The sequence below is a fragment of the Chiroxiphia lanceolata genome, chromosome 4 (assembly GCF_009829145.1).
Source record: "Chiroxiphia lanceolata isolate bChiLan1 chromosome 4, bChiLan1.pri, whole genome shotgun sequence".
In the NCBI taxonomy this organism is placed as follows: Eukaryota; Metazoa; Chordata; class Aves; order Passeriformes; family Pipridae; genus Chiroxiphia; species Chiroxiphia lanceolata.
In genome coordinates, this window is record NC_045640.1 from 27,471,106 (window position 1) to 27,961,101 (window position 489,996).

At 38.8% G+C, this 489,996-nt stretch overlaps 11 protein-coding genes and 2 long non-coding RNA genes across 40 annotated transcripts; 7 read left to right on the plus strand and 6 right to left on the minus strand.

Annotated features, from left to right (window-relative positions):
• The first annotated feature begins 1,855 nt into the window (after positions 1-1,855).
• On the plus strand, positions 1,856-38,440 carry SLAIN2 (SLAIN motif family member 2). Of its 3 annotated transcripts, XM_032685709.1 has the most exons (9): positions 1,857-2,284; positions 11,827-11,975; positions 16,738-16,902; positions 18,326-18,487; positions 19,703-20,062; positions 22,121-22,258; positions 27,225-27,302; positions 32,049-32,358; positions 35,779-38,440. In XM_032685709.1, the coding sequence occupies exons 1-9, from the start codon at positions 1,926-1,928 to the stop codon at positions 35,843-35,845; spliced, it is 1,788 nt and encodes a 595-aa protein (XP_032541600.1). In that variant the 5' UTR covers positions 1,857-1,925; the 3' UTR covers positions 35,846-38,440. The 3 variants fall into 3 exon arrangements, with proteins under 3 accessions (XP_032541602.1, XP_032541600.1, XP_032541601.1); XM_032685710.1 differs by lacking the exon at positions 27,225-27,302 and having other exon boundaries at positions 1,859-2,284; XM_032685711.1 differs by lacking the exons at positions 27,225-27,302; positions 32,049-32,358; positions 35,779-38,440 and adding an exon at positions 24,058-24,116 and having other exon boundaries at positions 1,856-2,284.
• A 20,908-nt stretch (positions 38,441-59,348) lies between these two features.
• On the plus strand, positions 59,349-62,122 carry SLC10A4 (solute carrier family 10 member 4). The gene is made up of 3 exons (XM_032685955.1): positions 59,349-59,928; positions 60,295-60,505; positions 61,177-62,122. Exons 1-3 carry the CDS (start codon positions 59,543-59,545, stop codon positions 61,690-61,692), a joined length of 1,113 nt encoding a protein of 370 aa, XP_032541846.1. The 5' UTR covers positions 59,349-59,542; the 3' UTR covers positions 61,693-62,122.
• Positions 62,123-62,360: 238 nt separating this feature from the next.
• ZAR1 (zygote arrest 1) lies at positions 62,361-64,230 on the plus strand. Its single transcript, XM_032685733.1, has 4 exons — positions 62,361-63,176; positions 63,262-63,354; positions 63,424-63,498; positions 63,578-64,230. The coding sequence occupies exons 1-4, from the start codon at positions 62,361-62,363 to the stop codon at positions 63,719-63,721; spliced, it is 1,128 nt and encodes a 375-aa protein (XP_032541624.1). The 3' UTR covers positions 63,722-64,230.
• Positions 64,231-67,134: 2,904 nt separating this feature from the next.
• On the minus strand, positions 67,135-230,222 carry FRYL (FRY like transcription coactivator). 13 transcript variants are annotated; one of them, XM_032687085.1, is made up of 65 exons: positions 230,036-230,222; positions 216,992-217,199; positions 163,297-163,496; positions 156,875-156,928; positions 151,060-151,199; positions 150,556-150,652; positions 148,171-148,250; positions 147,594-147,674; positions 146,962-147,130; positions 146,017-146,109; positions 142,517-142,615; positions 141,039-141,140; positions 138,230-138,274; positions 135,068-135,171; positions 134,343-134,451; positions 133,266-133,352; positions 132,446-132,617; positions 131,583-131,715; positions 131,219-131,326; positions 129,781-130,018; positions 128,972-129,157; positions 128,795-128,881; positions 127,768-128,036; positions 127,152-127,347; positions 126,031-126,155; positions 124,192-124,249; positions 122,772-122,863; positions 120,996-121,168; positions 120,394-120,554; positions 119,781-119,891; positions 118,714-118,868; positions 118,373-118,472; positions 117,093-117,261; positions 116,071-116,330; positions 114,684-114,824; positions 113,216-113,384; positions 111,847-111,931; positions 109,941-110,053; positions 107,456-107,606; positions 107,058-107,161; positions 106,311-106,496; positions 104,782-104,986; positions 104,295-104,416; positions 103,632-103,822; positions 102,840-102,934; positions 101,241-101,848; positions 100,576-100,673; positions 99,859-100,029; positions 98,733-98,873; positions 97,071-97,268; positions 95,657-95,818; positions 95,339-95,413; positions 94,718-94,894; positions 92,457-92,465; positions 91,914-92,117; positions 90,759-90,929; positions 86,450-86,703; positions 84,130-84,337; positions 82,018-82,167; positions 79,593-79,691; positions 75,333-75,401; positions 72,056-72,073; positions 70,981-71,091; positions 69,421-69,617; positions 67,135-69,089 (listed from the first exon to the last, which is right to left on the minus strand). In XM_032687085.1, the coding sequence occupies exons 3-65, from the start codon at positions 163,414-163,416 to the stop codon at positions 68,831-68,833; spliced, it is 9,114 nt and encodes a 3,037-aa protein (XP_032542976.1). In that variant the 5' UTR covers positions 163,417-163,496; positions 216,992-217,199; positions 230,036-230,222; the 3' UTR covers positions 67,135-68,830. The 13 variants fall into 13 exon arrangements, 12 of the variants coding, with proteins under 12 accessions (XP_032542976.1, XP_032542968.1, XP_032542967.1 ...); XM_032687077.1 differs by lacking the exons at positions 216,992-217,199; positions 230,036-230,222 and adding an exon at positions 203,827-204,083 and having other exon boundaries at positions 127,152-127,344; XM_032687076.1 differs by lacking the exons at positions 216,992-217,199; positions 230,036-230,222 and adding an exon at positions 203,827-204,083 and having other exon boundaries at positions 104,782-104,983.
• Positions 230,223-231,279: 1,057 nt separating this feature from the next.
• LOC116786484 lies at positions 231,280-235,180 on the minus strand. Its single transcript, XR_004356954.1, has 3 exons — positions 234,973-235,180; positions 232,934-233,002; positions 231,280-231,782 (listed from the first exon to the last, which is right to left on the minus strand). It is a non-coding gene; the product is annotated as an uncharacterized LOC116786484 (long non-coding RNA).
• On the plus strand, positions 235,112-251,814 carry OCIAD1 (OCIA domain containing 1). Its single transcript, XM_032687088.1, has 8 exons — positions 235,112-235,186; positions 236,593-236,677; positions 240,184-240,237; positions 240,711-240,758; positions 244,567-244,696; positions 246,821-247,026; positions 248,391-248,540; positions 251,378-251,814. The coding sequence occupies exons 1-8, from the start codon at positions 235,142-235,144 to the stop codon at positions 251,413-251,415; spliced, it is 756 nt and encodes a 251-aa protein (XP_032542979.1). The 5' UTR covers positions 235,112-235,141; the 3' UTR covers positions 251,416-251,814.
• An 8,823-nt stretch (positions 251,815-260,637) lies between these two features.
• Positions 260,638-275,490, minus strand: OCIAD2 (OCIA domain containing 2). 3 transcript variants are annotated; one of them, XM_032686383.1, is made up of 8 exons: positions 275,264-275,490; positions 271,929-272,053; positions 269,385-269,478; positions 268,523-268,576; positions 265,644-265,691; positions 264,532-264,637; positions 263,232-263,318; positions 260,638-260,849 (listed from the first exon to the last, which is right to left on the minus strand). In XM_032686383.1, exons 2-7 carry the CDS (start codon positions 271,986-271,988, stop codon positions 263,237-263,239), a joined length of 444 nt encoding a protein of 147 aa, XP_032542274.1. In that variant the 5' UTR covers positions 271,989-272,053; positions 275,264-275,490; the 3' UTR covers positions 260,638-260,849; positions 263,232-263,236. The 3 variants fall into 3 exon arrangements, with proteins under 3 accessions (XP_032542274.1, XP_032542273.1, XP_032542275.1); XM_032686382.1 differs by having other exon boundaries at positions 271,929-272,056; XM_032686384.1 differs by lacking the exon at positions 275,264-275,490 and adding an exon at positions 273,475-273,493 and having other exon boundaries at positions 271,929-272,056.
• A 4,931-nt stretch (positions 275,491-280,421) lies between these two features.
• CWH43 (cell wall biogenesis 43 C-terminal homolog) lies at positions 280,422-307,764 on the plus strand. The gene is made up of 16 exons (XM_032686381.1): positions 280,422-280,553; positions 281,443-281,634; positions 285,357-285,477; positions 285,615-285,769; positions 287,105-287,306; positions 288,268-288,356; positions 290,267-290,521; positions 293,279-293,404; positions 295,570-295,649; positions 296,601-296,706; positions 299,440-299,575; positions 300,754-300,903; positions 303,170-303,314; positions 303,898-303,959; positions 305,000-305,155; positions 306,697-307,764. The coding sequence occupies exons 1-16, from the start codon at positions 280,511-280,513 to the stop codon at positions 306,782-306,784; spliced, it is 2,106 nt and encodes a 701-aa protein (XP_032542272.1). The 5' UTR covers positions 280,422-280,510; the 3' UTR covers positions 306,785-307,764.
• A 6,461-nt stretch (positions 307,765-314,225) lies between these two features.
• Positions 314,226-315,346, minus strand: LOC116786323. Its single transcript, XR_004356879.1, has 2 exons — positions 314,836-315,346; positions 314,226-314,690 (listed from the first exon to the last, which is right to left on the minus strand). It is a non-coding gene; the product is annotated as an uncharacterized LOC116786323 (long non-coding RNA).
• Positions 314,920-356,523, plus strand: DCUN1D4 (defective in cullin neddylation 1 domain containing 4). 10 transcript variants are annotated; one of them, XM_032686833.1, is made up of 12 exons: positions 314,920-314,981; positions 324,113-324,183; positions 325,170-325,209; positions 331,111-331,140; positions 332,460-332,574; positions 342,024-342,115; positions 344,377-344,447; positions 346,016-346,107; positions 346,949-347,057; positions 351,416-351,520; positions 351,956-352,058; positions 352,172-356,523. In XM_032686833.1, the coding sequence occupies exons 5-12, from the start codon at positions 332,504-332,506 to the stop codon at positions 352,225-352,227; spliced, it is 699 nt and encodes a 232-aa protein (XP_032542724.1). In that variant the 5' UTR covers positions 314,920-314,981; positions 324,113-324,183; positions 325,170-325,209; positions 331,111-331,140; positions 332,460-332,503; the 3' UTR covers positions 352,228-356,523. The 10 variants fall into 10 exon arrangements, with proteins under 10 accessions (XP_032542724.1, XP_032542717.1, XP_032542719.1 ...); XM_032686824.1 differs by lacking the exon at positions 314,920-314,981 and adding an exon at positions 315,109-315,240; XM_032686832.1 differs by lacking the exon at positions 314,920-314,981 and adding an exon at positions 315,460-315,499.
• Positions 356,524-361,391: 4,868 nt separating this feature from the next.
• LRRC66 (leucine rich repeat containing 66) lies at positions 361,392-370,340 on the minus strand. Of its 2 annotated transcripts, XM_032686821.1 has the most exons (5): positions 370,181-370,340; positions 369,457-369,957; positions 366,975-367,144; positions 366,115-366,442; positions 361,392-364,718 (listed from the first exon to the last, which is right to left on the minus strand). In XM_032686821.1, exons 2-5 carry the CDS (start codon positions 369,950-369,952, stop codon positions 362,032-362,034), a joined length of 3,681 nt encoding a protein of 1,226 aa, XP_032542712.1. In that variant the 5' UTR covers positions 369,953-369,957; positions 370,181-370,340; the 3' UTR covers positions 361,392-362,031. The 2 variants fall into 2 exon arrangements, with proteins under 2 accessions (XP_032542712.1, XP_032542711.1); XM_032686820.1 differs by having other exon boundaries at positions 369,457-370,340.
• Positions 370,341-370,448: 108 nt separating this feature from the next.
• SGCB (sarcoglycan beta) lies at positions 370,449-378,256 on the minus strand. Of its 2 annotated transcripts, none has more exons than XM_032686823.1 (6): positions 378,179-378,256; positions 376,063-376,272; positions 375,045-375,230; positions 374,741-374,932; positions 374,085-374,216; positions 370,449-373,262 (listed from the first exon to the last, which is right to left on the minus strand). In XM_032686823.1, the coding sequence occupies exons 1-6, from the start codon at positions 378,200-378,202 to the stop codon at positions 373,059-373,061; spliced, it is 948 nt and encodes a 315-aa protein (XP_032542714.1). In that variant the 5' UTR covers positions 378,203-378,256; the 3' UTR covers positions 370,449-373,058. The 2 variants fall into 2 exon arrangements, with proteins under 2 accessions (XP_032542714.1, XP_032542713.1); XM_032686822.1 differs by lacking the exon at positions 378,179-378,256 and adding an exon at positions 377,239-377,294.
• A 105-nt stretch (positions 378,257-378,361) lies between these two features.
• On the plus strand, positions 378,362-391,027 carry SPATA18 (spermatogenesis associated 18). The gene is given in 14 exon segments (XM_032686794.1): positions 378,362-378,653; positions 380,713-380,818; positions 380,931-381,046; positions 382,399-382,473; positions 382,558-382,688; positions 384,197-384,331; positions 384,978-385,212; positions 386,213-386,253; positions 386,255-386,369; positions 386,927-387,102; positions 389,047-389,170; positions 389,520-389,588; positions 390,386-390,425; positions 390,902-391,027. Coding segments are annotated over 14 exon segments (1,458 nt in total). The 5' UTR covers positions 378,362-378,566; the 3' UTR covers positions 390,910-391,027.
• Positions 391,028-489,996: the final 98,969 nt, after the last annotated feature.

The following is a 489,996-nucleotide window of genomic DNA, read 5'->3' on the forward strand; positions in this document are numbered from 1 at the left end:
AAGGACTGCAAGTTCTGTTAATAAAGTAACTGTGCTCACGGAATATATCTGGATTTCTTTAAGACACTTGACTTTGTACCAAATTGTACAGACCTAAGAAAGAATGAGCTGAATTTACAAACTGGTTTACAGACCAGTCTCCAAGAGTTGCTATTGATGGTTAGTAATGTGGTGTCAGTGAGTAGAGTACCAAAGGTCTCAGCTCATGGGCCAAAACTGTTTTTTAGTTTTATAGGTATGAGAATTATACAAAATCTGTGGCAAAGTCTGCTGCTGATAAAAAAAGTTTCTTTTTTGCTAGCAGATAATGAAGACAGATTACTATAAGAGTAATTTAAATTGCTTTATTAAAAGATACCAGCCTAGCAGTATTTTAATACTTAAATACTTAAGGTGATATTGGTTTGGGGGAAACAATGACAGAAATTGTATTTATGGATCAAAGGCTTGGATTCTGGTGAGGACCTAACAGTAACAGTGGATAACTACCCCAGCATAAACTCTTGAGTAATGCTGTACATACAAAGAATATAATCTTTGAATGTATAAGGGGAGAGTACTGCATAAGGCAAGGAATCGACCCCAGTCTTGTCCCCATCCATAAGGATGCTGTATGGCAGCAGCTTTAACACCCCAGCAGTCTGTGCACCATACCTAACACAACCCAAATCACGCGGCATTTACTGCCCCTAAGCTTTGCACCTTCTCAGCACCCCTCACAGGTCTAAGCACCTCAGTCTTGTTTCCTTTCTTCCCTCCCTGAGCCTGGTAAACGCTACTCACTGCAGTGCCAGTCCTTGCAGAGCCCAGCCCTCCTCTGGCCCACGTGCTGGTTGCTTCCTCTTGCCAGTAAGTGCAGGCTCCAAAATGAAGCTGTTGAGTAGGTAGAGCTTAGGAAGAGGAAAAACCTTGTAAAAGGATGTCACAAACGGCACTGTCTCTCAGTGGCATGGGGAAGTGGGATGCAGAGCATCCCCACAATGCCTGCAGATGAAGTTTGGAAACACAGTATGTCCAAAGACACCACATGTCCCAGGCAATTAGACAAGAGGCGAAGGGCAGACACTGATGCACGGGATGTTCCACATGAATACAAGGAAGAATTCTTTACTCTGTGAGGGACTGTGCACTGGAACAGCTTGCCCAGAGAGGTTGTGGAGTCTCCTATTCAGGAACTGTCTGGACACAATCCTGTGCACTGTGCTCCAGGATGACCCTGCTTCAGCAAGGAGATTGGACCTGATAACCCCGTGGTCACTTCCAACCTTACCCATTCTGTAATTCTGTGACAAACCCCCCAGCTCCACTAATTCCTTAAACCCAAAAGTGTAAGAGTCTTGCTATAGATGGCAAGGTCATGTCAATTTTTAAATGAATATGCATTTACTTATGCAACATGAAAGGCTCAAGCGATATTCAGTTCACATATCTGACACACAGGGCGGGCCCAACACCACCACCAGTGCCTTGGACAAGGGCACGCCTCATATCATTTAGAGGTTTTGAACATTTTGGGAAGGTAACCCGGGGCTTCCCGTACAACTCCTGTCTGGGATCTGCGGCCCCCACGACACGGACCGGAGGCCAGGCCAGGCCAGGCTGTTTCCTCAGCAGCGAGACTGCCGAAGGAGCCTCTGAGACAGCGCCAGGCGGAGGTGCGGCACAACCTGCCCTGATGGGCCCCAAACCGCCGCTACCACATCTCGCCCCACGCAGGGGAGGGCGGCGCAGGGGGCGGTGCGAGCGGCGGCGGTTCCGGGGGCCGTGCGGGGCGGTGCCCATGGCGGCGGCGGCCGGATGTGCGTCCTGCTCCCCGGCCCGGCCCCGCCCCGGCCCGGCCCTGCCCCGCCGCGGCCGCCCGGCCGCGTAGACGGGGCGGCGCGGCCGCCTCTGCCCGCGCAGCCGCCGCTCTGCTGGCGGGCGCCATGGAGGACGTCGGCTCGGGCGTGAACGCGGACGCGGAGGTGCGGAAGCTGCAGGAGCTGGTGAAGAAGCTGGAGAAGCAGAACGAGCAGCTCCGCAGCCGCCACGGCGCCCTACCCGCCGCTCCCGCCAGCCCCAAGCGCCTGCCGAGCGCCGGGCCCTCCCCGCCTCCCCCCGGCGCCTCCCCGTCACCCGACGGCCGCTGCCTCAGTCCTCGGGCCGCCGCCCGGCGCTCGCCCCCCGAGGAGCCCGGCGGCGGCGAGGGCGGCGGCGGCGGCAGTGGCCTCCTGGACGAGGCGGCGGTGCTCAGGCCAGAGGAGCTGGAGCGGCTGGCCGGCTGCGATGAGGACGAGACCGGCTGGTGAGGAGAGGGCCGGGTGGGGTTGGGGCGGGGGCGGGCTGGTGAGAGGGCGGTCAGGGCTCCGCGTCCCTTTCCCCCGCCGCGCCTGGGAGGAAGGGGCCGTTTCCAGGCGCGTCCCTGGTGTCGGAGGGGGTCTCGGGGCTTTGTGTGCGGAGGCAGCCTCGCCTTTTGAGCTGGGTGAAGGGATTAATTAGCTCTCAGAGACGTACCGAAGCCTGCCGGGGAGGGGTGTCGTGCTCTGCACAGCGCATCGCATCTCCCCGCAGGCCCGCGGCTCCGCGCTGCTGTTCGGCCGCGGTGGCAGCGTTACAGCGAGTCCCCCGGAGACCAGAGCGGCTCCAGTGCTGCCGCAGGATCAGCCCTCAGTGTTTCCGCGAGTTCAGGAGGTGTGGAGGCGTTGGGAAACTTGTGGGAAATTTCTTGGGTAGTTCAGAATTTGCCGCAGGTACTGTTACACTTCAGACGTGTGTCAGGCGTGTTTTATGCCTTCGTTTCTTTCAGTTGTGAAGGCAGCAAACGTAATACACTTTTTCATCTCATAAACGTGTTGCCCTTAGGTGTTCTCGTTTGTTGCTAATGATGTAGGACCACGGCTTCCCTTAGATGATTCGTCTTTTTAAATGGACTGCTTACCCTGCTGCTCCAGCAGAAACACCTGCAGGTGGCTGTTCGCCTTGTCATTATTACGCTTGGATGAGCTTCCACTGAGAATCAGGGTTTGCTCTCTCGAAACATCACGCTGTTGTCCAGCTGTCGTTTTGAAGTTTCCTATGACAGTTGTTGAGCAGCTTTAGAGCTGCAGGAGGAATAGTGGGGAGGAGCGCAGTGTCAACAGAGAAATGCAAGGGAAGCACGTACAGGGAGAAAAAGTGTAACACAAGCAATCTAACTTGGGGCAGAACTGGTTGTAGGTTGATCTACAAGGTCTTTGGAAGCAAACGTGCAGGCAAATTTAAAAAACAAACAAAGATGTCTTTCAGATTTAGAAACGCCTTTAAAAATGCTGGAATGATTCCATGCATGAGCAATATTTTAGTTGCTTAGGGAGGAGACAGTGTGTGCACTTCCTTGGAGAAGTCATTTGCTTGACTTCCAGCCTGATCCACTGGAGAAGTATGAGAGCATAAGTTTATTCTCATCCAACGCTAAATTAACACAAGGCATCATCTCCGAAATGACAAGTCTCTGCAAGGCAGCTACTCTTATTTCTCAGCGTGTGCCTTGTAATCTGCTGGCTTATAGCCCTTGATGGAAATAGAGTGTAGTAAATTTGCACAGTAAGTTTAGAATGGGATGGCTGAGTTTGTCAGTGTCATGAACTCTAGTGACAATAGATGTTATAGCTTTATATGTTAATCCTAAATCATGGGCAGTATCTTACATCTCTTCAGTGAGAGTTAATGTCATAACAGAGTGTGTGGTGACAGTGGTGCCATAAGTGCTGTGTTTTTGTTGACACGGTTCTGGACACTGGTGGGGCAGCTGCAGTGCTGAGTACTGTTTTGCTGGGCACTGCTCTTGCTGGTGTTAGGTGTTTGGCATGTTACTCATGCTGCCAGTTCTTGTGGCACCATCATGTTTCTGTGCAGGTTCTAGTCCTCAAAAGGTAATAAAACTCAAATGCAGTCTTTTGCATATCTTCATTTCTTTACTAGTGTTTTGGCAAGTATAATGCTAAAATATGTTTTAGCAACTAACTCAGTCTCAGATGTGGGACACTGACTGAGACACAAACACACCTAGAAAAGAGCAGTTGTTAAAATTTACTTATTGTTGCACACATCACAAATATGAATGTGTAATTAAAAAAAATTCTTTTCATATTCTAGTTTAATATGGAGTTAATGATAAATGTGGTTTGGCTAGACTGACTGATGGTTTTTTTGTTCTAAACTGCTCAATAAAAATGGAAGTCAAGCTCCTGGAATTTCTGAACACCTTTTAATTCAACTATTGAGACACTAAGTACTTCAAAACCATTTTTGTTTCTTATGGAGGTAGGATGATTTTGTATTCGTGCATTTGATGAATGAAGTTTGAAATTTTCAGAGGGCTAGTGGAGCAATCAAAAAGAAAGAAGCCTGTGAAGATAGGAGGGATGATGTGAGTAAGTGGATTTCACTTAAACTGTTTCATAAATATCCTGCTCTTAAGGTCTTGGTTATGCAAGTTCTCTCAAAAAGTAATTGAATCAACTGAAAGGGTGAATGTACTTGATGAAATTTAAACCTAGTATGAACTCCTTCAGGTTCAAATGGATTTGGGTCCTACTGCTTAACTCAAAATCCTGTTTAAAATATGGGATTATACACTGTAAAAGTCAAAGATCACTTAGCAGCTGAGGAAATCTTTTGTGGAAACAAACTAAATTTAAATCATAGTGTGTGCGTAAAAAATTGATTAATCTTGCCTATTTTGCATATCTGCATAGAGAAGCTTAGATTTGTCTTTACTTCTGATTTCAGAAGGACCTTGCTGTGGGTGATAGTAGATGATAAAGGGTGCTGGCTTTCTCCATTCTTTTCTCTGTTTTGTGTAATACAGGCATTTTCATACTCCATTACAAAATGGTCTGCAGCCCTGTAATGGCAGAAGAAATAGTTTTCTTCACCGCAAAAATTACATTGCTTTACATTAATGCTCACATGAGATTAGTGGCTGTGAATTTAAGATGGAACACTTGATACTGTGACTGAAATTGATACTGGAATGTGACATGGTTTTTTAAATCTACATTTTGGGGTTTTATCAGCTCGTTTTTAGCTTTTAGTTCTTTAAATGCATTTAGATATATCTACACAGGACAGAAATGTAAAGTGAAAAAGTAGAGGAAAAGATAGAACTAGCTAACAAGCAAAGGAACTTTGATACTGCTGCTTTAGTAGCAGCATTAGCTATTAAAACAGCATTGCAGTGTTGGTGAAATTTGGGACTGTTTATTTTTTTGCTCATTTGTTCTTCCTCACTGTGGTTAGTTAAATCCAGATAGTTTCAAACATTTTAGCACGAGACAATCTTCAAATTATGTGGTAAATTATTAACAATATTTCAGTGAATTTAGGTTGAGTTTCTTGTCCATATGCTTCTGAATCCTGTTTGATGTGCTGAAACTTTCTTCTTGATAGGGTTCCAAAGGTTGCAAATGGGCACATCTACACCTGCATGCAGTACTGAGCTGTACCCAGTCCCATGGAGGCTTTACTTTAGGCCTGCTAATTATTTCCTTAAGTTATCCGTGACTTTCGTAATCTATTTTGTGGGTGTTCCTGTTTAGCTGTTCTTGAACCAGATTGGATCAAAGTTAATTTTTTTCGAATTTCGATCTGAAGGGGTCTTTTCTTATTAATTAATTAAAAAGAAAAAAGGCCAGGAGAGAGGACTTCAGAGAAGTGGTATGTAGCTCCTTCCTTGCCTGACTTGCTGGGTAAGGTTGGGTGTGGATGTGTAGCATGTTTGAGACACCTGGGTAACAGCATGCAGGGTGGCTTCCTATGCTCCTTTTAAAAAGAGAACCGTCTCAAGTTTATTGCAGGATAAATGTGCTCGTGGGCAATTACTGTAGATTAGTTAATGAGCTGTGAATCCACTGTAGGTTGCTTTGTGGTCACCTAGACTTTCTGAGATGAGTTCTTTTAAATGTGAGCAAAACGTGCAGTGCTTTTCTTCAGAATTTACTTGCAGCATGTGCATAAAAGAGTATAGAGCATGCTATGTATCTATTTTGTATGTGTAATTGCTCAGCAAACTTCAGGGCAGTTGTGTCCTCTTTCAATGACAGTGCTGTAAAAACTAACCTGGCACTTAACAGTTTTCTTGTCACCTTCACGTCCAGAGTCTCCTTGGTAGGGCTGAAATAGCTGCCGGTTGACTGAGCTTGTTTACAAACAAAAGGCAGCTATTTTGTGTTTAAAATTAAATTATTGGTGAGCTGTTTATATTAACCTAGTAATTCAAAGTAATGGTTTCAGTGTTTTTTAAGACCTCAGATTGGTTGTGTATCCTGACTAGTTAAAATGGAAGGCACATACTTTTACTATTATACTCACTCTCATTCTGCAGCTATTTCTAATTTGCACCTATTTATTTATAATAGTTTATGTTTCTGTTCTAGCCATCCATTGTCTTTAGTTGGCTAAGTGGCTGTTTAGAGATACATGATTGTCATCTGTAATGATTGTCTTCCATCTCGTATTGCTTGATGTCCCTTGGGGACTACCATTGTTTTGGAATCCTAGTTTACCATAGTGAGCTAGTAAAGTATAGCATGAATATTTTAGGATAGAGCTCCACCTGAATGAAATCCCATTGCTGAAATTACATTGCAGCATTTCCTGTTCAACTGCTAAATTTCATTGTATTAATGTGGTTTAGGGCTCTTGGAAATTGGACAGGTTCTAATCAATATCTGTGCCATGGTCTAGGTAAAAGAGAAACTGATGCTTTTCATTTCAGATAATGTCTTCACAAACTAGGAGGATAATATGAAAAGAAGCATGTAGAAGAACCAAGGATTACAGAAGTTGCCAGTTTAATCAAGTGAAACAACTGGTAACATCAAATAATATTCAGTAATGTCTTTGAGATATCCGTGTTTATCGTGTAACCAATATTTGAGGACTGGAAGAAGAATCCCGAGGAAGAACGTTTTTCCATTTCTAACTTCTTGTGTGATATTTATAACTTTTAAACATTCTTGATATTTAGATATAATAAAAGCTTTGATACGAGTTTCTTTTACTGTCGTAATGATATTCCTGAAATTTACTTCATAATCATATCTTGTTTAGATATGATTCATATTTCTACTACTTGTAGGTGTTGTTAGAATTCTCAAGCCTAGTCATTAAGCAGAATTTTATCTTGAAACACATTTCATAGGACACATAACTTCTCAGCTTTTCTCTATTCCGTGTAAGTATCAACAATGCCACATTAGAGCATGTTTTAACAAATTCCTTATGAAAAGCTTCTCAGTGGACAGTTGGACAGTTTGTGTGACAGTTCTAGGGAAGCTGCATGATGGTGTTTTTGAAGGCCCCATTTCCCATTCTATGTCATGTCTTTCAGACACCAACATGTTCCTTTTGATGAGGAAATGAATGGTGCCTGTAATTTCCTATAACTAGCCAGGGCACAGCTAACTATCTAATTTTTGGGCACAGAAAGGTAGATGTGTTTCAAATTGCACTTTGCAACCTCTCAAATATTCTTAATTCTACTTAAAAATTGTATCAAGTAACTGAGATGTGCTGCTTTAATATGAAGATTTAATGAGATTGTCGAAGCATTTTTGTAGTGTTCATATCCTGGAGTTGATATGAATAGACCTGAAGTTTACTGTAACTGGTGCATCTCTGGGAGCTAGAAGCATTCTGTGAAGTACATCTGAAAACTAGTAATTACAGGCTAAGTAACGTGTATCTCAACCGGTTACAACTGTAGCATAGGAACTTCCTGGGGTGGGAGAGAAGGAAAATCTGTGGGCCAGATATGTGCAGTAATGTCACTTAATTTTTGGGTTTTTTTTTTTTTTCTTTTGACCACAGATTCTCTTCAGATTTTTACCTGTTCATTCAAAATCCATTTTAAATTTTACTTATTTAAATTGCTTCAGGTAGGGTTTCCTGAAAGTTTTAGCTTGATCTAAAAGACTTTAGATTGACATCGTTGTGTTCAAAATTATCTGTTTCCAAGTATTATTGTCTTGGAAGTAGTATTATTTCCAGTATTATTGTCTCCTGATTTATTTATGTTCAGTAGCTTTTCATTGTGCAATTTCATTTTTGTATATTAAAGGAAATTATTACTGTTCTGTCCCTAGATTTCAACTTTTTCTCTTCCTCGTGTCTTCAGGTTTTTCATCCTGCTTTTGCCTGAATCGTGTTTTGTCTGCTCTCATTTCATTACAGCTGTTGTAGCTGTCATTTGCTTAAAGCTAATGTAGCTAAAATAAATGAGCTCTAACTCAAGTTCTTTCCACTTGCCATCTTTCTAATTCAAATCTATGACTTCATGTTCATCTGCATGTTTCCCCCTCACTCTTTTACTGAGCAGTAGAAGAATTTTGCTATCAAGACTCTTCCTTTCTTCCTGATTAGATTATTGGGTTCTGGTTTTATGCCTGTGGCAACTAGCCTCTTGTATTTTAATGCACGGGGAGGTGTTCCTCAGGTGAGGTAATCCCTACACAGATATTCCACTCCTACCACAGTGTCATGTCCTCTTTCTTCAAAGCCCTTTCCAACTCAGCTGTCCTAGTACAACGTGCTACAGCTTGCCCTATTTGGCTGACATTATCGTATGTGCTTATAGTGACAGTAGTCTTTCTGCAGAAGCTCTGTCCTTTTCTGTGCTGCATCTTTCTGGAATTAATCAGTAGAGCCCCTGGCTGCTTTCAGTTTCGGGTTGGTGCTGCTGTGGCATAGTTCACTAGTGACAGCCAAGGGAAGGAAGTATTACTGTGTGCAGCCGAATCATAGTGTCTGGGCTTCTTAATGCTGTTTCAAAATAGATCAAAGCTCCTGAGGATTGCTCCTTCTTTTTATATACTGTTTTCTTTTACTTGACCTTATGTCACTGAACTGTAGAGTCTTTACTCTCCTGTGGAGAATGGAGTGTAGGTTTCTGGTGTGTTAACATTTGTAGTATGGGTGGTAACTGTAAGCTGTCAGCTTCCTCAGTCGTTTTCAACTTCCTGTTTTGAGAAAGTGATTTATAGTGGTTAAAGATGTATGAAGTTATTCTGGTTGTCTTCAGTCTTGAAGTTGCTGTGCTGCCAATCCATGCTGTTGCATTGCTGTAGAATGCATTAACAGGTACAGAGGGATCTCTTCTGGAAAGCTCTTCAGCTAAAGAGGACCTGTATCTTTTGGGTCAAACAGTAGTCTGACAAAGAAGATCATTTAGCTGTATGGAGTTATTTGTGCATACTTCATAGTCTCTGTTCTTTTTCTGTTCCTGCTGTTGGGAAGAGAGGAAGAAGTAGTAGAGGCATCACTGATTCTTAGCCTTGTCCTTGGTCCTTTTGGGTTTTTTTAAATCCAAATTAGGCAAAGCAAGTAGAGTTAAGTCATTCTCAAAACTTGAGATTTGCTTTTCTTTGTCAGATGGGAAATTAAGATCACTGCTTTGTAATGAGGCTTCATAATTGCGCGTTGTTCAAGAAACTGCCCTGAAAGAGCTGTTTTGTTGCCACATCAATGCATATGTGTGTGTCATGAAGCAGTGGAGTTGCATGAAATATGTATATCCTGAAGTTCTGTCCTTTCTTGAAGTATAAGTTATAAAACAAAGGCTGTTAAAGGAAAAGCAGTTGACTGGAAAGAGCTGGGAGAATATGCAATATATGTTTGGTTAGAAAGGAAGGTGGAGAAGTGGGAGCTGTGTGAGACTGGATTTGCTTCAATAAATAAACTACTTGTGAAACAAGTGCAACAGTTGGAAATTGCAGAAAAGAATGTGTTGAAGCTTAAACTACCAGATGCAATTTTCATTAGAGCAATCTTGTAGGTTTGTTGAAGGTACCCCTTTGGTATGTCTCTCAAAGAGAACATGCACTTTAATGCCTTTTATACTGGATATTACTGTGAGCACTTCAAATGTGCATGGAACTTATCAAAGACAGCAAGGCACGTCAGCTATCCAGAGAGCTAGGAGGGAGTGTGGCCTGTACAGCACAAAAGTTGTCTTTGTTGCCTTTGACACTTCTTTGTGTTGTATAAACATTCCTTAGGACAGAAAAGAGTATAGGCAAATAAATGCTAAAAAGACAGTAAATTCAGACTGTTAGAGAGATAGCAAATGTTAAACATGACAGTAAAGTAAAGTAATTGCAGAAAGTACAGAAAATTTTGTAATTATTTACACAGAACTGTAAAAATTAAGTGATTCTTGTTCTTTTCAAGGATCTTCAGGGCTATAAATATGTGATGATGGGCTTTCAGCTCTTCTTGTGGGCAGAGTGTCTGTGAAGATTGTTAGGATTTCTACAAAATAAGTTATAACATGATACTGGCCAGAGCATAAACCACTTGAACTACAGTAGGTGGCAGTGTCTATTTGCCTTGTTACAAACAGCTTCCTTTTTTGTTTGAAAACCTGGCAGCTAATAAAAATCTTGTTTCCTGTATTTGCAAGCATAGCTTGGTAATTCCAGTGTTTGAGGGCAGAGTGTTTCAGAGCGAACTCTAAACAAAGATCATATTTTGCGTGAGATATTCATGGTGGTTTTATAATTATGCTTCTTGGGAAGCTTTTTTAAGAAGTGAACTTAATGGTAGTAATTAAAAGAATAATCTTTTAAAGCTGTTATAAAAGAAACAGTTCCAGTTCTAGAATTACAGAGGAAAGATCAGCTAATAATCTTGTAATGAAAAAAGTTGTGGGAAATAACTCCTGTGTTGCCGATGTCGTTGGCATAAAGGAAACAATTTTTGGCTGTCTATTTTGTAAGGAAACATGGCTGATTAGACTGTCAGATGTTTCTGAGTTACAGTGTGTGGCATACAGTCATATTCACTTGGAACATGAAGTCTGTCATTACTCCTAGAAGAAACACTCATTTAGCTGTTCTTGCATATGCGTAAGCTCTAGTTCTGGCTGTGCATCTTGCAATTCACTGCTGTCTTTGCTGAAGCACATTTCCAAGTTTGGTTCTAGTCCAAAGTAAGGCTTAAGCTTTCCTATTTTGAGTGTGGTTGGTTCTGACTTTTCTTTTACTCTCTCTGTTGAAAGAGGAGACTTTTCAGCTAAATTTCTTGAGCCTTTAAACTGGAACACTACTTTCTTCAATCATGGAATGTTGATGTTAAAAGAAATTAATGGAGATGCTGACAGACAAAGGCTTCAGCATGTCCTCAGAACAATATGATCTCATTGTTTCTCTCTATGTGCATTATCTCTTTTTCCTTGTTTCTGATGCTTGACTGTATACCCTTTGGGATAGAGATAGTCCTTTTGTTCTGTGTTTGAAGAAAATGAAAGGATCAGGTGGTAGGATATAAATCATAAATAAAAATAAAATGCTTATTGTTCAAGGCTACTGAAATAATAGTTGTGTTTTGTGTACTTTAGCACTGCTCCTTGGCTGTTAAGATGATAATCGCTTGCTACATCTTTGGTTAGGAAAACAACAGTTCTCTATTGCATAGTGCTTTATTTCCTTCTTTCAGGTGAATGTTACTTAAATCTGAAAAGATAATCCCGGTTTGTGCTGTGATGTAGTGAAATTGTGCTTATACCTAAAGTGTCTGAAAAGGCTTTTTTTTTTTTTTTTCCTTGCATATCAGTTGGTATATCCTGGTATAGCAAGATAGGCAGCACTTTTTGCCAGAAGTCCTTGAGTAGCCATATGTTATCACTTCTATGCTGTATCCAAAAAAGTTAATTGTAGGCTAAAATTTGTGCTTTCTTTATCTTTTGGGATTGTATTATAGTATAGATAGAGTATAAAAATAGCATAGTATGTGGTATTTTGTTGCATGCCTGATCTTATGCTCATTTTGTTTGTCCTCATAGATAATTTTTTCCCCCCTCTTTTCCAGGTTATATACATCTCCAAAGAAGAAACTGACTCCAGGGCAAAAATGTATCAGTCCATTAGTTTGGTGCAGGCAGGTATTGGATTACCCAAGTCCTGACGTTGAATGTGCTAAAAAGTCACTGATCCACAGGCTGGAACAAACAATGTCAGGTGAGTTCCTGCACACTAAAACCACTGGGTTGTATGTATTTACTCTGAAACAGAGTCAAAATTAGCTGATAGTTGTGAGATAAGCCATTCTGCAATTACTTGGGTCTTAAGTTTTTGTTATGTTTTACAAGGCATAATTAATTCGACTCATTTTCTGAAGTGTATGAACGAATGAAAAGGCAGCATAGATTGTGAGTCATGATTTCAGTTTTATACTATCTTCATAATTTGGACAGACGTTTTCAGGAAGAAACAGTGTTTTTAACTTGAAGGTTTTCTTGTCTTATTTTAAAATAGAAGCCTGTATTAAACTATCATAATTGTTAGGTGCTTGACAGTATGTTAACATGGTTTTCTGCTAGATTATCTATTTTATTTCATCTAAGGAAATGGAGGCTTAAGTTTGTGAATACTTTGGGGAGGTAATAGTGATTTCTTTTCCTCCCATCCCCAATAACTTAAGATCTTGTTATAATCAGATTAAAAAACCCCAAAGTTCATGATTTTTCCTTGATGCAAATTGCGTATGAAAGCCTACATTCTCCATCCTTCTATTACCAGCATTTTTTATGTCAGACCAGCAGCAAAATGCTGAAGGACTGATTAGAATTCTCTGTTTTCTGTTTTCTTGCTTTATTTTAATTTCTTTATTGGAACCTATCTTTATTTTTTTAAGTATTCTCCTGAGACATCTTACTTTCTTGCTATTAATAGCTGTTCTCTCCCTGTATTTCCATTTTTTGCACTCTGCTACATTTTTAACTGTTATGTTCAGTAGTTAGCAGAACAGCTGGACTTAAGCTAGGAGTAAGTGAACACACACAGCTCCAGAAATGTTCCCAACTACCACCTTCTTTACATGGTTATATGTAAACTTTGTGCTGAGTTTGACTGTAACTTTTTTCCCTTCCTTGGATCCTTTTCTGAAGCAATTCAGTCTTTTTTCTGGTTTGTGCTAAAATTGTTCTTAATAAAATTTGAATCCATTTTTTATTCTTATAACAATCATAGGCATAGTGGTAAAAGTGCCCTCAATATGAGTCACCGTTGATCTTCTCCTGTTTCTTGTGCTTTTTTTATGCTGCCTGGACATCTATTAACAATTTTCCTGAACAGTTAACATGATTTGCTACAGGCAAAGACTGAAATTCTAAGCAAAGAAAAGTACCCAGATCACAGGGATTTACAAATGATGATCCAAGTTTGGGAATTTGAATACTACTGAATATTTAAGACTGGATAGCAGTTGATTGACCTAATTCTTTTCATGGTTTACCTTCTTTTCATTAGTGAGTAGAAGTCTTCCAGAAGTACCACAAATTCTGTTACCCTTAGGGTATATCTTTAAAAATTCATAGTTGAAGCTGAATGGCAGGAAACTTCCCTATGAAATGCACATATTTGAAAGTTTGATCATTCAAACAATGTCTTTAGGTAACTTCACCTCATTTTTTTTCCTTAGACCTGAGAATCTGCCCCTGGCAGTGATATGTGAAAGAATACTACAATTCATCTAAAGACTAATAGGAGAAAATATTAATGATAGAAGAGATAGGCACTAATGTTGCTGGTTGGAGCAGATTGCATGAAAAAATGAATTTGTAACAAAATAGAAAATTGTCCTTTATAGCAACCGATCTATTACAGATACAGGGTAGCAGGAAGCTCCACTGGAGGAGAGGAGTAGTGCTGCTTGTAAACCTTGTTTGTATTTTCTACCCCACAACTTCAGGATTATCTTGTGACTCGCATTTTACATAACACTTATTCCTCGTGGACCCATCACTTAACCTATTACTACCTACTGCATCAGTTTATCGATTTTGGTTCCAGTCTCTGTGGATAAGGCTTTTCACACTACTGTTACTTTCTTTCCTAAATCCTTGCTAACGTTTCTTTTGCATTGACTCTTTTTAATGTTGTCAGTTCCTGTTGTTACCTCTTTCTAATTTAATATCTTTTTGCCGTTTCTCTTGTATTTCACACATTCGTATTCCATCCTATTTTCCACTGTGTGATAATAAAGGAGGGCAGAGCAGCTTTCAGCTCCAAACTGCTGGGGGCAGTTACTGATGCACAGTGCCTTGTCACTATTTAGCTCAGGTTTACAATTGCAGAGCAAGTCCTGCTCAGTGTTGGAAGCATGTTCAGACTAGAGGAAACCTTAGGTATATTCTGCACTCAAATTTTCCTATTTTCTACAGCAAGAGAGATTCATGACTGTTTTAACAAAATGTTAACTAAAGGGAATTAGATGCTGCATACTGTTTCTGAACGTTATAAAAGAAAATTCGTTAAAATTGTTGATCATCAACCCTCCCCTTTGGTGTTTTGAGAGCTAATGTGTAATCTTTTGTAAGCTAGTGTTTTATCCAATATAGGATCATTTAAATGTTAAAATGAGTTATCTGTCATGCTGACTTTGTCTGACACTCCTAATAAAGACCACGTATCTATTTGTAAAATAGCGATGTCTTCCTGAGTTACAGAAATCCCTGTTGGAAAACCTTTAGGAGTTCTGGGCCAGAAAAGAGTTTGAATCCAGCTTTTTTTTCTTGGGAAAATGCTGAGGAAGGTAGAAGTTTGCATTAGTTAGGATGAAAACTACTGTACATATCAAGGCTCATCACGTACCAGAGCAAACTTTTTATATGTAGCAAAAGTATACTTACTTTCATCTAAAGAAATCTGTGTGATCAAATATTTTGTATCATTATTGGTATGTACAAAGAGCCTGTTTTGAAGGTTATACAGTTAATACAATTGTTTTCTAATTTGTGTTAGTATTTTAAAATACTCATCTATGTAAGAGGTACAAAAGAACTGTTGTGCAGTCTTACATTTTAGAGGTTTTTTACTGACACTTTCTGCAAGAGATGAAAAATAAATCATTTTTAGCGTGAGAAAAAAGATTCAGTTGGAATAGATGCTTTAGGATTCCTATGTGAATGCCAGAACTTGCTATCAAAGGAGTGGCCTCTTGTAAGTCAACCAGAATACAACGAGTTGTAATTATTGGTTTTGTTAACTGAGCTTTGTAATAAAATGGATATTTCCCTTCTGACACTCAAAATAAAGTGGAGATACCTCAAGAATACTTGCTAGAATTCACTGAATTCACTAATTGGTGAAATTAATGCATATTGTTTAAAACTTGCAGTGAAAGCTGAAATATAAGCATTCCATCCTCCATCTATAACTGTCTTTTCACTCTAACTAAAATACTGGTAACACTAACTGGTTTAGAAAGTACCTTTGCACAAGTTGCAGTTTTAGGAATTTGCTTCAAGGTCAACTTTAATTTCTGTTGGTTTTGCCTCTGCTACATTCTGCCATTGGCTTGGTTGGATGACATGTTTTTTTAGGGCACTAAAAACTTAATTAGTGATGCAATCAGTTAAAATACTCTAGATATTTTTAACTTAAATCCACTTTAGTAGGCCAGATGGTAGTGCAGCCCCACCGTTGTTTGTACTGGACAGTTGAGGAGGTGTAGCGAGTAAGAACAAAGAAGGTAGGAGGAGCTAAAGCAGCCTTTGCTGCTGAAAGCAGCATTTCATGCAACTGTAGTCCCTTTTGGCTTCTTGTAATGTCAAAACAGCAGTGATTTTTAGTAAATAAATTGGAGTTCAGTTCTTTTTTTTTTTGTCCACTGCTATCCATAGCCTAATTTCTGCTGTGCTTATTGAAGCCCATTTTCACCAATAGAAATGTCACACAACATTCTCTAAATAGCTTACTTTCTGCAGCTAGGTGAGCTGCAACTTAATCTAATCTAGATTTACATACCATCGAGTTAGGACCTCTACCTTTCAGCTTAATGTTTTGCGATTTAATTTGATCTTTTATACGCTTCTGTATAAATATACTTTCAGCAATGAAGGAACTGATTTTTACCAAAAGTGCCAAATTTTCCTTAGGTACCCACTTCCCCTGTTGAAATTCCATTTTCTGTTATATTACAATAAAGTGTAAAACTTTTGAACAAAATAATCAAATAAGTAACTATGCAAATCATACACCTGGCAATTGGGGGAATTGCAGTATCATATGGAAAATGTTCACTAGTGGTTAACATTTATCTGAAAGTACTTTAGCATTGAAATATTTACAATAAATGGCAAAGGAAAGTACCCAATTTAGATCTTATATATGAGGTTGAAGCCTGTGGATAAAAAGTCCAAAGTCATTAGAACAGAAGGGAATAACCCCTACAGTCAATTTGCTTTAGCCTGGTGGGTTCATGGTACCAGAAATATAAACAGAAGCATTTGCTTGGCTTAATGCTTTTTCATTTTAGCATATGCTTAGGGAAATTTTGTAGGTGGTATTGCTTAGTTCTGGGGAAGTATTGTGTGATCTACACAGGTCTGTGAGTTCTGGAGAACTCGACTTCGTGGTGTGCTCTGGTTTGTATGCAGTTGTGCACAGGATGTACGTTAGTGTAACTTAGCTACTACTGTCCTCCTGCTTCACAGCACCAACACTGGACATCTTGAAGAGATCAGTTGTAGTGATCTTAGATCTGACTGCTATGATGAAAGTACTTATCACTGTCTTGTCTTGTCTTCTTCTCCCACTCCTTTCACAATATGGTTATATCTAGGGGGCGAAGAAGTCAGTTGAAAAACTTCCTGGTTTCTGAAATTTTCTACTTGAACTGTATAGAAATTAAATCACACTGAAGATACCATATAGTATTGTATTAATTTTTCATTGGTTCCTTCAGTATAATTCATCACTTTTCTCCTCTTTCCTACAGCTCTCAAGAGACAGAGTTTGTACAGCAGTCCTTTCAGTGCGGTCAGTTACGCGAGCTCCTACAGTCCAAATACCGGTAGCCCCTACAGCAGTGGTTTTAACTCTCCCTCCTCAACACCAGTGAAATCTGCTTTAGTGAAACAGCTCATACCTCCTGGTACCTCAGGTAAATGACTGTGTGTCTAGTCTTTTGCTGTCTTCTTCCTCCTCTTCCTTTGAAAAACATGCTCAGATAGATGACTTTGCATAAGAAAGAAACCAAAACCTTGTCAGTCTTTTGTAGAATGTTTGCAGTATTTAAACCTTTTAGGAAAGCCTTTTTTACAGACTTTCTGACATGAGATACTTATTAAAATGTTTTCTTTGGATGTCCACGTGCCAAAAAATCACTGATTTTTACTGGCAGTTAGGTTAAAACAGAACCTTAGTCCTGTGGAGTCCCAAGGTCAGTAAGTGGCTTCTGGAATTGACTGGCATGTAAGTTCCATGGTAGGTGTTCAAACCTTAGGTGCTGATAGATAGTTGCGAAATCTTTGCAGCTACAGTTGCAACAGTCAGTAAACAGTAGGTTTGGTATGTAACGTATCCATCAGTACTTCTGAGATGTGAACTATATAATCTGAGAAGATGCATTTTTTAATTAAAGGCATTCCACAAGGCTTTGCAGCTATCAGTGTAAACACTAAATTCAGGTGATGTTTTCTGCCTTTATTCTACACCATAGATGTTTTCTTTGCGTGATAAAAATTGATGCCTGGAACATATCGCTATTCTGAAGTCATACCGTTGGCTTACTGTATATACTTTAACTGAAGTTAGCTTACAGAGAAGGTGAAAAAAGCACTGCAGTGACAATCCAGTTCTCTGTAGTTCACTGTGGACTTGTAGAGAAGCCTGCACTGCACCAGAGCCATTACTCAGGTTTTGTTTTCATCTCTCTAACTTTGCTCTGCATTATGTCCTACAATGGTGTGTCTGCCTGGGGAGGACAGAGATGTAACAGGCAATGGGATGTCAACCAGAAGGCAGAAAACAGGAAGAGTTTATCTTTGTTCTAGTTTCCATGTTATAGTTTAGCAGAGACGTGTATGTGGAACAGATAGTATTTTCAGATAAACTGTATTTTAAGCATTCCAAACTGAATCAATATTCATTGGACCAGCATGTCCTTACCACTAAGAAAGATCTAGTCAAACTCATGTCTTACAAGGTAATAAGCAGAGGTGAGAATGAAAGCACAAATGGAACCAGGTATGCAGTTGCTTTTGTTTGTAGAGCTGTGCAAACTTCATAGCAGTTGAAACATGGTATGATAGAACAGACTATATGTCACTAATTTGTTTAGGTACCATTGCAATGATTTTATAAAGTTGTCCGTTTTTAGAAGGTAATGGTTAAGCTCTGCTTTTGTAAGTTATATTTTCACCCTAGGTTAGCAATCAAATGTTTCAAATGGTCTGTCAGACTAAATGTCTCAGTAATAATCTGTTTTCAGATTGGTAGTTCTTTTATTGGGAAAGGAAATGCAGCTTCCTTTTTTTTCCTTTCTTTTAAGTAACATTTCCTGTTACTTTATTTTCTTTCCATAGGTCATCTTAAAAGTTCGGGAGATAGAAATCCTCCGTTAAGTCCACAGTCCTCTCTGGACAGTGAATTAAGTGCATCAGAGATGGATGAAGACTCTATTGGGTCTAATTACAAGTTAAATGATGTTACAGATGTGCAAATTTTAGCACGAATGCAAGAAGAAAGTAAGTGGCTTTTTTTCTGAAAACGAAGTGGAGCCATTGGGGTTTTTCATTGAATAATTCCAGTCGCACTTGCTTAGCAGTAATGGAAAAGGGATGTAGATTCTACTGTGAATGTACAAGTGTAGATGACCCAAGAAAGATGGTTAAGGGCTTAAGCCTCCAGGCTAAGGAAAGGAAGTTGCTGTGCAGAATTGTTCTTTGGGACAATGGACAAAAAATGCTGGAGAGTATGAATTTGTAAGATAGAGTATTTGCTAAAAGGATGGTGGTTAGAATGGACTACTGCCTGTCACCATTTTTCTCAGGAGATATGTGCCTTCCTGATGCAATCCAGTCTTGTTGACATCAGTGCTTAAACCGTAATTTAAATCACCAAAATGTAAAATCACTATGGCAAAATATAGTTTAAAAAGCACCTATGTAGATGTCTCTCTTTTATTATAGCTTTAGTTGAGACTGTCTTTTTGTCCCTCTGAGTTTGCAGAAAGTGGTAATAATTTCAGTTGTCTAACAGGGTGGTCTCCTGATTATTGTGCATCCTTATCAGTGAAAAAAACCAAAACCAAAGGCCCAATATATGTATTTTTTTATAAATTATGTACATGTGCTACCCTAATATATTAGATACACAAAAATGCACAAATATATGCAACATTAAAACTTTTAAAAGTATGAGATAAAGACAAAAATAAATGCTGTTTTAAAATACTGGTTGTACAGATTTTTCTCCTGTCCACCAGTGGATTCTTTTGTGTACTCCTGGGTGTGTGGGCACCACACTTCAGAGACCACTGATCTAACAACTCCAGTTTCTCTGGAGGCAGCTTATCGTGCTACTTGGTTGGTTACATAAACTGATATATTGCAAGAGACATTTCATTGCGGCTGCTATAATGGTTATACGATGTTATATGATACCAAAACTAAGGTGTAGCCTGTGTTGCTAGAATCCAGCCTGGGAGAGGAACAAGTAAGTACACAATACATCTGTACTGATGATTGCTGTACTAGGAAATGGAATGTGCTCACCTACTTATTTCAAGTCATTATTAGCTGGTAGACAACTTTCTCGTACTAAACTGAATTCATGTAATGCCTCAAATAAAAGGTGAGCCAAATTTGAGTTGAGAACTGCATAGATATTTGTAGGCACTGTCTCTAGTGTGAACCATCTGTGTGCTGGAAGCAAGTAAACCATGTTCTCATTGTTGCCAGGCCTCCGGCAAGAGTACGCAGCAACTGCTTCTCGGCGTAGTTCTGGTTCCTCTTGCAATTCTACAAGGCGAGGCACGTTCAGCGACCAGGAGCTTGATGCACAGAGCTTAGAAGATGAGGAAGATGGCACACATCACACAGTGCACCCTGCTGTTAGCAGGTTCTCACCATCACCTCGCAGTTCTCCCTGGCCTTCACCAAAACAATCTCCAAGAAATTCACCTCGCTCCCGCTCACCTGCTCGAAGCATAGAGTACAGTCGAGCGTCACCACAGCCTATGATTAGCCGTTTACAGCAACCTCGTCTTTCACTTCAAGGCCATCCTACAGACTTACAGACTAGTAATGTCAAAAGTGAAGGTAAAAAACTGTCTCAAAGTTGTTACACAAGTAGTTTGGATAGTGTGCAGTACTAAAGCTATATGCCTGTGTAACATCATGGTTTAATCTCCGAATTGTTGAAGAAAAAGCAGAGCAAGCAAAGCATCAGTTCTGCTGGGGAACCCTTATAGTCAGATGATTTGATAGACTTTTATATTTATTTTAGATGTTATCCAGTCACTGAATATAATTGAGTTTCATGGTGACTAAGGTCTATCTTTGGCAGACAAATGCACAAAAATAAAGCAGGGAAACTATCATTGACCACTATGGTTAGGCCTTGCAGATGACAGAACAAAATGCAGAGGAAAGTAACTGTGGTCAGATAAGGATAATGTGGTAATTTACGTGTGCTTGTAGCCTTTGAGACAGCTGAATGCTTTCTTCTACCAGCACAGGACTCTCAACTCTTTGACAATGAATGTGGCCTTAAAAATATTAGTACTTAACTCATGCATTTGTTGGATATTTTAGATATTTCAAAGCTGTGTAAACTGCTGCATGATAAAAAAATAAAGCTTGCAGTAAACTCAGTGTAATTATACTATATTGGCATAGAACAAAGTAATGTAATCCTGATAGGATTTTTCTTGAATGTACTTTTTCCTGGTAGCAATCTGGCAGAAACTCGTTTAACTGGGCTGAAATTTTGCAAGCATATTCCCATTTCAGCAAGCGCAGTTTTTATCTGGCAAATAAAATCTTAAATTTAGAAAGGATATACATATAGATAGTAGGAATTCCCCTTATTAGTAATAGTGGCTTGGGGAAATTTTAGGTATCCACAACGCAAAAGGCAATCAATTATATTGTGACTTAGTTGAGAATTCTTTTCCCATTCTTTTCTGGGATTTTATGAAAGTCTTAATGCATGCTAGATGAGCTGCAACAGAAATATCCCATGAGGGGCAAGGTACCAAAAGCTGGTATCCCACATACCAGAAGGATCAAAATAGAGTGTGTGATCATGTGTTTCTGAAACACTTCCAAGGAATTCTTTTGCGGTGATTTTTGTGCAGTTGAATGTTGCTTGGATGTTCAGAGTTGATAAAGCAGCAGCCAAAAAAAGTTGATCAGGTTTTCTTTTTTTTTTTCTTTTTTTTTGGCTAGAATGTTTGAAGGGAAATTTGGTTGACAGGGTTCAACAGTGTACCTGACTGGAGTGCAAATTGCTAAGTGCCGAAAGTACACTTGTAGGAATATTCAGCTGATGAAGATTTAGTTTTGTTTTCATCTTTAGTGCTTGTGCATGGTTAACATACTTCTTCCCTGCATCCCTCTGCAGAATCAGGTTGGCCACTCATCCTGTCAAGGCATCTGCAGTCGTCTGTCCAAAGTATGTCACCAACCCAGCTCTGCATGGGTTGGAGAAACACAGAATGTCATTAGACTTGGGAAATATTTAATGGCATCTTTTTGTATTCTGTGAGCAATGGTACAAATGTTAGTAGGCCCTTGAAGAATCAGTATTAGCTGAGTAGATAGTCAAGTCATATGTGAAAGATGAAGCATAACTGGACACTTCAATTATTTTGAATGCTGTATATGAAGAGGTTCTTTCCAAGTGGGTGGCTGATTTTTGTTGTGTAATGGGCTGATGTGGGACTAGGCAGTCTCAAAAATTTACTCAAATACCTATGTTTTTACTCTCCAGGCAAGCATTCTGTTATAAACAGGTAAATAATTAAAAAATTGTGTAAAACTGCAAATTAGGTTTGTCTATCCAGTTTTCATAATAGTACAACAAAACTCAGAGAATCATAATCCAGTTATGTTTCAACTTCAAAACACAATATGCTTGACTTTTTTCACCACAGGTGAAAAATGTACATTCTTGCTTTTTTAGATGGATAAATATTCTGTATGTGATAGATCTGAGAAGAATTAATGTAACAAAATATGCTTTTAAATCACAGTTAGTTTTATGTGGCTAAAATTTTGCATCAGTGAGATTTGGGGTTCAGCTACGGATTCACAACCTGACCTTTGTCCAGCATCACACTACATGTTGTGGTATCTTTGTATTATTTTGTACAGAAAAACTAAGGCGTAGTCTTCCAAACCTGTCCAGGACATCTAACATCCAAGCTGAGTCTGTGAAAAACAGCAGAAGTGACTCAAACTTTCAAGTGCCAAATGGAGGAATACCTCGCATTCAACCTCAAGCCTCAGCCAGTAAGTACCTTTAGTGCCAATTCAATGTAAATTTCAGAATTAAGTGATGGTACTCGGCTGTCTTCCAGTTTCATGGCAAAATGAAACATTGCATGCCACACTGGAGATGCTAGTCCTGATTTTTAATCAGACCTGTGTGAATCTGCTTTTTTGGTACACAAAATCTGGTACTCATTATATTAAAAGTCTGATTTCTTATTAAAGTGTCATTCATAGTTTCCTAAAAATATATACAGAAGTAATATAAAGAGTATAAATGCAGTATTTGGACATTTCAGAAACTTTTTTTACTAGGCTCTGAAAAAATACCTGTATGATATTTATTGCTTTTTTTTTTTTTTTTCAACTATTAAAACCTGATCTGAAAATGTTCATTTAAGTTTAACCCGTCTGCAGTTTCTTTTCTTCTTTCCTTTTTTTTTTTTTTTTTGGCACCTGGAAATTATATATCCAGTTCCTGATTTTATTTACTTTTTAAAGTGTCATTTACTTCCTAGAAAAGGTTTGGATGAACCTATATCCCATGAAACAAATTGGCCCATTACTGGACTACTGTCTGCTATTTTGTCCAAAAGTGAACTGCTGATATGAGAATGCTGCTAATCTCACAAGTCTCTTAAAAATAGTGACCTTAAAGAAACCAAAGCAAATGAAACTTAAATATTCAGTGTTTCTTTATATGCCAATATTGCCAGTTCCTGTTGTTTAAATGTTTACTGACCATTTTTTTTTTTAAAACAAGTTTCTGAATTTAATAACCTTGTGTGACATTTTAAAGGGAAGAACACATTATGAATATTATTATGTGAAAAGCCTTGAACTATAAAAGTTCTATGATAAAAGTTCATCAGTAATTTAAATATTTGATGGGAAATGTAAAATAATATTTGTGAATTAAAGTAGAGAGTTTTTTTAACCCAACAAACAATGGAGGCATACTGGTAAACATGGTTGGATCTCCTTAAAACTTTCAAAACAGTGTGTTGATGCTGCCAAATACAGTTAAATATGGAATATGGAATACAGACCATGCCAAATACTGCATGATTTCTATCTCTGTAGTGACTCAGACCAGATGTAAGGGTTGTGTGGACAGTTAGTCCCAGGTACATGATACTTACTGTAGTCAAAAAAGTTAGTGTGACTTTATGATTGTTCATATAGATTACTACAGCCTCCTTTTACCTTGTCCTCCTTCTTCCACCATTCAGAAGATGGGATTTCCAACTGAAAGGGCATGTGTGTAGTTCAAAAGCAGGAGTGTTACCTGTTACTCAGGCTTATCAAACTCTAAAGTATTCAGAGCAGTTGGACAGTAGCTCTCCAGCTGTGCTATTTCTGTGATAGGAAGAATAATCAAAACGACCTGAAAGAAAATGAAGGAAAATTATTTGTAGTAAAAATCTGTACAGATTTTATTTGGTGTTTTAAAATAGAGTGAATTGGGAAGGGAAGAGCCCAGAGGGCAACTTAGCTAGAAGGCTATTTCCAGAATGAAAAGTATATTCATGGTGAAACTCTATGGATAGATCAGACAACAGAAGTCTCAATAGTCAATATTTAGTCAATTACTTCATTGTAGGAGCCAAAGTGGTGTGACTATGGTTATATGTTCTTTTTTTTTTTTCCAACTTGTGGATGCATTAAGAATCACAGAAATTATTAGGCAAATTTGCTTGCCTTTCATGGAATATTTCCCCAAATGTGAACCGCTCTAGACCAACTTACATTTAAATGTAAGTTAAGTATCATTAATAAAGGCCAGATTTCTAGCTTTTACAGTTTCCCTGCTCTTACAGATGTTTGTCAGAGTCTTGCTATTGACAATCGTAAAACGGTTTGTGTATGAAGTCAATGAGTAAGTATCTTTGCTTAGTCTGGATTAAAAAATTTTCTGCAAAAATGTACATTGTATAAAAATTTCCAGAATTGTGTCCTTTTTATTGTATACTTTTGTTTTATTTGTTTTGTATTTTGTCACTTTGCACAAAGCACTGTTAAATTGCAGCAAATTTTTGTTTTCCCTTGGCAATGATTTCTGGGTCTTGGGATTTCAAGCTTCCTCATACACCTGCTAGTTTTGCATGAGCTTACCTTTGCAAGGACGCTGGCTTGCCACCCGAAGTCACTACTTTTCTCCTTGTCAAGGATTTGCGGTTCATAATTTACTTGCACATGTGCTGTGGCTGCAATACTGAACTTGCTATGGTTGCTGGCATTCAAAAATGAGCTAGGAATCCAGTAAGTTTCTGAAAAGATAACTCCTCTTACGGTTATATAGGCAAATTGGACACACTTGCTTACACAGAAGAGGGAAGACATGTATAGTATGTTTAGAAGTACAACTGTAAAACATGAAAACATTTGACATTTAAAGTTTTAGGTGCAATGCAGTGAACAAACCAAATTGTTCTTGAAAAGAGATTGAGTGAATGAAATAACAGTTATAACAATTAGAATCTTCATTTACATCTGATTCTCCATGCCATTATGCAGAAAGTACTTTTTTATATGAAAGTCAGTAAATATTTCACATTAAAACCCTGGAAGATACAGTAATACTTGTGTCGTGCTCCCCAAGGAATAGGAATTGTCTGAAGTGTTAGTGATGGGAAGTCTCTGTACTTGGGTCCTGCACCACATACATTGTGCAAAGCTGTAGAATTTGTAGGATGCCTTCCATGTAGGAGCTGCCTGCTTTCTAGTGGATTGTGTGACGCTTTTGTACTTAGTGGCACTGTGAGCACATGGATTTTAAATCTTTAAGCAGAGATAAATACAATACTTTCTTGAAGAGCTGTAGGTTGTTCAAACTATCAATAAAGTGACAGTCTGCTTGCCGAGATCCAACTGCTTGGCATGTTCAGAGCAAAAGGAGGAAGATTAAGTTTTGAGAAAACTAACTATTCTAATTCGGCTGATCAGAAGTAAAAGTAACCACTTGTATTTCAGTGCACACCATTTGTGACAGGTACTGCCACAGCATACAGAGCACTTCAAGAGCAGCAAATGGTGTGGATAAGTGTGCTTATCCACATGCTTATCTCAAACTGCATGTTTCCTCAGCATTGTTCAAAATGTACTGCCTAAGTTTAGTTATTGAGTGTCTATTTCATGGAGTCTCCATTGAGAAGGAAGGAATTTGATATATATGTATTTAAAATTCTTTCCATATCATCCCACATCTCTGACTTGCAAGAAGTGTGAATAGTGATGGGGGAAGAAACTGCCATGTGTGGTAGCATATTTAAAACTGAGTGAATTAGGGCAAAACAAATTCAAAGTAAGAAGGAAGAAGCTGTTCTTCATTTTATGTGGTAAAACAAAAACACTAATTCAATAAAAAATGGTATAGTGGAATACTTGAGGACTGAAACACTCTGGCCACTGGTCTGCCTCAGTACATTTCTAGGAACTGTGCTCATTTCAAAGGTCTTACTGTCCTTTATTGGCTGTTGATGGGTATACCTTAAAAAAAGTTCATTGGAAGGCCTTATGCCAGAAGTTGAGTAAGAATTGCATGTTGCCATATGCTGTTTTGCATTAGATTCTAGGTGGTAGAAGGAATAAGGCTTTTATTCTTAATATGCACAGGCAGCATTTTACTGTGTTTATGAACACTTCAATTCCTTTTTATTGAAAATGACAGTTTTAGTTAGTTATTAAGACTGAACTGAGTAGACCCCGTAGTCATATTTTCAGCACGATGTTGAAACACATGATGAACTTCTTTTATAGTTCTTAAAATACTGTGAAGTTTGCACTAACTGAAGAGTAGGAAAGGTGATGGCAATTATTATATGCTATTAAGTTTAGAAAAGGATTAACTAATGTTATTAGGATTCTAATTGTTCTTCTCCTACCTTCTTTATTGTGATATTCACTGACTGGTGATAGGATTACTGAGCTTCCTTACTCAGGGTCAGGATCTTTATGCACAGCTGTTCCCCCATCTTTCTTCCTTCTCACTATGGAAATAAGCCTTACTAGTGCAATCAATTTTATGCTAGTATAAAACTCCATACATTGAGGTGAGCAGAGATGTTTATTCACACATCATGTTACAAAGACTGTCTGAAGGCAAAGCTTTATTTCATTGACTGCTTTCCTCCTTCCCCCCTTAAATATGCTGCGGTGAAAATACAGAGTCAATGCATTCCTTTTGGCAATAGGTAATTCTCTCCATGCCAAGACTCTGCAGCTCTTGGAACGCTGGCTTCTCTCTTGGTAACTGGTAGGTAGTGAGGTCATTTCAAGGCAATACCAGCCCTTGAATGTTACTAGAGAAAAGGCAGGACACAGGAGCAAAGAAGCAATAAAAAATAGTTTCCGTCATGTTGTGTACATGCTGGAAGCTGATAATTCTTAGCATTAAGTCTTCATTTTAAGTTTGAGTCCTCTTGCATACCCTTTTGAAGAGGGGAAAAAAGACATCTGGCTTACATCTCCATAACTGGAAAACACAATTTGTTTATATGATGATCACATTAGACAAAGATTTATGCCTTTGTATAGTGTTAATATATTTTTTGAAAACACTATTAAAATGAAAAGTTTAGTCTTGCTAGGTCAAATATGACAGTTTAATTTTCATCTTTGTATCTAATCTTGCACTCATATTGCTGTAGCATGTTTGCTAGGTGGCTTGTTCTCCCTTTGGTGTATTAATTTTATTTATTTTTTTTTTTTTGCATTTCTGGGCTTTTTGCCCTGCAAGAAGCTTTACTCTTACTGAATCTGCGCATTTTGCACTGCAAAATTTCTGACACACTCCTCTGTAACTCTTCGTCATTAAGAGCAAGCACCATTCACAAAACCCCATCACTTCCAGAGTCATAACTGCTTTTTGAGTGTTTTACTCACTCTGTTCCTTGATGCTTCACACGTGGATGCAATTCTGAAACTTCCAGTAAATTTAGTTTCCTTATCTTCTTAGACAAATATAACACTTCTTGTCTTTCAACAGCTCTGCAAAGGCAGAAAAATTTGCCTCGTGCTGCCTTCAAAACCAAACAGTTTCTTCAAACTCCATCTGCAAAAGGAGGTAATTAACTTACAACCTCTTATCAAGCTCCATCAAATCTCAGATAATTGTTCATCTGCATTAAATCTCACATGTTCTAGATTAATAAAATTGCTGTTGCATGTCGAGATTAATCAAGTGGTCCTTGCTATACGTAAGTTAACTTTTTGGTCTAAATATTAAAAATAAACTCTGCATCATATAGGAGATTATATTTTGAGATAAAAATCCAAGGATTTATGACTTTCTAGCATTAATCAGGAAATCTGTATTAGAAAAGTACACTCCTAAATCCATATTCATTAGACCTGTATTTGGATAGGAAGTTTTTTAATTGCAAAATACAGTTTTTAAATCAAAAGTGGTAAAAATATACATACTTTGTGCTAAAACCAAAAGTTAACAAGTTTATCCTTGAAAAGATGAGCACCGAATATCAACTTGTTTTGTGTGTGCTTCTGCTTTCTCTTTTCCTCACAAAACTGGAAGGTTAACCCCAAGGTACAGTAATTAGATTTCTTTTTTTTTCCTCAAGGAATTAGAGACTTTTGTATATAATATTCCAGTTTCCTAATGGCTGAACTTGCCTTTTTTTAAAAAAAGAAAATGGAATATACTGAGTCTCTAATCCAATTAGACAAGTTTTATCTGATTTTTAATCAACTCTGGCAACCTTTTATGTGACACTGCCTAAGTTTCACAATTAAGAGAAAATAATTGATTTTGGTTGTAAGCATGGTCTGTTGTCTATTACAGTTTAGAAGATCTCATTTTAAGGATCATATTTCACTTGAGACTAATTCATAAGCCCTCTCGATGCTAGAATCCTTTAAGCACTGTAAGAGTCATTTGTGCAGACAGGAGGGTGACTGACAGAATGTACGTGTTCCTCTCAGTAGTGTAACAATGCTGACTTCTTTGAGTCACCTTCATTCCATGCAGAAACTTTTAATGAAGTACAACTGTGAAACAGATTCATATGGATTAATAGGAAGTCTCTACAGTTTTCCTAATACTTCATACCAAATAAAGAAAAGTTCTCACAGTGTTCTCCTTTGGCATAAGCCCACCATCTCGATTCCTCTGCAAAGCTGTCTTGCTTTCTTTCCGGCTGGCCATGCCTTCTTCTGGATGTCTGGAACACTCATTAGGTCAATGGTCTAGTCTGAAGCTGTGGGAATGTACAGAAAATTAACTATTTGTAAAAATTTATTAACCGTAGAGAATGAGGAACAGAGCGTGCTGCACTGCCAGTTATGTATTCCAGTTAAGAGCTGCTGTCATTCCTTACTGCACATGAGGACCCTTTCAGTTATTTGCTTTCTGCCCTTTCAGTTATTTGCTGTTTTGTAGTCCTTGATGTATTGATTTTCTTTCTTTTATCTGAGATCCTCATGAGTATAGAATTATTTAGCAGTAATGAAGCAAGACTTTTGTCTCAGAAGAATGAACAGCTGAGCAACAATTGATTTTACTTTCTTAAAATACTGTTTATTACCTAGCTTGACACCTTTCACACACACAGACATTGGCTTTTTTTTACCGCTTTGTGTAAAAGAATTCAAAATACATTCAAATAACTTAACGCTTACCTCACAGTATTTGCTAAAGCTTATACAGCAGTCCAGTATCAATCAAATCATAGAATCACAGAACGCTTTGGGTCATCTAATCAAACCACCTCCACCTTCAGTGAGCAGGAACATCTTCAACTAGACCAGGTTGTTCAAAGCTCTACCCAACCTGGCCTTGGAACACTTCCAAGGATGGGGCAGCCACCACCTCTCTGGGCAACCTGTTCCCATGCCTCAGCACCCCCACAGAAAATAATTTCTTCCTTTATATATATGTAAATCTATACTGTTTTAGTTTATTACCCCTTATCCTATTTCTACAGGCCCTGCTAAAGAAATCTGTCCTCATCTTTCTTGTAAGTCCCCTTCAAGTACTGAAAGGCCAAAATAAGGTCTCCCCAGAACCTTCTCTTCTCCAAGCTGAACACTCCTAACTCTCTCAGCCTTTCTTCATTGGAGAGGTGCTCATCCATTTTCTGTACCTGCTCCCATCAGGTCCACATCTTTCCTGTACTGAGATGACAGATCAATCTATTGATTCCCATAGTTTTACCTCATCTGTTCTTTCATGTTAGTCTGAATCATCTCATCGTGGTGATTGTGATTTAGAATTAAGAATTAGAGTTTAATCTGTTTTCAAGTCAGTGTGCAGCAGCTGGCCTTGGAGTGCAAGTCACATAAGTTTGTAGCTTCAGAGCATCCTACTTTCCCACATGGAGATCTTGTGCTCTCTGCCCACAATCTGGGACAGAATCCAGAGAGAGTAGGAAATCTAAATGTCATGACTGCACAGTGCCTTTTTTTTTTTTTTTCTTTTTTGTGTTTTTTTTTTTGTTGTTTGTTTGATTTGTTTTTGGTTTTTTTTGTTGGTTACCAGATGTTATAGTTGTAGTTGGTTCTAGTTTAGTTTCTAAGGAGATGGAGTTTGGTGAAGTTATTAAGCACAACCCTTAACATGTTTACATGTTTTTATTAAACATGGATTAGCTCAATACTGCACATGGATACACAATTATCAAATAGTCTTTGACTGAGGCAGTACCTCACTCTTTGTGACCCTGTCTTACAAATAGGCCAAACTGAGTTTAATGAATATCCAAAACTGCTCTAAGACAAAATTCTTTATCTGTAAAACAGAATTACTAGGCAGTTTGCCAGACTGCATCATGTGGACTGCTCTGGAAGACAATTCATGCCTTTGTGTACAAGAATGAATACAGTTCTCAGCAATGTCTGCAGTGCTGTGCTGACAGGAAATGTTTTATGAATTGACAGCTCAAGTTGGCAGCATGGTTAGAATATGGTCAGCAGAAAGCTAGAGAGAATGGAGAGGACTAATTTACTGGATGCTTGCTTTCACTGGGAATGTGACGAGCTTTCTTCAGTTACAGCTTTTTGTTGCTTATATTCTGTACCTAAAAACCTTTTCCCTGATGTGCCTGTAAGAGGCCCAAAGCTGTACTCAGTTTTTATACACTGGCATTGCTCTTCTAGTAGTCACTAATATGGTGCTGCTTTTGTGTTTCAAGCAAGTATTGTAACAAGAAGTGATAAAAGCTCCCTATATGTACACTGCAGAGTGACTTGGAAATTCTGCAGATGTGATTGCACCAATGTTACAGGCAAGGTCATGTTTTAAAAACTTCTAATATGTAATTTATCTTAGTCCTAGGAGCACTTTGCTGCTAGTCTTGTCCAGTCATTCTGTTGTTAATGCTTTCCTTAATCCATCCTCTGGCTTGATGCCAAGGTTTTTATGGTAAGGTTTTTTACTTATTCTCCTTGCTACTTAGCAACTGTCATGTATTTTTGACCCCTCTGCCACCTTCTCCCGTGAGCAGCTTCGTGCTGTATTTGGTCAGTGGAAAGGCCCTTTTGGATAGCAATCAAATCCAGTTAACATCTGTAATGAGGCAGATATTAATCTTCCTAGATATCCCCTATAAGAAATGGCTTCAAAATACAACTTGAAAATTACTATTTCCTCTGTACTCCACTAAGGATGCCACATTCCTGTCACTACTTGTCTCTTCTCTCACTCCTCTTGTTCTTAGTGGATCTATCTTGAAAATGATAATAAAAGCTATGTTAAGGACCAACTTCTTTATGTACAACATCTGTCAAAGAGGATGCAAGTTTGGTCTCAGTATAAAACATTTATTTAGTTGAGGAAAGAATAGTTCATGCAAATCTAATAAATGTAAATGTGATTTTGTTTTAGCTCCATAATTGATTTGATTGTCCTATGTTGACTCTGACCAACCTTAATCAGTTTGAAAAGCTGGTGAAATTTCATACAATTATTAAGATTATAGGTTAATTAAGTATTCTGTATAATTTGAAAATATTTCTCATACTTGTGAAGTATGAGAAATTACTTGATATCAAGACCTTGCATACTAATTTAGATACAAAGTATTTGAAAACAGGTATTAGTTATACTGATAATTTAGGTAATGTTTGTAAGAAGAGAAAGGCTATAAATTGTTACAGTTGTCTGGTTTAAGTTTCATAGTAGCACCTTAACCTCTTTGGTGTTGGGGTTGGCTAATGTCATCCTTAATCCAAACCCCACAGCACTATACCAGTTATTAGGATGAACATTAACTCTATCCCAGCTGAAACCAGGACAGCTGACCCTAACTTTTTTTCTCCATCTACCAGAAAATGTGGAATGTGACCATATCTTTAGATGAATTCTAATTCAGTGGTTAAAAAGAACAGCATAAACAAACATCAGGATGCTCTGCACTCAGAATTTCATCTTTGAAGTCTAATGTACATTTTGAATCCATTTAAAGACTGTCTCACACTAGAATACTGTATTCTTCAACATTTTCTTTCAGGATGAAAATTAGGTTCACATGTTTCTGAAGCAGTTAAATTTCTTCTTAACCAATACCTTCTCCTCTGCATCTTTTGATTTGATTGATATAACGGTTATAGCCTTATTAGGATTACTTACAAATCCAGATAAATAAATATTTGTTGTAAGCAAACGGGGCATTAGAGTTACATCAAAAACACATGACAAAGAAGAAATCTGAATTCCTGTTTCTCATTGCTGCTTGATTGGCTGTATTCCATTATACATTCCATATTGTTTGTATAATCACATAAAGTAATTTCCAGTTTTTAATTTCAGTTATACTGTAATTTAAGCTGAAAGTAATTTCTGTATTTTATTTTCCAGTACCTTCTTCAAGTAAATTCCGCTCACCTGCGGCACCATCTCCCCTGGCTCTGCGACAACCAGTGAAAGCATTTAGTAACCATGGACCTGGTTCAGTTGCCTCTCCAGAAGTCACACAGCTGACGCACAGTAGTTCTTCACCAGGGCCTCTTGCAGCCCAGAGCTCAGGCTTGCCAAGCCCTGCCAGCAGTATTAACAGTACTACTCTTACCAGACCAGCAGGGATGAGGAGTGGTTTGCCCAGACCCAGTGCCCCTTCTACAGGGGGCATCCCAGTGCCTCGTAGCAAACTTGCACAGCCTGTTCGCAGGTGAGTCTGGGACAGGCAGTCTTAAGTTTTCATAATGAATTTTGTACATTATGTATTTGTGCTGCTCCTTCCTGCAATAGTTATTTTGATCTCAAGGTCTTCAGAACAGATATGGAGACCTCTATGTGAAGTATTTGCATGTGTTTCCAAAATAGTTTTGAATACAAACTGAGAAAAAGGATCTTGAATGGGAGAGTGAAGGTGAAGGAGTGTAAGTGAAATTAATAATGTAAGATATTGAACTAAGTAAATAAAGTCTTAGTATGGGCTGAGAAGGCAGCAAGAATTTGCCTGCATGTGGTAAAAAGTTATCAAAATATAGCCGGCAAGTGAAAATTCACTTTTGTCACTAAGTGACATACTCTGAAGTCAGAACTATTTGCCTCCATAACTCAAGCAGTGGTACCATGGTGAGAACAGTTTCTCTCCTTGGGCAGCTAGAAAATTCCAGAAGGAAGATGCACGAGGACAGAGGAGACATCCGTAGCATTTGCTAAACTTAAAGTAAAAATCAATGCAGTTAACCCACAGGACAAAACAGAATTTTCAACTTAAACATAATTGTGCTAGCACCCAGATGTAGGAGTTGCTAAATGTCAGTGTCTTTTCAAAAACAGCTGCAAGAGAGACTGAGTATTAACTGTGATTGTGAATTTTCACTGAAGGTGTCAAGCAGAAGCTGACACAAAGAAGTAGTCATCCATGAGAAATAGTAAGAATCTCCTTAAACAGAAAGGAAAAACAATTGGTCTCCAATACTGTAAAAAAGATAAAACAGTGGTGAACAGCAAAGTGGAAGAGTTCTGTTCTGCAGTGAGTGCTGGGCAGGGGAATGCCAAGTGACTGTCACAGTATCAACTGTTTTTTTCACAGTATCAACTGTTTTGCAGTCTGAGTCTGTGCTTCAGCAGTATGGAACTTTGTATAATAAAAAGCGATTGTTTTGCCAGGAACTTCATAGTAGTGAAGTGTGGTTGTCCAAATCACAACTTGCCTTATAGAAAAGTGTTTCACTTATTAAACTATTTTTTTTCTAAATTTCCCTTTTTTTTTTTTTTATTTAAGGAAATAGCCCCAGGTTGCACCAGGGGAGGTTTAGATTGGATATTAGGAGCAGTTCTTCACTAGAAGGGTTGTCAGACATTGGAACAGACTGCCCAGGGAAGTGGTGGAATCACCATCCCTGGAGGTATTTGAAAGATGTGTATGTGGCACTTGGGGATATGGTTTGCTGGTGACTTGGCAGTGCTGGGTTAACAGCTGGACTTGGCAGTGCTGGCTTAACAGTTGGACTTGATGATCTTAAAGGTCTTTTTCAACCTAAACAATTCTATGATTCCGTAATGCAGAATCTGTACACAATGCAATAATGAAGTATCAGTAAGACAGGTTGTCCTGAGGACAGCTGGCTTCTGGAGCTTGTAGACAGAGATAAGAAGCTGAATAGCCCCCCTGTAATCCAGGAAGAAATAGTTAGTGACCTGCTGAGCCACTTGGATCCTCACAAGTCTATAGGAGCAGATGGGATCCACCCAAGGGTGATGAGGGAGCTGGCGGAAGAGCTTGCCAAGCTGCTCTCCATCATTTACCAACAGTCCTGGCTCACTGGGGAGGTCCCAGATGATTGGAAGTTGGCAAATGTCACGCCCATCCACAAAAAGGGCCAGAAGGAGGACCTGGCAAACTACAGGCCCATCAGCCTGACCTCAGTGCCTGGCAAGGTTATGGAGCAGATCATCCTAAGTGCATTCACACAGCATCTACAGGATGGACAAGGGATCAGACCCAGCCAGCACGAGTTTAGGAAGGTCAGGTCCTGTCTGACCAACCTGATCTCCTTTTATGATCAGGTGACCCACCTAGCGGATAAGGGGAAGGCTGTGGATGTGTTCTATCTGGACTTCAGCAAAGCCTTTGACACCCTTTCCCTCTCCTGACTCCTAGAAAAACTGGCAGCCCATGGCTTGGACAGGGGCACTCTGTGCTGGGTTAGGAACTGGCTGGAGGGCCAGACCCAGAGAGTGGGTGCTGCATCCAGTTGGCGGCCGATCACTTAGTGGTGTCCCCCAGGGATCAGTGTTGGGCCCAGTCCTGTTTAATATCTTTATTGGTGATTTAGATGAGGGAATTGAGTCCACCATCAGCAAATTTGCAGATGACACTAAGTTGGGGGGGAGTGTTGATCAGCTGGAAGGCAGGAGAGCTCTGCAGAGGGACCTGGACAGGCTGGAGAGTTGGGCTGATTCCAACAGGATGAGGTTCAACAAGGCCAAGTGCCAGGTCCTGCACTTTGGCCACAACAACCCCCTGCAGTGCTACAGGCTGGGGGCAGAGTGACTGGAGAGCAGCCAGACAGAGAGGAACCTGGGAGTTTGGATTGACAGGAAGCTGAACATGAGCCAGCAGTGTGCCCAGGTGGCCAAGAAGGCCAATGGCATCCTGGCCTGGATCAGGAACAGTGTGCCCAGCAGGACCAGGGAAGTGATTCTTCCCCTGTACTCAGCACTGGTGAGGCCACACCTGGAGTACTGTGTCCAGTTCTGGACCCCTCAGTTCAGGAAGGATATTGAGGTGCTGGAGCAGGTCTGGAGAATAGCAACAAGGCTGGGGAAGGGACTTGAGCACACGTCCTATGAGGAGAGACTGAGGGAGCTGGGGCTGTTCAGCCTGGAGAAGAGGAGGCTCAGGGGAGACCTCATCACTCTCTACAACTCCCTGAAAGGAGGTTGTAGCCACGTGGGAGTTGGTCTCTTCTCCCAGGCAGCTATCAGTAAGACAAGAGGGCATGGTCTTAAACTCTGCCAGGGGAGGTTTAGGTTGGATATTAGGAAGAAATTCTTTACAGAGAGGGTAATCAGGCATTGGAATGGGCTGCCCAGGAAAGTGGTGGATTCTCCGTCCCTGGAGGTTTTTAAGATGAGACTGGATGTGGCACTTAGTGCCATGGTCTAGTAACCACGGTGGTGTTGGATCAAGGGTGATCAAGGGTTGGACTTGATGATCTCGGCGGTCTTTTCCAACCCGGCTGATTCTGTGATTCTATCTGTGAATGTCAAGATTCTGATGAAAGCAAAATGTTATATTCTAAACAAGGATTTCCCTGTTTATATACATCACTGAAAAAGTGGCCTATTTTAGATGTCAGCAGATTAAGCTTGCATTTTCACAGAGTATAATAGCACTAAGTTGTCTGCCTATTTATTCAGCTTTTTTTTCTGACATGGTAGTTGCCAAGATACAACACATACAATCTGAAACTGAAAATACTTTGGAGTTTATCTTAAGTAAACTGTATTGCAGAGAATTAAATAAATGAAGTATGTATTTCAATTATTTATAAAATGCTTAATTTCTTACGTATTGTAGATGGAGACTTCAACAGTTATATATGAAACTGAAAAATATCTCATTTCATTTTAGATCATTACCCACTCCCAAAACCTATGGCAACGTGAAAGATGAGAGTTGGAAAGATGGCTGCTACTGAACTGCAAAGCTTAATGCAAAGTTCCAGTGCTCACGGATGCTTCCTCACCAGGCTAAAAGACAGCTTGATTAAACAAACTGTTCAGATGTGACTCTTGGGATTTGTAAAAATTCCAAACCTCTCTGTCTCTAATTAGCACAAACTGGCAGAGATTATAAAAGCAGCACTTTAATAACATCTAACATCAGATGTTTGGTGGTCATACAATCACTTCTACATTAAATTGCTATCAGTTCTGGGGGTTTTTTTCTTGCTTGCTAAAAATGTATCAGTATGAGCATTTATGAGAGTGGCCAATGTCTGGGCAAAAACCGAACAAATGCCAAAGAAATGCCCATCTTGAAAAACAGCAAGGATAACTGTCCACCTACATTGTCCAAAATATCATTTTCAGCCTTCTTTAACTCAGTAGAAAGATTGGTGAATATGTACTATTGAAACAAGGCTACATTAATCAGAGCTAATGTTCTGATTGCAGATTGCTACAGTGCTAGGGAAATGTTGCTTTTAACAATTGTATGAGATCCTGGTTGGGGCAAGTGGTACATATATCCTTCAGGAAGAATCAGCAGTTACTCTGGAGGATTAGGCAGAACGGTGGGTTGTAGCCATGGCTTTTATCATATTAAAAGGTTTGAATGTAGCAGACACACACAAATGCAATAGTATAGATTGCATCTTTCCTATGTTGATTTATTGGCTTTACATGCTCTTATATGTTTGATTGCCAAAAGGGCTTAATATCAGTTGTACAATCTTTCTAACCTTAAAGTTCCTGGCTCAGGAAAGATGGCCTTCACTACTGTAGCCACATTTTTAACAAAAGGCTCGATATTTGGGGAAAACTTTTTTAATAGCAGGTTTCCTTACAAAGGAAAGAGCAAGTGAGAATGTTAATTTGTTCTAATATCATACTGCTATGCTTGCAGCCGCAGCAACTGTAAATGCTGATAGTTAAGGAGAAGGAAACACAACTATGCACTTGTAACATACAAATTTTAAGGAAATGAGTTGACTCTTGATGCCAAATGATATTCATTTAGGTGATGTTCCATGGTATGAGGGAGTTTTCTGTATCCTATTTTTTTACTTTCATCCATTTCTTAAATTGGTTTATTTTAAATTGTAAATATTTTTACAGAAGATATTGCCCATGTAAGTGTGTTGAAATATGTACTTTGCCTTACATATGTGTATCTTACATTACTGGTAACAGAGTATGAAACCTGCTATGTCTGTTTACAAGCTATTAAATTCCTCTGGTGGCTCTGACTTACTCTAACACATTTTGCTCAGAACAACTGATATATTTAGCATTTGAACCATTGTTTTCTGTTTTGGAAGACATCATGCAAACATCTGTAACTAAAGTTGTATTGGGTGGGACTAGTTAAATGGAAGGGATTTTTGTTTGAAGCTTTTTCAGTATTTTGGGTGTACAGTTGATTAAGTTTGAGAATGTGAATGGTATATCCTTTGTGCAATGACTGACAAACACTACAAATTGGATTGGATGGTAGGTAGCCTTCAACCCCATTAGTATCTGAGTTTGGAACTGCTGTTGTATTTTGACTCCCACCACTAAGAGGATAACTAATCCTGAAATTCTAGCACTTGAATTTTAGGCCAGCATTAACATATTCCTGGATGAAAAGCCATGCAATACTACTTGACTTGGAAGAAACCAAATAGAAAGGAGTGGAGACTTAATGTGCAGCTCTAAATACTCAAGCAAACTTTGGGTTGATGGATGACTTCACACCTCAGACCAAGATCTGTGCTAAGACTTTGAAGTCGGAGTATCAAATATACTGTAATTCAGTCAGATTTCAGCAGAAACTACCTTGCACCAGTACAGAGCAGTAAATACCACTAATCTAGCCTTGAGTCACCCGCTGGTACAGGCAGTGGATGTCAGTATCTCATGTCACTGTTCAGCAGAAGAGAGAACTAGATCAAATATGCATATTCTCACTAAAGCCCCAGTTTTTATATTTCAGCATTTTACAAAGCAATGCTGCAGTCTTCATTGAAGAAAGGTGAATTTTAATTGGTGGATTTTATCAAACACTTGATTGACTTTTAACTTTTGAAAGTCAGTTTAGATGACGATATTGGGGGTTTTACCATGGCTGCATCAAATTGTGTACGTTTCCTTAAGTTAAGTAATTCATCGCTTGGATAAATTCAGCTTAAGTTTTATAGGGATTTTTTTCCTCTGCTGCTCCCCCCGAAATACAGCAAATGACTTCCTGAGAAGACAGACTGTCTGTTTACTAGAAAGCCTTTGTGCATTACCAGTTTATTGATATCAGGAAATCATGGGGCTCTGTGTTTAGAGATTTATTGCAGAATTGTGGAAACATGGATTTGATAAAATAGTGCCTATGATTTACTTAACTTATGTTTGATATAGTAGTAAGGGTTTTATGAATGTGGATTACTTTTTGTGCCAACAGCTTGGAATTGATGTATGTGTGTAGGCAGAAGGATTTGTTCTGCTCCCAAAGTTATTTAATTTTTTTCCTGTGTTTGAATGTTTTTGTAAGTGTTAAAAGTGTAAAAAAAAATATAAAATATTCTTACCACAAAATACTTCCTGAATCATTATTTTAAACAAAGCGTTTTTAAAAGTTTTTAGAAATTTAGAGGATATTATTTTATGGCTTTTTGGTGTTTTGGTTGGTTGCGTTGTTTTTCAAGAACTGTATTCGCTTTTCCAGGGGTTACCAGCATTGACTTCTGCCCCCTGTAATTCATGAACTGAGTACAACATTGTATTTGGGTGAAATCTGTGATTTCATTGACAGAGTGAGATGGACTTGTGTCTCTGCTTTGGAAGGACAGTGCACAGTTCAGAGTGGTGTGAAAAACTATATTCTGAATTCCCATCCAGAGTGATTTGTATGTGCAGTTCTAAGTATACAAGCTGCCTTCCATTTTTGCAGGATTCACGCTCACTTCAGACCACCACATGAAACAAACTTTTGATTTTGAAAACTCTGGAATTCATGCAGAATATTGAGCAATGTAAAAATGTACCTAGTAAGCCCTCTTGGAATTGCTAAGTACACCTTTTTTCTAGCTCCTACATGAATGCCTCCATCTTTGGCTCACATAAAAGCAAGAAGTTTGTTTTGAACTTGGTAACTTTCTGTAATCTGCATTTTGCAGCGAAGCAATGTATGCAATAGTAATGTGAATGCCATCTTTGTCTTATCTTTTTATTAATAAAATTAAGGGAGGTTTAATTCTATTTGATAACCACTTAATATTAAATTTGCTTAACAAAATTTAACCTATGAAGCTGGTAATTAATTGTTTATTGCAGCATAGGCCCTGTTTATTAATTAAGCCAGTAGGTTAAAATGTTTCCCCCTAGTTAGCTAACCTATTTATGTAAAGCTGGCTCCACACCTACTACTCCTAAAAGGTATTCACTGCCCCTCTTTTGTTGCTTCTTAGTTGTGCAGTCAAGTACCATTTGCCTCACGCTGCTTCTGGAAAATAGAGCAGTCTCAAAATCTCTGGTTATTAATAGTCTGTCGCCCTTCTCTTTTATTAGGTTTCTGTAACAAACTCTTCTATATTAAACAGTTGTTTATAATTAGCATCATTACCATATGGAAGGCTCAAGATTAGAAACAGTATTTCCTCAGTTCTCTTATTCTGGAGGAAGGTGTGTTGGGTTTGCGAGGTCCCGTTATATTTGATAGTGTATTAGCCTCTAGAAGTCTATTGCAGTGGTGAAATAAAATAAGAATGAACACATAAGGAGGCAGAAGGCTGAAAATGCTTATGCTGCTAGTTGTGAGGTGACTGCAGAGCGCATAGTTTTATCATTTAAAACTTACCTTTTAATGCAAATACTTCTGAGAAAGAAAAACAGGTGAGGGAAACAAACATGACAGTGGTATGTCTGTAGTTCTCCCTCTTGGTTGGTAAGAACAGGAGCAAACTTGAGATTTAATTTTTACTTATTAAATATAACTCAATATCTGGTCTCTCTTGGAGGCGTGGGTAGGACCACAGCTGACCACGTGATTTACGTCTGGGATTTTCTCTCCTTCTGCGTATGAGGGGAAGAGATCTTGAACAAGACCAGGACCAAGATCGAGGTCGAGGACGAAATCGTGGTCGAGACCGTTCTACTGGTCTGCCTCTGTCATCTTTGTAATCTCTATCTCTGTAGTCGTCCTCATATTTGTAAGGCCTCTCCATTCTCTCCCTAGGGTGGGTGTGTCGGAAGTCAGAGGAGTCTTCCAGATTTTCTGCTATGCTTCATATCCGAGCGCACATCGTTTCCACGGTCAGTTCAGTTGTTCTTGGATCGTATATTGTTATTAAGCAATTAACATATGATGCAGGGGCACCTTTAATTAACTTTCTTCCGCATTGGCTGCACGCATGGAATGCTCTCTGGCTCTAGCCACTGGTGGTAGTCTAGGTCACAATAAATGATTTCCAGCGTAGCCAATTCCCATAAGTACTGGATGCCTTCTTCTGCCATAGTCCACCTTCTTGGAGAACTCACCAGCTCCTCTCTAAATGGGTACCTCTCCCTCACAGCATTGAGGATCAGGAGCCAAAGACTGTGTGAATGTCTCTCTCTTCCAATTTCCTGTTCAATGAGCCATAGATCCTAGCTGCTGCGTTTCAAAACCTTCTAACTTGTGGCTTCTAGCCCCATTATCCCAGCATCGTAACAGCCAGGTGAGAATTCGTTCACCAGGTTTGCGACTGTAATCTCTTTGTAGGTCTCGGAGCTCTGCCGGGGTCATTGATCGCATAATTTCACTTTCTCGAATTACTTCCCCTCCGCTTTTTCCATGGGGGACCAATTCCTCTCTCTCTCTGCGTCTCTCACATGGAGGTGGAGACCAAGTGTGCCACGAGGATGGGTAACTATGTCGTCCCTCAGACTTACTAGTTGGAGGTAGGAATAATTCTCCCTCATGCCGAGGGAGAGGCCCTAGCAAGCTCTCCCTTTCTTCCAAATCCTTTAATGTGTAGTCCAATTTGGACTTTTTCTTTGGCATATCACTGGCCTTCTGTCCTGCCGCTCCTTTTTCCTTTGGACTTGCTCCTAGTTCTTTTGAGTGCGCCCCTTCTCTAGCAGCCGCTCCTTCTTCTCCTGCGGCCGCTCCCTCTTCTTTTGAAGCAGCCCCTTCTTCCCTTACAGACACGGACAGGGCAGGTCCTGTTGCTCCTTCTAACTCTTCTAACTCTTCTTCTTCTTCTTCTCTTGCAGCCGCCCCTTCTTCTTTTCTTACTAATCACAGAGGTGGGCCTGTAGGTTCTATAACCTCCCTTATCCATGCCTTCTTCTTCACTACAGGGGCAACAGTGATTTCAGAATTTATAGTTTGGGTACCCCTCTCAATCATAACTTTTTCTCTAGATGTAGTAGTTTGGGTTCCAATTTCAGTGGACTTGGAAGCCGTGCTGGCTTCAAGTGGGGTGTGGGTCCCAGTTTCAGTGGACTCAGTAGAGACGGCACTGACTTCAAGTTGTGTTTGGACCCCAACTTCTGTGGACCCAGTAGGGACATCACTGGTTTCAAGTGGCATGGTTTGGGTTTCTGTCTCAACCTTAACCTTCTGAGAGTGATCTACAGCAGCTCGATAAGCACTAGCCAAGCCCCAGTACAAAGCAAAGAATTGCATGTTTGGGTCGTCATATGAAAGACACCCTTCCCTTTTAACATCCAGCTCAACACTGGTAATCAGGGTGCCAGGAAGAGCTGTGCTTCGGTACCAATTACCTCTGAAACTGCTCGTATGCCTTCATACGCCACTAAGATTTCCTTCTCCATAGGGGTGTAATTGGCCTCAGAACCTCTGTAGTTTCAACTCCAGAAACCAAGTGGTCGCCCTTGCGTCTCGCCAGGCACCTTTTGCCAGAGGCTCCAGGAGAGACCTGTATCTCCAGCTGCAGAGTACATTCTTTTCATCTGGTCCTGTCCTGACTGGTCCAAGAGCCACGGCATGTGCAATTTCTTGCTTGATCTGCCTGAAAGCTTGCTGTTGTTGAGGACCCCATTGAAAATTGTTCTTTTTACGGGTCACAAAGTAAAGAGGGCTCACAATCTGGCTGTACTCTGGGATGTGCAGCCTCCAGAAGCCTATGGCTCCCAGAAAAGCTTGGGTCTCTTTCTTGTTTGTCGGTGGAGCCATTGCTACAATCTTGTTGATTACATCTGTTGGTATCTGGCGTCGTCCATCTTGCCATTTCACCCCTAAGAACTGGATCTCTCGGGCAGGTCCCTTGACTTTACTCTTCTTGATGGCAAAACCAGCCTCGAGGAGAATCTGGATGATCTTCTGTCCTTTGTTGAAGACTTCTTTTGCTGTGTCCCCCCACACAATGATGTCATCGATGTACTGGATGTGTTCTGGAGCCTTACCCTTCTCTAGTGTGGCCTGAATCAGTCCATGGCAAATGGTTGGACTGTGCTTCCACCCCTGGGGCAGTCGATTCCAAGTGTATTGAATGCCCCTCCAGGTGAAAGCAAACTGCGGCCTACACTCTGCCACTGAGGGAATGGAGAAAAATGCACTGCCAGTGTTGACAGTGGTGTACCACTTTGCTGTCTTGGACTCCAGCTTATACTGGAGCTCCAACATATCTGGCACAGCGGCACTCAATGGTGGCATGACTTCATTTAAGCCACTATAGTCCACAGTCAGTCTCCATTCTCCATCAGACTTATGTACAGGCCAGATGGGGCTGTTGAAGGGTGAGCGTGTTCTGCTGATGACCCCTTGGCTCTCCAACTTCCGGATCATCTTATGGATGGGGATCACAGCATCTCGGTTCATCTGATACTATTGTCTGTGTACAGTTGTCGTGGCTATTGGCACTTCTTGATCTTTCGCTTGCAGTAGTCCCACTATGGAAGGGTCTTCTGAGAGGCCAGGAAGGGCAGACAATTGGTTGGACTCCTCTTCAATCACCATGACTATACCAAAAGCCCATCGGTACCCCTTCAGGTCCTTGAAGTATCCTCAGGTAGTCCATACCGAGAATGCAAGGGGCTTCTGGCCCTGTCACAATGGAATGCTTTTCCCATTGGTCTCCTGTCAAGCTTGTGTCAGTCTCTACCACTGACAACTCTTGAGACCCTCCTGTCACTCCAGAAATAGAAACAGTCTCTGTACTCTTATGCTCCGATGGCATTAAAGTACACTGGGCTCCAGTATCTATCAAAGCACGGTATCTCTGAGGATCCGATGTGCCAGGCCATCGAACCTACACAGCCCAGTAAACCCAACTATCTTCTGTGTCCCTCTCCTTCTTCTGGCAGAAGGCAGGGCCCCTCTATTGGTCTTGGTCAGAGCATTCGTCGTCAGACTTTGGCTTCTTAGAGTCCTTTTTGTTATCGTTGAAGCGGACCTTTGTCTTCCTCCGTCTCAGAGATCAACAGTCTTTTTTTCAGGACATCTGCATCAACCACATAGACAACTTTCTTATCATCTTCCTTCTCTTTTAGTTCTCTCACTCTGGCCTCGAGTTTGCAAGTGGGTTCACCATCCCACTTCTGACACCAATATTGTAACTGGCTTCCCATCAAACCCCACAGACTACAGAAGAAAAGCCCCCAGAAGAGAGAAGAAAAAAATGAAATAGCAAAAGCTATATAAAATATATATATTTTTTTTACATATATTACAGATATACAATTAAGGTGCTATGTACATATGAACACAGGAACCCCAAATCGCTCCCAAAAGGGAAAGAGGGGAAGGGAAAAGGGAAAAAAGGACAAAAATGGACAAAAATGGACAAAACCAAAACAGGTATGCACAATTGAAAAACCAAAATAAAGAACTAACAGAATCTCACCACTTCCCTTGAGAAAAGCAGGACAGCTGGACACGGCCCAGCACTCTCCCCTCACACGTGGCAGACAACAGCAGTCACTGTAGGCCTCAGCTCCAGATAAAGCAAGACCAAGACAGGGACCCACCGTTCTCGAACCTCGCTGGAAGAAGAGAGAGAGAAATCTCTCTGACCGGCTTTATTTATACCTCAGTTTACGTAAAGGAATAGCATGGAATACTTCCTTGGTCACTTCCCTAGTTCCTTTCTGGTTACAAGCTGGTCTCCAGGAAGGCCTAGACTGAAACTATCACAAACTTTTACTTTTTAAATATAACAGGTGAGATGCAAGGTTGCTTTGATTTAAAACAACAACAACCAAAAACAAAAAAACAAAAACAACAAAATGAAACCCCAACCTGCTCCCAACTTGCATTTATGCTGCTGTGCAGTCTGAGTCTGACACCTACAGGCAGCTGTCTGTACTCATCCTGCTTCAGGAAGGTGAGGCTGGGATTCAGGTGCTCTCGGGGGCATCCATATTTTACACACAACTTCCCGGGAAAGAAGATGCTCTTGACTCAAAGAATTAAAGAACTGAAAGGAGCAAATTCCACCAGATTCGCTTTCCAGATTTTTTACAACAGTATTTTCAGCTGTGATACCACACAGAGTTCTTCTGTGTTGTCACTGTCCTCTTTGCACTAAATCATAAACTCTATTGGGACCAGTTAAGCACTTAAAAGAACACAGAACATAACTGTAGCGATTAAGCCAATTTGTAGCTCTTCAGTAGGATTTAAAGGAACAGGTAACTAAAATGATTCCTTGCCAGCAAAGTTATTTTTGAACTTGGTGCTTCATCTGCCTGTTACAAACAGTGAATTAAAAAAAAAAAATTATTATATCTGAAAGCCGGAAAGCAGAAAAGCGGATTCTCTATGCAGTGTGGCGCTCTCACATGAGACAAAAGTGGATTATATCTTTCACCAGACTAAGACTAAACAAAAGAAGATACTTCCATTATAATCTGAGCTCCTATCATCAGCATAGGTATAAGTAATAATGTAAATCCATTTTCTTTTGAAAATAGTTTTAATAACTTACAAAAATAAAACTTAAAAGAGTGGCATGTGATGCCTTCTCTCCCAGCATCTTCAGCCCTCCTTGCTGCTTTTAAATTATCCCTGAGAGCTTATTTCCATTGGCAGCTACAGGAAAGGAGATTCAAAAGAAATACACCTATTGGGGCTGAGTGGTATATGCATTACTGAGAAGGTGACTGTGTAGTCCAGCCCCAAGCAGTACTCAACTCTTGATGATCATGCACAATGAGCACAATGCATTCTGTTCTTTTCCATTCTCTTTGCCATGATTTTCTTGAGACTGTAGCCAAAACTGCAACTTTTCACAGCCCTGCTATGACAGGCTGATTAAAAGCCTTGCTAGTACCAACAGCTTGATCCAACATCAGACAAACTACTCCCCCCCACCCAGCACATGATCTCCAGAAGCCTGACACCAGCTGCCTCCATGCTCCTCCAGCAACAGGGCTGGGGATTTTTTCGTGGAAATCTACATAGTAACAGGAAGGTGAATAAGGACATTTGTGTTCTGTGTTGTTCCCAGCCTCTGGCATGCACAAGAGAAAAAGGTGCTTATTAAGTATGGGAGTGGGTCATCAGCGGCTTGACTTGGGATCCTCTGTGGCCTTAGCTGCTTAAAGCCACAAAGGTGATCAAGAAATATCTGGGTTAGAATGGGATGGAAGGGTGGTCAGGGTAGGGGGACAGGCATACTGGGCTTTCCCCAGCCTTTTACTCTTCCCAGGCATCCCAACTTGGCCATGGACAGAGATCAGCTGCTGGGCTGCACTGAGTGCCCTTGCACTAACACCACCACCCTGTAACTCTTAGCAGTCTCCTCCGTTTGTTTCAGTGCTCTTCCTAAGTTATTTGTTTCCCTTCAGACATTATCAGAAAACAAATCTGAACAACCCATCACAAAAGCTTGGTTATCTGACCTTACCTCCTTTTCACTCAGCAGGGTTAATACTGTGTGAATTTCACAGCTGCTGCTGCTCTCTCTATGCTGCATATGGGTGCCAAAATGCTGGCAGGAGAAAGTGATGCTGGACCAAGTTCTGGATTACAAGGAGTTTGGTTTGCATCCTGCTCAGGGCTGAGAGTAAGGCTGTACTTCTGGCTGACTGAACCTGGGACACACTGAGTTAAAGGAGCCCTATGTAAGCTTTCTTGTTCAGAGCTGTTTGTCTTAATGAAGGTCAGCAGGACAGGAGTATCTTGTGCCACCATGAATACAGCTTTGTCACTCTGCTCCTTTAGAAATAAAAATTTCATTGAAGCACAAGTGGCCATTTTGAGTTCCCTCTCCAAGAAAAGGAGAGTGGGGGGAGATCAGGCAAACCTTCTACATTTCATGCTTCTGCTTCAGCTCCTGTCTTAGCCTCAAATTTTTCAGCTCTACAATCATCCATTTACCCCTACACTTACTCACCCAACTACTGAGCCCAGAGCAAGGTTATATTGTTTCTGTTCATCCATTCCCCACTGAGACACATAAAACCACTGTTAATGCCGCTTCGAGTGATCTGTCTTTAAAGGAGTTACGAAAACCTTGTCCTGATTCTCTTCCTTTTAAAGCCATGCCTGGATGTCAGTGACAGCAATGTGGCACCACCACCATCACACAGCCTCAAGAAAGCAGTCCAGAACATGACCCTCCATCCGTGCCCAGTCTTGCTGGCAGGAACCTGTGGCATCTGAGACGCGCAATGCCCCTGCCTGCACATGCAGCACAGGCAGCATGGTCACGGCCCCTGAAATCCTGCTCAGGGTGCAGCTGTGTAGCCACAGCAGCCATTGCTCACACCATGCACAGCTGGTGCAGAGCCAGCACTGCTGATGCAGTGCACACAGACCCCCTGTGTCTGTGGGATCAAAAAAAATTCATGATGGTGCAAGACTGGGCTATAGAAGACCCTCAGTTCCCTGCTCTTCCAAGGATGCCTCATTTATTTTCTTGAGGCTCAGTTCATCATCACTGATAATACCAGTCCTCCTTAACTCATGTGCTGGGAGCAAGGGGCAGGTGCACTGCTATTTAGAGAAAGGGCTGGCCAGTCAGTTCATATCTCGTCTGACACAGTGGGGTAAGTTAAGAACAGAAATTTGGTCGATCTCAGTTTATGAGCCCAAATGTCAGAGAGCAGGTAACATCTATTGTAAATGTCAGAGTCGAGGGATTTTTCTTTTCCCTTCAGAAGAATATCAACAAAGATTTAGTGACTATTTATGCTGCCATTCACTCAGGCTCAGCCTGAATGGTACTGCCCAGGTGTGCAAACATACTGGAGGAATATTAAAGAGACTTGCTTAAAATCATGGATCTGGTAAAGCACCAGCTCAGCCTTCTTCAGCAGTAAAGCAGCTTTTGGCAACACAAAGCTCTGATAAGGGCTGGCAAATTCAGGCTACTGTCTCCAGAGCAGAACGCAGGGATTTATTTCATATGTGGTGTATTTCTCATCTTTACAATTTATCCCTACATGAAAATTTGCCCAGGGGAGTGCAATACAGCCATCAGTGTCAGCTCTCCTGTCCAATGGCCCACTGAGTGTAGAAGAAATGGAAAATTCCATTTCCAAAACCACCTTGCAGCCTAGTGCTCAAGACTTGCTACTGCGTAGGAAGCTTTACTGATTTTGGACCTTATTCTCCCTTCAACCCCTTCACAGAGGTACCACATCAGCTTAGGGCTCCTTTCCCTGGCCCAAGTGCCTCAACACCAGAACTGAAGTACAAAAAATAGGGGATTCTTGTTAAGGGGCTCAAACCACATACCCTACGGCCTTGACTCAGTCCATCTCCCCCACTCCTTGCCCAGCCCATTTTTCTGTGCTGCCCTCCACCCTAAAGTGTCTCACCTGTTTGCATTAGCAGATTCTATCTGCATGCTCCCACTTTCTGCATCCTCTTCATTATGAAGATAGTTAAGCCTGAGAGAGTTCAAGAAGCGTTTGGGTGATACTCTCGGACAGCAGTGTAACTCTTGGAGACGGTCCTGTGCAGGGCCAGGAGTTGGACTCAATGATCCTTGTGGGTCCCTTCCAACTTGGCATATTCAGTGATTCTGTGAAGTAACATCCATTACCAAAGCAAATCACTGAAATCTGCGTACCAGGAACCTTGTTTCAAAATTTGAAACAACTGGTAGGTTACATTTATAGCCTGTTTAAGCCACTTTCCTTAGCCCTTCTATTTTACTGTCTTTTGTGCCTTTTTTACTCTTATAAATACTGTTGGGTTTTCTTTTTGCTCCTTGCTTCCTGCCCAGGATTCTCCAGACACTAGAGGGAGGTCTTGCTTTCTCTGTGCTTTTCCATCTAAAGTTCGGTCTAGTTCAGCTTCAATTCACCTCATTGTCCCTGAGGTTGCACTGAATTGTCCACAAGGTCCTGAGTGTAATTAACAGCTTCATTTACGCCAGGAAAGCCCTAGTCTGAGGGAAGATGGAGCCATGCACAGCTGGCCATATAAACCACCTCTTCTGGTGTCTGAAATATCCTTGTTAGACTTTTTACTCAGAGTCAGGTGGATTTAAACCTCCTGAAATTGCTTAAGATTTCTGAAATATTTTCCTACTGGTCTGGGTTTTTCCAACTAAATGTGGTAGCACCACACAGCATCATCTCAAGACTGGGATGTAAAAAGGCTTGTATTAAGCTACTCACAGATGGCATGGATTACACAAGACATACACCACTCTCTTCTCCCCATGGCAGTTAGCACAGCACTCAAGTATAGCCTATCCCCAAAGCAGCTCCTCCAATCAACCCAAGTGTAGCAATGACCCACCAATTCCAGTGGCACAGCTGTGACATTACAGGAGAGGCTGGGAGCCTGTGCTGCACCAGGATTGTTTCAGCTCTGGGGCAGCAGCAGTGACTGCAAACCCATGCTATTTCTACTCTGCAACAGGGAGGATGGGCCAGTCTCCTTTTTTGGCAGAGCCTGGCTTCTCAGGGCTTCCAGATTTGGGCATATGATTCAAGAAATCTCCTGGGAAGAGCTCAGCTGCGACCTGAATTTTCGCACAAGCAACAGTGGAATTTGCATTGCTATATTAGTGCTCAATACGCTGGTTGGCCAATTGCTTTTACTGTTCGTTATGTCCTCAAAATTAAATTTTTGGTTACTTAAGGTCTTTCTAAAATCTCCTTCTTAGTTCTTCGATAATGTCTTTCCTTATTTAGTAAAGGCTAAGATCACTGACAAAAATGTCTTGAATATAAAAAGGCCTGGGATGCTAATGGTGCATGCTGGCATGCTGCAGGGACAGGGAGCTGCAAGGCAGCCTCTCCACTTGAAGGGACAAAAGTGCTTGGACATAGAATCACAGAATCACAGAATATGCCGAGTTGGAAGGGATCCACAAGGATCATCGAGTCCAGCTCCTGACCCTGCACAGGACCATCTCCAAGAGTCACATCATGTGTCTGAGAATATCATTCAAACACTTCTTGAACTCTGTCAGGCTTGGGGCTGTGACCACTTCCCTTTGGAGCCTGTTCCAGTGCCCAACTACCTCTGGGTGAAAAACCTTTTTCTAATATCCAACCTAAATCTCCCCTGACACAACATTCAAGTCATCACAGAGAAGAGATCAGTGCCTGCCCCTCCTCTTCCCTTCATAAGCTTATTCGCTTGCCCCTTGATTCTTACCCAGAGGCCCTCAACTGTGGCATTGCCAACTGTGAACTCCATACATTCTAACCCTTCTATTGCATACAGTGCCACCCCTCTGCCTCTTCTGCCCTGCCTGTCCCTCCTGAAGAGCCTGTAACCATCCAACAGGACGCTCCAGTCACACGACTCATCCTACCCAAGTTTCACTTATGCTAATGATGTAGAATCTCCAGGACTGGGACAAAGCTTCAAGCTCCTCTTGTTTGTTCCTCATGCTGCATTTCTTCAAATTTTGGCACACCATCCCATTACTCATCACTTGTGAGCCTGGTTTTTGAGCCTGGTTTTGTCCCTTCCCCCCTTCCAAGCTAGTTTAAAGCTCTATCAAGGAGCCCCATTGGCTCCTGTGCTAGAACTCATTTTCCCCTCTAAGAAAAGCACAGCCCATCAGGTGTCAGTAGACCAGGTGTTGAGTAGAACATCCTGTGGTCAAAAAATCCAAAATTTTTCTGATTACACCAGCCTCGGAGACACTTGTTGACTGATGGATCTGCCTATTCCTATCAATATTATTCCTCATTAGCGGAAGAATCAAGGAAATCACTACCTGTGCTCCTGATCCCCCTACCAAATGTCCCAGGGCCCTGAAGTCTCTTTTGATTGCCCTCGGACTTTTCTTTATTATTTTGTCACTGCCAGGTTGAACAACAAATAGCAGATAGTAATCAGAGGGCCAACTCCCAGAGGATCATCGAGTCCAAATCCTGGCCCTGCAGAGGACCATTCCCAAGAGTCACACCACATGCCCAAGAGTATCGTCCAGATGCTTCTTGAACTCTGTCAGGCTTGGTGCTGGGACCACTTCCCTGGGGAGCCTGTTCCAGTGCCCAAACACTTGCTGGGTGAAGAACCCCCTTCTAGTATCTAACCTAAACCTCTTCCTCATAGCACTGCCTCCTCCTCACTTGGTTGGCTGCTGAGGGCTTCCACATCCTCATGAGGCTGCTCCTTGAGTGTTCCTGGACTTGGGAACCCTCTGCACAGCCCAACCTCACCCCAGAACCCTCTCCCTGACTGGGAGTCACCACTGGTGCAGCCTCACCAACTGACATCTTTCCTGTGCCACTGAATCAGGGAGTTTAAAGAAGTTCTTGCAATGAAATCCCTGTGCTGGTTATTGCTGTTTGCTGGAGGAGCCCAGCAAGTCATCCTCCCTGCAGAGTCTCCCTGGGAGCGGAATTCATGTGTGACTGTAGAAACTGAAGGTGATTGCCCATTGCTTATGGCACATCCTACCGACAGTCTCAGCAATACCACTCAAACACTTCAAGAAGCTACAAGTGAAAATTGATTCTGTGGATGTTTAGCAGCGGCAGAGAAACAGAAATTTTTTTGTGATGAGGGATCACACTGTACATGCTGCCTCCTCAGGAGCAGGGTACCTGCCGGAGCTTAGCACACTTGTTGCCAGTATGCAGCTTTGCGACTATTTTCAGCATGATCTTAAGCAAATTAATTACTCCCACGTATAACTTCTCCACCTCTACATGAAAACAATAATGTAATGACCCGGTATCTTTGCACTTGATAATAAACTCTTTAGGGAAGAGGGAAGGATCCTTCCCTAGCTGGTTTTGCTTAGCGTCTTGCATTTTGGGACCTGGTTTTGTTTGGACTTCTTGGTGTCAGTTTGAAGCAACTTGCTTTGTGAGAATGAGTTTCCATATTTTCATGGGAAGTGGTGACTCTGTTATCTCCCTGACCACCCTCAGTGCCTGTCCCACACAGGACTCCCTTGCCTGGAGGCATTAGGGAAGGGTTTGTTTGGGTGGACTTTCCTTTGGGGCCTGGGGTTACTGCACAGTACCACTCGCACCTGGGTGGAAATGCTGAGCACTAATACCTTACAGACCCCTCTGGGCAGCTACTAATTTGGTCCCAGGTGGCATTGACTTCAGCAGCAAGACTTTCCTACTGATACTTACTCAGCACTTAGGCTGCCCAAGTATATATGGGTAAAATACAAGTTTCAAATATTTTATTTAGAAATTATATCCTTTAAACAGTATATATATAATAAATGTTATATATTTAATTGTTTGTATTATTTTGATAATTTGGTAGATTTTAATATATTAAAATCAATTTACTAATATTTTGTTTTCTGATATAATAATAGACTGAGAAGAGGAAAGGCGCTCTTAAGGCGGCCCTTCTGCATATGTTTATTCCAATCTTTTGTTTTTCTTCAATTCTTTCACACTTAAATAAAGGGCTGACGGATTTTTATTCCTTCCTCTGACTATCCAATCCAAAACAGCTCTGTCCAAGGCCCATTCTCTGGCAGGCAGGATGCAAGATGCTGCCAGCTTAATAAAATTTGCAAGCAGTTCAGGACACAAACTTCATTTCTGGGATATGAACCACACCTGACGTTTCCAGCTTGGCCAGATTCCTGTGATGCCCACTGTGCTGGGAGCAGCTACCACCGCGAGCGCAGTTATGCCAGGGAGAGACACGAAGTTTTATCGATACCGGCAGGTGTCACAGCAGAGGACAAAGAGCATTTGCACAAGGTACCAGGGAACCAGGTAACCAGGGGCTAGGAGGAGCTTTGTGAGGTCACTCGGTCTTGCCATGCCACCCCAAGGCAAAGTCAGCAGCTGCAGCTCACCCTGCCACAGAGATGTCTGCCTGACCTTTCCGGGGAGATCGCCGCTGCCTGCCCAGACCATCCAGCCTTCAGCACCATTGCTTTCATTTGCCCCATCAGTATCTAATCTGAACCTCTCTTACGGCAGCTTAAACCCATTGTATTTCTGGGGACTTGTGATACTCTTATAAAAAGAGATTACTCTCAACTAGTGGTAGAGTGGACACTCCAGGCAACAAATATTCCCCTGGCTTCATACCCAGCCTTTCTGCCTAGGCACTATAAAAAGGAAATAAAAGATCTTGTTGATGAAGACATTCACACTTTCATCTCCCTGGCAAATCAACAGGTATACAAAACCCAGGGCACATCTGCCTCAGTTGCAGTGACATACAAGTTCTACTGATATCATAGGTTATTAAAAAATATTCTACTTCATCACAGTTTTAAAAGTGCACATAACACTGTGTCAAGGCTATTTTCATAGGATTAATATACAACATTAGCTAAAAGAAGTACTAAGAGATTCCTATTATGTTTGAGATTTATTTCTTCCCATTTGCCTGAGATTTCTTCTAGACAGCTTGAGATTTAATATAGGTAATGGTGCACCTATTTTGAAGGGCTTCTTATTTGCTGATCAGCATTACAGATACTCTTTTTTATTATTTGGTAAAAATTTGGCAGCAGGACAAGAAGCATTTTTATTCTATGTTTATGCAGTTACTAACACAAAACAGCCTTAGTCCACATCCAGGCACCTTCCATGTCACGATACAAATGGCACCTGAGTGCCAAAATTTTTTTCCTGTAGCCTGAGACACAGAATATTGATGCTATTACCTCTTACCGTTCCCATGAGGCTCACTGTTAACATCCCTTTTAACATGGAGAAAGCTTTGGCAGGTGTGGGATGTAATTTTTCTTTTGGATGTCTTTCTTCAATTAAATGAATACTTACGAAGCAACTGCTGCTGTAAATTATTAAATTTACTTCTGCATTTTTTGATAACTAAATTATTCTATGGGACAACGTCTTGGTATCCTTTACTCTGATCTGGCATTTTTTTGCAAAACCCAAAATATAGATTTCGTAGGCACAAAGCCACATGGAGATGTGATCTACCTCCATATTACCTCCCTTGATTTATGTCACTCACACCAGGTTCCAGCACAGGAAATTAGGAGGGGGCTGGGATCCTCAGTGGGCAATGGATGTCAAGTAAACCCAGCTGGACCTGGACCTGGAACTACACATCCATCCTAAAACCCCACCATTCACCAGGTTGTGTACATCCCATCGTCAGTGTGCCCTCTGACCTTGATGACACCGCCGTCCCCTCACAGCTATCAGGGTCCCTCACACCTGAAGATGCTGAACAGGCTGTTCATGAAACTCACAGGGGGGTAAATCAGGGCATCCAAGACACACTGTCTCTAAAGTCCTAAGACCATCTGCCTGCAAGAACCTGTGCAAAGCAATAACTATGCCTGCAGTGCAAAATACCATTTGACTTTTAAAACTAAATCCACTGCTTTCAGAGTCATGCTCATCTCACCTCCTCTCCCTGCCTGACTGTGCAGAATGCTAATTTTGGCTCTTCTGGACCCAGGCATGCATTAGTCATCAGGTCATTTATTTTATTATGACTTTTCATCTTAATGCTGATAATACTCCAACTCCAGAAAAAGATCAAATGACAACAAAATGGAACTGTGTCTGAGGCAGAATCCTTTCTTATTTGAATTTGGGTAAAGGTATTTCACATAAAGGCATTTATTTGCTTAAAGAAAAACTTGCTGCTAGTAACTGTTCTACAGTTGTAGGGGTAAAACTGCCTCAACAACTGAGTGTTAGCAGTCAATTTACAAAATTATTCTTCAATGATCCCCTGATTTAATCTCTTTTCATGGACCAGAAGCCTTTTTCTAATGGGATGGTTGGCAAAAGACCTTTTCATCTTGCTTCTAAAAGGCAGATCACGCAGCCTCAAACACTTAGTTCTAATTATGAATTATTGGACCATTGCAACCCGAGGCATCATGCACTTACTGGTTGATTAATGGTCTTCAGACATCTTAAAAATAAACATGAGGGAACACCAAGTGTAACAGGAGGATTTTATTATAATAATTTCTGCCCTTGCCTGCTAACTCACAGTTTTAGTGAAAGGATCAGTTCCCAACTGCTCAGAGACTGAACAGATAGCAGGGACACAAAGGAGACAGCACAGCTCAGGCTTGTGCTGTTTCCCTTCCACATCGCTTCAATTTAATAAAATCTCAGAGGCTGTGAGTTGCAGAGAGCACTGCTCCCAAGGGAGGCATAAATAAGGAGCTGGGCTGGACTGAAAAAGGCATCATTTGGAAGAGGAATCCATGAGAGAAGGGGACAGCACTCCCGAGAATGTAGAAATCACAAAGGCAGCAAGGAAGAGGAGAGGCAGACGCAGCGCAGCAGCGGGGGGAGGAGGAGGGTGCCTGGATGCCTTTACCACCTGAGCCAAGGAGAAGACAAGGATGATTTTGTGGGATCCCACCTGTAAGAGGAGAAAATGGACACAGCAATGACTCCCGCTGAGGAGGAGAGGAAACATTTATCTCATTTTTTGCACTCTGAAATTCAAACCCAAGGTCTAGTCAAGGATGCTCACCATGGGATAAAAGATGCTGATTATCTTGGAGGTTTAACAAGCAGGACTGAGCCTGCTAAGGATGGGACAGAGGGGAGTTTAAGATAAGTAAGCTTAGGATGAGGCATAACAGGGCTGCAATGGGGCCAGGTGTCACACTGAAGGGTAGCAGAGAAGCCTGGGAAGGAGGAAAGGCAGGTCTGTCCTACTCCTTCTGCACTACAGACATCTGCAGGATCAATAAACTAACAGGGAACCTGTGGCTCTTGTGTGTTCTCCACCTATATTGTCCAACTGCACTCTGCCTTTGAGTGAAACACAAGTGGTTTGGGGCAGGAGCAACGTCGGTCGATCGGTACATCCTCACCAAAGCAGTTTCTGTCTATGTCTGGCTGGGGAGATTTTTTAGGAAAGACTTAATTGGACAAATCCCAATGCTTCATCTTATTTCAAAAATGTATTTTCTTGCCTGTTTAGTGACCCAGCTCCCAAACAATATAAAATTTTAAAAAATGAAAAAGTCATTTTGTCTGCTAAGATCTTACAGTTGCTGGCTCAGTGGAGGTGGGCTACTGGTGGGGGTGCCAAAAGGTGCAAAGTCCCCTCTGTGCTGCTGCTACTGAGAGAGGGAGCGGGAAACAGGAATCAGACAGGGACCTACTTCGGCAAAAGACCAGCTGACGTGTCGTTCCTAGCAGAAAGATAACCATGGAAGAGCAAAAAGCACCAGTATCTCTGCACAATTCGGCTCCAATTCCCAACTCTCCTAAGCTATAAAAATAACCACTCTGAATCTACATCATAAATAAGATCAAGCATATACATTTCATGGAGTTTACCACAAGATTACCTGAAACTGCGTGTAGGGGATCACACTATACACCTTAAGGAGTATTTTAATTCCAGACAACAAGAACAAAGACTTTTCTTTTTCCCATGGAAAATTATTACTCTCCTACTAAGTCTTTAATTTTATTTCTATCCATAACCTAGGTGCATAGCAAGTAAAGTAGAAATGAAGGGATTGCACATCCCCTGAAAATCAAAACCTACTCCTGCTAGGTCTCACCTGCACATCATTTTCACAGCAGTATTTTGTCCCAGCCTCTTTAGTGGCACCACCAATTTTAAGTTACATTTAAGTAACACTTAAATGTGCTGACCAAAAGCTTTCCATCCCCCATGACTATCCTTCAGAGGCCTCTCTTCCTCTGCAAATACTCGGCACAGCTCCACAAATCAGCTGGCATGGACGTGCAGAGAGGCAGAGCACAACTTATGGGTGGGTGATGCCAGCCCACAGCAGCTCAGTCCCACTGCTTCCCGCAGACCCAGGCACAGCACACAATGAGCCAAGGCAGGAGGAGTAGGGAGCTGAAGTGGATACTGCACTGAAATGAGAAGAGTAGAAAAAGAGGGGGTAACCACGCTTTGCTTTCTCACCCCATGCCATTGTCTGCTTTCAGGTAGTGCTTATAACTACAGCATGCACACCCCTGAAGTGCAACATGTTCAGGATCTAGGCAAGTCCAAGACTCTGATTTACCTATAATTCGCTTGAGATTTGCAAATCAATCCTTGCCTGAGGCTCTTGAGCATGTGGAGTGACAGTCATGACAACTGCACACACTGAATCTCCTCCTGCTGCCTCAAATTCAGCTCAGTGAACAACACTCTCAGCGAGTTCTCTTGGAGGACACCAAGGGGACCTTGTTGCATAGACACAGTGACTGCAATTTTGCAATAGTCCTGGGCTATGCCAGATGCTTTTAATCTCTGTCAGGAGAAGTAAGTGATTCCAATAGCATCTCCACACAGTGTGCTGGAGTAGTCCCTAGCTGAGCATACAGCAAGGTTGCTTTGCTAATTTCTTAAAGCACTATCAAAATTCCTTACAAGTTTATCCTTTAATTCCAGTTAAAAAACAGGAAGGCACAAAAATCCTGTTGTAAGACAGCACACAAAATTCCTAGTGTTTGAGGGACTTTGCCTCTCTAGACCAGTTTATAGCACACATGCTCTCCTATGGAAATCAACCCCTTCCAAGAATAATGCAAGGCGCTATTATTTATACAAGTTACAAACTACAACAAGCTTGTATCTCAGTGAGTCCTTTCCCTCCATCTTCTTGCTCTTGCTAACTCTTATCCTCTCATCTATTTTTCAACAGAAGGACTAACAAGGAATAATTTGAAAATGATAAATGATCAAGTTTATTTGCCAAGTCTTTTTGTATTCAAATATTTAATTTGTGCCTTCCAATAACAGCAGCGTAGGCAGCAGCCTTTCTCCTGCCCTCCACGAAAGAAAACAGAGAAGGAATTAGCCATGGGTTCAGATACATCGAAGTGTTCACTATGTGTGAGCTGGCTGCCTCACAGCCAGATGCTGCAAAGCTACTTAGCATCACTCCAGACTCCAGACTGTACTTTAATGATGACATATTGGGAAAGCCTGCAGCAAGTTAAGGAGACAAGAACTGTGCCCAGCAGCAGGTACAATGTTTTTTCATTCTACATGCTGGATGTGAAAACATGCTGGGTGCCACCAAAGGTCGTGGTACTCTCTGGACAGACAAGTAGCAAAGCACATCGGCTGGGTTCAGATTTGACTTTCCCTGAAGACAGCACTACTGTTCTCATTTAAAACAAGAGTTGAACTTTAATTCTAGCTGATAAATTGTAAGAAAAATCTCAAGAGGTCTTGATTTGTTGCTATGCATTCATAGTATTTTCCCACTAGAAATGCTACAGCTCAGTGTCCCTTAAAACTGAAGTTTATGCTGACCAGGTATGCTCTGAAAGAGCACATATCTGCTTCATTGTATCCAGGAATACTGGACTCCTCCTTTAACTGCCTGTATGATAGATGTCACACATTATGACACAAAACTATCTTCCCATGACCAGCCCTGCTCCAGTAGGAAGTTTGGGGAGTGACACTTGGAGATAAAGCAGAAGGCTTGGCCTGTGCCCTTCACACCTGCTTGATAAGCAGCCACCTTGTGCTCTGCACAGTGGATCCGGGCGGGCTTACCCATGGTGATCCCAGCTGGGCTGCACCGCAGGGAACCGAACAGGCATTACTGACAAACCAGGCAGGGTACGATAAGCAAATGATCTGCATGCTGTGAAGCCGAATATTGGCTACATGAAGGATGGGAAAAGATATAACAGTGGTAAGACTTTATGAAGCACAATAAATATACTGCAAGCACTTTTCTGCATATGCAAACCTGAAAATTAAGTTCAGAGAATGCTGTTGGCTCAAAAAGCCAACCAGATCCTACACTCCCCTCTTCTAGCAGAACACAGAGTCCAAAAATATGAATGAACTGAAGCAATCTGGATCCTATTTGGTCATTCAGCTCTGATGACTCATCTTCCCTGAGCTCTCCTTAGGCTAATGACAAGGAAACAAACACAGGCAGAACAGTATTGAACTTGGCCTCATTCTGGCAAAGTAGTACCTACCTTATCACCAGGTACCACTTGCACTTCTTGTGTTACCTGTACCCCAAGTAAGAATTAAAGGTTTTATAGGCAAACAATCTGTTTTTCTCTCAAGCCACAAATAATTTTTACTTGAATCCCAGGGCAGCCCAAAATTTTACCAAATAAATTTTTGAGAAACTTGCTGTCTGATGGAGCTTAAGGAAAGCACCCAGTCAGGGCAGCTCCTGTAGGCTCTCTCCTTAAATCCAGTGTGACCCCTTTGAGCTGTGACCCAAAACGCTTCATGCAGAGTAAAGCCTCACATTAAGTGCAGAAGCCTGAGCCAGCTACCCCCAGCCAGGAGTAGTAATGTGAAGTGGTGGCTGTGACCCTTCTAAATCCTCCAGGTGAAAGCAAAAAAGATAGTTACACTCCTGAGACACAGTCACCAGCAGTGCCAAGAGTGAGAGTCACCTCGGAGGCTGCCCTCCTCTCTTGGGAGTTCCTGCCCTTGCGAGTCCAGCCTGGCATCCTAAGCAGCCCTTTATTTTTGAAGGAACAGGGTGACACAATTATTAAATGAAAAGTAAATGCTGTAAGCACAATTTTATGACTGAAAACAGTATAATCACCCTTGTATGTGATTTTTGGGTGGTGGACTACATTTCTTACCCTGGTTTGAATACTTGTGTGCCTGTGAGCTTGCCTGCTTCCTCTGACCACCCTTTAAAAGGTACTTCTTCTCCTTAGAAGCTTCTGGGACCCCATCAGCATAAAGCAGTGCCTCCTCGACCTCCTAAAAGGGCTTTCTATCCTTCCTCATGCATTCCCGAAGCTTTCACATCAGATGGCCATTTGCCTGGAGAGGGAACAAGCTTGGCTATCCCTCAGCAGAGGGGTCTGGTGCTGCCCACCCACATCGGGTGACACTGCGACGCTAACTGACGCTAATTTTAATGTCGATGTCGAAGTAAATCCCCTGATACCTCAGTTCCTCCGCTGGAAGAGTCAGGCCCTGCCCCGGCCCTCGGGAGGATGCAGGTGGCTCTGCCGGTCCAGACTCGGGCTGCCGGGGTCGCGCCGGGGAGGGAGTTTCGGCCGTGAGCCTTCCTGCCGCCTGCGCTTCCCTCCAGCGGGGCCGGGCGGCGCTGGCGGCCGGGAGTGCCTGCCGTCGAGGCGGCTGCGAGACACCGCCCACGCCGGGGGTGGCCCCGCGTGGGTCCAGGGACGAGCGGGCGGCGCCTGCAGCAGACAGCGGCGAGGGACCGCGGCCGCAGCGCATCGGCAGCGCCCAGAGAGCCGAACCGAGCCGGGGCGGGGCGGGATGCGGGCTCCGCCGGCCGCCGGGGCGAGCCGTCCCCGCATCCCGCACTGACGGCCCCCCCGGCGCCCGCTCCCTGCTCTGGGGCTTGGCCGGGAGCCGGCGGCTCCCCGGGGCCGCGCAGCCCATGGCCAGCTCCGCGCAGCCCCCGGCGGCCGCGGGGGGCGGCGGCCCCGACGGCGGGTCGCTGGCCGGGGGCGGCGAGGCCTTCGCGGACCGCTCCCTCAGCCAGGGCCTGAGCGTGCTGGTGGGGCTGGGGCTCTGCGTGACCATGCTGGGGCTGGGCTGCGCCGTGGAGCTGGGGCAGCTGGGGCAGCAGCTGCGGCGGCCCGTAGGGCTGTTGCTGGCGCTGCTGGGGCAATTCGTGGCTATGCCGCTGCTGGCCTTCCTCCTCGCCCTCATCTTCGCCCTGGACGAGGTGGCGGCCGTGGCCGTGCTGCTGTGCGGCTGCTGCCCCGGGGGCAACCTCTCCAACCTCATGTCGGTGCTCGTCGACGGGGATATGAATCTCAGGTAGGCGCCCCGCTCTCCTTCACCCCCAGCCGGCCGGGCTGCGGCGGCCCCGGGACGCGAGGAGGGTTCGCTGGGCACCTGCCGCCGGTGGAAGCGGGATGGACGGATGCGCGGACGGACGGACGGGCACGGGTGGGAATCTGCAGCACTGCTCTCCTGCTTCTCCCGGGGCAGATCTTACGCGGACCCTGACACGCGCCTCCTGCCCCCTCCCCAAAAAAGCCTGCCCGCGCCCCGGCCGGGGCGGGGAAGGGGTGTCTCTTGCCATAAGAAGCGCCTGGCCGGCTGCAGAGCCTTCTTACCGAGGGGGCTGCTCCCCGGCCGGCCGGGCGGTGATCCCGTGTCTCTTTGGTTCCCCCGGCGCAGCATTATCATGACGGCCTCCTCCACCCTGCTGGCCCTTTTCCTGATGCCCCTCTGCCTCTGGATCTACAGCCGCCACTGGATCAACACGGCGGTAGTGCAGCTGTTGCCCCTGGGGGCGGTGAGCCTGACGCTGGGCAGCACCCTACTGCCCATCGGCCTGGGGGTGCTCATCCGGTACCGGCACCCCCGCGCCGCCGACCTCCTGGTCAAGGTAGGCACAGGCTCCGGGAGGGAGGTGGGCGGCCGCGCTGCGGGGGCATGCCCGGGGGCGACACCGGTGGACGGGGGTCGGACGGCAGTGACTTTTCTGGTCCCTCCAAACCGATGGTAGCTTCACACAGGCATATTCAACTACTTAGGTGGAATACCAGGACTTACAGTCTTGAAATAAAACGGTGGGACAGAGACGGAAAGCGAGGGAAAGGGCGGGTTACCCCCTATCACAGTGCACGGAAAGGAGGGCAGCGTGGCACTGCACCCTGGGAGTCATCCTGGACCCTCTACCAGAAGTGTTCCCCAGCATCCCGCTTTCTCCCCACTTCTGCTGCACCCAGGGCAAGTGAAACCAACCTGCAGGCATGGCCATGCTTCCTGAAAATATGCAACTAAATTAGCTTAATTGTGAAAGGAAGAGTGAAGCATATGCCCTGGCTCTCTTGATTCCCAGCAAGTCATCCCAAAGCAAAATGATGGAGGGTGACCTCAACCCCTTCCTTTCCTGGAATATGATCAAACACCACCAAAATCCCGAGCCAGAAGCAAACACAGGAAGGGCAGCGCAAACAAGTTTCACAGTTTAGGCTCTCTTAGCAAGTGTCTACCTGCTATGCTTACCCTTTTAAACTAATAACCCATGTGTTCAATGTCTGTATCTGTTGCCAGATTTCCCTGTGGTCTCTCTTGGTGACTCTAGTGATTCTGTTCATCCTGACTGGGACCATGCTGGGCCCAGATCTGTTGGCACACATTCCTGCATCTGTCTACGCCATTGCAGTGCTGATGCCTCTAGCAGGGTACGCCTTGGGATATGGCTTAGCCACGGTCTTTAAAATGCCCCCACACTGCAGGAGAACAGTGTCTTTGGAAACAGGATGCCAAAATGTCCAGCTCTGCACCGCCATCCTAAAACTCACCTTCCCCCCGGAGCTCATAGGGGGCATGTACATGTTTCCCTTGCTTTATGCGCTTTTTCAGTCGGCAGAAGCGGGACTCTTTGTACTGGTATACAAGATGTATGGAAGAGACAGCTACAAGCAAGATACACTCGGAGAAGAGGAAGACACAGATATTTCCTACAAGAAACTGAAGGAAGAAGAGGTAGCCGATACTTCATATGGCACAGTGACCACAGAGGAGCACAACTCCATTCAGATGGAGCCAACGCAGACAGTGCTTTAGGCGAGATAAAGAGGTGACTCCCTGGGATGTGAATGTGTGTTGTGCTTGCAACTGGGCTGGGGCTGCGCTTGAGGAGCTGCCCAGCCTCCATTGTTTCTCCAGCTGCTCCCATTGTACAAGGTGATGTGTGTTTATTACCACGACAGTTCTATTTCTTCAAAAAGTAAATGGGGGGGGGGGAAGGTAAAAAGTATCATTGTGATGCAGACCAGTAACTGTAAAACTTTATGCAAGGAAGCTGCTGCCCGGCTGAGTGCAGCAGGAATGGGTAGAAGGAAGGAGACAGTGTTTTACAAAGGCAAAGCCAACTCGGTGCCAGTATGGATGAAGGGAAAAACCACCTCACGCGTGTATCTCTGTGCCTCCCACTTGCTGTAAAAGCATTGTGCTCGTTGTTCTCACCACAAATACATGGCAAAGCCGAACCAAACTGTGTTCTCCTCTGTCTAATCCCGCGGGGGTAATTAAAAGCCGCGCTGCCCGGTTCACCTGGGCGCTGTGCGTGGCACGGGGGGATTGCCCGAAGCCCCAGCACCAGGCGGAGACGGGAAGGGGCAGCAAAGCCGGCGCCCTTCGGGGGCGGGGGAAGCCCGTCCCCGCCCCGGGGGTATTTAAGGCCGCCCCTGCAGGGAGGGCACTCCGGGTACGGTGCGATGGCGGAGGAGGGGATGGCGAGTTACCTGTACACCGCCTACCACCCCTACTCCTACCGCTACCCGCCGCCCAAGGGCAAAGGGGGAGCGGCGGGCGGCTGGCGGCCCCGGGGCAGCGGCTACTTCTCGGGTTACGGGGACGCGGCGGCGGCCGCCGAGTACTTCGACAACTACCAGCGGGCGCAGCTGAAGGCCATCCTGTCCCAGGTCAACCCCAACCTGACGCCGCGACTCCGCAAGGCCAACACCAAGGAGGTGGGCGTGCAGGTGAACCCGCGGCAGGACGCCTCGGTGCAGTGCTCGCTCGGGCCCCGCACGCTGATGCGCCGCCGCCCCGGCCCCGCCACGCCGCGGCCCCGCGAGGCGGAGCAGGAGCTGGGCAGCCCCGCCACCACCAGCACCCGCGCCGTGCGCTTCCCCCGCACCATCGCCGTCTACTCGCCCATGGCGTCCCGCAGACTCACCACCTTCCTGGAGGAGCCGAGCGCGGAGCCGGAGCAGCGGCCGCAGCAGCAGGACAAGGCGGCGGCGGCGGCCGTCGAGGAGGAGCCGGCCGCGCTGAGAGAACAGCGGGAGGCGGAGGCGGCCGCCGTGCGGGCAAGCTGGGAGAAGCCCACCGAGGGTGGTGCCGAGCCGCTGGGGCAGCGCCCGGCCGAGCCCCTGGAGCAGCGCCCGGCCACCACCCCGGAGCCGCCAGCGGCGACGGAGACGGGCCAGGAGGAGGAGGTGGAGGTGGCGGTGGCAGAGGCAGCGCGGGCAGAGCCGGCAGAGCCGCCGGCCGCACCCCAGAAGCGGGAGCCGCCGGCGGGCAAGACCCGCCTGCGCTTCCAGGTGAGGGGTGGCCGGGGGGGAGTGGAGCGGGGCCGGGCTGGCCCGGGAGGTGCCCGCCCCATCGAGTAACAGTTGTCCCCGGCAGTTTCTGGAGCAGAAGTACGGGTACTACCACTGCAAGGCCTGCAACATTCGCTGGGAGAGCGCCTACGTCTGGTGCGTCCAGGGCACCAACAAGGTAGGGCTCGGATCGTCCCCGCGCGGCCCCCTCGCCGCCGCCCCCCTGCTGACTCCGGCCTCCCCCCAGGTCTATTTTCGGCAGTTCTGCCGGACCTGCCAGAAGTCCTACAACCCGTACCGTGTGGAGGATATCACCTGCCAGGTAAGGGACGCCCTCCCTGCCGCGGGCCGGGCGGCCCCTGGGTCTGGCCACCCTCCCCGACCGCCGCCTTCTCCCTCAGAGCTGCAAGCAGACGCGGTGCACCTGCCCCGTGAAGATGCGCCACGTGGATCCCAAGAGGCCCCACCGCCAGGACCTCTGTGGCAGATGCAAAGGGAAACGCCTCTCCTGTGATAGCACATTCAGTTTCAAATACATCATCTGAGTGGGATAGGGTGGTTGTTTTGGTTTTGTTTAGGGCTCTTCTAGAAAACTGCAAGTAGAGTAGATTTTTTTGTTGTTGTTGGTATTGTTGAAGATACTTAGTGAGGTGTAGCTAGGAAAGCATGAAAATAAAAGTACTGCAAAGCATACTCAAATGATCAGGTGGGTTTGTGCTCAGCTCAGAGGGTGCATATTGCAAATTCTGTAACTTGCACAGGGGAAGAGCCCACAAGTGTTTTGTAAATCGGTGATGGTTTTGGAAGCACCTGGCTCAGGACCTTGTAGAATTTCAGGTGGATACGGTTTCTGTTACTGCTCCTACTCTTGAACTAGTCAAACACTTGAAGTTAACATCGAATCAACATCTACAGTAGTTAGTAGACCATCATTCATGAACTAAACACATGATAGTATTCACTTACTGTACCCACCTCTAGTCCATGTAGGAAGTATCCTGCACCTGTTTTTCATCACTAGAAAATGATTGAGAAAAGCTGTGTAAGAACTAGGTCACTCTTACTGGTACAGCTGGTCTGCATTTAGCTAAGCTGGTGTTCTTGTCTGTAGACTAAAGCCAAAGAAAGCTTTTCAGGGATAGTTTTCACAAAATGCTGAGGAAAGGAGTCACTGAAGTTATGGTCTCTTAGTAAATGTGTTGCTCATCTTTCTTGTGCAAGCTTATCAAGAGAAGTGACACTTCTGCCTGGCTTCCTCTTCAACTCGTAGATAAAGCACTAGAGCTGTGCACTTACTGGATTACACTTGAGGAGTTTGATCTAGTTATAGTTTAGAGACCTGCCATTAGGGAAGGATCAAACTCCCACACCCTTCTGGGGTTGGGTTTGTAACTAGGAATTGTACTCTTGGTGTTTGGTAGTAATGACAGAACCAGCACCGTTTACTCCCAGATAATGCTCTCTGTGGGCTGTTGGTGTTGGCAGTGGTGATGCCCTCTGTAGGGATATCATGCTTCAGCAGAGTGTTACAAACTGACTGGGACTAACTACAGCATCACTATCTGAGCAGATTCAAAAGCTACTAAAACCTACACTGCCACCCCCAGTCTACCCTTTAGCTAAGGAGCTGGGTAAACTTAGAGGAAAACATACTTTTCTGAGAATGCTACTGAAGACTAATTTTGAAATAAAACACCATAATGCACAAAGCCTTTTGCAGAACTCTAGAGGTAACTTCTCTTTGAAAAGAGTGATTTATCTTGGTTATCACAAGTTTGTCTACATCTATACCTAGCTTACTTGAGACCACTATTTTAAAGACTAAAGGGAGAACTATTCTGAGCCCGTGCTGTACAGCAGCTTCAGGGCCAGGTGGTTTTGCATCTCCAAGTGGAAGCTAGTATATGGCTGGATAGGCAAACAATATCCCTTGTACAAACATGTCTGTTTTGAGGGGCAGTGTTAATCCTGTAGGTTTAACTCATCTTGCTGTAAATTCCTGCTTTATTTCAATAGACCCCTTGAACCTGCTGCAGTGACTAAGGCTTAATGCTTCAGTGCCAATTTATTGCCAAGTAATTTTATTTATTCTTGCTGTGTTCATTATTATAGCAGCATGAGGCATTCTGGGAACAAGTAGACCTATCCCCTCCAGAGCAGAATACTGTTTTATTTCATACTTCTACCTGAAGTGTTTTTCCCTGTATGACAGTGAAAGTAAATGTGCCTTGCTTTACCAGCTCACTCAGGCTTTCACAGCAAGTTTCATCCTTGCTCTTATCAACTTGAAAAGTACACCAGCAGCTGGGCAGTTTTCTGTGGGTGTGTGTGCCTTATACTCACCTGTAGGTACTGTAATGAGCAGTGGCAAGTCTCCAGCTTGAGGAGGAATCAGTTTGGGCCCTCTCTGCAAGCCATCCAGCCACACTGCCTCAGCTTGCACTTGCAGCTATGATCTAGGATGTCTTCTAACTTCTGAGCATATTTGCCTCTAAGGGTGTTCTTCAATACATTTTCTTATTTGCCTTCCCCATTCTAATGGTCTGTTCCTGATGGATGCAGTGGGAGCCTGATGGTGATGAATTTGTGCACACTGATAATGAGTCTGAGAACTAAAGCTCTGTGCCATGTCAGTATCAAATCATATGGCAACTAATGGCAATATGAGCAGTCAAGTGCTTCCTACTTTTACATGTGTTCTCACAAGCATTGCTTTGAGGTTTACTTGCTGTGAAAATGGTGACTCTTACATGATTATTATCAGTAATAGCCCAAAGTGAAATTTAGTAAAACTTCAGGGTTGTCATCCCCACTAAGCACAGCACCAAGCAGAGCAGCAGTTGGTTCTGCTTGATAAGATGTAAAACAGGCCTAGCTGATGTGAACTTGGTGCTTCAGCAGCAACTTGTCCAAGCAAGCAGTTGATGAAGGCTCCCAGGGGAGGTAGCAGCAAAGAGCCACCCCGCTTTCATTAGCTATTGCAAAGTTTTGTGACTTGGAGGAGTAGAGGGCAGTGGGCAGCCATGTTAAACAAGCTTTCCTTTATCCTGTAGCATTCCTCAGTTCCATAGTAGCTCTACATGTCATCCCGCTTACATAAATATATTCAATGCTTTTACTGCTAGATGCCAAAATACAGTTCTGTATTTCTCTAGTTCCTTTTCAGTTTTACTGCCCTGTCATGTCCTTGACAGCACACACTGTGTCATGGGCACTGCTTCCCAGACTCAGCAGGAAAAAGGAAAGCAACTCCTGACCTATGTGATTATGCAAAGTGGAAAGAAACAGCCTTCGTGTTGCCAGTTCTTCAAAGATATCTTGAACTTGCCCTGTATGGCTTTTTCATGACAGGATTCTTTTGCACATGTTAGCTCAGTCAGTGCTATATTTGCTGCATCTTACTGGAGCTGTCTGATGTTTTTTTTTTTTTCTAGACAGCTTTACCATAGCTTCAGATTTGGAACAGACCTGGCATCAGGTAATGCAGGGTGGCAGTTTATGCAGTAGTTGAGGAGTAATTTTTGAAAAGCTTCACAAAGTTAAAGCAATATCACACAGTCAGCTGGTGTGCTTCTGTTCCATAGGGCAGGTTCCACTAGCTATTATAAATGGAGGAAGACGTAAAGCATAAGGAATGACATATATGAATTGAGGTTTGAGTTTCATGAGAAATCCATTAACAGTTTCAGAAGATGCCTAGGAAAATGCTGCTGCAATGACAGAAGATAAAAGGAAAAAAAACATGACTTCAGGGCACCCAGGCTTCTGTTGTCAGTGTTCGGTCTGCTTGGCTAAAGTATTTAAACTCTAGCTTGTAAAAATACACAAAATGACAGATACAATGTCTTTTATTTTTACAAAAAAAGCTGGTAAAAGATGATGTAAATAAAAGTGTAATGTGCCCCTAAATAAAACTACTTATCCCTGGTAAATACTAATTAAATAATTAAGAACACCATCTACAGTACCACAAAACCATCAAAATAATTCAATTTTATCAGGGACAGGGAAAAAAAATACAGTGAATATGGATGTGCCTTGACCAGTTACAGAACTTGTTAGGATAACATAACTACTGTCAGCAGTCCAACAGTGTGCACAGTGCCTTCAATTAATGCATTTCAGCATAATTACATTTCTAGTGGGGTCTAATTCCCTCAAAAAGGCAGAGCTAAGAATTTCAAATTCTACATTCTAAACTCTGGAATTAGAGCCCATTAAAAAAAAATCACAGTGGGTAAGAGATGTATATAAAAATACTGGGTGTTCCTTTCAAATCACAGGAATAGTGGGACTACATTCTTTTTTTCTGTTTTTTTTTTTCTTTTTTTTTTTTTTCTACAAAATGCTATTGGTTTCAACAGAATCCAGTTTGTTTTATGCTACAGACTTTGACACTGAACTATGAATATATTGCCTGTTTGCATGTTTTGGTAGTCAGTAATTTATCTTTTTTCTATATAGTCCCAGTTCCTTAGGCTGCAGGTGAGTCATGAAGACGCGTATACGTGCATTCAAACTCTTCAAACCCTGCAGGCTCCTCAGACTGCAAGTACTGCATGTGACTACCACGAGGGAACCCCCCTTGCCCTCATAGCTTTATACACCTACTGTTTTAACAGTGCATTGCACAAATTTACAAGAAAAATACTGGTTTTGCACTATACAGTTTCTAGAATATATACAGAATAAAATAAGTTAACTTCTAATGAGAATTGCTGATGGGCAGCATATATCTTTAATATACATTTTAAAGTCTCTGCAGGCAGCTACTTTTTGGTTAGTTGTTATCAATATTTGTAACATAAGCACTGGTCAGAGAACTGAGCAGCATTCCAATAAAGTTAACAGATATATTATTTCTTTTAGAAACACTGGGAAATCCCAGTTGAAAATATTATTAAATGTCCTAACATTTACACACTATGAGGATTAGATCTAATAAAATAAAATTTCTTCAAAAATAATCTTGCAGCTCTTTTAAGCATGCTCTGAGACCTTATTTAACAATCATCCATACCTTCAAAAAACAAACTGTCACATAGCCATACATTCTAACTCACACACATAATTTCCTTATTACAGACAACAAAAGCAAATAAAACACTGAGAAGTCAATAGGTTTTGCAGTCGTAAGTCATTCTACTCATGTTGGACTGCACATTCTTCATGACATTGCAAAGTGTCTCGTTAGGTATTAGCTGATGATTATATCTACTACTGCTGGAAAAGCCAGGAAGCCTTGCAGGTCTTCAGCCAAAATAAACCAGCCTTGATTTTAGCATCATCCCACCTGCGATACTGATTCAACCCGTAGAGGCTGTTACTGCAAATATCATTTAGAGTTCTGTTACAACAGAAAATAATGCATATGTATGCATTACATTTAAGCCCTTTTCCTTTCATGTAGTTTTTATAGATAAGTTTAATAAAAAAATACTACTGCCACACAGGCTGCTGTGTAGAAAGAGCAGTCAAGTAAGATGTTCACTTCAATTTTCAGATTTTTACTTTTGATGAAACAGTTTCTTGCTATGATAAAATTGTGTTGGTTGTCAGGATTGCTGGAAGCTTGTTTTTATGTTTTTCATGAAAGGTGCTCAATAATAGTCCGAAGTGTCATCATCATCAGTTCTTTTCTAAATGACAGCTGTTCAGAATCCAGTGCTCACAAGATTTATTCCTGGTCTGATCTTCCCTAGAAGCTGATAGGATTGCACCATGCGTAGAGACTCTCGAATTTCTAGATTCAGTTCCATCAGCTTTGAGCTGGCCTCAGACATGTCTTGGTTGGAGCCTACAACTGCGAAGCTGCCGGTCTGGCCAAGTGTCTGGTGACGGAAATATATGTGCAGCAGTGTTTGAACTGGGTCATCTTCAGAACTGCCAAAGATGTCGTGGGGCCAAATAGATCTGTAAACACACAATATGGATTTAAACATTAAAAAAATTACATGTTTACATATTCTTTAAACAGACACTTCAACAGAAGACATCGGAAAATGCAAGAGAAATGTTTCTTCCACAGAGTCCTGATAATTAACTGTATCATTTCTAAAAAACAAGTACTAGTAGAATTGCTTTTTTTTTTAAATTGCAAGAGTTTTAATGAAACAACAGTGCTTGTCCTTTTCAAAAAGGACATCCAGCAAGAGCTGAGAAAAACCTGGAATAGTGCCTATCCCTGTTTTTAATTTAAAAAGGTCCACTAAGAAACATCTGAAAGCAATCCTTAAGCACTTACCTGAAAGCCTTGACCTGTGCTACAGCTGACACAAACTCCTTGTTTCTCAGGGTTTCAATGAGAGAGTGAATAGCTGTTTCTGTGCTAGCTTGGGAAGCCTCTGCAATTTCAACTTCTTCAATACCACTGTCAGATGCAGCCTCAGCCTCTTTCAGACAGCTCTCCAAAAGAGCAAGTTCTTCAGACATGTTTATGACCTAAAACAAGTATAAGTTACCTTTTCTTGTTTGAACGTATTTTCAGCCAATTTAATTTTCGGCAGATCAGATTTACATTCCCCCCCCTTTACATTAATAAATGAGAAACAGAAAAAGTACACCCAAACATTTGCTGCAGTTGTTCAAGTATACAGGTAATTTAATGTAATGGCCCAAGCATCCATGTCAGGTATGTGGGCTTTCCCCTGATGAAGTTTCCTTCCTAGTTCTTTTAAAATTAATTTCAAAAACCACATTTCTTTTCCGCTACGTTACTTAATAACAAACTGACAAGAAAAGTTAAACACTACAGAAAAGTATAGGAATGGTGTTACTACAAGGACAGCTTAAATATGGAGAAAAAATCAAGAAGACTGGTAACCCAGCAAAGGAATTGTAATACAGCCTGTATATAATAAAACTCTTTGGCTTTAGCACCAATGCTTGAGTAAAACACAAGGGCATCTCTCAGAACATGATTCTGCATCTGACTAAGCTAGGCAAGAAGTGGGACTGTTGTGATGCCAACCTTCCACAACATTCTTCACATAGGAAAAAACTAATTTGCAGTCTCTACAAAAATCTGAAAATACAAGTGAGGAACATAATTTTTTTTTTTCTGAGGCTACTCATAAGCCAAAGACTTTCACCCAGCTTTTTCATTTTCCTCCCTACTATATCAAGTAAGACTCAGTCTATTTTTTTTCCTGCTACCTCTGTTTATTGCATTCCAGACCCAGGGGAAAACTTTCAGAAGATATTATTAATAGCATAATGCATTAACTCAATTAACTTCACGTACATACCACATGCACAACTGAAGGACACCTTTTACTTCTGAAGTTACTACAACTGAAAATCAGGCATAAAACATCTAGAACGTGCTACTAACTCTGCTTGGGATGGGAACTAAGGTTGCAGAGGAATTGCACAGTGGCTGCAGTGACAGAGTTAAATAAATCAGTTGGTAGCAAATGATGGTGTTTGCAGTAGGAAACACCAGGATGATGGAAAGGGGCTTTGTCACAGAATGCTGTTGAGTGCAGTTGATAAGCCTTGATTGTAGCTTGATTAGAATACACCAGGAGCACTACTGAAATATTTAAAATCCTCATCACTGGACTCCCCGCATTCCTCTTTTTTTAAGAGCTTGGAAGATGTACAAAAATCAACACAGATAATTGAACATCTGAGAAAGTTCTTGTAAGGTCTACTTAAATCTCTTAATAATTGGCTATAAAACAGCTGGTACCCTCCTCTAGTTTCTAAAAAGATGTCCCACTGATGAAAATGTTATCCAAGTGTATTTTAAATTGTTTGACTTTAAAATGTCAACAAGCTAAATGGCATTGATTTTCATTACCTCTGCTTCTTTTTTGATTGTTTTTACTTGACTGATGAGTTTGCAATAGGCTTGGAACAGAAGCAGCAACTGAAAATGCAACTTGTATAGCCTCCGACACAACTCCAGCTCCTACAAAAGTAAGCAACATTGTTATAGTGAGGAAGTGAAAAACTTCTACTATCCAGTACAAGAAACAATAAGTCACAACTTCTTCAGTATAGAATGGGCAAAATTAGAAGTAGTTACTTGGTTACTAAAGAAAATGCCAAAAATGTTGAAACTAACATAGCAAGAAGCTAATGAAAAGCAGGTGAAAGCATCATTGAGTTCTAGATTTACAGGTAGCCCCTCTCACACAGATTTAAAGTTTACGTTTCAGTAAGCTGCATTTCCAAGAAGGGGCATAGGGTGGAATGTGAAGTGATTCAAAAAGCATTTTGAAATGTCTGGATCATTTCAAGATTTCATGTCTTGAAAACAAGACAGTGTTTCATAGATCACTTTTATTGTTGATATTTTACTGTTTTAAATTCAAAATCTAATATCCATAAGAAGCAGCTGTGGTCTGTAAGTATGGAGTCTCATAACCATGAGTTATTTGTATTGTAAGCACAGTATATAACCTGGCCCTTAGCTTACACTGCCTGATGAATAAAGGGAGAATAATTCCATTCCTGGAGGCAAGAATAATGTTTCCTTTATAAAAGATAGCCTTTTTTCTATTTTAGAAAATACCATGTCATATATTCTTAAGGAAATGAAATAGCAGCATTAACTTATACACTGTCTTGGTTCCATTTTTATGCATCTAAAACACTAGTCAAAAGTGCAGACAGTGTTAATACCGCTTTACATACAGACATAAAAGCTACTGCTGATGGAATAATCTTTATAATGTTCTACTATCTACAGGATCCTATTATCTACAAAGGACCAACAGTTCAATGAGTTAGATGATGCAAAATTCAAGCACACAGCATTTCTGTAATAGTCTATGACAAGACACCATTATTTCACAAATGGACAAGACAGATGGAGACAGTTTGGTGACTGGCATGATTAAGTATTTGATAAATCAAGAACCATCACTTACTGCTAGAATTTCCATTTGCTAAGCAAGAAGATGAGCAGGTCACAAAAATACAAAGAAAGAAAAAAGAGCAAGAATTAGTGTAGGAAATAATTTTAATTAGGGTAAAAGATGTCCCAGGTAAAATGGAGGAAGAAATACAAGTAACATGCTCCAAATACACCCTGAATGTAAAAAGTTAACAGACTGAATTTGAGATGAAACTACTTGCTGCTATAATTAAAGATAGCATTGGCTTTGATGTCCCACAGCATAAGTAACACATAACCCTGGTCTTTATACATTGTCTAGTCTGAAAGGTCACAAATTTAAGGTAATCAAAATCAAAGACATTTAGATCTGGACGTCTGTACAATGCTTCTTACTTGTTCTGTACCACTAGAGTTTAAGCACAAATAATGCCTTTCAAAATCTGAAATGTAATGTTAATTTAGATTCTGAATTCAGTTTAGAAAATTCCTGGCTTTGCTAAACTCAATTCTCAACACCTCTGAGAGATTTCTGTAACGTAATTGCACTTGGTTTTTAAAAGCTATTTCAGAAAAATGTTTGGGAAAGAGGGAAAATCATCAGAAAATATATTTGTCAGACTTAGGGACATGAACTTCACTTCTGTGCTTTGTACAGCACTAAGTGTGTTGATAGCATTTAAGCAAATACAGTGGTCATAGCAAACCAAATGACAGAATATCCTGATTTGGAAGGAACCCACAAAAATCATGAAAGTCCAACTCCTTGCCCTGCACAGGACAGCCCCACTGGACCCCCACCATATACCTGAGAGTGAAACATATGAAGATGCAACAGACAGAAGCAGTTGAGCTTTACTAAGCACATGATTGTACATGATGTGTACAATAAATTATATACTATGTGATGAACAGGCTATAACAGGCTGTAACATTGCATGTTTGTGTTACATTGCATGTTTTTGTTCTGCACTCTGTGCTATTATATACAACCACAATTATTATATAAGCAAAACCTTCTGATGCACAGAACACTGTGAAGACTTTGAACAGCTAAAGTCAACATGAATTTGATGAGTAACTTTAATGAAGCACAGAGAATCAGATTTGAGAAATGGCAGGGTTGACTATTTAATAATTTTAGTCATTAAGTTCCAGTGTTCTTAAAGCCAAGTCTCATTATTACTGTAAGCCATAATTAATCTCTTTCCTCCAACACCTTGATAGCGACGTTTTAAAAATTCAAGAGAGGTTTTCTTTTAAAAATGTCTTTGTACTGCTTCAGTGTTTTTCACATACATGCTTACTTGAGAAATAATCTGATTTTTCTACCTGCCTGTCCTGTAGAAACAGTCTAGCCAGAGTCCAGGTGCATTCTTTCAGGCTTGTGTGTACTAATAGCAAGAACTGAATAATTAGATTTACTTGCAAGTCTGCTGGCAGTGCACAAGCCAGAACAGAATTAATCTCACTATTTCTTAGCTGTATGAACCATAGTGCTAAAAATTAGTAAGAAAATCTTATTTGTGTTAGTGAATGAAAAATATCTGTTCTCCTGAGCAAATTTAGAACTTCTGTAAATAGTGTGTATTTATGAAGCAGGATAAGAGGACTCTCTCTTCTCAAGGGACACTATATATTAAAATGATTTTAACTAAACCTGCGAGTACAAGCAGCACATAAAGAATTACCAGCATGCCCCGCAGGCTAGAACTGAAAACCGAAATGAAAACAGGTCCCCAAAAATAATCAGTGAGAATGGTCACATAAACTCTTTTTCAGAGGCTATGTTCAAACCCTGCAGAAACTGGGAAGAACAAGCAAAACTGCCTCACTTGGAATCCTGGATTTTCTCTGTACGAGCTATTTGAAAGCCTGCATGTTGCTTTTCTTCCATTTCTTAGTTTCCCTAGCTATACAGTGGGAACAGTGACATTTACCTTCACGGTAAATGTTAGAACAGTTTCTTGGTGTATATAAACAACATTATAAATATGGACTGAAATACATAAATGCTGCTTTTTTTATTAATATATAGAACATTTAGTGTATTGTAATAGTAAATGTTGCTTCCTATTTCTAAACACGTACCTGTCAGTATATGAAGATTTAAACCAAGTGTAAAATGCACTAATACTGTGTGTTCATAGGCAAGACAAAAATCCTTGCAAATGGTAGCAAATTATTTTGCTGGGTTTGCATTACCTATACTTATATGCATGATTTCTTTTTTAAATGTGCAACTTCAATGCAATAAAAAAATCAACAGCATATTATCACATGTTTTGCTATTCTAAAAATTCAGGTGCCTTTTGTGATTAAATTAAAAAAACCCAAACATATATATATATATATATATATATATATATATATATATATATATATATATATATATATATATATGACAGCAAAAGAAAACTGTATAAAAGAAGAAATAGTCCAAGGACACCACAGACATTTATGTTGTTGAAGACTATATTTTTAGCAGCAGAAACATGACCAAGTGCATCAATGAATAGAGTTAAGTTGAATAAAATTTCTCCTTTCTCAGCTTGGATTTGGGATTTTTGCAAAAGATAAGTTCATCTGCAATTCTACTTTCTTACATCTTTCACTGTTCTTATTACAGGACTTCAGATGATTCCTTGTACCTACTAATGTCAGTTTTTGGATTTGCTTTTTTACCAACAGTGTCAATATTATGCAGCTATTCTATATTAAAAAAACCCCAGTCCTAGTCCACTTGGGGAAAAGCCATCACTTACCACAGCAATTAGTAATATTAACATGGATGACTGCCATGCAAATACATAGAAAATATTCAAACAGTATTAATAGGTTACTGCACCTATTGTTAGATGATATTTTGAGAAGTGTTTCGTGAGCTTTTTGCCATACTCTTACTTTACTCCAGAAAGGTCTTATGTATTTATATATTACTAATTATATTAAAGTCTGTAGAGGTTTTTGGGTAGACTGTTTATCTGAGCATATAATTAGAATGCTAATCTTTTTTTCCTTCTAGAAACAGCAGCAGAAAAGCAGACTTGCTAGTACACAGATGGTATCTAGTCTGCTTATCTACTCAGTGTTATTAAGTCTAGAACCCAAGGTTGCCAACTTTTATTAAAAAGACCTGTTTTTATTAGACTACCACTTCATAAGATTCTGAGTTTCCAAAAGATAGGATGATAACTGAAATGAAAAGCTTTTCATGCATTTTTAATCTCTCTACAAATATTGGAATTTTTGTGCAATAATGATGTTTTTTTAATGTCATATCCTGAGACTCACAAATGACGTACACCTACCTGGGCATCTGTGTTAGTGCCATGAATACCATCATCAGTACCAAATGTTCTTTTGCAATCTTCTAGCCACTGCAAAATAAATATAATCAAGATTAAACATCTTCTGAAACAGAGCAAACTGAAGACTGTGCTAAAACCGTGTAAGACATTTCATCAAGTCTTGCACATTCTTGGATTATGTGAAAAATTGTGATACGAAATCAGTTGTTTCCAGTGTTGTTTGCAGTAATGATATCCACTCTGATATATCACTTGTATTTTTTATTGTGTCCCTTCTGTTGTAAATTTCCTTCCTTATCCAACATAGAGATAGTACACTTCAGCATAAATACTAACCCCCGCTTTTGGATACTGTTGCAGTGAGACGTGTGGGAGGGTGGAGGCAGAAACATCCCTTTTATTACATGAGATCATATTTTCTCTTTACTTGCTGCACAAGGTTTACCCCCAACATAATTTATCAGCATTTAAAACATAACACTAATTCACATTACAGAGAAAGCCTGTTCTATTTCTTCTGACTGCTTTAGAAATGGAAGGAAATAGAGCTCTCCTGTGTAAGTAGATGCAAAGTGCAGGTTTACTGGATGGAAAGAAAAAACCCAAATGCTCAATCCAAGTTTAGCATCACCTCCAGTTCATACAAGCCAAGGAAATGAAGTATTCTTGCATTACACAATGTGAACCTGCAGATTCCACTCAGGGCTGTATTTAACCCCATTTCCTATAGCAGACAACAAGCTTATTAATTTCAGTGGGCAATCTTTTCTACCTTTACCCAATCATGCAAATTTATCAAAAACTAACTTCCATGTGTACTGGCATTCACATGAATATCGTGTTACTATAAAGCATTTAGAGAGTCAACTACGTTCTTGAACAATACAACCTGATCACCTCATTGACACAGTGCCCAGCATATTTTTCTGTACACTGTAAACAACTGCAAGCATGAGGTAATTTGTGTGTTACCGAAATGGGAATGTATCACATTGAGATAAAGTGCAAAACATCTTCTGAAATGAAGAACAGGCTCTATACATCCAAGGAAAAATAATTTAGCATACTGTGTGTGTTTGATATCTTGAGTCTCAGAGGAAATCTTAGTGACCTTTTTCTAACCTCTGTCTGATGCAAGAAAAAGAAAAATGTGATTTCCCATCTGCTCAATTTAATAAAGGTTACTTAGTGAATTAACTAGGCCTGTGTGCTTATCAAGAGGAGAAATGGAATTCTCTAAACACCATGGTGTCAGTTTCAATTAGTGACATGGATACCAACATACACAGCAAATCTCATTTTACCTTTATCAGACACCATCCATCAGTAATGATGGAACAGGTTTGCACTGGAACAAATAATATCAGCAGTTGGGAAGTTAGTATTTATTTTCACACACTGCCCTTTTAAGATCTTTTTTAAATCTTAAAACCAGTCTGAATAAAGGGTGTGCCTAGAATGCTATGATAGGTATATAACTTTATATTTTTTATTACATTTATCTGATTCAGTATCCTTGTCCCTAATACACACATGAAGTCAAAGCAGTTCCCTTGCAAGAAAACAGAATAGCTCCAAAAAGGTCACAAAATTAATTTGCTAAGAATTTTTACAGAATATCCGTTCAGCACGGTAGAAAGACCTAGATTTTCTCTTTGGGAACAGCAGTAGATTGTGTGACAAAATAACCTTCTTTATATGTTTGCTTTACATTAATTTATGTTTTCCCCATACATCTCCTACAAAGATACAGGGTGAAGTGTTGCTGAAAGCATAACACAGGGAAGTCTGGGATTGCTCTTGATCATAGCACAGGCTGGTTTGCCAGAATAACCCCTAAACAGATGTGCTAAACCATACCCTGTACAATAGGTACCTTTCTGTCTCATCTTGGTACATAGGTAAGAGTTTCAAGCAACTGCAGCCCAAGCCTCTTACTTTTTCAATCTAATTCATGTGAATGTTAGTACTTCATACAGCATGACAGAGACAAACATCATCTATTAAACTTTAAAACAACAAGTTTCATTAAAGAAGTTAACATACAGAACTTTCCAGTGGTCGATTCTAGAGGATACCAGATTAACATGCAAATTTACATTTATTTAACTATCTGTTAATTTATATTTACTTTATTATATAGCAGCCAAACCACTTAGTTTGACCGTTTTTCTCCATGTTTCTATGAAAAAAAGCAAGGATCTGCAATAAGCTCATTAAGCATTTTGCCTTAATACTTTCAGATTGAATAGGATACATAGCACAATTGTCTGCAACAACAGAAATTCAGATTTTACTTCAGGAAGTCTCGCTGAATCACTCCCTATACTCTGCTTAAGAAGACAGAATAAAAACCCCAATAAAATCTAAGAAGGAGCTTTGGAAGAGTCTTAGTCTGCATGTGCTATATAACAGACACACCAAAAAATAAGGACCAACAGCTAAAGAAATACTTCTAAAAAAGTTTTAGAAACATTAATTATCTGAGATAATTAGTCACTACTTCTAAATCTAAACATGCTCAATAAACAGTTAAATAATGCATGAAATTATCTAAATGACATTTTATCAAGAGTCAGAGAGGATGGTCAAAGCTAAAACTTTCTTCTTCTGCAGTACTGTTGCTTTCTATTTATAAATTATTAAATAAAAAGAAAACCCTAACAAAACGTTCTCAGTTATTTCAGAACAATTCCTTTCACCCTGTGAACCTTCTTCCTGCTCCAGTCACTCACAAATCCTGTGGCAGAAGACAGGCTGACCACAGAAACATGTTACTGGACTCCCTTTTGACAGCTCCACTGCAGAAAAACAACACTCCTTCACTATGATATAATGACAGAGGCCATCAAACTGATACCCATATTTGTTTATCTAGTAAAATAAAATACAAAGAAGTTCTTATGTCGATATGATACACAGCAGTGCAAAATCAGCTAAAAATACATTTAGTGAATTCATGGCCATCTGAAAGGGAAGTAATTTAACTCATCATACTTTGACAAATCAACCAAACAATACCATTTGTTATTGCTATGATAAATAAGGCTGAAGAGTTTATGTATAATTCCTCCATGTTTGTATAGTCATTGTTCTAAGTACACACACGAGTCCCTTTTTACTCTGCCTCAAATCTTCATGTCTGACTGTGGGCAAATCATTAGCCTCTCTGTGCATCCATGCTGCTCTCCAAAATGAGGAATAAAATACATCATTTTCTCTTAGGAGTGCTGACAGCATTACGCATAGGAGATTGCCAGACATTAAATATTACATCAAGGAAAAGAATGTTAGTCATTAGATGAGAACTTTGTTTCTGATTAAGCCTACGATACAAAATGTACCTCACTATATTAGATCAAATAAATTGTTATTACCACAGAACAAGGCAAAAAAATGCAGCAACTCTTTACCAGAAATGCTGGCCTGGATCCTAGAAACAGTTTATCTACACTAACAGGGCTGTGTGGCATACTTTAGCATCGGTTTCAAGGAAACTGTGTTTCTTTAAAGATCCTTTCCACAAAAAAGTGGATGTCTCGTCTATTCAACAGATGAGCTGTCAGCACTCTTTGCAAGGTAGAGGCCATAATTTCCTAATGAACTTGGCATGATCAAGAAACGTGGAGTCACTCGTGCTGCAAAATACAGCTCTGCTAAGATATCACAGCTTGAATTCTAGTTCTGTTTTGCATCATTTAAACTTGCCTATACAGCTGTTGTCACAGCCTCACAGGCTGCTGATATCAGTAAAATTCAGTGTGTTCAGTTTTCCCAGGAATCATCATCTCTACAACAAAAGCTCATATAGTCTCTCTCTCCATCTATTTGCAAAACTGATTATAGATTTCTTTTGGCTCTTGAAATAGAAACCTTACCTGTTTCAGTTTTCTGAAGTTAGTATCTTACTTTCTGAACTTCACACTAATGTTCACAAAAACAAATATACAGACCCTTGATACAGAAATTTTCAACTCTGCGGTTCTTGGGAAAAAGGATATAACTACCTACATATACCTTGAAAACTAAACTGTATTATTCTAAACAACTGACATAAACATCAGACTCAATGAGATCTAGCTGTAAGATGAGCCCTAAATTTATGCATCTACATATGACATAGCTGTTTAAGCCCCCATTACTGTCAGAAATGTTTTTCCACAGTTTACTTTTAGATACCTGTGTTGAGAGATAAGGACCTGTAACAATTTCTTGATAAGTAGGTTCTAATATTTTTGTTTTGAAATGTAAGAGACTCACCTGTTCTGCTGCCTCTCTTTTGACATTATAGGTATCCAAGTGTTCTTGTAGCTCCAGAACACTGAACTTCAATGTTTCTAGCAGGCCACAAGACAGGAGCTGGAAGATAAAAGCAATCACTTCTGAAGCCATGGAACATCTAACTGTATAGTTAATATCTAAACTATATAATATGAAATCTCAAGTCCACATTTGGAAAAACAAATTAAATTAACTGGGTACACATCATTTGTGATACCTTTGAGTAAGTGAAATAAAATAACACATGTGACTGTATATGTTAAATCACTGAAAAAAAGTTTTGACTCCAAAATAAGAAGAGCAGTACCTAGTTAACATCTGAAAGAGATTTCAAAGCGATCTTTCATAAAAAAGAACATTTGATACATTACACACCACTAGTGTAAGTAAAACAGTCTGTAGCAGGAAAAAAGGTACTGCTGCTGGTGTGCTCCTACAGCAACCTAAGGAGCATCCACTGAGGGTTACTTGCCCTTTTCAGCATACAAACTATACTACCAGCAAAGGCTTCTTCAGTCTTTAGGAACCAGAACTGTCAAAGCAAGAACTGCTGGATATTTGAAGAATTTTCTACCATTAATGACTTTGCCTTTTTCAACATAGTTTCAAAATCCCTTTTTCCCTGAGGGACTGCCGCCTCAGCTCTGTTCCACAACATTTCTCCCCGTAGTTTTATTTTCACTTAGGTTTTTCTTCTTAATCCTTCTCCTGCCACTTCCTCTAATATGATGCTTCCTTCCTCACACTGGTCATCCCTTGCACACATTAAGAGCTCTGTACTTTATCAGTGAGAAGTAATCTGACAAGCAGGTTCATTTCAATTAAATTATTTGGAAAGAAAAGATTTATTTACACAGTACTTGTAAATGTAACAACACTACTGTGTGTATGTACATACATATGCATGTACATAAACACACAAGTCTATATACTTATATGCATATGTTATATTCCTTATTCCTTTTAATATTTGTATTTTTATATATGTATTTACTTATTTATTTTTTAAAATACACATAGTGGTCTAGATAGACACTAATGTAACTCTTCTTGCGGCTTCTTATCCCAAACAAATTTCTTTTTTTTTTTTGTTAATTTGGTTAATTTCTACTGCTTTAAAATGGTCTAAGTTAAACAAAAGACATTAACACACGGTTCCCTTGAAACACACTATCTGTATTATGCTTTTTAAGTCCTCATATTCTTAAGTGAGAATGTAAGAGCTGCCCCTCAGCACCAAGGTAAAAAAACAGGTCAGGAGAAGACTCCCACACTGGGTCAAGGCCAAACATCCATCTAATCAGCCCTGCAGCTGACAATGTCTAATGGCAGCTGCACAGAGAAGGGCAAGCATGTGGTGACCCACCTACCCCAGAATGCTTTCTTAGCCTCTGTCAATGTGTTGTTCCACATGTTCAGGAAATCTATCCTGAATCTATCTTTCATGAATTTCTTTAGTTGCTTCTTGAAAACATGAACAAACATTGTAGAAAATGACAGCATTTCACAGTTTGATTATGTACCACATGAAGAATCTTGGTTCTGTATGTTTTGTAAGTCATTGCTAGCTTAATTTGATTATCCTTAACATCAATTAAGACAAAAATAAAATAATTTCTATCACTTATCCATGATAATCAAGACATCTATGCACAGATTTCTCTTCTGAAGGGCTGAAAAATCCTAGCCTGCATACTCATATCTTAGACGGAAGTCATTCCACATATTTTATAATCCTTGTGATCTTTCTTGAACCTTTTCCAGTGCAACTGCATTTCCTCTGAGATCAGGGGACCAGAACTTGACAAAAAATCCAGGATGTAGGTATACTGGGGATACGTACATTAAAGATGTTTCTTGTTTTGCTGTCTGTTTTCTTAATAATTCTAGCATAGCTTTTTTTTATGGTTGCTGAATATTGAGCTGACTTCTTGTATTAATGTTTTTTATAACCAAGATTTCAACTTGCATGGCAACAAACAATTCAAAGTCTTCATTGTATATTTGTAGCAAGAATGTTTCTCACGCATCACTGAATATATACATAAACAACACAATATAAAAAGGCAAACTGCTGCTAGATAAGTAGTCTTCCTTCTTCTCATCTGTGCAGACAACATAGAATAAACATGAACAACCAGGGAAGGCAAAAAACAACAAGGGAATTTAAGTGACACCTACTATCAGTAAGTTCCCTCACTGTTCACTGTTACAGCTGGAGGTTATTTTGTGAGAAAACACATTTCTCACATGTTGATGATACATAGTGGCCACAACATTTTAATTCCTCTGTGATTTCAATTATAAAGAATTTATTTTTTTCCCCAATGTTAACAAAATTATTTTGTATGTTACATAAAACTTTTTATGCACACATTCCAAAATGTAAGTTTGAGATTCTTACTGTTTCTGCATCCACAAAGACTGTTGGACATTCTGAACACATCATCATCACTTCCAGAGAACTTCTGAATTTTGTTCCAATGCGCTGTAGACTTTCACCAAGAAAGCTGACTGAATCATTTGTTATAGATACAAACTTTCTTTGAATGGTCTAGAAAACAAATCAGAAAAACATTTATTTTATACTGTATTTTACTACTCCTCTGGCTTTTTAGATTAAGAATTTCAGAGCAAATTTCCATCGTGACAGCATGTATTTTTATCACTAAGTGACAAACTAATATGCAATTTGCTCTCAATATTCATGTAAAACTAGCTCCAGAAAATGCTATCAATCCTGGAACTATAAAGACAATTACTCCTTTCACATCTAGGCCTTTAGCCTTAGTATAGCTGGATGACTATTTGTCTTTATGCAGTACAGAGAGTTCAATTTATTTTGAAGTGTTTGTGTTGCAGAAAATTATACACTCTGAGAGTATCTAATAGAGTTTTACGAGTTAGCATACAACCTGTATAGCACAATCTGTGCCCACAAATGCCACCTCTGCATGGTTTCTATCTTCTTCAAAAATCAGTCCTATATACATGATGTTTGATTTTGCAACCATCAGCTTGGCCTAATGTAACATTATGCACTGTTATATATTATTTCATAAATCCTAGAAGTAACATACTATAAATAAACTATATAAAGATTATATTTACAGCTGCAGAGTTAAACATGGTGTAGGAACCAGAAGGCAAAATGGAAAGGTCCAATCAAACAAGGCCTCTAAGAGTGTCATTTAATCATTTTAACCCTCCTCTGCACCCAGGAACAACTCCTCGGAAATGTTTCTTTGCCCATGCTTGAACCCTGGATTGCTACTGCACATTTTTCCACAGTATCCACCTTTCCAGCTGACTGAGGGCTATCCTGTCAAGCCACAGAATGCTTCAGCCTTCTCCCTGGCTCTCTATTTAATGAACACAAAAGAATATGACCTCTTGTTTTACCAGTTCCAGGAAATGAATGCATGTGTGAAAAGCAACTGTAGCTAAGCTTTGGTATAATACAGAGAAACCAAATCCCTGATGTGTAGATGAAGCAAAAAGACAAAAGTCTACATTCAGTAACAGGAATTTCATGACGCTGTGGCAAAATACTTAGTTCAAGTAAAAATGGAAAATGGGTATAGATGTGCAAACAAGTTATTCCACAGATAAGGTAGAGTATGAATTCTTCAGATATAAGTTACTTCATGGTACTAACTCTAAACCTGCCCATGCATACTGGATAAAATATGTGCTAGTGTGGGACTTTCATTTATTATGACATCCCAAGCAGCAGGCCAAATTAATACTAGAGATAAGAGAAAGGGCTGGAGTCATAAGGTCTTGGTCTGTAGTTCTGAATCTGCTCTTAGCTCATTTGGCACATTGCCTGTAAATAAAATGGATTAATTATGCTTCTCCTATCCCATAGGAATTTGCAAAGAATCATTACTTCAAAAACACAAAAAATCCATCCGCTACATATAGGGAGGAGGGAGCCAGAAAAATTAGGCCTTAGGCATTTTGTGTTGGATATCAGATCTATGAGTCAAATAAAGAGAGGCATTTGAAACTTCCAGCTTTAGTGGCTCTCCTGGTGTTTCAATTATTTCTCTGCAGAAAAAAACTCTTTTCTCACAAGACAATGCAAGATAAATTCATTAACGTTTGTCATGCTGTGATCCCATCATAATGACTCCCACAAAAAAAACCAGGAGGAAGACATTAATTCTGCAATCAACACAGAACTTGGGTGATGTCCAAAACAATAAAAGAAGGGATACAACCTAAACTAAGAGCTTATAAGAAACACTGAACTGGTTTTTTGAGACTTTTTTTTTATTTCCTGATCAGAATCACTCCTAGACAATGACTACATCAGATATCACATGGAAAAATAGTGTACAACATTTTAATATTCTTCTAGCAATGTGTTTTTTGGTCTGCTTTTGATTTGCTTTCTAAGGCGTCTTGCTACCATAATCTTGTGGCTTTTGCAGTTACAATGAGAAGAACAGTTTTAAAACTAAGGGGGGAGGATCTCAGATAAGCAATCATGCACTGGCAATTCACTGACCTGAAACAATCTTGAGAAGACATGAAATGTATAGACAGCACATGATCCATCTGTATCAGACAGCATTTGATTGACGTGGCAGCGCCAAGCTTGCTCTTCATCATCATACGCCACTGGCTGGAAAGCTGCCAATATGGCAGAAAGAAATGGCGAAGGAGGTGGGGAAGTTTGTACTTCTGGGAAACCATCCTGTTCTTCTTCATCTTGGCTACAAATAACAAACAACAGAAATTAACTCCTCAGCAATTTTTTTTTCAGCAAAAAAAAACCCCTTCACTTTGGTAAAAAGAAAAAATAAGAATTTTGGATTCAGAGTAGCACTTTGTAAAATAAATAACTGATCAACTAAGATAACTGTGAACCAAGAAATGAGTTAATAATCAAAACCTTTTGCTACTGCAATAGTAAAAATTGCATATACTCTCAAATATCTCCAAACTTTATTAAAAAATGTAAGTTCTAAGCTTATCTATGAACAAAGGGCTATCTGTAGGTTATATGTAGCTATATACAGCACTGTATATATATACTCAGAAACTGGCATTTTTTTCTTGCCCCCAATAACTGAATTAACATTCAATTCTTCAAATTATTATTTATCTGAACAGATGGTCCACCAATACACATAATAAATTTTGGCCTTCCTTAAGGGAAACACAAGAGCTCATTTAGCAGTATAATACTATTTTATAACTGTTTAAAGTAACATAAGCAAATGGAGATAGATCGAAACACTTTAATTTTTATGGTCAATCAATTTAATGGAGCATTCTGCTGTCATACTTTCCATTAGAAACCAAACATCCAATAAAAATACCCAGCTATAAGTTAATCAATACTACTACTTAAAATCATTAACTTAATGATTAGTTTAAAGTTTCTGTATTACAAGGTATGATACATTTTGACATTTCTTCTTGTATAATTGAATTCCTGCAGCAAAAATATGTGTAGGAGGATTCCAAGTCCACAGATAGTTTGTTAAAATAATTTTTTTAAACACATACAGTTTTTCTCTATAACAGCTGCCTCATTCACTGCAGCACTAAGTACACCTTAACACTTAAACATGTCTTGAACAAGAAGTGCGGGTGCTGTTTTTAGATCCCTTCATTTGAGTAGCACAAAGCTCAAAAGCTAAGACACAAGTCTTTCGAATCTAATCTGTAAGCAAAGTTTCACAAAGATTTTCAGATATTTTCTAACTAGTGTTATCAGCCATGCCACTCTTCAAACTAGAGCCATGGGGTTTTTCATTCGCTTGCTTAGTGCAAATAAACTAAAACCTTAAGAGATTTTTCAATTGCACATGAGGGAATAACTGCTCTTAAATGGTACCAGCCTTTAATTCTCACAAGGCCTATTGCCATAAGTTACATACTGGAATCACAAGACTGAATTTCAACCTTTGCAAATGACTTGGTCTTTTACATGTCCTCTTGTGTTCTTTTCTGTAAAAGGCTCCTAAAAGGCTTCTCTCTGACAGAATATATGCTAAGTCTATGTTCCTATATAAAATCAAGTCTCTGTATTATTCCGTCTAAACTTCTGAACAAATTTTAAGTATGAACAAGCTTAAGAACAATTTGGATTTTTTTCTGTTTATTTTGGTTTGCAGTTTTTGTTTGGAGTTTTTGTTTGTTTGGGGTTTCTTATTTGTTTTCCCTCCTTCTTAGACTGTTACCTTCAAGGAACTTACAGTTTCCTTTTAAATACAACTCAACCAGCTAGGACTAATTTTAATTTTTCCTCTCTATATTAAAATGGAAAAATGTTATTTTACTTTAAAATGTTTTAGAAATACACAAGAGACCGATTAATCTTAACAGTGAAAATAAACCCTGGGCAAATTCAAAGACAAACTGATCCGATTTCTACAGAAGCTTTGATTCTAAAAAAAATAAATAAAAAATTTACATTTTCCCCTGCCTTTGGATGGTGCCATAAGTCAGAGCAGTTCAAAGGCATTTCCATGTTATACTGCTTGCAGTTACTGCCTGCCAAGAAAATGGTCCAAAACACCCTCTGACCTCTTTTCGTATTTCTAAACCATTGATGATGATGAAAAGTGCTAGATTTCTTTTATTCAAGAATTCTTGTGTTTTCCTGCACAGCTGTTTTATCTGTACCAGAAACAACTGCTGAGCAAAGTACTGAGGCAAAACGAATCAACCAATTATTCTGGATATGAAACCATCATTTTATATTCTTGTATTATGGAGATTAATGGAAAACTCCACACCATAAGAAAGCCTACTTTCTTTGATTCATGCACCGATAACATGTAATTTCTGTTACTTATAACCAATATTAATCTTACCTAGACAAACCAGAGAAGTCAGCTTCTTCTTCTTCACATCTCTCATCTAGCTCTTTCAAAGCAAGAGTGACATCCTCTTCACAGACAGATTCGGAATAGCTTTCAGGGGCTGCTGCCTCTACCAGTTCTGGGGGCTCTTCCAACTCCAGAGATTCGTGACAGACCAGACAGTCTTGTTGTTCGTGTAGCAGATATGATCCAGTGTCTTCACTAGCAGTGCTAACCTGTTCATCCCTTACTGCTGAACTGCCTTCCTGTAAATCACACATACTTTTATTAATTTTATTGTCAGGGCTTATGTATTCTAAAAATTGTTTGCAAATATCCATTTATCACAGAATATTCTGAGTTGGAAGGAACCCAGAAGGATCATCAAGTCCAACTCTTAAGTAAATTGCCCATACAGGACTCAAACCCATGACCTGGGTGTTACTGGCACCATGCACTAACCAACTGAGCACATCTCAGGGTTTATACTTTAATTGTTCAGCTCTTTGCCTTGTTCACAGAGTTTTACTTGAACAAAGACAGGCAGTCTATTTGTAATGCTTATAACTGGTAAACATTAATATCTTAGAATGTGACTTATTTAGAGTAAATACAACCTCTCAAATACACTCATTTGAATCTGCTAAGAGAATACTGACAGAAAAATAAGCAAACAGCCTCAAACACTGACATCAAACACAACCAAGACTTTCATATTTTACTTTCCTAGGTAAGGATCAAAATGACTGCCTTGTGCTTGCCTTTGGAGTCTACAACGAGTACAGAACACTTCTTGTCCTTTCCACTCTCCATTTTAACAAGTTTCTAAAGCATAACTACTGATCAACAGTGTAACAGATGAACAATGGAAAAGGGACATTCCCCTGTTTTTATTATTTTTACATTACTTCAAACACGGGTAGCTTAAGGGTTTAACCCTGAATCTCTAAATGCAGGCTTTCAATCATTGGCAGTTACAGAGAGAGGATGATTAAACTCAGGTAGGTAATATCAGAATGACCCCTTCTCCCTTCCTTCTTCCTTCATTAGCATTATCATATTCATTAGCATCACTATGTTTAACAGAGGAATTTAGATTTATTTAATTTATGCTGAATTCATCTGAAACTTTTTATTGGATTTCTCTGTGGAATAAAAGTAACACTTGCTATTTCCTAAAGGCACAAATTATCACATATTTTCATTCTTAGTGTGCTGATCTTCCTTTACTGGTATATCCAAACCTTTGGTCAGCCTCTAAGCAGAGACATCATTTTGTGGTTTTCATCAATCAAAACAGATCCTCTGACAGAATAAATAACTGTACATGTATTAGAAAATTCAGCTTTGAACAGAATGATATAATTTTCTTGCACAGTGATCCTAACCATCTCACTTTCACTGTGGTACTCCTTGACGTGACACTGCTGTCATTTGACACAGCCAGTGACTTCACTTCTAATGCCTCTTTTGTTAAATTTTGAATTTTATTGCACAGAACAGCCATTTTGTCCTACTGAGCAGCTAAGACAGACAGGAATGCAGAACACTTTTACAAAACCACAGCAAAGTAATTTGGATTGAACCAATGGTCCATTTCTGTTATAGACGTTAACACAGGATACAGACCTGCACTGGTCATGACTGGTAGATGTACATATGAGGGGTACACTTTTTGAAAATATGCAAATTACTAGTTAATAAAATTACTGCCAAGTTAGTCTTCATAGTGCCATGACTCCTGTTTTCTGAAGTTTTATGTGTATCATTGGACATGACTTTACCAACAGGAATGTTTTATGAATATCTTAGAAAGGTGATTTATATAGTTACATAGTTAACAATGCCTCAGAACCTTAGGTAAATTACTTCTAGCAAAGCATTCCCTCATAAATCTACAGTGCAATTGAGTAAAACTGAGAATCATTTTAGTCAGAAACTTTCACGTACTTAAGCTTGTAAAACTTATTGTACAAAATTAAAAATATTCTTCTAAGTTAGACTGTAAATTCTCAACCGGAATGTGAAATGTCTTTCTGCAAAGCTACACGCTATTACTGGGAATCAGCCAAATACATTTAAGTAAACTATTTACTTAACTGGTCAGCATCCATTTAAGAAAACCAAGAAACTCAACTGCATCTGACCAGTACATTCTTGTTTTTAAATAATGGCTTCAATTTTTTTCATACAGTCTTAGATAAATTTTGATATATATTATTTATATTAAAAACATTTTGATAACTGACAGCTGGCATACATATGGCTTGCGTTAAAAGAGTTTTATATATAAAGTATAGGAGCACAGGAAAAAACAACTACACTATGCTATGAGTTGTGTAGTATAAGAATTCAGAACAAAAACAGTTTTATTGGTGTCAAAAATATTTCAAAGTGAGTTGACAGTGTGCATATTTTCAAACTCATTCTGTTAAGAGGCATAAAGCCAGCTCACTCTTTTAGAAATAAAATCCAACCAGGCAGCTAACTCTTGTAGAGAGTTGGCAAACATTCTGAGTGTTTGAACTGTACTTGAAGAAAACCTATGTATTTTTCCAAATCTCATATTAACAAGCACAAAAAACCCCTGGAACACACATCACATCTAGTGAACGCGTTTGTATGCAGTAGCAGCATTCTTTTTTATATATACAGCAATTTTTTCTGAATGCTGCTTAGTCATGGAATTATTTTACAGCCCAGTTTAAATGTTTTCAATATTTTTTAAAGACAACAGTGCTTTTTTGTGTGAATATTTTCACCTGGATTATAGAAATATAGTGATTTTATAAAGGGAACTGCAGAAGAACGATGAATCCTAAGGGCAGGGGCAGTCTCGGAAAGAAGTATGAAAATGTAAAAACGAGTTACAGCTGAGAATGTATCACAAGCAAATAATGGAGAAGACAAGTTCTATTGTGGTTAATTTTGTCCTATAAAATTCCACCTTATATACTGCTTCTTGCTTTTGAAATCTTAAACTAAAACATCTGTCCTATGCAGAAAAAATCATCCGGATTAAGTGTTCTTGCCCACCCAAAATTCCATTGGATCAACAATGCACGTTGTAGACAAGCCTTCGAAGCAACAATTTGTTGGACAATCTAAACACAGGTATTCTACTACAGTTGAGACAATTTATCAACTGCAATGTAATAAAACACTTTATAAAAAAAGCACATAAGTAATCATAATGAGAAAATATGAAAAAAATGTGGGGAAAAGCACTTTATGAAAGTCAAAATATTACACCTTTAAAGGTGAGGATTTTATCACAGGAAACCAGCCACCTTCCCTTTATTCTACTCCAAATACATCTTTTGTTCTTACAGTTTTCTTCATTAAATATTAGCTGCATCTGTGGTGTGTCTACTAGTAAGTGATTTTTCTAGGTAGTGAACAGGTAAACTACAAACCTTTGTTTAGAAACCCCAGTCACTTGAACTAGTCAGTAGACAGTTTACACCAGGTTAGCTGAAGAGTCAAGTGTAAACAGTGCACTGGTTAGTCAAATACACATAGAAATGGCTTAATTTTCTGGAAAACTCAATCAAACTGCATGTATTGTTAAAGATGGGATTAGCAATGCTTATCCAAATAAAAATATGATTGCCAGTAGCATAAATAATTTTAACAGAAGAGATAGAAAGTCCATCTAAACCAAACCACTTCAAATTCCAGAAAAATTGTAGCAGGTGAGAGTTTTGTTTTAAATTAGGGGTGTTTTTTTAAATTTTAAAGTTTTAAAAACAATAAACTGAAGTACTCACAGATTTGCAGGCCGCCATTAGCTTGAAAACTGTCTCAGTCCACATGGGCCTTTCCAAAAAAGTACACCACTAGCATCTGTAGTCCTTTTTAAAGGATTATTTAATGGAATCAACTCCTAACACAGCTGGCCTGAGGTTTTATTCCCATATAGCACCAATCACATTAACCCAAAGAAAGCAAAAAAAAAAGGGGGGGGCAGGGGGGAAGGGAAATAAAAAGGTATTTGAAAGAAAATGTTGCTCAAGAAGGATTTCAACCATATCAAGTAAAAGCATCTTGAATATTAGCCTATTTCATTCTGCACCATGAAATGATCATGATCAGCCCCTTCAATAATATTTTTAACCTGTGGTAAGTTCCCTCAGTCCATTCAAGTAGTCTTCATACTGAGGAAACATTTTGTAAGAACATGCCAACAGGTTAGAAATATTAAAAGCAAATCAACTAATCAGTGTAACAGATGAAATTTCAGTTGAAAAGAAAGCTGAAGTTGCTACTAGAACTAGAAGGAGCCCAAATCAGCCATGCACCAGCCCACATTTCTCCCCACCTCAGGCAGCTGGTTGCTAGAGTTATCTAGAGAAGAAGCCTCCAAACTTGGGGTCTCAGTTCTGATTTGAAGCACCTCTTCTGTTCCCACACTGCTAGTGGAATCTTGAGACTGAAGTGATAAACCAGCATGATCTGATACTGCTTCATCTATGGCAGAATCACTGATTAACTAAGACAGAAAAGAAAAAACCATGAAATTCTTTACAGTAAACATATAAATTACAGGGGGAAAATGCATTAGTTTCAAAATAGGCTGTTTCAGTATCATTAGCTATCTGAATTTATTTACATATTATGAATTTAAAAGCTTTACACTAAAATCATTACAAACATCACATTTAACTCTGAAAAGAAGTTTTTCCGTTAAGGAAAATTATTTCCCTTCTTGTTCTTATAGGTTTTTGGCACTGGTTAAATGTTAGACCAAAACCATTGAATAGCAGAGCACTTTATTGGGGGCAACATTAATACAACTTTGCCTAAATACTGAAAAGCAACATACCCATCAAGCTGCTCCCCATCAAGTCAATTTTCTCATAAATTCATTTATATAATGAATAGAGATTTCTGAGAGGCCAGCATTCTTAATTTTCCTCATTTATATGTACACAGGCTTCAAAATCTGTAATTAAATTAGCAATCTCTGTGGTTCAACACAAGTTAGACCTCCACATGACCACTTAAATCTCCTGACCTTATTTAGCATTTTTGGGGTTTTTTTGAGCTAGGAATCTGCAAAGACACAAACTTACTATATAACACATGCAATTTTTTGCTTATATTTAAACAAAAATAGTAAGTGTAAAGTAATAGTAAGTGTATAGACAGTATTAACAGTAAGTGTAAAAACATTAAGAAAATGGATGTTATACTAGAATGATAAATTTGTTGTGTACCACCAATGTGGTAACATAACTTTTTTCCTTCACTGATGTTGTTATGAAAAAGAAGCTTAGCCATATTAATTTAGTTCCTCGTTATGACACTTAGTCTGAAAGTGTGAGTCACACTTATCCATTAAAAGTGCAAGGGAAAGCTTAAGCTCTCAGCCGGGTTGGAAAGGACCTCCGAGATCATCCAGACCAACTCTTGATCCAACACTGCCGTGGTTACTAGACCATAGCACTAAGTGCCACATCCAAAAATAACTTACCATCTGTGAACGAGACAGTATCTGACTTGCAGTCAGTGCTGCTTCTTCTTCTGAAGACTCATCAGTATCTTCCTGGTTGGTCAAGTTCAAGCTCGGTGTGCTACCGGAGTACTGACATTCCTGAAGGGACGGTGTGTCTCCTTTGTCAATGCTGTCAAGAGAGCGCCTACGAACGCCCCAGTTGAAGTTGTCCATGCTTTCACCCTGTAATAAAAAAGTTTGCATACATAGGTATGTAGGAATTTCAACATAATTAAATTAATACACAAATGCAACAGAGAGAACACAAGTACTGAATGCGTTATGAACAGAGTTTCAATCAGCCCTTTAATTTTATTAAAATTTTAAATACCTTTTAAAATGTTTATAAATAAATTAAAATATATGGCAAATGAAGTAGAAATCTTTTTAATATCTTCTTGGAAAGTAACTCAGTATATAATCTAGAACTATACCAGTATTGATTTTATAATCTGACTAGAAAAACAAACACATCACAGACAACAACAGATGAACAAGCCAGGGCACCAGGCTGCAACTTACCTGCAGCTCCTGGTTAGCAAAAAGGAAAACACATATAATTAGAAAGAACGAGGACAAACACTGAAAGATACTCTAGAACCAGGGAAAAATGTTTTATTACATAAGATTTGCCAACAGTAAAAGACTGATTCAAGCTCTGAAAAAAAGCTTTAGTCAAAAAGCTAGTATTTAATGTCTCTTTCTAATGAGAGATTGATTAAAAAAATAAACAAACTGATGACAAAACACTAAAACCAGCATGCTCATGATACATTTTCTCTAGCGTAACATGTAAAGCAACTGTTTCAACAAACATTGATGGAATTCTTTCACTAACACACATGAATCTATACTGACCACATCCAACTGACAAAGCACCAGCAACATTAATTATATACACGGTGTAGAAAAGACGATGTTGTCATTAACTGTTTTACCAGCTACTTTGTGTCAGTTTTATAAAGTGCACCCTGAACACCAATAGCTGGATCCATTCTCTTGGCACATTTTAAAGCTAAGGTATCTGGGTTTCAAATAACCACCATGCTAAGTGAAATCCATAACTTTAAGACATAGTTGCTTTAATTCTCAAGTACAATAATGATCTTTGATTTTCTCACGCATTTTGTCAACCTTCAACAATTCATCTAAGTAATATGGAAAACCCAGTGAAGTTCACCAGTCTACAGACAGTTACTAAAACACCACATCTAGCCCCAAATGTGGCTCCAAAACTGCCCCAACAGAGTATCTTGTGGTGACTTAGGAGATCATTACGATGCATTAAATATGTAAAGCAAACTAAATATTTTGTAGTCTCTTTCTCTCTTAGTGATTTCTTTTGCTCAAAAAAAAAAGATGAAAAGTTATGGCAAAGCAAAAGAATTCCAACTACAACAAAGTACTACTACTGCAGGCTGAACCACTTAAGTTTAACCTGAATATTACTCAGATTTTAATGGAAAAGCCCCAGTTCATACTGTTGACATTTAATTATTAGCAATAAAGAATATTCTATATTTTTGGTGCAAAACTAGGCAGAGCTCTTATATCAAGTGCACAATTTATATGGAACACCCTACATACGTACAATCTGTGCTTTTACATTTTTTCTGAGTATAGTACTACATGTTTCATTCAGGTAAGTAATAAGAAATAATTATGATCTGCTATTAAAATAACACAAGAAAATGAAGTTAAAGGTTAACTTGGTTTGGCAAGTTTCCAACTTTTGGCATCCTACCTGCAAAGTCCTATCTAGTATTAAAATAATGTTTTAGTACTACTGAGCATCAATTTTGAACTACTTTGACTACTTGTATTAAATACAGGAAATTGTGTCTGTGTAGTGTGTGGTTACATCTATCAATAGACCTTAATGAGCCCGTACTTTCCCTAGAAGGTGCAAATATTAGCTGCAGTGAGGCAGTACACAGGAAGCAGGAGGAAAATGAAATAAAACCAAAGTATTAGGGGGAAAAAAAAAGGGATTTTGTAAAAAGGGCTAGATAAATCAGGAGAAGAATAAACAGGCAGATATTCTTAGTAGCTTGTGCACTCATGACCAGCAAGGGTCTCCATTCTAATTCAATATTTTGCACAGAATAATGAAACCACTGCGAGAAACTACAAAGCATTTGACTTTTTTAAGCTTCAGCAAATTCTAGTCTGAAGCAAGTAACAATTGTTAACAGAACCCTTACTATTTCTCAATATTTGAGAATTAATTTTGTTTTACTTCCCCCCTCTCTTTTTGACAGTAGGAGAAATGGAGGAAATGTAAGAACTGCAATAAACCAGATATAATGTAAAAGTCAGTGCAAGCAATTAGAGAGAGCAAGTCAGTCATATATAATGAGATAGTGTATCATACAGTTTGTCACTTTGAAAGCCTTGTCATGTTTTCAAAATCCAGAAACATATCAGAAACAAAAATTATGCCATTTTCTTAACATATTGTTCCATAATTAAGTTTTCTACTGTATGATACCCAGGTGTTCATGTTGTAATTGGCTTATACTGTCATATCACTTCACTTTCTTTCACTTAACTCCCCCCCAAAAATCTCATCTCTTCCCCCAGAAACCACCCAACAATTTGCAACAACTTAACACTGCAAAGTTTGTGACACAGGTTTCTTTATCTAGATAAACTCGATGTCATAAATTCTTCTGAACTGGATTAGTTAGTAGAGCTACCAATTCCTTAGAATTGCACCAACACAACCTTATTTTTAAAATATTCTCAAATGGAAATATACAGAAGAAACCCCAAGGTCTCACCTCTGCATCTTCCAATTCAACATCTAAAAAGTCAAAGTCTTTAAAAACTCCAAATTGTTGTTCACTGGTATTGTCTTCTACAGCCACTTCCTCCTCTTGAATCACTTCTTCTGTTGCTGAAATTAGACTAGTTTGTTGATCTCCAACGTCCAAGTCTTCATTAGAAGAAAACACAACCTGCACATATAAGATAAAAACAGAAATAAAACCTTCCAGTTTCTGTAACTCCTAAAGTCAGGTATCCTGATTCCTGCCATTTAATGGCATTACAGGTAAGCCAGCACGAGTACAACTATACTGATAATACCAGGGCAAAACATATTAGCCCTCTCCCTAGAAGACTGACCTAAAGTCACTGAGACAGCAACATTAGTTCTGGCTGAATTTAAATACTGTTTTGAAGCCTGGTTAATAAAGAACCATGCCCATTGGACTTCTTGAGGAATAACAGTAATTCATTACTTATGATTCCATCTCTAATTTTTCAATTGGATTTGTGAACTGCTGAACCAAAACTAGTTTGTCAAAACCTGCTGTTCACAACTTCACCAATACTTAAAAATGCAATAGCATTCCACTACTCGAGTTTAAAAACCAAAACAAATCACCATCACCACTTACCGAAGGATTCTTGGGAAGACCAGATTCTGGACCACACAGAGAAAGTACATTCATTAGCTTCTCCCTAGTCCTTCTCTGAAAAATATACCAAAGGCAATCACATAAGCATGACATTTGCATTTTTACCTAGTCATAGTGCATGTTGACATCCTCTAAAAAGAATCTTAAAATTTTTTTCTTTTTGCCACTATCAGCTTTTAGTTTATGCTGTATTCATTTACTGGTTTATTAAGACACAATACACTTCAGTAAGTTTTTTTAATACGTTCATAAACACTGTCTCCAATATATGTACACAGTGTTTGAGACACAATGTACCTGAGATAGCTGCGGTCTCTTCCAGCTGACAGGAACTAGTGCATTTGAATTGGAGCCTGAAGAAGTCGAAGAAGTGCTCCGGGTGACAGCAATGACTTTTGGCTTCCCGTTTCTACCAGCTGCGCTGTGTTGATCACCATACTTATTCCCAATAATTGGTGTCTAGCAAAGGCAACAAACACTTTCTTAAAATTCAAATCTATATTAGTAAAGAATACATACTTGATTTTAGAATTTAGCATTATATAAAATGTAGGAGGGCTTGTCCGGTTTGTAAGCATTCTGTAAAGCCCATGTCTAATCCACTGAGCCTCAATACTTTGGGGAATACAAAGCTGAATATTTGTACCCTACGCAGCAAGCTGCCATTCTGCCCACTTGTGTATTTTCGAATTATGCACATTTTATGCTGAGAATCAAACTGTATTTTTAAGCACACATTAAAACCAACTGTGTTCCAAGTTTAAAATATGCAAAGCTTCTCTATAGCATCATTCTCTGCCATTAACAATTGTTTTCACAGACCAGCAACATCACAAACACATGCACACTTCTGAAAAACCAAAGATCAAATTCAGCTCTTTCGACAGCAAATGCTATTCCAGTGAACTCTGTGGGAATTCATCTTGTCTCTCAGTTTTCTTGTCTTTCAGTTATCTGCATGCCCTGAAACTTCCAGTAGTGAATTTACTTACCAATTCAAGTAATGCTCCTAAGACATCTGTATCTCCAGTCATTATCTGGGGTTAGTTTCAATCAGAAGCCCTTACTTCTGATCACTTCTAAAGTTTCTACGATTTTCACAACTCTATATTACACTACAGTCACTTGGACACTCCCCTTTTCAGACACAGAATAAGTATCAACTGTATTATTCTCAGTTCTACTGAACCCTTATAAGGGGTAGGGGTGATGTTTTTAACCACAGGAGGTTTTTCTCCAGTTGTGTCCCTCTCACACTGAGTTTCCTGTATTTTGTATCCTACTCTCTCCTCTATATTTCCTCCCCCTTCCAAAGTCATGCCAAAACTGTACAGGGTTTTAATCCTCTCAGTCCTTGAATGCACAATCCTTCATTTGTTGAAAGCCTGCAATGTTCAGCTGCAAGTAGCAGCCATCTCCATTATTCTGCTCTCTGACATAGCTGAAACACCCTTGAGAATAATCTTATTGACTTCTAGTAATTAACTCTCCAGACATTCAAAAGGGAGAAAAGGCAAAAACACAACATAAAAGAATTCAAAGTTCATCTTCCAGTATGACTCTAATTACAAGTATGAAAAATTTCAACCTCTGCCACTCATACAACTTATACTTAATTTAAAACACGTAAACATAGAAGGCTAACAGAAAATAACACCTGAGTTTGCAACAGCAAGTCATTACTGTGTTGTTATTTAAATGTAATAATTACCTCTGATATATCAAAATGAAAATCTAAGGTCTTCCCAGGTAGCTCCTTCGAGACATTATTAAAAATTTTCGTGAAAGAGATTTCAGGAGAACCTATGTCGCCTCCATAAGACTTTGGAATATCATTAGGCACAACAAGGCTTGCAGATCGAGACACTACCAGTTTCAGAATATTAAGGGCTTCCTTCCAATATGGACTCTAAAGAGAACATACACAAATCACAAAACAATCACTTCAACCAAGACAGCAACTTTCATGTACAGTAGGATTTTGCAAGAATCCTCAAATCAAAACCTGTGATCTTTTACACGTGGCTAAAGGTGCTAGCACAGGTGGGAAGCTTCAGACCTTGAAGTGCCAGGAAAGCAGTGGCAAGGTACCAGGCCATCCCATGTGGGTGGTCAGGGTCAGCCAGGCAGGCTCACTAGCTCCAGGTCACGATGCCAGCCACACCAGACTCTGTCCCATGTCCCTCAGTCCCTGTAGTTACACTGTTTTTTACCACTGCCTGAAGTATCTGCCTTTCATGCCCCAGGAGATAAAAATGATAGTATTTAAAAACTTCCACTTCTTGGTATCTTGAAATCATGAGGAAATATAAAAGATCTTAAAAAAAGTGAAAACATTTACAAAGTTTTTATATGGTATCAAACCAATGGAGTACTTAAAAAAAGCCAGGCAAAGAATATGAGAGGCAGGGCCTGAGTTAAGGTAACTTCTCTGGAATATTTTTTCGCTAGTACCACTCTTTTGAAAGCTTACATCTTCTAATTAAGATTACATTCCATGGTAGTGTGGGCTTGCACAGAAAGCTCAGAAAAAGGTAAGGGGTAAAGCAAGCAGCTGCCAGGCCATAAAAACTATAGTTAACGCTAATCATTCCATTTTGCCTAATGTACTCTGACAGGAGCACAATATCCATCAGTAACAAAACATCCAGGGACCACTACTCTTCCTGGTTAATTATGATTAAACCATTTGACTGAAATACATTTGGCAATAATGGAATTCAGAGAAAAAAGAAAAGGAGGGGATAAAAAAAGAGAATGTTGTGCACTGAAATGGTTTTATGCTCCAGGCATTTTTATAAAATCTTTCAGCAAGATGCTAGACTTTCTTCTGTGAAACAGATTTTCAGTGAATTTGTGTTCCATGTACAAAGGCTCAAATTACCTTGGGCAAAACACTATGGTTCATCTTTTGAGGACTTTATCTAACAAAAAATGCACTCAATTTTGTTAAGGTGCACCTTAAAACTCCTCACAGATGTATTACTGAAAGTGGTTTAAATATGCATTTAACCATAAAACTTTCTTTTTAAAACAGACACACATAAATAAAACATTTGTGCAGCTTAGCAGTAAACATTTCCTTATATTTTAATAGTTGAAGGATCACCTCCTTTAACTGCATATGAGGAGTAGCCTGTATCTCTGAACAGATGTACATTCAACCAGATAACTTGTCCCACATGATGCAAATCACACTGGACAATACAAAAGCATCTAGTGAATAAACTACATAGGAAAAAAACCCCTATGGAATCCTACTTCAAACAACTATTTTTATATCTGAAATAAATTCTGCCCAAAATTCAAGCGTAATTTTGATACCACTTTGATAATAAGCAGAAAGCCTTTTACAGTTCTTCAGAGTACCTACCTGAACATATTTACCAATAACTTTTATGATTTCCAAATTAAATTGCTTCACTGGTGCTGTGGATAGGTCAATATGACTCAGAAGACTGTAAATGATCTGCAGCAAGGACTGTTGCATACTGGATAACCCTTTCTCTAACAGCTAAAAAAAGTTTTATAAAACACAAAATTTAATTAGGGCTTTTAATGGTAACAAAAAATGAAAGCAAACATTAAACTATAGCTAACTTCCACATACATTTATTTTCCTCTCCAAGAAACTGAAATGTACCACTTCCTGTTTTTCAAACCTTTGTTTTAGCATTAAAAACCAGTTAATGCAATAGAACAATGGTTTTTGTCCTGATTAATTTTCCCACTGAATTTTGACATATTTGTTAGCACAGATCTAAAGCACCTAACAATAAAACACTTCTCACTAAATAGAAGTGTTCATACAAATTCGAAACCTTAAAATTGTAAGAAAAACAATTGCAGCTATGTCTTTAAGAAGGTTGGTTAACACAGTTTTATGAACAAAAGAAGTACATATAAAGTCATTCGTAAGAATGAACAAATATTTTTAAAATATCTTCATCAGTTTGAAATTATACACTTCAAGGACAAGCTCTACAAGCTTTTCACACAAGGTACTTTTTTAAAGGTAATAACAGCTTTCCTGTATGAACAGCTGGCAGAATTATACAGTGATTTCAGTAATTTAAATTATCTTTTATATATTATGCAATACTTACAATTGAACTTTGCAATTATTTTTTTAGATTGTGATAGAGACATCTTTAAATGTGCACTTGGCTAAAAAAGGTCTCTTAAAATTTGCATTAAGCATATTTTGCAAAAGCCAAGACAGTGTATATTCATGAAGTACAGAACACAAATTACTACTACCAAACACTCCTATCACAAAAGGAGCTCTTTCATTAGATTAGAGGAATTATCACTGCAAGTACATTTAAATTACTGCATTCCAAAATGGCAGTAGTCATTCCTTTTCCATCCTAGAACATTTTAGTATCATTTTCCCATTATGGAAGATGTGCTTTATTCCCCCCAATATTCAGAATCATGAAAAGTAAGGAAATGGCAAGAAATTGTCAACATGAGATACATTTTTATTAAAAATTTACCTCTGCAAGATAAGTTATGAGGTTAAATGTGGCATCTGAGAAAGAGTCATGCAAATATCTACACACTACATTAATCCAGTTAGAACAGTCTCTGGAGTAACTGTGTGTACTGTATAAACTCATCATATGAGCCAGATTGGCAAGAGTTGGTGACTTCTCCTCAGCACAAACCTGAAAAGTAAAAATATATTTAATCATATTAGAAATTACAATTTTTTTAATCCAAGCATTCACAAGTCAGAAATATTTCAGGATTAATCACTGTGTACAAGTAACAGAAAGAACACACAATCTAGTCTTCTCCATCTACTAATCCAAAAGGTGAGGATCACTTCCTTCTCATAAGTAAATTAGGAAATAAATTAACGCTTAAAATGTGATTATGTTTACATTTTAAATGACAAATGGAAAAATCGGACAAGTGAGAAAAAGTAACTGATATAATCAATAAGAAAATTTTTTCTTGAAATCTAAATTTTATAGATAAGCTAAATGTGTTTTTTCATTGGCAAACAGAAACTCAGGGGTTGGTATGAGGTCCAGCTATATAAATTAGGGTTGGATCACATCTTTAAAAAATAACATTTCATAGTTATTTATATTACTATTAGAATCATGTAGAAGTATTACATAAACAGAGCCAAAAAATAAAAACCCAAAGCAGAAACAACACTGGTATAACCTCCTGGGTACTTTTCCAAGCATCATGTTACATACCTTTGCTATCCTGTCAGCTGTTTCTTTACAAAACTGTGTTGGGTTATCAAAATGTTGTATCAGATGAGGAAGCAGGCACAAGATGTTTAGGGGAAATCCTAAACACATACATAAACACAGTTATATGAGCCCTAAAGATTTTTAATATTACTTAATTTAATGTGGAGTTATCCGGTATTTAAAACCCTTACAGCATGAAACATACATTCACATAAACATATAAACTATATATACACATATCTAAGTGTGTATCTATGTAGAACATATATATAAATGTGTCTATGTTAGGTACAAAAATAAACTCATCACTGGACCAATTAAGCAAAACTAAAATGAAACTGGATAGTCTTAGGAACTAGTCACATTGTTTCTAAAAATGTGTAAACAGTACTAATTGAGATAGCACAAGATCATGAAAAATAATACACTGCTCTTGAAACTCACTTGTAAGCAATAGCCAATACATAAAATTTATGTGACATTTTTCTTCTCAGACAATCACGGTCTATAATGTATTCCCACTATCCAGCAGTGTTAATATCAACAACTGCAAAAAACATTTAACTGAAGTCTTTCTTTAAGGCAAATGCTTAATTACTACTGATTTTGATTCCACTTAATTTGATGAAAAAAAAGGTTTTTTATTACATATTTGCAAAAGATACCTGCTAACTGAGAAGGATCCACCAAAGCATGCCGGGAGATTGTGATGAGTTTACTGAGGAGATGAACAGTCATTTCTTGTGTTGATGCTGAAGTAAAGCCTTTCAGGAAAAGCTGCTGAAGGCCTGGAAAGTTATTCCATTTCAGTTTATTCTGCACCTTTTCTATCTTTTCCCGACTCTCTGATTTATCCAGAGGCATGTGAATAAGAAGCTTGTTGAGTAGCTTGAGAGCCAAAAGGTATTCATACTCATAGTCTGACTCCAGCAACGAAGCTGCAATCCAAAATATAGTGGCCATCAAGTTGACAGGGTCAGTAGTGGGCTGCACATCATACATTCCTCCCTCTCTCAGGGAGGAAAGGCTTCTAGTCCTGGCCAAACTTCCACCGTGATTTATCCTTCCATCCATTATATCCAGTGTGTTGCTCCGTCGCCGGTCGCCTCTCCGTTCACTGATTAAATTCAGTCTCAAGGAATTACTCCTCGTATTGCTGTAGTATCCCAAACAACTGCCACTACTAATGGGACTTGTGCTTAGATTTATCTGTCCAGTGCTTTTCCTATTAGCTGCATACTTGTTTCCCATCACAGAATCATGGTATGAGGTTCTAAAATAAAAATCAATATTATGTATTATTCCATGCGAAATACTTTAATAACATACAGTTTAGTAAAAGAAAGAAAGAAAAAACACGTTACACTAATCACATACACACATGCAGTGAATATTCTGCTTCATCATCATAGGAGTATTATAATATATATAAATACAAAACTTCTGTATCTATTATTAAAATATCCTTACAACATAAGGACGACTGCAGCATCCTGTTATCTCTTCTACCTAATCTATTTGTTACAATCCCAGAATACAAAAAAATCACAGCAAAATCAGAAAAATTAGCCTATAGCATGTAAAAGATTACCTGTAAGTGATGAGCTAGCATCCCAACTTACTTATAGATGCAATAAAAGTAGAGAAATTAATTAATTTGCTTATTACCATATATTTGTCTGAAGTATCTGACTTAGGAAAACCAACACCTTCCAGTTCTCATACTGAGAAATTGAATATATTCCAAGAAATTTCAACATTTTCAAAAACTTTGCAAGGAAGTCAAACAAAGAATAGATGTCTGTACATTTAGGGATATTTTTCAGTTTGATAAGAAGCAACTGAGCTAATCACTCCCAACTGTGATGAGACACACAAATGATTCAGACTGTTCAATTACACTTCTCATATAGGGACAACAAAATTGAGGCCTAAGACAGACCAGCATTTGCAGTGCCTGTATTTTTGAGAAGCTTCAGAAGAACTGACCACACATTTAAGAACTGAGCCATGAGGAGCACCTTGAATACCTATTCTGTAAAATTAAATTGGACCCAAGAGGGTGAATTGGAAAGGTCGCAAAGATCCTTTTCAGGAAATCTAGAAGTTTTGTTTGGGGCAGAATAATAAAAACATACAAGAGCAAGCAATTTCGCTTTATGGATACAACTATTCTGCAAAGAAAATAAGAAAACATTTCATTACATTTAGTAATTCAAATGTATAAATAAGCATGATGTAGTTTGACTAATAAAACAACTTACTGAGAAAGGGCAGAAAGCAGATCATAATGCTTCATGGTTTCAGCCAATGTATCAATAGCAGACTCTAAAGTCAAAAGCAGCTCTATGACAAAACCCTGGGGAAAGCCACAGACCATCATAAATTATGCAGTATGCACAAAGAATATCACAGAAAATCTACTGACTAATAATATAAAAATAAAAAAACAGTATCAGTAACTAAATTATTTCATGTTTCAATTAGAACACAATCCTGATGAGACTCAAATTAGCAGTACAGCTCCGAGACAAGGAAAAACTCCCATTTATTTTTAAGTATTCACCAAATTCATTCTGGTTTGCATTATTTTTAAGGCTGAACTGATGGATGGAGTCATTTAGATACTCATTTTGCAGAATCAGAAGATCAGATCCACTCTTTGGATGTACAAGGACACTAAGTTGAATGATTGTTAACACTTTTTCAGGTTAAGTTCTTCATTAAAGAAAACCTAAATTATTTTCTATATGGCTGATCTCAGTATTCTCCAACAATGAAAGAGAAGGTGTTTTCAGAAAAGAGATGATCAAACTCTCTGAAAGTTCCTATTGCTGTAGAGGAGAATGTGCACAACTCATCATTTCATCAGCTAATTAGGTGAAAATTCAGAAAGAATCACAATTAAAACTGTTTTGACATTTGAAATATTTAAAAATAAAAAGCAACTGAATAAAACAATGCTTTCATATTTTGCTGTCGTTAAACTAGTAATGCAAGTATGCCCTTCACGCCGACTTAGCTTTCTAATAAAATGGAGGGAAAATTTCAAGTACCTGAGCTTCTTCTCCAGCATCGCCAACAGTTTCTACTAGTCTGGAGAGAACATCAGAAAGTGTAGATGGCGTGAGAGGCTGCTTCAGAGCCCTGAAAATCTGAAAAGACCTCCCAGCATAATGTCGAGAGGAGCATGAAAGCGCAGTTTGCAAAGCAACTTCACTGAGACGGCGTTCCAATTGATATCCTCCTACAAAAGCAAATAAATACTCAAGCAACGCTGCTTTATAAAAAAACAAATCCACTTGAATTTACTGAAGAGTAAATTGCCAAAGTCATTCCTAACTTTAAAATACCCTCATATCCTCTACATTTCTCTTAAGCAGTATTAGTTTCAAAAATCTTTACAGGAATATAAACTTGTATACTTAACACTGAAAGACCTTCAGAGAATAAAGCATTTATGACTTGAATATTATGTGTTCACAACAAATTAATAAGATATTTTATCTCGTTCCTAAAAGATTAGATTTAAATCTGTCATAACAGAAACACGAACTGAAATGTGCAACACATAAGAAAAATCTATTTTTTAGAAGCAGTAAGCAATTACTTACAGTGATTTTATAGATAACCTGTATGTTTACATGCATTAAACAAAATATTTATTTAGTTTGCAGACTTGGACATTCGATCATGCACTGACTTGTTTTCCAACATACCTGAGCTAGACTGTTTAAATATAGATACCACATGCTTTAAGAACACAGTTAACTGTTCAGCACTCTTTATACTAGGGTTCTTGGCTGAAACATCTTCATGATTCCACAGTGGGCCTCTTTTCCTAAAAATATAAAAAGAGAGTAAACAGAACATAAAACATAGCCTTTGTCATTAATAGTACTTAAATTAAATTTGAACTTTAAGGTTATCTGCAAGAGAATCTACTACCTGCCACGTAAAAGAAACCATCTAGAACTTCAGACATGAATAGGAAAGAAGTTTGACAACTACCCAATATTACACAAATATACAAGAAGTTAAGACAAAATTCTCAGGAAGTGATGGAAAGTTAGAGTTGTATTACATAAAATCACTTACTGGTGATAAAACAGAAACAGAATTAGGCAGTATGATGCTAAATAGTAAGGGGTTTGCCATTTTTCCACAAACTACATATCATGATAAAAATGAAAACTGATATCTTACCTTGAGGTAATAAATTCTATTAGAGTTTTCACTTTTTCATCCTGCTCTACTGAAATGTCAACCTCATTGAGGATTGTGGTGTGCAGTTGAGAAATGGCAGCACTTGTATTTCCTAAACTGATGCTAGAAGAGGTAGAACTTGAACTAAGCCCTGAGTCTGTCATTGGGGAGGGCTGGTAATCAGGTATAAAATCATGAACACCTGCTGAAATAAAAACAAGGTAATTATGAGCTTTTAAGTTGACAGTTAATATTAAATATATCAAAAGAAAAAACAGCCCGCTAAAAAATCACTAACTTAGCAAATGTAATAGAATAATTTAAAGAGAATAAATTAATGGATGCAGTAATTTCAATGAAATCAACAAGTCTGCTATATGAGAAGTCTTCACTTGACTTACATGACTTTTAATAGGGAATTGCCTGTTTAAAACCACTGTATTATGTTTGATTTTGTATTAGTAATATGACAGCTCATCAGCTTCTGAGGCATCTTAACTCAATAAGTTAAAATAAATTATAGAAACTTACTTCCTAATAATGAGCAGATAATTTTTTTTAAGACCCATGCCTTGTGCTAGGTAGGCATATCTCTAAACACCTTATCTTAATCACCAGCTGGAAATGTTTGATGCTGATCTTATTGTAGTTTCTATCAGACATTTTAGTTTTAGTAATAGCAGAATATCGTGTCACAGTTAGACAGTTTTACCCAAAACCGCAAATATTAGGAAGAAAATGGTTTGTATACATCACTGTACAGATGCACCAATGAAGTTCTGCCAAATAGATTCACATAAAGGAGTTCTTCCACTATACACTTTTTAATTTCTCATTGCTGCAAAACCCAAATTCACAAATCAGATGAGTATTTTTGGTTAGTAATAAAACCAAAAGAGAATCGAATGTGAACAAAAAAGAATGAACAATTGTGTGGCAATATGCTGCCACCTACTGAAATAATATGAAATACTACATTTCAGAAAAAAAAGAATTATTTAAATTTCTTTAGAAACTACAATAGGCTCTCATCATTGAAACATTCCCTTCATAAAGAGATACATAGAAAAGATATAGTGTTCTGTATAATTACAATATTGTAATGTTAATGTGAACATCAGAAGGTAGTATGTCAAAAAAGTATTCTGGTAACCAAAAAACAATGCAATTACAGCTGACAAAAATGAAAAAATTCAAGTTGCTATAAACAAGTAAGGAATGTACTTTCTTGTTTTTTAATTTCAAGGGCATCACAAAACCTGCTGTACTAAAGATCCAAAACATAGAGCTCCCTCTTTGGTTTCCACTACTATTTAATCATTCAACTGTGCTCCCTACTTTGATGACTGGGCACAAAGTGCTAATGTGACCTGTATTCATTTTGACTTCATTAGAATTTAAAGAAATATATTTTAATGCCAAGGGCTCAGGAAGATATTACAAATAAGAGAATTTTTAATAATGCCTGGAAGAAGAGATAACTTCCCATGTCATTTTAACAAGCAAGACATAATAAATCAAAAGCATACCTGTGAAAGTATAATCTAAATGGGTAGTTTGCTTGACAGTAAGCACCCTGGACTCATTGAACTCTCTGTTTCTGAGTAGGACAGAAGCAACAGACTGGACATTACTGCCAGATCCCATCACTATCAGTAGATGTAAAAGTAGTCGTTTACAATGCTCATAGACTTCAGGGTGACAGTGGTCAAAACCTAACACAAAAGGAAAATGTCAAGGCTTTATTATATTCAAAGGGCACACTGAATTACATTATTTAAAAAAATGCAGTATTCAAACTGGTCTGTTATACTTTACCAAATAATAGATATATAATTCACTAACCAATGCTTTTTCAGTGCTTCAATATAGAAACAAGAGCATACAGTTTAATGAACTGTATACTGATCAGACCAAAAAAATAGGATAATCCCATGCAGGGTTAAAGTACAGAGTGATTTTAAGTAAGAACTTAATCTGTGTTCTGTATGAAAATTACTACACATGGAAACAGAAAGAAAAAAATTGAATTTTACTGTGCCTGCAAGGAGAAAGAGGTAAAAGTAAATCCAACAGAAAGTGCCTTCAAACAACTCCAAAAAAATCTTTATTCATACTAATCACTCTGAAAGATATTTAATTGAATTCTTAAATATACTGTAAATATTATCAAATTCATGAGACTTCAATACAATGGCAAACATTAATTTAAATATCAAAAAGAACAGCTAAGAATTCCTAAGTTACTATACATATTTCTGTCAGAAGTTAGTTACCTAGAAAAATTGCATGAAGCAAAAGATACAAATATCCTCCCCATTCCACCTTTACACTGTGGTCAACTATCAAGTCCGTCAAAAGAATCACTGCTATGTTGCACCTAAAACAAACAAAAATAAATTAGTTCATATGCTTCTAGCCTGTATTCATTCTTAAGTCTATAAAGATTCACGAAGTTGTGTTATAAAAGATGAACACTCATAACTAAGATAGAAAAACCTCCATCCTCCAAATTAAAAGGCTGAGTAATCCTAAACTGCTAGACTTGTCAGTAAACCCACAGAAAACAAATGTACTATCTACTGTCTTTTAATCTGCTATCTTCAAATTACTCTATTTGTGCAACACAAATTAAAACACAATGAACTGCCATAAGCTTTGTCAAAATAGTTACCTGTGAAGTGACATGCCTGGAGGAGAAGTTTCAGGTAAATAATCCACCAATGGTGACCAGCAACCTCCAGAAGGTGGGAAAGGTAGAGGCTCTCCTTGATTGTGCTCCATCACCTTCAACCGCCAGTTTGAATAGAGAGGCATTGAATCACCTAACACAACAGCAAATTAAACCAGAAATATACATAAAATACAAATTTCTGTATCATATAGTCTTCTAAAGAAATATTTTTAAATTCTTGAAAAGCTGAGATAGGGGACAGGGAAAGGTAAACCAGCTGTAAACAGTAGTAGTTGAACAGAGTTTAAAAAAAAAGTGGTTATTTCTTTTAGCATAAGGATGATTCTACAGAAGACACACCCATATCAGAGTAAGATTTTGTTGAATAGCTTTGTAAAAATGATGAAAAAAAGGCAAAGTGATCTAATGTAATTTCCTTGAATTTCAAACCTCACGTCAGATAGAGAGGTAGTCAAGGCTGGCACCTTAGATCGTACCGAACTCACTTTTGAAGAGTATTCCATTATAGCCTAAGGAAGTGCTTCTCAGTACCTCCTCATACGTCTTGCTAGTAAAAACCCACCATGCCAGATAGTAAAAACCTACATGTCAGATAACGCCAGCCTGATATATGGGGTAACTCAGAAATTGGCACTTTTACAACAGCATAGCCCAATCCCACTGCTTTACAAAAGTTACTGCTCAGAAAATCAGTAAATTTGTCAAGAAAACACAAAAAGACATTTAGTTTTTGATGAAGCAAGCTTCAAAATTGGAGGAAAAACAGCTATTTGCTATGACAGTATACTGTGTTACACATCCAAGATACTTTTCTGTTTTTAAAGGAAATGTTTTGGACTTCAGAACAATCAGTCAAGGATAGAAACGAGTAAGGAAACTGCCTCAACAGTTCAATGTTTCAGTGATTCTAGCAGCTGTCCTTTTGGAAGTATAGCTGCAGAAGTCTCACATGTTCACACATGTATTAGCTCATTATCAACTTCTCCACCGGAACTGACAAACTTCTTACTGATGGAAGATGTAAGATATCTTCTGCTTCAGGATACTCAGTGTTGCTACCACAAATAGCAAACAAAAATGAAAATGACCACAGCTGTGATAACTGGCCCATTGCCTATCTGAGCAGTAGTAAACACCTGGCTGCCCAGAAGGTTACTGACCCAAGGTTTAGCAGATTCTGCATTAGGATGCCCAGTCTTTACAACAAGCTCTGTAACAGACATCAGGTTTCACTTTCTTGAAAGAGGCACTAAGAACCACACAGTCACTCTAACCTTCATAGTCTGCACAGAGTCAGTCATTAAGGAGTGCCTAAGGAGATCCTAATGGACGCTCGTTGCTTCAGTAGAGCATGGAACATGCTGTGTTCCAGACTGACATCTAAAGCTTAAAACAGAAATTTACATCCTGTTGGTCAGGAGCACAAGAAAAGTAAGGAAACTGTAACATGCTCAAACAACTTAACTCGCAGCAAAATCAACTGTCAACAAAAATTGAATCAAACCTAAGAAGACAGTCTGTGGGAGCACTCTAATGATCTGGATCAGAGTGAAATATATCTGATTATCCCATGCAGGGTTAGATTACAAAGTCATTTTAATTACTAACAACCTCTTAGCTGAAACAAGAGTTTCAGTCAAACAAGTACTCTGACCAAGTATACAGAACCCACTAATGTAATGCATCATTTATTGTCTGACCACTGTCCTCATTTTTGCCTGATGACCTGATCTGTTTAGCTTTTACCTAGCATTGTCATGATGATTTTGTATCTTAGGCATTGGTACAAAAGTAGCCACAGTTAACAAGCTTCTGTTAAAAAAATATCTCCATAAATATAATGGAGACATTTTTACCTCTATCCTTACCACTGCGTCTCAGAAAAAAACAAAACAGAAATCACATAAGATAACCGAAAACACATTTTCAAAACAAGCTTGAAAATTAGACCTACATAATGAGACCCTTTTCCCTTGCTATATTTTCTTTTGCTATGGCTTCTAAGAAAGTTTTATACCCATTTTTTTTAAAGAGGCCGAGGAATGCTATAATTTTAAAGAACAATTACTTCTACTTTTCTTCTTTTTTTAAAAAACTTCTTTTCCATCACCTTTTTTTCAATCTCGTCTTCCTCCTGCTAATCTCTCTCTGTTTCATCTGCCTAACTGTCAAGGGAAATAAAGTAAAATAATTTAATTTGGGAAGATATTCACAACTCATTCCAGAGGACAAGTGAAGGAAGAAAGCATATTAACTTCCTTGTAAACTTGGTCCTAATCAAATACATGCCAGACTTCAATAGCAGTACTACGATGGAGGGAGGTAAAAACCCTTTTTTAACAGGTTTATGCAAAAAACAGTGATAATGCCCATTTCCTTATGTTCCACAACCTACAGCAGAAGTATTAACTTGAGAAAATTTGGTTTTCTATTCACAGAAGTGTTTTAAAATAAAAAATGTTACTTTTTTCCTCTTCATATGATCCTCCGGAACTGCTGCTGTAGCGAGATTCTAGTCTGTGGTGCTGGCGGTTTAAGTTACTGTTCAACCCGCTGTAGATGTCTAGATGCCCGTAACTGTAGGTACAAAAAAAGCAGCACTAGTAACTGACATTCTGTGACAAACATCAGTCAGGGTATCTCAGTAAAACTGTATTTCACCAAAAACGTTACGCAAAAAACAATTCATCTTACAAGGACAATCAACTTGATGTCAAAGGATCTCAGCTGTATAAGACACATCTCCTCTAGCAACATCAGGTAAGGGGATTCAGAGAGATTATCCAATATATTAATTATATTTCTGTTCAATCATTTTCATCAACATTTAAGTACATTAAAATATTTGTTACCATTACATGTAAATTTTTCTCACTCTTGAATAAAATAACAAAATTTGTATGTGATCTGGCAGAGACGTGCGTATATACACACACAGTGTCCAAGATCTTACCTTGCTAATCTGATAAATTTTAAAAAAATCAGAGAAATGGGAGTGCTAAAAGCACAATTTCCAAGCTGTTTGTACATAAGTTTCTAAAATTCTCACCTCCTGTCAAGTCCAAGATGTACAAGGTATATCTCATCAAGAAGCATATACCTGGCCGGGGGGGGGGAGGGGGGTTGCTACAGTATATGCCAAAACTTGCAGAGACTTTCAAAACTGCCTTCATTACAAGTTTCTTCAGGTCCAGGCCCCATAGCAGCCAAATACTACTTTGTGCCTTGTTAGGCTTAATTTTGAATGACATCTCTTTGTCTTCTGCGATTTCCTTTTACACAGCTCACCACAATTTAAGTATTAGGGTTGTCCCCATCAATATATTTACTATTCTAATTATATTGACCTAACTATTCCAGGGAAGGAAAAAAGTGTCCAACTGGGAAATTATCTTAGAAATGTAATTACTAAAGCTCTCAAACAAGTTGTCACAAAATAAACTTGTTTGTGAATTTACTGTATAGTAGCTACTCTACAGTAATGGCATATATGCACGTACTTTTGCTTGTGCTAATTACAGAGTCTCTACTCCCTTTTCACTTTAAGGTTAGTTATTCATATTTAACACAAAATGAGAGCATGCCTACAGTCCGTTACTGTTGAGCTCCAAGGCCACACCCTGTCTGTGTCAGCTGTTTGCTATCCATCACCCTTACACCAGTATAACTGTGTGGCAAATTTCTCCAAAAGATTGTTCTTAAATAGCTCAAAAATTAGGGAGGGAGAAATGTGTTTGAAAGCTAGATGGAAGGTATCTTGACACAGATACCAGGCATCCAAATACCCCAGTCAGGAAAAATAAACTTGCTTGCAACACATGGGCACTGTTCATTTCTAGTGAGGTAGTAAACCAATTTTCAAATTATCATAAAATTATGGCTTGAGTTGGAAGGCACTTTAAAAATCATCTGGTTCCAACCCTCCTGCCATAGGCAGGGACACCTTTCACTAGACCAGGTTGGTCAGAGCCCCATCCAGCCTGGTCTTGAAAACCTCCAGAGATAGGGCATTCACTCCTCTGGGCAACCTATGCCAGTGCCTCACCACCCTCACCTTACAGTATAATTCCTCTTCTGTAAACATACACAGTCCAGTGTAACAGTAGCTAACTTAGGCATCAACAACAACATAGCTGTAGCAATAAAATGCCTGGTCCCATAATTTATTCAGTTTCCTCTACAGTTTTTTGAGTTCAAACTACATTTGAGACTGCTACTGTTAATCCCAAACAGTATTCCAGTTCTGTTGATTAAAACTGGCCTGTAATTCCTGCAATGTAAGCATACCTGGAGCCACTGAGATGCAAGTATAGTACCTACCAGGAATTCCTGTAATTCAACTAATAACTGCTCTTTGAGGAGACACTTACTTCTCTTCGATACTGTCTTTTATGTGTTTACTATCAGAGTTGCCATCTGTAGGAGCTACCATCGTATTGCTACTAGAAGTGGTACCTGTGAATTATATTCAAAGAAAAAAGTTGGTCAATAAAAAGAAAAGTAGTCTTAAGCTTTACATGATGACCCTTATTTACTTGTCCTTGCCAAAAGCCTTAATCAGGTTTACTCCACAGTGACTGGCACAAATACAAACTGAGCTATACAAATTACTTTCATATGTAGTAAAACATCGTGAGCTGCTACCATAATTTCACTAACTGGAAAAACTAAAAATAATCCATTCCAGAAATCTTTGAGTCTTCAATTTAAATTAAGTAGAAAGGTCAGTTTTTGACACAGAACCTAAAGACCTATTTCTTTCTTCCCTTTATGCTACACCTCATCGTAATCTGTAAAATGTAGTTGGACTTTGAGTATGCAGTTAAGGCAAACCACAAACAGATTAAGTATTAAAACCTAATAGCTTACAGTAAAGCTTTTATCAATTTCCTTTTAAGAGAAATTTATAAACATCACACTGAATTGATGACCACAATTGGAAACAATTTCGTGCCCCCTTCACAGCCTTCGCTATTCCAAGTTGCATTAAGTGCAAGAGCCATGGAATTTTTATCATATTTTTAAACACTTTCAAGAACAAGTGCCAATGCATTTACTTTGTGATCCAGAAAATCCCCATGTGATGGGTCCATGCTGCTTCATAATATTGACAGTTTGCAGCACAAAAGTTAAGTCCTTGCTTAGATACCCTCCCCACACCAATGTCTTTTGTGGCTCACTTTGAAAGACACTGCACCAAAACAAGACAGCTTTTCCCTACATTTCTCAGTGTGTTCTGGGATTGAAGCATGAGGTAGACACTTTTGGTATTCTCAGTGGGTTTGGGTTTTTTTGATGACTGATCTATTTTTAATTATTAATTATTTCTAAATAAATTCTCCTAAGTAAGTGTACTTAAATCCTCTTGAAACAATTTAAGATTGTGCAGCTTGTATCTATAAGAGAACTTGAAATTTAACAACTGAGATGGATCTAAAATTATATACATTTTCCCAGTTGTTTGACTGAATAGACATAAAAGCCATATAGTGAGGGTAAACAGTGCAAGGCCTGAACATAGACAAGTCTGACACATATATTAAGACAAACCTGTTCTATATGAACCTATCAGACACTCAGATCTTGTAAAACGAATTTTTTACTTTATTTTTAGAAGCCGAATGTTGCACTCCTGTTGAATATTTACAGATGAACTCCAAGAGTATAATTGATTGACAGCAGCATGTTTATAACTGACAATAATACTAGTTTAAGTTAGTTAAGTTAGTAAATTCTTACCTGAAGTGACAGAGGGGATTTTGTAACTGGATGTAATGCGGTAATATGGTGGATTATCCATATGGGTGACTCCTGAACTGACAGGATCTGTAAGCTGAAGTTCACTCACCAGCTCTTCTAGTAGTTGCATTGTTTTATCTCTACCCAAATAAACAATAACTTTCTTTACCTGCCATAAAAAAGTATAAAAATATACAAAAGACTTGAATATCACAACCTCTTAAAATTAGTATCTACTTGCACTGCAAGTGAGCATACATGAAACTTACTCTAATTCTAAAAGCAAACAAAATTGCTTTCCCAGTTGTCAACAGCAGCAAGCATCGGAAACATATCACAAGAGTAAGAAAGTAAGTCTGAAAATAAAGTCTGAAAGTAAGTCTTCTGGAAATTATTTAAGTAGCAAAAGATTTTCTTAGAAAGGTTTCAGCAATATCTGAGATCAACACTGGCATGAATGTATTCCGGTATAATTTCTTTTCAATACTTCACAGTTCTGTTCTACACTATTTATTTTCCTGCAGTCATCATATTTTTCCTCATGCTATCCTGAAGTGCTCTCACATACATTGTGACAAAAAATAAAATTGGCTTTGAGGGGGCTTGAGATGGTTGGTGGGTTGTTTTGGTATAATACTTGGTTATATGAGAATGACACCCCACAGGGTTTAACAGGTGCTTTATTTTACTGTATTATCTGTCTGCTTTTTAGGAATATCCTAAATTACAGCATAGGAAAGACCATTTAATTCTTCAAATGCTCGAGACCTTTATATAGTCTTATAAGAATAAACACCTAACTTAATATTTTATTAAGCATACAGCAATTAAGGATTCTCCAGTACATCTTAGTTCCACAAAATAATCCTGGTCATTGCTAAGCAGCAGTAGATGGTTGCTAGTCAGCAATTACTCTAGACATAAGTAAGTTCATATTTCTTCTTCTGACATTTTCTTGAGTTATTTACTGCTCAATGATTTATTTCCATCCTTTTATGAGAACTCAAAATGAATGGCAAGCAAGTGATGCAGGAATGTTTGACTCGAAGATTGTTTTGTCACCTTGTTCAATCCATACCTGCAAAGATTTTGGGCTGCAAACATTATTTGCAGATTTCCTGATGAAAACAACTGCAAATCTATGAAGAACTTAAGCTGCCCTTAGGAAGAACTTAATAAAATTATAGGTCCTGATTTATTATTAGCAAAACCAATAATAATTTCCCAATGAAAATGCTGAGTTTAACTAAAATTGATACTGTAATTTTGACACAGATGTCCAAAAGTAACTCAAACAAAAGAGTTGAATTTGATTTGTTCATAGTATTTAGTGGTCATAAAATATGGGGTTGGAGATTTTGATACTAGAAATTCTACCTCAGACTTGTTTGGTGATCTTTGCTTCTAGACACACTCCTAATTTTTAAAATACCAATAGGCACCGAGGAGATACATATCACATACTCACATAAGGCAAAAGGCTGGGTTCACTGTTCACTCCACAGATACTGATCAAGAAGTGTAAAATTATTTTCAGATTCTTTGGCCAGCTGTCTGCTAAAGTAGTCCAGACATTTTCTATCTCTGACCAAGCCACTTCATCACCATACTAGAAAACAAAATAGAGAGATCTTCTGAAAACTCCATCAGAAAACATTGTACTTGAACGTGATCTGTACTGACCAAGTGGGACATGTTCTAGAAAAAGGAGACACAAATCCTGTAGGAAACTGTTGCCTTTTTAACATTCCAGAGTGATGCTTTCACCTATATTCATGTTTATAAACACATTCTGGAAATAACTATTTTCTTTTATAGATATAAATGTATATATATACCTAAAGATATATGTTCATACTATATTATTTTATTGATATATAATACATCAGACTGCAAGACCTGGGCCTGTTTATCTAGAGAAGAGAAGACTGAGAGGAGATCTCATTAATGCATATAACTATTTCAAAGGCAGGTGCCAAGAGGGGCCAAGACAGACACTTTTCGGTGGTGCCCAGAGACTCCTTCTGGTGGTGCTCCTCATCCCAGGATGAGGAGCAATGGCCATAAACTAAAACATGAGAAGTTACACCTTAACACGAGGGGAACCTTGCACTGATGGTGGCAGAGCACTGGAACGGGCTGCCTAGGGAGGTCATGGAGTCTCCCTCTCTAGAAACATTCCAAACCCACCCGGACACGTTCCTGTGTAACCTGTTCTTAGATGACCCTGCCTTGGCAAGGGGGTTGGATCAGATAATCTCCAGAGCTCCCTTCCAACTCTTAACAATTTCATCATTCTGGGAAATTTAGCAGAGACCCATTCTCTCAGATGCTGATGACCTTGAATAAAACTCTACAGACCACAGACTGACAAGAGTTTTTAATTTACAGCTCAAAACATGATCTCTCATCAGCAGGATTCATATATAACTTAATATGATGAGAATTGGCAGAAGCATTGCATGTGTCCAATATTACTTCTCTGTTGGAAGCAGCTATGACAGGAAGAAGGAGAGTCAATTAGCCCCTGGTAAAAAGATTGGTTCCAAAACTTCACTTTGAGATCAAAGGTATACAGGCAACTTGGTATTCTCTATTCAGCTAGACATCTATACTGCAAAACACCAGTTATATACAGTTACTATATATAACAATTACTATAACATTTATATTACATATTTCTCAGTATACCTCAAAACTAAATGGTATTGTTTGGGTATACATAAGCAACTCAACAAATCTGAACAATAATTCTTGAAAGTCTGGTGACAAAGTATCTCTGAACAGTATTTTCTTATATCCTAAACAGAACAATCCATTGGAAGAAGATGAAGCCCTTAAGTAATTAATCTTACCTTTGCAGTCATGTACATCAGATTATTCAGAACCATAGCTGTAGCCTGTGGCGATCCCCAGCCTTCTCCTCGTAGCCATCGTCTACTGTTCACCATCATTTCTCTGTCTTTCAAACAATCTTCTTCATCTTCATCTTGCCGACGAATGGTTGGCAAAGGTTTCAAGTCTACCAACTCAATGTTGTTCATCCATGGCAGCAGATAATGCAGCATCACCTGTCTCCCAGCTGGGTGAGCTGTTTGGATCCTCTGACTTACTTCTGCCATTCAAAAATTAGGTACATACATGAATTGCAAATCAATAATGAGAATTGGTTTGGTAATAACAACCATCATGAGCCCACCACACCACACTGATACAATGTAATGGTGATACTGATGCAATTTTTTGGTGAGATGACCAGTGCCATTTCATAATGATAAAGTCTGCAGTCTTCAGTAGAGCTAACTGAAGACACTGCTAACAAACAGTACGTTGAAGAAACCACATTACTATGCACATATATATGAATTCCTGTACTTGGAGAAGGGAACTGAAAATCTACAGCACAGAAAAACATACTAACTTCGGCAAAAAAGCACTTAAATTTTTTTCTGCACCATCGCAGTCCTAGTAGTGGGGGTTTTTTAATCGATGTAGTAGGTTATTATTCTGCAATTGTTAAAAATGCTACGGAATGCTGTATTTAAGCGATCTACAGTAAACAAGAACACAGTACAGAGAAAAATGAAAGAAGGATTTTAAAAAAACACTTGCAAATTATTTCTCTAATGTGAGTTTTCATGGTTATTAGAAAGTAATTAGGAAAAATATTTTTGGTTCATGTTGTTTCCCCTTGAATATATTTAAAACACAAGTGAACAATAACTGTAACTCAGTAAGTTCTATTGTTCCACTAGCTATGATGATGTTGTTGTCCTGATTTCAGTGAATTACATATAAATTAATTACTGAATAATAAGAATGACACATTTTGTACAATGCTTTTGACTTGATGAAATTTTTTGTTTTAAAATCATACCTGAGAAGATAGCAAGCGTCAGTTCAGGATAAGTCCTTGCTAATTCTTCTGACAGCTGATAATATGACATAGAATACAAATGTGGTAAAGGAGAAGGCTGACCCAAAACCCCATCTGTCCGCTGAACTTCCAGTTTGTGAGCATAACGGAACATCTTTGGTTCCAAGATCTACAACAACAATGTTCAGAATTTGAAGCTAAGTATAGAGCTACTATGAACACCTTTATATAAAAATCACTTCTTAAAGTATCTGCTCTCATTTAATGTTTCTTATCCATGCGGACCTCTGTACATCTAAAGTATTTGCTAAAACTGTGGTAATTTCATAGAAGACTAGTAAGATATACTCCACTTGATGAGTTTCCAGCAATAAAGTTCCAAAATATGCTTTCACAAAACACCATATTAAATAAAAAATTTATCTATGACAAAATGTGAAATACTATTTAACACTTGTATTTCCAAAAATACCAATTTTTGCTCATCTATGAGACATGGACAGGAACAACATAATCTTTGATGTGGCAGAGGTGCAGCAGGAGGCTAAAGGACTCTAATAATTGAAAAATCAATTTGGGCTCATCTTAAGCAGTGGTGTCAACTTGAGAAGAAAGATGGGGCTGACATATCAACAGGAGTGTGACTTCAGTGGGGTCTTCACTGTTGAATTTAGTTGACAACTAAAGCCTCTGAAAAAAACCCCCAAGACTTACAGTCTGAGCCACAAGCAACACAGATTTATTTAAACACTAATGCTGCCTGTAAGATTAAGCTTACCCCTAAATGACCTCAGAAAGAAATATATGAAAGTAAATTACATGGCTAAGATTTCACTGTTATCTCTCCACACAAACAGCTGAAAAACTGTTTGGTTCTAATGTCAAAAACACAAAACTGACTGCTATGCCAGCAGACAGACTGAAGGCCTGGGAAGCAATATGCTTCTCTCCGAGGTGCTTTTGGACAAATGGATATATATATATATATATATCTGTTTCAGGGCCATATCAAGAGAGTCTTGATTTAGGTTTTGTTTCTTGAAAAAGAAGGTATTATGAAAATACAGGTCTTAAGTGCTTAGTTCATGGAAATGGACACACTTCCACTGAAGTCTATTTGTGCCAGGTAAGGATCTGGCCTAACTATGTACTGAAATAGAGAAGAAAAAAAAATACACTGTATTTCATTACTGAAGAGAAGCAAACAATAATAGTTTTTTTTTTTAATGTACAGGACAATTCTTATTTAAAAAAAAAATAATCAGAATCAGTTTACAAACCTGTAATAGTTGCATAGCAACTTCATAGATAGCCCTAGTAGAATCAGCTGCTTTAAACAGTATCAGATTCAGGAGCGTCACTGTATCACACTGGTAATCCCTAGGGATAAATTGCAAGTGTGAAAAAAGTAAAATTACATTTGGTTTTTTAAACTTTGAATTTAAGTTTAATTTACAAGGGATATAATATGGGATAACATAACATTTTGAAAAGTTTCTCTAGTAACACATACACACAAACAGTGGTGACCTTTTCTCTCTAGGGCACGAAAAAGTGCAGTTCTATATGAAAGCACACTTTGAAAATAAAAGCTTTAAAGTTTTGAAAAACGCTATAGTACCTGTTTTGGAACACGCTGGCTATGGCTTTAAAACAGCCAGCTGCTACACGCTTGGAACCTGTGTAGCACCGGTCTACGGCCCAGTACATGAGGTTACTCTGGTCAGGGTTGAGTTCCAAGAGCAGCATGACTGCCTCACAGCCTAGTTGGTGAACCTGTATTCCAAGAAAGTGTCAATACATATTTAAAAATGTAGAAAAAAAGACTAACTTACAAAACGGCATAAAATAGGGAAATACATATTTAATAAAACCCAAACCTTTTGAAACATAAAATGTGTTCCATACAAAAACAATGACACCACAGCTTAAAGTAACAACAGATAATTCTATCGACACTGTTTAATGTTCAGCTTGCACACAGTCATAAATTATTGACATAAATAACTAGAGAGCTCTACTGACTTTTATTCCCCTCAGTTTCAAGGCTAGCTTGAGCTATTTACTATTTTCACATCTTACACTGAACACTGACCTGAAAGCATCAGACAGAGAAAAGCACTTAAACACATGCAGGAATTCCAGCTGGATACAAGGGATAAGATCTACATGGAGACTTGCATCTTCCCTTGAATCAAAGCAGCCCACTGGAGCTGTATTTTTATACAATCCTAGCATTATAGGGCAATGGACGCCCTACCTTTTAAATCGAAAGCTTGCCTTACTGTTTAGATGAAAAGCTTGGTCTTCCTAACTCTGCAGGACCCCAATGGACTCTACAGTCTCAGCTGATGTTCAAAATGTCATCTCCTTTAAATTTCTGAAACATCTGCTTATTACTACAACTTAACTAACTGATTAGTTTAAAAATGATATATAGTGCTTCACCCCTTGCCCTTTCCTCTTCCATCCTGTTTCTCTGTTCTTGGACTGTGATTAGGGATTACCTTCCTCAACAGGATGAATACACATGAAGGAAGGACAGTGCGAAACTACACACTACTACAACAGCTTTGAGTTTAAGCCACTCTAAAGCATTTAGGCAAATCTCTGACTGCAAGCTCATTAAAGCATGCATGTTTGAAGGCGCTGATAGCTACAAACCAATGTTGACATTGTCTGTATTACCTTTTTATCTTGTGAATCCAAAATATTATCCAGCCATTTGTACAAATAGCCATCAGATGAGAGCCCAACGTTGTCCGCAACAGGGCCGCAACACAGTACAGCAGACATAGCCTTCAGAAAGCAATTGAAAACCACTACATTTTAGTAACTCACATACAACTCTTACTAAGGTGATTAAAATATCAGAAAACTAAATTCTAACCTGTCAAGGGACGAAGACCAAGGCTAATAAAATCTATTTAACATTTTATTCAAGAAATTATCAAATCATAGTTTTCTCAACTTCGAAATACAAGAAAGGGTCAATACTGAAATGCTAACATACTGAAGAGTTAAATACACCAGTTTCATTGTTAACGTACATTTACATGAAAGCCTTTCACCTTAGGCAACTGAGGACTAAAGTCATGGGAAGTGAACATTCGGTAGTAGTTTTAAGAAATTTCTATAGCAAGCGCAGTAGTTCACAGTTTGGAAAAAGCTGAACTGTCATAAATACATGCAAGCATATGAGAAAAAAAACCACTAAGTCACGAATGGCCTAAGCGTTAAATTTGCATTAGTAAGGTCAACATAACAATCTATTTCCAAAATTCAAAAAGTGCTAAAATACCTTCAATGCACAGTATTGGTGTCTGTTTATTCGCATGTTTCTATCGCTGTATCTGTCCAGGGGAGTAAACATGATACTAAAAGGACCTGCCCAATGACTGAACAACATAAATAGACTGTGGCGTAGACTCTGCTGTGGAAAGACACTTCTTCTCTGGTGTACTGTAAGAAAAGCCCAAAGTTAGACACACTCCTCTTGTCATTCTTTAAAATAAAGTATGTAACACAGAAACAGATCCAAACAATGAATATAAAAGGAAAAATACATGTAAACGCACTATTTTAACATCATAATTGTTGGATGTAGCTTTACTATTGTCTTGTTTAATGCCACTAGTGCACAAGAATTTATTAGTCTATAGAATTCAAATGCAACAGCCAACCAACAAAACTTTGCCAAATAGTACCAAAAATCTCCCTTAAAACTCATGCTTTTAAAGTTATATTCAAAATTGATGTTGTAAATTATTTTAATGAAAGTATTCTGAAACTTCAGATAAAAAATGGCTTTTTCTTTAGTTTCTGTTTGGTTGGTTTTTGGTTTTTTAAATGTACTTCGTATTAAATATAGTCATCAAAAGTTACTAAAGCATTTTTACATACCTGGAACATTTTGTATGATATTTGCCACTAAGGCACTAAAATGGCATCGTATATCTTTCAATGTATCAGAATCCTTTTCATTTTCTGCTTCTAAGAGTTGTCTTGTTAGATCAACATACTCAAGTAAAGTGTTGTTGAGGGAATGTGTTTCGTTATCAAGGCCACCACTTGCACTTAAAAATAAAATAAATTCAAAAAAATCAAATAGCATGATAATTACATACATTTTTTGAAAACAAGTTTTTTAATCTTTAAAAAGCCCTCATCACTGCAAATATTTATTTCATAGTAATTTCTTCATCCAGCTTCAATTTCAGTTTTAAAATAAAGAACTCCAGCGAAAGCAAACTAATAATCAAACCTCACTATCAGAAGTCATTCATCCTTCTACAGAACTAGCTCTTATACTGGGGACATATGTTAAAAATAATAAATACCCCCAAAGAAAAAGACCCTCCCACAAACCCATACAACTTGTAAACTAGAAAAAATAATTACTACTACTTGACGATAGTCATCTTTATGCCATATTGATTTTTGGAAGTCAGTCAAGATGTTTGGTACCTTGTGACATGCTGTTGATGACTAGCAGGTGAAAGCAATTTATTCATTTTATATATTCATTTCCCATCCTCATGGTTTTAGCATCTGACTAGACGTTTGTACTAAACTAAATAAGGATATTAAAGACTACATGATTCAAAGCTGCCCTACTTTGAAAAACAATTGGTAGAAGGGTGACTCCTTTCCCCTCAACTCCCTCCACCACATTTCCACATTTGCACTAAAGACATCTAAAAAGCATTCCTTGCACACCGAAGGCAAGGTGATGCCTATGGCAACCCTTAATTGTTTGTTAGCTTCTACCCCAGAGTCAGACTGGCCTCAGAGAGAAAAGTTGACAAAGTTTCAGGGTGCAGACTGTGGTTAGGGCATATTTTATACACGCTACTTAAACATCAGGGAGAACCTTAAAAGATAAGAAGGGAGAGTATGATTTTAACGGCTGGACTCTGAAATTTGAGCATGCTGAAAGACATTTTAGCAATGCTTCTGAGGCAACATTCTGAAATATACTGTAGCGGCTTGCTTAAAGATTGAGAATGTCACACTGACTATAAGGTTGATAAATACATGTCTAAGTATTGTTTGTCTAACAGAATGGGACCATTTCCTAGCCTACTTGCTCTTACACTATTCCACCCACTTAGAAAAAACTTTCCAACAGACTTGTAAAACATATGCCAGAATTTCTTTTTTCAAAGTGTCCCTACACAAGTAGGATAAACTGAGGAAAAAATCCCTCAATAACCCAGTTAACATTCTTCATTCCTCAGAAATAAAAAAAGGTCCAATATTAATGTGCAGCAGCCTTCTCTGCATAGGATGTGCTGACTAGCATCAGCACTCCAGGTGAGGAAGAACTCATCTGGCTGATCACAGAATAGTTACAATTTGCACAACTGGTGCAATGTTTGAGAACGCACAAACAAGAAGGAACATGACACACTGCCTATTCAAAGCAATGTCCTGAAGAACAGTAGCATTTTAAATAAAACACAGAACACAGTGACAAAGAGCATGGGAGAGGAACAGATTAGAAAGCCAGTTTTATAAAACTGTCAGTTTTATAAAATTCCAAGTTTTATAAAACCACATCTATTTAGTGGTATACTAAAACTCACAGATGAATTTTGCAAGCTTGTTATACTGGGCCATAAGAATACCAGTGACAATTCACAAAAATAAACAACTTCTCATCAGTGCTTCCCCTACCTGTGACTAATGACACCAGCATCTGCCAACAGTTCAAATATTCGTACTAGTTGTACTCGTAAAATATCTCGACGCCTGCGTCGTTTCATGTTCTATTCAACAGAGGAAACACAAAATTAAATGAAGCAGAGGAAAAGCTAAGTATAACACCAGCGTGGAACGTAAAAGCAATATATCTTTACTACAATCGGCATAGATTATCAGAGGTGCTAACCTTTTTAGAGTTGTTACCCAAACTGCTAACAATTTCTATAACCAAAGAATGAACAAAATTTTTCCCTGTTGCGACTCTGAGATATACAAGGTTTGCTATTACATGTATTATCAAAATAATGGGTTTGTCAGTCTCCTGTCACAAAGTGCAACATATAGAACAATGAAGTACAAACGGCAGTCTTTCTACATATTTTGAAGGAGGTGATTCTGTCCCTCTGCTTCACTCTCGTGAGACCCCACCTGGAGTACTGTGTTCAGCTGTGGGGTCCTCAAACACAGCAAAGACATGGACATATTGAAGCGGGTGCAGAGGAGGGCTCAAAAATGGTCAGAGGGCTGAAGCACCTCTCTTATGAAGACAGGTTGAAAGAGATGGGGCTGTTCACCCTGGAGAAGAGAAGGCTGAGGGGGAGACCTTATTTGTGGCCTTTCAGGGCTTTAAAGGGGTTTATAAGAAAGATGGGACAAACATTTTAGCACGGTCTGTTGTGATATGGCAAAGGGCAACGGTTTTAAACTAAAAGAGGATAAATTTAGACTCGAAATAAAAAAGAAATTTTTTGGAATGAGGGTGGTGAAATACTGGCACAGGTTGTCCAGACAGGTGGTAGTTGCCCCACCCCCGGAAACACTCAAGGTCAGGTTGGATGGGGCTCTGAGCAACCTGATGTAGTTGACGATGTTTCTGCTCATTTCAGTGGGTGTGCACTATATGACCTTTAAAGGTCTCTTCCAACCCAAACAATTTTATGACCCTATGACTTGCGTGCAAGACTGACAAAATACACTTTGGTCTAGTAACATTTTCAAACAGAAGAGAGCTCCTTCCCATCATCTGTAATTATAAATTTATTACTTATAAAAATATTAGAGTTACCATAAAAAATACTGAGTAATCATCTCTGACTTTGTTTTTGCAGAGATTATTATTTCTATGAATACCTACTAAGACTTCTAAAACTTTCTGTAAAACAAGGTCTCCACTGGAAAATCTTTAGTATTTAAGAATAATACAGAGCTCAAAATAAATACAAAGCTCTTCTAATGTAAACACCTCACAATTATTTAAAAAAGTAACATTTCACATTTTTATCTGGCATACTGACAGTTTTTACTTGCAGAAATTAAAGAACATAACTAATATTTCTGCTCTGTGAGAAGACAGTTAAAACTGTATTGAATATAATGGAAATGATCCAATTACCTCTGGCCTTCTTTCAAGTGCTTCCTTAATTATAGGATGTAATTCTTCTATTAGTTCCCTGAATTAAAATAATTAAAAGGATAAAAACAAACATCAAATTAAGATCTCAACTGAAAGATGTTTCTCAGCAACTAGTGTTACAACACAAGTTAAAACACCCTCAGGTTTTCCTTCTTTACCTGTAGCTTTTTAAAGAAAAGTTTCCTAGAAAGATATTTTCCTAATTTAAAGCAGATTACTAAATGGATGTCTCAACAACTACCCCTACATTTGCATTCTCCAAGTATTATGGCTTATTTCTATAACAAACCATTGTCATTAATTTTCATACTAAGGGTTTAACAAAGATGTGCAAGCAGGTATTATCAGGGAGGGAAAAAAGATGTTGACAGCTTATCATACAATGCTCTTTCAGCTGTCATGATGCATTTACTTGTTAGTAAAATTTGTTCTTTAAGTCCAGCAACACTACACTGACAGAAGTCAGACCAGTCTCTTTGAAAACTGAAACAAGTTCTGACACTGTGCTTACATTCCCCATTTGTTCTGAAGCTCCACAGTCTTTACTACTACTCAGTTCCTTCTGCAAAACTAAGACTCTGTTACTTCTTTAAAAAGGGAAAGGTGAAGGAGATCAGTAGTAAGGATCTATGCAGACAAAATACTAAGGTAAAAATATATTGGTTGTACTTAGAGAGGAGAGTAAGAGATACCTGGACAAGTTCATGTGATCAGTTACACAAAACAAAAATAATATTCTTTTAAGTGGATTGAGTATACATATAATCTATGATGAAAAAGTTCCTGAGTAAACATACAAAGTGGGGAGGAACAGTGCTTAAAAACTCAAAAGCTAAACAACAAATCCCTGTAATGCTAAAGGGTGGGTTACAGCTGGCATCTGGTGAGAGCACGTGTTTTGAGAAACAAAACACATTCTGGATACAGAAATGGTCAAACTGTTAAGAATCAGTTGTGGTTTTTTAATTTGCTGAATGAGTGGTTTCTAATTTAGAAAACAAGGATTTAAGGTGAAATTATCTCTGAAAGCATTTTCTGGGCACAATTACGATTTAAACTTTTAAACAGATCTTCAGGGTCATGAGACAAAGTCTTGCTTTGCTCCTGGTAGGGGAGCAAAGTCAGATATTATATAAAATTATAAGATTATAAAGGGATATAAAGCAGAATATGATAACTGAGGACTTGGCATTACAGATTCAATATTGGTTCCTCATCTGGAATAATACAGGACACAAGTGACTGGAGAGAAACATCATCTCATTCAAAACCAAAAATGCAAGTGATCCCTGGTTCTTTCTGCAGAAGCACAGTTGGTTGCTAGGCACAGTACAACTTCATAACTCTCATTATATGAGGTTGGCTGCTGTCACAGAACACCTGATGGCTTTCCCAGGAGGTTTTCTTCCCCTCAGACGTTCTCACTCTTCATCCATCCTCCATAAAGAGTACTTGGCAATACCAATAAGGAGAGTTTATCTACTCTAATAAACTTGAATATAAATAACATTTCAAATGTTATTACTTCACACAGTCTGTTCTTTAACAAAATGGTAGCTTTTAATATCAATAAAAGTTAGCTGTTTATAGTTTCAACTAACTTCTTTTTCTTTATGCAGGCATGACCTCCACATGAAATTCTTTCAAACCTCTAACAATCTATATCACGCCTCTAAATGCTAGAAAAGACAAGACAATCAGTTGTCACAGCTTTTTCAAAATTCTAAAAAGAAAAAACAGTGGATCTTTTTCTATGAGCTCTGATTCCCTAGCTTCATAATCAACTGGCATAAAAGCAGAATCAAACACAACAGTTACCTAAAAGCTCCTGGGTTGGTCCTGCCAAGTCCCAGGACAAGGGATTCTGTAATTTCCATGCTCTCAGAGCGCATCATTGGAACTACGTGCTTAAACAGGGAGGAAGGGGATGGAATGCCAATAATCTAAAAAGAAAACCAGAATAAAACAGAATGAAATAGTTGCCAAACAAATGGTGACATGAAAATACCTGCTGTAATTTCTCTGTCTTTTCACACTGGATCAATGACTCAAAATGATAAACATGAAATTTATATTTGACATGGAAAAAGATTTTCTGAAATAGTAAAGTAGTATTAACTATTTCTTGCATTACTGAATTTTCATTGCCAGATGACAATGAATGACTCAACACGATATACAGATGCTATGCATGTTTGGTGTATCTGGCCTCCTTGGGGAAAGTAAGTCGATTTCTTGTGTCCAACTCCTTAGAGTCCCTTGCAGCTCTCAAAGAGATCACAGCCTTCAGTCTACAGGTTTTCAGATTTAGGGAAAGTATCCTGATAACAAGATGGAAGTGGAACAGGTTGCTTCTGCCAAAAATCTGCTGCATAGTCCAAGAATTATCTTCATGTCTACTGTACCTTTTACAGGAAGCCAAAAAGGAGACGAGCAAAAAGCAGAAGAGAAGGGGGAAAAAAATAATCTGCAGGCACTATGAAGCTAGGCAGACAGAAAACTGTCTGCGGCTGGGAAAATATAACAAGATACATCATGCCTGAATAGGTCACTGTTTCAATTACTGAAGCGAGAGGCTTTTTGCTCAGAACTGCAGAAGTCTACTGACAGCAAAAATACTCCCTTAACAGTGAACAAAACATTTCTTTATTACAGTTAGCTAAGATTTTGAGATTGGGTAACTGTTTTTATTACATGGTAAGATTTGCCTTAAAAACGTAGGCAGAAAAGCTTCTACAGCACAGATTGGGAAAAGTGAACTAAAACACTATCCCCTAAGCAAATGAAAACCTAATGTATACTAAAAATATTTTGAGATAAATTATCCCAGTTTGAGATAAATTATCCCAGTTTCTAATCATGACAGTTATTATAGACTCTGGTGTTTCTATTTCCAAATACATGTAGACTTATTTACAATAAGCATTAGAAGAACCTACTCTTGAATCAATGCTATAACCACTGTCAGGAGTAGACGCCAGCGTCTCAGGAGGGGAACATCTCACAGAGCCTGTGGAAGTGGAGGAGTTTGAAGAAGACGCTGCACTGCAGCAAAGAATCAGGTAGTTTCTCCAGAGCCCAATATAGGAGTCACTGCTTGTAGTAGTATTCACTTTCTTTGCATTGATAGGGCTGCTATTAAAAAAAAAAAAAAAAAAAAAGCTCAGCAGAGTAAATGAAGCTTACCACATTTCACTTTGGTTTTCTACTGAATTTATTTTTCAATTATGCATATGCCATTGCTTCCAATATTGTTAACATAGTAAACTCTGAGTAAGTTTTTCAGAACAGACCTGTACATCAATAATGTACGCTTTTATATTCAAATTTGTTGAACTACAATATGGTCAAAGGCATGAATTAATCCTCGCAGCAGATAACTTTTTATCCAGATAAATCTGCTGTAATTTTTTGTTATATAAAGCTGAATTAAATCCACAGAAAATATCAAGAGTCTACATCACCTCGCTCAAACAATAATGACTTTACAGTGATGATAAATCATGAAAGAATACCCAATATAACATACTGCACTTACTTTAGAAATCAACTTACTTGATATCCACTTGTGGAGACAGCAGTTGGAGTCTGGTATAAGCAAACGTCCAAGCATAGCTTACAGCTGTTGGGCAGTGTTTTGGAAGATTTTCCTGCTTCATGAAACTCGAGAGGCTTATAATCCACGGATCTTGGCCTTGAGTCACATGTGCAAATATCCATATATGTGAGGGACTGACCACATCAAACTGGTGGCTGATTGGGGAGGAATTCCAGTCAGCCAGAGTTTGTAAATCTATTGAACTGGGACAGTACAGTAAAGTAGTCTGTGTGCATAGAAAAGAGAATAAGGCAATACTTAATATCCATGTGTATTAAGTAACAATCTCTTAATTGTTAAATATCTAATAAAGTATCACTGTCAAAATCACATCTGGAACAGATAAAACACATAATTTATGCAGGTTTTTTACAGAAGTTCTTAATGTGAACAGTTATATACACATGCTGTTTGGGAAGGAACTGGATATTAGGAAATAGCAAATTCTAGAAAAAGGCCTTTTCGCTCATAATGATTTCATTCTTACAAAATATTTGTACTCAAAGTCTTATTACTGAATTCCAACTTGTTTGCTAAACCTAAAATCAGAAGAGTTTCCTTGCTACTTAGGAGTTTATGATAAGTACATAAGTATGGAATTCAGTTGTTATTCACTGACAGTTATTATGGCTTTCATCATGGATAAAGGACACACTGACCATTATGAAACTATACTGCTGCAGAAAAAGGCAGTGCCCTTTGCTTCAAAGAAATTGCAATCTGTAAGCAAGATAAGAAAAACCAGATAGAGTTGTCAGTGTTTATATAGTGGTGATAATGACACACTATTGGTCAGAAAGTGTACAATGGTGGTGTCAGCCTCACAACATTTGTCGAGATTTTTGCCTTTTTCTCTTTGTTTGTGGTGCTAAATTTTTGACAAACTTAGCATGAACATAGTGACACTATCATTTAAAATATATTTGGGACAGTTTTGCAGCATTATGTCATCTTACAACCAACTTAATATAAAAATTGTCCTACCTGGTCAGCCCCAGTGAGATGTATGAAACTTTCCAGGATAGTAGCACTTAGTCTGTCCATTACATCTATAGCCAATTCATCATCACTCTACAATATACAAGGCATAAAAAGCTCAAAGGAAGTCAAAATAAAATCAGTTTCATTAAGCAGTTGTAAGAACGGGTCATTGACTCTTACCTTCGAAATTTCTAGAAGTGTGAACAAGGCCCTTATTTCTCTCAGAACACTGACAGCTAATCGCCTGGTGGCAGGCCTGGTGCTGCAAAGGATGACCAAAGCAAAGCCTTCCACCACGTGAAATACACTGGAATAAAGGGTCCTCTCCAGAGGAAGGGTATGGGTAGCCCCATTGGATACACCACGCTAAGAAAAAAATCACAGAAGTTAAGCAAATGAAGAAAAAAGTAAACACAATTAAGATATAGTTCCACTACTGGAGATGGTAAAATAATAATAAAATATTTAGATCTTGTTTGGCTACTGGTCAAATTCGCATTATGAGAATAACATAGTATTAGCCACTTCATTTTTTTATTATCTCTCTGAATTTAGTCCAAACATATATCACAAGAACAAATTTATTTCACTTTCTCAAGAGAATGATGCAGTGAGAGCAAAATTAAAAAAAAAAAATATGAATACTCTTATGTAAAAGACTGTATAAAATCAAACTACTTGATCCCGTTCTACTGGCTAGTAAAAAATGCTGGGTTTTTCCTAGTTCTACTGTTTAATAACTCCTACTTATTTCCAGTTACACATGATGACTTCTGACGTAAGCAAAAACGTAGCCATGAATTAGCGTTTTTAAACTGATTTTGTTTTGGTAGAAATGCTGATTTTAAAAAATAGATCTAAAAGTCTTCAAGCACTGTAAGAAAGTTAGCTGAATTTTTATTACTTAACAAAACCAATGAAGTCCACTAATAAAATTGTATGTAGATTCAAACTGTGTTCTAACATCAAAGGACCTTATATAGATATACCTGAGAATCTTGTGTTTTATTGTGCATTTGGGCTGCTTGTTTCCACTGGTTTATGAGCTGCACTAACATTTTTACTGCATTGTCAAGAAGTGTTGGGTGGACGTCAGTCACTTCACGCACAATAAAATATACAAATCCTGAAAGAACATCTTCCCGCCAATCTGGAAAATCAAGCATTAATGCTTGGAGAGTATTGAAAGCCAAGGCACGAAGTTCTTCATCCATATGAATTGTCAGCCTGTTTAGAAAAAATACTAGGTATCATCACCCTAGATACACACACTCTTAATCAGCCTTTATCATTTAAAGTTCAGTGTTAACTCTTCCTTCTTTGCTGTACAATGTAGAACATTTTCACATAGATGCATTTTCAGCACTGAATAGACCTGAAACTGGCTACTAACAGAAGGTGCTTCTACTATAGCAAAATATTGCAAGGTTTCACAAAACTTAATACAAACAATTTTCAGGAGAGACTGTCAAGTCTTTCACATAGGTACATCTTTGCATGCATCTGAGCAACCACCTTAGAGCTCAGTACACAGGCACTCTGTGATGCACAGGTTCTTTTCTTCAAATTAAAACTGAAAAGAACAGATAATTTTTGCAGTTAAAGCTTTACTTTAGATATGAGAAAAAAACTCACAAAAAAATCCCTTTGCATATATACTTAAAAATATGTTTGAGCCCGCTAAGGTAGAAGAAATGTATCCCAGTACTGTATTATTACTTAATGCTTCATGTCTTTTAACACTGAAGAAAAATTAGAAGAACCTTATTCTCTCACATTATCACTAACTTAGTATATATGTAACTCAACACATTATATTAAAACGAATTTATAATTTCAAAGCTAAAAGCTATCCTGTATTTCTGTGCAAGACCATTCTTGCATTAAGAATAAAAAAAAATATCTCAACTACTTATCAGGACCAATAAGGCACATTCAATTTAAACTGAGATAAGGAACAGAACAGTACAGGTCGTGTTGGATCAAAAAAAATGGAAAAACAATGCAGGATTCGTAGAGAAAAAGAATAGCTTCCCTTAAGTGCCTGTCTCATATTTTGGTAATGTCAAACAAGAATGACTTTATGAAGATTTATAGTATTAGCAATAGGAAGAGGGAAAAAAAGGGGAAAAAGTATGATAGTTGTAAAAAAAAGATAAAACACGTTCAAAAAACCCTCAAAGCAACAGAAATAAATTCCCGCTTCTCAAAAATTATCTCTAAAAATAAGTGCAAGATCTGCAGGATACATTTACCTCCTGCTACTCTGGCCAGTAAAACTCGACCAACTGCAGAAGGTAGTCAGGAGCAGGAAGGATGGAATCTGTATGCAGTGGACTTATACTGCATAGTGAGTGCACTGACAAACATGCACATGCAGCATTTAAAAAAGAACATCCAATAAGAGCTCAACTTCATTTCTCTTACCTTGCAAGCAATTCAATGAGGTCAGTCCTACTCATGCCATCTGGAATCAGTCTTGGGATAGCAGCAATGCAAGTTCTGAACAAATCTATCTTAGGTTTCCTCTCACCCCTGTAAAAAGAGTGCATAACCAAAAAAACAACAGGAAAATTTACTTCAGTACACCATATATATTTATTTTCAATTTCGTGTCAAAACTAAGGAGGTAACAAATATTTTTAGCTTCAATTAATGAAATTAACATTCACTTATTAGTCAACTAAAAAACCCACTATTGTAATGCATTAATGACGGCATCTGCAACATTGCAGCATAAAAATAATATGAATCTACTGTGACAGTGAAAATACTGTAATGTAGTACATACGTAATCATGTCTTCTGGTTCTTTATTGGACATCTGCACGCTAGTCATGCACATGGGCCTTCCAACTTCTTTGTCCAAATGCCTAAGAATGCTATCCAGTGCTTTTCTGACTTGAGGATAGTATATGGACATTCCTGAAAAGTCAAAGAGTTCCATCACCTCTTTCATTTGTTCTTATTTAATTTTACATTTTAATTAAAATATCTGCCACTTATTCAGTTTTGGACAAACTTCTTATTGCACAACAGATGACATGAAACATGTACTTTAACTGTCAAAAGAAATGCATATATATATAATATATATATATACAAATATACAAATATGAGGTGGTATATGAAAATAGTGTATTTCAGAAAGAACATAAACACTGAAGCAACCATTAGTTGTTTCTCTGTTTTCTCAATTCTAAGCTTTTTAGTTCTAGTTTAAATTTTACATGTTGAAACAACCCTTTAGAGATTACTACCTCATTCACAGAATATCAGTAGAGCACAGGGATTAAAATTGTCTTACTTCACTCAGCTGTGAGACACTTGAGACATTTTAGAGTGACATCAAGGGAACAAAACTTGCCATGCTATTTTACCACACTAACTGCACTCAAGCTTCTTTGTGCTGATTTGGCAATGCAAAACACTTTAAGAAAGGCCATGGATTTCATCTCAGACACCAGAAGGTCAATATTGTCTAGTAGCCCTCTCAAAAGAATCAAAGCAATTCTGTTAAAACAGGCTCTCATTAGATTCTTGTTAACAATTAAAATAAATACATAATTAAAGTTACACAAATGTACTGCTTGAGAATAATTGAGAATATAAACACGCATACTGGAATGCCAACTTACAAAAGAATACAACATACCTATAACTTTTGCTTCCTCATCTGTCAGCGTTTTATTAAGAAAAATTTTCTTGACACGCAGAGTATTTCCTGAAGGGAGAACAACTCCTGTTGTTGGCATTGGTGGTTCACCATCTTTCTGCTGCAAGCTATCTGCTATAACAAGGAAGACTCTGAGGCCAATATTCATCCTCTTCAAGAGCAAAAAAGGGACAAAAAAGGAAAGAGAAAACAGAAGAAATTATAATATTGAAGTATAATAGAGACAAAATACAATTTGTATTTTTCCTCTCTTATGAATAGGCAGCAGTACAGTTCCAGTAGGACAGGTATTATTTAAATATTACATATTAGGGTAGTGAAAGCAACAAGAATAAAGTTTAAGCTTTTCATGCCTCCCCCCAACTCTGATTCAAATAAACTGACTGGGCCCAGGCTAAGATACTTTATAGTGCTGAGCACTAAAGGAGTTGATGAATCTCTACAGTAACACACTGATGACATACATTGCTTAAATATCTCATCTGTTAGACTGGGTCTTGAAACATAAGGGCTGGGTATGACTTTCCTATAGAAAGGTTTTAGAGTTATACTGTAAAAAAACCTCATACTTTCTGAAATTTTTGTTGAAATAAGTCCGAATTGCAGAACTGCTGCTAGCTTATCTACTGGAAATGAAACAGAAATTGTGCATGACTACAACTACTTCTTTAGTTTTAATAGAACACACCTTCAGATATTTATTAATCTGCTTTTATCCTGGCTCAAAAATAGTTAACCACTTTTCCCCAAAATCCCCCTATGTTGTTCTCGTGGCATGTAAGTAATGAGCTTTTTTTACCTCTGGATTAATAGTGAAGGTTTTAGGTGATTTTCCAACACTAAGAAGATCAAATATTATTTCTTTCATTGCAAAATCCAAACGTTCCTATAAAGTAAAATAGATTCATATGATCATCTCTTTTCTGTTAATACACACAATTTCTTGGCTTTGCACAGATGCTGGGTATCCTGTCTTAAAAATTTAAAAAATAAAAACAAAGAAGTTTAAAAAATATTCCTTTTTTTTTCATATTTATTCTTATGACTTAATTTTTTATTTTTTTTTTTTAATATAATACAATTCAACACAGCTCCTCCTCTGATACAGTTGAATCATGTCTCCTGAAAAAATTCCCAGACAATTCTGCTCAGGTCAAACGCATTTCCACAAAGAAGTTGAACTGTTTTAGAAAACTAAAAATTAGGGATAAAGAAAAGCTCATGGAAACGAAAAAAAACCATTAAAATACAAACACAATAAATATAAAAAAATTTAACAGTGAAGGGTTCTGTGTCCTACCTCATCCCTATATGACCAAACGCAAATCATTTTAGGAGTTGAAGCACAAACAACCAATTTTTAAGACAGGAAAACATGTCTCTAATCTATAATGTTATAGATGGATGAGAGTTTATCTTGTGAGATTATATCCTGCAATTCAATATTAGGATAACAGAAGCGCCTAAAATTATACAAATCTTAATGCAATAATAACTACACACTACTGCATTAATTGTACACTTTTTCTATCTACAGAGGGCAGTCTCCATATATAACTGGATACGACTGCTCTAATGCTTTGTCCCTTATAAAAATATCATAATGGATATACTAATTTTATTAGTGTACTTTATATATATATATATATATATATATATACAACAGTGTAATGCAAATCTAAATACTAACCATCATAATGTTAATACACAACAGTTATTGAAGTTTAAATAGAATAATTTTGCCACTATTAGAAATACAATGAGTTATTTCATTTGTTATACATATTCAGGAAAATTCTAAAACTAACCTTAAATTTCCATTTCTTCCAAATAATGTTCATTCTATTCTTATAGCTCTAACTAAATATATTCTTACCTGAGCAATGAACTGAATAATCTTCACAAATATATTCAGAGGTGTGTCTCGTGGGACCACGCTACGCGATCCTTTTGGAAAAAGTGCTGATACAATGCTCATGAGACGGCTGTGAGAATTTAGAAACAAAAAGAAGTAAAAAAGCCTTTTAAAAGTAACTCCTTATAACAGTAGAGATGTTATAGTTCAAATCTGGAAGTGTGTTGGAGGGACTACTACAAAATAATACAGAAGTATATGACAGGTAGTACCACCTACAGGAAGTACAGCCTCAGTTGTCACAGGCAGCAGCATCATGGATTCATTTATAAAATGAACAAGATCCTGGTTTAAACTAGTTACTGACAGTCAGGAGAAGGGGTAAAATCTGAATAACTATTCCAAATTCTCATTATGCACATTCATAAAGAAAAACTTTTCATTTCCAGTCCACACTTAGTGATGGCCACTTCATACCCTATTTGTTCTGGTACCATTAGCGCCTTTTAACTTCAATAAATTTCCTGCTTATCTCTCTGCCATCTTCTATCCCTGCCAAGATAATTTTAGACTCTATTCCTTCTCTTCATCAAAATAATCAAGGTCTCTTTGTTTTCCCTATTAAGACAAAACCCTGTTTACTCAACTAAGCCATCCCTTAGCTGGCTTCAAGATCTCCTCTCCTACTAGGTGGGAAAAAATCTGCAACAATCAGTAGTTTAAAATCCTTTGCATAATAAACTTACCTTTGAGTTACAGTGTTGCTTTCACATTTTATTCTAATAACATAAACCCACAATAACCTATATAAAGATTCCAGTGCAACTCGGGACATTTTGGGATCTTTATTCTGTAAAATAAATGAAAAAATACAGTTACTGTTGCCTGTGAGACACTGAGAAAATTTCTAGGTTTCACTTTTGAAAATATTTTCTTTTTTTTTAAACAATGAAAGCTGATGTGTTTAATATTCACTACAAGTTTTTAATATTTTTCCATAAAAACAACCCTGTATTGCACATTTTCAATATTACCTAAATTTTTAACTAGCAATTCCAGCTCATTTTACATGTCTCTCATTCTGAGGGCAGAGGAGTAACTAAAAAGCAGATATTCATCTTGAGAAGAACACCAAGAGCGTATTGCTTCCAAGAACTCTTCTCAGAAAGCCATTGGTAACGAATAGCTACTTAACAGCAAACTAATTTACAGTTTGCCTAAAATCCTGGAGTAGCTGCTTTGGATCAGGAACGAAGTCTAATTCCATCACTCAGTTTGTGACAGCAGACAGTAGCAGGTACAGAAGAAAAGAATGCAAACAGGGCAGGCACACAAGGATGCTTCTCCGGGTATGGCTTCACACAACTTAGCCATTTCCTGCAGGCTGTATTAGTGTTTACCTACTTCCAATGAAATTTTATTTTAACAACTAAGCTACCTTTTCTTAAATTAATGTAAAATCCTGCAGCAAATTCAGTTTAAAGTATGCACTGGACAAAAAACAATTTTTGTCTGAAAGCTGCTACTAGGAGTTTAGCTTTGCTCCTCTGAGTTCTTAAACTGTGTAAAACAATAACTAACTAATATTCTTTTTACCAACTCCAGAAATCTCCTTTCCAACTAGGGATTCTTGGTGTATGTATTATCTAGAAATGTCCAGCAAGACTCCTGGATTTGGCCATAAGTATAAACTTCTGAACATAATAGATGATTCTCAGTTGTCAACTTTTTAGGTATTGTCTCAGTTCAAACTAACGAACCCAAACAAACCCAACAAAAAACTTCGTCCTTTCACAAAGGGTATAAGTGGACCTAAGACCATACTGTTCAAAAAGAGATGGTCTCATCCTTGGTTCCCTCCTCCACAACCTCAATGCTCCCTCTGCATTAACTCTAGCAGTAAGAAAGCCCAACTTGCATCAGTAAGCTGACCAAAATAATTTCACGTCCATGTCTGTGCAGCAGACTACACAAAGGAGAGTATTTTTGAATGGCTTTAACAGATGTAGGTCAGGACTACCGGTTTTGCCAGCAGCTTACTTTAAGAGGGGCTGAAGGGCTATCACAGAATCACAGAGGCAAAAGCAGTACTTTAAAGTAGTACATAGAAGTAACATACATGACTCACTACCACAACATTAGAGGGAATTACTTAACCCAGTTTACATCAGTGATAATGCTCTTCTACCCTCCCTTCACACTCATCCATGTGCTCTGCCATCGCCTCTGGACCAGCACACCTCTAACTAGGCAGTAGGTAAATTTAGGAAGATGATCTGGACAAAATCTAACCACTAAAAATTACACCTGTCCCTGGTCAGTATTCACACAGACAGCTGTCCCACTGTCCAGTTAATTTACTAGCAGTGCTACCGTGAGGAAGAAGCAAAGTGAACTGTATGAGAAGGGGAGAGTGTGATAGCTTTAATTTTAATTAACTCAAACAGCAAAAAACCCATGATATTATTATTCACTCTGTTTAATTTACAGGTCAACAATTACTGATGGTCAAAGTAGGCTGGGTAATTCATTGGCACATGTGTTATCAAAGTCTATCTGAAATGAGGTGCCTAGAACTCAGTAATGCTTTCATTTTCTTATTTCTGATATTCTACAGGGGAGTTTAATTTACAGATCCAGTAGTAAACCAAAAATTTATTATTGGTTTTCAATCATTGAATAAAAAATACGGTAGAGGTAGCAAATATTTTACAATGTGTTAACAACATTCTGTTAGCAGGTGTATCATCCAATAATAGCTACTTCTGACTAATTATGACAAAGTTTGCTTCTTTGTTATAAAGAAAAAGTAGTGTATAAGGAGGCATTCACTTTTTAAAAAGAGTTACAAAATAAATCCAGCAGTACTTTTAATATCTGAAACACTGAAAATTTTTGTTAGCTCTTCCTACAATGAGGAACTAAACAAATATGCTATAAGAAAATTGCTTTTTGATCTAATTTATGGTACACTTCCTGTACACTTGGTGTTAATATGTTAGTATTTCCTTTCCTCTTTGACATTACAGCAATTAGAATAGGGTGTGTAATTCAACAATTTGGTTGAATTTTAGTCTTTTTTAGCTGATGCCTCTCAGATTTTAAAGTACTCTATCTGTTGTTTTTAACACAGCTTTGTTTAAAATCGTAAAACTTTTAACATAAATTATGATATCAGCACACTACGAAATAAGCTGTCAAGAACAATATCTCTTACAAAACCAAAAAAGTAACATTTACAGTGGTTTTACACAACACACTAAAATGACTCAATGAAACAAATCTCAATGACGGCAAGAAACAAAACAGCATTTTTCCATGTTAGTCAAATGTAATCACTTACTGAAGAAAGTACTTTTTAATACTGATGTTAAACTTTGATGTTAAACTTTTCTTCTGTTCTGAACTAAAACAATTTCTACTTTTTAAAACCTGCAAAACCAACAGTGTAAAAGTCTTTCAAGTTAGTGCACTGCAAGTTGTTATAGTAAATCAGTTTCACATTTTTTTATTGTGAGAATGTTTTCAGTTTGCTCGCATGCAAGACACTTTTTGAAATGAATGAACAGAAAACCCCATACATCTGAATAGGTAGTTTACTTCAGCGGAAACATGCACTGCTGCTCAGGAAAACCAGCTGTAATATTGATAATCAATCTCATAAAGCCACATTTTTACCCCCAAGGAAAAATTTGTATTAGATAATTTTCTGATCTTTCTCCTTTACTTCCTGGCAAGAAAAACAGATCTTTGAAACATTAGCTATTCTTAGTCCTGTTGCTTTTTAACAGTATTAACAGTAATTTTACAAAGAAAGGAAAGCACAAAATAAAACAAAAAACATTAAAAAAAAAAGTATTTACATGAGACAAAGCAACATTTCACTGAGTTACAACATATTAACTCACCTGCAGTGTTTCTATTTGTTTTCTGATACTGTTGTTAGATGGCATCTAAATAAAGCAATGTAAGACAGCAAAACATAACAAACATGAGAATGGAAGGCACATGCATGTTAGATGAAAAAAAGCACAAAACTAACAGATAGCTGTCTAGCAAGGACTCTATTCAGTAGAAATCAAGGTTTTGCTATAGTGGCAGAAAACTTCCCTTCAGCTTTCAAGGTTAAACTGTGATGAACGAAATATTCTTCTTCCACACAACAGTGGCACAGAATGATAGACACTGTCTCTCTCATTTCAGCAGCTTTCTTAAATGTTCCTTCCTCTCCCAAGAAGAGGTGGTAAAGATACTACAACAACTCAGCTTCACCCAAGAATTTATCAACTTTCTTACAAACTTGCTAGAATTAGTCTGTTTAGATACTAGTCAAAAAAAGTAAGGAAAATGTTTTACAATACTGATCCAGCACTGTAAAAACATACTGTCTGCTGAACAAATTCAGAATTTTGCCTACACCACTGTTTGTAAAAAAATGCCTACTAGGATCAATGCTGAAACAGCATCCCAACTGTACAACAAAGTCAGCTATACATACACCAAAAAATACCCTGGTCTAAAGAGACTCTTACAACTCGCTTATCTGCTATTTTCATCAGTCCAGACCACTAGGTTTCCTCCTTTCAGCAAGGTTAGGATGTTTTCCCCATACACTAAGCTTGATTTTGAGGATAACTAAATGTAAAGTGCACTGAAACCCAGCATGAGGAGTTTACAAGGGTCATAAGTATCACTAGGATTAGGATTCAAAGTACTCTTGGGTTCATTATCAAGTACAGCATAGCACCAAAAGATAAGGTAGGGTGTGAACATACTGTGCATCAGATACTATGGAGCAACAGTGAGGATGTGGGCTTTCACACCATGGCAAATGGGAAATTGCTCACTTCTGTCATTCAAGTGTGACATGGTGTTCATGGCTAGCTAAGAGCTTGCACTGGGGGAGTCACCATGGAATAAAGTGAGCGTCATGAATCCATGAACTATTTTACCTCTTGGTCACTTGCTAACGTGCCTGTACTCTTTAAAGAATATCCCTGTGACAGTCTAAGTGTTGTCATTATTTCAACTGCTAATTTGTTAACTGCAAGAAATACAGTAGGGGTAGGTGGTCCTTTTCAGTGCTCTAAGTATCTTCCAGTAACTCTCCAAATTACGTTATTAAATAACAGAAACAGTAGTGACAATGGATTTGGAATTCCTTAATTCATTTTACATTTTTAAGTAATTGCAAATAAAATAACTTTAGTCATTAGGAAATCAGGAAATAAAATGTGAACGGGGAAATCTAAAAGACTAAACTGCTGTGAAATTCAGATTTATAAATTAATGAGATTACTAATTTCAGAGTGCATGCATTTAATTAGCTTCAGAAACAAAGGAACACATTAATTTGTGAGACACATGAGGACAGTGGGGTGTATTTTTCAAGATTCAACTCAAAAAAGTTTCTGAACAAAGTAGGCACCCAAAAAATCAATAGTATTTGGTGTGCCAAATTAAACCAAGCCATAAAATATCCTAAATAACTCATTGATGGCAGAGCATCACAACACTGCAAATTCTGAGTTGCAGAAATTCATATATGGAATTTCTGCTGAATAGAGCCTTACAGTAAATGTGTTAAGCTGTTAGTGGTTAACAAAATTAAGTAAAATATAAAATGCATGCTCAGCAACTACCAGTCAAACTCACTGGCATTTATAGTTTTAATATATCCATTATCAACAGTGGACATTATGCCAGAAAAAGGTAACTCCTAGATTGTAAGAGTTCTTTTAAAAGTTTTAAAAACAAAAGCACAAGCAGCCTCCATAAGCAAAGTAAACCACAAAACAAAAATCAAGGCAAATATTGCAAAAGAACTGCAATGTTAGATGAAAAATATACAAAACCCAACAAGCAACAGAAAGGTGTGAAAGATGTTGTGAGAACAAAATGACCCTTAAAAACAATCCAAGCAGCTAAACCGGTTTCCTTTTGACTTCATGCTGGTCTACGTATTTTACTAACAAGCTTCTGAATTGTCTCTCATACCTAACCAGAATCAGTATTGTGAAGCAGGATCGAAGAATTTACTAACATTTTCAAAATTAATGCATTAGGCAAAATCATGATTCTGTTAATCATAATTAAGGAAAGAGCATGTACAACAATTAATGCTACGAGAAAGTCACTTTAAAAAATCACCAGTTTCTAAGTATCGTGATGTCTTTATCAACCAATTGCTGTTTACAATGCTATCAATGGAAGTCATCAGTTAAAGGGACACTGTAATTTTTTCTTAAAATACGTATCACTGGCTGTAGATATAGTGTCTTTTAAGGTCTTGCAATTAATTTTCTATTCATTCAACTAGTGAGTGAGAGAAATTTTGCACTTCCTATACATTCTACTTAGAAGAGCAGACAAGTCACTTATTTTCTCACATGTAATTTTCACATGAAGAATTACAGTCTGTACTTTCTCTGGCGTGAACAGTCCTTATTAGCAGATGCTTCTGCAGATTTTACTCAATAGAATCGATAGTCCCCAAAGGGACCACATCTATTTCCAACATGACACAGCATCACAAAAACGTACTGAGTTTAATACAAACAGAGACTTGAAACATTTATTTATTTTTTTTAGAAAAATATTTCAGTGTCCTTTTAAACAGCCAAATATTCATTGTTTATTTGGCATGTGAATTCTGAGAACATACTGGAATAAATACTAGTGATTTGTAACAGTTCCTGAATTGAAAAGGATTCTTACCTTTAGATGTGACAAACAGTTCTGCAGGAAAACGTGCCAGTTATTTAAAAAAAACTGTTTCTGACTGACACACAACAGGCAGGTGATCAATGGATACAAAGCCTATGAGTAGGGGGGAAAAAGAATTGATCAAATGGCTCTTTGAAGACCGCCTAAGTCTTGTACATTGAGACTGAGACACACAGTTGGTCCTTGCCTCTCACTCTCACAGTTTTAGCATTGCACGGCAGCCTTACCCCTGCACTGTGACACATGTGCCAGGCACAGTGCCCTGGGTACAACCTTCGTGCTGTAGGAGCTCGGGGTGTAAGATCGCGGCAGTGGGACCAAGGTGAAGCTCATCCCCTAGCAAAGTCTGACCTTAAACACAGACTGAGAGCAGGTCTCACTCTTTGTACAATAACCTCTTTTCCTGCAACCACAAGATTCAACTCATGAAGTCCTACATGATGGGCAAGTGAACTGCCTTTAAGAATATTCAGGAAAAATATCGTCAACTCAGTAAAAACTGAGGCAGACTTCAAGTTGTCCGAAACGTTACTTCTACTTTTAGTGAGGAAGGAAGCAAAATTTAAGTTCTGTGAATATGCAAACCATGACTTTGCTTTGCTTTAGTAACATAAGATTTAATAATTTAATACATAATGGTACTAATACCAAATCTGACTGCAGACCATCGTGTTATGCAGCAAAATTAAAGAATGAGGATGAATAGGTAAACTGTAATCTTGATACAAACAACGTTTCTGACTTCATAAATAAAATAACATTTCGAATACTAACATCAACTACTTAATGTTATTCTTACATAAGGAGTTTAATCACATACAATGATATATGCTATATATGTTTATATGTTTGTCCCTAACATGAAAGTGAGAATAAAACATTTTAAATTCACTTGCATTTACTGAATATGCCAATTGAAATGAAAAATTTAGCTCTATATTTCCAGCAAAGTGAAGTGAATCAACTTGAAATATGGCTGCCACAGTCAACAAGAATTACCAAATACTGCATTATTAAGAGATAATAAAAAATGTTGGAAAAAGAAACACGAAGTGTATGAAGAGAGTAGAGAAACAGGCAGGGCCATTAAGAGGCTGTTGTTTTGCTGGGAAAGTCTGACACTTTCCTCTTTTAATTAAGCATAATTTCAATATACAGACTCCCTGAATGCAAGTTCTTTGTAAGAGACATGAGATTAAATAACTCTGTACTAAACCCCACTAAAATAATCAAGAACAAGCACTGACTTCAAGACAAATCTCATGTGTGGGATAACAAGAGCATATATCTACATGAGGAAATAAAGCAAAACTAGAACAAATGCACATAAACTATGGGAATTTAATTATACTTGAACTGAGATGTTAAGATTTAAATTAACATAGCTGTTAGCTTTTCCTCATATAATGTACTAGCTTAAGAGCCTAAGATGGGCAAAATGGAGAAGTTGAAATATTTCTTTAAAATACCAGTGAATGCTTCTTTCTTGAGCTCAATTCAAAGGTAGTCTGATAAAGCATCTCCACAAAATTTTTCAAACATGGCACATTCACTTCATTTTTAACAGCCTATTAAAAAAAATAAACACATTAATGGGTTTAAAAACTTATACAGGAGGCAATTTAAATATAAACTAAGATGTCCATGAATTCAAGACCATTCAAAAGTTAAATCTCACATTAGGTAGGTATTTGAGTGTATTTATCTGAAATATAAACAAAAGCATAAAAAATCATGCCATATACTACAACCATACAGTTAAAACAACAATTAAATCAAATAAACAAAAAAACCTCAGCCCAACAAAACATAATACATGTAATTTCATATATTTTAAAAATTATTTTTCATAACTTTTACACTGTTCCCCTTTTCACTGCTCCCCTTTTATGTCCTCCAATACTGAAAAATGAAAATTTAAGAAATTATCCATGGGATTACCAGTCAACCAACCATTCAAGTAGTCTTTGCTCAGCTTTCAGAATTAATGAAACAGATATGTGGAGCCCTACACCTTTTTTACCCACTCTGTTCTTGCATACAGAATAGGTTTCCTCCCATAACCCAGTCAGCTACATTCTTTAACAAAACCTCTGCAAGTCTCTTAGGCTTCTGTCTGGATACTTAGGATGATCCATTTAAATGCGATTCTCAACCTACTGTTTTATACGGTATTTCTGCTTTATTTATCAAATGGAGGGTTGGGGTGTTAGAGAGGGGATTGGCTTTTTTGGAGGAGATCCTCTGTATTTATAAATTTCCCTACAACATAAGATAATCTTTTGTTAGTTTTATTACCTAGAGTTATTAATATTATATAAACATTATAACTATATGTATTAACATTATATGTCACGTCCATCTTGCTAAGAACACTCTGAAAACATTCATGATGGGGAAGCATAAAAACAGTATGTATCTCTGTAATGTGTGCAAATCCAAAAAGAAAGAACTGAGAAAGTAGTTATGATTTAAATCACTTCCTACATACCAAATTATTTATCTTTTGCTAGTCTTAAGCTAGAAGTTGATCAGTACCCTGCTAGCCCCACAAGAGAAATCAGTCAGTAGTTGCCAGCACCACACTGTTGCTTTGGGATATAATCTTAGGCTTACAGATCAGCCTTAACTTCCCTTCTGTAAAATATGTAAAATATGCCGTGATTTGTCATACCTGCAGGGTCCAAATCAGGATGGGTTTTTTAAAATGCCTGAATGACTAAGCAAGAGAATGACAATAAAGAAGTCTCAATGCTGAAACCTAACAGCTTTCTCACTTAAGCCATTTTCTGTATCCAAGATACAGAAAAATCTACATTCAATTCCCTCCGTTGCTTCAGAAATATTCAAACTTGCATCTCACGTCTTCCAAGAGAATGACTAACCTGCTCAACTGCATCTCAATCTGGGATGAGGCTCTTTGCTTCTATTTAAGAAGTTCCATTTGTACGAAATGATTAGAGACTCAATGAGTCAGAAGGAAAGATCAAGCCTCCCTTACCAACTGTTTAAAGCGCTGAGTCAGGCTGTGCTTGTAGGAAGTGCTGCACACACCACGGTGCCCTGCACAGCCGCTGTGCGTGCCTCTGTGCCTGCCACTGGGGAGTCCCCATTCCCAAATGCTGCTTATGTCTCATCACTGTATGCACAGTTTTCACTATATTTATGATTCTCCAAACTAATATTTGCATTTACCTAAATGTTAGGTACTTTCACTTTGTACCCCCACTCCAACTGCCAAGCAACTAGGGAGTTCAAAACGACAAAGTGAGTTCCCTCTTTAACAGGATAAGAAATTCTTCTCTGGAAGAGTGTAAGTACGCCCTGGAAAGATCAAAACTTCATCCAATAAACAGCTACCACCTACACCACCTCTTTGTAGTTATATCTTATGAAGAAAGATTGTCTCCTTTCTAATTTAAAAAAAACCCCCACAGACAGAAAACAAACAAACACAAACAAAAACAAACAAAAAACCCCCCAAACCCCAAAAAAACCCCTTGAAGATTGAGATTAGGGAAGGGAGAGAAGCATTTTGCCATGGCCCAGGGCAAGGCAGACCATTTGAAAGAGGATATAGAGCTCAGAGAGATTCATCTTTCTTTTCCCTTGCTCAGATGGGATCCCCACCCAGTGTGTTAGTCTTTTTAGATCCCATCCTACGAAACGAGACCTACATCTCCCAATTCTCCACATATAGCAAGATATGCCCATATACTCAGCTGCAACATGGAGCCATGACCTGCCATTTTTTGGGACAGTGTGCCAAACACATCTGTTTTAGCCTGTGCTAAAACACACCATCTGCTCATACAACTAACATTTTAGACAACAATCACAGCAAGTATCAATCTACTAATCAATCTAAATTATCTGAGCTTGTGATAAATGGTCAATGTAAGGTATATACACTGAGGCACCATAATTTCACGTTGACCCGCTGAACAAGCTTCACATAACTGAGCAAAGTAACCTGGGAGGAAGGAGAAGAGCCTGTCTTGACTGAAAGCATTCTCACAAGCAGCATTACACATATTACACACACGCTGTACATCCAAACACTGTGATGATATTTAGGGCTTTTTTTCTTGTTCTGGGCTGCTGAGTGAAATTTCTACCTTTAGCTTCAAAACACACACAGGAGACGACTCACTGCTCTTCCACTTGAAGGAGCAGACATATGAATTATCTTTATTTAATTAGCCAAAACCTACATTCTTCCTTCTTGCATAGGAGACCACACTCTCCTTATAAGATGTTACATATCTCAGTTTATTCTACAAAGAACTTAACAAGTTTCAGCTAATAAAGAAAAGACAACAGGACCCCTGAGCAAATACTAAACCAAGGAAATTTCAAATTTTTAGAGTATGTGGAAAATTACACAGTGCTCTGGTGATAAAGGCATCAAGCAAACAGACAATTTTAAAAAGTTCTGAAAAAAGACTGTAAACTAGCTAACACAAACCAACACATTTCCCTTTAAGACTGTGTAGGTGCTTGCAATCTACTTAACAGTCACAGAATCCTAGAATGGTTTGGGTTGGAAGGGACTTTAAAGATAGACTAGTTCACACCTCTGCCATGGGCAGGGATATCTTTCAGTACAAGAGGTTGCTCAGGGCCCAATTCGACATGGCCTTGAACACTTCCAGGGATGGGGTACCCACAGCTTCTCTGGGCAACCTGCACCAGTGCTTCACCACCCTTATAGTAAAGAATTTCTTTCTAAAATCTAATCTAATCCTACCCTTCTTCAGTTTGAAGCCATTTCCCTTTGTCCTACTACTATATGCCGTTGTAAAAAGTCCCTCCTTCAGCCTTCTTGTAAGCCCCTCTTTAGGTATTAAAAGTCTTTTTGAATCTGTAAAAATGTATTATTTTGAGGATTAATTGAAGCAATTTTAACAATGAGAGCCCAATTGAAAGTGGGAGGAATAGTGGGGCAAGGGGGGTTAAAAATACTTACAGCAGCCACAGGTATGAGAATTTCCACAAACAAACCAGCAAGGGCATGTTTTATATCTTTATCTTTTACTTCCAGGAAGTATTGAGCACACTCCTTAGTAAGAAAACATCAGAAAAATATTTAGAAAAAAGAATACAAATGTAACTATGCCATAAAAACCACTAGCAGTATAACATTAATTGCCTGTTTGAATTTAAAAGAAGCAATGTCTCTAAGTCAGTCATATTCCTTGACAATATCAGCTTTACAAAACATCAGAAACTGTAAAACCGTTTCCCCTGCAATTCACCTCAAGAAATTGAAAGGAGAACATTTGTAATACCAGATAGCTATTTACTTTCTACTCAGGATATAAAGAATATTCAAAATAAAAATATACACCTTTTTCCTCAGGTTATTCTGAAGCTTTTAAAAATTAACACTTATCTCTATTAAAATTATTAGAAAATTATACTTTATTTTTATATACTCATTTTCATTTTCAGTATGACTTTGCTGCAAAAACAATGTTACAGAGAATTAAATTCCAGACACTATAAATAATCCATGTACAAGTTTGAACATGCAGTCTCTCTAAAAACTTACTGAAGAGGTTTTAAAGAAAAGTGTGTCTTGGCATCTCAGCTGCTAAAAAAAGATATATCAAATAATTTTTTTTCTTTAACATACTACTTTCATAAAGAAAATTATTTGATTGCTACCCGTTTTCATTGAGTCTTAAATAAATTCATATATTACAGGTTTGCCACATTACTGAGACAATTGTGAAAGGTTTCTCCTGCACAGAAACTAATGATTCACACCTCTGAAAACTTATGAACAGAACAGAAAAGGATGAAGGATGGCACAAAAGTAGAGCGAGTGACTGATCACTGCGTCACTGTAGTTTCATGAGTTAAACAATCAAAATCATGCTCATTTCAGTTTTCTGTACTATTCATTTACCTGCATGAACTGAAATGATGCTTCAAAATCCTCCACGGGATACATCTTTACTCGAAAAAACTTCATTCCCATAATTAAACTGATGATACTTTGTACTATATGAGGACTCTGTTCTTTTTGTCGCAGTTCCTTTAATTCAGTAACAAATTTCTTCCTAACAGCTTGAAACCTAAACAAGGAATATAGACAACAATTATCTGCATTCTTAATTACTTTTATATGAGGTCTATAATTTTGATATGTTTTCTTTAATCTGTAACAGTAACAGCACCTATAGTAAGAGAAACACAAGTAAGATGAACTCTATACTTAAAATCAAGGCATTTAAAAGTACCTATTATGATCAGCACATTAGAATATACATGTTAACTAAACAACGACTGACTGATACGAGACCTCCTTTTCTTGCACCTACAAGTTGACTGCAAAGCAATTATACTAAAGATTATTTCTTGATTTGTTCAAATTTATTGTGCTGGAACATGAGACAGACACACCAGACTACATCTGACTACACTGGAAACTTACAGTATTAGTTACTGGGGGCATTAATAATAGTCACTATATTAAATAGTCTTTAAGTCTAGATTGTTTTTTCCCCAAACACAAGAAGAGTCAGAGACTGAGCTTACTTTGATTGAGCAAGAACCCCTGTCACTTCTGCATATAAGTCTGCAATAATATGCACATTCCCAGTGTTGGTTCCTGAATACCTAAAGAGAAAAAACAAACAAACAAACAACCCACAATAAAAGCAAAAAAAAAATGTTAAATACAACTTTGTTCTTCTAAGCCCCAAGCAAGTTTTTAATTACAAAACAAAAAGTCTGTTCCGTAGCGAGGCAGATTATTACCACACAAACAATGAAAATCAAACCTAAAATGCATGGGTGATATGTAAAGTGATGTAGTCTCATTTCTCACTTCATAAGAAACGTATTCTGGATAGGAAGTTATTCAAAATCAGACTTCTTATTCTGTCTGGCTGTGTAAATCATTCTGTATATTCTAAGCAAAATAAACTCTGCCTTATATTGAACACAGTTGTGTTCTTTCAAGATATGTTTTCAATCTAAAGATATCGACCAGTGTTCATTTACAGTATTATCACAAACATGTTACATGTGAGGCAAAGGAGAACAATCACAACAATCAAGCACAAGCTGGAAATACACACAAAATATTTTTAAGTACACAAGTGAAACTTACCCTTCCTTATGTTTAAAGTGCTTAAAAGCCAAGTTTAGAACTTCATGTACTAAAGGATCTGGCACTGGATGAACAGGTATCTGAAATGCAGATATCATTTATATGTATGTATGAAGCAAGTAAGCAGTACTGTGAGATGCACCACAGAAATCTCTCCTGCTAGTGTCATCCTTAGCTGGCATATGATAAAGTTAATTCAGCAATATATGAACATTTACACAATCTGGATTGCCATTTTCCTAAATTATTTTGCATGATGGCTCTTAGGGATTAAATTAATGACAAAATAAACCACAGTTAACTAAATACTATGAATTTGTCATCAAAATTTATCAGACAAGGTTAACTATGCATCTTTTCACACTTGCTATTTTGTGTGGTGTTACTACAGATTTAATCTCAAAAACCAATTCATCTTGATATAAAGAAAGAAAACAAAACAAAACAAAAAGAATGTAGAAGTGATGATCATCTCCATTTCACACTTTCTGCAGATGAAAGCATTCAAAATATATACAAATCTTCCTAGCAATAAGTAACAATTTGATGAGCATTTATTAGAAGGCCCTTTTTTTACTGAGGCTCTCTTTGACATCACCACCTTTCTCAGATTTAGAAGTAAACATTTGTTTTAAAAACCAAATGTAGTCTTTAAAAAAGCACTACATATGATTATGAAGTCATAATATCTCGAGAGTTTCAAAGCAATTTAGGTATGGACTAGGATAACCCTACTACACATTACTGTTTAAGTGTTTAAGATTTTCACTAAAATAGATTATTCTCTTGTCTATAAAAAACTAAGCACTTACTGATTGAGAATTTTGTACTCTTCTGCATCAAGAAAGCTTTTTGTTCAAAAACTTCTGGTTACTGGAACTGGCTATTTACATGCATATTCATACAATGAGCAACATGTAATTCAAACAAAAGATTTCTGTTCCTATATAGGTCATGTCTGTCACCCTCTCACCATCTGCTCTGTGCCTATTACAGAAAGGGCTGGATCATATCCTTTGCATCCTCTAAAACCAGTTGTTAAGAATCAAAGAGTGACAGGACTCCCATGAAGAGAGGAAGATGGAGGTAATGTGAATGTAAATGTATTTATTGATAAAAAGCCATCTTTTCTGGGCTGTTGGACTGCCTAACTGCAGATTCACATTACAGGCAGAACACACAAACCCTCTTTTAGATAACTTTTAATACTGAATTGACCAAACGATTCTCTTAAGTGGTGTATCTATGTTTAGTGGTCCATTGCAGATCCTTATCCTTACCAGAAATACCCTCATCAGAAAAATATCTTTCTTGTCTGGAGTACATGCATGAGAGACTCAAACATATCTTGAAGACCAAACTTTTGCACCTCTCCTGACATCTGAATCACTGGTAACATGGTTCTACTCAACAGAAAAAGTAGTACCCATTCAAAATACAGAAGCCACCCACACAACCCTGCAATCCTAAACAATCTATTCCATTTCCCTTTTTCTTTTGCACTGACTGAAAATTTAGACAGGGAGAGAGCATGAACTAAAGATTTTCTAACACATAAGAGTTTGATGGTTTTACTACTGTTCTCTGCATATCTGTGCATGCAGTATGGGAACATTATTTTGAATGATTAGTGGCTGTCTCAGAGAAGGAGAGGCAGCTCTTTGGTTTTACTGTTTTCATTCTCCCTCTGTATCACAAACATACCATACACAACCACATAAACATAAATCTCCTACAAATTATTTGCAAACTAAAACAGCCCTTGCTTTACTTAGTAGAGAAAAAGTCATTTAATTTTCATGTACCTACACTTAAAAGACACAAACTACTTAAGTACCTGAAGTTTGCTCAATTCTACTCATGTTTCAAAACATTTCTTACATTATTGTTTTTCTCCACTCAAAGAACGTGAGAAAAAATGCTGCTACTTGAAGCCAAACCCTATCTTCTTGTCCAAACATCCATGTAAATTTTATATTAACAGAAATTGTATTATCTAACACACTATAAGGTCAAGCAAAATTATACGTCCTTTCTAATATTTTTGAAGTGACACTTTAATCTTGTCATTCAATGACTGCACACTGTATTTCAAAAACATTTAAGAAGACAAAAGGTACTGAACATAAATAAACTTATTTTTTACAGTTTTTCTTTTTGCAGCACATGCCGTTTTCCAAGACATATGAACTGAGATAATGCAAACATTTAAAGAAAAGACAGGAAGAAGCCAAAGGCTTTACGTAGCTGAGAGGATAATGACAGCCTTGCATATGCTCATCACAGATATGATCTAGTTTTTAATATAAAAATTTAAAGGAGGCAATAAAAATCAACATTAAAAGCAAAATATTAAAATTAATTTGCCAAAGCAAAAGAGCTTACCTGTTTTAGAACCTCTATTAAAACTAAACAAAAAATGAAATCTACAGCTAAGTCCCTCCTTTCAAGTAGATAATCTCTTTCACGTTGTTGCTCATCCCTAAAATAAGAAATCAAGAACACAGGTATCATACACAACACTGAACACAAATGTTGCAGAGATAATTATTGCATTGCCTTTCATGTAATCATTGTTGCACATGGATATAAAATGGATAGCTGGAAAGGGAGCTGTCAACAACCAAAACAATTTGAAAAGGGACAAACTAGCCTGGAATTACCAGTATCCAACTTCTTTCCGTATATCCAAACCAAAACCATTAAGTCACTTTATGCCTATCATCAGGCAAATTGAATACAGTACCTCAAAGAAGTCTGTGCTCTTTCCACATGGATTTAGGTAATGACAGGTCCAAATGCAACATCCTTGTCACAGAAGTACAAAGCACACATTTTTTTGAGAAAGCACACAAAAATCAAACAGACTTTTGCAAGGAAAACTCTTACCCCTTTGATTTTGTGCTTGACCGAGGTCTGTATTCGTAAGATTCATCTTCTGTTCCATTCTGACGCCTGTACCAGTCAAACAAGGTGCGTAGTAAGGAGGGGAGACAGTGCTCTGCTACTGAGCTCATGGAGCTTATCAACTGAAAAAGAAGTAAGAAAAATACTTTAGCACAATAAAGTAATAAAAATCCTAGAGTTATAATCATTCTTTCAAATTGTGTTTTTAATGGAACTTCACAAAGTAGCAACTTTATGTTCATTTTCACCTGGGACAATTACTGTAAATATTACACACTAAGTCCATTATTATAATAAATATATGCAGACAAAGTGTTCTGAAGGTCACAGGGATTACAGATAACCTGCATAAAACCACAGAGAAAACAGCCGAGGTTTTAGGATGTCCCTGAATGTTGCTGTACATACCTCTGAAGCATAGGTACCTCCACATTACAAAGGACAGACAAGACGTACTCCTCCTAAACTGAGGAGTATGTAACCTTTAAAAACCTACTTCTTTAGTTATTATATAAACAAAAATGAGAGCCTTTTATATATTCTAAACTAATTTTAATACATTTGACTGATGTAGATCTCAAGCTACATTTACTTTCGGCGTAACTCCTCTATCTACTGCTTTCTTTCAGAAAACCCATACAGGTAGTAAACTTATGTATGAAACAAATGTGGCAACAGAAACCATTATGGAAGGAAGACTTCAAGATGTTATGAAACCTAAATTCTCTAAACTTCCTTTAACTAACAACTTTAACAGCACTTCTAAGTGCCCAAGCTTGGAAAGGAGAAGAATGACTGAAGACAGCATAATGCCATCATAAACTCCCTTCTAGGTGGCAGCAGGGAGCAAGCCCATCCCCCAAAATACAGGCTGCTCATTGATGACATGTATTAATTGCATCTTTCAAATAAGAGGTTTCAACAGAATCCATTCTCTTACTATAATTTATCTATTACTCACTATTCCAGAAAACTAATATAAGATCAATGCCATTATTTCTTTGTCCTCATTTGAAATATCTTGGGTTTTCTCACTTGAGGAAGGGATGGGGACAGGTTAACCTGAGGGAAATCTCAGGAGAACCTCTTTCAACCCTCTGAATGCTTTACTCAGCTTGTTAGCCAGTCAACTAGCTAAGTCACAAGAATTAAATAGCATTCTTGATTCTCTGAAAAATCCATTAATTATATAAACAAATGGAAAAGTTTCCTCAAAATAAGTAAAATAATATTCTTATTCCGTAAACTCATAAAATTTTAAATTTGAGTATACAACACAAACTACATTTGTTCCAGATCTGAATACGAACCAGGTTTCATTAAGATTTTTTTACAAGAATGATTAGATTTTTTTTTCCCTACTATTATTGTCTGTCAATAGGACACTAACTAGAAAAAGATTCATTGGAAAAACTAGGCATGCCTGTTGCAGAAGGGTCATGTACAATCAGCTAACTGCACGAAAAGACACAGGCAGTTACTGCAGGCAACACAAAACCATACAAAGCCTTTTTAACATAGAAAAAACCCAGAAGGTAGAAATATTCTGTAGGATTATTATAATGCCTCAGAACAAAGGCTAAATGTTAAGAATTCCTTCATTCTTATATTACTATATGTTGAAAGCTTTATGACTGCTTTGCAAACTAAGTGTGTTTTAGTCCTGTTTCTTTTGCACCAACATCCATACAAAATAAATACCCAATCAACCAGTCAGCATACATCAGACTTCCAAAAGTGGACAGTAAAAACTAGCTCAATGTTACCACTTAAAAAATATTCTGTGATCTGAAATAAATCAGTATATGGTGAAAATGAATGTGGATAAATTAAGAGAATTTTTGATGTGGCAGGGGACTGACAAACCTCCTTGGGAAAAAAACAATAGCAAAAATCTGTGAAGAAGGAGAAGAGCAAAGAAAACCAAATTTGAGACACTTGTGGCCTACTATTAAACCCCTTACATTTCAGTAAGTGGAAATATCAGAAAAATAGAACTTAAATGACTCATTTGTACTGATCAAGCTTTGAAATATCTTCGCTTAGATTTCATGCGCAAGGAATGCCTGCTGCTTGCATCAGCTTGGGATACTCAAAACATCTCCACTGACCTCACTCTAGCCAGTAGCAGCAATCACAAGTTAAAAGCATTAATATATTTTAGGGAAAAAACCAGAAAACAAAAGAACAAACCCTTCTCATGACTTACTAAACTGAAGACATTAGACTCAGCATAAAATCATCAATGTAACTGGAATTCTTAGAATGAAAGCTAAACTTGATGAAGAAGAGATCTATCACAACCACACCAATCCAAAATGTATTTTGCCTTCAGAATTTACTGTCAATTCCCATATCCCAAATAACCTAAACACTGGGTAATACATTAATTTCTCTTTCTCTAAAACTAACAGATTCTCTTTCCCTAAAAACAATTCTATATCCCATACATTGCACAGAGCTATGTTCATACAGCAGCTGCACACACAACAGTACAGGAATACATAAAGTGAACACTTAAGTTACCCTGTGCTGTCAATGTAAAATGACTCCACAAAGCAATTCTAATTCCCTTGCCCTCCTTCTGAACTGATAGGTTTATTAGCAGAATAAAAAGAAGCAAGTTGCATTTTAAGCTTTACTAAACTTGGGTTTTGCTGCAAGTTTACAGAGTTTATTAATATTACTACCATTCACAGATGTTCCAGTACTTAGGCAATTTACATTGTCTTCCACAGAAACCAGCTGTATCACATGCAGTGAAAAACATGATTGGTAAAGTTCTAAACCCAGAAACTACTAGCATTATAATACATTTACCTCTTGAAATGAAAAGTCAGTTTTGCGTCCTTAGTATTCTAATGAAGACACTGGAATTATCAGGAAGATGACATCTTTGCTCATAATATATAGCTGCTAACCAGAACATAAGCTATTTTTTATTTAAAATAATTACCATATTGCTTGGGTACTAAATTCAGGATCATCATATAAAAACAAATAAGAATCTCTAATATAAAACATACTTTATTTCTTATATATTTCTATATTATGCCTACATTGAAATCAGCAATCCAGACAAAGAGCTCCTGCAATACCCAAGAGGACAGGGCTGCACTAGTCATCATGACGTATATTTCAGTTCCTCAGAATTAAATAGCAAATCCTGCTCAAGTCTTAAAAGGCCACAACACATTGCTAATTGCTGCACATGACATACCCAGCAGCACAGTGAGAGGTAAAAGGAGAGAGATGAAAAATTACAGTAAGATGCTAGTGCCCAAATGCTATGGGCAAAATCCTGATCCCGAAAACATTGCTCAAGTTGTGCCTAATCATGATCAAGTCTGAACCTCAGACACATCTGCTTTCAGTTACTGAGACAGCCAAGATAGGCTTCTGTGTGATCATAAAGTTTTAGTGTCTTAGGACAAGAGTAGGAAATTGCCAAGTCTGATTCCTACAACAAACAAAAAAAGAAAAATACAAGCTATTTCAGTTTCAAGCTGTACAAGCAAAAATATTTTAAGAACTGCAATATATGCTCTATCAAGAAATTCCTGTCCGGTAGCTTCTTGATGTGCTAGGAATGATAAAGGGAAAGTGCTGGTAATAAAACGAAAATTTTTAACAGTTCACAAGTGAAGCAATATACAAATTTCCTTCTCATTTTCCAAAATTTCTTTTTAGTTAAATTCAAATTTTTGTTCCAAATAAGACCTCAAACAACAAATAAAAGAGCTGTAATGTCTGAAAATTAAAAACTACTGATTATGTACACTTGCTTTTGATTGCAGCCCTTTTGGTCTGGTTCTATTTCAAAAATTACTTATAATCCCATTAAAAAGCTATTTTACTTTTTTATTGTAGGGACAGGCAACACGTCTTCCTCCTCCATCCCTCTTCTCCTTGCTTACTGAGCTGAGAGAACAAGTGTTAATTAGATACCTCCTAGTCCCTGAGTCCCTCTTGTGTTCCAGTCATGTTCTCTTTATTCACAAAGTACAACACTTACTAGCTCAGACACTGTATCAGTAAAGCCACTTTTTGGATATGAATTCCTAGCTCCAGGAAAACCTCTGGGTGAACAAGGTTGGCCCAGCAACAGCTCTGGCTTCTCTGCTGGATGCTGCGGCTGTGCACTCTCGATCCTCCTCACTCCCACACTTTGCCAATCTCTTTTTTAATCTGTAATCTTCTGCACTGCTGGAGAATTGTTCTTAATAAAGGTTTCATACATCAAGCAATGAAGAGAGAAGCAATCTTAATTCCTTTTGCCAAACAATGTTCAAAATTCCCTATCAAAATTCACAATCCTTGTCATCATAAGGCAGTCATTCAGCTCTCTTTAAAGCACTTATTCAGTAGCATTAGAATTCAGACCTCAATGAATCCGAAGTAGATTACAAATAACAAAAGAACAAAATAAGAACTCATATACATACACACACATATATAGACACAACTAACACAAATTTTTTTAAAGTACTGTATTTTCAGGAAAACTAGTTTATTTCTATATTACAAGACTTTAAAATTCACATGCTTTATTTTTTTACTTCTCTTCATTCAGCCTATTTTTATAACTTCTATGTAGTTTAATACATGACTACTAGTGATTTATAAAAAACATCCTTAACTGAGGAAAAACATGGCAGTAGGAAGGGGGAGCCAGAGCTAGAAGAAAAATTAGAAACAGAAAATTTACATATTTCCTTAGATAATTCCTATAATTCATATTATTTAGCTTTTGGTCATCTTTAAAACAACTACAACATACTGCAGCTAACAAAGAATTTATAGCCTTCCCCCCCCTTATCCATTTCCCTTGCTTATGAGTAAACTTTCATCTCGGAAATAAAGGCAGCAGGTTAGGTTAGAAGATATTAAACGACTATGTGACGTTTGTGGTGGTGGATTTATTTTTGTTTTTCTTTGAAAAGAAAATTATACATCAAGTATTACATGTTACTATTAGATTCTCTTTTGGAAGGAGGGAAAAAGGTGCATGGATGGCTGTTCATTGAAAAGTAAAGGCAGGTCTACAGATTTCACTGCAATGTCTAATACTTATATCCAAGTGGTAATGGAAAGCGGGAAACAAAAATTCAGTTACAGAAGATATGGACAGAACATTAAACTCCATACAGCAGATGTTATTCAGGAACAGTTAAGAACAGGAACAGGCAATTAATGAAGCTTCATCTGAATGATGCCTCTCCACTGTAAGGAAGTACTTATGGGACAAAATCATGCCTGTACTACTGAAAAATTAGAAACAGAGAGAATGAACAATAAAATGAGTGAACAGTCATTCCAGGTACAGTTCCCTTACAGTAAGTGAAATAGAATTGCCTCACAGTGTGTCTATATTTGCAGTAAAGGACAAAGTAACATTTTGAATCTAACTTATGCCTTCTGCCACAGAATTAAAAAGTCGTCAGTAAAAACCATGTTGCCAAAATTAAATTAACACTATTTGTTTATAAAAACAGAACCCCAAAGTCTGATAAAATAAGTGATAATAGAAATAAATTAAAACGTTTTGTCCTCTACCACATTTCAGCATCTTTCCTCCACCAGCTTTCCCTGCCACCTTCAATTAATTATTCTAGTAGTTTCTTTCTTACCATTATATTCTACAATGGAAAATAAAGTCTAACATTCAAGGTCTAAATCTTCTGACACAGATTCAGACTTAGATGTTCCAAGTTATGACAACAGTGGAATCACTATCCTGCAAAAACAGAGCCCACATTAATCCAATAAAAGTTGTCTTCAATTACATGCCTCCTACCTGATCAAACTGAAGATCTTCACCTCTTTGAAGAGATCTGGACAAGAGCTTTTCCTATTAAAAGAAAAACAAACATAATTTTCACAACGCAATTGACTGCTACCAAAGCTAGATTCCTTCTTTCTCAGTTATATTACAGAACAAAGAAATAACCTTTAATGTAAATGTTTGCAGTATTTTTCAGCTAGAACCATTTCTGAAGATGTGAGGTGTACTCACAAAAACTAATTTGGTGGCTAAACAGTAATAACATTAGACTGACAAACAGAAGATGTCAAAGGCCTCTCCCAAACAACAGGGCCTACAGCAGTGTGCTCAACAGGGATAGCTGGTGGTGGGTGCCATGTGTAACTCAGAAGGAAAGCCATTGCCATCTGAATTAACAAGTGTATTTACGTTCATATAAGGCAGCTCTTCTAAGTTACAGTAATAAATTTTAAAATGTCTTCACAAAAGGCAGAGATAATTGTTCAGTGCATTTCTAATCCACTCTTTTCTTGAACTGAAATGAAAAATAAGTAGAAAACCTAGTACAAGAAAAAGGGAATGTTAATTATCATTTGCTTTACATCTGAAGTAAGTTTGTAAGGTACAGAAAAGTACCAGAATTTAATTATTATTACAATACTTATTGCTACCAGTATCATAAGACATACCGCTCTGCTAAAAGCAAAGTTAAATTATATTCTTGGCAAAATAATTTAGTGAGGATTAAAGCATTAAGGAAACAAAATACTCATGAAGTGTAATAGTAAACAGCAATTCTTAATAGTCACAGTGTAGAGTACCAAATTATACAATTAAAAGAAATTCAAGTTCTATACCTTGGAGGAAGAAAAGAAGAAAAAAACAGGAGGAAAAAAAAAAGAAAAAAGGAAAGAAAAGGGAAACAAAAAAGAACACTGAGTCCCACACACCGGCTCTGAGGGTCAATGATTTACAGTAAGCCAAGAGCAGCAGTAACGGCTTTAAGGGAACATGGGACACTACAAAGCAGTAAGATATAGAAAGATCTGATGAGCATTTCTTGCTATCTTAACAAATTTTTCACTACTCTTCACTTTATAATAGTATAAATAAGTCCAAAATGTTATCTTTGACAAGGAAAGTAGAAAAAGTACTCAGGGTAAGGAGTTAATAGCTTGCATGAGATTGCAGTAAAGCAAACAAAGAAGTTTTATGGAGCAAGGTGAGTCCAGTAGCAAGCTGGAAAAGCTGTTAGCTTGCCTGCTCTAGAATGTAAAAGGAGGCGTCAGCAACACTGATAGCCAGTACTGCTCTCAACAATTTGTGTCTGGGTTAGCACAAAGTAACTTAGTAGTTTAGTATGAGACAACACTCATTCTTTCAGGTTGTTGACAAAAACTTGGAAAGCTAACACTGCTGGGTGACAAACACTTGCAAGGCTGCAAGAAACAGACTATATCTCAAACAGATAAAAATTCATACTGCATGCACCAGATCCAAGATTCCAAATGGCAGCTTATTTTTTATTGTCCTAATTGTAATCTTGAAAATACGACACAATTTCTGACATTTTCTGCTATGAGTGCAGCTGCATTTGGTGCTCAAAAAGACACAATATCTGGCAACTATTACAGCCTCTGAAAACCTGAATTCAACATTGCCCAGGAAAAAAAGCATCTGCCTACTCTGAAAGTATAATTTGAAGTAGTATAGATACCAATTCACAAGCCAACTTCACTTCCTATAATCCAAAGAAAGCCACTTAGTTATCTAGAAAAACACTACCATTTATCTACACTTCCAGCATGCCCAAATAAATATCTTAAGAAGAAGGTGGTTTCAGGAAAATGCATTTAATATTCTGAAATAGCTCTATTTGTTGATCAACCGATTTATTAGTCAGTGTTCCTTCACTGTGTATTCAAAAGCAAGGAGGGAAAGGTTTCATTTTCTTCTTTCAAATTCATATGATTTTACATGTAAAGTCTGTTCGAAATACTGTTATGAGAATTGACATTTTGAAGCTGATACTAAAAGCTCCAGAAACCACTCGCAAAGTAGAATTCCCTTCTAACTAGCGCTCCTCCTTCCCTTTTTTAATAAGGAAATGCCTACTGCAGGTGAATTCATGTTATCTGTACTATGCTTTTAGATAAACTGCACAAATAATTGTTATCTATAAAGCAGAAACACAAGAAACGTTCCACTCTAGACAAACACTGTATCATTGCTAAATAAGCTGAAGGAGAATAACTAGAAAACTATTTCCTGAGAAGACGGATAAGTGATTTTCCTGTAAAAAGAAAAGTCAGATTTCTTAAGTCTTCTTAGGATACGATGCCTCAAAATAACATATTTCCACCATAATACTACAAAACTATAGTACAGGTGAATAAACCATGTGTTTATTATACCCATTGTATGTGTCTAAACCCAAACATTACTAAGGAAAAGAATATCAAATCAAAGAAGTGAAATAATAAGCTGTAAGTCTTTAGACAAAGAAGTTGAAAACCATGTCAATGGATAGCAAACTATTTTTAAGATAGTTCTGGAAGTTTAGCTTCCCTCACATAATCTACACTAATTGAGGTACTTCTGTATGTGAATTGTTGATATATTTTTAAGAGTTTCAGTATCAGAAAGAATGAAGACCTTACAAGTTCATAACTCTCCCTATTATGTTTCCTCAGCACTAAGGATCTTAACTGTTAAAAGGTAAATATCACTGTAGTTAATGTAACACTGACCAAACAAAGGTGACATAACCAAACAATACTCTTGAACCCAGTCACAGGTTTATCAAGGTCTTTGAATTATTTGTATGGTTTTAAAATTTATTTTCTTCTAATATCTTCTTTTACCTCTGCTTTGTCATGGTCCCAGTCATCTCACATGATTTACAAAAATCTATGCAACAGCATAACATAGAGGTTTGGAAACTTTAACTGAATTAATAATTTAAGATTTATTTTCCTGGCTTCCTGAAGTTCAGCAAGAGATGAAAACAATAGGTCTACATTTATCTTTTACAAGTGAAATGAAAAAAACCCAACACCACTCCATTAACCAAAGGGCAGTTTGCATCCATTGTGTACAGGAGAAATGTCAACATAAGGCCAGGCAGCAGAGATCAGGATGTAGACAAATGTGTGTGTGCTGTGCAAACAACTGCACCCATGGAAAAAGGTACCACCTGTTGGCCCCTCTCCAGTATTCCCTGGCACCCATCCTCTGGTGGTTGGCACACCTCAGCAGGGTGGCTCAGGTGTACACAGCAAACTAGTGTACTTCCTTTGTCCTCTCAGCTGCAAGAAAGAAACTAGACAAGGGATGCTGCCTTGCCTCTTGCAGCTCACAGGCTGGGCAGCACCTGCATCAGCACAAGAAGCACCGTGCTAAAGAGATGCAGTGTGCTGAATTGTACTTCAGACAAGCTTTTGAAAGCACCTAGACAAGATCTGAAAAAGCGTATAGTGCTAGTCAGGGTTTTCACGGTGGAATAAGATCGCCTGTATTTGCTACAGCTTTAAATACTCTTGTTAGTTTTGACTTAAACATGAGACAACTACAGTTTGGTAAGTTAGCAGTTTACTAAACTAACTTGGTACCATGATAAACTCTGCTTAAATTCTAACCATCCACATTGGCATGCACTTGACAAAATACAAAATAATGGAGTTTATCACTAATTTTTTCACTGGTATAGTTTATGTCACATTTGGGGAAGGCTGGTATCGTTTCTCAGTGTCATCCTTCTCAGTTGAGAAAAGAGTATTTTTTAAGCAACAATAGACTGCATTTGAGCCCTTTTTCCTTTAAAACTATATACTACTGCAAAGGATTTAGAATAATTGATTTTTTTTTTAAAAGTGGGTTTATTTAATTTATTCACTAAAATGATGATCTTCCTTCCTGTCATTACACTTACTACTTTTATCATTTATTTTAAGCATTTGCTGATAAGCTTTTTCTGTAACTTTGGAAACTCTTTAGGTATTACAATTTTGCAAGCAAAGAACTTTTAATTAAATTAGTAAAAGGAAAGTATGTAAGTAAATTTACAGCCAGAGAAACCGCTCAATTACTTTTAAAAATCACAAGTCAGTTACTTCTAAATGAAACCCATACATCTAGCCAAAATTATACCATCCCCCCACATCTAGGTGCTGTGTTGATCTGCAATTACTTTTTTTTTAATTTATTTTTTAATTAATTTTTGCTCATCCACTGGCATGTTCATCTTGAAGTTTTAAAAATGTCTAGCTCTTAACTTTAATTGGCCTGGCTTCAAATTCTCTCTAACAGCTTCATCTAACAGCCTAGCTTAATCTAACACATTACAGATTCATGTAACACTATATATATATTCCAGATTTTTGTTTGTAGCCAAGTCATTCCACAAAATCAAATAATGCTAAAATGATAAAGGGCTTTCCTCTCTTCCATTAAGGCCTTTTTTCCAATCACAGTCAGTGCCTTTCCAGTGCCCCTTCACTCTTTTATCTTTTTTTTTAAATTTCATACACCAGAACTGAATAGTCAATACTTTAATACAAAAACAAACCTGTTTTAGTACTTTTAGTATTTCCTTTCAGTGAGACACCTAAGGATTTCCTTCTACCTCTTTATGTTACATAGGCTCAGATTGTTTCACTTTTCTGCAGCTTTTGGCACCTCTTTTAATTTTCTGGTTTTCTATATCATCCTTCCTTTCCACCAATATAAAATAAGGAAAGCTGGCTATACATATAAATTACATTTGATTCCATTAAAATACATTTTGTTTAAAGGAATTCAGCTTAGCAAATGAACTCTGACAGAATTGTTTAAAACCTTCAGAAATGACTACTCAAGCCATATCATTTTCTTATTTTAACCCAAAGAATTTTATACATACTGTATACACGCAAAATATTAATTTCAGAACCTTATTAGTAAAAGATTCTGACTAAGGTAGACTTCATGTAATCACCATAAAATCTCACCAGACAACAGAGCTGGGAATCGCTCTTTGAAAAGTGCATTATTTCATTAGTTTCATGGGGTTTCTAATTTCTAATCTGCCTGGTTGTGTCGATTTTGTATGATTAACAGATTTAAAAACATTTGTTTAATTAACAGTCAACAGTGTGGCAAGGAGACACAGCCTGGGATCGTTGTCAGAGGATTTATTTAATGTGGTCTAGGCACAAGTGAACTCTAGGGCTATAATACTTACCTTGCTACCAGTATTCCACTTAGAAGATTTAACACCAAACTATCTGTGTCTACAGAAAAAGCCCTCTTCAGCTTATCTCAAATACAGACAGTCTGTGTCACTCTGGCCAAGCACCACCCTGCCAGTATGTTTAGCAGATGAATGGAAAAGGAGCTGAGGCAGCAGCATTTGGCACACAGATGGAGAGTGGAGCTACCTGCCTCTCCTCCCACAGCATCACCTCCCCCACAGCTCACCTCTCATTTCTTAGCCAGGTACCCTTCACTACTTCTGTGCCTCTTTTGCTACAAAGTCTCTGTGCTTTCTTAGGAAACCCTCCTGAATACATGACTCTTCTGGATGTCTCTAAGCAAAGAGACAAGCTATGTTTAAGTTGTAGGCTTGCCTGGTGCACAAAAACATATGTATAATGTATAACTAAGTAGGTGCATATAAAGAAATGTTTCATTTCCTTCATCTTTTGATCTACTAATGGCTGTAGTTGAAGATAATTCCATCAGTGACCCCACAAAACATGTGTAGCCCCATTTTTGTGTTCTTTTGGACCACTTCTTAATAACATTTTTTCCTTAAGTTTCAAAATTGGGGCTCAAGTGCTCACATATGCACTTCTGCACAGGAGCACTTCAGAAAGCAGGAGTTCCAAACAGAAGCCTTCTGCAATCCACAGTGTCTCACCTACTCAACAGATATCCAAGTTGAAAAAAAAAAAAAAAGTTGGGTTTGTTGTGGTTTTTTTTCCCCCAGAGATTTCCAAATTAAAAGAGATCCATTTATTTCAAGATCATGCAGTCCGGATGACCAACAGAATTTTGTATTTTTGCCTTATCTGCAATATATTCTGACTACTTTGGAAAACAAACCAAATGCATCTTCTCTTGAAAGTATTGTCCAAGAATTACTTCAAAGAAACACTGACAGGAAACACACTTCACAGTATTAATGAAGGAACACTTTTTGTTGTTGCTATTTTCTTTTATAACTTCACAGAACTTATGGATACTAAGGGGTCTTGTTTCCAGTAACTACTACGTAACAGTTTTAACACAAGTCAATAAAACATAATCAGGTAGCAACCATGTTTGTAGAAGCCTGTTTATGCTCTGAGTAATCCCTTTGAAAAGTCAGTATCTGGGGATGGTTTTTTTTTTCAGTAACCATACATATGATAAATCAGCCTATTTTAGAAAAAAAGCAGGACAATTTCAAGGGATACTATGAAAAAAGGACTCACCAAAGGTTCAGCCATTACAAGTTCAATTTTCTTTTCAGCTTGAACAGCAAATTCAGCAAAGAGGCTTTTGATGACATACTCGCCAGGTTTGACATCTGGATCAATAGTAATGTTAGACATGATGATGCCTCTCTTCTCCCAGGTGGAAACAACACTTGGAGAAACTCTACGTTTATTTACTCTGCTGGGTGGCGCGGAGGCTACAGAAAAAAAAACAAACAAACAAGAAAAACACTAAGCTATAAAGCAGAGCTATTAAACACAATGCTGTTACTTTACTGTTCATCACAGACACATTTTCACACAGTAAATTCTCTAAACCAGAAGGAAATAACTAGTTGTAACATACAACAAGAATTTTTTTGTTTGTTTTAATTATGTGGGAATTTCTACTCAAGTTGCATGAGGGTTTACAATGTAGCTCATTCCTGTTACTGATAAAATGCTCTATGATGACCATGATAAAGATTAGAGCTTTCAACATATGACTAAAAATCAAAAGCTTCAATGTAAAGGGTTACACGGAATAAAGGGTTACAATATAGGGTCCCCCTATATTGTGAGAGGCATCTGCTTGATTCCATTTTTATAGATCATGCATGAAGTTCAAGTTTCTACTTGGTGTTCAAATATCTTCAAGAGAAATGTTTCTTTGGCAGTTTATGTCAGTAAGCTGATTTTCCCAACAAGAATGCAAACCCTTTCTAGACATGTCATGTTAACTAATCTTCTTACACTCTCTAGTCATAAAAGTTTAAAGACTTGTTCCCTATAAGAAATATTAATCAATCAGTATAAATAACTCCAGACATATTAGTCTCATTTGCTAAGAATTAATGCTTTCACCTTTATACTGAAACTGTCATATATGAAATTTACATAGTTATCCACCTTTAATTTTATTTTTCTTCCTAAGTACTCATTTATCAAAGCTGCCAGCAATGTTAATTGCAGCACTGAAAATCGTGTTTCAGAACACACTCACAACACATAACAATGAGAGTAAATAATTGCAATTCTTGTCTTGTACAATGTAAGTCAAACTAACTGTTGACATCTCTTAAAGATGACCCTGATGTACCCAAAGAGGTCTGATATTTCTCTAGCATATTCCATGACAGCAGAGGTTATTTTTTACCTGATATTAGGAATTGATATTAACAATTCTTATCTACTGATATTAAGATTTTATTTTCCTAAGACAGTCATAGTCTGAGCCTGGTTTCAGTCTATTTTATTGTATTATATCTCACAATTTGCTCAGGTAAGCTTTTTTCAGGCTTTTTGCAGATAAAGTGTGAGGAGATGCACTTGGTCTATTTTGCTTAACTTGCCAATTTTTTTACACGTTCTCAATTTTTACATGTGCAAACCCTATTAGCTAAATATTATCCACAACTTTTAAACATTTTTTTCAGTGTTCAACTTATTTATATTTATGAAAATACTGGTTACCATGGAGACCAAACCTTTGGTACTTCACATCTGCTCAAGTTTGAGTCTCTGCCATTTATAATTTCTTCTCTCAATTCAGAAAGTTACATCTTATGTAACATATCGCAGACTTCCTCAACTTCCATTGAAATTTATCATTTATCAAATGCATTAGTGAAGTGAGCAATTCTGCAGGAGTGAAAACTGAACGTCCCCCCCCAACTACCTTCGCTTCTAATCAAAAAGGAAGGTTACCTTGCATAATGTTGGGAGTACTACATATGTCCTGGTTTTTTCTCTATGTTAATGTGCAAACTTGCTGTTTACTTGCAGGAATGTATATTTAAACTGCAGTATGCAGTATGCCTTCTTCGAGGTCGGAAGGACTTGCCAAGGTGACACAACTGAGTCCCCAGGAACTGGGGGTGACACCAGAACAACATGCAAACACCACACATGCCATAAAACATTTCTGAACATCCTCAAACACTTCAATCTAGCACTCTGATCTCATTAACAGAGATCCTAAAAGACACAGAAAAGCATGTCCCACATAGCCCAGGCAACAAGACATCATAGACACTGCTATGATCTAGATCCCCACAGTGGAAGTTCACTAGATGGAAGTACACAAAGCATTAAGAAACAGAACAAAGTACATGCTGCAAAAGAAAAATGACAACTCAAAACATCTAATTTCAAAGAAAATTCTTTCTCATCCCACATCTGATGATTGGCTCATCCCTTAGTACAAGTACAGAAGCATAAATGTGTCAGGCATTTTAGAAATATTTCATTTCTTTACAATGTCTACATTCTCCAGCAACTGTACTCTTGTCATCCTTAAGACCCAATTCTTCCAAAGGCAGCTCAGGAAACAAGGGAGATGTGTTGTGTGTCAAGAATGAGAGCACAGAGGTTTGAGAAGAGGTGAAAAGAAGGAATATATCCTTCCCTGCTATAGCAGGGAAGAAAAAGAAATATCAGCTATGAGATAGGCAAAACAGAAAAATGCTTCAACATACAGATTTTGAAAAACTCTCCTTTCACCTCCATCTGTAGATAAACAAAATAAAAATTTGAGTAGTTAACGACCCATAACAGATACCACACATTTCTAAACAGGCAGTTGCTTCTATCCTAAATATGACAGTTTCTAAGAAAGCTGAAATTTTATTCTGATCAACAGACAAATTGGATTCTCTTATTTTAAATCACAAATTGAAGCAAACAGACTGGAAAGACATGAGAGGGTTTAAATCTCCTTTTTAACATCATTAGCTATGTCTGGTCAGAAGAAACTTAGCAAAGCAGCTGCTCCAGCTCATTCTAGACTTACCTACTGGAGTATGCCATAATCCTCCCATTATCCAGATGGAAGGGAATATGCCAGAGCTCCAGTTCATTCCCACTCCTGAAGAGTGAGAAGCTGATACTCAGCAGTTGTTTTCACTCTATAGAGAAACTAAGACTATTGTGCTCCTTAATTGAAAACTATATTTAGATTTACTTTATGTAGGCAAGTCTTAGTAGTGTGTTTACACAATACACTTCTATCCTCAGTTTTCAAAATATCGCCTTCAAAAAGTCGCTGTCATTTAAGAATCAAGAAAACATTGACAGTTGATTATCTTTGAAATACTATCTTTACTTCATGTTAGTAAATTAATCTTCAGTAAGGGACCATCTTGGTGTGTTAACTTTCAAAACTATAAAACAGTTTCTCTCACTAAGGATGAAACCCCAAGGTTGCCTACACTGATCTAAACCCAGGCAAATCCTCTCCCCAGGCTCATGGGACATCATAAGGAATGGGTAAACTGGACAAAAATCTAACGTTGGCAAGAAAAAAAGAAGCAACTAGACTACAACCCAACTAGTTCCTGTAAGTGCTGCAGAAATTTCAGTGCAAGGCAGAGTGCATGACCATGAAGCCAAAGAAACGTGGTGACAGGACAGCCTTAGATCCACCAACAATGCCACGGACCCCACTCCTCAGCTATAGTTTCACACAGCCCCCTTCAGACGCCATAAACTGCAGTACTGTCAAGGGATGCAATCCCTCCCAACCACCTCACTCCCTGTACCACCCTCCTCCTGTGCAAGCAAACACAAGTGTGCAGCTGTGCAATGAACTGAACTGGAAAAGCAGCATGAGTGTTAATTACCATCCCCACATTAATTTTACACCATCAGTTGTACAATGCACATACCACACATACATGTGTGCCAGCACAAATAGGAGAGTTAATACAGGAACAAGAATTGCCTTCTTACTCTTCCAGCAGCAAAACAGAGTCCAAGCTATCCTACAGTCATATGTGTTCCTAATCTAAGTGTTCACATGCAGAAACTCTTCAGGTAGTAATAAACCTATCCTCGTAAAAAAACAAGGGAAAGTTGTCAAACTGAAGCAATTATGAACACTGCCACAAGAGTATTACAAATATCTTAGTTTTGCTAAAATGCCAGAGTATGCAAAAGGCAGAAAAAATTACCAGAATGTACTTTCATCCATGAACTTGCTGAGGACTCTAATTCATTAGAGCACTAATGGTTCACATTAATGACCCTTGCCTTGCATATGCCAATGTTCATGGTTTTATCTGCTTTGTAAAACTACTAAGTTAGTTAAGCACACACAGAAAACAAACATGCAGGAGGGAAAACAGGAGGGAGCCTGACAGTGTTTAATAAGAAGATATATAACAGTTCCTAAGAGAAAAGTCAAAATCTATTATTGGATTTCTTAACTAGGTCAAACAACAATATTATCTAGTATAATTATGTTCAGTGGGATTCATTTACTCATGAAGTTGCAATCAATAACATTGTAGGAAGGGTCTATGTGGATTTTAAATATGTTTAATGGGAAAAAAAAAATCTCATTACAGGACAGGATTAAGTAATTTCTGCTACTCTTTGCCATCACAGCATAAGCCATTCTTTACATTCGGTTGCCACCGAAAATGTTTCAAACATTGTTTTGAATCTTCAAAACATGGACTACTCTACAGAACTTCAGATGAAATCTGGAACCAGAAACCATACCACTTGCAACACTTCAAAACTAAAAAACTATTTTCATAAATCACTTGAAAACAGTGAACATTATTCACTTGAAACAATATCCTGTTTGTTTGCTCTGATGTGAGCTACTGCTACGTGGGAAATCTGGGAGCAAGTGCAAGTAAGGAAATCTTTGTTAAACAGTATTGTTTGGTTGCTAGGGTCACACCAAATTGTTTGGATAGTTGCAAGGAACAGTAAAACAATACAAAGGATAATTAGACAGACAACACACTCCTAGGTCAAAAGGCAACACGCCCTGATGTATGCTAAATGAGAAACAAAGTTGTTTCATGTTAAACACAAGTGTCCAGAACCAGGAAAGGTTATTTGATACCAAAGCTGGTATGAAAGAATACTATTTTTATCATCCTGCTTCTCTCTGCATAGCCCAAATGCATCAAGTATTTGAGGATATAAGTAGTGTCCTATTTACCAATGAGGTCAAACACGCAAAGTGGGCATCGAAAGCTAACAAACACACCCCAGCCTCTGACAGTTGATGAGTCCATTTTACTTCATAGCTAATACAAAACAATGAGTTTTAGCTTTCATACATATTTTTGGGTATTACTTTACACTCAGCTGAGTGTTGGCACTTCATATGTTCTTTAAATAGTACTTTCTAAGTTTTTCTTGTTTTTTGCTTTAACTGAAATTTGCTTTCAGTTGCTGCTGCTTCTCAGGAAGTTGAAATGGTCAGACTGAAGCAAAACTTCTATCACCTCTTTAAAGATATCTGAAAATACATCTAGAATTATTTTATGCATTCTTAAAATAAAGTATCCAACTATAAAATAAGCATACTCAACACGCTTTTGAGGGGTCTCCATAATTTTCATCAAGTAGATTATATTCTTGGTTGCTATTTTTAATTCATTGCTAAAGCAGTAGATAATTTTAGACAGTTCACCTTTAACAATTAAGGTTTTTACTGTTATTTTTGCAGCATGTGTACTTTCACAGGTACTCCATATTTTCTGTGATACTTGTTGCTTAAATGTCCAACTGACAATAAGAAAATTTCCAAAGACTAAAAATATTATGTGTGGTTACTTAAAGGAATTTTAATTAATCTCCTTGTCTTCTACTCTGATAACATCTAGAACATGTTATCCTGCCTCACAGAAGTGATATTAATATACATGGAAACATATCTGTAGTGATTGTTAGAGTGCTTCATAACAACAAATCTTTAGTTATTTTACCAAAGGAATCATTTTTTCCTAATAAGGATGTCAATGCTCAAGAGACAGCAACATATCCAGAATCATCCCAACAAATTATGAGCAGAACCCAAATGTTAAACCTAGGTTTCCTGTGTCCCAGACCGGCCATTTGTTTTCTAGAGCAGACAACTTCTTCAGAAAGATTATCATTATTTCACAGTTCTAAAATTCCTGTTGATCATCAGCTTTCTAAGTTTCCAAAGTCCCCCTACCTCTACCAATGAAAAATATCTTATGACTTGAATGAAAGAAACAGTGAACAGCTTTATGAACACAGTGAAGTTCAACATATACTGCTCTAACAACTGGTGCACGTTCCAGATCTCAGCCTCCAACCTACAGACAAATATAAAAAAAGAGCCATTCTGACTAATATTTCTTGGATTTGCTTTCAGAGTGTTGATGGGAGGATGCAGTTGCTATCCTTGATCCAGGCAGTTTACCTGGGTTGCTGAAGCATGTGACAGCACATCAGACCAGCCAGGCCTACTTTACTGGGTTTTGTCCAAACTATGTAACACTACCAACCACTGCATGAAGCCTGTCCATAAGCTGGATTCATCACTGCCCTACCAGCTCTAGCTGTACTGAATCCCTGCTGACCTCATCCTCAGCCAGCAGCGCAGCACACGTGGCTCTCGCTGGTTTCTTGGTTCACCAGCATCACACAAGTGCTGGAGTCATCAGTCATTGCAGAGATGGTGGATACTTCTGCATTACACTGCATTTATCCAGACTTTCCCCTTTATTTCATTAACACTCATCTACCAGCAAGATGCTACTAACCTTAAACTGTGCTAAGAGATTACAATAAAAGACATTGCAAACCTGTAAAACATATACTCATTTTAAGCACATCCGATTATATACAAATGCTATTCTGATTTTTTTCAGTCATATAAATTACTCTCAATAATGTGCTTAGATGGACCAAGACAATGAGTTTCTGCTCAATATCATTTTTTGAGGCATTCTTAGAAGGTGCTTAACAAAACCCATACATGATACAAATATTAATCTTGATACTGGTATAAAAAGTGAAAGTGAAGGGACAGGCACAGCAGGCTCCTGAAAATACAGCCATGTCACTTTACAACATAACCTAAATAATGTGAATAAAACCCACAGTTGTTGGCAGGGAAATTAAATATCTATTAAGGGCCACTGACCACACATTTTCATAGAGTGTGATACCTAGATATTCCTTTGCTTTACATAAAACACACCTACTGATTGGTAACACTGCAAATACAGATACAGTGGTAGAAACAGAAATCAGTCCAAATACATTAGAATATACATGACATAAAAAAACGAACCTGCTCTTTCTCCCCTATTTCTCATACCTTAATCTGGATATATAGTTCCTGATGAACAAACATATTATTTTCAATTCAGACCACATGACCCATTCATCCAGCAACATGAGCTATGGAATTCTCTCCTACTTCTCTGTGTTTGCAGTATACAGTGAATTTTCTTTGGAAGATGTTTGGTTAACAAAGACTATGGCTCCACATTTGTCCAATTACACTACATGAACAGTCAAAGAAGGACTATTATCTCATTAACAGTCCATATGGACTAAGCCCAGACTGCAAATCCTTACTCACCTCTCTCTCTCTCATTTACTAATTTTAAGTGATTTTGATGAAACTAATTAAACAACCAGCAATAGTAGCTGGTACTTCTGTCACGCATTTATGATATGTCACATGTTTGTAAGATGAATGGATTACCTACCTGAGAAGATGAAAGGCTTACAACTGGCTTAATTCAGCAATATGGTTCAGTGTAAGGTTTGTAAAGCCAAGTCAAACCTTTCAGTGAAGAGGAAGTTATGTGTATTGATAACTTCCCCCCATGTCTAAATTGGAACTTAAATTTTACTTCTGCAGTAGAAACACTTCCCTATTGACAATTTATCCAAGGAGATTCAGATATGTTTATATTCATTTTAGCTGAACTCTGGAACAAAGAATCATAAATGAATGCTGCATCAATAAACCGAAGATAAATTTATTTCAACAAGTAGCTAATTAACCATATGGCTGTAACATGAAGGATACTCTGGGAGAGAATACAGAAAGTCTTTTTGAGTTTATTGTGGGAACTGGTACTACAACAGCTGAGCTTTCATTTGGACAAAAAAAAAACAAAAACAAAGCACAGAACAAAAACCTCACAGAAATCTTCTGAGTTTTATCACGAAGATTAGTTTTCTACCCCAACAAACCTGAACATCCTTTCTTTACAGAAAGTTGACTCAACTTAGAGAGCAGCTGCTAAATTGTCTAGTTACAAGTACTCACATGAAGTTTCTTTTCTCCTTTCAAAGCCTCTGAAAAAACAGGCAAGAATGGTAAGAGATACGTTACTTCCTGCCAACACAACAATACAGCAGAAATTCTAAGGCATAAAACCCTTATCTGGCAATATCCAGTTTTCTAGGTATCTGAGTCAGATTACAATCCCTTAGCAGTCTTGCTGCTACAAATGATCCTCAAATTTGAAGCTTTGCTTTATAATTTATGACACATAGTTATGTCCTTCCAAAGATTCAGTAGTCTTTTTCCCCACTCCTGTTAATATCTCTGATAATTTCATTCTTAAACTGTGACTTTCTAGAATTGTAACCAGTCTCCCACAAGGGAAAAAATGAAAGAGAAGTATATTTCAGTAATATAGCACCAAACTTAAAGTGATATTTTTGTCATTAAAAAAACCCAACCAGTCAACCAAACCCCAAACATTTAAGTTTAGAAGACATTTTCTCCTCCATCTTTTCTATTGTCTGAGATGTATGAATGTCTGTGAACATTGTCTGACATGTATGAAGTGAGTTTCCCGTGTGACAAACACAAAAAGTTTTTGAAAGGTCTCTTTCCCTTCTGAAGTCCCTCTCACCATAATCTTCTAGAGACATTTTGCTATATTCTCTGCCATGTTGTACCTTTTCCCCTTTTTCATACTAGTATTCAGGCACTCTTTGAGGAATTATTGTGAAGAGAACAAGACATTCTTCTTGTCTAGCTGCTTCAATGGCTGAGCAAACTCTAACCAGCAAACACTCCAGTCCCTGTATGAGACTTCATCTCTTGTAGTCCCTTCGCTACTTCGAAAAGTCTCAAATTAAAATAGGTATATAATTTCCTCCCTGAAACTCTAGAACAGACAGAAAGATAAAATAAATTACAGAGATAAAATCAGGAAAATATTCTTAAATATTTATTTTGCCTAAATTCAGACACATGAGAAGAGAGAAACTGGGCTATGAATTTCTCCAAGTAAATCCTACTGGCTTTGCCACTATGAACTGTGGTAGTTATTTCTCTTATCTTTATACATAGGTGAGAAGTAGCAACTCCACAAAATGTTCTTTCTAAACCTCCATCCTCATACTGTATGTAGAGAACCTGTTTCTCTACAGAACTGGCTCTGAACATGATAAACAACAGCCACGTGCATAATGTACAATCAACTAAATCAGATGAATGAGTATTTTATATTGACAGAAGAACACACAAATACTTTTATTAAGAATTTAATGATTGAAAAAGAGGTCAGCTCTGATTTAATGATTGAAAAAGCGGTCAGGCTAGTGTCATGATATCCAGGGCAGTCAGTCAGAAATAGACTATTAGTCGTTATTGGGTTCCCTCTGTCTACTGAGAATTCTGGATTTGATAGCGGCAAAGGCTGCTAGAAGCAACAGTCTCAAAGATATTGCTGAAGCTCATCTGATCTCTAGTGCTGTATAATTCTTAGTATGGGATGACAGGGCAGAATGTCCTACCTATGGTGCAAGCAACTACCAGAGCAAACAACAAATTTAAAATAAAATTTAAAAAAAATAAAACCACAAAGATGAACTTAAGACAAATTTTACATATTCACATTTAAAAAATCCTTAAGAACTTAACAATTAGGACATATATGGGAAATACTGGCTGAAATTGCTATGAGCATATCAAAGAAGTACAACTCATTATATGACTCACTTTACAGAGCCTTCTATGGTAGACCATGCACGTAGATTATCATCAGACAGGAAAAAAAGAAAAATTAAAAAGTAATTTTGATAGCACAAGATGCCAAAAGACCAAACCATACACACTGGAAAACAATGTGATACAGCACAAAAACTGGAGGGGGAAGAGGAAATCAGTTTGAACTCAATTGTCTCAAGTCCTACCCAGTCACTCTTGATTATGGCATGCCATCAGGAAATCCTGACTATTAAAGTGTCAGACCATTAAAAATGTGGCTTATGTAATTCCTTTTCTAGAACAATTGCCAGAATAAAAAAAAACTCTTCAGATAAAATATTTTAATTAAAAATCATATTTTGCATTTCATAAAAATCTTTACTTAGAAAGAAGTGAGATTTTTTTAATAGCATACTTCCAAACTACTAATCTATTTAACATGTTTTGATTCACTGTCAGAAAGCTGCTCTCATGATGCAAGATCAGCTTAAAAGAATGTAAAGGATAAGTCTCATCTGTCCACCACCTAGAACACAATCCGTCACATATGGAAGCAGGACAATGGCAGGAATGTAAAGGTTCAGGGCTATAAGTTAAATTCTCAGCGGTAATTTTCAGAAATGCTTTTACTGTCCTGAGGTTTTATACAACTGTAGCTTTCAATTCAATTTAAGGCTGCATGTATAATAAAGCAAGTTAGACTTAATATATGAATTTCTGCTGGAAAACAGTTCTGTAATCAAGCTGCAAACTTCATAGAGAAACGATACCAACTCAAGCACACACCTGTTACCCACTGTCCCCTTTCCCAGTAGACCTTGTGATGACTTAACATGACCTTACTGTCCAATTACTTTGCACCGCACCAGCAAAGTATGTAGATATGAATCCTGGTATCTCAGTTTCCTTCAAAACACTGAACTATAACAACTGAGCACATATAACCACCAAAGTTCACTAATTTACAAATTTTGCATTCTCTCAAAAAAATAACCACATAAACATAAAAAACCCCTGAGGCTGTTTCTTTACCTCCTATCCTCAATGTTAGGCTGCTACAGCATTGCAAGTCATACCTTCAGTAACGATACAAATTCAGAAGAAATTCTATTCCAGTATGATTAAATTGCCAAAAAAAAAGCTTACAGTACTAATTTTAAAGGGTACTGTCTTATGCTTATTTCTTATGTAGCTTTATTACTGCAACAGGCACAAAGATTTCAATTTCCCATTGAATATGGAGAGCAAGGACAGAACTGCATAACATTGGTTTGTTCTGTTAGTTCTGATTCACCTGCACTTCGGAAAATGTAAAACAAGCCACCACTAAGTCTCAGCCAGTAGTATTCCCTGGCTTTCATGGGGACCTATAAGCTCAGGGTCATCACCATACCATTCATAGTTATCATGTTTTTAGATGGTACTGTGCATTCATGTAATGGCAGAGAGGCCATAACTCATGAGAGCACCACATAACTTTCCCTCAGTTCTAACTCCTGGAGTTTTTTATTTTTTAGAAGAAGTTTCCAAGGGGGATGCAGATTCCTATTGCACAAATTTAAGCTTGCTGGGGGCACTTTGGTTTCTTCACTCCCTCTCTGGGTTGATGCGACTCCAGTTTGAGAGCCACAGAATGACAGTCAACTTCTCAAGCAACAGGTAAGTGTCCTGGTAAACATGCATTCACACTTTCTCCCCCAGGACCTTTCTGACTGGTACAGAAGGCATGCCCTGCTCAGCCCACAGGGGTGAGGGAAGTGCGGCAGAGAACAGAACATGTGCTGCTACAAGTAAATCCATTTTCACTTTCCTAGACTATCAAATCGAAGGCTGCACCAGGCTGGAAACACACTGATGCTCTGAATCCTATATTAAGCATGAGCTTAACAAAGGCAATAAAATTATATCAATGCTAAGTGATGTTAAACTAAAAAGCAGAAGGGAGGCAAAGGCAGCAGTGAAAAGATACATCAAAATGACCACAGTCTTTGTTAACAGCAAACAGAAACTTAAATACCTTATCTTTCCTACTTCACATTTCACAGGAAAAACAAAACTCCCCATCCTCAGTCTGAAGACTTGAGGATACAGAACTATCCTATTTGTGCACTGTACTGAAAGAAAAAACAGTCAAAATGCTGAACAAATTTACGCTTGATATTATTTCCAAAAAGATTGTGTCATAAGCCAAAAGCTTTTGCAAAGAGTTCTTTTGCAAAGAGTTCTTTTGCAGAGCACAACCCAAGGTAGTTTGTTGAGCCTTCCTTCCCTTCACTGCCTACTTATTCTTTCCTTGTGAGAAGAGGGCAATTCCAGCTCCCAGTTGAAAGAGGAAAATACTTTTCCTCATTATCCTCATTATGCTCATTATCCTCAATTATCCTCATTAATGTCAAACTGATACCTTTCCTGAGCAAATGCAAAAAAGTAATGAATGCTGGCAGTTTTGCAGTAAAAGTCTATTTTGGAAAAGGACTCTGGAACATCAGTTAGAAAGTAACCAAGAACTTCAAATCATGTACAACTTTTTAAAAGAGGGAAAAAACCCCACTCAAAACAACTTCTTTAAAAAAATTTATAGAGAAACCAACAGAATTTACTTTAATATGCTCTATTAGTATTTCAGATGAAAAATATTTCTACAAGTTAAAGCTCAAAATCAATACATTAGACCAGACTGGGTCCATTTACAGAGCATTTTCACATCTTTGTAAGTAACTGTCTAGTGAAGTACTCAGAAACATCATAATAGTATTTCTGATATCAAAGTATGGTTTGAAAATTGAAGTGTTAGATTAAAGCTAGACACAAGGATTAAAAAAAGCAGAAAAAGAATAAACTAACAAATACAATCAGGCATTGGAATATGCTCAAGCATACACAGATCAGGGATAGAATATGTCCATGCATTAAATATCGATTTCAGAAAAGAACAACTGTTCTACACTCAAGATTCTATCAGCTTTGCCAAGTAATACTCCATACAAACATATAGGCTGAAAAGGAAAAGAAATTAGACTTAATCTGTCACATTTAACACAAACACGTCAAGGAGGGAAAAACAGAAAAAGAGAAATCAACATTTTCAAAAGCATATTCTTACAGCAATTTTGCTGAGGAATCAAACAAACAAAAAAAAAAAACAATTTTTTGCACATCTAGGTAACTACCTAAATTTAACAGTAAAAAAAATAAATTATCTGAACATTTCCCCGAATAAAGATTTCTGCCATGCACTGAAGGGATCAGTTCTTCTGAAAATTCAACTCCAATGGGTTTCAGCTCCCAGCAAAAGTAACCAAAGAGTTATCAGCACATAGGAGAGGCTGATTATTTTTTCAACTAAAACATAAATGTGCTTGTGTTGGCATACACATATCTTACAATGTGGTTGTAAATTCTGTTTTTAAATTAGGTGTAGTTAGTTGTCTGTGTTTTTCTGTTTATCAAATACACTATTCTGAGCCAAGTCCTTTCATTCATCAAAGTCTAAAGAAAACCAGCAATATCAGCTGCTTAATTTATTGATGGTCTGGGATGTCTATTTTCAATTTTTCTTGAGGAGAAATGTTTGATGAATATGAAAATTAACAGATACATATAAAATTTAGGATTGTTAACTAGGTCACTTATCCAAATTTGCTTTGCTTCTGTGGTTAGTGTGAGTATTGTATTTTGAGGCTTCTCAGCACTTTTAAAGTCTTTAACAGCAAAAGGTAGCATTGAGTTCACATGAAACCCTAGTTAACAATATTATTTTAAAAACAAGCATGAGACTCTGTATTTCTAATCAGACTTCTGACTAAATTTATCTATGCTTAGTGCAAATAAAAGTAAACTTAATTAGCAAGAATCCAAAGTTGTGCAACTCCTTAGGATAACAGATGACAGCCTTCAGAGCTTTAAGTCTTCAGATGAAGCTCAAGGGCACAGCACAAACCTGTCAAAAAATCTCACACAGCACGCAGACACAGTCAGCGCTCGAACTGGACTTCTGTAAGAAGACAATACTAAGTGCCACGCAGAGCTATTCTTAGCCACCATAAACACACCGAAGTTTCAGAGTTAACAGCTTCTTTGTCAGTTCCATGGGAGGAGACTAGTCACATCTGAAATAAAAATAGGTTGTCATATGCTTGTCCATGCAACTCCAAAATACACAGCTAAATTGGTCATTTGAAAGATTCGAGCTGTATATATTGGTATGAGGAAATACAGGCAGGAAATGTCTCCTACCTTCCTCGACTTTCATTTTAACTTTTTATCTGATTCTAATTTACTTGAAAATGTAGTTTGCTCTCTCCACAGTTAAGAACCTTTATCTGGTTTCAATACATTGTTATAAGTTCTAAAAAGTGTTGCAGAGAACTGTAACTGAGAGGTCAGACTGGTGTGAACAGGAAGGTCTGGCTGTGGAGACACCAGTGGAAGTGAGGCTCTCAGCATGTCCTGTATGAACAACATCGAGGTGAGCAGGTCCTGGACACACCCCCTGCACCCATCTGCAGTTTCACAACCCATCCAGATCCAGAGACTAAGAACCATGCAATGACTCTCAGAAGAGGGACAGGATGGAGACACGGAACACTGACAGCTCCAAACACACATCTCTAAAATCCATTGGCAACTGAAGAGGAACCTGGGAGATGAGGAGAATGTGGCACCTGGCATTCTTGGCTTTCATACCATGGCCACGGATTCCGGATGTAACAGCTTGACACAAGCATTGTGGTGCCTTTTTGCTGGACAGACACCTTGAGCATTCCTGTCCTAGTGCCTGGCTGTTGGATGAACCTATTGGACACACAACCTTTGTTCCCCTCAGTTCTTAAATGACACCTGGTCTCCTTCTTATAAGATCTCACATTTATATCTGCTACGTGATTTATACAATATGGCCACAGCATTTCCTATGCTGTTTTCTGGTAAAAATTAAAGAGTAGGTTTTGTATTTTTGTAGGAAGACATGGAAAATATCCACAGTCTATCAGCAAAGTAACAGAAATGCTTGCCTACGAAATGAAGTATGGTAAAATCTATTCTGACTCTTCCATGTTGATGGACAGGAATAAAAACATGTTTATACATAAAACCATACTTTAAAGAGAGCAGCCAGTAGGGATGTAAGACAACTACATTCACAGCTACATTCAGAGCTGCAATCATTCAAATACTACCAGGTTTTGAGGCTTGAAAAGTAACTAAGCATTTAACCACATGAGTTGACATCACCAATGGTTTGGCCATTAATGACAGCAGTATTTGCATATCTAGAAGACTACACATTCATCACAAATATAAAAAGAACAAATATACTGGGGAAAAAAATAAAAAACTATTTAGATCCCACTTTGAAAATTCTCCAATGTTTGTCCCTCTTCAGGAAGAGAGGGTAAAATTTCCTAGTAGAGGATATCACAAAATAATGGTCCGATAATCTATAGCATTCTCTAGTACTGTTATATAATTAATAAAAAGGTCACTTAGGTTAACGACCAAAATCAGCACAGACAGCTAGTCAGTGCTGCCATCTCCCAAGTTGCAATATATAAATATACTGGCAGCATTATTTTGAAAATGAAGCAATACTTGCTTCCTTCTTGCTCAGGTATACTATTACCAAAAGGGATTTTATGCATTGCCCAGTTATTCCCACTCAACCCTAGAAATCTCAACCTCTCTGGTCAAGGTTTTGGACTTCAAGCTTCCTCAGCATGTCAGTTACAGAGGCAAATTCTGCATGTATCCTAAGATAACTCTACCTCAGTAATCGTTCTACAGTAATAAAACACAGATGAGATAAATAATTGAACAACTTTTGAGGGGGAGAGAAGCAGAGAAGCAGTTTGGCCGTGGTGGGACTGTGCAGTGACTATGGAGCTCAGTCGGGGTTTAGGGCCTCAAAGCAGGCAGTGCTCTGGTCCTGACACCTGGAAGGAGACCAAATGCAAACCACAAAACGATAACAAGCTCTGGCCTCTGCCAAGTTACACTCTCAGCCAGTGACCTAGAAATATGAGTTTCACATCCAGAGCTCATCGCTCATCTTTTTCCATGCGGATGTGGTATTTAAGTTTGTATGGACACATATTAACACCAACATAAAACATCAAGCTGTTTTAACCATGCTATAAAAAGCCCACTTTTCTTCTGAGCTAACTATAAGTTTGCTAGATCCGCACAAGAATGAGGTTACAAGTTTTCTTCCTCTGCAGATGGAGAACAGAAGGCAGTCTGACCAGCAACACAGCTACTCCACAGCCACAACTCAAAGGGAGGACAGGGTTTAATCTCCACAAATACGTTATCAATATCCTGCTAAAGCAGCTGTGCTTGGGAAAAAGCAATGGAGAGGAAAACGGAGAAAACTCAAGAGAAATCTATCAGGTTTTTTCGCTAATTGTAGATGCTGATGAAAACTTGCAATCCTTCAAGAGGATCTGCCACCTCACTGGAGTCACAACACAGACTGCACAGTAGCAGACATCTTCAAGTTAACAAGATGGACCAACACATTTAAAGGCTAGAAATATCCTAACCCCCTTCTCATGAGACTTTTCTAGGTAAGACACACAAAACACACACACATGACATTGCCACTAACTCAGAAGGTTAACTCTGGCCTAGTCTACAGCTTCTGAAAGTACTCTCACTCATCAGGAATCAGTGACTGAGGCCCCTGAGAATAACCCTGCAGAGACAATCCTGTCAAGACAGCACAACTGCTCTTTTGCCCCTCATAGGTCTCTGTCACTTCTCCCAGTCCCCAAATAGCTAAAGCTATCCGATATTCACAATCACTTTCTGGCAGTCAGTTTCCATAACCCCAGTCTTAAAACTGCAAATAATTCTCAAGGACTTGAGACCATTTTTCTCAGCACCATTAAGGTAAATGGTCTCAGCAGAAGGAAGCCCAGAAGAGATATAAAAGCTTGACAAAGAACAACAGAAGTGCAAGAATATATCTAATAGACCAGTAATTAAACTAAAATTAACCAAGGAAACAGTATTTCTTCACTTCAGGTCTTCAGAATAAGCAGTGCATACTATATTCTTTTACCATTCTGAAAACTCGCATCACCGGGAAGACATCAGTTTGGCACAGTGAGATTCAATTTTAGTGATGTTGAACTTCACCTCAATATGCTTCAGAAAGTTTTCATGTTCAGTGGTAGCCTAATTCTCACCCTTCATCACATTTTAGATAGTGAAATCGTGCAAGTTTGCTTCCAAAAATACAGAACTGATGTTCACACCCTCCCTAGGGACCTCCCAAGCCCTGTCCCGCCATTCTCTCCCCTACTTGATTAAAGGTTGTTCTGTTTCCCTTGTTCTCTCCAAGATAAGCACTCTGGTTTTCCAGTTACAGTATCCAGTTACAGTTCCATCCAGTTAGGGACAATGTGGCCATAAAAGATAGGCACAAACTATGGATTAAAATATATTTGTAAAACTTGGGTTTGACAAGTTTTTTTTGCTTAACGTAATTCTTTCAGAATTAATGTTAAACTGGTGGGGTTTTCTTCCTGTGGCAGAAAAATTATAGCTTGAAGTACCTTTTCAGGGTTTTTAAAATTATTATTAAAGAAGAGTTTTAAAACTAAGAGAAAAAGACTCCAAAATATTTCTTATCCATGCACTTCTGCTAGGTTTTGGGCTCCTCCTTCCTCTTTTCCTATCCAGTTAGTTTCTGGAGGGGAGAGAGGTTCAAGGATAAGAACACTCCTAGAAGCAGAATAGTGCATGACTCCACCTTAATATCCCCAGATCAGTCTGCCATGAGTTTCTGGACACAGTGTTCAAACAGTTACCAAGAAAACCTTTGAACTTCTCGGCCAAATCTCAGTACACTTGGGTCAGCTTCCTTCTTTCTTCATTCTGCTGTCATAAAAATGAAGTGCCAGTTGCCAGTCGCTCTTTTTTCAGGACAAGACCTTATTTGTAACTGAAAGAACAGTAAAAATCTGGTGATATTTGGCCCAACTGCTATGTCCTGCTGACACCCAGCACAAAACAAGACATTAAGAGAGAAAAAGGAGGCAGGTTTCCACTGAGATGTCAGGCAAGCCCGACATCGGCTGCATTAAGAGCTGCCGAGTTCTTACTGACCAGTGACCCTGGTGCACTGGCACCCTCACAAACACCTCTGTTTCCAACCTGAAGATCTCCAGTTCTAGTTCAGCAGCGTGAACAAAGGAAACAAAGAGGGACAATGAATAAAAGAAGCAAAAGGAAGAAAATCAACAAACCCTAAGGCTACTTACACTGCTTTGATAGCACCGTAAATGTAACAATTCTTTCCAAAATCCATTAATTAGCTAGCATTGATTTGCAAGGGCTTAAGGCACTCATACATCTTTCTAGACTACTGTTCTTGTCTGTACCAATTGTCTGCAAAGGAAACTTCAAAAAATAAAGTTGAAAATATCCCCAAATCACATGCCAGCTGTGCCTGATGGGCTGAAGCAGAGGAGTTATTTATACCTCCCATGCTGTGCTAAGATGTCTTTAGGAAATTAATTGCTTCTAGAACTTGAACTAATTCCTGAGCAAGAAATCTATAAATATTAATGTTTTAAACTAAAATTTTTATTTTAGAAGTTTGAAATGGTTGAGTTTTTAAACTCTTAGCAGTCTATTTCTGAGGTTATGTAAATCTGAAATATCCTGTCTTTGGATTTTCAAATACTTGATTCTTAGAATGAGAAAAGGCAAAGAATGAGGAAAAAGCTTTATATGCCTATTGTTTTCTACTACTATTTTGAAAGCTTTATATATTCATGAGTAGAATTTGTTCTGAACTGAGTAAAATCTGTCCTACACGTAATGCTTTTTTTGTTTGTTCTAACTATGCCTACTTAGAGCAGCAAGCTTAAAATACGATGAAAATTAATCAAAGACTCATAAAACAAGTAATTCTGTAACTGTATTAAAACATTTTCCACCTCTTGCTTTTTGACCATCACCGTATTTTAAATACTTCTAGATCACTTTATAAAAACTACTGGATTTGTCTAATGAGAGTTATCAATGTAAACTCAATTATAAGAAGTTTATTCTTTTATGTACCTTAATTTTCCAATAATTATTATTATAATAATAGAAGTAATTAAAACAAAGCAATTCTATGCCTCAGTATTTTATGTTCTTCTGTTACTGCAGCTTGGTAGTCTATTACACAAATCATATTTAACTCCCATGAAATCTCTCACAGCATGTAGTTTCTATCAGACCTACTAATATAAACCTCTGCTTGTGGCATTCACACAGGTGACTGGGAATGTTAGGGTTCAAACACTTAATTCATATTTACAGTAGCATGGCCTGGTATCTTTCAGGTTGCACATGTCCCCTTTTATTTAGAATGGTCTTTTCCTCTTTAAGTTTAAATTCACCCTTTATTTTGGACTGTACCTAACAAAATTTAACAGCTCCCTTTGACTAGCATCATTATTCTTTGTATAGGAATGAGGAAGAATATTTCTTTCTCTGCAGGGGAAAACCTGCATGCACACAGGATATAGTAAACAACAGTTAGCAGTTACCTTTCTAAATAAATAAATGCTATTGTGTCAGTGATCTCTTAAATGCTATTAAACCCCTAATGTCTAAACCTTTCCCCCTCAAATACAAAAGCACCAGAGCTAGAGTGTAAAAAAAAAAAGTCAGCAGAAATGGGGTATTTGATATGGGTTGTTGCAATTGGTTTATCTGGAGCTTTCCTGAAGTCCCTGCAGAGCACGCAGTTTATTCCAGCAACAGTAGCTGACAGAGTGGTTTGCATTTGGTGCACTTTCTCCTTTCAACGGCATTCTCTTCCACAATTTGAATCATTACAGAATGTAGTTGTGGGTTTAGTAAAAAGTTTATTACTTTAATATAAAGAATGTCCCAATGGAAAGCTCGTTTTAGTGTATCTGTGCCTGATGAACATAAATAATGTATATCCCAACACATAATGTACTTCCAACAACGCAGGCATCTTATTAAAAAATTAATACGAAGAACCTCACACATGACACTCTTGCAAAAAAAAATTTTTTATTTTTTTTTTTAAATCACAGTTCAATATTTTCCACGTTTATGTGCAGAGAAGTCCAAGGTAAGGCCCAAAACATCATACATCCTTAGCTGGTAAAGGATATGACTGCTAAAAATCTGGATACATACACTTCCCTAATCCACGCCCTAATGCCCAACCTACACACAAAGTGTTACAGTAGAGACTGTAGGCATCAAACAGATAAAGCAGGCAAAAAGTACACATGTAGGTATGAATGTTTAGCAGTAGTTTAAGCTAGACCAACTTCAAAATACCCAAACCCCCAATCATACCACCTCAGTCATACAGAAGAAAAATGAGCAAATATAAAGGAGGTTTCTACTCAATATACATGAGAGCAAGACTCGATCCAGCTGAGTTGAGACATCCATACATGCCCACAAAAAGAGCCAGTCAGCCTCTCACTGCTAGGTAGGTGGTCCTGAACAGTCTTTTATACCCGTCTCAACATCCACCCTACTTCCCTTGAGATGATTCAGTTGGATAATTTCACAACAAAAGAAAATTTGCCACCTTCCCAAGAAAATTTCTGCTGAAGCAATAACCCAAAACAGCTCACTGTCAGCAGCTGAAAAGGTGACAAGGCTGCATGGCTGGGGGCAAAGCCACCACTTTTGGCAAACACAAGGAGCTCAGACATCTTATGAAACTCCCCTCATCTTCACCCTGCTCACCTGACCCACATCTAACGGAGCAGGACTGAAAAAATTTGACAAGTTCCAAACTTTTGCTTCTGTATACCAAGTATTCTTCAGCTTCAGGGTGGTACTTGAGTTTGACTAGCTTAGATGATATAGCCTTTTGTCTCCTTTCAGTCTACATCCCTTTATAGATCTTGTCATTCCAACCCTACCCAGAAACAAAAATATGGAAGGGAAAAAAACCACCAAACTATCTTCTCCTTCCATAGCAAATTTTACTACACAGAACGTTACTGGCACTTCATTTAATGGAATATATGCCAACACACCATACATCAGGAATTGCAATAACTCATTATGTGCCTCAAGATGTAAAGCGGCCATCATTATAAGTCACATTCATAAATAGAGCCAAATATGGAGGTTACACTCCACAATAAATTGGGTGATGAACTACTGACAAAAAATTGCTTTTCCCATGACAACTGACAGACTGTGGAAAAGTCATCATATGCCCCTCCTATAGCAAACAAATTTGCTGCTCCAGCAGTACAGGGACCTGTAAGTATATTTACTAACAAGAAGTACACTTGGATGCATTTTTTTTAGAAAAGTGGAATTTAGTAGCTTTTCCAAAACTTAACATAAATTTGAACTCATCTTTCATTTAAAAATTTCACTTTTCAATATGTCAAAACAATTTTGGAAGATTTAATCATAAGGAAAAAATGGAAACAGCCTATCAAGTTTCAGCATACAAGGCGACTACTAACATGATTCTTTGAAGTTAAGGTTAGAACTAGGAAAAGCTTCCTGCAAAAAAGACTGAACATTTATTTGGGATGCTTAACATTAGAGAAATAAAGTTAATGCCTTACTTGATATTGTACTCATTTAATTTATTTAATTACTATTACTGTTAAGGAAGGCACCAAAAATCATATCTCATGAAAATAAGATTTCTGTAGATAGTAAAATAATATTAATTTTTCCACTGGAATTTAAAAAAAGGTATGAAAGTTCTCTAGAGCACTGACACGAATAACTCTTAACCCAAAGGACAGTCTGGAGGGGAAGCAATCATGTAACATCTCAGACCAATTTTTTTCCTCAGGTTTCATTTTTCTTTGCAGTTTAACAGTTGCTGAGAAAACAAGTTGAAATTTATCATACAATAATTTTTTCTAAAATATTAACAAATTGTGCTTTTATCACTTTTAAAAAGTATAATACACAAGCAAATTACAACAAAAGCAGCAAATCTGTGCTTTTGCTAAAAAGCCATGCACACCTCCATATATACTTCAGCTCACTCTATCTCATCCCAGAGAATAAGACTGTCAAGGAAACATTTGTTCCACAATTCTTCATATGGTCCTTTTTCATATACGTTCCTATCATGGCACCGTAATGTGATCTCACCTTTCTTATTTAAATTATAGCTTCATTGCTGTCATAAAACAAAAAATCACGGGATAAAAATGAATCCGTTACAGCTATTTTGTTAAATACTGCACTATCAGAACAGAACCTCTCTTGAGAGCCAAGAATTCATTTTTGGTTGGTAAAGGAGGAAGTAATCTTCAGTCAGACTAATCCTATGGGAAGATAAGGGAGTATTCAACTTCAAGTGCTTTTTTTCATTCACAGAAAGAATGATTCAGAAGTATCTGCCAGGCAGCTCCCCAGTTTTCACATGCTTGTCAGCACCTGGTAGCCACAGGTCCAATAATTCACTTGTTTTTAAAGTTGCTCCATTTCTTTCTGATTTTATAACACAGTTTCAAAACCAACTGCTGTACAGGCAGATGCAGCTCGCTTTCCTGGCAGGACTTTGTTCCCAGGCTCAGAAGTCAAAGTAACTTCAAAAATCACTGTTACAACACTTATCAAAAGGAGGTCAAGGGCAACGACCTCAACGTAGCTTTGGCAGGCACGATGCTAAGTGCAGCATGAGTTCTTGAAATATATGCATGACTTCTGAATCAAGCTGAGCAAGACGGTACCAAAAATCTCATGAATCACCTCCAAAACTGATTTACCAGAAGAAGATAGAGACGAGTTTAAGGACAGAAAAGCACCCACAGGACAGGTGTACCCTTCTGTTTAGTCCCTTCTGTTAACCAGACAGAGCACAACTGCAGCACAGCGACAGAAAGTTGCATGTTAGGAATTAGAAAGACAATACATACTGTTAAAAAAATTTTAAAAAAAATCCAGAAATAATTCTTCATTTTCAAACAGGATATGACTATTAATACAGTATATACTGGAAACACAGAAGAGCTTTTAATAAAGCAGTAATGGGTTGTACTTTTGTTTACTGGAAGCAGTTGTTCCTGTCCAGACTCTAAGTCCCAGAAATACATGCCTAGTTTTCATTAAAAGTTATTTTGTGTCTTACCAAAAGGTACGTATTACATAATGTTTTCCACTATAAGCAGCACCAAATTTGGTTTTTGAACCCCCATATCGCATTAATAATTGTAATTCTCATGGCATCCAGATCTCCTTAACCTTAAACAAAGGGGGTTGTAGACAAAATCTGAGAGCTTTCTTACTCTGTTCAATATAAACAATAAAAATTAATATCTTTTCTACAAAATCGAAACCTTAGAAAAATAGATAAAGAGACCACATATTGAAATTGCAATGGACTGAACAACGGAACCCAAGAACACTGAGATACATTATCACAACTAAGATTCCTTAAATACTACAGAGCCAAGCAACCTAAGGACAAGCCAGTATAAAGCCTCCATTACATCCACAACTTCAGTAAGCAAATAATTCTTAAGCAGGAACATCCTCACTTTGCTGTTGGATTAAAAGAACATTCCTGACTCCATTTAAAAAGAAGTAATGCCTAAAATTGTTGGCACAGAGACAGCATTCTGAAACTAGGCCGTATGAATGTCACTTCATTGTTGTTACTGAAAGAAAAAAGATCAACTACAATAAAACCTTACCCAGCACTGCAACATTATGCCAGCTTAGCAAGCCCTTAACCAGATCCATGGAGCTTTGCTGTCTTTCTGTTACACACTTAAACACTCTCTGAAGCTACTTATTTTTATGTACATGGAAATGCATGCAAGCATATGCACTCCTCTTCTGACATCCTTTAGCATACAAAAATCTTAAGTCATCGTATCAACCATAAAAAGTAGCATTTGCATCTAAAAATTTTATGAAAACAGAGCAGAAACTTTTCTCAAGTAATTTCCTAGCATATGAATGTTTCCAGAATTTCCAAACACATTCTCAACATAAATACTGCGTAATTCCTCACTCTGCACACACTGCATCACTTGATTAGAAAATGATTCAGAAAAAAGCAACCAGCTTCCCTGCTCCAGTTCAACTCACTAAGGTATCCCTGTGAATCACAATACTTGGAGCAGGTACAGGCTGCACAGAGTGGTCTGCTCCTGGCCAGTCTGCACAGCGAGCCATCGGGATGTGACTCCTGCACGCTTACAGAGCAGACATGTACCTGTGCCACGATCACAGCAATTTTCACGAATGCAGTGACAATTGTGGAAAAAAGTGAAATAAACCTCAGCTATCTAATCAGTGTGCACAGAAAATCGGTTTGTTGGTAGATGATCTAAGTACCACTTCCTGATGAAAGAGTCAAGAAGACCTTATTCCATTGTGCTTACATAACAGAGGGCATAAAGGAGAAAACATAGCATCATATATAACCTCTTGTCAGACACCCTTTTTGTTATTATTACTCTCTATCTTATTACAGTTGATAATTAGTTAGTCTAGATTCTGCAATTTATCTCCTTATCTATTCAGGAATTATTAATCTAGTTGCAGATAGAATTTATTGTAACTGATTTATCCTATAATTTGATTTAGTTTGGAAACAATATACATGAATCAACTTTAAAGATTTTTCATCATTGTCATAAGATATCTTCAACTTCTACTATAAAATATTAGAAAAATCCTTCTGGTTATCTTTACTTCAACAAAAACATTAGAAACTACCAAGCATGATTACAAGGTATAATTTGGAACAGATATAGTTGATCTGCAAGACACAAACTAAACAAAGTAAAAAGTAAAACCTATAAGGATGCCAATTTTGAAATATTCATTGCTTTATCTTATAAGTCTAGAAGTTATTAGTTCAAATCATGAATTACAGCAAGTAGCGCAAAAGCAAATCAGGTCCAAATGAGCTATTAGGACAAACTAAGTAGCTGCATAAACTCCTAGCACTGATTAATACACTGTACAACAACTAACTTGTTACTAATTCCTTCAAACAAGACAGAGAGGTGAAACAAACCCTTTTGTATTGGGGTAACGCAGGTATTTTTATGAAGTGTTTGGTGAGTGGAAACTGTGCATCCCAGTGTACCTCAAGCAGCAATTAATGACACATAAAGCTGAGATACCAGATACCTCTACCTTTTGACCTTTTTCATTTTTAAAAATACAAGACACTTAAGAAATATGAAATACTCAGCTGATGTTCAAATACGTCATCTTTATCACCTCCTGGCGACCCGTCATTAAGTTGCTGTGCTTACGTTAGCACAGCCTGCTACACAGCGCAAGCAGCACCCGGCCCAAGACCCTGCATTGAAGTATGTGTGAAGGGGTGATCTGAGGACAGACTGGTTGTCTGAACCAAGAGCAGCATCCTTGGTTTGCTGGTTCAATTAAGAAAAGAAATCCTCCTAGAAACTCTAGTTTCAAGCCCTTTAGAAGATCAAAGTGGGCACTTCTTGCAGCTTTAATAATAGGCTTGAGGCACAAAAATACTGACCCCTGTAAAATACACTGTCTAAGGGTGACTGATTTGCTTCAAAGGAGTATTTGGAGCTTGACAGAACTAAGACACAGTGTCAGCATCTGGTAACTCTGCAGAGACGAGCATCTACTTGTCACCTCTCTTGGACAGCAAAGGGTGCAAAGGACTTTATCAGACAGACAACTGCAGCATCAGAAAATAAAAAATAAATATATACATATATAATCTTACACAAGAACTAAGAAGCGGATAGTGCACTTTGCTCACCTCTCACATTGGTACGCCAAATTGCACCAGCACACAGCACTGCTAAAAAGCTGCTTTTTAAAGGGCAATTTCACATGGCAGCATACAATAATCACATAAATAAATAAATATAAACATACATAAAGTAAGATATCTGCTACACTGCCGTGGTTCGGGGTGCAGCGACATACTTACTGCTGCTGCCGCTCCAGGATTTCAGCAGCGACTTGATACTGATCTCGAAGAAGAGGGAATCCTGCAGGCTGAGCATGGTGCGGGCAGGGCGGAGCGGGGCGCCGGCCGCGCCGCCGCCTCCGCCAGCATCCGCGGGAGGGCCGTGCCGGGCCCGGAGTGACGCAGGGCCTGGGGACGGCGGGCCGGGGGCGGCTCCGGGCGGCACCGACCCCTCCTGGCCCGCCGGGCCCCGCCCCGGGGCCGCCCCCGCCGCAGGGCACCCGCCCCGCCCGCTGCGGGGGCTGCGGGCGCTCCCGCCCTCAGGCTGTGCCCGCGCTCCTCCCGAGGGATGCTACCAGACACACGGGCAGGGCGAGGGATCTACCCACCCCCTGGCAGCCAAACTACTCGACTACTTGCGGTTACGACCAAAAGGGGCTATGAAAAGCTGTTTGTGCTTTACTGAGTTTTAAATAAACTTCCAACCGATCTGTTAAGATCGGGATGAATTAAACTGCCCAGCGTTGCTCTGCACAGTGCCAAAAGCACAATATGCCTTCTCCGCTAGGAGATCAGCAAAATCACAAATGTGAAAAACAGAATCACAGTGGAGGACAGGAAAGCCATAGGTAGTATTCCCAGGGCAGATGCCTGCCAAAGAATCACAGCGATTTAGCTCCAACACCTACAGCCAGTAGCAGTTCCGGACATCCCGTCCCCGTAAGTGTTCAAGGCCAGGCTGAACCGAGCATTGAGCAACCTGATCTCGCAAAAGGTGTTCCCACCATTGCAGGGGGTTGGAGCTTAGATGATCTTCAAGGCCCTTTCCAACCCAAACCCTTCTATGATTCTCCTAGCTGTTTGAGATTGGTTTGGGGGTTTTTTCTTATTTTTAAGGACTTAATTAAGTCTGATAGTTTACCCTGTTCGGTATCATCTCAAACACCACAATGGAAAGTCTCTAAGGTGTAAAGTGTTTGGATTCCAATGACTGTAATGCAATACTGCCTTAAACAGCATTCAAGCTTTAATGCCACTCTTTCAGGATAAAGTAAGATACTTCGCCAATAGCCTTTGCTCACTTCAGCACAGGGTAAAGCAGTTTGAGACAAAGCTCCTTCACTCTGCCCACACTACCAGGTACAATCAAAAGGTGGTGGCTCTCTGTCAGTTTGAGGTGGCATATTTACAAAGGTCAAAAACACATCTGAAGGTGTTCCAAAATTTTATTGGACAAATCTAAAAGTAGTTAAAAATTTCAGAAAGATTTCTACATACTGACAGGAAGCAATGACATGGAGAAAATAATGCTTGTTTCCACAACTGCCACCAAACTACACATATAATGCTGTCCTTGGGTCAAATACAGAAATTGAGAGAACTGGATACTGAGATTACTGTGGCAGTGGCTGCTAACAGTAGACCTTAGGTCTAATGACTGTTAGGTCATTAGGTCTACTTAAATTATAACTTGACCCACACCATACAGATGAACCAAAAAATTAATCATGTGGATCCAAGGCAGACTGATTAAATCTGCTTGAGGGTAATTTTTCAAAAAATCTGGATCATTCAGAACTGACACCCACCCTGTACTAGGAGTAAACAATGCATGAGGAAGAAATAAGACCTGTACCCTCAGATAAACTCAAATTATCTGAAGTTGTTGAAAAGATTTAGGAACAGTGTACATCAAATACTGTTAAGGTTTGCAGGTCTTTTTGTGGTTTTGGTTTTGTTTGTTTGTGGCTTTTTTCATCTATATCCCCTACCCCAAAAAGACAACATAATTATCACTAATAGGGAGGTAACATAAACCAGCTGATGTCCAGCTAAGAGGTTCTAAATGACAGGTCTAACACACCACTCCAGCAGGACACTGGAGAAAGGGCAGGAGAAGCCCATCACTCTCCCAGCTTGGTTCAACCACCAACAGAGCTGCTGTCATTCAGGAGAAGAACAGTTTTATTAAAAGAGACTGGTAACATCACTCGGTTTTGATAGACTAAAAATAATCTAAATTTCCCCCTGCGAAAAATATTTTTCTATAACAAGATACTAAATTGCTACCTATATCCAAACAGTCCTTTTTTCTTCCCAGACAGGCATCCACACAAAGCAACTCTTTGGGACATTGCATCAAACTTTCTTTCATAAGCCTGTTTCAGGTAATACTGCCCATGTAGTAGGTAGTATTACCTCATATTCCTTTTCTTCACTCCTTTATAAATAAATTCAAAGTTGCACTTCAAACATTCCTTTTTCCTCTTACTAAGTAAGATATAACAGAGGTTGTATTTTGTTATGAGTAGGATATAAAGGTCAGATTTTGGAACTGGCTGATGAATTTCACCACTAATTTGAAAGACTGTATTAATTATGGTTGGTCTCTGACTGCCTTTAACACTGGGCTACAGAGAGTTCTTCAAAGGAATCGTTGTTAACAGTGTGCATTCCAAAATCATGAGCCAACTTTCTCAGCACCTCAAAAATAACGACTTTTTAAAATACAATTTGGGTTCTCCCCCCCCCCCTCAGCTTTTATTCTTTAAGTTATTAGCACCAGAAACTTATTAAAAAACAAATACCCCGGAAACCCCAGGAGATATACTAAAACAACCCCACAGAAATACTGATCTCCGTGTTCCACCTTCTGGAGTTAAAACAACTTTCAACAAACAGTGAAGTTGTCAGTATTTCTGTAGTGTTTTAAAAATCAAATGAATGTTAGGAAATATTTTTCAAAATTTGTATTTATTTATGACATTGAAGCGTTTGGTCAAGCAAGTTACATGGTCTTCTGCCATGACATTTGATATTTTGTAGCAGTGTTATTTATTCACACTACCACCTAATGATCACCATTAATTGGGCTTCCTCAAGGATACTAGCAATTAATTTTAAATGCTCTTAGCTCAACAGAGAGTATTAGTCCATTAACAACTTCTAAGAAGTGAGAACTGTATGTACCAAGAGTATAAGGTTTTCCTTCCAAAGATTCAGTAGATGTATTGAAGATCAGGAATATTAGGAGCAAAAATATTTTGAGAAGAAGAATGTTCTTTTAATACTACTTGGATACATATGCTTTCATACATACATGCACAGACATGACAAGTTTGATTAAATGGACATAATTAATTTAAAAGATTTACAAACAGCTTACACAAAAATACTTTCACCAGCCCTCCCCTCCCCCCTAAAAAAGGAGAAAGCAAGTTATCAGTACAAGTCCATTTAGCAAGTGGAGTAATCTGTCAGCATCTTAGACCTATCATAGAAGCATCAAGGTCATAAACATTATCTTACTGTATAACTGTGCACAAGCCTTCCAACATTTCTTTTTTCTCACAACCCAATTTAAATGCTCTTATAACCAAAGATGACAACAACTGCCATTTCAGTCTTTTTTGGTTTGATTTTCCTTTGAAACTAGCTAATGAAATAACCTACCAGATACTGGAATAAATAGAAGATTTCAGGATAAACCACAAAGTCTGAAATGTAAATGTTTGTTTTATTTTTAATCAAAACAAGAAAGGTAGAAGCAGGAAAGAAAAACTATGGATTACAAGCCTCTGAACCTTGCCAAGCATGGACCAGGCTAGTTCACTGAGAAGAACCCAATAAAACTGAACACGCAGTTACAAGATATCATCATCGTGTATTGCTACAATTGTGTTAGAAAATGTCATCCACAGTATGGATTCTCTTCCAGTTCCTTATTCTCAGAAAGGAAAATGAAACAGAGTTCTGGAAAGTACACTGTGTTTAACATTGAGAGCAACAAGTATGACCACTAAAAATAGCTATCGCTTTGGCGTACTTTATATAAGAGGAGGCTTCCATAAGATTAATATTTTACTATTTTACATAAAATGGGAAAGAAAGCACTTGCATCTAAATATAAGTCAATTGCTTTGATCTGGAGCTGGTTTATGTATGAAAAAAATCCAAAAAGAAACTCTGGAATTGATGATTTGTGCATACTTTCATTAGTAGACTGGACATTACACAGTTCCCATAAATACATAGTTTACATACGGACCCCAATATCTGCACAGCTTTTGATTCTGGACCGGTTATCGATTTCACTACTAAATGGAGCAGACTACTATAAAGTCTATCTCTTTGATACTGTCTCAAAAATCAGGGTGAGGTATGCATGAATGAGCACGCTGGTATCAGTAATCTCTGAACAGAAAGTGGCAAGAATAGGAGTGTAGGTGCTGTAAAGCAGAAGTGCTCAATCTGCAGACACAAGCTGTTTGCACTCTACTAAAATGATTAATGCCAGTATCCAGTCCACACTATGCTTTCTGCTCAGATATGAAAAACTATTAGTAAAGAGGATGGCCAGAAGCAAATTGCTCAGGCTGCTTCAGCAACCACATTCTGCAGAACTCAGGCTGCAAATAGACTGATACATTACAAGATTCATGTGCCCTAAGTCCAGTTGCTCCAGGAAGTATTAGACTGTCCATTCACAGTACCATTCATCCATAGCATACTTGACCTGTACAAGCAAAGTCTATTTGGCACTTCAACACATACCTTGTAAATACCTTCAGCACATGTATAGTAAGCCCAGTCACACGACAGGCAAGATTTGCCCTGAGTGTTTTAAGTAGCTAGAGGACCCAAGCAATATAAGAGATCTGAAACTATCATAGTGTAGATAGCACAGATAACAGAACTCATCTTTATTTGCAGAATTAGGTCTTTAATAAAAATATTTCTAAAAGGAAAACTATACACAGTAGATCAATACATTTACTACAAATGTGTATGCAAAGGTTGTTTGTACAAGCTCTCCTTTAATTCAAACAGCATCATGCCATTTTCTTGGAGTTGCCCAGAGACATTGTAGGCAACTGTTTTGAAAAATCTACATAAAGTAAGTGCCACATGCATACTAACTGCTGCAGCTTTGGCCTGTGGCAAACACTGGTATGCAAGACCAAAACAACTTATGGTTCACCGTGTTCTTTTAGCTTCACCTCTTCAGGCTGAAAAGGTGTGTGCGGGAAAGGGGTTGTTTCAGGACTGAAGATATTGCTGTATATGTTATCTTTAGAGCAATATTTAACTTTTTAAAGTTTGCTTTTAAATGACAGAGAAACAATATAAGTCATATATATATGTTTCACAGGGAACATTACAGATTTCTAGCTTCATTTCCTTCCCCACCCCCTACACCTCATTTGAAGTATTATTCCCCAGTATTACAATAGTTTTGTTTCTCTAGGAGTATATGCATATCATACAACCTTCCTCCCTCAAACCCCCAAAGCAGCTCTTGCTCTTTTCTACCGAGATGGCCGAAATAACAGAGTATGATTTGTTTATTCATCCCTCTACAAAATAATCTACATTAATCATTCCAGCATAAACACTCAATTTTAAAACCACAGCTAAAGGCATTCTTTTAAGTTACATAAAAAACATGCAGTCACTGTTGCTTCCAAAAGTTTCTTTGCAATTTTCAGTTCTACTACATTCATCTTCAGGATGATATAGACTGACAGAAAATGCATTCAGGGAAAGAACTACAAATATTTCCCACTTAAAGTAAATTCCAGCTCATTTTGGAAGAACATTGAAGATGCACACATTTCTTGCAGTCTTTCAGGAAGATCAAAGAGGATATAGTTAATATTTACCTTTTCAGTATGTTAATACTGTATTTATTGAAGAGTAAGCCTGTCTCAAAAGAAAAAAAAAAAAGAAAAAGAATTCCCCACAATTTCCAGGAAAGAATAATTAAATCCTGAACAATTAAACAGTTTTCAAGGTAGTTTAACAAAGATCTTACCACCTTTGCAAGGATTTAGACTAAACAGGTATGTGGCTCTTCCTGAAAATCTAGCTTTCCAGATCAGCAAACATCATAAGATTACAAGGAAACAAATAAGTAATAAAAAGGTGAAACATCTCAAACACCGCAACAGGCAGTTCTGATATTTAACTAATCTCCCTCCAAGGGGAAATGAGACAGGTAAAGCAATACACAAACCTAAAGCTCTTACCACATCTCAAAAGCCTTACAAATCCAAGTTTCTCAATTTTCACAGGCATCCCTGTAATTAAAATTCTAGAAAAGACAGTGATTTACTCCCTCTAAGGTGCTCGATTTCAATCTTCAATGACTGCACAAAAACCTTAAACATATAAAGCCTGATTAGTTATGTTGGACGACCTAAAATAACTGTATCAGCCTCCTCACTGTGCTTCAGCATTAACATACCAACACACTAGGTTTGGGGAACCAGCTCTTGGGTTTTCACCAACCTTTTAAATAGAACCTGGAAATAGTTACGGAGCTACACAGAAAATCCCTGCTTAGTTGCTGGGCGTTTAAATGGATAGAGTAAGGAAAGGCTTAACTCTGTTACCCTACAAGGCCTTAAGACAACTGCTACAAATCAGTTATGTTTCTATTTTTGTTGCTCCTCCCAAGCTGCTGAATGTCTGTGCCACTTTTACGGGAAACATCATATTTGTATTATGCGAGGATCAGTTACTCTATCCTTATCGAAAGCATCAGAGAAAAACACCACTGAAAGTTTAGGATTCATCCGGGAAAACTTTAAAGAAAAAATGTTAAAGAAAATCACCTATAGGGGTAAACTCTGCAAGGCATGGACAGGCAATTTTCTCTTGAGGTTTCAGCTCCTGCAATTGCTTTTCCCAATGTTTCAGTTACACAGGGCAGGAGTATGTGGAGCTCCTCCACTCAATATCAGAAATAAATAGAATTACATTAATATGGCATTCTTCACAGTTGAATTAAACTGGCATATTTCTTCATTCTGGAGCCAGTAAATACTTACAGTGCATTTTTTAATGCTTTAGTTACCAGGATTTAAACAATTAAGTGCTTTTAATGCTGAATTTTACAGCTTTCGCGTCCCTGCGAAACAACAGATACCCTTGTAGGAACCTGAAGCACACATACAAAATAGAGATACTTTTAAGATTAAAAAAGGTAATTAAAAGGTAAAATACACATTGCTTTGCAAGTCAGAAATAACAGAATTTATGAGTATCATTTCTGAACCTTTATCTTGAGCAAGTGTGCTGTTACACTGAAGAAATGCAAGAAAAGAAATAAAAAAAATCAGAAAGGAGAGAACCAGAAGTAGTAACAAACCCAAGGGCAGCTAAATGCAACAGTTAAGATAGCAAACACCTAACACACACTACAAGTTTAAAACAAGGTTGCATTTGTGTGAAAGTTGTGCAAAGAGTTCACAACACACAGTTCCTTAAAGTGCCTTGGCTGGTGGACTACAAAACAGCCTCTGCCAGCAGATGCACACGGGGCAGCAGCTACCAAGCACAGCACTCCCCCTGACACACAGCAGGCAGCTCTCCATCCATGCACCCCCATCTGGCAGAGCAGATCAAATGGAAAGGGACAGTATCACACCAACACAATCCCTACGAGTTAATGAAAAATGAAGAACTGAAATCAGGTGGTAAAAACATGTTCACATAACGTGAAGAACATGCTTTGGCTTTTTCCATTCAGCAACTGGTTCTTTATTTGTCAGTCATATTATCTATCGATACAGAAGATGGATACGGTTCATTTTGCTAAGTGACATGAACATGTCAATTGTCCAAACATACAATGCCCCTATAAATGTGTATGGTATAACTTCATCAATATCTGGGCAAATTAAGCTATTCTGTTCTACGCAGCTCCTTCCACGAAACAGGAGTTTATGGAAATTCCAACCGATAAAGAAAAAACACTTTTAAACTAACTCTAATTAACTGAAAACAACATACTAGATAAATACAATATTTTTATACAAGTTATGAGCTGCTTTTATATGTATTATTTCCTAGGTTTCATGTTTCAAGTTAGAAAATATTTTGAAACTAAAAAACATCCTTCCTTCGGCCAGTCATCATCTCAAAGAAGTAACTGAGACAAGGCTCTCACTGGATTTTTAAGAGATGCCAAGAGACACCAGACAGTTTTGAGTCAGTGTCTAATATGACTGTGCAACAGTATCCTGATGTTAGAGTATCTGAAGTTTATATTTGCCATACTGGTCTTATCAATGAGGACTGAAAGTCTCCCAAGCAATCAGGGCCCACCACACATGCTTGTCACTACAGAACTCATCGGTACTAATGCGCTGAAGAATTATTATTACTTATGTAGTATCTCCATATGAGCTGTGCAGCACCCCTTATAAAGTGAGGATATACCAAGTCATGAACATCCAGAGCATCTCATGAAAAACTGCTGCAGAAAGAAACTGAATCAGAAGGTGCCACTGCTAAAGTGATATGGCTTTCTGAAAGTTTTACCTATCCCTTCAAGTCAGTAGTGTATTTGGATTTTTCATAACAAAATCCTTCTTTTATAAATAAATACAAACATCAAGAACCTTCAAGCCTGAGCCAAGAACCCTCCTGGATGGGTGGGTTTGTGCTTGAAGGGACCTTTCAGAATTTGGCTGGAGAGCAAGAAGATGCATGTCAAGTAAAACAACCACCACTAACAGCACTTAACAAACCACAGGTATTCTTCAATAGCATTTACTAACTGAGAGAACATATTCCCAAATGAAGACAACACTCATGACATTTTCTTATTTAAAGAGCAACTAAAGGCTATTCAGTGATAAGTTCGAGACACAAAGAATGACATTTACCGAAAGTGGAAACACTTTCCAAAAGTGCCCTTGATTAAGAAGTAGTTGAAATTACTTTTCCCTCAGTTTGGATCCACATAATACTTCTTATAAGGAACCCATATAAAGTTAGCACTCACAGGGGAAGAATCATTCTGTTGTTGAAGAGCTTAGAAAAAAAACAACTAGAAACACAGTTTGCAAACCAAGACATAAAACAGTTAACAAATGCAGCCAACAGAAACTACCAAGAGTCATCAAAAATATAATAAATTACTGAAAAATGTTGTATCTGACTCTTCCATTTACTAGTCACATTTTCATTAGAAACAGAAAAAAAAACCTAAAGGAGATTAAGACTAGTCATATCACCTACAAACTAAAACTTATCCATTTGAAACACAGAGTTCTTCCCTTTTCGACTGACAAGGGAAAAACTGCTTAACAAAATGTTCCAATTACAATCCTTCTGTAACTTAAATCTGAATTGCTGATATCACTAGTGTAGAATCTTCATATGCAACTGCTGACTTAATCCTGCTAGTAAATACTATAGTGACCTTACAAATGCTTTCTTGAACATCAGGGGTGATATTATTTTGGATTTTTTAGCCCAGTGATAGACTTCGATGTGTTTTAAAGGATAACAGTTTTTTATTTCAAAATAGCTCCTTCAAAATAAGCTGGTATTTTTTTTTTACATGCTGTTCAGCATCTTATATACTCTATCCTGGCATCACTAACAGACGTTATCGAAAATAGAGTAAGTTTTAAAATCTGTTCTGCATGCAAGATATTTACAGTATAAATCAAAAAGGAACAACATGCTAAATTCTTCTTTCCCTCTCAAAATGTCCCTTTCAAGGCCTGTGGACAATTTAGACACAAAGAATTTAAAAGAATATTTTTATGTCCTTGTATTACCAGTATATCACAGAAAGAATAGTTTTACAGTAGCAGATATCATTATTTTCACAAGTTTCTCCACATCTTGTTGACTTTAGCACTTCACTACTCTCCTTTATCAGTTTTTACATAATCTTCTCAAGACTTGCTTGGTTTTCTGTCTGTTAAATTTTCTTTCATCCCCCACGTGTATCATGTCTCTCCCCCTCTCCTTCCAAGTTAAAAGCTTTTTTTGTCCCTCTCACAACTACCTTAAAGTAACTGTGGATTGGAAAGGTCAAAAGATATTTACGATTCCTCACTAAGTTTTATCTGCACTGTTTCAAAGAATTAGCCCAATGTTTCAAAGAATATTTGCAGCTAAATATTGTTCAATTTCATCTTTAATTGTTTTTTCCCTTAATAAACTGGAGTTCTCATTACTTCTTACTCTTCAGTTCACAATCTGCAAGATAGAAAGTCAAAAAGAACAGAAAAACGAAGTCCAAACAGCAGGGTTACTAACATTCACTTCCTAAATTTGCTGTTGGTTCCTTCTCACAGTGTTCCAGTTTGCTGCCTATCCGTTGGTACTGGAAGGAAAGGGGTGTTTCCTATTGGTTTAGCCAGATAAATGGTCTCACCAAAGATAGATATGCAACAGGAACACTAAAAATGAATATACAAGACAACTATACAGATGGACAGGTTCAATCTCTTGTTGACAGCACTGAGCCATTACATTGATTCAGCTGTCATATGACACCTTACACTAATATACTAATGCCTGAGAAAACCTTTAAAGTGCCAGCAGATGCATACGAGACCCTGCAAATGTGATACAAAAATAATCTATTAAGTGAATAATAGCAATAAAGAAAAAAATGTAAACTCTCTTCCCCAGAGGAAAACAAGTGAACTACCTCCTTATATACATATACTCCACATGAGTACCTGTTAAGTGTGAAGAAAAGGCAATTTTAGATCCACCTTTCATTTGTATTGATACTCACCTTGAAAGAAGCACTAAGTTACAATTACTTCACAAATCGACCAAAGTGTATCTGTTGTAAGTTTCTGCATGTTTATTCTTCTGATGAAACCCTAAGACAGCTACAGCAAAAGCATACTAGGCATACAGTCAAGTACACAACACAATTTTTAAAAAAGATCTCAAAAAATAAGGTCAAAAATAATATTTGAGATGTCTCCTAAAACTAAGCCATGCCATAACATTTTTAAAAACGGTTAAATATAACTATAGTCAATTTTCCATATTAAGGTAAAATAAAGAAGTCAGAAGCATACTCTCTTTGCACTTGGGCTTACTTTTAAAAAGATTTGCTGGACCTTATTTCAGTTCTTTATTGACTCTATCTGAAGCTAATGCCTTACTTAAAAAACATTTACCCAGTAGTCATTGTATCTGCTTATAAGCAGTAATAATAAAACATATCATCACTGCACTTAAAATAAAACTCAGGAGACATGCTTGTGTTTCCATTTATCTAAAATATTAAACAGTTTGTTTTCCACAAATCAATTAAAACAGAGGGTATCCAGAAGGTGACTGCTACTTTTGGTGATGGTAAGACATCTAATGCTGCCCCCACTAGTGACCCAAAAGGCCCTCTCAGTGAGTTAATTCCCCTTGTCAATTTATCCAAAAAAACTGCCCCAAAAATATTAGAACATTTTCTGCTGGCATTGTGAAATTAATCAGCTCAGGGAAAAGCCACACCAGCACCCAACAGGAGATGGGGAAGGGCTGCACAGCTGGGAGTGAGATTGCCCTTTTCACTGACAGCAAACTGTTAGATCAGCCTGATCAGCTTGTAAAAATGCACTCAAATCAAACCAAAATCTCCTTTCCCTACCTTCTGTTTCAAAGAGCTTCAAGAGCAGGTTCTAAAGGCCCTTAGGAAAGGTTCACTTATTACTTCTTGTGGAAAATATACACAGAAAAATTTCCTGGGGTATTACTCAAGTAAAACAATGCTATCTCCAGTGATAAGAAAACAAGGAGAGAGGGTTAGAGATTTTTATGTAAATAGTATTCTGGATCCCAAACAGTATTATGGAGCAGTCTCTGAATACAAGCGAGCAGCTTGTGTCGGACGGGGGGAAAGCCATGGTACTCAGTTGTCCACCAACCCCCCCAGCCTTCTCTAACTGAAACTCTGAACTTGGGTACAGAAACTGACTTCTGTTCCACACAGGCACTGGGGTCACGGTCAGCCTTTCCTGTACAAGGCTCATCAGAGATGCAACTCAGAGCTGAAAATGCCCTGCAGAGCTGCTGGTATTACAGGGGCAAGTGCTCACAGGCACTAAAATACACATCCAGCCCCTGCTAATAACCCTGAGGCAGTTACAGCTCCATTATTCATTTCCTTACCACCAAAGAACACATTCCTGTTGGCTTAGTTTTGCTCTCCTAGCAGGAGCACTTGAAGGGAAGAGCATTTCCCATACACAGAAATAACGTGGACACTATGAGCAATGAGAATACTCACGTCACTGATAAAATTAACATCTCTTGTGCAGTTCTTGCAGATTTGACCTACACAGTCGGCCACTAAGACAGTTCCACATTATTAGCTACCCTACCTTACAACACAACCAAAAGCACAGAATGCAACAGAAGGGCACATTTCACACACCACAGGCACAGCTGCCATTTGCGAGTTCACACAGGGCAGCCATGGTGTTCCCTTTCTTTAATGCTACAACCTGAATCTTCCAAGCTCAGTTTTCTATGTTTTATTTGAATTATAGCTTTATTGAGATAGAAATTTTTAAAACTGAAAACCTGACAACTCTTAAATGCTACAGCAAATTTTAAAAAACTGACTGTTCTTTTACCAACATCTATTAAGCATTGTGATGCATACAATCAACATGCAAATACTACAACGAGTTGTGCCTTTCTTCTACAGTTCTAACAACCTTATACATCTAAAAAGACAGTTACAAAAGATTTCTAAAATACACTGGAAACCATTCTGACAGAAACTACATATTTTAAAAAGGCACATTAGAGAGTATATATTTCCAAGGTCCTATTTTCAGCTCTAAAAGAAAGTATATATACTAATCGAGTTAACATTTTGAAAGGTGATACAATAAATACTTTAATAACCAAAAAAAACAACAAACCAACCAAACAAAACACAAATCCCTCATCACTTGAATTCCACACAAAATTTTTAGGCCAGATATAGTCAAACCCAACTAGATGGTGCTATAAAAATAATACTTTTATGCTTTTGATGCCAGGAATAGTTTTTTTGATTGGTTGGTTAGTTTGAGACCTTCTATAATACTTTTGTACTTAAAAATAGTTGTCAGACTCAGTATTTCACCTAAATTTTCACTAAAGCAAAAATATTCCTAAAAAGTATCAGTAAGGAATAGAAAAGAAAAAACTAAACTCCGCCTACTTTCAAATTCAAACATATTTACAGGACATACCACCTTACTGAGTTCCTCAACAGCTTCATTATGTTAAATTCTGTGGTTCATTAATACCACATCTGCTGACATTAAGCAAGTAAACGTTACAATTTTTTTTTCAAATAATTCTATTGTTTTATTACCTGTTTGGTCGGCACCTGCCTTCTGCAGCATACCCAGCTGGTAAACACAGTAGTTCTTTTGCTCTATTCCAGCAGAGCAGTTCATTCCATTACCACGATACAAAAATAGAAATAAGCAGATAATTTAAAGAGGATTCAGCTACTATCTGCTATTGTAAAAGCATGATCCCAGAAGAGACTATAAGTCTGCATTTCGCAAATGATGACATCACAATATTAAGTGACACTAGTCAGGCACTGCTGATTTCCACAAAATCACTCCTAATAATCACCATTTGACACATATTTAATAACCAAGAGAGGAAAACTCATCTTCAACAGCAGAACTGGTGTATTCTATTTTCTTTTAACCTAGCACAAAGACAATTCCATTTGTTCTGAAATTATAACATTTGAAAAAAATTATTTAGAATTGAGAGTGGTAAAGAAACCAGAATAGAGCATAAAAGGAGAATTGATGAGATACACCTATGGAGACATTTAAGTTGTGCACATCACAGTGATATGAGGCTAAAAGACGTTCACCATCAAACACCATGAGCTTCTGATCAGAGTTTTCAAGCACATAAGGCAGTAACAGCCTTAACAGACCTTACTCTGTAAGCAGCCTTCAGTAGCCTACACCATTACAACATTAACTTGCTCTAATTAGTTCTGTACAGGAACAACTTGTTTAACAGAACAGAACTGTCACTGCTTTCCCCATTTGCTCATGCTACTCAACCTGACACACTGAAAAAAAGTAGTTTATAATACAATCAGAAAGGCTAAGAGAAGTCTTTCCAAGGAAACCCCTTTCTCCCACCACCACTACAAGCTTCATTTCATAGTTAAGGCTGTAAGTTCACCACCCAGTAAGATGGATGAATGCCACCATCTCCCACCTTTGCAGGTAGACACATAAGGGGAAAAAAATTTAAAAGCCATACTAATTCCTGAAAACCACACAGCAAATAGTGAAAACTGCGACAGCCTTCAGGATCCAAGATATAAAGGCTCAAGACTGTAGTATTTTAGCTGAAGACAAAAAGAAAAAAAAGTAAAATTGAATTTTTCCATTGCCACCCAGCTGTACTATTCGAAAAAGGAATATAAACTAATTCTTTTTATTAGCACAATACACCGTAATATTTAGACATTAACAGGTATTAAAAAAAATTAAAAATAAAAGAAATCTTCATACAAACAAGCTTACTCATGTTCTTAAGTAAAAAATTCTCTATACAATGTCCATATTTAACCTTGACTTATTTATATGTTTATTTAAAATGTGCAATCCTCAAAACACTAAAAAAGGAGAATGTAAACAGTTTTGAGATGAAAAAACTGTTAAAAGGAAAGCCTTTGAAAACTTAGTGGATTTGAAAAACAGAGAGAGAAAAGGTGACACAAAACTCACACCCTGCACTGCAGTCACAGATCTCTGTGTAGCACTCTTCTGTCTAGACAACTCTTAGTGCCTAATCTTAGCTACATTATAGTTTAAAAACTTTAACAGAAATTCTTATCCCAAAAAGAGGAAAAAGTCACACAGGAATGCAAAGACATGGAGAACATTAGAAATCTTGTAAAATTACTTCCAAATAAGTCGCTAAGAAATTACAGTGTGACAACAATAAAACAGTTCTAAAGCTAAAGATGCCACTATCAAAGTAACTCTGATAAAAAAGACTTTTTTTTTTTAACCAAATTTGTCAATTTAGCAAAATAATCATTATCTGAAGAAAAATACTAGAGATCAGTTTTTACCAGGTTGATGACATGGATACATACTGTAATGAGGATGTAAAACATGTGTCTCTTCATCTTCATCTATTGTCTGCCCCAATGAAAACAGTCTGACACGTCTCATCTTCAATAGCCTTGGAGAGCTTTCATGGGCAGTACTCCCAACATTTGGAACTACATCACCAGAAACAACAGTTGGAACAATTTTTTTCAGGAATTCCATTTTCACATGCCCTGTGTTCTCAGCATGTACTAAATTCAGCAGTTTAGCTCCACATTAGAGCGTGGCTCCCACATCAACTTCCTTGAGCACAGAGGTAGAACTTCTAGTGATGTCACGTTAAACCTGGGTGGTGCCAACACCAGCACGTCAGCTGGCAGCCAGCTGCTCCAAGGCAGATTTTAAAGACGTCTAACTGTGTGGACTGATAAGAAAACCAAACAACAACAAGTCTATATATTAACCAATGTATGCTAAACTCTGCATGCCTAGAAGAAACTGTATTTAGCACCGCAACATTTTAAGCACTAAGAAAATTCACAACACATTTTCAAATTCCTATCTGATAGAGTTCAATAGCTCTTAATTTTCATGAAGTGTACAGTATTCATCTGTATTTGAAAGATTACACTTATCATCACTCAGAATGTCTATACGCCAGCTTAACAAAGCGTCTAACATCACCATTTGTATTCTCATGTAGTTTTAACTACTAAGATATTCTGTCTTCTAGGAAGTTTTGTTTTGTAGAGACTGATGCTATTTTTACCACTTAAAATACTCACACCATCTTCCAGAAAACCCAAAGTACAGAAATAATCTGTCAATTTTTGTCCAGACATCCACTTTATCCCTAGGGCTACTTCTCCTTATGTGCCTGGTTTAGCTGAGTTTTTTATTCAGGGAAGTTTAAGCGTTGTTTTAAATTTAGCTTAAAGAAGACATTAAAAAAGATGCCTTGCATATAGAGCAGAGAGTTCACAAAGGGAAAAAAAGGGATATATTAGCACAGAGGAGTATTCCTTAAGGCTTTCTACAATTGGGAATAGAATATGTATCATTTTTCAATTTAAGTATTCTTTTATTTACAAGAGTTGGAGTGGAGATTCACAGACAGAATACCAGAATACAGACAGAATTCCCACCTCATTTACCACCAAAGATGGTAGACTTAGAGGAAATCCACCAATACTCAACAGGTCAGTGGCAGCCTACATGCATCTGTTATTTTTATGAAAGCAGCTCGGTGTCCAAGGCATTGCTGAAAGCATTCAACATAATTATCCAAGCTACACATGAAGCATACATACTATATACAGTCCTTAAAAGAAGGTATTTAATCTGAAATTCATTACTGTTGTCTAGGTCTTAAAAAGGAAAAAACCAGAATAACCTGTTTCAGATCTCAGAGTTTCAGTAGTTCAGTGCTCACAACGGGATACTCAACTGCATTAAGTTATCAGTCTTACTCTGTCATGTCTGTGGTTCAGAATGCCACAACTTGAAGAAGTTCGTTTAAGTTGCCACCTAACACATTTTTCAAGTTCTACACAGACCGATAAAATAGGATAGTTTTTCTATTCAAAACTGCATTAATATCCCCCAATGTTCAGGTCAGTCCATAGTCCACTTGTAAATGAATAAATGTCTACACAATTTTTTCACTGTAGATTAATACAGAATTCTGACCTTATCATAAAAGACACACTGTTAGAATATTACTTCCTACAGAGAGATCAAGCAGAAAATTCTCCCTATAATGATTTCATTCACAGTATTTTTCCCACTAATACAAAAAGAGTAACACAGAAGAAAAGTGCTTTATGAATTTTCAGAACAATAAAGATATCACAAAGACAATTTGTGATTATAGAAGATCTTAAGTTATTAAAAGCTCAAGCAATCATTTATTCATAATAGCATTATTTTTTCAATAGAATTTCTTTTTTTGCCCTTGAAATCTTGCCACAAACCTACTTTGCAGTTTCTAGTATTTGGGAATAAGAGAGAAATTCAGATGCTTCTGTGAGAATGAGAATGATCCAGCCATCCCCCTGCCAAACTATGGTTTGCAAAGATGGGGTAATAAGATATTTTGCTTTGTACCTAACAAACACACTCTGAAAGGTTCAAACTAGATATCAAAGTGCTCTTAACCACACTATGAAGGTTTTATTACGCATGTGGACACAGGGTGGAGTTGACAGGTGAAGTGCAAGTACCTCATGTATCACTTGCATTAAATGCATAAGGTGTGAGTTTTTACACAACATGTAGCATATGTGAATTAGCCAGGAAATTAAAAAAAATTAAGGGTTTAAACTATACTTTTTTAAATGAGAAAACTTAACAGCCTTTCAAGTCATAGGATATACCAAAAAAAACCACAAGCAAGGAATAAAAACCACTCTCCATATACACGATTATATTTCAAGATTAAACTTGATAAACCAATAAAGCTTATAAAACACAGATGTATCACAAAGTTTTTGACTGATTTTTCCTTCAGGATGGCTTTTGTTTGACTCTTAAGAGAAGGACATCAAGAAGTTTTCTAAAGAAGACAGTTGGGCATATATATATATATACACACATTTGTATATGGATGGATGGGGGCCAACTCCAGGACTTCCATGCTTCATTAGATTCTATGAAAACAGCATTTTGTAAAAAATGGAGCCAAGATACAAGGTTTATGTTTTTGCCTATGTCATTTCACATACACTCCTCCTTCACACATGCTCTTAGCATCTTTTACATAATTCAATGTACAATTGTGGTTTTTATATAATCTGAGCAAGTTTTACAGATAATTTGTCAGGAGAAAACATGACAAGTCTTACAATTGTTATATCTAAAGTAATCTTTAAACTAAATAGAACAGGCTACAAAAAGACTTATTTGAAAAATGTTAACAGTTATTCTGGAACCTCTAAATACAAAAAAATAGGAGACTTGCTCTTATATAGAATTATTATTTGCATTACAGTAAGTCCTTTGATGTCTTTCTATGTGTATTTCACTTTGTTACACTCAAAGGTTGACTGATTTTGCACTGAAGTGCCTGCTGAGGTCATTCAGGCTTCCCTCCACACAGTTCTTGATGTTTATACCACTTGCTGTGCAACATAATGTCTGAGTTCCACATCTCTCACTAACAGGAATCCACATTAGCAGCACTTCGCATCAAAAGGGATTACAAACAGATCATGAAACATGCAGAAATACCACAATGGGAGACCCAGGGAGTGATCACAGGGTAACAGCACTTTCCAGAGCACTGTCTCTTTGGGTTAGGTCTTTCAGGACACAAACAGCCAAGGTGTTTGACAGGGGTGCTTAGGAAGAGCACCTACATGGGAATTCCACTGAAGCAAGTGAACCTGCTGATGAAGGAACATCCCAAGAATGAGAAACACTTAAAAAACAGAAGACAATCAATGAAAGAAAGATCCACGTGAGAGGGAGCTACTTTCAAGTCACTTGAAATTCACGTCTAGAGAATTCTCAGAATTCGCAAAATTAGCAATAACAATACTAAAACATAATTACAAACCTGACAACATACTGGGAAGTACAATTTTAGAAGACAGCCTAGATGCCCTATAGCCTACCATAAACAATGCATCCTTTGACAAGCCTCTTCCCGACCAAGCGTGCACTAGAAACCTGCAGTTTTGTAACAGGTTGTTTCTACCCCACGCCGCCAGAGCAACGCCAGCCCAGCCCAGCCCTACCTGTTGTCGGAGAGAGGACAAAGTCTTCCTTTATATCTAAGGTATAACATGGCAAAACAGATCCCAGGGGCTCGGAAGCCAGGAGGAAGCGCGGTGCCCTCTGGGCTTGCCCGGATCGCTGTGCCGGAAGGGAATGCCGAGGTTCTGAGGGGGAGCCCCGCGCCCCCCGCCCGGCTCCGCAGCTTTGCCCGCAGCGCCCCCGCCCGGCGGCGGGGCCAGGCCGCGCCCCCCACCCTCCTCATCCTCCCCCAGCTCCCGAGCTCCCGGCCCAGCACGGCGAGCCGGAGTCAACAGGGATGCGCCTGTCGGTGCCACACAGACGGCCCCGGCACAGGAGAAAAGGGAACTGCGCCCGACTTCACTGACCCCTGCAGCACGGACAGAAGACGAGTTCAGGCTAGCCTGGTTGGCATGGTGGGAACACGTGTTCCAAAACACAGCCGCGCTAGGGAAACTTCCCTCTTGGACCATCCAGGAGCTATACTCCGGCCGTCACTCTCGCACCACCTGAGCTGGGACTAAGGCCCCTTCGGAGCTACACACTCCGCACTCACACTGTCAGATCAGGCTTCCTTAGGGCTCGACCCCAGGTTTTCCACAGCAGAGTATCAGACCATGGAGTCCAGATCCTTAAAACAATTTAATCATGGTCCAATAACTAAATCACAAAATAACAGCTGGAGCTGGTGCCTCCGAGGAGGGACTCGGAACTTTTACAGCCTCACAGTCTAATCTGGGGTTTTCCAGCCGAGCCCTCAGCTCCTGCTGTGTTTGAGTGTGCGGGTCACTTGGCCAGCGCCACAGGTCCCCGTGCCCTTTCTTATGCCAAGAGTCGGGAGTTCACGGCCTCTTGCCTCGGGCTCCTGTCCCCCCAGAGCTCAATCCGAGGCCTCGGGCTCCTGTCCCCCCAGAGCTCAGCCCGCAGCTGCACACTGAGCTACCTGTGCTGAGTGTGTTCCTCGACAACCACTGGTACGACCCCGCCGGCAGAGAAGGTAGCTGGAGGCGTTCCTGTGCCGGCAAGGTAGAAGTTCACGCTGCAAACCTTCTGAACTTGATGATTTAAAGGTCTTTTTCAACCTGAACGATTCTACAATCTCCCCTTTAGATAAACACTGCTATAGTATGGCACATCTGTTGGCACACAGAACCTGTGTTTTCTCCCAGGTTCTCAGCAACCAGACCACGTTGGCAGGACAAAACAACACATCAAAATTGTTCCTCCTCCAATAGTTAGAAATTGAACCTTCAATCCAGTCTGGAAGTATAAGTTCACACACCTGCATTAAACTCATGAGAGGTAACACATACTGGACATCTGTGTTACACCTGCTAGCCAATTAGCAGGACATTACCATAATTTCACACAAAAGACTGCTGAGATAGGGAAGAAAAACCCCATTTCTTCTTCTGAATATGCTGCATTTTTTTTAAATGGCAGGCTTTTTTGCTTTAGAACAATAACAGTCACATGTATCTTTTAAATACAGAAAACTGAACAAACAACATAACCTAGAAAAACACATGCACAGGGAGAAAACAGTTAATTTGTCATTTTGTGGTGTCATCTCACCTTTTAGCAGTTTGCAGTAGCCACTTGTAAGGAATATATTTAAAGGAATTAACTTTGCATGTCAGAAAGTTTCAAACTTTTAAAAATATATTCAAGGTAAGAGGCTATCTTACATATAACTTCAACTCATACATTACAGTTAATTCACAAGCTACTTGGAATTAATGGTTTTCTTGGTTCAGTTTAATTAATGTAATTTCACAGGAAAAAACCTAAGGACCAGTATAAGCAGGGACAAAGCAACATACAATTTTGCAACAAACTATCTCTAAGTCAGTGTAAACCTCTTGTAGCTCTTATTTTGTATACTAAATACTTTAAAGCTAAGTAATTTAATCTTTCTATAGTTTCATTTTATTGCTTCTTTAATGTAAACATGCAAATAGTTTTGGTTGTCCCCATGCTTTTCTTAGAGGAAGTCTAGCTGTTTCCTGAGAAATGAAACTAACAACTGGTAGCTCTTGGTAAAAAGTTTTGCTTTTCTTTCCATCGCTTAAGCCGTATTTGCTGTGTATGGGGGGCTGGAGATCCGTTTTTAGCAAGTTGTGGGGGCTTTTTCTTTGGAAGACTGAGGATTTCTGCAATGATTTGAGTTTTTCAGAGTTTGGTTTTAATTATTCAGCATTAGTAGAAGTAAAGTTATAAGTAGTTATAAGTATGAAGTTATAAGTGAAGTTATAAGTAGAAATGAAGCATCAAAATATACCCATCAGCAGCTGAACAGGAACTGTTATGTTCACTGACTGAATACAATATTATTCTGTTTAATAAAAAAGCCCCAAAATTTTTACCATTTATATATTAAGTTTTAACTGTTCTTATCTTGAACTTGCATGCAAGAATACATGCTTTCCTGAACTCATTAGGAGTTCCTGAGAAGATCAAGGTATTGTCTATCCCACAACTTCTACAATCCTCAGTCGGGATAAGGATCTGGGCTTCCTGTTGCTAACCTCTTGCTTGTTCCAAGTATTGATATATCCCACAAGATCCTCCAAATCTATGAATTTCTCCCACTGGTGGATTTTTCTTCGAACAAGAACTTGCAGCAGCACATAACCTGAATCATACCCATCTCCATGCAAGAAGAAACACCATGAGAAGACATCATTACACAAACTCATAACACAGTGGCCAGATTTTTTCCCTTACAAAATGATCAAAGTGAATGATGACAATCATGATGTTGATATCTCCATGCAAAGGGCATTAAAATAAACAACATTTCAAAACCAAAGAGTCTGTGGAACAGCTTCCAGTAAGCCAGAACAGCAATGGCAACACTGCTATGAAACTGGATCTCTAAGGAATTGAGACCTGAAAACCTTTATCAAAAGCTTTTTAAGTGCTTTACAGAAAAAGAATTGCCAACCGTTAATACATAGAACAATCAGAACACAGTAAGTGATAACCAGAGACCAAGCACACACATACATTTCCAGAATTACTCAAGGACAGTGCTTCAGCATACACTTCTTAAACAATATCTGGCCTATTTAGTTGATGGTTTTCACAGCCACTGTCACTGTTTCTGTTAAGAGTTTCTCTCACACTACATGAAAGTACACCTCTGTAGAAGAATTTGTGTTTGAATGGTCAACTTTTAAAATCATGCCCAAAGCATAAAAGTCAAATGCCCAGGGAAAGCCCTGTTCAAAATAACCTTCATTCCAATCCTAAAAGCACATACAGCATGTTTTATCTTGCTTCCCTTACCAAGCCTGACCTAATCTTAGTTTAGTGCTTAAATTTTATACAAGGCAGGCATGTTTAAAATGTTACTGACCTGTGGAAACTACCATCCTTTTTTCATTGTGTCTGTTCTCCATAGCTTCTATTATTAAAAAAAAAAAAAAAAAAAAAAGCACACTTACCAAGTTCACAGCATAAGCTCAGTTTTTCATTGAAAACTTCTCAACATCTACATTGTCTCAACATCAATGAAAAACTTCTGAACATCTACATTAAATACAGGTTCTGTCTTGGTTTACAAAGCATTCATCCACTCTCATCTATTTTAGTTATTCCCTTTCAAAATTAATAGAGTTTTTGAAATGTGGCCACAGAAAGTTTATATGCATGGCAAAAAAGAAAAGAAAAGTAGAAATTTAAACTCAACCTAGTAAAAAAAAAAACCAAACTGAAAAAACAAAAAGGCAGGGAATTTGCAAAGGAAAGAGAATAGATATAATTTAGATTTGGCAAGGTTTGGTTACAGGGCTTTGAGCACAGGAGAGGACATTCTAATTTCTGGATGAAATCTTGTTTAATCTTCCTATTTGGAATGCTGCAACATACTTGAGACAAAACAGGTCCAACTAAGTTAGGTACTAAATTAAGGTCCAAAAATGATTCTAGTAAGCAGGAAAGAAAAAAAAGAAAAATAAGTTTAAAACCCAACAATTTTTTATTATTAGCAAATAAGTAAACACAGATGCTAAATGCTCTGGTAGAATTACAGCTCCTCATCAAAGTCACTAAGTAAGCAAATACATAGAAAGAGGAATGAACCTAACCTCACAAATTGTTGAGCCACCCAAGAGAAAACTTCCATTTTTATGCTATGTGGAACATTTACGTACTTATGCACACCCACACAGGTTTGCTTGTAAATATAGTCATATTATCACAGTAAAGCTTATAAAATTGCAGAAAGGTAAATAAGACCACCACAAATAAATAAAATTAAAAAAAGAAACAAGAAATGCACAGCACACTAACTGTGCAGCTTCAGAAGGCAAGCGAACACTTTCTTTTAAAAGACAGCAATCAAGGCAAAATTACTGCTTCTACACACAAGCTCCACTGCTCAGGCATTCTGACAGTCACCTGAGGGCAACAGAAAAGCTCAAAGAGACCTCCATGTATTAGTTCTTCTCAAGTACCACAAATTAAGGTGGATCTATAGAACAGACAGACATGAATGATAATTTCAAAAGTACAGATTAAGACAAAATAGCAGTGATGTACATTTAACTCACACGCATTATCAGATTAAAAAGCTTATTCCAATTTCTAATGCCAGAAGAAATGTATGTGAGATTAGCATGCATTATAAGAGATTTATGAAAAAATTCCTTATTTAGATGTGGAAGAGAACTGCTGTATTACACCTATCTGAAGGAGAGGTTAAGCCTGTTAGTATTAGAAGCAAGAAGGAAAAAAAAAAAAATAACCTGCCACCAAAGAGCAGAAAGAGGAAGCCACTGAAATTTAAAGACCTAGCTGAACATGATCACCAAGAAAGGCAAAGAATTCCTTTATTTAAAGAAAATTTGATGCTCCAGTCATCTGATGAGAACAGAAAGACCCCAGAAGTGCTTTCTTCACTTGTGACTTTTAATAATAAAAGACTAATAATTGTAATAGCCAAGACAGGAGGATTATTTTTAAAAAAAAAAAAAACTTTCAAAGGCCAGAACTACTTCCACCTTTCGAAAAAGGCAAAAAATCCAACTCTACCGGTTTCAATTTCTTAATAATTAATTTTTTAAAAAAATCCATTCTTTTCAAGTTAATGGTGTCTTAAAGAGGAAAAGAAGTCTCTGAAGAAAAAGTTATATGCACATTTTTAACACGCACAGGTCAGCTTACAGTAAAATTGTTTCAAGCCGGCAGACTATCTACAAATGTAAATACACAGTGGTGTCAAGACTGTCATTTTGTCCACGCCAGGATTAGCTTTCATCACTCACACAGAAGAGCCAATGAAATATGGTTAAAATTAAGAATAGTAGCAAAGTACAACTAGAAGAGAGGGCTCCTTTCCTCGCACAACACTGTGGCTCCTTCCTTGACTCTGCTGTACATTTTAGACTGAATACTTACATTCTTTAGCCTGTGGCTCAAATCAAAGGATCAGGTCTGCATCAGAAGTGAGCCTTGCTGCACTTCATAAGGCATTTCTGAGCCAGAACTTTACTGAGGAGAAGTCAAGGATAGCAGAAGCAAGAACTTCACAAGCAGTGGTACACTGTACATGGAAAGTGCCCTGGGCCAAGTGAGGCAGGATATGTTAAGCCAGGCTGGGCAGAGGCACAAGGGAGGGGAATTTACAGAGAGTTTCCACAGGAAAGCTCTGCAGCTACGTAGGAGATATCAGAACTAGCTGCATCACTTGTGCTTCACCCAAATCTCTGAAAAAAATGCCTATTATTGTCTCCTGGCCTTTGAAGTACTTGTTTTGTTTAAAGACGTATAGTGTTTTCATTAGTTACGAGCCAAGGGATAAGCATTGTCCAGTTCCCTAAAGACTTCTGGTTTCCATTCCATTATATATCATATATTTAAACTGTAATACAGGCTTTTAACTTGTGCAGTTACTCTAGACCTTGATGAATAAGTCACTTTCTTTTAAATTAAGCACTTCTCCAAGTGAATTGCTTTCAAGTAAATAGTTGCTGGTTGCAAATGGAGAACAGCAATATCTCCACAACCAGTAGTATAATAGCTGTCTGATCAAAAACAGCATTAAAAATAAGATTTAAGACACATACAGATACAGAGAGCTGTGTGTGTATATATACTGTATAGCTGTCTCTATATATAGATAGATATAAAGAGCTGTAATAGTGCAATGTTAACCAAAAGCAAAATTACTTAGCATACAGAGTTTTTCTCCACCACCTCCCTGCTGATGCATAGAGACTTCTAAAAAAAATCCACAACAGGTCTAGCCCCTTTGAAGGCCAAATGTATTTCATTTTAGGTGTTAAAAAACACCACTGGAAGTGCCTTTGTATATTATGTTTAATACAGAAGTGGATTACATTAAAAAAAATATGGTCACAAATATTTATCAAATTAAAGTTTATCATTCATTATCAAGATACATAGCTGTTTCTTCACGCCAAAAAGTTCAAAAAGAAAAAGTTTTACAAAATGTTGAAAACAGAAATTTTATGCATGTTGAATGTTGCCTAGAAAAGCCCCAAACAAACAAAAAACAAAAACAAAACTCATGACCTTCTAGACAGAAGTAGCACAAAGTCCCAAGAATCCTGGCAAAGGTAAAATCCTACCAGACAGGTTCAACAGATTTTTTCTCCTCTGGTCTGACACACACAGCTTTCCCACTTCACAGATTAAGCAGCTCTTCTGTGTCCCTATCAACATTTTCATCGTCTGGAGTTTTTTTTGGTAGATGTGTCTCAGATGTTCCAGATTATTTAAAAAAAGAGGCATCGAGTGTGAGGCATTCTGCAAGTCATTTGTCACTACAATTAGGTATGGTCTTCAAAGCTCTTCAGGAGAAACATCCCTCTCTATTCAGGCTTCAGAGTGAGAACTAATGTCCAAATGAAGCAGGAGGTGGGGGAACAAAGCCCACAAAAAGCCCTCCTAAAAGTCACTGAATCCCACTGAGCTATATCGTAATAGAAACTTTGTAATAAGCAAAGAACTTAAATGTTTCCATTTAGTTTTGCAATATCCATTTTACAATTTAAATAGACACAACTAATGAAACTGCTGACCAGGGTCATGAGTACCAAGTACTGTGATTATTTAAGGAGAAAAAAAAAAGAAAAAATAAGAACAAGGAAAATTTTTTAAAAAATAATAATAAAAAAAAAACCACCACACTTTTCTACTCTTGATGGTCCTTTATTCCCTTAATTATGCTGGAAAAAAATTACCCAAACTTATGTGCTACACTTGCAAAAATGCTTGTCAAGTATTGACAGGTACATTAATTGTTCTGAATACTGTTCAGCAATTGCATTTACAGATAGAAATATGCTTTTCAGCATAACGGATGCTCCAGACAATTTTACAGAGAAGGCATGTAAGGTTTTCAAGACCTGACTGGACAAAGTCCTGAGCAACTAGGCTGATTAGGGAACTAATTCCAGGGAGTAAATGAGCAACACAGAAGAATGGCACTTGGCACATTTTCCCAGCTATATGCTATTTTTCCGTATCACACATATTTTTGAAGGAAAGCACTTGAGATAAAACTTGCTCTGCATTCTTCAACAGGAAAATACACCCTGACAGATGACTTGTCTTTACTTCTTGCTGAAGCGGGAGGGGAAAAAAAATGCCACACCAAAAAAAACCCCAAACGTTTACTGCCCACACAAAACACAGTAGGCTTTTAATACAGAAGACAGACAATAGATACAAAAGCTATGGACCCAATGCTAATAATGTGTTTTAAACCTACTACCTGATTGCCTTTTAAACGTTTAGCAGGAAGTACAGAAAGCACAATAATTACTGAGAAGTACTCCGAAAACTAGATTAGCACTGAACAGCCTTGTTCCCAATAAGGAAAACCTACACAATTCAACCTTGAACACTTGATGTTTGTAACTGGACACATTTTCTATATAAACATACAGACACGTAGAAACACAAATAATCTCTAAAAACTTTTAAAGTGAGGTAGAACTAGAGTTGTCCAAAGCATGATAAACCTCCACAGGAGAACAACTTACAGTAAAAAAATTATACTGTCCTCAAACTCTGTCTCCATTTTTCTATTTCATTTAAAAGATAGATTTGGAGTTCCTACTCTAATGCTAAAAAATGCATTTGCCTGCCTTGAGCAATAGAAAGATATGGAGGTTCAAAGTAAACTTCCACGCAACAAATTTATTAACTTGTGAGAGAAAGAACACATACATCAGCACAAAAATAATTACGGTATAAAATTCTAACAAACTATAGTGAAGCAAGTCAGCATGTTATATAATTAAAAATGAAAATCAGTGACAGAGGTAAACAATATATATGATACACTGGAGATGATTCAATGGCAGATCTTCACATACATTCAAATTCTATTTTATTACATACTTCTCCTGTAAAGAACACATACAACAATACAAAATAAAGGAAAGCCAGAGCTATGAGAAAATATTATAGAATATATAATATTCTAATTACTAATGACAAACAGATAATAATAGAACATAAAATATTCTATTACATTCTATAAAGTAATAATATAAAACATATAATTAATTAGAAAATGTCTTGAATACTGAAGTCCACGTAGCAAACACCATATAAACTACTGCACATCAATATTTTTCTCCTGTCACATCAACGTACTCTCTGTTCTCAAAGGCCAAAAAGTACAGTCTATCAGTTTTACTATTTGCCTACAGAAGAGCAGTGCATTACATTAGTTTTGATGGACAGTTTGGATGTTGGTTGGATCTATCCATACTCATTTCAGCTCAGAAGTACTTTAATCGTCAATAGTTGCCCTGCACTTGACATCAGTGCATATCTATTTCCTACTGGAATCCTTATGTGAAAAGCAGCAAAGAAAAAAGCATCTATATAGGGCACTGACTCAGGAATTAGAACGCTGACTAAGGGACTGGGTGATCTTTAAGGTCCCTTCCAACCCAAACCTTTCCACGACTCTATGGCCGCCTTTGCTAATGAACTGCAGTACCGCGCTTCACCCACAAGGGAGCAGAGTGCAGACGCCCGCCCGCACATCCCAAAGGAGGGAGGGCTCTGCTCCCGCTGATTCCGATTTGCTCTGAGCACTGAAGCTCGTGAAAGAAACCTGAGAGAATTGTTGAACATACAGAAATTACACAAAACAATTACTAAGGGTACAATTCGAGATTTACTAAATGTTCAGAAACCACAGTGGCTTTGGAAGTCCCCAGGCTGCAGATGACTGGGAGGCTATTTGCCCTGTTCTTAACCTCTTCCTTAGACATTCTCTTTTGGCCATGGTCACTTACTACACTGTGTTAAATCAAATATTATTTGATTTAACAAAATACAGACAGTCTTCTATTCAGGTAATCGATATCTGAAGTAGTAGTTCAAAGTGTGTTAACAGTGCAATCTAGATAACAAAGACCTAAGCAAAAACGGAAAAAGGTACATGAAAATCTATTTATGACAGTATTGTGGAAAAGACCTTACCACTTAGAAGCCATTGTTAACCACTGAGGAGAGCTGTTCGCATATCACACTTAGGATGGATCCATCAAGACATTTTCCCGGAGTCCAACGGGTGCTTAGAGATGTGATAGCAGACAACTAGATGTAAACAGCTACAAGTTGGCTGGTATGTAGGCAAATACTGGAGAAAGGTCTCCAAACACAGTACAAACAAATGAAGTACAGAACTCTGAAAAGAAAGTGAAAACAAAAACCCAGTCAAACCTTAGATATTTACTCCATAGAGAAGAAGTCAACATTTTCCAAATGCTTTAGAATTCTGAATTTTTCATTGAAAACTTATAAGCAATAAAAATCTGTTACATGTGTCTTCAGAATTGCTGTTCTGCTCAGAAGCTAATGATTCTTAATGATTTCTTCCCCATAAAAGAAGAATTAAAATTGACATCAAAATAACACTTTCCCACGCTCAGCATATTCTGTGCGTCCATTATTTATTTTCATTTTAGTTGTACTTTAATTACAAACATTTTTATTAATCAGATTTATAATCACTCTCAGATGCAAGTCATCCTTAATCATTTTTTTATATTAGTCCTTTTACTTAGTTCTTTTGCGATTTTTCTTGGTTTGTACTTTTTTTTTTCCTCTGCTCAGTTAGCACAAGGATGTGGTTAGAAAAAGAAACAAATAATATTTCAGCTGTGTCTCCCTAACAAAGCCTTGAGAACTTTTGGAGATTCCTTCACAACAGAAGTATGTATGCAACTGACATACTTGCCACAACTTGCCTAAGCAGCAGTCTGGTTTTGCTCTCCTATAGCGTCAAACTATAGCAAAAGCACTTTAGTATTTTTAATTCCACCCTGAAGGCAGATCAAGCACTTTTCACTACTCAAGTTTCAACGTGCAGCAGTAATCCACCACATCAGATCAGCTAGTTTATATGGGGAAAATTTTTTTCTTCTTTTTAAAATTCATAGCCTGAACAATTCCAGGTATGTAAAAAAAGCCTGGTACATCCAACATGACTTTATCAGTGCTCTGATGCAATACAAATGCACTAGTTTCCTTTAAGGATGTGTGAACCATTCAATCATCACCAATTCTTTTATGTACAATTTGTTCTACTTCTTAATTAGTGTTTCCAAAAATACAAAAGAGAGACCCACATAAGTGCAATCTAAAAGTAAAAAGCCACATCCTGAAGATTTTAAGATATGAAAGAAGGCTTAAAAGCGGGACTTCTGAGACAAGCAAGGAAATTATATAAACTTTTGGAAATAGAATGCAAGCTGATGTTTATATATAAATTGGGGACACGTTACAAAATTCTTTGAAAAAGTAAGTCAAGTGTTTTAAAGATTTGACCAGTTACAAATGGAAGTGTTTAAAGGCAGATAAAATTCTGACTCTGAATTTTAACTGTTAAATTTCATAACTCTTTCATAAAAATATCAACTGTTTTCTGCAGTTTGTGCAATTGACAGTGCAGTGCATCAAATGAGCATCGTTTTTACCTCTTCGGACAATTAGGGCAAGTCAATATTGCTTTCTGAGCAGCAGAAACATATGGCCTTTCATCCTACCTACATCAATAAATTGTACTGTTCACTTTTTTCTCTTCTTTTTGCCCTTTTTTAGAAAAGGTAAGCAGTAGTTTAAATCAATTCATGCCAAACCTTACATCCACCCCAGTTCAAAAGTGTGTGTCAGTTGTCCTTTTAACTCCTCCCCCCAAGTACACTTACTGTGAATAGCACTTCAACAAAATCAAACCCATGACATATTACCCTCCATAAAACTGAAAGAATATCCAAAGAGAAATCCACCCCGGAGTATGCTGACATTTTAGCTCACTATCTCAAGCAAAACATACATTCATAGATACCTAATCCATTCAGTTTACAGGCTTCCCTGCTTGCTGCCTTCTGAGCAAGCACATAGAACCACATCTTCCTTCTTCACCCCACCAGACTGAATCTCCCCCCCCTTCCCATCCCAACACACCACCCAACAGCCTAGCTGCTTAATGGAGGACACAAAGTTAAGCTGAAAACTGACTTGGCTGTCCAAGCTTCAGGGAGATCCTGTCACTTCAGCTGGCAGGGTGTTCGGAAAGACCCCAGAGGGTGGGACGCACATGAAAACCCACTCAAAGTGCTCAAGAGTTTTGGTGGTACATAATGAGCAATAACAAATTTTAAAATGCAGTTGCTGTCCAGAACTTCAAGTACACCTAGAGTTGTATTTGAATACAACCTGAGGAATCCCACTGAATCAATCTTATCAGATTAACTCTGACTTCTGGAAAAGTAAGGTATCAGCAAAGGTAGCAATAAGGTCAAAAGTCTCCAACAGCCGCAAGTGAAGCTTACAGTAAATTACAGCATTTTGCTGGTTCACTGGGCTTCATTTCCTAGCTGCAGCTGACAAGAAGTTAAAATGTAACTATACCTTATCAGGTCTGGAGTCAAAGGTATCACACAGGGGGAGGTTTGGTGTTTGGGGTTCCCCCCACGAAAGACTTATGAAAATTTAAGAGGCAGAACATGAAAAAAAATACATAAAGTTAGAAGTAAAAGAGGTCTGCTATCATAAGGTTTAAAAAATAGTTCAAAAAACACTGTTGCTACATGTAAGTTTTCATACCTGAAAAAAAAAAGAGTAATCAGAACTCCTCTAACATACTGAATTGGAAAACACAACTAAAAATCCAAACAACCTCAAACCTGATAAAGTAACAGCATATGTACCTTTTACTACATGAACTTTTTTGAGGGGGTGTTTAAAAGAGCATTTTTATCTCAATTACATTCAAGTTGATGTATTATATTCACAGAGTAGATGCTATAATGCTGCCTACTATGCAAGACTGAACTTAACTTTACTTTTTGAGCAGCAATTAGATGCTCCAGTTCAGCACATTTTATGCCACTGGTAAGCATAGGAGAGGTGGTACAGCAGATCATTTCCAGAAACTTCAGGGATGGGGATTAAAACTAATGCTGCAGGAAATCAAAGTGTAAGCACCTGCATTTAAGATATGTACAACACACTAAATTAGGGCCTTTTTCATAATTATTGACCCAAAAGACTTAATAAGATGATACTTCAAAAGAAAGAAAAATCCTAGTAGTCTTAGCCGACTGCTAGAAGTGGTGTTTCCATGCTACCTACCTCACAAAATTGGATTTCATAAGAATAAAATGGGGAATGAAGCTTTCCAGGTTGCTGATACCCAAATTTGCCCCCTTTCCTTACTGAAGCTTGGTACACTGTTTCTCAACAAGAAGATTTTTAGTAACGATTTGGTTCTTTTGCTTCAGTAACAGTATTAGGTATATTAATAATATAACAATAATCAGCACCACAAACTAAATATGGTACATGAGGAACTGAGTGTTACTAAATGCTGTCAAGAACACAGTAGTCATGCACTATTTTCCCAGTTTCACCAACCATCTCGTTACTGAAACACAGCCCTTTTGCACTCCACTGTCCACACAACTAGTGAGGCTGGGTGGCTGCTGATCAATTAAATACGGGGAACCACAAAAATCGTAAACAGGAGAAACACAAGGGTCACTAATGCAAAAAGCAAGTCTTTTCAGGGCTTGTGCAGGAAGAACTTCATTAAACACAAATATTGCAACTGGAAGATGCATAGATCATGAGCATTAAATTGATGTGGGTTCAGTTTTTACATAACTGATATGGAAATGAGTTAACTCACAAGGCAGATCAAGATCACCTAAGAGGATTCATGGGAAAAGAAAAAACAACTGCATATCTCTGTCATACCAAAACCTTGGAATACAGCCAACCACCGGCACGTGAGAACTACATTTGTTTCACTGGTTCAACATTTTCTCCTCCCAAGAATTACAAAAAGCTCTCCATTTACAAACTAACAAAGTTCAATTGAAAAGACTCCCATTTGTAGTGGAGAAGGACTTGCAAGATAAAATTCAGAGGAGGGCTTGGCACCAAACATATAGTAATTTGACCAAGATAACTCAAACTTAAAAATGGGTTATTTGAATTCTCTTTTCCTTAGTTAGCATGAAGAGGGACTAAGAAAAGTAAGCGAATCCCAAACCACGTACATTGGACCAGGGCCACAAAACCTGCTTGTTCTTTAAATCTTTACTACAAGGTTTTATCTTTTAGAATCTCATTTCAGAGTACTAGAAATATACTCAAAATTCAAACTGTGTTTTTACCAGAGCAGAGTGGGTATTTCCATCGAGGTCTAAGACCTTTTCAGTTTCTCAAATTAGTCTCTTGAGAAAAATTGCCTTTACTAGTGCCACAGGACGAGGAACCCACTGCCTTCAGAAACCAGTGATGCAATTACACCTTTCCTCAATGCTAATGCCCTCTGATCACTCCTTTACCTCTGCTATTTTCTGACTGTTGATTTAGAATGTTTCCTCAGCTGTAGTACAGAACCAATTATTCTGGGCCCCTCAAAAAGTGACCGTAGCTATTTTGTATTACACCAACTATAAATTGGGACTACTAATATGAGAGAAAGTATTTCTGTGCTGCTTTTCAAGAAACTGCAAAATAGGAGTGTCCAATCTGCAAGTAATCTGTAGAGAACCAAGAAATTACAGCTCTCTCCTGTTAGCAGAGGTTGTAAGCAATCCAGATGTTCGAGCTACCTGAAAGAGATGTTGCTTCTACCAGGAAAACAGCTGAAACTAAGTCTGTGTAGTATTTAAAAATTTGTGCTGGTACATAAGTATTTCCAAGGGAAAAAATGAAAATAACACTTCAGCTTGCCTAATCTTATGTCTCCTAGACATTTATCATCACCTGTGCCTTCTTATTTCATATGCATTAGGAAGGGAAAACAGCAGAACTTAATCAAGAGCAACAACCATCACCTTCCTCAGATGCACTGCTGCCTGCAACAGCAAAACACAACAGTGCTTCTAGGGGGTTTGCATTGATCTGAACAGCATCGTTCATCATATCTACCTTAACAAAATTTCAGCAACAAAAAAGTGAGAACTTCCATGAGTGAAGCAGGGTATGCAAGAAGCCCCAGACTCTGACCTCTGCACCACCACCACCACAGCAAAAACTGAGAAAATGCAAAAAATGCCAAATGGCTTTAGAAACTTAAACTCATTTTTTCCCCTTTTACAAAATAAATTGCAAGCACAGCTAAACTAAAAATCAACCTACAAGCGTGAAACCAAAACGAAACATCCTTTGTTATTCCATCAGCTTTTGGAGAGCAGCATCTAGCAGGGTTCAAGCACTTGAAACTACTGAATGAAAAATAACCAACAGCTCATGTACAGCTTTTCCTCCCCAACAGACTGTTAAAGCTCAAAATACATTCTCTTTCTTTAAAAGTGCCAAAAACTATAAAACACTGACAGTTCTGTTACTGTGTCTGTACAAAGAAAAAGAAAAATGTGGCAAAATTCTTCTTAGTTATTATATAACATGAGGAGGAACCAACATGAACTTTATGCACATTCAGTACCACAGTCTACATGGATTAAATAAATAAATATTACCTCCCCTCTCCCCCAACCCCCCAAAAAAGCCACACCACTTTACTCCCTTGAACAAAGCAGGAAGCTGTTTTCCCCACTTCCTCCCCTCAAAGCATCTTCAATAGAGGTTAAACTCAGGTCCCATATATAAAACACTAGTACTTCTTCAAACATGCTGACCAGACAACAATGAAGTATAACATTGATAATGTATAATATAGCAAGTATAATATCAGTTAGCAGATTTCTTACCTACTCAAGTAGTTCCAGAAAAACATATTTAAAGTGATACATCCCAATCTAGTGCAATAATCTCTGGCCTCTGGAAACAAAATACAAATGCTACGTAAAAGACAGTAATGCCAATTGCTTTTTAAATACAACAATCAGAACGGGGATGGACTTTGTTGTACTTGCAGACCATCTCTACCCATTCTTTTTTCTTAAACTGTTTAACCTGAAGAGTTCATAGCATCTGTATTTACACAGGCTGAGATATTAACTTGCTGCTTTACTTTAACAGAAGTTCAGATGAGGCCAGTGCATTCTCCAGCATAACAATAAGATAAACAGAAAAGTAGTTGAAACATTATTCTTGTTTCTAGACATAAAACATTATGAAAGCCCTAGTGTTTTCTCTCTCCTATGCATTCTACTCTTCCATAACAATTACAAAGTAGTTTTCAAAGAGCCATCTGCTAAATTCAGAATTACTTGTGTCCCTAACATACGCCAATTCTTAAACTTGGAACACCTGCAGCATTTACCTGGCGTTACACAAATCTTATACCTTTAAACTATATTATGTAAGTTATATGTAAGAGTTTTATATCCTAGATAAGGTTTGAAGGGAGCATGCAATAAAAGCTACTTCAAAATTATGGAGACTAGGAAATACTTGAAAACAATAATTTATTCTTAATTTAAAAACACAAGACAAGAGAACAACACTTGCACTACAGCATAACATGTAACTCACTATGCAGTATCTTCTTTAGATATCCTCCCAGGAGACAGAAGGTTAGGCTTCAAATTGGATTGAATCAGTCGCACACAATTTACCTCACTTCCACAAAAATACAAGTATAATCTGTGCCTAACTGATAGTTTGTTTACAGATTTTGAATAACAGACTATAATATCAAAGCTTGATCATGACATTTAAAAAAAAGTGCTCTTAAATGCTTTTAAATAAGTTCATTTTTCCCTAATACAGCAAATGCCCAAAAATATACAAAAGTGTCAAAGAAATGTAGGTAAAAACTCTCAAATTCCTGCCTCAAAAGCTTGTTCTATTTATTCTGGGCTTCTATTTACCTAACTTTCTGTTCCCATGCTTGCTATCTACCATTTCTAACCAGCTATTCTATAGGTATTCACCCATCAATTTTGCAAGTAGGTACATGTAAATATATAAATACACACACGCGTATCAACTCCATCTGAAGAAATATCTCTCATCCCCTAATTTTATAGGCAATATCTACCACCAAGCAGTTTCAAATGGGGAGGCAGAGGTGAGGTCTAAACTGAAGGAAACGAAGGAACTTTGTAACCTCTGTATCAAGAAACAGAGAAACAGGCTTGCCATATCCAAGTGAAGGTGTCAGGGAGCCCTACATAAACTGCTACTCCTCCCAAGAATAAGTGCAGTCATTCCCAGCTCCTTCTCTTTATAAGCTGATGTGGGGTATCCTCAGGAGCTCCCTGAGTCACTGCCATCACAGGACCAGCAACTACTCATCACTAAATCCCAGGGAATAAACTGGTCAGTCACAGTGCGCAAGGCAGTGATTATTCAGCTTTTTGGACATAGTTTTTTGGATGATATCTACAGAGGTAGAAATTTTAGCATTTTTGCCTACAGCAATCTTTTTATTAACATAATCAGCATTAGTGGTAGATTAGATTAGTTCAATTTAAGATCATGAAAATTCTGTCAATGTCAAAATGTTCAGCTGCCACAGGCACAACCCTAATAGTTCTTTCTGATTTAGCACAAGAACAGAAGTGGTGTTGATAAGGACTATTCTCATGCAAGACAGATAAAAATGACTAGGAACACTGCAATCTATCTTCCATGCTAACACCTTTGCAGAGAATCAGTCTTTGTCCAGGTCTACTGATAACTCCAAGTCCCCTTAAGGACTAAGGACACAGCATTTACAAAAGATGCTTCTTCATTTTGCAAAACTGGACAACAAAGTCAATCTTTGCAATATCAGCTTCAAATGTGAATTCCTGAGACCTTGTTTTATCATAACATTTTCAAGACTTATGGTATAAATATTCCTTCACTTTTTTTAATTCATTGCACTTCTTCTATTCTCTTTTAACAGTCTCCCACACTGAATTACTAGAGCCTTATCTTCTGGATCAAGTACAACAAAATTATCTGTATTTGTAGTTTTCACCACTCTCCCCAGTTCTTATTTTATAAACATATCCAACATTATATTCAGTTACTCCAAACAAACAAACTTAACTGCATAGGGTTGGCAAAACCTACACAATTGTTGCCTTTGAAACTACTACAAAAAACAAGCAGTAGAAGATCAACAGCATTAAGTTTTCCGTGAAAGGCTAAACAAATGGGGTTGCATGTTGCAAGGCAGGTCTTACCCATAATCTCACAGGGATCTTTTTAGCAAATGCGGGTTTTCTTTCTGCCCTTCTCCCTTGCTTATTCACACACTACTGAGGTATCTTTGAGCTCCTTGAATATTTTCTGCACAAGTATGATTAACATCATTTACTGTGACCTGAACTACAGTAGGCCCAAGGACTGTTGGAAACAGTGATACTTCCTAATGCTGCATTTAACCTATAGCGTCTCTTCCCACTTAATGTAACATACTTGAGCAGTCATATTTTTTGTTATAAGCTGCAGTTTATGAATACACAAAGCAGAGAAACCTTGAGAGGACTAAGGAAAGAAAGCAGGATCCTAAGGTTTACCAGCAAGATACATCTACCAGAGTACTAAAAGACCTTTATAAAATCCCACTGTAACTGTCTCTGGAATACTTCACGCAAATCTGGTCAATGCATTCTAAAAAGCATGCATATTTCATATATGAAAGAAGGTAACGATGAGATTTTTGGATGATCAGGTGAACAGGAAATATCTCACCCAAGCAAGAAACAGTCTGGTTTAGCTGGTTTAGCAAAATTATACTACTACTCTCTAGAAACACACTGAAGATAAGGGGGAAAAAACACATTAAAAAGAATTGCTACCTAAAATAAAAAATAATGTTGGCAACTGCCACTGACATAAACTGTTTTAGCATACAACCGGAAAATTACAAATACTTAACTTTGAAGTACTCTTCCAACAGCTAGCTGACAAAACACACAAAGCTGGTTTTATTATCATCACCATCTCATGTAACTTCAATTAAAAAAATTTAAAAAAAGAGGGGAGAAAAAGGTCCAACCCAGCACTCTTCCCCCATTTTCTGAAAAAGAGGGCAAAAGAAGAAAACAGGTCACCACACTAACTCCAAACTGACCAGCTGCACCACTCAAATGGCATGCCAGTAGTCCCAAGCCTATTGCTACAGACTCTGATGAAAAGTCAGCTATTTCAGGCTAACCCAGCCCCAGCTCTTGAAACGTAAGGTTCTCTAACACCTGTAGGGACCACCTGCCAAAGCAGCAGCTGGAACAGCAAAAGAAAGGTCCTCCTGTTCGAAGGTCTGTGTGAACTCCACACAGCTCAGCTTTGACTATCGTCACTAAACGCAAGAAGCAATTCACATTAGAGCTGGTGACAAGGGCAAGAATACCCATAGAATACCCATGTAAAGAACAAACCATGAAACCCCCAAAGCTTACAGCAAAAGCTTCTGGGCGCTAGGCCATTGTATCAGACCAAATATTTAGACATTTCAGAGAACCTCAAACTCAACTTTAGAAGTTTGGTTTGGATTTGTTTTTAATATTTGTTCCTCTTCTGTTTTTGCATGCAAACATTAGTCACTAGGAAGAACTAGGGATAAACACAAAAATCCCTCAAAACTGAAGCCATGTCAAGAGCAAACACTGTTGTTCAACCGCTCGAGAGGATTTTTTCCTTTCTGATACCTTCCAGTGACAGTATTAGACACTTGCTATCTGAGACTGTATTTTGTCATTCTTCCTGGGAGGTGTTCGTGTCAGAGGGAATTAGGGATTATAATAGATTTGGGGGAGGGGAGGAAGGAAGGAAGGACAACACATGTCTTAGAAGAGACAGAGCTATATGGCAGTACATACATACTTAAGACACTTCACTGTCAAACACTGAAGATAAGTAAGCTAAATACAAGAAAGAACTGCTTTTTTAGTCAATATAAAAGGCAGAAGCAACCCTTTCTGAGTCAGTCTGGCTGTCTATTACTTAAGTTTACCGGGTTTTAGAGCAAGACCAGACAAGAAAATGCTGAATCCTAAAACCTCCTAACATTGCAACACTTCTCCAGTCCACTGTTGTTCCTGGGAGGATTATTACAGATACTGAAGTTGTAAAGGTTCAAAGTTGTTTGGGTGCGAGCACGCAGAAGCAGTACAAAGCAGTAAACAACAGCCAGGCTGTGTGCTAGGCCAGCTGCTCTCCCTCTGAGGGATAAGCTACATTGAATTTCCTACTGGTAAGGCAGGCCAGTGACTACAGATGCGGGTCACAAACCCTGAACTATTACCCTCATTTTTGTCACAGTAACTCACATAACCCATAGGTCCTTCCTCTGACATTATGTGCACATGACACTTATAGTTTCTGTTAACCTAAAGCTTAAATATAGACAAAACCTGCTAAAAGCTCATGGCACTCTAAGACAGAGGGAGTATATTAGACAGCCATGTTCTGTATTATGGAAGTCCACTGAAGTGGAAAGTTTGTCTATATGACTCCTAAGGGAACTCGGACAAAAAAAAGTAAAACTGTCTTTTGGTCCCTTACACAATAACGAAGGGGTCATCACTAGGCAAGATGATCAAGACAAAGCCCCCTGAAATACAAAGTTAGATATAAAATAAGCATCTCCTGCTTGATGCAGAATGTGTTCTTTTCCAAGTTGTTTTCCTTGATGCATAGCCACTGGAGGGAATTATAATCTTCTTAAGTTCTTAGAAAAAGTAAATACAGACAGCATGTTCTCAATTGTGTTAGCAAAAACTTTCAGCATACCAATTAATTTTATCCCCCCAAATTAGAAAGACAAACATCCACAGTGAAACAAACATGTGAGGACCACTCTTGAGCTCTGCAACACTCCAACTTCCCTCCTCAAAGGAACCATGCTATTACATGAGAACCAGTTATCACCATGCTTTGGTTCACTTAGACCAGCCAAACAGAAACAAAATCAGTTTAATATTCCAACTTTACCTTAACTAACCCCACAGAAGAATTAAACAACTTTTCCTTTGAAATGAAGTTCAGCAACAGTTTTCTACAACATCCCAAAGCAACACGCCGCTGTTCTGCTTCAAGGAAACCACTTCCAGAGAAGTCAGCACAGGCTTTAACCAAATCAATTTTGGAATATAAATAAGGAGCCATTCACAGCAGCAGTTTGCCCAGGGAAGTCAGTTGTCTACTGACAACCACCATCAAGTACCACTAAGGACCTCTACAAACCACAGATAAAGGAAGTTTTTGACACAGAGCATCGTTCTCATCTTTAAATATGTGACTTACTAAACCTGCAACACAATTTTTACCGAGGGGTTTGTTTCCTTCCTGCAGTAGTGTCACAAGATAAGAATCAGTGTGTGGTTTCACAGCACTTGGTCAACAATCTTCCACAGAGATTCTGAAGTATTCAGCACATATCCTCAGCATGACAGTAACAACACAGAAACAAAGAGACTGAAACACCCTACTGAGGAAACAACACATTGAGGAAATACTTAAGAAACTACAGTTAATTTCTCTCTTTATCCAAGGCTCAGTCACCAAATCACCTTCTTTATCACAGTACTCTATATGCTTCATATCTCTTGTTCCTGAAGTGGGCTCTTCACCTAATGCCTCAGTAACATATAAAAACCTTGCTCTTTCAGGTCTGCATTTACAGGAAAGCGGCTTACCATCCAAATCTTTCTCACTCCATAAAGACTGCGCCTGGGAGATAGGTAGTGCACAAAGGACTAAAGAAGAACTTGCTTTCTGGTTTAGTATATTTCTTTCCTAACGTTGATTTTAGATTTGTAGTTCTGAAGGAAGTCCAGGTTACATTTTTGCTACCTCATCTCCAGATTTTCTTACTATTCCTTAAAACTGTATCAGTAAACTGCTTTTGTAACTCACTCAGTATGAGCGGCCACCAAAATATTTGGGGGTTTGTTGAGTTTTGGGTTTTTTTTAATGTTTTCCATCTGATTCCTTAGGATGCTTGACCTAGAGCTACCCTGATTGCCAGCCCAGTGATTTCTAATCAAAACACAAAAATTAATTGCTCACTGAGCAATAAAAATTATCACATTACCAAAATATTAGAAACATACACATGGAAGCGGAGAGGGGAAAACTAACTAAGCCCCTCCGATACTTATAGCCACGTTAGTACGTCCATGTGACGCTTCAAAAACTGTAAAAGCCAACCTTCGTCCTAAGAGCACCTCAGAGCAACTCCTTCAGCGAGGCACTACACACCAAGCGCAGGGCGCACACACACGTCTCTTACTTTGCCGCTCCGAAATCCCAAGTTTCACCCAAAGGCGAGGGAGCGGGACAGCTGCGCGGCAGGCGGGAGAGGCAGCCGGGGGCGTCGCTGTCCGCCCGCACCGCCCTTCCCACCCGGAGCCGGGGCACACGTTTCTCCGCCGGAGCCCCCCGGCACCCGCCGGCGGGGCGGGGCCGGGAACAAAGCCCGGCTCCGTGCCACCCTCCCCGCTCCGTCCCGCCATTCCCGGCCGGCCTGGCCCGTTCCCAGCGCTGCCATCCCCCGCGGCGGTGGCTGCCCCGGCGGCTGCGCGGACCCGCTGCCGCGGGGGGCGGCCGGGGCCGGCCGGGCGGGTGCGGACGAGGGGCGGGGCGGGACGAGCCCGGCGGCGGCCGCCGCTTTCCGCTCGGCCCGCGGGGCCGTGCGAGCGCCGCGCCCATCCCGAGAGCTCCGGGGGCCGCCGGCTGCGAAGGCTGGGCACACACGGGCGGGGCCGCAGCCAGGGAGAAAGAGGCGGAAGAGGGCGGGAGAAGACGGGGCGCGGGCCGCGGAGGGGCTGGGGGAGCCTTCGTGTCCCCGGGGCAACAGGGCCAGAGCCCGGCGGGGGGCCGGCCGCCAGGTGCCGACCCCACGCAGCACCGCCGGCCCCTCCTCACCTCCGTCCTGCGCGTCCCTCCGCGGTGGCGGCGGGCAGGGCCGCCCGGCCACACGCTGCCCTCCCTTCCTTCCCCTCCCTCCCTCCCGTCCCCGCCGTAAACAAAGCGGCGCGGGCCGGGGCCGAGCCAGCGCCTGGAGCCGCACAGCACAACCCGCGGGCTCCGTCCCCGTCGGGGCAGAGCACCCCCCTCCTCCCCCCGATCAGCCACGATCGGGTCCCGGGTCCGCTGCCTCACCTCTCCCGCCGGTGGAAGCTGCCGCAACCCCGGGCGCCACCCCTCCTCCCCAGCGCGGCTGCGTCTCCCCCCCGCCTTCAGAGTGACCCTACTGGGAGCCGGTGAGCGACTCGCACCACCGGCATCCCCCGCCGGCTTTATCCCTCCGCCGCCGCTCCCCTACGGCTCCTCGACGTCCCGGCGCGGCGCTCCCGCCCCCCCCGCCGCCCCATTGGCACGCGCCGCCCCGCCTGAGCCCGCGCTCACTGGGGCAGGCGCGCGGCACTCACGCGGCACCGCCCCCGTGCCCCCGCCCCGTTGGCTCCCGAGAGCCCGGCCCGCCCCCGGACCCGCCCCCGCCCTGCGTTCCGACCAATCGCCAGCCCGCGAGGGGCGAGCCGAGACTCCGATTGGCCGCGCTCGCCCGCTTCCCGTGGCCGCCATAGGCCGAGGCAGCGGCCGGTCCCGCCCCCCGGGAGCGCCCCGGGGCACCGCCCCCCCCGGGCCGCCCCGCCGGCTCCGGCACCGGCACCGCGACCTCGCTCGCCCCGGGCAGCGCCCCGGCCCCCCGCTCCGTGCCGCCCGACTTGCCTGGCAGGAGCGCGGCCCAAAGAAGCCTCCGCGCCCCCGGCGAGAGCAGGACCGGCCGCTGCCGTTAAGAAGGCCGGTATCATCAAGGTAGCCGGGAATAAAACCGCCTTCCAGGCACGCAGCAGCAGCAGCAGCGTGGCTGGGGAACATCAAGGAACTTTCCTGGCTACTGAGGCGATGAAGCCCCGCAGGGGTCCCGCCGCGCCGTGCCCGTGCCGTCAGGGCGCTCCTTTTTCCCGTAGGAAGCGGTCGGAAAATCCGCCCTTCCCCCAAGCGAAAAAGGGCAAATACTTGTGTCTCGGCCAGCTCCACAAATGCTCAGATACCGCCTTTTTGCCAGGAATTATTCGCGTTGTTCTACCAATGCGAGCCGCCGGGCTCCCCCGCAGGAGCAGCCCGGCTCCCGGGAAGCCTGCGGGGCAGGGAAGGGAAAGCTGTCGCTGCCCCTGAACAGCACATAGAACACTTGGGCTGCTCTGGCCACTGGAACTTCACTTTGATTTCACGCATTTCCCCCAGGCACCAAGCTGCAAGGTTTGTCGCAATGCAAGTGACACTGGCAACAAGGCAAAGTAATAAGATAATTCACAACATCACCCTCAGAAAATTCAGCTGGCACTGGGTGGGACTGGTCAATATTTCACTAATACAACAGGTCTGGTGGCTGGATGTAACAATGTATTTCTAAACAGTCCAAAGATTTGGGAGACAATGTTAATAGAAACAGTACCAACATTAACATTTTAAGTAGTTAAAAAGTAACTATATTTTCTCTTGAATAGCCTCAAAGCTTCCAAGCTTGAAAAAAAACAAAGGCGAGGAAGAAGGAAAAATAAATACACGTCGAGCATGATAACACAAGATCTGCAGAACAGTAGTAGAAAGACTCCTAAGTCACCATTTTCCCACTGTTAAACATAACCCTGTCTTACAAGTACCGTATTATAATAAGCATATCTAACAAAACCAGAATTGAGTGAAAAGTATGCTTTTTACAAACAACAAATGCATCAGCACAATAGTTGGTACAGTTTCTGCTAGGAGAAGTTCAAAGTTCTGTTACGCGCTTTGTACAATTCTAGGTTTTTTGGAGTAAAAAGTCCCTTCATGCTAAACTACTTATGTCCATGGGCTGCACATCCTTAAGGCAGATATGTACATCAACTTGCAGAAACCACTAGGAAAAGAAAGCAGGAGAGGAAAAAATTAATGATGTACTGGTAGCTGAGAAGAGGTTAACTCTTTCCTGTAGATTTAAGAATTTTGTGGAGTATTTTTTATTGCATTTTAACAACTGTATTGCAGTCTAAATGCTGGGTGATAGAACACCTAACAAAAAAAAGGAAAAACGGGATTCATTGCTACTGGTGTTGTGCATCATTTCAGATTATGTCACAAGTTGGTACTGATTTTAAAGTTACCCCGAGTTAGGAGCTCAGCCTGATCTTCCCAATAAATGCATATACAACCATGGAATAGAGAGGAGCAGCAGAACCTCACCACCAATGAAAATTAGACCACCGGTATTTAACCCTGAGCACCTGAGCACAGGATGTACAACGACGCTACTTTCAAAACCCAAATTCTCCTGTTACCTGCCTGCTTTACAAAATAGCCCTAAGGACTCGTTAAAATGTAAAGTACTTCACAAAATACATTACAGTATCAGTTAATAGCAATTATTATCTATGTGGGTAATGTCCTTACTAATTGAGGCTTTGACTATCAGCTCCACAAAGACACCCACTCTTGTTTCTTGCTGATGTGCCATAATGCTTCAGGCAAATAACTGATTCTTTGTTTGCCACCAGCTATAGTAGTTACAACAATGCTCTTTTTTTGGTGTGAGATGCTGTTATTTTCTCGTTAGGAAGAGAGTGATTTTTCCAACACAGTCCTCTTGACTCTTGGTAGCCACTGAAAAACCAGAACCTCTCAGCTGTTACATTTTACTGTATTGTCCAGAGCACCAAGCAAAAAACAACAGCAACAAAAAAACCAAAACAAACAAAAAAGAAAACCAACAAAAAAAGGCAAAACCCCCCAACCAAACAAACAAAAAAAATCACCATTCCAGCTAAGTACTTGAGTACATAAACTTGCAGTACTTGTTCTGTGACTTTCCTTACCAGATCAGCTTTTACCCCTATTCTTTTACACATCTACTTGTTTAAGTTATGTCTTATACATTATCGTAAAACTAAACTGATTTGTTAGGCCTCTTCTTTGAGTGGATTTATAGAAAGCCTTACACTGTTAACAAGGGCATAATAAAAATTATCAGAAAGATAAGCTTTTAAACCACTTGACAGGCTGCATATAACTCACCTTACTTATTCTTTGAGCTCTGGCTTCAAGAGTTCTGAATATTCACCAGTAACTTTGTTTTGGAAAGTACTGCAATTAGAAAACGTGACTTTCACACCTTTCAACTTCTTGTTAACGTAAGTAATCAGTTTGTTTTAAAAGAATCTTATCCTTTGAAAGTTTTCCTTTTTCCTTCTTTGAGGCATCTCCTTCACAAGAAATAACTTCCAAGTTCTAAATATTAACTATAAAGTTTCTGTATTACAGTATTTTGAATCTCAAATATAGTTTTCATTCTTAGATGATACTAAGTCATAAAAGATAAAAACTTTAAAAACATAGATGAGTTTTAATACTTCTAAAGATAATTTTGACTCCTAAAGCAGTCCAAAAATACATGACTTCATGCTTTTAACAAATTGTCTACCAGTTTTGTAAATCTGGCCTTAAACCTTGCCAGAGAGCAACATTTTATGTTTATTCAGGACTTGGTGATACCATGACCGATTTTAAACTAAAGTTCTCATAGTTGCATGAAAGATGGTATGAGTACAAAGGAAGTCATAGAAGTAGACCAGATGGCAGAAACTGTGTCCTTGTTAACATTTCTATGTATGAACTTCAAAAAAGAGCTTGAGTACAGAGAACAAAGTGCTAAGGATGTGGATATGCTCTATGCTGCATATGGCCCTACAGCTGCAGTTCTAAGAGAACAAATGGATGTGTGTAGCCAGGTGAAACCTTTAAGTATCTCACAAACAGGCTGTACTAGGTAAGATTTTTGAAAGGATGGTAAACTCACCAGTTTGCTGCATGATTGTAATTATGTTTTTCCCATTAGAAGTCTAAGGGACTTGAAGACAGTGAAGTGAGAAAATTGAATGGATAACTATTAATTTTACAATGGAGAAGCAAAACAGCAGCTTGTTATTTTCTTCAGAAGGAGACTGATTGCCATTTCCTCCCCACTGAAGCTCTATGTTTAGAGGATGTGCAGTTCCTAAACATGCCCTACCCCACAAAAGCGTAGGCTTTAAAAATCCATTGTACTCTTCGCCTAGAATGTACTGAAACATAAGAGGAAAAGCATGAAATAAATTGCCTTAATAACTGTGCTTATAGTCCCATAAATAAAACAGTAATGAGCTGATGAGGCCAAAATCTTTTGCCTTCCAATTAATAATGTGCATAATGGATGGTCATGTATTGGACAGTGCTTCAATAGTATGGGCCCAGGTGACAGGCAGAGATAAAGACTGCCTGATAACACCTATTACTTCCAATCTCATGCAAATTAGAAATGTATTTATGGTGTGATTAGAGCTATGAATTAAGAACTTCACTATCCACAGTTTCTGGTTCTATCTACCCAGTTTATTTCAAGAATCCAGCCTCACACACCAATATCCTCTACAGCTTTCATTAGTCCATCTGACCTAGGTTCTTCACATGTTCACAGTGTTACTTTTATAGTTGCATTCTCTACTAATTCCAGACACTTTTAGTCTCGTGAACCTTCCCTCTCCTGTCTTCAGGCATGGGCTCTTTTTTGTACAGCCATCAGAAAGCATCGAATTAAGCTAAATTCCAGGGTAAAGCTTGCTCTAGGAAAGGCTAAAAGGGAGTGGTGCATTCCATGAGCAAGTACGGGCACATCAGGATGTGGTGAATTCAAGCCATAGTACTGCATGTTTGCAAAAAAATGCCAACGCATACACTGCACTACCAAAACGTATTTTTATTTTTTCCCTCAGCTTTTCCTGATTTCTATAAACAGCAAGCACCCGCTAAAGCTACCATTTCCACAGCATCAGCTAGAGGCAAGCACCCTCCTAGTCTTCCACTTCAATATACTCCTAATCACCAAATTTGTATCGCTTTCGAGCTCAGAGTTGCCCACCACGCCCTTGCTTAGTCCTGATTCAGATAAGCTCTTTTTATAGGCAAGAGACCCTTTCGTTTCAGGAAATTCTGGCCACGCATCTTTAGCGACCGGTTAACAAACCTGTGGGCAACGTACCTATTCCAGCAATGCACGAGCAGACTAAAGACTTTACTACCCTCTATCAAGACCAAGGAGCCGGTCACCAAGTCGAGCAGTGCCATGCCCGTGTTATCCCTGTGCCAAACCAGCCGAGCCGGGAAGGTCCGCCCTCACCGGGACTCACCGCTCCGCGCATGCGCAGCGCGCCCCAGCGGCGCCGCGCGCAGTTCCGGGTCAGGGCGGCCATGGAGGCCGGGCAGGGCCCGGGGCCCGGCGGTGACGCGGCCCAGGTAACCGCGCTGCTCGGCCGCGCTGTGCTGGGGACACCTCTCCGGGCTGGCGGTGTTCCTGCTGGGGTAGCGCGGGGGGCTCGGGGCCAGGCTCGGGGCTGGAGAGCGGGGGTTCCTGTCAGCCGCTCGGCCGCCCCTGCCCTGAGCTCCCCGCAGGCACGGTGCCCTTGAGGCCTCGGGGGCCGGGCAGGGGGTCCCGGCAGGAGGTGAGGAGGCGTTCGTGTCTGAACATGAGCCAGCAGTGTGCCCAGGTGGCCAAGAAGGCCAGTGGCATTCTGGTTTGTGTCAGGAATAATGCAGCTAGCAGGAGCAGGGCAGTGACCATCTCCGTGTACTCGGTTCTGGTGAGGCCGCACCTGGAGTGCTGTGTCCAGTTCTAAGCCCGTCACTTCAACGACATCGAGGTGTTGCAGCGTGTCGGGAGAAGGGCAATGAAGCTGGTGAAGGGTCTGAAGCACAACTCCTGTGAGAAGGGGCTGAGCGAGCTGGGGTTGTTTAGGCTGGAGGAGGCTCAGGGGAGATCATATCACTCCTACAACAAAAGAGGTTGTAGCAAAGTGGGGCTTGGCCACTCCTCCCAGGCAGCTAGAGAGAGGACAAGAGGAAATGGCATCAAGCTGTGTCAGGAGAGGTTTAGGTTGGACATCAAGAAGAATTTCTTCACAGAAAGGGTGACTGGACATTGGAATAGGCTGCCCAGGGAGGTGGTGGAGTCACCATCCCTGGAGGTGTTTAAAGAAGGACTGGACGGGGCACTTGGTGCCATGGTGGAATTGACATGCTGGTGTTCAGTCATAGGTTGAACTCAGTGATCTCAGAGGTCTTTTCCAACCTAATTGACCTGTGATTCTGTGTTCCCCTGGTGCCATTGGCCTTCTCACAGTTCTCTGGGCTAGCTGGTGGTCTGGAAGCGTGCTTGGCTGCACGGCTCTCATGGTGGGAGAGGTTCACACACCTCTAGCACAAACCTTTCACACGCTGGGGAAACAGCTGGTTGACTCTCCCTGAATACATGTGTGGGAACCAACAACATGCGCTATGTCACTGAAACCCTGAGAAGTACTTAAAGAAGGCACTTCCTGACCTGTCAGATTTCATCTGTTTGGAAGGCTGGTTGCAGGGACCAACACAGGCTTTTCTGGAGAAAAAGGAGTGAGCTGAGTTGGGATCTGACTATGCACAAAGTATTTTCTGCTCTCATATGGTTTGTAGAAGCGCTGATTTTTTTAATGATATATTTCATGTGACATTTATGGACAAAAGCCACCAGTTTCTTAAGTATAGAAAATGGGTGAAACTACAGAAACTATAAGGTGTGAAAATCAGACATTAAGTGGTTTTGATTGAAAAATCCCCCCAAACCTTTCCTTTACTCATTCTTTTCTAATTTATTTCTTTAATGAAAGAGGGAAGTACCTAAGCCTTATGTGCCGACAGAGGAGGAAAGAAGACTCCTCAAGGAATGTGCTGAAGAGAGTGCCCGGTATAGAGGTAAGTTCAGTTTTTTGGTAAACTTGTTTGCTTTTCTTCTACCCTTACCTCTTGCTGTTATCTGAACCATTAAGGAAGGCCTGGGTCAATATATCACAATGGTCCATTAACAAGCTTCATATGGTCTAAAATTGCATCCCAGTAAATGCTGATCCATGTAGTGTTTACCTTTATTAAGAATTTGCAGGCCAGAGTTTTGTGAAAGGTGCAACATAATTTCTAAGTTTTATTCTTGACAACAAGATCCCTTCATATTTTAAGTTAAAGTGCTTATTGAAAGTCTGAAAATAGATCTAATTAATGAATCTCTTGTTTATTTATGTTTCTGATTTTTTTTGTTATTTCTACATTTTTGTTTTCAATTTTTATTGTTATTTTTAGCATGCAAGAATAAAACAGTTTAACTTCTAACCATTGCTTTCCATCTTTATGAAGAGTTGTGAAGACAACAACAAATAGTCACTCAGCTCAACTTTTGGAGAAAATTTCTGTGTCCCTGAAAAGCCAACGTTCGGGCATAATTTCTGTTGTCCGTGGCATACTTGGTTTTTGTACACTTGGTCACACGGTTTGAACAAGCCTTCTGATGTGATTGTTACCTGCTGGTTTATTGACACTAGTAGACTACTCCTGATAGGTGACTTGACAGAAACCAGGACAGGTGAAGAATTTAGCAGCTGATTTGCTAAATTTAGCACACTGGGGCTCTGATTTCTCCTGGAAGTCAGTACTTTCAATGGCAGCTTCTAAGGCACTGTGATTTTGAATTAATGAATCAGATATATGCTTTGTCCTCCATTGTTTTGGCATTCTCCTCTTCCACTTTTGTCCAAATACTTGGAAACCTTCAGTATGTTTGCTAAAACGTACCCATTTTCTGTATATTTTTGTAAGTGAAAAGAGCCATGTCCATTAGTGGTATGATCATGATTGGTTATGGCTTATTGATAATCTCTCTTCTGGAAAACAAAGAGGAGAGGGAGCTGTTTGCTGTTCCTGAGGTGTTCAGCTGCTTGGCAATGTGACTCATTGCCCTGTGGGTCTTTGCACAGTCACTGGGAAACATCATGAAGGTCCTGTTGAGAAGCCCTAACTTAGTTTCTTGAGTCGTTTCTCTTTAGGGAGTTACAACAGTAACTGAGAATTTTTGGAGGGGGTGGGAGGGAGGGAGTGTGTACTGTGCTGTTATCTCACTGGGCTAGCCTGAAGCCCATCACTATTTTGTAGGTCTCCTGTCTTTGTTTCCGTAGATTGTTGTATTGACTATATTAAATACCTATTGCTTGAACTTCCCTTTGCAAGAGGTATGAGCTGTCTATGTGACTGCCTTGAAATCCTCACTTTGTAGTGTATCGGTTTTTGTTTTCACTGATGTTACTATAAATGTGTGTATTTTCAGTTTGTTTATTCAAATTTCAAGCTGTAGCAAATTTTTACCCATTCTTACAAACCCTCTGTGTTTTGGCATGGTTTCTATTGGCAGATTCTGTTGGCAGTCATTTCATACCCCAGTCTAATATATATATATAAAATATATGTATATATGTAGTAATGCTATACTGGAGTAACTAAATTTTAATCACAATATCATATGATATAAATTCTAACACTGTTGAAAATTCACACTACAATCTACAACTTTATCCTTTGCACTTTTAATCTCGCTCACAAAATCAAATCATATTGATACAACTTTTTCCACATAAAACCATTTTGATTAGGGTACATTATATTCCTGTCCTTATTTGCTATTGATATTTTCTGCCTTCCATTATTTTCCCTAGGTTTATTTTGTTCCTGAAGCAGAAAATTACTCTTTGTCCATAGCAGTAAAAAGCATTAATATTTTTTAATTTATAAAACTTGTTTTGTTGTGTTTTTTCCTTACAGTTGAGTATTCATATTAATTTTTACGTATAATAAATTTTCATTTAGCTATTATTCTTTTAATTTCCAGTTGCCATTTCAGGTCACTTATATGCTCATATACTAGTGGCTGTTTCCAAGTGTTTAACCTGTCTTTGGTGTCCAGAATATTTGTGCTGGGCCTATAAATCATTTCAGACTTATAAGAGTTAGGCTGAAGTCCTCTGTAATAAATTCTTTTGAACATATTTTTCTTAACACACCCTCCCTCCCCTTGTTTGTTTTTTAATTTTACAGTTCAGCTTCAAATCTGTACTGTCATTCTATATCTCAGAAAATCTAGAACCCTAAATTTTGGACAAATCTAGGTCTGGAATCTCTAAAAGCATGAGATTTTTAATCTCTAATAGATTGGAAGAAATTATTTTCTGTTTTGAAGTGTTGCTCTAATCTTACCTTGAGCCAAAGAGCCAATACGTTTTCTTAAAAGTGACATCCAGTCAGTCACATTTACCCTGAAATGCTGGTTGGACTCCGTGCCTAGTTTAGACTTTCAGAATTTATGAGGGAATAAACTGTTTATTTGCAAAGTATATTTTAATACTGTGACAAATATAATTTATCTTCAGGTATGAACTTAATTAGCAAATTGTGTGCATCAAAACACTATAAACATCTAGTGCTGTTGCCAAAATTTCTCTCCTAGGTAACTTCTATAGCCTTTTTGTAATTTCTACGTTTTCAGACTTGCATAAAATTAAATTTCATTATGGCATATCTAAATCTTTTATGTAGTTAACTTTAGTCTTCTGTCATGTTTGTTATTTCATTGTTCCTGTGTCTTGTGTAGGGGTAGTGATCTTTATGAATAGTTGCAAAGTTAATTTTCATGATATAATGATTATCATTCTTGAAATAAGCATTCCTTTTGTTTCTTGAGATCTGCAAATGCTTCTTGCCACCTAAAGTCTTTCAATATGATAAAACTGACATAAACTGTTAAGCTGATTGTGATAGGCAGTGATGGTCTTCCATGTTTGTTGTCTTCTCTGCATTCCTGGCCCTAACCCCAAGTTGTATAGTTTGACCCATAAGCTACAGAAAAAGCTGCCCTGTTTGCTGGTGAATAAAACATGCTACTTAATTGTAATCAATTTGATTTATAACTGTATAAGAGTTAAACTTTTTCCAAAGTTCTTATGTTAAAACAGTGTCAAGACTTTCGGTTATCAAAAATTTTTAGGGGCACTGGTCTCTGTGCCTTCAGTCCTGAAGAACTGTGTATGCCTCTCTAGAGTTCTGCATGTTGATGCTATAGGAGTTGTAGCTAGACCTGGAGTCTTGTCTATAGAGCTTTATCCCATCTGACATTGGCTTTTGTATTTTAGGAAGTATGAAGTCTAATGCTGACAGGATGACTCATTAACCAGTACCAGATAATTTGTAGTAGGTCTTAAAAACTGGAGTTGAGAATGTTTGATAATTTATATACAATTTGTTAATTATATATATCCTTATATTCTTATACAAGTGAGCTTAGTAAGTAAGGCATAGCAACTGTCATTTTATCGCGTATTTTGTTGAATGTGACTGAAAATACTGAAAATCATATTTTAAACAACTTCTTTTCTTCTTCACAGCTTTTCCTTTGGCTGCAGTAAGCATGCTTGGTACTAGTTTCTTAATTAGAAAAGGTAAAGTGTAAAAATACTTTGGTTTTGTGTGGATTTGCTCAGGTGAAATATATTTTTGCTGTTAGTGAAGTTACTATGATAATATAATGTCTAATCTACTTCTAACTAAAAGAAGTTCAGACTGCAGCTACATGATTTGGAGTTCCTCAAACTAAAGAAGGAGCTCAACTTAAAATGAAGATCATGTGCATTTTATGCTGTGTGACAAATGCAATATCTCACTGATTATGAAACCATATGTTCTACACTGTGTAATAACAGTATGATTAAATATGATTAAAGGGATAATTCTTAGATTTGTTACTTTTATGGGGAATTCAGACCTTAGGGGGTTTTTATTTTTCTTTAAGTGTAAAAGAGTAACCTGCTACCTACAAACATAGCTACAGAGTAACTTACACACGTAACTATAGTTGAAGTTTTTCAGCTTAATTATTAATTCTGATTGCTAATTACTTTCATTCTCATTTCAGGTGTTCTAAGAGATAGCTCAAGATTTGGCTCTTTTATGAAAGTTGCATGTAAGTAAAAGCTACATATAAATTCAGCTTGTATTCATGCCCTATATTCTGGAGTCTTACATAGGTGTAATTCCCATGAGACCAGCTGGCTGATTACTGTGACTGCATTCTAGTGGAATCATAGAATATCTCAATTTGTTAGGGGCCCATAAAGACCATAATCCCAACTCCTTGCTCCTCACAGGTCTACCTAAAACTAAACCATATGACTAAGAGTGTTGTCTAGATGCTCCTTGAACTCTTGACAGGCTTGGTGCTGTGACCACTTCCCCAGGGAGCCTGTTCCAGTGACTGACAACCCTCTCAGTGAAGAACCTTTTCCTAATGGCCAGTCCGAACTTCCTCTGATGCAGCCTCATACCTATCACTGGTCACCAGACAGAGATCAGCACCTCCCCCTCCACTGCCTATCTTGAGGAAGTTGTAGATGTAGACTGTGATGAGGTCACTTCTCGTTCTTCTCTTCTCCAAGCTGAACAAACCAAATGAACTCAACTGTTCCTTGTAAGTCTGGTCCTTGAGACCTTTCACCGTCTTGGTCACCCTCCTCTGGACATCTGCCTGATGCCCCCCTGGACATGGTTGGCCCTCCTGGCTGCCAAGGCGCTGCTGACTCACTCAACTTTCCCTCAACCCAAACACCCAGTACTCTTTCCGCAAGGCTGCTTTCCAGAAGTGGGCCCATGGGAACCTCATGAGATTCAGCAAGTCCAAGTGCAAGGTACTGCACCTGGGTCAGGGCAGTCTCAGATGTGAGTACACACTGGGAGAAGAAGCCATTGAGAACAGCCCTGCAGAGAAGGACTTGGGGGTTCTCATATATGAAAATCTGGACATAAGCCAACAGTGTGTGCTCACAGCCCAGAAGGCCAATGGCATCGTAGGCTGCATCAAAAGAGGAGGGACCAGCAGGTGGAGGGAGGTGATTCTGCTCCTGTTCTGTGCTCTGGTAAGACCTGGAGTGCTGCATCCAGGTCTGAGGTCCTCAGCACAAGAAAGAGATGAACTTTTTAGAGTGGGTCCAGAGGAGGCCATGAAGATGACGAGAGGGCTGGAACAGCTATGAGGACAGGCTGAGAGAGCTGAGGAAAAGGGAAGGCTTCAGGGAGATCTCACTGAGGCCTTCCAGTACCAGGCTTATAAAAAAGAGGGACAGTGACATTTTACATGGACAGACAGTGATAGGACAAGGGCCAGTGATTTTAAACTAAAAGAGGAGAGATTTAGATTAGATGTTAGGAAGAAATTCTTTACTGAGGGAGTCAGGCACTGGACAGGTTGCTCAGAGAAGTTGTGGATGCTGCATCGCTGGAAGTGTTGAAGGTCAGGTTGGATGGGGCCCTGAGCAACCTGGTCTAGTGAAGGGCATCCCTGCTCATGGCAGCAGGGTTGGAAGTGGATGATCTTTAAGGTCCCTTTGCAACCCAAGCCATTTTATGATTCCGTGATTTATTCACCATCTTTGAATTTGTGCTGTACCTTTTGTACAACTTTTGTTTATAAGCTTTGTATAAAATTGCTTGATAAATGTAGTGTAATCATATAAGATAAAAACATTGTAAATAGATACTGTACAAGCTTACTTTAAATTACATTGCCAGAATACACCCACCCCTCCCTTCCTAATTTGAAGGTCTTTTTTCTTGTATCTCACATGTCCCATTCAAGCTATTTTAATTACTTTTTTTTTCCTGGACATTATGTATGTACAATTGTAGGAAAACAGCAATTTCATGTGAATGATTTTTGGATTAAGTATAATCAAAAATAAATTAATAAATTAAAGTTTTCAATGTAATACAGGACAGTAAAACAGGAAGTTGCCATCTTGCCAATCTGCCCAGATATAGCCAGTTTACTTCACTGGGAAGAGGGTAAACCCCATGATTTGTGGTGAAGGAAGTTTTGTTTAAGCAGATAAATGAATGTGAGAGACTAGAGCTCCCAGTTGTTTATGCTAAAGTCTGCTTACTTTCTCTGAACACCAAACAATGGTATAACACAAACATTTCTAATAAATAAAAGAGTTGCAACTTCCCTGATCACTCCTACACATTTCTTGTTAAGGGCCACAGTCCCCTATTTAACAGAACTAATTTTTTGAAATAGGGGAAAAAATAAGGTGCAGCTGGACTAGCCAGGATGTTCTGCCTATAGGAATTACTATACTTTCCTCAGTAGTCTTCTAGGCACTCTGCCAATTTACTGAAAGTTCTAATTAGTCAAGGCTGATATACTACATTGACAACATCCCTTCAACATAGCACAGAGCTACTGGTGCTCTCTCTGTCTTTGACAAAAAAGGGGAAGATTCATATGTACTTCATGTTAGTCTGCTTTGCGACCTGGCCTGTTTTATCCATCTCTAATCAGCTTCTCTAAGATCTTGTCACAGTGAGTACAGAAGAAGCAGAGAACAACAATATCTAATTTACTGTGCTGACTTCAAAAATAGGATCATCTGTCTGGTAGTTCTGTAATAAGAGAAACTAAATATTTTAGCCAATAATTACTTTGAGTGAAGGATCTTCCAGAGGGATGCTTCCACTTTTCTTGACTGGAAGGCCTCAAGAAAAGGAGACTTTCTCTTTGTAATTTATGCAAAAGATTAATCACCTTTTCTGCTTAGCTTTATATTGCTAAATATTTAGTTTGAATTCTTCTTAAGCTGATTTAGGGGCTTGTAATTTTTCTCTTTGCACATATTTGTAGTATTTGAGGTGTCTTTTTTTTGTTTATCTGCTAAACAGCTAAACCCTTGCATTTCTCTTTTGTAAACTTCACTCACAGTTGTGGCTGTTTTTCTCTTTTCCCTTGGAAAAAGATTTTTAACCTCCTCTTGAAAATACAGACATTAGAACAGGAATCACAATTTCAGTACCGGTACAGCAGGCTAGGGTAAAATCCCCTTTTCTCTTGATTCCCAGGTAATGTAATCTACAGTGTGAGAATCACAGATGATTAATGTTACTGGTAATTAACTGTGTCTTGACTTAAAGGTGATTGAAACTCTTTAGTCTTTATATGTAGGAAATACTCATTGCATATGAAAGAAGGTCTAGTCATTTTCTCCTACAAAATCAAGAAAACTGTTAATTGCCATAGAATCCTTCATAGTCCATTTGAGCCACTCATAAAACTTGAAGGAGCCAGCTGATGGAAATCATAAGTTTTAAGCCCAGAAATAAGTATCTTGATAATTTAGTCTTATGTCTGTGCAGCAGATGGAGATAGCTCAAGCACTAAATTGAAAATGTTTGCCTGGTGATGCAAGGGTTCAGCTAATTCAGTTGTTTGCCCTCTGGCAGCCAAACTGTAGAATCCTCTTCAGAAGATACTGGGCCTAAATGCTAAGCTTATTTAGACCTCCGTTCATACTACTGAAAGCCTTTGCAAGATCTGACTGTTCTACTGGATTAAATTAGCAGAATTTACTACCTTTATTTATTCCTAACTGTTTTATCATCTTTGATAGTTAATTGTGACTTCTGGATCTTAGGAAAAAGTGGTGCAATTATTTTTCTTTTTTTGTCACCTTTCATCAAGTACTAGCTGAAATCATCTGATGTTCATGCCATGTCTAAATCATTGCTTTCTGTCTCTCTTCAGCTGTTGCATTTGGTTTTAGTACCCTTTGTCTGCAGAAGAAGCAGAGATGATTACTGCATGGTTTTGGTTCAGATCTAAACTGTTGAGGGTTTTTTCTTTTGTTCAAGATACTATATAATTTATTTTATATCATTATTTTTAAATTATGATGAATATTATGATATGGCATATAAATCCATCTTTTTTTCTTTTTAAAAAGTTGCTGGAATGTGTGGATACCTGGCTGGAAAGATATCCTACTTGCCAATCTGTAGTGAGAAATTTAAGAAACTGAAGGATTCTCCGATAGGAGATGTTCTACGACAAGCTCAGAGACATAGTTCACCTAAGTAAGAATTTAATTCTCTTTTAAATTTAAAACTTATTCTTGAATAGGGCATTTTAAACATTAACAGATCAAAACTAGATTTGCAGCTTTCAAAGACTTCCGGAGCTGCACCTTCCCTCATTCCCCATTATCCCAGATCTACCACTTTCAGGAAACTGTATCTGTATCAGTTGGCAAGCTATAAAACATGCATTTTGAGCTCTCTGCATACAACCAATCATTTTGAGGAGTAGAAAAATGAACATTTTACTTAGCACACTATATTCGTTGCAAATTAAGAGTTTTTCCCATGGAATTTACTCACAGTAGTGTGACAGCACAAGTTGCCTCCTTAGTTCAGAAGTAAACTAAGTTAACTGAAATAAAATAGTGTTACATTCTGGCAGTTTTTCCCATAGTTCAGTTGGATTAAAGTAGGAAAAGGATGGAAATGATTTCAGTGTTTATCAAAGGAAAGAACTCGGTAAACAATATCAGTGCAGGAAGAAGCATGGTGGTCAAACCCTCTGCTGTTTGTTTAAATCCTTTACATCTGTAGCAGCATTATGCTGTACATATGAGAAACTCATCAGGTTCTTAAAACTATTTCCTGTTTTCTTCCAGAATGTTTTCTACCTCAACTGGTTTTTAATTGCAAGCTGCTTTCAGAATATCTCAATTAAACTCTTGATTCAAAACTGGGAGAATAGTGTTTGGATAGTGAGTAGTGGTCCTCCTATGTATGTGCTAAGATTTGTTAAATGTTTATAAAGGATTTGATTAAATTCTTAAAAACTTTATAAATTCACATTTATGACAGTTTTTATTTTATCTGCAAGATTTACTTTTATTCTGAAATATTTATGGTTTTATGACCCCAAACATAATTTTAGGAATTACCTCTTCATACGTTTACTGTATAGAATCAGCTGAATTGGAACTGGACTTGTTCCCTTGCCCCCCTCCAGTTCCTAATATGAAATTGTCATGATTATTAACTGTGTTTACTCTATGTGAGAACTTGTTTAAGTGCCATCTGCTGCACCAATAAGTCCTTTCAACCTTTAACGGCCCATGCCATTTTATTTCCTAAGTAATAAATTTTTTCTTGGTTGAATGATTAATTCAAATTCATGCCAATTGCATTATTATCCTTACACGCTACCCTTATAAGGTAGCAACAGAAATCATTACACTTTCATGGTCGTTATAGATCTACTAATTAATGTATTTTGGTAATTTGGTTTGCAGCTAAAAATTGGTAGAGAGTTAAAAGATTAGGTAGTTTTTTAAACCTGTCTTTTCATATATTTTTAGAAACATAATTGAGGCAATAAAGTGGCTTTGCTCCTTATGGTTATTGTGAGAATAAAACAAACACTAATTGCAAATGTTTTTCAGAGGAAGCTAAGCAGAAATTAAAAGGTAAATAAATACTCCAGAGATGTTCTAGTGGCACCAAGTGGTGGCATTCTTGACAGAGGGCCATGGTGCGTACTGGCTGCAGGGCCATACCATGAGTATAGCAAATGCTTTAAAATATCTGCCACCAGTTTCCAGACTATTCTTTATATGATTTTACCTTTCTCTCCCAAGAGAAAATTCATTAGTGTTTCTGCAGAATTCAGCATCTTCATAAACTTTCATAATTTAATTTCCCCAAGATAGCTGTTCATTCTTCTTCTGTTTGATACTGATCAATTACAACAGCTTCTACTGATGACGACTTTTAAATTGCAAATTCTTCCTAAAAGGCCTTTAACTCTAGTTCATACTAGCACTAATTACATGGGCACACCCTGTACTATTTGTGTCTGATAAGAGTTTTTTGTCTGAAGATTCCTTGGGGGAAGGGATTGTCATTTTAGTTTTGTAAAGTGCAACATGCTTAATCTCTTTTCTCTCCTTTTCTGGAGATTTTCAGGTATGAGTTAAGATTCTGTGAGGAAGGAACTATAGAGATCTTTGCAATGTAAAGGAAAACACCCAAAACATCCCAAACTTTTTTTAAGATGATGATTCAGTTGGAAACTAAACCATTTAAAATAAAGGAGTATTTTCTTGAACTGCATGTATTGCTACTCTTCTAGTTCTGTTTTTAACCTTAGTATTTTTGTATTTAATATTTAATTGTATTCTTTTCCAGCCGTTCCAGTCGGAAATCTGAATTTTCAGACTTACCTTCTCAGTCATTTACTGAATCTTCTCCAAGACCTGGATTTGCACCTTCTTCTAGCTATTCAGATGATTATAGCTCAACAGATAGAGGCCTCTCAAGTTATGAACCTATTCCATTCAGTGCTTCCCTGAATGAATCTTCACCTACAGGAATTACTGACTACACTGTTGAAGGTGAGTTTTGTGTTAATGTTTAGCAGTTTGTACTACAAAGATTCTTGCCTTTCTTATAGGTACTGCTCTTACTAAACTATGTATTTTCATCCCATGCAAACATACATGGTACAATACAGTGGTTTTGAGTGAAAGATCCTGAAGTTACCAGAATTGTTTTTTACACAGAAGAGAACTGTAAGTATTATTTTGTGTAACTAAAATAAATTCAGGGTTTTTTCTTGTTTTGTAGCTCTAATGGCAAGTAAAGATCTTGAATTAACTTACAAGGTGTAATCTGTTGTGGAATTAACCCTGCAAAAAACTCAGCCTGACTGGAAGGTTTTTTTTGATTGAAAGAGGGGCAAATACACCATCCTTTGTACTGAATAAACCACAGCTTATCAATTCCTGTTGGCCCCTCTGAGGTGATTGCAGTTCCACCAGCTGTAGTGCTGTAACTGGATACTGCTGTAACTCTGTGACATTAAACTATTTTTTTTTTTAATTTTTATAACGTGATAACATTTAAGTCTCCTGGGAATTGAATGGATATTGTGTTCTATCTGGCAACAGTCTGATTTTCTCACAGAGAACTAAAATGGTTTTCAAGTACCATACTGTACAGCTGTTCCCTTCCTTCCAGTATGAATTGTGGTCAACTGTTGCAGGGGAAATGCAGGATTCTGAATTCAGGTGTCTCTGGTACACAATGGAGGAAGTTACTGTCAAATGCAGACTTTTTTACTTTGGTTTGGATTTTGTCAACTCCTTTATCAAAAATGTTTTATTTCACAAAAAAAGCACCTTTGTGCCACTTGATTATAATTATATGAAAGTATCAGATGTAAATGTGTCAAGGAAATTGTAATTGCGCTTCATAAAAAATATCAATATTTGGTAAAAACCTTAATTATAGAACCAAGATTATAAATGTAGATAAAAGGATAAAAAGTTTATCAGGTGACAGATGATGGTTACTAATTCTTTGAAAGCAGAATTTAAAGCCTTAATGCAAACCCTCAAGCTTCACTCAGATTTCTTTTCAGAAATCATATACATGTCAAATTTCTGATTATAATAAATTTTACATAAAGTGACCTGAACTATTTTGTCTGTCAACTACCACATGGATGTTAGAATTTCCATTGGCTAAAATTAAGAAAATAAACTAACTGCCAGTCTTTCAAAGCAGTTTGACAAAATTAAAAGGATAAAAGGAGCGGATTAACTAAAGACCATATACGTTCTCTGTTGTATTTAGAATTGCAGCTTCTTTTAATTTGGGATTGAGCAGTAATGAACTGGTATTCTGAACACTTTGTAGCCAAATTTTGGTATGCTATGCCATATTTGGTATATTTATAAATTTGTTTTCTTTTCAGAACCTGCTCCAATTCCAGAAGAAACTCGTAAGAAAAAAGGCATCACATATGAGGAATTAAGGAATAAACACAGAGAGACATATGACATAATGCTACCACCAAAGGCAGAAACTCCAAACAAGTTTTCACAGGAAAAACCAGCTAAGGAAGGTAATATACTGATTTACAGAAATACTTACTAAAGTCAAATATTGGCCATAATGTTAAAAGTGGTTGCAAATACAAGGCTTAATTCTGCATACAAGCAATTTATTTTTACAGTATCTTCACAGGTATCTCATATGTGAAGTGGTCTGTAGTTTCTTATTTCAAAATAATTATTTTTTTCAAAAATCCTGAACATCCAATAGCAAATTATAATTCTTTTTCTCTAAACACATTGCTTGGTTCCAGACTGAAAAGCTCATAACTTTTGCTTGATTGAGTATATCAAGTGACCTCTTTTAACAAAGAATTCTCTGAGCTCAGAGTTATACTGAAAAGTTTTAGCTATGGGAGGGGGAGGTGTTTTAGATAGCATTGTTCTCTCAAAATAGAGCACATAGTTGATGGTTTTGAAGGGGAGGGTATTTATTTTTATTAATTGTTTCATGTGGAATTAGTGGATTTCTATAGAGGCATTGTTTGTAGAGGTTCATTTTCTACATTAAAACCCAAAGGAAGGAAACAGTATTTGGCAGCAATATTGGGATTTGTTTTCACAGTGAAAAAGAAAACTTTACAGAGCAAAATAAGAATGCAATGTCCTGAAGAATAAGATGCCATTCAGAGAACTTTTTGACTCAATCAATTTTTTGAAAAGGAGACACAAAAGCAATCCATAACTGCTTGCTCTAGAACTTTTTTGAATTTAATATGGCATCTGTGAAAACAATTTTAGCAAGAGGAATGTTTTCCCATTTAACACACTGCTGGACTAGTCACCTTGAATTGTTTGGGTTTGTATGCAGTGCACAGTCTTGGCAGCTATACTAAAACAAGACTTGTAGAAACAGCTGTCATCTCCTATTAGGCATAACGAGTGGTAGTAAGTACATGAGAGTGTATTAAAGCAAAAAGTTCTGAAGCAGTAATACTAAGCTTTGGAACAGTGTTGCTTAAGTGTCAGTCTATTTGATGTTGTGAATTACTTTCTCCAGATCATCTATCTTTGGACAGATTTGCAGTCTTGAACGAAAAATTATAAGCAATTATTGTGTAATGATTTCAGTCTGTTGTTTCAAGGATAAAAGGCTTTTTCTCTTATCATGGGACTATGCCAAATGAGACATGAAAAAATTACTGAAGCTGCGGTTTTAGATTGCTTTTAAATTCCATCAGCTGACACTTTGTGCATTTACACAACGTTTTTTTTTCAAGATACTTCTCCACAAATAGAAAGCCTAGAAATACCCCTTGAAAACGATACACAGAAATATTAAGCAGCATTCTGCAAACCTTGCTGTATTCCGTGGCAAATGTCGTGGCTGTGAAATGAGAATGTAAATTTGTTATTTTGTTTTTAGTTATTTGAGGTCTATAAAAGACCTCTATAAAATGTTGATCAAATAATGCATTCTGTCTGTTATATTTCTGTGTTCTGTTTGAAGGCTGTACTCAGGCTTTGAGAATAAAACCGCTCTCAGTAGTGCATGAGATTTGTAAATAAACTTTTAAAACTATCATTTTGCATTTTTAGGGAAAAAGAGTAAGGAGGAAATACAGAAATTCAGAAATGCTTTACTCGTGCAAGTACATTTAAATCTACAGTTCAAACATTACACTGATATTGTGGGCTAAGATCCAATTTAGCTTCTTGTTCTGGACATGTTGCTTGCTGTGTGCCTGTTCATACTCTGAGTCACTACTGCTTGGCTCATCCTCTTATCTTTGGTCCCTAGCAAATAGGAGACAGTGATTTCTGCCCTCCCTTGCAAGGACAGAAGGGAAACCAAACCGTGTTTAAACCAGCTTTAAGCAATCCCTAACTTCCATCTGCCGGTGCCTTCTCCCTTCATTGTAGCTGTACAAATACGTGCATGTTCATTGTGATCTAGACTGGCCCATTTTCCAGGGAATGAGTGCAGCCTGTTCAGCTGCCATAGTTAATAGAAATGGAAACCAAATTGTACTTACAGAGAGCTTCTCATTGTGCCTCACTGCAATATCAGTCACTCCAAAGAGATTTGTCAGGGTATTATGATCAGTTTGCTGATAACTCAATGAGACAAGGGTCAGGCATTCTGCTCTATTCCATGGGTTCTGCTGCAGATAGTTAGTAATAAACAGTGAGCTTAGTAATTAATTTGCAAGTAGATTTATAAAGGGTGGCCTGACTAGTGTCAGCATTCCTACTGGATCCTATAGATCCATCCTTAACCTTTTCAGTGATGGCAGTCAATTACAGACTGCTTTGCAGATCACTTTCAAGAGAGCCTATTTTCACTTTCTGGTCAGTTATGGGGGACATATTTCTGGACAAAGCTTTTAGACCAGCACCCTGTTTTTTTACTCTCTGACTCACTCCTATGCTAAAGGAAGCTGCCAAATAATAATGGCTGAGTAGTTTCCTAGTAGGGATTACTGATTTCTTTTTTTTTGTCTTTGAACATGTTTTTAACTATCCTGAATCCATCCAACTGTACGTGTAACTAGATTATGTAGCCTCATTATTTATTGTAACATTCCTTGCCTGTTTCCTCCAATTGTCTTTGTTTCATCCACATGTTACATTTGTTTAAAAGTAATTACAAATTCTATAGAGCAGGAATTAGCACAGTAGGCCTTCTGATTGACTATTAATTCATTAAGGAATAATGATTAACAAACTCCTCTCCCCATTTATTCAGAAGTAGCTTTAATTAGATGTATGTTACGTTGTGAGTGACACTCCCCCTACTCGCCATTTCAAATGATAGTGCACTTCATCATACTTTTTGGCATTGTTTATATGATAAACATTTGCAGTTAAACTGTCATATATGACTACTTTTTTTTCTTTTCTTTAGTTAAAGTAAATAAATACGGAGATACCTGGGATGAGTAAGAATCAAATGAAGAAATGAAGAAAATTACCTCCTGTCTGCTAACTTGAACTTCATCTAGATTAGTCACAAGTATCACCACCTATGGTGTGCTCTGCCAGGCACAGCTATTAATAAATGAGGAGAAAATCCTGACTTGCCAGAAGATTTTAAAAAAGTATTTATGCTTAATTTTTTTTAATTTTGCATAAATGGCAAACGAGGCTATTGTGACATGTCATGACTACAAACCATTTCTGCTGTTGTTTAAGTATAAAAAGGGTAACTGAATGTATATGAATGTATAGCAAAAGGTAAAAATACATGTAAATAAATGCAATCACATGTATGGAGAAGGGAAGAATATCAGAGTCTTCTCAAATTTTCAAGACTTGCATTAAAAGTTACCTGTAGAACTCTCACTTTGTTTTGTGTGAAAGTGATATGCTGGAAACATCAAATTGTTGTCATGCTTGGTTTGTCATGTCAGGAATAATACTGAACTATTCAGGGGGAAAGGGCCGAGGAGCTGAGGCAGACACAGAAGTAACTGTACTTAATTTTTTCAAAACTGTTTCATGGTACCAGATGTATTTTTAGACCGATGCAGTGACTTGCCCACAATGGGTTTCTACAGGCACTCAGTTCCAAAGAAAATGATTGAATGAAACTGCAGGTATTTAAACTAGCTACATTTAAGTGCAGAAGGCTGAACCTGACAAACTTTGGTAAAAGCTTGAACAATATTTTGACTTTTAATATCAGGCTCTATGTATTTAGCCTTATTTCTCAATTTGTGCATGTCACGACAAAACCCCCATGTTTGTGGAGAAAAGATCCCAATTAATGGAATATTGTGTCATAATGATCTGTAAGAAAAGAGTTACATTGGCAAACCTATGAAGAGTATTTCCTGCTGTTTGCACCACCTGCTCTGTCTCAACCCAAATGTTGCCCTCGCTTATGGATTCTCATACGTTCACCTGTGCAGTTTCATCTCATAGCATTGTGTTTATTTCAGGGTTTTGGCTATAAGGGAGCAAAAACCATGAAGTTGATAGCATAGAAGCATTCCTGACATCCTTGTTGGAGCTGAAAAATAACTTGCCTACCAAGTTGAAAATTCTCAAAGACTTTATTGATTGAGTGGACTTGCAGAAGAATATCATAAATGAGAAGATAATGGGAGTGGGTACAGAGCAATCAGCTGAAGTAAGGAGGAAAATGGGGAGAAGAGAAGGATGCTTAAAGAGCTAAATACTACTTATAATAATCGAAACAGGGAGATTGCTTTCAGAAAAGCTGATCTTCTAAAAAAAAAATGAATGTGCTAATCAGATAATGAAGTTGTATCAGAAATTTACCTTTTAGAGAATGCTTCTCATGGCTGTGATGGGTGAACTCTGAAAATACAACGTCTGCGAGAATTACATTGCTGTGGTGTACAATGTGCTATTCCAAAGCTGATTAGCTTATCATGAAAATATTCACAGTTTCTTAGTTGTGAGTTATCCTGCAAGTAAGAAGATGTAGAAGACTTAGGTGATAGTAGTGGAACGGATTCCTGTGATGGTGCCTTCCTGCAAAGTGTCTTGCCTCAAATTAATATTTTTGAGTGGACAAGCACAGCATTTTATATAAATTGTATTAAGAATTTTTTTCCCTTTCTAAGAGGACAAAATAAAAGGCATGCTAATTAATGTTGTTCTGCTTGAGGTAATGTTGTGTATACACAGGATTTCTAAATTGAATATAAAGCTTTCATTCTGTTGCATCTAGTTAATATCTCTCAGAGGACATACTTTTTTTTTGTACTTGGTAACAAATTTGGCTTGTCATCAAACAATTTAAAATTCTTTCGCTCTCCATCAAATCCTTAATAAATATTAAATACAGGAGGGGTCACAATCACAGCTGTTAATTTAATAGGGTATTGGGAACTGATGTTTTGTCAAACTTGGGTCATGTTCAGTTTGCTGTGACGTGTGTCTGGAGCCCCTGATTCACTAAACAGCCATGGGAATTCAGTGTTCTTCCTTCCCTTTTCCTGCACATCTTCCGTTAGTCCCACCTTGTTTCAGAGTGGGTTTTTACAGTCTCATGATTTCGTAGCATAGACCCAGTCACCCATGAGCAGCTTGCTCATACTGCACTTCCATGACTTCTGGGAATTTTTAACTGAATCCAAGTGTCTTGGAGCTGATGGCAGGGTTATTGTTGCTGGAAGCAGTGTAACTAGGTGTAAAGGACTAGTAGGAAGGGGGAATGTGCAAAGAAAGCATGACAGACCCTCTCATTTTTTGTTTACATGTATTTCCAGCTAATGCATGCCATATTTTTCTTAATTCATTAAACAGGCCAGCTGTTTTCCTGGAATATATGTCCCTTACTGTCTTTCAGAAAACACAGTAAGAATTAACTTTGCATTATAAATTGTGTTTCCAATCACGTATTTTTACAATCTGACATAACCATAAAGACAATGACATTAAAAAAGACTTGAAGTAGTCATATGGGCCATCATACCTGTATGTTCATTGATAATTGTGAATTAACTCAATGTTTATTGTAAAGCTAAGTAAATTTTCTTTTCTTCCTCAATATAAATTTTAACCACAGAAAAAAATTAATTCTTATACCTTAAATCAAACACCAGGAAATGAGTCCAAATACTTCACTATAAACATTTCTAAAAAAACCCCTAAAACCCTGTAAAGTAACTTTTCACAATTTCTTAAAACTCTTAAAAATAAGCAGGCCAGTTTAAAAGAGCTGGTCACATTATCCCCAAGTTAGTTGTTTCTAACAAGCATGAACAGAGAGAAGAGGGTTGCAAAAATGTGCCTCAGCTCTTTTACAGCTGGTAAAGCTCTACCAAAAATCCTGATGCTGAATGCTTTTGTGTTTCCCTAAATTAGCAGGCATGTTTAGAGCCCCAAGTAAGTACCAATCTGACCTTTCCAGGGTTTTGTTCCTGCTAATGTTGTTTGGAACACATCTAAATGAAAGACAAAAGTGTAAATGAAAAGTGATTCGATTTGCTTAATGGCAGTTAAATCGATTTGCAGAAGCCTGGGGAAATCATTAATATTCCAGACTGAACCCACAACTTTTTTGCCTCCTTGAGATTCAAGAAGAAATCCTGACTTGTCCACTTTTTGCTGGAAGCTAAGAGACCTGTTTGTTCTCCTCATGCTGGACTGTTCTGTTTGTGGCCCTGAGTGAGGACCTTGTCCAGCTGCAGGAGGCACATCTGGCTCAGTTCCTTGGCTGCCACACACACACCAGACCTGCTGTGGCAGATAAGGCTTTGCTTGCAGCCCAATCTTTATGACTTGCAACTAGAATAAATTCTCTGTAATCTCTTACATGAGACAGGGGGCCTACAAATATCCCTTTACTTTTTGCAGTTTGGTCTCCTATTAAGTTGTTTGTAGAAATTCACAAATCGTGTTTGGATTTTAATCTCAAGGCAAGAAATGGGACAATTTGCATCTCGTTACTGTTTCAGGTTCTTGCCCTGTGTCTGTTCATATGGGTTTGCACTAGTTCAGCATAGCCAATGCAGGCTTGGACACAGATATGCCTTGAGTTTATACTTTTAAGTATTTTCTTTGCTGATGTAAGAGCTGGACATAAACCACCAGCACTAGACAGAAGTTTTGAGGCGTCTTTGAGTATCTGCATTAGAACATCAACCAAGAAATACCAGGGAGTCTTCATTTGAACAACTTTGGCCAGGGTACAGATTTCCAGTTCATAAGATCATAAAGTGTATTACTTTTTCTTTCCAAATAATGAGGGAAATAAGAAACTAGTATTTTTATTTAACCGAAGTGAAGCAATATAGCAAAACCAGAAATTAGCTGTTCGGGTTATAAGATATAGTAAAAAATAAACAGATTCTTGGATTTAAAAGCTATTGAGAGAGCTGCTGGAGAGTATGTGATAATCCCTTGGGAACATAATTTGTATGTATTTACCTTAGATAAATGAAAACCGTGTAATTCTAAAAGAACCAGTCATTAACAGCCATGATTCAAAGTATTTGTCTCTGTTTGTTCTCTTTGATATTAATGGATACCAGTTACTATGCTACTTACATATTAGTGATTTAATACTTACCACTTGTTTACTCCTTTTTACTAAGTTGCTGTTAATTTTTTGGTTGAGCAATACAAAATTTCCTGAGATTTTAAGATACATGGCAGAATGGTAATATACAGTTTCAACATAAGGTAGTCTTCTGTTTAGCAGAAGTGTAAGTTTGCAAAACTAAAAAGCAATAGTCTAGTATGAGCTACTTTCATAATGTGATGCCACAGTAAACAAAAAAAAGGATGTATGATAAAAACACTGCACAAACATCTGATACAACAGATACTCAATCAAATAGAACTTTCACTTAGCCTTGAAAGGAGAAAAAAAAATCTTAAGGAGAAATGGAGAGTTTGATAGATTTCCTTCGTCAAAAGTAAATTATCCAGATTAAAAATCTTTAGTGTATAACCTTTGTGTTGCTGTTCTTCCAGTTGCTCAGTGATGATGCAGGACTTCATTTTCAGGACACGCAATCTTACATGAACAGCTTCTAAACACCAAAATTTTCAATTCATTCATTACAGGGAATGCTATACATTCTTTTCTACTCACTCCAACCCACAGAGGAAGCGCATTTCTAGTGCATTAGATTTTTATTTTAAATTATGAAGTCAAAATTAGTTTCTATATAAATCTAATGCCAAAACAAATAATTTAGTTTGTCTTAATTCTGTACTTCAAATACAATTGTTAACCTGAACTACTTTATGATAATTTTATGCTTTACGATAACTACTTTATGATAACTACTTTATGCACATTTTAAAACAGTGCAACTGATTCAGGTAATGGTGAATTTGGTTGCAGTATCTAATGCCTAAACATCAATGATGGATTATTAACAATGTAAAAAAAAATTTCTAAGTAAGCTGTGCTAAGTAGAAAACACTTTTGCTGGTACAGCGTCATGCACTCAGTGTATATGGCTGTGTGTTTGCATTGAAGAGCTAAGTGTGTTTTTTAGGGTCCCCTGAGGATTTTATGAAAGACTCCATTCATTTTTCCTCACTTACTCTCTACATGCCAGAGAACGTGCAGCTGTCAACTCCCTTTGAGGCCACACTGCAGACACGAGTCCCGCGCCATTCTGTGGGAGCAAGGAGCCCCTCGAGCCTGGGCACACTCCTGCCGTGCCAGGAGAAGCAAAGGAGAGTGTGGAAGGGGAGAAGGCTGGGCTGGTGGAGCGGCTGGGCTGGTGGAGCAGCTGTCTGACCATGCGGCGGCCGCCCGCTGGAGCTGCCAGCTGTGCAGCAGCGTGGTGTGAAACCCACCGAGACACGGGCAGGCTCTGTGCCTGATAGCGGTCAGAGGCAGCTCCTGAGGCTGCTACTAGATCTGTCGGATCTGTGGAGCTAATTAGGGGAATAGGAGTGAGTAAATGGCAAGCATTTGCTGCTGGGAAAGGTTTCCTATTTGTGTTTTGAAGTCCTAGAGATGCAATAGTGTAGTTGGGGCATGTCCAGCCCAACCATGTCTGACCTCAGCCTCCAGCTAGCCAAGGGAAAGGCAGATTTAAAATGTGCCCCTGGGAGGAATTCTTAAAAGGTGCTTCCTGCTTGGAAATACCTGAGCTTGCCAATGTGCCTGAGCAACAGAGCGATGCTACAGAATGCTCAAATTGCACATTAAGTGAGAAGTAACACTTAAAAGTTTAGGTAAGTGGGGTTTTTCTATGCAACAAGTTGGAAGTGCCATTGCTCTCAAACAGTCTGTATGTCAAAGACAATGGGAAAAACATCCATTCCCACCTTTAGTACTTTTTTACCTTTCATCTACAGAGAAAGTCGCTATACCATAATTAAAATATTTAAAAGGTGTGTTTTCTCAGGAATCTTGAATCTTGTGCTCTCTGCACATGATGTTCCAGTCTCCATTTCTGGGTATGAGCTAGCTGGAGTTAAGTTCAAGTGGCAAGGCTCTTAACATGTTTTTTCAATAGTTGTAAGAATCACCATAATGGTCACCCTGTCTCCCACGCTGGCTAGTGATCCCTCTAGAAGGAGATCCTTCACCAGTGCACCCTCCTGTCCTTCTCTGATCAGAGCTGAGAAGTTTCCTGACACAAAGGTTTGGATTGTGCAAATGCAGATGTTTCGCAGCCACCAAGTCTCTGTGTAGGCTGTGCCTTCTGGAACTGTTTTGTTTGCTCCTACCATATCTTGTGTCTAGAATCCCCCCAGTGTAATTGTGCTGTATAAAGATGAGTTTCTTTTCTGTTTGCTTTAAATCTTTCCCTGATTTCCCTGAGTGCCAGCAATTACTCGTTCCCTATTCATCTTTCACATGGTTACAGATATTGTATTCCTCATCTTGAGGTGTTTTCAGCCTGGAAAGTGAATTACCTAATCCCTTTTGAAGAAACCACTTTGTATCTCTGATCATTCTAATTTGTATTTCTCCTTTTTCTGTCTCTCAGCTCTGTTGCACACTTTCTGAGCTGCATTGGAAGCACCATAATATTCAAGATGAGAGCATGCCATAGAATTGCTCTGTACTGTAAGCCTATTTTTTCTCCCATTTTTTTCTCAGGAATTGTTAATGTTCTACTTGCCTTTTGGCTGTCATAGCCCACTGATCTTATGTCTTGCAACTATGCAAAACAACTCCCAGATCTCTGTACTGAGAAAGTCAGAGTAATTTAAAACCGTGTGATGCAGTTAGTATTTTTCCCCATGACTATGAAGCTTCTTAGTCAGCCTCTCAGTATGGAGATTTTTTCCCCAGCTCTGTAATTTTGTCATCAAGGAACACTCGTGTTTTCCTTCATCAGATTATCTGTTAATATGTTGACCAGATGTCCCCTAGCATGTCCCCAGAAGGCTTCTCAAGCCTTCTAGATTTTAAACTGGCCTTGAGAAGAGTCTCATTTATTTCCTGAGAATCTAATTTTCTTGAGGGCTTTACTTGTAAAAAAAAACCAGAACCAAGACTCCAAACTCATACCAAAGTGGCACAGGATTTCCAGAATGTGGAACGACTGCAATACTGATGTCAGAAGCTGGATCCCTTTTTTTTTTGGCTCTCTCAAATGGAGTTTCTGTGTGTGATGCCAAAAACAAGTTGGGCAAGTGGGACAACTTACCAGCAGCTCTTTCACTGGTAGAAATGGTCATGAGGAAGAGGCTGCTGCTCCCAAATTAGCGTTGCTGTCACAGGTACCAGAGTGGCGCCCAAGCCAGCTGCCTCTTCATACTTCCCACTTGGCCTGGTCCAGCATGCTGCTGTCATAAATCCTGCCCCACTCCCTTCTTGCCAGTCCATCCCAGAGCTCCCCTCCCATTACCTGTCATTTGATAGCACGCCCTGTTCTGTCACTCTTCTCTCAAAATGTAATAAGCCCCAGATCTTGTTTTTGATAGGGATTTATAAAAAACTCAGATACTGAGCTTTCATCTCCCCTTGATTTCCATTTTTAAGAGAGAATTACAGACCAGCTGGCTTGCCTAGAGTCCAGCTACTAAGGGTTTAAACAGGAATGTGCTGTTTTCAACCTACGATTGCTTTCTCTTCTAAAACACAACATTTATTTTTTTTTAATTTGGAGTGAATACTCTATTTGTGAACTGATTTCAAACAGCTAATACAAATGTTCTCAAAGATAAGAAGTCTGTTGCAGTTGTTTGAGGTTAATGTAGCCATAGCTTTCCTCTTTGACTAGTCATAATATTTCTAGTCATAATTTCATAAAGCACATTGAGGCTTCCATGCAGCTACTCACTTTATGTATTACAGCTGAAGGATGTATTTTGTTTCCTGATTTTAACAAGTATGTGGACTTCAATTAAACTGTGATATGCCTGAGCACACAGAATCTGACATGAAAGGTCCTCTGTCACATGCATCACTCTCTCTGGCATCACCTGGATGCAGGAATGGCTTACCTCAGATAACCCAGGCATAACTAACCTCAGTGCAGCTTCTTGCTCTTATTTTGACAGCAGATGTCAGATGAAGGGAAAGTAGCTAAGACATGTCACCATACAAGTTTTGCTGGCTATCACAGTACAGTCATGACAATTACATTATTTCCACAAAGGAGGTGACTTCTCTGTGGTTGTGTAACCCCCTTCTCCCTGGAGTCCCTGTGCAAGGCTCTCCAAGGCTTACCTGCCTATACACAGCATCAGCTGTGACACAGCATCGCTGTGCATCCCTGACTCCAATGGCTGAGAAAGAGCTGTGGAAAAATTCTGTAGAAAAGTAAAAAGTGTAAAATTAAAGTCCCTGTTGAGATGGGAGTTCTTAGTAGCTCAAGAATTCAAGAGGCCAAACACCAAGTGGAAAAGTGGAGTCTAGTCAGTCTAACCCTTCTTCCGCCTTGTGTCTGTCTGGCTAGGAAAGTCTATCCAAGTGCTTTGTCAGGGAGTTGAGTATTCAGTCTAATAGTCTTGTTAAATCCAGAATGTTTTTTGTGTGTAGTAACCAGTTACTTTATACTTTTCCATACTATATATCCTGCTTGCAGAATCTCTTTGGATTCAGGTAAGGATGCACAAAGAAGCTAGTTCAAAGGGGCACTAATCACAGGTATAGTATAAAAGGCATAGTATAAAGCAAACAGAAAAACCCCATGAAAGACAGTCTTCATCAACTGACAGTGAAGCCCAAACTTTTCATTGGTGTGCATTTGATTTTCATGTGAATACCATCACTGTGTTTGAGGAAAGTCTGCTTTTGATTTCCTGAGATGTTTCATGCAGGTTTGTGTGTCCTGCTGTTCGCAGAGCGCACGTGCCATCTAGGTGTCTTTTTTCATCAACATCTGGTGGCCTCAGATTGTGTACAGACCATAAATTGGTCCAAAATATTGTGTTCATGAATGTGGCACGTGGTTTTGGTATCCCTGGCAAAGTGGACCTTTGTGTAAAAGTAGCCTATTAGAAGTTGGTTCAGGACAGTTACTGCAGTGTGACAATACCCTGAACTGCCTAACCAAGGAGTAGCTCAGAGACTGGATAGCTGCTTAACTGTGCAAATCATTTAAATGTCCTTGTGCTCTTTCTATTTGACACAGATGGCAAACATTCCAACATAAGGCATTTGGCTTGCTACTTAAAGTCTTGCTACAACCTAAGTACAATAGACACATTTAATTTTTCAGCACTAAGAGCTAAATTGCACCAAAGAGAGGAAAATAAACCAGATCATGCTGAGAAGAGAGGAGTGTATTTCAAAAAGTGCATTACAAGAAACTGGTATTTAGCGTGAATAGAACTATTTTACAATATGCAACTACTTGAAGTAAGTCAATTTACATCAAATCAAAGTCATAGAATCACCAAATTATTATTTCTTCTCTACAGAAAAGTGCCTTGAAAGAAGCTGGTCGATAAGATCTTTATTGTCTTCACCACATCTGTAAATGGAATAAAAGAACCCATTATTTAGCTGAATGGCACCTTGCTTTCAATGAGAAATGTGCAGCTTCTTGGTGATTTCTCTGAGAATGCTCTGAAGTCCCTGAGGATAAATGACATTACCTTTGGATGCATAAACATGAGTATAATTTTATCTGGGTGGTCCTCCTAGGCATTGCCAGAGCTTGTACCATATGCTTAGCATGCATAGTGGCAAGACGTGCTCAGTAGGGTCTCTGTACCTTTTTAGAGCACAGCATGATAAATTAAGAATTTTTACTTAAACGTAAAAGAGGTTTAACAATACAGAAAACAACACAATGCTTACAGTATTTCTTTTCCTAAGTTTCTAAAACTTGTCCATCAAAACTGATTTCTGGCAAATTCAAAATACCAAACTGGCCCAAATATAATGGCTCTTTCCTTCCAGCAATTAAAACTTCAAAGAAATACACTTGCCTTACATTTGGTTTTGGACTAAGTTTCTGACTAAGCTTTCAAGCCCTTTTAAAAACCAAACAAGAAGACCTAAGTTGCTGTTAAAAAGTGCAGCAATCAAGGTCTTTGATGAACATGTGAGCTGGAACAGGAAACAGGTTCCACAGCAGAAATTCCAGGAGGAAAACAAAGAGAGGGGTCTGTGGTATCCTGCATTCTTCCCCTCTTACAGCTGCAATACTCCTTTGTATTTGAGACAATCTGCAATTTATTTAACAGCTAATTAGTACTCATACACGAGATAAATATTGTCAGCTCACAGTGGAAGGTTGAAAAAGAAAATACGTTTGGAGTTAAGGTTCAGCAAGCTGCAGCTCTGACAAACAGCAGAGGTAAATCCCACCATATACATTTGATTCCACTACACAGGTAATTGCCAGTATATGACTGTCTTCAATGAAATATGCTTTGGGGTCCCTATTTGAAAGAGGTGAGGACAGTGGCCTACATAAGCATTTATTTAAAAGAATATCTTCAAAAGCACTTAATCAGCACAGTAATGCAAGGGCTTAATTAGGTTCACAACTGCTGATGGATTGAGGGTATCATTCATTCACAGTTATCTAAGTCTGGCTCACTCCCTCCTTCACACTGGCACTAGCAAGAAACCTTTCAGAAAGGTTTGGGGGCTTTTTTACCCCTTTCCTCACATGGAGCAGTGAGCTGATCTGGCACACCAATTTGCTTCATGATCTCTACAGCTGGCATAAAAGACATGCTGCCCCTTTTGGCAGCAACCATTTTAGGTGAGGCTAAGCCAAACTGCATTTTCTGCCAGTGGCTGAGCACTTGCAGCACTTGATATAAAACACTCAAGTAGTAACAAAATTGGTTAAAACCAGGACTTTATTCTAATGGCTTCTTTCAGGACAATCTTCACTGCCATAACGTATTGTTGCATAGTAAAAATCCATCTAAATCTCTCTTCTGGGTAAGTAAACAGGTTCTGATAGGATACTCCTCCTTATAGACTGTCTGCAGGCAAGCACTTTAGATTAAGAAAGGGACCACTATCAATATCCTTGACTAAATTCCTGCATAATATATGCCAGACTCAATCCAACAATTGCTGCATCAGACTTTCGTTCCGAGCTACACAAACTAACATGGCAAGATTTCAAACAAGCCCTCTGCTCTCCTCTCTTGCAGGCAGCCAAGCTATTTGCAAACACTTTCACACATTCACCTGCCTGTGAGAAATGTAGGCCAGCTTACCACAAGCAGAAAGTGTGAAAATGTTCTTAAAAAGCCCTGCTGCTGGCCTGTTTTTCGTAGACAGAGTACCTTGCACCCTCTAAATCCTCCTTTTTCGCAAAGGGAACTTTCCCTTTCTGGGGTGAGAACACCACATGAGCCGTGTCCCTTTCCCCACCACTTTTATACTACCCCACTAAAGCTCTTGCCGAACTATAGTACTGGATGCAAAAAACCCACCTCCACCCCCCTCAAATAAACAAACCCACACCCAACTTGTCTGCTTTTAGTTCTGAATATTTCAATGTGCTTTTAAACATCAGTATAATCCATAATTATTTGATTCTTAAGTAAAAAAGTTTGAAATTAAGAGGAGTTATATTTGTTTTCATACAGTTGTCCAAATTAATTCTACTTCGGTGAATAAGCAATACTCTGCTACAGCTAAAGCAAAAATTCCTCAGAAATGGGGGATTTAAAACTAGCATGAAATGTATGTAAGCTAAAAGTTAAGAAACAAATTTAATTAGAAACCGCAGAATAAATAATATTTCCTTGAGTAATGCTCAGATTTTAATCCATTATTAAAATCCATGATTTTCACTATATTGTTCAAAGGTTTCAAAGAAGAATACCACTCAACATGGAAAATAACATGAGAATTTATTTTAAATTTCAAGGTTTCCTACCTGGACTAGGATGCTGAAGGAATTGAACCTTCTTTCTCACTCGATCCCACTTTAGCTTTACATTCCTTGCAAGCATGATGACACTGCCTAAAATATTGAAAGCAAATAAAATATTGAAGAATGTTGCTGGACTTCTTCTAATACAACCAAATAGCACAAAGGCAAAAGTTCTTGACGAAGTAATCTCCTGCCTATATTCCCCAGTTTTTGTAACCGCTTTATGGGACATAAACTGCAAAAGATGACATCTAAATAAACCAGCCAATAAAACCCTATTAATTAGTATTAATCCCCTTCCAGCAATTGCCAAAATATAACAGGATTTTCTATGCAGGAAAAGGCAGTCCTTGCCATTGTACTTATGAGCAAACCAAGCAAGGAGCAAGATGTTTAACACAAAAGAGGGATGAATAGCCATTTTGTGTAATACCACGTGAGGAAAGTAATAGCTTTGTTATGTGGGGGGAAAATGCAAGTAGAGAAATAGATGAACAGTGAAGAAGCTTCCCGCTATCAGTCAGGCATTTTTATGAGCATAAAAGCTCATGCTGGTCTGGGGAAAAGATGTGGAAAGACAGAGGCGAATGATTTTGTGGATAGGATCTTTGGAAACGTATTTTGCATGTGAAAGGTGCATACCAGAAGCCGTATTGACAATGCAAAGTAGTACAGGCAGTTGAAGGAGGAGCTTGGAAGGAAGTCAGAGACTGATTTGATGGGAAGGAGCACTTTATATGAACAACGACTAAAATATGGAGGTACCAGGTGACAGAAGTCAACCATTGAGATCTATCCTACCGTAAGGGTTGCAAAGTAGAAAAAAACACCCTTGCAGTTTGTGCTTTTCATGATTTGGCATGACAGGATGAAGTTAGGCAAAGCCACAGAGGAGGAGGTTGGAATATGGGTTGAGACTGAAATTGTTAAAATATGAGGACATTGTAAAAAAATCTGTAAGCATATTTGGCCTGCTGGTCTAAAGGAAGACTCAAAAAAGCTGAAGTGATAACATGGATAACCTTAGCAGTATGATACTAGATGAAAAGAGAACTAATAACTTGTCACATCATACATTAAAGTACAGTAATTTCATTTAAATCATATCCTAATAACACTGAGTTTAATTTGCATTTTCTGAAGAATGTATAGTAGTTTCTAATACTGCCATATATAGCCTAAGACTTTGAGTAGTACCTCATGACCCGATCACAGAATTTAAATTCCAAGTCTTGCTGCATATAATTTTTACTGTGTTTTAGACTATTTTGATCTAGGATTAATACTCTAAATAAGCACAAACCTTTTTCGTTGTGGACCAAATGGTGCGATACCATTTTTCTCAAACTTTTTTTGGCATTCTCCAAAGTATGATATCTTTCCAATAGCAAAACCTAAGACACCAGCAACTATAAAGGGAGATAAGAAAACACTGTTAATGCAAGGGCTTAAATCAGGAGTCTGCTATTAGCTCATTTTAATCACATGACACATTGTATGTCACATGCCTTCTTAAAACATGTCACAAACACATGTGAAGTTATACAGGGATTACAGGCATGATTTCAACAACTACTGAAAACTGGCTACCTAGTGGGAGAGATAGCAACTGGTCCAAAACAATGCATGCAGGAAAAGGGTATAATATTCCTGCATCCAGAAAAAGGATATAATATTTAGAAGAACAGATTGCAGAGACAGCCCACAGTAAAATTAATTTACAATGTCAGCACTAATTGCCCTTGTTTGCACACCATTGTTTATTTCTAATGATCATACTTTTAACACCGACTTCTCTGGACTTCTAAGAAGCTAGAACATCAGCCTGCCATACTATCACATTGTGGCTTTCAGTCCTTACAGAGTCAGAATAAAAGACTACTTCAACATCCTCAAGTTCCTGCTGAGTTTTTGCTGAAGAAGGAATCAATTTCATTTCTTGCTATCTAAGAGCCACCTCACTGTACAGTAGAATTTCCATGCTTTTATTTGTTTTCTTTATCAATCCATGTTTATGAATTAGACAGCTGAGATCAACCAAATGAGCATATGAAAAGGAACATACTATTTTATACATTATAGTAACATGATGTCTTAATACCATAAGCTGTGCTAAGCACGGCTGATCAATGAGGCTGACACAATTTATAAAGCAAACCTGAGACTGGAGTTTTTAGGAATTTGAAAGGTTGTATTAAGTAAATATAAGCTGCTATTGGAAGTGTTTACATTTAAATAGTCTTGTTTCATACATTTATTTTTAAACACATTAGAATTCTGATTTCCTAAAGTGCTGGGGTAACATCTCATAAATTCCAAAAGAGGAAGAGTTTAGAAAGAAATTCAGAGAGATTCATCTGCGGTCTGCATATTGCCTGTAAATAAGCTTTCCTTTTAGAACTGGGTACAACTTACTTGCCATCTTGGGATATGGACCAAATCTTGGGCTTGCTGAGAAAATGCCTACAATAAAAGGAAATAGTCAGCAAACTTATTCACTTGAGGAACTCACCAGCATTAAAAACCAAGGCAGTATTCCTCCTATGAGCTTTTGCATTGCTCAAGATGAAGATTGTATGAAAATCTTAGAAGTCCACTAACTCAGATTTCAGAACATCAGGGCACTTTCCATTCCACTAGTTCCTAGTGCATGTGTTTTGAGGCAGTCCTAGAGTCATTGGAGGAAAAGGATCTGGACTTTGCAGGATTCAGTTCAGGCAGGAGTTCAGAGTGTAAAATAACATGAAAACAGCACATCTACCACTGGTGACACCTGTAGCACTTCAGGAGAAAGAGATGGTGGTGGCTTATGTTTCAGCACAAACCAACCCTGAAAATAGTGAAATTAAATCCCTTACTCAGGATCCAGGTCCCTGTGCTGCAATAAGTATGACAAGACCGTTCTTCAGTAGTTTTCTGTGGCTATGGATTAAAACTGTACCACTGGTAGCTAGCCTGCTCCTCTGGAGAGGAAAGATCACACATTTTAGCCTTTCAGAGAAGAATACAGTGTGCCAAACTAGAAAATCAAAAAATTATCTTTAGCTTTTTCATCAAAATCCATCTTCCCCCAGTTAACCTGAGGAGGTGGAACCAGTATTCCTCCGAGAGCTATGTATCTGGCAGAGGAGTGTCATGCTGTGGAAGAGGGCTCCACACAGCAAGATTACCATGGCAAAGGGAAGGGAAGGGAACACTGGTTGCACTGTTATGTGCATTCAGATAGTAATAATGAGGCTTAGAAGCTCCAGTTTCTTCTAGAGGCAGGGTACTGTGTGCAGCCATAAAAAAGGAGTCTTTAGACAGAGGAGCATTCAGCCTATGTTAAGCACGAGGGCCTTTGCACACTGGCATCTATGTAATTTTAAACTGGGTCTCTCGGGGCAGGAGGAACAAAAGTGTTGTTTGTTTCTAATCAACCCTCCCCTCCAATTGTTGACACACAGTAATGATTATTTAATAAGGCCATTTGTTATCTCACAGCTAATCAGAAACATTCAAGTACAATGAACAGAAACTGAGTACCAGGTGCCAGAGGGTGTAGCTACTGAAACAACCCCAAAGCCCTTCCTATCACTGCTCAACCTTTTTTTAAAGTAATTCTTTGCCTTCTCTGACATACTCTCCCTTGCTCCTTCCCTCCCTATCTGCCTACAAGCTCATACATTAAGGATGCAATAGGGAACCCACATCAGCCTCTTGTGGTATAGCTGAGATTTTAGGTTAAGTGGCTGGAACAAAACAAGGGGCTTGCAACCACACACAGTGAGAAATGGATGAGCCATTTCCACCACCTCCATGTGCTGTCTCCTACCACCCATCTTTAATAGCCCTGCTTCTTGCTTCAGGCCCTATGATTTTTTTCTTCTCCTGCTGTATCCAGCTGCTGATGCAGGCTGCAGGACTGTTTTACTTGCTCCTGTGGGATATATCCATTGTAGCATTCTTCAGGATGGATGCCCTTCACTCTTTACCCAAACGCTAACCTCAAACTTTTAAGTGGCCAAGACCCCCAGCAGGGAAACTCAAGGTGCCATGTGTAGAACCAGGTTCATCCACCACATAAACAGAATACAATTATCTTTTAGTCTGCAGATTACAAGCCATCATTACAAAAAGCTCTCCATCTCCTCACTTTGGCAGTATTCCCTGTCCCTTTGCATCAAAGCTGTAGTCATATTGGTACATGGTCACTGTAAAAACATTTGCCAGCATTTTTCAAATAAGTCAACAGTGTTATAGGTTAGAAATCCGAGGGGGGGAATTTTTCTTCTCCTTGTTCCTACTGTAGGAAAGAGTTTGAATGGAAAGGGGGGGAGGGGGCGATTAGCTTTACAAAAGAACCTAGCTGGCCCAACCGCATTCCTAAGGGATGGCCCATCAGAGGCTGGGGGGAGAGGGGAGGAGTTTTGGGGGAGGGGTTTGCTGGGCTCTTCTCAGAAGGGAGAGGGCAGTTTTCTCTCTCTGGGACAGAGACGGGGGTCTTTGTGTGGGCATTTTTGGAGAAAAGGCCTGGAAGCCAGTCTTTCTGGCTTTTCATCCTGGTGAGGCCGGACCACCGGCCTCGGTCAGCTCGAACACGGCCTCGTGACTCCAGCCAGGACCTACTGGGTTTTCATCGGAGAGTTGCGTGCTCACTGGGAGAAAAGGAGGAGCCTTGAGACACCGTCATCTGAGGACAACAGTGAGTTCTGTGGGGGGTGGACTGTTTTCCTTTCCCCCTTCTTTCATTGGGGGAAGGGTCCCCATTGTCTTTTCAGCTTCTCCCGTGACCCGAGACCAACCCCCAGACCCCTCCCCGTGCGGTGACCACCAGAGCCCGACAGCGCCCCCTGTCGGCCATGACAGGGCACTGCAGGCCCTGCCCCTCCAGCCATCCAACAGCGCCCCCTGCCGACCGTGACTAGAACTGCGCTAAAGACAGAGAAGTATTCAGACTTTTTTTTGTAGTCATATTGGTACATGGTCACTGTAAAAACATTGCCAGCATTTTTCAAATAAGCAAACAGTTAGAGCTACAGTACTGATTCTGATGCCTCTGCTCAGGCTGTACAATAACCTGTCCTACAATCTGCCCCAGTGAAGACTCTACTCAAATGCATGTGATCGTGGTGACAGAAACCAGCCACCAGTTTTTGGATTTGCAAATTCAGTTTTCAGTTCATGCTCTTTCAAAAGAATGACCGTGGCAATGCATATATAATGATCAAATCACTCTAACAATGATGGTGATGAGTAAGAGGAATATTGATCTTGAAAAACAGCACTTTAATCATGTACTTTTTTATCTTTACCTTTTGAGATTAGCCCCTGGGTGACAAGCATGCTCCCGAGAGACAAAGGAAGAGCTGTGAAAACAAAAAGGAGGTGAGTAGCTGGTATCAGCCAAAATTTGTATTTGGTAAATACTTTTCTCTCTTATACGTTACATTTTTTATATGTTCCTAATGTTAAACACATTACATTAACTTTGCCTACTGTCCTAATCACTTATTACATCTGTTCATTCAGATTATGTTCTCTTCAAAGCAAGAATGTGCTCACACAGTGCCAGACATCAGCCATGTTGTCACATCTGGAGCTAATGCATTATGTATACTTATTAAATAATAGTTTCCATAATCTGAATAACTCCTCTCACTACTGCAGCACTAGAAATGTCAGCAGCGCCGATGAAATGCTGAAATCCTATTCAATATTCTCCATTCAGAAAAGATGGAATTTAGATACAAACTGACGTGGTGGACTTAAAAGGCACTAAAACACTGAGTAACTAATCTTTCAGATGTCCTAATACCTGAATAATGTCACAAATCCAAGACACATAGCCACACCTGCCTTCCATTCAAAGGCAAGAATAAGTACATAACAAAGTAAAACATTCCTAAGGTGGTTGTATTAATGGACCTCAAAAATAGAACTAACTCTACAATTGTTAAAGTAAGTTCATATTAAACAAGAGTTTAATTCAACCATCCTTACTTACAATGATTATGCAAATAATTCGATTAACTCTGTAATAACACAATGCTTAACTTAACCTAACAGAGTTAACTCACAACAATATTCTGACAAAAAAGCATTTTGCAGTCAGTTTTGCATATGTACATCAAGAAGTCATTCTCAGTGTGGTAAGAATAACTTTGGATCACCCACCTCTGTACCAGAAACTTTCCTGTTTGCATTCTTTACGGATCCTTGCAAATTCTCCAGCATCTTTAATTTGGGAGGTGGGGCAAAAGAACATTGGCTGAAAGCATAAACCTGGATTAGTTTACTGAACTTAATTGCACAGGAAGAAAAAAAATAAAGAAGATAAATTATTAAAAAAACCCTCAAATAAAACACAATGCAAAAAACAACCAATCAAGCAAAATTCCTTATTCTGTTCTAGGCAGTGTGATGAAATACTTGATACCCCAATACAGACACAGAAAGAACTACACAGGTTTTATGTTAAAACCATTCACCCTGTTGGTCTGCTTTCCTAAAATAGCTCAGCTGCTGCTTACCCCAGAAGCATATTGCTTTATTTCTGCTAGTCATTTCATTCTCATGAGCTACCTCATCTTTCTGGGAAAGAAATGACAGGAAATAAAGACAGAGTGGCAGTTTCCAAAAATTAAATTCTGCCCCATACAGAAGTCAACTGAAGTTCAGTAAGAGCAGATTTTCCAAGTATTCAGAAGAGGGTCAACATAAACTCCACCACATTCCCCACCAGCAGAACTTTCTGAGCAGTTTAAATGTATTCATGGCATTAACTGAACTCAATTACACTGGCTTCACCCTTATAATAACTAGCTCACCATCCGACTCCTTTTAGGTTAACAGTAGCTCTTTTTTCCCCCCATTTTCATTGTGAGAAAAAAGTGCCAGTATTCTCTCCTGCATTCTGCCGTCCAGGGTATTGACATGCAGATAGAAGTAGATTATTTTTCTTTAAGAAAAGACTCGGTTATGAGTGTTAGCACTTGCAGTATCATTACTGGACATCTGAAACATATGGGTGCACTGGTTTGGAGTGGGAAAGAATTTATTTTCTCTATAGTAACTGGTATGGTGCTGGGTTTTGGATTTGACCAAACCAGTGTTGGTAATACGGGGTTGTCTTAGCTACTGCTGAGCAGTGCTTACACAGAGTGAAGACCTTTTCTGTTTCTCAGGCTGCCCCACCAGCAAATGGGCTGGGGGTGCACAAGAATTTGGGAGGGGGTACAGCTGGGACAGTGGACCCCAACTGACCCAAGGGATATTTCATATCTTATGATGTGCTCAGCAAGAAAAACTGGGAAAAGAAGGAGTTGTCATTAAGTTAAAATTAATTGAAATTTCAACATTTTTCTGTAAAAACATCACATCTACAAAGATACTTTTTCCTGAAAGCAAACATCACAGAACACGCAGTGCCTTGGGGAAAAGTGTACATTCGTCTCTTACAGGAGTCTATCTCATTTTATGCCTGACTGATCCATGATTTTGTAACCATAATAATGAAATGCATTTATTGGCCACAACCACAGGTTTCATATTTTAGCTAATTAATATCTCAGTCCTTCTTCAAGCACTGCTCCTATGGAAGCTAATGGTAGTTCTGCTTGGATAAACAGTACAGAAATTACTCCACCCCAGATCATAGAGAACCACTCCAAACTGGTTTCAGAGCAAAGTCACAGTAAACAGAGTAAAGTCCAAACAGGCTGAGTGAAAGATAAGGAAATGAGTGCCAGGGCCCTACGTGCACCAACAGGCTTTGTAATCTTTCTGCCTCCATACACACCCTGCCAGGGGTTTAGTTGCTTGGGTTTAAAGTCAGCCCTAACATGGCACAGTTGTGTAACACTGAATCAGGTTGCTGTGAAAACAGCAAAGCTGGGAGAAAGAGCTGCAAGAAGCTTTGCCCAAGGCTTCTGCCCTTCGGCTCAGGAGCTGCATATAAGCACAGACCCTTACCCTAACTGTGTTGTAGGGCCTGTACCTGGCTCTTTACCATGAAGATCCTTACCTTGCCTTGCTAACTTCATCTTCTGGCGCACCATAAGACTTGCCTTATTCCTATGGAATGGCCTGCCAATCACTGAACTGACTGTAGGCTGTCCCCAGTCAACATCATTGGATCTGTTCTCCTCCTCTATTTTGGGTACTGTGGGACTGCGCTCCTTATCCCTGAGGTCCCAGCCCTTGCTGCCTTGCTGTCACTCATGACTCCAAGGTCCCTTTTCCTTGCAGAAAAAAAACACACTTTAGCTGCCCTCTGGTAAAGACTGATTAGCAACAAGGTCGTACCACATTTAAATTCCTCGATTTCTCCATCGGAGGAAAATGCTCATCTTCTGTACAGCTGGAAGGCAGATTTTTGTGCAGTACTGTTTCCTTCTCCCCTTCTGAATACTCAGACACACACATGCACAACTTGATGGGGACAGGTTATACTGGCCCTGTACTCACACACTACGGCTCTGCCAGTTCATAACTAGTTTAACTAACATAGCATAAATCAGGGCCTTAACCTTAAGACTCACAACTCCTATCCCTCTGAGCATAGTGAACCTGGAAGGATAACACATAGCCCTTCTTCTCTTCATTTATATGCTTAACCTAACAGACATCTGTTTCTGTCTTCAATAAAAGCAATTGAGGCAAAATCCCAGTTATTCACTAGCAGTAGAATCAAAATAAAAGGGAGGAAACCCAGCTTACCCATTTAGATTGCTTTATTGGAGGTATCTGACTTTTCTCTTGGACTGCTTCAGAAGACATTGTCTCTTTCCTTGTACTCCTTGTTCACCAGAAGCTCCGCGTTTTATGCTCGGCTACTTCTCTTTCTGGTATGTACAAAGGTAAAAGAACAAACTATCATACTGATACTGTAAGTTCAATGTTCATCTAGAAATAAAAATGACTAAGTTGAAAGGAGTGTATTTTTGATAGCAGAGGACATCCAGTCACCTGATATGCAGTTCACAGCACAGTGTATCACTTATCAGCAATACAAAGTTCTGCGTAACCCAACTCAAATATGCTGAATCATGACCTAACACAGCACGCTCAGTGATAGAGAAATGAGAACAAATGTGAGCAAGTCATCTAAAACCTTTCTAATTTTTATTGCAGGTCAAAAAAATAGCTTCTTTAGTGTGCTGTCCGGAATTACTGCACTGCTTCAATCCTCACTGCTGTCATCTAAAGTCTGGATTACACAGGACCCACAAGGCAAGCTTATTGCAAACCACATTTGCATTTTTCCAAAAAACACTATCCAGTTACAAACACCCTTAAAAAATTAATCTAGAAGCATAAATAGATTCCAAAGAGTTTTAGAGTTGCAATCTTCCGTGCCTGAGAACTGGGATACTAGGGAAAAGCAAGAAGGAATCCCATTTATTTCTAAACTGTGATTTTTACCTAGCACTTTGCTGCATGGTCTGGCACTTTATTTATCAACATACAGGGCACTGCTGCTTTCCCAAAAGTACTCTCTGAGAATGGGGGCACTGAGCAAGGCTAAAGTGACTGTGAAGGGCAGAGTTAAACAGAAAAGATAAGCAACAATTTAATAACCTAATTTTTTTTTTGCATTCATAATATTACCCTATAAACCACTTTCTGCACTTATCCTGGAGTCAGTTACACAGCTATAAAGTTCAAACAATGTCTGCTTCACACGCACTACATATTCAGACAGCAAAGCTTTCTTAAATAATGAAACAGAAGCAACACTACCTCCTCTCTCCCCTTGGTAAAAAAAAAGTCAATTAACTATTGCATTCACACCAATTTTCACTTAATTCTCAGATACTTGCAAAAATGACAGTGACCACTGTGTCTCTGAAAAAACTTAGGTTTGAAAATAGACATATCAAGAAAGCTCACAGCTCTATATTGTCTGCCTCAATCTGAGAGCAATTTAATTTCCATCAGTCTCTCATTAGTTAATGCAAAAAAGGACATAGAAGATGAGAAAAATGCATAAAACTTTAAAGAGGTTTGCGTCAACCAAAGATCAATCAAATTTTCTAATTCTTATCTGCTTTCTTATCTACTCACAAAACCTACTTGTGTAGATGGTTGCATAAAAATAATCACTGGAAACAGTTTCTGACTGCTGCAATAGGTTAAAAGTGCTTATCTTTTTCATGAGGATAAAAAAGCTGAGTCACTGGAGAAAAATAAATAAAATAAACCAAAAGAACAAAAACAAAGGAGTATAAGCTAAGATTATAAAAATTTGCAGCTTGCCATTTACCTCCTGTATTGTCTTCGGCATACATTTCTCCTGAATCATAAGTTATTCAACTATGCTACTGCTTCAACATAACAAAGAATCTCAAAAATATTTAGCCCTTTGAGCAGCCTCCTGGTACATCTCCCACATGGGATGAAAGCTGAAAGCTACACTGGCAAGAATGAAACAAAGAGACAAAGTTAAGGTCATCAAAATACTATGTAACTGAATTATTAATATTCATACTTAGTAGACTGAGGAATGTAAAAGTGTTCCAGTATTTTGAGGCCCTATGTCTCAGAAAGACAACCGTCATCCCAAAAAATAACTTTATTTGCATTAAACTACTAAAGAAATGTAGCTTTCTTTAATACTTATTACTGTTTTCTCAATGTACATATGTAATTCTTAGTGTAACGATTAATTGTATATTCTCTTAGCTGCCTTAAGAAGAATTCCCAAAGATGTTATTCTTCTGTGTAACTAAAATACCTATGGATCATTTATTCGTCTACAGAAAAAAAGGCTAATATCAGGCTCCTGAAAGATCTCATGGTTTCAATACTTCTAACTGGATGATAAAGAAGCAGAATGCAAGAAGATAGCTAAGTTTTTCAAGTGTGAGAATTGTCAACTTCACAAACTCTGTTTACAACAAGACACCTCCTTCCAAACAGGAATGGTGACAACATAATAGGGTTACTTGGGAGAGAAGGTGAGAGCCCAAACTGCATGTGTTAACTGGTCCCTGTAGCAGACTGTGATCTGCAGTGAACACTGGACATCTGCCCAAGGCAAGTACCACTCATCACTGAGACAACTCATTAAGACTTCAGAAAGGCGCTTTGAGGATGGTTTCTGTTGTGAAGAACGGGGGACGATTCACCATGATGTTTCACACCCCTCTGAACCGGCTCTTTGTTTTAAATCCAGGCTCTTATTTCAATGAGAGTCTACAGAGCAGCTGCACTAGGTCTTCAACGAAAAGCTCCCTACCAGCACCTGTGCCCACAGCAGGGAGCAGAGGAACTCTCCACATTTGTCTGGCCGTGCCTCCGCAGCAGCTGCTCAGTGCTCTCACCCTGGGTACAGCACACCCAGTCAGCACAGGGTATTGCTTTCACTGCATCACAGAATCATTTAGGTTGGAAAAGACCTCTGAGATCATCGAGTCCAACCTTTGGCTGATCACCAACATATTAACTAGACCATGGCACCAAGTGCCCCCATCCAGTCTTTCCTTAAACACCTCCAGGGATGGTGACTCAGCCACCTCCCTGGGCAGCCCATTCCAATGTCTAATCACCCTTTCTGTTGGGAGATATTCTTCCTGATGTCCAACCTAAACCTCTTCTGGCGCAGCTTGAGGCCATTTCCTCTTGTCCTGTCACTAGTTGCCTGGGAGAAGAGGCCAAGCCCCACCTGGCTGCAGTCTCCAGAGAGTGATAAGGTCTCCCCTGAGCCTCCTCTTCTCCAGGCTGAACAATCTAAGCTCGCTCAGCCGCTCCTCACAGGACTTGTGCTCTAGTCCCCTCACCAGCCTCGCTCCCCTTCTTTGGACACGCTGCAGCACCTCAATGTCCTTTCTGAATTGAGGGGGCCCGTCCCCGGCGCTGGGACAAGGGGCGAGGGGCCGGGCGCTGGCAGGAAATGCCTCACATGAGCCGTCGCCTGCCCCGGGCCGGCTGCCGAGAGACACACCCCGGCCTGCCCCCGCCGCGACGCCGGAGAAATCTGGCCCCGCGGAGCTCAGCCCCTCCGGCAGAGAAAGCAGACGGATAGCGCTCCACCCGTCCCAAGCAGCGCTTACCTTTCTCGGGCCGCCAGAGAAAGCGGAAGGAAGTGGCCCGGCCCAGCCAGCCCCGGAAGATTATGAGGGAGCCCGGCTGCACCGGAGCCGTGGCCGGGCGGGGACCGGCTACGCCCCGCGCCCGCCGCGGCTTCCGGGGCTGAGCCGCCCTGGAGCAGCGCCGACCCACCGCCACCTCCCGGTCCTGCTGCCGGGCTCCACCGCCACCTCCCGGCCGCCGGCCGCCGGCCGCAGGGACCAGCCCGCAGTGCCCCGCTTGGCTCCCCTCACGCCCCGGCCCCTCGGGCCTGCCAGCACCTCCTACTACATGAGCCGTTCTCGCCCCCGCGTGGTCTGTTCCAGCAGGCGAACAGCGAGCGCGTCGAGAAAGTTCCGCGTTCTCGTATTTCCTGACTGGAGTTCTTAACGCTTTTTTAGCAAGGGTATTTGTTAATGAAGTTAACAGAATCATTACGGTTGGAAGGGACCTCTGGAGATCATCTGGTCCAACCTCCCTGCCAAGGCAGGGTCACCTACAGGAGGTGACACAGGAACTTGTCCAGGGGGAGTTGGAATGTCTCCAGACAGGGAGACTCTGTGACCTCCCTGGGCAGCCTGCTCTGCCACCCTCAGTGTAAAGTTCTTCCTCATGCTGAGGTGAAATTTCGTATGTTTTAGTTTATGGCCATTGCTCCTCATCCTGTCACTGGGCACCACCAAAAAAGAGTCTGACACCATCCTTTTGACACCTGCCTTTGAGCTATTTTGATGCACTAATGAGATCCCCTCTCAGTCTTCTCTAGACTAAACATACACAGCTTCCTCGATCTTTCCTCATAAAAGAGATGCTCCAGACCCCTAATCATTCTTCTAGCTCTCCACTAGACCTTCTCCAGTAGGTCCTTGTCTTTCTTGTAGTGAGGAGCCCAGTGTATGACACATGGTGCTGGAGGCTGTCCTATGAATTGAAAACATTTTTTGTGGAAATGAAATCTTGTTCTTTAAAGAAGAAGTGACAAGATCTATTTTGACCATTTTGGAATGAAAAGCCCTGCTTATCTGCTTTGATTTTAATACTATGATGCTTATGTAAGTATATAAATAAATTTTAATATTAGCAAGAAGAAAATTAAACAAATAAAAAAGGCACTTTCATCAATCAAAAATAATTTTGCAAGAAAAAGTTATCCTGAAAATGTCAGTTGGGGGGTGTGTTCCTCTAGGAATACTGAAAAAATTGTTCCACTTTCTCTGAAATTAAAAATGCAATGCCCTTCTTTAAGGATAAGCTTTCTAAAGCAAGGAATGTAAACATGACTTTTATTTTGTATTTTGTCTTTAATAAAAAAATCTCCATTTCTGTTTTGTTTTGCTTTGGTTTTTTCCACAGTGAAACATAATAGTTTTAGAGTATCCTAAATAGTGATATGACACCCCAGTACTTATCATGAAATCAACAGCTTGTGAGATCACCATTAAACTTCCTCCTTTTACATGACTTTGGCATCTCGATTTAATAGTAAGCATAAGTCATGGTTTATTTTCTAGAGTCTGAAAAAGCTTTCAGCTTCTAGAAGTCTTGGCTACTTGAAGCCCCTTTCACCAGACTATTCTCCCACTCTTGCCTGACAAACCAGAGGACTGGGCTTTGCTGCTGCATGATGTGCTTTTCACATGGAGGTTGGGCAGGAATGATGTCCTAAAAGAAGTCTTAAAAGTGTACCTAATAGCTCCTGTGCTCTAAAAGGTATTCTTGAAATCATATGTAAAACTGGCTGCATTGTATTCTGAAAAATACAATACACGAGAAAATCCCATGTGGGGAGAGTACTTAATAACCAATACCTTCTTAACTGGTGACAGTTAAGAATAACAGCTTAAACTGGACATAAAGTGAAAGAGCACTGGAATGACAATTTCCTCATGAGGCATAATGCGTGCCTGGTGATAGTGATTGCCTAGGGAAAGGACTGTTTGGATTCTTGCAGCTTCCTGTGCAAAAATGCCTATTAAAAATCAGGTTAAAATTCCTTTTAATTTTAACTTTAAAGTTGGTTTTCACAATTATGTTCTTCAAATACTCTTTGTTTCCAAAATTTACCTGAAAGTACTTCATAGTTATAAAAAATGGAGAGAGGTAATGGACAGAAATCAATAAATGTTAGTGATTCAGAAGAATAAACACAAACCAAAAGAGAGATTCTTATCCCTCCCAGAATGAAACCAACTTTACATATCAAAGAAAAAAAAAACAAGAGATACCAAGAATAAAACAACCATTATGGAGTTGAATGTTTGGCTGAGGAATTTTCTGCTATCAGAGTAGAAGGAGACTTCACAAACTCAGGGAAGGTTTGCAGGTTCTGGCTACCTGTCTGAAAAACCTCTTAGAAAACACCGGAGGGTTGCCAGGGTCCTGAGGTTCACTACATTCACCAAAGGCAAAGCCTTTGCAGTGCAGGTATTTAACAGAAACACCCCATGTATACATGAGAGAAGGAGGAACGTATCATAAATATGATTATTTGTCCATTATAAAATTAAATAGACCATTACTTGCATAAAAATTCCCTGAGAAATTAAGACCTGGAGTAATGGAAGCACAGTGCAGCTACAAAAATATATCAGTCACAGAAACATTTAGAGCATGGAGAACTAAGAATTACACTATAGGATATTGTTCTCGTGCTAATAAGAGTAGGAGTTAAGGGTGAATGAAAAGACATGAAACATCACAGCAGGAAACAGTCAACATACCTCTAAGTAAAACATTAAACTGTCCTCACTACATACAAGAAATCATGTAAGTTTTCTATGTCCTGGCTGATCCTTGGATTTACTTATTTTTATTTTACACTTGGTCTGGCTTATCTTCTAGTAGAAATGAAGATCTGACAATTATCAGATGTTCAAGAGTTGGGATTTCCTCTTCTCAGTGTAAAGAAGCCAGTAAAATGGTTGAAGAGACCTGCATGTGTTTGTGTTTCCACTGTGAGTGTGACAGGTGCCTAACTGTAAACTCACCCACACCAATTTTTTTCCAGAGTCACTTTCTTAATCCTAATCTGTGCTCATACTTTTATGCTTTTTTTTTTCCTCCATTTTTCTGGCACTTTCTTCTGCTTCTTCATCATGCCCATTCAGGCCCATCTCTACTGGGCTATATGCAAGGACAGCTTCTCACACGTCTGAAAATTGTTTTAAATTTCATGTGTTTACTTTAGGTTTCAAAACTTTGAACCCAAATAGTTTTAACCCAAATAAAGCATTTTTTTTTTACAATCACTAGCTTTAGAGAGATTTACGCCTGTCAAGCAATATAATTGTGGGGCTGTAATTTATTTTCTGTTAATCTCAGCTAATTTTATATGTCTACATTAGTGTAAGGGTATGTTAAATACTATTTTAAAATGGAAATACTCTTTTTTGTGTGAGTATAGTATGTTATCTCTGTGAGTATAGTATGTTATCTCTGCTTTGCTGATTTTCCTTCGTTATATTCCTGTAAAGATCAGCTGCTTTTGCTGTATTTTTTATCAGCTACGCACGTGGCGCTTCAAGATTAAAAAAACATAGTGAAAGGCATTCCTACATATACATGTGTTATGAATCACTTCGTAAGCATTGACTTTTGTATTTAAGAAATTACACCTGAAAACTTTCTCCTCTTGTGCTCTGATGCTTATATGTGTGTCAACCCTATGGAGAGCAATTCATTACATGTGAAGCCAAACTTAGTAGTTGCTAAGAATCTCAGAGAGACTACCCAGAATATGATGGCTAAATTTCTCAGGATTTACATTATCTTCATTGCATTATGGATTTGATGGAAGCCACACAAGCATGTCAGGTTCATGAGTTCAGCCACGTCTAGTTTTACTGGAACTCCACCTTGAACCATGAAGCAAGACACTGTAATTACAAAAAGCATTGCAAAATTGTTTCAAATATTTATTGGCTGAATGCATACTGTGAGCCTCACACTCTCTCTATGCAGCTACAAGATCAGCCATCTTCCAGATTTACTCTAGCCAAGGATCTCATCTTCCGAGCTCCATTTGCATCACACCACAGCAAGATGAAATGGTGTCGTCACTTACATAATCCTGAGCCAGTAATAAGTGAACTTGGTGACTATTCTGGTATGACTTTTCTTAAATGAAGAAAAAGAAAGATGCCTTTAGTGACGTGGAACTTGGAGAAGACAGAAAGAAGGTAACTATATCTATGAATCTCATTTTTCCTCCCCTAGTGAGGTTGACTTTTTCCTCAAAATACTTCAATTCTTTTGTGGACATTTAAAAAACATGTTTTCAAATAGTATCCAAAATTCAACAGAGTTTTAGTAGCTAGCCAAACCCCATTATACTGTGGGGTAAATGAATCACTTGACTTTGAGACTACTGGGACAAACTTTTGTTCCAAGCGTTTTGACTAGAATTTATTGCTATATGTCAGGTGTTCATAGTTTACTCCTATGGATTTGGAGTTTCACAAGACAAGGAAAGAAAATGCATACCATGAAGTTTAGTTAGAATGGGACAATAGTTTTAACACAAATGACAACATACCGCTGGCAGTTTCATAGGGTGCTGTATGAAGATTAATAAAACTTGAGAAGATGACATATTCCAACAGCAAGAGGACTTCTTAGTTACAATTTTACTTTTCATGCCAAAAATGAAATTCTAAATTTCAGATTTTGCTTATGTAATCCTTTTGCCATAACTTGGCAGCTATGCTCATGGCTGTGTCGATTTAACTCAGGATCTCTTCTAAAACTAGCAAACGTAACAACTCAGGAGTCTCAGCCAATTGAATGCTTCTTTTGATGCTTTTTGCAGACAGCATTGCTTATCAGAAGTCCTCACACATTTCGCTGAGATGAGCACAGCATTAATCCGGACACCTCCGAACCCCACATAATCATCCAAGCATTTATACAAGCAGCAAGTGGGTCAGCTCCTCTTTTCCCCATCAGCCCGTGGGATGACAACCTTTTGCTTTTATTCTCCTTGCTGGAGTGACTGTTCGGTGGACAAGTGCTCCTTTGCTGACAGGTCAGCGAAGGGGCGAGACCTCCTCGCCGTTCCGCGTGGCGGGGCTGTGAAGAACAAGCTCCGGCCGTGCGGGCTGCCCGCCCCCGCCGCGGGGACGCGGCTCCCCGAGGCGGGACGGGACGGGCGGCGGCGCCGCGCCCTCCTGGGCACTCGGGACTGGGCTCCCGGGAAGAGGGAGGAAGCCTCCGCCGAGCCGAGAAACGCCGCGATGTTTCCCCTGTGGAAGGCCATTCTGTCGGAGAGTCTCCTGGGTAGGTGGCGGCGGTGCCTCCCCGCGGGGCTGGGGGCGAGGGGCCGAGGTTGAGGGCACGGGTGGGGGGGGCTCTGCCCGGACTGGCCGGCGGCCGTAGCGGGGCAGTCCCGGCGCGGTGCCGCGGGAGTCACCGACCGTGGCGGGGTGTCGCCGTGAAACGCTCCTCCGCTAGAAATGAGCGAACAGTGGTCGCTGCTGAGTGTTCTTCTTAGGGTTCTTTTTTTCCTCTAGTGATGGAATGCCTTTTGTCTCTTGGATCAGCCTAGGATTTATTGCTGTCCTCGGCCAACTGTTGTGCAGGTGTTGCAGAGCCGGTGCTGTGCTGTCCTGAGCAAGATAGGGCGCTCAGGGCAGACCCCGACACCCTTCGGGCTGCGGCTCGGCTGCTCCCTGCATCTCCTGCAAAGCGTGTGGAAACTCATAGCGCAGTGCTGGCGTGCCTGGATAAGGTGTCTCCGGGAGAGACCACCACACCGTTTTACTAGAAAAATTCCTCTAGCCACCAATCTGCCTTTGAGGAGCCCTGAGGCTGTGGGTGGACTGCTCATTTAGGCAGCATTGGTCGCCCTGAACAGTAACCCTTTCCGAGGCTGACCACTCCTTCACTGAGGATCAAAGTAGGAACTACTGTCTAAACGGGGGAAGAACTATTTTATTCTCATCGGTTTATTTCCTGGGAAAATGTGTTTGTTTAACTTGAAATAGCAAATATTTCTTCACAGAAAGTGGCTGTTGTTGAATTACTTCCCAATATGTTTGATAGTCTACATGTGGAAGTACAAAATCATAGTTTTTAAGTAATCTCCAGGAAACCTTGCTGTTCAAAACACATGATGGGATTTTCCTTTTTTGTTGTTGTTGTTGTTTGTTTGTTTGTTTGTTTTTAGGCTACATTTCTTGGTCTCTTTACCATGCACTTCCACCGATGATCTACTACTTCCCCCTTCAGACACTGGCACTCACGGGCCTAGAAGTTTTTGCCGTTGCTTTCTTTTCTCCAATGTTCTTGATAATTGGCCCTTTTTGGAGGTTGGCTAACAATAAGTACGTCTTAGTCTTTCTGAGATTGACTATGGTTGGTAAGTATGCACTGTAGTGAGTTATAGATTCCATCTTGTTATCAAGGCATAAGAACAAACCTTTTAAATTACCTTAAAATTCAAATGATTACAAAAAGAGACAGCAATAAGAAGTTCTCACTCTCCCCATACTCATGTTTTGTTGGGATTTTTTTCTCTCAAGCTTTTAGCTATATTTAGAGGAATATTGCTTACAGCCATTGTGTTGGGTTGCTGCATAATTAAAGAAAAATCTCCTTTCACTTCTACCTCTAGAAGCTTTTAAATTAGTACAAGTCACACCCAATAGGAAAGATGTTTTCAGTATCACATAGAGATCAGCAGAGCAGGTGTTTTTTTGTACAGCAGTTCTGTGTCTGTGACGATGGGTAGGGATGAGACATCATCTTGAGGCTATTATAAAAGCAATCTGCTATGAATGAAACATTCTTTTTGGTAGACTTAGTTTCTGAGGCGGTTTTTTTCTTCCAAGAACAGATTTTTAAATTAAATCTATGTAGATGCCTGCAGTATATTGATGGGGTTATAATGGGGTCATCCTAAATGTGAAATGACTTATATTGTCAGTTGCACAGGAAAAAAGTCTGAGCGTAAATTCAGGAAAAAGCTGCCCTGCTACCCATCCCACACGCTCCTCCTAAAATGAAGATTTGCTGGGATTCATGCTTTGGTCTTCAGCTAACTGGTGCAAATCTTACCTTTTGTTGATTTTCTGAAAATTTGTTGGGAGAAGGTTTGTCACCTACACCCGCATTCAGAAGCAAGTTATTGCTAACTAATTTGCAACACCTGGATGAACTCAGGGGAGACAAGGGTCTCCACCCTGCGTAGAGATGAAAATACTGCTGCTGAGTGATGTGTTTCAGTTCCTGGCTCCTCGTTTGTTAATCTAAAATGATAATCAGGGAACAATTTTCCTTATAGTTTTCCTCTTTTACTGTTAGAAAACAGAATAAGATCATCTTATTTACTTTCTCTGCATATTTTTTGAAAAGAATTCTTGTTCTTTATCTCTAGAAAGATACTGGAACTGAAGCCAGTTTGTTGGTGTCATTGGTTTAGCTGAAGAATAGTCTTACCATGTTCTTTTCTTTTCCTACTCTTCCCATTTTATCCATCCTAATACCTTTTTTTCCCTGTAATAAGCTTTTAAGTGAGCAGAATTTTCTACTTCAGCTTCCTGCAGCAGTGCTCAGTATATCTTTTTCTGCAAGATTTTCTAATTTAAAAACTAGTAATGAGTGGAAGCATTTAAAATTGCATCCTGCATCCCTTCAGATGTCATAGTGACCCAAAATTTGCCATGTTTATTTAAGATTAGTCCTTCAGATGACCTTACTGTGTTTAGTGGTTCACTCTACCAAAAGAGATGGAAATCACCTAAAAGAGTGTAATTTTTGTTCTGCTAAGTAAAGAGCAGTAACAGGCTTATAATGGTGTGTGAAGTCTGTTGGTTCATGCCTGTTGCTTCACCTGCATCAGAAGCTCCTGAAAGTATTAACTCCAAATAAAAAGTTAGCTCATTCAGTAGTAATCTGGGGCAGAAATGTCTTAATGGAGCTGGTCATAGAAAAACTCAGAGGAGGGAGACAAAAGCTGTGCTCATCCTCAGCCAGGGATAACCTGAGTGTTGCTGTATGCAAATTTCATCTCTCCTTCATTCTTGCCTGAACAGGAACTGTCCCCTCAGTGACCATATCCCCCTGCTATTTTCACCTCTTAAACACTCTGAATATTGTCCACCCTTTTGCAAGTCTACACCATATTCTCTCCCAGCTCTATTGTATATACTCTGCATTCTCTTTACCTGTTGCCCTACAGTGAGCATTAGCATTTGGGGAAAATGTAAGAGCGTGTTCCTCACTCTCTTTGTTTCCATCAAGGAGTTTAGCAGCCAGTGGTAACCCTCACTCTACTTGCCTCCATGCTGCAGGTTCTTAAGTTAGCCAGATGCCCTTGCACAGGCAGCACTGGGCTTTGGGACTTTCCATATATATCTTTTTACTTAGTTCTCATCACTTCATTTTGTCTTTTATGTTAGTTCTGTCCCATCACACTGTGCTGCTGTTTCTCCTGTTTCTCAGTTCTTCCTGCTTTTTTTCCCTCCTTCATACCTAGACACTTCATTCTCTTTTTGATCTTTTTTTTCCTCCTCAGAAAGGCTATGGCCTTCCTCTGGGGCTTGTTGAACAATCAGGCAGCACAATCTACCCCACGCATGCTCCACCCCATTCCACTGGAAATACTCAGTCCTAAATTTCACAATCAAAAAATCTGAAAATTCTTCATACTTAGCTAAAACCATATTTAGGGGCATGTTTGTTTTTTTTTTGTTTGTTTGTTTCCTTTTGCCTTTTCAGGAGGCTTTATTTTCTCTGAAAATTTTGATTCCGTAGTACTTGATTTTGTGTTCTATTTAAAAACAAACAGCAACCAACTACCCCTGGTAGTGTCTATTTGAATCTGTGTCTTCAGACAACACATAGTAAATTTGGGTGTTTGGACAGATATATTTAAGTTTTGGGTATACTTGCTCAGCAACAGAAGGTGTGTCTGTTGTAAATTGGCAAACTCATGCTAGCTTTAATCAGGGGAGTGTAAGTGATGAAAGATTTAAGAGGCAGGTTTATGGGTTGCCAGTACGATTTAGCGACAGAAATCTGTGTGCATTGTACATGCAACCTCTGCTGAAGTTCACACAAGTACATCTTCGCTACACACTGATTTCATTTTATCATCTTGGTGCTAAGCTTCGTATCTTTTACTGTGAGCCGAATGAGCAGGTAGACAGTTGGAGGATTCCTAGCATGTGTTGCCAGAATCTGCAGCTTTATTTCTGACCTTACTTGCTTAACATCTCTTCAAGTTTGACTCATACTCATTTAGCAAATGGCTTGTAGCATAACAATGTTGCTTCTCCTGATGTTTGATGTTGGTCCTGGGCCAGATTTTGCCACACTGAGTGAGATTATGAGAATGTATGTGATCTATAGTCACTTTAATTGGAAACCTGCTAGCAGAATCTAAAACTGCTGATAAGGTGAGGTCACTGTGCTGTGGGAACTGGCGGAGATGTGTGTGCATGCTCTCTTTCAGTGACTGGGAGAGTGACAGTTTCCAGTAATAAGATGACACAGGCTGTTGGTGACAACTCTGAGATCAAATACTGGGCCAGAGAAAGCCTTGTTCACACCTACTAATCCCTGAGAACGTGTGGTGACTGCTCCCGTCTAATAAAGAATATGGCTTTTGCCACAGTGTACTTACTTTTATAAGTGCACTTATTTTAAAAGTGCACTGTGGCAAAAGCCGTATCCTTTTTAGAAAGGAGTAGTCACCATACATAAAACTTTATGGCTTTTGAGTTATGTAAGTGCATAATTGAGGAGTATCTGTATGCTTAGGTATTTTATCCATATATCCTATTTATGGAATCAATCACCATAAGTACTTAAATTAAGACAATCACTGCACTGTTGGATAATTGCTTCATTTATCTTTTTTCTTGAAAATGATAACTGCTATAAAGTCATATATACTCACTTGCTATCCCTACCTACATTTCTTTGCTTTGTTTAAAAATGGGTAATGTCATGTGTTTTCATATGAATGGTGTAGCTGTTCAAATTACAGACAAGGTTGAACTAATGCACAGGAAATCTGTATTACCTGATCTCTACTGCCCCTTAAAACAATCTCTGTCTGCGTGTGTTTCTTTGTAGGAAGCTTAGCATCATACCAGGCACCAAATGCTTCAATTAGACTATTCATCTTGGCTGTTGGTGTTTCTTCTTCATTGCTGGTTCAAACAGTAACGTGGTGGTCAGGAAACAGTTTACAAAGGTATTTTCTTATTCTGATGAGTCTGGAAATGACATTTCCTTGTATTAAAAGATGTTTTCTTTCTTTTTTGTCCCCTAGAAGTTAAGATTTTTTCTTTTCCCTGAATGCCTTACTATTTCAAAAGCTGATTCTTACAGGTTCATCAGGATATGGGGCTTCATGCTAGGCAAGATAATGCTCCTTGTTCTTCGCATCTGGTACACATCATTAAACCCAGTCTGGAGCTCACAGGTTGCCAATACTGTCATTATGATAATAGGTTTTATAGCAGCAGTGGAGCGAATTTATTCAGGTAAGCATGTTACAACAAAGATGGCAGCTATGAAAACATCCTAAAGTATACTTATCTATGTGCCACTGGGTTTTGATTCGTTGATTTTTTTCCCCAGTATAGAGTCTGTTTTTAAACCTGATGCATGAGCTTTAGAAGCCATGGGGTACTTCCATCTACCCCTAACATGTCAGAACTGGTATCACAATTCATACAAGCTGTAGTAAGTTGGTGTTGGAACTGTGGATTAATTGCAGTGTCAATAATGTGACAGTAACACAAACAAAGGCATAAGCTAGACCAATAAAAGCAGAATGGTCATTGTCATTCCGTCATGAAACATCTGTGGTATTTCTCTTATTTTCTTAATTCAGTCTGCACTTTGAATTTCTCTGCCAATGCATATCTTTTGACAGAGAAGGGGAGACAGGACAAAGCTGGGGAACAGCTGATGTGTCAAAATAAACAGAAAGTATTGGAAGAGAGGACAAGTTGTCCTGGTCAAAATTTGCCCGAGTTCTTGAAGTGTTTGGAGAGAGTACACAGTAGTAGGGGCTGGCATAGGCTAAGCTCACTTAAAAACTGTGAAGGTGGTATTGCCAAGGAAGACAGCGAGGTTAGTTAAATTGGTTAGTTAAGGCAGCTCATGTTAAATCCTCAGAAGCTCCTTCCTTCTCAGTATAACCTGAATGAATTAATTGAAAGATAAAACCTTATCTATGTGTAAGTGGGTATAAATTATCGTCATGCATATTGTTTGTAGACTTGCATTACATAACATAAATTAAGCCTGAACTTTCATCAGAATTTAGAAAGGGAGTCTACTGCAAGAGATTAGGAAGGAAATATGTCTCCTTTATGGATGACAAAGTGATATGTCTATGCAATTAAAGGTGTTGCTTTCTCCTTAGATGAGAGAGGATCTACAGTGCCTGGAAAAAGGAGAAGGAAGGGAGTTTAGTTCTGGCTTATTTGGAAGTGTCGGGTTTTGTTCTTATCAGAGCTTAGAGTTTCAGAGAATGGAATCCTCTGAACAAATTCCAATAACTTTTCTGCTGATTTTCAAAGCCAATTTAATTATTTAAATTCCAGTATTATGAAGAATAATCAAATGGGCAGTTTGCCATTTTTGTACACTTACTGTGAGTAGCTTTTCCTGGCAGACCTAGGATTGTTACTAGAGACTTTGAATTTTTTTTGTGTGTGTTATCAATTTCCATGAATGATCAGATAAGTTAGCTTTTGTGTCTGTAATTTATTCTGGTAATTTTGTGATCTTGGCTATTTCTTTTTCTCAGTAACTCTTGCTAATGGAATTTGACAGTTTGCTTAGCTGCATTTCTATGCTTATTCTAGGTGGAGACAGAAGGAAACAAGAAGCAAACAAAACTGGTAATGCAGTTAGAGAGACTGCTTCCCATCCTTATTGGCTTTTGTCTGGGGTTGCTTTTGGCAGCCTCATGTTCCTCACCCTGTGGATATTTGGGGAGGTCTCATTAATTTCTAGATGGGCAGTAAGTGGACATCCACATACAGGTCCAGATCCTAATCCACATGGGTAAGTGGATTTTTATTATTATTATTTAAACAAAACAGTTCTCAAAAACCAGTGCTATAGTGGAGGATGAATTAAAACTCAACCAGATGATGGTATAATAATTTAAATAGAAAAAAGTGGATACAAGATAATTCACACAGAGGACTTGTAGATTTATTCTAGCTTTCAGATGGCTCTGAGAATTGTGTCTAGACCATGAAATCTTAAAATTTTCTAATACAGAATTTTTTTTTTTCAGCAATAAAATCTTGATTTGCCACACTGCAAAACAATATTTAGATTAGGATTGAGATTCAAGGACTTATGAATGCAGTCTATCTATTATAGGCAGTAATTAGTCTAACAGTTGTCTGCAGATGGGAGATGATCAGAGATGTATGCACATAAATAAACTGTGTGCAATATTAAAAGATATACTTCTGTAGAGGTTTGTAGTCTTGATGCTGTGTGTCATTCACTTGGGTTCCAAAACCTAGGAAGAGACCAGATAAGTTATTCTGAGTCCATTATATGGAATGGCAGGTGAAAGAGTTTATAATTTGGAGTTGGTATACAAAAGAGCTACCCAAGACTGATAACAATGTTAGATGCTCTAGGATCCCCGATTTGATGTGAAGAAAATGCTACTTTTTGTAGTGGATTCCTCCCTCTCATTTTCTCTGAGTTGTTTTTGGCTTTTATTCCCAGGATTATCAGTGGGCTGCTTCTGGTCCTGAGCATAGCTCACTTATACCTTACAATAAACTGCCATTATTTTCAACTGGAGGTTTTTTACAGAGGGAAGAAAATATAGCAGGGTGTGAAGTAAAGGTATTTTGTGCTCAAATTAAGCTCTAAAGTAAAAGGATTATAAAATATTACCAAACATCCTTGCCTGTATGTTTAGAAGTTTCTTTTTGAGTGCCAGATGTTTATAAAATTGTATTAATGTATGATTTCTTTTTCATTATTGTTGTATTAGAGGTACAGTTCTGTTGGGCTTGGCTCAGGGACTGATGCTTTCATTTTGGAGCTGGTCTTCTGTCATCAGTTTTGCCTGGTTTCTCATAGGTAGGTGCAAATCCTGAGCAGAATTTTTGTTTCTGTTACTTTATTTCTTTTACTCAAGTCCTCTGACCTTACACCACGTCTCAGAAAAGTGTGGCTAATTAAAGCCTCCTTTTCTCTGTCACTGACTGTAGTATACATATGTCTGACCAGTTGACTAAGGACTATAGGCCAAATCTCCAGGCCATTGCAGAGCAGTGTTACTCTCTGCAGAAGCCCCTGTTGAGGTTCTGTTCCCTTGAGCAACATCTCAGTTTTGACCATCTGCGTTGTATAACACATTGGACTTGATGATCTTAGAGGTCTTTTCCAACATTAGTCATTCTATGATAAGGCTACATGTGGGGTTATGGGGTTAAGGTGACACAAACCTCTTAATTCTACAGGAGGCAAAATAACTTGTAATTTAATGTGCATTTCATCTGGAGGCAAGCTTGCCTCCTGTCTCCTTAGTTTTCAAGATCTCCAGACAATAAAATAATATGAACATCAAAGCAGGCTACTGCTGGAGCAATATGTTTGTAAATCAGTCTGCATACAGTGGGTCTTAGGTGGTGGGAAGTGGGATTCAAGTACTGGATCTGGGCATCCGTTTTCAGGAGAAAGGTATAGCTATGCTGTGGAGCAAGTAGGAGGAGATGAAAATAATTCTGCTCCTGAACTATGGAGAGGTGTGTTTTTCATGCTGTCTCAGCATGGATGGATAGATGCTGCTTAGTTTAATCTGTCATCCCATCTGAGTAAAATATAGTGGTATAAATGCTGTCTAATAAACCTCTAAATCTGCTTCTGGTTTTGACCTTTAGATCTTTATATAAAGAAAACACAGCAGGTCTTCCTACAGATGTTTGATCATAAATTAGGAATACAAAATATGGGGACCAAAGGAAATTATGAGGGTTTTTTTTTCTCATTCACCTTCTGTTTTGGAGCACTTAAGAGTGCATTTTCAAGTCATTTTCCACAACCTTGAAGACAAGAAATTTAGTATAAACTGAGTTTCTCCTAGTCAGGAATCAAAATAAAATACCAAATATTAGGAGTGTCACATTGAAGGCACAAGAGTTGCCAGTGCTTAAACCATCAGTTGTCCCTTTGGGCAATTTACCTTCTGGCGTAGGTGTTAGTTTTAAGAAATGTGTGTGCAGATTATAATGTATGAGCATCTGTTTTTTAATGTACACACACTGCTAATTTAAAACAAGTACAGAATGGTTCCTTAGTTGATTCAGCCATTTTATTTTAAAATGCTCAGAGCCTTGATGTATAAATAAAATATTAAAAGCATTTCTATACATCTGCTATGAGACTGTGAAACACTCTTTCCTGCAGTAACATTTGAAAATGAAATTGTCCTGTTATAGAGAGCTTGTGTGGTTGTTAATATTCGCTTTGGGGTTGAATCCCCAAATCAAAGACAGTGTGGGAAATAAAAGCTCTTGGGGTTAGTAAAAGATTAATAGTTTTCTTGCCTGTTATATGGTTATCTACAAGGAAAAAAGATCAGGGAAAGATATGTTTGCTCTTCATATTAACCTATTTGATTCTTTACTATGGTAAAGGAGGTTCATAATAGGCAAACCTGATACTGTCTTAAAGAGTGCATCATCCCTCTATTGTGCTGGGAGAGCTCTATGTAAGAAAAAGTGTTTGGTTTTGGCTCTTGATGATGTTTCTCTGCTGTCTTTTTGCTGCACTGTTTTCAGCTGACTAAGAAATCTTTAAAAAAATGGAATGTTAGGAAAAGTAAGAGACTGTCTTTGGCAATTGTGAAATCCTAGTGATGCAGTTTTCATGGCTGCAAAGCACAATTATATTTCCCAGACTGTATTTTTTTCCCAGACAGAATGTGAAAATGAATGTGGCAGATAATATGTCTGAGACTTACTATATTCTTTTCTATACCTTCTCAGGTTTGGCATCTTCAGCTGGTCTTCTTTATTTACACACCTGGAGTGCTGCTGTTGCAGGCAACATTCTTGCTGTCTTTACTATGTCTGTGTGGCCTCATCTAGCTGGACGCTTTGCTAGCTGTCTGCATCCTGGGAAAGCCATGAGTACAGCCATGTTTGCCTATGTTCTTGAATTATTCTTCTGTGTATGGTGTACAGCTTATAAATTTGTACCCGGAGGAGTTTACATTAGAGAAAGCTCCCATCTTCTTTTAGGTACATTTCTAATTATAAACAAATACAAATACACTTGCTTTAGCCTCAGCCAGACATATGAAATGTAGCTAGCATATAAAGAGTCTTTCCAAATGCTCAGTTGCTGTTAGATTTACTATGGTAAGAATGAAAAAATTAATGAGATATGCAAAAAAACCCCCAACTTGTTTCTTTACTGTTAGAAATAGTCTAAAATGTGGACAAAAAATGGAATTCAGCTGGAGGAAAATGATGAAGTGAAAAAATGTCTGATAACTCAGTAAGCAACTGAGGCAGAGATCTGTTGATTGGTCACCCTAAAAACCTGACTGCAATCCAGGTTGTGAATGCACCTGTATACTAGCTACCCAAAGTAGCAGTATGGTACCTCAGGTAACAATGTAGTTACTGGGACTGTGACATAATTCAGTGCGTTATGAAGTCCTACTCTGAAGAGCAAAGTGTATCATCCTGCTGATCTAGCTAATCTACGTTTGAGACCTGAGGTTCTTTTCTGCGTGGCTCTACCTTACGTTTTGTGGACACACGAGCATGTTTGGAGGAATCAAATTGAGCCTGCAGTGTCAGAAACATGCAAACAGGAAAGGAAGAAAAAAAATTGTCAGGTATTTGCAAATAAGGAACAACCGAGTTGAGCAAATATAAAGGCTTTAGCCAAATGGTCACTTGTTGAGGGTGGAGAGATGGAAATGAAACCAGCCCTTCCTGGTTTTGTCTCCAGAATTATTTTATCAGTAGGTTCTAAAGTGTTTCAATAAAATATTTCACTAACTATATTTAAACAATGCCAAACATTCTCTTGAGCTAATTGCATGGCACATTTTAAAATGTGACGTATGAGCCTGTATTTTGTTTGGAAAGGATTAATGAATGCTATGCTTAACTTGTTGCTCCATTGGTTTTAGATTTCATAACTGTTTTTGCAACCACTTTCTGTCACTCCAGTTTCTTACTCTCTATAAGCATTTCTTATATTACAGCAATGACATGAGGGATTTCAGTTTGTCATGTTTGGAGGAGAGTTCCGTTCCATTATTGCGTTATTTTCTTTGTTCTCAAACCACTCTAGGGAGTCTGTAGAAACAGTATCTTAGTTAATTAAATCTTATTCTTTGAAGTTATATGAAGAAAGCATGTGGTAGAGGAGTGTCAAATGCTTTCTTGAGTAATGCTGTGACCAAGGAAAGCTTTTATATAAAATCCCTCTCTGTTGCTTCCTTTGAAATATAGTTGTGATTAATTTACATGGCATGATCACAAGGTAGTAACACAGAGATGGCCCTAACTTTCTCTTTGGTAAAATGAAATCTGTGAACTAAACCCATCTCAGCTGATGACACTACATGAGTTTAAATTCCATCTGAGAATCCAGTCTTTTTAATGCCATCCCATTGCTTATCACAGATTTGCAAATTATACCATGAGACTACATATTTGTTGCTGTGCTTCTACCCTTACAGTTTGGCTTTCTGGCGAACTGCTTCTGGTTAATACTTCTGGTTTCTTTCAGGTGCAATTGCTATTTCTTGCTTTCTCCTCCTGTCCAATATCCTGCCTTTCTCTTGCTGCAGTTTGGGTAGGGAGCTGCACCAGGAAAACTGACAATGGAAGTAAGATCATTATATTCAAAATTTCTGTGCTGCTTTACTGTGATGTGATATAATGCTGAGGGTCAGATTCCTTTAATGGCTGTCAATCAGTCTCCCTTTGAGGAAGGTTTGTGTGTGCCCCCTTCATCATTGCTCTAGACCCAGCTTGGTTTGCAGACTTTCACTACAACTAATGTAACAAGTAAGGACAATAAAAAAGTACTGAGTAATAGTAATTTCATCATCAGCTATAACTCTGAAGTAAAACATTGCTTCTATAGTCAATTAACTGTGCCCCAAAGATATTAAGGACATATATCTTCTCCAGCAGAGCTCTTACCCAATTCATTATCCTCCCATGTTTTCTTTGAAGGTAATTGGATCCTTTATCTCATAAGGAATGGGAAAAGACCTTGTACTAACAGTCTGAACTACTTATTGAAAAGATACCTTTCCAATGCAATGCAACAGTTAGTGCATGAAGTTGTTTATTAGTTTTTAAAATGTATCTACATGTGTGTTTAGTTGTCTATTCCTAAAATGCAGAGCTGTTTTTGTTGGCCCTGGAGTGCAAGAATACAAGTTGCTGCCACGTTAAATTGGCCTTCCAACTGCTGCAATCCGCTTACGCTGTTTTAGTACAAATCGATGAGCAATTCCTTTTGTAGTTCTTATACAAAAAATGTGTTACTTGTATCTTGGTGACAGAGCAGTTAATTTGTAGATAAAATGTATCTACAATCAACAATGTATTTTTTTCATAAAGCTGTTATTTTAAGGTTCTGTAATATGTGGGTGTAACTTAATTGCTCTTGTCCGGGTTGATTTCAGTAAACTTTGAAAACAGTGGACTGAGCTGGGAGTTGTATCCATCAACAGGGCCTGGAAGGATTTTAGCATGATTTATCTAACTTGTGCTAGCCTTTTTACATAATACCCCGGAATTATACTGCAAATCAGTCTTTGCTTGAGAGTGCTGTCAATAATCTTATATGTCCTGCATTGCTACATTAGTATGGCAGTTATCTGTGTTTGTGCTTTGAATCTTCTGTTGTTGGAGCCATAAGGTTGTTGTCTTGTAAGCTGGAAGTTTATAAGTGTTGTGTTTATGAGCAATGTTTAATGTATTAAGGCTCTATGAAAAAACTGATTACTTATATTTTTATAGGTTTTATCATGTTATGTATTGGGCTAGATTTTGTAACAGGACCCAAGAAAGACCTTAGCTCTACCTTTGAAGTGAAAAGCAATCAAAAGCCACTATTCAAAAAGACTAAAAACTATATTAAACTATGTAAGTACAAATTTACTTCCTTTTTCCCTGACTGTAGGGGTATTATCTGAGGGAAAAGAGTAACACTGTGGAGCTTTTTGCTCAGATGTTTTAGAGATGTGGGGTTTTTTTCTAGTTTTAGAGACAGACTTGTAGTTGGTATTGCCGTGGTTCCAGTTTAAGGATGACATATTCTACCGCAGGAGCTGACTCACTGTGATAACAAATGACACAAGCTATTCCTGATGGAATGTGTTAAATTGAGACCAAAAACCAGGCAAAAACCAAAAGGTGTAAATGGGTTGGATTCAGCAGCATTTACGCTTTTATTTTAGTGGTTGAGGAAGAGGCCTCTCTGGATCTTGGGATTTACAACGAGCACACAAAAGATAGGAATAATTTCTTGGCCCATTTTTTATGTCGTTTTTGAAGCAGTTCGGTGAGACAGCCGTCCTAAGGCTGTGTGAGCTGGCTGGCAGTGTGAGGGGACTTGGCTGGCCCAAGAGCTGCTCTGTAATGTGACACCACTCCTGTGTGAGGAGGCAGTCCTGCAAAGCCTGTTGAGGCTGACATCACAATACAATCTTGATGCTTTGCTGCATGTTAAGACCAGGCCTATGCTCAGGAAATCCTTGTCATCATTTGCCTGTGAGCTATGCCTGGGGATCCCAGCTTTCCAATTGTGTGTATGCTTCTTTTCCTTGGGTTTTGAAGAGAAAAAAAAAAATCAAATGTTTGAGGTTTTACTACTTTTTGGCTTTTAAACCTCAGGAAGTCGTATAAATGATGCTTTTGTTTTCATTGTTAGCTTGTTTTTTCCAAGGAAAAACATGTGTCAATATTGTGAAGTTTTGTAAATGAAAAAAATTGCTAAATATTAGGGCATGCTAACCCTACAGAGATCAGGATGATGAAGGTTAAAATTCCACATCTTTTCTTCTTCTGTGACTTTGGATCAAATCACTTGCCATTTGTGTACATTTTGCTGCATTTAGAAAGCAGAGACAATAGCACTTCACAACTTTTCAGGGCTGTTTCTGGAATCTTTATGGAGGATTTTACCCTGTATACTCAGGGGCCAGAAGAATATGGCCCATGAGAGTTTGTGTGTCAGAGGCAATGTGAACACCAGTTCAAGTGGTTTGAATATTGCTGCTCAGAAACATTTCACAAAAGTGAGTGAATATTTCAAAATACTCCTTGTCAGAAAGTACAGCCCTTGTTCAGCTAATCTGGTGACATTGCAACAATACCTCTTGTACTTCCTCATCGTGCCCAGACTTGTATTTTTTCTCAGCTTCCCCTTTAAGCACCTTTGCATCTTGCAGAGTATGAAATTACTTGACATGTCCTAATTTAAACAGCATATCCTTTCTTCTGACATAATCCATTATCATATTTATTTAAATTTTACACAAAATTGTTCCAGAAAACTTGCATTACAGTAATTTCATAAGTGCTTAAAGATATGAAAGAATAAACAGGAGTTACTGAAGTCATTGTAGAGAGCATATGCCATTGCATAAATGAAATAACTGAGAAGGGCTGTGATCATCAAATTAGAATGTGCCAAATGCTGAGAGCTCTTAAGTGTCCACTGTATTTATTTGGAAGGCTACCGGAGCAGTGGGAAAACTCTGAATATGTTTTCTGCGAAGACAAAGTGCCTTTCCAGGAACATGTCAAACAAATGATCACTCTGGAAGTCTGGCAGGAGTCACGTTTTTGACATATAAAGGCTTGCAAAATAAACTAAATTTTATTCCATGCATTGTATTAATACAAAATAAAAATTATGTACTACAAATGCATACCTGCAACACAGAGAGGAAAACACTGAAAGGTTTACATGATCCTCTTACTCATCTTTGGTAGCACATTCTTCAGCAGACACAGTTTTTACGTAACTATTCCAAAGAGTTTTGATATATTTTATCTGTTCAGCATGTTGTGTTTTGGAGAATGTAAGTGTATTTGCACACATACAGATATTCTCTATGCATTTAGATACTCTTCAGTACACTACCTTGGACTGGTTTTATCCCTGGCGTATGTAGAAATTTAAATGTACACATTTCTCATCTTATAAATAGCACACCTTAGAGTAACAGTGTACCCTGTTCTAACTACTATATGTTATTTTTTCTTGCTTTGAAAACATAATTTTTGTATTTTTCTATTTCAAGTCTTGTGGCTGTTTGTTGGTGTTGGTTTGCTTGGACTGGGTTTACGTTATAAAACTTACCAAAAGAAACTGGGCCAAGGGGTGAGTAGTATGTTTGCAAAAATGGGAACTTTCAAATATGCAGTAAAATATATACAGCATGTGATACTTCAGGTGTGTTAATTGGTGCTGAAGAAGTCTTTGTACCAGTATCCAAGTAATCAGAAAAACTAACACAAAAATGAAAATGCAAAAATTTAATTTGTAAATTCATGTTGAACATGGGAAGTGCTTGGGTCTTTGGAGATTTGAGGTGCTGCTGCGAAGGAAAAAATATTCTGAAAAAATGAGAGATTCTTGCCTTATATGTTAAATTTGAACGTTGCTTTTATAAATGTATTTATTTTAGTTGTATTCAAACTTGACTTGACAATGCTGTTAGCAGCCTGATCTCATGTCAGGAAGTTTGAGCACATAACATTCTGAGGTTCCTTCCAGATGAAGGAATTCTGTACTTCTATATTTATATGCATAACTCTGAATTTAAGCTCTCTGAAAAGTAGGTTGATCTGGATTAGACTTAGAGTAGTTATGGAAACTGGATAAAAATCATAAGTTTCCAGTTTTCTACCTGGCAAAAAATTATGTATTGCCATGATCGTAACAAGATGCTTAAGGCTTGCAGAGTTTAGTGTTAGATTAACACGTGCACGCAGACATATACAATTGGCTTTCTTTTTAGAATTAATTCAGGTTTGTGATTCTTATAGTGTGGAAAAAGTGGGTAGTTACTCTTAGAAAGACAAAGTAATCCATAGTCTCTTTCATGTTCATTTATTTGCAAATACATTTTAATTATGATGACTCTTCTCCACTTGTTAATAGCAGATTAACTCTTTTGTAATCCTGACATCTTTTTTAGGAAAATATGTTGGTTAAAACTTCTCTTCTTGCATGTCTTTTATGGCACCATGTATCTAATGTTGTTGGCTGCAAAGCTATAATACATGAAAGTTAAATTGCACTTGACTTTTTTCAATTTATTTTTTTGAGGTTCCAAAACGGGACTTCTCTGCTATGATCTGGCCTTTTAGGTTTGCATATGACAATGAAGGATGGTCTAATTTGGAAGGATCAGCTAATTTGCTTAATCAGACAGGTAACTATTTTTTTTTCCACTTCATTTATATTTGAGAGGGTTCATCTAAAGAGAAAGAACACCTGCTGGGTAACTGAGTCCATTTTTGCATTAACACAAGATCCTGTGTTTAGTGTTTTTCTTCTGAATTGGTGAGCTGTTTCAACACAATCACTTCTGTTAAAAATCCATTTACAGAGGTGATAACTTGTTCAATGTGGTTTTAAAAAGGTTTCTAGTTTGAGAAAACACTTGGTTTGTTATTTGGATTTTTCTTCTCATAATGCTGACGAGTAACTTGTCTATAGAGAAACTCTTTGAATAAATGAAATAATGATAAATATCCTTTTAGATAAAATACAATGCTTTGGTTTTTTTTAGATGTGAAGCATTATATAATGCTGAAAGTGTCTGAAATTAAAATGCTCTAAGCAACAAATATAGAGGAGAAATAAACGAGTCTGTTTCCATCACTGAACCAGAGCAGTGTATACAAGAAGGATAACAGTCGTAGCTTAGTTTTCATGATTTTACAGTAAAGAAGGATGTCTAACCTGTTGCTCATGGACAGGATTTTGGTTGGAAAATTAGCTATAGGAAATTAAGAATATGGACTCAAGATTAGTGCTGCTGCAGAGTGCATTGAAAGGAGTCAGCCAGTGGTGCTTGTAGGTGTTACCTTTTTTTGTGATACCCGTGAGATAGGGTAGACTGGGTTTAAGATTTAAAGCAGCTCAGGAGATTAGGAAGTGTCAATGCTGCTATTCCAGCATTTGTTTTCTCAGCTCCTCCTATGGTGTGAGTGCACTGCAGGACTTTCCTGAGCAGCTCAGGTTTGACAGACACAAGCAGTGGGAAGGCACTGACAGGTGCTCCTGTGCAAGGCTTGATTTTGTGGCACAGATGCCCAGGAGTTAATGAAGAGTGAACAGACTGATTCGAGCATCATTCACTCCATTGTCCCATGAACCCAAAGGTTCAGAGGGCTGAGCTATGTAGGCTGTCTAGTGATGTGAGAAAACAACCAAGACATTAAATGAATTGAAATTTGGAGTAATCTTGTACATTAGTGATTCCATAGTTCCTATCTGAGTGTTTATTTAATCTTTGCATGTTTATTTATGAATTATAATGAATGCATTTATTTCTGGTGACCACAGTTTAAATTAATGAATATTAGAAAAATATGGTTATGTCCACAGAGCATTTCTTTGAGGTAATTTTTTGTAAAAAACCCCAACACCCTACTGTTAAGTCAAAAAGGCAGCAAATTCCAAAATATAAATTAATAAATCTTAATTCCAGGTTGCAGGAAACAGTATTCTAGAGTTTTATGTTATATGAATATTGTTATATAAAATACTATGTTAACATTTCCAGAAAATGCATTCATTAATACATTTAGAGTTAAGGTTCAAATTCTTAAAAGATTTGTTTTCTAAAAAAGAGTTCCTGATTTTGAGCCCCATAGAAGAGTGGCTAACTGCTTCAGCATAGGAGTTGTCTTTAAAGGTGTGGTGGTATGCATTCCTTGGGCTCATCTCTCTGTTGGCATAGTGAAGATGCAATGTGAAATGGCTTTTGTGACTGGAACTTCTGTCTGCCCTGAAGGGATACAACATCAACCCTTCTTAATGGTTTCAGTTACTGTTTCTGTGATCAGCATGTATACTAATGATATATATGCAAAAACCTGGGAATCCACTTAAAAGTACTCTGAGCTACCATTTTCCCTGCTGGCATTGCTTTCACAATGCTAAATAAGACATTTCAAAAGCAAAAAGTCTTCTGTGTCAAGGGTGGTGCTGGATGGAGTGGTCTAAATTCCTTGAAGAAGAGTTTTGGATGAAGTGGTGACTCGATTGCCTTCAGGAGTAAGAGAACACTCCAAGGGGGGCATAATTGCAGCAAGAAGAGAACACTTTCTGCTGCAGCTGTACAGACCTGCTGCTCAAGCTGAGCCTGAATGGTTCAGGCATCCTATGGCCAGCTTGCAGACTCCCACCTTCCTTCAGGCATGGGCAGGTCTTAGATGCCTTTCTTAGGTTCCTGGAGAGACTGCATAGTTCTTCCTGTATCCTGCAGTTAAAATATAGGGGAACCCGTCCTTTTCCCTTGACAAAACCACACTTCTGCATGTAAACAAGGAGGGACCACAGTGCCGTGAGAAAATGAGGTGGCTGCCAATGGTCAGCAATTCATTGGAGCTGGGAACCCTTCTGTTACCAGGCCTTGGGGCTAATGCTGGCTTGCTCAGGGTTGATTAATTGCTTTGGCAATAACAGCCAGTTCCATCTTGCACAGGACCCTTTGGAGCACAAAAGGATTTGTTAGATGAAGGTAAGTGCAGATGTGCTGTGCAGTGCTTGTTCGTCGCTGAAAGCAGTAGAGTCGCTACTGTGCTGTTAATCAGTGTACGCACAGTATCTCTAATGCTTTTGAAATGGTCTACACGAGGTCTGTGTAGGCCAGCTTTACTGTGCAGTCTCGTGTCTCTAGTTATGCACCAGGGAGGAGCTGTGTCAAGCAGACACTAAGTATGCCTTTATCAGAGGTTGTGTGGCCTGCAGTGGCCAAAAGTTTGAGCATGACTTTCTTGAGAACACTGGTTTGCCCTGACTGATTCCTGAAGGGCTTGTGTCCACCCTTGTGTAATCAAAAGGGAAATTACAACATTATGTAGTCATTTAGTCACATTTATAGGTAACAGTTATAAATTTGGAAATATTTTCATTTTTTCCCTTTCTTTTTTAGAAGCAGATTTTATCACTATTATAGAAAGTGATGCCTCTAAGCCATTCATTGGAAACCATGATCCAACAATGTGGCTAGGAGAAAAACTAGGATTTTACACAGATTTTGGTCCAAGCACAAGAGATCACACTTGGGGGTGAGTCATCTTTGCATTCACAGTGACAGTAAATAGATGTAAATACACTGCCCAATACTAACTGTGCTAGAACGTGAGCAAAGAATAGTTGGAGTAATAATCCCCATAATCACTTGTTGGAGCTTGTCTTTTAGGAACAGGCTTTGATTCCTTAGCGTTACAATGTAATGCAGATGGAGTTTTCTCATTGTTAAACATGGTCAGGTTTTGGTGCCTGCTCCTGTAAGCTACTTTGGTTTTGGTGAAGTAGAGAGTGGCATCCTGTACAGATTTGGAAGTTTGTCATTCTAAGTACTGTATCTGATTCCCTTTTCAAATTATTTTGTTTTGGGCTATGAGACCTTTATATTTCAGACTTAAACATGTGATTGCAGTTGGAAAACGTAAATGCACCTGGAGGTATTTGAAATCTTGAATTCCTTAAATCCAGGTTGAACTCTATAGTGGGAAATGGGCATAGAAAGACACGTCTGTTTGACCAGATTTTTTGTGTTTGATTTTACTTTAATGCTTGACCAACTACCAGTTGCATATCTTTCAATACCTTTGCCTTCTGGAAAAATAGTTGCTTACGATGTGGCTTTTTTTTCAGGGGGATATATAGATCTCTGTGGCAGATAGAACTTTCTAGTGATGTTGCAATGGCTATTTAATTATTGCCATATGTGAGGGGAATTTAGTAACTTTCCTCTTCCAGAGCCTGTCTATTTCAGTGAGGCAGAATGGGGTAGAAAAATAATTCTCTGAAATTTATTCATGAAATATTTTCAAAAACCTGATGCAAAATATCTAAACAGAAGCTGAAAAATGAGACATCTCATACTTGGAAGATGTATTTCTCTCTGCTTCTAATTCTGATAAAATACCTTTGAATTTCTAGTAGTATAAAATTCTGTTTTGTCTGAAATACAGATTGTGAAAGGCTCAGTGTGAGAATTCATATATACAGAATATTTCTTAGTGTAGGAATTAAATTGATAATACAGTTTTGGACATGTACTCAAGTAGTATTTTAGAGGGAAACCTAAATTCAGAAAAATCTACTAGAGATGGTTTATATTCTGGTCTGATGGTTTGTGTTCAGTGACTGTTAGTCTTCTGCTCACATTTATCTGCTTAGTTCACACCTGTGATCCTTGTGAACTACAAAACGTCACTTTTCACCTCTTCTCATTTAGGATTATGGCACTATCAAAGTATCCAATTGTAAAATCAACCCATCACCTCCTTCCGTCTCCAGAGGGAGAGATTGCACCTGCCATTTCCCTGACGGTCAACTTCACAGGGAAACTGATTGATTTTGTTGTCGCCCACTTTGGAAACGAAGAGTGTGTATTTTATTTTTTTTACATATATTGTACAAAGTCATGTAATGTAATTTGTGAATTTCTGGGATTTTTTTTGTACCCTCTAAATATGCTACTGTAATACTGGTTCTAGCAAGGCACACTTGAGGAAATACTGTGACATAACTACTGGTTTAAAATTTTGAAGTACTTTTTAAACAGGACAAATGTGTCATGCAAAACTCAGCTGAGCCTACTATCTGAATTATTAGGGATTTAAAGATATCATTCTAAAGATAAAGTCACAACAAATGATAGGGCTAGAGGTGCATCTCAGTGCAGGATAGCATCCTTCTGACTTTATGAATATGGAATAGATCTACTATATTCCACAATGAGTACAGATAGTTGCAGTTACAGATAGATAGTTTTAATGGAAAAATGATATTTATTAAAACAAAAAGTAACGAATCTGAAACTTCCAAGAAAGCACAATGTTGAAACAGCAATAAAAATACCCATCAGTGTCCTTCTGACTATATGCAAGTGGCAATATGAAGTCTGATCTCTGGATTTGGAAAGGCAAAATTATACCAATAACTCAAATATGTGATGGAAGAGAATAAGGTATATATTTCAGTTCTTGAAAAACGACATTTTGATTACTTGTGTGTAACGAATATTAATAAGAGATAGTTTTGTGAATGCTCCATGTAGCTGTATTTTCTGTTATATTTGCTGCAATATCTAGTGTGTTTGTGGCTATGTAGTAGAATTTGGAATTTTTTTTTAAATTTGTTATAATTCACAGAGAGGCAAATTTATGGATAGAGTGCAGAATATAATAACACAAAGAAGCTGCTCAGAAAACAGCAAGAATTCTCTTTATCCCATTTCCTTCTCCAGTGTAGAAACTGTGCTCCAAACCTACAAATTTTTTATAAATTTCCCATTTATTAAACAAATATAGTTGTGAGGAATCACTCCCGATTTGAACTCTAGAAAGGAATTTCATTCTGTGCCTCACACCGGTGATTAGACTTGCCTGTCTGAGAAATAGTTTGTCAAAGCAGATGAAAATAGCACTGTATTCCCCCCTCAGAGAGAGATGAGATAAAGATGAAGGAGAAAATGTGAGGAGACATATGGGAAATGAGTGCAAATTAGATTGTGTTTTTGAGGGGAATGAATTTGTAATTAAATGTTGCACACAACTGCTTGGTTTTAATCTTTTTTTTTTCTCTTCTACTGCTTAGGATGTCATAGACTATAGAATACTGGATAACTAGGGATGTTATTAAATACTGTTTTTAAAATGTGGAAATATAACCATGCCTGTGTCATTTAAAAGATCCCATCTTCTGAAGAGGTGTAATTCTGGAAAGAGCAACTAGCTGAGCAGGCAATTTCTCATGTACCTAGGTCAGGTTTCTGTTTAAATGTTTGGGGTTTTTTTGTCTCCTGTTTGTGTGCTCTTTCTCCCTAATGCATTTGCTTCAGTCAGAAATATCATTGTTTAGAAAGCATAGCCACACTAAAATTCTTGTCTTCTCTTGGGTTTACAGATTCCAAAATCAGCTCCCTTTCTCAATGGTATTTAGCCCAGCCTACCAAAACATAGAACACAACATGATTTACACAACTATTTAAGGTTATAAATATGAAGAATCATAGAGAACTGTCTGTGTTATTTTATGACAAACCCAAGGACAAGGAATGGAATTCAATGCAGTATTTTACCAGGCTCCACCTATGCTATCATTTTTGGTCATGTTGTAACTGTTGTGTAAATTTCATTAGAGATGGAGAATACCTGCCAAATATAATTAAGTAAAGTTAACGGGATGATGTAGCTCAAGTCATATTTCATAAATTACGTGAACCAGACTTTAAGACTATATTTACCATGATCTGTCCATCATAAAAGTTTTGTTAGCATGTGAGCTCTTTGTTATGCATGATACCGTGCACAGTTAAATTTTAAGTGCAAGCAGAGACAAAGCCTCAGATAACCAAAGCACGTACATTCACATTTCCTGGTGATGAGATCAGTATTAAAGACAAAACAGTAATAGAATATGTTGTTCTTGTAATGGTTAGAAAGAGAACCCTAATTACATCTACCATGATCATGTGGCTTTTATAAAATGTAACAATAACATTGAATCACTAGGCTTGCTGTAAACTTTCATTCTCTCTAATACTGAGCAAAAAAATGGTACCAGATTAATTTGTGGCTTGCTATGTTATAGCACAAAGATTCAGAGCTAAAATGTATATGTGTTAAAGTCTTTTCCATTTCTTTCAGAGAGGACTTGGACAGAAAACTCCAGGCAATAGCTGTTTCAAACCTATTGAAGACTAGCTCTAAGCAAGTTGTATTTCTAGGGTACATCACTTCAGCTCCTGGATCCAGAGATTATACTGAATTAATAGAAAATGGAAATGTCAAGGTAATGTAAAAATACTGCATCTTTAGAGATAATATATATTGGAAATAGCATAATATTTTAAATTGATAACTTGAAAATAGGCGTAGAAGAAAATATGCACATGTTCAAATAAAGAACAGGAGGCAATGGACAGTAGTTGCCACAAAGGAAATGTCATTTAGATAACAGAAGGAAAAAAAAAAAGTCAGGGTAGTCAAGCACTAGAACAGGGGCCTGGTGAAGTTGTAAAATCTCCATCCTTGGATATATTCAAAAATTACCTGGATAAGGTCCTGAGCAATCTGCTTGAAGTTACGTTGACCACGGGGTTAGGATTAGGTGACCTTCAGACAACCCTTTCAGCCTCTAATTCTGTGATTCTTTTGTTTTAAAACTGAGCTCTGTGTTTGGTTTTCTATTAGTAGATGTCAAAAAGTTATGCGATTTGTCTAAAAGTGGGTTTTTTTTCTTTCTACCTTATTACAATGTTTTAGGCAAAACATTTTTCTTAGCATGTTTACACATTGGTCCTGTTATTGATTTAAACCTATCCAAGGGAAAATTTGCCTTATTTGTTTGACTTTTTTTCCCCTTTCGCTTCTAGGATATTGACAGTACAGATCGTGACAGATGGTGTAGCTATATTATGTATCGTGGAGTAATAAGGTATGCTAAAGTAGATTATTTATTCATTGGTTTAAATATCTTAATGTTAATCAGTTTTATACTCTTCTGTAGGTGATTGTGGAAGACTCTTATATCCCTAAACAATTATGTATAGACAGATCAATCATGAAGTAATGTGAAACACTGTATCAGGATGAATTGGTGTATTTCTGAATACAATTGCAAAGACGGTATTACAGGTTTCATCCTTCTGTGTAAAATGTCTTCAGATCTAGTCTGCTTTGGTAATGTAAAACTATATTTTTCCAAAGCTCTGGCTTTGCAGCTTCTAAAATGTGAAGGCTAAGCCCTAATTTGTATGTGACACAGAAGCTAGACATTTTGAACTATGATTGTAGGGTTTCTTGAAGCGAAATGCTGATCTAATCCAGCCAATCTTTATGCTGGGTTTAGTGGAAACTTTAACTTTGTAAGCCTATATTGAAACACTTTTCTCTTGGGACCTATGCACTCCATATCTTTCAAAACCAAATTGCTTGTAAATCATTCTCTTGGTGATGTATGTACCAGAATGGAATTAAACTTATTCTGAATAAACTGTGCAAATTCTGCAGGGTTCACAGGAATAAAACCTGTAAACTTGATTGCTATCTTAACAGTATTGAATAAAAAAAACACACCAAAAAACCAGGGTAACAACCCCCCCCCATTTGCAATCTTAATGTTTCTTATTATTCATTCCATTGATGCTTGAGTTTCTTTCTTGAACATCAAAATCTCTTCAATGAAAGAAGTTGGTAAGCTTATATTCTGAAGTTGTAATTTTAAAAATAAGTTTCTAGCTGTAGAACTTATTCTCAAACACTTAGGCTTTTTCAGTTTTTCTACTCGTGGCATTGTGTTAGGATTGTGTTCATGGAGCACTTTCAGTTTTTTGAAGGTGAGATTCACAGAAATGGAAAATTATGCTGGTAAGTTAAAGAATAACTCCTGGAAAAAAAAAAAAGATAGATGCATTAAGAATGTGGTGAAATTGCCTTGAGTTTTTTCTTCAAACTAACTCTTCTCGTATTTGATAGGCTGGGTTATGCCCGCATATCTCATGCTGGTTTAAGTGATTCAGAAGTCCAGATGGCCAAATTTAGAATCCCACATCATGTGGATAGCTATGCTGACAATGACAGAATTGTCACTGATCCCAGCCAAGTTCCTAAGGATATCCATTTCAATCCCAGGTCAGTGTATCTCATAAGAAATTAAGGCGATAGTGTATGTGACGTCTTGTAAAACAGAAGTCTAGAAACAAAATTTTTCTTGAGTTGGGGGGCACTGATCAGTACCAAATTGAAAAGATTAGGAGGCAAGAACTTCTGATTTGTAATTCCATTTTTTTTTCTATTTACTTGGCATGCACCTTGGGAAAATCAATCTGCTGTGTCATAGCATATATTGAAATTAATGCTTATTTACCCCAGTAATTAATTTCTGAGATTGCTTGATAGGGGTTTTTGCCAAGTGATGTGATGACTCATTTTATAGATCACGAAAGATCTCCCATATTTCTTAGGACTTAAGAGGATTGGGGTCTTAATACACTGTTACTTAGAAGACAAAATGCAATATATACATTAAATACTCTTTGCATAAACATTTTAAAATATACCATATAACTGGAGCAAAAATTAAAGAGGATGCCTGAGGCAGTATGCTACATGTGTTGAGAAATAAAAATTACTAGTTTTATGTAAAAAAGTTATTTTTTTCTAGAATGCTGTCATTTTTCCACTGGTATTGCATAAAGAATAGAAATATGGAGGAAAGTATTTAGTCTAATATTAATATCAGTGGAAGAGTCATGAAGTTTGAGATTGCCTCTCTGTGGCAATATCTATTTCCAGCAATGCCATATTTACTACTCCTAACATGCATAATACAGGATATGTTATTTTCTTATATACACCTAACAGTTGAGCTTACTCCCTTTTTATTTACCACTCAGTCACTGGCTTCCTGTTTAAACGGGAGTTTGCTCAGACTTTTCCACATGATGAAACTTGCCTAAAGTTAGGCACATCTTGCCACATTACTTAAAGTTAGGATTCACATTCAGATTTTTCTCAGGTAATTTCAGCACAGAGTATTGTCCTAGTTATTTTTATGTCTGCTTGTAAGCAGCAAAGATATAGCCTGTAGGAATAAGTTTAACTTTTTCCAATTAACTGTAATTCTTTAGAAATACAATGGTACTGCTCTTAAATGTTACTTAGCACTGATATTTTGAATACGTATTCCATTTTACTTTTGCAAATCTGTCTACCATAATAGTCAGTTGTCAGATCTTTCAGATTTAAATATGGTGTGAAAAATTACAATTTTCACCATAATTTTCAGAAGTAAGATGTGCAATATTAACAACACGGTTGACAATTTTGATACTATGGAGGTTTAAATTATATCTCCACTGAAGTCAGGACTAAAAATTTAAAAAGCATGAGATTTAAGTAGATAAATGCACCACTCACCTTTGTCAGCTGCGGTTCCAATTATAGACTGCCTAAGGCATTAATGCAATCAGTGTAATTAAATGTCTCCACTATATTCAAAGACATCTAGTGAGAGAGGATACATAAACTATGACTTGCATTTAAGTAGAATTGGGTCCTGTTTCTGAAATAAACTGTCTACAACATTCAGAAGTAGTGTAGTAATTGTGTGATTTAATTGCATGGGTAAATATTGTTGTAATAATTTTGCTTTGTTGAATATTTTTCTTTAGGTTTGGATCTTATAAAGATGGACATAATTATGAGCATATTCATCACTTTCATATGAGCACTCCTAAATATTTTAAACAGGGAAATTAGAGTGAGAAAATAACGTACTGTTGGGATGAGCAAGAAAGGCTTGTTGCTTGAAGCTGAACTGGCACTAAAAAAGACTACGTTGTTTAAGGATGAGCAATTCCCATGCTGCATAACACTATGAAAGTCTGTCTAACAGTTGGTGACTCTTCTCTTTAATGAGTTGCCATCACTGTGAGAGAGGGAAGACGCCTGCATTTTGATAAACTGGTATCTACCTGGGCCAGACACCTGCTTTGTATGCAGCAAAGCAAGGGTGGGAACTTGCTTTGGCAGTAACATCTTCAACTTTTGTGAAGGTATCCTATATCCTGCTGTTTCAGAGTTGAATGTGTCTATGCACCCTTTTTTAAGGTCCAGATATGACCCCTTTCCTCTCCTGGACAGTCACTGGGACAGTCATGGGCAAGGAATTTCAGCAGACTTACACACTTTTTGATGACTGAGGCAAAGCAAAATAATGTGGTAGTGTAGGTCACCTGTTGATACTTGCTGCAATTTGTAGTCCTGCTGCTATGGCAATAAAAAGCTTGGCCTTAGGTTTTCAAAATAGGAATAGGACATTTTTTTAATTGGGAGATATGCTGTAAGTATGTGTTTGAATTGTGTGCATTTTTGACTTTCTCAAACAGTGTTTACGTCTGCTGCTATTCTACATTTTATTCTTAAATGAGTTTTATTAGAACAATTTGCGAATGATTGATGTTCATAATACTGGAGAAAAGGCAGTGACTTTTACAAACTTCATATTTTTTTAGCTGGATATTAGACTCTGCAATGCTTTTACAAAGGGAAGAGTAAAGTACCTCTGAATAGTTATTTTTGTGAGACACTTACCTGAACACACTGCCAAAGAATTAAAAACAATTGTCTCAACATAACAAGGTTTCTGAGAAGAACGAAGGGTTAGTTGTAACTTTTATTTAAAATGAACTGTAATAAAACAAACAAATAAAAAAAGCATTGTTCCTTTGTTAGCATTATACTTTAACAGGACTAAATAGAAGTGGGACTTTTTTGACCTAGGCAGTGAATTCCCTATTATTTAATGCACATGTAAGATAATGTGAAGCGTTGTGTCTTTTCAGTGTCTCTTCACAATATCTTTTACATTTGACTCCTGATCCTTCAGTATATGTGCAGAGCTTCCCTTAAACAATATGAGGACATCTTCAATGTTGTCCAAAGAAACTTTCCTGTTTGTGAGAAACATGTTGGGTGATTTGTTTAAGTGACCTACTCAACTTGAAAAACACATTTGTGATTTTGGTATTTAGTGCTGTGTGTCTTTCCAGTAATACCTAAGCATTCTGCAACTGAAAGGAATAGGATATGTTGCAGGAAAGTGGGTGGATTTTTTTCTCCCTCTAATTCTTCACCATGTTCTTTTGAGAACAGCTTCAGCATACTCAATTTTATTGTTTCTCCATTTAAGCAAGTACAGGATGTGCTTTTACCTAGGGTTTTTTGGTCTGTGGAGTCAGGTAATTGCTGTCACCACCAACCTTGTCGCTTTATTCTGGTCACCTATCATTTCACTCCCTTGTTTTTAGGACTGTGTTTCTAAAACTGTTCACTGATCTTTGTGGACAGAGAATATTTGGAAGGCATTTAAAAGTTGCAGTGGTTATGTATTCATCATCTGTGATGATATAACCAGCCATTATTGAACTAATTTCTCACCTACAGCTGCTATGTTTGTCTTTACAAGCCCTCTGAACTTGTTCTCTCTGTGACTTTCCAGTAGGACAGGATAAATTAGGTTTTGGAGTGATGGGAGTGACTTTCTTGCACTTTCAGCAGTTCTCTTCTGCAAACACCAGTAGCCCTTGTCTCTCCCTCCTCCCAGCCTGCAACAGCAGCTGACGCTGGCACCAACATTGCACAGTGGCTCTGAGTATCCTCACTTCTTTGCAGAATGCTCTCATGCTGGCTCTGACACACATCCAGCCACAGTTTTGTCTTTTCATGGCCTGTAGAAAACATAACATTATCTTGCCACGTTACTTAACATTCTCCACAGGCTAACTGTGCGAATACCTTGTAATGTGAGCAGTTTATTAATGTGAAATGCAAGAAATTATACTCATATATATAAAAAGATTGAAACCCCCTTATTTTTTTAACAATTAAAATATAGAATAATTATTTTTCAAGAAGTCATATAGCAAAGCATGACTTGCATAACAGATCAGATTATATGTCATCTCTGTGTGTAATCTTTAAAGTCTATGAGAATACTTGGATGGATTTTCACAGGATTTAGAATGTTTACCCCATTTGAAAGGTTCATGTGGATAGTGACAAAATCTAAACTTTGAATATTCTCTTCTTCTCTTCTTCTGAGTCACTTGTGCAATTTAATGTTGGTGTATCCATACCCTGTGTTGCTTAATATCGAGAAACTATAGGCAAATATAATTAGTAGCAAGCATTTGTTGACATTTGCATTATTTTACCAGAATGACTAAGAAAAACTATGACCACAAGCTGTTTGTATACTGCTTCTCTTACTGTGATTAGAATTGGTAAGCTAAAACTAAACTTTATTTGTCCATAAATCTGCACGCTGACCTAATATGTGTTATCTGACTGGTTTAGAAAAATGTGCAGTGTGTCTCTAATGAACAATCACTATGTTTCAAACTATGAAAGAAATGTGCTAGAACAGGTTGTGCTGCAGGGGTGTGTTACTAATCTTCCTGTTTGCTAATCATACTCTGTTCATCTCAGCTTTCGTAAGATAGTATGTTACAAAAGAAAAACTTTGTGGATATCTTTATGCATTCAGAGATAGCATGAAAAGATCAAATGTAGAAATAGACATTATTTTCTATAAGTTTGAACTTTTTCTGGTGGTAAAAGGACTAGATTACATATATCTGACTTATAATATGTATAAGCAATAGGTACTCCTAATCTTATCCTCTGACATTCTGTGCAGGTCAATTAAGTTTCTAGGAATGCACAGGAAGAGACAGCAGTACATCAGGAGCCTACCAGTGTGTATCTCAGAATAAAAAGGAAGGACTCTAGGTAACATGTGTAAGAGTAACTTCTGAGAATAATTGTACTGTATTCTTCAGCAGGGTGAAGACTCAAGTTTTCTCTTACATATATATATATTCCTGCTTTAGGGTGTATATATATATATATATATATATATATATATATATATATATATATATATATATATATTCCTACTCAGGCATTTCTATGTGTATTGTAAGCTTACTTTGAGGAGCAGTGGCTTTGGTGTTGCCACAGAGCACTCCGAAGTCTGGGAGCTGCATTTCAAACCTCTTGGGCTAAGAAATACCTGAAATTGTTATTTCCCATTTTCAAAAACAGTGTCACAGCTACAAGCTGGGAGAAAGTTGGACACACCCTTTGGTTTTGAACAGGAGTTATGTTACTGAAACAAGTTGTTGCATCTTAAGTGTGCAGGTAACCAGTTCCCACCTGTCTCCAAGAAACAGAACACTGCAAATGTTCAGAGTCCTCTGCTAACTGTGAGGAAGCTTTGTGGCTCAGAGAGAGGTGCTGGTTGTTCTGATGCATCTCTAGAGTTCATGCCGAAATTCTAAGCTGTTGTCTTAAGCCTGGCTGTTTAGAGTTGCCTAATGATGAATGAAGACAAGTTAAAGTTTCAAACTGAAGTTGAAAAAGACCCTATAAATCAAATGTAGGGTTTTAAATATCAGCCATCGACAGCCCTAAAATGTTTTTTTCCTCATCTACGTAAAATGACATTTGTTTGCAGGGTGTTACAAAAGAACATTTGGGGCCAGAGTAGTATGTTTGAGGAGCAAGTGTAAGAGAACAGACCTTTTCACTTCAACGAGGAGCATAGTATGAGTCCATGGGACACTGCGATTAAAATGATCTGAACTGTTTAGTGAATAGTGGTTTGAAAAGCAGTTCAAATAATCTGCAGCTGCCACCTTCTGCCACTTGAGGTCCTCTTTTTTCCCTGGTTAGTACTGTTCTGCTGAGACCATGCAGGAATAACTCAAATTTAGGTGTTTATTGAAACTCTGAGGGTGAAAAATCTTTTCAGAAGCATTACTTAAAGCTGTTTGTGTTGACTTGGGTATCAGTTACTTTTTCATATCCACAAATGATTTAGGACTGTGATTGTTGGGCTTCTTGTAGACAATTTGTTTATTTTCTTACAATACCCTGTACTGTGTTTTGTTACTGCATTATCTGCTTTCTTAATGTTCAGCAGATTCTTCTTTGGTAATGTGTTTATTTTCAATACGATTCTCTTTCCCCTCTGACTTTGAAAACACATGATGACTTGTCATTCTGGTGCCTAAAATTAACATTCAAGTTTGTTTCTAAGCAAAGCAATCAAGATGAACAAAGATATTTGAGAAATGCAGTGGCTTTAGCCTTTTGGAGTCTGATGTCCTTTGGAAATAGGGGAAAAGAGTTTCCTTTTGGAAACTCTCAAAGATGCTTCTACATTATGTTTCTGATAGTGAAGAAGATAAAACTAAGTAAATGGTTCCTCTTTCTCTTGTTAGCCAGTATTTTTCACAGTCTACAGTAGTTTTGTGGGGTTTTTTGAATTGTGGTTTCCATTTTAGCTATCAATTTAAAAAAGCAATGCAAACATAAAAAAGTGAACAGTGACAGTCCTCTCAAAAAAAAAAAAAAAAAGTTGAAGTTTTAAGTTTGATCTAGCAGTGTGTAAACTGGCATTTACTGCCACTTTCCACTTCGTGGTTTGTTATTCCTCTCCTGTGTATTGATGGAAGCGCATGCACATATGTGTGGTAAGCCAGATCAGGATATTTAGCTGACTGGGAAAACAAAAAAATGGACAAAACCAAAAAAAGAGTTCAGCGTTTTCTTGTCTTGTTCTGGGATTTTTTGCTTTTTGGGGGCACTGGGGACAGTCTTGCTCTTGGTATCTAGCTGTACAAGTGGTTGCACTGTCACAAAAGAAAGAATGCCAGGAGGGCTAGGATTAAGATGCTGATGCTGGAACTGCTTAAACTGTCCATGTGGTAGTTCCACCCTGGCTGGATGCCAGGTACCCACTAAACATGCTCTGTCACTCCCCTCTGCAACTGGAAAGGGGAGAAAAAATATAACAAGAGGCTTGTGGGTTGAGATAAGAACAGGGAGAGATCACTCACCAATTACTGTCATGAGCAAGACAGACTTGACTTGGGGAAATTAGTTGAATTTATTACCAACCAAAATCAGAGCAGGATAATGAGAAATAAAACAAACCATAAAAGCACCTTCCTCTACCCCTGCCTTCTTCCCGGGCTTTGTTCCTGATTCTCTACCTCCTCCCGCCCAGCAGCTCAGGGAGCGGAGGTTACTCCATTGCATGTTTCTGCTGCTGCTTCCTCCTCAGACAAAGGAGTCCTTTCCCTGCTCCAACGTGGGCTCCTTCCCAGAGAAGACAGTCCTCCATGAAATTCTCCAGTGTGAGTTCATCCCACGGGCTACAATTCTTCACAAGTTGCATGACTGTGGGTGCCTTCCACGGGGTGCAGTCCTTCAGTAATGAGGTGCTCCTGTGTGGGTCCCCCATGGGGTCACAAGTCCTGCCAGCAAACCTGCTGTAGTGTGGGCTCCTCTCTCCATGAGTCCACAGGTCTCTGCCAGGACCTTGTTCCAGCACAGATTTCTCATGGTGTGACGGCCTCCTTTGGATGCATCCACCTACTCTGGCATGGATCTCCTACACAGGCTGCAGGTGGATCTCTGCACCCCGGTGGTCCTCTGTGGGCTGCAAGGGGCATAGTTGCCTCACCATGGCCTACACCACGGGCTGCAGGGGAATCTTAGCTCCAGTGCCTGAAGCACCTCCTCCCCCTCCTTCTACCCTTGTCTTGGTGTCTGCAGAGCTGTTCCTCTCGCAAATTATCACTACTCTCTTCTCTGATAGTAATTACTTCCATGCAGTGACTCTTTTTTTTTTCCTTCTTAAATACGTTATCCCAGAGGCATTACTACCATTGCTGATGGGCTCAGTCTTGGCCAGTGGCAGGTCCATCCTGGAGATGGCTGGCACTGGCTCTGTTGAGCATGGGGGAAGCTCCTGGCAGCTTCTCACAGAAGCCACTCCTGGAGACCCTGCTGTACCAGAACCTTGCCAAGCAACCCAATAAAATGCTTGATCAGCCATGACTTGATTGATCTGCTCTCTGTAAAATGAAGTATTTCTGCATAATGGAAACTCAGGCTTCAGAAAGAAAATACAGCCTGATTTTGTAACATCTGCCAGCCTGGAGATCTGCATAGTGGTTTACAACTAGTGGTAACAAAGGGGATTATTTATACCTTTTTGAGGTTGGAATGAAGGTGCATGTTGAAATGGGCCTTGTTCTCACAGGGCAACCTTTTCTGCTGAAGTATATATCCCCTGTAGCAGGCAGAAGCAGAAAACAAATTCTCTTTTGTGTTTCCCTATGGATTTCTTTGCAGATCTAATTTTTAAGAATCAGAGTTTATACTTCTGTATTGAAGTATTCAAAAATATATTGAATTTTTGCTTGGCAAACCCAATTGCCTTACATTTAAGAATAAAAGTTGTTACAGAAGCTATAGTCTAAGGAAATATCTTTAAAACCAAGTAGTATTTTTCATTTTAGACTAAAATAAATGGGTGAAAAAATACAAACCTTTCTGCCTTTAGATACAACCAAATAGGGTTTTTCTGTACCACTTTTCTTCAGATCTGTATCAATTTACAACTATGTAAGGCATGGAAGAAGATTTCTTTTTGAATATTTTTTATTCTGAACTAGCAGCCTATGTGCTTTTTTATGGTCAATGGGAACAAACAGACATCCCTAAAGGGATTGTTGCTCTGAATCCAGAATTAGATCAGATGAATTGCAACTCAGTGGTGCCCCTATTGGGTATAAGATCTTGGGATGACATGCATAGATGTGAATGTCTGGCATGTGGGATGTTAGAACTACCCAAGAAGTGAAACCTTGTTCCCACTGCTTTATTATTTTTGTAGAGGTGGTAGTGTAAAATTGTTAAGATAAAGAAAAGATGGTGCAAGTTGGAAAATAATTGAGATACAGGCAGGAAGTTCTACAGAAATCATTTTAAGGAGTTAGTGAACAAATAAGAACTTCAGATAAGGGTGTCTTTTATTGCTCTGATGTGGTTTTTAGTATATAGCTTTCAAAGAGAAGATTCATTTCCTTATGGACTCCATTCTCTTCTCTGTAAAACAGACAGTTGAAAACATAAGATGTGGCTCACCAAAATAAATTGTCTGCACTTGTTCATTCTGACTGGTTCACTGAATAAGACAAAGCTCATAAAAAAAAAACCAAAACAACACAAACCCAACACCCCCCCTCCCCCAACAAACAAAAAGGCCTGTGATCACTAAACTCAGGACTGCATGCTAATGCACTGCTCCAAAGGGCCAATTACCTTAAACCTGACACTACTGCAGTTTTGTAGTCCTTGATTTTATTTTAACTTAACCTCTTAGAGGAAAGGTTTGTTTTTTTTTTTTCTTTCATGGCTAAGTTCTGCCTTAATAATCCTCCACCGTGCACAGATGCTGCTCCAGCAGTCTCTTCTCAGCGAGTGCCAGGGACGGCGTTTATCCCTGAAAAGACGCAGGATGCTGAGCTCGCATGCTAAGCAGGAATGACCTGCAGGGCGTCTTTCTATATTCCTCCTCCGGCTCCGTAGCGGCGAGATCCTTGTGCGAGGAGCGGGGAAAGGAGGGTGGCTCCATGCGCTAGATTCGTAGGACCGGGAACAGCACCTCGGGGCAGTGAGCCAGTCCCATCGTCCCACACGGAGCGGCTTTTGGCCGCAGGTCTCCCCACCGCTCATCCCGCTGCTGCTCAAGCAGTGTGACGCTTATGTGCGTTCGGCTGCTGTCGGCAGCCTGCCATTTTTTCTCCTTAGGAAGAGTGAGATGGGAGAAATCAGGAAATGCCTCTAAGCCAGCGGGTGCTGAGCGCATCCCGCGGCCGCATCAGCAGCCAGAGCAGCCGCCCAGCCCGGCCCGGCCCTCCCGTCCCGGGCCCGCCCCCTGACCCTCTCACCCAATCGTGTCAGGGCGTGGGCGCGGCCCTTGGCCCCTGCAGCCAATCAGAGCCGCGGGTGACACAAAGTGGTGCACTTTGCACGCGCTTTAAAGACCGGGAAAAACTGGCAGCGGCAGCGCCCAATCACAGCGGAGGGAGGCGGGGTGAGCGCAGCCTGGAGCCCAATGGGAGGGAGGGAGGGCGGTGCGCAGCGGGCCCGGGGAGAGTGGCAGGAACCTGGTCCAATAGGAGGGCGGGATGTGCGGCCTCTCCCGGCAACGCGGACCAATGGGAGCGGGCGGGGGGCGGGGCGGCGGCGTCCGTCCCAGGCTCTGGATCGGGAGCGGGGCAGGAGCGGAGCCGGGCCGGGCCGGCAGCGTGTGCAGCGCCGCTCGAAAATGCACTCGGATGCCGCCGCTGTCAGTGAGTAGCGCCGGAGCTGCGCCCGCCGCCCGCAACCCGCGCCGCCCGCACGGCCAGAAAAACCACCCGGCGGGGGGCGGCTGCTGTTGCCCCTGACCCGCGAGATTCGGCCGAACGCGCCGCCGGGGCTCCCGGTGCCGGGGGAGGGCTCGGGCCCGCGGGTGCGGGGCCGGCGCGGAGGGGGCGGTGTGTGTACGCCTGGCTGCGGGGGCCCCGCAGGGCGGCCCTCGGCGCAACCCCCGGGGAGCGGGGGCTGACCGTGCGGGGGCGGGGACGGGTGGGGGGAGCCGCACCGGGGAGGGCTGTGGTCGCTCGGAGGGTGTGACGCAGTTTGCCCGACCCGCCTGGCGAGGGGGTGAGGCCGCGGCCGGCCCTCGTGGCGGGCTGCGAGGGAGCCGGGACTGCCGCTGGGAGGGCGTACTCGGGCCGTGGAGCTGCGTCTGCGGGGGAGGCGGGCAGGGGTGAATGCCGCAGGTCGCGCCGGGCCGGTGCGGGAGAGCCGCGCTCTGCGGGGACGGGGCCGCGGCGCATGGCGGGAGTTGGAGTCCCTGCGCCGCGGCCCCGCGCGGCGGGAGGCGGGGAGCGGACTACAACTCCCGGCGGGCTGTGCGGCGGCGCCCGCTCTTCCGTGCCGCGCGGCCCCCCCGACCGGAGCTGCCCCTCCCGCCCCGCGGGGAGAGCGGGGGGCGCGGGCGGCGCGGCCGCGGGGGAGCGGAGCGGAGCGGAGAGGAGAGGAGAGGAGCGGAGCTTGGGCTTTGTGTCCGCAGCGGTGCTTCTGGTGCTGCGCTCAGAGCCCCGGGACCGCGTGCTGCCTGGCACACCTGTGTGGTTGTGGGGTGACCGGGGTTCGGGAATAGGCTTCCTGCCTGTCCGCCAGAGAGACGGGATTGGCATCCCCAGCGCAAAGCTGTCCCGGCACAACCATGCTCCTGTGAAATCTCCCAGGGACGCGTTCTCGGCTCTGCACGGAGTTGCAGCTCTGAGATGCTTTATTACCGTAGAACTTGCTCGTGAAGATAATGAAAACTGAAGCTTTGATCATATGTTAATGAGTGATGGCCTGACTTTTGGACAAAGTCTTGAAAGCAATTATGGAAAGAAATGCTGCATAAGGATTTTCTTGAATCCTCCCATGTCTCTCAAAATGAGATTGGCTGGGCAGCCTGGCTATAGCCTCTAACTCGTAAGGTTATATACATTTCTTCAGTGGTTCTGGTTTATTTTAGCTTTATATTTGGAGATCGTGATATGTTGATGGTTAAGTCTGCCATTAAGGCACAAATAACTGCCTCATGTTGGAAATGGAAGGATAATGATTCTAGAAAATGCCTTCTGCTCAGTGTTTTTTGTCATGTGTCCTGTCCAAAAAAAAAATGGAGGTCCTCATTATACACATATAAGGTATAGTTGCAAATATTCCAGTGCTCCCTCATGTAGGATGTTAATACTATGTAGTGATTTTGAAAGTTTTTTAATTTTAACTTATCTTCAGTACTGTTTCTCAGCCTTCAGCTGTTATTGGCTTCTCATTAAAAATGTGCCTTGGAATGATTGAATCTTACATCTCAGTACTTTTTTTTTGGCAGTTCATGAGCTTGTGCATGTGTTATTTTAAATAGGAATGTTTTCCTAGATTAGCTGACTTCGTTGTCTGTAGCATCATAGTGGTTGTTTTTTTTCCTCACTGATTTAAATGCTTGAAGCAAGGAGTGTTCATAGCATATCTGTACAGAAGCTGGATCTTGACTGAACATTTATTTTGAGCCACCTTTTTGATCCTTCTTAGATTCTTATATGTTCTTGTGATATAAACTCCCTCAATACATTTTTGCTCAGTGTCAGTTTTACTTTCTGAAACTGAATACACACCTTTCACATTATATGAGATACATCGACTTTCAGTTTTCCCCATTGAAAGTGTTTGCTTAGAAGTTTTTGCAGCTGCAATAACTGTAATTGGAAATGTCTTGTCTGTACAAGGTCATGCAGTAAGTTGAGTCAGGCAGGTAAACAGTCTTCTTACTGCTTCTCTTTATTCTGTTGTATTGGGGTAAGATCTCATTTGTGTAATTGCAGCACTTCATTTAAATTTATTTTAGTCCAAGTAATTTTTGTGCTGAATGTAAGTGAATTATTAATTCTGCATATTCTTTACTTCCCCTTCTCCCCCACTCGTTTTGCAGATACTGAAAACAAAGACTTTGGGCTATTTCAAAGCATTATTTCCTAGTTTTGGTTGTGTCTTCAAGCAGAAGAAGAAAACTTGCTTAATTTTTCTGTCGAGTGCTTGCCAAAAAGCATAGCATGGGAAAGTACAGTACATCCAGGGAAGGTGTTCAACTCTTGTATCCAGTTTAAGTATTAGAGCATCTAATAGTGTGGTTATTTCTTCTACAATAAGTAAAACTGCTAACAAGGGCTTGAAGCAGAACCATTAATTTAAATGTGCCAGTATTTTTGTCATACTGTCCAGTTAATTTGTTTTATTTAAAATCATAGGTCTGAGGTTAAACAGAATTTTTACTTTTGACTCATAAAGACATAGAAGCAACTACCAGTTTGTTCAGTATATATATGTATGTGTATATATATGTATGTGTATATACATACATACATACATACATACATACATATATATATATATATATAGTTAGAGCTGTAAGGCTTTAGCTTGCCCCTGGGGAATTGACTGGTGTGACACACTTCATGCAGATGTGTGGCTGCATAGGCTGTGGGACTCCATGGGCTGCAGCTGCTTATTACTGCCCATTAGCTGTTGATTACCGCTTCCCTTGTCTGCTGGTAAAGTGGACTGTAGGAGCCCTCTCTAGTCCACTTGGTGAGATGTACCTGGGTTAGCTCTTGCCAGTTTTACTTAAGTTGTCTAAACTGACAGGGTTGATTTTTTTTTTTTTTCTTTGCCTGAAGTGAGTTAGGAAATGTGCCCCTGGCCTGTGCTGCTGGCAGAGCTGTGGGGTCAGGAACTTTTGGCAGAAAGAAGCAAGCAGCTGGAGCAATAATGGTTTTGACTGGCATAGCTGTTTCTAGGCTGTTGCAGATCCACCGTGATGTGTACCAGATCTGCATGGTGCTGGGATACCCTTGTAGTGCATGCTTGACTGGGTTGTGTTTCTGCTGAATTAGCTGGAGCACAAGATACAAAGTTTTTATTAGCTTTATGGCCTTTGCAGGATGTGAGATGACATCTGGCATGAAGTTAGGAGCAGTGCTCTCAAACAACTCTCAGGCAGCCAGTGATGCAAAACAAGCTCACTGACTTTTTTGAATTAATCTGGTGGTGGAGTAGGAGTTAGACTGGATGACCACTTTTCGTCAACAGAAGCGGATCTTTTGCACCAGAAATACACTTTGTGTTAGGTCTTTGCTGTATAGAACAAAACACCCAACCAAAACCATCCCCTACAAAGCAAACCCTAACCTCCCCATGAAATGCAGGGTACTTTAAACTATGTGTTAGTATAGGATTGTTAGCCTGGCTCTTATTTGTTCGGTCGATTTAAGGTAAATGGAAATGTATTCAAACTAAACTGACAGTTACACAACTTTTGCACTGCTTAAATTACTCTAAAATTCTCTCAATGAACTCTAAACTACGGTAGCTCTATTTGCAAACAAACCTTCAGAATAGGTACTTTAAAAATACTTTGGTAGAATAAGGATTTGTTTCTATGAGGAAAAAAGAATTATGCTTTTTTTCCTATATATGTAGCATGCAGAGATCTTAAAATATTTTGTTGCAGTGAGTAAGTCATTCTATGTGGCAATACCAAATGTTAGAGTTGAGTGTGAGTGTTTACCGTAAAATAAGTGATTTTTAGTGTGTTTAGTAATTTCAGCCACATTTTGTTGCTTGGGTTGGGTTTTCTGTAGAGTTGTTTTGTTTTTTTTTCTTTATTAGCTTAAGTCACTCTGTGTTTTGTTTCAGAACATTTTAGGCTTTGGGATTAGGCATTTAGGTGTTGGAAAAATGTACACAAATTTGCAGCTGTGGATTTGGATACCACTGGTGTCAGCAGTAGCTCTGAGATTGGTGCAGCTCTGAGTGCACGTGGGCAGGAGGAACATCCTGTAGCATCATGTGTTTAGCTTTAATGGCTAGGTCCTGTTGCTCTTCAAGATAGGTTAGATTGTCCCATTTAATTGGATGTACTTACTTTCCAAGCTGGAATTCACTTCTGTTTCCCTTACTTTCTGAATCATGCCCTTTAAGGGACACTAAATCATGGGAGACCCTACTTTTCAAGCCTTTTCTTCTCTTCCTCCCCTTACCTGAATGCTTGCTGGCACATCATGGGCCAGGAGGTCTCTTTTGCAGGCTGCCTCTGCTGTAGGGTGTCCCTGCCTGCACAGATACAGCTACAGACACATTGGAAATGGATTCTTAATCCTGTCTTTGACAGGATTGCAGTCAGCTCCTGTCTTCTCTGTACTGCAGTCTGGGATTCTCAGTTTTTAGGTGTATTGTGTTGTTTTTGTGTAAATAGGACTGACATACATTTTTCCTTTGCTTTCTGGATTTAGTAATGAATACAGAAATTTTGCTTCCTGAACATAAGTGTTGAAGGCTTTCACCAAATATAGGTTTCAGACCTGAACTCCTAAATTGATTATTTGATTAATTAATCAATATAAATTGTCTTGCTCTTTGGATAATTCTGTAAGCAGACTCCTGAACAGACTACTGTATTTATCTATAGCATTTATGTGGGGTTTTTTTGTTTTTTCATTGAGAGAGTATAGGATGTTTTTTCTCTAGTTTGTTATGAAAGCAAGCCTGGTTAGCTGTTGTTTCTTTCACCTCCTGGTAACTTTCAGGTCCATAGTTTAGACATTAATCTATAAGTTTAAAAGTTATTTTTAAGCTGTTTTCTTTTTACTTTTAAAGTGTATATAATTATGACTATTTGACTAACCCAGCGTTTAACACTTAACATTAAGTGTTAATGGCAAACTGCATGCAAGATTTAAATTCCATGAAACTAGATTGGCTCTGGCTTTTCTTTTCTGGATTTGCAATGATTTTATTCTAGGTATGTCTTTTTTTTTTTTTTAAGCTATTACATTCTGAATTATTGCAAAGTATTTAATACCATTTGGAATTTAATCAACAAAATATGTGCACTTGTTTGACATGTACCTCTTAAAGTCGTAGCAAACGTTCCAACACATCTTCCTTCAGTATTCACGAAGCAAGCAGGTTTCCTTCTTCTGATCTGAGATCAGTTAACTGTGTGGTACTTTAGAATTATAGAATGGCTGGAGTTAAAAGAGACCTTAAAAGATAATCTAGTTCCAATCCCCCTACAATGGAGAAGGGACACCTTCCACCAGACCAGGTTGCTCAAAGCCCCATCCAACCTGGCCCTGAACACTTCCAGGGATGGGGCATCCACAGCTTCTCTGGGCAACCTGTTCCGGTGCCAAGCTGCCCTCACAGGAAAGAACTTTTCCCTAATATCTAATCTAAACCTACTCTCAGTTTGAAGCCGTTGCCCCTTTTCCTGTCACTGCATGCTCTTTTGAAAAGTCCCTCTCCAGATTTCCTGTAAGTCCCCTTAAAGTACTGGAAGGCTGCTATAAGATCTCCCTGGAGCCTTCTGTTCTCCAGGCTGAACAGCTCCAGCTGTCAGCCTGTCTTAGGAGGTATTCCTAGGAGAGGTATTCCATCCCTCCAGCCGTCTTCATGGCCCTTCTCTGGGCTTGCTTCAACAGGTCCATGTCTTTCCTGTGCTGAGGATCCCAGAGCTGGATGCAGTTTCTGTAGGAAAAAAAATTAAAGTATTTTCAGACTGTTTCATGTGCTTTGAAACTCCTGTATTCAGGTGAAAAATAGCTTCATACATCATGGTTTTCTCCATGTAGAACTGGTGAATGTGGAACTTCATGTGATGTATCCCTCTCTCACAGTGGGCTTGGATGGGCAGTTGGATTGGTCTGACTCATTGCTGCTGCCACAGGAAACTATTTTGCTCCCAATTCAGGAGACCTTTCCTGTTCCTTACTTTAACTCTTGCTCTGACTTACCTAGTGTTGCAGCTCTTTTGTGACCTGATTCAAAACATGGGGCTGGCAGGGTTTTTTTGTTTATTTTGTTGATATGATTCCAAGGGTAGTGGGCTGACCAAGGGCGTCAGGCAGGGACAACTTGGAGGCTGCATAAGCGTGTATGGAAGTTTTTTCCCGGAGGTGGAGGGGAGGGAGTGTGTTCCTGAAGCATCCAGTTGCAGCCAACTGTGGAATCACTTGCTTGCCATGTTGACCGCTGTTGACCATTGTCCCTCTGCTAATTTCCAAGATAGTGTTATTTGAACATGGGAGGTATTATTTTTTGGATTCTGTTTTTTAAAAAAAATTTTTTTTACACAATAGACCTTTTCACAGTGGCATAAGATACTTTGTGTATCTTCCTTGAATATACATAAAGCAAACACTGACCAATTCAGAGGATGACCTGGGCTGTAATTTAACTTCCCTAGTTTAATGGGTGCTGCTTGTATTTACTTTTATAACTGTAAAAGAAATCTGTTTTCAATTTTAGATAATATCTACACTTCACAAGCTTCCCCTGTGGAAGAGAGAAAACTTTGGACTCTGGTCCTCTGTATTAATACCGTGTATAGTGTGATGTTTGTTGTATAAGAACGGTAAAATATAATTATGTAACCCTCCTAAGTCCATCATAATTATGTAACCTATTTTGGAAGCAGCAGCTTAAAATTGTAAGGATATTTCCAGTGGATGTGTGAAACACACTGACATGAATTATGTGTTTTGAAGTGCCTAGGAATGTTTTGTTTCAAAGGTGATACCTAATATACATAGTCCTAATTTTAAAGTATTTTTTCTGTTGTTTTTAAGAGTGCTATCTAGAATTATTCTTAATATTAGGTTAGAATAAATAAATAAAATATTTGCTCAGTGTTCTCGCCTTGTTACCTCCAGATATAACTGGCTTCTCTGAATGCTCATGTTCTTTGTAGATTTTAGGCTGAACGACAAGGGAAACTTTAAAATTCATGTTCACGAAAGCTTAGTCTGGTATGATAGTTAACAAAACAAATCTTATCTTTTAGTCTTGCCCTCCTGAGAATGGCTTTTATGTTCCCTGTTTGTCCTTCCCCCCCCTTTTTTTTCCTCATTGCTTTATGTTGAACTGAAAGTTGGACTAAAAAACTCGGGGTTGTTTTTTTGCAGAATGGTTCTGCTTAGTATTGTTTGACTAGCAAAAAAGGAACTTTATTGAGCACTTAATGCAGGAAAAATTCTAGCACCGTGTTCAAGGTTGAAGATCTTCCTGTTTTATCTGGGTAATAAGATCTGGATTGTCTTTGACTTCATATGGATGAGTATAGCTAAAGTTGGAAATTCCATCTTTGGTGCTTCTGACTTAGAGCAGTTGTATTGCTGTGGTGGTGGATTGCGGACAACATGTTAAGAAATAGGTAGCAGTTAATAAAAGGATACTCTAGCTAACATAATGAATGAAATATATGATTCCTAAAAGTATCTTTTGACTTTTTTTTTTAATTCATCATGAAAAGAGAATTCCATAGTGATCTGTTTGACAAGTACACGTGCAGCAGCCAGTTCCTTCAGTTTCCCTTGATAACTTCATAGCAATGTGGTTCACTGATTTGGCAGTCTGATATTTAGTGAAGACTCTTGTTTATCTGGGTTTTCCTAAGTGTATTTTGAGAATATTCCTTTAAAATACTCTGGATGGAAATGTGGGAATTACGTCTTTGACCTTTCTTGCATCTTGCATCAGCTGCCGGGCAAAGCCAAATTAAATGTCTCACAGTAGAAATACTTTAATGCATTAACTAGGTGGTGACACTAGGCACATAAAATTTTTCACATAAAGAAGAAGTTGGCTTGAAATACTTTGCTTGTCATATGGTACAGGTCTGTAATTAGAATGTTTTTGTGCCTGAGTTCTAGCGGGGTAACTAATTTGCTTTTAGTTTAAATGGAAACATTGTATAGTAGTTGGCTGTCTTTAATCCCTGTCAGCTGGTTTGTGTCCAGCTCCTGAGATTCTTGCTGGTTTGCCTGCTCTCTGGCTGGATCACAGCTGATCTTTTGTAAATTATTTATTTTCCAGTTTTGTCCTTGACACATTTCTAGCAAAAATAGGAAATTCAAAAGAATATAGAAAAATTAGTTTGTCTCTCTTTTGCAACTGAAGCAAACTCAAGTGTTTTATATTTGGAACATGGAAACAAAGTTAACATCTATGCTACAGCTTCTTTCATGAGTCAGAATATTTCATTTTCAGTTTTGTTGGTGCTTGTCTTAACAGCTGCTGCACTATGACCTTTGTATGGTTATACAAAAACCATGTTTCAACTGTGTAAGTGTGTTCTAGTCACTTAGTTTTGCAAGGAAATAAGTATAAAGGCAAGTACATGTGTATTAATAAAATAATCTTTCATTTAGAACTATGGTTTTTAGTAATTATTTTAGAATGTTAAATGGAACTTAAGTTAGTTTTGGAATAGATGGAACAGAAGGACTGGATAGCATGGACGTTATAATGATTCCCAGTGTAAAGGAAAAAAAATTGTAAACTTTTGTTTTTAATTCAGCTACAGTTAGCTATAGTTGTTTTGTTGAGGGTCATTGTCATGATTTGAGACAAAAGAAAAATGCATATGTTAGATATCTTTTTGCAGATTTCTGTTTTTCTACTCAGTGTTGAAAATGTTGATGCTGAAAAAGTGTTGAGATGACTTTTATTTTATGGTTGTGTGATGATTTTATTAAATGACCAGAACATAAGATCTTGGTTGCTACATTGGGAAACCAGAGAGTTTAAAAGGTTGTTTGTTCTTTCTTTTTTCCCCTCTAGATTTTCAGTTGAATTCTCATCTATCAACACTGGCAAATATTCACAAGATTTACCACACCCTCAATAGGCTGGTAATGACTTGCCATTTTCTCTTAGCAGAATAGCTAGGGCTTTAGTCCAGAATATTTTGTGATTGAAATCATTAAGTGATTACACTTTCAAAAATTATAATTGCCTTTTCGTATGAAAGGCTTTTGGTTTTGAATTGGTGAAGAGATAAGCATTATTAGTAAAAGGTGAAAGATTATACTCCAGGGGTCAGAGTGGAATTTGAGCACTGTCCACTGCAACACTGGATTTAGATGTTGCTTCCATACAAACAGCTTTCTTAGATATGTCAAATAATGGTAATCATCATAGTTATCCAGTTTCTTACAGTTCTTATGGAAAACATATTGAATGAGCAAGCTGTCCTCTTACACCCATGCAAAAAATGAAACAAGATTTTTTTGAAGAACAATCTTTTTTTAAGATTTTTTTGAAGCGAAACAAGATTTTTTTGAATTTAGGCATTTTTTTATGGCTGCATACTTCCATTTGTTATATTGCAACCATAGCTGGAAATGATTATACAGCTTCTGTGTGTACACTACAAATTTAGTGAAAAAGACCCTGCCTGCAAAAGGGAGTAACTTTTTTGCAAGATTTCAGTTGATTTTTAATCAGTTTTCTTTAGAACATGTATTTGTGTTTATCCTTAAGTAAAGCCATTTCTGTGGTCAGTGGTAAATTCAGTCTTTCTAATGCTGCATTTGTTGGTGGAATTGTTCTATACAACAATGCAAAATTCCCCATCCAATGGGTAGTTATTTGCATTCTTGAAACAGTTTGATTGGAAAAAAAAATTTCAAATTAAAGATTATCCTTGAACTTTTTAGATAATTTTGCAAGGGTAACTTTTTAGATAAATCTGAGCTGAAAACACAAGACACTACAGTCTCAGGTGATGATCCTTAAGTAATTAAGATGAATATTCATATCAAGTAGAGGTTAAAAGCAGTACTGAAGAATGAAGGTCACCATCTTGTTTAACTGTATTGTTCCTGTTCTCTTGCAGAATCTGACAGAGGACGTTGGTCAAGACGATCACCAGACAGGTATTTATTAGGGATGTAGTAGAAATAGATTGAAACAACTGAAACATGTTTTGTCAACGAAGTCCCTCTGACATAACTGAACATTATATTTTAGAAACCTAAAGGAGCTTTAGGAAACAAGTACCAGGATTTCTTAAAGTTTTCTTTGAAATACATGTTCATGCTTATAATTTGTCCAATTATGAAGGACTTGTACAGATTTCAGCAGTATCTGTCATTTTACTGTTTCTTAGTTTAGAAGACTTAATAAAAAATTTCTCTTACTCCTTGGACTCTCAACCCATTAGACTGGCAGAATACCCATGTTCTTACAGTGTTTTGACTCTTGAAAGAGCATTAGTGAGAACAGAGCAGAAGCATGACCTCTTGTGGCTGTTGTGATGCCTGTGACCAAGTTTAAATGCTGTGCTCCAAACAAACAACTTTTTTCTTGAGTGATTTTGATACAGCTTGTTCCTGTTCCTTGTGCAGATTATCAGTCGGTGCCTCAGGGCTAGCTATTTATTAGTCCAGAGCTGTTTTTTATTCAATAAAATGCCATTGTTTTTCGAGGCCTTAATCTCAGGTGCCTAATACTGGCTTGCTGCCATTCTTGATTCATCAGCATTTGAGCTTTGTGATTTGATGTCTTGCAAGAGTTGTTACGTTCTTTTGTGCTCGTTACTTGTGAACTGGCGCTTTTCCTTTATTTCTTTTTCTTCCTTCCTTTCTGTGTTTCAGGCATGATACCTGAGGAGGAAGGAAAATAACTTACTGGCTTCAAGCCCTGATCATTCAGCAGAACTGTTCTTTGAAACGGACCATATCTGTCCTACCATCTTGACTCAAAGCTTTTTGCTGTCCTGAGGTGCTGGCTATGTTTGCTGGTGTTACCTTGAGCCTTTAAGAAAATGGAGAGAGCTGTCAGCTCCTCCTGGAGATTTCTGGGACACACTCAGAAATCTAGCACACTCTTAGCCTAAAGCAATGAGAAGAGATGCATAGGACTGCAATCATTTGGGATCAGACAGAGCTCACTTAGGGATTATGTACTCTCCTCTATACTGTTGCAGGTGACTTTGTTTCATAGTTGAACTCTTAGCCACGAAAGGCTTCTCTGCAATGTTTTCCTTCAGTGTGGTTAGGGATTTGGTACTTGAAATCAGTTGATCATGTAAAAGAAAAACCTCTGCAAAAGAGGTTGTGGCAGGTGGTTCATCTCAGTCAGAGATTTTAGTGTCTATATTTTAGAACTGGTACCCTCTCCCGTCTCCTGATGGAGACTTGAAATTCTCCCCTTTGTGATCCAGGTGCTCAAACTAAACACAGATACATACTGATTTCGTGTATGAAAATGCATTCTGTAATCTTTTATTTTTGATCTCAAAAATCTACTGTGAAGCACTGTCACTAATCAACCAATAGCATTGTCACTAATCAACCAATAAGTGTTGATGTACTTGAGGTATTTGGAATTTGTCTTATATCTTGCCTAGCACTTCTAGTATAAGAAATTAGCGTTGGACCTCTCATTAGCTCTATTAGGTGGTGCTTCGGGATGTTACTGGCTTCGATGAACAGTTTTATACTGACACTGATGGTTATCTTATTGCCTGCATTTTGTTGTTTGAGTTAAGCTGTTTTAAAAGCTTAAGCGTGCTTACTGAATGAGTTGGGGCACAAAATCTCAGTAACCAGTGTAATTATCTGCAATAGTTGTGAAAGAACCTTTCAAATCAGAAAGAAATACGACATGAGAACCAAAAGTAGAGGTTGATAATGGCAGGTTCCTGCCTCATCTTCAGATTTTATTTTTATTTCTTACACTTCTACCCTGTTTTCTGTCTCCTTGTAGAAGGAGATGAAGCTTCAATGTTTGCATAAATTTCAGGCATGCTCAGTTGAAGTGTGTGCTTAATTTTCCTCGTATGAGGACAAGTACACATGCAAGGAACTATTTTGACCTTTGTCAGTGTAGCACAGTGAAGTCTCCTGTTTCTGTTTTGTATTAGACTTGACACTTCTAACACATCTTACTTGGAGAGACTTACGTAAATCTTTAAAGAATTACTTTTGCAAATTGTTTGATTTCGATGTGTCTAAACTTTTGGAACTTAAGTTTTCCAGTGAGAAGTTGTCAAGACCTATTAATTTTGTTACACAATTTATAGAACTGCATAGATGCTCTGAATTTGAGATTCTGTGTCTAGAAGTCATTTGAAAGTCAGATTAATAACTGTTGCAAAAGATTTTTTGAGTGTTGCCAAACCCATATAAAGATGATTTTTTTAATAGTTTTAGATTATTTTTTTAACACTCTGAATCTTTTGGACCAGGCTTTATTCTTAAAGATTACTATTTGTTTTCTGACATAATTTTCCTGGTTGTTTTGCCATTGTGGGCCTTGCTTTTGAGAAGACTTAATAAATATATATCTAAATTTGGTTGAGATTTCTAAAAGTTATTTAAAAAAATCTGAGTTTTAAGTTAATATTTATAATTAGCTTTAAATGCATATTACATTTATTTCAAAGCAGTTGTTTCTGAGCTAACAATAAATGTATTGGGCATCTAAATCACATTAAACAAATTGTATCTTTTCTGAGTATTAACCAGATTTCCTTTCTGGAACCAGGCCTTAAACATCTAAGAACTAGAGGGAAGTGGCAGTTTCAAAATTTCTTGAGTGATTTGAGAGCTAAGATGGACTTTGCTTCAAAATTCCAGTCACCTTTAATGATTGCAATCTCATGTGCTAGTGTTCAGTGTGCATATATATATATATGAAAAGTGAGGTAGACTTCAGGTGTGTCATGGGTCTTTTCATCTGTTTGTAGGTGTAAGAACAGCAGGCATTCAGATTCTGTAAACAATTTCTTTTTTTTTTTGGTACGTATATGCATTAACTTGGAAAACTCTCTTGAATTTGAAATAATAATTCTTTTTATGTCATATCTACAAATCTAGCAATTTGTTAATAGCTTAAAGTTATGATTCGGTTATTAAATTGTGACCTACCTATGCAGACTAAAAAGTCTTTACAAGTACACTTCCTGTTATTACCTGGCTTGTTTAAAAGAGTGAGGTCATATCTTCAAGAAAAACAAAGCTTCACTGCTGTTCTTGAAACTTCAGGGCAGTGCAGAGATTACTTCTACCTCTTTTTTTTTTGTTGTATTAAAGAAACCCCTCTTGAGTCCAAAGCAATTCTGTAGTGTGGAATTCAAGATAGAGAAGATGATTTTTCCTTTTAAAGGAATTGCAAGTTGTTTCACGTTTTGCTGAGTATCTTAGTCTTGTATCTGAAAATTGATGGTTGTTAACTGTGGTGGTCTCATTGCATCGTTAAGCGAGCAGCGTTAAGCTTCAGCAGTCACAGTTACTAATTATTTTTCCTTTGAAACATCCTTCTACTCGAGCATCAGAAGAGCAGGATTATTCACAAGCTTTATCTAGAGAGAAGGTGAAAATTACATGCCTGTAGATCATTTCTGTAGGGACACAGCTTGTAGAGTTCTTCTTTATTGACCTCTGGTTTTTTTTTCTTGTTCTTTTTTGTTTGTTTTGGTTTTATTGCTATTCAAGGAGTGTCCCTCCCTCGTGGGTTTTATCTTACATATTGTTTTAAATTTCTTAGGGTGAATTTTAGCTTTTGAGGTGATACTTCCCTTTGGAAGCTTTTTCTCCCGCAAATTTGGAAGTACTGAATAGGACATTTGGCAAACAACATTTACACTCGGCAGGCTTTTGGCTGGTGGTGGCCTATTCAGCAGCCATCTGGAGGCTCTACATGGCAAATGCTAGCTTCAAGTGTCAAAAAAACCAGAATTAGGAGGGTTCTGCCAGTCTTGAGTTGAGATCCAGGAGTGAGAAACTTTGAAGATAATCACATCAGAGAAGCTACACTTGGTAAGTAAAATTCCTGTCAAACTTTACATGATATCAGAGGTAGCTGCATGTTCATTTGCAGATGGTCAGACCTTTGGGAAGTGAAATTAGTGTGAAACGCTAGACCTAGAAATTACATTTAGAATTAGAAAGCTCCGTGTAGGAAGGTTAATATTCCTGCTACTTAGTGAACTATACTGTAAAATAGAAAGAGTCCAAACTGAAAAAAACAAACTGATAATTTATAGTTTTATACAAAAATGAAAGACAGAAATGTTTTGCTGGTTTAACTTTCAGAGTTTATTACAGAGAAATTATAACTTCCCTTCAAATTTAATATACTGTTTTTCACAACAAAAGGAAATACTTTTAAAGTAACATTCTCATATCGTGGTTTTCGGTAGTTTAGAGATCGTTCAACAGTTAAAGCATAGTGAAGACTTGGTCCAAACCTCAGTTATTAAGATGTTAAATCTCTGAAAGAGTGTACAATATGTTTGTCCCTCTGGTGTCTGTGTGCTGTCAGTGTGTGAGGGCGGTGTACATGTGTATTTAATAGCCACCTACCAACTTCTGAGCTGTCTCTTTTCTTCACTTTTCTGTCAGTTTGAGAGCTGCAACTAGATACATTCAAACCAAGAAAGGGTACAAGTTTTTCATAGGAGTCATTGGAGAAATTGGGTTACAGTGAATTCTGTTATCAGTTTAAGCCTTTAATACAAGTTCACAGATCTTCCTGAAAATATGTTTTAATGAGGCAGAGATTCCAAGCAGGAATTCTTGAGTTAAATTCTTTGGTTTGTATGGGTTGCAGGTCTGACAAAATGATTTTCCTGTCCTATAGCTGTTTTATTATACTTTTATTTATTTTATTTTCATCTTTTGCTGTGCTTCTCTTTTCACAGAGGCCTTGCAAATTTCTTTTCACAATCAAATGACCAGTAAACTGGACAAACCTGGAGTGGGAGTAGTTTTTCTTGTATTCTGCCAGCATCCAATGCCTGTGGCCATCACAAATGGATTTTTATTTTTTTAACAGAAAGGCACTTGAAAACAATCCATTTGCTCTCAAAAGAATGAGATAGCTACAGGTTGTACTCAAGTACATACATATTTTCTAAAATAAGGTATTCACTAGCACACATTTTCATTTATTAAGTTCTATGTGTGTCTTGAGTCTGTTGGCTGTTTCTAGCCATCTGTTACATTCTGCTGTCATCTTAAGTGTTTTTAGTTTGTGTAGGTTTTAAAAAAACTTACTGGCAGAGTCTTTAGAAATTTGATCTAAAAAGTGATAAAGTATCACACTTTCAATAACTTAGGGGAATACAATTTTCCAGTATCTTTAATTTGCAGGCATTATCGGATAGAACAAATGACATTCAGCAGGTCATGTCACTTAGTTTGTTTAATCTGTAGTAAAATGCATTGGGTGTACTGTGAGTTTTTTATAGTCTCTGGCTTAACTGTTTCAAATATATTGATGAGAAGAAAATATTATTGTTGTTAATTTCCATTTGTAATGCATTCTGGACAGTGCTTCTGACACAACCATTATTTTTTCATGTGATAATAATCTATGGAGTGTAATACTTGAAATTTTTTTTGATAACTAGTTAAATTGTAATTTGAATTTACAATACTCTTAAAATTCTGTTTCTGAAAGTTAGTGTAGGTATGGCCATACTTTCCTGGGAGAATGCTGGGGAGGGAGCTTCAGGGTAAAAAGAAAACCCCAAGGAATATATAGGAAGCATTTTTGAATTGGAAAGAGTATTTCTTGAACTAGAGAAATTGATTTTCTTCTTAATAGAAATGAATATAAAGATAAAACCAAACAAGGCATACTTAGTGCAAAAACGTTATTAGTTGAAACTAAATTAGTTCATCTTGGTGTAAGAACTGGTTTGAACATCTTGCCTAAAAATCCATACTTTCTAATGTATAAGAGTTTCGATGCATGTTTAAAATAACGTACATGTAGCAAAGCCTGTGAGGCTCTAAGGTTCCTTACATGTGTTTCTCCTATAACAGGAGAGAGCCTTTCAAAGATACGAAGAATAGGTAAGCAAAAGATTGCCATTAGTATTTGTTGGGAATTGGGCCTCTGGTGTCAGTCTGCTCCCTTGGTGTCAAAAAGTAGTCAAAGTTTTATTGCTTGTTTCTGTGCTATAATGTAAGATAAAAGATTTTGTGGGCATCGTAATAAAGCATAGCTAAACTTGGATGCTGTTGTGGCAAAGAGAAGGTAGGTTAGGCATGCTGGAGTTCTTAATATTTTCTTGCAAGTCTTTGGCATCACTTTGTGTCTGGATATTTATACCTCTCCTCTGTCTTCCTTTTCTTTTAAAATTCTTCACGTAACACTTAGAGCTACACTTAGAGCTTTGATGGCTCTTTGAGTTGCTCTTACACACACCTTTCTCAGGTGTCAGTGTGGCCTTCAGTATGTGAAATTAGGAAAAAATTTTGCCTGAAGTATTAGCCTACTGTTTTCATGAGGCAGCAAAGGCAATTGAATGACTTGCTGTGGTCAAAAGGGCTGGTCCTCTGCTCTTTCTTGTGCTAATGTACAGAAAATTGTTATTCTTTTTTTCTTGGGTTAATTATCAACAGGTTTGGTGAGCTGGATAGGCACAATGAATAGTTACCAGAGACATGGGAGTATGTAGCTGAGAGAAGGGGATGGAAAGACTGCCACTTGATTGGCATCAGTGTCTTGAATTGGCTCTTTCCTACTTGGGGACCCTCATTCTTTGGGAATTATCCAGTGCAAGTGATACAGCCAGACACTTATTTTTTCCTCTAGTCATTTCTGAATGTCTCTTTCACTCCCTGCAAAACAAAAAAACACCCCCCTCACCTCTCTGAAAAACCTGAAAAAAAATCCTCACCACAAAGAAACAAAACCTTTCCTACCTTTTGCTCTTTATCACAAAAAACCTGGGACTTGAAAAGGAAAGGGTTCTGTTTTCTAGAGGTAGGTGCTCTGCTTTTTGAGTCATATCTGTATTTCAAAAGGTAATGATCAACTCTTAGAAGTTCTGATTTGAATAAATGACTAAAAATAAGGATGACTTTTTGCGGACTTAAATACTTCTTCAGGATAGTTTCAGTTCTTGACTGCTGTTAGACTGAAGTAACACTAGCACTACTGTACATTTTGGTGTAGTACTTTTGACCTTGATGGAAAGCTGGTCATAGAATACCATGTAAAGTGAGATGGATTTTGCTGTTGAAAGGAGACCGTTTCTTTTGTAATTTTTAAATCCACTAATTTCCTTCCTTCCCTTCCCCTTGTAATATGCCTATTAGTGGATGCAGTTTAACTGGCCTGCAACAGTTTCATTTGTTTGTACTGGTGTTTTTAATTCCCTCTGTAGGAAGTCTCCGGTCTTGCAGTTCATCAGACTGCTTTAGTAAAGTGATGCCTCCAAGGAAAAAGAGGAGACCTGCAGCAGGAGATGATTTATCTGCTAAGAAAAGTAGACATGATGGGTATGTCATATTACCATGAGCTAAGACTGATGGAATATCTAAAGTTAAATAGCTGATATAATCATGTTTTTAAATACTGATGGAAATGGTGTTGAAATTTGCTTGGTTTCTCAATGTGGAACCATAGCCGGTAATTGAACTGGGGGGTATTGATAAGCATATATAGATTCAGTTTGCATCTCACCTTTCTCTAGCTGTACAACAAGCATGTAGGGAACTATCCTTGCTCTACTTGCCAGCTGTCAAAATACATACTTGTTTGTTGAAGAACAACTAGAAGATACAGTAACATCTTCCCATATACATGCGTAAGATCTGGATTGGGCATTCTCAGTCTCAAGCCTCTCAGAAACATGAATGTAGTTGTAGTCCACTCAACTTTTACTTGAGATCCTGCTAGTCTCTCCCTCTCATGTTGTGATTTGATACTGATCATGTAAGGAAAAGGTGAAAATTGCCCAGGTAAGGTGATAGCCAGTGGTACAGTGGTGATTGAGGTAGTGCTGCTGAGCTTCCCACTGCAGAACAGAAACCAAGTGGGTTATAACTGTGTGCACGAGCAGTGTATTCTTTTGGCATAGGTGTTGATAGCTGAGGCTTCTGCAGTTGTTGGATTTCCAGTATATGTAGTACGTTCAGTCAGTCTCAGTCATTCAGAAAACACTGAATGTGCTCCTTGTGTGTAAGATAATTGCTATTTATGTGCACTAAATTCAGAACTTGGAGTACAGAACTGTACACTCCTGCATGATGCGTGCAGGACTGTCCTGATGTTGAGGTGGCATATACAGCCAGAAAGTTTGATTGCCACTGCATCAGTCAGTGGAATTTGAGCTTGATCACATTCATGTGTTACTGGTCACTCAGAAAACACATGCTTCCATAGTGAGTACCTTCGGGGAGGTAAAAAGATGCATTTTTGTCCTAACTGTCAGCCTGAAATCAGGCTGGGTGCTTTCCTTTTCATTCTCCAGCATGAGTAAGAAAAATGCTGGTAGCCAAATTAAGCCTCTGGTTATGCCTCTGTAACTCCATTGTGTTTAATAGGGTTGCACAACTGTAATTGCACTGGAATTTATTAAATGATCTGTTGATGCAGAAGAAAGATTTCAGCTCCCTTTCATTGCTTTGTAACACTTGCTAGAACAAAAAAGCAGTTCATGTTCTTAATATTTTTTGTTACTTTTCAGAAATAGTAAAATATAAAAGCTAAATAATTAATAGAGGACATTACAGCTTATTCAAAGATGCGCATAAAATATGGAAGTGATATAAGGACAGAATATGTCTAGAATGTAGGTAGAGAGGTTCACAAAACTGAACTCTACCTGCCTTAGTCAAGACACTCATTATAGAAAAAAGCAACCCAACCCCCTCAGAAAGTAAGCCTGTCTATAAGAGATACTGGTTTTGTGTAAATATATAAGAAAATTATAACAAACTGATTTCCTGCTCTATCAGTACTATCTAATTATTTAATAGTTTTTAAGAGCTTGTTGAAAGCATTATTTGAAGGATTTTTTTGTATCTGCCTTTCAGTTTATAACTAATGGATCTAGTCTTCATTCTGCTGCCATGTAAGGCTTTATTAAGAGGAAGACTCAGCCTGCTTTTAGAATTGGTGGTGAAACCAGATCTGCTAGTTATGGGCCACAGGGGAATATCCTTCTCTAAATGTGGTTCCAGTTTTTATCTGACTTCGTCTTCTAAAGGTTTTTGGGCTTTTTCTGCTTCCTAGTGTATAAGTTTCTTTTTTTTTTGGTCTTCAAGAAAATACTTTATTTCAGCATGACTGGCAATATGAAATTATTTACTGGGCATTCAGACCAGTCTTGAAGATCTGTTTTCTTTCAAGGAAGGATTTATACCCCTGTAACCTCCTGTGAACAGGTTAGACAAAGAGCACGCTGTTTCCTACTTCCATGCTTGTTTTGTCAGATGAAGTTCATGCCTGTCACATTTGGTCTTTGGATCAGACATCTCAGTTTGTCAAGCAGAAATCAGTCTGAAATCAGGAAACTCTACAGCAATGTGTTGTAGCAGACCTAGTTACTTGCAAAGCCATTTCTGCTTACATTGTGTGCAGAGAATGCTGTATACCATAAAAACAGTTGGATAGTGGAATGCCAGTTTATGGGATAGGGGGCTTCTAGGCCCAGTTTTTTCCTATTGTTTCTGGTTTAGGGACAGACTTCCTAGAAGGTGTATACTAGTAACTCAGGATAAGCATTCAAGGAACATTAGTCTATGTGAATTTGGTATTAAGCGAAGAAAGGTAGTCAGTGTCTGAAAAAGTACAATGTGTCCCCTCCAAAAGAGACTATTTCCTAACAGAGGTGATTTGTTGCCTCCTCTTTGTCACCTCAGACATTTAATGGAAGTTTTGTATGTTTCTCAGTTACAGTGGCATACTTATACAGTCAACATTAACAAATAAATTCAGTAATTGTAAGTCTCCTGTTTGTTCTCAGTGCAAAAATATTCAGTAGTAGTCTGAAGATTTTCAGAGGAGTGTCATCATTAATGATGTTACTACAGCTCAGACTGAATGGTGGTGATTTCTCCTGGTTTATCCATAAAATAATGTATTTTTTTAACCCTTGCATGGAGTGTTTTGTCGGGTGATATTTTCAGTCTTCACTATTTGTAGTTCTTTCCTATAATCTCTTCAATTCTGATAGTAATATTTTTGAGATATGTATTCTTTCCAGAAAGTTTCTTTCAGCAGGACTCTGCTGAAGGAGAAGATGATTTCTAAAGACTCTTAAAGTCATAAACTTAAACCTATCTTATACCCTTAGTTCCAGACTGTTAGGGATACAGCCTCATTGTGGAAGGATTAGTGGAATAATGACTGTCAAGTGAGGAAAAACATTCGTAGAACAAATCTAGTTGTTAATGAAGTTATTTGGAAATGCTGATCTTGTGTATGGACTGATTAAGGAAGATTCCAAACATGTTCTTTAGCATCCCGCTGTTGTATAAGAGCTTGAATTCTCTTAATTAATGATCACAGTGTCCCCTTGAACCATGCATGAATGCAGTGTTTCAGTGGGAGGGAATTTTTATACCAGATGATGTATAATGAAAAGAACTCAGTGTTTTAATTTATGGATCACAGCAAGATTTATCCTGGCTTCAAGAATAGCTGTTGGAAGTAAACAGTTTAGCACATGCTAACCAGAACATAATGACTTGAAGACTTAATTTGTATTTTCATCTCAGCATCACAGTCTTGACTTCATTGTACTTAAAACTGTCACAATATAGAGTATTCTCAAATTGAGATTAAAATTATGCTTTCTATACATTGCTTTTCCATCACTGTGTTAAGGGTCTTCAGAAAGGTAAAGCAAGATTCATGTAAAGATACTTGCTTGGTAAAAATATAGTCCTCACTGTCTAATTGTCTAATGCTGTGTATCTGTTACACATTATCTAGCCAAATATTGTCTTCTTCCTTAGGGAAAAATGAACTACATAATGGAATGTCTTCTTTTTCTGACAGTCTCGTTTAAAAAATAATTCTCCTCCTTTCTCTGGAATCATGCTGAGGGGGCAAAAATCATACATTAATGGGTATCGTCACCTTAGGAGGATGAAAACTAGGAATATTTGTCTGCTTTTCTGAAATTTATGTTTTCAAACAATTAGATCTAGAGTTTAATTTATCTTGGATGTGTGTAGGAACCACATAAGGGCCTATTAACATGAAAAATAGATTTTCTTTTTTGAATAATAAGCTCCATACTCTATAGTGGGAAAATGTAATTTTTGAAAATGTTTTTAACATGGGGTTTGCTAGCCTTGGAATTTTTCAAAACCTTCAGTGTTGAGAGTTGATTTGTTTTTATTCTGTTATTGTTTACTGACTGGCTTGGTCCTGCCCAATGCAAACAACCCTTGTTACCAGCTGTCATAGATGTCTGGATCTTCTTTGAAGTGCCGATTTTCAAGTACACACAAGTGTAATTTTTCTTTTTTCTATACCTTTTCAGTGAACTTTAGTTAAACCAGACATGTGACTATCAGCATGTGCATTGTTACACATACTGCTCATTAAGTAAGCCTGATGAAGTTCCGAACGTTCATTTAATGTTTTAGTTATGATTGTAAGTCTTTAAATAGAGAGAGATAAAACATATTCATTCATAAAACTTGACAGTCAAGTAAATTGGTCCTGAGGGTTACTTTAAACAGTCTTTGTCACGTGTCACCAATTGTAAAATATCTCTTCTCCCACTCCTTTATTTCTGCTACAGCTTATATGAAACTAGAATCATAATTGTGAGTGAATAGGTAAGGCTTTATTAAAAATACTTTCATTGTGCTGCATTAATGAAAATTCTCAGCCAAAAATTTAAATTAATTAATTAATTAGAATTAATGGAAGTAGTATAGGGCATCTTCTTCAATCAATAGTTTGCATGTTTCAAGATACAAATAATCGGAAAGCAATTTGTTATTCACTACAACGTGCAAATGAAATCAGGCAAAAGTTTTGAGTAAGTTGTGGTTGTTAGGAACAAAGCTTCTGTTGGTAAATTTCTCAGTGTTTTATTCAGTAAACACTGTCCATCTGAAGTGACCAGCTTGTAAATCTTCATGAGAGGTTAACTTTTGATTCACCATAATCAACTGTAGCTTTTTTTCTTCTTTTTTTTTCTTTCTATTTACTCCCCTTCAATGAGCTGTTACCAGCTTTCACCATGAAGAGAATGTTTTGTATGACCTAAACTCCATGTTTTTGCTGATCTTAGTCTGAGTATTCTGGAACTACACAGCCCAGAGGTGCTGCGGTGGGAGGGGCTGCCGGTGGAAGTCTAACAAATTCCAGCGTAGTTTAAACACGCTCAGAGCAGGAGTAGATAACCCAGCTTTGAAGACTGCAGTAGGTTGAAGAGAATTACCCTCACCTTGTTCTTTTTCCTTGTAGCAACCATGTACTCTTACTTGCCTAGTCACCACACAATAATAGCTGGATAGAATTTTCATACTTTTGCTTTCCCAGCAAATCAGTTAGGAAGGGAGGAAAATAATCTGCAAAAGATATGGGTGACTGTGTATTTAAAGAAACATGAAACACCTAGACACTGTTTTAAATTTTGTTTTGTTGATATTGACCTATAGCACTTCCACTTATAAGCAACATTTGTCTCATCTTTGTTGCCGGTATATTACAATTCCCTAGCTCATAGGAATATTTTAAATATAAGTTTAAACGTGGGTGTTATGAGTCAGCTATTAGGTCATGATGGAAATGCAAGTATCTCTGAGAAAATTATTTCATTTAGATGTGGTTAAGTAACTGGTACCACTTTTATAAAATTTAGGCAGGTCATCTCATGTTACTTTTTTCCATACCCTGTCCCATATTCTTTCCTCTCTTTAGTTGGCAAAATGGCTGTTAGAAAGAGATAATAAAAAAGAAAAAGCTAAATGATCCTTACAGGGATATTTGGTAAAATATAAAAAAATGCTTTTTGAAGTCTGCTGTCACTTTCCTGACACACTGTCATGCTGAACTAATAAAAACTAATTTTTTTCAAATGAAGATTTTTCTGAATTATTGTAGCTGTATGTGTGTTTCATCTGAGAGGTAAATATATACTCTTTGCCCAAAGGTAATGCTTCTTTGTTTTTCCTTGCTGTTTCTGATGCATAGCATGTCCTGGTTCAGAAATGGAAGAGTAATTCTAAATACAAAGGCTCGTAGTTTGCTGTTGTCCAGTAGTGACACATATAGTAGGTACTCTGGGAAAAAGTTGTGCATGCCCCTTCCTAACTCTGATGATGGAGAAAATGTCCTTTAGCAATCTTGTTTCAGTGTCAGCATTCTCTGACTGTGATACAAATTCTGGTAGCAGAAGTACCAAATATTCATTTGCCCTTCCTTTATGGAAGGTATCCTTGGGGTTTTCACTTCCCCCTGTCCCGTCCCAACCACCCTACCCTCCCCTGCCCCCTTTTTTTTTTCCTTTTTCTTTTTTTTCCTTCAATTCTGAGCAGTGTGTTCTTTTGTGGAAGCAAATTTTCAAGAAGAACTTGGTTGGCATAATGGTTGTGGATCTTTTTGAAGGTAGTAGTGCTGGGCATCTTGAGGAAGCTGTAAGCCATTGAGGACTTGCTGTTTGAAACTTGGATCTATTCAGGAGATGTTGGGTGCTCCCAAAGTATTCAGATATCTACCCTATGCACTCTGGCAGTTTGTATTTGTCTGCATAGCAAGAGATGCTGTCCTTAGAACAAAGACAAGGCACATAATCTTGCAGTACATGAAATTCCAAAGAGATGAGAAATATTGTAAGATACAAAATGGATGCCTGATGTGCCTGGCAGTTTGTGTTTTTCTCTTCTGCACATATGGTTCTTGAGACAATCAAATCTGTATTAATGATAGTTAACACCATCTGTATTAATGATAGTTCAGTGGACATAGTCTGTGGAAACACTTTTACCCTGTGCTGCCATGTTGGGCTTGCTGTGATAATTGAACTGAGTTCTCCTAGGCTGTGCTGTAATCTCAGATACTTGTCTACTGACGTGTTTGTATCTCTGTGCTCTTCTTGCTTCACCAGGCATTTAAGAGATTGCTAGTAGAACTAGCTGGCTTGGCTAGACTGGGGCAAGAAGCTCATTTCATGTTTGGAGTAAGCAGGGAGAGAAAAGGGTTCATCATCATACACAAGAGATCACTAATACTGGGTTGGTATTGGTGTCACTTATTTTTGTCATACCCTTTTTTCCAAGTGATCCTTGTCTTGTAGAATATGTAATCTGTTTTGGGGCATCCAAGGCATCTGAGATTCATCAGCCATTTTTGTTGCATGGTTTTATACTTCTGGCCATGCATAGTCTGTTTTCGTTACAAGTGTTATACAGTGTCACCTGCACTTTTAATGAATGTCTGGCTAATCAGTTTGTGGCAGAGACTGGGATAGCTCAAGATTATAGCTCAAGATTATATCCTTTCTGAGTTATCCACCACAGGCTGGAAGATCTGTAATCAGTTCTGGTTTCTCAAAAATCCAACTCTGCTGGTCAGATGTTGAGCTTCTTGCACAGTCATAAGTTTGAGACTAGAGAGCTTTCATTGGAGTTACTTGGTGAGATTTTGGGCACATGGACTTAATGAATATTGTTGTTTCCTGCAGTTCCTAAACTATGACCTTAGCCTTAAACACAGTAAATGACTTTCAGTCTCATAAAGTCGTCTGAAAACTTGCTATGCACAGATTAAGAGAATGTGTGAAAAGGACTGTTTTTTTCTGTTCTCACTGACTGTTCCTATTGCACATAGTGCTGTCATTGGTGTCTTGTTTCAGTTTACAGTATTCAGCTCTGCTATTTGTAGATGCAGGAATCCTTTTTTTTCTTAATACTTGGATGACCTACAGCTCTCTCGATCTTTCTTGAGGGTTCTTTCTCAAAACCACTGTTCACATACTGACAGCTTAATGTGTTGGTGAACATGAACAAGCAGGGCGAGGCAATTAGCTATCATCCCTTTGCAAGAAAAAAACCTTAAGTGTTGTGAAGAATATCTATCTTTGGAACCACATTAGCTTTGTGTGTCCTCATTCCCAGCAGTGCTCTTACAGACTTGATTAAATAGAATAGAATAAGATGTTGACTAGCTCCTGCTACAATTTCCAGCTTGGTATTCTAGTTGGTGTTTGTCACGTTTGTTTGCGACAAAAAAGAGGATAATGAATAATCAGACTTTTGCCAAAGTGACAGAATGCCTCCTTTCTTTGTCTTAAGGTACTTTTTTGATTCCTCTGAATTCAGAAAAGGTGAAAATTTGTTGGATAGATCTTTCATAATCATCATTCTGCAAGAATGAAAATATTATCAGACCTGTTAAAAAAAATAAAATTGTTCCAACTCAGACTTACACCTTCTGGATTAGTTCTTTACTTACTGGACAGTGCTGTCTGTAAAAATTGTTCATATATTAATATATGTGTTTGAGACTTGTATTGCTGGCATTTCTATACAGTATTCCAGTTGGTTGCAGATCAGTGTGTTTCAGTACAGTGTCAGTTTTTCTTTCCATCTTGAAATTTCCTAAGAGCCTCATTTGTGTTTGTTTTCCACTTAGCAGTTTATAATTTTGTACTGACTACAATTACTTTTCTTGAGGTAAGCTGCATTAAAGGAACTATGGCAATAAACATGAAATAGTTCTTTGAATTCCTGCTAGGATGATCTGTGTGCCATTAACTTCTAGCTACAGTTCCTCACAGCTGATAGCTGAGCTAGGTGGAAGATAGTGGGATCAGTGTTCTCTAAGCTCATAGGTCTAGATGTCTTTTACATGTCTTTCTCGAAGGACGAAACAGTGATGAAATCAAGTCCAAATGAATTTCATCAAGGAGTTTCAGGATTCTCCTTGGACCAATCATCCACTTTGGTGTCCTTCCCCAGCAGGCTTTGATATTATAAGAGGAAGGTCTGCATGCTTGGAACACTTACAGAGCTGTTCTTGGCTACCTCCTCTAGACTAAGCCATTTATTTGTTGCTCTTTTCAGCCCAAGCTGCTGCAGAGTGGTGGAAATGGGTCAGAGAATGCATATACACCAATGGACAATTACTTGGACTGCTGAGTCTCTTTCCTCTAGGAGGCACAAATGATATGGTCTCTGTTTCAGAAAAGTCTAAACAGGGTAGAGTAACTTACCAACTTCTGCCATGGCTTCTGTGCTTCAGGTGTTTCAGATGTTAAATTCATTTCCTTAGCGTAGTTAAAATTCCTTATGCTTCTTGTCAAAGGAGAAGAGCCCTGCTGGCAGTCTCTAGGGGCTAGCTTTTCAGATGATTCTTTACCTTGTGATGAATGAGGTTCCTTGAGTTATTGTCATTGAGGATTTGGAACCTTTTCTCTGTGGTTCTTTTGTGTTACCATCTTCCTGGCTTTAGAATAAGTGTGAGTCATGTCTGTGTTGGCCTTTATGCCTTTTATAGGACTTTTTGAGGTGGCAAAAAGAGCACAGTTCTCTTTAGTTAATAATTCAAAGTGCACAAAGTGTGTATGCATCTAGAGGTAGGACTGTGTTGGCTATGACATGGAATTATTCTGGCTTTAAACCCACAGCTAGGTTGCAGCCCATCAGTTCATTGTGGTAACTGATGGTGTGAGGTATAAACCTTACTTGAACTCACACAGAACAGTTTGAGGTTGAATTTGAACTAGCCTATATTTGTAGGGGAAGGTCATGTACGTGGATAATGTTATAAATCAGTTGAATTGTGACAGACTGAGCACACACAGTATTTAGGGTCAGTGATTCTTATTCTGTTATCCAGGTGACTGGACATGAGGACAGAATGTTGAGTAAACTGATTCATTAAAGGAAAAACATATCTGCTTACAGTGCTATTGTCTAAAAGACTGCTTTAAAGAAAAGTTGATGAATTAATTACTTATTTCTCTTTTTTCTCTAAGTATGTATAGAAAATATGATTCAACTAGAATAAAAGCAGAGGAAGAAGTTTTTTCAAGTAAGAGATGCTTAGAATGGTTCTATGAATATGCAGGTAAGTGTGAAATTTAAATTTCCTACTAATAAAAATTTAATTTATATTGGAATGCAAAAATTGCATTAACTAAGCTTTCCAAAGACTGAATATAGAGGCTTTTTTGTAAAAGTCTCAAAGAAACTTTTCTTATATTCTGTACAGTGTGAAGCTGAAGAGTTCAAGGTGCAATTTTGTCTGTCTCTATTCTATAAAAAGAATACAAAAGGTGCCATGTTAGTGCTAAATAGAATTATGCTTCAGAGTTATACTTCAGGTGAAGTTGTGTGTCTTTAATTAAAAAAACAAAAGGTGAGGGAGGTATTACATTTGTTTTGTTCCTGCTGAATTTGCTTAGAGTTTCAAGCAAAAAAATGAATGAATTCAAGTATCCCTTAGTAGTTTTATCATAGAGTTTTCCCTCACAATGTATAGGGAAGGTAGGCTGAATTATTTATTTTTGCCCTTGTGAGAGACTTTCTCCTGGCATTACTTCTAGGATTGTTAATTATTATCTGTAGTTACAAAAGGTGATCCATTAATAGTGAAGTTGGTTGTTGTATTCATTTTTTTACGTGTATTTTTCTGAAAGGGAGAACTTGAAGTGTGGGGGGAAAATGATCTCATGACTGTAAAGACCTAAAGGAAGTGAAACAGTTGTTTAACAAAAGCAATAACGTCATCTTGCAGTTTTCTGGTGCAGTCTTGGATAACATGGTTCACAGCTTGTTCTGTTTTGTCTGCTTCTTAAGCATAATGAAGAGTGACTTAATCTGATGTAATAAAGCATTTTTTTCTTCTAATAAAATTATATAAATGAAATTAAATACTTTGAGATCTCACTTGTCTGTGGCAGTCTGTGAGAGGAGATTCAGACAAATTCAAGCCAAATCTAACCTGTTAGATTCTCTGCCTTTCTGACCAGCTTGATTTATTTTTTCGCTCTAGCAACAGGCATGACTCATTTTTGTCAAGACTTTCATGGAAAGAAAGGATGAAAGGAAGGCTGTATGTGAAAGAACTTTGGGGTTTCCATTGGATGCACACACCAAGATAAAACAGAGAAAAGTGGAGAGTACGATTCTGTTTACAGTATTGAGTAACATTGTAAAAATTGAATTTTCAAGGAATAATCTCTCTTGTGTTCTTGCTTCATGAGTCTTCTCCTTTATGTATGCAGACGGTTGACACTGCATTTGTTTTTCTCCCCTTGGTGTGTTTTTGCATTACAGAATGAGTCTTTAAAAAGACTTGTGTACACTCTGAGAACTGAGAGGCTGTCATGAGAAGATGGGAAAAGATATAATTAAACCTTGTTATTTCTAGAATAGTAGGTCACCTATTAATAAAACACAGATTGATCTTCCCTTTATAAAGCCTCTTTTTCTCGCACATGTGATCTTTATATTGGATGAAAGTAGGCATTTCAGCTTGTAATTTTTTTTTTTTCAAATGAGCCCTTTTAACATGAGTAAAAATTCTAACAAAACGTTCAAATAAAATGTATTTGAAAGTAAAATTGCACAGGACAATTCTTAATGCCTGTATAATTTTTTCAGGAGTATTATGAAAGTGACAAGTATCTTGATTTAAGAGCAGGTTTTATTAGTAATGCGTTTTAGTAGCATTTATATTTTTTCTTTTATTATTATTTTTTCCTTTTAAGTATGCAAAGAAATAGGTGTAATTTGTCTTCCTGCTGCAGTTACTATTATTCAGATAGTGTGTGGCCATGGTATAGAAATATGAATAAACAGGAGCATGCATTTTTTGGTTTGGGCTGTTTTTTCTAGATAACATTATATAAAGATACTATATGAGACAATAAGGAATGAGATTTTGGGAATGACAGTGTCCTGTATCCTATATAGCTATACATCATGTTTTTATGTGATATGATCTTATGATAAAATAAGAGATTCAAGCCAAGAAATTAGTTTCACTAACCATTATCCACTTATTTAAGTGTGGTAATATTATGTGCATGTTTTACTAGTCTTAAGTACATTATTAAAAATCTTATTAATTTACACTTCCAAGATTATATCAGAATAATTGTAGAATAATTGTCAGGAATATAAAGTGTTCTACAGTTCCCCTGTTTCCAAAGGTGAGATAAAGGTTTAAGTGTATCCAAGTCTGATAGTAAGTGTGGAAATATTTATTGCATGTCAGAACAAACAAACTGTATGGAAGTTGTGCTGTGTGATTGCATTTCTCTTGTCGGTAAATGTCACCCTATTTTAATTTTTAAAGATAAGTAAAATGCATTTTGTTTGCAGGCACTGATGACATTGTAGGGCCAGAAGGTATGGAGAAATTTTGTGAAGACATTGGAGTTGAACCAGAAAATGTAAGTTCAAAGTCCATTCACAGTCCATTTAAAAGATGCCTATTCTGCTATACATGATCCAGTCATATAGCTCTTATTTTTCCATGAAGAATTAAAAAATTCTTGAGTTTTTAAAGAAATTCAAGAAATACAAACAAGGGAAGTTTGGAAACACGTTTGGGAACAACTTGCCTTTATTTAAACCGCAAACTATCAACCTATAAAACCTTGATTTGTCTTTACTGGCACCTTTCACTTTACCACCACCACTCCCCTGCCCCCCCCCAGAGAAAGGATTAAGGAAAAAAAAAAAAGAAAACTGATGGTTGTCTTTTCTGAATCAATGAGTTAACATTGAAGGTTTAGTACAGCAACTGCAGAACAACAAGTCATATTTTCTTTGGATTTTCTTGGAGAGAAAGGGATTTCAAATACTGTGAGCATTAGGGGCACTCCCATTATACCATTTCAAAACACAAATATGGAATATACATAATTACAGATATGTATTTTATATGTGTGTGTACATTTATATAAGTAAATAAAATCTAAAAAAGAATAGTTGTACCTCTCACAGGCTTTTTCGTAGTGCCTAATTTTTGCTCTTTAAATGTATTTGCAAGTCCCATCTTATGTAGAATTCATGAAGCACCATCTAAGTAAAATGAGAATTGTGGCTTTGAAAGATTTACTGGACAAATTAAATGTAATTTGCTAATTTCAGTGTTTATTGCTATAATAAATGTTGTGATTTATCCTGACATTTGAGTATATAAGCTGGTATTCTGATTTCACGTTAAAAACTGTATAGAACTGCTGCACTAACATTAGCTAGTTAATGGCTGAGTCGCAAATTTAAATTACTTGATTATTTTTTTTTCTTCCAGTCTGCAGGGTCAGTTGCCCTGCAAGATTTTATTGTATTGTCAAAAGTGGCTTCTTAACTTCATGAGTAAGATAATAATAATCTTATGATATCACTTTATCTAAAATCTTTATTTCTTTGGTCTTCTGTGTGCGATGTAAAAAGACTGTTTCCTTTTGGGCAAACCCACAGTATTTATGCATCAGCTTCTGTTTTGATGTGTGTTAATGTTAGTTCACCTGGCTTTACTTAACATCTGCTTGTGTTGTGGGATCATTATTAGCTTTATTTCAGAGCTTGGATTTCAGAGCTTGTGGATTGCAACTGCTGTTCATCCAGATGAAAGTTTAACAAATGTCAGATCTAACTTGTCAAATTGGTACTGAAATTCTGTAGTTGTTTTGGGAAACCTTTTCTGTACTTTTTGCATCAACTCATCTTCCTCACTGTTGGTCACTAAATGACTATACAAGCTCACTTGAAATCCCTACTGGTAACTCAGGTGGATGTTTACTCTATATATTTGCGCTGTTACCTTCTCTTATTTTGGATTATGTGCAGGTTTGTCACTTTAGGGTTTTTTTAACTTCTAAAGTAGCGTAGCAAAAATCTGAACTTCCCATTTATACAAGTAAAGTATTTTTAGCCTAATAAAGAGTGGTTATTTAAAAAATGTACTTTTTGTTAACTCTTTTCAGCCTCTGTTTTTTTCTTTCTAACTCAGGTAGTTATGCTTGTGCTAGCATGGAAGTTGGATGCACAAAACATGGGCTACTTTACATTACAAGAATGGTTAAAAGGAATGACATCACTACAGTAAGTGCTTTGAAAATTCTCTTAAGTTTGTTATAGTAAACACAGACTTTTAGAAAAAAACACACTTTGCTGTAGGTGTTATGAGTCAAAACATTAGAGAGCTCTGCTGTGGAATAGAAGTCATATATTTTTGGTCTGATTTATGGTGATATAGTCACTTAGAGACAAGTTGAAACACATTTAAATACAGTTGGATTAAAATGTCTGCAATCTCAAGGAAACAGAAATGTCATGAGGTTCGATGTTGTTTCTTCTCCAGTGTTACTGGATTGGACCTGTCTTTTAGATATTGGTGTGTTTTATAGTGGCTTAAAATGCTAAATAATACAAACTCTTTCTGTAACTCTGCAGTGTTCTTTCTAAGAGTTGCTTTCTCCAGTTGAGAGCTTATCTTCATGGCATAATTAAAATAAATGTAGCTGAATAATCACGTGTTTCATAGAGAATTAGAGGAAAAAAAGAACTGTGTTTTGATTTATCTTCCAGAACAGACTGGAAAAAAACCAACTGTGTAGGAAGTTCTATAGTTTCAGCAAGACTAAACCAGCTGTGGTTTGCTGGTTGTTTGCCTTGCTTAGACAAGCTCTTAGTTTAATCTATTGGAGAGTGCATCTTCTACAAAACCTGTCAATTTTTTATCAGAGTCCCAGTGTAAGACTTTGCTGCTTTGTTTCACTCTGTGGGTTTAGTAAGTCATTGTATGCAAACTCATAAATGTGCCTCTGTACAGAGTGATGTGTTTTGAACAGGTTGGTGGGGATATGTTAGAGATTGTTTCCTAAGACATCAGACATCCATATAAGAATTCAGACTCTAAACTCACTTTGTGTTTGTCTTGTAGATGTGATACTACAGAAAAATTGAGAAATTCTCTGGATTACTTGAGATCTTTATTAAATGAGCCTACCAATTTTAAACTTATTTATAGATATGCATTTGACTTTGCACGGGTAAGTACTGTGCATCTGAAATTAAAACCTTTACTTTCATAAATAATAGTTGAAAGACTCTATACTTCTAAGTATGTTTCTCTTAAGGTAACACTCAAGATAGAACACAACAGTTCCATTTGTCAGAAGCTAAAATGGAATATGCAAGATGCCATAACTGAAAAAGAAACCTATATAGGATGTGTGATGTTTAGTGTTTAGTGACATGTTTTGTTATGTCTCTGCTTCAAGCTATTTTATGACTTTAGGGAAGCCATTTAGGCCTGATTCAGTTGCGCATTGGAGCTTTACCCCTTACTCCCTCTGGCTTTACAATTACTATGGTTTTTCCTCTTACACATTGAATTTGGTGAAACAGGAAGACACATCAGGCATTTCAGTAGGTGGTAAAAATGGCTAACGTGATAAAAGCTGGGTATGATATAATGTAAAAACATTATAAAATATGTATTGATAAAACTGTACCTGTAATGGAACGCATAATAGATGTAAGACTATTCCTACTTAAAGAAAGCAGTAAGAGAACTTTAATTTTCTAAATTAACATTTCGAAATAGAATTTGTACATCCATCTTGCTACCATGATGGAATGTACAGAAGATTTTACATAAAAAGGCAAAACTGAAGCTCAAACTTCAGTGCAAAAGAACTAAGTGTATCAAGAAAATATACAGCAAAAAAAAAAAGAGCATAGGAAAATTAAGAAGAAATCGAACTGATAGCAGCTCTGATAAAGTCTGTCCTAAGCAGCTCAGATTTTTGATATAGCAGTGCTTTCTGCATGTCAGCATGCAGAGATTTACAGTAGTTCACTTTTAGACAAGGAAACTTAGAGCCGAATGTGAGAAAATGCATGATATTAGTATGAGAGGAAAAAAAAAGGTGTATCAACCTCTTAATTCCTCCTTCACTGTATGAAGATTGATTCTACCAGTTTTGCTCAATGTAAAATGCAAAGGCATTGCCAAAGAAGTACAAGATACTGATGAAATATTTGGAATAGAGAGCAAACCTGTGCCAGCCAATGGCCTGTCAAAAGTAAGTGCAGAAACTTAAAAGGAGGATAGTGGGTGAGTTTTTTTCGAGAAGTACCAAACCGATGGCAGTGATCTTGAAAAAGAATTTAAACATTGAGACACAGATTCTGTGATTTCATTTGTGACAAAAAACCCTGCAGATTACAGAACTTCAAGTCAAAGGCATATCAACAGGGGGATTACCAAAACAATATTAGGTTAATGAGATCATTGAACTTTTAATAATATGGACTTGGGGGAAATCTGTAGGAGAATGGCATCCACTGAGAATAAAAAAGAATGCTGGCAAAGGTGATATATTTATCTAGATGCAGGAGATAAACCTGTACACAGTTTTTATCAGGATAATTGAAGTGATTGATAGAAAAAAAGCTGACGGCTGTAGATTCAGTTTCTGTCCTAAGGATAATCCTTTCAGGGAGGAACTCCATGGCAAAAAACACTCGTCTAAGCTTCTGAAGTTTTAAGAGGAAGTTTTTTGAAAGAGTTTGTTGTGGTTTGATATTTAAAGTTAGTTGGTGAATTAAAAAAAGTATCATCAAGGTTTCATGTGGCATGCATGATTTAGTCAGCATAGGTTTGAGGAAAAAATTTAAAATACCCTATATTGATATTAAGCACAAATACATTCCTTGTTCCATGTTTGACCTTGTCATTGCTAAGTTTGAGAACATAGATTTGTGTATATCTTGGCTTAAATGGGTCTTTTGTCTACAATATTGGGGAAAAAAGTCTCAGAAAGGCTATCATCAATGTAAAACAAATACTCAAATTTAACAGTTTGTTAACATATTCTTTCAACTGTATCCAATAAAAAGAATATAAGTGTCTGGAATGTATGTTAAGAATGAAATTGGAGCATCTGTCATGGCAGATGTGCTATTAGGCAGGTGGAGGTGAGTATAAAGAACTTATCTGAATGATTTGTTCTGAACAGTAGTTAGAGTGGGAGAATGTAGAAACGTAAAAATATAAGACGTGTAAAAACAACATGGCCAAAGTAAAGGCAATAGAGCCTGATTTTATTAATACTTCAGTGTGTGGGAAGAATTCAGAGTATAAATATTATGGAAAATAAAATGTATTCTCATGGCAGTATGATTTCTGCTTAAAGGTATTTGTGACAGAGCTGTAAATGGGCTTTGGAAAGAGAATTAGTTTTTACAACTATTTGATGTTGGAAATAAGGGAATTATGTCATAATACAAAAATGTCTTTGCAGGTTTGTTTTTCAGCTTTGTTACTAATTGAAAAGCTTTGTTCATCCTGGAATTTAATTTTTTTTCCTCTAAGTCCCTCTTGGATTTAGTGCCCAGAATGTAAAACAGCCTGTCAGGTTTTCAGAGTTGTTGGTCTCCCCACTTTTCTTTCAAAACAAATATGCATTAAATTCTGTCTACACAGTTTAAGAATTGAGGAGTGTTTTGTATGAAATGAGACCTTGTGGCTAAAGCATTCATTTGTTGTCTGAGAACTGGGATCTTGCTCTTCCGCATCCTTCTTACATGATAGAAGACAAGTCAGTTTTGATTTGAGCTTGTTTTTTTTTTAATAAAGATGTGTATTCTAGAATACATACAGCTGCATTTGTACAGGTGAGGCATAGGGCTCAATTTCCTTTGTCTTGGGTAGCTCTCTCTCTCTCTTTTAATGTTCTGTCATCTGACACTCTCAGTATCCTGAGTGTCTCTATGTGGGATGTGTCCTGGTGGACTACAAGCTGTCCATGAGCCAGCAGTGTGCTCTTGTGGCCAAGAAGGCCAATGGGACCCTGGGATGCATTAGGAAGAGCTTTGTCAGCAGGTCAAGGGAGATAATCCTGACCCTCTACTCAGCCCTAGTGAGGCCACACCCTGGAGTGCTGTGTCCAGTTCTGGACTTCTCAGGACAGGGGAAACATGAAGCTCCTGGAGTGGGTCCAGTGGAGAGTCACAAAGGTAGTTAAGGGACTGGACCATCTCTTGTAAAAAGACACACTGAGGGAGCTGGGCCTGTTCAGGCTTGAGATGACTGAGAGGGGACCTCATCAATGTCTATTAGTATCTGAAGGGAGGGTGTCAAGAGGATGGAGCCAGGGTGTTCTCAGTGGAGCCAAGCAGTAGGACATGAAGCAAGGGGCAGAAACTGATGCACAGGAAGTTCCACCTGAACATGAGAAAGAACTTCTTTACTGTGTGGGTAACTGAGAACTGGAACAGGTTGCCCAGAGAGGTTGGGGAATCTCCTTCACTGGTGATATTCAAGAACCCTCTGGATGCAATGCAGTGTGCTCTAGGATGGCCCTGCTGAGCAGGGAGATTGGGCTAGATTACCCACTGTGATCCCTTCCAGTTACCCATTCTGTGATATCCCTGTTTTTTTGGTAATTCAGAATTTGCAGTCTGCAGTCATGACTGTACATATAGAGAAATCACGGTCTTCAGTAGCGCTAATATGGAACTTTATTTTTTTGGTATTTCCTTAACTTCTGATTTGTAGATCAGTGCTATAATCGAGGAATAAAAGGGCAGGGGGTTACATCCTGTCTCTCACCAAAATTTCTTTAATTTCAAGACAACAAATGAAGGTGGATAAACTACTTAAAATAACAAAATTGAATCTTAGGTGTACACATGTTACTTTTGAGATGTGCAGAAGTTGTGTTATCAAATGTATTAACTTTGCCACTGATTAGATGTAACAAACCTGTTGGGTACAGATGCTATTGATTTTTCTTAGCAGAAACAAATTACCTAAGCCTTAATGTACTACTGCTATGTTGAACTAAAACTGGGACAGTTCTGAGAGGAGTCTCAGTGTGTATTATGTTCTTCTCATTTGATAATTAATTTCATGTGAATTTCATGCAGTCAGAATAACAGAATAAACATCTCCTTGGCTTACTCTTGCATACTTAGGCAACTGTCAAGTAGCACTGACTATCTATTGACAGTCCGTGTAGCTGTAATAATACTGTGGAAAATACATACAGCAATGCTATTTTGAGATGTGTGGCTGTGCAGAGGCCTATGTACAAATATGAGTGTGGATCTGATGACCATTGCTTTCTGGTGAGGTCTGAAGTCAGAAACGGGAGTGTATGCCTCATCTGCATGAGTGGTGATGTTTTTTTGGGAACATCTATGGAAAGCAACATCTCTGTATAGCAAACTGCTAGCTATTAGGAAGGAAGTTTTACTGGGAGATTGTGTTTTATTAAAAAACACTGTTATATACTGCTATATATTATTTATTTGTTAATTTATTTTGTATATAGGTGAGGTGTGGGGGAAGTGAAAAATCCTGGAATCATGCGCTTTTTCCCTTTTTTTTTTCGTGCAGGAAAAGGATCAGCGCAGCTTAGATATCAATACTGCCAAGTGTATGTTGGGCCTTCTTTTAGGAAAAACATGGTCCCTTTTTCCAGTATTTCATCAGTTTCTAGAGGTATGGAGTTGGAAACAGAATTAGTTTTTTTTTTTTTGATCTGTCTTCTCTGATACTTTAACTAGAGGTAGAATGAGAATACCTGAGAACTCTGTGTTATGATTTAGAATATAGTAACCACCAAAGCAGCACTTATAGCTGGTTCCTTTTACTGAAATCCCTTATTTAATGCAGGGCAAAGTATAGAAAATCTTTAATTTGCTTTTGTACTTGCATTTTATTGCTGTATTTTTGACCACTAAAAGATGTCTTAATCAGAAACATGAATTATTCAACACTAGTTTGATTACTTGGTGGTTTCTTTACTCTTTAGTTTTAGATGGCATATTGATTAAAATAATAATGCATTACAAGGTTTAAATTTTCTTTAAGAAAATCTGAGTTTGAGACAGTTGAAAATATGTTTTAGTAACTTCTATTTCTTGCCTCAAGCAGCAATCAAAATACAAAGTTATCAATAAGGACCAATGGTGTAACGTTCTTGAATTCAGCAGAACAATTAACCTTGACCTCAGTAACTATGATGAAGATGGAGCCTGTAAGTACTACCATGTGTTGGTGCTCTAAAATAATTTATTTCTTTGAGCTTAATAATCATTCTGTGTCCTTTTACGAAACTTTGTAAAATACAGTTATGTGATCTCTCTACAGGGCCAGTGCTGTTGGATGAGTTTGTGGAATGGTATAAAGGAAAACAGATGACATAGGAGTTTAACTATGCACAGCTACTCAAGAATCACTGTTACCACAGTTATGTCAACCATTAGCCATAAACTGCTATTTGTATCAAAGTGCATGCTGCTTTTCTTGCACTGCATCCCTTTGACAGGGAACTTTTGATGTTTGCTATTTAACAAGCTAGCTATGCTTGCTCTTTAGCATTGTTCTCTTTGAAGGCTGCTTTGCATTTTGTATTTACACTACAGATTGGTGAACTTGCCAGCGTCTTCACTGTGATGATGTGTATATTGCTGTCTAAATTTTGTATATGTGTATAAAAAAAAGCTTCACCTAGGGATTATTTCTGCAGAAATGTATTGTAAAATAATTTTGTGGCATATTTCTAGTCAACACTTACATGTCTGTTGAAACTTTAGTTATTTTGTTTTTCTTTTGGTCTCAATTGTAGCATTTCAGACTGCTTGGACATAGTTATGTGAAGAACTATTGTTGATTTCAATGTTACTATTTGAGATGCCAGTTTCTGAGAGAAGACATGCTGTGACTTTCTTCACCGGAATTAGCCAAACCTGACCTAACGCTTTATAGGAATGAAACATTGGTGTCTTAAAATATAAATATGCATATAAATATTAAAACACTATAATAGTTGTACATGCCACAGATGATTTCCATTTGAAGAAGAAAGTACTGACTTTTTAATGTTAAAACTGCAGTAATCATTACAGGTACAAATGAACAAATTAAAGTACCTTTTAAAAATGGGTTTTAGACTTTTGTAAATTGCCTTTAGCATACTCCTTTTAATTTTTGGTGTACCAAGAGTGTTTGGTCTAGGTTCTGATCTAGTGAAATAGAAAGTTCTAGCTGAAATTTGTGGTTTGGGTAATGAAGTATGCTTACCCCTAGCGTATAGATAATAAAGATTTGGGGTTTTTTTTTTTGTTTGTAACTTTAGTCTTTCCAAGGGCCTCTAACTTCGTGTTTCTAAGTAATTAAAAATATGATATTGGAAAAAATATGATCTTGAATAGTCAAAACATTACTTTTTCTTTCATGCTGGGGATTAGTTTCCTGGCAGAATGTCCATTGCAGGCAATGGGCATTTTAAACACCAGCATTAAATGACAGTACTTTTTAGTAGGGATCACTGCCTATTTCACTCATTTCTTTGTCTGCATAGGATGGTTCTAGTGATTCTTTTGGGGAAAAATGGGTGAATGGAATGATGTTTAAGTTCTGTAATTTTGTCACATTGTCTTTGCCTTACCCTTCTTTATTAAGTAATGAGTGTTGATTTTTATAAATAGGTTCTTGAAGTATCCGGTGCTATTAAACTTTGATCTCTAAGGATTTATTAAAATGTTCCATATTGATTCACAGAGCATTTAACAACAAAGGGCCAGTGGATGTTTTGGAACAAAGAATAACATTACTTTTCTGTAGAAATATTTTCCAAGGTATTGACAGTTTTGTTATTTCCCTAGAATGCAATCCAAGGGAAGAGGAAGGAAGCATTTTAGGTTGAATGTGAAATTTTCATCTGTGTTGAAGGTTTTATTCTTGCCATCAAGTCAGGAACAACTGTCATGAACTTGACTCGTTTCAGGATTAAGCCCAGTTTAGCAAAAGCACATTAGTTTGCTGCCCTGGACCAGGAGGTTGTAATTGTGGTGCTACAGGTGGTCAGTTGTGTTCAGATCTGTTTGTTGTTGTCGTTGGTTTTTCAAACTGAGCTGCCAAAGACAAAAATCGTTTGTGTCTGTGTATATTTGTATATAAATAAGTATACAATATGTATACATATACAAAACCTGGAATTTCATGATGCGAAGAAGAAAATACTACCTTTCCCATGAAACAGTTCTGTTCGTATTTCCGTGACACTTAATAGCACTCTTTAAAGTTAGTAGTGGTAAAACATACACAGTCAGTGCTTTCTCATTTACTAATATGCATACCTTAATTCCATGTTTGATGCCAGTTTGCACAAGAAATTAATTGAGTGGAGTGTGGTATTTAATGTTTACAATAAGCCTCTTACAAAAACACACATTTTACTAAGAGTTCTGTTGTAAATGTGTTTATTACCATAGTATAACCATAAGGAAGTATCAGTGGAGATGCTGGTTTAGTTCTTAAAAGAATGAACTTAGAAGCAATATAGCTTTTAACATTAGGCTAAATTGTGATTGCCAAGATTTTAAATGAAATAGTGTAATTGCTCTTAAACATTAAGCTAGTTACTGACTCTGGAAAACTGATCAGCACAAATTGGCATGAATCCTGCAACAAATACAAGTTTGCATAAAAGATCTTGTATGTCACAATTAGTTTAGCTTCCAATAATGGAAGCAAGAGCCAAAGACACATCTAATCTATTACTGTTACAGGTATAGCTTTCATATAACAGGGTCAACAGAAATCTGTACAGCTCAACCAGGTCCTTTTTTTCCAAGTTTTGTTAATGTTTATCAGAATACAAAATTTAATTGAAAGCAGAGAAAACAGAGGAAAAGAAACCTCAGGAAGTACTCATGCTGTGTAAGTAAACAAACTTGTTTTCTTAATTTGGGTAAAAGTAATTGGAAGTGATGGAAAGGAAGGATTTGTTTGGAAGTGAATCAGATTGATGCTGCAAATTTTTTTCTTCCACTTGCAAACAGGGTGAATCTGTAGCCTTCAGCAGGTTTATAAACATGCATCTTCATAAAGTAAAGCACAGATTCAGTGGCAGATAGTAAATAGCTTTGCTGACAGTTATGGTGAACAAATAGACTAAAATGGACCCACATGGCTCGATGAGCTTCCCTGTATTATCCATTTTTCTCATTTTGCTATATATGCTGGTAAGCAGAGGATCTGAACATTGCCTGCTCCTGTGTTTTGAAGAAATTCCCTCTCATTTTTAAATAATTGTGGAAAGTTAGCTAACCTACTCAGTTAAACTTGCATTAAGTACAAGTTCGGCATTTTCTTTTTTGTTAATTATGCCATGAAATAGCTGATGTAGATAGGTTTTTTTGTTGTTGTGGTTTGGTGGTTTTTTTGCCCCTTTTCAAAAGTAATATACAGAATATGCTGACTTCTTGGATAAGACACTGAGAGGTCATTCCTGAGGAAGTGTCATAGGTCATATGCTAATCTTTCTGGTGTACCATTACTGTACTTTTAGCAGAAACTTGATGATCAATGTACAATTCATTTTTGGTATTTAGGAGATGTAAATTGGAAAGACAGTTAGTGAAAGGAAAACAGCATCTAGAGACTGTAGCAATTGACATTCTTTGATAGATGACAAACTTTTGGAGCCCTTTGGACTCAATCTTAAGGATCTTTTTCAACCTAAAAGATTCTATTAATATTAGTAACCAAAACATTCCACAAATCAAATTTCTTTCTACAGTGAAGTGATATTATGTATTTAAAATATTAATATAACTCTGTGTTACTGTTGTTTTTTGACTTTTTATCTTTTTCAAGGAAAGCAAGCTGAAGAGCGTGGAGTATATTAAAATCCTCTATGTACTTGAGTTTTCAGTTAAAGCCTGTTTACAGTTGTCTTTAAGCTACAATTAATACTTGAGTTATCTTTGTGTAACCTTTTCTACTATTGTAGAGGCTTTTCTCCCATTTCACCACAAAGACATGCATTTTATTTCATCACAAATATGCTCACACAATCAAAATCAGTTATAGCTTATTGCTACTTGGTTAATGTTCCCAAGTTACTTTTTTTGAAGAGCAAGAAATGGACTTCAGTTGTGTTAAGCTTTTCTCAGATTTCTGTTGACCCTTGATCACAAGTCTAACAAATTGTTTAATACTCTTAGAATTCATATAGACAGCTTTAAAGGTTAGCTTGTGCCCTGGTTTTAATTATAACTCCTAAAATACCTCTTTCTAGGCCTTATATTTTGTCCTTTCATATTGTTGTAAAAGTGTACAGAATCTATCCACAAACTAAATAGTTTGTTTTCTGTAATCGAAACCAAACCTCAGCTTGATATTTTTTTGTTTTTATTTTTTAAATCCATCCCCCTCTTTGTGTGTGTGTGTGCATGTGTACGTGTGTTGTCACAAAATAGTACCCACCGATACTGCTGTTGCAGGAACAGCAGTTAACCTGTAACTGTGAATGCTTTATGTCTTAGTTATTTGGATACTACATAAATGAGACGTGCTAAACTCCTGTGACTCGCAGTCTGATGAAAGTACTATTATGCCACTTAACATGAGTTCATTCAGTTGATTTTTAGGTCCCTTGCTAGTGTTGATGTAAAATGGCATCCCACAAATAAAAAGTATTTGTGTTGGTTTCAGCAACTGACTTCAGATTTTTCTGTGATTCGTACTTCAGAAATTCTCATATCTGAACATGCATCATGTCATTGAACAACATTTATTATTTAGTAGCAGAGAAATTGTGTGTAAGATCTTGTTGCCCTTACTTCTAATAGCAGGGCAAATTAGTATTTAAAACTGTTGGGAAAAGGTATGTGTTTCAAAAAAGTTGTGTTTCAAAAAAGTTGTGTTTCAAAAAAGTTGTGTTTCAAAAAAGTTGTGTTTCAAAAAAGTTGTGTTTCAAAAAAGTTGTGTTTCAAAAAAGTTGTGTTTCAAAAAAGTTGTGTTTCAAAAAAGTTGTGTTTCAAAAAAGTTGTGTTTCAAAAAAGTTGTGTTTCAAAAAAGTTGTGTTTCAAAAAAGTTGTGTTTCAAAAAAGTTGTGTTTCAAAAAAGTTGTGTTTCAAAAAAGTTGTGTTTCAAAAAAGTTGTGTTTCAAAAAAGTTGTGTTTCAAAAAAGTTGTGTTTCAAAAAAGTTGTGTTTCAAAAAAGTTGTGTTTCAAAAAAGTTGTGTTTCAAAAAAGTTGTGTTTCAAAAAAGTTGTGTTTCAAAAAAGTTGTGTTTCAAAAAAGTTGTGTTTCAAAAAAGTTGTGTTTCAAAAAAAAGAATCAATTTGAGCAGGAATGTCTCTTGAGGTGAAATTTTACAAGAAGCATGATCATTACCCCCTCCTCTTGATGCAGGCTTTCGATCCATGAGGTCCTCATAGAAAAACTGTTGGTTTATGGATTGGATGAGCAGAAGGTAGGCTGAAAACTGAAAATTGTAGGGCCTAGAGGGTGGTGATATGCAGAGCAAAGTCTAGTTGGAAACCACTAACTAGCCCTGTATCCAGTGGTCTATACTGGGTCCAGTCCTGTTCAACATCTTTATTACTGACCTGGATAATGGGGCAGAGTGTACACTTAGGAAGTTGGCTGATGACACAGAGCTGGAAGTAAAGGATGGTAAGCCAGAGGGTCATTCTGCCGTCCAGAGGGACCTCAAGAGGCAGGAGAAATGGGTGGACAGGAACTTCATGAACTTCAACCAGGAGAAGTGCAAAGTCCTGCAGCTGGGGAGGAGCAACGCCCTGAACCAGTATGTACTGGGGACTACCCATCTGGATAGCAGATTGGCAGGAAAGGGACAGGGAGTCCTGGTCCTGGTGGACACCAAGTTGAAGGTGAGCCAGCAACGAGTCCTTGCTGTGAAGAAGGTGATTGGTATCCTGGTCTGTGTTAGAAAAAGTATTGCCAGCAGGCTGAGTGTGGTGATTATTCCCTCCTGCTCAGTACTGGTGAGGCCACACCTGAATGCTGTGTTCACTTCTGGGCTTCCCAGTACCAGAGACACTGCGACATACTGGAGAGGATCCAGCAAAGGGCTATGAAGATAATGAAGGGACTGGAACTTTTCTCCTATGAGGAGACAGCTAGCTGACAGCTAGGACTGTTTAACCTGGAGAAGAGAAGGTGCTGTGGGAAGTCTTACTACTGTATTTAAATATCTGAATGGGGAAAGCGTAAAGAAGACAAAGCCAAACTCTTTTCAGCAGTGTTCAGGGACAGGACAACAGTCAATAGACACAAACTGAAACACCGGAGGCTCCATATGAACATGAGGAAACACTTTTTTTATTACTGTGGGGGTGACTTTGCACTTACACAGGTTGCCCAGGGAGGTTATGGAATTCTCTGCCCTCAGAAATACTCAAAAGCCATCTGAACATGGTCCTGGGCAACTGACACAATTTGAGCTGCCAGTCCAAAGGCTCCTGACTTAAAGTATTATTTGAAATTGAATGTATTTATGTTACAATTAGAATATTGTACTACAGAGCCCAACTTAGAGCAGTTTTTCTTTACATTCGTGTTACTGATGAAGGCCAGGATTGCCTTTGCCAATTCTCAGAATGTAGGCTGTTACTTGTATTTATTGGATGGTGTGAGTCACAGTCTTTTGTACCATGAAAAATTTAATGTTACTATGCAAAAAGTTTCTGATGTTAATTATATGTATGTGCATGTCTTCTCCTTGTGTTCAAGGGTTTTTTCCCAGCCCTGTTTTCAGCATAGTCATGAGAGATTGAAATGCTTTGTACTTACAGTAAACAGTGTGATAATTATCAAACTTTTACAGGTACATGTTTGAAAAGGAGAGCTTTGTTTCATTCTGGTTACCGTATCTGAAGATCTGCTCTTAAGACTTCAGGTTTTTTTCCTGTATGGATTCACTGTATGAGGGATACTGTGTCCTGTTGACAGCACTCCCTTGCCCTGTGAGAAGGGTGTGCCCAGACTATTTCCAACATCCTCTTGGCTGCTTCCTCATGCTTCATTTACAAATTCATGCACTCAAGCACCTTTTTTATCAAGCCTATTCTGTGACTTTGTCTGTTTACCCACCATCAGTTGGGATAGTAACAGCAACCGGTTTTCTACTAGTACAGGTATCCTAGAAAATATTCAGTGACCAAACAAACTAAATTAGTGGAGCTTTCAATGTGGACATGAGACAGTGGATTGCTACCAACTGAAATGTAAAAAGTGAGTGGACACAGTCTCAGGGTCAGTGTGTGTGGGACTGTGTAACATATACAGAAGGGCACAGCAAAATAGAGTGGGTAGACAGGAGCAGAGTATGAAGACCTACTGCATGAAAGTCACAGAAAATATAAAGGGTTTGTATTAACTGAAAGAGCAATTGCTAATGAAATGAACTAATATGAAGGAGAAGCAGATGAGTGTTTGGATTTGAATGAATAATAAAAGTGGAGAAATCAGTAGTGAGCGACTGGCAACATTAAGCAGAAATCTGAAGGTAAGTTTGAGATGGAACATCAGCAATATTGTGACGTAGAATGAAATACTTGGTCATATGTTAAAATCTCATGATGAAGGAGCCAATATATTTTCTCTGATGAGTACAGATCAGCTTTTTCTGTGACTGTGGCATAAAGGGAGGCTTAGAAAACTTGCAGCTTCTAACAAGTAGTGTACTGTCTGCATTGTCACTGCAGCGTTCCCTTGGTCAGAAAAAAGATGAGAAAATAATTTTCTAATATATATCTTGAAAGCCTGCTGGACTGGAGCAGAAACAAATGACAAAACATTGCTATGTATTGTACATCAATGGAGCCACTCAAGTATTTTTTCCCCCATGATCCACAAAGTTGCCTTGCTTGTGTAGTTAGATTTCTTTAATTGTTAGCAGCTGGTACAGCCAAAAGGTGGCTGACCATGAGAGGTGTCAACACAGTGTTTGAAGACTCATAAATACCATAAAGAGCAAGTCAGCGTTTTTTTTTTTCATGCATTGCATTTTTAAAGTTGCTTTGGCCACAAGTAGTTTGTGTGGATAATGAGCTTTACTGAAAGCTGGCTGGAGGTGCGAAGAAAAGTGCTGGTTGTGAGGAAATACTGTTCTGTTTTCTGCTTCTAGTGGTTCTGTAACTGTTCTACAAGGAACTGGTCTTAATTAACCAGTTCTTCACTTCTAGACAGCCTCTAAAAACAATTGGATTTTATGTCACACACTGTTCTCAGAGAACAGCAGCCATAAATTCAGTAGAAGCCAAGGCATTACATGACTGTTGAGATTATGTGGGGATTAGGAGAGAAAAATTGCAGTAGAATAGTAGCATTTACAGACACTTAATCAAGGAATGTTTTGTATTGGGAAACATACTTTATTTCAGATTTACTGTATTTTTAACCTTTCTGGGATTTTTTTTTGCAGATTGGAGTGTTTTGTCATTTAATTCTTGTCTACTTATAGTGTACAAGCAATTTTGGACAGTTAAATGTGTAAAACTTTTTCCCATGTTTGAAAAACAGAAAACAAAATCAGACCTTTTAAAATAATGAATAATTTGATAATGAATTATCAGTTTTTTTCAGAAGATGATTGCGTCCATGGTTCCTGAGCAGACTCCTACCAAAGGAATGGTAACTACTCTAAATAAACTTATTAGTTACCAGTTTACATATCACTGAATACTGGAGCATAAAGAAATCCTTTAGGAATTAATTGGAAAACAAGTTCATCTGTGTGAATGACAGTAGATTCATTGCTTGTAATTGAATTACAGGTGTTACTGACTGCAGTTATTTGCAAATACTGTAGTGACCTAAATCAAATCTGTAAAATACCTACCTGAAATTGCCATATAATCTAGTCTGAGTTGTATGAGAGATTTTGAGTAAATTGGTCAGCAAAAAAACCCAAAAGAAATTAACAGGAGATTTAAGCATAGATGATTTGGCTCAGTGATTTTATAACAGATAATTGTAATGCTCGATATGTAAAATAATTATTTAAAAGGAACTCAAGGCTCTAAAGAAAATACTTTTTAAAAGGTCAAATAGTATGAGTACTGGTCGTCTTCAGTTGCTTTTACTTGCCTCATAAGGTTTGTGCAATAGCTTTCTTTTTAGTTCCAAGCACGTGAAGCTAACAAAAATTACTAGTTTCTGTCAGCATCTTTTTGTTCTTGCCTAGTTTTCTCTTTAAAGTTTCAGTGATGTAGCATGCCATTGAACTTGCTCCTCATTGGGTGGAATTGAAACGTGTTCCTTCATTTTGGTGTTTTTAGTGAGTTGTGTCTTCCCCAGAGTTGCTAACCAGCCTCTTGCATTTTCTTGTAACTTGGGTCTGCTCCCCCTCATGGTGACATTTCCCTTCAAGGACTGTGTCAGGGGTGCTGTGTATGTTGAAAGGGCTTTGGGCCATATTCAGAGAAAATTTTACTTTACAGTTGTTATCTTTTGGCTTAGATAAAGTTACTCTATATCAAGCTACTAATATTCTAATACAGCAGTTTTGGAACTGCTCTTGATTTGCCCCTCTTAAGTAAAATTCTGAAGTCTTTTTTTTAAATTACCCTGCCCATGTCATCTCATCTGCAGACTACAAGTGATGTCCTGTCATAGCTACATCTCCATAACTGACTTTTCTGCAAGGATTGAATTCTATAGTATTTCTTTGAGAAAAGTGGTTTTCATTATTCTTTATGTCTTGTCAAGTTAAAAAGTAATTTTTTAAATGTAATTGAATACTGCTTGGACTTACCTATCGTTGCAAAACTGTGGGAATTCATAGACAATCCACAAATTTGGCTCAAAAAGCAGAAGACAGTAATATGTACTATTTCACTGTATAGGGTGAGTACCACAGGAAAACACAGTAATAGTAATGATGTCACGATAATTTCAATGTTTACATTTATTTTAGACAAAGAGAGACAAAACAGTGCATATCTGAAGCAAATTCCAATGGAAAATAACGTATTAGAACTAACAACAATGAGAAAGTAAATATATACTATAACTCAGCAAAAACTTTATTATCTAATGTTCTAGAGTTGTTTTTCATAAAATGTTACTGGTTTGTTTTTTTTTTGCAAGTACCTTTCTAAACAAAAGCCACTTCACTTTGAAACAAAATAATTTTTGCGCTTGCTGTAATGACATAAACACTGTGGGAGCTTAGTATTACAACTCTGTGTCTCAGCTATTGAAGTTTGTTTTCCTGCTTTGCAAAATATTAGAGAATCCATCGAACGCTCTTTTCTTCTTAACAAAAAATGGCTCCTGTCCTATTTTTGTCTGACTTTCTTGACTGAGATTTTCACTGGAAATTTGGAGGTGTTCTACAGCTGTTGTAGAATTATTTCCCAGTTCTGTCAAAGTGGTGTCATCTTCCATCTTGCTGGAATCAGCACTTTTAGACATTATATTTCCTGTAGGGTTTTGTGGGAATGAATGTGAACTGTATTGTATGCTTTCACTGAAGAAACCTTGTGGGACTGAGAAGGAATGTGCATCCTTGTCACTCTGATCCAGTTGGAAATGACCATGTGTTGTGAACACTGACTGTGTTTTCCCAGAAGTAGGCAGATGCAGCAGATCTGCTATAAGATTGTAAGATTGTGTTTCTTCAGGCAGACTGCAGTTGCTGGTATCCTGTAATTCTGTGTATCCATCACAGTTTTTTTCATCAAAACCTCTTTCCATTTTATCTGCCCAAGCCTTAGTTGTGTTTTCTTGCTTCCCCTGTGGTAGCAAGTCTTCTTGCTGTGTAATGACCATGAAATGTTTTTCAGCTCTATGTTCAGACAGCGACTGAAGAGATGATTCATTGCTGGAATGCAGCAGCGATGTTTTTCTAACGATTTCATTCAAACCAATATCAATGGGAGCAAAAATAAAGTCATTGTCCTCAGATGTATGCATGTCTCTTCTTAATGTGATATCTGCTTCTCCATGATTCTTTTCAGGGGAGTTCCTGGCTATGCTCTTGTCTGTACTTCCCTCTAGTGCATTTTCTTTTTGTTCAGTGGGACTGAAGCTGAGGGAATGCTGTAGTCCGGTGGGAAGTGGATACAGCTGCAATTCAGCCTCTTTAGGTGTGTTCTCTGTGTCATACGTGGGAGAATGTTTTAGTGAAAGTACCGTGTTACCAAAATCCATACTTTGACTGTGGAGAGAATCAGAAATAGAGTTTTGTACTGTCGACTCTGCATTAGTAAAATAATCAAATGCCCCTGGAACTTCTTGACTTGAAGAACTAATTGTATCTGGATCTGACATGCTTACGTGGCCACCATGTTTATCAGTGTAAGGGGATGTTGTTTCACACGTGGTGGTATCTGATCCATAATTAATAGTGGTTTCAGAATGTGCAGCGTTCTCATCTTCATTTTTTCCAATATGCTGAACTTCAGTGGCAATATTTGGAGACTCTGGCAGTGTTGAGAGCTTCTCTGTTCCACTATTTGTATTGGCTTCCTCTAGTGATGACTGACAAACTGGCAGGTTGTCACTGACATCAACACTGACATCAGGTTGTTCTAGTTCAAAGTCTTCTAAAGAACTACAGTCAGTCAGTGAGAATGGAGTCCCTTCATCTGAAGAACTATCACCAAATGTATCTGCTGAAGCATCTTTTTCATTTGAACATATCCTTTTACAGTCATACTCTGTAACAGGAAAGTTTTCTGTTGTTTCACAGCTGCTTAAATTCTCAATATCTGTGTCACTTTTGGAGACATCAGGTAATGTAAAATCTCCCACATCACTAGGTATATTTAAGTTGCTGTTTAGACCAAGTTGTTCATCACAGCCTTGCCTTCCATGCATAAATTTTGTAGTGTGTGTGGGTTCATTATGCGAAACTATACCTTTTCTTTCTGGAGGATCTGGTGTAGCCTTTGTGATCTCGGAATACAACAGAACAGAGTTGTTGCTTACTTTGCTGTTCCTAGAGTCTTGTGCAACTGAATGTGTTTGTACTGTGGAAAATGGAAAATCAGTTTCTCCCTTCTCTGAATTTGAAGAGTCGTGATTTGAGTAAGGGTCAGCATTCAGTCTCCTGGGTATGGGAGGGATCCTGCTCTTCTCTGAGTCTTGGTTGTTTGTATGTGTTGAATCTTTCCAAAATGCAGTGGTATTACTCATTAATTGTCTTGGTGTTACTTCACTGCTGTTCTGGTACTCTGTCCTTACAGAAAATAGTCCATTATCATAAACATCTACACTTTCATAATTGTCAATACTATTTTGGATTTCTGAAAATACTGGTTTTTTCTTCATGTTGATCTCGGCATTGCTTTGTTTCTGGTATTCTGCACCACTACCAGTGACATTTTCATATGAAGTAGAAGTTTCTATAGGAAAAATGCGTGTGTTTCTTGAAGAATTCTCATCACAAATTAACACATTACGCTGTGTATTTGTTGGTTTGCTTGCAGAAAACTCTCTGCTCAAGGTTTCATCTGAAAAAGCTTGATTAGAATATGTATGTTCTGAACTTGATTTTTTATTCCTGTGCATGTGTCTCCACAGTCTCACCAGGTAGGGTCTGGCAAAAGCACCCAGACAAAAAGCACAAACAAACGTAATGAGCACTGAGAGGGAGACAGCCAGTGCAAGGTCTGACTCCGCTTTTTCTTGTCTAAAAACAGTGTTAGTGTCCCGGGCTTTTCTAGCCAAAAATGTTGAAACCTTTTCTTTCACTTCTATATTGTAAATGAGATATTTCTCCTTTGTTGTATTAAAAATACAGAAATATAATCCTTCAGCAGTTTTCTCAGCATTGTATATCACTAAATTATTTCTTTTATTCAGTGTCATATGAGGAAGACTGTGATTTTTTGAAATTCTACCTTTAGGTGTCCACCAAGAGATTCCATTATCTGAAATAAAAGAAAATACAAACTCAGTCTTTCTTAAAAACATAGGATACTTGGTTTGCAAGGTCAAGTTATTACTGTAAGAACATACTCTGATCTATCTTTGATAATTTTGACAATTTATTATAAAATCCATTTTCTTTTTATCCATCCATTGTCATTTTACATAGTACAAAGTCTGTCAAACCATCATATATTTTTATGTATACACCCCCCCCACAGACCCCCCATTTAAAAACACAGTATATATGGGGTCTTAATAGGAAATTTTACAAGAAAAATGGTATGGGTGAGGGAGGAGGTCACTGAAATAATTTTAAGTATGTTCTGGGTTGTACTAGAAACAGCTGCTGATCTTCCTTGTGGAAGAGACATACTAACAACCAGCTGCTTTCCAGCGTGGCCATGGTCACCGAATGCAGCTGTGGGATAAAACTTCACCCGTTGACTGTCAGGGTTTCAACCACTGTGAATTTCCTGTTACTGGTTTGACTCCAGCAAAAAGGTCTTAAATCAAGGATATTTGTGTTGATTGAGCAATTGTTCCAAACTTTAGCTAGTGTGGGCCATGGCTGGTTGTTGGCTTTTGGAATATGTTTCAAGGTTGTATGTTCACCTTTGCCTTAGGTTTTGTTCCCAGTTGAATTTTGGTGCAATTCAGTGTGTTGATTTTAATCCAAGTTTCTGTGACTTTTCTTGTAAATAGACAAAGTAGGTGGCATTTCCAATATACCCAACGTATTTGCATTTGGGGATGAAGTGTTCCCAGGGGCAAGCCTTACCACCCCCAAGTGCTGTTATTCCACTAGAGTTAAACCATTTTGCCTCACTGCATATGACACATACACCTTCTACTCTAAGTCTGGTCTTCGTTTTCCACCTGCATGGAAAGTCTTGGCTCTGTAGGTTTTGTCTCTTGTACTTTCAGTGCTCTGTATTAATTGTAAATGTAAGTGAAGTGTGCTACAGTAGCTGTACTTTTTAAGAAGGAATAGAAATCCTTTCTCTTGCAAATAAACTTTCATTTCCTTTTGCAGTTAGCTGAATACTGAAAACTATTGCATCCTTCTCAGTTTTCTGCATGGCCTGGAAGTGCCATCTCACTGTTTGGTACTTTGTTTCAGTCCAAAATGAACTGATACATTTGCAACATACTACTTACTGAAATTTGTGTATAACTTGGCATCCTTATTAGTTTAATGTGAGGAAGGAGATGAAGCCTTTTTTGGGAAACATGACTTTCAAATATTCTAACTAGTATATTAATTGCATGTTAAATTGTTGTTCAGTTATTTTTAAACAGTATCTTTAAAACCCCACTTTTAAACCCAGATTTCTTTGATCATTCTGCATGCATTGGGATTTTAGAGGATTTAGATGGAGCCCCTGATGTACATACCCCTTGTGTTGTCCAAGTTACAGTTCAGCACTGCTGTGTTCCCTGTTGGGATTGTAGCCCTCTTGAGCAAAACACTGTCCTTGCAGTTTAAATGGAAACTTGAAAGATACAGCAGAGGTTTCTGTGAGTTGGCAAACTTATTGTATGAAAGGCTCCATTTTTTCCTTGTGGAGTTAAAAGGAAAATGAATTAAATGTTTAAAAGCATTTAGCCTGCAGTTAAATATCCAGGCATTATTTGACAAATACACTTCAAGTTGAAAGAAGTTCAAATTGATCAGTATTTGTGGCAGAGGGATTGTCAGAGGATTTTCACGGAGATCCACAACCTATTTGGGAATAATTCATAAGTAATTTGATTAGTCTTACAATGGAATCCTTATTGCAACATCTACAATGTTTCTTTTAGTATACAAGCACTTTTGTAGTTATGCAAACAATACATCTATTTAGGATTTCAATAATATTGTTCTAAGGTTTTTAATGTACATGAAAATGATAAATTGTGGTATGTTTAGAATTCTTCCATTGTAGACCTATCTCTGTGTGAATGAGAAACTGCAGGGCTCTTGCCATGGAAAGAATTGGGGGTAGAAAAGTGTGTTTAAGGCAATTATGGATTGATTTGTGGCATAGATAAATAGTGAATTGATGGTTATATTTTGTATATTTATGTGTGTGATTTCCTATACATGAAAAGCAAATATATAAAAATATTATTGTCACCATTTGCTTTGGCTTTTATAATTGTACACTAGTATTATAATCAGAGCAATATAATCATGCTGAAGAGTTGATAATTAATATCTTTAATGATGATTAACATAACATATTGAAGCAGTTGTAATATTGCTTTACAACCTGTAATTTGTTGAGATCCCTGAAGGCATCTGGATGAATTTTAGTTATCTTGTTGTTTTGCAGGTCAATGTCCTTCAGCTGTGAACAGTTTTGAAAATCCTTTGGGTCAATCTGTTGTATGCTGTTGGATGACATATGGACAGTTTGTAAAGATTGCAGCAGGCCTAGTCCTAGGAAGAACAAAACTATGTTACATTTCATGTTCTTGTTTTCCCAATTGCATCAAGTGTCTTTATAAAATTCTTTGCAACAAAATTCCTTCCATTCCTGTCTATTGCAATGAGTGGCTGCAGCCTTTGTGTTATTATGCCTTTCCTAGTCAGTGGTTGTCCTATTCTAAAAGTTGCATAGGATCAACAGCAAGCACATTAATACATTCATTGTCAATGCATGCTTTAAAAATTGACCCTTTCATAAAAGCAGTAACATTCCTGTGATCTCTGTACTTTAAGCATACTTCTCTGAAGAACTGGAGGTAGGAAAGGAGGAGCGTGAAAAGGGTGGAATATATTCAGTTTAAAAGATCCAAATATGTTAATTTTAGGTAAAAGATGGAGATACAAAAGGTGATACAGTATCTCCTATCCATTGCCATCTGCAATTTCATGGGAGTTTTTAATACATGGAATTATTTGAATCATATTCATAGGATGTAAAACCTGACTGAAAACAAAAATGTGTTGCTTATGCTTGTCTGCCTGTGAATTATCCAGCATGGCAGTATATTCTTCAGTGTATCCTAGTTATGATAACATCTGTCTTGCACAAGGAGCCTTTTTGAATGCTGGAGATGCCTCATTTTTCTCAGATGCTGTATAGGCAGCCCCTGAAGCTTCAGCCTGCAAGTTCAAGTGGGAAGGCAGACACTTGAACAATCAGCATCACCTCAGTGTGTAACACCTGACTGTCACCTTGAATTGATTTTTGATCATACAGCATTGTTGAGAGCTACTTGTTCTTAAAAATTAAAAATTTTGCCCTTGGTGTCAGCTGCTTTACTGGAAATCTCTTTTCTCAGTTTGCAGTTCTGTTTGCCCAAGCAATTGATCTTTGGTTTTATTGTGAAAAGCAGAGGGAATGACTCATTCCTGCAGTAAAACTAGAGGTAGCTGATAGGAAAGGTGTTCAGAAGTTCTGGCAGTTCATAAATTCTTCCTTGCACCTGCATGAAGAATTGTACTTTGGATGCTTCCCTGAAGCTAAACTTGTGCTAAAAGTATACACTGGTAGGGTAGCAGTGGGCAGCAGCCTGACTCCTGGGGTGGCAGCTGTGAGAAGGGTTTCTGTGGGAAATCTTTGCTTTAGAACTGCAGTTTGTGTTTTCTTACCTGAGCTTAAAAACAAGAATGTTAGTGAAGTATTCTGGATGAGGAAAATAAAGTTCTAAACATGTATTTAAATGAATATGGGATTTAAGTACAACTTGAATTATTGTGGTACCATGCATAGCAATTTGATCTTTAACATCTAAAAATTGAGTCTCTTATAGAAAAGATTGATCTGTCTGACCCACTGAGGCATCCTCTAATGTGTAGTTATATCTATCTAAATTTGCATCAATGTATTTTATAAAGTAAGCTTTTCTATATTGTCTGTATGACCTTACAGATACTACAAAATGATTAAGTGAAATGGATTTCCTGCATGGCAGAGAATTAATACCATAAAAGGAGAAAGCCAGAACTTTCAGGACCCTGTGTAGGTGCACACTTATTGCCTTTGTCTGACATTATGGGATAAGTGGGGTTTTTGTTTGTCATCCCATGTCCTCCTGTATTTTCAAACTCTAGAGCTAATGAATCTGATGATGTTATCAGAGATCAATAAATTCAACACATTATATAGGATAGGGGTGCTCATTCAGCACCTTCTGCTTCATTTAAAGAGTTAGGACAATGGGAATCATCCCTTTATGAGGATAAAGGCTAAGATGCCCCCGCACAGCTCAGTAACCAGCAAAGCCTTTCTAAAAGTCTGTCAAAACTTTACAGCCCTCTCCTCTTACACCAAGGTGTCACTTTCATTGGGTGTCAGATGGCATAGAGCAAAATTGCTTTGACTGAACAAAATATGTTTTCCTGTCTTCCTAAAATACGAAAATTGGAGCAAGTTTTATTCAGAGTGTTGACTTTCTTCTGAAGGGCAATATAAAATTCATTATCTGCAATTTTCTTAATGTTACGGTTCACGACTGGTGAGGCTGGTGTTTTTCCAAAGACCCTTACTTCCCTTTCTATACGAAAAGCAAAAATACTGCTTGGGCTCTTAAAGGATAAACTTGGTTATATTTGACTGATATTAAGGCATTAGAGTTGCAAAGACTGTATAAAAAAAAAAATCCCCAACCTAAACTGGAACAATCCATTTGCTCTGTATTTGCAGGTGGAAAGTCACATTCTGAATTCAGTAAAATGTGTGAATTATATCCAAAACCAACTTACCCCTGGGAAGTCAGGTCCTTAAAGATTTTTGAAATGCTTACCTCTTGGAACTGTATTTAGATTATTTCTTTCAACTGACAATAGTTTCAAAGCAGGCAGGATACGATCAACAGTTCTGTACGTTTTAGACCCAGGTGCAGGCACAGGTGTGTCCAGTCTGAGGGTGTGGATGGCATTACCATTGAGGTTCAGAGTTTCTAAAACAGGTAAATTTGTACAAGTAGTTAAGAAGAGTTCAGAAATCAGGTTGTTACTGAGGTTCAGGTGTTTCAGCCTCCATTCTTCATTTCTTCCATCAGTGCACAGAAAAGTTTTAATATTATTGTAACTAAAATCAGCCACTATTGTTGTTCGTGATATATCTTCTGGAATAGCAGATGTTCTGGTAAAAGAACAATTCAGTAGGAACTCCCCATCCCACTGGCATTCTGAATGGTGATGTGTAGCAAGAAGAATCTGCTGTGACTTGGTTCCCACTGATCCAGGAAGATTAAAATAAAGGACCACAGCTATGACACTCAAGTGAAGGTTATCCATAGTATCTATATGTAAAATGTAAAATTATAGTTAAATTCAGCATAACAAGAATTCAGTAGAAAGCGGAAATACTTTGACATTAAAAAAAATCAACAGCAAATAACCAAAGCATTACCAACATTCTGCCTTAAACATTCAGTCTTGGAGTCTTATGTATTTTTCAAAAAGAACATTCATAAACCGGTAACCTTCCCCCTCCCTCCACCTCTCCCAAAAAACAATTAGAACCTTTTCTTTCTTTTCCAACCCTCTGTTCAAGAAACACAACTTCTCAGGAGGCTTGTGAACTAACAACAGTGGAGAATTTTGAACTCTGCTTCAGGTATCATACACAATTACCATTGAACAAAGTCCACTGGATACAATCCATGACAAATAGGTGTGGATTGACTTTCATAATTACAGGTAATAAAACACCAGTTTCCCTGTCAATAACAGAACAATGTATTTTTAATGAAAAACTATATTCTTAGAAATAAGAATGCTGAAGCACAGCTGCATCTTAGAATTTATTGTTTCATTTCAAAACAAAGATTAGAAATTCTATTGTCTTTCACCCATTGAAACAACTACCACCTTTACATATGCTGAGAACTCTTCACATGCAAGTTGTTTCAGCGTACCCAGTATGGCATTTTACAGAGGCATGTAGAATGCACTTTAAACACACAGAATCTTAAGTGCATCTGTGGGACTGAAATAATGTGCCACGCAATATGTTTTAAATACATATTAAAAAATGTACCTTAGGCAGTTAGTTAGAAGACGTACAAGTAAATGCACAACACAAGGCGTGTGTGTTGCCAACATTTCTCAAACTGTGTAATATAAATATAAAACATACTAGCGATACATAAACAGTGGGTAGCAAATTGATAATTTATTTCATTTGTTACTTGTATTATTGGTTTTGCCAATAATTTTATCCAAAAATATTCACACTTCAAAACCAATTCTCCAGACCATGATTTAAGAGTACCTTTGTGACAAATCTTCAAGCTACACTGCATACAGTCTTTTAAAATGAACTTTTGATAATTACAAGAATCCAATACTAGCATACAGGCATGCTAGTATTAACCAGGGAAGAGCTTAAGTATGCTTTTTGTGTGTAACCTACTTGACCAAGGCAGTATCTGTCATTTGCAAGATCTATTTCAGCTTTGAGGATACTGATCTTTTTAAAATGTATTTATATATATATGAATATATATATATATATAAATAAAGTGACAAACTTCCATTAGCATGAGAGTGAGAATTATAAAAATGTTTATTTCCTCCTCTTAACTGTAACTAAATGCTAAATGAGGCACTGCTTAGCAGTAAAGACAGGTGCACGTTTTCAGCAAAATGGGTGTGAAGTGTTTAATAACTATTAACTCTAGTAAAACTATGAAGTTCATGAAGGCATTAAGCAAAATGTTAGTACTTTCCTATAATCTTTAATGCGAGCAACTCAGTGTCTTTTGCTACATTTTATTCTGCTTATTCTGATTTTGTCAGAACAGCTCCAGTGCTGTGCAGCCTCAAAACCCCAACAATTACTGAGCATCAAAATCCAGCTTTGCCTTTGAGCAGTGACGGAAACACAACCCCTCTGACTTCCTGTGTGGTATAATACCTGACTTAAGGATCCCCCTCCAGAAATCAATTTCTCCCATACACATCCTGCCTGAAGACTTGCTGACTTCCAGTAAATTTGGGAACTGGGACCTTAGATATGAAGTTCTTGTTACAGCAGAAGCTGGTTCGTATTTTATGGAATTCTATGTACTTTGAGTGCTGTAAAACAAGGGTAGATAGTTTATCTTCCTAGAACAAATGACCAGTTCTGAAGTTAACTTGTAACATTCGCACAACACTTAGGAAAAGAAGTGTGTTCTTATCTAGAAAAGCTTGTTGCAAAGTCACCTTTGTGGCCTCCATTATTAAGGTTATTTGATGCTGCTGCAAAACATTAAAAAGCTATTTTAAACTGAAGAAATATGTGGGATGGGGAAAGGAGCAGTCTTATAAATAGCTGGTCTATTTTTTAGCACAAAACACCTTACTACTGCAAAAGCAGTTACAAGGCTGCAGTAGGCCCCAGTTCACCAGCTTCCACTGCTGACAGATTCCAATACACATGTATATACTCTGCTGTCATACCATCACATTTAGAATTACAGACCTGCAGTTTAACTTCAGAATTTAATTCTGAGGTTTTGAGTAATGCATCAGTAATGACCTTTATGGGGAAAGAGAGATGATCTCAGACACTGCTGCAACAACGATGCTTTAGGTTATTACTCAAGACACTGTTCACATTAAAGCACCCAGGAAAACACTATTTTTGGGTAGTGAGCAAGTTATATCTTTAAAAATGTATTTCTAATATAAACATGTTTTATAAATACTTCACATAAATTAAGCATCTGCAGAATGCCTTAACAGTACAGAGAGAATGGGAGCTCAAGCAACACTTGAATAACTGCAAGACTATTTCAAAATTCAAGTGAAATTTGCACACTTGGTATTACTTTGCAAATATGATGATTTTTTTTTTTAATCACATGAGAATAAATGACAGAAATAATGCGATATTTTACAGTGAATCTGCCATTACCCCTCACTTAGTATGCATCTGGTAAACCACGTAAGTTTGGGGGAAATCATTGTATCAACAGGAAATGGAGAGAAGACAAAAATCTGCCACTTCAGCCATCCTAGGCAAACTCGCTTCCAGCAACAAGTTGACATTCCTCTTGAAGTACTTCAGATCACAGTCATGTTGTCAGCAGTCCTCGAGGTCTTGGGACGTAGGACAAAAACCTCTAAAGGCAACTGAAGGCAGTAAATGTTGTTGCTAAGATCATGTTCTTTAAATATATTCAAGAAGGTACTTCAGTGTGCACATACCCTGAAAGCTTACTGAATCAGTGCCACTCTTGCAGCTAGCAGGATGAAAACATAATACTTCTGACCGTAACAGCCTTTCCTAAAAAATGTTATGTAAGAAATGTTAGTATAAACTGCTGTAAAAACAGAAATCCTTGAAGGCATGCAATTACTTCATACAAATACATGTAAACACCAAAGAGAACTCTCCTGGCAGTGGTTTGCTCTAGTGTGTGGCTCCACACGGATTGACAGAGGTCTGACAGCCCATGTTATAACCTGTCACCTGAACCTTGAACAGTGTCCCATCTGCACACATACAGAGCTTGAAACGCAGCCAGTTGCCATTATTGAACTGTTCCCCATAGGAAGAACTTGGCAGTCGTGATGGGCTGACCATCACAGTTCCATTCAGGATAATGCTGTTTTCCTATTAAGGGGGAGAGAAAAAAAAAGTACAATTTCTAATTTAAACAAGGCAGGTTATTTTTGAGAAGGACAAGCTGGTTTAACAAATAAATGACATCTTTAGGACAGCTGCAGAACCAACACAGTAAAACAGGTACGTATGAAAAGGTTTAATTTTTTAATGGAAATTATAATAATGCTCATGGATTTCTCAACTATGCAAAGCAACTGTGCTTTTCTCACATATTTCTCAACTATGCAAAGCAATGTACTTTGCTGTTCCAGTGGTAGATCATTACTGAGACAGCAGAAGTGTGGCTTTTCACTTTAAAGACCTCAGCAAATGCAGTAAATCTAAAAATATGGATGTGAAATGGTAATCAGTGTTTGAATTCGTGTAGGAAATTCGTTCACACTTGAAATGAAAGTGCATATACCTCTGGTTTTTATCCTCCTTTAACCTTTTTCATCATTCCATATGCCCTGCAGTCTCCAAAAATGTTAAAGGAATGCTAATGAGTCTTACTGTGGCAGCACAGAAGGTAGTGCTTCTAACTGGCAAAGGTTACTGACCCCTGAAAAGCTTCCAGAAGAGAAAATTAATTCCCTTTGGTATTTTTTCCAGGGCAGAGGCCAATAGCTTGGCTTTAATTGTATTATGGGTTTTTTGTGTCTTAACAGTAGAAAATCATTGTTACCTGAAAACTACTGAACGACTACTTCATCATGCTAGGCTTTGCGAACAAAGATTTGGGAAGGGCTCTACCCACAAAGCTACATCAGTTCACTATCAGCCTGAATTTGAAACTAAACTATTCAAAAAATGCTGATTTGAAATACTTACTGCTTTAAGTTCCATGTTACCACCCATTCGAAACTCAATGGTCTTGCCTGTAATGAAAACACCTTCATTTCCACGGACAATAGCACGGCCATCGACCTTTATGTTTAGATCACTGGTTGCATTGCTGGTAATCTAAGAAAATAACACACAAAAAAAGTGTATTACAGATCAATGAAAATGTGTCACTTCTATTTGTCTGAGTAGCTTAATTACCTTAAAAGTATTGCTACACAATTTAATAAAAAATGTCAATGTACTTCTTCCCTTCTGCCATTATGCTTGCAAACCTTCTGCCTATTTATTATTTTCCACATTCACATTTAAAACAAGAATTACTTAATTTTGTAAGGCATGTAAAAGAGTTTATTTTTGTGGTAAAAATAACAATTCATATGACAATTTCATGGCATACATGGCTAACACTTGTAGCAAATACATGCTTCTTTTTCGGACTGATTATGTAAACTTATCCCTCTGTTTTCACTTAATATGTTCCTTCTATGTATTTATAGGTTTGGGTTTTTTTTTTCTGGGACAGGGCTGCTCAATGCTTCCTAAGGCACACTTAACCCTCTATAAAATAACTAGTGCTACTCTCCTGTTATACAAAATATGCACTGTATTCTCATTAATTATAAAAAGCAAGAGAGACATACCCTCTCTGTAGAGGCCTTTTGTACATTCAAGATTTTAACTCCATTTGGCAGATGAAACTCATGAGTTTCATAGTCTGTGCTGAACAAGGTATTTTGTGTCCGTGGGTCAACAAATTCCATGCCAATATCACTGGTTATAGAAGTTTTGTCTTTTTCCACACTAAGCTTGGTTGTTCCTTGCTGAAATACAATCTTCAGAAAAAAAGTCATTAGGTTAATAAAGTTTCAAATATAACATTTATTAGTGAGGTAAGTGTAATTCCCTAGTGTTGCTCATAGACTTTCAAATCATGGTAAAACTTACAGGCTGATTATTCCCAGTGATCACCAAGTCTTCATTCCGTCTCCCTCCTACAGTGCTTTTATATAAGGGATGTATAACACCCATGTCAGACACTTGCTTAAACCGCAACAAGCCACTCTCATGGAATTCCATACTGTCACAACCATTGGGACCGATTCGAATTACTGCCCAGATAACCAGGGTAATCTGAAAGAGAAACAGATTTTAAAAGATTAAGTTGATTGTTTGTATCTTCCCACAAGAAGTACGGTATTAACTATATGTTTTATTTGAAACAATTATTAATGCTAGTGTTGAAGTGATCTTTAGGTGTGAATTTACTTTAGTCTGTTTAATTCCATCATAACACATTTAATTATGAAAAGCATTTTACATTAATTTTAGACTTATCTGGAACAGTAACTAAAATGATTTTTATGTATATATGAAAATATTAAATCCAGAATTATATCTTTTTTCTGTTTAAGGGTAATCATGGTAGTATTGGCTAAGCAAATTTCCTGAACAGCTCAGCTCAGAACATACTTAACCCTGACCTAGAAGAATGCACCCTCCCAGGTGGTCATCCAGTTACAAAAAACAATTCATTACTTCTCGTTGACCAAGCAATAAAGAGGTGGTAATTACAACAATGAAGCTTTAGATTGCAGTGCCTGGTTAATTCTGAATGCTCACGTGCAGCTCTGTTATGTAAAATGTTCCTGACATATATCCTGAATGCATTTGTACTAATAATACTTTGCATGGAGTGACACTTTGAAGGTTTCTAATTCTTTCTTGCATAAACAGTAAGTTCCTTGCTGAGATCTTGGTAACTGAATTTACATGGCTGAATTTACAAGATTCTTCCATCTAATCTTGTTCAGGCTACAAAAGAACAAGAAAGGAATGAGAAAAATGAGAGTCTACTTCAGTACATTTTAAGCCCTCAGCCATACTAGAAAAGTTTTATTTCTCTAATAAACCATCACAATGAAATATGACCTAATGTTGCTTACAGTGTAAGTATTATACTCACAATCAGATTGATGACGGCCAAAATAAAAAGAACAACAATCACACATATGGCCAAGTTGCCTTTCCTGCCACGTAACCCTGTCTTATGGAGACGGTCTTCATCAATTGGAATGTATCCTGCTTTGAAGTTACTGTTGTGCTCCTTATTAACATTCCTGCGTTCCACAGCCTTCTCTCGCATAGACTTCTTCACAGGGCCATTAGAACTTTGCTGTAACACAAAGCATGGATTAGTTTTAAAAGGCATGTCAATTCACCAAAATGACACACGTATATATGTATGCCAAAAATATAAATCTGAATTGACTAGTGTAACATAGTAGATGTTACATTCAATATTAGATTTCAGTCTGCCACTCTGTACTTAGCATACATGCTTAGAACCACAGCAATCTCTGCTAACACAATGACTAAGTTTAAAATCCAGGTATTTTCAGACAATATATGGTTTTATATCTCATTTTTATTATGGCAGATAGAAATTATTAATGATACTGCTGCAGTAAAAAAACCCAAAGCAGCTGTAAAAGAACTTCATCAAGTTTTTACCTCTCAGGGAAGATAGAGGAGATAATCCTGCAGGTCATTCGCCAATATACAGGATTTTAGCTCCCTTCATGCTCACGTATGACAGACTCTCAATTAGTCTATTCAAAAGGTGTGTGGTGAATAGAGTTTTTAAGTTAGTTTGATAGTATGATAAACAAAGTCTCGAGTTTCTGTAAGTTTTTGAATAATAGTTTATTATATGGTAAAAGCAAGCAGCCAGCTGGGTGACAGAAATGGGACCAGTTTCCCAAATCTGCACACCCCTACTACAGGGTACATTTAGTATTTATCTTAGCTACTTCATGCATATTAATTATATCATATACATTCTACAGGTTTTTGCTAAGTATTTAATATATGGGTTTTCTTACAGCTAAAGCTAAAAGGTTTGTCTCTACAACCAGTCATGCATTCTTGGACAAACAGGTGCCTAAAAAATCCATATTTTATTTTTAGGATAGTAGGGAGGTTTAGGGCCTCTTGACCTTGTAAGGGTCTGTTTTATTTCTTTATGGGGTGAAATTAAGTTTTACAATCCGTTTGTTTTATTTTGATGTAATCACCCATTTGCTTCACGAATCACAATTATTTATATATCACAATAGCATAGGGTTTGTACTGAACTTAAATTGCTTGCATTGAGAAAAATACTGTGAGGCTTCAGACTTGTCATGGGAAACTTGGCCTACCTAATTAAATTTAATAATCTTAAGTTACTAGTTTGCAAAGGATATCCTGTCAATGTAACAAATTCTAAGAGAAAACTCTGGTTTTAGAGTCTAGTTATTAGAGAAAATAAACTCTCGATGTTTTTTTGTAGCTGTCCAAAATTTTGTTCCATCTCCCTTGAACTGAACAGATTGCTATTTAAGGATTCAAATCTTCACAGAAGGGACTTGATATTTCTGATGTTATTTTGTTCACCTGAAATGAATCCCTAAGCTTACTGCGCTTGCTCGTGTCTATATCGATGTAACGGGTAAAAATATCTTGTTTTCTTCTGTTGCCGAAGCACAAAGAAATGGTGCTGAGACTTGACCTGGACAAGTTTATGGAGAGGTGCCTCGGCGATGTTCGCAACCGCTCCGACCCAGCACAAACCGTGCGGCCGCGTACGCACCCACCGCCGCCTCCCGCCCCGCTCCTTCGTGCCAAGCGCCTCCTTCACGCAAGGCAGCGCCATTCCTGCAGTGCAGAAATGCCAAGCGCTTTATTCCCAAGGCAGAAAGTATTTTTGTTTGTCACAGACCCGCGCCTGCGGCCGGGACAGCGCCGCTCCGGGCCCCGCATGGCCGAGCCCGTCCTGCCCCGCACAACCCCGGGCACGGGGCGGGAGCGCCCCCCCAAGCGCCACTGAACCTCCCCGGCCCGGGCAGGCGGCGGGGCTGGCGGGCTCCAGCACCGCACCAGCCTCACACACGCCGCGAAAATGGCGCCCTCGCCAGAGCGCCCCGTGCGCACGCAGCACCCTCCCGGCCGGACCCGCCGCTCCCCGCGGCCCCGCTCCCCTCTCGCTCGGTCGGGACGGCGCCGCCGCCTTCCCGGGCCGTGTCCCGGCGCGGACGGACCTGCTCGGGGGCGGCCGCCGCCATCTTCCCCCGCTGCTGCCGCCGCCGCTGCGGAGAGGCCGCGGGCGCCCCCTGGTGCCGCTGAGCGGGCGGGTCCCCGCGGCCCGTGCCCTCAGGCGTTACCCGGCGGCGCCGCCCGGCGGCCGCGGGCCGGCCCCGCTCTACGGGCGGCCGCCGCCCCCCCGCAGCGTTGCCGTGGCACCGCCGCCGCCACGGGCCGTCCCGCGAGTCACCACCGCGGCTGCCGCGGCCCAGCCCAGGGCAGAGGATCCGGGCCGGCTGTAACATCTTCGTTCCACCCGCGCCGCCCGAGGAGCGCTCCCGGAGGGACAGAAAAATCAGCGCAGCACATCCCGCCCCAACCTCAGGAGCGAGCTGACCGCCGACCATGGCCGAGGGCTTAAGGAATCTGGTGGGCACGGGGAGCGCCCGAGCGCTGCAGGAGAAGCTGGAGAGCTGGCAGCAGGACTATGAGGTGGGTCCTGCCGCTCCTCGGGGCCGAGTTCCCGCGATGACGGCGGGACGCGGAGCGGGCAGCGGCCGCCGCTCGGTGTCCCAGAGGCCGGTTTGGGAGTGCTGCCCCGCACGCGCACCTGGTTACCACGGTTCCAACACCTTTTAAGCACTTCCAGCTTCAGCTGTTTGGCTTTTTGCCCGTGTCAAGGTTCCGTGAAAGCAAGAGCTGGAGGTTAAAAGTAAGGTTTGAGCGGCAGTGGCTGTGTCTGGAGCATAGCTGAGCGTCGTGGTGGAGACCAGCAGGTGGAAGGACCGCGGGTCAGGGAGTGTGCGAAAGGAATCGCTCGTAGCCCAGGAACAGTCAGGAGAACGTGAGGAAAAAGGGTGCTGAAAGTGAGAACGGGTTATCCGGCATCCAGCTGTTCTGGATGGGAAACCTGTTAGAGCTGAGAGGCTGCTGCAAGACAGCACGGCTGCCAAAGGGCTTCTGAAGGGGGGAAGTGGGCGTGAGGGAAGAGTTTCGGGTTGTGGGTGAGGAGAAGGCTGCAGGTGGCTCCTCCACGGAGGAGTCAGCGGTAACAGAGGACTGAGGAGGTGCAACAGTAGAAGCAGTAGAGAAGACGTAAACTTAGGGAAAGATGAGTTGAAGGAACCCAAGACTTCACAACTGTGACTTTTCTCAGTGGAAAAAATCTTGACAGAGTTCTCACTCATGCAACCCTAGGTTTCATTAGCTTCAGGAGACGGATAGTTGATTTGGTCATAAGCCTTTAACCACCTACTGTGTACAATGGTTGATAAGAAAAGGTGTTGAGCAGAGATGTAGCCTTTTCAAGGGAAATCAAGTATTCTTTTTACTTTGTAGTAGGCAGGAGTTACAGGATGTTAATAGCTAGTGTAACTCTCTGCGGGATTCCTGGCAAAGAAGAGTTTTAAGTATTTTGAGAGTAGCTGATAAAGCTACCACAGAGAATGCCAGAGCAGGAAGAGCAGTGGCATGCGTTTTACGATCTTGCATCTTGGATGGTGCAGGTAGACCTCGGGGAGGGCTGAGAACTAGTGGGAGCTGAATTCTCTAGGTTAAGTGAGTTGCAGGTAGTCTCTGAGGTCTTGGGCAATGAACATGAACAGCTTCGGGCTGCTGGTGCAGAAAAAGAGGAGGTGGCAGATGGAAGCACCATGGGTGTTATGTGACTGTAATGAACTGGAAAAATGCACTTTGCAGCCGTGTTCTGGTGGAGGTGAGCAGGTTGACTGTGCTCCCCAAGGCCAGAGGAAAGCATGTTGCAGCAATCAAAATGCAAGCTGACAGAGGCATGAGTGAGAATTTCAGCTGTTTTGGAAGCTTGTAAAACCCATATGGAGTCATTAGAGCCTGAAAACCTACAGGGTGATCTGCGTGGAAGGTGCTATGCAGGTTACAGATAAAGATTAAGGAAGCAGGTACAAAGTATGTGGTCTCCTGGCAGGTGCAGTAGTATCCTACTCCTTTTCAAAATTGCATTTCCTGAAAGTGGTGTCATTTTGCTGTTTCCTAGGCATAGTGCTGGATTTTGCCCCTACTTCAGTGTTTTTTTCAGTTCGTAACTCTTAAAAATCAGATGAAATTGCATGGAAGCCTCATGTGACTGCTGACAAAGCAAGATAATAGCCTTATATGTATTATTTTTGCTGATATGGAAAACCAGTTTTTGGACTAATGTGTTTTATTTTTCATCCAACAATCTGCTATATTGTTATTTTAATAACTGTTGAATGGTTTCAACTCAGATCGACAATTATAATGATTCTTTTTTTAGAGGCATTTGTGATTGCAACTTACTTCCTTCTCCATTCATAAAGAAGTTTTCTCAGGTAGTGAATTAACTGGGTGATAGAAGTCCTGATAGTGATAGAAGTTTGATGTTGTTTGTTTGCCTGTTAACAATGTGAACCTTAAAACAGATGAGTATTCTAGAGGATGTAGTAAGAAAAGCTTGTGAAGATGCAATTATAGGGGAAAAAATGTCATGATCGTAACAGGGATAACTTGAAGTAAGAAAACCCCCACAGATATAGTAATACACATTAATTTACAGATTAATTCCTCTGGTGAGAATCTGAACCGATGCTGTGAAATTTTAGAATTGAACACTGAGATTCAAAAACAGCTCTTCACAATTCTCAATGAAACATCTCAAGAAGGTAAATCAGTGTCTCGTTTAATTACTAACACTTTTCACATGTGACATTTTTTTCAAACTCTGGCTCTTTCTGTAAGTATTCTCACAATTTCTTAATGTATGTATTTTCTTAGATGGTAATAATGAAGGCGCAGAAACAATAAAAAAACGTCTCTTGCCACAGCTAGGGACTTGTTTTTACTGTGCTACTTCAGGAAAGAGCTTTGAGAACAACCTCTCCATCACTCAGGTATGTATATTACCATGTGAATTTATACCTGCAGAAGAACTTTAATGACTTCTGTTAATAATGACCTCCCTACCAGATTTTGCTTAATGTAATACATTCTTAGTTGCTCATGGAGACACCTTTGGAGACATGCATGCTATTGTATAGGAATTTGCATTGTAAAAGAAGTCTATGTTATTGTACTGCTTTCCTTTCCTCAGTAAAGATTTGCTATGTTTACATATGCAGAGACATCACAGAAATATTTAGGCCATATCTGTATTAGAAAAACCTAACACTGTGTGAAAATACACATGTAAGCTGAAGGTGTGCATACATTAGTCTGTGAACTCCCTTTATTTTTTTTTGAAGGAAAAAGTCTTGGACTGTCTTAACATTATTTCCGGAAGGGTTAAATAAAAAGTGCTTATGTTCTTCATGATACCACCACGTTCCTGCTGTGATGTTTGGAGTTAGTATGTATTTGATATTTACTGAAAGGATTGTAGTACTAACAGTTTGGCAGAAAAGATAGATCTGTTGTGGTTTTCTGCTTTGAAAGAAAAGGGGAACATTGGCCAATGTAGACTGTGGGAAAATACTCAGAATCCTGAGGTTTGACAGTGATGTCTCCATGTTTTCTAATTTCTCATTTTTTATACCTCCTCTGTCAAAATATTTCACAGTTAAAATAAGGACAAATGAAAAGTGATAGCCCATGAGAGTCAGATTCTAGTATAATGCAGGAGCAGGATTCTGCGAAAACCCCACAAAATATAAAATAATGATGTTATTAAATGACAGTACACCAGGTGTGCCAGTTACAGGTTTGTTATTGCATTTAAAGAGCCTGCTACACAATTACTTATTTAATTCCAGTAGTATCAGGCAACTTTATAGGTTGTTAAAGACAGAACTGCATGTGTAGTAATGTGCTTTCTGGAATGACAATACTTGCCTCCTCTAATAACTTTTTCTGTTCCTTTGTGTACATGAATTACCAAAAAGTGTACTTGAGTTGGTGATATAGTCAATCAGAAGTTGACTAACTGTGCAACACATCTGCAAAATGCTTTGTTCTGGTGATGTGTGTACAAGCAGTAAATCTGCATATGCAGACCTTCCATAAGTTCTATCATGAGGTAAAAAAGAAGTGAATATTTTTCTTAACATAATTGAGTCTCTGTTTGGTGTGCCTGGAAGGGATTGCTTATGTCTCTAGACGGTATGCGATTGCTTTTGTTCTCAGTTTCTTTAGAAATGGTCATTACTGAAATCTTTAGAAATACGTCTGCTAATAATTCTCTAGTATATTGCTGAGGGATTCTGTAAGGTAGTACATTCAAACAGTGTGACTTTGTGTTTCCTGGTAGGATTCAGTTGGGAGTGAGATGCAGCTGAGAGAACTGGACACCACACCTGAGACTTGTCCACTGCAAGACCTGGAGGAAAAACTGACTTCAACTTGTCTGCAGATCAACCAGATGGAACTGGACACCACACCTGAGACTTGTCCACTGCAAGGCCTGGAGGAAAAACTGACTTCAACTCGTCTGCAGATCAACCAGATGGAACTGGACACCACACCTGAGACTTGTCCACTGCAAGACCTGGAGGAAAAACTGACTTCAACTCGTCTGCAGATCAACCAGATGGAACAAGAGTAGGGAAATTAACTGTGTTTCTTTTATTTGCTTTTTGTTTTTCAACAAGCCACATTTTTCTCTTGACATCTAAATACTGATGGAGATTTGTAAAATGTTTCATGTCTGGCTTACAATCAGAGCTTCAAAATGTATCTAGGCTGTATATTGTGTATATAAGTATCCAAAGTGGGCTACAAATGCTACAGTCATACACACATTTATAAATTGACTTAGTAGGTTTTCCTAAATGACTAGGACTGAACAGTTTTTGCCTAATTGCTTAAAACATATTTTGTGGAGCACTATAGTCTCAAAATTACTAAATTGCTTCAGATACAAATTTGTGCAGTTAATGCCAGTTCCAGGGCCATTTTAGAGATAGCTCCAAGTGGCTTCTTGTGCATCCTATTAGCATGAGAACAATAAATGTTCACAGGTCTTGGATCAGTACAATAGGTGATGTAGTTTCATGTCCTTATGAAGTGTTTCCAAGACTATCAGTTTGAATTTTCCCCATACCTACCTTTAGAACTCATCTTTCCAAATCTACTTTTCTTTCTAAATTGTTCTTTATAGTAGAATTCTTTAGCCCTCTTTTACTAGTACTCAGCTAGAAGTCCTTCCTGAAGGAGCTGACTAAGGGTGTCCAGGGGATTGGACAGTCTTTCCTCTTAGCAGATGTTGCTCGTCTTATTACTGTGGTCCTCTCAGTCAGCCTGCTCCTTAAAAAGCCGGAAGAGGAAGCTTGTTGACTGATACGTGTTACAGCTTTCATTGGTTCAGATCCTCAAAAATCTCACCAGGATCCTTCGGTAAAGAAAAGGACAGACTGAATACCTTCAAAGTAAATAGAAAGCATCCTTTTCCCCCCTACACTTTTGGAAAGAGGAAACAACAGTAATACCTGTGTTGGGAGAGAAAGCAGAGACGCTGAGATACTTTTTAATACTAAGTAAGAGTAAAGGACAGAAGATAAACTTGCTTAACTAGTTGTCTGCCGATGTTTAAGAAACAGTACTTCTCTTGGGGCCAGCAGGAGAGGAATCATTAGCTTTTGATATTACTTCAATAACTTCATTGGTGATACCCTTTGACTGACTACTATATTCCAGCGAAGAAAAGAACCCTAGTACCCCATGGAGAAAATACTTAGGTTCTTAATCTTCCTTTGGAAAGAAAACTGAGCTGGTCTAGTTAAAATCTTAAATATGAGAAAGAAAACAGTTTCTTTTAGACCTCATCATCTGAGCTAGCATAAGGACACCAAATGTTAACCAGTGATTTCTCCTGTAACAGAGTGTAGTGTATCCACTTTCCTGCTACAGTACACTTTTACATTTTTAAGAGTCTGCTTTGGAGTATGCTTTTTTGAATTCTTGATTTTTCCTGTATTTCAGCATAAGGAGTTTGCTCAAAAATGTTCCTCTTTTTCTGCTCCTTTTTTTTTGATGATGAGGATTAATTGATAGATGGTTTACAATGATAGAAGGGCATCTTGTGACTGACTTTATTCTGTGTGATTAAGTCTGAACACTTCCCGTGCCGAAGAGGAGGATGCCCTGAAGAAGTTAGAGCGTCTGAATGACTATGAGCAGCAAATTCAAATGCTGCGGGATGAGATTACTATCCTGGATGCCCGGAAGTCTGTTCTTCAGAGCAGGTAGAGGCGTTATTAGAGAAGTCACTGAATTATAGAAATTGTTCATGTTAGGTAGCATGAATTCCCTCCTCATTTGAAACTGAAGAATAAACAAAAGTTGAGCTTTTGCACTTTGTTATGAGGGAACATAAACTCTGGCTGATTACTCCTAGTGCCGAAATATTTTAATTTAAAGCAGTTAAGTTTTAGACAAAACAGCAAATAGTGCAGCTTTGAAAAATACATTGACAGCAACTGTATGGAATAAAAAGAAATGGTTAGGTTTTTTTTTTAATGAGTCCTCTGAACACTGTACCATTACAGGGCAGAACTTGTTATATTCTCACTTGTTTGACTTCAGTCAAAGTGCAGAAAGAGGAACAAATCTCCAAATTATTACTTGTTAGAAGTGTGTTTCCCCAGAACAAAGTGCTTGTCTGTACACACTTTAGGAAATACTTTATTTTTACTGTTTATGCTTTAGCCCATAAAATATATTGACACAAATGCCTTCAGATTAGACTAAACAGCTGCAGCTTCTCTAATTGCATTGGCTCAAAATCTTAGCTCAATTTGATAAAAATTAAATTGACTCAAAACTCTGTGCTAGGGAGAAACATCTGAAGACGGTGAATTGACCTCCAGCTTCTTCCCATGTCTGTTGTAGGCTCGTGCGGAGCCGCTCTCCTTACAGGCGCAGTGGGGCCAAGTCCCAGCGTTCCGTTCGCCCGAAGAGCTGGTCACCTGGCCGAGCCAGGCACATCAACGCTTCCCGTCGCGCCTGCCTGGTGGCTCGCTTTGGTTTCATTTATGCTCAGGAACGCTTCGATGCAGAGACCCTTTTGAGGACTTACATCAGTGACTTGGAGATGGTGCAGAGGATAATATACACTGCAGCTGTGGTAAGAAAGAAATAATATTTCTTATTTTACAGGCCTGAAGTGTTTTATAAAATATTATGTCTGCAGTGGACTAAATTGTAGGTAAATTAGCATTTCTAGTACATTCAAGTACAGAGAAGAAAACTTTTCGTCCTTTTTTCTTGTTGATTTTTCTTTCTTCCACTCACACTTCTATACTGAACTCCCAAGTTAGTGTCCTGACTGACCTGTCCCAACACTGGAACAGGGTCAGTGATCTGTAGTATGGATGCTAAAAGGAGTGTATAAGAAGACTGAATGGCTCTGAAAAGAAGCTGATTCCTGCAGTGATCAACACTGCTTTATTTAGATGAATTCTTTTGAGAATACTGCATTATATACTACAACAGTACAAAGATAAAAATTTTTCCGTAGCATGCTTTCTTTTTGCCTGTAACTGTGTGCTTTTCTACTTTTGTTGGGTGCCTTGAAACTACCTACATACCTCATATTTACTATGAGCTCAGTCTGAAGAAATTTGTTTTCATCTTTTCTGTACTTGATCTTCTTTTCTATAAAAATGATGTAGTCATCAGAGACAGACAGTGTGTCTCTTAATGTGTGTGATCCCAAGCACATTTAACTTATTGGAGGTTTTTTCCAACTGTCATTCAGTTTACACTCTCTAATTCAACCTTTTTTCCTGACAAACAAGAAGAGTTCCTGTCTGATGTGCTGGGCTATGGCATGTAAAATGCTATTACTCTTGATATCTTTGAATGTGGTTGTATTGATCATGGGTGTGTGATGGAATCCTATGCAAATATAGATGGTTAGATGAGAATCTTTTCAATACTGTCTTCTACAAAGAAGTTTCACTCAATCAGAGAATTCCTTCCAGATGAGTTAACTTTCCCTTTTGTAGCAGTGTTTTTTTTCCTCCTTATGATGATGATACTGGGTTAAGTTCATTTTCTGAGATAACTGATAAAAAATTAATTTCAGTCTCCTGGATTTAACTAGATGTTCTTTATGTTTGCAGGAATCTTTTTATGCAGCAAAGATGGCCTACTGGAAGTTCAAATACATGTAAAGAGGCTCTGTCTCTAAGTCACTCGGGGCCTGAGTCACTTGAAGACACTGTGCTGGATTATATAGTTTGCCACAAGGATGAGTATGATGTTCATGCCAGTGTCAAGGTAGGTCAAGGGCAGTGGGGTAGCAACATGTTGATCTATTTCAGGAGCTGTTAAATTCAGAATGTGTAAACTAGAAATGCACTGTTACCTGAAGAAGAAAAAAGTTATCATATGGATTTTGTCTTGTAGCAGTGTACTTTCCAAAATAATATTGCTAGGACTGGTATAAGTATGGGCTAGTAATCGCTTGTTTTATTTTTCTGTGACTAGCATTTCTCTGTCTGCAAGAATAATATTTTTGAAGATACAGTGTAACTGTCTTAGTCAAATAAATGTAAGCTAAATTTCACATTTTTCTTGAATTTTGTTTTCTGTTGAAAAGCTGCATCTCCTTCCTAAGATTTATGTCAATAATGTAGCTCATACTTAATTTCTGAAATAACAGTACATTCTTTCTGAAGCTATTATTTTCTGAAATAGTCTAAGGCAATTACTGTGAGCTTCTGATACTGACTTTTAAATGTAGAAAGCTGAGAGGCATATTTAGGATGGGTTTCCATACTTTCCTGTGAATTAAATTGTTAGTGAGTGAAAATTAACAATATGTTTATTTTCAGGAAGTAATTCGCTCCATGAACTTCAACCCAAAGATTTCATTTCCACCAGAAATTGATTTCATTGTGCTCAGCACTTTGATTCAAGAGTTGTGCTGTTTGGCTTTTTCAATGCAGACACTCATTCCTCCTCTTGATGTTGCCTTTGGTATTGATGGAGAACTTTTCAATGAGAGCAAGTAAGAACTCTTAAAATTCAGTTAGATTCTTATTATTAAAAGAATCCATCAGGTTGTATAGTCTACTTGTTCCTTAATTAATATAAATGTTTAAGATTGCTAAACATGAATTTTGGGCAAATATCCCTGATCTATAGTTAATTTGGTATGTCTTTGAGGTTTTATGGTAGTGTGTAAATGCCAGGAATGTAGACAAGTGTTAACAGGTTTTTTTTAATGAACAGCAGAGCGATTTTCTGGATAAACTTCAGTTTCTAGAGCGTATTTAATTTATCATTTAAGAGGAAAATTATTATCAGCTTTCCTTTTCTTATTTAGTCTCTACCTGCCTTTTAACAAATATTTGCATCTTTGTTCCTCCTTTCTGGCCTATTGTGTAAAAGTCATGTTTACTGAGATCTGGCAATTGGTGCCTGCTACCAAGATCATCAATGTGTTTGCTGCAACCTCCAGGCTGTGGCTGCTGTACAGCATATGAATACTAATATGCTACCATCTCTTCTGGTTTACAGCTGAGCAGAAAGGAGAATGACTTTTAAGAAAAAGAATTTTGTTTTTAAAAAAAAGTCACACCATAACATTGTTTTTTCTATAGGGTCAGGTCTTTGTTAGCTGCCAGAGAACTACAGGACGCTTCCATACCTTCTAGAAAATTAATAGGATTGATAACTCAAACAAAAAATGCTCTCAAAAGCAAAAACAAAAATTCCCTAGATCAATAAAAAGGTTTCTAATAATAATTTAAAATAGAATGGAACACAGGTGGGGAAGTGCTTGAGAAGCCAGTGAAAGAAATAGAGAAGGTGAAAGTAGCCTTTCAACAGGAAAGTGCAAAGTCATACAGGACTGCTCAATGATCCTGTCCGAATACTGGGCAGTTAGCTTCTTGATACCCAAAGCTATTGGCTGAATTAAGAAGGCAACAAAGCAATGGTATAGTCTGGGGATGCTTTCTCCACCTACTTGCTGTGTGTGGCCTTCGAAAAACAAGTGTAATATGTTTGTACGTGCTGCTGCAGGAGACACATACTCTCATCTATCCATCTATATAGATAAATGTGGCATATATATGTTTATGTGTACAGTGTGTATATGTGGTACACAGAGATGGAGCAAAACTTGTAGAAATTAAAATATCTCTGTTAGTTATGTGTGATACCATTCTATAAAGGGCTGCCCAAACCTGATCACACCCTACGCCTTGCTTCATGCCTATGTTAACAATATTGTTTTAATATAACTTGCTATTGTAATACGTTGCTGAAGTGTAGATGCACTGCTATTTTTTACTTCTGTTATTTTTGTATTTGTTTTGAGCTTGAATCCACAAAGCCAGAGACTTCATTATTTAGCCAATATTCCAGACTTATTGAGGTAATATATATCTGGTATGTTAACATAGGCCCTTGAATTAATTTCTCTTAGCTAAAATGTCACCGTTTCATTATCAATATCTGAGGATCTTGCTAATAAAGTTGCCTCATGTCTCATAAGATACTAAGATGTACCTTTATAGTTGATATAGAGTATTTCTATAATATCCTTTATAGGAGTCTTGTTTTAGCAAGACATTTCAGGAAGACGGGATGACTATGCCTGCCAAGTTGCTGCTCAGAAGATGTGGTATGTCAGTGGACACAGGGGCCCTGGCTTGTATTGGGCTTATGCAAAAATATGGTCTGCTGGTCTCCTGAAGTGTGAAATGGCTTTATCGGAGTGCCTGTCAGTATAAGTAAACAGTAGGTCCTGATAAATCTGTCTTACAACTGCATTTCCTTTACAGGATCACTTAAAGAGTACTTATTTTTGACATATGGAAAAATTGTCAAGAAAGATATTAGAGCTATAGCTAGTATTCTGCTTTTTATCAGCATTTATGATTTGAAACATATTTATCTTTTGGCACTTATATGCAGACATTTCTTGTACTCTGTGTTTCAACAGGTACTATCGTAGTCCTGACTCAGATTTCACAGCTGCCTTTGTGGCCTATCACGTATGGCCCGCTCTGGTGGAAGATGGTGTTGTAATTGTGAAGGGAGAGGTAGTCACTAAAAGGGTGTCTCTGGTATGTATTTTGTTAAGGATTATGTTAAGGGAAGTCATTGGATTTCAACACTGTTTTTAAAATTTAAAAAGATAAGTTCTTAACTGTTCCCTGTGTGGGTGGAGTTGTATGTCAAGTATCAGTTAGGTTTTAGTGCCTCATCCTTTATTTAGGATGAATAGTTCCATTTTCCTTAATGTATTAATTATGCAGATGTAAGATTATTGGCAGAGCCTGTTCTAAGGAGAAAGTTTACTGTGTTTCCTCTCTGTCCTCAAGCCTTGTCTCCAGCATGGCAAGTCGGCTTGCAGAGTCTGTCTTTATTAAACCCTCTCTCTCAAAAGAGGTTTGTCAAACTCTTCTCTTGTAGTGCTTTCGCAGAAGTAAAATCAGAAGCAGAAGCTGCAGCTGTAGCACCCGTCGTCTCCTATCTAGTCATGTAAGCCTCAGCTGAATGCTTATAGTATTAACAACATCAAGTATTTTAACTAGGAATGTAGACAACCTATTAAAAATGCTCATGTGCCACATGTACATTTTAACATTGGGAATAAATACCTTTGCTTGAAGGTCTTGAATGAGGTGAAACTGAACTGACAGATAGCTGAACTGATAGATATTGATCAGTGGAGATACACAGTTGATACCTGTGAGAATTTAACTGTGATCTTAGAATGATTTGCCCCTACTTTCCCTTGCTTCAGTACCCTTCAGAATAACTAATTGCATAATTTGGAAATGTTTTAGTCATCTTGCAGTACATATACAGCACATAGTTTGTACCTCTTGGAATTAGTAAACTAAATTTACTCTCTAATGCCAGAGTGGAACAGAAAATAACTGTAGGGTGAGCAGAAGGGGAAGACCTGAGGTGGTACTGATAAGATATGTGAAACCTTAGCAGAGTTCTGTGTATGGTCAAGTTATACAACATTTTTAATTATTTCTGTAAAAAACATATATTTTTCTAATTGTTAGCCCATCTTATTAAATTGACATGGGTGCCCTCAACTTAAAATGTGAATATTGAAACTATGAGAGGCTTTGGGTGTGGCTCACTTTTCTCTGTGTGTGTGGGGTGTGAAAAAAACTAGAAAGTTGTCGAACTTGACTTTGTAGCTGTGGAGCTGCACTGATAGACACGTGCAAGTTTTCTGAATGTTGATGGGCCCCCAGGTGGTTTTCTTGGGTGCAGTTTTTTAGCATAACTGAGTAGCCTTTCTTTTTGTGTTGCAGTCGTTTCGAAGCCGCAGTTTTTCACCACTGAGGAGCAGAAGTAAGTGGGCATATTAGTTCATAAGGACTGATGGTTTTCACATTAAGTCTTTGAATGATTAAGCAAAGAGACAAAATAACATGCTGAAGGTCTTGAACTCTGAAATACTTGTCTAAGTCTTATTTTTAAAATGGGTAGTCCCTTTCTTTTGTGTGTGTGGAAAAAGGCTGAAATATCTGACTTGGAGAGGGCTTGTTTTTTTCACTCTACTCACACCACTGTCATGAGTTTTCTCTGCTGGTTGCCTTCATTGTGACCAGTTCTATAGTAAGTAAAACTTGCTCCCTTCCCTACACAAGAGACAGTTAGCTGCACACCTGCTGGCTACATGCCTTTCAAATTCCAAAGAGATTGCTAAGTGGTGACATTGAAGTGATGGATTTCAGGCAGTATGAATGTGTGCCTATCTTGAAGCCAAGCCAATTTAGAGATTTAGAAAATACAGTTGTACTGAAATGTACCTTTTTCTTCCATAGGGTGTTAACTAAATATGTTCCTGTGGTTCGTTACATCTGGATCCAACAACTTCACTGGTGCCTATTCTCTTCAGGAATACCTCAAATCTCTCAATAATATGAATGGCAATTGTCAGTTCAAATGGAGTTTGTGTTCAGTGTGTTTTTTAGAATTATAGAAGGCTTATTTATAATTTGACAAACTAATTTGACCCTTCCGGTTAAAAATAAAAGTGCAGGCAATACAAAATCATGACCATTTGGCAAAATTTGCAAAGCACTGAGGAACCCGTGATGTAATCCTGCAGGTAGAGATTGAATTATTGTATCTAGAAGGTTGTCCACAGATTCCAAATGTTGCAGTTTACCGTGATAATTTTGATTAAACTTGATGTTTAATATAACCTAAATGGGGAATGTTGCAGAATGTTGAGGTAAGCTGTTACTTGAAAACGATGTAATTGTTTGGGGCTTCTTTACAATTTTAGAAGATAGCAATAATCTAAGGATGTGCAGGTCTCACACATCAGCCTTTTAAATATGTCCATGGGGCAAACTGCATTTTGTAACTACAATGCAAAAGTTGCACAGAACAGTTGTGGGAAAGTCACTGGGGGTAAAAATTAGAGGAAACTAAGAAGTTATATTGACATCCTAAAAGAAATTACAATGGTACAGAAATTATAGGGTAAAATGCAGCTGCTAATCGCTGGATGGAATGTGGTCAACGTGCTCCATGATAACTCCCCATACAGCAATAAGTACTTGCTAAGAGGGCTGGAACGGAGCGTGGAGTGGAGTGGAGATACCGTGACCTCCCTCCATGGAAATCCTTGCAGAGAGAGGAACATGGTGGTACTTTGTAGTTGATAGGACCACATAGCACCTGTCAACCAAAGGAGATAAAAGGAGATGTCCTGCTGCTGAGCCAAGCCTTGTGGCGAAATCTCTCTCCTCGGATGAACTTGTTTCATTAAAGCATAATTGTAATATTAATACACACCTCTATCCCAAATTTATCCACCTCCGAGGTATGACTATCCTGCTCTGGGCATGTGCCCTATGTTTTTTTTACTGTATCTTTAAAAGCAAAGCTTTTAAAGTCACTCAAGCTCCACCTAAACATAAAGAAATAGTATAAAAGTAAGTTGAGAATGGGAAGAAAATCAGGGAAGACTCCATCATGACTGCTGAGATCAGTCTATGGGCTGAACCTGTCTTCTCCCCCACTGGGATGCCTTTGGGTAAGAACTATACGTGTACTGAATACTTTTATTTGGATTAGAGCTTGCTCGTGTATTGCATTAAATACATTTTTGCAGTCAGATATTATGACTGGCAATCTTCGAACCTTAACCTGTCACAATTTTGTATTAATAAAAGGTGTTGTTCTGTAAGCTGAGTGACTCCTTCACAGGTGCTGGCAGCTGCCAGCAGCTGGTAACACATTCAAATAAAGTGGGAAGACTCACTGAGGGGACTTCCTTATGCTGTTGGCTTAGACTCCTGAAAAGGACAGTCAAATCACCCTCTGATCCAGTGGCACTGTTTGGTGAAGGGTCCCCATAACAGGATGCTGACAGATTGATTGGCCACAAGGGTCTCAGCTTTCCTGGGGCACTTGACAGACAAATAAATTGTTAAGGGTCGAGGAAATCTCCTGTTTTCACATGACAGCAGTCATAAACTACCAATACTCCACCAATCCCCAGGACTTTATTGACATGTGTTATCGCATATATGCATGCTTTAGCAAGACAATAACAGTTCTTGTGTCCACTGTTACTTAGAAATGAATATAGTAAAACAAATATAGTTTGGCACTAAAAGTATGTCTAAAGTGTTCCACAGGGTAGTTGTAGGCTTGAAATATTTGCTTGAGGCCTTTTCAGTGTCAGAGTTAATGGGCTTTCATACCATGCTGACAGATTAGTCATTGTTGAAAATACAGTGAAAAAATCCTGTCCAGTTATCTCTTACTATGGGCATTTATTAAACTTCAAGTGTAAAAATTAGACCTGAAGAGATTTTACAAGTAATGAGATGTGGGACGACATGTCATCCCGCTCATACCAGTTGGATGCCCGAGCCAGCAAGAGATGCCCAGGGCCTGGAGAGGGTATGCAGGTCAGCAGGAGAACACTTGAAGGACAGCACCAAGTGATTTTATAGTGAGCGTTTGCTACAGGCCACCTGAGCAGGAAGACCAAGCCGATGAAGCCCGCTACAGACAGACAGGAGCAGCCTTGTGTTGCTAAGCCCTGGTCCTGGACTGCAGTGACCATGACAGGGTAGAGTTTGAGATCCTTGGGGCAATAAGAAGGGTGAGAAGCAATCTCACTACCCTGGGCTTCAGAAGAGCAAACTTTGGTCTCTTCAAGGATCTCCTTGGTAGAGTGCTGTGGGATAGAACCCTGGAGGGAAGAGGAGTCCAAGAGAGCTGGATGATAGTCAAGGACTGTCTCCTCCAGGCTCAAGAGCAATGCACCCCTACAAAGAGGAAATCGAGGAACAACGCCAGGAGACCTGCATGGATGAACAAGGAGCTCCTAGACAAACTTAAACAGGTAACTTACAGAGGATGGAAGCAGGTAAAGGTAACCTAGGATGAATACAGAGCAATTGTCCCAAAAGCCAGTGATCTGATTAGGAAAGCTAAAGCCAAAGCTAAACCACTGCCAGAAGTAAATCTGACCAAGAACATAACGGATAAGCAAAAAAGCTCCGTTAGGTGCATCAGTGGTGAAAGAAAGACTAGGGAAAAATGTGGGTCCTCTCAGGAAGGACACAGAAGACCTGGTTGCCCAGGACATGGAGAAGACTGAGGTATTCAATGACTTTTTTGCCTCGGTTTTCATCAGCAAGTGCTCCAGCCACATTGCCAAAGTTGCAGAAGGTGAAAGCAAGGATTGGCATAATGAAGAACTGCCTGCTGTAGGAGAAGAATGGGTTTGAGAACATCTAAGGAATCTGAAGGTGTACAAGTCCGTGAGACCTGCTGAGATACATCCACAGGAACTGGCTGAGGATATGGCTAAGCCACTATCCACCATATCTAAGAAGTCATGGCAGTCCAGTGAAGTTCCCACTGACTGGGAAATGGGAAACATAACACGCGTTTAAAAAAAAGGAAATAAAGAAGACCTGGGAAACTATGGCCTGGTCAGTCTCACCTCAGTGCCCAGCAAGATCATGGAGCAGATCCTCCTAGAAACTATGCTATGGCACATGGAAAATAATGTCGTCATTGGTGACAGCCGACATGACTTCACTAAAGGCATATCATGCCTGAGAAATCTGGTGGCCTTCTACGATGGGGTTACACCAGTGGTAGATGAGGGAAGGGCAACAGATGTCATCTACCTGGACTTGTGCAAAGCATTTGACACTGTCCTGCATGGCACCCTTGTCTTTAAACTGGAGAGACATGGATTTGAGGGATGAACTAATCAGTGGACAAAAAATTGACTGAATTGTTGCACTCAGAGTTGTGGTTAATAGCTCAATGTCCACTTGGAGACCAGTGAGGAGTGGTGTTCCTTAGGAGTTGGTGTTGGAACTGGCAATTCTTAGTATCTTTGTGAATGGACAAGTGGGATTGAGTGCACACTCAGCAAGTTTGCCAATGACACCAAGCTGTGTGGTGCAGTTGACAGGCTGGAGGGAAAGGATGCCTTTCAGAGAGACCTTGACAGGCTTGAAAAGTACGCCTCTGTGAATTTCCTGAAGTTCAACAAGGCGAAGTACAAAGTCCCGCACCTGCGTTGGGGCAATCCCAAGCACAAATACAGGTTGGGTGGAGAATGGATCAAGACTAACCCTGGGGAGAAGGACTTGGAGGTATTTGTGAACAAAAAGCTCAATATAACTCAGCAATGCACTTGCAGTGTCATATTGAAGAAAGAAAGCAAACCACATCCTGGGCTGCATCAAAAGAAGCATGACCAGCAGGTTGAGTGAGGCGATTTTCCCCCTCTACTCTGCTCTTGAGACCCCACTTGGAGTACTGCATCCAACTCCGGGGACTCCAACACAAGAAGGACATTGACATGTTGTAATGAGTCCAGAGGAGGGCTACCAAGATGATTAGAGGGCTGCAGCACCTCCTCTGTGAAGACAAGCTGAGAGAGTTGGGGTTGTTCAGCCTGGAGAAGAGAAGGAAGGCTCTGGGGAGACCTCATTGTGGCCTTTCAGTACCTAAAAGGGGCATACAAGAGAGCTGGAGAGGGACTTTTTATAAGGGAATGTAATGATATGACAAGGTAAAATGGCCTTAAGCTGAAGGAGGACAGGTTTAGATTAGATTTTAGGAAAAAGTTCTTTCCTATGAGTGTGGTGAGGCACTGAAACAGGTTGTTCAGAGAAGTTATTGACACCCCATCCCTGGAAATGTTTAAGGCCAGGTTGGATGGAACTCTGAGAAACCTGGTCTGGTGAAAGGTCTCCCTGCCCATGGCAGGGGCATTGGAATGAGATGATCTTTAAGGTCTCTTCCAACCTAAATCATTCTATGATTCTGTGATTTTATTCTGGCACTTTAAATAGTTTGTTTCCATTATAAATGTTTATTTTAATATCAGTATTTTTGTTTTTGAGAGAACTGATAATGTCTTTCTCTCAGAACCTGATTTGTAGGACCAGCCTTAAGTACAAGCCACACAAGCAACTTCTTGGGAGTTTGTGTTTTTACACAGAAACATAGGATTTCCATAACAGAGCTGATATGTAATTCACCAACTCCACTGTCTCATTCCAGTGAGATGGTTCAAAGGTATGTGGAACTTTCCACAGATTCATCTCCACAATTTTGGAATATTAAGAGGAAAAGTTCCTTTCTGCATCCATTTATTCAGACTAAGCCTTGGAACAGGACGTCTCATTAGTACTACAGTAATAACATGAGCAAAAATATTTTTATTAGTTCTGACACTTTTTAGTCCTTGAAATTAAGTTACAGAAGCAGATTTTGTGATCCCTTTCCAGGGATCTTATGCAGACTTACACATCCATACACGTCTTCTCTACTTGTGTGGCTTAGGATTTTGGCATAAGGATCTTTGGCACAGGATCAGACTTCAGGCAGACTTTAACATTGGTTCCCATGAGTTGACTGCAGTTCTACAGATATATTTTCATTGGAATTAGGCCCATTAGTAACCAACAAGGCCAAAAAGAGATCCTGTGCATAGGGAGTTATTCACAGACCTACTGTGACTGAACTAAGGGGGCACAATGGCACATGCATATATGTGGTGTACTTTGTTTTTATCTAAGAAAGTCACAAGAGAAAATAAAAATCAATATATTTTCTCTTCTAAGAGTCTGTTGGTCACAGCTATGGATCTTGAAGTACACCTCCATATTTCAGCACTGATCTCATGACTAAAACAAACCACCACAGTTCTGGAAAAACTGAGCAACTGCAACTTGTGTGGTAAAAGAAGAAAATTAGATATCCCAAGTATGGTTTTGAGAAAAAATGGAAGATTTTCTCTAAACCTTGTAATTACCAAGGACCAAAGAGATGTAGTTTTTTAAAAAAATGGGTGTATATTTGTCTTCTGCATATAATTACCAAGACATGTCTGTGTTACGGAAAAACTGTTTCCATACCAACTGTGAGAAAGCTCAGACTACATGAAGAGTATGTGTTTTTCTTGGCAAGCATGAGAGGCAGGGTAGTTCCAGATTTGCACACACCTGTGATGCCACTAGGAATTAGTATTCTCAAAGATCTAAAATTGCTGTAATACAAATTTGCAGTGCTTGGTGGACCATCTCATCTTGCTCCCCCAGCAAGTACCTAGAGAATGAGTTAGTCTCAAAGTAAAAGAAAAAACCAATGAAACGACAGCCAGTGACTTGTTTTGGCCGTGAGAAAACAGCTCTAGGATTATTTTTTTCCATAATGTTTCAAAGCAGAGCAAACCATTTTCAGAAAAATAGAAGCTCAGTCCATAGCATGGTAACAGTTAAACAAATCTTACTCCTCTCAATTGTGCTCTGCAGTCCATAGTATGTTTTTTTTTTTTTTGCGATATACCATTTTGTACTTGTTACCTGCACTGCTTATTTATAGCCAATTAAATCTATAGGTCAGATAGAAGATTGCTTTTGGTGTCAAGTTAGACAGTAACAGCTCCTATGCTGCTTTTTATTCTCAGCAGTGCAGAGAATGCATACCAATAAAGATTACATGGAATTAACCTGAAAATGCAAAATACCTTATTAAAAAGGGACTTCTGCAATTGCTTGTAAGACCCTATAAAGGAACAGATCATGAATGTGAAATCAATGACTTGCTATTTTATCTTAAGTAACATTTTTCTTCCCCTCTAAATCACAAGCCTGGATAATGCCACACTTGTAAATATAGCAAAGTAGAAACAATAAGGGTGAATTCTAATAGATGTCAAAAAGCCAGTAAGACTTCTACTACAAAATAGTTTTAGAACAGTATGATCATGGTCAAAGTGTTAATACTAGGAAAAAGAAGGCTAGATTTTGAGCCAATTTAAACTCTTTGCAGATTGGTCTGGCAGAAGTGAGACTGCATGGATGTAAAAAAGCACCGCCTTTGGGCTAAGGTGTTAATGTAGAACATGTTTGTGAGAGATTTTGAGATTGCTGGAGAATTTCTCCTGCTTGTCAGCCCTTTGAAGGCTGATGTTGTCTGTCTCAATTCAAAACAGTCCCAGAGTCAGTCTAAACATGTGGATATTTTATCCCCTATTTCAGGGAAAATAAAATGTAATCAGAATATCTTCAGTCTTTGCTCTTCAACGTTTGCAGCTCAAACATTGTACAGAGCTAGCAGATAATGAGGATAAATGGCTCAGCTAGATTTACTACTGCACATAAGTTCAGAAATTGTCTTAACTAGATTGTCCCAGCATAGGAGACAAAGTTGAGAGCAGCACCTTGGTGGAGTCCTCTCAGCTAATCTCACTGGCAGTGAGCTGTGATGCTGGTTCAGTCTTGTAGGAGGCTTTGGAGATGAGTGGTAAGTTAGAGCAAAAGTACTCCACAGCCTGAAGAAAGTAAACATGAAAGACAAAAATTATTAAAGTGCTCCCTGGAAGATATATGCCTGTACATCTTCCAGGATTGAATCCTTCTAACTTTACTTTTATGTTACATCTATGTACTGCAAAAGTTTATCATCCCATAAAAGTGCCATCAGAATTAAATACTGTCTTTCAGCTTTATCAGCCATTTTTGATTGGTGTTAAGTACACAATGATTTTCTTACTGTACCATTAAATAGTTTAGATTTGTATTAAAGAAATTAAAATCTGTGCCTCTTCGCAAACCTTTATGCATGATTGTATGCCTCAATCAGAAATTGAATGTTGTGTTCTTTAAAAGTCTTTACACATCACAAGTGTGTGATTTACTCTTCAGGCTGAGGTGAGTTGCTCACATGAGGGCATGTGAACTATTAGCTGGTTCAGTGCAAAGTCCTCCCCAAGGCACACTGTGAGGCCTTCAACTTTATCCTGAACATCACACCTGTGCTCAGAAAAGGAAACCCAATTATTTCTTCATGCTGCTAAAATATGGGTAGAAATCTACCCAACTAAAACCAGACACAGATAGAGCTGTCCCAGTCCTTTAGGATAGAAATATGATTATTATTTTCATTTCCAGACACTGTATGGTGTATTGCTCAACCCAAAGAACTTGTAATTTAAAGTAGTACTATTTTCAAATAATTCAGCTATTAAATGCACGAAATGTGTATGAAATTTTGAATGTAACTGTTTTCAGTTGATTAATACCAGGTAGTAGCATATATTTTTCCCACTCAGATGCAAATTTCAGGAATGACTAACTGCAATCTAAATAACGTGTCCACTGAATAAACAGTGTATTTTAAACTGGTACCTCAAAACTGGAAAGCATTGCTGTGAAAAGGGACCTGGAGGTCCTGGTCAATGGCAAGTTGAATATGAGTCCCCTGGCAGCCAGGAGGGTCAACCGTGTCCTGGGGGGCATCAGGCAAAGCATCATCAGCTGGTCAAGGGAGGGGATTGTCCCGCTCTGCTCTGCACTGGGGCAGCCTCAGCTTGAACATTGTGTGCAGTTTTGGGAACCAGAACATAAGTAAGATATCAAGCTATTAGAGAGCGTCCAAAGGAGGGCAATGAAGATGACGAATGGCCTTGAGGGGAAGCCGTATGAGGAGCGGCTGAGGGCACTTGTTCTGTTCTGCGTGGAGAAGAGGAGACTAAGGGGAGACCTCATTGAAGTCTACAACTTCCTTGTGAGGGAAAGAGGAGGGGCAGGCACTGATCTTTTCTCTGTGGTGACCAGTGACAGGATCCAAGGGGAATGGTCTGAAGTTGTGTCAGGGAAGGTTTAGATTGGAGATCAGAAAAAAGTTCTTCACGCAGAGGGTGGTTGGGGACTGGAACAGGCTCCTCAGGGAAGTAGTCACAGCACCCAACCTGAGAGAATTCAAGAAACATTTGGATGATACTCTTGGGCACATGGTGTCTTTCTTTGGGATGCTCCTGTGCAGGGCCAGGAGTTGGACTTGATCCTTGTGGATCCCCTTCAACTTGGCTTATTCTGTGATTCTGTAATGCTGAACAAAAAGCGTGATGGAAGTACCAGCCTGACATTCATTCTTCAGCATATCTTGAACCAGTGAGTGCAGACTGCAAAATTAACATCACACCCTATTCCAGAGTTGTGGAAAACCATCATAAAAAGATGGTCAAACTTGCTGTGAATACACAATCCTATATAATTCCTATTTCTGGTTACTACCTATCTGATGGCTCCATAACTCACCACCTTTATCAGGGATCTAACAAAAAGAACTGTGCTGAGATTTACCTTTATTCACTTACAAAGAAGAGGATTGACCAGAGCCCAGATGGGCTTACAGCCTCCTGTGATTTTGATGAGAGAGCCCTTAAAGCCTTTGAGGAGCCACAGAACACCATCATGGTGGTAGGAGGAGAAGCTTTGCAGAAAAACCTGGAGTGTGAAGCAGGCAGCCTGTTTCTCTTTAAACCTGCCTTGTGCAAAAGGAAGGTGATTTGGGTCAATTAGTTTTCATCTTCAGCAAGGAACCATGCATTTGGAGCTTGCTAGATAAAAGGGCCTTGTTTCTGGCACACTTCTACCACTGCTCGTGGAAGAAACAGATGCATCCTCATTGTTTTGCCTCTGTAAGACAGATGGCATTTTAAATGTAAAAAGGATTATGGTGTACTCTGGTGTGTGAGATGCTTTTTGGGTTTTGGCTCTGCAGAGACTGAAGGAAAAAGCCATTACAGAAGTAAAGAGGCACAAAATCATATTAAATGGTCAGAAAATGTTGACAGGAGAAGCAGGGCTAAGATGTGACAGTGTGTGTGTAGTGCACGTGCACGTGCAGCAGAACTGAGGACTCATGGCATGGACTTGGACAGTGAGACTGGTCTTGCTGGATGACGCAGAAATGCAGAGTAGCATTGCTCTGTCTGCAGAGTTGGAGTTGGGCTTCATGCTCTCCCTCCTGGCCATTGGACCTTCCTGTCAGGATGCAGGACTTGGGCTCCTCTGGGCTGTACCAAACAGGATGCTCAGGCCATGTGTTGTAGGACAGCACCTTGGAGCAGAGCAAAAACCTTACAAAACCTTACCCCAGTGTCCAGAAAAGTGGGCATTTTAATTGAAAGCTTATTTGTTAATCTGAGGGAGCCAACTTACAAAAAAGAAAAAAGAAAAAAAAATCCTCTATATTTCCTGAGAAGTTTGGGTGAAGAGAGGCTTCGGGCTCCTTTGCACGAAGCAGAATATTTTCCACGAGATGGCACTATTGTCTTAAGAATAGAGAAAGAAGGTCTTTGCTTCAACTGCGTCTTAAAACCTGATTACCAAAGCGAGGTTTCCAAATAAAAAAAGTCACAGATCCAAGCAGTATCAACAGATGCCAAATGGAAAATTGGTTTGCTGATTGATCTTTTAAAGGTTGCTTCCTGATAAGGACATGAAAATCCTGACATATGGGGTTTAAGATGAACATCATTATCAATCCATTATTGGAGAAATTGGTTTGGATTTAGGTTTTGGGGTCAATTTTTCAAAATTCGTGAGTCTCTTCAAAGTGAATGGTATTTATATTCTGACTGATCTTCTTGAAGAACTTTTGCGATTATAAAAACACATCCCCAACTGAAATTAATATTTAGAATTAGCTACTCTTAATATTTGTTCTTTTAAAATTATTTCTATTTCTTATCTAGCTCAAGAAAATATCAGCTTGCAAAATTGTTATATTTTATGTGATTGATCAGTTGTGATGGCTGACTGACAAGTTGCTCCACTACACCCTTTGTCTATGACTGAGATGGATGTTTTCTTAATACATTCTGCAAAGTCTGTGAGTCAGGAACATACTCCTTGCTTTTAGCTGCACCTTCTATTCATTCTCTATTCAAAGACAGAGTCAATTGTACCTGCTGAACCTTCAGGGTACAACTGGATGAAACCCTGTTGTCACAGCCATTGGTTTGAATAATCGTGTTCTTAATCTTATTAATTACTGTTTTAAAAGCAAGTTTCTTTGGCACCACACTCTATCTTGTATTGCAGTGTTGTTCCAGAATTTCACTTCTCTTCTGAACCCCATCCGAAGAGTATTTGTTTCCAGGCTATATCTCTTTGTTCTTCTGCCAGTATGATTCTTTATCTTTAGAAGTCCTTGATACTCCCTTTGATACTTGTGCTACTGATGAGAGCATGATATTTTCTCCTAGTTTTTGTTTCTCTCAATTAAAACCACCAAATCTTTTTATCTCCTCTGAAGAGAGGCTTTTCATTCCCTTGATTATCCTGTTTGGGTGGCTCTGGGTATGTTTCTGTTTCAGTCCATCTTTCTTGAGCACAGATGACTAGAAATGGTGCACAGTATTCATGAGAAGGCCTGACAAGATCTTTGTATCATACATTTATCCATTTCATTGTACCATTGTATTTTCTCTATGGGAAGTGGATCAATATCTGTAATCAACTAATAAGTTTTATTGTCGTCAGTTGTTTCAAACTAACAAGTCTTTTTCCCCCTAGAACACAATTAATCCACACATTTTTTGTGGGCTCTTGATTTACCAGATCTAAATGCTTTTCATATGAGTGGCATGGTTGTTGTAGAAATTCTAAACTTTGGACATCCATTTGTACACATAACATGACAATGATGTCTGTGAATGCCATAGTGCATCATGGTGTGTTCCTCTATTGCTAAAACTTACTGCAGGGTAGTGTTTTGTGTTAAGCTGCCTGAGCAGAGTTTAATAACCAGCCTTACAGAGTTTCAAAGGAGCTGCCTGGAGCTTGATGATACAAAGGAAAATATCTTAGCTCTATTTATGTCCACTTTGTCAAGAGAAGAAATAGATGCTAAGAGTACCACTATAAACTTGTTGAAATATAGGGTACCATTCAATGGACAGGTCTGTCAGTATCAGCAGAATGAGATACTAGAAATTTTCATGAAAAAACCAGAATTTGTTTACATGATGGTTTGCAGTAAGAGCTTTAAATAGAATTGAAAATATTTTATAAGTTGTCTAACTCCTTAGCTTTTGAATGATTAATAACACAGCTCCCATTTCTTGAGAAATACTTTTTTTCTCAGTCATATTTACCCACCTTTTAAATTTGCCAAGAGCCATAATAGGCATCTCCACAATACAAGTATGGCACTTGTCAAAGAAAAAACACCCCTGGGAAAGTATATTCTGCCATGCTTCTGGATTTGTGCTGTTTATCTGTAAGTCCCAGGTCACCCAGAGCTTTGAAATCTGTTCCCTTCATTGGGTGAGCCTTTCCCCAGTCTAGGGATGATTTGGTGCCATTGCTTCTTGTCTGAATCATGCAACCAGTAAGAACCAAGCAGTCAACATGTATGGGGCTACCTCTGCCATTGAAAGATCCTGTTAATGTATCTAAATCTCTGTGCACCCACAGGATGTGGTGATTGTCCCCATGGTTCTTCCTCCATATTTCATCTACTGTACAGTTCCTTACCTCTTGCAGACTAAAATCTTTGGGTCAGGGACAGTTTCTTACCTCTTCATGTGCATCAGGGCTGGATTTCATGAATGATGTGTCTGTAAAGCAGACGCAGTCTTACCATTATCACTGCTAGGTGCAATGTACTTCCCTAGTCTCATGAGATGGCTGTGGATCCATCCACCTTCCTGTTGCATAGCATCAATTGCTATCTCTGCATAAGTATTGTGCAGTTTGAACAGCTCTGTCATCTCGTATAAATAAAAAGAACCCAGCCATCTGGATGAGTGTTTACATGCACAAATACCTGTGAGCAATAAAAGCAGGGAGGGAGGATTAGAGGGAATATGATCAAAAGGTAGATTGCCTCTTACACTAAAATATCCCTAAGTCACCCTGGAAATGTAAGTGGACCTTTAAATGTTCCTGAAGGTAACTGTACACTTTTCTCTAATTTTTGAACAGGCTTAAAGGTAGCTTCCTCCTTATCTCCCTGAAGCATGGAGTGCATGCAGGAAACAAAGCTGCTTGAGAGATTCAGCTGGGCCAAGGACAGGAGGTTTCTCACAAGGCAAGCTCTTCCAGCTGCTGTCTAGGGGACTTCCCAGAACCTGAATAGATGAGCTGTTCTTATAGTTTATTTTTTTTTCACCCGTCCTTGTAATAATATCAGATAAATTAATACTTCAACTAATGGTGAAAGTTGCCTGAGAGAAATTGCTTTTGGCAACTGTTCCTTCTAATTAAAATGAAAGTCTGAAAAGCTTCAGTCTTTGGGAACAATTAATAAAATGCCAGCACTAGATAAGATACACATAATTCTTTGTGCCTCAATTAGCATGAGTGTGTTCAGCCAAATGCAGCCTGACCCTGGTATGGTAGGAAGGAGGGTTCAGATTGAAACGAGGACAGCACCTGTTGCTTGCTCTGCTGAGCAGGCCAGTGCTTTCCAACCTTCCTGCTGACAGTGATAACAACAATTGATAGAAAGTTTCAATACTGAGAGACTTCGAAACTGTCCCCAGGACCCTGCAGTGGGCATCAAGGGACATTTTTCTGGTAGCTTAGATGAATCTCTGTAAGTATTTGAGTGTAGGACCAGACAGAAAAAAGAGAAAGGAAAGAGAAATTCCCTCCCTCTGGGGTCCAAGGTACCAATTTCCCTGCTGGAAGCTTAAATGCTGATCCAAAGTAGTTGAAGACACAGATGTGCAGGGCCTCCAAGCTGTGTTTAGATCTACTTATTTCTCAGCCTGTTAAAGAATGAGAAGTTGTGAAAATCCTGAGGAAGTCTGTCCTTTCTGCCTCCTGGAGTGGCAGCCTCAAGGCCAGGACAATTGTGCAGGATGGGGCACACTCTTCCCTGGAGAGGTGGGGACTAGCAGCAGGTGGAGGTCCTGGGGGAGGCTCTGCACCCTCAGGGACCTCAGAGGATGTGCCTGTCCTATGTCACAGCTTGGAAGGCCAAAAGCATGTTGAGAAAGCACCGAGCAGAAGCAGCAGACAAAACACGTGTGCACGTGTGCAGTGCTTGGGTGAATCCCCCAGGAAAAAGCATGCATCCAGAGGCTTTGGGAGGCATTGCTGGATTTATGGCAGTCCAGCACTGGGAGATATGACCCCAAAACCTGAGAGAAAGTGCTGTGTGTGAAAGCACTCAGGCAAGTGCCTGGATGAAGGCTCTGGAGGACAGGTGTGAATCCACACATGGGGAAGGGATGCACTGCAGCCTGTGGGACCCAGATGAGATGGAGCAACGTGAAGTTTTGAACCTATTAACTTCATATGGAGAATGAGTGAGTGGGTGTGGGAGCTCTGAAGATCCACATGCGCATGCATCAAAGGGAGAGGGGCAGGGAGCAGTCAGCCTGCTTGGCTCAGAAACAACAGAGGCAGGGGACTCAGGCAATACCTCCTAAGTAAACCCACCTTTAAGTAGTGTTTCAAAAAGCATGAAGTGAGAGTTGAAGGTGACAGAGCAATGTCATCATCTAGGCTGGGGCTGCAGAACTCACCCCTGGCAGCTAAGGCATGGATATATAAACCAGTGAGCACTTAAGAAGATAAAAGTACAGTACAAGATAAAGATGCTGGTTGGCATATACATTCCAAGCAGCGAAAAATGCTACTGCATATAGGGGCATCTGAGTGTAAGACAGGGACCATGTTCTGGGGATGGCAGCCCTGTGGGAAGACGTGAATCACACCTGGAGGAGCTCAAGTTCCATGAGAAATCTTGCCTTGCTGTTTGGGTGGCAGCCCAGGCAGAGTTCCTCAACTAAGGCTCAGAGATGTGTAGAAAAACTGCAATTAAGCAAGCTACATATAAGTATTCTCAGAACTTGCTCTAACCACTACCACAACCTAATGTTTTCAGAAATGACTGCAAAGTATTTGTGCTGCTTCTCTACTGCTGGGCTTTGTTTTCAAGGGAGGGATTTATACTGGCTATATTACAGCTCAGGGGGCCTGCACAAGCCCATTTTTCCTTTGCTTTGTGAGCAGGAATGAGGGTCTGGGTCCACAGCCACACTCTGACTAGGCTCATTCCCAGAATAACTCCTCTCGCAGCCTTCTCTGCCTCACAAGAAAAAAAAATCTTAAACAAATGTATAAACACTGGCAGCCTTCAGGTTTGTGTGTCTTTCTGAGCCTAATTTAAATGAACAGCAGATATTTTATGGGCTTTTCCAAGTGAACCTACAGGGGCTTATTTGCTCAAGTCTGACTTTCTGACAGCTTTCTACAAGCCTAATCAAAACCAGACTTACCTCTCATGCGAAGTAGAATAATACATATTAACATAGCTACAAAGAACCAGGCTAAATGTAGTAAGTCATAAACCACTACTATGGCAGCAATCATTCAATCATGTGCATGTACCACACTTGGATTTTGAAACAAAGGGTGCATTTGTTTTGTTCCCACTATATGAGGAAAGTTGTAGTTGCAAGGAGACGAATAAACACACCTTGCATCTAGAAAATGCCCTACATGGGTAATTTGGAGTTTGTAGCTACAACACAAAGGGTGCTTCTCCACTTCTGTCTCCACAGGTGGGAATGCTGAGCTGATGCCTCTTGAGGTGAGTGCAACAGTTCCTTTAGGGGAAGCTGCAGACAGGGAAGATGCTCCCTTTGAGCTGGACAGGACAAACTCATTGTTCAACACACAGACCATATTTCTGAAATGTTCACAAGACTTTCTTTATCTTGATGAATTCTGGATGTTATAGTTAGGGCAGGGAATTTTGCAGAGACATTAAATACAGTTTCTTGACAGCGAGTTAAACACTGCCCTCTAAAAGAAGACTTTTTTCTATTTCTAATTGTCCCACAGTATTCCCATCACATCATATCACCTCTCTCTGTACAAGGATGTGTTCATGTTCAGTTCCTGACATCTGGAAGAAATTACTCCTTATCTGGCATGCTCATTTTCAAGTGAAATGTGAAAAGAGGTGCTGAACTGATAAAGCAGGGATGTACCTTTGGTCTGGATCTGATGGTGAGGGACTGCAAGCAGAAGGCATTCTGCCCAAAACGAGGAGGAAGGGGAAGGAAATCTACAGGACTGGGCCAAGCTGGAGAAATGGTAAAATCCTCTGCCATCCCGGAGGTGTAACTTTGTTTAGCCTTCCCCTTCTAACAAAGATATTAAGTTTGTCTGAAGCTGGAGAGACATCAAGAAGCTTTAGACTGTGAGTTTTTTCTGTCTAATTTAGATTTCAGTGTTTTCAGTTTCTCTATTCACCTATTGTGTGACTGAAAATCTTATCTGTTAGCAGACAGCCAGCATTGGCCACAGTGTGTATAGTATGGTCCACCTGGTTTCCTTAAACCTTTTGCCACTCAATAAAGATCAGCTCTTCCATGCTGAAGCCACAATTTAGCCCTTTCTGATTTTAGCCTTAGTGATTTTAGGGTAATGATGGTTGCTTTTGCCTAAAAACCCCACATTATTTGCAACTACCTTTTGCAATTTGTCTAGAGGAGAGATTCCAGCCCATTGGCTGAAATTCCTTCAAACACTGATCTTGTCTAAAGGATGATTATTGTCATGGGGGTTTTGACATCGCCCCTTTGCTGTCTCCTGGTGATTTGGAAGGAAATGTCTGACCCTAGGGAAAAGTTGCTTTGCCCGACTCTTTCAAAACAAGCTTGGGCTCCAGCAGACCAATATTTTTTTAATTCTTGTCTGACAAACATACACCTGTCAGTTGTGCAGAACACATCAAATTGAGCTGTTGAGATTCAGTCGTATTTGAGGTTCATCTGGCGCAGGATGCAGGAGAACATCTCCCATGGAAAGCAGTAACAAAATCAAGACATGGATTTGCACCATCTCCTACATGGTCGTGTTTCATAGCCATAGGTGTTTTGGATGGATGTAAAACTGACATAAACTTCAGTTTTGTTTGTTGTTTTTTTTCTAGTGACTTGCACTGACTGAAAGGTGAAATTTTACTTCATCGGTGTTGATTAGACCAGGGTTTTATTGCAGACTCTCACGGTGTTCAGATTTGCAATTTTGCTTCAGGACCTGTTCAATTGAGAATTTTTTTGGGGGTTATTTTTGTGTTGTTGTTTGTTTTATTCTTTTTGTTTATTCTCTTTATTTTGTACAAAGCCAGCACACAGACAAATGTCATTAACTGCATGGGCCAGGTATTCGATTTGAAGTCATTATTTTTCACTGCTCTCTGCAGAGCATAATAACTGATTTTAAAAAAATACATTGTAGCAATTTGATAGGTTTTCTAGTTTTAATGTCTCTTTGCACAATGTGTTACAGTATAACTTGCTTTTGGAAGGATGGATGACTACTTTAAAAGTATGGAAATGCCTTTTATTCTTGTTTTTATGAGTAATATCCATTTTTGGCATCAGAATAATACCATGCAGTATAAATCAAATTCTTTTAGATACTTACCTTTTCATCATTTTTAAAAAATGTGGATGTGTTGACAATTTATGAAACCACCTTTAAAGTATTTTTGGATAGACCATTTATACTGCACCTTTTTTTTAGGCTTTCATTTTAATCTTTCAGCCTGTCCAGTTTTATGGGTGTCATAGTGAGTCTCGGAAGCAGGAATTTCTGTTTTTTATGTTGGTGTTCTAAACAGACAAAGTGATAGTAATAGCTGGCTGAAAAACATCAGAATTTGGTAGGTGGTTTTTAAACCTTTCTGTGTAGAAAACGAAGTAATTGGAACCTTTTGGATGGCTTTATAACAAGACTACTTTTCATTGTGGACCGGAAAAATTACTCAGACAGAAGCAATAATGTTACTGTTTTATTGCATAGACTTTTAGGGGGTTTAATGGTGCCTGTTGCACTGGATTGGAATAAAATGGAAATGCTTTTCTAGGAAATGATTACTAAAATTGTAGTGCTTGGTTATGCATAAATTTGGTCAATATTTGAAGAGTCTCAACAGGGACTAGCTTCTCTTAGCTCAACACCATCCTGGCTTTTGGTGCCTTCCTGTTGCTCAAGTGGCTAGGGCAGTTCAGACAGCAGAAGACATTTTTACATCTGTACACTGAATTTTGTGTCATGCAGGCTCATGGAGTGCAAAAAGTGTATAGATGAAAAGTCTATACGAAGAGAAAAGCCATTTTCCAGGAATGTTGGAAGAGTGACACTCAATATATTAAGGGTTTCATTTGCAAAATGTTGGCTGGGTAGGATATCCATAAAAATGGCTGCAGAGGAGAATATTCCACATGCATATGTACCTGGCTTCACAGAAGACTCCACTGACCCATGCCCTTCCTTTCTATAAGAGGAAACAAAAAAGTGCTTTTTATGTACTTTTATACAGAAAGTAATCAAGTCAATCTTTAAATTGCCTTTCAATGATAAATTAATAATTTTGCCTGTGCACTTGTATTAATGATGAGTATTCAAGTCTCTGTACAACTGCGGAAGTGGCTTTTTTTTTTAAACCAAATGCCTTGTCTAATGGCAGCATAGTGAAAAATACAGTAATAATACAAAATCAGGTTACATTGAAAAAAGTGTATCTACGTCATTCAGAGAGAGCAGGTTCATTAATGAAGGAGAGAGACATAATAATTCACCATATCAAATTGATAAAACCAGAAACTCTTGGCCTGTATTTAGGTATTCCTTTACTCAGTTACTTCTCACGGGAAACCCTCATCCTGCAGAAGAGAGTGCAGCCACATGAATGAAGTGTGAGTCAGTTTGCCCCTTGCCAGCAATAGCAATTATTTCTTTGTCTCATTTGTAGGTGATTTTGAGATCCTGTCTGGGTAGGTTTTTTCCCTTCTTGTGTAAATAGTCTTCTACTTTCCCATTGTACCAAATCTGAGTCACAATATCAGACTCCAAACTCAGTTTTCTTGCATGTGGTGCCAGCAGTCTTTATCAGGGCCCCTAACTACTTGTGGTGATGTAAATACCAGCTGGGTGCTAGGTGTCACCCACAAATCACAGCCTGGTGAGGACCTCATAAGGGAAGCATTTAACTGTGCCTTTCATAAAAGATTGGTTAATGAACAACAGTTAAGGTTTCTTCTGGACATCGAGCATCAAGGTATGTGGTTTTTGGACTCCTTATGTAGACATACTCCAGATGTGATCCTTGCTGCTTGGTAGTCACTGCATTCCTCAGATAACTCTGTGATAATGGTAATATTAGCAAATTCTAGTTATTAGCAGTGCACAGCAGCTTTCAAGTGTACAATAATTTTCTTCTTGAAAAGAAGGAGGTTCAGGAGTATATTTTATCTATTATCTTACTAGGAGGATTGTCTTACAGAAGAAAACAGAAGGTGATAAATACACAGACTGTATTTTTGCTGCCTCTCTCTAATTGCCAGCAAAATGTATCTTTCGCTGCTGCTATGCTATTTTTTTATATCTGGATATTATGCCAATTTTTTTTTAAGTAAGGTATATGTAGGAGAAAATTGAAGCTTACTGCTCAGTTATTGCTTGCCAAGATTTTTCAGCTGCAGGATATAATGGAGGCCAAATACTTTGGAACTTACTAGGACTGTCAGTATAATCAAGGAGAATTGCATGGTGATAAAGTTGTGACATTATGCCATAGTGCTCATATGTAATGGATGGCTGTAGACATATATATATTTATTATGCCAGTGTGCTGTGGCATAGCTCCATATTTTTCTTCAAGTGCAATTTGTCTGGATTGCTGTATATGGGTGTACATACACAAACACAAAGGAGAGAGAGAAAAAGAAATATCTCCTCTCCCTACGTTGTTTAAGTCTTTGAAGACAGCATCTGCTTATAATGATCCAGTCATCGACAGGCAGATGTTACAAAGCTGGGTTTAACTGCAGCATAAATCAAGATTTCAACAATTCCCTTATATTTTGATATGGCACTTTCAAAACACCATGTATTTTGAATTTATGACAGATAGAAATATAAATGCTTTCATTTTGTCTTACATCTAAACCAGTAGTGGTTTGGGTTTTTTTTAAAGGATGAATTCCTTTGTCAGGAGCCATGTTCTATGGCAAACCCACAGTTTCTAGGCAAAAATATGAAAGGAGGCATTTGTTCAGAGCTGGGGTTTTGCAGGCTCTCTCCACCTTGGTTGATATGTGCGATGCACCAGCTTCCTTGCAGTAGTTCACATCAGGATTTGTAAGGAGGTTTTTGTTTACCAAAGAAAGACATAGCTTTCATTCAAATATAACATATAATGACACTCACAGCCACATCAGCTTTTATGAAAATAATCTTAAAGGTCCTGCTTACAACAAAAGCTGTCAAGAAATATGTGTTTGAGCCAGAAAGCCCAACCTACGCTGTTATGTCTGTGGCCACAGGAGAGGAGAGAAACAGCCAGGGTGAAATGTGAAGGGGTTGCAGGAGGATATTGCCTGTGTTACATCATTTTCCCTTTCCCAGTGGTAATCTTCCTGTGGGGATAATACAAGCATCAGGTTTCAGGCTGTGAAAGGTGACAGACCCCTGACCATGGCTGTTTGCTGCTGAGCTGGGCTCTGAGCCTTGCCCTGCATCAGCCACCTAAGTCCTGACTCCCCATCTTCCTTGGGTTGCCTGTTTTGTGCTTCGAGGGGAAACTCCTGCCCACAGCTCAGCTGGTGCTGGGGTGACACATGGGATGGGCACACAGACAGGTAGAAAACATCTGAGGGACAAGCATGTCCAGTTCTCCCAGAAGCCTGTGTTTACGACCAGAAGCTTTCTGGGCTGCTCCACAAAGCTGAGTGCTCCACACTCAGAAGGGCATTATCCTGTGTGATTTCCAATGGATTTTGATGGGATGAAAATGGGGACCACCTCCTTCTGTAGAACAGTCCACTGGCCAAGGACATGTTCTGGCCCAAGGAGACATGCACGACCTGGGATCTTGGGCTCCAGTCTAAGGGAAGTAAGGTCAAAAGACTCCCCTCTTCTTAACTTGAAGTTTGGGGCATTCTTGGTTTCAAGGTTTGACTCAGAAAGTAAGCCCTGACGAGGCAGGCAGTTTAATTGTAAAGCTGCTAGAGTTTTCCAGAGCTACAAATCTATATAGGACACTGTGGTTCTGTATTCTATAGCTACAGAGAACACATGGTAGGATTCAGCTGGGTGAGCTCCAAAACAATATTTTGTCTCTTATTGATAATTATTTGTCACAGACAGATGACAGGAACAGCCCCCTCAACAAACCCTGGTTAGCTTTTCAGTCTGGAAATTAATTTGTCCATAGTTTAACAGAAGATATTTATAGTATTTGTAGAAAATACTTCAGAAGTTTGTTTAGAAGTGATTGAAATCAGCTGTTGCTGAACTGAAAAAACAGCCACACGAACTAAGTCTACAGTCTGTCTGTTGTTTGTTAGCCTAGTGCTTTCTTCTTCAAGCAGCATTACTAACTCGGGGAAATAACATCAATCTTCTGCATTTCATTGGTGGGTATTAATAATCAAGGAATAAATTCATCATTGAAAAGGGGCAATTTCAGCGGATTTTAATGAGAAACTGCTCCAGCTCTTATACTAAAATATATTTAAAATGTTACCATGTTTGAGAAGTCAAGCACTCAAGCATCAGGAAAACCAGTGCAGCCCCCAGCCAAAGCCCCCTTTGCCTGCAGTTGTAAACCTAGTCAAAAGTGAATGATGTGGGAGATAACAGAGGCTCTTTCCTTGTCAGAGTCCTGCAGGTCAAAATCTACTATTGCAGTAAACCACAATTAAGAAAAGGATGAGATCAGTGCGAACCAGGCTGATCTGCCCTCTTCCAGCCCTGCTGGCAGACACATAGAAGTGCTGATCACTTCTGTTCTGGCAGACCCTCTTCTACCCCCAGCAGGCTGTGGGCCGAAGTTCACTGGTGTGTTTTGTACAAGCTGAGTGAGCAGAACAAAAAAAATTTCATTGGGCCAATGAACTGAATCTGTTTCACGTGAAAAGAAGCTGTCCAGGCTATGCACTTCCTTCTCACTAAAGGCAGCTACGCTCTGCTGGTGCCCTTCCATTAGGCCATTTCTGTAGTATATTGGTAAACAGAAGCATTGCTTTGACTCCTATAAAATACTCAAACAGATCACTGATTTCAGGGAATTAATCACTGTGTTGATAAGCAGCAAGTTGGTGATACATCTTTTTTTAATTTTGTTTCCTACGTATAAGTAATCCCCATTAGTTAAATAGCATGCTTAACTTGCCATTATTAAATAACCTAGGATAACGCCTCTTAGAACATCCTCATTCATGTTGCAGCAGCAATACTTCCATAGCTCAAGAAGACCTTGTCAGCCCTTTTTAATACCTGAGCAGCTCAGAGCTGTGCTCTTCCTTGGCATATTCCCTGATGGGAACATCACAGCTTTAATGTTGGGGTTGTCCTATGGTTTGATGTCTCCCAGTACTGGGTGGGTTCCTGGGGACATATTTCCTTGATGAATAGTATGAAAAATGCTTTCATAACAAAAAATGCCAGTGATGCCTCTAAAAGATTTTGATGCAAGGCACCTGAATATAGGGTAAAAGGAAAACTCTCCATATTTAATCTCAAAGTCTGAAGTTTATTGCTGATGTTTACACAGATGCCATGGAGCTGGAGCCACTGCACATCTGGGGAGTAGGCAGCTAAATCTCCCTTTCAGTTTTTACTGGAAATACAGTCAGCGTAGGGTGTCTGACGGCAGGAATAAATCAACATGTTGTCCACAGGAAACAAGGAGATAGCTGGAATGAAGCATAAATAATGCAATACTAACATGGAGAGATTACTTCATACATCTTTTTCAGAGAACTATAGTGAGTGGTCTGCTGGAAAAATTCTGAAAGAGCAAGAGATCTGCTCTAAGTGCACCATTATAAATGATCTCTTAACCTCCATGCAAAAAGATGGATTAGCAGGATTCCGTATGGCCACAGACAGAAAGGCAGGGAAAGATGCGGTAAACAGAAGACAACACAGAAAGATCTTTTGACATATTCTGTCCTCTCTTTGACAGGGGAGTAAAAGAACAAAGACTTTTTGGTTTCAGTGACATGAAAAAAATGATTTTTATCTTTTCCATAAAACTTTCCAGATTAGAAGAATGAAGAGTTGTGCAGGTTTTTTTGTCATCTGCTTTCCCCCTAGAAAAAGTTCCCGTGTCTTATCTTTGACAAGAATAGAATTGCTAGCTTAGTCAAAACACTTACTAACTTATTCCTTCCCATTATTTTTCTTCTCTGAGCAAAAGCTCTGCCACCCCCAGTGTTTACCACTGAAAAACTTGGCTGTTATAAACAGAAGAGGTAGTCTGATGTAGCCACAAGTGCTACTGAGGGCACTGCTCTTAGCAGTCCTCTCAGTCAGGGTTGGGGTCAGTTTTGCCTTGTGCCCATACTACTATGTACTTCATGGTGGGGTTACACTGCTTACAGCCTTGAACCCTGCAGAACACCTTCTGAGAGCGCTGACTTGCCAGGTACTTCAGGAAGACTCACAGAAGCTCAGGAAGATGGTGACTGGAGAGCATAAGATCCTGAGAATCTTGTTGTTTCCTAAGAAGCTCCAGCAGTTCCCAGGAACATTAAATCATTGAGGTGATCAGATTTTGGTCATTGCTGAGCCAGAAGAGGTCTTGGTGTTACCCCTTTGCAAATCCATTGCAAGCCAGCTGAATAGAGATGTTGGTTGGAGAGCTAAATCCCTGAAAAACGTTACTGCAAGCAGTTAAAACTCCAATTTGAATTCCAATTACTTCCCATTGGATTATGGATATATTGTTGGGTTTCCGAGGTAAAATGATTAGAGGAAAAAGAAATCATGAAGTTTTCTGAATCACTAAGTTCTACAATCCTATTTAATGCAAAGCATATGCCCAGTCCAAGGGAAAATGCATGGAAGACCCTGGGATAGGTACAGCATTAATTCATGAGAGTTTCAATGGCTATCAGGGTCTCTATTTCCCAATTTCTGTGTTTGGGGCTTTTTTTATGAAATAGCCAATGATTGCTAGAAAACATCAGAGGAGCAATTGCCAGGAGTAATTTCTGGTTCTACAAATAACCTCAGGGGAAGGAAGGACCATTTCTTCTCAAATCTATTGGTTCCTTTCTTCCTACAAAAACACCTTTAGCACTTAACAATGCTATCTGGCTACTTCTGCTCATGCCAAAATCTTTATGTGACTCTAAAATCAAAGTGCTACAGCTTTTCCAGAGAAGGTTGCAAATTGTCCCTTAGTACGCCTGAAGATACAGAACCCTAGCAGGGAAAGAAACTCTGTCCTGAACGTAAGACTGCCGTAAGAAATCTGTGCCAAGGTAATCTATATTAAGATGCTTCTCACGAGTGACATAGTTACTCATCTGCGAGGTCTTAGATTTTTATCGTACCAGACCATCATTCTTTCATGTTTTTTTTTGGTGGAGTTTTTTTGTGTTCTTGTGTCATAATGTGATCCCCAAACCACATGCAGGAGTTTTGAGATACAAAAAGAGGAAAACAGGAGGGGCCATGAGGGACTTTTAAAATTCCAGAAAAGTTTCATTGCATTCAGGTGACCAGAGAAATGCTCTCCCATTTCCACTAAGTGTATGCAGTTTTTCCAGTGTCCTGTAAAAGCTGCAAATGAACTTCTTGTCATGGCAGAGCACTACAAAAGCCTGCACATCTGGTTTTGCAGTCTTATTTTGCTTTTGTTGATGGAAATCCGATCCTTGCTGATTATGCCTCTCTGTTGTTTGTTTTTGTTTTTTTTTTTATCACACAACACATTGTAGTTTAGATGCAGCAAAGATGGTTAGAGAGATCTCTCACCTATTCCAAGATGATCTTTGTGTTCTACAAGCTGTTGCAACCACAGTCTTTTCTGACTCAGACCCTGTGCTATAGGCTTTCCCCTATCTCCTGGGTTCACTTGTCATTGTTTGTTTTTAAAATCCAGCAAGGAAAAATAAGTGGGTCCACTCCTGCACCCAAGGGTACCATCTGTGTGTCCTACAGGATACGATTCCTTCACAGTGACCTTGCTTACTTTTCTGTGGCCAGCCCCTAGATGGTCTCTGTTGTCTTTGTTCTTTGCTACAGGATGACGACAGGCTCTTGGAACAGTCTTTAATCGCTTGTAAGATGATTGTGTCCTTTGCAATTACCAAATGGTGAGGTGGTGGTTTATTGAGCCTCTTCTCTCTGCATCAGCCCTTTCTGGACTGATGCTCTATGATTGATAATATCTGAGAAAAGGACAGTTCCTAAACAAAACCTACCTTCAAGCTGTGTTGAAGGTAATAAAGATCCACCCCACACTATACTGAGACAAACTGAATCTAAATGCAGAGTGCTCCTAACCTGAAATATTCTTTATTTTTTTATATCTTCTATTGTTAGCATCTTCAAGATGGAAACACCCTTCTGTTAATCTTCCCAACAATTTATGCGGCTGGATAACTAACTGAGAGAAATAAGCCTCTTAGCAAACAGTCCTCTAAAACTAGAAGACATTTTCCTTATTTGAGCTGAGACAACCTGAACTTTACTTCCTGAATTTCTACAGGTTGCAAAAAGGTTATGAAATTCCTTTTGTAGCAAAGTTTTCTGGTGGGTCCAATTCATTACTCAGGTGGTGGCCTTTGACTGAGGTCTTTAGTTTCTTTGTGGATGTAATGCCTCTTACCTCCATCAGTTATTGGCAGTTCTTCTCTGGCATATGTGCAGGGAAGCCCAGCAGACAGACAGACTGAGGCTGGATTTGTAATGAGGACAGAAGCAGGGAGACCAGGAGAGACATGAGCTCAGGTACAGAGCAAAGAGGTGGTGGCCATTAAGCCTGGAGATCAGAGTGTTAGACTTTGCAGCAAAGGGTAAACAAAGCCTCAGTCCATGGAGCCAGGAAAGTCTGATGCACAAAGGCATTTGGGCTGAAGGAAAAAGATGGAAGGTCGAAGCAAAGAGACAAGGTCTGAGCAGACAGAGAGATTTCAAGAAAATTCATTTGGCCGTTGTTGCCTGTGAGCTGTTATTTTGCAGAGGATCACTCCTTGTATTAAGGGTAGAGGAATGGCTGCCTGAGGTATCAGTCACTCTAGCAAGACTAATGTTAGCAACTTCCATATCAACTTAGAAGCTCCTGGCTGCTTCTGTTTCTTGGAAACAGAATGTGGAAAGCTACAATGCCTACTTGCCTTACCGCTTTCTCAGGTGAAATACCCTTATGTTTAATGAGCCAACAAGGCTCATTGGTTTTAATATGAAAGTAGTCAAAAAACAGATGACTATTTCTTTTCTTACAGTAACAAACCACATTTCACAGCACTTACCCCAGAAAAATCTCTGGTGGCTTTCTCCCAGTGTTACAAACCAGTGGTTCTGTGACTGTGCCTGCATAACCCTGGCCAAGCTTGAGAAATGGGCCCATGGGAATCTCATGAAGTCTGACATGACTGAGTGCAAGGTGGTGCAACTGGGTCAGGTCAACCCCCAGTATCATCAATACAGGCTAGGGAATGGACAAATCAAGAGCAGCCCTGACAAGAAGGACTTGGGGGTGCTAGTGGATGAGAGGCTGGACATGAGCTGGCGATGTGCACTGGTAGTCCAGAAAGCCAATTGTGTTCTGAGCTGCAGCAGGTCATGGGAGTTGATTCTAGCCCTCTACTCCACTCTGGTTAGACCCCGCCTGAGTGCTGCATCCAGCTCTTGGGGTCCCCAACACAGAAAGGACATTGATCTGTTGGAGCAACTCCAGAGAAGGGCCACCAGGATGATCAGAGAGATGGAGCACCTCTTCTGTGAGGGAAGGCTGAGACACTTGGGTTAGTTCAGCCTGGAGAAGAGAAGGTTTGGGGGTGACCTAACTGTGGCCTTCCAGTATCTGAAGGAAGCCTACAAGAAAGATGGAGAGAGACTATTTATAAGACCATGTAGTGACAGGACAAGGGGAAATGGTTTCAAACTGAAAGGGAATAGGTTTAGATGAGATATTGGGAAAAAATTCTTTACTGTGAGGGTGGTGAGGCACTGGAACAGGTTGCCCAGAGAGGTTGTGATTGCCCCATTCCTGAAGGTGTATACGGCCAGGTTGGATGGATGTCTGAGCAACTTGGTCCAGTGAAAGGTGTCCCTGTTGCACCCTTTCTCTGTGCTTCTTTTACTGATGTTAACACCCTGGTAATGCCAAGACCCTACATCCACATTTCAGATTTTGGACTAGCATCTCCTGTGTCATTACGTGGGCAGGAGAATATGTGCTCAGACTTCAGGCAACCTCTATTGACTACTTATTTCCAGAAACTGTGCTTTCTGTCTAAATGACAAGATACTATAACTGCCTTCAACATCATCACAAGACGCAGTCATGACACAAAGACATGAGAGAATCGATTTACTCAGCAGCACCTATCCATTGCACCACTGAGGCTTTTTATGATTATGTGAGCCTCCTCAGTTATTTGGGGAAAAGCTGAAGACTACAATCGCCACACTGGGTGAAATCAAGTCTGGTCTGGTCTGGTCTCCCTGTAATCATGTTTCAAGCAGCTGCCTAAAGAAAGGGAGCATGGTAGTGGAGTGATTCTTCTCCTGTACACCCTTGCAGCCTTTGGAATCTGCTGTCCCAGGTGAGCCAAAGCTTTGGGGAATCAGACCCTTCAGGCCTAAGTAAAATTCATGGAATCTCCTACCAGCCCTGGTATTTTCATATTACTGATTTCTCAATCATGGTATGAGCCAACATTCTGTAGACTGTTCAGTGACCTGGAATTCATGTCATTACTGAGTTAAAGTCAGACTATTAATTGTGTTCTGGGTTGTGGTTTGGTATGGTTTATATGAGTTAGTGACCATAATCCTGATGATGAATTATTTTCTGGTGGTTTCTATGCTTGTGTTGACAGTAATGCTCTTTCCTGAGAAACGAACAATAACTATACTTTATATTAATTTGCTTTGAGGTATTAGGCCACAGCTAATAATTCTACCCTCTCTAGGCTTTTGTTTTCTTTAGAAAACAGTTTAAAGATTGTTTGCTGCTCTTGTTCTGCTTTTGGCCAGACTCCAGCAAAACAAAGTCTAGAAGTTACACTCTAATTAAAACAGTCCTTACTGAGATCTATCAAGCCATGAAGCATATCTGTGTTTTCAACTTTGAACTTCCTTCCCGAGGACATTATATGTTTTAATGAAAATGAACATGATTCCTTCAGCATCTTTTTCCTCTTCATGAACCACAAAGATAAGTTCTGTCACATATGTTGTGTATCAGAGAAGCACTCAAATGGTTAAGAGAAAAGCAGAACATTTCGGTCAGCCTGTTTCATTTTGACGGTTTTTTTTATTTCTTTAGCAAAGGGGGGAAAATAACTGACATTAGCCGCAGGCCCTGCCAAAACAGACATTTGTTTTCCATTAGCTGCACATATCCTTTCTTAAGGGCTTACTACGAATTGAGACACAGCTCTGGGCAAAGGTCTGGTTTATGTAAGGCATTTTTGATAAGGATAAGTAAACTTCACACTCAGAAGTTTCCTGTCTCTTCTAATTCTACATTGATTATCTCTCTACTTAACATCCAAAGGCTCTGAGCCTCTCTCACCTGGAGACAGGTGTCCCAGAATAGGAGGGAGTGATGTAGTTAGGTGGTCTTCAGAGGTCCTACAACAAATTAAAGAATAATACACTATTTAAATCTTTGGTGTCATTCTCAAGATTTAAAATATGCTCCACCCGGGCTCAGGTGGGTCCTGTAGAGAGAGGCATAATTCCTCAGTACATCTACTTAGTGATCTACATCAAGTGGAAGAAAAATTTGTTCCAGACATCTTTTATTTTTAGCTGAAGTGTGGACTGGAAGCAATTCATTGGGCAGTCTGTTACCAGCAACCTACTCCATACGTGAGTAGTAACTTCTTTTGAAATCAGATTTTCACATGTTCCAGGTGCAAGAAGCAGTTCATAGCCACATGGATGCCAGAGAACTCCAGAAGTAGTTATTATGTATACTTTTGGATTGAACACACTTTTTGTAAATAAAATTCATAGACTTCAGTGGCTACATTTTCTTTGGTGCTAGGCAACACAAGTGCCGTGAGAGGTCACTGCCTCTCAAAAATCAGGTCACTGATTCTTTGGATAGCACAAAACCCAATATAAACAACAAGAAGAGAAAGCAAATTGCAGAGTTCATCACAACCACAACCTCTGAATGAAAGTGAATTGCTGGAAAGCTGAAGCCCAGAAATAACTCATCAACCCACAGGCTCCCAGGCTGTACTGTGCTCCCCAGAGGGAGGAAAAAGTAGGTTTTTCAGCCTGTTCTGGAGGTCAGTGGACTTGAGAGCCCTTTTAATTAAAGAAGTATCTAAATTATCCATGCAAGCTGTGCCTTGCCAGCAAATCCCTCCTGAGAAAGCCCACGGCAGGGTCCTGTTACTGACTGGAAAGTGGGCAGAGGAAAGCAGACAGGAAGTGGCTAGTGCAGTTAAAGGTAGGCAACGTGCTTGGCAGGGTATCTGGCTTTAGTCACATCCCCCAGGAGGGTTGGAGGTTAGTAGACAGGTTTGGATCAGCTGTAGCTGGGAGGGTGAGCGAAGGAACTTCTGCTGTTTCTGTCTATGCCGTCTCTCCACAGAGGTTTTGGTCTTGAGTTGGAAGGGTGAACATCAGAAAATAAGGTGTGAGACTGTGGCTGAAGGGAGACAGGACATCATTACAGAAGGGTACTGTGCAGAAAGACCTGAAGGATATGAGCACAGCCAGAAATGCCCCCTTCAGGAGTACCTCTGCTGTGAGCAGACACATTGGCTTGTTGGCAGCCCTCAGGAGTCTCCATTCACAGAGCATGAAGAAAACGAACTGATTGAGGAGTTAGTTATTTTCCAGTCTTGCAGAGGAGACACCAGGAAGACATAAATGACCTCTGTGATGAGGGAAGAGATGAAATGGGAAAATCTTTACCCAGAAAAGTGAAACATTTAGCAATCTGTAATTTAGGTTTCATTTTGGATGGTGTAGTATGATATAGGCAATGTTGCCTAGATGGGGTTCTTTGCTGTATAAAATTTTGGTGGGGCTGAAATTTGACATGCTCATGCCGCATGTGGAGTAGAGAGTGGAGTAAGTTAGCAAAATCACTGAGATATCATAGTGGCTCCCAAAGCAAGAGAATTCCACCTTAATAGTATTTTGATGATTCCTTGTTTGTTGGATTGATTATTTTAAATGATCATCACAATGTGGAAAAAAAAAAAGAAAATCCTTCCTTCACCAATCTTGCAACATGAAATTAAATGAGAATATAGTATTTTCTGGAATTTTAAATTTTAACTTTTTTTCTTTCTTTTTCTTTTTTTTTTTTTGCTTTTAAAATTTCTCTATCACAAAGTCTGTTATAGTCACCAGAAATGATTCAGGCTGTGAGATCAATCAAGAGTCATATGCGACTGAAATACAACAACTAAAGACTGACAACCTTCTTTCTTCTGTAGAATGTCTGAGACTGAGAGGAGGAGATACTCCTGTTTATATTTGGTGAAATAACTTCGGAAAAAAATAGGATATTGATCCCACCTCATAAGTGGCCTCAACCATCTACCCACTTAGACTCTGATGCCCATCAAGGGCCTGCCTGTTGTGACTTGTGCTGTTTCTCTGATTTGGCTGCTCTGGCAATGGACTTAATCTCCCGTTCCCAAGGACTAGAGTCTACAATGCTTTTCTTTGCATGTGCTGTGGCAATCATCAATGTCTCAGTGCAGGGGAACAGATTCTGGGAGCCTACAAACAAACTAACCTCTGCAGGTAAGCTAGTGCTGTGAGAAAATGTGGAGGACATGTAAGCACATTGCAGTTCTTGTGACTAGACATATGAAGAGGGAAGATATTTCATAGGCAAACTTGGACAAGTATAACTAGACATAAATTCCTCAGATATGCCTAGTTGTTCAAAAGCAGCTGAAAAGATGTTTGCTAAGCAATGGCAAATGTTTATGTGGGGATCCAAACAGAAACAAATCCCCTTTTTTCATGAAAGAGAATATTTAAAGAAATATTCTGTTTTCTTCAGTGTTTGTTTAAGCTTTAGTCAGCTGTATAGTTATTACCAAAATAGGCAATGGATTCAAATTCTCTAACATCTGAATAATTTTAGCTTAAGAAATTTTATTTCATCTTTCAATTTGTTTTTTTGACAAATTATATTTTCCTCCTATATTCAGTAGCAAAGACTCTCTGCTTTCCAGGGCAGTAATTCACATAAGATGGTCCAAATGAGATAATGAAGATTTTATCTATGCTTTTTTTTTTTTCCTAGGTGCATATGCTCCCTTTCCTCACACATGTTCGTTTTGAATAACTTATGTCAACTCATCTTCTGGCCAAAATGAATATCGTAAAGCTTATTTCAAGATTTTAACTTTTCTTTGAAACTTTAATCTTTCTTTGATTCTGCAGAAAAATGTATATTATATCATCTAAATGCATGTGGAGACTTAGTTTCTACAAACACTTAAATCAAGTGTTATTTTAACTCAGTCCTCAGTTGGGCCTGTTTGTCCATGAGGTGCAGTTTCACCAGTGTCCCGGCACTGGTGGGAGCACCAGAGCAGGAATTAGAGGTCATGTCTGGTGTTTGTTCTTTAAGACACCTTCATGAGCATGTCTCAGGCTGCCACTGCTGTGTGCAGGGATGGTGTTGTGGTCAGCTGGTCAGCCCTGTCATCTCTCTTTGCCAGACCAGCTAGCATGACGCACGGCAAGGATTTTGTGGGTGATGTGCTACTAGAAACTCATGCTGTCGGAGGAAGACCTGACACAATGAGTTGTTTTTCTGAATCAATACTGGGGTCTCCTAGACCTGAAGAAAAGAGGAACAATGTTTTTAGAGGGGTCCCACTGGAACACAGTGATGCCCTTCGGCCACCCAAGCAGGATGGAGGCAAACCCAGGGTATGCTGCTAGGACCAGGTTTTGTGCCTAAGCTTGTACTAACCTCTTTTCTTAGCATGAACCCTTTTGCTTAAAGACATAGCACTTGTAATCTGTGCATGGGGCTCAGGCTGCATACAGAAGCTACCTGTTCCTACTTGTAAGCCCACCTTGATGCTATCAGATCAGAGTGGATGGTCTCTGTTGGACAGCGAAGGTCTCTTCACTGCTTCCCCATGGAGGAGGGCAGTAAGATGCCCATTACCTCCTGCATGTGCCTGGGGAATGAGGCAGAGGAGCAGATGGCATATCTGCAATACTGGGAACTCCCTCCTGCAGCAGAAGGGAGTCAAGATGGTTGCTGCCTGGAAAGAAAATGGGAATGGGGATCCTCAGGGGTGTCTGCAGAGCAGTGTGCCTGGCATTGGGTCAGTGCACTCAGCAACTTGTGCGTGCGGTGAGGTTGCCAGCTACAAACTGATGATCCCCACATCTCTGCCAAGCAGACATCTGGGCATGCTGGGCTTCTTACTGCCTGATTTCATCATCTCCTAAGGTGTCCCGACAGATAGACTTACCTTTGGTGGATGGATGAGGAAACATCTATAATATTCTCAGCCTTTATGGAGGGCTATCTCCCAAGGAAATCCCTAGGTAATGGTGGATTTGGGTAATGAGGAAGCTACTGGATGTGGAGGCTGACAGGGGATTCTGGCAGTGATTTATTTTTCCTTTGCTTTTGCCTTTGTGACATAGGCTGTTGCAGCCAAAACTGTACATGTTGTGATGACAGAGACTTTCAAGGAGGTGTGCAGTGAGTCTGGGGGACTGGTGCTCATTTCTGTGTGCTGCAAATTCTGCAGAGCACCTCAGGGCTAAGACACTGTACCATCCCTTTTTGGTCATTGCCTTAAAGGCCAGATCACCAGATAGGCTGTCCTTGTCTGGGTTATCTGCCCTAGTCTCATCTTGTATGGATATCCTTGAAGCCTTACAGACTCAGAGGAGTTCCAGGTGGCCTTACCAGTGTGGGAGTGGTCCGTCTAAAAGAGTGTACCCATGGGATAGGCTCTACCTAGTTTCTCTTGGCCAGCAGAGAATGTGCAGCTGGCTGTGAGCATATCTGCCCAGCTGTATAGACATCACCTCAGTGTTTAAGTTTGCATCTAATCTGAGCTGGCTTTGGTGAATAAGTGTGGCTGTAGCCAAGGACTCCATGCCAGCTCCTCACCACCAGCCCTGGTGCAAGGGCTGACCTGTGTCCTCTGATCATTTGCATCCTGGTTTCTGAGGCAGGCAGTCCCTACAGTATTGTGAAGCGTGGAGTGACTGTCTTGGACTTGTGCCTTGCCAGCAGCCTCTATGCAAGGCTCCCATGGCTGCTTTAATTTGGCAACATAAAAAGGTGTTTGCAGCAGTCAGCAGTCAGGTATTTTTGTGTTTTAAAACATGTATCTGTTCTCTAGGGTGAGTGTCCTATGTTTAGGTGTGTTATACCCTTATTGCCTACAGCCTGCAACGTGTTCAACTCATCTGCATTCAACCTCTGCATGGGCAGCAGATCCACATGTCCAAGGGCAAAAATGTAGCTTGTGTAGGAAGGAGGTAGCCTCTGAGAGACTGAGACATGACCTGGGAGGAGAAAAGATTTGGTTTGGGGTTGGTTTGATTTGGGATTCAGAATAGCTGGCCTGCAGTGCTTTGGCTACAGAGCCATTTTCCTCTTCCCTAACTTGGTCGCACATGCAAATATGTTGGGCAGAATGTGCAGACCTATGCATGCCCTTCCTCACACAGCCCTGTTGCTGAGAAGTCTGACTCTAAGAGCTGTCTTTGTCTCCCTGGAAAGCGTGCATGAATATATGCTTTCCAAGCACAGTACAGAAAGGCTGGACAGGCCCCAGTGCAGGCTCCATCTTTGTCACCAAGAGATGGGAAGCACAGGAGGGAGCAATTGCTATGTCTGAAGATGGTCTTGGTAAGCAGCAGCTCACAACACCTGCCCAATGGGACAATGGCCAAGGGAACAAGGAGAAAGGGGCAGTTAAGGAAAATTGATGGGGAGACAGGTGGCAAAGAAATTGAACTAGAATATTCTTGGGATTTTCCTGTTGAGATGAGGTGGAACAAAAAATGGGACTGATTGCAGCAATCAATGAAGATCTAAAGGGAGGAAATGGCATGTGAATGACCTGGAGCTTTGCAAAAGTAGTTAAGGCTAGTACTGAAGCAGAGGCCTTCACAGGACTGAAGAGCTTTGAGTTTTGGAGATTCCCCAGGAAGAACAGGTAAAATACTTCCAGGCACAATAAAACTTTCTATTTGGGAAGAAACAGTTAAATAGATGGGAAGTGCAGTTGCGACACCTCTGGCCTATCAAGATGAACTGATGAGGTGATCAGCATCCTGACTGCTGTGGAGAGGAAGCTTTTTTAGCAAAATATGATCAAGTTGGCTCTAGCCAACTTGGAGCTTGTCAGCTGATGTGAACAAAGAGTGAAAGAGCTAAATTTCGGCTCCACACCGAAAGAGTCAAAGATGAAAGAAGAAACCCTCTCTGTGGACATGGAATTTAGCCAGCTAAAGGACTTGGGTGAGACATGATACTTTTATAAATTTCCTACTCTATTTATAACATTCCATCCTGCAGAGAGAATTCATATAGTTACAGCTCATAACTCCTTAACAGGTTTTTTTTAAACTACATTGCTAGAGCTTAAATAAATGTGTAGGAGGATGGAGATTTTTTGAGAAATGAATGTGACTCCTAGAAGGAGCTGCAGATCATGGCTCTGCAGAAGTGACCTCAGCTCTCCAAAGAAAGGCAGAAATTTCCAGAATCAAAACAGTTTTTTGAGCTTGCCGCTCCAGGAGAGGCTGCCTGGAGGGATCTCCCAGGTGGCAGAGCAAAGTCTCAGGGGCTCAAGGTGACTCCTTGTTCAGTTTGATTTCAGAAAATTCAGCAAGAACTTTTTTGTACTTTTTGAAACACCACTTCCTTTATGCAGGAATTTGACAAATTTAGAGTCTTCATTCCAGTTAGGTAGCAAAACTTAGAAGATTTTTTGAATTTCTGACAAACTGGAAATCTCATTCTTCATGCTACAAGCCTACTCATAAAGTATGAATCAAAGTTTTGTCTGTAAAGTTAACGACCAAAATAGAATGGATATTTTTCCTATTTGGTGTTCCAGACACGAATGATTTTACCTTCTGTGCCGTAGTTACTATGGCAGTCCTTTACCTTGAGCAATGAGCATCACAGTTGTCCATCATTCATCTGTCACTGCTGAGGTAATCTTGTGAACTGCTGTTCCTCCACAGGTATAGTCACACCTGCATTGAAAATTTTTAAAAACATTTTTTTCTGAAATATTGGAAAAAAAATAAAATAATGAGTGACAACTCTGATATATCTGGGAAAAAGTCCAAGTTTTCAACACTTGAGGGAACTGATGAATGAAGGAGACATCCCACATCCAAATGCTGTCTGTTGTCAACTAGGCCCTTTCACTCCAATTCTTCTAGCAGTGAACAGCACTGTAAGGATGGGGATTTACATCCAGCTGAGCACCTTGGGGTCTCACACAGTCATGCACCAGAAAGGTCTAATTAACATAACAAAGGAGCTATAAGAGGCAGCTGCTAGCAAAGGTAGATGGAAAAGGGCAGAAACTAATCAGAAGCTGATGATTTACAGATAGAGGACTGAATATATTTTTACTTTTACAGTGGCAGTGAGCCCACTTGCCAAGCCATGGCACCATTCCTGAGCCAATGGTCTAGATGTGGGTTTTGTATTTTTTTAAACTTCCTGATCTCTGGGACTTTTTCCTTGCTTTTTGTTGCATCCTTGGACTACTACACCCTCTGTTTTCTGCGTCCTCTAATTATTTCTTTTTTCATCCTGTGCTCCTACTAAAATCCTAATAATATTTGCATAAGTGACCTGAAATTAATTGATATTAACTATGATAATTTCTCTTATTTTCAGTATTGGGTGATGGACATGAGTACTGAGAAATGGCTTCTGAATTACTTTTAAGTTTTATTGTTAGACAGTACTAGTGATTACAGATGCAGAATTGCAACAGGCTTTTACAATGGTCTCTGTCTGCTTGGGGAAAGTTACCCACACTTGGAGAAACATTGCCCTGGATCTTCTTGTTTGGCTTTTTTTGTTGGATGTTTTCCTATTTGAGGGTTTCTGTGCAGCTAGTCTTGAGCACTTCCAGGGATGGGGTATTCACAACTTCCCTGGGCAACCTGTTCCAGGGCCTCACCACCCTTACAGTAAAGAATTTTTTCCAGATATCCCATCTAAACCTACTCTCAGTTTGAAGCCATTCCCCCTTGTCCTATTGCTACATCCCTTGTGAAGTGTCCCTCTCTGGCTTCCTTATATATAAGCTCCCTTTTGGTACTGGAAGCTGCTATAAGGTCTCCCCAGAGCCTTCTTTTCTCCAGGTTGAAAACCCCCAACAGTCTCAGTCTGTCTTCATTGGAGAGGTGCTCCAGCCCTCTAATTATTTTGTGGTCCTCTTCTGAACACACTCCAGCAGGTTTATGTCCTCCTTATGTTGGGAGGCTCAGAGCTGGGCAGAGTAGTTTAGGTGAGGTCTCACCAGAGCAGAATAGAGGGGGAGAATCACCTCCTTGACCTGCTGGAAACACTCCTTTTGGTCTCCAAGAGCACATTGCTGGGTCATATCAACCTTTTTGTCCACAAACACCCCAAGTCTTTCCCCTCAGGGGTGATCTCAAACCACTCTCCACCCAGCCTCTATTTGTGTTTGCCCTGGCTCAGGTGTAGGACTTAGTACTTGGTGTGGTTGAACTTCATTAGGTTTGCACAAGCCTACCTCTCAAGCATGTCAAGGTCCCTCTGGATGGCATCCCTTCCCTACAGCATGATGACCACACCACATAGCTTGGTGTCGTCAGCAAACTTGCTGAGAGTGCACTGGATCCCACTGTCCATGTCACCAACAAAGATGAGTCTTCTCTGCCTCCTTGTGCTCTCAAACAAGGCAAAGTAGCCTGATAGTGCCTTGTTTACTTAGAATTTTCAAGCCCTGAGACCATGAGCTGGATGGTATGACTTGCTCAGAGGACCTGGGAGTACTTCTGTGCTATATGCAGTACAAGTCAAAATGGAAATATGGAGCCAGCTGACAAAATCTGAAACAGGACCTTTGATCCTCGTGACAGTGTCCTGGAAGCTTATGTATGCTGTGCGTAGCTATCTGGCTCAGGCCCTTGCCAAACCTTGACCCTTAAATAAAATTTTAAATGAGGGAAAAGTAACTAGTTATTTTTATGAAAATGAGTGCACATACCTAATTTTTTATTAATCACAAAAGAGCAGAGATTTCCAGGATCCCATTGAAACTTCTGTTGTAATAAGAATTATTATTCTATTTTCCTTTCCTATTTTAGGCACAGATCATATGGATTTCCATAGCATCTGGCATGCAGTTTTCAGTGAAATAAGAACTATAAAGGATTTTATTTCCCTTAGGAACTCACATACTAATTAAACCTGTACTGCAACAGCTGATCTGAGCCAGATGAAATCAAAGGTTTAGGTCCATACACCTTAGCTTTGAAGGGCTTCAATTCTCAGGGAACGGACCAATTTTAAATCTTCAGAAGCCAGCTGTGGCTCCTTGAAAGTTATAAAAGGTGAGGAAAAAAAATATGATTTATGCCTGCTGAACAAACCATAAACTGACTTAGAGTTTGCCAGCTGTCATTCATTTTTTGAAGCTGTCTTCAAAGCACTGGTAAGTCTACCCCTCTCCTCTCTCATTTTCAAGAGATGTGTGTTTATCCTTCTTACTATGTTTATCCTACTTATCACAACAATACTATGTGGTGATTATCATGTTCTTTAGGATGTATTGCTACTTGAACTTCTTATTCTTCTTAGCATTGCAGACAACTGGCAGCAGAAACATTTCTAGATGCTGCTAGAAATAATGTCTTGGGATTATGGTTTGTCTAGTAGCACTTACCATCCTTCTTTAAGTGGACTCATAATTTCTCACAAGCCTAAGGCTTTGAGTTTTGAACTGTAACTCTAGTGTATAAAGTCTACATTACTCTTTGGAGAAATAAAGCCTCTATAAGTGAAGTTTGGTTAGCAACTGTTCCACAGTCACTTCTAACCACACCTGAATACCATTTGATCCTGAATAGCAGATGTACCCATTACATTGTGCCACAGCTGGTGCAGAGTGACCAGCTGAACTGAAATACAGATTCATCTCACTAGGGTGACACGAATCAAGTATTTTGGATGAGTTGTTTAGGGCAGGGTTCACCAAGCAAACTATGCTGTTCTGTTGAGTTGAAAAAGCCGGAACACTTCTCTGTCAGGATACCACAGCATCTTGCTGCTGCTCTTCCAACGTGCAGGTAGGAAAGATTCACATTAAGTTTCTCTGCTCTTGCAGGTAACTTTGGAAAGCCTTAAGAGTAGTGATGTTTGGAACATAATCACAGTGTATTTTCTGAATATCTTCCCTTTTAAAATGACAAGATAGACAGAAATGTTGTCATAGCATGGGGCAATTAATAATGGAACTGTATTTTAATTTGACGTTAGAAGGTAACAGGCAGAAAAAGTAAAGAGAGAGCCTGAGAACTAAGAGGGATAGTTTACTCTGTGTATAGCAAAACACAATGAAATGTGGTCCTGTTTAGGGACAGCTGCTGAAGTCTGATTTCAGCACAAGTTGTGCAAAAACCACGCTGGAAACAGACCCTCAGTCATGTCAATTATTTTCTGTATGAAAGTGCATCACATCACTGTGCTTTTGAATCGCTTTAAAGAAATGTTTAGAGTAGAGGTTTGAAAACTAACTCCTCCATCTTCTGTCGTGCTCCATATTTTCATGAAGCTGAAAGTTCTTTTACTTCTGTGAACCATATTCCTATATGGAAAATTGCAATAATGAATACCTCTGCCTTCTACATTGTGCATATGTTTTGATGTATAGAAGATCATGGCATTCCTGAAGCCTGAGCTAATGATACCAAAAATCCATAATATTCAATATTTCGTCCCTGGATCTAACCAGTACAAATTATTTACTGGAATCTGTCTGAAGTGCTGATGTACATTATTAAGTCCCATTTTGAATTTTTGATTTAGCTTAAACCTTGAAATGAAGAATGTAATAGTGTAAAATATTTAATGGCTCTAGCTAAATAAGTAGCTAAAGGAAGTTCTGGCTCTTCATAGTCATCCAGCTTCTTGAATTTCTCTAATTGCTTGGGCACAAATTCTGAAGACGAATTATGCAATATACAAACCATGTTTGTTTTGGTTTTTTTGGTTTGTTTTGTATCTTTTTGTTAAATAAATTTCCATCCTTTAACTTGACTGAAATGCCATCAGGTTCTTTAATTTTCATGTTCTTTAGCAACCCTCAGATAAGTGACCTAAAAGTGTACAAAACCACTTTCAATGCCATATCCAAAGCAAAATGCTGGAATTCACACTGCAAACCTGCAGAGGTATGCTTAGACTTGTTCTTTTTTGACGATATAGGGGAGAGAGGATGTGATAAAGATGCAGGAAAGAGGAGAGGAGGATTTGAAATAGAGCTAGTGTGAAAGACTTTTGGAGGTATACAGCTGAAGAATCCACTGGACCTGCTTTAATGCTGGTCTGTAACTACTGTGCTGCTTCTGTTTTGCAAGGGTCATACTTTGAGATGACAGAAAATGTCTCATGGGGCTTTGCTGGCAAGCAAAACTCAATCTTGTGTTTTATCTCTTTAATGTTAGCAGACACTGACAAAAAGAAGGGGCAGTCATAATCTGTCAGGGTCTTGAAAGGCTGTCTCCCTGTTTGTACAGCCGATGATATTCAGATGGGATGTCAAACTGCATGCAGATCCTACAGAGATTTTGTGACTAATGAAGTTAATAAGCATGACATGCAAATTTAATCTGAAACAGCCTTCTCAACTACTTTGTTATTGCTTGATAGTACTGAAGTGATTATATTCTATGAAACAGTTGATCTTCGGACAGCATGGCTTTTGTTACATCTTCCTGCGTTAGATTCTGAGATTATTCTTGGCTTTGCAAAAGACAAGGTAATATTACTTCAGATGCAAGCATCTGTAAGTGAGCTCTGGTTCCCTGGGGACTGGTTCTCTTCAAGCTGTCTGCCTGCATTTGTCTCCCTTGGAAAAGGAAGATTTCTGCTGAGTCCCTTTCCATTCCTGCCTGCCCTATGGCTTCTGGCTCTGATATCTGTGAAGAGCTGCTGGTTCTCATCAAAGGACCCAGCCTTTGTAAACAAATGAGTGGCACTTTAATTTTGAGTATTTGGAATGATTAAGTGAAATACGATTAACTTAATAGAAAAGTCAATTCTGATGCAGAGATCTCTCGGAGACTCCTGCAAACATCTTGCACAAATCTCATCAAAAGCTGGAATTACAGATCTCGGTTACTTTCCTGGGGCAAAGCAGAATCATAATATTAGTTTGCTTAGTCACAGGAGTCAAAACAAAGCACTCAAAACAGGGTATGGTAAGAAGAAAACAAAGTTATTAAGTTGTCGAAGTTATTAACTTGATCAATTACTGCAAAGAGAGAAATGAAACTGTTCAACCACACAGAAATGTTATGCAATGTTATGAAACAGATGTTGAGGAACTGATTAAATGCACATATCCTTTGTACTTAGAAATTATTTCTGGAAGCTTCCAACCCTAGTCATGGCATATGGCAGCTTAAGCATGCATCTGAGATCTAAATATAGTGAGCCAGAATCTCTTGCTCATGACAAAGGGCCTGCTGAGCATTAGGATACCCCTTTCTGCCTGTTCCTTCTACAAGTGCCTTGTGAATTACTTATTAATGATATTTAATCATTGATGACTTAGTTGTTTGAAAGCCTGTTTATATTGATGATTATAACTGCCTTCATATCTTGCCAATCTGCAAACATATCTGGGTTTCAGATGCAGCTTATTAAATTTTAACATGTGGTTGCCCTGTGAGAGGAATCACTAACACTCTTGTCTGTAAAATGGCACCATTGGTCAAGGACCATGTACTTCCCTTCAGTAAGAGGAAAAGTTCCCTGGAGTGAGCTGACTGTTTTTCAGCACACTCCCTGCTGCCACTGAGATGCAGAGGCACAGCTCCTGCTGGGAACCCCACTGGTTCAGGTGTACTTCCATGACAGACCCCACCATCCCTAACATGATGAACTCCAGGAGCAGCAGGCTGTGAGACTAAAAAATTATTTTAGCAGTCTAGGGTCTTCTAAGACATAACTGTTTAATTAGGTAAGGGAAGGGTGGGGAGAAGTAAGTAAGCCCCTAAGCAAGGGAAGGGTGGGGAGAAGCCATTCAGCTTTGAGTTCCACAGCCTTGCAGTAACAGCACTGAGGGGTCATTTCTGAATCAGGTCATAGGCTTCTTCCCACTAGAAAGGTGACAAGTAAGGGACCTTAGTAACCCTGTTTAATACAAAGTATAGAGAAGGGATTTTATTAAAGGTTTTTCTCTGGAGTTACATATTTGTGGCCATACAAAAAGCAAGTGGTTTTGCGTGGTATCTCAGTGTGTGAGGGATGGATGACCAAGGCTCCCCCATGGCTTAGGGGGGACAAACCGTCCACACAGCTGAAGTGCTACAGACCAGCAGATAATTCTCTAAGACAAGATGTTAAGAGGTACTTATGACTACATACAATATGGTATGGTTAATATGGCATAAAGGCAAAATAAAACATCCCTTGCCACTCTGAATGTGTGGCCTCTTGGGGTATGGAATCAAAGAGATACTGCACTTTTCCTTATCAGTTCTCAAGGCAATGAATATTGGAACAGCTTTGGTTTCCAAGTGGGCTGAAGGTATGGAAGCACTTCCTACTAAAGCAGCTCTAGGTGCACCCAAATGTCTGTCTGAAGCAGGAGAATTTCCACTGAAGTCTACATTCACTGGAATTCTTGCATAAATGGTTATTTTTCAGAATAAATGCTACATATAAAACTTATTCTTATGCAAACAGCACTATTGAGTGATCTAACTGGATAATTAATAGGAGGTTTTGTTGTTAGGATTTTTTTGTTTGGTTGGGTTTTTTTTGTTGTTTCTTTTTTTTTTTAAGATTTTTTTTGATATTCTAGTCAAGCAAAGGCTGAGCCACCATACATTTAAGGATTAAAAAAAAAAAAAGAAATAACCTTGGGAAGGACTAAACTCTTGCAATGATACAAACTGGGTACTGACTGGCTGAGGAGCAAGCTGGGCATGAGGAGTAATATGTTCTGGCAACGAAGAGGGGCAACAGCATTCTGGGCTGTATTAACAGTAGCATAGCCTGACCCAGCAGATGATCGTTCCCCCTGTTCAGCACTTGGTTGATCAAATCTGGATACTTCATCTAGGCTTGTTTCTCCTTTGAGCTCCCAGCCAATACAGAAAAGATGTTAACAAGCTGGAGTCCAAGGGAGAGCTACCAAACTGGCCATGCAGGGGAACTTGCCCAGTGAGAATAGGCTGGTGGACTAGGGCTTGCTCAGATTGGAGGAGAGAGAGTTTCAGAGGGAGCCAACTGCAGACTCACAGTACCTATGGGGAGGTGAGCTGAATGGATATAAGGAACACCATGGGGACAGTAAAGGGTTGGAGTGGGTAGGCTCCCTCATTGGAGATTTTGAAAACTCAGCTGCCCTGAGCAGTCTGGTCTGATCTCAGCTGGCTCTGCTTTTGCAGAAGGCTGGGCTAGAGACCTCCTGTGGTTCTTTCCAACTAGAGTTACCCCATGATCATTTGGCCAACCTGTGTTTTATGTTGACATCAGTAACACCTCTGAGTCAATAGCATCTGGTTATTTTGCCAGATCTTTGAATGATGGATTGAAGTCCTTCAGATGCAGTACTCAGTCATGCTTGGGTTGATGGCAGTGCTGTCTCAGGTGACAAATATGAAGCCCAACCAGCCAGCCTCTAAGAAGAAATCAGTGCTCTAACAGTTAAAGGGCCATGATAATATTCTTACAGACTATCTATATATATACACCCCCCTTCAGCTGGAGGCAAGTAACTACAATGAATGGAGAGCAGCTAGAGTATAGTCTTGGCAGAAAGGATTGTGCTTTTTCCCTTTGATGTGGAAAGCTCTATTTGATAAAAAAAATTCATACTGTTTAAATGGTTTATATATGCAAGACAAATCAAATAAGACCTTGACTCAGAGAAGAAAAGGCTTCAGCTTTATGAAAGGCAAAAGCTGCTGTTAAATTAGCTGCAATGACAACAATCATGTTGTTTGTCATGAGTTATAATACACTCAAGAAAGAAGATAACCTCAGTGCAGCATCAAGTTTATTTTATTAATATGGCTTAACATGGCTTTCATATCTGACATATCACCTTTACTCAACTACCTCATTGTAAGGTTTTCTGAAAAAAGGGAAAGGGTCAAGAGTTGAAATGGGTTGTTTAGGTTGCAATGTTTACAGTGGCAACAGGTACTGATGCCTTCATGGATGTATCCAACCAGTATTTGACATTGTGGGCTCTGTAAGTGCATCATACACACAGTAACCCCTATTTCAAAAAAATATAAATAAAAAACTATCATAAAATGGTGATCATTCTGGCTCTGGGCATATTATCAGTCTGTTGAAGGTACTTGGAGATTGCATGCAATCTCTCTGCCCAAATGGTCTGTAGCAAAATTTTGGGAAACAAGACATATAAATGAAGCTAACGTCCTGGTGGCAACTCATTTAACTTCTGAATTTACCTGGCTTTGTTAACTTAGGAAGTAATATAGCATGGAAAACCTTCGGCAGCTTTTGAGTGTGTGACTATTTTTTTACATGTCTTGGGGAGGTTGTTCAGTGTCATTAACCTAAATCCATGTGCTTCACCTGAAAGTATTAATTTCTGTGCTGTTAATACTGGCTTGAATTTTAGTCTTCATATTTTTTTTCTTCTTGCTTATAATTTAAACCAAAGGAGCCTTGGTAACCTGTCACATCTGCCAGCACTTGCTTGCCATTCACATTGTCTTTCAGGCTGTTATCAAATGTACAGTGGATGCTTTTCAAAGTTTTATAAACACATTTTTTTTCTTGATTATACTAATATCAATATAATGGACATACAAAATCTTGTTCTCTTTCCCTGTATTTCCTTGCCAGAGGCCAGAAAAAGTACCTTGCAAAGCAATTGCCTGTGTCTCATATCTGAGATGTCCTCCAAGTGGTTTTCTTCTGTGTATCCCAAGTTTGTCTTTGTAACTTGTTTTTCCCTCACTTGAAGAGCTTGTTTAAAAAGAAAACAAAGTTTATGCACACACACATGCTCCCGAACTCCATCCAGTTTACGCACTTATTTCAAATGCTTTCCTTAAGTTACCTGATACCTTATCTGTGTTCGGGATATGGTTGTGAACAAATTTCTGGCTTTTATCAGCCCATTGCTCTTGTTCTAGGCATGGTAGGTTCCCCTAAATATTATTCAATCCCCTGCATATTCTCTATCAAATACTGCTCTACCATTAACTAGTTTGTCTTCAGAAATAGCAACAGGATGTATCAATGTGTCCTTGTTTACAGTTCCTGATGCTGTCAGTGGGCTGAGATTGCTTTTGGAGCATTCCTGAGTGTTCCAGCACCATACTTACAGACTGGCTGCTGTGGTCACCATTGTCCATGGCAATCAATATTGTGGTCTTTTCACCCAATGCTGTTGTGACTTAGTAATTTTCTCATCACCATGGAAAAGACAGCTACCTGTTGAATATTTTTCCCCTTTCCATCTGTCTGGGGACAGCACCTAATTTTTTTACTCCTCTTTCTGAATCTTTGATTTATTTCTTCTCTACTATCTTGACTTTCTAACTTCACTTACTTGCAGAAAGCTGTTCTTGTCTGCCATCCCGTTCAAGATTCAGGGATTAAAAATAAAGAGGCAACAGAGGCATTCAGATTATGTTCCTTTCTCTCCATCTACTTTCTAAAGGCTTTCCTTCAAATACTCACATGTAGTCCTGAGTCTCTAGCTGCTCAGACCCTTAGAAAAGTGGTAAGGAGGCCCAGGGTCCAAGGGAGTCCAAAACTTTGGCAGGCACAGCTAAGTTTGCGCTGGAATTGCTCATTCAAATTTCAGGCACTGTCTGCCTCTGCCTAACAGTGCTGCTAGAGGCATTTGAAGTGATCTAAGAGGTGAGTGAATGCAGTGCTTAACAGAAGGAAATACCCAAGTACAACTGGCTTGCTGTTGCTCCCTCAAAAGCCCTTAGATACACAGCGAGATGCTTCCCTGCAGGGTAGCTAGTGCTGGGATTGGAGAGGGTCAGTCCCCCTCCTACCTCTTGTGTGGGTAGAAGAGCAGATCTTTGGGGGTGCTTCAGGTCGCATCCTTCAGGTCAAGAACAGGAGACAACAGCTTTGTAGTTTGAATATATTCCTTCCTTAAGGAATAACAAATGACCCTTGGTCTTATTGAATTTGCAATTCCTACTGTAAAGCAGTTATTCAAAACAGTGCTGGAAAACTGTGAGCCTGGGGCAAACTACCGACCAGTAAACAGGGCTGAGTAATATGGGAACACTGAAGGAAAGGACCAGTGCGTTACACATACAGACTTTTGTTTTGCCCTTCTCTCTGCTCTTCCCTCCCCCTGCCTGCAGACTACTCAGTGCCAGTGAGGCTGAAATAACAATAAAAAGGATACTGTTTATTTCAAGCCTTGCTTAGAGCAATAAATGAGGAAATGGAGGGAATCTGATCTGCCTGGCTTCAGTCCTTTCATTAGCTTTAATTGTTAGGGCTGAAGGTGGGGCACTGACACCAGACAGCCCCCTCCTCTTAGCTGGTAGGGAAGCCATCATATAGATGTGTCATGTCTCCCAGTGCAGATCTGCAGAGGTGCCTCCCTCCTGCTCCCCTGGCAGCATATGGGTTTGAGACACCTCCTGGAGATGCCCTGGCTCTTCTGAGGAAGAGATCTAGCTCTCAGTTTACAATGTGGGGAACTGTAAAATATGGCATATGTCTGTTATGATGGGAGCCACTCCATGTGATGGTGAGGCCATTGCTTACCTCTAGTGTACTAGAATCACTGGTCAGAGCACTTTGGCTGACTCTAAAGTGAATTAGATCTATCTGTCTCCTATCACGTACTGTATGGGTGCCCTGATCTCCAGAACACGGTGAAGTGCTGCTCAGGTGTCTGTCTGCCTTGGACTAGTTTGCAAGCAGTTTCAGGCAGAAGACAAATGTCTCCTAGTGAGACTGCTAATAGATTTAGTCACCTCCACAACTCTGCAGTGATTTTTAAAGAGACCAGACTATCGCTTAGGATGTCAACATAAGTAACTAAAATATATCCTGTCATAACTGTTATTCAGGTGTTCTGAATCCTTCCCCATAAACTTAAACTGGTGAGTACTATTATTATGTTTGGTAGCAATTCACCTAGCAGTTAATTTTTTTCAGCTATATATGAGTTTAATGTAGTTGTTAAGTTGTTACTGCTTCTTTTGGATTGACGAATTTAATTTACAGGCAGCCTCAACAGCTGAAAATACAAGGAATTATACCTGTACTTAAACAAAGAGCAAATAGTGACTATTAACTGATTGCTTTCAGTCTTGAAGTTCTGACCAAATGTCATGTGTAAGAACTGAGCTGTATCCTCTACAATTAACCTTAATTTGAAACTTTACCACCTTAGCAGAGAAAGTTAAATACCAGTTCTTAAAGCTATTCTTGGCAGTGAAAAGTGTGGTCATCCTGCCAGACAGCTATATCAGATGATAAACTACATAACTCTCCCTCCTCCCATAGCCCTGCTGTGACTAGACCATTAATGATAACTACCCAATTCTACCAAAGGGGATTTAGTTGTCAGCAAACAATCCTGGTCAAGGGCAAAACTTTAAAATGCAAATGTAGATCTAATTTATCTAGTTTTCTTTCTGTCTGTCCCACAAATCTCTAACTCTAGGCAGCAAAAGTTTGTTTTAATAGAAACTAAGTAAGAATCCAGGCCTACTGCTATAAAAATGTAGAGACTATCACTTTGATACTTGTTCTAGTTGATCACATTTTTTTCCTATCCGTTCTGTTGTGGCAAGGGAGAACTACAAACTGAAGCCTTTTAATTAATCTGCAGGTAATAGTGTATAATTCTTTTAAGTCTTCAGGTGGTTTACATCACAGGATCGACTGGCTTGGAGCTACCTGGTCCTTTTCCACCTCCCTGCTCAGCACAACTGAGTGTCTATTTTACTTCTCCTTGTTTCTATGATCTCTGAGTATGTGGAGGAACCCTTCAGAATGTGGGGTTTTATTCCATTTACAGTTGAATTTACCTGCATTTGTGTCAGAGCTGCAAGCATGCTTTGCTCCTGCTTTGTGTTCAGAGCACTCACATCACATTGGAGCCTTCAGTGGGAGCCATTGACTCTTACCTTGTCTTATTAGTTATCACTTACTGAGTTCCTTCAGTAAACATAGTAAATGATATCAGTCCCCCAGCTTGTGGCCCAAAGGGTAGGAAACTATTTGTTTCTAAAATAGCCTGCTGATTGGCCCCTGACTAGTGTGCACCAGGACTGTGACAGCCAGAGAGAGGGATTTAAGAGAGGCTGAGACTTTTCTGGGTCTGAACTCAGTGAGGACCAAGAGCTCCTGGTATCAAGCTGTTGCTGATGAGACCACATGTGTAAGACTTCTTATACATTTCTGTCCAAATTATGGACCTAAAACTAATTTTGTCAGGCTTACACATAGTTCAACTGTGGTGTGACTCATTTTACAGCCCTAGAATTTCTCTCAACAACAGATAGTCCAGTATATATTTGATCATGAACTTCTCTGCTGAGATCTTAACCGAGACATACAGATTTCCTACTGGCAAAGAATTCTCTGAAATTAAAGAATTAACTGAAATTGAAAACCAGAAATATTTCCAATAAGAGTGTCTTCTCACTCTTAGAAAACCTGAAAGGCTGATCTGTTTTTTTCTTTAATTAGAACATTGATATGAGTTTTCCCAGTCACAATTACTGTTTGAATTGCTAAGAGAGATGCCTGCTGAGCAGTTTGCTAAGTAAGATACAACCTTCATGCTGCATGTGAATTTCTCACTTTTGTTAGACTTCTAATCACTCCCATATCTTCCTCTGAATTTTCTGCAAAAATTTGCTCTGTTCCCAGTAGGAGCTCTTGTCTGAATTGCTGGGGGAGCCTGTGACAATCTGCAGAACCAAAGTATTAAGACATTGCTTCCAATATAAGTTGTAAGTTGTGGTAACTAGCAGGATCTGTGATGCAAAGTTTCATTTTTAATGATCTGAACAATCCAGACCTTGAGCTGAGTTCTAGGTAATTTGAAGAAAATTTATTGATTATTAAAATAAACCTCTTCAAATGGAGGGAGGCTGTGCAAGAAAAACAAGCTCTGAATCTGTACTTCTTTCAAATTGCCACCAGGTGACAGTGTTCCATTAGATTTTAAATTATGACTTCAGCCTTTGCTGCCACTGAGGACTGTCTCTCTAGATTGTATTCCTTGTTTTGCTGTAAGTCATTCGGTAACAGATGTCTGAATTAAGATTCTATTCAAATTTCCACCACAGCCCCCTTCTATCACATGTTGGTTTACTTTAAAAGAATTATCAACCTATCTTAAAAACAAACTTGAACAAAATTGATTGCCTTTAAGTTCTGCAGATCTGAAAAAGAAACACTCTTTCTGCCCATCCAAAAACCAACTCAGGTTCTAAAGGCTAGGACTTCATGGTAATCTGAATGTGTCCCGTATAAAATGTTTCTAAAGTTTTGAGTCTTAATGCTGCATTTCTAGTCCTGAGATCTATAACCTGGATCAGTTCATTAAATATTGATGATTTCATGTTGTTTCATCCAGAGATTCAATGTAATAACTGTTCAAATATAGCATTCCCTATATTATTGGTGTCAGTCTTGGCAGTAGGCTGTCTTGAAGATGACTGTCACAGGAAGAAAGAATCATGACTCTAGATGCTGCTTGAAGTTGTTGAGAAATAAGTGGATGCAAGTGCTAATCTTGCCCTATAGAAGGAGAGATTTCAGCCTCTGAATGGTGTTAGCACAAATATTTATACATACGCTTGTGTGACTTGAAATCATCAATTTACAAACAGGATATTTGTACCAATTTGGGAAACAGTGCAAATGCTGTTGGTTTTGTCTTGGTGCAGGTGAATGGATTAGACTAGAATTATTGTCTGTCATTCGTGGGCTTGTGGTCAATGAAGTATCAAAGGTGGTACATAAAAGCACTGCCATGAATTGAATGCTTAAATCATAATCCACTGTTACAGAGAGGGAGAATTGAGAATGCTATTAAAATATTTGTATTAATTGCATTTGTAATCTTATTTATAGGAATGAAAACACAACTGTAAAATAGCTCATTAGTCTTAACTATGCAATTATCTTTCCTGTGAAATTTTAAGCAATAACATATGTCAATTGATTTGATTAAATCAATTAATAATTTCATCTATGTTCTCTCCCAATTCAAAAGGTCAGTCAATTCCCTTAAAAAATAGATCAATGCCTTAGGTGACCTCTAGAATTTTCTTTCATCTTTATTTTTATTTGCCACTGCGACAACTGATTAATCAGCAAACAATTATAAAGTAAAACATTAACTGCAAGAATTAGTGGAAAGCTAAGATACTAGAAATTAAAGTTAACCATACACATATGAATATTTCTACTAACCAGATGATGAAACATCATCACTATTATTTTTACTCACAATTGAGCATACATGGTCTTATTTTTCTGACCATCAGTCTAAAATAACACATTGAAATCCTACAGTAAGCCCATTATGAAATGAGTAAAAATCCTGAAGTCATAAATTGTAGCACAATCCTTTAGCACTGTTAAGTACTGCTTACCTTTCCTTTCTAAGTGGGTAGATTACTGGGTTTAATTTTCAGCTGATGTCTACTGAAATTTACAGAGACAGGCCTGATATGTTTGGGTAACTATAGAATGAAATACTCAATTCCCTTGACATCTTTCTTTCTTCTTAGAGACCTGATTTACGGAAGGTTCCTGTTTCTGCTGAATAGGCAATGGATATTTTTGAATTTTTTTTCACTGAACCACATAACTTCAAGTCAATTACAACTGAGCCTAAAAAGGCTAACATAAAGGCTGTGTATAAAGCATATTTTATTAACAGAGCCCTCCACCCCTTAGAGTACAAACCATCTCATGATGCCTGCAATATCAATTGACATTGTCAAGGAAAAGTGGCTGGAATAGCACTCGGGCATACATTTACTTATAATTCTGTCTTTAACAACCACCTAAACTAAAAATAATTCAGCCCAGTAAATGACTCATGAACATTAGAGGAAATGGATGATTTTTCCACAGTGAAAGTAAGCTCTCCAGTGAGGGCATTTCTACTTTTCTCCAAGCATCTTTCCCCCTTTATTTTACCTACAGCAAATTCTCCAATGACAAATTTACTTACAGATCTTTGAGGCTCTCCAGGGATAGAGCAGCCTGAAGCACTAAAGACAAAGCTCTCTGAGAATAGATAGCTGAAAAATATCAGAAGGTCTGCGAGGAACACTTTGTCTCAGCTGGCCGGAGCTGTCTAGCTAGAGAGTTCAGCTTTCTGTGTGCATGGTAACAATTGACATGGTCTCTTGTTGCCCTTTGTGTTTGGTTTTAAACCACTCCAAAAAAGACTTAGCAGCCATAGCAGCAGCCATCTGAACCCTTCCCTTCCAGACTTTCTCTCCTATAGGCTTTCAAATGGTGTAGTAAGAAGCTGTCACTATGTAATGGTTACAATTAATTGTTTGGCTGTTTTAGTTCCCTACACCTGTCCTGACTGCTGCTTGTGTGTCCTAAGTTTTTCTCTAACCTAATCCTGCTGTCTCTTTTACCCTCTTTAAGCCCTTTTTGCCCTCAAAAACATGACATTATGTTGGTCCTCATTGTCACAAACAACTTTAATTTGGTACAAGGAAAGACTGATCCGAGTATCTGTATCTGTCTCCAGAAACTTCACTAACAAAACTTGAGGACTGATTTTAGACTTAAGACATCTAATTTTGAATTATAAAGGTGAAAAATCCTTAATCTTGCGTGAAGAAAGCAAACAAAACAGATTTCTTTTGTCATAACAAATGAGCTGCTCCTACGTGGCCTCTTGCCTTTCTCTGCTTTGAGCCACCACTAGCATTTGCTGGGATGGAAAGGCGGGACAGCTTTCTCTGACTCTCCCAGAAACTTACTATCTTGATGAGAACTGATCTCAGGCAGCAGAAGAACTTAGAGGGCTACAATATTTTATATTGGGATTTCCAAAATGAAATTTTCAGGCTTTCCAGGTAGAAAAAAGACAGTCGACAGCACTAATTCATGTCCGAGTGTGAATAATTAAAACATTTTCCTTGCTTTCCAGTCTGTTTTTCTTCATGACCAGTATTTATTCCATACCTTAGCCAAAGACTCTTTTGCCATGTTTGAATAATTTTGGTAGGTGTGTGCCCCTCTAGGCACAAAAACTTCTTGAGTTGCCTATTTATCTATAGTTCTCACCATTTAGAAATCAGGATTGAAATTAAAACCTTTATAGGACGACTGGTAACTGCTATCCTGCTGCTGTATGAAGTCAGTCCCCTGGCATAAAGCCAGCCAATATTTTTGGCAGTTTCCCTGGAGCAGCAAGAGGACTTGCTGACCCTGACATCTGGTGCACCTTATGAAATCCAAGCAATTAATCGTGATCCAAGGTAGAATCTCTCTAGACTGGCTAAGAATGTCTGTTTAGCAGAAACCTTGTGGTATTCATTAAGACCCTTCCAGATAATTTCCAACAGGTAATTCTCCCAGCCTTGAACAGCATTAGGTAATATGCTATCCAGAGCTCATTCTAACATTCATCTCTGGTGTTTTGGAGGGTAAACTGGGGATTATTTACCAGAGAATATGACTGACTGAAAACAAGACTGAGGATAGAAAACAATCTTTGTGCTATTGTCTGAGACGCCTTTAAGTTTAAAAGTGTTGAGGAACAGTGTGGGTCTTAGTAGCATTTCCCTTCTGGAAAATAGGTCTTGCCCCTTATTGTTAGCCAGTCACATTGGATATATGGTCCCTGTAGCACTGTCGCCAGTTTGCTGGGAATGAACCATAGCCATCTTTTCAGCAAAGTTACTTAAACTCTGATGGTGAGCAAAGAATAGCAAGCGCAAATTTCATGTCCTTGAGTATGAATCTGCTTGCCAACTCTAATGGAGGAAGGGGAAAAACTGTTCAGGTCGATGTACAAGCCACTTGTACAACAAGCCACTTACTTTGAATGGACATGGCATGTACATACATCGCCTAGAAATAAGCACCAGCGTAAACAGATACAAACCAGGTGAAGTTAAAGGAGTTTATCTTATTTACACTACAACTGGATTATACTGACCCAGACCCACTGTAAATTGTGCTATGTTGCAAAATGGTGTTGAAAATTATAAATTTAGAATATTATTTTAATTACCTTGCATTGGGACAGGGTCAAATCGGCTTTGTTGTTTGGTCAATGTTTACAGGAATTTATTAAAAGGCATAACTGGTTGACTTTATACCTGACCATGTAAGACTTTTGACTCTTAACTCCCAGATGGCAGTTATGCCACTTATGGATAGTCTAAATACAAGCTTCTAAATAGTATCTGGTCCTTAAAAGTAGGATCAAGACAAAGTGGAATTGATTATTCCACAGTTAGTGCTTCAACTAACTGTCAATACCAAACAAGCATAACTTGCTCTGGTCAGGCTTGGAGATCTTGCAGTGCAGGTGCTTGCTTAATCCAATTGCTACACTGGGAATCATGAAATCCCAGTTAATGTGTGCAAAAGCAACTCATCATGCAAAGAAAATTCCCAGTTTGTAACAAAGCATGGATTTTCCGGCATCTGAGGTTAAATTGTTCTCAATAGGACACTAAAGAAAAAAAAATAAGTGCTTGGAAAACGTGTTTAAATTTCCTGTCCATTTCAAATAGGTGTCATTTCACAGTCCCAAAATTAATGATAGGTATATTTGTTGGCACTGTGGTTTTAGAAGTCAGGTGGGCTTTAAATTTTCTTTCCCTTGCAGAGAGTAATCTGAGGCTTTAGGGAAGGACCATGTACAAAACCTCAACACATTTAGATCCCACTTAGCCAAACAAGAGCTGAGGATACCCAATGCTTTAAAGAATATTGCCCTATACCCTTGCATACACAGTTTAGGACAAAACAGTGTCCTTTTTCATCCATGTCCACCTTCTGTGGACAAAAATGCTTAGTGTTTCTCTCCTATTACCACTTCCACACTGTGGTGTTCATTCATTAATCCATTTACAAGTGATTTGGTTGGATATAATACTAGTAAAGTCATAGAAGACCACAGCAATGGTGAATACTGTTTTGAAAGTGGGAAGAAGGTAGCTCCCATTTTGCTGTTTGTATGTAAGGAACTTGAATCACAGCTTGGGGCACAAATTAATTAATTACTTTCAAGAACTGGGACAGCCACACTGATTGGAGAAGGGTTTTATAATTTTCCATTAAGATGTTCAAGGCCAAGGGATAAATGAAAGGAAGCTGAACTGGAGCTGCTGCAGGTTTGGCAGTTAATGCTTTTTTATTTTGAAGAAAAGTGTTACAGGTCTGATTTTGAAAATGACTCTTTAACACCAAGGACTTCAGGTGTGTGACTCCTGCCTTGTGCTGTTACAAGATACAACAGAACCAGGACCTGTATGAAAAATAAAACAGAATGTTCCCTCCAGTATAACTGCAGGACTCATTACATGTTCTGTATTTAAGTGTTGTTGCAGACATTCATACAATACAGACAATACATCTTTGTCAAGGTGACAGGTCTCCTTTGGAAGAAAGATTTCTTCTCCTGCACACTATGAAGTACTGTATGTTCTGTATTTAATGTGCACAACAGTGTCTGAATTCTTGAGCTTCGTAATTCCCTGTGTGCCATCTGTACGTCTTGTTGGAGGATGGGATGCTGATGAAAACTCTCCTGTGCTTTGCATCTGCCAAAATGGTACCTTTAAATCATCACCTCTTTACAAAGAAGGCAATTCTTGGTGCTCTGTTCTGTTGCAAGCTTCACATCAGCATTGCTTCTCTGAAAAATCTTTCTAATGCTGTAGTAGGTCTGTCAGGCACTCCACAGTTGCATATGGGTAGAAGGATTTCCCAGATTATAAAGGAATTATGATGCAAAAGGAATATTTTCTTAGAGGAAAAAACACCTAATACGCATGTGTTATGTATTTGTGTGTTGAGACATAGAAGTATTAAAACAATGTTGATTAAGTGCGAAACTATGAGCCAATATCAGGAATGGGAGAAATTAAGGAGGTTATTTAAAAGATAAGACTTTATTTCTACCTATACATCTTGTAAATGTTTTACATTAGCAATTCTGTTGACTACAGGGGGACTGCTGTAGGAGTAAGAGACCAGAATCTGTAATTCTGCCTAAAAATACTTAATTTTAAATAGTGACTGCTGAATAACAGAGGAGCCAATTGCTTCTCTGTTTTGTTTTGTAAGGAAGCTCAATGATGTGGAGCTGGTAGAAAAGGGCAAGGAAAGAGGAATGGCAACAAGGAAGGCAGAGGTATGTGTCTGCCAAGGTCATCAAGGAGTACAGAACACAGAGGCACAGGGAGACACGAGAATATCCAGAGCTGGGCTATAGTTTTGCTCAGGCAATTCAAAGTCACCCTTTATCTTATTACTTGGCAGTCATGTATATAATGAGGGCCATCTTTCAGGAAGTGTTCAGTCTCACAGTCACTTTTGCCTTCCAATCTTCATCCACACTGGGTTTTTTTCTAACAGAAGGAATAACTTCTAGCCATATCTGTTTCTTTTAGAGAGCTATGGCTTCAGTCTGATTTTTTTTTTTAATCCATAGAATTTAAAGCATTTTATAGAGCAGGTCGATACTGAGGCAGAAGCACAAACAGCTGCTAGTGTGTGTGACCAGAGGCAGGCAATGTACAGGAGGAACACAGCTGGCTCAGCCTCCTGGCATGTTACAAGCAGATGAGCGATGTTCAGGGAAGAAAGTGCTCATGTATGAAGAAGCTAGAGTAAAATACATCTACATTTCCATTTTAGCCTCAGAGTATGTGAACTGCATCCCTTCGGGGAGAACGGATGTGAAGGTGTGCACCGGGGGAGCGCTTCTTGTGCTGCAGCCGCTGGCAGCTATCCTGTCCATGCAGCTGGTCTGCTGGACCTTTTCTGAGGTGGTCCCCCATGAACTGGGGATTGTATGGATGTCATATCCTTGGGAACAGCTATTTTGAGATACAGACCTGCTCCTGTAGTACAACTTTACTTATACATGTGTGCAAAGTCCCAGTGAAGTCACTGGGTTAAAATCATGAGAATACAGGATGTTAAATCTTAAAGATGAAGAATTCCTTTGTGGTAATTTTCACATTCTGCGTGGAACTTTTGTTGATACAGTGAATTAATCCAAGAACTTCAAGTGGGTTGCATTTCACTAGTTCATTTTTTTTAAATGTCTGGGCGTTTACTGAACTTTAGGAACCCAAGGAATAATTACTATGTTATTTTAGGGTGATTGTATACTGCCTTAAGATGTTCTTTCAGGAGACAGGAATATCCACTCAACCTCTTTGCAACAACTGCACATTATTTGGAAGACCTAGAACTCACATGGAGCCAGTTCTGAGAAGGATTTGTGTCTTTCTCTTAATCATCCAGTAATAGCTGAGGAAAAGTTCTCTGGAAAAATAGCACAGATTTTTAAGCAAGGTGCTTGTAGTGACTTGCTGCAGCAGTTCTTAAAAGTGGGGGAGAAGCCTGAATGTCATGTTAGAGCTTGAATTTGGAAAGAAAGCATTCCTAAAACCTGCAGAATGACCCCTTGCATCTTTTGATTTTGTGCTGTGCCTGATGTATCCTCAGCACATGTTGTAGCAAATGATTTCTTCAGGGGAGAGCATGGGGGCTGGTTGGGGTTTTCCTATACAATTGGCTTTTTGAAGGCCTCATCCTGCAAAAAGTTCTTAAGAGGAAGCAAATTCATTCTAGACGTTCTGTTAGAGAAATAAAAAGTCTGCATACACTTGCCACTAGATGTCAGAAAATGTACATGGTTCAACTGGAAGGGAAGATCTAGCTGAGGGGTTTTGTTGGCTGTTTAAGCACTTGTATAACACTTTGGACAGGGCCCAAGGAAAACAATTAGACATTTGAGTTTATTTTTGTTTGCATGAAATAGTAAATATACTGTTGGGTCAGATTCTCCTCTCATTTTCCCCAGAGGAAAATAGAATTAAACTTTTTGTCCGGAGTTATGGCACCATGGAAAACAGAATTGCTTTTAGTTTTGTCAGCAAAATCTTCTCATCTAGAGTGCTGTGGACTTGTATTCTTCGCATAAAGCTGGTCTCTGAGTTTTAGGCAACTGTAGCAGAAATACAGTGGAAGGTGAGTGGGTTGGTCCCGCTTCAGCTGAAATGAAAGCTGTTGTTGTGGGATGCTTGTGCATGTGGAGTAGACATCAGATGTAATACTTCTCTTTATAGGAACATATTCAATTCTAAGTTTGCTAGGATAAAATTGATGCAAATGGGAAGTATTTATTATGAAGAATAATGCCTAAAGCCTCCTACAGAATTGTGGTAAAGAATATGCAGATTCACCTAAAACTGTGTCTATATCTCCACAATACAGTTCAGCCTTAAGAAGACAATTTGTCCTTTATGGCTACTGTTCTGCTGCTTTACTGATGCAGCTGCACTGTTTGGTTTGTACAGCTGGCTGCAATTCAATACATAAATGAGTGGTCAAAATTATATTTTCATGTTGTATATAATGTGAACAGGTAGGTCACTGTTTTGCACATAAATGCATATGTATCTGAATGCTTTATAGGCTAAAATCCCCTTTGAAAACAGCACAGAAGGTCATTTTCAATGCATTGATTTTATATGCTAATGAGTGCATTTCTCTCTGGGAGAAAAGAATGTTCCAAAGAAAAAAAATATGGCTTGTAAAACATGAAGATTTGTGAAGCAGTTCCATATTTCTAAACTCTTGATGTTTACTGGGCACACATACTATTCAGTATTTAAGGATCAGACTGCGACCTTTGCAAGGAAAACTGGGGGGATATTGGGCCAAAGAGAAAGAGTCTGAGGAATGAGTACAGAGACATCCAATTTACTCAGTCTTGATTTTCTATCTAAATGTTTGTGCTTCCTTATTATCTATGAATTGCTGCACATATGCCTAAGTAACAATATTAAAAAAGGTGTATGAGTTGAATACAGGCTGCTTTTAAAAAGCAAATATGTATTTCCACTCTGTATTAACAATTGTTAACAAAAATAACATTAACACATGAAATACAAATGTAAATATTCTTAATACAATTTCAAGATCTTAAGCAGTTTCAGATATTCTATCATGGGCAACAGATATTTAAGGATTGATTGATACAAAATGAGTATTGAAGATTTTTGTAGTTTTCTTTCTGATTCTGAACTGTTGAAAGGAGTACTCTTCACTGTGAGTTTTAGAGTTTTACATTTTGTGACAAAATCTGAGGTTCTTTAATGCTGAATGACACCAGAGTTAGAAATATCTTTAAATGTGATAGATTTATGATGTAATTGTGAGTAACTTGTGATGTAAATTGCGATAGACTTGTGATGTAATTGTCAACGTAAAAACATACCGAGGGGCCTATTCTTCAACTGAAGGGTGCAATTTGAGGTAGCTCCATAAAATATCTGATTTAGCATCATAAATTGCCTTCACATTCAGAAATAAAGTAGCCAGTGGTGGGGAGAAATGTGAAGGCAGAGAAGGCTGTCTCACACCTTCCCCACTGCAGCTGCCAACCAGCAGGAGGGATGTGCATCTCTGGCACCTCTGCAGGGACTATTCTTTCCCCGAGGAGCCTGGAAACAGCTGTTGACTGGCTGTAACCTAGCATAGGAGAATAAATAGCATCTCAAAAGCATAGCCTGGGACCAAGGATTCTCACTGGGTCTGACATTCATGTAGCCACAGCTAAATCTGAACTGCACCAAAACTCACTTGGAGTTAATTCCCCAGGTGGCTCCTCCTTAGGCTTTCTTTTCATCAGTGCAGGGTTGAGGTCAAGGCACAGCCAACCTTAGGATTGTCTGGTGTTTATTCCCTCCCTAAAAATTGTGTGTGAGACACTGTGTGATATTTACACTGACTTATTGACTCATACATTTGTGACATTTGTAGTTATGTTTCAGTGCAGAAGAATTGTCTTTAGGCTTCTATCCTGCATTTTGATGGTTTTTTTCCTCATGTGCTCTGCTACCTTCTGTCTCTTGCACAGAAAGAGCAGAGAAACACAACCTTTTCCTGCTCCACATATATTTGCAGTGCCTGCTTTTGCCTTCCTAGAAGCAGCAGCCAAATAGTTACCTCTTCTACTGCATAACAGGGAAAAACATTATTAACTTGTGCATCAGGCCCAAGTGGAACTAGAGTCACCCGGTGTCTGTGTCACTGTTGGTTGAAGAAAATTAATTTATTCAGGTGTAAATGAATACATTGCTAAGCCTAGGCTGCTACAGAAAGCTCTCCAGTTGTAAGAAAATTTTGGTTGGAGTGAGATTTTCAGTACAGAATACATTGTATGATAGCAATGGTACGTGATAATAATTTAATACAGAAACTGCAGTCTTCTAACTCCTGTGATCTCCAGACAGGCTCAGTCTTTTTTGCCTGATGTTGCTGTATGAAAAGAAAACTCACTGGTGATTTATAGTGACTGCTTGATGCATTGATTTATTCTTTTTTATGTCTTGCCTGCTGCATTATTTTCTTAATATAATTTTAATAAAACTGTCATTGTGGCTCCTCTGTTAAAACATTTTACTAGAAGGCTTCTTCTCACTGTTGTATGGATTTCTTCTCACTGTTGTATGGAGAAACCTGCACTAACTTTGCAACAATATATTTAGAAATGCAGTTTTACACAGGGGTATTTTAAGCATCTAATTGGGGTGCTCAGAAATGCCCCCTCTAGATGCCTCTCTCTTTTGATTTGCACATTCACATCTTATGCATTTTGAATTTTACCTAAAACCTGCAACATGAAAGCCATGTCTTGAGAACCACAAATGTAGCATATGGCAAATATACAGGGAGATGTTCCACACAGATTAAATGACAAAGCTTCAAAACTGTATAGTTCTAGCTTCCATGACAGGGTGGAATTGCTTCTGTTCCTAAGAGCTCTGATTTGCAACAGAAGATTTTTACTATTCCATGATGTTGTGGGAAACAAAGAAGATTTTCTTCTTTTGTGCCACTATACCCATTAATTCCTAACCAGTGTTCTGGGTACGATATAAACTGTTGCGTTTGGACTTCCTTGCAGTAAAACAGATGTTTCTTCTTGGGAGTTGTTAATTTGTGAGGACAGTGCTCTGAACTTTTTATTAGAATCTAGATCCAGTTGGTAGATGATTATGCGGGGTCTCATTGTGAAAAATATCTTATGTAAGTTAACTGTCATGTTTCTCCTGTGCAAGTGCACACTAACTTGCGTATAGACACACACATGCCTGCGTATATTTTTTATTTATCCATAAAGCCTTTTGTTTCTCTTACTTAGCTCTTAATTGTGCAAAACTGACCTGACTGAAGCAGAAATGAACTGTTGCATGTATCACTACTGATAAGAAAAATCTGAAAGTTAGAAGAAGCTTTTGGGTGATATTTTTACTCACGAAGATCAGTTGAAGGTATCTGGGAAGAACATACTCCAGCTCTTGAGTTGCAAATTGGACACTTGTCATGGTTTGTTGTGTCAAGGACAGCATGGGTGAAGAAGAGCAAAAATGTAATTTGAATCCTTAAGTTACCAGAATGTAATTTGAATGCATTGAGTAAACATTCTTGTTAAAAAAAAGTCAGTAAAAAGGTGATCTCTTTCAAGATTGTCTCAGTTTGAAGAGACTGGAATGTTTGCTAAAGAGGATGAGTTATGAGACAAACCAAATTCCTCTCTCTCAGCAATTGTAAATTCAAAATTAGGGGACTTTAATTGAGGAAGTGTGGAAAAAACCAGAAGAAATAACAACCCTTTATTAAAAGATATATGTATGTTGGCAAAGACAGTGACAGAACACACACAAAAACCTAGACAGTAGTCCTGTACCCAAAAAGTCCCCTTCAAACAAAAGAGAAAGTCTGAATACTTCTCTGTCTTTAGCGCAGTTCCGATCACGGTCGGCAGGGGGCGCTGTTGGATCGCTGGAGGTGCAGAACCTGCAGTTCTCTGTGTTGTCCTGCAGGGGGCGCTGTCGGGCTCTGGCGGTCACCACACAGGGAGGGGTCTGGGGGGTGGTCTCGGGTCACGGGAGAAGCTGAAAAGAAAATGGGGACCCTTCCCCCAGTGGAAGAAGGGGGAAAGGAAAGCAGTCCACCCCCCATGGAACTCACTGTTGTCCTCAGATGACGGTGTCTCGCACAAAAACTCTCCAATGAAAACGTAGCAGGTCCGAGCTGGAGACAAAGACAGCTACTGTGTCTTCACCCCAGAGAGAGAACCCAGCAAACTGACCTCTCCCTTCTGAGGAGAGCCAGCAACCCCACCCCAAAACTCCTCCCCTCTCCCCCCAGCCTCTGATGGGTCATCCGTTAGGAATGCGGTTCGGCCAGCTAGGTTCTTTTATAAAGCTAATCGCCCCCCCTTTCCATTCAAACTCCGTCTTTCCTACTGTGGGGGCAGGGGGAAGAAAAATTCCCCCCCTCGGATTTCTAACCTATAACAAAGATGAGAGACACACTTTATATATTGTACATCCTTTTCCAAAACAGCTTAGAGAGACCAAAGTCACTTTAATGGAAGATAACCACAACAATTTATCATTTTTAGGAGGGGGTTTCTGGAATAATGAGTATGACTAAATCTAAAATCAAAAATGGTTGTTGATCTCCTCCGTCATGTTTAGTAGCAGTGCAGGATTAGACACCTGCACCCTTGAACTCCTGAACCCTTGAAGCTACTTTTCTGAGAGTCAGCTTCTTGAGGATTCTAGTCTAAAGTTTTCTGAACCTTAATATGTGCTCATGGAAGAGGTACTTCTGTGGGAATAAATAAATTCTTAGGTATACTTATAATAAATAAATACTACAAGACGTGCTGCCGAGACACTGACACGCTGCCGAGACACTGAGTACATTTCTTGCTTAACATTAAATTTACAATCTTCTTTATCTTCAGATGTTGTAGATGTACAATAGCCAGTGACTGAATACAGACTCAATACAGACTCCTTATTGCTGTTAGTCTTGCTAAGTGTAAATTTGAAAAATGGAGAAATAGTGTAAAATGGTGAGACCCGTGCCCAAACTTCCTCTGAAGATGCTAACTAAAGGGATGTGAGAATTAAAAAAGCATGTAAAATCAGTCCAGGAAAATAACACTGCCAGTAGCTGTTCCTGAGTTTAAATTCTAGACAGTCCCTGGAGACAGCAGAGAAAAAAGTTCTGCTGTGATTGCAAAAAGAACAGTAACTGACTAAAACCAGATCTGCCTTGAATGTGAATGTCACTTTCTTTCTCCAGCTTATTTTGTACCTGAGTCAAAATTCTAAATTTCACCTTTTTGTCTCTGTGTATAGAAGATAATCTCACATTAATTTATTTTGGCAGATATAAAAAAATGTATTCACAGGCTATTGTTCCAAATATAAAATTTAATTAAATCTTGTAATATTTGTAGTTGTTGTAAATGCCATTATACAGAACATTCACTGAAACATGTACCTATAAGATTTAATTATGTCAGCTATTATTAAATTGTGGAATGGGATAGGCATGAACAAAGATTTCCTGTATGCCATCAAGACCGGTGATGACAAAGTCACAAATTTTACCCCTGCAGTGTCTTTGCCTTATGATGGCATCTAATGGAGTTAATAATTCCTCATAATGTTAAAAATACTATTCCCTGAGACCTTACAGTGCTACAACTGCAGGGAGGAGCAGGTAACCTTTTTTGAATGGAGGAAACCTGAAAGTAGTGAAGATATCAAATGCTGTCATGCATCCTGAATATGCTAAGAGGATTTTGTGTAACTGTCCCAGTTGTGACCTGAATCCCTATCTAGACAGTAAGTCAGCCACTGCTTTTAATGAGGAAAAAAAAAATCATCATGGCTGAAGATGGAACAGAGAAGGCAAACATGTAGGCTGGGGAATAGGAACAAATAAAAGAAGTGACCATGTCCATCACATTCCCTGAAGAGACTGCACTGCATGTTTTCTTGGATACCTCCATGTGAATGTGACTTCATGGGTGCTCTCAGACACCATGGCTGGAAATAGCTCTTTTAGTCAACTCTTTTGGCCTGCTAGGAGAGTGAATGTAAAGTTTCCTGTGAGCACAGGTAGATAAGGTTTGCTGCCTTCCTGACGTATTTCTAAAGATACCATGCTTGGCTTTTTGTCAGTTTGGTGTGTATCTGTCCTTTCAGCAGCCTCTGTTCATTGACACTACATTCAGGTTTAGTTTATGTGGCTGTTGCATGCATTGAGATTAGAAGTGAAACTACCTGTGTAAATAGAAAGGTAAATGCAACTCCTCCAGCAGGTTCAGAAGACGCCTCTTGCTAATAGGCTAGAACGCTTTGTCAGCACTTGCTAGTGTCCAGCCACATTCATTCACTACTCCCAGCATGAAACGAACTCCATGCTGAAGTTAATTTTGCTGTGAAATTAAATTCACACTAAGTAACCCAAGAAAAAACAATAGGGGAGATATACTTAAAAAAGAAAGAAGAAAAACAAAAAGGAAAAATAGATAGTATGTATAAATTATGTACTTGAACCTAAGAAAGAAACACCAATGGAAAGGAAGGTAGAAAAGAAGGTTGATGCAAGTAGGAATTCAGCAGATCTCTAACTAGTGAAAAACACAATAATAATCTGGAATGCAAAGCAAAACACCATAATAAAGGACAAATTATTAAAAATACTTTCTTTCTTCCTCTCTTTGCCAGCATAAGTAAACACGAACAGATATGCCAACTTGTTCCTGCCATATGTTTTCACAAGTGCGTTTTTGTTTGATATGTAAGAGATATTTTTCTGTGATTTGATTTTTATGTTACTGTATATGAATTTAACTTAAGATCTGATTATTTATTGGAAAAGGAAAATGAATCCACCCAACTGTGTCCTTTGTGGAAACAGAGAGGACAGTGTTGTTGAGTTCTCCTATTACTCCTGCAAAGGGTTTTGCTAACTCCTTGAAGTCCACACTTTCCCTCTGCCAGCCCTTGGAACTGTCCTGATCTTTGTTCATCCTTTTAAATGGTGGAAGTGGTCTTTTGGCTCAAATTAAATCTTGTTCTATGTAGATCAAATGTTTCTGCTAGGCCTGTTTAGCTCATTGTAATAATAAACCAGAAACGGGGTCCAAAAAAATGTGCCTTGCATTTCAATTGTTTTCTTTTAACATAACTTTAGAGATCAGAATGTAAGATGAAACGTAAATCTGCTTTTGTTGGCCTGTATCCTTGGTGTATTATGACATGTGAATTATTGCAGGCTTTGAGGGAATACATTATGGGATATATTATGGCCCTGAGAGTCTGTAGAGATCTGGAGGAAGAAAGAGATTTAGCTATTTAGTCTATGAATCGTGTCAGGATGCACTGCTTGTGGTGTAGAGTGTCTTCTGTGTGGAAGTGCAGGGACCTCAGTGACACATGAGCTCCTTCCTGGCCTCATGCTGCTGAATTGAAATACTAGATTCTTGGTAGTGAAGCCTGTCAAACAAATCCTAGTGTCACCAGCATCTACTGCTCTGCTGTGGGTGACAGTCGCCTCCCAAACCAGTGTCTGCTGAATGCACACATCCCAGTCACTGCAGCAGACGGTGGCCTGGGAGAGGGAACGTGCATGTGCGAGTCCCTGCTCTCATGGACAGGGGAGCCTGTGGTTTGGGGTGCAGGTATAACAGATAGCCACATCAGGGAGAGGTCGAGTTACCTCACCACTGTAATACTGGTTATTTCAGTGTGATCTTTGGTAGGTTGACAGTCGCATTTTACCCAGGCTGTTTTATCCAGTAAAACCCTGGTTTTTGTGTTCCACAACTTTTCCAAAACTTCATTTAGGAGACTTTCCATGCCTTTGGCAGGTTTTTGTTTCTGAAAACATCAGTCAAAGTAGTTCTGGTGTTTATGAGAACAAGGCAAAGGGTAAGCAATGCACTAGTTTCCAAAGCTAAAAAAGGTTAGGTAACCTTTTCTTTAGGAAGTTCAAATGTCTTGGAGCTTTGCAGTGGGGCTCTTGGTTTGGCACTAGAACTGCGTTTCTGTCAGGGATGTGCTTTTTGGTCCTTGAGGGAAAACCCATTCATGTTTTGCTAATTCATAAACAGTTGACAAATTGCAATTTATTCATACTCAGAAGAACTTAACAATGAAAATCTTTGTGAAGTGTTGGAACCTCTCCAGCTTCCTGTGCTAGACAGACCTGGTATTGCATGCTTCAGGCTTAGGCTTCAGGGATGCTACCAGAAGGACTTTGTGATGCCCATTTCTCACTGCTTGGTCTGGACATGGTCAGAGGGGTTGCACACCTGTCCTTCTAGTGACTCCTCTATCCTTTGCACCCAGACAGGCTGGAAGAAGAACAACGGTATAGACAGAGAGACCAAAATCAGGTTGAGAGGCTGACTTGCCAGGATGTAGGGCAAAAAAGGGGCTAGCTGGACATGGTGATTAGGATGAAATGCTGGAGAAGGGAGGATACTGAGGAGGTTCTGGATCTTAAAGTCAGGTGCTAAGGCATGTATCTGTGGGAGATGTCTACCTACCATGCAGATACATTTCTTCAGCAGAGCAAACTGTGCTAATTTATACTCCTTCCAGAAGCACCTTCATGTTGCTGTTTGATGTCAGCTTGAAAAGATATATCTAGATGATAATGTGACTATTAGTATTATTGTTATTTATTATTTTTATTCTCCTACTACTGGTGATCTGTAGAGTATTCATGAAGGTACAGTAGTCAAGGTTTTTTCTTGCTGTTTCTCTCATTGACTAACATATGATTTATATGACAGACATAACAGCCTCTTTCTTGTTCTGGCAGTGGGAGATTACGTTCATACATGACTTACTTGGCATATAATTAACCACTGATAATTGTAGTATTCACTGCTGCAAGAGCATCACCAAAGAGCAAGGTTATAAGTAGAGTGTGTGGAATCTGAATGTACATGGTTTACACAGGTACACATTGCAGGAGGGAGAATGGACAAGATGTTGCATGTGCTTTGCAAATTCTTTTGTGAATTTATAGCAGCATGGATTCTCCTCTAGCCCCCCCATTTACTCAGGACACCTGCACACTGCTGTGTTTATTTTGCATAGGCACTAAAAGCTGAAACCCATTACTCAGTGTTGTGTTTCCCAGGGCTGTGGTGGCAAGCTGTTGGACCTTGATCTTTGGAAGGACATCTCCAGTCTCCTCTGCTTTACCATCATGAGTGTTTTACAGTTCTTACTGTCTGTTTGTCAGTCTTCTCTTGGCAGCCAGAAACCCACATTCCCACTCTGGGCAATGGTCTGCTGCTTTGGCAAGGCTGCCCCTGGGGCTGATCGGGGCCCTGTGAGAGAAGCATTGGCTGGCTGCTGGGGAGCAGAAACAGACCCAGGCAGGAAGTGCTGACATCAGCAGCACCACGGGAAGCTGTCTATGGGCAAACTGAGCTGGCACATTGCTTACAAGTCTGTGGGGCCTTGTCCAGTCAAAACAGAGCTGCTGCCAAATTGTTAATTATAGTTCTATTTTTTTTGCCTCCTGCCTTCACAGGTTAAGAATGGAAATTCACTCCTTTGCAGAGCACCCTGCCTTCCTGTAGCTCTGGGGGGACTCTAATCCACTACCACCTCCTGCGGTGCATGGCTAGCTGTCTGACAGTTTTCAGCATCACTTTTTAAGACATTTGTCTTTTTTTCAAATGCTTCCCTCACCTTGGCCTGACATATGTTTTTGCTTAAGGAGCAAAATGGTTTTCCATAGGCAGCTGGTGAGGTCCCTGAACACATGTTCCTCCAAAACACAAAACCCTAGAAGACATCAATTCCCATTAGAAAGGTTACTTACATACAGCTGCAGAGCACTGCTTTAAAGTTTTTTGACAATAATATTTTAGTCAGCTGACATCATTTAGTCACTTTGACTAATTTCTTGTGCCTGATTACTGAATATCCTGAATAAAGACAAATGAGGCTCCTTCGAAGATCACATCTATATACACTTAAGTAGTAACCAGAAAATAAATCATTTGTTTCAGAGCTAAAACCAGGGAAAATGGCCTTAGGATATAACCAGATTAACTGGACAGCATTTAAAACAAATGTAGTTACAAAATACAGGCATTGTAGCCAAAAGTATTGTTTGAGAGGATTCTTCTGTGCTTTCCAGTCTTAAGAAGGAGGGGAAAATGTTCTTTCTGAAAAGGAAATAAGGAAATTAAAGAGACAAAGGCCAGCTTAAGAAACAAAACCACATCCATTTACCCACAAGTTTTCTCTTTTTTGTATGTGTGTGGAAGGATGGGCAGGTTGCAAAGTCAGAAGAAATCAATTTGTTTCTTCCTGGCAACAGGCACTGGATTTGGGTAAACTGACGCAATTTCTGTGTCTATAGACAGAAAGTGGCTCTTTTCTTCAGGAGCGCTGTGGCTTCCTGGGTGCACCTGAACTCTGGCCTGCTGTAGAGTACATCAGGTCCATAGCATATGTTGTCCTTTGCCAGACACTGCTGAGCTTGAGCATTAGAAAGTGGAGGGGGAGCACTGGAGCTACTCTGGCATTTGGCAGGGGGCATCTCAGGAGCATGCTGTGGAATCCTTTTTATCAGGGAATGTCAGACCTGGCTATTTTAGAAAACTCTATTTTTGGTTCTTCCCCTGCATTAAATAGAGCCATTCATGACAGTCTGCTCACGTGCTGTGTCTTTCCTGTCCCAACTGTATTTTTAAGTGACTGTTTGGGCCAGCCAGCACTATTCCTTTTCAAGTGTAGCACTTTTGGTTTTCTGTTCAGTTTCTTGTTGTCTTTAATGTTTGCACTCACAGTATATAGCCAAGTCCCTAACTAGAGTCATAAAAAGAAAGGGAAAGAAAAAAAAGAAGTGCTCCATGGGCTGCAGTCCTATCTGGTGGAGCACCCCAGAAGTCAGGAGGTCACTCTAGGCACGTGCACTTTTTCTGCCTGCAGGTTGGACGTACGTTCTAGTAACCTAAATTTCCGCACTGACGAAGCAGCTCAGGCCAACAAATTACAGCAACAGTGCTTGGGAGAAGGCTTCATGATAGCATGATTTGCTCCTTTCTTTTCACCTGCACTCTCGGGTGATGCAGAATGTGGGACATACGTGGCTGTACTTTCATGGCAGGTCACAGTCAGTACTGCAGCTACTGCTCTGGGCCATCAGATAACGTAGGACCATCACACATGGTTTCCTTACTTCTTTTCCTCTTTCACCCTGAATGGAAAGCAGAATTAATTCATAAGTTAGTGTGTTCAAATTTCTGTCCCACTCTTTCTAGAGTCTTCTCGGCTTGACAAGTTACTATTCAAGCAACAGCAAAGCTATGCCTACTTCTTTTTTAATCATGGGGTTTTCTGTCTACTTTTCTCTTCTTTCAGGTTATTGCTAGTGGGAATGCTGAGAGATCCCTAGCTCAGATCAGAACTCTGCTGGGAAGATACTTTTCAGCCTGTGAATAATCTGTAACCTGGAGACCAATACCCAGCTATGAGAGCTCATAAATGCTAGCTCGTACTATTGGGGTAGCAACTTATGCTTGGAGCTATAGGCTTTGCTGAAGAGACTGTGTCCATTGCCAGAAGCAAGAGGTTAGGAGTGTCTATAAAGGTGTCATTACAATTTATTTTTTTTATTTTGTTAAGGCTGATTTGAATTTAAAAGGAAACTATGAGAAAGCAGGGCAGTATTTTTCTTAGCCTTTCACTACTGAGCTTCATTTTCTTTAAAGCACTGCTTTGAGATAAATGGAAAGTGGTTTGGTTTTATCTGAAGATAATTTGGAAGTATCAGTAAAAGCTTACTTAGTATTTTGATATTAGCAATTTGTTATTTAACTGCATGGGGCCATTTTAATTTTAACGCCAAAAGTTCATAAATTTATCATGTCTACAAGCTAGATAGTAATTTTTGCCATGGGCACAGGCAACATGCCAACAGCCCAATGATCTGTTTAAAAAACCCAGATTTTTCTGCCTTTATTTTAACAAGAATATAAACCTGCTCAGCTTCTTCTATTAAACAGAAACCTGACATGCCTAAATCTTATTTTTCAAAATTGTTGAGGAAATAGCTAGCAGTTTAGGAATTTAGAATATTAGATTATGCTAATCCAATGTCAGTTTATCTTAAAACAGGAACAAATCCCAACAGATCTTGTTGACAAAATGGCAGATCCCGATTAATTCTAGAGTAATGTTTCTTTTCAGTGGTATCAAACTTGGGTTCTTTAAGTCCCTTCTTGTCGAAGGTGCTGTGTTATGTAAAGAAAAATAATAGGAAAAATGCACCACAATTTCTTGAAGTGAAAATCTCCAAAGAATGGCTCAAAGGCTTTTCAAACCTCTGTTAGGAAAAACTGCCAGCCATTCTGGACTGAATACTTATGTTTTGAAATCGTAAATGAGATTGCAAGGTGATAAAATCTGCAGGATGATTTTTAGACAGGAAGCTGAAATTCTTGCATCAGAAGTGCTAAAATGTGATAACCATTGCATTATTTTTAAACAAAGCGTGAAAAATCACAGCTTTCTGCTTTCAATAAAGAAAGAGCAGGAAATTCACAATAAAACAATAAACCATAAAATATGCACATGGAGTAGGTGCTGATATGTACAAACAGTATTAGAATGCAATAAAATGTCTCACTAGTGTTCAAAAAGAACTGCGGCTAAGATAAGGCATTTGGCTACATTCTGCCCTTGACTTGAATTAGTTCAGATATCCAAAGCTAACATGTGTTAGATAAAGAGAGGAAATTTCTTTGAGAAAGACAATGGAAAATGCGTTCTGGTTCAAATCACTTGCTTTACTCCATTGAGAGGTCTCTATTGTTTCAGATTTTTTTAGCTCTTTTTTCCTAATGGATGATTCATCTGAAATGTGAACTTATCCTTTCATTCGAAAATTTCTGTGACTATGACTAGCTGCTAGAGGTGCTAGTGAGGTGAGGACTGTATGCATCTTACCCACGGAATGAAGCAATGGAAACAGACAGGCTTTGGTTTCCTTGTCTGTGTGAGCTCTATCCTTCTGCCGTACTCCTCTTAGAGCCAGCCTGCTTTCCTGGCATCAGCAGCAATTGAGAACAGAGCTCAGCACATCTTGTGGCCTCCTTTTTTGGGACAGAGCATGAGTGGTGTGAGAGCACAGAGGAGATCCACTCAGTGAGCATTCAGGACAGTGACCATCTAGCTGCTGAGAGCTGGGCTTGGAGGGATGAAGATTTGAACCCTCCTTGTCTTTCTCTCTGAATTTCGTTTAGTATGTAGCTGAAGGGAATGTGTCATATATGGACACCATGAAACAACAAAAGGAAGTCCTTACTATCCAGGCTGATTAATTACCACAGAAATATTGTTAAAAATGTGACTGCAATCTTCAGAATGACCTTGGTACTTCTTGGCATTGCTCACTGAAAGAACAAGTTCTCTACCCACACCCTAATTTTCTGGGCAGACAGTGAAAATCCATGAAAATGTGTTTGGTTTTAAAAAGTATGCTGGTGTCAACCAGATGTTCTCTTGCAGATCTCGAATCTAGGCCACTCAGTTTCTCTGATTCGTCAGCTGGTTCAAAGTTATGATTTAGGTGAATAGAGACCTAGGAACGGATCAACTGCTGGTGCAACATGCAGCTCTCCATATAGAGTGGAAGCAGCTGCAAAGCTTTTGTTTGCAGATTTATACATTTACTTTGTATTTACTTTCAGAAAACCTCAGTTACGTTTTAGGCTGTGGGACCACCTAGGTCCCCCCGACCTAGCTATGGGTCCAATCCCTTTCTCTATTCATTTATTCTGCATTTCTAAGCTTGCCTTCTGGCCTATACCATGGGGAGATACACTTACATTAGGTATAACCAGATACCATATAATAATCAGCCTTTCATAGCCCCTTGGTCTTGGGTGAAGTAACAATCCCTTTTATGAACATTGTGTTTTCTTGGCCAAGACATTGCTAATTTTCTTTGTAATAAAGAGAAGTTAATGAATGAAAAATACTTAAATAGATTCAATATTGAAGTATGAATTGAGTAGCTGTGTCCACTTCCTTTAGAGATGTCCATGTATCTCCAACTACCTGAAAGGAAGGCCTCTTCTCCCAGACACTCCCAAACTAGTGATAGGACAAGGGAAAATAGCCTCAAGTTGCATGAATAGAGGTTCAAGCTGGATACTAGGAAAAAGTTCTTGCCTGAAAAAGTGGTTAAGCATTGGAACAGGCTCCCCAGGGAAGTGGTAGAGTCACCATTACTGAAAGTGTTCAGAAAATTAGTAGATGTGGCACATTGTGATATGGACATGGTGGTATTTAAAAGGTTGGACTTGATCTTGGAGGTCTTTTTCAACTTTAAGGATTCTGTGAATCTATGTCTCTCCTGTCCACGAGAACTAGGCTTTGTGTTAGAGACATTTTTTGTTACAGCTGAAACAGTCATAATTATGACTTAGATATTTTTAATTTTAAAGTGTTTATAAAATATAGTGTGAATGTTCACCTCAAATGAGGAGCAGATGTATGCAAAGAGGTTAATGATGGAAGAGGTGCTAATAGACTGTTTCCTGAATACAGCATTATATTCACATCATGACTAATCCACTGTTCATTGAGTTAGGGTCCTGTGTTGGTGGACCGTAACTCCTCAGTTATTATGTCTGAAGGGATTACAGAGAAAAAAGAGACTTTTACTTGATCCAAAACATTTGTAAGGAAAATAAAGTTCAGAAGACAAGGGATGAGATATTTTGCCTTTTCAAGGTATTTTGTTTAATTGAAGGAGACTTTAACCTTCAAATCACTGTCAGAAACTACTGAAAAAAAGATTGGTCAAAAATATTTGGTTTAAATTTCAAATGTTTTTTCCTTTCTTTATCTGAATTACCTACTCAAGATCACCTGTATAATTTCAAGATGGAGGCAGTGCCAAAGTGTTCACATGCATACTTCACTATATATACTTCACATGCACATGAAACTCCTCTACCCCATTTGTCTCCCTGTCTCCCTGTACCTGCATGCTTAATTTCCCTTAACTCCAAGTGAAACAAGGCCTTCAGACTCCTTTACACTGAATTGCTTCAGTGGCATGTGGCTAAAGCAGTTTATATGGACACAGTTATAAAAGCTGTTATGCCTTCTCACAGTTTTTAGTGGGATACCATGCTCACCTGAGCACTAGTACCATGGTAAAACAGTATCTACCCTGGAAATTTTTGCCAGTGTAATTATACAGGACCTCTCTGGTGCATGCTATAAATAAGACTCAACAAGTATTCTATATTATAAACAGATTGAGGACCACCACAGGCTTCCCCCCTCCCACGGATTTGTTCATTGTTTCTCCATTACAATTGCCAAACCACTGACTGTAAAACTTCCTTCAGTTTCTGTTTTATTTTCATGGTGGGTGCCACAGCCTTATCAATGTGTGTCATATGAACAATGGCAGTCACTACTGCCTTTTTGCCATTCCCTACTCTTCTGCTACTGTAATCCATCAGTGTTCTCCTCTGTACAGGAGCAGATCTGTGTTTTTTTTCTGATCAGCAAAAACTAAGGACTTTTAATGAGAAAAATCTGTGTGAGAAGGGAAGCGATGTGACACCTTATTAAGAAAAGAGCTTGAGCTGAGGACAAGAATCTCAAATTTCCATTATTCCTTTAATACATCCCAAACTGTCTGCGCTAGCATTTGTTGGCAGTGAAACATCCCTCACTGCATTGGACTCCACTCTAAAGGCTGTGACAAATTTGTTTGCTTTTTCCTTGAAAATGTTAACATAACTGATACTTTATTTTACAAGAGTTAGAGTGGCATTTCTCTTTTGGATCAACAAGCTGGAAAGTACACCAGTGTGAAACAACATTCAATGCCTCAGCAGTGGGGTGGGTTTTGGTGAGAGGGTGTGATGCACATCTGGTCCGCAGCTCCTCTCTGGGAACAGCTCTAGTCACACTTTTGACACTTGGCCTGTGTTGACTTAGAAGCTCTGATGTGCACATTTGAAGGGCAACATGGATAAAAAGGGCAGGGTATACTTAAAAAACAACAAAAAAACCAAAACAAAGCAAAAAAACCCCAAACCAACCACCCCACCAACCAAAAAAACCCACAACAAACCACAAAAAAAAATCCACAAAAAAGCCCCCCACAAAACCCAAAACCAGAAGGGAGTTTTTTGCCTATTTTTTCAATAAATTTTGAAAGGACACGTAATTTGGCTGACAAATTCTTACATCAAGAAAGATGATACAGTACAAATCAATGAAAGTAATAGCAGAAGATCATACTCATGGCTTTCCAAAATCATCAAGGATAGGTGATACTTTGTCAGAAAACAGACTTATGATGTTCACATTTCATATTCCATGTTTTCTCCGTCTTCCTATCGTTCCTTTAATGCTAGTTTAGACACCTGTTTAACTTCTTCCCACAAACAACTGCAGCTTTCAATGCTATTTCTGTTGCAAATTTGCTCCATGTATGACTCTCACGAAATGAAGGTTTACTCTTTGGCACAGGGTAACAGGCTTTCCTTGGTTACAAACCAGAATGTCCTCACTTCAATGGATACTGTCAAAGTGTTTAAAGCTCCTGGTTTGTAATGTTAGGGCTCGGGAAAAGTATATTTATCTAAATAACATCAGTGAGGGTGCAAAACTCCAAGTTTATACGTAAGCTTTATTTTATTCTCTCTATCTTATTTGGTTTTTTGGCTGGGAAAGGGGAATTTTTAAAAAAGAAGTTGTAGATTGGATGAGTCAGTTTGGCAAAAATTATTTGCAAAATTGCTGCTCTATTCCTCTCTGAAAGAAGAAAGAAACAGACAAACATTTAGATGATCCAGTATACACAGTAATTGAGAAGCTGATTTAATAGAAAACACTGAATTTTCACTATCAACTTGTAAGTCTCCATTCACTGCAGCAAGTCCTAAGTCGTATTCACCAAATAATCTTTCTGGCCTTGATGAATGCTCACTCTGGGCACAGTCTATATTCTATAGAGCCACTGAATTACTAGCATTTGTTTTACAAAGTATATAAGAATTACTGAGTCACACATGGTATTATTTTAGAGGACACCACCTTTTCATGCAGTTAATTTTACCCATCTGTGTGGTGGGGCATTGCAAGAGTGACTGCATAATGGAAATATGCAGATGGTTTCTGTCTTCTGACATTTGGAGAATCTGACACTTTAAAGCTTCTTGGTTTCTCTTGAGAAATAATTCTCATGGTATCTTGCCTTAGGTAGAAAGGAGGAAAGAATCTGCTATACAAGTGCAGCTTGAGGTGGTAGAGCCTCTTGGATAACATATTGAAGAAGGGAAAAAAAAGTTACTGTGCAGAATCAATTGCAGCAAGAGAAGCAACTCTGCAGACACCAAGGTCAGTGAAGAAGGAGGAGGAGGAGGTGCCCCGGGTGCCAGAGCAGAGATTCCCCTGCAGACCGTGGTACAGATCATAGTAAGGCAGGCTGTACCCCTGCAGTTTGTGGAGGTCCACTGTGGAGCAGAGATCCACCTGAGGTCCTTAGAGGACTGCTACACTAGAGCCCTGTGCAGGCCATGACTCTTTGGGAAACCCAAGCCAGATCGGCTTTGCTGGTAGGACTTGTGACCCCATGGAGGACCCATGCTGGAGCAGTCTGTTCCTGAAGGACTGTACCCCATGGGAAGGCCCACACTGGAGCAGTTCATGAAGAACTGTAGCCTGTGGGAAGGACCTACCACATCATTGAGTTCAGTCATGTTCTCCCATGGACTTTGAAACACCTCCCACCTCCACCTCTTATTCTTCACCAAGAACTGCCTTTGCTCTGCCCAAACTAAGAATCATTCCATCTTTCACATAGTCCCAAACCTTCACAAAGTGGCTTCTGTGCTGGGATGCCCATCCCTCTTTTGCTGCATATCATTCTCTACGTATACTTCTTCCTGGAAGGTACGGTATCATTAATTACCATGAATGAGTAGTTTGGGCATATGCTTAAACTGAATCTGATTTCTAATGGATTTGAATTTCCTCATTGATCATGGTTTCAATAGGATTATGCTGAGTCTGTAGCAGGAATATGCATCAGCACTCCTATGGATCAAGACTTGATGATTATTGCAACACAGTGCAGTAAAAAGCTTCAGCCTGATTTTTGGACACCAGACAATCCATAAGGGTGAGAAATTTTAAGAGCTGGTTTATCTGGTGATTTATAAGAACAATTCTCTAGCATTTTATAAAGTGTAAACCCTGACTGAAGATGTTACTGAAGTTAGACTGGTTGTAATAATGTTCTTCTTCTTGGGATACTCTGTGTTATGCTTGGGGGTCATCCTTAGAGCATTCATTTTTTCCTCTGTTAGAGGTCAGAAGGGTTTCACCCTATGGGTGTCTTCCACCTCTCACCAGCTACCAACAATGTCATTCTTGTATTGGCTAACGAGGTGAAATCTATCGGTATGAGATGTGGAGAAAATTCACCTCTTTGAAACAGACAGACAAGCAAACAGAACAGGATTTCTAAGGAAACTGGGCTGAAAAAATACAAGTGACTTGGAATGATAATAAAGTAACCCATCTCCAGCACTTTGTTTTGTGTACAATATTGTCTGTGCTGCCTTCTTGGTGTAAACTTCTTGGAACAGAAATGTCCACTTATAATTCCACAGAGCATAGCAGAATCTTTGCATTCATTAAACAAATAGAAATATAGCAAAGTTGAATGCTGGTCATTTTCAAGTATGAGGATTTCTAGTTTAAATGAGGGACATCAAACATTTTAAGGTCATAGCCAATATAAAATCCTTTTTGCTAGAAGACTTGAAACTTCTTAAAACAGTTATTGATAATTTAGAATTACATTTGAGTTGGATGCCAGCTCAATTGGATGCCAGTTTTCTGTGGTCCAGACCTTGGACTTCCGAGTAACTCACTTTAATTAGTCACCACTGTTACTTTGAAACATATTTTTTTCCACTTTCATCTACTGTCAGTGTTATCAAGTCTTTACATCTCATAAATGCTGGGCTTTGCATCTCATAAATGTTTGGTATAGTAGCAGAAATGCACAACCATTTACCAGGTATGGTGAATATTGAATCTCAGAAAGTGTAACTTTCAGTCTTTAATAATCTAAAAGTATCTACCTGATTGAAACGATTGATAGTGCTTTTCTGAGAAAGTGTATCATGTCTCACTCCCACTGAGTTCAAAACATTACAGCCAGCTACCTCCCTGCTGGAAAAGGCCCTGAACAATAGCGGAATAAATCATGGGAAAAGCACAGCTTTTCTGGAGGATTCTTGTGTTGTTTTTTTTGGTTTTGTTTTGTTGTTGGTTTTTTTTAGATACTTTTTCCTTGTACAGAATTAAGAAGCAATTGTGGGGCCAGGATGTACTTGACTGGGTGGCAGGATTGCATCCTGCAGGCTGATGGATTTCTCATTGAAAAAGTTCATTCTCCTTGTTCAAACTTGGTTCTCTATGGGTTTCAAATGTGCAATATGGTTGGTGGCAGGGTTGTCTTCTGTAAAATAGTTCTTACTGAGGAACACTGGGAAAAAGAAGAAACAGCTTCCTAATGACTGTGTTAAGTAAAAGAAAACCTGTGAACAGCATGGGTCCTGCTGGAATGAAATCACAAATTAGCCATCATCAAAATTAATGGTCATTTTAGTAACCTACTGAAAAGAAAAGCCTTAAAAATTTTTTGTCATAATGGTCGTAATATATACTAATATTTCAGAGGTTATTTCATATTATGGACAGAAACTCAGTCAATTTCTGCTTGCTTTGCAAACAGTTTATATCACTGGGATATAAACAAATAGCAGAAGAGAGAAAAACTGCCTTGTACCATAATTCATGTCTTAAAATTTTATCTGAGGGACTTTGCTTCTGACAAAAAGGAACAAAATTATTTTCTTTCACTTAAGGGGAATTCTTTATGTAAATCAGAAAGATACAGAATTAAAATATGTTTCTGCCTCCTAATTGTAATATAATCAGGGAGGAGCTCCACTTATCTCAGGCTTGCTTTAAGGTGAATTAGAACAGCATAACATCACTCTTCTGTTTGGTCATTGTTAGACATACAGCCATCATTTTGTAATATATCCTTGCAACACTAGTACTGAACTGAATCTAAGGCTTTGAATTCTTATTTCAGGCTTAACGTGTTGTTGTGTTAATTTAAATCTGGAATTTAAGCCTTAGGTTACTGCCACTTTTTTATGAACATGTTAATTTTGATAAAATTAATTGATAAAACAATAGTTGTTGATTAGACAATTGCAAATCAACATGATGAAATTAAAATTCATAACTTCAATTTGAATCATGTATCATTTAGCCATGCAAACGTTCCCCTTTTTTTGTGCTTTATCTTACCAAAACTACTAATTAGTAAATGTAAAAAACTTGAAATATAAAACTGTGAACTTTATAAAACTGAGTCTATTCCATATTATTACAATGCATCAAACTACATAGTAATACCAGTAAAAAAACTGTACCACTATAATCTACCACTATGTAGACATGCAAGTCTCTTGTTCATAACAATTCAGGGGGAAAGGTATATGGCAGGTCAGAGGCGTACATGAATAAAATTGTTGCTAAATTAGGTGGTTAGTACTTTTATCGCTAACTTTGACTGCCCCAAAAAATCTGCCTGTCAGATCTTGTCTTTGAATTCTGATCTACAGGCATGAAATGGATACTTCCTCTCCAAATAAATCCTTTTGTATTCAAACAAACCAGAGCCTGAATGGGGAGACACAATCAGGGCTCTTTCAACAATAAAACCACTAGCCCTGCCATATTTTTGCTGGCTCAACAAACAGCTGAGAGGGATTTATTTGCTGGCAGATGGAGGTGACTAATGATACAAGCAGAACTTTTTGCATGGGCGAGCTCCAAATGTTTAGCTAAATGATGCCTAACAGTAAAGGCAACAAGCGTCAGATCCACATGTTAAAAAAAGGACCATTCTTTCATATTTAATGCTTTACTCAGTATTTTTTTTTTGCTTTTCTTCTTTTAGTCTTGTTTTTTTTTTTTTTTTTTTTTTTTACTGGACCCCAGACCTCCCTTTAGGCAAAGTGTTTGCTTAATACAAATTCAGTGGCATGTATTCATCTCCAGTTATAGCTGCATGCATTTACTCTGTTTGAGAACAAAAGGAGAGTGTTCTGATGAAATAGCTCTGACTTGGTCCGACTGAAAGGTCCAGAATACATTACTGAGACCACCACGCTTTGTTGACTGTATTAATCCTGCTTAATTCAACTGCTTGCTTAAGACTAGCATCACAAAATTTTTGAACATGTCAATCAAAACAGAACAAAATGAGGTTTCCTGTGGTAATCATACCTCTCCACCTAGAACTTGAACCCTCTAAAATGAGTCAAACTCCATCAATTGTGCTGTTTGAACCCATTTTGAAGCCCCTGCAGCCTTCTTATCTGGCTTCATCTGGCTCTTTAATTTTTTCTGTAGACTCTGGAAGCTTTTATCTTTTATTCAGAACCTTTATCCTTTCTATCAATAGACATCAAGCACTTTTTTCAGGGGTATTCTATTTTCTCACGTGATCAAACCACCCGTTGGATGTTCTTCTAGAGACCCCCATTCTCCTGAGATACTGCCCAGATCCTCTGGAAGAGCACATTGCTGTTTTTCAAAGATACTGTTAACTTGTTTCTATTCAAAGGCCACATCACTGAAATCAGTGCTAGGGCATGTAGGGCACCCCTCAGTGCTGGGGAGGCCACCCCACCCCTGTCTATGTGAATCTGAAGCACAAGGACAGTGGGAATGAGGGCACCTGAACTTCATCCCCATGGCAAAGTTTTGGCTCATCATTTTCTGTGGGCAACCACACTGCTCTGTACCCTGACCAGTGTAATAAACCAGAAATGAATACAGATTTTGAAAACAGAAAAAATAAGTGTTTCAAACCGGAGATATGACTCTGTATAGTGGACTTGTTTACCATGGACATTATCAGAACCGCAAATAACTTCAGCAGGACTGTGATCAATGGTGCACATGTACTATATATATGCCCTCACTTCTCGAATGTGAGTATAATGTCTGTTGCTGATGCTTCATGGACTGTTCAAATCTATTGTTTTTCTTGGTTCTGACCTTCATTAGTTTCCTCATTTTTAAGCCCTCCTTTTATGTGGTTTAAAACAGCTGTAATCAGTTTGATTAACATGCTGAAAGCATTTATGCTGCAATGAGTTTTGCTTTCCTGTGTGTGTCCTGAACTCACTTTTGTGCATTGCTGATGTAACAGCTGCTCTGTGGGTGATCCCTATATTTTCAGCACCTATGAGTGCATCTGAAGCCAACTATATCTATCCTTTGATATTCTTGAATATTGTGCTCTCAGTATTTTTTTGATTAGGAGATGAGGGAACATAAACCTATGGGTATATTTGTATTTTTGTCATGTCTTTATGGGGAAATAAATCCTCTCTGCACAGACTGATGATAGATTTTAAAATATCCCTCTGTTCTTCCTTCTCACACCATTTATTTGGATGCTTGTCATCTCAAAGTCACTATCATTATTAGGTATTTTATTTTATCAATGTTATGATTTGTATTTTCTTTAAAGGATAATTTTTCACATTATTTTTAACTGTTCCTGTTCATATCACATTTTGAACTAGGATTCATATCAGTTTAATTTTCTGTGCCCAAAGAGCACTTCAATTTACCCAAGTACCTCTTCTCGCTCAAGTCTCCTTGGCAAGTCACTTCTAGCATTCCTTAATCACTGGCCAAAGAGTCTTAGTCAAGCTGAAACAGCATTAGTTTGGCGGTCTTTTTTGCCATATGCTTTTCTGTCCTCAAGCTGTCTCTCAAGTTCTGCAGAAAATTCTGTCCTGAAATGATGGGAGAACTTTGTTCAATTACGCAAATTTGCATTACTATCTAGAAAAAATATACAGGCCTATATCGAAGCCTAATGAATTTGATAACTATCTTTCCATTTTGATCTGGCTGTGAAGGACAGATGGGAATCTTTCAAGTTAATTTCAATTTCCCCAAGTATTTGCATTTTCTCTCTAGGCTTAAAAACATATACCCTTTCTGAGGGAGATAAGGTCCTATCTGATGTATTTTTTTGTCTGAGGAAATAATTGAAAACCTTTGACTTGTTTATAGCTTTCCCTCATAAACTGATCCTGTTATGTGCCATCTGAAAGAGAGCTTCTGCCAAAACAAATCCCCCCAGGGATGATTTTGGAGAAGTAAGCATATGGCAACACAATGAGAATTTCGCAAATTTTATTTAACCTGGACTGTAAGTTTCTGATGAGTTAGAAACCTCCTTCCCAATTTATTACTTTAGACATTTGTTGTATTCCTAAAATGGTACCAGATGATAAACCACTTAACTTTCTTCCTCAAAGTCAGATGAATAGACTTGAACCAGAGCAAAATCCAGCCTATATGTAAGGGAGCACAGCCCAGCAAGCAGACACATCCCACAGCGCCTTTTGGTGTAGCCCCAGGCTGTTACCTCCTTAGACTGTGATTAGAGGAGAGCCTGTCAGTCTCCCTACTAATGCTGTCTCAGGAAAGACTTCTTATTGAGAAGGTAGAGGACAGAAATGATGATACCTCTTGGGGGAATGCTGCAAATGGCTCTGTGCTCCGTGTAAGTGATTAGACTGTCAGGGTGCTACACGAGGAGATAAAATACCCCCGTACTGTTTGTTGGAAGCAACATTTTGCTGTGCTACTAGAAGCATTTTCCTTTCTTTTTTGATGTGAGTGCAGTGTTTACTTTTGTTTCTAGGAAAGTGGAAAAGCACCATTGGGCAAGTGTGCCTAGCATGCATGGTATTCTAAAAATATTCTAATTTAATTTTTATGTGAGATCTTCAGCTGGTTCCAATGATACCATTTGCCCCAACCCAAAACTTCACATAAAAATTCAATGCAGAGAGAATCAAACAGCCAGTCATTCTACCATTGCAAAACTTCAAGTATCCTGAAGGTCCTGAGATCAGCAGGAATAACTCACTAATGCAGAGCAGGCCTGGGAGTGCCCTGGCAGCCCTGATGTGTCTGGGGAAAAACTACATGGTTCCAGCTGCATACTGAATTGTAAAAATGCACATTTTTCTATATGTAGTGTTTTGTGGTAGAGAGACAGACCTAAGTCTCTGCCATGCCCCACGCTCTGGTTAATCTGCTTTGGTTCATGCTCATGTCAAATAAGTAAGCCTGAAGGTACAGAAACAATTCAGAGAATTTTTAATCTGTATCTGCTGCTTGTTTGCAAATGCATGAAGGCCGAGTGCAACAGGATAGAACAGAGCAGGAAGGGCAGGGGTCCTTTACAGCCCTGAAACCTTTTTGTTAAGAGAGAAAAGTGACTCAGAGCCAAGTCCCCAGCTGTGAGATCCATGTACTTGCAGGGAAGTGGAATGATTGTTGATGCCAATGAGGCTGCCTGGTGCCCAATGGCACATGTCCAGCTCTGCTGGTGTCTCCAGTCATAGGGCACAGCTTTGGTGAATGCCACGGGCCCCAAAATAGTTTCCTTTGGTTCCATATTGCTTGGAATCAGAGATATTTCACACTCGATTCTACATAGAGGAGGTAAAAACAGCGAACCAGAATATACTGCTGAATAAAATAAGGAAAAAATTTGCCTGGCTTTGGGCCTCAGGTAAAACGTTTTAGGACCCAAGGGCCTGAATAGCAAACATACAGTTTCAGATATAGGCATGCATGAGGATCCAGATCTTCAGAAGACATTCCTGACAATGAAAATCAGTGCTTATTCAGTGGATACTGATAAAACATAAGGAATGGTTCCTCAGTTTATATTGATGTCACCTTTTTCCCATTGCGGATTGCAGATACAGGTCTACCTACCTTTGCTCTACCACATATGCCCAATGTCCAGATGTGCTTAGTTCTTGTGGTTGTGACCCCAGTCACTGTATTGACAGGAATTTCTAAATGTCTTTTACATGTTTTGCAGTTTGAGGAAATTATACACGCATGTGGGATCTAAGAGATTGTTTAAAATTTTAGATGTAATTTAAACAAATGTCTTGTACACTGAAAAGTATAAATAGCACTCTTTTTGAGTTACAGGTGTTTTCTTGGAGAGGTAGTGAAGAACCTAGCAATGTGAGATTGCACACAACTACTCTGAAGTATTCTATCTGGGCACAATTTCTATGTGATGGTAAGTATATTTTAATTCTATTTTAAAATCCATACTTCATAGCTGCTTTTTATTTTGAACACATGCCTGGTCTCATAACTGAAAAGTAATGTTGGGGTGATGCATAATAAACACACTAATTTTTGGAATGAGGGTTCAATAACCGGGTTACAGAAATAAAGGTAGAACTGATATAGATATTATAAGAAAAACACCCAATTAAAAATCTCATCACAGAGTATGTTAGAAGACCTGAACCATCTTCATTTGTAACATTCATACTACCAGTGGAAATTAATAAACCATCAAAAATAAAACTACTAAATTCATATAAACCATATAAACCGTAATATTACAGTGGGTCTGCCTTATAGAATTGTAACAGATTCCTGCAGTAGGAGCTGAATATTTGAAATCTTTGAACAAGAGAAATAGTTGTCATTGTTTTCCTGCTGACTGTAGGCTCCTGCTCAGTGTTCATGACAAAACTAAAGCTTTAGGGCAGAAATCATACAGAGTCCTGCCTAAGGGTCATTATTTCCCCCTCAGCTGTGAGAAGTAGGAATGTGGAGGAGTTGAGTTATTTGGCCAGCACCTCAGAGGTCAATAGCATTGCTAGGAATAGAAATGAGATATTCTTGTTCTACTAATTTTTATAGATTTCTATGTAGCTGTTTTAGAAGGTGTTTAGCAATGTTTTTACTGTTCTTAGGGCAATGTAGTGCCCTGAGAGAGCAGCTAAGGCAACTTCATTCCACAGCGGCTCTGTGCTGAGGTGCACCTATGTTTAAGCCCATGTGAAACAAAAAATAATAAAATCTAAATCTTGAGTTCTTGATGTGAGAGACGTCAGTAATTTGTTATCTTTATGAGCCTTGAAGTGTCCCAACTTGTGCACCCAAAGGGATAACTGAAAAGAGTTGGGGAATTGGTGCAGAATGAAGTCCTATCACCTTCAGTAAAAGCATTTACAAGCCAAATTTCATGACCGCACATTCATGTTCAGTGAATTGTAGCACTAGTGCTAAGATAACAATAGTTAATTGCCAGATACTAATCTAGGAACACTCTACTGAGGCATGGAGTTGAAAACAATAGTATATATAAGCTTTAAAGGTTAAGGCTTGTTAAGGCTCCAATTTTTTTGCTAATCGGAGTTAAGTAGTGACATTTACTTATGTGTCACAAGCTGTAGCTGAGCTAAAGACCCTCAAACACTCTACAAAAGAATAATTGATATGTTTGTTTAAAAAAAGTACACCAAACCTGAACCCTTTGGGAATCTAATCTGTTTTGAAAAGGGGTTGAAGAGGTTGCCTCCCAACCTTGTCCCCTGAAGGTTGGAATAGGAGAGGAAAACAGGAAGTTTTATTCATCTTACTTTCTCGATTTTCCACGTTATAGTCTCCAGCTGTTTCCATCAACTTTGTTTTCTGAAAAAAAAAAGACCTCTATAGAGCTCTTTAGCTTTCTTTAAGTGACTCTTTGTTGAGACCTGCATTGCATTTTTCAATAATTCCCGAGTAGTCTTCTTTCTTCCTTTTCCCAAAAAAATATGTCTTACCCAGCTCCTCTTCAGCCTGAAAGAAAAGAAACAAAAGCAAAATAAAAACAGCAGGCTGTGGGCAAAGGGAGAGGAATGGTGTCTACAGCAAGAAACATGGTCATTCAATGTCAGACCTCGAGTGTCTGTTTCAAGTGAAAGCCTACCTATAGATGATCAGCAAGAGCGCCTTCCACTTCAGCTAAAAGCAATAACTTTTTACATAACATTCCCAGATAAAGACTGACCATAGCACTTAGCAGCTAGGGACTGATGGGCTGGTATTTAAGTGGCACTCATCACATACTCTGCATCCTATTCACAGGGAAAGTTCTCCCAAGTATGTCCATTCCGAGAAGTGCATTACCCCACATGAACTGTAACATGTGGAAACTGGCTGCTTTCATTACTTGCCTCTTTTCATACAGGAACAGGGACCGAAACCTCTGCAAATGCTGGAGATCAATTATCCATCTTTGATGAGGTGGTTGAAATAAGTCACCTCTCTTCCTTTCTTTCTTTGCTGTTCAGGGAAGAGAAATTATTGAGTATTTTTTGCAAGGTGTTTGGAACTAACTGTCTGAACTAGAGGGGGATATTCTGCAGAGGTGCCTTTTTATTTTACAAGTCCATCTCATGTACTGGGGCCGTGTGGCAGGAGGTAAAGCAGCAAATGATATTTACAGGCAACTGGTATTGCACTGTTAAGGCCAAATTATGAATACCCTTGCGTAAGAATTTTAATACAGTCTTTAATGCTTTATCTTCTGTTGTTTTGTGGGGTTTTAGTTTTGTTTTTGTTTGGGGTTTTTTGCTTGTTTTGAGTTTTGTGTGGTTTGGGGTTTTTTTTGTTTTGTTTTGAGCTCTTTTTGTACTTCATGTTAGTGTAATGATCATCAGTACAGAGTGTTTAAACAATTGGAGATATAGTGCCAGGTTTTATGCAACCAACTTTTGTTCATGTTGGAGATAGAGCTACTTCTGTCTCCGGAAAAATTTCCTGGTTTTCAGTCCCTTATAATTTTGTGAAACATTTACCACTGCGATGGCAAGAGTCTACTCTGGACTGATTTCTCCTGGAAAATTTCTGTAAAGTTGTTAGATGTTGCTAAGAACGAAACAATTGGAAAAAAAAATTCTTTTGTTGACTAAAGATTTTCCAAAGGAAAAGTGATGAGTTTCAAATCAAAGTCCATAACAGGAACTTGAGGAGAGGAACTATGTGTGACTGGCTGAGTACTCTGTACAGAGTTCTGTATCTATATGAGAAGAAATGGGTCCGGCTGAAGGAAAAGATAAGGTCTCAACAGGGCTGAGACAATTAAGAAGAGGCTGGTGGAGAAGTGAACCAGGTAATCAAGGTGTGTGTTCCAGCTTCTGGCAGTGGTCTCTGACACCTATCACCATTTTCTGCCATACCATTAGCCAAGCAACAGAGATCTGTGCAGTGCATTTTAAAGGCTCCATCTACCTTCTGGTAGTGAGTGGCAGAACAGTGTCAAACATGGGAATTTGTTCCTCTTCTTGAAAAATAAGCAAAATATATGCCAATTAATGAAAATATTATCAAGGATAAAAACTTTGGTACTTGTATTTATCCAAGTTGTCTTTCATGGCAAAGTTCATTCTATAATCAGGACAGAAAGTTCTAGAAAGTGATCATGGAAAAAGACACTATAAGAACTGTTCCCACTTCACTGGTCCCAGAAATGGGAAAGAGTATAGAGAATGAGACAGAACTTGTAAGAGAGCATATGGCAAGGGGGTGATGTTCTGCCCTGGAGAGTTGGATACTGTCCCTTTTTCTGTCAAACAGCACCCATGTGGTGATAGCTGAGTCACTCAAGCCAATCTTTTCAGAAGCTGTCAATAATTTTACATTGCTTTTATTTTTAGTGCGGGACTTGTAGGCGTGCTGAACTTTCTCAGCTGCAACTGAAGTCAGGGGAAGCCGTGCTTCGAACGTGAAATAGTATTTCAGAAAATCTGGTTCGGGGAATTTAAAATTGTGCCTAACATAATTGTGTTTGGCCTTAATCTTCCTAGGACCACCAACTTGCAGCATGAAGCCCTCTTACTTCGAAGTGACAGTGTGCAGAAAGTTCACTGTGAAGCTCTCTGTTATGGCAATGAGGGGTATTGTTTTCGGAACAGGTTTTGAATATTGTCCAGGAAATAAGGCAAGTATAAATTGTGTTGAACTGCAAGAAGAAAACAAAAGGGGGAATAATATGCTTATCTCACTAGCATGCCATCTTTTCTGTGCAGTGTGGATGTACTAAAGATATGCCTGTATATAGAAGTCCTGCTGAGTCCTACACATGAATCACAACACCCTATGCAGTGCTGCAGTCTTGGGGGAGTGGCTAGAAAGGACCTGGAATGTTGGTTAACAGCTGGCTGAACATGAGCCATCAGTGTGCCCAGGTGGCCAAGAAGGCCAGTGGCATCCTGGCTGGCACCAGAAATAGTGTGGGCAGCAGGACCAGGACGGCGATCACTCCCCTGTACTTGGCACTGGTGAGGACACACCTTGAAACCTGTGTTCATTTCTGGGTCCTAGAGGAAAGACATTGGGGCACTGGAACGAGTCCAGAGATGGGCAACAAAGCTGGTGAAGGGTCTGAGGCACAAGTCCTATGAGGAGAGGCTGAGGGAGCTGGGGTTCTTTAGCCTGAAGAAGAGGAGGCTCAGGGGGGACCATATAGCTCTCTACAGCTACCTGAGAGGAGGTTGTAGCCAGGTGGGGTTGGTCTCTTCTCCCGGGTAACAAGTGGCAAGGGTGAAAGAAAATAGCCTCAAGTTGTGCCAGAGGAGTTTTAGATTGGATATTAGGAAAGATTTCTTCACTGAAAGGGTTGTTAAACATTGGAATAGGCTGTTCAGGGAAGGGGTGGAGGTGTTTAACGAGGAGGACATGGTTTAATAATGAATATGTTGGTGGTTCTAAGTTGACGGTTGGACTCAAGGATCTTTAAGGACTTTCCAGCCTTAACAATTCCATGATTTTATGATTCTGTGTCTTACCATCTACAAATTACTCCAAATTCTCATCTTGCTAACTGTATTCCATGAACATTTAGTAGATTAGAAGGAGTATAAATGAGGAAATAGACAATTTCCCCAGTTTAGTCAATTTCTCAAGTAGGAAGACAGCACCTTTTTCACTTGCATTTCAAAAAATCAGATTGTCAGTATTACAGCAAGTGGTCTCAGTCCTTTTCCAAGTCTGATAGTGACAGCATTTTCTCACAACCTACTCTGACAAAAAACAAGGCAAGTACAAGATGAAAGAGAAGACACTGAAAAACATACTCACAGGTACTCTGTTCTGTACTAGTGACTCCTGCTTCATTACCTGGTGGCTTCATTAGCTTGTCTGAAACCTTCCTGAACTACAGATCTTTCAGTGTTAAAGCAATAGGTGTGTTAGAAACGTAACTGACTGATTGCTGAGCTGGGTGTGCTGTTTTAGGGGTAAATACAGCAATACTATCATTTTCTGAGGTGACTGGGTGTAAACTTATGTAAGTTTGGGCCAAAGTTTAAGTAAACTTAAGTAAAACTCTTGTGTCCTAGATTGTTCCATAGAGGGTTCCATAGAGGGTTCCAACTAGGAAGAGAAATTTATGCTTTCTGAAAGGAGGTTTCTCTGATGCAATCCCATTGAATTGTAAAGAAAGTACAAAGCCCTGTTTTTCTTCACACAGCAAGAGTTGCAGAAGAGGCATGGCCTCTGTTTACAGCTCAGCTCTATTTTCCATTAAACACTTAGTATAAAAGCTCTTTTGCCCTTTTCTCTTAGTTTTTCTCGGAGACACATTCCTGGCCCTTATTATGTCTGTGTTGTTGTCTTTTTCCTTGCCACCATCTGTCTCTTCCTTTGATCTTTTTGTCTCTCTCTCACAGACACCCAACTGATCACAAAACAATGGTCAGTAAAACCCTTCCACCCATGTGTCTTGCAGGTGCTCTTTTTTTTATAGTGATGTGTGCTGGTGGTTGGAAGGAAAACTATGGTACTTCCAGCTGTCTGCTCCCGTAATGAACCGAACTGTTTCTTAAAACTGACTGTTATAAGGGTAATGTTCATCCTGATTCAGAGAGATTTTACCCCCAGGGCTTATGAAACTGTTGATGAGAAATCAGACTGTTTCTCAGTAGCATTGAAAAACATTGAAAGCACAGTACTTAAGGCTGTACCAGAGAGAACAAAGATCCTTTCATCTTCTTCTGGTTACAGTCTCTATGCTTCATGTAGTTATAAACTTGGTGCTCTTTTTCAAAACTGTTCTGACTTAGAAGAAATGTACTTCGTGCATTTAAGCATTACCATACTTCTTTTTCATTCATTACACAGCTGTCTTTATTTGCCTAAGTGTGAGTTGTCTGAGAAAATAATATCTAGATATAATATATTGTTTCTCATCGTCACTACTTCTAGGTGGCTCCTGGAGCTTATCCAGTGAATCATGGAATCACAGAATTGCTGGCTAGAATTTCTTCTGTAGGTTTCCAGTCCAATCTCTTACTTATAGCAGGTCTACTGAAGTGAAAACGAGTCAGCCACTGATTTGTCTAATGAGCTTTGAAACTGTCAAGGGTAGAGAATCAGCCTCCCTGGACAGCCTTTTCCAGGGCTGCACTGCCCTCCTCCTGGTGAAGCTTCTTCTATGGCCCTGCCCAGTGCAGCAGGCCCATCTCCTCTGTAACTGCTCCATCTCCCCAGGTGCCCTTGGAGTGTGAGGCTCTGTGAGTGGAACCGAACAATGACAAGGATGACGGTTCATATAGCATGGAGGTGTCACTGAGGTTAAGTAGGTGTATGTCCTTCAGCAAAACCACTTCCATTAAGGAAAAAAAGACAAGTCATTGTCATAGGAGACTATCCTATGGAGGGGAACGGAAGACCCAATATGCAGACCAAACCCACTTAATGAAGACTGCTGCCTCCCTAGAGCCTGAGTTGAAGAAGTGAAGACAAAGCTTCCTACCTTGGTACAGCCCTCTGTTTGCTGTCCACGACTGATTTTTCAGGTAGGCAGTGATGATGTTGCAACAAGAAGTCTGAGGGAAGAGAGACTTCAGGGCCTTGGGATGTCTGTAAGTAATGTGATTGCAATGCACAGGTAATTTTTGCAAAGTTCCTTGCTTGAGTAAGTAGGGAGTAACCTGCACATGGCACTGTTTTGTTAACTTTTACAATACATATAGGAAATGGCCACCTCACTCTAACAATGGTCATGAGTAAAGAATGAAGTCTTGTCTAAAACTCACTGCCGTCTTTTGTTGAAACATTCTAGAGTTTTAAAGGTTTTCTGTATTAAAAAAATAGCATAATGTTAGATCCTTTCAGAGACAAGATAGACAAAATCCATCCTGTTGCAGCACCAAGACAAATTACTAATCTGAAAAGAAAGTCTGTATTCCATGTACAAAGAGCATACAGCAATCACCAAAATTGACTTCTTCACTTCTCAAAATAGAAAATTCAGACTGTTAATGATTAGCTCATATAGGAATCTTATCTTTGGTTGGAAAGAGCAAAACAGAACACAGAGATAATGAAGATTTCAAAACATCTCTTTCAAATAAGAGTTTTAATCTCACCAAGAGCTGATTCCTCATATACAAATAGAGTGACAGTGATAGAGTACCCTTCTGCAAGCTCAATGCTTAGGGATGTGCTGGGTATTGCCTTTTAGGCTGAACGCAGGATATTTTAGGGCACAACTGGTTGAACTATTTTTCTGGTTTAGCAAATTTGAGCTCTTCTGGAGTCCGCATGTTTCAAAATGAACATTGTTGAATTGGAAGTTTCTTGGAAGAAAAATGCAGGAATGATTCAATCTGGAAAGTTCTCCTTATACTGAGAGATTGAAGAAAAAGTTAACAGATCTCTGTCTTGGTCTCAAAATACTTATGTAGGGAAATTATTTTTTTCTGCGAATAGACGACAAGTTATGCAGCAGCAGAAGGAGATTTCAGCTCTGGAATCCAAACCTAGAGAAAATTATGCTGGGAAAATGGTGCATGCTTTTAATAGCAGCATTCATATGATGAATCCTTATTACTGAGTGTCTTAGAAGTAAAGATAATGTCTTTCCAACCACTGCACGTTAGCAGCCATTGGTAGGGCCAGATGCAGGAATGACTGGTAGAGACACCGGTCAGAAAATCAAACTAATAAGGTAGTTGCTGACAGCTTTTGCAGCCTGACTTTCCTGCTGCTACCTTCTCTTGCTCTTTCTCTTAATTCCTACCACCTATTTTCTCTCTGTCAGCTCCAGTTACTGCCTCTTGCCCTCCTTGCATTGCTTCCTTGGCAACACCATCCCTTGCATCTGCTCTGGCTTTGCCTCATCTCCCACACTCTCGGTAGCCCCATGACTGACTTGGGTAATGTTATTGGCTTCTATTAGTTGCTGTGCTACTCAGTAATGCTCCTTAGGATGCAACGTGAGATGTCCCCTAGGCAGGTGCTCACAGCAACAGGCAGCCCAGAGGATTGCAAACAAGCTTTTGCCTGTCCATCTAAAGGCGTGGAACAGTCCTAATGGCAAGATTTTAACTACCTCAGCACTTCCTGTAGCTCTTTTCTGCCATCAGTTTCAGGCTGCATCTGAATAGTGTGCAGAAAAAATTCTTGTTTGGTTCTGAGTTTGATATGAACAGTAAGGTTATGGACATATGTGGATTTGATGGATGGATTGCAATAGTATCTGTGGCTGAAACTCAAGAGAGGTGGTTTAAGGTTATTGCTATTTTTTCCTGCTGTCCGTGAACATTTAGAAAATTCCACAAATCTACTTTTCAGAAGTCTCTTTGTGGAAAAGAGGAGGGATATTCTGGTACAGAAACACGATATTTTCTGCCATATCTAGTGCAAAGTATGGTGGATTTTTTTCACTTTGATTTTAAACAATGACGCTAAAAACAAATGGATACGTGAGAGGAGACAGTACGCTCTGTGAGGTTCCACTTTTGATAAACCACATTACAGAATCAGGGTCTTTCACCATATAGTGAGACCTAATACAGCTTCAACATGTCCATGGTCTTTTTAGACAAAAAACCCCCAAGAACTGAGGACTTAGCAATACAAATACGTGACTGAAAATATGTGTATTATTAGCATGAGAGTGCTTTTGCAAGCCTGTGTTTAGTATGTGTGTTATAGTGTTTTACTGGCTACTGTAAACAAATCTGAAAGGGGAGGAAGATTTAGAAGTGAACTAGTGAGCATGAACGCTACAGAAAGGAAATGAAGATGAATGGCTATTGACTCTGCTCTCCCTCATTAGACAGCAATTAATTTTTCAATTGATAAAACCACTTCATCCTATCAGATCCCCATGGTGGAATCAGGCAGTCAATACCTGGGGGCCCAATAACACTACAGACACTTGATCTTAGCCAAAAGACTGAGCAGCGACAACACCCACAGGACAAGCCTTTTCCAGCCATCTGTAAGCCTTGTCTGGCTTTTTCCGTCCTGGATTCCTCTGCTGTGGTCTTAGGATTAACCTTTCCATTAAATTGTCCATTGGAGCGATGTCAAAGGATGCTGGCACTTTTGTTGGCTCTGCTTGATTTTGAAACACAGAAAGTGGAAGGCTGCTTCTTGGAGCCAAAACTCTGTGAAAAGTGGATTTTCACTTCCAGAACATAATTGCAACTGATTTTCACTATAAAATGGAAGGCAATCACAACATCATGTATGGTTTGCCTGGAGTTGATTCTCCAGATGTTGAAACAGTATCTTTTTCGTTAAATTAAACCAAACTGTAGCCAGCATCAACATCAAGTTCCAAAAATGTAATGCTTTAGTCTTTTAGGCCAGATGCTGATCTCCCAAACACTGGTGTGAATCTAGAGGAATTACAGTTTTACACTAATGTATGAGACCAACGAGCTTATTTTGCACCAGTGATCTGCTTTCACAGTTGCCTTACTTTTAGATCTCTTATTTTTAGGTGTCATCAAACTAATTTCTCCCCATAATTCCAAAGCTGTTGGAGATTAAAGACAAACATTACTTTCTTGCTCAATTAAATACTAGTTAAGGAAAAAACATTTCTGGAACATTTTCTTTTTATCAATCAAAATCAAAATAAACTGGCAGAATACAACAAAAAAGCTCTTTCTTAAACAGAAAAATGTTCACGCAAGCTTAATGATTGAAACAAAGAACTGTGTTTTGTTCACTCTCTCTTTTTTTTTCATCATGTGTAAATCTTCAGGTTTTATTAAAGACAATCAAAAAGTTGGTTCCATCTCACTCCCTGTTAGCTTAGCTTAGCTTTGCTATGAGTATCCTTGGGAAACTTGGTGAGAAACTATTGTTCTGGTGGGGTTTTTTTGTCAATGCCAGACACTCAACAACTGAGGGGAGAGGAATGGAATTATAATAAAATTTCTTAAACTAAAAGAAGTGTATATATGGATGGGAGGAGTGGAGGGCTCTGTTTTACACTGCTATACCTCAAAGTTAGCTGAGGGGAATTTTCCAACAATTTCCACGTACTATTCACAGTTCATTCCTGGACTGGGACCAAACATAGGAAGGATTATTGCCCAAAGGAGAATTTGGGAGTGTTTCAAATAAAATGTGAAAACAGAGAGTGATAATGGAAATCTACCCATAAACAGAACTTTTGCATCCTATGTTGAATGAAATACAACCTTAAGGAAGTGTTTTTTCAGTACACAATCCCATTTAAAGTACCCAGGTAACACTGTCCCTGCCTCTTGTCCTCTGTGTTCACACCTGGTCCAAAGCCCACACAACAGTGGGCCTGGCACATTTGAAAGCAGAGCTGCACCAGCCCGCTAGTGATTCCCAGGAATGTGCTGAAACCATCCTGTGAAACACAACTGAAGCATGTTACAGCACCATGGAAAAATGTGTGCTGCAGCCTTAGCTTACATTCACTACCCAAACTGTAGTTCACTGGCCAAGAGTTTCACCCGTCCAGTTTGCACTTGGGCATTCCATGTGGGGACAGTGATGCTCCCAGTGATCATCACCTCTTGCAAAAGGCATTAGAGGTTTACCTAGATAGCCAGTTTACCCAGATTTGGAGAAAGGAGCAGAAATCCCATGGACAAAATTCCTTAGCAGTGTAGTGGGCTAAAAGTACATTCATATGTCCCCAGATTTAAAATAAACTTATCCACTTGAGTTGGGGAGACTTGGAGAAAAGAAAAATACTTTTCAATGTTCCTTACAGAGGAAAATCTCCCACTTTTCTACTAGATTTTAATAAGTACAATCCACCTAATACTATTAGGTATTTATGCATCAGCTTTTCCATTTTCTGTCATTTCAACAAAAATAAGCAAACAATGGAATCACTTAAGCCCTTAGTATTTGTAACTTAGTAACTCTTCCAGAAAAGCCCCAGCTTTTGCAAGACAGCTTCATGTTTTGCCTTGATGATTTGCTTTACTTATTAAATGGTGACATTTTTATCTGTTTCATAACATGAGAAAAAGAGGAACTCATCATTTCTCCTCATTCTTTTCCACCCCAAAATCTCTTCTTACCTTTTGATTTAGCAACATTATATGAAATATGTGAAGCTTGAATCCACAAGCACAGTCTCATTGATTTCAGCATGAATTATGCATTGCAGGTTTGTATGTTTAAATAGCAACACTGAAACCAAAATGCTTTCTGAGCCAAAACTCTTCAAGCAACAGAATGAATATTGTAGTCATAAAGAAGTCCAGGATAACATGATATCAGAAATTCAAGCCAAAGTGCCCTTCCATGTGCGTTAAAAAATTTACATATTAAAATAAATGACTCCCTAAGTCATCTTTATTATGTTTTATTACCCTTCTAGTAATGCCATACATAGACACCTTGGCTAACCTCATTCTTATTTTGTAGAGATGCACATGCCAAGAATAGCTGGCCAACAGTAAATTCTGCACAGCAATTTACCCTAATTCACAGGGAATACCCAGCCAGTTAGTGATCTGAATGATTCATGTGTAAATGTCAATGGCTCTATAGAGGCCTAGTGCTCTGTTTGCAATATTCTTTTGTTGCATATTTTCATATAGAGTCCCTCTTGCCTAGGATAAACAAACACAAAGCACACTCCAAAAGCAACAGGAAACCTAGACTGAAAATTGAGACTACACATGAAATAAACTCTAACAGAAAGTAACATGTAGTTGCACTAACAGCGTAGTCAAATATATATTATATATTTTTATTATAGCACTGCTTAAAGGTCAGGGCTACTTTGTGCTAACCATTACGCAGGTTTAAGAAAAAGCCTAAGCACCAAGGGCGGGCCTGTCTGTCTCTATGTTTACATTTGCTGGTTTCATGTTGCTCATTTGACTTTAGAACATCAAAGCTTCAGAGGAAATCTCATCCACTTCCCTTTCTTCCAGACCTGAAATCCCAAGAGCTCCAATTCAAATCTTGTCCTGTATATTTATTGCTTACTAAATGAGATACAGAAAAGGATTATAACTCAGGCTGCAAAATTCTACCTTTTGAAAAAAGGAAATGCCACATTAAATATGTAATAGCAGTTCAGTCCTCTTAGGTATTATAAACATTAAGATACAAGGCATAATTTTTCCTTTCCCCTGGCAACCTTGCCTCATTCAGTGCTGACAAACAAATCAATGAGCCATGGCTCAATATTCCTTTTGATTCATGTATGTCATATGCCTCCTTCACTGCATGCTAGTCAAAGTCCTGGGTAAAAACTGAACATTTTTGTCAGTTTTCTGCGGTGGTTCTTCACCATTTTGAGGTTGTTTTGGTTTCTTTTCAGAAAATTCCTTTTTACTTTACAGGCAAAATGAATCGTCTGTGGGCTGGAACACTTCTCTTGACAGATGGTGTAAAGGGCGGTTACTTTCTTTAGAGAAATAGAGATATTGGGGAAACTAAGGTAGAAACTTTCCAGGATCTGAAAGTAAGTATGCCCTCAGAGCGCATTCTTCACCACTCTGAAGTTCTTCACCAGTCTTCTTAAGTTTTCTTCTCTGAGCTCACAGTCCGGGTGACAAATCATACTCCTCACCACCCAATCTCTCCCTGTCCCATTGTCTTGGCTGTACTAGACATCTACTGGAAAAAAAATATGACTGGGATTTTGACAGGAGGGCTCTAGCACCTAAAGGGCTACATCCTATTACCTGTAGTGCCTTTAAAACCAAGGTTCTGAGCCAAAAGTATGTTTTATTGGCATTCAACTAACACTCCAGGGCAGGTGGGGCCTTCTTGCAGGTATTCTTTCCTCCTTGTAAAATTCCCACCTTTTCTGAGGAATGCCTGATAAAAAACTATGAAAGAACAAGCTATCAACACTCTGCAGTGTTGTAAAATAAGTATTTCCTTGCCCTAAAATGCTTTACACAACTTTTGGGAAAAAAAGACAATTTTCTAGATTGTTGCATAGGAGTTGGAGTCTCCATCTGTGCTGAAGAGTGTTTTAGTATTTGGTGACCTGCAGGTGCTGCTGTAAGATTCACTTATTTCCCAATGCCATTTTCACAGTAAGCGATACCAGTGAGGTAGGATATATGATAGAAAAACAACAGTGGGAAGTCTGCCAGGGAGAGTCTTCAATGCCACCTGGGCATGCTGTACCTCTAGTTACAGTCAGGCACAAACATGTTTTTTTCATCTAGAAAAACCTTGACACAATCAAGATTGCAGATGAAAATATTTGTACCAAGACTTTCAGTGCTATCTGCATCTTCTGCGGGACAGGTTGGCTCAATAGTGCTTTGTAATACATGTAACAGAGCAGATATCGGAATAAGCATTTAAAGAAACACAAATCTTGTTGTGGAGTAATCCAGCTCTTCATGCAAGTCCTTAAAGGAGCATGAAGAACAAGTGGCACCTGAAGCAAACATGAGGGGGTGAACCAACAGGGTGCTTTGGTTGTGGTTGCCTTGAGGTGGTTTCTTCTGCATCTCAGTGCCTTCTTGGTGCACCTTGGTGACATGACTCTAAGCAATATCATGGGCTGGCCAGAGTAGCAAGAGAGCTCACACTGAGTCCATAGGTGTTCAACAGATAGTCTCTGAGTACACTCATGCATTTGGAAAGCATTTGAGAAATATCACTGAAGTCTCAGCTCTGCTCAGGCTAGGGGTTTGTTACTGAAGATATAGTGCATTTTGAGAAAGAGGTGACTGACCCAAGAGATTCAGCACACTGAGTTAACGTAATAGTCAGATTGTCTTTGATAGTTGCCAAAGGTGAAATTATGATAAACTGAACTTCTTGGATTCAATTATATTTCTATATTTCAAAACCTTTGAAACCATTACAATTATGATGTAGGACTTTATATGAAAAGCCAAGATCCTATAGGTCCCTTGGCTTTACCTTCCTGGATCAACACACAGGACAAAGCCAATGCACTATGTTGCTTGCACGTAGCATCTTGTGTCTGACATCCCACACCAAAAAAACATGAGTAGAGTCCAACAAGGAGAAACTTCAGAGTTGTTTCACAGCAGCCAGGTTTTCAAGCCCAGTATTTGGTTTTCTCTGCCTGCTTGGCTGCACTTTAACTGTCGGTGTTTTCTCCTGGGGCAGATTTTTTTTCCTTCAGAATGACAGCCTTGGTGTAGCTCCTCCAGCCTTGCAGCCCTCTCCAAGCCACCCCAGCGTGTGACAGCAGAGGGCAGCAAGAGACAAAGAAGATAGTTTCATAAATTGGGTCAAATTCCACTTTCTGGCATTTGCTCTGCGAATACAGTGGCTGCAAAAGCTGCCCGCGGCTCCTCGGCTGGATCCCAAGCTGGCGGGCTGAATGCTGGCTGCGGGCCTGGGGCTCTGCTCCTGTGCCGGCTGCTCGTGCTGTCCCAGGCAGGGCGATGTGCTCCATGGGGCCATTGCAAGCAGGGACATGGCCTTGACGTCTCTGCCTCACCAAGTGAGTTAGAAAGGGAATCATGCTGATTTCGTAGACTTTGCCCAGTTACAAGAGCACCATATGGCATTTTATCATGCTCGTGTTGAAAAGCTATAAAAATCTGAAATTAGCTATGGTTAGCTTTCACCACACAGCAAAATGTAGCACTTACTTTATGAATAAATAATTTCTTACATAATGACAAGAGCTGCTGGGCTGCATCCATTTTCTCCTCTACTCTGCAAATCTCTAAAGAGAGATGTATGTTTGGAAAATGTTTTGTACTGAAGGACAAAGTTAATGGGTCGCAGCTACTATGTGACTTTTAGCAAATACTATTTTTTGCTCTACAGGCTCATAGAAATGGACCTTTTTTGCTTGCTTAGATATTGATTGGGTAAAAAAACTCTGGGGTAATCCAACATTCTCTTCACTCTTCTACCAGTATGTACCCAAAACAGGTGATGTAGGTGCAGGGTAGAAACCCAGCTGCTGGTGTCCTTTCAGGTGACAGCATAAACAAATGTGGCAGTCACATTTCCTGGAGGTGAGAGTAGCTGCCCTCAAAAGTAGGAACTGAAACTGCTGCCACAGTTGGTCTTCATGCCTACCTGTAAATCACCATGTTGAAAACATGTAAACATAGTGAATATGACTGTCGGTACAAATTAGCACTGTGACCTGGAATAAGCAAGTGAAGTGAGGTGGTGCCCCTGTTTGCTTGCCCTTAGCCTGACAGCAGCAATATCCAGCTTGTATGCTGTTTTCAGTAATGGTCTCGTTATCTGAAAGGTGATAGGCTTTAAGCTGTTTACATCATTAAGCTTCTCTGAACAGATGATTTATTTCCATGATAAACAAACATTTGCAAAATTCAGCATAATCCTCATGTTAGATAAACTTCTTACATCAGCAGAATGATTGTGGGGGTTCTCTCCTATGCAAATGAAAAAAGCAGTTGAGCTAGTAGACTTAAAAAAACTCTGTTTCTCCAGTACAAGGTCAGAGATGTTGAGAAACATGGCAAGTGGTTTGAATGGATTTGAGAACCGTGCATGGGGGGTGATAGAAGAGGAGACAGAAGATGAAAAACAATCTGAAGGGACCTTCACTTCTAATAAAAATATGTTTCAGAAGAAGAGAGCTTTATGACCTGGTTGTGGTTTTAATTTCTTTTTAATATTGTAAACTGACTCAGAGCACTGTCATGTAAGCATGTGGCAGAGTGAAGCTGCCTGGTTTAGTTTTACTGAAACTTCAAGAAGCTCATCCTAGTTCAGATTCTCATTAATCAGTTACTACTTATCATTGTTCCCACTGAGTGATCACAAGTCTGCCATAGTACCTGTTTTATTTTTTACAATTGCTGTCAAGCAGTATGCTCCTCCACTGAGTATGGGGCCAAACCCTAGCATTTTCTCCTGCTATCACTGGCTGGCAAAGTGATAAGAGAGTACTCAGCATGGTAGAGCACATTTTAGTGTCATTCAGCAGATGAGACAGACCGCCAGTTTCATGCAGTGAAACTATACTTGTGTTCTTTTTCAAGGTATTCCTAACACTTCTTGGTTTTGTTTCGTTTTGGTTTTTTTTGGGTTTTTTTTTGTTTTTTTTTTTTAACATCTTCGGTTTAGACCATCTTCCATGCTAATTTCGTATTTCAATGTTAAAATAAATTCTCTGATAAAATTAATTGTACTCAGCGCTGCTATAATCTGAGAGCTGTACAGTGCAAAAGAGAGCTGGTTTCTGTATAGAAGAAATCTCTTTTTTTTTTTTTTTTAATTCAGTCAGAGCAGGATTTGGGCCTAAAATCTAGGGCAGACTCTATGTTGAAGTCAAAACAACTACAATCTTTTCATAAACAGGCTATGGTCACTTATATTCCACAGAAATGAACACTGTACAAAAATTGCAGACAGAAACAACTTCAGGAGGCAAAAGTAATGAAACTCTGGGTGACAAACACCATTCTACTCCATCTCCAGGAGCTCTTCTTAAGAAGTTTTTATATAATAGTCTACTAAGAAATGTCATGTACTGATGTTTTTTTGAGTTCAACATTGGTGTCAACTGAGAACTTTTCAGGTGGATTTTAGAAGTACTCCATCTTCCAAGAGATGGGGTTTTTGTTGACCACACCCACACATCATGGAGCACATTCCACTTTACATTATTCATTTTAGTTGTGATTTTCCAAAGACTTCTAGGATCTAAAATACATAGTTGAAATTAAATGTAATTTTAAATTAGAGGAGAATTTCTAACATTAAAAGATTCTAATATAAGACAGGTAATAGACTGAAAGTTCTATTCCTTTATTTTCTACACTGGAAAGCTCATGCTTCTCATAAATTTGGAAATAAGTTTGTGGGTTAAATTACATATTTGGTGAACAAAATATATGTACGGAGTCAAAGATGAAAATTTCCTTCTTTGTCCATGTCCTCCCACTAATCAGAAATCTAGCCCTAAATGAATTTTCACAGAATTTAACCCACTCTAATATTTTGTAGAAATCTATGAAAAATACTGCAGACTATATTTTCCCAAACTGCCACATTTCTCTGTTGATATTTTCCTTAATTGTTTTCACCAGTTGTTTTCACGTGTTTTCTCCCTGGAACACTGCTGCATAGTGAAAGCCCCTACGTGCTTATTAGTGAACTGGAAGAAGTGCGGTATACCTTTGCCTTTAGGCGTAACACTGTAACATCATCCCACACAATTAACCGCTTACAAAATGTTTCTTTCTCTTGCTGTTCATGGCACATATTATGGATTACTTGCTGAAATTTGTCTTCTCACCTAGGGTGGGAATCTGCTGCATGGCAAATTTCCAGAATGTGTCACCCAGGTGTCAAGATAAACTTACACTCCTTAGCATGAAAAATCTTTTCCCCACCTAGATTTTCACAGTGATTGATTTCCTACAAAGCCTCTCACTCCAAAGTCAAAGGATTGGACTCATCTCCTTCCCACTTCAGGAGCCAGAAGTATTTCAACAGCCAAATCCTTGTGCTAAGCTAAGTTTCTCCCAGAAGTCTTGGACCAAGTCCACTGGACATGGCACTATTGAGGTGTGGCTGTGAGTTCTAGTTTTAATCCTTTGCTCACTCCTGCACAATGTGGGCTTGATCAAATCATTTGGGGGAATGTTTTTAATCATTCCTTCATTTTGACGTTTCCCAAAACTGACATTTTCTCAGTAAACCCTTCCTTCTTTCCTCCTGCACTCTGTGCAGGGCTGTTTTTAAAAGTGCCCAGTGAATCTTGTAGATGTTGACAAAAAACTTTGTAAACCAGGTCATAATTCATTGTAAATTCTATGCAAGGCTGAAAGTCTCCTCCCTTTTTCTAACCCTCTAGCCCAATCAGTGGTTCTTTTTTTCCAAAGCTGTATAATCTGTCTCCCAGCAAGTTGATTTCTACACTAAAACTTCAAAAGTATGTTTTTTTAATGCAATCTCTTAACATCATGAGAACAGAAATTTCCAAACATTTTTTAAAGATGCACATTCTCCTTGTAACTATTTATCTATGAAACATGAATTACCTCTCCTATATTTATTTTGTTAATGGTGCCTAGTTACAGCACTGTTGGGTACATTGGAAACAAACCTCAATAGAACTGTCCTGGAGAATTCATTTG

Coding starts and splice junctions, on each gene's coding strand:
- SLC10A4 (XM_032685955.1), top strand. CDS start 59,543: ATGGCCAGCTCCGCGCAGCCCCCGGCGGCCGCGGGGGGCGGCGGCCCC. Junction 59,929..60,294: donor GACGGGGATATGAATCTCAG/GTAGGCGCCCCG, acceptor CCCCCGGCGCAG/CATTATCATGACGGCCTCCT. Junction 60,506..61,176: donor CCGCCGACCTCCTGGTCAAG/GTAGGCACAGGC, acceptor ATCTGTTGCCAG/ATTTCCCTGTGGTCTCTCTT.
- OCIAD1 (XM_032687088.1), top strand. CDS start 235,142: ATGGAGGCCGGGCAGGGCCCGGGGCCCGGCGGTGACGCGGCCCAG. Junction 235,187..236,592: donor CCGGCGGTGACGCGGCCCAG/GTAACCGCGCTG, acceptor CTTTAATGAAAG/AGGGAAGTACCTAAGCCTTA. Junction 240,759..244,566: donor CTCTTTTATGAAAGTTGCAT/GTAAGTAAAAGC, acceptor CTTTTTAAAAAG/TTGCTGGAATGTGTGGATAC.
- OCIAD2 (XM_032686383.1), bottom strand. CDS start 271,988: ATGTCTTCTGAAGCAGTCCAAGAGAAAAGTCAGATACCTCCAATAAAG. Junction 269,479..271,928: donor CAATAAAGCAATCTAAATGG/GTAAGCTGGGTT, acceptor TTATGCTTTCAG/CCAATGTTCTTTTGCCCCAC. Junction 264,638..265,643: donor TCCATATCCCAAGATGGCAA/GTAAGTTGTACC, acceptor CTCCCTTTATAG/TTGCTGGTGTCTTAGGTTTT.
- DCUN1D4 (XM_032686824.1), top strand. CDS start 315,216: ATGCACTCGGATGCCGCCGCTGTCA. Junction 342,116..344,376: donor ATGGTTCTATGAATATGCAG/GTAAGTGTGAAA, acceptor TTTTGTTTGCAG/GCACTGATGACATTGTAGGG. Junction 352,059..352,171: donor CTATGATGAAGATGGAGCCT/GTAAGTACTACC, acceptor ATCTCTCTACAG/GGCCAGTGCTGTTGGATGAG.
- ZAR1 (XM_032685733.1), top strand. CDS start 62,361: ATGGCGAGTTACCTGTACACCGCCTACCACCCCTACTCCTACCGCTAC. Junction 63,177..63,261: donor AGACCCGCCTGCGCTTCCAG/GTGAGGGGTGGC, acceptor TGTCCCCGGCAG/TTTCTGGAGCAGAAGTACGG. Junction 63,499..63,577: donor TGGAGGATATCACCTGCCAG/GTAAGGGACGCC, acceptor CTTCTCCCTCAG/AGCTGCAAGCAGACGCGGTG.
- SGCB (XM_032686822.1), bottom strand. CDS start 377,283: ATGACAAGTCTGAAGCCTCACAGTATTTTTCTCAATGCAAGCAAT. Junction 374,933..375,044: donor TCACTGGGAATAATCAGCCT/GTAAGTTTTACC, acceptor TTTTTTCTGAAG/ATTGTATTTCAGCAAGGAAC. Junction 374,217..374,740: donor AAAAGGCCTCTACAGAGAGG/GTATGTCTCTCT, acceptor TTATTTTCTTAG/ATTACCAGCAATGCAACCAG.
- LRRC66 (XM_032686821.1), bottom strand. CDS start 369,952: ATGGATAACCTTCACTTGAGTGTCATAGCTGTGGTCCTTTATTTTAAT. Junction 367,145..369,456: donor TCTAAATACAGTTCCAAGAG/GTAAGCATTTCA, acceptor TGTTCTTCCTAG/GACTAGGCCTGCTGCAATCT. Junction 364,719..366,114: donor TAACTTGGACAACACAAGGG/GTATGTACATCA, acceptor CTTTTATTTCAG/ATAATGGAATCTCTTGGTGG.
- FRYL (XM_032687075.1), bottom strand. CDS start 204,004: ATGGAATTCCTGAAAAAAATTGTTCCAACTGTTGTTTCTGGTGATGTA. Junction 117,262..118,372: donor TTGCTATGCAACTATTACAG/GTTTGTAAACTG, acceptor TTGTTGTTGTAG/ATCTTGGAACCAAAGATGTT. Junction 69,618..70,980: donor CAATCAAAAAAGAAGCAGAG/GTAATGAAAATC, acceptor TACTTGTTTTAG/GTCATAAACATGTCTGAAGA.
- CWH43 (XM_032686381.1), top strand. CDS start 280,511: ATGTTTCCCCTGTGGAAGGCCATTCTGTCGGAGAGTCTCCTGG. Junction 280,554..281,442: donor TCTGTCGGAGAGTCTCCTGG/GTAGGTGGCGGC, acceptor GTTTGTTTTTAG/GCTACATTTCTTGGTCTCTT. Junction 287,307..288,267: donor CCAGATCCTAATCCACATGG/GTAAGTGGATTT, acceptor TTGTTGTATTAG/AGGTACAGTTCTGTTGGGCT.
- SLAIN2 (XM_032685709.1), top strand. CDS start 1,926: ATGGAGGACGTCGGCTCGGGCGTGAACGCGGACGCGGAGGTGCGGAAG. Junction 11,976..16,737: donor GCTGGAACAAACAATGTCAG/GTGAGTTCCTGC, acceptor TCTTTCCTACAG/CTCTCAAGAGACAGAGTTTG. Junction 22,259..27,224: donor TCAACCTCAAGCCTCAGCCA/GTAAGTACCTTT, acceptor GTCTTTCAACAG/CTCTGCAAAGGCAGAAAAAT.